General features: G+C 43.8%; 1 protein-coding gene across 1 annotated transcript; it reads right to left on the bottom strand.

The window, feature by feature from the left end:
- Window positions 1-107,400: 107,400 nt before the first annotated feature.
- Window positions 107,401-552,647, bottom strand: LOC147690169 (cholesterol 24-hydroxylase-like). Its single transcript, XM_086937761.1, has 15 exons — window positions 552,233-552,647; window positions 462,137-462,214; window positions 429,215-429,296; window positions 424,225-424,298; window positions 392,466-392,552; window positions 348,947-349,085; window positions 325,127-325,237; window positions 324,873-325,029; window positions 310,588-310,650; window positions 299,661-299,733; window positions 285,627-285,711; window positions 284,753-284,863; window positions 250,405-250,493; window positions 135,644-135,710; window positions 107,401-109,745 (listed from the first exon to the last, which is right to left on the bottom strand). Exons 1-15 carry the CDS (start codon window positions 552,367-552,369, stop codon window positions 109,587-109,589), a joined length of 1,512 nt encoding a protein of 503 aa, XP_086793887.1. The 5' UTR covers window positions 552,370-552,647; the 3' UTR covers window positions 107,401-109,586.
- Window positions 552,648-576,716: the final 24,069 nt, after the last annotated feature.

Genomic DNA, 576,716 nt, shown 5'->3' with positions numbered 1-576,716 from the left:
AGGGCCATCTCACTATACAAATTGTCTCCAGTATATTTTTTGAATAGATCCTGTCTGCTGGGAACCATAGATTTGGTGTGTGCTCCCTCAATGAGTTGTGCAGAGTAGCCTCGCTGTAAGAATCTTTCACTACTTGCTGCTTGGGCTACCTCTAAATCATTTGGATTACTGCAAATTCTTATTATGCGCAGCATTTCCCTATAGGGGATGCTGGCAATGAGGTGGGAAGGGTGGGCACTACTAGCATGTAAAATGCTGTTACCGGCAGTGCTTTTCCGATACAGTTTCGTTTCCAATTTGCCATTCGATACATATACCACTGTATCAAGAAAGGTTAGAGATTCCTGACTCAAAGTTGCAGTAAAAGCAAGGTTCAGATCATTGGTATTAATAGCATTGATGAATTCGATCGCCTGTAGCTCACTCCCCCTCCAAATAACAAAAAGATCATCAATAAATCGAAACCACCCCTTCACGTTGGTCTCAAATGCCTCCTTATGTGCGGTTTTGAGGACCAGCTCCTCCCCGGCTCCCATGTGATAAACACCCGAAGCTTGGGGAGAAGCTGGCCCCCATTGCCACACCTTGTAGCTGTCTGTAAAGGAGGTTGTTGTACATAAAGACATTATTGCACAAACAAAATTCCAACATTTGATGTAACATCATATTGTGATCCTTAAATATGGGGGACGTCGTTATTGGTATTGGTCAACAGCTTTCAACCCATCAGAGTGAATTATGCTGGTATAGAGGGCGGTGACGTCAAGCGTCATTAACCAATCACCCTCCATCCAACTGACATGTTGAATTTTCTGTAAGAAGTCCCCTGTGTCCTGCAAATATGATTCCAATGATCGAACATACCCTTGTAAAAAATAGTCAATGTACACAGATGTATGCTCCAATAAGCCTCCTCTGGCTGAAATGATGGGTCTGCCTGGGGGGTTTTCAGCATTTTTGTGCACGTTGGGTATGAAATATATGAGAGGAGTCATAGGATTCTCAACTTTCAAATATTTAAATTCCATGTCAGAAATCAAACCACTAGTTTTCCATCTCAATAACTTACGATGATATTCGGTTTTGGTGGTATTGAGATTTGCTATATTAGTTCTTTCATAGCAAGTACGATCGTTTAATTGAAGGTATGCCTCCTTGTCATAGTTATATCTTGTCATCAATACAATATTGCCTCCCTTATCACTGGCACGTATTACAATGTTCTTTTCTATAGTAAGACGTGAGGTAAGGGCCATGTACAGCTGAGATTGCTTGTCATATTTTTTCTTTTGTGCACATGTGTTTCCATGCAAAACCTTGAGTTGTTTGACAACATTCTCATGGAAAATCTCGATAGCATCACGAGATAAAATGGGATTAAATACCGATGGCGGTTTGAAAGGAGTAATAGCTGAAGACCGATTACCAAACTCGTCAATATTGCCAATGCCCTTTGATCTCGGGGTCTGGGGCCCATATCCCGCCCCTTCAGTGGTCCATAATTCCATGATATCCTCTGGAATAGGAGTACCTGGTGCGTCCTCCATTGATGTCATAGAGGATTACTGGCAAAGATTTCTGTTTTTCGGTTTGAGTGCATAAAATTTCCGCAACTTCAGCTTCCTAACAGCCTTATACAAGTCACATCGAGTACTCGGGTAATTGAAATTGCGTGGGGGTGCATATGAGAGGCCCAAATTCAAAATTTGTTTCTCATCATTGGTAAGGACAAGTGGGGTCAGAATGACTATAGTCTGATTTATTTGAGTATCTATTGTTGTTGCTTCGTGGCCCCCTGACCTTTGCCTCGCTTTGATTTTTGAAAGTTTCCCCCTCTGCCTCGCCCTGTACCTCCGCCGCCGCTTGTAATTGACCCATTGTCTCTGTAGTATATATATACACCAAGAACATGTATCGCCAAAAGCCACACACCTGCCAATTCGAGCCAGTGCCTGCAGCGGTAGCAAAAAGCCACAAATCCAAGAAAACAGTTCAAACCACGAGGGAATGAAGCGGTCAACCATCCAAATGAAGTCAGAGCTTTATTTGCTTACAAACGTGTTTCAGCCATTAAAGCCTTTGTCAAGTTACCCGGGTGTGAGTGGGACGACATTTTGAATATACACAGAACAACGTCATAATAGACATGGAAGAGTTACTTAATCGTGCATGTAGTATACACAGAAAAATTACACATTATAAAAATAAATTGTTGATAAAATGGTCAACATAAATTATAAACGCATGAATTGCAAGAAATGTATAAACAATAATAGGTTTAAAAATGTGTGATGATTTGTCACAATACAGCAGGTCATCAATGCTACATATCGTGCGTGCTTTCAATAGAGACGGATAATTTCATATGCACTTGGTGGCAGATATGCGCTACTCAATTGATAAATTGAGCATATCAATAAGCAATGCTGTAAGAAAAAGAATAAACGTCATAACGTAAAAAACATATTTCCGCATTTGGCGGACGCAGCAGAGTAATTCATCACAGTGAAAATTCTCTTATTTCATCTGATTCAATAAATATAGAAAATTCAAACAGTTATACTCAAATTGAATGCATATCATGTGCGCTTTCAATATAGGACGGATAATTTCATATATATATATATATATATATATATATATATATATATATATATACATACACCTATAACATAAATAAATTAAAACATTAAAATATTTAATAGTATTTAAACTTACATTTTGCACTCCATTGAGTGCAACAGTAGGGAAAGTGTTGGATAGCGGAGGGGTAAAAATTACTATTCCAACTCCAGTTAGTGCAACAGTAGGGAAAATGTTGGATAGAGGACTAGTAAAAATTACTAATCCCACTCCAGTGAGTGTAAAAGTAGGGAAAGCGTTGGATAGCGTAGGGGTAAAAATAACTATTCCCACTCCAGTGAGTGCAATATTAGGAAAAATGTTGTATAGCGAAGGGATAAAAAATACTATTCCCACTCCAGTGAGTGCAACAGTAGGGAAAGTGTTGGATAGCGGAGGGGTAAAGATTACTATTCCCACTCCAGTGAGTGCAAAAGTAGGGAAAGTGTTGGGCAGATGAGGGGTCAAAATTACTATTCCCACTCCAGTGAGTGCAACAATAGCGAAAGTGTTGGATAGCGAAGGGGTACAAAATATTTTTCCCCTTCCAGTTAGTGTAACAATAGAGAAAGTGTTCGATAGCAGAGGGTAACAATTTATATTCTTACTGGAGTCAGTTCAAAATTAAAAACAAAGAAAATATCAACTACAACACCAAAGATTTAAAAAAGAAAAAAAAACATATATAAAAATATTAAAAATTATGAAAGATAGAAACATAATATAATGTTAAAGTATTGTAAAAAATACCTAGGGAGGTCATTTAAAAAAAAATTACAATTACAAACAAATAACTATTTTTAATAGAAATTATTTATAATAAAAACATCAATTATTACATAATTTAAACTTTTTTATTTCCTACCCTATAACACCACACAATTAACACACATCTAAATTTTAAAAGTGTTCCTCCATAATTAACTACCAATTAAACAAATATTATTAATTAAAAAACAAATTAGAACAGGTAAAAATTATTTACTCACCAAAAGTTACACCTATAAAACTAAAAGCCACACACAAAATAAAAATAAACAATTACCATAAATATTTATCAATTGATTCATATTTATGGTCAACTAATTATTAATTAAACATAAATTACTTTCCACCCTCTACCCCAATCAACACCACAACTCACACCTAAAAATCATTACACATTTTCCAAAACTAATTTAACATTAATAAATTAATATCAACAACTTATTCAATAATTTAAAAGAATTTACTTCTCATCCATTACCACTATAAACCCCACAACTCACGCTAAAATTAATTACACAATTGCCATATTTAAATGGTAATTAATTAATTAGCATTAATTAACGAATAATTATGAATTCATTATAAATAAATTACTTCCCACTCTATTCCCCTATAAACCCCACCATCCACAAGCAATTAACAAATAATTAATAATATATTAATTTCCATAATTAAAATTATAAAATATAAATTAAATACATATTAATAAATAAAAAATATTAATAAATGTATTATATTTACATTATTTACCACCCTATTCCCCAATAAACCAACTCGATATTCTGTCTCTGCGCCCTCTTTGCCTACAGGTCTGCAATTAGCCGCATGTGCACTAACATTGCCGTAGTGCGCAGCCCCATTCGAACAAAGCTTCCAAAAGAATTTCAACGTGGCCAACCACTCAAGAACATAGACTAAAAATTTACTTTAAAGCAACCTTTTTTTTTGTTAAAAGACTCTTTTTGCACTGCACCAAGACAAGACACCCCTAGTTCAAGTTATATATATATACTTGATAGTAAGGCCCCTAGGGGCCTGAATGCGGGGGAAGATTTGTACACTTGTTTATAATGAATAAATGATGTAGCCTCCAGCCCCATAAGAAGCAGAATGACACCCCAGGACAAAATGTAGAACAGATAGGATGTTCCTAGGCTGGATACAGCAACTGAACAGGTCGTGAGGTATGGGATTAGTGGTGAAGTTACATCTTGGAGGTGGTGTGCGTGGTCTACCTTCAATAAGAAAGAAATAACATCTAATACAAGTTAAAAGTATATTCTTTCACCTCCCACTCCATGATTATGATAATGTATTACATGTCATTTTTTTTATCACATAGAAAAATATAAAAAACATAAAAAAACGAAAAGGAAAAGAAATAATCACAGTTGTATATTAGTTGCACTGGGGTCTTCTTTTTCGTGGAGTTTATAAGGGGTTAGAACATGGGGGCACAATATTACCAATAATTTTGAATGTGGTCTTGTTGGTTTGTCTTTCAAAATTGGACAGTGGTATTATTTCTTTAGATGCATATTCAATTCACATTACTATGTTCTTTGAGAATGAGCGGTATCGTAATATTACAGGTTAAAAAATGTATACAGCACGTTGCACTTTACCTGCGAGAATTTGCACGATTTGATATTTCCACAAAATCTGAATTACATATAAGATTTGCAGTGCAGACACTATGTCTTTTATTGTATATAGTATGTATATATCATGAATTTTAATTATTTATGAAATTGTATATATATATATTTGTCCCAATGGATGTAATTCTCAAATTGTGTAAATACGAGATTTATTTTTCTACGAAATTTTCAGTAGATACTTTGATACCGTTAAGAACTGAAGAAATGTTTTTAATAAGGGCACTATGCCTTTTATCTATACCAACCTTGAACATAATACTGCTATGTTTATTTGTTTGGAAAGCGAGACCACAATGAGTTAATCAGGGCGGTTTTCCTATGTATAGAACTCCGCCTGTTATTGGTTTACAAATGTCTTAAATACCCTCTTTTTAGCTTTACTAGCGTATCATGTTATCAAGCCTCTGGCTAGAGGCGAAACGCGTCATGCAGGACAGCTTGGGTGTTACTCGATGATAATAAAGAACACTTAATTTTTGCACGAAGATTTGGGTCCGACTTGTTCGTTTTTCCTGTGGAATGGAAGAGTGATGCCGTTGGCATTAAGCGATACAGATCTGATATATATATAGATATGTATTCTTGTACATACTGTGTTTAGCCTGTCTGCTCTTGCACTCTTTCAGAGCCAAAACTGTGCCTAGTCTCATGAAATGTAAATCAACATTCTTGCAACCCATGCGCAAGGACCTGTCTCACCTCACTTACACCTACGCTGAACCAAGCACTAGCATTCCTCACTCACTACACAGCGCACTCCTACACAACACCTGTTATCACATATGACCACCGTGGGCACGCAAACCATGAACAGGTCATGCTTTATATGTTTACAGATATACCATGCTGTAAGCACATGCAGGCTTTACAAATCCCAAGAGATAGCCCCTGAAAAAGCAAAATGCCTTTTCCACCTGTATCTATGCAGGATCAGGGCTAAGATTCAGCCCGCTAGAGTATAACCCCATAGAGCATTCGTAAACATCACCCAGAACGAGACCAACCTCACAGCACTGTACCTTTTTATCGAAACTAGAGACATGCGAACCAAAGTAGACATGACGCGCAAAAGGGACACTGCAGGGGAGGACACTGTTTGGCCCAGGGACTTCAGAGAAAAGAGGTTCTTGGAGGTAATAAGACCACCGCACCAGTGCACAAACGCATCTGCTCTGCCTACGACTATGCTTCCAGGGTGGCCCTTAACATATTTGGGGTGACGATGTTTATGAGAAGTGGACCCTGGACATGAAATTTCATGCTTGGGGGAATGAGTCTCATGGGAGGGGGTAAAACGCCAGTATAGACGCCCTTTGCCAGGAAATCGGGTATACCGAGATTAATAGGTACACATGGTTGGAAGGGAAGGGGCAGCCCCTAGCTGTATGGAAACCTACACTGTATTCCTTAGAGAGGGTGTAGGAGTTGTCAATTATGTCATGTTGTTTAAGAATGACGTAAAATTTATCATTGGAATGATGGCATTAGTTGTTCTTCCCAACGCTCCTGTGGTTGAGTTGTTCAAAGTCTCTGTAGCTGAGGAGGATGATCTGCACACCTCTGCTTGGAGAGGAAAAGGAACTAAACCACTTGGTTATAACGAGAACTGTGAAGTAGTACTGCATATACCGGGCCTGCAATAGGGCACATCCACTTTGATGGATTTTTTCTGGCAGTGTGGGGAGCTTGCCTACACCCAGCTCGTCCCCTGATGGAGGAACCTCTGCACCCTCATGACCATACACACCCCAATGCTGGTCATCCCTGTTGAAGATCTGTCTGAATTGTCTCAAATTCACCCACAGAAGAAAACAACTCTGTTACATCAGGCTCAATGAAGAAGAGCTGCTAATGATTTTGGCTGGGCTCAGTGCAAGGCCATTCTGGAAAAAAATGTAGATTGTTTTCAGAGACTCAAGTAAATGCAGGAGGGTCCATACACTTCTTCACCTTGCAAATGAAGGCAGATACCCGCTGGCTACAAATAACCAGGTGGGAGATGTTGAACATGATTAACAACACTGAGCTCAGCCTAAACGCAATCAAGGAAGAACATATGGAAGAACGCCTTATGGTGATGCAACATTGGTATGTGTTGGACTTGATGACCGCAATGGAGGGTGGGGTGTGTGCCAAGATTGTTGCTTCCTGTTGTACTTTTATCCCTGCCAATGATTTCATAAACCGAACTCGCTCGTCATCCAAGCACTGCATCGTCTACAAGCGGACATGAAGAAGTAGGGAGGTGCCCCTGAGCAGGACTGGTTTCAAAGTATTTTTTCTTGGAGTCCCCTATGGGTGTAAAAACTATTGAGGTCACAACTTACAGTTTTCGTTGGTGCACTACTGTTGTAGGTTTACTACAAATGGGGGTTTCCTGATGTAAAAACACAGTCCCCAAATTAGGTAGTATGCAAACAGCTAGGGGAAGGATAACGAGGGGTTGCTTCTCCATTTGAGCGGAGGAGCATCACGCCTCTAACCAAAATGCTCAAAAAAAGCTCAGATGAAAAATAAAATGGTAATAAAGTTAATTTAGGAGAGTCAGGAAGGGACAGGGCTTTTTTCTTGTAACAGTGGGGATGATGGGTGGGTTGCCTGTGTAATTTTCAAAGTGTACATGCCTCTTTGGCGGTATACACCTGTTACAACGCATTTGTTACAACGCGATACTGTTACAACGCGACCATTACAACGCATACCATTACAACGCATTGCGCTGGGGGGCGCTCTAGGATAGGGAATGAGTATAATTTACTATCCAACACCTTCCCTAGGGTCCACGGGGACTGGAGTTAGAATAGTAAATTATACTTACCACTATCCAGCACCTCAAAGCGCTATGCGTTGTAATGGTATGCGTTGTAATGGTCGCGTTGTAACAGTAGGTAGTTGTAATGGTATGCGTTGTAACATGGTACATCCCTCTTTGGCCAGCCATCTTGTGACGCCAGCCAAACACACACACACAGTTTGAAAGCTCTAATCCAGCTGTATTAAGACAGCTGAGTTTTAGCAAGTGCAGGGCTCCAGTGTCCTCTGGAAAAGCAAGAGAGGCTGCTACCTCCAATCCTGGCTTTGCTCCCATGCAGCATGAGAGCAGCACCAGGATTGGCTAGGGGAGTTCTTGAGGGTCCCGGGCTAGAGAATACAAGAGGATGAAAACGGGAACGCACCACCGAGGACGTTCATGTAGGTAAGAATGTTTTTTTAAATATATTTAATGTCTCCCCCTCTCATTTGCCCGCCCCACCACTCTCTAGTTGTGCCAGCCACAACTGAGGATAACAGACAATAAAGCAACACACACAGTTTTGAATAATGTAACTGTCATATCATATGAGGGGGATGAAGTAGTTCAAAATTTGACTAGAGGGGGGAATGTTAATATCTGTGATTTACACACCATGAAATATGCATGCCCGAGAACGGGAATACCAATAAATTCAATGTCGATGCACGCCATAAAATGTGCTCACAATACCATTAGAAACAATGTCAATGTATACCATAATCTATGCACGCATAACAATGTCAATATCAGTAAAGCCAATGTCAATGTACCCTATGACAACAGAATGCACAAGACTGAGGATGTCAGTAAATCAATGTCCGCCATGTTAATTGTACACATTTTAACAAACTTACATGTTGGATTCACCCAAGGTGACCTCTCCATCAACACAGAGTCAGGGACACATGGTCGGACAAGCCCTGCGACCCAAATCTGAGCCTACTGATTGACAGGTCACAGGTGGGGTTACACTTAGCCCAAAGACAAACGCGCACCCAAGGAAGACCCTGAGTCCTTCCACAGATTGGCAGTTACACCACAAACAGGTCTGAGGAAATTGGCCCTAATAAAACACATATGGCCAAAGGCGTGCGCTACCAAAATTCCACAAAGATAGATGCCACATACAGTTAGGAACACTCAGCCAATCAGGAAACATTATACACATCACACGTAGTGATCACGTGCACCCTACGCCAGACATCTGGACATGTACACACTGGCCCACACTAGCCCTCCCAGAGATCAAGAACCACCCATGTCCAACTTATCAGATCGTTGTACTTGCTGATTATGACTGGGCCAAAAATGCGAGATTGGTTTATTGTACCTCATAAGTCGTGAAAATGGTTGGCCAAAACTTCTGCACAATGAGAGACTTTTTTCAGATGCTACTATGTCGATACTCTCCCAGCCACTGCATTTAATTAAACCAACTTGCTCCTGGTTTGCCAAACGCCTCTTGTCTCTTCATTCTTTAAGGTAAATGCATATCCATGCAACACTTAAAGATGCCAATTAGGGTTAGGCCAATGTTACAATCTTTGAAACAGAAAGTGCAAGCACTAGTACAGTGGAAAAGTGGACAAAGTACTAATGCCCACAAAACCAAGTTCAGCCAAAAATCAGGGAATGAAGGCAAAAACTTTGTGGGAATACCACGCCAACGATGTCAGGTCTAACAATGGCGCTTACACAGATTTCATTGCTGCATCCAGAATCATTAGCCCTTATGTTCATAAATGTGTTTTTAATATGGGAAATTGTTGTGTAGCATTTTAGGATCCAAGCGTAATTTACCCATTCATGCCCTTATATAGGTACAATTCCCATTCCCCTTAAATAGGCATAGAAATCATAACCATATTTAGACATAGCCCATGCAGTCTAAAAACAGGCATGGCTATTTCCACTCGTTCCAAAAAGCTTGAATTTGTCCAAGAATTCGTGGAGTTTTCAAAGAACTACCATTCCCTTGGGGTTCTTTGATGATGTTATTATGTCCAACTTTACGTCAAACTAGGCACCTTCAAAGTATAAATATGCCTACACTTGCCCTAGCAAACACACAGTGGTTTGGAGCAGCTCGACTATCTACTTGCCCAATGCAACTCGCTACAGCAAGTGCCGAAGGAAGCTGACCCTCCGGCTGACGCACTGATCAAGAGGCTGTATTTCTCCCGGCGAGAATCCAGCTCCAGTGTTTCCAAGCTCCCCTCGTGGGTTGTTGGGATATCGAATCCCGAGACAGAGATACCACACCTCCTTCATTCTAAGACCAAGATACAGAGCTGATTAGACCCTAAGAGAAATCTTGCATAGATTCTTGGCAAAGAAAACTAAACCTATGCTGCACCTCACTTACTTCTTCTCTCCTACTAGACTTAGGTACATTGGGTTAGGTATGTTTTAGAAGCACCAGTTGAGTACTTTTTAGCCTTTGTTATTTATGTATGTATTTATCTATGGTTTAAGAAACCATACAATGCTTTTACAGTATTATGTCATAATACTCTTCTTACTGTACGCATTATACTTTGCAACCAGTATTACGATTGTAGCAGTTCACTTTACTTGGATGAGAAAGAAGACTGTTCAATAAAGTCTATTATTGAAAACGCCGGTCTCTCTATTTCTCTGTACCTCTGATGAAACGAAGCATGCACAATTGACTGAGTAAAATATCTATTTATTGTTTCCACGACTCTGAAGATCAGTTTTATTCTTGGGGAAACAAAGTTGTCATGTTTATGCGGTTGTCAGAAACTAATCTCTTCTTGTTTATTCGAGAAAGTTTCTAGTGACCTCTGAGCTAGCTGGCACTCACAATTAAGTCTAATATATTCGATAGAGACCTAGTCGACCTAAGTCCTACGTCAAATCTATAGGATATATTATTCCAATGTGCAGAGCCTTTTGGGAATATAGGAACTACACTACAAAATGTGTACCCTCAGTAACTTAAAAACACAAGCATGTTAAGCTAAAATACTGTCCTTGGAGAATCTATGCTCAACACCTGGTAACTGAGACACAAGCAACAGTTAATTCTCCAGAAGAATGTATGTTAAGTTTGAGCAGTGTCAACACTTTTAAAGTAAAAACAAATGTAATAAATCGCAAAAAACTTAATATATAATGCACAAAAGACACTAAAACCTGGTCTAGGAAATCTCAGAAGTTGGTTTCCCATAAGTGCTGCCCTTCCTCTTGTAGGTTAGGGTCTGGACAATTATTCCAGGCACCAGACTCCCATGGATCCCCTGACTTGTTGCTTGGGCCCTGGCCCCTGGCCACACACACCCACTCAGAGAAACCCTCTGAATGAACCTTCTTTTCCACATCTGATGAAGCAGATGTTTCAAGATCATTCCCCAACAGACTATCATCTTTAAGACAGTAACCTCTCTCCATTCTAAGTTTACCATTGCTGTTGAGTTAGTCAGTACTGGCCACTTTGTATAACAGATCTAGGATTATCTGCTCTGGAGAAACCAACCTGTCTATCACAGTGGCCATGCAGCCTTCAGTGTCCCACAGAGTCTCCACTTTATGTCTGTTGATTTTTGCCCATTACCTGTACTTTACCATGTTGGGAGGTAAAGCAAGACGGGTCTCATCTTCCACCCTACCCATGGATACTAAGGTGACTTGAGTGTGTGCCTTGGTTTCCAGGGCAAATGTCCATCCCAATCCCTGCACTAACAATCCCTGAGAACTGCCCACCTGTGGGGGGCTTCTTAGGACAAATAGGATATCCTCCCTTTTGCCCAGACTGCTGGCAGTTGTAGCACACCCAGCCTCTAAAGGGTCAACATTCGTTCCCTGATAGCCCCTTCCACTGGACTTGGATGGGTCACAGGACTCCCCCTTTTTGGCAATAGTTTGGAGCCCTTTAGAGAATTCCTTATTTTTGTCTTTGGTGTCCCACTTTTGGGTATGCACTGTATTCGCTGCCACAATCTCTCTTGGGTTCCAGGCCCAGTCTGGCTCTCTTCTCTTCTAGGGACGGTGTCTTTTCCTCAAGGGCCATTTTCTGTCTTGCTCTTTTCAAGCCTTGACAGACTGGCTGGTGCTGGCTGCATGTCCCCAGGGCCAGCTACAGATGGTACCCTTGTAGGATTGTATTGAGACAAATTGTACTCTTCATCACTCTCTTCAAATGGAGGGATGCTGCATCTTCCCATTTGTGGCTCCTTCTGTTTCAGAAGTGGCTTTGGCTAACCTGGCTTCTTCAAAAGCCAGAAGGGCCATAAGGTATTTCTGAAATCGTTTTTGGTATCTCTTTGCCTATTTTGAGATTCCTCTTCTTACACAGAGCTCTTAGTTCCCACAGGGACAGGTTGTGCAGGCCAGACACATCCAGCTCCAGGGTTCCCTTATGTTTTAAAAGGAGTGAAAATTGGAATACAAAATAATTTGGAAACATAGAAAATTATCCAATTAAAGATTTAGACCCAATTAAAAATTTGAAAACAGTTTCTCCTAGGTGACAATTTACTGCTTTTTTTATTTCTTATCTCACTGAGTAGTACTGCTAAACACAAATTCTGGATCCCACGCTGCCTCCAATGCGACAAAAGTAGATTATTAGTTGGGGTGGTTGTGAGACTTCACCAAGTAATAATGTCATTAATCTGTATCGGGTCCAGTTGGGTTTGTTTAAATCAAACATTAGTTCAGTCCTAGGTACCTGTGGCCCAGAGCAGCCATGCTTAACTCAAAGTAAAACAAGAGTAAAGCACTTATCAGTACCAAAACAGACAGTAAGTATGAAATACAACACAATAAAAACCCCAATCCAATTTGTAAAAATAGAACATATTTGTATCTTTAAAAAGACAACAAAACAACATAAAAGGGAAACAGAGTTATGATTTTTGCAATGGTTTCATAAATCACTGAATTTCAAACCAAAAAGTTTTGAAAAGTTTCTAAACCACTGCTTTTGACTGGCAGTGGTAGTCTGTGCATTTCAAACTTGAGGGCTGAGGGCAAAGTCAAAGTTTCAGACCAACCGCTATAGAACGGTCGGATGCAGGCCCTGGATTGGTCCAGATCAAGATTTTATCTTTGCATTTAGATATTTTTCTGGTTCTTTTGCTCGTTAACGGTCGGGGCTGAGGGCTACTTTGCAGCTTGACTACAGAGTTTGGTTAAACGGACATGTGAAGCCTTGTTTCTTAACAATTTTTAGTCTATGAGCCTCGGACTATGGGCTTCAAAACTGTTATATTCTGAGCAATTGTCAATCATATAATAGGTCTGTGATGGTGATCCAAGTAGTTTGGAGGGGTACAAATAGTGGGTTTCCCTGAGGTGCTCCGTTCTTAAATGCCAATGAATAAATGCAAAAGGTTGTGCCATATAGCTGACAGAGATCACGACCAATAACTCAGGATATAAATATACATTAGTCCCACTTTAACCACAACCCCCACACTGAAAAGCCCATCCCTTAGTGAATACAACACCTTCCCTAAAACATCCCTAACAAAAAATTCTCTGAGATAATTAAAAAAGGACAACAAGCCTGGTTAAAGAATGGAATAAGAGATTCCACTAGGGGTTTCTAAATGTTGCAGTTGATGACACTACAACATCTCTTTCCATTCCCCAGTCAAGTTGGGGAATCAGATGGCCCCTCAAAGGAGGCATATGTGTGAGCTTATTTTAACCCTGTATAACAGCATTATTACAATTATCAATAATCAGGACAAGTGTAGAGAGACATTACTAGGGAGCCCCAGCCATCAATAGCAGACTTACCCACTGTATGTGCCAACAGCGCTTCCTTAGGAAGGGTGTAGAAGTTGTCAATTATGTCATGTTGTTTAAGAATGAAGTAAAATTGATCATTGGAATAATGGCATTAGTTATTTCTTCCCAACGCTCCTGTAGTTGAGTCATTTAAAGTCTCTGTAGCTGAGGAGGATGATCTGCACACCTCTGCTTGGAGAAATTGTATGTTAAGGATCTGGGAAGAAGTGAAGCTTGCCATTTTATTTTATTTTTAGTTTTATGAGGTAGAGTATTGCATACACTATATTGGATTGCTGATGTTGTTTTTTTATTGGGACAAATGCCCTGTGTGCCTCTTTGACTGCCAGTGTGAAGTCGAGGAACAAGACAATTCTAGAATTTTTAAATTGTAAGTTCCCTCTTTCTCTTGCGAAAAGAAAAATCAGATCCCCATTTCTGTAAGTGTTTATGCAATTAATGGTCTGGGTGGTGCCACTGGTAGGGCCTTCAGGGTTATTGATCTATGGGCTATTCCACAAAAAAAATATTTTTTTATAAATAGTTCCATTTGTCCACTGTTGGTGAATTTGGCCAGCCCAAGGACACAGACATTATTTAATCTCAAACAAGCTTTGAGACCCTCATTTTTAGCTTTCACTCCTCCTCCATCTTCTCCAACTGTTGAACCCTTGCAGTTTTTCTCTCGTTGTGATCATCTTCAATTTCCGAGATACGTTTCTTGGACATGTCCATGTACTCAGTAAATTAGTCTAACCTTTCTTTCATGTGGTTGGTGTGGGTTGATTTGCTGCCAATCTTGTTGCAATCGTTTGTAGGCTTTTTCATAGTATTATTTTTACATCTGCATCATCCATGTTGCTATCACCTGCATCACTGTTAACGCTACTAAGCAGGACTTTCTTTGAACAGTTTTTGGCTGGCAGTGTGCATCAAAGAAATGCTTAGACTGCCTCCCCTCAGAATGGCACTGGATTAATGGCTGTTCCCACTGTGCAGTAGTGTCATCATTGAAGTAAGAAAAATGGTGTCCCAATTCCTGTCCACAGACCAGCCACCACATGAATTTGTAGGACAAAACCTTCTGCTCTCTGAACCAGTATAGTTCCTCTGATCTGTGCCAATAATGTTCAAATCAAGGAATACACTTGGTGGTAGTTGTGATTCAATATCCTGTAGCAGAGAACCCTCATTAAGGGAAATTAGATTTAGGGCAGCGCTGCAAGTCATGTGTACTCATCCATGAGGCACTCTTTCCCTGGTGTTACAATTCAAGAACAGTCATTACATTGCGGCTGTGCCTGAGGGGTAATTGAGAGGGGAACAGAGTCTCAGACCCCACAGCCAACACACCATTATAAAGGGAGCTGCCAGATTCCAGTGGTGCCCGAGTAGGCCAGTCAGTCCGCCCCACCACCTCCATGACCTCGCACTACCAGCATGTCCCAATACCGTGGCCCTGGCAGCAGCACCTCCAAGACAAAGCAGCAGCTGTAGTGAGGCTCTCCAGCTCTTGCTTTATCTCATGCCAGAGGAGCATGCTGCGCCTACTCCAGTGCAAACAGGCCATAAAGCGCAGCGTTGGTTCTCATCTCACAGGGCATGTGCCGGGCCCAACACGCAAGGCCAGGAGTGTTGCCCAGTCTCAGCCAGCTGCAGCACCTCAATAATGCCTGTGAGTCCCACAACTGCTATCTCCACACAGGAACTTTACAGAATGATTCTCAGAGAGATTCCCTTCAGTAAGGGCTCTGGGTAACAGATTAATTCATGATGTTGTAGGGTGGTTGAGAGGCGCCACAGTGCAGCATAGCTGTTTTATATGATGGCACTCCAGTACCCCCTCTTCAGATCTTTCTTGATTGTAGCATGGGTGACTACTACTACTCTATTTAGTTTGCACCTTAATAATGTCCTTGACATTTTTTCCAATACTTTGAACAACTGACCTCACTGAGATTGAAACAGCAGATTTTAACTAAATTAGTTATGAATTGTCTGAGATTTCGCTTACAAACATCCTCACTAAAGTCAATAATTACCTCCATAATTGTACGACAGAACGTCGGCCACCAAAATACTGTGGTACAAGAATATCAAGGTCCGCCATTTTTACTTTAAATATGTGTACTGTCAAATACTAGAAAGCTAAATATTGACATTACGTAGGTAAGTATATACAAATATGAATATAACTAACATTATCACTTTTTTTTAAAGTTAACTAACATTAATTTAATGAGTGTTAAAACATTAATTGACACTAGTACTTTATTTTAACTTTAAAAGGAAAATTATATAAATATCTAATATTAAATTATGCATTTAAAATATTAACTAATAAATAATTCATTGAAAACACTCAAATACAATAGGAACATATATAATAAATAATACATTTATAAACATACTTTTTGAAGCCATTAAAGGAAATATAGAATATATATTACTAAAACTAATAATGTTGATCAATTCCAAAGATACATAACAAAAAATGTAAAGCAAATGTAAAATAAACACAATTAACCTTTTTTTAATGTAATTATTTGAAAATGTATACTTTTAAATAAAATACCCTCAAAATAATATACAGAAATAAATAAAAAATAACTAACTACAATCTTAAAAACAACAACAATAAGAAACTATTAATACATTGGGGGAGGCAGGTCAGATTCTAATTCCAGTCCAACGAACATTCAGAAAAGTGCATACATTGAGGGCAATGGGGGTCATATTTACTATCCTAACTCCAGTCCACCAAACACTGGTGAAAATGCATATACTGGGTGAAAGGCAGAGATTTACAATTCTAAATCCAATCTGACAAATATTGAAAAACCGCATTTAATCATATGGGGGAAATGTACTATTCTAACTTGAGCCATTAAACATTAGGGAAAGAACATACATTGAGGAGGAGGGTAAGATGTACTTCTCTAACTGCAGCCTAACAAACATTGAGAAAGTACAAACATTGGGGGCAAGAGGGAGTTATATTTACTATTCTTCTAACTCTATTCCAACAAACACTGGGGAAAGGGCACATACCTATATACCTATGGATCAAATTTACTGTTTTAACTCCAATCCAACAAACATTGAGAAAAGTGCATATACTTGGGAATCATATTTGCTACACCTTTATAAACTAAGTAGCAATTACAAAGATTAAAATATGGTAAAAACATAATAAAATGTAATCTAAATTTAGTATACAACAAAGTCATCCATAAAACAACCACAAATCTAAAATGTCTGTATAATATATACAAATTACTTGACGGCCCCCGACACTGCACTAAGTCCGCCTAACCGAAGCGCTCTGTGATCTGATGCATGGCTTACACAAACGCGATAACTAGAGAGACAGACATCCAACGGAGAGGCAGCTCTACTGTTACATCTAGCATCAGAATGGGAAGGAATGCAGTAGGCATTAGCTGATGGGCCACGAGTGGGCCATTTTCTGTCAACCGGCCCACAGACCCTTATTGTCTTCCCCACTAGGCAACTATAAGGGGCGAGGGCAGCAACATGAACAAGGTTGCTGTAAGTGGGTTGCTTTCAGCATGATCGCTAGGCCAATATTGTTCTCTCCACTGCAGACTTTATCTTGGCCTCTCGTGGGGCCAGCGCAGATGCCCAGAAACAATGTCCCACACCCCTCAGTGGGCCGTCATCACCCCTTGAGGCTACAGTTGCCTGGGGCCTGGGGAGAGTAAGTGAATGGCCTTGCTGAGGGCCTGTTGGCACCTCAGCTCCAGTGTCTTACTGGCCTTGTGGGGGTGGGGGGTATGATTGCATAAACCTCACTGTGAAGCACCTTTCACATTGCGGAACATTGAGATAATGTAATGTTTGGGTCAGAGATGCCGAATGTGGAACTATGGAAATAAGTTTGAGTCCCAGGGTTTGAATCCTAGCCTCACCTCATCATCCTGTGATTCTGGGAAAATGACTTCATTGCGCAAGGCCTAAAATAAAAATGAATTGATCTTCTGTAATGTAACTGGTGCTCATAAAATTGCTGCACTTTGGCCAAGTTTACGCTATATAAAACTACAATAGAAAAATATAACCTTCTGTTTGCTCATTTTTTAAGAATCTGCAAAGGCTGGAACTTAATAGTGAGTGTGGATTCTTTATTCAATAATAAAAAAGTCTTTATTTATTCTTAACATGGCTTTTCTTCCTTTGTTTTGTTTTAACTATTAGTCACGGATCATTAAAGAAGCTTTTCAACCACATTTTAAACAGTTTTCACCTTACGTTTACTCTTCATACTCTAAAGGACATATCGATTAGGGGAGAAAATGCCAGCTTTAGGTGATTATCTTCATTTTCGTACTGGCAAGGGCATTAAAATACTGATAATTAAGGTTAAAAAACAGCCAGGTGGAAAATATAGCCCTATCAGGAGTTGTGGCCTTTGTGCCACTTTATTTCACTTCGCCCACCAAGCCAAAATGTAGTACTTCTAGATTTCACCAATGTTTCTGGCTCTATGAGCTTTAACATACATCATTTATCAAACATTTCTCTAAAAATGAGCCCAATGAGATTAGCCAAATGCTGTTTTGTGAACGGTCTTGATCCAGGAATGTGGGCAACTTTTTTGGGGGTGCATGGGCCGAATTGTGATCCCAATCCAACCCTGGTTACACCCCTGCGACAAATACACATAGTCGACTTGATTAGTGTTTTGTTTCCACTAATCTGGCACCTTCTGTTAGAGAAGTCTCCAATCTAGCCTGTTACCTTTCAGATCACTCCCTGATCCTGTTGAGCTTTGGAGGTCAACTCGGATGTCCAGCAATTACTCTCTGACACCTCTGTGCTGAGGCCTTGTCTTACCCCTAGTTTGAAACCATGAATCAGACACTGGGGCAGTATTGTGCTGAGAACTTGGGTTCGGCAAACCCTAGTTTGGAAAGCAATAAAAGCTGTTCTCTGTGGGGTATGTATCAAGAACTCCTATGGGGTTTGTTACCAGCTGGTAAGCGACATCGACAAACATGAAAAGTGATTACAAATACTGAAAGTGCTGCACCCTTTCCAGCCACCACAGCTCTCTGTTTGGCGTGAGGTCGATACTGAGCTACTGGAGGACTGGTGCAGATTAGAAAATCAAACTCACATGGCCTATCATCAGAAGCTCCATATGGAAGGAAATACAACGGGCACATAATTAGCCCTATTAGTCATGCAGGAAGCTCCATGTTCCCCTATCCTGACCCCTCAGAATACTGTGGGAACTCTGGTCTGTATACAAGTGGCTATCAATGGTGTATTTCATACCTATTTATATAACACATACTGAGCAACGATGTCCCTCTTTTGTTGAGCGGCAGAAGCTCCTGGCAGATATTCCCTTACCAGGTCTCACCGTATAGTCTAGAGAATCCCTGGATATCCCACTCTCTATGGAAGAGATATTTGCCGCGATCCAACGCTTTAAGACAATGAAAACTCCGGGTAGTGATGGTTTACCCTTGGAATTTTACTACAAGTATGCAGCAATTATAGCTGATAAGCTCTTACAGGTATATCAGGAAGCCCTGAGTATCAGAAGCCTACCAGCGGGAGGCACTGATTGTGATGGTGCCAAAGCAAGGTAGAGATCCCACTGGAGCCTCGGTATATCAGCCAATGGCACTCATAAGCATTGATGTGAAACTCCTTAGGAGTGTGCTGTTAGTTTGCCTACTTCCATAGTTGCCTGAGTTGGTCCACACGGGCCAATCAGGCTTCATTCCACAGTAGAACACTCTTCACAACCTCGGACTCATGTCTATCCTGCCCTACAGCTCCAAGATGATACGTATGCCCTTGCTCTATTGGATGTCGAGTAGGCATCTGACAATCTAAATTGGACCTACCTATGGCAAGTGTTGCGTAAAGTGGGCTTAGGACCAAATTGTATTCAATGGGTACTTCTTCTCTAATTATGATCCCTATGCCCAGGTACGATCAGGTGGTGTGGTCTCCAAGCCCTTCCAATTGGCACTGGGATGTACTCTTCCCCCCACCTATTTGCCTATACCTTACCTATAAGACTGAAGACAACCAATCATGTTGTCTCCCTCTAGGCTGATGACACCCTAGTATATCTGTGGCATCCAGATGATTCGGTGTCTACCCTACTCAACATCATGCATGAATTTGGAGAACTCTCCGGGTTAGTTTCTTGTTTTTTTGACTATTGTATGGACAATTGTCTGACATATATCCCTAATGAAGCTTGGTTGTAATTATAATTGATGTCATCTAATGATCACGCTTACCTCTTTCTGTCAGGATGGATCCTGTAAAACATGTTCCTTATTTAGTTACTTCCAATTTGTCGAATTTTGGTGTAAATAACATGGGATTCATCTCTACTGCATTTGAAAAATCTGTCCATATCTATGCTCATAGAGACTGAGTAGTGGAAATTAGAGTTATGTACTAAACAGATGCTCCTACATTATGCTAATTATGGGACATTGTCCAAAATTAATAAAGTATATTTGCAACAAAAATATATATATATATATATACATATATATATATAACATATACTAATTACTTATAAAATGTTTTTATTTTTAATATGATTAACTAAATTACAAAGCAGTCTTAATATTTTTTAAATGTCAACCAGACTCCCATTACACCAAAACCTCTAAAAATGATATTTAAAATATATTTGAAATATTTTTAGATTAAATTATTTAAAAAATGATTGCCAATTTAACAATTAACATACTTTTCGCAAGCTTCGCGCGAACTTGCCTGCCTGCAAGAGGACCCGCGGCAGCAACCACAACCCCCAGCAGACACCGGGGTGACCTGCAGTGAGCCTGCCCCGCCCTCCATCGACCGGGGAATTTAAATACAACTCGCCTCCCGCTTCGCTCGAACTTGCCTGCCTGCAAGACGACCCGCAGTAGGACCCGTGGCAGCAACCACAAGCCCCAGCAGACACCAGGGTGACCTGCAGTGAGCCTGCCGCGCCCTCGATCAACCGGGGGATTTAAATACAACTCGCGTCTCCCGCTGCGCGGGAGTCGCTTCGCACGAACTTGCCTGCCTGCAAGAGGACCCGCGGTAGGACCCGCGGCAGCAACCACAAGCCCCAGCAGACACCGGGGTGACCTGCAGTGAGCCTGCCCCGCCCTCTATCGACCGGAAACACCAAATTGCTCGATTTGTCCTGCAACGCGGGACGCGCGCGCGGGCGCCGGGCTAAGCCCGTGCAAAGGGTGGGCCATCTGTGGCCATCTGGGGCCGGAGGAGGCTGGGCTGGGCCCCCCCCCTTACTTCTCTGAGCAGCAGGATTTGTGGATAATAAGGTACTGTCTGCTGCAGTCAGCCTGGGCTGAGTAGTGACTCTCAGGAGATTGGTCTCTTCTAAACTATTGTTTGCTTAGGGGTTGAGTGGATTTGAGGATCAACAAGGGGCCGTGCTAACTCTATTGGAACACTCTTTTTGCCCCCCCTGCATAAGTACCAAGAGATGGGGAAAAGAAAGTCAATGGAGGGGGGAGGACCAGCCCCAACGGAAAAGGGGAAAAAAACCAAAGAAAGTAGCACATGCAGCTAGCAATTGTGTCCTAACAAGAATCGAAGCAATCGTAAATGAATGTGAGGAAGTTTTGGGGGCAAACAGTACAACTCTCCCAGCCACCAATAATGCCCCACTAGATGATGTGCTTGCTGGGGCACAGAGAATATTAATCCCTGCAGTTTTCAGCAAGAGAACACCCCAAAGTTATACCACTGGAGAGGTACATAGATCAGCTAAGGGTACCTCAGTGACGCTTCCCACAGTGCAGAATGTTAGTGAAATACCTGGTGACACTTCCAAAGGGAGTCTAGATGTAGACAAAGCTAAGGCCCAAATATCGTGCTCGAATAGATTTAATATCTTAGAATCCATTGATGAGGACAGCATAGTAAAGATTTTGAGCAAAGAAAATTCAACACAATCCCCAGACAGTACAGTGACCTGTAGCGCCTTCTCTTCTAACATTAGCACAATATTACAAAGAGTAGCATTCATCGAAAGAGAATTAGCCTCCCTGAGAAAGAAGGTGGATGTACTTAGTCACAGTCGAACTGACACTTTTGCCCCTTCTACACTATCCGACTCTAGCCGTGGGTATAGACCCCATGCTACTGTCGCTCCTTCTACACTCCCCACTCCCTGTAGTGTTTACGATAGGCCCTTGGTGGGGGATACTGAGGGAGTAGAACACTCTTCACATCCTCGGACTCATGTCTAGCCTGCCCTACAGCTCCAAGATGATACGTATGCCCTTGCTCTATTGGATGTCGAGTAGGCATCTGACAATCTAAATTGGACCTACCTATGGCAAGTGTTGCGTAAAGTGGGCTTAGGACCAAATTGTATTCAATGGGTACTTCTTCTCTAATTATGATCCCTATGCCCAGGTACGATCAGGTGGTGTGGTCTCCAAGCCCTTCCAATTGGCACTGGGATGTACTCTTCCCCCCACCTATTTGCCTATACCCTACCTATAAGACTGAAGACAACCAATCATGTTGTCTCCCTCTAGGCTGATGACGCCCTAGTATATCTGTGGCATCCAGATGATTCGGTGTCTACCCTACTCAACATCATGCATGAATTTGGAGAACTCTCCGGGTTAGTTTCTTGTTTTTTTGACTATTGTATGGACAATTGTCTGACATATATCCCTAATGAAGCTTGGTTGTAATTATAATTGATGTCATCTAATGATCACGCTTACCTCTTTCTGTCAGGATGGATCCTGTAAAACATGTTCCTTATTTAGTTACTTCCAATTTGTTGAATTTTGGTGTAAATAACATGGGATTCATCTCTACTGCATTTGAAAAATCTGTCCATATCTATGCTCATAGAGACTGAGTAGTGGAAATTAGAGTTATGTACTAAACAGATGCTCCTACATTATGCTAATTATGGGACATTGTCCAAAATTAATAAAGTATATTTGCAACAAAAAAATATATATATATATAGACATATATATATATAACATATACTAATTACTTATAAAATGTTTTTATTTTTAATATGATTAACTAAATTACAAAGCAGTCTTAATTTTTTTTAAATGTCAACCAGACTCCCATTACACCAAAACCTCTAAAAATGATATTTAAAATATATTTGAAATATTTTTAGATTAAATTATTTAAAAAATGATTGCCAATTTAACAATTAACATACTTTTCGCAAGCTTCGCGCGAACTCGCCTGCCTGCAAGAGGACCCGCGGCAGCAACCACAACCCCCAGCAGACACCGGGGTGACCTGCAGTGAGCCTGCCCCGCCCTCCATCGACCGGGGAATTTAAATACAACTCGCCTCCCGCTTCGCTCGAACTTGCCTGCCTGCAAGAGGACCCGCAGTAGGACCCGTGGCAGCAACCACAAGCCCCAGCAGACACCAGGGTGACCTGCAGTGAGCCTGCCGCGCCCTCGATCAACCGGGGGATTTAAATACAACTCGCGTCTCCCGCTGCGCGGGAGACGCTTCGCACGAACTTGCCTGCCTGCAAGAGGACCCGCGGTAGGACCCGCGGCAGCAACCACAAGCCCCAGCAGACACTGGGGTGACCTGCAGTGAGCCTGCCCCGCCCTCTATCGACCGGAAACACCAAATTGCTCGATTTGTCCTGCAACGCGGGACGCGCACGCGCGGGCGCCGGGCTAAGCCCGTGCAAAGGGTGGGCCATCTGTGGCCATCTGGGGCCGGAGGAGGCTGGGCTGGGCCCCCCCCCTTACTTCTCTGAGCAGCAGGATTTGTGGATAATAAGGTACTGTCTGCTGCAGTCAGCCTGGGCTGAGTAGTGACTCTCAGGAGATTGGTCTCTTCTAAACTATTGTTTGCTTAGGGGTTGAGTGGATTTGAGGATCAACAAGGGGCCGTGCTAACTCTATTGGAACACTCTTTTTGCCCCCCCTGCATAAGTACCAAGAGATGGGGAAAAGAAAGTCAATGGAGGGGGGAGGACCAGCCCCAACGGAAAAGGGGAAAAAAACCAAAGAAAGTAGCACATGCAGCTAGCAATTGTGTCCTAACAAGAATCGAAGCAATCGTAAATGAATGTGAGGAAGTTTTGGGGGCAAACAGTACAACTCTCCCAGCCACCAATAATGCCCCACTAGATGATGTGCTTGCTGGGGCACAGAGAATAGTAATCCCTGCAGTTTTCAGCAAGAGAACACCCCAAAGTTATACCACTGGAGAGGTACATAGATCAGCTGAGGGTACCTCAGTGACGCTTCCCACAGTGCAGAATGTTAGTGAAATACCTGGTGACACTGCCAAAGGGAGTCTAGATGTAGACAAAGCTAAGGCCCAAATATCGTGCTCGAATAGATTTAATATCTTAGAATCCATTGATGAGGACAGCATAGTAAAGATTTTGAGCAAAGAAAATTCAACACAATCCCCAGACAGTACAGTGACCTGTAGCGCCTTCTCTTCTAACATTAGCACAATATTACAAAGAGTAGCATTCATCGAAAGAGAATTAGCCTCCCTGAGAAAGAAGGTGGATGTACTTAGTCACAGTCGAACTGACACTTTTGCCCCTTCTACACTATCCGACTCTAGCCGTGGGTATAGACCCCATGCTACTGTCGCTCCTTCTACACTCCCCACTCCCTGTAGTGTTTACGATAGGCCCTTGGTGGGGGATACTGAGGGAGTAGGACTGAGGCCGGCATTAGGGCATAAGATCCGTGCACAGGGACCCCCTGAAAGGTCCAAACTTCTTAGAAATTCTAATTCTAATGTCTGGTGCAATAGAGACATAGCCACGGGGAATAGGTGTGTTGCAGCAGAACGACAGTCTCCTAAAGAAAATTACCACAGCAGCACCCCAACCAGGGAAGGTCAGGGTAGCCATTTAAGACCGGGCACACACATGGGAAGTACCCCTCTAGAGAAACCTCTTCCCAAAATATACATGACTAAGGTTCCAAGGCTTATTAGTAACCAAAGCTATGAGAGTATTGAATCCCTTAAAAATAAAGTGATACACTGGATAAGACAGGTAAGGGGCTGCAGGTCGGTGATAAGAGAGGACCTGGCAAAAGTAAGGAGGGTCAGCCTGGGAAGTTCACTGACAGACTGTATTGAGAAACAGTTATTCAGCGCCGCAATTGCTAAGAACTTGGTGGAACTTGAGTTCTGCACTCTCCCACCTGGGCAGTCCGCAATTCAGTTTCGCTGCACCCCACAATGGTCATCAGAGGGGGAGGGGAAGGAGTGTGGCCTCGGCTCAATTGATTGACTAGACGAGGTCCTGACTATAGATCCCCGTCAGGAAGTAGTGGATGGGCTTAGAGATGATGAACCTGCTTGTCCTAGTGGTTTAGAGACCGGTACAGCTGAGGGGGGAGCACACATGATGCATGTACCGAGGAAGTAAGTAGCGCTGGGGAAATCCGCCTTCTCTCGTGGAATATAGCAGGATTAGAAAAAAAATTGCTTCTCCCTGAGGGGAATGATTTTATTGATAAACAAGATATCTGCTTGTTCCAAGAGACTTGGAGTCTGGTCCCCCTACACAAATCTGGGTTTGCAACTTACTTTATCCCAGCATTAAGTTCGGGGAGGGGTCGTCCATCAGGGGGTCTCCATATTTGGCTCAGCATTTCCTTAAACTGGTCAAAAACCATGCATACTACTCCATCCAAAGACATTCTACACCTGACGGTGAAAGATCCTCCAAATAGTCTCAAACTGGAGATATTTAATGTGTGTGCTAGAGGGTCCCCTGGGAATGTTCCATCGGCTATTTTAGGAGTACTAGATTCTGAACTGTCCACTATACCCCCCAATTCTGTCATTATAGTGGCAGGAGACTTTAACAGCACATTCAAACTGCTAGGCGAGGAGGATGTGCTGGGTATTGGGGAGCAGGACAGCAAATTTGCAATCCGACTGCTTAGCCTCCCCCCAAATAAAAAGTGGACACAAAGAGCTATACAACTGAATGCCCTATCTGTGGAGTACAATCTAAGAGCAGTGAATGGACGAACACGTTCCGATCCAAAAGGGTCTAATACATACAACAGGTCCAGCTGCCCATCACGGATTGATTATATTTTGCTAGATATCCGACTTTGGGGAGACCTTGTGGATATGGAAGTAAAACCAACCCAGGATAGTGATCATAACCCCCTCTGTATGCAAATAATAAACAACTGGACTGTCTCCAAGTCCTCAAATTCTGTGAGGTCGTTGACAAAAGAGGTAGTCCCATCCTACTGCAACCGTTGTCTTAAATGGCATTAGGTCGCTTACCAGGAGGACAAATTGATTAGTATAAGAGAGCTCATCGAGCAGAAATCTATAGAGCTTAAGGCCATTAGTAGTGTTATAGAGACTATAGAGAACTCTCCCCTTCCTGATTTCTATCAAAAGAGGATAGACGGTTTGGGAAAGTTCTTTGCTATTCCGGACCCTAGCAATCAGAGTACCCATAATAAACATCTTCCCAGGCCTTCTAACCTGTGGTACACAGATGTTTGCAGGGAAAAGAGGCGCAGCCTTTTATTGGCTCTAAAAAGCAACAATCCCTATTTGGTTAGACTAGCGAGGAAAGAGTATGCAAGGGCAGTAGAGTTAGCCAAACGCAACTGGGAAGAAAACCACTGGCAGGAACTGAAAGCCGCCTCCCTACTAAAAGACCCCACTGTATTCTGGGAAATACTTAATAAAGGTAGTCGGAAGGGATCCAACTCGATTCCTAATCATATTACAGAACATGAATGGCATGCCCATTTTCTTGGCCTATATTGTGATACTGAAACCACCTCGGTAGGGTCCAAAGAAAATATCCCATTAACAGCTGGGGGTTCCATACCAGAGTACTCGTTAGAGGGGGATAGACTAGACAAACTCTTCGAGTTTAATGAGGTTTCATCTGCCATAGCTGGGCTAGCCGCAGGAAAGGCGGTGGGTCCTGATGCCTCCCTGGAGATCTAATGCTGTGTGAAGTTAAAGTGTGGGCTGACTTCATCTTGCTTTTAATGAACTTGATAGCCAGAGGCCATCCCGTCCGGGACTCTTGGAAAGGGGCAGAGGTAGCTGCAATATATAAAAAGGGCAACAGGGATGATCCTGACAACTACAGGCCGATTAGTTTAATCGACGTAACACAAAAAGTGGTGGGCAGGGTCCTCCTAATGAGAATAAGGTCATGGATTGATGAAGCCAACGTCCTTTTGCATTTCCAGGCAGGGTTCAGGAAGAAAGTAGGAACGATAGATCAAGTGTTCAGATTCTGTACCCTATACTGGAAATTAGTAACCATCGGGAAAGATAGCCTATACCTGGCTTTTATAGACCTCAAGACCGCATTCGATCTGGTCCCACGCACCAAGCTATGGCAAGTTGTGTATGATCTGGGGATCCCTCCTATGATCCTTGATTTCACCAAGCGTCTCCATGAGGGGAATTATGCCAGAATCAGGTGGGGCAACCAAGGCCAGTTAATGGAAAGGGTGGCAGTGAATATGGGGGTACACCAGGGTTGTGTTTGGCTCCAACCCTGTTCTCTCTCTTTGTAAATGGGGTGGTAGACCATTTGAGAGAGGTTCCAACTGATGCCCCAACCATGGCCGGGGAGAAAATCCCCACCCTCCTATTCGCAGATGACACGCTATTGGTGTCAAAAACCCCCACTGGCCTACAAAAATTGTTAGATAGGTTCAGCCAGTTTTGTGATATTCGGGGACTACCGATCAACAGCGGTAAAACAAAACTGATGACACTCTCCCCATCTAAACGCTTTCAGAACTGCATTAATCTGAATGGCCCCCTTTGGAAACTATAGAGTCTTTTGGGGATTAGGATGAATAACCAAATGAAGTGGAATACCAATTTACCCAAAATGCTCCTTAATCATAGAAGGGTGGTGGGTGCTATCCTAAGAGAGCAGCGGCTTTCATCTAGGAGACCAGTAGGCCCGGCTCTCGTGGTCTATGATGGCAAGGCACTGCCCTTGGCGCTCTACAGGTCGGAGTTATGGGGATTCGAGAATGTTTGCGATTTAGAGAGATCAGAGAACAAGTTTTACAGAGGCCTGGTTTCCCTCCCTCTCTCCACCCCTCAAACTCCGCTCCGTAGTGACCTGGGGAAGCAGTCCTTTACAAATATTGCAAGATTACGACCATTACTTTTTTGGGTGCGCCTAAGAAGGACTCCTGAACTGGCCAACTATGCCGCTGCACTGAGTGAGATCATCAGCTTAGAATCAGGGAATAAGATCAAGTGGATCTGTAAATTAAAGCAGTCGGTAATAGAAATTGGGTTTGGAAAGGCATGGGCAAGCCAGACACCGCCTGCTAAGCAAATTGTCAAGAAGGCATACTGGGAATGGGTGAAAGGGGTAGAGGCACAAAAACCCAATCGGGGGACACTTACAGAACAGTTTTTAGAGCACAAGCCGGATGTCAAATTTGAGCATTATCTCGATTTTATACAATCTCCCCGAGATAGAATGCTTTATATGAAGTTCAGGCTAGGAATGCCCCCACTTAACAAGTTGGTAGCGGGCTGGAGGAACCATAGCTCAACTCCTGCGAGCGGCCCAGGTTGCCAAGCGCCATCAGAATCGCTCCCCCACTTCCTCTTTGCATGTCCCACTTATAGGGCTGCCAGGAGGAAATGGCTTAAACCTACATGCAGAAATCTGGGGTTTAAGGACTATAGGGCAGCATTACACATGTTTAAAATAGATGCTTCCTCCCCCAGCATGATCTGCGCAGTAGCAATATACTTGGGTAATGCCTGGCTGAAACGTATGAAAGCTGCTAAAGCACAGTAAGAGTTAGTGTTTTAAGAGCTCAAATGCTGTATATATGCCAATTTGTAAATTATATTTGTTTGTATTCTATATTTTGTAAAAGTTTTTACTGGACATTTTAGACAAATTTTACAGTGTTACTTGTTGTATGAATTGATAGACTTTTTATTCTTAAATCATTCTTGTTCATGCTTTTATGATATTTTATATAGAATAAAGTACATACAACAACATAATATATTAATTCATCTAAATTCATAAATATTTTAAATTCAAAAACTACACACCAATAAATGTCAAAAACAAAATTTAAATTAAATTCAATTATAACTTTATTTCGATCTTTAGATCATAAAAGTGCATAATAAAAAGAAATAGAAAATAACACATTTTCATCCCACACTTAACAATAGCATAACCTTGTCACAATAATTGATCAGGGGGTGTACAGTTTAACAATCCATCATAAAAAAGTATACAGTTAAAATCAGATAATTAATTATTACAATAAATAAGATAAAATATAATCAGAAAGTTAAAAACTTCAGTAAAAATTAAAAAAAAACATTGGGACACATATCTCATAGATTATTTGTCAAAAAGTTCATCATTGGGTTATTTCAACAACTTGCAAAATATAAAAGCAAAATATTTTAGTTATTTACTAGAGTTTTATGGGACAATTATTAGAGTTTCAACCCAATTTTAGCTCTAATATACATCACACAGGAAAGAAATCTGGATACACAGAAAACCACCAATTGCGTGGTATCGGACCTTAATAAGCATTCTGCCTCTCTGCACTGCCTTAAATTTAAATTGATTCAGAGAGGTTTGATCCATCTTTTTCTTGGTGTGTCGTACAACGGACAAAAGAAAAATATGTGTACATCATCTTCCTTGACCTCATACAGATGTTTACAAAATGTACATTTATCATAGTTTTCATCATCGCGATTACAACTCCATTTGGATTTGTTTTCATTGGTTTGTAAACCCCATATCTAAATTTAAGGTACAATGATTTAGCAATTTGTGGGCATACCTCATCCAACAGTGGTTCAAATAGAGCTATATCTTTAAACAGGAGAAAGGATGTAGATAAAGGACTTAAATTGGAGTCGTGCAAAAAACGATGATTCATGTAACTCCAAAAGGATGACTTTACAATCTTACCACATGTCGTAGTCAAATTTAAGGGCTCTTCACAGTAGTGTGATAATCCTATTTTTTAAAACCATGTAGACACATGTTGCAATCACGGAATGGGCTTTAAAAAACTGACACTCATTATCTCCTGCAACCCTTTTTTGTAGTGTACAAGCTCTATTGTTGCCCAAATTCTTACCCAAAATAAAATGGGGCGTAGTACTGCAAGGTTATCAGTACGTTTTAGGTTAAGATCAAGTGTTACCGGAAGCATCGGGGTCCTATTAAGTAAAGACAGTAACTTACGAATAAATCTATTTTCACCAATTTCAAAGTTACGTTTGCAGTAAGGGCCCCAAAGTTGAGCCCCATACAAGGCAGCTGACTGAGCCTTGAATCTGTAAACCTCTATGGCTGGAGAAACTGCCTTAGAGGCTTAGAGGTGCTCCTTCATGTTTCTTTGTAATAGGGACACAGTTTTGGAGGAGAACTAATCTACTTTTTTCCAATTGTGGCTTCCAGGATAGTTTTGAGTCCAGTGTGTTGCCCAAGTAATTAAAGCTGTATACATATTCTAATCTTTGACAATTTAACTCTAGATTCTTTTAAAAAGATTTATGTGGGTTAATAGACATATATTTGGTCTTGCATGGATTAATTTCCAGTCCCTTATTAGTGCACTACAGGTGAAAGGAATTCAACAAATTCTGGAGCCCACTGGGGGTTTGCGAGATTAAGATGGTATCATCTGCAAAAAATAATGCTGGTTAACGTTTCCCCAGCCAACCTAGGGGAATCATTTTTACAACCTTCCAGGAAGCTAGGAATATCATTTACATACAATGTGAACAGGGTGGGCGCCAAGACACAGCCTTGGAGCACACCCCGTCTCACATGTATTTCCCTGGTAAGTTCTCCCCTCGGCCCCCATCTCACTTTTGCGTAATTCCCCTTGTGTAACCTGATTATCTGGACCAATAATTCGATTGGTACCTCCAGATCTTTCAAGCAGCCCCAAAGGCGGTTCCTAGGTACCAAATCGAACGTGGTCCTCAAGTCAACAAAGGCAATGTATAAACTACTTTGTCTTAGGGTTATATATTTCCAGCAAAGACACAGAAATCTGAAGACCTGGTCGATGGTACTAGTCTTCTTTCGAAACCCAGCTTGATATTTAGAAAACAGCCCAACTTCTTCAATCCAATCCAATAGCCGAGATGGTAAATGCTTGGCCTACAATTTCTGTGGGATGTCAATCAGACTAATAGGGCGATAGTTTGCTGGATCATGTCTATTATCCTTTTTAAAAATTGTAACAATATCTGCCCCCTTCCACGTGTTTGGTATTGGTTCAAATTTAGCAATAGCATTGCATAGATGATTGATGTATGGACCCCATATACTTAAATCATGTTTTAAAAGGTCACCAGGAATTTTGTCAGGACCCTGTGTTTTACTGGATTTAACTGATCCCAATATTGAGGTCGTTTCATTTAAAGTAAAATTCAGATTGGCTGCCTTAGCATAGTTAATCATTTCCTCTGTTAGAACAAAGCTATTACAATTGGATTCAGAGTATAGTGCAGAGAAGTAATCCACCCAAGTACTTTTATCTAGGAATAAGTCTCTTTGTGTTTTTCCTGACCTATTGCCTTTGGCCATCAAGTTCCGAAATCCGGCCTGATCCTTATCTTTGGCTGCACGAATTAGATCTGCCCAAATCTCCTCATCCTAAGACCTCTTTGCAGCTTCAATGGTCTGTTTACAGATACGTCTTTTATCCCTTATTTTATCTATATGTTTGCTCTTGATAGCCTTGATTAGCTCTTGCTTTGCTATTCGGCAATCCCCGCTATACCACGGGTTGCCTGGACTGGACCTGTCTGTTGATCCTACTTTTTTTTCTTTGAACGCTTTAGTTAGTACTGGTCCTGAGGAGCCAACCAATCTGCCGTGAAGATCTGTCATCTTGAATTGGTCTGAGGGATTCCCTATAAAGGGTGCAATGGTCTCTGCAAAGATTGAATAAATGCTAGCCATTGCTATTATGTTCCCTAGAATAAATGCCCATTTTATAGCTCGATTATTTCTTCTTATTATCCAGACTGCCTATCTCATCAGAATCAAAATGTGATGGGAGAAAAAAATCTGGCAATATCGATAAGCTCAGGGGCCGATGGTCCCTTTGTAACTCTGTCATCTACTTTAAAGTCCACCAGGTGGCTCCAAAATCCCAGTGACACTAAAACATAGTCTATATTGCTCCGTGATTTACCTCTGCTGAACGTATGAGCATTGGGTCTGTCTGATGGAAGGCGCCCATTACAGGCTCTAAGGCTGTAAGACCTTGTTAACCTTAATAATTGAGTCACAGCAACTGTACACTTAACCTCTTTGTTGCTTTCTAACTCAATGAGGAATAGATTCAGCAGCCTTGAAATGGTCGATTGACCATTAGAGGCGAGTGAACAAATTAATTCTACTTTATCCCAAGTAATAAACTTATCACCCTCCCCAGAAAATGACGTAGTAGTAAAAAATTTAGAGTTGCCTCCCCTACCCATATTTTTTTGGAATGTGGCGGGTCTCCGCCCTAAAATCGATGATGGGACGGCCCTGCACTTTTTGGATCAGGGGAAAATAGTCTGTCTACAGGAGACGTGGTCTATAGTGGAACTTCATCTCCTAGGATACAAAACATATTTTATTCCAGCTCTTACCTGTAATGCGGGCAGACCAAAAGGAGGGATTACCATGTATATAGCTAATACCTTGTATCTAAAAGTGATGTTAGTTGGCTCTGATCCAAATGATCAAATACTATATCTCACCTTCAAGAACAAGGACTCATTCCTTCTAATCAATCTTTATAATAATTTAGAAGATGGACAATTCCTGACCCTCCTCTCTAATATACAGGAAAAAATAATCCAGTTCCACCAATCCAGGATAGGAAAAAGGGCAATCCACCTCCTCTGGGGAGGGGATTTCAATCTACACCCATGCCCACAAGGTAAGAATAATCAATGTGGAATAATAGATGAGCTAGATTCCCCTCTGATGCATTTTGAACACACCAAACTAGGGGACGCTATGAATAATATATTATCGGAGTTAGATTTAGAAATAGCTAACACCATAAGTGCAGATACAAATTACCTACAGCCAACTTACGTTGGCAGAGGATCCCAAACAACAGTTGATTATATCCTTCTCTCTCCCGGACTGGCATGTAGACTTAAATCTTTTGAGGTCAGACACAACACACTAAGTGACCGCTCCGCCTTGAAAATGGATCTCCACATAAATCAGACCAAAACTGTAATTACAACTATAGAAAAAACGCTTTCTCAAAATAGATTGGAGTTGGGAAAACAAAATGGATACACATTAAAATGGGAGAAGGTAAATCCAGCAAAAATTACCGGTAAATTGGTAAAAATGGCCTATTCAAATATAGTTAAATGCTTAGACTTACATGAAACAGATGAGGCTGTTCTAAGTAATTTTATCCAAATACTGGAGAAAACAAAGTGTCTTCTCACATCCAACTCTAAACGCAAAAATAGGACTGCTAGAGGATGGTTTAATCACAGCTGTACAGCGGCCCTAACCAACTTAAAATCGGCCCTAAAAATTACTCCCAGAGATCAGACTCAGATTCAACTATGCAGACAACAATACAATAGGGCACTGAAGCTAAGAATAGAAGAACTCAAGCAGAAACTATGGAATGATCTCCACACTAGTGCTCTTTCTGAAAATAGCGAGACATTCTGGCGGACAGTTAGATCACCCTATCTTACAGATGATAAAAGCCCTAAAATAGAAGTGGCCATAGAGGAAGACATATGGGTGGCTCATTTCTCAAAAAAAATTTAAAAACTCAATAACACCAGGAAGGACTGAAAACACACTCACAAAGGATGAATATCTAATTTCCTTTTTTTTTTTTGTCAATTTTTTATTACAAGCCGTAGGATAATAGGACAAATACATTGGTGCATTGATTTCTTCATGATTAAACATACATTGGGCAAAAAATATTATTATTTTTTTTTTTTTTTTTTTACAATATCCAAGAGACAGCTCTAGACAATAAAATGCGACAGCGATAATACAAGAGAAAAAAAAAAACTGCAATAATGCACAGCTGACCATATCGATATAGAAGTACTAGTTGAAGAACACCTGATATTCTGCTTCGAAATATTAGTTTCAAAACGTCTTAGAATACCTAATATGTAAACAACTGGTAATAAGCAGCCTCAAGATTATTATAACTATACCGTTCATAAAGTGCTAGTGCAATAATGGAAAGACTAACGCTTTAAAACCACAAGATGAAAGTGCTAGTGTTATTACGTGCAAAATGTGGCCTATATAAAGTGACTAATGCAATAAAGTGCCGATGTATAATATCACTAATAGTAATTCATTTCATGAAGTGTTGATATAATGACGTACAAACATTTTTTTTTTTTTTGACTAATATATATGATAAAAAGTGCTTAGCAATTTAATATAGCACAACACATGGATACTGTATTTCCTCAATTGCAAATGTAATACCATCTTACAATTAATTAAAATACAATATAAATTTGGCCTATATAAAGTGACTTATGCAATAAAGTGCCAATGTATAAAAGCACAAATAATAATACCATCTTGCAATTAATTAAAGTATAACAATCTTGCAATTAACTAAAGTATAACAATCACCTTCCTTTTAGCAGTTCAAGCAAGTTAAAATACTTCCAATTCCTTTCCAATCTTGCAATCGCACCCACTCTACCTGCATAGGCTCTCTCAAAATTATATGTTCTTCTCATTTTATTGACCCATTTAACATGACAAGGATTCACCATAGATTTCCAATTTTGCAAGATTAGGGACCGTGCCACAGCAGTGGAAATAAAAATAAACACTTCTTCAGATTCATTAAACCTGTTCCTTTCTTTAGCAATGCCAAAAAGAGCCACCTCTGCTTCTGGAAGAAGAGTTTTCCCAGTTGCTATCTCCAAATCTGCGAAAAGCTCCTTCCAGAAGGGCTCTAACTTTGGACATGAGAAAAAAATATGATACCAGCCACCCTGTCCCCTGGTTTTGCATCTAAAACATTTATTCTCACATTCAGGGAACATTCTCTGTAGGGCCTCCGGGGTATAATATGCCAACCAGCGAGAAAGAAAGGACATTCTCTTGTAGTTTGCAGCTCGAAGTGCTCTATTTCCTAAATAACATATTGTCTCCCAGTCTTTTTCTGACAATTCACACTGTAATGTAAGACTTATTTTCTCCAAGTGTTTAGTTATTAAAGTAGATGATCCAGAAGGGAGTAACTTTTTATACCAGAATCCAATACCCTTATGTTTCTCCCCATATAACGCTGTTAACAATGCATTGGGTGTTGTATCTAGACTTCCTACTTCTTTTCTTATAAAATATGTCAATTGCAAATATTGGAAAAACATGAGCCGCCTCGGATGTGTTCTGTCTCTAACCATTTGCCAACTCATTATCGTATTTTGAGTGAGAAGGTGCCTTATTTCGCCAAATCCGGCCAATTCCCATTCTGTCAGATGACTTAAGGAAATCCTTAGACCCAATTTAGTACATTCTGACAGTTTCAAATAAATGCATCCATCTGAGCCGTGTTTTTCAAATAAAAGCCGTAATCTCGATGAATACCCCACCAGTGTCTTATATCGTGTTCTCTTTGGAAGCTTTGCAGTTTTAAAAAAAATAAAAATTTGAGAGCCTGATTCCTCAAGCATTCTATTTAGAAAAAAGTTGTCTCTTGTCTGTCTAGCCTTTAATAATCCCGCCATTATATCGAAAAAAGCTGCTTCGTAATATGTATTAAAATGGGGAAGAGCAAGCCCGCCTTGGTTAACAGGAAGTTGTATCGCCGCGAGTTTGACTCTGTTGGCCTTTTTGTTCCAAATAAATCTTCTCATCATAGATTCTAGTTCCTTAAAAAAGGCCATATTGACTTTGATTGGAATGTTACTAAACAAAAATAGAAGCAGAGGTAATATGTTCATCTTAATCAAAGCCACTCTGCCAATCAATGATAAGGGCAGTATATCCCATTGTTCTAAAAGGCTCTTGATTTTATTCTTTGTTTTTATGTAATTCAATTGAAAAAGTTCTTGATAGTCTCTGGTCACATATATCCCTAAATATCTTATTGGGTCCCTTTTTTCTGCTTGGAACTGAAGATCTAGTGGGAGAAAATCTAAATTTGAATTTAAAATAAGAACTTCAGTTTTTTTCTCGTTAATTTTATAGCCCCCTATCTTTTCATATTCCTGAAGCTCTTTCATAAGATATAAAATATTTTCTTTATCAGGAGCCATATAAAGGATAATGTCGTCGGCGAATAATTTTAACTTTGACATTCCTGCAATTGGGGAAGATATTGCATCATTATTTCTTATTTTTATTACCAGGGGTTCGATAAAAAAGGTGAAAAGCAGGGGTGATAGGGGACAACCTTGCCTTGTGCCCCGATTTACTTTAATCTTCCCTGCTTGCTTGGCATTTATTATCACCTGGGCTGATGCCCCCTCATAAATATTTTGTAGCATGCTAATAATAGGGGCGGGGAATCCAAAATAACCAAGGGAAAAAAATAACGTTGACCAGTTGACTAAATCAAATGCTTTTTCTGCATCAATCATAAGAATGCATGCAGAAATTGAATTAATATTAAAATAATCTATCGCCTGTATTAAATATTCTGTGTTGGCAGCCATACTACGACCGGCTATAAAACCCGTTTGGTCTTGATGTATTACCTCCTGGGCAGCCAACACGAATCTTTGAGCCCAAATTTTCATAAAAACCTTATAGTCAGAGTTTAATAGACTAATTGGTCTATAGGAATTTACGTCCTCCGGATTCTTACCTTTTTTAACAAAACTAATAATTGTGGACTCTTTAAACTCTGAGGGAACTCTACCACCTGATCTGATATAATTAAATACATTTTTCAAGGGATCTACCAATTCCTTCATAAAAACCTTATAGAATTCGATTGGGAATCCATCTATCCCTGAAGCCTTTGCTCCCGCTGTGGCTTTTATACTATTCTGGATTTCCAGATGATTTATATCACAGCTTATTTGATTAGATCTAAAATTGGAAATTTTGGGGATATTCAAATTATCAAAATATTCCCTGATCAAATTTTCCTCCACTTGAATATCAGTAGAATATATTCTCTCGTATTGATCAAGGAATTTTTTCGCAATTCCCTGACTCTTGTTTTTTCCTGATCGAATTTGCCAGCAGCTTACCCATGAGTTGACTGTCTTCATATAGCTTTTGTTGAAAGGCTTTTGAACTATTTATCTCTTCAAGAATGAAGAAGTCCCTAAGCGATGTTTTAGCTTGCTCCCAGTTATTAGGTTTTTGACTCAGTTTCAATGCGTACTCATTCTCAGCAGCACACTGAAGGGCAGATATTTAATTTTTTCGATCCTTTGCTTTATTGCAAGAAAATGCTATAATCTGTCCCCGGGCTGCTGCTTTGAATGCCCCCCATACTGCAAAAGGTTCTGCTGAGTCCTTATTTACTAGAAAAAAATCCTTTATCCATTCTTTGAAACTCTCAACCCATGTTATGTTCTGTAAGAGGGTACGATCCAGCTGCCACCTAGATCGTTCCCCTGTCGAACCCTCTAGTATTAGTTCCACCTCAATCCTCCCATGATCTGAAAAGGGATTGCAGCCTATCAATGCTTTGGAAATTTGAAGCGATCTAGAGGCTAAAAAGAAATCTATTCTAGAGGCTGTATGGAACCTATTCGAATAGCATGTGTAGGATTCTAGATTGGGATTTAGGGAGCGCCAGGAGTCCATCAATTGATATTCTGACATAAAAGCCTCTAACACCCCTTTAGTCTTAGGTTTTAGTTGTTTCTTATTCTTGTTAGAGGTATCCCTCTTTAAATCCTGGATGTAATTGAAATCTCCTCCTACTATGATTTGCCCAGCAATGCCCCTTAGTATTTCACTAATTTCAGTCAGGGCCGAGGTGTCATCAAAAATTGGGCCATAATAATTTACAAAGTTATATACCTTTCCCAACAATTTTACTGCGACCCAAAGCCATCTGCCTTTAGAGTCTCTTTGCATTTGCAAAATTTCCCAGGGTAAATTCCTTGAGAAATAAATAGCGACACCCCTCTGGGCGACCCCGGCTGAGGAAAAAAACCCATAGGAGAAGTATCTAGGCAAGAACAACCTTGGAGAGTTCGATTTCAGGTGCGTCTCCTGGAGAAAGACTACATGGGGTTTACAGGCAATTGCCCATTTCAAAAGGGCTCCGTATTTCTGTTTATTTAGCAGCCCATTCGCATTAACGGACAGGATATTACATAAGTCATGACCCATTAACGAAGCTATGAATTTCTAAACCTTTTCTGTACCAACCAATGTTAGGAATAGAAAACCTACTGAACTTGTATTTTTTTACTGCTTTCACCCCCCCACCACCCAGAACCCCCCCAGGAGTGTGGGAGACCCCTCCCCGTCCACACTGCCCACATCCCACCCCTTCTTCTTCTTCGGGTGTCTTCTTGTTACACCCTGGTGTGACCCTTGACCCAGGACCGCCCGCCTGAATTTTTCCTTTTGGCTAAACGAAAGGAGGGAAGAAATCCCCCCTCATTGCGCACTCTTTTTTTTTTCCTTAACATTCAGTTCAACCATGCCATTAAGCCTAGGCCCTTGTAGATATCTCATTAAGAAGAGTCTGAGCCTCTTCTAAATCAGTGAATAGAAAGAATTTTCCCTTAACGAGAACCTTCAGATTTGATTGCTGTGCAATCGAGGCCTGGGCACCATTAGCTTTAAATAGCTGCAGCAACTTTACAAATTCTTTCCTTCTTTTAGCTGCAGTTGCCGTCATGTCCGAAAAAATCCTGCATTTTGTAGTTTCGGAAACAGGAAACTGGCGTTGTTGATATGCCCTAGAGAGTATCCGTTCCTTAATCCTGAAATCCGCAAAGTTTAGTAGGATAGTTCTAGGAAATGGAGAGTTCGCAAAACGTTGAGCCGGTACTCTGTGGGCTCTTGTTATCGTTAGGTCTCCTTCAAAGTCTGGTAGAACTACTTTCTGTATAAACGAGTTAACCCATTGTACTGTGTCGGAGCCCTCTGTTCCTTCTGGAACCCCTACTATCCTCAGGTTAGATCTACGAGAATGGTTCTCCAACTCCTCGAGTTTATTCTCCATTGTAATCCTCTTCTTTGTAGCCTCTTTAGTCTCTCCTGATACCAGATTCATCTGATCTTCCAGGACAGCGATCCTTGATTCAGCTTCCAAAACCCTATTGGGGAGCGCCAGTGTTAACTCCTCCAGCTTATCTATTCTGGCGTTAATAGCAGCAAGCTCCGTGCGCTGATTATTTTTAATTTCACGGATCTCATCGAGAATTAGATTAAGCATCTCACGAATATCTAACTGGAATTTCACTTCGGATCTTGCTTCCTTGTCGAGAAGGCTAGAATCGGGTCATGATATTCTCTCACTCCCGGGAGTTGTATCATATATACTCCCCTCATCACTTGCTACTTCATTTGCTACATTTACTGTAGAAAGCTGAGTTTGAGGTGGAGATACTGACATGTCAGGACCCTTAAATAGAACGTTAGAGTCTGGGGGATCCAAAGTGGTGGGATCCGAAAGGAGTTGTGAAGAATTAGGAAGGAGAGATTTCGGAGTTGTTCTTTTAGCAAACAAAGGAAAGTCTCTCACCTCCTTTCCTCCTGTCCCACTGTTTCTCCCTTCTTCTACTACCTGAGGCGCTGTTGTTACCAATGCCGATGAGGGATTAAGGGTTTGAGGATGGACTTCCATTTCCGCCTGTGATTGTGCAAGTAGATCTGCTGCATTAGTATTGTTCGTCTTGCCCTCCCCCATTGCTGCTTCTTGCTGATCTATATGCTGTTCTTTATGCTGAAGGGGAGTAGAGGAGGAGGGCGGCTCACCATCTGAAGATTCAGGTGTAGTATCATCAACTACAGGACTCCCTGCCCCCTCCCTATTAGTGTCTTTATTTTTCTCACTAGCAGCTTTGCGCGCAGCTTTTTTAGCCATAGCAAGTCGCGTTTTGGCCTTCTGACGAGCAGCTGCTTCCACTTTGCTGAGTTTAACTGCATCATCATCCTTCAAAGGTTTGCCCATTTTTAGAGAAGTACACTCGCCCCCTTTTTTTTTTTTCTCTCTCTTTTTTTTTTTTTTAAGTTCGTTTTTTATTTCCCCAGACTCAGAGCGTCTTTACTCAGCACCACAGAGTCCAGAAGTCCAGGAGAGTCCAAAAGATAGCCCAACGATTTTTAAGGGTGCAATAATCAGTAATCGCTCCTGGTAGGTCAAACTCTGTTAGCTACACCTGGGAGCCATCCCTCCGAGTTGCACCTCCTCCTACCATGAAAAAAAAACAAACAGCCAGTGCAGCCTTGGTTGCTCAACAAGTTCTGAATGTCTGAATGTCTGCCCGTCTGCCCACTGCCAAGGATGCGCCCACCAGGCAGATCTGTTTAACAGCTCCGTTTCAGGCCCCCTGGACAGGTACTCGCTCACCTTAAGGGAATCAGACGAGCGGCGTGTCTCAGCATGAACCGAACTCCTGAATGGCAGGCAGACAAAATCAGCGACATCATCTCTCCCGGCACAGTTCCCGGCACATTTCCTCCCGTTTCCTCTCGTTTTCTGATCCGAATTCCACCGCACAGTACTATGTGCAGTGCTGAACCTTGCCACACAGATGAATCTGTGTTTTCTTAAAAGTCAAGGCTCCCGGTTCTCAGTATCTGCAGTCCGCCAGCAGTCCATCAGCGTCTCAGAACGCAATCGCCATTACGGAGGCGGGGTCACAGGTCACGGGTCAGGAGACTAGGCAGAGGCGTGGATCTCTGCAGTCATCCCGTCCGCCTTAGACTCGGCAATCAGTATCTTGAATATCTAATTTCCCTACAGTTTGACATCTCTGAGCTAATAGTTGCACTAAGTGCTAGTAGAAATGGGAAAGCTCCAGGCCCAGATGGGGTTCCGGTGGACCTCTTCAAATACAATTTAGATCTTTGGGCCCCTATTCTTACCAGAGTGTGTAGTGCAGCAGCAAAAGTGGGCCTGATAGAATCTTGGTCGAGATCTATCATGGTCCCAATCTTTAAGAAAGGGGATCGCCAGGATGCCACATGCTATCGCCCCATTTCATTGTTGGACTCTCTGGGTAAAGTAGCTGGTAGGGTAATCCTCCAGAGACTTTAGCAGTGGGCTGAGGCGAAAGGCATTATTTCTGACCTCCAGTTTGGATTTCGAGAAGGGTTTGGCACAGTGGAGCAAGCTCTTAATCTTAGCCTCTTAGCCAGTAAATACACACAAGCAAAAAAGGACATGGTCTACATGGTATACGAGGACCTGTCCGTGGCATTTGATTGTGTCTCACATGCAAAACTCTGGACAATTCTGAGGGCAATGGGAGTGGATGCTGTTCTCTTAGATTTTCTGAGAGAATTATATTCAACAGCGACCGCGAGAGTGCGTTTTGGCCTAAGGGGTGAGCTGACGGAGCCGTTTAGGGTGGAGCGTGGAGTGAGACAGGGATGCGTCCTGGCCCCCTTCCTATTCTCTTTGTACACCAACGGCCTCGAGGAAGAGATGCTGAGGGGGGCACAGGACCTGCCATAGGTAAAAAAGCATCTGATTCCCGCTCTGCTCTACGCAGACGACGCCGTCATCTTGGCACGCACTCCGTGCGAATTACAGAAGTCCCTGAATAGATACACTGACTACATGACCAAGTTGGATCTGCACGCGAACGTTAAAAAAACGTTCGTCATGATAGCAGGGAGCAGAAAAAAACAAGTTAGGAGCATTTACCTCATCAATCAAAAACTCGAGATAACTGATCAATATCCGTATTTAGGCATTATGATTGACAGAAAATTGAATTGGCGGGCGGCAGTGGACGCAAGGTGTCATTTATTCAAAAGAGCCACAGCTGCGTTGATCAGTTTCTCACAGAGGTTGGGGGAAAGGGCTCCAGTAGAGCTATTAAAAATCTATAGTGCAAAGTGTCAGTCAATTGCACTATATGGGGCCGTTCTCTGGGGCCATGTAGACACAAGTACCCTCCAGGTTGAAGAAAATTCATTTTTCAGATTCCTACTAGCAACACCAAGATCCACTTCTATTTACGCAACTCACGTGGAACTTGGTGTTCCCTATTTAGAGGATCTCATAAAGACTCAGCCGCTATTGTTGTGGAGGCGTATTTGGACCTCCGAAAAAAATCTACTTACACAGACAATCATAGCAGAGCTGATGACTCTTGATAGAACAGATAATATCCTATGGCTCCGGTATGTCAGAAATTTTTTCAAAGACTTGGGTAAGGAGAATTACTATCTCCAACCTGAAAGCATCATTGACATACTGAAGAAAACATTGAAACAACTGGCATTAAGTCATCTAGAGTCACTAAGGCTGGCCACTGAGTCTCTAAAACCCTCGGTCCTCCATGCTAATATGGTCCAGGCGACAGAAAGCATTCAGCCCTATTTAACACTACAAATTAGTTCCTACGAGAGAATGCTGCTGACAAGATTTAGGCTAGACATTGTTTTCAGGCTAGTAGCCTTTTACGTAGGAAACAGGTGGGAACAAACCCTTCCTGTCGGTCCGTGTGATGAAAATTCAAAACAAACCAATTTACAAACTATATTGTTTTGTAAATTCCATCTTTCGCATCGGAAAATATGGTTATTGCCGTTGTTGAGGCAGTGGGGTTTGAGACAATGCCGTCCCGCAATGCTTCGCCTACAAATGTTGGAATCTGAGCCTGTTTGTTATCATGTCATGAATTTTTTTAAATGTCTCATAAGGCATAGAAAAAACCTGTAATAATACATCTTGGTTGTGGCCCTAGAAAAATATAATGCAATAACAATCTTTAGCATTTTAAACGTATTGACCCGATTTGGATCAAATATTTGTATGAAATACGTAGATTTTATATATTTTAGACTGTATTTTCAAAAATGTTGCTTTTATGGTTTGCCAATGTGTTAAGCCGAATAAAGGAATTTATATATGAGCATTGGGTCTGTCTGATGGAAGGCGCCCATTACAGGCTCTAAGGCTGTAAGACCTTGTTAACCTTAATAATTGAGTCACAGCAACTGTACACTTAACCTCTTTGTTGCTTTCTAACTCTGGGATATTAAACGACAGGTCTTCGACCTCCAATAAGTTACCGAATCCCGACACGGGCTCAAAGTTACAGTTGAAGTCTCTTCCAACTATGATATTCGGTTCATGTCCTAGAGTATCAAGGAGGAGTTCCAGCTGGTTAATTACTAGTGACTCACGATGTGCAGGGCTTGGTCTATTATAGATATTAAACAAATACACAGCCTCACCATCTTTCGATACTAGTTTTAGGCCCAATATATCTTTAGACGGGACATCCAAAGGCACTATGGTAATTTCAAGGAAAACCCGAATCCAAATCACCAGTCTCCCCGCTGGTCTTCCCCTTAATGAGGGGCTCGCCTCCACACAAAATGTTTTACAACCAACTCTATGGGGTAAGTCTAGAAGCCAGGTCTCCTGTAGGAGTATCACGTCACCAGCCTCAATGTAAGCATTCCATATTGGATCTGGCATGTTCCTCCCTAGACCTGCAATGTTCCATGATATAACATGCAGATTTAGTATGTCTCTGGATGCCCTAGATTGCAATACATCATCGTTACCCTGGATCCCTATACTACTATGAGAATAAATATTGTCTAGCCTAATAGGCAGAGGAATCTCTGCTGTTGCCACCTGAGTTTTGCTAAAGCCTTCTGCCATCGCCGAAATAGGTACTTCCACCCTATCGATATGATTGATCTTCCTGGGCGCTATAGATATTTCCAGCCCACAGAGTGTAGGCTCTAAATGTCAATCCATATCATCCAGGGTTGATAGGACCCCAAAGCAAATATTCAATGAGACTTTCGGATCGTCACTAACTGAGGTACCTATCTCCGTTGGTCTATAAAAATATCCCAGCGGTAGCGCACAAATATTGGTGGTCCCCAGATCAAACGTCTCATTGATCACTAAGATGGCCCTAATCATGTGTGGCCGCCTAAAATTTACCACCACACAGTCCCCTCTGATGTTCTTCCTGGATTCTCCCACCCAGCCCACCCTGCGTACTATTAGGATGTCAGCTTCTCTCAATGGATTACATTTCCTAAATTTTGCAAGCCAATCAACTACCTTGTTTTTAAAATTAGTCAAATTCTCTTTCTGTTTCCTCCTGAGCACCGGTACCCCAGCTAAAATTAGCGTATAAGGACAAGAGGCAGGTGGTAGCTTTAGGACGTCCTCATTGGAGATTAAATCTGTACCTTTAGGACTAAATAGAACCGGTTTATCTATTTGGGCCCTGTCCCTATCACAAGCTAAGGCACCATATCGAGAATCTCCTACCTCCCGTTGAGGTTCAGAACTGACTCTTGCCTCAGATACCATTGTTTCTGCACTATTGTCAACTGTAAGTTTATCATGTGGTCTAGGAATGTTCCTTGCCTTATCACGGCATATAGTTATCTCTGGTTTGAGTGAGATGGGCCTATTTGCAACCTGGGGACTTGCTTTAGGTAAAATTCCCTGTGTTTTTACAATCCCTCTCTTCTGTGCACAGTCACCAGATAGAAAACTACTAGAACTCTGCAGACCCTTTGTGTTTTGCAATAGGCCCAGCTTCTCTTCCAGCGGTTTTAAGGCCTTTCTGATAGGATTAACTATATCAGCTAACATGCCTTCCTAGCAGAATCCAGGGACTCTTTACGATAGGCTCGAGGTCCCCGAGATGGTTGGCTGGAGCAGGATCATCTAAGTCATCATGTGACTCTGTTTGAGTGGATACACTCTTCCCAAGAACTCTATTGGTGTCTAAGCCTGTTTTGGTTTTCCCACCTTGTGCCAAACCCCCTGCAACCCTAGCCCTCGCTTTCCTGGGAACTGGAGCTTTTTTTTTCTCTCCACATTTACCATCTATTTTTTTGTTGCCAGTGTCTGGTTTTTGTTTCTTATTCTGGATCCCACACTGGAAATATCATTAATCGTTATAGGGCTAGATAAATTAGAACAAGTGAGAACCAGTCCATCCTCCTCACCTTTTTCTGCAGAACCCATAGGTGGTATCTCTGGTGTACCTGAGAGCCTAGGGGAACATCTTTGTGTGTAAATTGGGTCAAGGGACAGCCTCCTTTCAGCAATTTGGATCTCATGGTTTAGGAGGGATTCTGCCCTAATAATAAAAGCATCTAGGGTAGCTGTGGGGCCTTTGCATTTACTCATGGCACAACCCCTTGTTGCAGATGAGGGAGAAGGAAAAATAGATGGACAATATGATACACCAGTGAAAAAAGTAGAGTGGGAAATATGGAAACAAAAGTCCGCCCACTCTGGTAATTGGAGCTTACCAACAACTTAAGATCTATCAGTGTCCAGATATCAGTGGGGTGGCCCAGTCCAGTCTCTGTCAGGCTATGATGGGCAAGGATGGGCCCGCCCTTGGCCTGGGCTTCGCCCGGGCGAGCCCGGGTGCGTCCCGTGCCGCGGAAGCCTCGGTGTCGTTTTATCCTACTCGCCCTCGAGATCCCGCGAGAGCGCGCTGCCTACTGGGGACTGTGGTCCCGGCAGTCCCGCGCTCCGCGGTGCAGAATGGCCAGGAGCAATTTGGGTGTCAGGATATCAGCAGGTAGGTCCCTGACGGCGCAGCACCAGTGGGCAAACAACAGCAAGGTCAGAATTGGGCATCCCGCGCCGCGGAAGCTCCAGTGTCCTTTTATCCTCCTCTCGCCCTCGAGATCCCGCGAGAGCGCGCTGCCTTCTGGGGACTGTGGTCCCGGCAGTCCCACGCTCCGCAGTGGAGAATGGTCAAAAGCAATTTGGGTGTCAGGATATCAGCAGGTAGGTCTCTATTGGCACAGCACCAGTGGGCAAACAACAGCAAGGTCAGAATTGGGCGTCCCCAAATTTAAAATGTAACAAACATTAATTAGTTTACACTTAAACATTAGAACAGCAATTTAATAAAAGTAACACATGCATTTGACAACAATAATATTTAATATATATTTAAAAAACACTATCCACCCAATACTTTAACAAACCCACAACCACAATTTAAATGTAAGAACAAATTGAAAAATATATTAAACACATATTTAATTATTAAAACATATAACAGTAACATATCAATTAACACTAATCCACATCTAAATAAAAAAATAATACCAAGCCAGACCTCAATATATATAACAACCAACATTTTTAATTTTGTACATCATTTCTTTTTTTTAAAACATTTAAAGAAAAAGGTAGCATTTAAAAGATAGAACAAAAAGAGAACAAAAATATAAAATATTTCATCCATTAAGCCATTAAAGAAACATTTAAAAACATTAAATATTTAAAAAACATGACATAATATATATATTTAAAAACACTACCCATGCAATACTCCCACAAATCCAGCAACAGGAACACACATTACGATATTATTTTAAAAATGAAAAATAACATTTTAAATGAAGAAGGTATACAATAAACCCTCATAATTTTTTTAAGTAAACACTATATTAAACTTTGATATTCTAGCAAACAGTAGACTTTCCTTCAATATTTAAGTGTACAATATTTAAGTAGTAAAAATATTTTGATCAGGAATTTTTGGTCAGGAGACATTTCTGATTTTATATTTTAATGGAAATCTGCCTTCATGTCTTCCTCAGAAAGCAATGGAACACTCATGGAGCTGTAGTCTGTAAAAATTAACGTGTTTCTGAAGAACTTCAATGGTGCTGTGAAGAAAAGTGAAGGAGGCCTACAACACGCATTTTAGAAAGCCTAGGCTCGACTCTTTAACCACTTCGTATGAGGGGTAAGAGTCGGACCACAAGTGAGTACAAGAGCATACGATGGTCCTGCAAACAACGAACAAAAACTCAAAATGAGTTGCATGTCTCAGGGGTAAAAAGGTGCCAAATTCAGTCCTGGTATAGAAAAAAATAGCCATTTGTTGATAGAGTTTAGCTGTCAAATAAATCAATAAAAATGCTTAAGCAGCAAGAAAACAAGAAAAAAAGGAAGGAACACAACTTTTATGGGACTCCTAGAAGCAGCAATGAAGAGAAGAGACTTTCTGTGCAAGCACTATTCATACTGGACTGATGATTCTTGTGCTATGTACTTTGGTAGTTTTATTACAGGGCTTGTGGGTATTGTATTCTTTCTTCTTTAATGGTCTATGTTCTGTTCTTTATGGCTGATAAACTGTAAAAAGAAATAAAGTGAGGCATAAGAGGAGTATCCAGTCTTGACATGAAATCTGCTTTCACCACTTAGGCAGGTTATTAAAACTAAAGAGAAAAATCACTTTGAACCAGTTTGCTAGCCTTCTCCTAGGCATAGATATGCAATAATAATTTTATCTATAGCTAGGCATGAGTAACAAATGTTGTTTTACCTACTACTAGGAAGCGTGTCACATTTTTATATATTAATCACCCAATCCGTAAGATTTTTAAGAAACACTTTAGAGGTGGCTTATTTATTATGAAAAAATGGTTTTGTTATATTGTAAAATCCCTTTTTTTACCATGCAGTAGTTTTAAGCTATAGCCTAGCAAGAGCACAATGATGCTCCCTGAAACCACTGTCCTCTGGGAGCAGGGTGATTAACTCTCAGTCAGAAATTATTATTGAGCCTTTGGAGTGGGGCTGCATTACCGACTGGTCCTAAACCAGTTTTTGGCTACGCCAGCTCAAATTACACTTTTGCAAAGCTTTTTTTTCACTAAAAAGATGCAAAGTCTACTTTCGCCATTACATTAGATTATTTATACTAAATGGAAAAAAACTTTGAATCATTTTTATAACATTTGTACAGTTAACAATATTGAATAAGGATTTTAAACACAGCTACACCTGTTCTTGGAGAATCTGGCCTAACCTACATAGTAAACCATCTTTGGGATATTTATTCACTGTGATGGCACATTATCCATAATATTTAGTTTGCCCCTTATTATATATTAAGCACGAACCCTATAGGCTTATAAGATTTATTTTGAGCTGACATATTAAAATATAAAACTAAGTGTTCTTATATGGCAAACATACTTTTCAATGCCATGTGTCACTTCACTACTTTTTAAACTGAAACCCAGCTAGTGTACAATAATGTACTTAGCACCATACATTTTGTAAGTATTTGCAGGTGGTGCATAGAATAATCGCAGCCTACATATCACATTTAACTTCCACCTCACTGGTGACATTTCTAAACCAACTTACAATAACCTTACTGGAGAGTTAAAAACACTACTGGGTAAAAGCAGATTATTGCACACATTTAGCGGCTGAACACACTTACTGTGATATCCAGTGCCATGCTGCACAAAGTCCTAATACCAGCAAACATAGGGTCGAGAAAAAAGGTGAAAAATTTGGTGGTGGTAGTCCAACTTCACTTTGTGTCATCTTCTACCATTTGCAGTGGACTTGATCTGATGTTTTTCCTGATTCTTGTAGAATTATTTAAGGTACTACATACAATTCCAACTAAAGAAATTTTTACCACCTATGTGTAAATTACTCAGATTTTTATCAATATTTCAACTTTTTTCTTTCATTGCAAGTGCCAGAGTACCAGTACAACTTCTGGTACACCAAGCATTACATATAGAAAACAGAAGTTCTTTAAAGTTACCACTCTAAAAAGAGATCATAAAGATGACCGCCATTCTGTGTTTTCTTTGCAAACAAATGGTAGTGTTCTAGTAAGAAGCTGCAATGAAGACAACACATTTCACTAGGTATATGGTGAACCTTTGCTGTATAATACCATACATGCATCCTGTTTGATTTATGACCATTATTGTATAACACAGGGGACTCCTACAGCATGCTCAAAACATTCAAATTAATTTCTTTCACCCTACATATACCTCATATATATACAACAAAATACCTGTCCCGTGTAAAATGTGATTCTGTAATGAGGACAAAAACCTTCTCAAGGTTTTATAAAGATTTTAGCTTCAAGAGAAGATTTTTGGCTACCTGAGACAAATACTACTTGTGGTCAGGTTGCCGCACCAACATTGATTTGGGTAAATTCATAGGATTATAGATCACTGTAGATTAATTTGTATCAGAATGACAAATATGCTGTGAGATTTACATTAAACAGGAAGCAAATCGGTTCTTTGGAAACTTTGTCACTTTGAAGTACCTATACCAACACTGTATGAACAATTTGAAGAATGAACTAGAGGATTAAACTGGTAACTACATAGGGGAGTGACATTTGTGTTTATGTAATTGAGTGCACTAAGTGACCATGTTTTTACCAATTAAAAATTTATTGGAGGATGTATGCATTGACAGGATATCTACCAGTAGAACGTCACATCATTTTAAAACACCCTTAAAAATGAAGAATGCCCAGCAGACTATATATTAAGCCACTATTCAACCATTTCCAAAACACAAAAGTCAGTATGCTGCTCCTACAAAGTCAGTTAGCCATTCTAAATAGTTTTAGTATTCAATGCGGAAGGTGGACAGTCAATATTCTTACATCTAGCTGCTCCAGATCCAGAACTATGCTGCCCAATAGGACCATAAACTAGTACGTACCACATTCAAAATAGCATCAGAGGTAGTCTGCATGTATGTAACCAGTGCCAGAACTTTGCTACACCTCATCCTTGGTGTTAGACTTGGCATCTTTAGGCGTGTTTCCCCTGACTTTTTGCTTTCTGACCTCCCGGTTTTGCTGGTGTGATGATTCTGCGCACTTTCCTCACTGCTGTCCAGTGGTAAAGTGCAAGTGCTCCTGTATAAAATGTGTTATGGATTGGTGTTTCCATGATTGGCCTAGTTGATCTATGTGTCAGTCCCTAGTAAAGTGCACTGCGAGTGCCTGGGCCTATAGATCAGATGCTTTTGGCGGTCTGCAGCACTGGATTGTGCCACCCACGCGAACAGCCCGTAAAGTGTAACTCTAGCCTGCCATTGCAGAACCTGTGTTGAGCTTGGGGCTGCCATGTCGACTTGGCCAATGCCCACACTTGCGAGTTCCTAAACATTCCCTTTTCTATATGTGAGTCGCCCCTCTGGTAGGCCCTAGGTACCCCCATGGGCAGGGTGCATTGTATGTGAAAGGTAAGACATGCCCTAGTGTGTGGCATGTCCTGATAGTGAATTACAGCCTACAACGTTTTTCACTATTGCAAGGCTACCTGTTCCCCATAGACCAGACTCGGCAGTTTGATTATTACATCCTATAATCCTAACTGACCCAGGGAACATGGAAGAAATTCGAGTTTAGTATGCCTAAACTCGGAATGATGAAAATGCATCTTTTAGTGAAGTTGGTTTTAATATTCTGGGTTTGAAAATACCACTTTTAGAAAATAGCTATTTTCTTGTCTAACCATCCAAGCCTGCCTCTGCTAGGTTGTGTATTCCTTGTCTGGAGTTTGAGCTACAGGGGCTGGGGTATTCCAGGAGATAGGGTGAGTCAGCACAGTGCTGAATAGCAAGATCTACATGTAGATGGGTGGGAGGAGTTGCACCTGGGACCTGAAAAGGGCTGTGCCTTCCCTCCACAATGCTGGCTCCACCTCCTGTGCTGCGTCTGATGTCCCTGGCCTACACTGTGAAAGGCAAGAAGGAGTCTTGTCAACAAAGTGCTCCAAGACTGACCAGAACTAGTTTGGACTAGGCAAAGGCCTCTCTGCCTTCAGAGAACAAAGAGAAATTGAGGATAAAAAGGGGGACCCAGAACTTTAGAACTCTTTTGGGATCAAGAGGATTGCCAAGAAGAAGAGCCGGAGAAGCTGTGAGGAGGAAATACCACTTTGCTGTGTGCTTTGCTGTATTGGCCTGCAGTGGCTGCTTTTTTCTTGGACAGTGAAAGAACTGAACTTTCTGCAATTTACTTTTGTGAGTGTCTCCAAGGGCTTGAGGTAGAGCTTGCCCCCTGTTCAAGAAATCTCAGGAACAGCAAAGACTTCAAGCCGACGTGGTCTACGTCGCCACTGCTGACTCTGTGTTCTGAAGGCACCGCAGAGGGCACCGCTGCAATGCTGCAACCAGACCTTGGCCTTACAGGTGACGCCTGCTAGTGCCACCACCAAGCCGCTGCTTGCACCGCAACCTGTGGGTACCGCACTCAGCACCGCCTCGCTTCAGGACCATGCCTTGGTATCCCCAACATTGCGCTCCATGCCGGACTCAACACCGCTGCTTGCACTGTGGTTCAAGGGCACCGCTTGTAAAGTTACATGACGCACCACGCTCATCTTGCATTGCAGCCTTGGCCTACCGATGCTGGTGCCATCGATTCCAGTTCGTCAGCCGATGACAGTGCTTCAGCAACGATGACGCTGCTGCTGCACCGTGACCTACCAGCACTGTGACGAGCACCGCCTTCATCTCACAATGTGACCCTGGTCTCACCAATGACACCATCCGATGCCGCCACTGAGCTGCTGCATGCACCACGACCTGAAGGCACCGCACGCCGCAATGCTGCACTTTGCATCGCAGCACCCGATGTCTACCCGACATCCGCTCTCCTGACTTCATCAGATATGAGTTCGATCTGCAACGCATGTGACTTCGAGGGCCCGATGACCCCTGCACCGACCTCCGGAACCGACGCCTGTGGACACTGTGCTTTCGGCAGCTCAATGAGAGGTCATCGACGCCCTGCATTTCTGAACCATACTGTTTACGGGTCTGCCCGACACTGTAGCTGACCCGCGAAGTCACGGTCAGCCAGAACTGTTTGGATTTGTTTGTTCACGATGCTGGGATAGCCCTGGTGGAGCTATCAACATCAATGAACTGTGTTTTCACTGTATCCTTGCAATTTAAAGACATCTTGCAATGCATCTACTTTGAAAGTACTGTATTGTGGATTTTTATCGTATTTGGTCTTGTTTAAGTATATAAAGGCACTGGCTATTTTTATAACCTGGTGTGGTGTCCTTTTGTAGTGATTACCATGTATTACTGTTGGTTATGAGCAAATGCTTTACACACTGCCTCTAAGATAAGCCTGACTGCTCATGCCAAGCTATCAAGGGGGTGAGCAGGCATTATTTTAGGAGTGTAACTCCCTTATCCTGACTAGAGTGGTGGTTTCTGCCTGACTTTGGTGCAAACCTTAGCCAACCTGAAATCCCATTTGTAACATTTCTAACACTTGGTGATACTTTTCTTCTCACTGGAGGCAACAGTAACGTTCAACACCATTTCCTCTGTAGGCTGAGGCCGGAAACACCTTTAATTTTCTCTCCTGAGTTTTTGCAAGTAATACATAAAAAATTAATCAGACTAAAGAAACAAACACAGAGAAGCGCAACTGGTCAGGCCCCTTCAACCATTGTTTTGTTTAAAGTGACAATCACATTTTGTATGAACCGACAGGGCATTCATTCTGTGGTTTGAGTGTCAGACAATGTGAGTGACAACATTTTGCACCATGACATAAAGTGAGTAAAGAGTCAAATTACTCTTTTCCAGCCACCACCACTGCCCACTGTACACCAGCCCCACTGGCAACTATTATATACTGGCTGGGAGCAGCAATGAGCTTCCCCTACAATGGGCAACTGCAGAAGTAAAAAAATATAACGTGGAAAATTAAAACCCCTATTAATCAATAGGCTGAAACTCAAGCTAAGACTGCCACCCTAATTGTATGACAACAGAGACCTGCAGGGCACTGTTCTTGCCTTAAAGGTAGCGTACGTTCAGTTTGCCTGCATGTCCACTTCGTCCATGCAGCTATGAAGTCTGAAGAGAATTTAAAACCAACGAAGACCAGATAAAACGGACACACTCCTTGCACTGCAGTGCATTCCTCATTTTAGGAATTCCCTGACGCATGTTATTATTCATGCAATCTTTCTCATGGAGACACAAATAACTGATTATTACCACTAACGGTACATTAGTAAAAAAGAAACCTGCTTCAGAGCACAACATACACGTGACATTTCCGCGCTACTAATACAACATAAAAAAAGAGCGTGCAAGACACAAACACACAGGGTGAGAGAAGATGGAACCGGGGCAGAGAGGCGCAGGGACATGGACCCTACAGTACAACCGAGAGAGCTGTTCTGCTAGAAGGACAGAGGTCGAGAGAGACTGATGCACGCACACTGAGATAAAGAGACAGAAGGAGGAGAATGTAAGGGAGCAGGATTGAGAGCTACAAGGTAAAGCGAGACAACACATTCAGGAGAAGATAGAGCAATAAAGTGATGAGGTGATGAAGAGAGAACGAGAAAGGCAGTGAAAGAGAGAGTGAAAAGGAACCAATGAGAGAGAGTGCAGGCAGGCCTGAAAAAACCCAGAAGTCAGACTCTAAATAAAGCATTGTATTTAACAGAACAAATTGTGTGTGGGCGCACATCACAGGTCCTAACAAACAGGCATGCCTCTCATTTCTGTGGCCCCTAACTTTAGTGGTTTCTTTTAGTAAAATAGGTGATTACGTTTTTTATAAAGTGTAAATGTTGCTCCAACACAGCACAGCGATGTACAGTGCAAACCTTCTAACCACCAAGCATTCAACGATAAAAGTGAGACAAATATAAAACAATGTACCCACTGCCCAGCTTGCCACCACTACAAACTGATGGACGGTGAAGAGCAAATTAGATGCGAAGGAGAGGATAACGGTAAAAATAACAAGCACGCGAGCGCACCACAGCGAGACATCTGTTTTCTATTATCGCCCACGCGTCTGTGCACGATAATTTCAACCAGATGTCGCCCATGCGGGTACCCGCAAGCAATAGGCCGTGGGCGGAGCAAAGGCGGGACATGCACCACCTTTGCCCAATTGCGTGCTGGCTTTCTTAGAAAGACGCCCGCAAAGCCCAATAGCCTGTAACGAAAGCTGACCACACGCACAAGCGTGTGGTGAGCTTTCGAAGTCTTGCCAGCAGCGCAAGCGCACTGCATCAGGCTCGACCTAAAAACTTTAATTAATTAAGTCAGAAAGAACACTCTTCAGCACTGTGGTGTGCATATAGAATAATAAAAAACTCTTTTTTGTTTTAAAAAAAATTGCCACTAGCATTAGTTGCTCTCCTACAGTTCATTTTAGGTGTTAAGGAGCCACTTTTCATATATGAAAATGCAGCTACACTAATCTTATTAGCCATTTGTCCACATTAGTAAGGTTTTGGTATGCTACATATATTTAGCATTTCTCTACTATCACTTCTTGTGTTTATGCCCAATATGCTAATTAGTTCTCACTTTTAATCCGTCTTGCAATTTGAGAACTCTGCAACTGTTGAGTTTGTATTGCAAAATGCGACAGACTGGATCTATAAACCCACCCAAGGGTTAAACTAGACAGAGAGTGACAAGGAGCTATATGTTTAGTGAAAGAACTAAGTCTGCAGTTATGCAGTTTACGTAAGCAGCAGCTCTTGAGATTGCTAATATACACAGGAAATGCACAACACTGCTGTTAACAAAGTAAAACCTAAACTACAGACTTTAGAGGTTGGGGAGAAATACGATTGAATACAAAGTTTTTGGGAGAACAATCAAAAACATACACTTCTGCCAACTTTCAGGTTTCAAGAAAGGCGCTAGAGATTGCTGGAGAATGACAAGTGGAAGTACAGAGGCATCTGTACAATGCTTAAGTCCCAATCGTTGTACAAGTTGATGATGGTAAAACAAATCATACCAGCAAAATGTAAACATATAACGAAGCAAGACAGCGATCCCAATACGGCGCTACCAGCTACTGATATCTTTGGTAGATTTAAACTCACCTGTGAGCCTTTGGTGGCTGCAAGTTTGAAGACAGTCTTTTCAACCAGGTCCACAGCAAGCAGAGGCTGATCTGGACTTATGTCAGAACCCAAGCGAGACAGCTTAAAAGCTAAAACTAAGTGCAGCTTGAGAGGCAGGTACCACTGCAACACTCTCCATGAATCTCCACTGGAGTGCCATTCTCCATGTACATTTAATTCTATGTACGAGCCACAGATTTCCCAAATCCACATATAGCTTTCTTTTAGCTAATGATTCTCATGAGCCATTCATGAAAAGGAGACAACTAAGAATAACAAGATTTTTCATCAACAACTGCATACACTCCTAACTTCAATAAACTTGGTTAAAGACTCCGTAGCTTTCCCTTTGAGCATGTGTTTTTATTTCCTCATTGCTCATAGTTTGATTTAACTGCGACGAAATCTGATAAACAGGAGCAATTCATGTGCTACTTTGCATGTCGCATCTAGCAGTACTAGAGGGAGTTTCATCTAACTTTAGCAAAGCATATTTTAGAAAGAGAGCCTACAAAATGCAAGCAAGTGCACAAGGGATATTGACGCATTGTGTCGCAGCGAACCTGGGTATTTTTGGGACACACCAGGATGCCGCAGCACACAGATTGGGAACCACTGGATTACGTTATAGTAGGCTTTCCTGTTTTCAGTTTCTATTTTTGGTAAATTCTGGTGGGGTTTTTTCAGTGTTTTAAATATCTTAAAAATCTGTTGTTATCAGTGGTTACACATTTTCACACCACTAAAAACAACAGAAAAAGTGTTTTTCCGGTGTATATGGAACGTTTTGCTTTTATTATTGCTTGCTTTCTGCAATGAAAGAACATGGTATAGTGTACTTATAGTGTATATGAGGTCCAAAAAGATTTTTGCAAATTAATCTAATTGTAGTACACCATACAATACTTCTTCAGTGAGTCTTTGGGTCATGTGCGCTCCCTCTTTCCTTCCCATGTAAACTTCTGTGAAAAGGCCCTTTCAGCATTCTTAGCTCATTGGTCCTGAGAACCATCAGCTAAGGGACACAGTTGGGATGACTCTTTGATGCCCCATAAAGCACAAAATGATAAATAGTTGCGTTTTAGTTCCTGTGCATTAGAAACCAATGCACCAGAATGGACTAAAAAGTCAATAGCATCCCTCACTAACTCTTAAGACTGTAAAGATGCTTTCAGCATACCATCTAACAAGTGGCAAGGATCTACTACAGGGAATCACTTCAGTTCGGGTATCAATTTTGACAGGTCATCACACAATTTTTTATATACGTAGCTGAATCACTGCAAATACAAACATTATCACTCCAATCTTTGTTGAACTTGGAAAGAACCTTTTTTGCAGAGCATTACAAGTGACACTGCGTTCCATGTTTTCGAAAAGTCTGGTGTCATGTTTTCACCACTATCCCAGATGCTTGGTGATATATATATACTTGTCTCTATACCTTGCATTGAATGTTTAAAGCCTGAGGTGTTGGTAATTCACCTACTATCAATACTGACCCACTAGAAACTATGGTCTGATGTATTAAGGGTTTTTACCCATTCTCTGTGGGTAAATGTGATGACACATATTAGGAAAGATTTTTATGAAACCAGCCATTTTACCTATCGGTGAAAGAATCAAATGCAGCCAAAATATCAAATATGAGTTTGATATTTCCTGATTCTCTATAGTTTATAAAATATTTAAACTAGACCTAAAACATGAAACTAAACCATGCATCTTTAGACCAAAGGCCACAAAACTGAAAAAGTAAAAGGAAGACGAAACAATATTTTAGTGGCATCCCTAAATACCAAAACTCAAGCAGAATAATGTTAGCCAGTCTTTCCTACTGCTACTTGTATACCAAAGTTACATTGTATTGACCCCTTTCTTTGAATGGCATTTAGTTTGTGGTTGTCCAGGTGTTATTTCAGTGTTTATATGTTTTCACCGGTGAGGGCTATTTTTCTTTCAGTGGGGTTTTATCAGTTATTATAGGTTTAAACCTAAAACCCCACAGGTAAAATGCTGGTATGGTTGTGAACAACAGACGCAAGTTGAGGATAAACGGTTATTTCCTGGTCTGGAACGAAATTTTATCTGTGATTATTTACATTTTTGCTGAAAAATGAAATGTTTTAAAGTCATATGAGATTTGATTAGGGGAGATATACAATACCTGTTCAAGAAGGAGAAGAGGCACCATCTGAATATACCCCAGGTCATTATATGATGAGAAATGTAGGGCTGTCTACATGTATTTGTCTTAACCAATAGCACAAGATCACAGAGAAAGAAGGTGCACTGATGTTTCCACGCTATGGTAGATTTAATTTCAGAATCATTTAGTTTGAGGAGGATACTATATGAGATGGAACCATCTCATAGAGCTGCACAGTTTAAAGTGCTCAATGCTTAGGAGCATGTGGCTCATGCCAGGGAAAAAGCGCTCGAAAGGCAGTGCGTATTTGCGCTGATGCTAGGTGGCTGCAGAACAAAAGAACTGGGGAACTGATATAATGCAGTGAGTTAAACTACACCCTGCACTAACAAGTGAAAAGTCTGATAAAGGGAAGGAGAAGATAAAGAAAGAGAAAGGGAGAAAGCCAAAAAAGCCAGGCAATATGAGTGAGGTCAGTTTTAGTGACTCTAGTGATAGTCTCCTGGATGCAATGTTGTCAGAACGTCCTCCTCTGTATAATGAGACCCGAGTGGAGGGAGGATGTGGGGGCAGTGATAGTGAGAACCTTGGAGTGGCCACCACACCAGTAAACACACATTTTACATTGATAGGAGTCACCCCAGTGAATGCGAACTACAACCCATGGGAAAGAGTTCAGGGATTTGTGCCCCTGTGAACTCCAAAGCCCGTAAAGCCCCAGATGCTCTTACCGTCCCAGTTCCCATTGGTTCTGTGGTCCCTATATATAAACCTGGCTCAACAGGGATCACAACACATAATTTGACCACCCTTACAGGATTAAATGCCCCAGGTAATACTCCTACTAGTCCGAATAAGGGAGGATTTATTGTTCTGATTTCCAATAATTCGAGTTCTCCTTGTGATGCAGATTCACCTATGAGTCTGGGGAGTTTGGGCCCAAAAGGGTAATTCCAGAGTCTGCAAGACCTTGGTGCGCCAGTTAGAGCATCGCCTCTAATTGCTAACCTTTGCACCCTCAGAGAAGGGACTTTGTCTAATGCCCGTGTAGTGCAACATAATCTCACTGCTGAGGAAATAGATGAATGGTTAAAGGTTCTCAATGCTTCCTGAAGTGACAGTGAACGTTGAGAGTTGAATCAAGGACTCAACTAGCCACCAGTGAGAGTAAATTTGGTGGATGTGGCTAAATTGAACATAGAATTGGACAAAATGATTCATGGAAATCTTGAATTGGTGAATTCGATTCCTACCAAGCAAATGAACTTGTGTTTATGTGGAAGGATGTTACCAGACGCGCAGAACAAGTTTATGACCGACAATCTGATTTAGCGCGGAAATATGAGATTGATCTGAATAGGACCAAAGCCCTACAGACAAGCTACTGTGTATGTTTTCCTTTTTTATTATTATTGTTTTAAAATGTTATAATTGAACTAAAAATAGGCAGTTACATACATCAGATTGGTCTATGCCAACAAGTACCATCGACCACAGCAGTAAGCAATACAACATAGTATCTGATAAGTAGTGATCAATTGGATGAATTGTGGAGATAGCAGTACAAAAAAAAAAGAATAATAAAAGCAATTGTGATACTGAAAAACAAAAAACCATACATGAACATTGATATGAGTTCCGGTTACACAACCACCATCAGAGGAACCAACCACATATCTAGGGTATAAGCAATCTTGAGAACACATAAATGCAGTGATCAAGAACACACTAAGTCTGATACACACAGTCTATGGTTAGATTGCGCCATGTTCCAGCTTATATGGATACATGCTGTATCGCAGCTCTGTAACAAAAAAACAAAAAAAGGGGGTAATAAAGTGCAACATAAATACATTAGTCTCTGCAAGTGGACATGTTTGCAAATAGGCTGCTGAAATATATCTCTCGGCCTGGACGGCAGCGGCAGCAGTGTGGCATAATCGTTGCTTGCAGTATTACAATACTGTAAATCCTGAAGTCAGCCCTTAATGGTTGGATGACTCCTTCTACCCCAATTTAACAAAATTTGGCGCTTAGCCAATAGGAATGATATTGCAACAAATCGTCTGATATTTTTGGGGAGAGGCTTAACATATCCCAGTAACGCTAAAAGCGGGCTAGGATTTAGTTCCTGCCCCACCATTGAAGAAATGTGACGAAACACCTCTTCCCAATAGCTCTGTACCACCCGCAGTTCCATGTCAAGTGTGTAAAGTCCGCCCTTTCCCCAGCACATTTAGGACAGGTGCCATCAGTCTCGGAATGTATTTTTGTTTGCAAAAGCTTGTGTCAAATAAACTCTGTGTATATATTTATAATGAAGCAATTTGTGCCTATAGTTGGACGAAACAAAACGTGTTTGGGAGCAGCAATAGGTCCAAACCGCATCAAGAAGTGGTTCGCCAATATCCGCTTCCCATGCCGTCTAGCATGTAAATTCCCCAAAACTTGCAAAGTTCGGGTGAGATGGTAAAGCCTTGAGACCAAGTGGGCAGTGTCCGATGTGTTAATTATAAAAGTAAGTGGTAGAAATTCCGGCCATTCCTCCTTGGTATCTGGTAAAACACTTATCAGCCCATTCCGCACTCTATGTAATACAAATATGTTCATAGTCATTGCATTACCTCCCAATATCATGTCAATGACAGAACGAGGGAGGGAGTCTACAAATAAATCTCCCATCGTACGTAATGTTTGTTTTGTGAGGGTTTCAAGTGTAGGCGCTATCCATCGGTTATCCACCAGCGGAATCTGGATATTCTGATCTTACATAGTGTCGTAATTTGGTCCATGCCCAACACTTCGTTACCACGGCTTCTATATCCGACGGAGTATGCTTCAGGCCCAACGGCATAAGTGAGGTAAGCTGTCAAGGGTGTATTTGAGATCTATCTGCTTTCAAATATTGAACACAACTATCCGGGTGAAACCAAAAATAGGAGAAGTGGGTTTGTGCAATCAGGTAATATAAGTAAAGGTGAGGGACTCCAAATCCCCCATGCTCAAATGGTAACATCAAAGTGGAAAGGCCAATTCATGGTTGTCTGTCCTTAGTATATGAAAAAACGATAGAGAGAAGGGGATGGGGATATTTAAAAATAGGTACGGAACTCTCTGTAGGATCACCATTTTAAATAAAGCAATACGACCAGCGATGGATTAGGGAAATGTGATCCATTTCTCAACCTGATCAGTGAGTTTGTAGATGCCCGGGCCGTAGTTTAATCGTATGACTTCTGCAGTAGGGACATGCAAGTATATACCCAAATATCTGGGCGGCTCCGTGCACCACTTGAGTGGGAATGCAATATCCACCTAAGTTGTGGAGGAGGTCAAGGCAAACACCTCAGACTTGAACCCAATTATCGTCAAACCAGAGTGTACACAGAAACGGGTAACTTTGCGCAAGAGTGGAGGTAGGTTTTCCTCAGGTTTGCGTAAAAATAACACAATATCGTCAGCATAGAATGATGCCAACAAAGGACCACTATGCAACTGTAGGCCACGATGTAAGTGTTGTTCCTGCAAATACCGGGCAAGCAGGTACATTACCGCAATGAATAGAAGTGGGGATAATGGGCATCCCTGACGAGTGCCTCAGGTCAAGGGGAACTGCATTGTCACCAGACCATTTACACTAAATCGGGCCCTAGGGTGAGAATATAGCAGGCTAATTTGTTTTTAAAAAACAGTTGGCAACCCAGTTTCTGAAGGACAGCGTGTAAAAAAGACCATTCCAATTAATCGAATGCCTATTCAGCATCCAACAACACTGCAACAGCTGGGAGAGTAGGTTCCATTTGGTTTATTATGGAAAAAAGGATGCATAAATTAAGCGTGGTGGAGCGCCCCGGGATAAAACCCGCCTGATATGAACATAGGATGGTGTCCACCAACAGCGCAAATCGAGTGGCCAGAATCTTTGCCAAGATTTTATAATCATGATTCAGCAGCGAAAATGGTCTGTATTACTGACAACGCTGGGGGTCTTTGCCTGGTTTTAAAAGTAGGGTCACTAGCGCTTCACGCATAGTTGGTGAAAGGGAACCTGAGTCTAATGACTCTGTATATACCTCAAGGAGTTGGAGTGCCAGTTCGTCCTGGTACGCTTTATAGAAATCACTCGTTAGACCATCCGGTCCAGGCGCTTTGCCACTCGCTAATGCATTAATAGCCGCCTTGACCTCATCCACATCAATTGGCGCAGCCAAAAATTCCCTCTGCGCATCCTCCAACCACACCATCGCAATGTTTTGCAGATAGTCCCACAGCATCTGCGCCCCTGGGGATTTCTAGTTTCATACAAACATGTATAATATTGAAGCAGAGTATCCGTGATATCAGCCGTCGATGTTACTGTCACACCCTCGTCCATATGTAGCTGTGTGATATAATTAGATTGATAACGAGGCCGTAGTGTATGTGCAAGTGTTCGCCCAGAGCGTTCACCCTCCCCATATATGCGGGCCTTCGCGTACTTGCCCAGATACTTAGTTTCCTGTGCTGCCACACTTTGTTAAACTCTACCAATAATGTTGCTCTAGCTCAAAAGGTTACTGATGTAGGGTCAGCGTGCATGTCTTTGTCTGTTTCACCCAATTCAGTTTCTAATTTGGGTAGTCGATCTCTTAGGGATTTTAGAACTCCTGCATGTTTGGCTATGCAGACTCCTCTAATAACAGCCTTAAAGGCTTACCACAGTATGAGTTGTGAATCCACTGTTCCAGTATTTGTGGCAAAATAATCACCTATGGCTTGGCCCACCTCCGTCCTAAAAACAGGGTCTAAAAGGGCTGTTGAGGGAAAGCGCCACGTCGGTCGTTGCTTAGAGATAGTAGGGTGTACCAATTCTAGCAATACCAGAGAGTGGTCTGACAGAGTACGGGGCAAGTACTGAATATTCTTGACTGTAAGCATTAGACGGGGGTAAGATACCAATGGTCTATTCACGACCATGAATTGTGTGGTGCAGACTAAAACGAGTATTCATGTGTTATGTTATGTTATGTTATGTTAAGTTTAATTTCTATATCGCACGGCTACTCCTACGGAGTGTCCCGGCGCTTTATATTGGCAGCTCATAAAAAGAAAAACATAACAGATGAAGACATTCAGAAGAGCAAGATAACATAACTAAAGGGTAAAAAGCCAAGTTTTTAAGCCTTTCCTAAAAGACAGCAGATTAGAGGTACTGCGTAAGGCCAGTGGTAGAGTGTTCCAAAGCTGGGGTGCCCTCAAACTAAAGGAGCGCCCCCCAATACGGGCCTTCCTAACTCGGGGGACCACCGCAAGAGACAAAGATTCAGAACACAGAGCTCTGTGTGCCGGCATGATGAGCAGTCCAAGGGTCAGCCAACAACATCTGTTGTATCAATGTCCACAGTCCCCGTGTAGAGTGTGGCTTCGTAGTGCGGCAGGGCCCGTAGTGTCAGATGATGGGTCCAACATAAGGTTCAAATCACCACATATAATAATAGAATCAACATCAATAACCTCTATCCGTGCCTGCAATTCAGAAAAGAAATTCGTAGAGTCAACGTTGGGTGCTTAAATGTTAATCAGCAGAATATGTGTGCCCCCCAGGGAACCATGAACCAAGACATATCTACCGGAAGGGTCAGTAAAAGCTTCAATGTGTTGGAAGGGAAGAGTCTTTCATATCAAAATGCATACTCCTCTTGAATACGAACTGTAGGTAGAGAAAAATCTGTTGGCCCCCCAATTGGATGCAAAGTTATGAGTAGTATAAGTCTGAAAGTGTGTTTCATATAAAAAGGCTACTGCTACAGCATGTCTGTTTAAATAAGCTAGGACTTGCAGACTTTTTTTATGATATCCTAGACTGTGTACATTCCAAGAAAGACACTTGATGTGTAACCCATTCTGATCATCTCTGTCATACAATATTTTCGAATAATGCAAATATAAATGGCTTGTTCACCTAGAGCAGCATAGTACAACTAACTGCCATGTAATATGTAACTGCAAAACCCTTTTTAAATTTCCCAACTCCCCTCTACCACCCCACTCCCCCATCGGATTCACATAAACAAGGCACCCGGTGACTCCCAAATGCAACAGAAAGAACATTATTAAGGAGAAGGAAGAAAAAGGTGAGAGAAAGAACCATCCTACGGGGTGCGGCAACGCTCCTGAGGATCCATGAATAATACTCAAGCAGGGCGCATAGCGCTAGGTCAGTGGGGTCTGATAATGGGAAAGAAACGCTGACAATGCTCCCATGTCACAAGAAAGTGCAGCAAGACATCAAGACCCCACATGGGTAATATGACATTCTAACACTGACCAAAAAGAACCGAAATATTCACACCCGTTAATGGTCTAGAGAAGGTTCTGCAGTTTTGGGTAAAGAGTCAGTGGTGTTCTAGAAGCACTTCAAAAATTGTTCGGTATCAGCGGGAGAGTCAAAAATACGAGGTTTGCCATTCACCTGAATGCGCAAATGGGCGGGATACAGCATAGAGTATTTAATGTTCATTTTCTGGAGTGTGTTTTTTACGCTGGAGTATTTACGTCTGGCTTCTTGGACCAATTGTGTAAAGTCCGGGAATATGGATATTTGCGAACCCTATCAATGCAATTGTCCTTTTTCCCTAGCAAGTCAGAGGGCGGTATCGCGATCCTGGTAATTAAGGACTTTGGCTATTATCAGTCGTGGCGTTGTCTCCGGCGCTGGTGGTGGCACATGAGTTCGATGGGCTCTCTCAACAGCAAAAGTGGTGATGAACGCTTCTCTGCCAAACAGCTCTATCAATACATTTTCAATGAAGTGTGCCATAGGTCCAGTGTTGGTGGACTCTGCTATACCAGAAATGCGCAGATTGCAGCGAAGGGAACATGCCTCCAAATCTTTAGATTTGGTTGCTACTTGTTTGAGGAGCGCCTCCGTTCATTCCAGCCATTTCTGAATGGAAGGTTGTTTATCTTCCAGATCGGAAATATGCTGTTCTGCAGTGGTAAGTTTGGTTTCCTGGGACTCCAGCCTACTATTCATATCTTCCAGTCTCCGACTCATGGTGTCAAGCTTGGAGTCAATAGTTTGGAAGCCAGCCGTAGTTCTGACATTATGGCTGCTAGTCCCTCAGATGAGGAGCCATCACCCCCAGTGGCGCTCTCCGTATCTTCCCTCCTTGGTGCTCTGCCCACCTCAAAATTTAGCTGCTATTGTTTTGGATCAGTACGACCCATATTTAGTTGATCGGTTTGTGGTAGGCGTGGGAAGAAACCTCTCACCTAAGCCGTGGGTCGTTAACGGATCAGCAGCTCTGGCGGTCCTAAACTGAATATGGGGCAACGCTAAGAAGGTGGCAGCTCCAAGATGTATTCTGACGATAACTCTCCACTCCGTCCGTAAAACTATGTAGCTGGTTTGAAATGGAATATGGTAGCAAAAACCGTTGTGAAAAGCAGAAAGTACCTTGCGCTGTGTTCAGATACCAACCCCCAAGTGCCGCTCCACCAAAAGTCAAGGGAGGCAGTACAAGGCTCACCAAAGGGCTAGTCAGGTGTGTGGGGGTTCAGTAACAGTGTTACTGGTCAGGTCCTGCAGGGCTACTTAGCAGGGACAAATGCTTTTAGTGTAGTTCCTATTTTCCCTATATAGGCCCTGCGCATTGGAATAACATAAACAGCAGTGTAGTCGTAGGAGTGCGGTCTTCTAGGTCTCTACTGACTATGTTAGACTTAATTTAGGTTTGCGCCAGCTAGCTCAGAGGTCACTGGAAATGTTCTTGACTGAATAGGAAGTGATCAGCTTCCCTGGCTTCAGACAAGAAGGGATTCAGCTTCCGACAACCACATAAACATGACAACTTTGCTCCTCAGAATAAGAGTCAGTCTCTAGAGTCGTGTGAAACAATAGACAGCTATTTCACTCAGTCAGTTGTGCAGATTTTACTTTCACCAGGATGCAGAGAATAGAGAGACGGGTGTGTTTCAATAAAAGATATTATTTATTGAGTAGTCTTCCTTCTCATGCAAGAGAAATGAATTGCCACAATTGCAAAACTTGTTATTATGAAAAGTGCGTACAGTAAAAGGAGTATTACAAAATAATACTGTAAAAGCATTGATATGGTTTCTTAGGCATAAGGTGGTTAAAATGAATAAAATATATACATTCATATATACATTAGCTAACGACCTCAACTGGTGCTTCTAACTACGCCTACCCCGGTGTACCTGACCTAGGTCTAATACATGGGAGGGAGTAAGTAAGTAGCAGTTTAAGTTAAGTTGGTTTTGCCAAGAGTTTGTTTCAAGAATTCTCTCTAAGGGTTTAGTCAGCACCGTACCTCTGGAATAGAATGCAGGAGGTCTGGTATCTCCTCTCAGGACCCGATATCCCAGTTACCCGCAAGGGTAGGCTGGAAACGCCGAAGCTGGATTTTCTCGGCAGGAGAAAAGACAGCGTCTTTCTCAGCGCGTCAAGGAGGAGGAGGGGCAGCGTCCGTGGGCTTCTCGCATCTGCTGGGCTCTGCAAGGGACAGCTGTTCTGCCCCAGTATTCACCACCACCGTGTGCTTGCTTAAGGCAACGTTGGTATATTTATACCTGAAAGGTGTCGAGTTTGACGTAAGTTTTTGGACATAAGACGTCAATAAAGATGTCACTAAGAACTAGTCGTTCTTACAGTGCTCACAGGAGTTCTATTACTAATCAAAACAAAGCAAGCGGGGCTTTCCCAGGTTGCTGGGGGGTTTGAGATGTGGAAAGAACTTGGTGTGTTATCTAGGAATCTAAGGAAGTGGCTTCTGCTGTGTCATGGACTGTCATGAGCTGCAGAGACGAGTTGCTGAAATATGGCTCTGATCGTTTATGCCATTATAGGGATATGTATTGATTATAGCCGTATAGGGGCATGAGGTCACAATTAAGCATGAGCGAATTTTGCGGATCTCGCGTTCGCGAATTTTGCGGATTTGCGGATTCGCAATCCGCAAAATCCGCGAATTCCCGCGAATTTGCGGATTTTTTTTTTGTGTTCGCCCGTGTTTCTGCCAGTTCGCGAGGGTTTTGTACACTTTCGCAAATTGCGAACTTACCTGTCGGGTCGCAAGTTTCGCGAACTTGTTGTTTCTACGTGTCCAGCCTGTTTGGGACACTCTTCTTCATCACTGCCACTCTCTGTCACCACTGCCACTCTCTGACTACTCATGCCACCCTCTGGCCCACCCATGCCACCCTCTGTTTCATCACCACACCCTCTGGTTGTCCAGTGTACATTATTTTCGGCAAAGCAAAGCACACCTTCCCTGCCTCAAGTGACCTGAATTAATTTGGGGCTGATTCATGTGTCACAGAATATTTTTTTAGCTGGCACCTGCTTCCTTAGTGCGCCCTGATTAGTGATCTTTTGCACTTGCTATGCTTTCATTGTTGCAAAATTAGTTACAACACCTGCCCTGCCCCAACTGACAATAATGAATTAGGGGCTGATTAATGGATTTTAACTTCCAGCCTGGCTCCTGCTTGTCTCCCTTAGCTGTAATTCAGGACCTTTGTGGCATATGTGTAACTATTCTGAGGTTCAGAGCAGGGTCACATACTAGTTTCAACTGGCAACTGAACTCTGGAGGGGCCCCTCAGGAAGCACTCCAGGAAATGGCTACTAATGATGAGCCTGAACTTTTGAACCTGGTAAGTAGTTACTTTCAGTTTTGCTAAGATCGTATTTCTGCAATTTTGCACTTATTCGCGGGGCGCGAACTCACGCGAACAGTGCGAGCAGTGCGAGCAAAATCCGCTGCTCGCGGATTTGCGGATTTTGCGGGAAATTCGCAAATCTCGCGGATTGCGGATTTCCCGAAAATCCGCAAAATCCGCGAGCGGAACGGATTTTCCGCCCACGCCTGGTCACAATATTGATCGGGGTCCTAGATAGAACACAACACCCACTCCACAAATCTATTTCTATCAAATTACTAAAACTAAAACAATAAGAAGCACGTGTATTCATACCCACCCCAAAACACATTTTGCATTTGAAATGGTGTACTTAAAATACATGGAAATGAATTGGTACTGTACGTTTATCAAGCATAGTAATCATTCAAAAATATTGCAGAGTGAAAGTTTTGTCTCTAGATCTACTAAAAATAGAAGCTCTGTTCTTTATGAATAGTTCTACTTTAAGCAAAGTGTGCCAGGAAAAAAGGTAAATATTTTGAAAAATTTAATTTCATGGTGAGCGGGGAAAAAATAGTTCAAAAACATTTTTCAGTAGCTTTTGTTGTTCAAAGCTGAAGGCCGAATTCAGAGTTCATGGGAACGCTGTGTGCCGGATTGTTTTCACAAAAAGGTATTGTTTCTGTTCAGGAGAGAACATCATTTCAGACAGGCTCGCAAAGAATTGGTCTATATATTCAGGTGACAGTTCGACCAAGTTCGATAATGCTGTAACTTGGCAGTTGTGAGAATGATTGCTATCATCGATTTCAGGATCAGCAATGCTCACAGAAGGTCGTACCTGGGTGATGCTGCTTTCATTTCTTGCTTCACTGCCACCACCTAGTCGTAGTGCAGGAGTCTCAACGAATGCCGTCATCAGGATTGGTACCGCTGGGGACAACACGATGCGTGAGCAGTTACTGGACTTAGAAAAGTATCGACGTCCATTGGTATTGCTGATGGTAGTGCAAAACAGGTGTCTAACACGCATTCCTCTCCGCATAGCATACATCGAAGCACAGGTAAGATGCAGGTCTGCCATATAGGTCTGAATGAAAGAAACCAGGTCATATTCAGATCTCGTAGCCGAGCTATCCCAAGGACTCTAGTTATGCGGTCCCGGTAGTGTATTGCTAGGATCGTTTCTTCTATCCGTGCCGGAGTCATGTCTGCGTTTTGGTTTGCCATATCGGAGCAGGAGAGTCAAAAATAAAATACCTGCTACGAGTCCCAAAAGTAGTGGTACGCCGCCAAAAATTGAATGGACAAAATTGGGAAAGATACCCAGGACTGCTTCGAATGGTGTTAACAGTCCCGAAAAAATTGTCTTAAATACATTCGAAATACCACTGGCATTCGACATATTTAGAATTTGGCTGAGCATTTCTGTGAAATGCACCGGGCAATTTGTTGATAAAAGTGTATGAATCTCTGCCGCCGTCCTTGCAACTTGGAGATCATACGTCTCTTTTGATGACGAGATGGGCACTGTTGTCTGCAAAAGCACAGACTTCATTCTGCTTAAAGTATCAATTCGTATAGAAGAGATATTCAAACTAGGCCAAATCGGAGCCACTGAGTCTCCAGGGCCATTCGGATACAATGCTTGCATACAGCAAGTGACCATGGAACTCACGCTTAAGAGATATGCTTTCCCTGGCACCAAGCCACAACAGCTGTGATCCATTATTAGAACGTAACTCCTGTTAGAAAGTTGCCTAAAGAATGGCTCTATCTGTGCTGCAGGTGTGCCATGCTGGTGGCATGAAAGGTTGTTTGTTGTACCCTCACAGGCACCATGTAAGTTAATACCTTGGCACAAAAGTACACCGCTTAGTGAATGTTTACACTCATTACCACTAAGAAACACATTTTTGTTGTTGTCACTATAACATGTGTGTGTATAAGGTAATTTCCATGATGACTTAATGTATCCTTTACCCAACTTTTCATACTGGCCTGCCGGTATATATTCAAGGCAATTTTTAAATTGGAAAGTTGTTATCGGAATTTTGATAATCCCGTGTATTATCCATTCAATGACAGGTCTTTCTGACATTGTCAATGGTAATCTCTCAAGTTTTTCGAGGCTCAAGATTGTATAGTCTGCTCCTTTCTGTGCCAAACTGATTTGTTTATCAGTAAGGTTAAAGATGGAAAACAATGACGTTGTGTTGATTAAACGCCATGGCACATAGCCTGAACGAAGATTTTGCAACGTCCAGCCTAGCTGTACTATAGAACGTAATTGGGACTGGCCATGTTGTAACATTAGCAAGTCCTGGTCTATTATATCAATAGCAGATGATACAATACTGTCCAGTGAATATATTCTGGAGGACAGAGTCATTAACCCATTGTCCACAACAGAAAGTGATTTTTCCAAATTAATACGATCAATTTCTCGTATTTTCTCGGCAGTTTCAATTTCAGTTTCTTTCCAAGCCTCGTTGTATGCCGCATATATGCTGGCCGCTATGAAACGTTTTTGACGCTGTTTGCGTGGTCCCATAATGAAATCGCGCAAGTCAGCACCATCTTTAAGTAAAGACAAGTGTTGTTTAATTTGTGCCAGTGTGGATGTTTGTAGCCATTCAAGGCAGAGTTTCCCTACACTGTATGTTGTTACTATCCCTGAATGTTGTCTCTGGGAGTAACTAGGGTCTGGTCTGGACATTTTCAACCCCTGTGATTTGTTCAGGAATCTATCTTGACAGTTATTCGTGTCTGTATGCCAGATTAACCACTTTTTCCAATCAGGATGTGTTCTGTTTTCATTTAAAATTTGGGGTACGTCTATTTCAATATCTGTGGTTGCATTATCAGGTATTGGAATAGACGGTTTATTAAGGTCTTTAATCTTAGCTAGGCCAAGACAGGTTGTTTGTTGAATTGTGTCATTCAAGAACAATATTTGTTCTGGGATCATGCAGGCTCGAAATAGTTCTTCTAGGCCTTGTACCTGCCAATCTTTTGTACTCCAGATGGTTTTTGTTTCAATGTTATTTTTCCAGAAATCAAAACCAAATGTAATCATTTTTTCATAAAATGCTTCTGAATATATCAATTTAGTATTTGTCAGCATGGTTTTCGTCCCTGTTTTATCCAACAGTTTATAATAAAATGTTTCTGCATTACTTGTGTTGAACCCTGAAAAGTATTGGAATTTTTCATAGAATGTTTTTGAACTGCTTTTAGGTGGAGTAGCACAATGTTCCCATTGGTTATATTTAAAAATATTTCTAGGTTGGGCAGATTTATGTAAGTAGTGGTCTGCGTAATGTGAAAAACAGTACATCTGTTCATAATTAGATGAACCTTGTAAATAATCATGTTCTGTAAATTTTGCTGACAGCACCAAATCTGACATCATATCATTTATACTTTTAAAGTCCCAATCATCAGAGAATGTACTCGATTTTATAAAGTCACTTAATGAAACCTTGAACTGGTGAGGATATTTCAAGATCTCGACCGGGCCATATATTTCATAGTCTGTCTTGTCCCAAACTACCCCGCCGGGTATTGGAATGGCTGTGACATTTACTGATGATAGTTCTCTTTTCTCCACGTGAGATGATCTGTGTGGTTTCAGAACTAAGTTAAGGTTCTGACTTGCTGTGTCCATTGAACTGTAATAAATGTTCCTAAAATTAAAACTAAAATTAGGCATAGTAGAAGTATGAGTACCCCTGATACAATCCAATGCTCAATCAATGGTGCATTTAGATATACTTGTTTGACTTGATGAAAGAGTTCGGTTGCTTTTTCTTTAAAAGTCTTTGTTTCTGGCGTCACTTCAGGGTCGCTTTGATCTTCAGAAAAGTTATCGAAATTGATGAAGTAGCCAGATTCAGTTCTGTCAATTGTTGGAATTGTTTTCTCAATTTGCCTTTCATTAGCACATTCTGATGCTACATCATTGTAGACTGGTGTTTCATGACGAACTGTTTCAATCTATGTTTCAAGAGGGACAAGTTCCATTGCATTTCTGCATAGACCTTTTTTATTTACTGCAGGTTTATCAAATGTGATTAGTCTTTCAGTTTGAACCTCTTGGATACTCGCAAATTTGGGAATTCTGTTACTTCTTGGGAGTCCACTGGGCCTGCTGTTGATTATAGGCCACATGATTGTGGTTTTACCAGGTCGATTGACACAACTCTGTTCTACTTTTTACCAGCAAGGGGCGGTAGTACTACTGATCTTGTTCCGTTGATTGCTAAGACAGGTACTGCTTTTCTGTAAGAAGGCCCAAATTCCTTCTTCACCACTATTTTCTCTCTGACCAGATCCCCAATCTTTGGAATCCAGACAGGTCTTGCTGGGACAGGTGGTGTGTCTTCAGTGGTCGTTGGCTGTTGTTTTAACTGTATGTTGCTCACGGCTTTTCTTGTTTCATTTAAGTCCAGTAAAACAGCCAAACGATCTTTGATATGAAAGTCTTTATTCTTATCTTCTACCACTGAAGCAAGACTATCTAAGTCCTGAACATGCATTCTAGTTGCGAACAATAGTTCGTACGGACTGAAACCTTTTAGAGAATTTCTTGGCAGGTTGTTAAGACTACGTTGGACACTTATTAAATGTTTGACCCACCCATCACCCGAACCTAATACCTTTGCTGTTATAGATTGTTTTATGTCTCGGTTTTTTCTTTCCACTACGCTATTTCCCTCAGGATGAAATGGACAAGAGAATCGCAATCCAATGCCCATGCTGGTCATGGCCACCTTATAAGCTAGAGAGCTAAAAGCAGGACCCTGGTCAGAATGAAGCATGGCAATTGCGTATGTGCCGATAAAGACTCGCAAATCTTTTATAACAGTTTTGGCATCAGCCGAGCGCTGGGGCCACATTTATATGAATCTAGTCTTAAACAATTAATAGGACCCTGGATTGCATGTGTAGATAGCTCTATGCTACCTTCATACATGGCCATAGCATTACTCCGCTTGACTCGTTACTGCGGTCTCTGTCGCAGTCTGGGCAGTTCTTTACAAATTTATAATGGTGCAGGCTCATCCACGGCCACCAGTATACTGATTGTAATTCGGTCAGAGATTCCTTCATCTGTTTGTGCCTTGGACCTTCACCCATGTGTGCGTCTGCTATTAATAACTTTCTCCGATTTGTGTTTGGAATTACCCTATCCCCCACTCTAGGGATTCGAGCAATAGGAATGGAGTTTGCATCAATTACATATGCATAATTGAGTGGATAGTTCACAGGTAATGCTGCACAGTTGCCTTTTGAAGACGTTTTTACTGCCAGCATGGTTTTCCCGTCTATGTATTTTTCTGAACGCTTTTTTGTGGCTACGGAAGCCGGTTTACTTGCTTCCGCTATGGCTGTATTAGCCAATGAATTTCCTGCAACGTGAACGCCATCACGTCGATGACTCAGAGTGTGTATCACGTGAGTCTTTTGTAGTTCTTTCTGTAAAAGAACTACTTGTTTCCAAAGCATCTTATGCTTGATTGTGGCACCTATGTCATCCTTGTAATCATTTTGAACCCAGCTCGGCAAATCATTATTGTGTGAGTTGGCGCAGAAATGCAAATCGCACACGATTAGTGTTGGGAATTCACGTTTGGCATTTTCAAGCGCCATCTTTAAGGATCTGATTTCAGCTCGTTGAGCCGAACATTTTCTCAGTGATTCAGTTTTTGTTATTTTCGGTCTGAATTTACCGCAGAGCCAGCGACCTTTAATAATCGCGCAGGCTGCATCGTAGGATTTATCTTCTACATTGTAATGCTGTACAAATCTGTCTGTATAGATTATACAGGAGTACTGTTCTAGAGGGAGAATTTCGATTGGTAGAGGATATTCTTTTTCATATCTTAAATCATTCAGTTTTTTCATGTGCGGGGCGAAATAGTATTTCACGTCTTCTGCAGCAAGAGAATTTTCCCACTGTATCCATTCTGGATCCAGTGACACTGTAGGCAGGTTTACTGGGCTGAATAGTGCCTCGAAGGCTGATTCTGCTGTGAGAACAGTGATTCTTGTGCTAGTGCTCGTTCTTTCGCTATAGCAGTTTGCACTGCCTTTACAGTATTTTCTGTGAGACTGAATGTTTTTTCTGCTTGTGTGTACAAATGTGATTTGTAAGCTATTGGTACCGTTTCTCCCTCATTAGAGGTCAGGTACGTGAATCCGCATCTTCCTGGGATGACCCGGATTACAAGGTTGTTTCTAATTTTGTTTTAGCTAACATGTCTGTTTGCAGTGACCTCAAAATTTCTGTGTGTTTTTGAGTCCAGTCGATTGGTTTAAAATCAGGTTTAATTAATTCGTAGAGCGGTTTAATCCTCTCTGCGTAGTTTAGAATGTAAGTTCTTCCGAAATTCAGGAAGCCTAGAATTGATTGTAAGTTCTTCAGCGTTTTTGGTGCTTGGAGTACAGCGCACTTCTCTAAGAAGTTGTCCGCTAGGCTTTTTCCTTCACTTGATAATTTGTATCCTAAGAATAAGACTGTTAGATGGGCAATTCTTGACTTTTTAAAGTTGAATTTGTAACCCTCTGCTGCGAACCCAAGTATTATGGTGTTCACCCTTTTCAAGTGAGTATCCAAGTCGTCGTCTGTGAGATAGATGTCATCGACATAAGATAATGCCTCATCATCATACATTGGAGTAACTCTGGTACTCTGGCGGAGAATAGTCCTGGGCTGTTCTTGAATCCCTGTGGGAGCCTACAGAAATTTTTATGTGACCCCATTATTGAGAAAGCGGTCAAGTACCTGCTTTCCGGTGCAATATTTTGGCAAAAGAACCCATTAGATATGTCTAATGTCGTTTTGTACTTTTTGTGAACTATGTTATTCATTAGTGCAGCACTATGCGAATTTTGTACTGCAAATGTTTTGCAACATGAGTTAAGGTGTCTGTAGTCCAAGACTAGACGATATGAATCATCCGGTTTGGAGACAGGAAACAAAGGATTATTCATTTTAGAGGTGCATGTTTCAATTACCCCTTGGTATTCAAGTTGATCTAAAATTTCCCTGATTTGTTTTTTAGCTTCTTGCTTAATTGGGTACTGCCTTTGTGCAGTCGGTTGACTTTTTAACTGGGTTTTGTGAGGAGGAGAGTCCTCATCCCATCCTACATGATTTTTGTATAATGCTGGTGCCTGGGCTACTGCCCATTTCCTTGCATATATATATTTAGTGTGAATTGGAATGTGATTTGAGAAGGCAGGCATAATCATTTCTTCGCCATGAGGGCACTCCCTGACAAACTCTGGGGGCCAATCTTTCTCGGCTAACAGGATGTCATAGCCTTTTGAGAGGTTATCCCAAAATAGACCCCTTATTTTTCTAGTCTTATATCCCTCTATACGCAGTGTTATTTCGTATGTCTTATGAGGTTCGCTAACTCTGGTGTCTGCAGTTTCTACTTGAATGTATTCATTCGTGTCCACTGTCTCCAGATGACTCATCAGGATCTTGCGAGCTATGCTGATTTCTGCTGCACTGTCTAGCGTTGTCTGTGCCCACTCTCCGTTTTTCAGCTGTGTCCTCTTTATTCTCGACATGTTCGATTACTCTAATACTGGCTACCTTCTTCCTCGGGAATTGTAATTTTTTACTTTGAGCAGGTTCCTTGTCTTTGGACTTGGTGTGCTCTTCCCTTGGGTCTGACCAACCTCTTCTTTCCAATTTCTGCGAAAAAGATCGAGAGGGACGTGTATCAATACTTTGATATCTATCAGGCTTTTTCAAGTTATCCCTATTTCTAAGGTTATATCTTTTCTCAGAATGCTCCCTCTGGGGAGACTGGTGTTCTCGAGTCGGAGTTCTTTCCCTCCGTCGAGGAGACCTTCCTCTGGAATGGAAAACTTTTTCTTTGGGAGCGGATTGTTTATTTCCATCCCAGCTCTTTTTAGGAGTGTTTAGATTATTTTTAATAAATAATTTTTCAGGATTTTCGAGTAGTTGGGGTTTTACTGGTTTCCCACCCAAACTATCTCTACCTAATTCTTCATAGGATTTTTCTATTATTCTGGCAAGCTCAATTGGTTGATCTGTTATATCTGTTTCTTTCAATTTCTGGCAGATCGCCCCAGATGCTGCTTCTCCTTTTATGTTGGCTAGTAATATAGCTGAGACCTGCTTGAAGTCTTTCAGTAATTTCATACCAAGAGTTAAAGCAGCTTCTGGACCGTATTCATTCTGAATTTGTTTTAGCACATCCGGTATTACCGCCATGGACGGAACACCATGTGTTTTTGTGTAAATGGAAGCAAAGACTGTACCCCAAGTGTCACAGTACTCCACATGTGGTGCGATCCCCATCGGAAGGCAGATAGTCAGAATTCTGTGTTTCTCAATAGGGGTAGTATTCGGGAATACTGTCTCTATTTGAGTAATTTTCTGTGCTAACCAGAAAGGAATTTGTTCCCGTTTTGCGGGAGTTTTTCCAAGACATGATTGTATGTTCTGTGGTGTAATTTTATTTGTGTTCCCCTGATGAGGGGTCAGCTGTAGAACATTAATAGCTGTTTGGACTGTTGCAGTCCGCATTACATATTGGACTAACTGTCTATGTATTTTAATCAGTAGTTTTAGCTGTTCTAAAAGTTCTTCTTTTGACATTTTATCAATGTCTGGATGTGGTGTGTAGCTGGCTAGAACCGGCCACGTTGCTCCTGGTCTACCTAGTGGACCGAGCCTGGTAATGTGATCATTATGTTTTAGGGCGCCTTTAAACCAGAGCAGATGCTCTTGGTATTTTAATGGTATTTCAATCTCCTCGAAAGGAGCGTACTCTTCCGGTGGTTCCTCTATTTTGTAATAGTGGAACTCGTGTGTTGTAGCGTTTGCCGCTGGAAAGTTTATCCAAGAATAGAATACCTCTGTCTGCCGATATTCGTGTGCCTCTATCACGAAAATGACTGTACCACCTTGTGATGTCAGTCCGTTTTCTATAAGTTTTGAAGTTATAGATTTTCTTATGTGTACCGGAATGAGGATAGCTTTCTGGTCATTCTGTAGGAGACTCGTGTCATCCTCCATTAGTTGGGCTGCTAATCTAGCTACTTCCCTTTCCTCATCACTTTCTGACATTTTACATGCGGAAAGGTTTTCTTGTTGCAGATCAGGTTTCAAGGAAACCAAAGATTAGGTGCACAATATTTTGGAACACTGTATCCTTCAACGTTGACTAAACCAGAAACTTTACATAGGAATCTCTTCCTACGAAGTTCCGGCAGATTTTAACCTTTCACCCAATCCAGACGTCTATTGGAGTATTTACGGGAGAAAGGGTCTGTGTGAAAAAGCACGACTGAGTTACTCTAACGTCTTGCGTTAGTTTTATCGCCTTACCAAACGTTGGGCGCCATGTAGTGTAGTTCCTATTTTCCCTATAGGCCCTGCGCATTGGAATAACATAAACAGCAGTGTAGACGTAGGCGTGCAGTCTTCTAGGTCTCTACTGACTATGTTAGACTTAATTTAGGTTTGCGCCAGCTAGCTCAGAGGTCACTGGAAACTTTCTTGACTGAATAGGAAGTGATCAGCTTCCCTGGCTTCCGACAAGAAGGGATTCAGCTTCCGACAACCGCATAAACATGACAACTTTGCTCCTCAGAATAAGAGCCAATCTCTAGAGTCGTGTGAAACAATAGACAGCTATTTCACTCAGTCAGTTGTGCAGATTTTACTTTCACCAGGATGCAGAGAATAGAGAGACGGGCGTGTTTCAATAAAAGATATTATTTATTGAGCAGTCTTCCTTCTCATGCAAGAGAAATGAATTGCCACAATTGCAAAACTTGTTATTATGAAAAGTGCGTACAGTAAAAGGAGTATTACGAAATAATACTGTAAAAGCATTGATATGGTTTCTTAGCCATAAGGTGGTTAAAATGAATAAAATATATACATTCATATATACATTAGCTAACAACCTCAACTGGTGCTTCTAACTACGCCTACCCCGGTGTACCTGACCTAAGCCTAATACATGGGAGGGAGTAAGTAAGTAGCAGTTTAAGTTAAGTTGGTTTTGCCAAGAGTTTGTTTCAAGAATTCTCTCTAAGGGTTTAGTCAGCACCGTACCTCTGGAATAGAATGCAGGAGGTCTGGTATCTCCTCTCAGGACCCGATATCCCAGTTACCCGCAAGGGTAGGCTGGAAACGCCGGAGCTGGATTTTCTCGGCTGGAGAAAAGACAGCGTCTTTCTCAGCGTGTCAAGGAGGAGGAGGGGCAGCGTCCGTGGGCTTCTCGCATCTGCTGGGCTCTGCAAGGGACAGCTGTTCTGCTCCAGTATTCACCACCACCGTGTGCTTGCTTAAGGCAACATTGGTATATTTATACCTGAAAGGTGTCGAATTTGACGTAAGTTTTTGGACATAAGACGTCAATAAAGATGTCACTAAGAACTGGTCGTTCTTACAGTGCTCGCAGGAGTTCTATTACTAATCAAAACAAAGCAAGCAGGGCTTTCCCAGGTTGCTGGGGGGTTTGAGATGTCGAAAGAACTTGGTGTGTTATCTAGGAATCTAAGGAAGTGGCTTCTGCTGTGTCATGGACTGTCATGAGCTGCAGAGACGAGTTACTGAAATATGGCTCTGATCGTTTATGCCATTATAGGGATATGTATTGATTATAGCCGTATAGGGGCATGAGGTCACAATATTGATCGGGGTCCTAGATAGAACACAACATGCTGGTCAGGGGGGAGAGAGAGTAAATAACTGACAACCACACAGTACGTTGCTGGGTTGGACCGGAAGCCACGAGCAACCCGGCCCGTTTATTTAAGCTCTCTAGCCACGCCTGGCCAGAGAGTGTTACATTGTTTGGGGGTGCTTCCGAATCTCTGCCAACAGGCAGAACAACTAGACCGCTACAACGTGCAGTAATAATTAGGAAAAAAAGAATGTCACTGGTGAAGCAATAAGGGCACGAGCACTAGCCACAGGTCAGTAATCTGGAAGGTGCCAACGAAGTGTGTGTCCAGCAGGTATGGGAAGCAGCCTCTCATGGCATAGAGGAAACAGCACACAAGCGTGTAATGCAGGCGCTCACTGGTGGGAACCGCAGTATTTGCAGCAGCTCGTGATAGCACTGCGATGGTAATCCAGCAGGAAATGAAGGAAGTCGTGATCACTGACCTTATGCTGCTGCCTAACACTGTGATGTCCGTGGTTCAACAGAGCTCTCCCGCCATATATACAGAGGCGACGGGTGCTGATGATCAGGCACAGCCGCAACGTTGTCCCTGAGCTCATCGCGAGGCCGCCACGCTGGAAGGGCTCCGTCACAACCAGCAGGCCCAGGTACAATATCGGCAGTGTTTCATAGTTATGCCACAGTGTGCCGCACCACGCGCTGTCCGATGAATAGCGAAGGGCTACCGCCAGTGTTTTTAGAGAATATTGTGGGTCAGGAGACAGGGTGTACACGCCATGCAACCATTTTATGCGCACTAGGCTCCTGAGCTACAGACTGAAGTGGCAATGTTGGTCACTCACTCGGCCACGCCCCCCTACCGTGTATGTTTTAATGAGGAGGACATAACCTGCAAGATAATACCAGGAATAAAAATACAGATTATAGAGCTGATTCAGCACAATCTAAAATAGGAGATAGGTAAGTCAGAAGGCAGATAAACGAAAAATAAAGACTCAAAGAGACCTACGGGAGAACCGCCTCCCTCTATATAACAGGGAATGGGTGCCTCATATTTCCCTTGAGGGAAGTGTCCATGTGCCATGGAGTAGAAGTGATCTTGCGTCATTCACTAATGACTTTCCAAAATTAAGAGAGAAGCAAGTGTCAGGGTAAGGCCACTCACCTGAATTCCAGGTAGTTCTGCAATGACAACAATGAGAATTCCCAAATCCCTAAAAGTCCTCACAAGTGGGCAATGAATGAGATAATACTGCCCACTCAAGACGTCTCAGGGGAAAGGGGATGGAGATAAAGAGAAAAAAGACAAACAAGAAGTCTGCAACTCTTCAAATTCATCTTTTTGGTATGGTCTACTAGAATCTGGACTGGAGATAGCTGCCAAGACTGGGTGTTTTGCTGGGTATACAGTATTGATTCTGCCTAGCAATGCTAAAGATGCAGCTTTTAACAGAAAAAACAACAAATATTTGAATTATGTATTTCACTTTACAATACTGCTGATGATCTACATTCTGAGATTAATTATTTAACAGGCCTGGGGGTAGATGTATCAACATACCCTTTTGCGATTTCTAAATAGCGATTTTTAAGGAATCGCTATTTAGAAATCGCAAAATGGGATGTATGTAGAAAATCGCTATTTTTTAGCAATTTCTTAATGTTCCTTATTTGCGAATTCGCAATTTGCGAATTTGCAATTAAGGAATAATTTCCCATTCATTCCTCCGGGCCAGGAGGCCCAAAGGAATGATTGTGAAATAATTCTCAATTTGCGATTCGCAATTTGCGAATCGCAAATTGAGAATATTTTCAAGGTTGCAGGGGTGTCTGAAGGACACCCTGCTGCACTCCTGAAATTTACATGTTTTTGCATATGGCGCACATACATGCCCTATGGGCATGTATGTGCGTCACATGCCACCTTCACAAATGGGAAATTGTGCATTTTTAAAAGAATTTGCAAATTATCACCAACTACAAGTTGGTGGTAATTTACGATTTCTTAACCTAAATTCGCAATTCCAAAATGCTACATACATAGCATTTAAGGAATCGCAAAATTGCGATTCCTTAAATGCTTAAGCAAAATAAGGAATTGCAAATTTTTGCGATTCCTTATTTTGCGAATTTTTGTTACATGCCAAAACATGCAAAAAGACCATTTGCGATTCGCAAACGCCGGAATTCCGCGAATTCCGGCCTTTGCGAATCGCAAACAGCTTGATACATCTAGCCCTAGATACCTAAAATGGCTTGTGTTCAGCAAGTTGCAATACTTGCTCTGTCCTGTGAGCTTACAACACTGCATCTGCACAAGGGGAACTGTAAAAAAGAACATACAGATGATTGCTTACATGAAAACTCTTTGATAAGAGAGTTGGTAAACAATGCATAATAAAATATGCTGAATTATCAACAAAATCTAACCCAACACGAAGGTTCATATCTAGATAGTTGGGCAATGACCAGCAGGACTTTTAATATAGAAACACAAATAAATACACAGGCTCAAAATATAACCAAGGATTGAATCTGTAATAATGTTTGTATCAGAGCAGCTCAGGAAAGTCACTCTTATGAGCAATAGTATTTTCTTGCAGTTCTCTTAGTGTCCTCCTTTTACAGGAACTACAGTCTTATTACTTCTGAGGAAATACAATCAAAATGTATCTTGGCAACTCACACAAATAACCATTAACTCAGGCAACCGAGTCCATAAACAAAGTCAGAAAAAAAAAAGTTTGTTATACCTTTACGGAGTTGAAAGCACTTTAAAAGTATTCATGCAGTATTCTTTGTACTTCTCTCTTACAGGCTAGACTGTAGCAGAAGAACCATCGGAAGTGAAGAGAGCCCAGGACGTAGCCGACGCAATGATAAAATCCGGAATCCCTGGAGCTACCAAGACGCTGAAAACTCAGGGCCAACGCGGAGACTGGATTCAGGTAAGTGCTTCAGAAAGACGTGGCTAGGGGCGTACCCATAGGGAAGAGCGCTTTAAATACTGACACCGCCGCTCTTCCTCTAACGTGTACAACGTGCAGGCTGGATGCTCGGGCGAGTGATAGATAACACACCACTTGATGTTTGACAGTTAAGACGTGGTTTGCTTTATGCTGACAGCTGATCCTGTACAGATGATACTGGCTTGCTTTTGACAAGTGACACAAGCTTTCACTTACTCTGTGCTCATGGCTGCTTTCTTGCGGCTACCAAGTGTTGATTTTCCTGGTTTATGGTAACAAGTGTTTATTATTTGACCTATGTGCACAGAAGTGGACTGCCTTCCTATTATCATTATACCATTTAAAAATAAACAGGAACATTTTTGTTACAGTCATCACTGTGTTGTTAATCAACTGCACTATCCCTTAGCTCACTCTGCTTACGCCAAGGACAGGTGCAGAGGAAGTATTCCCCATGACACCAGTGGAGTATTACAAGCAAGTTGAGTGGTTTATGAAAATCTCCAAGGCCGTATGGGTCCATTTGGATACTTTGTTCTATATTGTGGTCGAAAGTGATTTGTGAGCAGAAAGTAAAACAGTCACAGACTGCCCCAAGAAGGAGCCGATGAGAAATCCGATGATATAAGGTCCGTCGCCCATAAAATGAGAAAGTAATAGCAGATGATGACATTTTAAATGAAAGGTATCGCCCAAAAACATTGCTTGGATCAAGATTCACAAGTCGAACCAAGAACCCAAAGAGTTGATTCATGCCTATTATGAGAGATTGTTGGAAGCGTTTAAGCAGTACAGTGGAATGGAGACTATTGAGCCCAAAGATATGGGACATTTTGTGTCAAGGTTCATGGCAAGATTGACACCTGAAATTAGCATGATAATTCAGCAGCATTTAATTTGTTGGCAGAATAAGTTGTTTTATGAGATTTTGCGGTATGTGAAGTATTGTAATGATGAAATAGAAATGAAACAGAAGAAATTGAAAGAGAAATTGATGGTTGCACAAACGAAAGCCGATCACAGAGGAAGTCAGAATCAGTCTTTTGTAGGGAATGCTGTTCCTATGCAAGAAGTGTATCAGCAGGGCGCTCCTGTGATGCAAGGTAGAAGGGGATTCCAACCACAAAGTAGAGGTCATGGTGTTTTAGTTGATCCAAGTACTGGATTGATATAGTTACTTTGAAGAAAAACAACCCTTCTCACTATTGCAATATATTGGGGCATTGGAAGTGGGAATATCATCTTAATCCTGCCTATCAGGTCAAAAACTCAGGGTTTAAACAGCCCCTGAGTTAATAACCCTGTGCAGTCACAGAATGTGCAGAGACAGAGAGTGCCAAATTTAAATGTGCCCCAAGCTCCAGTGAGGCAAGTTCCACAACCTCCCATTCCACAGCATGATGCAAATCGCCCCAGATTAAATTCTTACCAAGTTCTAAATATGACTCAGAATGCCTTCCAGAACAATAACCCACTGCAACAGTATCCTGTGTTTGATACATTCAAGATGGATGGCTCTATTAGGCCCCCTGACGGTGCCTGAGGGGGGAGGGAGATTGCGTGCTTGGCCCAGGCTTGGAGGTAGGCCACAGTGAGCCATTGGTAGATGGTGAGATGAATGGCCACCATGTGTCATTTTTGATCAACACTGATGCTATCCGCCCTACTGTTAAAATAGTCCTAACCCTGCCCCTCTTGGGAAAAAGATTCCAAGCTGTGGGAGTCACAGACAAGAAAATGACAAGCCTCAGTATGGAGGAAGATCCTGTAAAAATAGGGTCTTTTGAGGAGAATCACCATTTGTGGTATGTGATTCGAGTCCTGTGAGTCTGTTGGGACGCAATTTGTTGTGCAAGTTGAACTGCACCATTTACTGTTTAAAGGCTGTGGAGTTCAAGACTCAGGATGAGGACGTTGCCTTTAAATTGGTCAATCAAGGTTCAACAATTGAACTGTTTCCTATGATGACAACTGAAGGGTTTCCCCAAGATCTCAAAGACAGGGTGAAGCTGAAGGTTTGTATTTTTTCAGGAAAAGACATTGGACTCATAAAACAAGTTTTACCTGTCCATATACAAATAAAGCCCAATGCTGAGTACCCCAGAACCCAGTGATAGAATCTGACCTCTGAAACTCCTGCTGGGATTACTCCAGTGATTGAGTCAATGATCAAGCAAGGCATTTTAAAGGAGAATATGGGGAGTCCATGTAACTCACCCATCATGGGCTAACAGAGTCCTAGTGATAAGTACCACATAGTTTTGGATTTAAGAAAGATAAACTAAATTGTGGTTGCTGGTTGTGTCATGGTACCGAATCCAGCTGTGATTTTATTTCAGATTCCATGTGAAACTGAGTAGTTTACTGTCATCGACCTTTGTCAGGCCTTTTTACCCATACCATTGAATGAGGACAGCCAGTTCCTCTTTGTATTTTGGTTTGTGAACTGTGTTTTCGCATTGGTGCCGAGTCCCACAAGGGTATCATGAGAGTCTGCCATTTTCAGCCAGATCATTAAAAAGAATCTGGTTTGCCTGGTCATGCCCTGTAATTCTGTCCTGGTCCAATATATTGATGATCTGTTGGTTGGATCAAACACACAAGAAGCTCTGTTGAACCACTGGGCTGAGAATCTACATAAAGTGTCCCCAAATAAGTTGCAGTACTATTTAAGGAAAGTTCTGTATCTCAGACATCACATTGGGAAAGGAGTATGTAAGGTCTCAGAGGAAAGAATCTTGACGATTCTGCAAATGAATCCTCCCTCAACACAGAAAGAAGTCAAGATGTTTTTGGGAATGTGGGCTACTGCTGTCAGTGGATACCCAACTTTTCTCATTGCCAAACCTTTACAAGGGCTGACACACAAGGATGTGGGATAACGATTGCTTGGTGGCCTTCCTAGAGCTTAGAAAAAGGCTCTGTCATGCCCCAGCACTGGGAATTCCTGGTTACAATAAATCATTTGCTCTCTTCTGCAAGGAGAGGGAGGGCTGTGCTCTCTCAGGGCTTACCAAAATGCATGTCAGTTCCTGCAGACCTGTTGCGTTCTTTTCTTCTACACGTGACCGACTGACTGCAGCGCTGCCCGGATGTCTCAAATCCGTGGCGACAAGCAGTGACGGCATATAGAGGTGAGAAAGCAGGGTGATGGGTCATCGCTTGACTGTTTTGTTTCCCAATCCATTGAAATATTGTTAACCAGAACCTGAACACAGTACTTGGCAAACAACTTCTTCACTAAGTGTAAGCAAATCATACTTACATCCAAGAATGTTACACAGAAGCGCTGTGCTCTCTTAAATCCTACAACTTTATTGCCCCTTCCCAACAATGACAACGATGATGGTGAAGTGGATCATGGCCGTCGTAATGTAACTGAATTGCGGGTCCAAGACCAGAAATACAAGACGTGCCACTGACTGAATCTGAATTTGCTTTGTTTGGGGAAGTCTGTGTTTGGGAGGCCATGGATGTGATTTGAGAGCTACCTATGTAGTTTGTACAGTTTCAGGAGTGATTGAAGCTTCCTGGCTTCAAGGCCTATTCCCCGCACAAGTGGCTGAACTGAATGCTCTTACCAGTGTCTGCTGTATTTCAGACAATCTGATTATCACTGATAGTCCGTATGGCTTTGGACAGTTATGGTCCCAAAGGGAATGTATGACATCTTCAGGGTCCCTAATCTTAAATGGGGAACAAGGGAGAAAACTTCTTGAGATGTTGCAAATGCCTGCCAAAGTTGCAGTTGTGAAATGCTCTGCACACAGTAGAAGAGAAGACTACATAACAGTGGGCAACAGGTAATCTGATGAGATCGCAAAGTATTGTGCTTATAATGCTTGTACCTTTAATAAGGGAACAGATGAGACCAATTACAACCTTTTGATACATGGGAGGAGGTAAAGACGCTTCAAGAAGAGATGTCAGAGGCAGAAGACCAATCTTGGGTCAGATTAGGTTGTGTCAAAAGAGATGATTATATTTGGGTTACAGGAGATGGGAGACCTAGTTGCCAAATAGTATTTTGCCACCTATGGCTAGGCATTATCATGGTCCTGCTCTTGTAGGGAGGGATGCCATGGTCCACTTCTTCAGGCACACTTGGTTTAACCCTATATTCAGATTGATGGCTGAAGCATTGTGTCACAGATGTGTTGTGCATCAACAGAATAATGTAGGGAAGAGAACCGCAGTAACACTGAGTCACATAGGAAGATCAGGTGGTCCATTCAACAGGATGCAGTTGGGCTTTAACTAAATGCCTGTGTTCAATGGGCTGAGATACATCCTGCTGGTTGCATGCATCTTCTCACTTTGGGTCGAAGCTTACCCTTCCTCAAGAATTGTCAGTCTCACAGTAGCTAAAATATTTTTGAGGGAGTTAATACCTCATTTTGGGATTTCCAACTCCTCTAGAGTCAGACCAATGGACATACTTCAACAATGAAATCCTGAGAATGTTGTGTGCAGCTTTACAAGTGGAACAGAGACTGCATTGTAGTTATCAACCTGAGGCTTCAGGTCTGGTGGAACAGATAAATGTCAAGCTGAAATCCAGACTAGCAAAAGTGTATGCTTCCACGTCTTTGAAATGGCCTTATGCTTTGCCGCTTGTGTTGATGAGTCTTTGCACCATTCCTGATCAGAGGACAGGATTGTTCCTCCATGAATTTTCATGGGCAGAGCAATGAGACTGCCAGGTATACCTGCAAATGCACTTGTGAACATTACAGATGACATGATGCTTGATTACTGCAAAGAACTGGCTGATGTGGTGCGTTCTGTGTCTCATAAGATTGAAGCAGCCAGAGCCCCACCTCATCATGAGCAGTGTCATGACCTTAGTCCTGGAGATTGGGTTTGCTGAAGAAATGTGAGGAAGAGTTGTCTGGAGCCCCACTGGGGTTTCCCTTTTCAAGTGATCCTAGTCACCACAACTGCTGTGAAATGCGGCAGTCTCCCCAACTGGGTGCATGCTGACAACACTCACAAAGTTCTGTGTCCCCTTGATGATGTAACAGCGCCTCTCCCAGAAGTGCCAGTGGTGTTTGATAGACCCCTGAAGCAGGTTAGTCAAGCTGTAGGGGGACAGCAGGAGTCTGAAACAGCATTTGTTTGGCCTGAGAGGCAGTCTTGATAAATCAACAGTTGGAACTGAAGCCGGAGAGGCTTGTCCTGTGGTGGTAACTGAGCGAGATCCGGACCCTGACAAATGGACTAGTGCTGTAGAAAAGCGAGCAGCAGCAGGAGAACCTTGAGAAGGCAAGAAAGAAGGAGACTGAATCCGCCAGATGGATGTGAGCTCCAAACCATTCCAGAGGAAACTCCGTATTCTGACTTGAGTGACGGAGAAAGCGAAGGTCTAGCACTTAGGAGCGCTGGGACGCTTTCAGGCAGCCATGCGCTCTACAAATCAAATTTCATTTAATTTCATATTAATAATAATAATCCACTTATATAGTGCCTGGTTACACCTACCGGTGTGTGTCCCCGCGTTGTAGAAACCACTATCCAGAGAGACTGGAAAGAGCCAGGAATGCTAAACAGACTAGAGAATATACAGATCTCACAACTAGAAAAACCAAGTTCTTTGTTTTTTCCAGAAAATGTTGTCCGAGGGCTCAACCCGAAGAGAGAGAGGTAATGCTTTCCAGTTTTTAGCCGCCAAGTAGCCGCCAAGTAGCCGAAAGAGGGTGCACCCATTCTGGTTATTTGGACTTTGGGTACTTTTACTAAGTGGGCTCCGGTTGATCTAAGATGACAGGCCTGGTGATGGGGATAAGGAGATGGTGGAGATAACTGGGGCCTTTGCCCTGCAGGCTACGATTACAGTAACAAAGGGCTTTAAAGAGAATTCTTTTTTCAAAAGGTAGCCAGTGCAGAGAGACTAGGGCTCCAAAGGCAGACGCTCTTCTAGGAAGGTTGAGGACCAGACTCACCGGTGCATTCTGTATGCATCATAGCTTGTAGAGAATGTTTTTTGCTACTCCAAGGTATTAATGTTTCCATAGTGGAAGTGGGAAGTAACAAGGGCAACAACCAGGGTTTTTCTGGCTGATACATGGAGAATGTCCAGGGTTTTTCTCAACTTTTTGAGAATTCCGAACCATTTCTCTGTGACCTTCCTAATGAGAGTTTGGGGGTCCAGCCAGATACTTAGGTTTTTTGATTCCTCCTTTGGGATAGGCAGGGGGCCCACAATCTGGGCCACCAAGCTGAGGATCAAATGGAGGGGGACTTTCCTACGATTAGGACCCTGGTTTTGCTGCCTTTCAATTTAAGGCAGTTACTCGACATCCAGGAGGTGAGGTAATTCAACTACTGGGTGACTGCTTCCTCCAAGATTTGGGAAAGGGTGACAATAACTTGCATGTCATCCCTGTATGACATGATGGTGACATTGTATTTTTCCGTAATCTCTGCCAAGGGTCTGATATAAAGGTTTAAAAGAGTCGAGCTTAAATTGAGCCCTGCAGAACCCCTTGTGAGATTGGAATGCTTATAGAGATATGTGGACACTGCAACTTGAAAACTGCGATCCTGGAGGAAGGAGGTCATTATTTTAGGACTTCTCCCTCTAACCTGCACAACCCTAGTCGCTGTAGGGGTAGTTTGTTGGATACCATGTCAAAGGATGCTCTGTGGTCAAGTAAGACCAGATCTGCAGTCTGACCCTCATCCGCACCCCTTTGAAATGTGTCAGTAGCAAGAAGCAACGCTGACTAAGTAGAGTGCTCGGCTCTAAAACCTGAATGCGTGGGTTGGAATAGGTTGTTCCCATTGATATGGACAACTAATTGAGAGATCACCACTTTCTCTATTTTAGAGAAATAAGGTAGGAGTGAAATGGGGTGTAGATTATCCATTAGACCCAGGTCAGCTGATGTTTTTTTCTTTAAGAGGAGGACGATTGCCTGTTTCTACTGACACGGGACCACAGCAGAAGGAAAGCTCCCAAAGCTGCTGAACATAAGGAAGTATTGCATTGAGTCCTTCCCTGATGACCTTCGGCGAGGCTGGGTCCACTGTGGAGACAGATATAATAATTAAGGCTACACCTTTTAACTCCTCCAGCATAGGAGGGGAAAACTCAGAGAGGGCACTGCCCCCAAACGTGAGATTTCTGTCAGGGTGGAGGAGAGACCCATTACTAGCCTCATGCATTGATTCTGGTCCATTTTCTGCAGACAGTGTTCAAGCAGGAGCAGGTTCCGGGGGGGAGGGGCGAGGGGGTTGGCTTAGCTAATGGAGTGGAAAACGCCACCAGATGATGGTCAGACCAGGGTACCGACAGCGGGGCTTCAACCTCAATCTCCATGCAGTTAGAAAAGATGGGATCTAATATATGACCCAATTGATGGGTGTGTCGCGTGGTTTTGAGATCTCGCTGGAGGGCAGATAATTTGTGACAGAGGGATTGTGCTTCTGTGTCCACGTGGGAGTCAAGATGTATACAAAGATCGCCCAGGATAATCAAATTACTATGACGCAACTCTGGTTGGACCCACCATCTCCACCAGACTCAAGATAAAATTAGTCGCTGGGCCAGGGGGCTGACAAATCAGGAAGCCATTAAGCACAAAGTCATCAAAACGCTGTGTAATAAGTGAATTGCGCAGATGACCAGAGGTAGCCAGGTAATATTTCCATGTAAGAGGTTTATTGGTAATTCGTTACAAGTTCCATAGAAGTCTTTTATAGGTCTTAGGAAGATCATACGGAAGGTCCCACCAGGAGCTGCATGGTTGCTGCTCTGCCCACTCTCTTCAACTGTCATTCTCCACACACAACCAGGCACACTCACATTCTACTCTCTCTGTCATCAAGCATTCCAACATTCCACGCAGACATCACATTCATTCTGGCTGAGCAGCTAAGAAGGAGATGATTTAAGGTACAACACGCTGCTATAGTAAAAAAGGCAGATTCATAGTTGTCTATGTTAACCACTATTATGGTGCATTTCAAAGAGAATTTATGGATCATGGTAATCCCTCCTACATGCTTAATGGGGAAATCCTGTCTAAGGATACCATAGTCAGAGGGAAGTGCTTGTAATATCTCGGGGGCAGAGTCCCCATTCAGCCATGTTTCCATTAGAATCATGGCGTCAGGTTGATCATAGACAATCATAGATCTGAAGCTTATGCTTAATGAGTACTCTACAGTTATTAAGTAAAAACTTCTAATCTATCATGGGACCTACCTTCAACAAGATTGATTTGAATAGGCACTGTGTACAGCAGAGTTGGTCTGACTAAGCAGGTAAGGTATGGTGGTATGATTCCAGAGTCGGAGGTGCTAATCCTTTTAACCTTAAAGGGTGACCGTTTATGAAAATGGGCACTGGTTTTGTGCCCTGGCCGGACGCAGACAGGTTTACCTTTGGCACACCTTTAGCGCACCAGTGGCACGCCAGCTGTGTGCATTAGCTGCGCGCCTGCGCCACCGGCATTGAAAAGAAGCCTGCCTCCCTGTGCGTTGCCAGAGCAGGCCAATCCGAGGCAGTGGTGCATGGAGCGAAATGACCCGTCGCACCTTGCACTCAGTGTAGATGAATTAGGGGCCAGGTAGAGAACGTGATGCAATGGTAAGTAAGGGGGGGTGGAGCCAGGCAACGCCGGCACGAAGGCACTACACCGGGGTGCTACAAGTAAAGCAAAAGTAAAACCCAACAAATGAGAAAGGTCTACTGAGGGAGCAAGGCAACTCCCAGCAATAAGTGCTTACAAGGAAATCAAAAGTCTCCTAAAAACAGTGCAAGATAGTGCAGTTAAAACAACACACAACACTACAGCTCACGTGGAGACACACTCAGAAAGAACGAGAGTGCCCTGTCAGAGGTTCTCATCCCCTGAATAAACATACTTAGATGTCAGTGACCTAGAGAGAGTGATAAATCTAACTGAACCCCCCTTGAACTGAATATTATGTTACTACATTTTGAATTTGCTTTACCATTTAATAGACTTACCGGAGCTGCTTGCATACCTGTGGGGGTATTTCCAAACCTGCGCCTGCTCCGTTTTTTCCTCCGTTGGACCTGCTGCCTCACCCTTACCCTTGCTCACCTCCCGCCGCCGCATCTTATCAGACTTGTGCAGCCGCTGTGTGGGGGAGAGCCTGGACTGGTGGGGACTACAGTTCCCAGCTCTCATTGCGGCCGGAAGCCCCCTACCGCGAAAGAGCGCCAGGAGGCGCATAAATTACAGCCTCTCTGCCTGCGTCGCGGGAGCGCGCTGGAGCGTCCCGGGAAAAGCCCGGGACAAGGGCGGGACAAGGGCGGGGCAGTCTGTGGCAGTCCGGGGCCGGCCGAGGCTGGGCAGGGCCACCTCCCTTACCGTTCACCTCTACACCCTTTGATGGAACAAACAGGACCTGTATGGACAATATAACGTTGCCCTATATAGTAGAGGACTAAGTGGTAAGCTTGCTGCCTATTGCGTTGTTAATGTGAATATTTGTTGCATTTATCCATTGGTCACTTGGTCATTTGCGAACAATGGGGAAGAAGAGAGAACAGCCAATTCCTGCGGGTGCTTGTAACACCATAGACAACTATTTCGTTAAGGCAGTGAGTGCTTTGGACAAAGAAATTGACCGCACTGAAAGGCGTCTCTCATTGGGGCTAAGTTCGCTTCCAGGGGAACAAACAGAGTTAAGCCCACATCTGCCAGTAGCCTCTGTGGCTTCTTTCAGTTCTAATCAAGAAGCAGATGTGGTTAGAATAGACGAAGATAGCTCAAGTATTTCTGGAACCCCTGACTTATCACTAGTAGCTGCTCCTGTAACCCCCGTTAATATAACTATGCCTGCTGGTATACAGAAATCTAAGAGACAAAAAAAGGGGGGCAGAAAATCACAAATGAAATCACGGCTAATAACAACTTACCACAAGGAAATATGGTTATAACAAGGTCCAATTTAACTACTCAAGTACCCTTAAATATTATTGACATGGAAGCCATTTACCATAAATTAATTGAGCTAATGAAACCGATGCATGTCAAAATTGATAACATGGCCAGGGAAATACATAAACACAATAATAAAATGGAGAAATATAGCATCGCAATTCACGCTGAAGTACCCAAGAAAGGAAATACATTAGCCAAAGAGGGTCAGAACAACACGATCGTACCTAGACATGCCACAGCTCAGAAAACTGCACACATGGATAGATCTACAAATAACCTGGCTAGTGGCGGCCCGAGAGACATAAGTGCCCTGGACTAATTAACACAGTCACTGTTCCGGTAAAATTACCTTCCAATGGCCCTACTACTATTACAGGGCATACAGGGTCAGCAGAAAAAACTAAGAAAGGGAGCTCAGAACTTATTAATATGAGCAGGGCAGTGCCTGTGAAAAAAATTATAATGTAATTCCTGCTGTGATAAATTTACCTTCCTGAATGTAGTGCTTATGTAGCTATTCTTGCTAATGTCCCAAAGCTAAAGCCTACCCAACCCGAGAATCAAGAAACACTTAAAAATAAAACACTGCATTGGCTTTCCAGAAATTGTGGCTTTCCTATGCACGGGGCAAATCAGATAATCATGACTCAGAGAGTAGGTTGGTTGGGTCCCAGTAAAAAGGAAATCGATGGTGACTGTATCATTATTAATTTCAGGACATCAGACTGGGCCAGGGACTCAATCTTAAATGCACCTCCGCCTTCTAACTGGGAATACAATACAACTCTACTCCCGTTAGATTATTTTGATAGGGGCCAGTCAGGTAATCAACCCAAAGCGCAAATGATTGATCGTCCCAGAGCTAACCATTACATTACAGCTCATAATTTTGCTCCTTTACCTAAACTTTGGGACAGCTTTTCAATTCCTACCTACAATAGATTTCATGCATTTGATTCAATTGATGAGATTGATTGACTCAGGGACCAACTTACACCTTCGCATGCAGATGATGTAACAGCCGATAGCAGGGGTAAGGCTTCTCAGGGATGCACAGTTGACTCTAGGGAGACACCACCTAGATCCGAAACTGATTTAGAAGTGGTTTGTTCGAAGAGCGCAGGCAGTCATATGAAAGAGGGGTTAGCAAGAGATGGTATGCACACGGCTGTAACTATAGCCCAATGTAACATCTCTTCTGCTATACATACCAGCTTAACTGATGGTCTAGCAATAGAAATAGCTCAACCTCATACTACCCTACATGACATAACCAACGAAGGTCTTAACATCACCACATGGAATATAGCGGGTATTGCCGGGAAATTAACTACCCCATTCTGGAAGAGCTTTACCACACAAGGGTATGATATAATTTGTCTTCAGGAGACATGGCATAGAGAACAAATCCATGTCGAGGGCTACATATCCTATTGTGTAGATGCAGCAATTCCTGCAGCAGGCAGGGCGAAAGGTGGGCTTTTGACTTTGGTGTCAACTATGCTAACTGAGTTTAAATTTGGGAGTTGAACTGAGGTTGCCCCGTATGCTCAGTTATTGCGTATGGAGCACGATAAAGGCAGGGACCTGGTTATAATTAATTTTTACAACAATATCTTCGGTGTTAACAGGGGATTGATAATCCAAGACATAGGGAGGGCAATAGAGGGAATTCTAGCACAATCCAGAGACCCACCGGTCATCCTCTGGGCAGGAGATTTCAACATACAAGCCTGTAGACATGCACAAAAGGGGATCTGTGGTCACCTGGGTGAGCAGGATAGTAGAGACAGCGCTCCATACAATCACTTCCCTCATACCAACTATGGAAATGCATTGAACAACTTAGTTGCCAAGTTGGATTTGGAGTTGCTGGACTGCACAAAAAATAGTGACAACTGAGAGTGTCCATCATTTAAAGGAAGGGATGCCCATTCCAATATTGACCACATTCTTGTGTCCTGTGGTTCAGCTTACTCCAATTTATGGGTAGTTGAGCAGACTGTGAGTGATCACAATAGCATTTCACTGACACTGTATGGTTGGTGGCGTAAAACCTATACTCATGGGAGACTCATTCAATGGATTATAGCCGAAAGACCGAATGGCATGAGAATAAAATGGGTCAGTATTAACCCCGACCAACTTTTGGTGGGTGTTCACTTTAAATGTAGTACAGAAATAAGCTACTGTCTGGGTAACGAGGTGACCCCTGGTAATTTACTTACCAATTTCTATAAAATAAATATGTTAATTGAGGATTTACTGACTGCTAGGAGCCAGAAGATGAGGAGAATTCAGGCGGTCTGGTTTGACAAAAATTGTGCCCAGGCACTAACTAAATTAAAACTGGCTCTAGATGTCAAGCCAAGAGATATAGCAAAAATCTGGGAGGAGCGCCATAACTATAAGGTCTCGTTGGCAACGCGGAAAAAAGAATTACAAAACAAGGCTTGGTCTAATCTGGATATGGCGGCGGCCACAAAAAATAATACGTTATTCAGGGAGACTATCAATTGTCCATTCTTAAAGAATGAAAATATCCCAGAAACAACCTCCCATGTAAGTTGTAGCGCCTGGATAGCTCATTTTTCTAGGATTTTTAACTCAGATGGGTGGATTTTAGATATAATTACGGAAAACAAATCGAAATGGCAGATAAAGCAGACATCTATCAGTTTGACTGAGGTATGTGAGGGACTAAGAAAGAGCAAGGGCGGTAAAGCCCCGGGCCCTGATGGGGTACCAGTGGACCTCTATAAGCACAAGATGAATTTATGGGCACCCATACTGACACGCCTATTTAATGCTGCTAATGAAGACATGCTGCCACCGAAATGGGGTCACTCGATCATTGTTCCCCTCTTTAAGAAGGGTTCAAGGTCAGAGGCATGCAATTATCGTCCCATCTCCCTCCTGGACTCATCAATTAAGGTTCTAAGTAGAGTTCTCTTAGAGAGATTAGAAACCTGGGCTGAGGAAAACTCAATTTTATCACCAGTGCAGTACGGGTTCAGAAGGGGGATGGGAACGATGGAGCAGTGTGTAAATCTCGAGCTTATCATTAGTAAATACACAAAAGCCAAAGAATGTAATTTATTTTTATGTTTCGTTGATTTAAGTTCTGCATTTGATTTGGTTGAACATTCTTTTTTATGGCCGGTTTTATTAGAAATGGGAGCACCGACAGAGATTATCCATTTCCTGGCAAGACTCTATGAAAATGTGTCCAGCAAAGTCCGATTTGGTACTGCTGGTGAATGTACCCCCTTTTTTTAAGATCAATAGAGGCATTCGGCAAGGATGTGTTTTAGCACCCCTTTTATTTTCTTTATTAATAAATCATACTGACCAAATTCTTAGATCAACCCCAGCGGATGCCCCTATTATTAATGGTAACCCCATCCCAATACTTTTGTACGCGGATGACGCGGTCCTCCTGTCACGCACGCAAAATGGTCTCCAAAGCCTTATTAACAAATTCCAGACTTTTTCTTTTTTTTTTTCCTTTTTTTTTTATTTTTATTTTTATTTTTTTTTTATCCTCATTTGTGCGCAAAGCTCCAATTTATCAAAACCGAGAGAAAAAATCCACCACAGAGCGAAAAAGGTCATGTGTTGTGCCAACTCAGCCATATAGCTGGTGAGGGATTTGTCTATCGAGGGGTACGGCCGGTTCCCTTTTGGCACTAAATACAGCGACCAGTCTTAGACCCGCTTGGGATGTTACCTCAGTTGATAGTGCCCGAGTCATCGAGACCGCCTTGAAATGTAGACATTAGTCTTGACAGCCAAGGTAGGCAATGCTCACATTAATCATCGGACCTGGGGGAAAAAAAAAAAAAAAAAAAAAAAAAAAACCCCAGGTAAAGGACACAACTAACCAAGCATTGCCCAGTATGCTCTAGTGTTTGGGTTTCCTACCCTGGCTAAATCAAGTTTAGAAATTTGGAGGAGGGATGTTCGCCATTCATGCACTGTAGGTGGTAGCGCATCTTTCCAGTGCCTGCATATCTCCCTACGTGCTGCAAGGATAGAGTAAAATATTAATCTTGTTGATGCATCATGAGTTTTATTTCTTAAACCAAAAATCACAAGCTCGAGGTCTATTGTGATGTTTTCGCCCACAGAATGCGACAACTTGTTTTTAATGGCTTCCCAATATTCTGATAAACTTGGACATTCCAAGAACATATGTGTATCGGTGGCAGCAGCTAGCCCACATCTAGGACATGAAACTGGGCCAGTTAATGAGAATTTTGTTAACCTATGGGGGGAATAATATGCCCTATGCAAAGTAAAAAGGTGGTTCCGACGAAGCCACGATGGTTTAACTAAGTCCCAAAGCAATGAGCAGGAAGCACTCCAGAGCTCTTCCACTTCGAGCCCCGGCATTAGTTCTGCCCATAAGTTTGTTGGTAGTTGAAAACTGACATCTATTTCATCTAATATTTTGTTATACCATCGGGAAATTTCTTTTTTCGCCACTGAGTTGTCTAGTAAGGAAGTTATCAAGTCACTGTTGCCACCTATAGGCTGCTTGCTACGTCTCATAGACTGACCATAATATGTCTGAGCCCAGCTAGAAATCTGAATATATTTAAATCTTGACAACTCAGGGCCGACTTTGTTAATAAGATAGTCCCATGGAAGTAAAGCCCCATCCATGAACAAATCGTCCCAACCGTCAATACCAGCTTCTAGTAAAGGTTTATTAAGGGCGTCTGTTGTCCATAGGGGGGGGGGGAAGGTAAGTTCCATATCGGTGCCCTAGCTGAGTAGTAGCCAATCTTTATCGCTTGTCTTATTTTGTACCAAGTAGATACACAACCTTTTAGAATTTTCAATTTGATTTTTTTAAAGAATTTGGGGTCGCTGAACTTAAACAAGAAACCGGAATGATTAACTCCCTCACTGAGCAATAAGGTAGAAAAAAGAGGGCCCATCCCAGTAGATAACGGAGTTTTGAGCAACATACGCATGTGCGATAGTTGAAAGGCCCATGCGTATATTTGAAGGTCTGGTCCAGCTAGGCCCCCCTTCTCTCTCCGTCGTCTAATTTTTTTCCACGAAATTCTGGCACTTTTGTTATTCCAAATAAAACTAGTAATAGCACTCTGTAGTTTAGAAATTAATTTTGAATCAAAATAAAGTGGAATTGAATTAAATAAAAAAGACACTTTCGGTAGGATACTCATCTTAACCAGATTAAGCTTTCCCAGAACAGAAAGCGGGAGATGAGACCAATCTCTCATGAGTTTCCTGCACTCTGCACCGACTTTGTTGAAATTGAGAGAGGCGATTGCATTGATATCCTCAACTATATTCACCCCTAAATATCGAATTTGACTTTTAGATGTCCCATTATTGTTAGTTCTGTTGCAGTTCCAAGACATTGATTCTGTCTTAAGAGCATTGATCTCATACCCTGAAACTTTCCCAAATGTATGAGCCTGTTCAATTATTTCTGGGTACGCCTCTTCGTAATCTGTGGAAAAAATCATAATATCGTCCGCATAAAGTGCCACCTTCTTATCCCAGCCACCAAAAATAAAAGGTTTAATGAGTGTATTATCCCTTAGGATCTGAGCGAATGGCTCTATATATATGTCAAAAAGAAGGGGGGACAGGGGGCAACCCTGTCTAGTTCCTCTCTTGATCTTAAAAGGTTCTGTCAGGCCTCCGTTAATTAGTAGGGAAGCAGAAGGGTTACGATACAGAAGCTAACCTGTCCTCCGAAATCCATCTCCTATACCAAAGCTCTTCAAGGCCTCCGATAGGTACAACCAATTCACCCTATCGAAGGCCTTCGTAGCATCTAGAGTGAGAACAACCAGTGGAATTTCCTCCTTTAGAGCAATATCGATTGGACCAATCAGTTCGTATGTAAGCTCACAGAGTTGTCTCCCTTTTATAAAGCCCTTTTGGTTCGGAGCAATTATATCCGGAGCTACCTGCCCCAGTCGGTTTGCTAAAATTGATGTAAAAATTTTATAGTCTGCATTTAGTATAGAGATGGGCCTATATGAGCCACAGTCTGAGGCGGTTTTACCAGGTTTCAAAATTAGGGTTATAACGGCACTGTTCCATGATTCCGGTGGTGTTTTGCCCTCTCTAAGAATTTGGTTAAACAAAGTGACTAGCACTGGTGAGAGTTCCGAGATAAGTTTTTTATAAATCTCGCTAGGCATACCATCTGTACCAACCGCCTTTCCGTTTTTTGATTTCTTTATAGCCTCCTCCACCTCCGCTATAGTAATTTCCCCTTCTAAATAGCGAGACTGTTCTACTGTTAGGGAGGGAAGAGGTATGCCCCCCAGCCAATTAATTACGTCACCACGATTCGGCTTGAGATCATCTTGATATATAGTTTCGAAGAACTCTCTAAAAACTGCTCTGATTTCCTCATCTCTGGAGAAAGTACCTTCCGCTGAAATAACTGAACAGATATTATTTCGAGTCCGGTCAGATTTTGCTTTCCAGGCTAGTAATTTACCTGCCCCCTCTCCATATTGAAAATGGGCAAGCTTACTTGCTTCCCATCTCTGCATGACCCGCTTCTCCAAAACTGCTGACAATAAAAGTTTCAGCCTACTCAATTCTGCTTGTTTAAGATCAAAGGTTGGATTTTCTATGGGATCAGTGTTATCCATATCATTTTGTACTCTCGAAATGTCTCTCTCAATAGAGGCAACTTCTTCTATGTATTGTCTACTGCGGAAGGCTACTTTATTTTTAATAAGGCCTCTTAAAGTACACTTGTACGCGTCCCAAGTAATCCCTATTGGAACAGAATCTTTATTAGTGTTAAAAAAATGCTTTGTCTCTGATTGTAAAAATTCAATATCCTCTGTTGAGGAGAGAAGAGATCTATCAAAGGACCATGTTTTAGTGGGTGATGTTGTGGCTAATTTTAGTACTAATTCAATTGCAGAGTGGTCAGAAAGATGTATTGGGGTGTATTGTGTTGAGATAGTATTTTCAGCAAAAGCTCTACTTATGAGGATGAAATCAATTCTAGACCTGTGTCTATATTTATGATTTCTGAACGAAAATTCTTGCCTTTGACCCTCTTTAAACCGCCAAATATCTAAATAGTCATATTGACGCATCAAACCTAACAGGCAGTTTCTAGATTTAGAAGTTGTTTTCTGCCTGCTGTTGGGGGTTTTATCTAAAAGCGGATTCAGAGTAATATTAAAGTCCCCTGCTATTATCACTGGGTCTGGGAAACTAAGCAAGTTGTTAAATAAAGTTTCCAGTGTTGAGGGATCATCTATGTTAGGACCATAGTATCCCACGAGTGTTAACTTTGTGTCCCCCAATTCTATTGCCGCAATAACCCATCTACCTCCGGTATCTACTTTCTGCTGCTTAACTTTGAATATGACAGATTTTCTAAAAAATATCGAGACCCCCCGTGTGTTAGAGCCTTGTGTTGTCGAGATTGATGATTCTATCCATCTGTTCCTACGGACCAAGTCTAGTATTTCACTCTCTACTAAATGAGTCTCCTGGAGGATAATAATTCCCGCATCAGTGTCCCGGAGGTACTGCATGATTTTACTAGCTCGTGGTTTGGTGCGGAGGCCATTGACATTCCAGGACAAAATTTTTATTTTACTCATTAGATTGTACAGTTATGACGTTTATTAGGTGTGGCTGTGACAGGAAGATGATAGGAGATTCAAACAAATTGTTGCTTTGTGTCTTAAGATGAGAAAAAAACATTGTGTTGAAGAAAAAGCTATTTGCATATAAGGACTGGAGCTCTTTACTAAAAGTGTGATTTTGCCCCCTTACCCCCCCGTGCCCACCCCGACTCCCACCCTGGGAAAACCCCGTACTCACCACCCGGAAAACTTCCGGAAGTAAGTGCTCCTAGCTCTTCCCCGTCTCATCACCTCATGCCCATATTATTTAAAAGTGACTCGTTGGACGTGGCTGTGTAAAACGTACATTTTGTGTTCATTATTATTATTTTTTTTTTTTTTATTTGTCACACTTTCCACCCATTTTTTTTTTTTTTTTATTTACGCATTTTTTTTTTCCCTTGGTCATTCCCCTTATCCCTTCCTTCCTTCCCTTTCTTCCTGTTTATTTTTTTTTATTAATACTCCTTGTATTGTATTCCTTGTATTTATTTATTTATTTATTTTTTTTTAATTTTTTTTATATCTTTCATTTCTGATTTTTTTTTTTTTTTTTTTTTTCCCATTTGACTTTCGACCTGTGGCCGTTTCAATATTCTTTTCCATTTCTTTGCCACCTCTAGGTCTAAGTTTAAGGGTTAAGGGTTAATGGCAGTACTTCTTTTCTTCAATTATGAATCTATTGTCACTCTCCTTGTTTCTTATTGCCAAAGGCTAACAAGAGTTCGTCTGCAGCTTGCACTGATCTGATATAGTGCATTTTATTGTCCAACATGACTTTAAGAGATGCAGGGAACCCCATTTGTACAGTGGCACCAAATTTTCGAAAAGCGTCCATTCTTTTACCAAGTTCCCATTGTTTGTCCAGAGTGAAGTGGGACAGGTCTGAACGGATCTGGAAGTTGTAGCCTTTATATGTTTGTGACTTAAGTTTAAGAGCCTGGTTCAAGATATGTTCTTTAAGTGTATAAGTGTGAAAGTTTACGAGAATTTTTCTAGGTTTAGACCGTTGGATATTGCCCCTGAAAGGATCCCGGTGTATACGTTGAATATCCACTGCTAGCTCCTCAATGGATTGGGTTAAATTTAAGGTTTCTTTCAAAAGAGTGATTACGTAACTCTTGATGTCTGCACCTTCAGACCCCTCCGGAATATTCAAAATGCGTATGTTACTCCGCCTTGCATTATTTTCTAAAACCTCCATTCTTTCTGAGATGGCCTGGTTTTCTTTCCTTAGTTTAACTATGTCCTCTGTGGTGCCCTCAGCTCTCATTGATATTTGCCCCACTGTCTCTTCTAGGGCTTGTGTTCTTAGGTTCAAGTTACCTAATTCCAGACTTTTATAACTAGTAGGAAATTGTTAATTAATAAAGGTAAAACATTTGTAATGTCATGTGGGAAGAAAACCAGACAAAATAGGACCTTTTATCTAGATGGGGAGAAATTAGAAACTGTTAAAAAGTTCTGTTACCTTGCCGTTACATTCTCTGGAGATGGAAGGTGGGCCAATGAACGGGAGAGCGTACGTTTTAAAATGGTCAGGAACACTAATAGTGTTTTTAGATTTGCTGCTAAATTAGGGGGCCGCAGAATCAAGGAGATGGTGTCAATCTACAATTCAAGGGGTCTGTCATCAGCCCTATACGGAGCAGGTGTATGGGGTTACCATACTCACAGTGGCAAGCTAATTCAGAATGAGGAAAACTTATTTCTGAAACGCATGCTCTGTGCCCCGGCTTCAGCCTCTACTGAGATAATTCATAGGGAAGTGGGCCTAAATTATGTCAAGGATTTAATCGCCCTGCGCCCGCTAGCCTTATGGCGATCAATATGGTCAAACATTTAAACCAAATTTACCCAGGACGTGATAAATGACTGTTTAAAGCTTGACTATTGTTCACGTATACCATGGCTTAAACACATCCAATATTGGTATAAAATATTTTATGAATTTGACCCTTTTCATGAGCTGGAACTGGGTGCCTTTATATCTAAAAAAAAAAAGCTTAAAGAATCCTTTTTAAAACATAAAAAGAACGCCAGGATCACCGAATGCACGAAACAAAGCACTTTTTCTCTCTATCAGGAGTATAGAGTAAGCGAAGGCTTCCAATCGTATCTAACAGTAGTCACAAGAAGCTCCCATCGTTTTGTATTAACTCGCTTATGCTTGGGCATCGTGCACCACCTTGTGGCATTCCCTTTGATTAAGCAGCACAGCACCTCCCCATGCCCTTGTGATGGTACTTCTAAGCAGAGTAGTTGTCATTTTATGCTGTTTTGTAAATTTTATACTTCTTTTAGGAAATTTTATTTAAAACCCACCTTTTTAAAACATGAGGTACGATGCACTAAGTTAGCTATGCAGACAATGTTTAACCTAGAGAGCCCAGATGTATGTTTTTATGTAGCCACATATATTTTAAAATGCATATTTGCACGGAAATCGATTATTGTATGAATATGTAGTACAAATAGTTCTTATGCTACTGTAAGTGGGAAAGATGACAACTCTTTCTGGCCCTACTATGTGTTCAAAGGTAATTAACAATGGTACACTAGTGACATTGTGAATCCTAAATCCGTGTCCTAAACCTTTATGCACTTTATTATTGCAAGGTTTTGCACATGTATCGATAGATGAAAATTGCACTTCATTATTGCGACTTTTGCACATACGTTTTTAGAAATTGCACATGATGTATTATCTTTATTGACCAATCATGTTCTACCTTTACTGATTGTTAGCATATGTCACTTTATTGCGAAATTTGCAAATGCATTATAAAGGTAATTTGTACTCTACTATGTGTATTTTTGCTCAAGAAGGAGCACTATTCGTCTGTTTTTGGCATCTGATGATTTAGGATTTGATGTTGACTTTTAGTACATGTAATGTCAATGTTTTATGTCTTGTTATTTTTGCTGCTATATGGTTATATATATATATATATATATATATATATATATATATATATATATAACCATATAGCTGCTATATGGTTATATATATATATATATATATATATATATATATATATATATATATATTCACTGAAAAAAACCATAGGTTTCACACCAGTTATAGTTAGGAATTAGCATTTAAAAAACCTATTAAATTCACTGAAAAAACCATAGGTTTCACACCAGTTATAGTTAGCTGGAAATTTTACTGATATAAAACCATTGAAATTCCCACGTTATAGTTAGTCGGACTCACTATAACTTGCGCGTGCAATGCACTGCTGATGACATCACATATTACATCACTCATGACATGGTCAGTGACATCACTCATGACACCATCCTTGTGACATAGTGACAGACCTCCTTTCACTATAATGTAACCCTTGAGACACATATTCAAAAATAGAAACTGAAATTTTTTAAAAAATGGAGATACCTATATCAGTTACAACAAGCAATTCAGTAATTCCACTATCTATATACACATCCACTCATTCACCAACAGTTCTATATAGTCACTCATACATATACTCACTCATCATATGAAGTGATACACCTATACATCCTGTTACACACCGACATTCATCCAAAAGTTACTCACACACATATTCACACGTGCAAATAAACTATTGGACATCCATTTATTTGAATATAGAGTTATACACACACTTCCACCTTACTTCTATTGAAAATTACACATATTTATTCTCTTAAACAATCACTTATAGAAACACATACTTATTTAAAAAGGAAATCTTACAATCTCTTACTCTCACATATACTCACTTATATACATCAATATTCATATATACTAGATTAAAACATATGTAGTTACTGATAAAGACACTAGTGAGACAGTCATTCACTCACTAACAAACACATATAGACACTCATCCACCCATACAGTCCTGTACATATGCTGTCTTCAAAACACATACAAACAAAGAGTCAGTCACTCATGCATCTATGTGCTAAGTAATACCCCCACCAAACCATATAGACACTCATACTGATACTAATAATAATATCAAATAACCCATATACATACGCATGTTGCTACTTATCAACACATGTAGCCACTTATACACAAAGTGAAACACTAATATATGTATTTAAATTTTTAAACATAACTCACTAATATTTATTTTTCAGAAAGACACATATTCACTGGATGGTGTCATCAGTGATGTCATGAGTGATGTCACTGACCATGTCATGAGTGATGTAATATGTGATGTCATCAGCAGTGCATTGCACGCGCAAGTTATAGTGAGTCCGACTAACTATAACGTGGGAATTTCAATGGTTTTATATCAGTAAAATTTCCAGCTAACTATAACTGGTGTGAAACCTATGGTTTTTTCAGTGAATTTAATAGGTTTTTTAAATGCTAATTCCTAACTATAACTGGTGTGAAACCTATGGTTTTTTTCAGTGAATTTCAAAGGTTTTTTTAATGCTAATTCCTAACTATAAGTTGCACTTTATAAATAAGACTGTTAGCACTCTAGTTGTTCTTTTTAACACTCTGGTACATTCTGTCATTGGGCTACAGTTGGGCTACATCTAGTTGAATTTTGGGCTACATTTACAATTTTTGATCTCTGGTGGCCATCTTTGGGCTACATTGGGCTACTTTGGGCTACATTTGGGCTACATTTTGGCTCTAACATATATTAAGCCCAATGTAGCACAATACATATTTTTATAAAGTTAATTTTTTTACAAACCACTTCAGAATAGGACAACCTGTCCCTACAATTTTCCCATTTTTTTTTTTTTAATTTTTGGGGGGAGCGCTCCCAGAGCGCGCCCCGGAGTGCGCCCCGAAAAGCGTATTTCTGAAAAGCGCCCCCGGGCGCGCTCCGAGGAGCGTCTCGTGAGCGCCAATATCGCAAACGAAAACATGATTGTGACGTTCGCGTAGCCGCGACCGCGTGATACGCACGGCGTAAGCGCACCCGGAAGTACTCGCGCGAATACGATCGTGCAACGTAGGCGTCTGACACGCTTACGCGGCGCGCCTCTGGCCGCGCCCCGCGGCGCGTCGCGTAAGCGCGTCGGGTCATGTGACCAGAAAATAACACTTTTCATTGGTTCATAACAGTTTTGGTTTCATAATGATGAAGCCCATGGTCATGTGACCTGTATATAACACTTTTCATTGGTTCAATAATTATTTTTTTCTAAATTTAGAGAAACCCACCCATTTCTCTCACTATTGATTTTCACTTGGAGAGAGCAAGAGGTGTTTTGTGAATTCTCTACTCATTAATTTTCCTGATCTACAGCAATGGCTGCAAGGGAGTCCTCCAGCAGTGATTCAGATGGATTTGTGCAAGAGGACCCTCCTCACCAGAAAACAAAGAACCACTTCATCTGGAAATTTTATGACATCCCTGAAGGACAAAAAAAAGTTAATGCAAGTAAAGTAACTTGTAAAATATGTGGAAGTATTTTATCCAGAGGCAATCCTCTAAAAAAATACAGCTTTGGAAATGCCAATTTAATTAGGCATGTCAAAAGAAGACACCCCAACAATTACTCCAGGGAGAGTGTCAGGGAGCTGGCAGAGAAGGCACGAAGAGATGGCAGCAGCACCTCCACTGGTGGAGCAACACCTTCAGGTTCAGCACGTGCAAGAATGGTCCCTAACATCCAGCCGGTATTTGCAGGAATAAAATGTTTATGCACAAACTGTGACGAACTACTCTGTTACGGGGAGCAGAGCGTTGAACTCATTGCAATAAAGAAACAGGAACACCAATGCTCTCCCCGTCCCTAAATTTTCTCATTTTTTTTGCTCCTGTTGAGCATTTTCTGAATCCCTGTTTTTGTTTTTCCCCTGAAAAAAAACCAAAAAAAATATAAAATCGTTTCAAAAAGTATAAAAAAAATATAAAATAACAAAAACAAAAAAAAAGTTCTTTTCAGAACTACCTCCAATTTATAAAAAAATGCTATTTTTTTTTTTTTAAAAAGTGCCATTCTTTTTCTCAATCGTACGCTCACCGGTGCGCGTACCAGGCGCTCCCTCGGCGCAAATTTTAAAAAAAAATTTGGGGGGCCCTGTACGGCTTTTTTATGACCCCCACATCAAACCTAGGGGGTCAGGGGGGGTGTACCCTGCCCCCTTTTGCTCATTTCCCCCTTTGATTTTTACCACCTCAATCCTACCGAGGTACAAGATGGCGGCCGCTGCGGACTGTTTCGAATGTTTACAGACACCCGAGAGCCAATCAGCTTTCCATGCGCACCTCGCGTGTCGCGCCTGGAGCGCACTCCGGTGCGCGCACCTGTGCGCTGCTATAGATATATATATTTTTTTGAACCTTAATTACTCAAAATCCACTGGAGCACATATCTTGAGACATAGCAAAGGCACATCGGGCTACCAGTCCCTACAATTTTGCCAAATTTGGTGGAAATACATTCAGCCGTTCGGGCTAAAAGTGAAATCGACCGCCCTATGGAAATTAACATGGGGAAAACGCGTTTTGGGACCCCCCTTTTATCTCGGCCCCCGCTTGACGAATCCCCCCCAAACTTTCAGGGAAGGACCGGACCGCCATGAGACCATTTTCCTGAAAATTTCAGGCAGATTCGTCAACCGGCGCCAAAGTTATTCAAAATAGAATGTTGAGATTTAACATTGAAAATTATCCTAACTATAACTACCTACTGGCGACCGCCAGTAGGTAATATATATATATATATATATATATATATATATATATATATATATATATATATATATATATATATATATATATATATATATATATACCGAATAAAGCATTTTGAATTTTAACTTAATAGACTGAGACACTCCAATCTTGATGTGATTATTAGTGCATTTAAATACACTTTGTAGGAGAAGAAAGAAGAGTACCTAGTCCCAAGTCTGCTGAAGAAGCACACGGTTGTAATTTAGAAGAAAATGGAATAGGACTAAGAAAGACTCCTTAATACCTTGTAAATAAAATAATTGCTTTTTCTTGCATGAACTTTCTTTTGAGATTTGCACAGGTGGAGACCGACAGAAAAGGCTCTGCTGCTGATACATTCCACCCCAAAGAAATGGTATGGTACATGCTATTTAGGTGTAGTCTTTCCAAAGATTTATCATGTGGAACATTTCGAAGATCCTGTGTGGATACAGACCTCCAGAACCTAACGAGAAGTTAATGAAATTCTAGGAGATATTTTCAGTGCAATGATCCGATTTGTAGGGGTGATACTGAATGATATGAAGATTAGAAAGTTGTCTACTGTAGTTGACAAGTTGTCTACTAGTCGTGCAGGAGCTCTGTTGCGTGTAGGTACTGAAATGGTAGCTATTATATCTGTGGTTTTGCAGGAAATACATGGATTAGACATCCTTCCTGCAAAAGAGGGTGAAGTCTATTGGATAATAAAGGTCCAGCAATGCTGCACCTACATCCCTGACAACAGTAAGGACTTGAGAAAATACATTAAGAACATTACTGATCTGACAAAGGATTTGAATGAGCTGGAAGTAACAGTTACTTGGTAAGCTGTTGGGAATGGATTTGCTGCTGTAGGCAAATGGTTTGGAAATATGGGAAGTCGGAGTTTGGCAGCTATCTTGAAACCTCTTTTGATAATTGACCTTTGCGTGATATTCCTAGTAGTGCTCTTTAAGGTATATAAGTGTATGAAAGCAAGACAGGGAGTGAAAGGGAGGAGAGCGTATAGAGAGTTAGAGGTGAGTGAGTGAAGATACTATGATGACATGAAGCGTCTGCAGGAGTCTAGACAAAAAATTATGAAAACTTCAAGGTTTTAACTGGTCTATCTGATCTATATCTTAATTGTGAAGGCCTTAAGCATTTGGTCTTCAATGTTTAATCTTCAACATAAAAGGTTTGCTTGTGTTCCAATGTTCTTTCTTTTGCAGGTGCGTTCTCATGATTTCATAGTTAGTGAAAGGCATATTGTGTATTAGAGATAGTAAGGTACTGGAGGAAAACATTTGGCAAGAATGAGAGGCACCAACGACCCAAAAGAGGACTTCTATTCATGTCGTATCAGGAACAGGGAGACATCCAAGGTTGTCTTGATTTTCAAACTGTAGGATTGGAAAATCAAGTGAAATTACCAATTTCTGTAAGAAGGTGATAAACTACTGGAGATGATGACTTGGAATTATTGAATGTTCTGTGGGTTTGATTAATGTTCAAACTTCTTTAGAGCAGATACCCTTTTGGACTTAGAGTGGTACAGAACTCTCTGCTCATATTTCCACTTAGAGGTCTAGGGCCAGATATAGGAGCCCAAATACCGGTCGGTAACGGCCAAATTCGGCCGTTACAGACCGGTATTTAGGAATCGGCATGTAGGGGCATCATTTTACAGATTCTGTAAATTTACCGAATCTGTAAAATACCGATGCAGTATTTTTACCGATTCGGTAACTTCCATATGTAGGTGGGACTCTTCTGAGTCCAAAAGGCCTTTCAGATTCGGTATTTTACCACCCAATCCAATTGGGTGGTAAAATACCGAATCCATGTGACAGACAGACATCCACTATGCTGACACCTTCCTGCTTTCCCCGATTTCATTAGGTTTCCCTAGTTTTCACAACGTTTGTTTAGGGCTAGTTTGGGTGATTTTAGATGTATTCATGAATAAATGGGAGGATCGAAATCTGTGCACTGATAATCAAATCTTATTTCTTATCCTTTGTATGCTGCAACTGAATTTCTTGTATGCCTTATGCTACTAAGACTTAATTTCATTCGGCGTTTTGATTTACCCTTGGTGAATCTGTACCTTTACAATATGTTCTTGAGTTTCATTTACGTCACTTTGGACCTTAATTTGCAATAAAACTCATTTAACTGTACTTATTGATTCCTAGTCTTTAATGTGCGGCTAAATAGGATGCACTGTAAATTGAATTGTTAAATAGATGTTAACTCCCCTTTACCTCTCATGCAACTACAAGATTAATCACAAGCGAAATTGTAAGACTGGCCCAGTGCTCCATAATGGTGTAGTATGTACCTGGTGGTGCATTTTGGAGCGCAATGTTGTAAATATATAATAAAGCATGGTAGGTCACTGTCATTTGCAGACAGCACATTTTCCATTAAAATGGCTACTAAAATTGTAAAGACGTGCAAGTTTACTAAAGAACAAAGATAATGCGTGGAAACTGGGACACATCCTTTACCACACAGTCAAATCCACACAGTGCTTGCGATGTTACCATGTGTTCCTTTAGCACGCAAGTCATTACAACGACTTGCTTTAGGGAATGTGGTGTTGGACTGGTGTTGTATTTTAAGTCCAACACCTTCCCTACTGATACACAGACTGGTGTTGGAATAAGAATTTACACAATTCCAAAGTCCAGCGCTTCCCTAAAGCAATTAGTTTGGTAATAACACAGTCGTGGTGCTGACTGAATTGTTAAGCCACCCATGGTTTAGGCATGCATAATTCTGTCATACAATCATGGAAATTGTGTTTCAGCAAATATTTATAATTTGTGCATCACCAATTAAAGTGGATGGATTTGGTGTGGTCCTATTAAAATCGTTGTTTTCATCGAACTTAGGAATTACAAAAAATGTGCTTCATTTGTGCTTTCCTAACTGTTGATGTATTTTAAAAAGACATATCCAATAAACTAACAGGCATTTAAATGTTGTTGTGTATTAGAAAAACAATACATTCTTCTGCATTTCCTTTCAGACTCCTGGTCCCCAACAAGTTTGTCACATTGTTCACTTAACAAAATCCTTTCACTTTACAATCAGAGAAACAAAAGTAAAAACCAATCTCCATGCTAAAAGACTAAGCATAAATTTGTCAGGTGAAGTAGCTTGACATTTGACCCCTGTCTTTGAATGTACAGCATATTTGACAAGTTAAAAACGAAATTTCTTTATTTATCGCTCATTCGCCTTCTGATCTTCAGCATGGTTAATTTGGGGGTGCAACCGGACTCCCAACACCCTTGCTTCCATCGCCTATTGGTTGTAGTGTTTCCCCAAATTAACATTTTATATATTTTTAAGCAAATGGTGCATTTTACAACATATATTTCATACCTGTTGTTGAAAAAGACATAGGATTTACAGGCAGCTAGAGAAACTAAAGACATCTTTCAAAGCTTCAGGCAGTGCTTCCATTTAAGCCCAATAACTGACCCTATCCAGTAACCACTGGATTAACCTCTAACATTGTGATCCAGAGGAGATTGCTACCCTCTTCAAAGTGCTTCAATGCATCATCAGAGGTAGTAAGTTCTAGATGAATTGTAATACAATAATATTTTTCCTCTTTGAAGTGGTAGTTCTCCTGCTAAGTTCACATACAGTTGAAAACATTAACTTGTATATGCAAACACATGTACTGCAGTATACATTGGCTGTTTTACTGTTACTCCTGGAGCACATTATAATAAAACAAGCATTGACAAAGCCTATATATCTTGCCTATGTTAGAGCTATTGACTTTGTCAATGTCTTTTAACAGCATGGCTGCCGTTAACATGGCTAAAAGTTAGTGGTCTGGCATAAAATAGAGTGGCATAGAGGAGAGCGGAGTAGAGTGGCATGTCGCAAAGTAGTGTGGAGTGGTGTAGAGTAGAATGGCTTAAAGTAGAGTGGCATAGAGTGCAGTGACATTAAGTAGAGAGGACTACAGTGGTGTGGACTAGAGTCAAGTAGTGCAAAGTGGCGTAGAGTGGTGTGGAGTAGGGTACAGTGGTGTAGACTAGAGTAGCATAGAGTAGAGTGGCGCACATTAGAGTGGTGTAGAATGACGGAGTGGCTTAGAGAAGAGTGGCATACAGTGGAGTGGCATGGAGTAGAGTACAGTGGCATAGAGTGGAGTGGCGCAGAGTGGAGTAGAGTGGAGTGGTATAGGTGGGAGATATGTAGAGTGGTATAGAGTAGTGTAGAGTGGATTGGTGTAGAGTGGCATAAAGTAGAGTGGAGTGGCATTGAGTGGCAGAGGGCAGAGTGGCATAGAGTGGTATTGTGTAGAGTGGAGTGGGGTTGAGTAGAGTGGCATACATTGGATTCCCATACAGTGTAGTGGAGGGGCATTGAGTAGATTGGGGTGGATTGGTGTGGAGTAGAGTGAAGTAGTTTAGAGTGGTGTAAAGCAGCATGGAGTAGAGTGAAGTGGCATAGAATAGAGTGGCGTAGAGTAGAGTGGCATTGTGTGGAGTGGAGTGACGTAGAGTAGAGTGACATAGGGTGGGGTGGAGTGGCATAGAGTGGCCTGGTGTAGAGTGGCATAGAGTAAAGTGTCATACAGTATAGTGGCATAGAGTAGAGTAGGATGTAGTGGTGCAGAGTGGTGTGGAGTAGAGTGGCATAGAGAATAGTGGTGTAGAGTGACAAGGAGTAGAGTGGCTGTATTTGCACAGTATTATGCGTGTGTCATCTGTGTCAATATGTGCATGATTGTTGTTTATCTCTGTGCTCATGCAGTTTACAAAATCCAAACTTTATGGCTTTTTTCAATTTTCCTTTACTGTAAATCCCTCCTCATATTGTCTTATTATTATCTTGTTCGTTTGTAATGGTTGAAGCCTAGCCCTTCCGAAACATTGCACATCTGTTGAAGATATATTATTTCTTCAGAATGTAACCTTTAGTTTTTATTATAAAATAACCTGACATTTCTAACCATGGTGTAGAGGACAAGGAAGGAGAGAAGAAGGAAGTGCCTTATGCCCTCTCAAACAATCCCAAACTACCGGGTTTTCTACTAATCCCTGGCATATTGGGGGGCATCACAAGCCAGAAGGGAAGCTGCCATATTAAGAAATACGAACGTCATAGTTAGGAGCTGCTATAGTTAGGAGCTGCTACACGAGTACTGTGTTTTTGGGGGGGTTTGGGGTAGGGGCGAGTGAGGGATGGATGTGCACAAACAACACACAATCTCAACTGAGCTTTGCAAATTTTATGTGGCTAACTTCTTTTTCACTTTGAAGCACTAAGAATCAAGATAACATTTGTGAATGCAAACACATACAGTTGAACTAATATGGGAAAAAAGACTGTTTAAACAAACAAGTAAATAAAAAAACTCCATATTATTGTGATGCCTCTGTATTTCTCCTTGGCGTTATCCTGCAGATTACGCCATCCCATGGCCGAAGAGTTCCACTGTCCAAAATCTTGAAGCTCTGTCCAGCCACAAGCTCAAACTCAAACCTTTGCAATAGTTTCGCCATCACCACTTTAGCCTCCATCTGCAGAAAACAAGGAAGCCTTTAGAAAGTTGAAACCATGTATTTTTATGACATGACATAATGTGGTCTGTCTCAAAGTAAGTCACAAATGCCTTGCTATAGGTGGCTCTCAGAGAGACCTTGATCGTTTATTTCAGTTTCCAAGTGTCATAACTGTCTGGTGCGCATAGCAACAGTTGATAACAAAACTCCTTACCCACTGTTGCTACTGTCATAAAGGCCATTCAGGCCAGCTGACAGGGCTCTCAAATTGCAGCTGTACTTGTCTGCTGCTGTCACTGAAAGCAGAAAGTGTACCTGCAGGAGGGGAAAGAAAGGCATGGAAGGTGGTGGGGATTGGCCAGGGATGGCAGGTCCGTTCCTATTTTTTTACCATTTCGACAGGGATGCATAACAGAGGCAATGTTAGATGTTGCTCACCCATTTCTTCTCTCCACCTGTGTAGTAGTTGGAAGCAGGGGTGTAGTGTAGTTCCTATATTCCCAATAGGCTCGGCGCATTGGAATAACATATACTTTAGTTTAGACGTAGGACTGAAGTCGACGAGGTCTCTATCGTATATGTTAGACTTAATTGTGAGTTCCAGCTAGCTCAGAGGTCACTAGAAACTTTCTCGAATAAACAAGAAGGGATTAGTTTCTGACAACCATATACCATGACAACTTTGTTTCTCCAGAATGAAACGTATCCCTAGAGTCGTGGAAACAATAGAAGGCTATTTCACTCAGTCAAATGTGAATGCTTCGTTTCACCAGAGTTGCTTAGAAATAGGGCGTTTTCAATAAAAGTATTTATTGAACAGTTTTATTTCATAAGCATAAGAAATGCAATGCTACAATTCAAATGCTAGTTAAGAAGTATGAGGCATATAATACGAATAGTAATATAAAATAGTACTGTAAAAGCATGATATGGTTTCTAAGCCATAAACATAGAATACATAAAATGCATAAAATACATACAGTGATAAAATAATGGCTAAAAGTACTCAACTGGTGCTTCTAAAATACGCCTATCCCGGTGAACCTAACCTAAGTCTAGTACGAGGGAGGAGTAAGTGTGGTGTAGCTTAAGTCTAGTAATTTTCTGCCTAGAATCTGTTCCAAGAATTCTCTAAGGGTCTAATCAGCTCTGTACCTTGGTTTCAGAATGATAGAGGTCTTGTATCTCTCTCTCAGGGCTCAATCTCCTAGCAACCCGCAAGGGTAGCCTGGAAACACAGGAGCTGGATTTCTCTGCAAGAGAAAAGACAGCGTCTTCTCAGTGTGTCAGTTGGAGGGTCGGCTTCCTTCCGTACTTGCAGCAGCAGGGCGTTGGGCAAGTAGTTAGTCGATCTGCTCCTAAGCCACCGTGTGTTTGACTGGGTAAATGTAGGCATATTTATACTTTGAAGGTGCCGAGTTTGATGTAAGATTGGACATAATATCGTCACTAGTGTCTCAGTTCCCTGAAAGCTCCAGGAGTTCCTGGATAAATTAGTATTCAAGCAGGGGGAGGTACCTGACTGCTGAAGGCTGGTTTTTCCAAGAAATCGTTGTGCATTCTCTGAGTTTAGTGGAAGTAGCCATGCCGTATTTGGGCTGCACAGGCTAAGACTAAATAAGGTAATGATTCCTTATGCCTATATAAGGATTGGGTGAATTATACCTATATATGGGCATGAATCAAGAAAATTTCACTAGGATCCTAGATTCCCACATAACACCCACTCCACGATTATTAAGTACAATAATAAATGAGCACTGAACATTTCTAAAGCAAAGTGTTCACAATCTCACCACAAAATACAAAAATGCATTTGAATAGGCTTGTACACATTAAATTAGTATATACTGTATGCAAAAGTTATAGGCGTCATTTGAAATCAAGCATAAAACATGAGCATATATCCTCTTATTAAATAAAACAAAAGTACATTCATCAATTTGATACCTGAAATCTGTCCTAAAGCATACGTTTTTTAACTGTGTTCGTTTTCGAGGTTGAAGCTAAATATTGTCTTTTCAGGAAGTTCAAACACGAAATCTTGTTCTCTAAGAATAGTTCTACTTTAAGCAGATTACTCCGTGCCAAAATTTCTATTTTAGAAAAAAGTTCAAATCAGTGAATTGTTTTTGAAAAATGAAGGCCGAATTGCAGAGTTCAGTGAACGCTGTGTGAATTAATCAAAAGTTATTCTCAGGAGTGTCAGGAGAAAACATCAGATCATCTAGGCTGGCAAAGAAACTGTCTACCGTAGTAGGTGAAAGTGGAACCACTTCCGTTAGCAGATCAAAAGTGCAGAAGTGTGGATCATCGCCATCAGCGTTTGATGCATTAGCAACATCCATAGTAGATGGTACCTGTGTGCCTGTAGTTTCTCATATCTCACCCTCAGTTAGACTTGCCGGTGAGACCTCAATGAATGCGTCATCAGAATAGGCAGCCGTTGGGGGCAACACGATGCATGAGCCGTTACAGGACCTAGCAAAGCGTCAACATCCGATGGCAGTACTGATGGATGTGTAAGACAAATGTCCAACATGCATTCCTGTCCGCAAAGCAGGCATCGAAGAACAGGTAAGATGCAATCTTGCCAGATTGGTCTGAACGATAGAAACCTAGTTGTGTTCAGATCTCCTAATCGAGCCAAGCCAAGAATCTGTGAAATCCTCTCACGATACCTCATGGCAAGGAAGCATTGTTCCATGGTGGTCTGGGTGTTGCTGGTGGCCGGACTTGCTATATCGGAGCAGAAGGAATAAAAATAGAATTCATGCTACTAGTCCCAAGATGAGAGGTAGACCGCCGAACACAGAGTGCACGAAATTTGGAAAAATACTGAGGACTGCTTCGAATGGTGTTAACAGTCCCGAAAAAATCGTCTTAAATACATGTGCGATACCACTGGTATCAGACATGTTTAAGATTTGACTTAACATTTCTGCAAAACGTACTGGGCAGTTTGTTGAGAATAAATCATGTATCTCTGCAGAAGACCTTGCTATTTTCAGATCATCCGTTTCTCTAGACATGGTCAGTGGCACATTTTTTTGTAAAAGAATGGCTTTCATTCTGCTTAAAGTATCAATTCGTATAGAAGAGATATTTAGTGAAGGCCATACACCCGTCTCCCTTTCCGTCTCGCTTTTTGGATACAATACTTGCATACAAGTGACCGTGGATGACAAAGTTACAAGATAACTTTTTCCTGGCAACATGCCACAACAGCTGTGATCATTCAGCATAACGTAGCTGCCATTGGATAGCTGCCTGAAAATCGGTACTATTGCTGTGGAGGGAGCACCGTGCAGGTGGCATGAGAGGTTATTTGCAGAACCATTGCAGGCTCCGTGCAAATAATACCCTAGCACAAAAGTGTACCACTCAGTGAGTTTTTGCAATTATTACCAATAAGGAATACTTCATGTCCCCAATTCCAACATCTGTGTGTGCATGGTAAAACCCAGGTTGACTTAATGTATTCTTTACCCAACCTTTCGTACAGGCCCGCTGGTATATGCTCCAGACAATACTGAAACAGGAAAGACGTCACTGGTATCGTAATGGTGCCATGAATTATCCATTCAATTACAGGTTTCTCAGAAACTGTTAATTGTAATCTTTCGAGTTTTTCAGTGCTCAGCACCGTATAGTCTGCTCCTCTTTGTGCCAAGGAGATTTGTTTATCCATAAAGTTAAATTCAGCAAACAATAACGTGGTATTGATTAGATGCCATGGCACTTAGCCTGAACGCAGATTTTGCAACGTCCAGCCTAGCAGCATGATAGAACGTAATTGAGACTGGCCATGTTGTAACATTAACAAGTGTTGTTCTATGATGTCAATTGCAGATGACACGATACTGTCCAAAGAATAAATTCTGGAGGACAGAGTCGTTAACCCATTGTCCATTACAGATAGGCTTTTTTCTAAAATAATACGATCAATTTCTTGTATTCTTTCTGCAGTTTCCATTTGCGTCACTTTCCATATTTCGTTGTTTGCTGCATATATTCCGGCGTATATGAAACGTTTTTGCCATGGTTTGCAAGGCCCCATTAAGAAATCTTGCAAATCATTGCTTTCTTTAAGTAAAGATAAGTGTTGTTTTATTTCTGGAAGTGTAGATTTCTGAAGCCACTCAAGGCACAGTTTCCCTACACTGTAAGTGGTTACTATGCCTGGATGTTGTCTCTGAGAATATCTTTGATCTGGCCTGTTCAGTTTTAACCCCTGTGTTTTGTTCAGGAATCTATCTTGATAGTTATTGGTGTCTGTGGGCCAGATTAACCATTTTTTTCAATCAGGATTAGTTCTGTTCTGTTTTAAAATATAGGGCACGTCTACCTCCTCTTCTGTAGCGTTATTACTGTCAGATGTGGGTTTAGGTATAGACGGTTTATTTAAATCTTTTATCTTAGCTAAGCCAAGACATGAAGTTTGTTAAACAGTGTCATTCAAAAACATTATTTGTTCTGGTATAACGCAGGCTCTGAACAGGGCTTCTAAACCTTGTACCTGCCAGTCTTTTGTGCCCCAGAAAGTTTTTGTCTCTATGTTGTCTTTCTAAAAGTCAAAACCTAATGTGGACAGCTGAGCATAAAAGTTTGCAGAATAAATTTGTTTAGTATTGGTCAACATTGTTTTCATACCTGTCTTGTTTATATTTCTAAAATAAAATGTTTCAGGATTGGTAACATTAAACCCTGAGAAGTATGAAAACTTTTCTTGAAATGTTATATAACTGCCTTTTGGCGGCGTTGGACAATGTTCCCATTGATTGTAAAGAAACACATTTCTAGGGCTTGCAGATTTATGAAAATAATGGTGGCCATAATGATTAAAACAATACATTTGTTCATAATCTGATGACCCTTCTAAGTAGTCATGTTCTGTAAATTTTGCTTACATTTCTAAATCTTTCATCATGTTGTTAACAGTCTCAAAGTCCCAATCATCAGAAAATTTACTGTGTGCGACAAAGTCACTCAAAGAAACCTTAAACTGATGTGAAATCTTCAATAATTCCACTGGACCATAGATGTCATAATCAGTTCCATTCTATCCCATGCTATACCCCCAGGTATAGGAATGGCTGTGATATTTACTGCCAACAGGCTTCTTTGTTCACGATGAGATGATTTGTAAGGTTTCAGGACCAAGTTGATTTTCTTACTTGCTGTGTCCATAGTACTATATTTTCCATCCATCATCCTTCCCAAGTTTAACACTAGTATGAGCCAGAGCAGGAGGAAAGATACACCTAATCCAATCCAAAATTCAATCCATGCGAAACCAGATATGTTTTTTTCATTAGATGAAGGAGTTCTGTTACTTTTTCCTTGAAGTTTGTCTTCGCTGGCTTATCCTCAGGTTCACTGGGATCCTCAGAAAAGTTATTGAAGTTGATAAAGTAGCCAGAAGCAGTTCTGTCAATTGTTGGGATTGCATCAGGATTACTTGAAATCAATGGAGCTGTTTCATGTTTCGCCATATTTGTATAGTCAGATGTCACATCATTGGAGACAGGCGTGTCTTGACGAACTGTTATTTGGGTTTCCAGAGGTACCAGTTCCATGGCTTTGTTGTATAGTCCTTCCTTTCGTACTGCAGGTTTATCGAAAGTGATAAGTCTTTCAGTTTGAACCTCTTGGAATGTAGCAAGGTTTGGTCGTCTGCTACTTCTTGGGAGTGCACTGGGCCTACTACTTATTATCGGCCACATGTTGTGGTTTGACCAGGTCGATGGATACAACTCTGTTCTCCCTTTTTACCAGCAAGTGGTGGTAGTACTACTGATCTTGTTCCTTGGATTGCCAAGACAGGTACTGCTTTTCTGTAAGAAGGCCAAAATTCCTTCTTTACCGCAATTTTCTCCCTGACCAGATCCCCAATCTTTGGAATTCAGACAGGCCTTGCTGGGACAGGTGTTTTTTCTTCAGTCGTCGTTTGCTTCTGTATGGTATTACTCAGACTTCTTGGTGTTTCATTTAAGTCCTGTAAAACAGTCAAATGATCTTTGAAATCAAAGGGTTTTTGTTCCACCACTGAAGTCTGACAATCGATTATCATTCTAGTACCAAACATTAGTTCATATGGAGTGACTCCACCCAAAGAGTTTCTTGGCAGATTATTAAGACTACGTTGGGCACTTATTAGATGTTTGACCCATCCATCACCGGAACCTAATACCCTAGCTGTTATGGATTGCTTTATGTCACAGTTTTTTCTTTCCAATACCGCATTACCGTCAGGATGGAAGGGACTAGAATACTGCAATGCAACGCCCAAGCTAGCCATGGCCTCCTTGGAAGCTCGGGAGCTAAATGCAGGACCCTGGTCAGAATGTAGCGTGCCTATTGCGTATGTGCCGATAAAGACTCGCAAATCCTTTATAACAGTTCTGGCGTCAGCCGAGCGCTGGGGCCACATCAAAATAAATCTTGTCCTAATAGTTATGGGGCCGCATCCGTTCAATATAACGTTTGCGTGTAGATAGTCTAATGCTGTCTAACAATGGTATCTGGACTGGGCTGGCTACTCTGTAGTCAGGTATCTGGTGGCTTTCGCTGCTGCGATCTCTGTTGCAGTTAGGGCAATAAATTGTGAAATTGTACACGTCAACTCCTATTCCTGGCCACCAGTACATCTTTTCTAATTCTAATAGAGATTTCAAGATCCCTTGATGTCTCAGACCCTCTCCCATATGCGCTTCTTGAACCAAGTAAGCCCTCCGCGTCCTGTTTGGAATTACTCTGTCCCCCACTCCAGGGATTTGAGCAAAAGGAACAGAGTTTGCATCAATTATGTATGTATTACCTAGTGGATAGTTCAGAGGTAACGCTGCATGATTTCCTTCCATTGAAGCTTTTACTGCTAATAGCGTTTCACCATCTATTACTTTTTTTGAGTTTTTTATTGTAGCTACGGAAGCCGTTTGCACAGCTCCCTTAGCTGCTTCATCAGCCAATGAATTCCCTGCAACGTGAACGCCATCACGCTGATGACTCAGTGTATGAATCACGTGAGTCTTTTGTAGTTCTTTTTGCAAAAGAACTACTTGTTCCCAAAGTTTTTTATGCTTGATTGTGCCACCTTTTGAATTTTTGAACCCGTTTTTAACCCAGTTCTGCAAATTTTCGTTGTAAGATTCAATGCAGAAATACGAATCGCACACTATTAGTGTGGGGAATTCACGATCGGTATTTTCAAGCACCATCTTAAAAGCCTGTAGTTAAGCTCGCTAAGTTGTACAGTCCCCGAGTGATTGAGTTTTAGTGACCATAGGTCTGACTTTGCCTTCGCGCCAGCGACCTTTAACGATCGCGCACGCAGCACTGTAGGCTTGTTTACCCCCTACTGCAGGCTGTGCTGATCCGTCTGTGTAGATTATACAGCCGTAATGTTCTAGAGGCAGAACTTCGGTCGGCAGAGGACATTCATATTCGTATTGTAGGAATTCTTGTGTCTTCAAGTTGGGGTCAAAAACGTATTCAACGTCTGTTGCAGCAAGACGGTTGACCCATTGTATTCATCTTGGATGTAAAGCTTTTGCATTTGGAATGCTTGCATTTGTCACAGCCTCTAAAGCAAGTACAGGCGTAACGATCATTATGCGTTTACCCTGTGCTAGAGCTCTCTCTTTTGCTACTGCAGTTTGAACCGCTGTCAGAATTTTTTCTGATGAAGTGAATTTCATTTCAGCTTGTGTGTACAAGTGTGATTTGTATGCAATTGATACCTTTTCACCTTCATTAAAGGTCAGGTATGTGAATCCGCATCTCCTGGGATGATTCGGATCACAAGATTGCGAACGTTTTCGCTTGTCTGTAATTTTGTTTTTACTAACATGTCTGTTTGCACTGAACACAAAATTTCTGTATGGATTTGAGTCCAATTAGTTGGTTTGAAATCAGGTTTGATTAATTCGTAGAGAGGTTTAACCCTTTCTGTGTAATTCATAACGTAACTTCTTTCAAAATTCAGGAAACCTAGAATTGACTGTACGTTTTTCAGCGTTTTAGGAGGTTGGAGCAGCGCACATTTCTCAAAAAGTTTGCTGCCAAGATTTTGCCTTCACTTGATAACTTGTATCCTAAGAATAGGACGTTGAGGTGGGCACTTCGAGATTTCTTAAAATTTAATTTGTACCCTTCTGAAGCACACCCAAGTATTATGGTGTTTACTCTTTTCAAGTGCCTATCCAATCGTCATCTGTAAGATAGATGTCATCGACATAAGATAATGCCTCATCATCGTACATTTGTAGTAACTCTGTTACCCTGGCTGAAAATAACCCTGGACTATTCTTGAATCCCTGGGGGAGACAGCAAAATTGTCGCTGTGTCCCCAAAATTGAGAAAGCGGTCAAATCCCTGCTATCTGGTGCAATGTTTTGACAGAAAAACCCATTTGAAATATCTAATGTGGTTTTATATTTCTTGCGCACAATATTATTCATTAGTGCAGCACTGTGTGCATTTTGTACTGCAAAAGTTTTGCAAAAGGAGTTGTAAATGTCTGTAATCCAAAACTAGACGATGTGAATTGTCTGGTTTGGAGACAGGAAACAAATGATTGTTCATTGATGAAGTGCATGTTTCAATCACCCCTTGGTATTCAAGTTGATTTAATATCTCCCTGATTTGTTTTTTACCTTCTTGCTTAACTGGATACTTCCTCTGTGTAGTAGGTTGATTTTTTAACTGGATTTTGTGGTGAGGAGAATCCTCATCCCATCCTACATGATTTTTATATAATGCTGGGGCTTGAGCTACTGCCCATTTCCTGGCATATGTATATTTTTAATGAATCGGATTGTGATTTGAGAAGGCTGGCATAATTATCTCTTCGCCGTGTGGGCACTCCCTAACAACTGCAGATGGCCAGTCTTGTTCAGCTAGAAGAATGTCATAGCCCCTAGAGAGCTTCTCCCAAAAGAGTGCTCTTATTTTTCTAGGTATGTCCCCCTCCATCCGGAGTGTTACTTCATATAACTTGTGGGGTACACTAACCCTTGTGTCGGCAGTTTCAACTTGAATGCACTCATTCAAGTCCACTGTCTCCAGATGATCCTTCAGGATCTTGCGAACTATGGTTCCTTCTGCTGCGCTGTCTAGCATTGTCTGGGCCCACTCCCCATTCTTGAGTTGTGCCCTCAGAATCCTCGGCCTGTCTGATCTTTATGCTTGCTACCTTCTTTTGGGAAAATTTTGCTTTTTTACTTTGGTGAACGGGTTCTTTGTCTTTGGACTTGACGCGTTCTTCCTTGTGTTCTGACCGTCCTCTTCTTCTCGATTTCTGCGAGGAAGTCTGAAAAGATCGAGAGGGACGTCATTATCTTGATATCTGTCATGTTTTCTTAAAGTATCCCTATTCCTTAGATTATACCTTTTTTCAGTGGGCTCCCGTTGGGGAGACCTGCCTCCCTGTTCAGAAGACCTAACTCTCCGTTGGGGAGACCTTCCAATGGACTGAGAACGCTTCTCTCTAGGAAGTGTCTGTTTACTTTTTTCCCACTTCTTTTTAAGAGTAGTGAGATTATTTTTAATAAAAACTTTTTCAGGATTTTCCGGTAATTCAGGTTTTACTGGTTTCCCACCCAAACTATCTCTACCTAGTTCTTCATAGGATTTTTCAATGATTCTGACAAGCTCATACGGTTGCTCAGTTATGTCTGTTTCTTTTAATTTCTGGCAGATTGCAACTGATGCTGCTTCTCCTCTATTGTTGGCTAATAGTATAGCCGAGACCTGTTTGAAATCCTTCAGTAATTTCATACCTAGATTTAAGGCCGATTCTGGACCGTATTCATTTTGAATCTGTCTTAGAACGTCTGGTATCACCGCCATGGACGGTACACCATGTGTTTTTGTGTAGATTAAAGTGAAGACTGTGCCCCAAGTGTCACAATCCTCTACGTGTGGTGCAATCCCCATAGGTAAACAGATTGTCAGAATCCTGTGTTTCTCATGAGGCGTGCAATCAGGAAATACTGCCTCTAACCAGAACGGAATTTGTTCTCGTTTTGCTGGTAGTTTACCAATGACTGACTGTATAGTCTGTGGTGTAATTTTATTTGTGTTCCCCTGGTGCAGGGTGTGCTGTGGAATTCTTACAGCTGGTTGGACTGTTAATGTCCGCATGACATATTGAACCAATTGTCTATGTATTTTAATTAACTATTTTAGCTGAGTTAATAATTCTGCATCTGACATCCTTTCAATGTCTGGATGGGGTGTATAGCTGGCTTGTACCAGCCATGTTGCTCCTGGTCTACCTAGTGGACCGAGCCTGGTAACGTGATTTTGATGTTTTAGGGCACCTTTAAACCAGAGCTGATGCTCTTGGTAAGTTAATGGAATTTCAATGTCCTCGAAATGAACGTATTCCGCTGCAGGTTCCTCTGCTTTGTAGTAGTGGAACTCACGTGTTCCAGCATTAGCTGCTGGAAACTGAACCCATGGATAGAATACCTCTGTCTGCCGATATTTATGTGCCTCAATGACAAAGATTACCCTGCCACCCTTTGATGATACTCCGTTATTTATGAGTCTGTAAGTTATACTTTTCCTTACATTTATCGGGAGCAGTATGGCATCCGTGTCATTTTCTAAGATAGCAGCGTCATCTAAAGCCGCTTGAGCTGCTGCTGCAGCTCTGTCTAATTCGGTATCACTATCCGCCATTTTAGCCGGCTGAGAGTTTGCAGAACAAGTTTCAAGGAAACGAAGATTAGGTGCACAATATTTTGGAACACTGTATCCTTCAACGTTGAATAAACCAAAATCTAATACATAGGGTTTTTCATCCTACTCAGTTTTGGCGGATATTAGCCTTTTACCCACTCCAGACGTCTTTTGGAGTTTTTACGGGAAAAGGGAGTCTATGTGAAAAGCACGACTGAGTTACTCTAGTATCTAGCGTTAAGTTATCGCTTTACCATACGTTGGGCGCCATGTAGTGTAGTTCCTATATTCCCAATATGCTCTGCGCATTGGAATAACATGTACTATAGTTTAGACGTAGGACTGAAGTCGACTAGGTCTCTATCATATATATTAGACTTAATTGTGAGTGCCAGCTAGCTCAGAGGTCACTAGAAACTTTCTCGAATAAAATAGGAGGGATTAGTTTCTGACAACCATATAACATGACAACTTTGTTCCCCCAGAATGAAACGTATCTCTAGAGTCGCGGGAACAATAGACGGCTATTTCACTCAGTCAATCGTGCATGCTTCGTTTCACCAGAGTTGCTTAGAAATAGAGAGACAGGCGTTTTCAATAAAAGTATTTATTGAACAGTCTTATTTCATAAGCATAACAAATGCACTACTACAATTGAAATGCTAGTTAAGAAGTACAAGGCATATAATACGAATAGTATTATAAAATAGTACTGTAAAAGCATGATATGGGTTCTAAGCCATAAACATAGAATGCATAAAATGTATAAAATACATACAGTGATAAAATAATGGCTAAACGTACTCAACTGGTGCTTCTAAAATATGCCTACCCCGGTGTACCTAACCTAAGTCTAGTACGAGGGAGGAGTAAGTGCGGTGTAGCTTAAGTCTAGTAATTTTCTGCCAAGAATCTGTTCCAAGAATTCTCTAGGGTCTAATCAGCTCCGTACCTTGGTTTTAGAATCTCAGGACTCGATCTCCCAGCAACCCGCAAGGGTAGCCTGGAAACACCGGAGCTGGATTTCTTGGCAGGAGAAAAGGCAGCGCTTTCTCAGTGTGTCAGCTGGAGGGTCGGCTTCCTTAGGCACTTGCAGCAGCAGGGCGTCAGGCAAGTAGTTAGTCGATCTGCTCCTAAACCACTGTGTGTTTGACTGTGCAAATGTAGGCATATTTATACTTTGAAGGTGCCGAGTTTGATGTAAGATTGGACATAATATCGTCACTAGTGTCTCAGTTCCTTGAAAACTCCAGGAGTTCTTGGATAAATTAGTATTCAAGCAGGGGGAGGTACCTGACTGCTGAAGACAAGACGGAGGTCCTCATCCTGGGCTCCTCGCCCTCCGCCTGGGCCGACTCCTGGTGGCCTCCCGCCCTGGGCACCGCACCCAAACCGACAGACCATGCACGCAACCTGGGCTTCATCCTGGACTCCTCCCTCTCCATGACCAGGCAAGTCAACAACGTCTCCTCGGCGTGCTTCAACATCCTACGCATGCTACGGAAGATCTTCTGGTGGATCCCCACCGAGACCAGGAAGACCGTCACCCAGGCCCTCGTCACCAGCCGACTGGACTACGGCAATGCCCTCTACGCCGGTACCACCGCCAAGCTCCAGAAGAGACTCCAGCGGATCCAGAACGCCTCAGCCAGACTCATCCTCGACATCCCACGAACCAGCCACATCTCCGGACATCTGAGAGACCTTCACTGGCTCCCCGTCAACAAAAGAATCACCTTCCGCCTCCTCACCCACGCACACAAAGCCCTACACGACCAAGGCCCGAGCTACCTCAACGGCGAGTCAACTTCTACGCTCCCAAACGCCACCTCCGATCAGCCAACCACGCCCTCGCCGCCGTCCCCCGCATCCGAAGAGCGACTACAGGAGGAAGGTCCTTCTCCTACCTGGCCGCCAAGACCTGGAGCTCCCTCCCGACCGACCTGCGCCTGACCCAAGACCACCTCTCCTTCAGGAAGAAGCTGAAGACCTGGCTGTTCGAGCAGTAGCGGCACCCCCCCCCCCCCCCAGCGCCTTGAGACCCTACGGGTATGTAGCGCGCTTTATAAGTGTCATTGATTGATTGATTGATTGATTGAAGGCTGGTTTTTCCAAGAAATCGTTGTGGATTCTCGGAGTTTAGTGGAAGTAGCCATGCCGTATTTGGGCTGCACAGGCTAAGACTAAATAAGGTAATGATTCCTTATGCCTATATAAGGATTGGGTGAATTATACCTATATATGGATATGAATCTGGAAAATTTCACTAGGTTCCTAGATTCCCACATAACAGGGGCAGATGATTTTGGGGCCCATACATAACACAAAATTATAGATGGGTAAAAAGTGAATTATGAGGATGTTTTTACCTCATGGCTTCCCTGTCTTTGTCTACTTGATGTCACTCAGAACCCCATGGTGAAAAACTGTTACTCTTCTTTAATTTGCCCACAAGTCTGTTTCATTGTTAACAGCTATGTATAGACATTAATTCATAATCCATATATTTTTTCCACAAGTGTAGGAGCATTTTTTTAATTATAGCCTAATAGCCTGCGGTACTGGGCTACCGCCCATTAAAGGCCAGCTTCAGTGTTAAAGGCCTGAGCCAAAGGCATTGTCCCCTTTAAAAGGTGAGCTGCACTTTAATCCCGGTTTAGCCCAGCTATGGAGGGCTATAAACCTATTAAAGCATTCCGCCACTAGAGGGCAGAATATTCTCACAGATAAAACAAAGGCCTCACGGAGCCCAACTGGATTCAAATCCCCTTGGGCTCCGTGAGGTCTTTGTTCACTGCAACAGCTGCATTGGAATGTTGGAGCTCGAGGCTTCTACTGCCCATTAAAAGCTCGGAGCACTCCATTGTTTTCAATGGAGCTCCCAACATTCCAATGTTCTAATAATGATTTCTCCATAACTTTATTTATACATATTGCAGTGCATCGACTACTGGTGATCCATATCGTAAGCAAGGGAAAATAGACCCACACAAGATGACACCAGATGACTCATGACAGTAGGCAGAATTAACATTTTACATACTTTTTAGTAACAATCTTTTATTAAATGGCAAGTGTTATCTCGGTACATTGCAAAGTAGGACATGTAATAACTGTACTGAAAATCTTTGTCTCCAAATGAAAATATGGCTACTGAGTTCATGTCGATTCTCATAAAGAACTATTCTCTCAAGGAAGGTATATTTTTCAATGACACCTTACACAAATAAGACACAGAGCTCCTAGCAAGCTTTATGTCCCTACACTACACGACAAAAAGCTACTTTATCACTTGCATAGATTATTACAGCATGCCAGACGTACCAAGCATATTCTACCTGTAGGAAATTGGGTTTTTGATTGTGGGGGCTGAAGTCCCTTCTCAAGCAACAACCACAATTGCTGTAAGGGTGAACCACAACAGCCACTAAATTAACCTGTACTTAAATCTGGAGGCTTGGCACAAAAGAAGCCAGGCTTCACTTAGAGGCACTGTGTAAAGTATATTTGTAGCACTCAAACAGTAATAAAGTGAAAAAAGAGAACAATAATTTAGAAAAATAGAGTACATTTTAATAAATACAATTATATCAGAACAACAACTAGATAACCGCAGAAATGCAGTTTCAAAGTTTTAGAGGCGTATAGCACTTAAAAACACAAAGTGCCATTGCAGTATCTGGTCATGTTAAACCGGGAAAATGTCACAAGTTCAGGGTGACCGCAATGGAGTGTGGAGATGCAGGGACTAGGTTAGTCCCAAAGAAAAAGTCGCCTTTTCAAAGTTGAGCGCAAAGAGTCCAGTTCACTGTGAGGAGCAGGGAGAGCGCCATGAATGATCGTTGCTGGAGCATGAAGAGCAGACCTGCCGTCATGGACAGTCATCACAGTTGCATAAAGATCTGGTCGGTCTTCACTGATGTTCCTTACTGAATTTTCACGTTGACCATCACTGTGGGCTGTCGATACTGTAGCGTGAAGTTTAAATCTTGTGTTGGCCATCGTCACTGGCAGTTACTGTAGCCTGAGGGTTCTGATTCAACGTAAAATCCTGTTGATGGTCGTAGCAGGCAGCAAAGTCTCAGTGCAAACGGGCCCGTTCACAGTTGCAAAGAGCCCACAACTTCAGGATTTCACCTTCTTGGCAGAGGAGTGCACTCTGATGCCAGGCAAGGGTTCAGAACCGGGAGAGGCACTAGCAGGTAGGTCCAGTTGGAGAGGCACTGACAGGCAGGTCCAGTTGCAGCAGGGAGACATCTGGAGCTTGGTGTGTATGTTTAGCTCAGAACAGGAGGCCAGTCTAGTAGCCAACTCTAGTGGTTGTGGGTTGAAGAAGCAAGAGTAGGCTTCCTTCCTTAGGTAGCAGGACAGCAGTGCAGTCCCTCCAGCAACAGGGCAGCATGGCTGTCCTTCTTTTGAGTATTCCATAGGTGAAAAAGTGATCTGATGCATGGTTCAAGGAGTCCAATATTTATTCCTGGCGCCAGCATTTGAAGTGGGAGCCTTCCTATACTACCCCCACTCTTGGTTATGGTTGGTTCCTTCCGTTGCCTGCGCAGGCTCCAAGTGGTTTAGGGTGACAATAAGCTGGTGTCAAGTTCCTTGTGAGTGTGCTGTAGGCAGCCATTTGAAATGGAAGCACAGCAGGGAAGAGCTCCACTCCAGCCACCCTGGCAGGATGGCCCATCCTGCCAACCCCGAGTCTGCCTTTGTTTCACTGTCTAGGAGAAAGACACAAAGGCTAGCTGCCAAACTATTCATGGTCATATGACCCAGGACACAGGCACCAGCACTAAATGGCTAGAAAACAAAAATGGCAACATTTCTAAAAGTGGCATTTTCAGAACTGTAACTTAAAACCCGACTTTACCATTAAAGTGGGTTTTAAATTACAATTCAATTGAGTGTTAACATCATTTTCCTATCTCTTCCCAAACTTAAATTATCACTTATTAAGTGTAGTAAGGTAACCCAATGTTATCCTATGGGAGAGGTAGGCCTTGCAATAGAAAAAAATGACTTTAGGAGTTTATCACTACCATGACCTGTAAAACTTAAACCCACATGTCATACTTATTAAATATATTGCACCCTGCCCAGTGAGCCTTTAGAGCATAACTGAGGGGTGACCTGTATGTATTACAAAGGAAGGTTTAGGACTGGCAAAAGGTTGATTTTGGCATGTTGAAATGGCAATTTGAAACTGTTCTAGAGAATGCAGTGGTGGGTGACATGATGAGTGCTGCAGGCCCAATATTTGAATATAATTTACCGGCCCGGGGTACATGGTGCACCATTTACTATGGACTTACAAGCTAATTAAATGGGCCAATTAGGGGTAAGCCAATATTATGATGTTTTAGGGAGAGAGCGCAAGCACAGTTGCATTGGTTAGCAGTGGTAAAGTGTACAGAATCCTTGTGGAAACAAAATCAAATTCAGCAAAACAGGAGGGGTGACGGCAAAATATTTGGGTGACTACCACCCAAGGGTGGCAGGTCAAACATGCCCCCACCCAGCTAAAAGTAGGGAGAACTTCCCACCCTCATGGGAGTTCTCATAACTAAGGAGGAACAACCTAGAGTCTAGCAACACTGGAGTGGTCAGTCCCAGGACGGTCTGTAAAGTCAATTTCCTGTAGGGAGATGGACCACCGTAGTAGTGTGGGATTCTCACCCTTCATTTACACGAGCCACTTGAGAGATCTGTGATCTGTCTGTGCTCCTTGAACACTACCTTAGCCATTCCAGGGGCCTGCCCAGCAGAGGGAGGATGCTGCCGTTTTGGGCTGTAGGGGCCATCCTTTGAGTGCCTATACCTGTAGCACTCAAAGGGAGAAGTGACCTGAAGTTTGCTTCCCATGGAATCCTCCCTGCTTCTGGTTAGGATTCGGCTGTGACTCCTTCCTCGGGAAACCCTTTTGGGGTGTTTTGAGAAAACAGATGTTTTATATTTGTCTCCCCCCTCTTCCTTCTGGTGGAAACCCTGTCCACATTTTGTTAATCCACCTCAACTATGTGCTTTTTTGGATATTCTGGTGCTGACCCAGAGGTCTGCCTCCTGTGCAAGCTCTCGGGTGAAGTAAGCTGGCTGTCAATCAGGCGTTAGCGCACCTCTGCAAATTGAGTATTGAGCATGCGGTCTCAAAATCGGATCATACAACCCTTCATATTCAATCAGTTTACTGCACTTTACCCAACATTTTAGTGCCTTACTGGAGTAGTCAATAAAGTCCATCTAAGACGACTTGACAGCTTGTGGCTGTCCATAATATACATGTGGTATTTTTCTGGGGTGATCCAAACTTGATGATAAGAATGGCTTTCATGGGGCATACCTTACCTGGTCATCTACCTCTAGTGTCAGCACAGTATCCCTCTCCCCCATGGGCATGTGTTTTCTGAGACTTGCTCTTCAATCCTCTTTCTGGGACCCTATGCAACCTTAGGGCTATCTCATAAGCTGAAACCCATTTGTCAATGTTATACCACACCAAACAGCTAGGCAGGAGTTCTTTAAAAATGTAGACTCTCTTGTCCAAAATGCACTCAGCTGTTTCGCTGCCACCATTGTTGCTGGACCATGCCTATTGCCTTCCTTTGGGTCCCGCACGTTAAGACTCACTTCATAAGCCAATATGAGTTTCCTTTCCTCCAATGTTCTGGCAACCTCAGATTTCTCCCTTGAAAAAGCTCCCTCTGTCTTAGCCTGTTTTTTCTTGTCAGCCCTCCATTGGCTTGGCACAAAAGTAGTCAGCCTTAACTTAGAAGCAATGTGCAAAGTATTTAGCAAGTACTCAAACAGTCATGAAGTGCTTAAAAATCATACCATTTTCAGAGATTATTGTAAGTATTCATACATGTCATGGGTGTGTGTTGTCCTAAAGTGTTTTTTATCGGTTTTGGTATTAACAGCCGGTTGAAGTGATTCCCAATCCAGTATTAACCTAGGTGTGGGTGGACCACTTGTTGAGAAGGTACAGACCTCCATTTCCACTCCACCACATCTCCAGAAAGAAGCTATTTTACCATCTACTGAGATCTGGGAGAAATGGGAATCTCCAGTTGTCATTTAGCTGGGAGTAGTGCTGGGTCAATGAATTTGTTGTATGATCTATTAGTTTTAGGTCATGATATGACCCCCAGTAAACACATTTTTGGCCCTTCCAGATTCCACTTAACTGTCCAATCTGAAATATAGTTTATGACCTTTGCACACCACTGCTTAAGGACCCCACATGACCATACCATTTGACTAAAGGAGGCCCTTTCTAATTTAAATAGGGGGCGAACAAATGGTGCACCAGGGCTCATCGCCTTCAGCCACGCTGGGTTCATATCCGATGGACATAGTTGAACTTCTAAAGCAGAAAACAAGCATTCTAGGAGATCTGGAATACATTCTGCATTGTAAATCTGAGCGGTTCTCACTCAGGTCTTCTATCCATTTCATTTATAGAGGATCCAAACAATTGGTCATAGTCAGTCTAAAGGTGTTATAGGCTACAGTAATGAAGTCTCACACACTCCCCGAAGTAAAATCGATCTTTATCAGTGCATCAACCATGGGTTTCTGTCCCACTCTTACCCCATGTAAGAGTGATAGTTTTGCATAATGCTGCAAAAAACAAAATTTGTCCTAGTGGTAGGTAGATCATAAGCAGCATTAATTTTTCTCAAATTTCATAGTGAAATCGGAATTCTGTAGTGCAGCCAAGAGATGGCTCAACCCTAATCTAGATTAATTTACTAGGATTTGAGCAATTAGAGAGAACCTCTGAAGCACCCAAAGTGATAGCTCAGGAGTGTATGGGGTCAGATGCATACTACTGAACACCCGCTCCGCACGCAAACATGCAGTTGAACTCTGGGACCTGCTCAACACATCCTACCCGGACATCGCCTTCCTGATAGAGACTTGAATGAATGACTCCTCTGCACCAGACATCGCCATAGCCATCCCGGACGGCTACAAGATCACCTGCAGAGACCGCACCAACGGAGTAGGAGGGTGAATCGCCATCATCCACAAGTCCACCCTCAAGGTATCGACCAACTCTGACGACAGCCTCAGCACCGCCAAACACCTGCACTTCCAGATCCACATTGATCCTAACACCACCCTCAGAGGAACTCTGATCTACAGACCCCCGGACCCCGGCCTCAGTTCAGCGACTCCATTGCCGACTTCGTCAGCACGCACGGCCTCGCCTCCACAGACTACATCTTCCTCAGAGACCTGAACTTCCATCTCGAGAACAACAACAATGCCAACTCCGCCACCCTGATCGCCAACCTCGGCAACCTAGGACTCAGACTGCTCGTCACAACACCCACCCTGTCCACCGGCCACAAGCTTGACCCCATCTTCTCCGCAAGCTCCCACATCTCCTTCAGCCACACCACCGAACTCCACTGGACCGGCCATTGCTGCATCCACTTCACCTTCTGGAAACCCACCAGACACGACCGCACTCAACAGATCCCCCTCCAATTCTGGAGCAAAAGTACGAGGAAGAGCTAAACACCGTCCTCACCCAAAGCCCACCCGCCGACCACACCGACCCCGCTGCCGCCAGCCAGCAACCTCAGGCGCTGGATCGATGACTGCGCCAACACTCTCGCCCCGATCAAGAAACCCTCCAACAGACACACCAACAAGAATGCCAGCTGGTTCTCCGCAGACCTCGAGACTTCCAAACAAACCTGCCGAGAACTGGAGAAGAAATGGCACCGTGAACAGACACCGGAGAACCACGCAGTACACAAGAACGCCAAACGCCAACACCATCACCTCATCAGATCCACCAATAGGACCTCCTTCAAGGACCTCGACAACAATGCGCACAACAACAGAGAGCTCTTCAACATTGTGAAGGAACTCTCCAACCCCAGCTCCAACACCAAGGACATCCCACCATCGCAAGACCTGTGCAACTCCCTGGCCACCTTCTTCCATCGCAAGATCGCAGACATCCACGACAGCTTTGACAACCAGACCACCACAACAGCCAAACACACCTCACACCCCACGACCAACACCCACAGCGACCCCCTGCTCACCTGGACCGTCATCAACGACAACAACACCATCAAAATTATGAACACCATCCACTCCGGCTCCCCGTCAGACCTGTGCCCACATCACATCTTCAACAAAGCCAGCGCCACCATTGCACCCCATCTTTGCAAGGCCATCAACATCTCCTTCGAGACCGCGACCTTACCGGAGAGCTGGAAGCACGCCGAGATCAATGCCTTGCTCAAGAAACCGAAGAAAGACCTGGGACCTCAAGAACTTCTGGCCCTTCTACATGCTCCAGTTCCCGGCTAAGGTCATCAAGAATACCGTCAACAAACAGCTGACCCGCTACCTTGAGTAGAACAACATCCTGGACCCATCCCAGTCCGGGCTCGGCAGCATCCACAGCACCAAAACTGCCCTCATCGCCACCACTGATGATATCAGGGCACTGCTGGACAATGGCGAAACCGCGTCCCTCATCCTCCTGGACCTATCAGCTGCCTTCGACACGGTCTGCCACCACACCCCACGCACAAGCCTCCACAATGCAGGGATCTGAGATAAGGTCTGGAATGGACCACCTCCTTCCCAGAGCGTCCTCCTCCCCCTTTCCGTTCCGAAGCCTCCAAGATCATCTGCGGCGTGCCCCAAGGATTATCCCTCAGCCCGACATTGTTCAAATCTACATGGCCCCGCTCGCCCATGTCGCCAGACTGCACGACCTTAACATCATCTCCTACACCCACGACACACAGCTGATCTTCTCCCTCACCAAGGACCCCCTCACCACCAAAACCAACCTCCACGAAGGAATGAAAGCCATCGCCGAATGGATTAAGAACATCCTTCTGAATCTGAACTCGGACAATACGGAGGTCCTCCTCCTTGGCTCTACCCCCTCAGCCTGAGGCGACTCCTTGTGGCTGACCACCCTGGGAGCAGCACCAATACCCACCGACCACGCACGCAACCTGGGGTTTATCCTCAACTCAACGCTCTCCACGACCAAGCAAGTCAACGCCGTCTCATACTCCTGCTTTATCACCTTCCGCATGCTCTACAGGTGGATCCCCACTGGCACAAAAAAAACGGTCACCCAGGCCCTCGTCAGCAGCAGGCTGGACTACAGAAACGCCCTCCATGCTGGAGCCCTGGCCAAACTGCTGAAATGACTGCAACGCATACAGAACGCCTTTGCCCACCCGATCCTCAACATCCCTCGACACAACCCCATCACACCCCACCTGAGAGACCTGCACTGGCTACCCGTCAACAAGAGGATCACCTTAAAGCTCCTCATCCACTCACACAAGGCACTCCACGACACCGGACCAGCAAACCTCAACAGATGACTCACCTTCTACACCCCGAACCGCCAGCTCTGCTCTGCCCTAGCATCCGAAGAGCAACCTCCTACCTCGCTACCAAGACCTGGAACACCCTCCCCATCCTCCTATGGCAGACCCAAGACCTACTAACCTTCAGAAGGCTACTCAATACCTGGCTATTCGAGCAGTATCAGTAACCCCCCCCCCCCCAGCGCCTTGAGACCCTCACAGGTGAGTAGTGCGCTCTACAAATTTCCTGGTTGATTGATTGATTGATGTTAGTCCTTCCTATCCCTGCTCTTCCTGTTCCAGCCCCTTCCTGGTGCCTCCTTACATATGCCCTTTCTGGACCACCTGGTCCTGGTTCCAGTTAATTTTCCCACCCATGTTCAGCTTATCAGCTGAGCCCTTATATACCAGATCCTCTTGTCCTGGCCCTCCTGGTCTGCACTTCTTGTTCTCCAGGTTTGGTTCATGCTGATACTCCTGGCTCTAGTCCTTGTCCTCTTAGGCCACTTGGTACTGCAACAACTGCTCCTGGTCCTCTTTATTAGGTACTCTTGAGGTAGGGGCAGTCATCTTCCTCCTAGTCTGATTCCCTTGGTCCCCCTAGTTCTGGTTGCCCTGGTTCCCCTGATCCTGATTCACAAGGTCCTACTCCATGCTCTCGCCACCTTGGTTCATCCATCCTATTTCTCCTAATCTGGTATGTGCTTATCCTGATCTTTCTAGAACACCTAATACTACTCCATCCTGTCCCATGTCATAATGGACCTTGTCCACCCTCCTGCTCTTGATCTGATTAGTTCTACTGGTCCTCCTTCATCTGGCCATGATATTCCTGGCCTTAGTTATGAAAGTCCCCATGCTCCTTGCAGTTCTGCACTAACTAATCCTCTTAGACCTATCATCCATGTTCTGTTCATCTTATTTCAAGTCACCCGTTTTCATTATCCTGACCCCTGTTAACAAGACCCCCCTAATCCTCATCCTCCTCTTTGTCCCCACCCTTTTCCCCCTTATCCTGGAATGTCTGGTCTTGGTGCTCCTGGGCTTCTGTGCATTGAGCTTCCTGGTCCCCATGGTAGTGGTCCCTCTGGTCCTTCTTCCCCGGGTCCTCTTGTCCTTTGATCTCTGGTTGCCTTTGCATCTGCTCCTGAATCTCAAGGCCCGGATCTCCTAGTGTTTCTTGCTCTGGGTTTGGTCTGCCTAGCACTAATCTTACTATTCCTGGCCCTCACTGTCCTTGTTCTGTTTTTGATTTTGTGTTCATTGGACTTGAGCTTCTTGCTCCTGGTTTCCCTTGTTTGGATCTGTTTATGCATAGCCCTCTTGGTGCTGGTTATCCTGGCTATCATGGTGTCCCAGGCCCCCTTCTCTTAGCTCTTCTTGTTCCTTCCTGGTACTCTTGACAGTTGACCACGTGACCTCCTCATTCTAATCCACTTCACACTGTTTATCCAATTACCGGTATACCTGCTTCTCGTTCTGCCGGTCCTCTCGTCTGTCTTACCTCTTGTGCCCTTGGGTCTCTTAAGCCTGTTCTTAATCTTTATCCTTCCTATTCCTGTTCCTTGTCCTCCTTGTCCCTCTGGCACTGCACCCACTGCTCCGGGCCCTCTTGGACCTAGTTCTCGATGTTTGGGTCATTTTGAGCTTAGTGATTTTGGTCCTCCTAGTCATCCAGGTCAACTGCCCTTGGTGTTCCTGGCTCTGGCTGTCTAGTCTCCCTGATCTTCCTTTCCCTGGTCCTGCTACCCATGAGACCTGGTATTTCTATTCTATCTGGCACGCTAGGCTCCAGTACTAAGGTCCTGGGACTGCTAGCACTCCTAGGCCTTTTCCTGCTCTTCTTGGTCCTGATCCTTCTAGCTCTCCTTGTTCGGGTCCTGGTCATCCTGGTATCATAAGTACTGTACCCCCCAGATTTCTTGCTTATTCTAACCCCCTGGTCATATTGTCAATAGTCCTCATGCTACTGATCTTCCTAACCCTCCTATAAATGTTCCCATATAGCTCTTAGCCCTTGTCCTACTGTCCTTGTAGTTTTTCACCAACTGGTTATGTCTTTTTTGTTCTTGTCCTTTTGGGTCAGGCCATCCTGTTCCTAGCCCTCCAGCCTGGTCCTCCTGCCAGTTTTCACCCTAATCTACCTTATCCTGATCCTCCATTTCCTCCTCAACCTGGTTTTCCTGGTACACCAGCTCCTAGTCCTCTTTGTCCCAATCTTCCTGGCCTGGTTCCCATGATCCTGGTCCTAGGTCCTCTGCTTCTAGTTCTCTTAGAGTGTATCCTTCTGGCTTTGGTTGCTTGGTTCCTGGTCTCACCCCCGGTCCTCCTATTCTTGGTTTACATAGTCTGTGTCCTTCTCTGATACTCTTTGTTGTGGCCCCTAAAGTTTGAGTTCTCCTTAGCCTAGGTCTCATGGATTTGGTTCTCCAAGCCATACTAATCCTCGTCTCTGGTACTTCTTGTTCTTGTTAGTTCATGCTGGGAATGATACACTTTGTCTCCTGGGTATCCTGGCCAATTCTGGTCCCCTCAGACATGGTCGCTCCTGGCCTTGTATTTTTCTGGCCCTCAAGGACCTGGTACCTTGTCCCGGTTCTCCTCATCCTCTACGTCCTACCCATGGTGCCTCAGGTCCATGGTGCCTCAGGTCCTGGTCCTATTTGTCTCCTTAGTCCATCTGGCCTCGCATGTCTTGGCAATCCTACTCCTGACCCACCTGGTTTAGGTTGTCCTGTTATTCCTGGCTCTGATACTGTACTGGTACTGGCGCTCTCTATCCTGGTTCTTCTAGGTCAGGTCGTCCTAAGTCTTGTCATTTTGGACCTGTTCACCTTAGTCCCCTTGGTCTTCCTGACTATGGCTGGCCTTCTAACATCTGATCTTCCTCAACCCGGACCGCCTATAAGAGATTATCAATGTGTTCCACAAGGTGATCCAGGCACTTGTTCCCTAGGTCATGATCTTCAATGCCCCCCTAACCTATTTCTGGTCTTCCTGGTTATGATCATTTTTGTACACCCAGTCTTATTTTCCCTGGCCCTCCTAGTGGCCTTGGCGCTGGTCCTCCTGGTCTTCCTACACCCTGTCCTGCTTGTCCCAATCATAAGGGTCATTGTTGTCTTGGCTCTGACTTTAATGGCCGTCCTCAATCTGGCCCTGATCTTCCTAGCCCTGCTCCTCCTGCCCCTTTTCCTCATGATCTGAAATAACTTGTGCTGGCCCACCACTGATCATCCTAGTTATTCCTAATTCTATTGGTCCAGGGCTTCCTAGTTCAGCCTTCCTGGTCCCTCTTGTTGCCATTACCATTCTCTCCTATTCCATGTCCCTAGGGTTCTAATTTTCCGGTTTCACAGGTTCCTGATCCTGGCCCTTATAATTCTCCTCACTATAAATCTGACCCTTCTGTCCTCCTGTTCTAGTTCTCCTGGTTTATCTAGTACCTCTTGCTTGACTGTTTCTAATATTGCTGCTCCTGGCCCTCTTGTCCATATGGTACTGGTCTTAGTTCTGGTACTCCTTTGTCTGGTTCATTTTTGCTGGTCCCATTGGCCTTGGATGCCATAGCCCTCCTGGTACCCTGGTCCTCGTCCTCATCTTAGTCCTGATAGTCCTCTAGCTTCCCCTGGTTGGCCTGTTCCACCTTGTTCTTATCCATCTGAACCTCAACACCTCTTTCATGGTCCTCCTAATTAACAGGCCTTCTAGGTTTGGCCTAGTCCTCCTAGTTCCTATGTTGCAGATTACCAGGCAATCCTCATTAACCTGTTTAATGTCCTTTACTTTTGTACATACATTTGTATATGTGCTTATTTTCGAATGCTTCACACACTTTCTTGAACCGCATTACAAGATGCCCCCACCCTGCAGTCCCTTTATCTTCATGTCCAGCTAAAGAAAGGCCTCTTTCACACTATTTGCCCAGCCACCTGTCAAATAGCACAGGATCTCTAAAATGTAGCCTGTGGCTGGATAGACAATGACTTTTCAGATATTTAGCAGGCAGGTGGCTAAATAGTAGAAATTAAGTACTATTTGCTGGAGACCCTTTACATAGAAAAGATTATGTGCTATTTGGCAGGCAGCAAGATAAGTTGCCCATTTCATTTAAAACACATTCCTGACCATTAATTAGGAACCCGGAACACAAAAAAAGAACATAACAGCAGCAAATACAAATAGAAAATAGGTCTTTTTATGTAGAAAATAGGAAATAAAGGAACCAACACTCATTTTGAGCTCCTTCTTTAACAGCAGATATTTAGTAAACTGGTGTCCTGACTACAAATATTAGGCTAATTCTATTTCAGGTGTATAGGCCCATTAATGCTAAAAATTGAATTCCAGTTTAGGTTGTATCTCACAAGCTAAATCCACGTTCTAGTTGCCCATGTGCACACTGAATAGCATGTCCTATTTGCTTACCAGTACGTGGCAAGTAAAACCTGGCAAGATTCATATTGACAAACAGTCCAGAATGCTATCCAGTGTGCCCAAATTTAAATTTTACAGTATTAGTCTACTTTTCTGGCCAGTATTTATCTGTCATACATTTGTAGGAATGTAGGTGGGCCACAACATTTTTGCATAGGGAAAGAGCAGATGTGCAATTTCAGCATGGGCAAATACTTCCTTACTTAACTGAGTGCAGGGACTAACTGTATTTTGCAAGTGCTGCATAGGTAGGGAAAAACTGGCATTGTCATAACACCGTTAGATATTCAGTCATTTTAAACATATCTCTGGGACCATCCCTTGGGAAGGTATAATTGTTAGGATAATAATATACAGAGATAACCCAATGAGCAGGACGTTACAAAATACATAAATAATGAATGAAAAATCGTAGCTTCAATTTCTTACCTGAGCAAATATTTGTCCAATACAGGAACGTGGCCCCAGGGAGAATGGAAAGTAGGTATAGTAAGGCCTATTCATTAAATAGAACAGCAATAATTAGTCATATAAAAAAAAGTTACATTATAAAACAAATAAACAGCATATCAAAGGAACATGTACACAGCCAATACTGCAATATTTGTGTTGCAATCAGCAGACATTCCAACCTCAAATTATCCCCCCAGGCTTTTTTTTTTACTATTTATTTTTATGTACCTTATACAATCATAAGTAAGGTTACAGGGTTAGCCACATTTAAGATGTCATCAGTGATGTCATGAGAGGTGTCACTGACTATGTCATGAGTGATGTAATATGTGACGTCATCAGCAGTGCATTGCGGGCGCGCAAGTTATAGTTAGCTGAACTAACTACAACAGAATTTTTCTGTGGTTTTGTATGAGTGAAATGTCCAACTAACTATAACGCCCCAGAAACCTTTGGTTTTTTCAGAGAATTTCTAAGGTTTTTTAAATGCTAATTTCTAACTATAATGTGCCTGAAACCTATGGTTTTTTCAGTGAATTTCAAAGGTTTTTTAAATGCTAATTTCTAACTATAACGTGCCTGAAACCTATGGTTTTTTTCAGTGAATTTCTATGGTTTTTTAAATGCTAGTTTCTAACTATGCCTACAGAGGTAGGACATGTGAAGAAAGAAGAAAAAACACACAGAAAGAAGCAAAAGAAATGCAGAAAGAAGCAACAGAAATCCATAGACGAAAAAAATGCAGGAAGAAGCAAGACGTGCAGAAAGAACAAACAGAGCAGCAGAAAGAGGCCTTGTTGCAAAATCATCTTGTGTCCTCAACTTTTTCAGACGGGTACTGGTGGTAACTGAATCTGACTAACTAGGCCTAGAGCCAGTGTTATGCTAAAAGACACTTAGAATACAGTGAAAACACCTTCATACACTAGGGAACACTATGCGTTGGGGTACCCCTGTGATTAGCATTATCTCCTCTGTAAGGCCCTAGTACATAATAGGGCATGGGGATTAAGTCAGAGGTGCAGAAAGGCTCCGCCCTCTCTCTTCACCACTGTACAAATGTGCCATGTGGCATGTTTTAAGTTGGGGGATTAAGTCCCCTTGAATCCTGAGGGTCCCTGGAGTACAAATAGCCCACCAGGTACCTCCAGTAAGCGCCACAGGGCTGCATTGCAGAGAAGTGTAAAAAGGGGCGTGGCCTGGACCACCTCTCTGCAACACAGGCCTCTGGCACTTTTTGGAGGTACCTGATGGGCTAGTTAGCCCCCAGGGGCCCTCAGTATTGAAGCCCCCTCCCTGGTCACTTCTGACCCGGGGACCCCATCCCCCAGGGCCTGGCTACCTCAATGGGGACCGTGGGGGGAGCCACGGTCCCTTCTGGCCGTGTGGAAAAGCAATGTGGTTTGGATTTTGAAAGAGAGAGCATGTTTCCTGCACTCTCTTCCAAAACGCAAACCCGAGTTTGCTTTGACAGGGGGGCACCCCGGGACACTGCAGGAGCCGGCCCTGGGGGGTGGCGGTCCCCATGGCCATCACAGGCTGCAGGAGGGGGGCTGGTGGCCCCCCTCCCATTGCATGCAGAACCCCGGGAAGGTGGTGGTCCCTGGGGCTCAGGGATCCGTATCGGCTCCCCAAATTAGCATATTAGTGCCCCAGGGCGGTGGCGGTCCCCGGGGCGTGTGGGGGGCTCAAGCCTCCCCACACTCCCCGGGGACACTATTTTTATTATAAAAGCTCCGGGGGTGGAGATCCCCGGGACAGCTGGGGCGTGTGTCCACGCAAATTAAACAATCAAAGCCCAGTGTTGGCGGTCCCCGGGGTTTGGGGGGCTTTGAGGCCCCCCACACATTTTAAAATTAGCCCCGGGGCTGGCAGTCCCTGGGGCTTGGAGGGCTGTGTGCCCCCCAACTATGTAATCAAGCCCCGGGGAGGTGGCAGTCACGGGGCAGTGTGGGGGGGATTGGGGCCCCCCCACATGTTTTTCACTGCCCTCGGGACCTGGCCCACCCTAGGCTTAAATTAAACAAAGCGCGGGAGCCCGCACATCTTTTTTATTTTCTTGGCTGGACTGCGCACCCAGCGTGAATGCGGCTGATTATTTTTTTTAAATGCTTTTTTGGGTCCTGGCGGTCCTTGTGGGACCCCCTGAGCAAGCCTAGGGGGGTCAGGCTGTTTCTATCCTGCCCCCTTTTCTCATTTTGCGTGTTTCTTTAACTGCTTTCTTGTACCTCGGTTCTACCGAGGCACAAGATGGCTGCCAACACTTCAAGGTTTGGAGTGTTGACAGTCAATTAGAATACAGCTCGTGTTCGGCAGGGTGCGCAGATCCACCGTGCCTCTATATATCGATATGTTTTTTATTTTGATTTTCTCAGCAACTCCTAAACTGGTTTTCTCCATTTAGCAAAAAGAGTTCTTTCTGAACCAAGGGCTACCTTTTTGTCAAATTTGGTGTAATTCCGTTCAGCAGTTCGGGCTGTAGCCGTGTCTAAAGTTTCCTATGGGAATTAACATGGAGAAAACATGTTTTGGAACCCCCCTTTTTTCTCTGCCCCCGCTTGCCGAATCACCCCGAAACTTCCAAGATACGAGCGGACCAGAGCGGGTCATAAGTTTTGAAAATTTTGCAAAGATTCGTCAACCGGCGCCAAAGTTATTGGGAAAACAAAAAATGTGTTTCCTATAGAAGCTAGGTCCTAACTATAACTATCTACTGGCGACCGCCAGTAAATAATATAAGTATATATATTCACAGAAAAAAATATAGGTTTCAGGCGCGTTGTATTTAGAAATTAGCATTTAAAAAACTTTAGAAATTCACTGAAAAAAACATAGGTTTCAGGGACCTTATAGTTGGTTGGACATTTCACTTGTACAAAACCATAGAAATTCCCCCATTATAGTTAGTTCAGCTAACTATAACTCACGCCCCGCAATGCACTGCTGATGACGTCACATATTACATCATTCATGACATGGTCAGTGACATCACTGACGACATCACTGATGACATCTCAAATGATATCACTGATGACATCATCCAGTGATTGTGTGTTTCCATAAAGTTTAAATATGTATTAAATGTATGCCAAGGTGCATTGAAGAATGAGTGGGTTTATAAGTGTCTGGATGGAGGATTTAGTAGGTGCATCACTGACTATTTAAGTGAGTTATTTCATGTGTCTTATTGAATGCATGGGTTAGTGACTAAACTGTGTAAATGTCTGTATCAGTCTGTCTGCTGTTGTATGAGCTGCTTCTTGGATTGGTTAGTAGCTACATAAGTGTCTATATGGGTTATTGATTGGTTGCCAGAGTATTTGTATGGGTGCCTGATTGTGTGTGTGGGTGCGTGGGAGATGTGTGACTGTGTGTTTCATGTTTGAGGGATTGATTCACTGGCTGTATGGGTTCAATAGTGCATGTGGAAACAGCTGTATGGGTGGGTCAGTGTGTGTATTGGTGTGCTACTGAGTAAATGGATGTCTCAGTGGTACATGTCCAAGTAACGACATATGTAAAAGGCAGTGTATGTGAGAGGTGGAGTATATATGACAGTCAGTGATGATGAGGGTGGCTGTATAGATGAGTGTTTACTTGTATCAGTGATTGTATAAGAGAGTAAAAATGTATTTGTTTCTGTTTGAATAAGTGTTCTGTTGTGTGTTTAACTCTATAGGTCAGTAAATGGAAGTGCGATTTATTCTTTGCATGACTGACTAAGTGTGTAAGTAACTCCATGAATGATTGGCGCTGTGTGAGTGTCTGTATAGATGTATGAGTGAATATGATAGTGTTGTATTGATGAGTGACTGTATATATGAGTGATTGTATGGGTGAATGAGTGGATGTGTGTGTAGACCTAGGAATCAGTGAGTTGTATGTAGCAACTGGTATTGGTGTGTCGATGGTTTTGAAAATGGTAGTCTGTATTTTACAGTGGGTGTATGAAAGGTTATATTAGAGTCTGAGGATAGGCATCCGATTTTCATGTAGATGATGTCATCAGTGATGTCATTTGAGATGTCATCAGTGATGTCACTGACCATGTCATGAATGGTGTAATATGTTACGTCATCAGCAGTGCATTGCAGGCGGAGAGTTATAGTTAGCTGAACTAACTATAACAGGGGAATTTCTATGGTTTTATACGAGTGAAATGTCCAACTAACTATAACGTGCCTGAAACCTATGGTTTGTTCAGTGAATTTAATTTGTTTTTTAAATGCTAATTTCTAACTATACCTACAAAGTTAGTACATGTGAAGAAAGACGAAGAAAAGCGCAGAAAGAAGCAAGACAAATGCAGAAAGAGGCAAAAGAAGTCCAGAAAGATGATAAAAACTGCAGGAAGAAGCAAGAGATGTATAGAAAGAACCAACAGAGGAGCAGAAAGTCCTCCTTTGCCCCCAACTTTTTAGTGACAGGTACTGGTGGTAACTGACTCTGACTAACCAGGACGGGAGCCAGTGCTATGCTGAAAGACACTTAGAATACAGTAAAAACACCAACATACACTAGGGAATACTATGTGTTGGGGTACCCCTGTGATGGGCATGACCTCCTCTGTATTTGCCTTGAGTTAGTGCCTGGGTCATTGCATGAGTACTTGGGTAGGGACTGCATGATTAGAGTGCTGCAAGGACAGTGCATGGTGATTTTATAACTGCTTGGGTTTTGGCGGAGTGATTGGATAAGTACATGATGCTAGATGGCTGATTGAGGAGTGCATGGGTAGTGACAGAGGGATTTCTGGAGTGCCAGGGTACAACCTGGATAATTGGAGGAGTGAATCACTACTGTGTAGGTGGTTAGAGGTCTGCATGGGTAGTGCACAGGGGATTGCAGCAGTGCATGTGTTAGTGCCTGGGTCATTCCATGAGTACATGGGTACTGAATAGAAGATTAGAGTACTGCAAGGATAGTGCATGGTGAATTTATAAGCGCATGGGTTTTGGTAGAGTGATTGGATAAGTACATTGTGGTAAATAAATATTTACCGTCGGAATTTCTATGCAGTAAAGTTCAATAAAATAACTCAATCGGAAATAAGAGGCAAAATCCGTGATATCTGAGTTTATAAGGGTTTTATTCCATAAAATGGAATGGTTCGAACCAGGGTATCATGTTCCTTTCACCATCAAGGATCAGGAAGGGATAGAGCATACTTTATTGACAGAATACAATATTTATAGGCAATGCATATAATGGTGATGGATACAGAAGGCGTAACAGCTGAGAGAAACGAGATAAGAACACATGTGCGTAACAGAAAGGCGTGCACGAGGGCGTACACAGAGGTGTGTGCTAGAAACGTCACATGAAAGTGTCACAAGTGGGTGGATACATAGTGGAATCTTGCAGTGTCAGCAGAAAATCTGTAGCAAGGATGCGCGCGCAGCAGCATGACGTGTGACTGACGTGAGGCTGGAGGGTGCAGGGGACTTGACATTTAACACTAGAGGAAAGAGACAGAAGTCTGGCATGTCAGATCGACTCGTTCCTAAATCATATCTGATATCTTGTGTTTGGGGAACTATACTATCTAAAAGGAAAAGGTCTCTTGGGCAGAGGCTACTCTATACTGACTATTAATGCGTGCATATGTGACTACGTGTCTGCGTGTAATGCGAGGGGCCATGGGCCTACCATGGTAACAGGAGCAATGAATTACTTGCATGGAGACAGAGAGGCCGGGCCCTTCGCTCTGCAGCCGAGAAATGTTTATCTATTCTGCTAGACTGGAATGTGTTTTCGAGGAGCTGAACTCGGCTATACTGATAACTTGAAGGTAAAATACTGTCTTTGGCAGGCAAACAGGCCGAGCCGGGCACCGCTCGCCACGCAGGGAGTAGGACAGAGGTCAGGGATGTATCCCACGTTGCAGCTTTCAGGAGATAGAGAACAGAAAAGGCTCGATGGCAGAAATCAGGGCCTAGCTCTGCAGGGCTAGGAAAACGTGGAAGTGCACCATGAAAAGACGTTGGCAAGGCATACTTAGGAACTGAATTATCGATCCATTCATGGTGGATCTGAAAGAGGACATATTAACGTTGGACGCAAATGTATTTGCGTTTTCATAGCAGGTTGTCAGAGCTCCAAGCATACCTGGTTAGTAATCACCTTGACTGTACTTGCGCGGGAGCAGAGATGAATAGGCTCAGGAACTAGATGCCAGTACCCGAATCCCAAGAGACGATGGTGGCAGGTCAATAAGAACCTCCCCACATCATCCTCCGGGAAGGGGGTGTGGATAAAATAACAAACAGAGAAGAGACTGGTCCGGAAAGTTCCCTCAGACTACTTCCTTCAGGGGCGTCTGCGTATTGGAAACCTGTAAGAGGAGCACACCATTAGTTTTTCCTTCCTACGCTACTCTAACTCTAATGATCTCGGGTTCAATCTAAAACTCACTTAATACTTTTCCGGACCTTGCTTCTCTTCTATGGAATGAGTTGTTTTTCGTCTAGTAGTTGCTGCTGCAGGGAAGACAAGGGCGGATGGTTACTTCCCTTACTACTGCTATTCTATGGTCACCCCTGATACTACCTTCTTCTAAATATACTCACTTGATTAACTACTTGAGAACGCTGCTTCGGGGGTTCTGTAAAGTTGTTCTGAGTTGGGAAAAAACTTGGACAGGACTTTACTTATAGATAGTCTTTACACCAGCAATGACTCAAGGAGGAATGTTCTGACAATCCTTGTTTCCGACTTTTACACAAAGTTCAGGAAATGGTTTCTCTTCCCCTTTGCCATTCAAAGTTCAAGGAAAAAGACTTTTCGTTCCTTTTTTCGTTCTGTCCTCAGATCGGATTTCTCAATTTCTCTTTGCTCAGCATTCAAGAAAAGACCTTTCTCATTTCTCCTTTTACTCAATGTTCAAGAAAGGGAATTTGCTTCCTTTCGGTCACACAGGATTTAGAAGTTCAGAGTATGCACTTGACAATGTTAACTATAACACTTTGAATATCTTCAGTTTGGCCAAACACTAGTTATTCGACACTTAGCTCTCTGTTGTTGACTGACGCTGTTGTCCGCTGAAGTCTTCTTCTTCTCCACAGGAAATCACCTTAATTCAGAATCACACTTCGACGACTCTTCGGAGGTTCACTAGACGCTGGAAACTTGGACTTGGGGAAGGGGGTTGTTATTACGCGTTTGAATTAACACGCCGTAATAACGTTTCCTCGACACTCGCGATAATCGCAAATGGAGTACTTCAAAAACTGGACACTTTAATCTAAGGATTCAAGGAATTCGTCAGAGTACGCACACTGGTTCTTCTTCGCTAACGGTTCAGGTGAAGTGCGTAGTTTCTAGAACTTGCGTCCCGCTCATACTCTCCGCGCCAGAACGAGGCTTAAACGACTAGAGCGTCAACCTCACAGCACCACGGCACAGTGGCAGCCATTTTGTCTCTCCAGAGTCGGACTCTCTCTGACCATGATAACTCTGTGGATCTTCGGGCTTCACTTTGGGTCGAGGTTAAACCACACACCATTGTATCCCCATGACGGGTTCTGACAGTACCCCCCAACAAGGCAGGCTCTTTCCCTCTGGGCTTGGAGGGGTAGCGCTGGTGAAAGGAATGAACCAATCTGGGAGCGTGAACATCTTCTTCCAGTTCCCACGATCGCTCCTCAGGTCCATAACCCTTCCAGTCGATGAGGTAGTACAGTTTCCCTTTGGAAAGCTTGGAGTCCAGAATGTCTTTTACCTCAAACTCCGTTCCCGTCTCCAGGTGAATTGGCTGAGGGGGTGCTTGCATCCTCAGGTCTGCAGAAGTTCTCTTTAGCAATGAGACATGGAAGACAGGATGAATCTTTAGCCTAGGAGGAAGTGTCAATCGATAGGTGACGGGGTTGATTTGTTTCTCCACTGGGTAAGGACCAATAAAGCGAGGTTGAAATTTTCTATTACCTTTTAGTCTCAGATGCTTTGTGTTCAACCACACCTTATCTCCCACGGACAGTGGAGGACCAGCGCGCCGTTTCCTATCCGCATAAATCTTGTACTTCTCCTTAGCCTTTTGCAGATTGTCTGTTGCCTGTTGCTGGATGTGACCCATCTGCGACACCAGGTCCTCGACAGCTGGGACTGCCGTTTCCATTTGTCGGATTGATGCGTTTGGATGTCGCCCATAATTCAAGAAGAAGGGGGAGAAACCAGTGGAGCTGTTTCTTGCATTGTTATGGGCGAATTCCGCCGACCACAGGTAATCGGCCCACTGAATTTCTTCCTTCAGAAGGAATAGTCGAAGATACTGTTCCAGTTCTTGGTTCACCCTCTCTGTTTGCCCATCTGTCTCTGGGTGATAACTCGTGGAAAACCTAACTTCTGTACCTAGACCCTTCATGAATGCCTTCCAAAAGTGGGATATAAACTGAGTACCCCTATCTGAAATGACCACCTTAGGTATGCCATGGATCCTGACTATTTGGGAGTTAAAATGATCTGCTACTTGTTTGGCTGATGGGGTTCCTTTTAATGCTATGAAATGGGCCATTTTTGAGAAAGCGTCTACAACAACTAGAATTGTGTCATAACCTCTACTCAAGGGTAAATCGGTAATGAGATCAAGAGTTACAGTGTGCCAGGGATAAGGAGGGGTGGGCAGGGGTTGCAGGAGCCCTTTAGGTGCTTGTCTTTCAGATTTTCCCTGCGCGCAGATCTCACAAGCCTTAACATATCTCTCAATATCTGTTGACATCCCAGGCCACCAATAGTGTCTCTTTATCAGTTCTTCAGTCTTGTTCTCTCCTTTGTGCCCCGCCAGCTTATCATCATGACACTCACGCATCACCTGTTGCCTCAATTCTGTTGTAGGCACATACAAGGCCTCCCCTTGATATGGCAACTGACGAACGATCTTCCTGTCAGGGTTTTCTTTAACCCAATTTTGCTTGTCCTCCGGACTCATGCTTTCTGCTATGGCCTCTTGGACATTGATCGAAACTGTGGCTCCAATAAACTTGCTCACAGGGATGATTGGTTGAATCTCTATGGCCGCTCTCTGAGGGTCGGTATCCAGTCTGGAAAGTGCGTCGGCCTTCCCGTTTTGCGCTCCTGGGCGGAAGGTAATTACGAAGTCGTAATCCGCGAAGTACAGGGACCATCTGAGTTGCCTTGGCGTGAGCGTTCTGGCGGATTTCAAGAACTTCAGGTTCCGGTGATCTGTGAATACCGTGACTTGATGCTGTGTCCCCATCAAATAATGCCGCCACTCCTTGAAGGCATCCTTGATAGCCAGTAATTCTTTCTCGGTGATGGTGTAGTTAATTTCCGCCGGAGTCAGCTTTCTGGATCGGTAAGCCACTGGATGCAGTTGACCTGTGCTCTTGTGGCGCTGCGATAGGACTCCTCCCAACGCCTGGTCCGACGCATCGGTCTCGACATAAAACGGTTCCGATGGATCGGCATGAAGCAGGACTGGTGCAGAAGTAAAGGCTTCTTTTAAGTTCTGAAAAGCTTCCTCGGCCTCTCTCGACCACTCGAACTTTATTCCTTTCTTTAACAGCCTGGTAAGGGGTAGAATCTTTCCGGAAAATTCTCTGATGAATCGTCTGTAGAAATTGGCAAACCCAATGAAACTTTGGACCTCTTTCACACTCGTTGGAGATTTCCAGGTGGTTACTGCCTCTATCTTCCGCGGATCCATTAAGATGCCAGACGGGGAAAGGACAAATCCCAAAAATTCGACCTGGGAAACGTCGAAGGCACACTTCTCCAGTTTTACAAACAGTTTGTTCTCTTGTAGTTTTCTCAAAACTCCTTTTACCTGTTCGTGATGTCTCGCCACATCGGAGGAATAAATCAAGATGTCATCAATATATACGATGGCACACTGGTCGATGAACTCTTTCAAGACATCATTAATAAAATGCTGGAAGGCAGCTGGGGCATTACATAGCCCGTAGGGCATCACTTGGTACTCGAATAGGCCGAATCTAGTCCGAAAGGCCGTCTTCCACTCGTCACCTTCTCGCATCCTGACCAGGTGGTAGGCCCCTCGCAGGTCTAATTTTGTGTAGACTTGAGCTCCTTTGACTTGGTCTAATAACTCCGATATCAAGGGCAGAGGGTATCTGTTCTTCTTCGTTATCCTATTGATTGCTCGGTAGTCGATACAGGTTCTCAAGTCCCCTTCCTTCTTTGGCACGAAAAATAGGGGCGACGAGACAGGCGACTGTGAAGGTCTGATGAAACCATTCGCCAGATACTTGTCCAGGTATTCTTTCAGATGTTGGTGTTCCTTCTCGGTTAATGCGTACACTCGACTGCATGGCAAGTTGGCTCCAGGTTCTAGATCAATCTTGCAGTCGTAGGCTCTGTGTGGAGGTAACATCTCAGCTTCCACTTCGTTGAACACCCCTTCGAATTCCTTGTACACCTCCGGGACCAGGCTGGTGTTTATGGCGCACACGGAGTGCTCTACAAGACTCAAGGCATGAGCTGGGTTTATTTCTTCTCCACTATTCCTTGGAACAAAACAGTTCTCACAACAGTAGTTCGAGTCCATGTGAACGGTTCTGGAACTCCAGTCAATTGTGGGGTTATGCTCCGTGAGCCATGGTAGCCCAAGAATTAACTGAAACTGTGGAGCATCGATCAGGTTGAACTGGATCAATTCACGATGACCCTCTGCGGTGGTCAGCTCCATCACCTCTGTGTGGCTTACGATGGGCCCCGACGATAGGTTAGTTCCATCCACGGCGCGGACTGGTTCACTTTTCTCTTTTTGAATGGCTCTGATTCCCACCTTGTCCGCAAAACGCAAGTCGCAGAAATTTCCCGTCGCTCCAGAGTCTACCATGACGGAGACTTCGGTCAGGACCGTCGATCGGAACATCACCCTCATAGACAGAATCAGATGTGGGGCCGCCGCTTGTAGGGTATTGGCCACATGGTGTTCCTTTGGAGTCTCTTCAATGATCGCACCCACCCGTTCAACTCCAGCCACAGGTGGTGCCGCTAGTTTTCCTTCGGCTTGAAGGTTCCTTTGGGTTTCTTCGGACAGTTTCGGACAAAATGCCCACTCGAACCACAATAAATGCACAGGTTGTTCGTTCTCCTTCTTTCTCTTTCTTCTTTCGTTAGGGGCCCTCGGATGGTTCCGATCTGCATGGGTTCTACTCCGGAGCTTCCTTCTGAGGTTCGTGTTCCCTCTGAACGCGCCCTGTCAAATCTGGGAACGACAGTCCGGAAATCTTTTTTCTTTTCCCCTCGCCGCTCTCCTTGACGAAAATCTATTTCTAGAACTAAATCGATGAGGGCCGATATCTCCGTTGGGCGATTTGGAATTTGGGCCAACACGTCCTTCAGCTCGTCTCTCAACCCACGATAAAACACTGCTGCTCGTTTGCTTTCTGGCCAATCCGTCTCCACCACCAACTTGTTAAACTGCGCCAGATATGCTATTAGGTCTCGATTGCCCTGTCGCAAATCTAATAATTCGTTGTCCACAACTTGGGAGATCCTCCTGCGATCAAATATTCGAAGAAACTCTTGTTTGAAATTTTCGAAGTTCCTCAACAGCGGGTCTTCTCTGGTGACTAGAGGCATGGACCAGGCCGCTGCGTCTCCGCTCAAATACGAGAGAATGAAGGCTACTTTGGACTGCGCGTCAGGGAAAATAGATGGGCGGCACAGGAAATGCAGGGAGCATTGCGAGAGAAATATCTGTGCCTTCTGTGGGTCCCCACTAAACCTTTCAGGGGCGGCTAGAGGGATAACTGGGGACAGGGAGTGTATGACTTGTGTAGTTGACCTATTTGTTGCTTCTAACACTGGATTCATGGCCTCCCGCTCTAAACTACTAGTTCTGTGCAACCTCAGGGCTAGCTCGGCTGTTTCCTTCCGGGCGTTCACTACCTCTTGTTTTAAATTCTGATTTTCTTCCCTTACTGCTCCCAGTTCCTTGTGGATTGCGTCTAGGATTGTCCCTAACGATTGTACATCTATTCCTTCGGCCATCTCTGCTCAGGTGCAAAATTTACTTGGGCACTTCACTCTGTCAGAGCTCCAAGCATACCTGGTTAGTAATCACCTTGACTGTACTTGCGCGGGAGCAGAGATGAATAGGCTCAGGAACTAGATGCCAGTACCCGAATCCCAAGAGACGATGGTGGCAGGTCAATAAGAACCTCCCCACATCATCCTCCGGGAAGGGGGTGTGGATAAAATAACAAACAGAGAAGAGACTGGTCCGGAAAGTTCCCTCAGACTACTTCCTTCAGGGGCGTCTGCGTATTGGAAACCTGTAAGAGGAGCACACCATTAGTTTTTCCTTCCTACGCTACTCTAACTCTAATGATCTCGGGTTCAATCTAAAACTCACTTAATACTTTTCCGGACCTTGCTTCTCTTCTATGGAATGAGTTGTTTTTCGTCTAGTAGTTGCTGCTGCAGGGAAGACAAGGGCGGATGGTTACTTCCCTTACTACTGCTATTCTATGGTCACCCCTGATACTACCTTCTTCTAAATATACTCACTTGATTAACTACTTGAGAACGCTGCTTCGGGGGTTCTGTAAAGTTGTTCTGAGTTGGGAAAAAACTTGGACAGGACTTTACTTATAGATAGTCTTTACACCAGCAATGACTCAAGGAGGAATGTTCTGACAATCCTTGTTTCCGACTTTTACACAAAGTTCAGGAAATGGTTTCTCTTCCCCTTTGCCATTCAAAGTTCAAGGAAAAAGACTTTTCGTTCCTTTTTTCGTTCTGTCCTCAGATCGGATTTCTCAATTTCTCTTTGCTCAGCATTCAAGAAAAGACCTTTCTCATTTCTCCTTTTACTCAATGTTCAAGAAAGGGAATTTGCTTCCTTTCGGTCACACAGGATTTAGAAGTTCAGAGTATGCACTTGACAATGTTAACTATAACACTTTGAATATCTTCAGTTTGGCCAAACACTAGTTATTCGACACTTAGCTCTCTGTTGTTGACTGACGCTGTTGTCCGCTGAAGTCTTCTTCTTCTCCACAGGAAATCACCTTAATTCAGAATCACACTTCGACGACTCTTCGGAGGTTCACTAGACGCTGGAAACTTGGACTTGGGGAAGGGGGTTGTTATTACGCGTTTGAATTAACACGCCGTAATAACGTTTCCTCGACACTCGCGATAATCGCAAATGGAGTACTTCAAAAACTGGACACTTTAATCTAAGGATTCAAGGAATTCGTCAGAGTACGCACACTGGTTCTTCTTCGCTAACGGTTCAGGTGAAGTGCGTAGTTTCTAGAACTTGCGTCCCGCTCATACTCTCCGCGCCAGAACGAGGCTTAAACGACTAGAGCGTCAACCTCACAGCACCACGGCACAGTGGCAGCCATTTTGTCTCTCCAGAGTCGGACTCTCTCCGACCATGATAACTCTGTGGATCTTCGGGCTTCACTTTGGGTCGAGGTTAAACCACACACCATTGTATCCCCATGACGGGTTCTGACACAGGTCGAGGAGGGAAGTTACATGCACTTTAAGCTCGTACATGGAGACGGTGGGGTTTACGTTAGGGGACACAATTGACCATAAAAATTCATATTACCTCATTCCCTCCTTGTCCCCTACGGACCCTTCATGATATATCAATCTTCATTAGTCCATCTATTTGTTCATATAACATCATTTGCTCTTCCTTTTTCAGGCGGGTTTTAGAACGTGGACTTGGATGAGGAAAACATGATGTGGCGCACAAGCCGCAAATCGCTGGCCCACATTGCATACATAGGCAACAACTGAATACTATGAGAAGGGCTATTCCGAGGAAAGATAGGACTTTCCATCCCCAGGCTGATAACACGCTCCAGAACCAACCGGACCAAGTCCAGGTGCCTGGATTCTGGTGTATCTGACTTGCAATCTTATGGAGACGCGTTATGGCTTTATATACTGACGGTGCGTTTTCTGGAATGAAAACACAGCAACTCGATCCGATGACTCTACAGGCTCCGCCCCTATCGGCCAGGATGACGTCAAGAACAAGACGATTTTGAAGGACAACAAGTCTCATAGCAGACTGTTCCTCTGTTAAGTTGCCTAGGGCAGAAGTAGTTTCATTTACCACTGCTTCAAGGGTTCTGGTCAAGTGACGTATTGATTTGCTATTGAAGATAGCTCCTAAATAGGGAAAGAAACCTTTATTGAAATCTGTATATTGTTCCCATGCCGTTTCAGTATAGTCGACAATCGGGAGTTCTCTCTTGGGTCTATTAAGTTCTAGCCGGGAGTTCTCATGATAGTCAGATGGAGCTAGAAAAACAGGTGGCAGAAGGAATGCAATGTAACATGTCCCATCCCAATCTAGTGGCAAACGTATATAGGCTGTATGACCACAAATGAAATAGGAATGGCGGGTAGCTTTGAATGTAGACTTGCCTTTATCACTGAAATCGATCACAGTAGTACATTTACTATGACCTAGAGGTACCGAACCCTTCTTTCTGACACATAATTCGCCTTTGACTGGTAACACTGACATAGAGGGTAAGTCTGGTCCTGTATCGGACTGGACATTCAGAATCATGAGGTTAAGTGTATAATTACCTAATCCATATACTTCATTTTCTAGATCGGTCCCTGTCCTTTGTGGAAGACCCTCCTTGTTAGGATAACATGCTTTATGCAGAACTGTGTTCAGATTTCCCCATACCCAACTGCCTTTGTAGACTATAGAATCAGAGTCTAAAGAATGTATTAAACTAAACCAGGCACCACAGGAACCATTATGTGTGAACGGATACGGGAAGAGAGGCAGGACTCCCTTGTATTTCTGATAGGGAGGAAGTCGGCCACATATCCAACAATTGGTAGCATTGCTGGTCTGATGGGAATGATGTAACATACTGATAAAAGTATTGTTGCGCAGCGCAAGCCGATAGGATAACTCGTGCGGGGGTAGTTCGCTGAAAGTATGCTCGATAGCGCTATTTGGAAAGAAATGTGCATGTATGGAAATAGGGAAATACATGTGTAGCAGTAAACTTGCAGCAATAATCGTAAGACTCAGAAAAAACATAATCAATAATGTCACGATACAGTGACTACGAAGAGATTTACAATATTCTCGTTTCTTGAGCTGTTTCTGTCTATCTCTCTCTCTATTGGGGTCTAACTTGTACATGTCAGGAACCTGTCTAACCGCTTCACCTAGGGGAGGACTTAAACAATTAAACTGTCTGACTTGCTAGACCTCAACTTTAGACGGTACTCCTGCTGAGGAGTTTTCTCTACCAGTGGGAGTTTATTATCAGTCTCTAGGATGGGGCCGGGCTGGGAGTCTGATTCTGGCGGCAGTCCATGATACTTTTTTATATGACTCGAGTGGAGCCAGCCCTTGCGGCCCTCCACCTTCACTGCTGTCCTTGTAGTTAATAAAACAAGCTTCGGCTCCTGCCAGCGGGGCTCCAGCGGACTCCTCCTGTCAAAGTTCCTTACAAAGACGTGATTCCCCAGAACAATCTCGTGTGGCTTCACCTCGGTGTTGTCGGGAAAGGCTGCAGCCACCTGTGAACGACAAGATTGTAGTGCAGACATCAAGGAGGCAAGGTAATCTGTCAGCATATTACAGTCAACATCTGTGATCTTACGAGGCAGAGGCGTCCCCCACATATTCGGTGGCCTACCAAAGACCACCTCGTACGGGGATAGCCCTGTTCTAGAGTGTGCAACCATTCTCATGTAAAACAATGCAACTGGCAAGGCGACTATCCAGTCTACCCCTTTCTCGGCACAAATCTTAGCAAGACGTATTTTCAGTGTCTGATTGTGGCGTTCCACGAGACCTGCTGCCTCGGGATGTCGGACGCAGTGGAACTTCCACTGATATCCTAGCAGGAGTGATACCTGCTTCATTAGCTCGGACGAGAATGGTTGGCCATTATCTGAATACACGACACGAGGCAAACCGTACCGTGGGAAGAATTCACGAACCAACTGTTTGGCAGTGGTCGGAGCAGTGTAATCTGGGACTGGATATGCTTCTGTCCAACGGGAAAGTGCACATACAACTACGAGAACATATTTGAATCCTCTACATCGTTCCATCTGGATATAATCCATCTGGAGGACTTCAAAAGGGTGATCGGGAGGATTGAATCCACCTTGCTCTACAGGAATGCTTTTACCTGGGTTGAACTGACAACAGATCATGCAAGTACGCACTTTCTGTTTTGCTGCTGCTCGTAAATGTTTATTGTACCAGAGATTCTGTAAACTGTCTAACATGGCTTTTTCTCCTAAGTGTGCTGGACTGTGTGCGGTGTTGATCATAACTTGAACCATAGAGTCGGGGAGAAACCATGTGGCTTTTCCCTTTGTCATCCATCCCTGGTCTGTCTGGATCCCTCCTAGTTCAGTCCATTTCTTTATTTCGTCTAGAGTAGCATGTGTCTGTATGTCAATTACATCTAGTGCGGGATCCTTAACTGTCATGCAATGTGTCGGTGTCGGAACTATTGTCTTTGTCATATCAGCTGCATGTGTATGAGTCAGAGCTGTGTGTTTCCCGGTTCGATCGGCCAGGTCGTTACCCTGGGAAATAGTATCTGTAACTTTAGTATGCGCCTTGCACTTCATGATAGCTATGGCTGATGGCAAATGTATTGCTTCCAATGATTCTTGAATAAGGGGACCATGTTGGATCTTGGCTCCGTGAGAGGTCAAAAAACCTCTTTCCTGCCAGAGTACACCGAAGTCGTGTACGACTCCAAATGCGTAACGTGAATCTGTGTATATGTTAACATTCCTGTTCTTGGCTACTATACAGGCTCGGGTCAGAGCAATAAGCTCTGCAGCTTGAGCAGACAGTGTATCAATACGGTGTGTTTCTTTGACTTCAGTTTCAGTGGTCACTGCATATGCGGCCACTTATTCTCCTGTGCTTGTTCTCATACATGAACCATCTACGTAAAGTGTCAGGTCTGGGTTAGTCAGTGCAACATCTGTCAAGTCTCATCGGGGCTTTGTTACTGCATTAATGATCTCTATACAGTCAAGTGGAGCTGGATCTGTAATGTTCGAAGGTAACAATGTGGCAGGATTGAGTATATTACAGCGTCTGATTTCTATGTGTGGCTGGAACAATGTCAATTCATAACCTGTCAGTCGTGCTATAGTCAAGTGTTGAGTCTGTGTTCTGTTTAAAAGGACTTCCACAGAGTGTGGAACTTGTACTGTCAGGGAATGTCCTAACACTATAGAATCACTTTGTCGGATTGCTAAGGCTGTTGCTGCAACTGATTTTAAGCACGCAGGCAGGGCCTGGGCTACTGGGTCTAATGTACTCGAAAAATAAGCACGCAGCTTATGTGAACCTGCTTGGTCTTGTGTGAGGACAGATAATGCTGTGCCATCATGTTACAAAAAGTGTAAAAGGTTTGCTGTAGCATGGTGTTGCTAAAACTGGTGCTTGACATAATGCTTTCTTTAATTCATCAAAAGCCTGTGCGTGTTCCTGAGTCCAAGGGAGGACAGCCGAAGTTGCTGCCTCCTGTGTTGTCAACTGTATAAGTGGCTTGGCTAAAAATGCGTATTGGGGAATCCATTGTCTGCAGTAAGAGGTGAGGCCAATGAAGGCCCGCACTTCCTTTTGTGTCTTGGGTTGCGGTAAGTGTGCAATTAACTGAATGCGGTCAGGTGCTAACTGTCTCCCCCTCTTGGACAGCAAGTGCCCAAGGTACACCACTTGCTGAACACAGAATTGTAACTTTGAAGGGGACACCTTGTGTCCCTTGTCAGCCAAAAAAATGCAAAACCGTCAGTGATGCATGTTCACATTCAGGTTCGATACGGGCGGTGATCAATAGATCATCGACGTACTGGAGTAGGGCAGTGTTAACTGGCATGTGAATACTGTCAAGTTGTCTTTTCAATGCTTGGCTGTAGATGCTGGGGCTTTCTGTGAATCCTTGAGGTGCACGTGCAAATTTGAAGCTACGGCCATTTAAACAGAATCCGAAAAGGTATTGGCTTTCCGGATCAATGGGGACACTGAAGAAGGCGTTCTTGAGGTCAATTACAGTGAAGAACGTCGCCTCTGAATCAATAGCAGTCAATAATGATGAGATGTCGGGGACCACAGGATACTGTGGTACAAAACATTTATTTAATTCTCGTAAATCGATCACCAACCGATAAACTGGTGGTGCATTCGGGTCAGTACGTTTAAGAATCGGAATGATAGGGGAATTACATAAATTTGAGTCGGTTTCTACAACCACTCCTTGTGCAATCAGCTCCTCAATGATTTCCAGCAAAGCCACTACAGCATCGGGTGGTAGCTTGTATTGTCGGATTCGGGGCAGTACAACTCCTGGCTTGAGTGTAACTCGGTATGGTGTAATGTGCATACAACCTACATCAGTTGGGCCTTTCGCCCACAAATGTTCTGGTACATTTTTCAATCTGACATCAAAATCTCGTAATACATAGTGACCTTTAAAGTCACGCAAAAACAGTCTAACTCCTTCCGGAGAACAACATATTACAGCTCCTAGAGCTTTCAGTGTCTTGATACCTAACAAGTTTTCTGGACATGACTTCGTGAGCAATAAGTCGGTAGTACGTGATAATGGACCAACTGCTAGGGGAACAGGTTTCGATACTTCATTAACAATAGGCTGTCCTGAAAATCCAAGGGAAACATTCTGTGAGCCTGAGAGGGGTGCCCCTGGAACCTCGTCGTGACTTATCGTTGTTCGACTTGCCCCTGTGTCAATCAAAAACTTTCTATCTTTTCCTAATACTTGACTATGTACATAAGGACCCTCTTGATCTACAGGAACTTCAATGAGAGGCAAGCCAACCTCCCTCTCTAGGCTGTTTCATGAGTATCGCTGATAATCGGGGTAATCAGATTGTGCATACTGGTACATCTGCTGTGAAACTTGCTGTGTCGCTGCAATGGCCTGCGGATGTGGTACCGCCACTGTCTGTCCTGTCTGTTGTGTAGCAGGCAGCGGCTGTACGTTCTGTGGAATATGTTGCGGAACTTGGTGTTGGACCTGGTCCTGTCTGGGCTGACGTGGTCTTTCTTTAGTTTTTCCTGTTGCTATATTGTACTTCAGAACCGTACATTCATTCACATAGTGACCTGGCTGTTTACAATAGTTGCATGTCCCTTTAACGGGACTGTGTCATACCCTTTTTCTGACCGTCAGCTGGAACTGACTGAGCAACTAACATTTTCATTTTCGTGTTTTTCATACGTCTCTGTTCGTGGTCTTGTTCTTCCCTAATTCTGTTCTGGTGGTACTGTAACATTTGTAACATTTGGGACGGCGTATTTGCTTGCCATGTACTTTCTACTTTCAAAACACTGTTTTTAACTTGAGGCAGGGAATTCTCGACTAATTTTGATACAAAGAGGTGTGGGTATGACTCGCTACTTGTTTTCAGGCCACTGTTAATAATAAAACATTTCTCGAATCTAGAATAAAAATCACTAGTGTCTTCATCGTGTTTCTGTTTACAGGCTGAGATTGCGTCCCAGTCTTCCTTTTTGGTCGCTAACAGTCTAGGCAAAACCTGTACTAATAAACCTGGTAATGCTTTAGCTTTATCCCCAAGGTCTTAACCTGCGGTACGTCCATTTTCTTCAACTTCTAAGGCAGCCCAATCAATCTTGTTGTCTCCCACCTCCCATTCTTTCTCCTTTAGCTTCTCGTAAATTCCAGCAGGCAACAGTATACGTGTAATCACCCATGAGTAACATATCTTTAATCTCTCGGTGAAAACCTGCAGGGTCTTTATCATGACTGGGCACTATTTTCTTCATTTCCAATAATTCCATTTTAGTGATGGGTGTATATACAAATACACGTTCTAGTGTGTTATCGTCTTTTCTGACCGGATGTACTTCCCGTAAGGGATTCTGTCTGTCAAAGTAAAACATTTTTCTTTCTGGGGGTGGTGGAGCTGACATAAACTGAGGTTTCAGGAAAGCACTATACTTGTGTCTATGTTCTAGAATCTCTTTAATTAAATCAGTACCTAGGCCTCTCCATCTATTAGAGAGCAGTTCTACTAATATATCCGGTAAGGGACCTGGATCAGAATGTTGGCCTTTAAACAACGTAATGAGATGCTGAATCATGTATATACCAGCTAATTTTTGTTCACCAGGGGAAAGGTTCAAAAACGTCTGTGCTACTACATCATCATTATATGTACTGGAATTGTTGGCCCATTGTACTGCGGACCGGGCTTGTTCTTGTTCATCCATGGAATTGAGTACATGGTACCCCATTCGATTTTGAAGTATTTTATCGGTAGCCTGAAACATATGTTCAGGAGTACTCGGATTTGATATAGCAGAGAGAAAAAGTCTTTTGCTTTCTGGACGTATTGTTTTCTTAAGGTATTTTCCCTTACCTACATATGCTATCATCTCTTTGTCTGACTATTGCGAGGTTTCTGCTAGATCCTCTGTTTCCTCCTCCTCTTGCGAGGAAGGTGGATTGTCTAACTCGAGATCCTCGTCAGGTGCTCGCTGGGCATGTATTTCTATTATTTCTTTACGGATCTTTTTAACCATAATATGTATACTGTTCTCCTTATCATGTTTACCCTCCGACATATTCTGACTCCATCTAATCAGTCTTTGCATCTCACTTTGCGGAAAGCCTGCCTGATCTTGTTCTCTTATTAAACAATTAACCAAAAATCGCATTAGTAAACCTTTAGTCTCAACTTTCTGACGTGACATGGCGTCAGCAACAGACTCCGGTCCTTCTCCTGTTCTAATAAAATAATACAATTTGTCTAGATGTTCTGGCATTTCTGGTAGTAGCATCAAATAATCTGTAACACGTCTCAAACGTATGGACGCTAACAACATGGGTCCTGACGTACCAGGCACTGAGTCATATCTGAGTCTGTAAGTTCTCTTCTAAGTTGTTCGGTCGAAACGCCTTTCGGCGTCCGGGCCTTTGCTAAATCTCTCATTGTAACTCGGTGTATCTGTTGGGGGTGTTTGATAACCTCCTGTAGCCCCTCCTGAACCGGAGGCTTGAGCATAACCTGGCTGTAGGGTCGGTATCTGCTGTAGCTGAGTTGGGTCCTGGACCACGCCAGTCCCAAAAGGATTTAATGGATGCAGTTGTTGGATACCAGGGGGGACAACGGGAACGGGTGCGGGTAGCGGACCTGGAAGGATCTGCTGTTGCGGACCTGGGGGCAGATGATCATGGGGGCCGTCAGCAGGTGCAGGTGGTGCGGGTACATGGGCAGGTGCAGTAGTATATGTAGGAGCTACATCGTCTAAATAGGAAGAAAGGAAAATGTCTGCTGCGGTCTTGTGATGTAATTTAGTCGGAACCAATGGAGCGGGCAGATCTTTTGGTATTTCCGGGGTGGCCTTAGGTAAACCCTCGGCCAAAAGAGGACACATACCATTCACAAGGGTGTTTCGTTGTCGGTCTACTTGCTCTGCTTTAATTCGTATTCCTTCCTCAACTAGTACGTTTTCTCTGGCTTTATCTGAATCTTCTCTATGTTTCTCTGCTTTTCTGAGTTCTTTCTCTGTACGTCTATGCGATTCTTTACGCCACAATTCTATGGCGTCTTTCTGAGATTGTCTGGCCTTCTTTTTCCATAGCGCTTCTTCTACTCTCATGATGCAATCTGCATCCCATGTCCCTGTAACGGGCCATCTATATTTCTCGTCTAGGTTCTTAGTATAATCGGCCCATAAATCTAGATATAATATGGCATCTAAGCCATGCTTATGGTACATAAAATTTCCGGGAGTGTCCCTAGGTGGGACAGAAATCGCTTCCTCTAGTATCCCTTTCCTAGTTCCTATCTGTCTTAATTTGGAAAACAATGGCATCTTGATACTTGATACTTACTTGAACCTGAACACACTTTTGACACAGAAACACGGTAATGTATATCAAACAGTCACTCACACCACGACATTAATCACATAGAAACATTTTGAACATATATTAACTATACTTGAATTCTAAAACGAAAACATGAAATCGGACTCTTGAATACTTGATATACTGCTAAACAGTACAGATACACTGCTAAAACAGTGCAGACCGGGTCTGTGTACCCAAACCCGTCTTGACCGGATACATAGTAATGCACCCGTCTAGATGCATCCCCAGCAACGGTACTCACCGGGAAGCACGGAACGGAAGGCCTCGGAAAACTCGTCTGGACTGGACTGGACTCGACTCGACTCGTGACGTCACAGGCACGTCGGAACTGGTGGGCCTCTAAACACCTCGGATCTTGCTCTCTTGGCTGGGCTCTGGTCGGGATCCTCCGCACTCCTCACCGCCTCGTCTGGGTGTCGATCGCAGTCTCAGTCACCTCCGTTGGCCTGAGGGAGATACAGGAAATCCTGCGGGTACGCGTAATTGTCCGTCTCGGCTGTGGCAGGGGGCTAGGCCTGCAACGCACCGCCGGCGCGTAAGGTGGGGGAGGGGTCCCTGTTCGGGCGCCAAATTACTGTGGTAAATAAATATTTACCGTCGGAATTTCTATGCAGTAAAGTTCAATAAAATAACTCAATCGGAAATAAGAGGCAAAATCCGTGATATCTGAGTTTATAAGGGTTTTATTCCATAAAATGGAATGGTTCGAACCAGGGTATCATGTTCCTTTCACCATCAAGGATCAGGAAGGGATAGAGCATACTTTATTGACAGAATACAATATTTATAGGCAATGCATATAATGGTGATGGATACAGAAGGCGTAACAGCTGAGAGAAACGAGATAAGAACACATGTGCGTAACAGAAAGGCGTGCACGAGGGCGTACACAGAGGTGTGTGCTAGAAACGTCACATGAAAGTGTCACAAGTGGGTGGATACATAGTGGAATCTTGCAGTGTCAGCAGAAAATCTGTAGCAAGGATGCGCGCGCAGCAGCATGACGTGTGACTGACGTGAGGCTGGAGGGTGCAGGGGACTTGACATTTAACACTAGAGGAAAGAGACAGAAGTCTGGCATGTCAGATCGACTCGTTCCTAAATCATATCTGATATCTTGTGTTTGGGGAACTATACTATCTAGAAGGAAAAGGTCTCTTGGGCAGATGCTACTCTATACTGACTATTAATGCGTGCATATGTGACTACGTGTCTGCGTGTAATGCGAGGGGCCATGGGCCTACCATGGTAACAGGAGCAATGAATTACTTGCATGGAGACAGAGAGGCCGGGCCCTTCGCTCTGCAGCCGAGAAATGTTTATCTATTCTGCTAGACTGGAATGTGTTTTCGAGGAGCTGAACTCGGCTATACTGATAACTTGAAGGTAAAATACTGTCTTTGGCAGGCAAACAGGCCGAGCCGGGCACCGCTCGCCACGCAGGGAGTAGGACAGAGGTCAGGGATGTATCCCACGTTGCAGCTTTCAGGAAGTAGAGAACAGAAAAGGCTCGATGGCAGAAATCAGGGCCTAGCTCTGCAGGGCTAGGAAAACGTGGAAGTGCACCATGAAAAGACGTTGGCAAGGCATACTTAGGAACTGAATTATCGATCCATTCATGGTGGATCTGAAAGAGGACATATTAACGTTGGACGCAAATGTATTTGCGTTTTCATAGCAGGTCGAGGAGGGAAGTTACATGCACTTTAAACTCGTACATGGAGACGGTGGGGTTCACGTTAGGGGACACAATTGACCATAAAAATTCATATTACCTCAACATGGTGTTGGCTGGGTGATTGAAAGAGTGCATGGGTACTGACAGGGCGATGGCTGGACTGCATGGGTAATGCTCATATGATTGTAGCAGGGCATGTGTTAGTGCCTGGGTCATTGCATAACTACATGGGTACTGATTGGATGATTAGAGTACTGGAAGGAAAGTGCATGGTGAATTTATGAATGCCTCGGTTTTGGTGGAGTGATTGGATAAGTACATAGTGCTCGCTGGGTGATTGGAGGAGTGCATGGGTAGTGACATGTCATTGGCTAGACTGCATGGGTACTGCTCAGGGTATTGTAGCAGTGCATGAGTTAGTGCATGGGTCATTGAATGAGTGCATGGGTAGTGACTGGATGATTAGAGTGCTGCAAGGAGAGTGCATTGTGAATGTATAAGTGTTTGGGTTTTGGCAGAGTGATTGCATAATTACACACGTCATATCAGGCCCAGCCCCCTCCTTTCACCACTTTGCAAACACACCCCCTAGCAGGAGTTAATTTGGGAGATTAATTCCAATGGAGTCCTGGGGGTCCATGGGGGCCAACTAGTCCATCAGGTACCTCCAGTAAGTGCCACAGAGCTGTGTTGCAGAAAGGGGGTCCGAGGCCATGCCCATTTTTACAACTCTCTGCAACACAGCTCTGTGGAGCTTACTGGACATACCTGGTGGGCTAGTTGTCCCCCGGGGATGCTCAGGATTCAAGGGGACTTAATCTCTCAACTTAAAATGTGCCACAGGGCATGTTTGCACACTTGTCACATCAGGCAATGCCCCCTCCCTGCACCACTGTGCAAACGCACCCCCTGCAGCGTTGTAAATTGGGGGATTAAATCCCCTTCGGTCCTGAGGGTCCCTGGGGGCTAACTAGCCCACTAGCTACCTTCAGTAAGCGCCACAGAGCTGCGTTGCAAAGAGGTGTAAAAAGGGGCGTGGCCTCTAAACACCTCTCTGCAATGCAGCTCCCTGGTGCATACTGGAAGTACCTGGTGGGGTAGTTCACCCCCCGGGGCCCTCAGGATTAAAGGGGACTTAATCCCCCAATTTACAATGTGCCAGGGGGTGCATTTGCACACTTGCTATGTCAGGCCCTTCCCTTCACCACTGTGCAATTGCACCCCCTGGGGCGTTTTGAGTTGGGCATTAATTCCCCTTGAGTCCTGATGGTCCCTGGGGCCCAACTAGCCCACCAGGTACCTCCAGTAAACACCACAGAGCTGCGTTGCAGAGAGGAGTTAAAAGGGGTGTGGCCCCTCAAAACATCTCTGCAACCCTGCTCCCAGGCACATACTGGAGGTACCTGGTGGGCTAGTTGGCCCCCAGGGACCCTCAGGATCCAAGGGGACTTAATCCCCCAACTTAAAACGCGCCACAGGACGCATTTGCACACTTGTCACATCAGACCATGCACCTGTTGTGAATGTATCCAGGACCCTAATTAGATATTCCCGATTTATGCCCTTATGTGGTTATAACAAATCATATCCTTATAAAGGCATAAGAATCATGTCCATATTAAGTCATATCCAATGCAGTCCAAATACGGCAAGGCTACTCTCATAGACTCCTAGAAAGTACAACGCGTTCTTAAACAAACCAAGCCTCCAGCAGCCCGGGAATACCCCATGCTTCTGTTTTGATTTGTCCTAGAACTCCTGAGAGTCCTGAAAGAACTGCCAGTTTTTAGTGACGTCTTATGTCCAACCTTACGTCAAACTCGGCACCTTCCACGTATAAATATACCAACATCTGCCTTAAGCAACACACAGTGGTTTGGAGCAGATCGGCTATCTACTTGCCCGACACCCTGCTGATGCGAGTGCCGAAGGAAGCCGACCCTCCCTGCTGACGCACTGAGAAAGACGCTGTCTTTTCACTTGCCGAGAAATCCAGCTCCGGTGTTTCCCTGATACCCTCGCGGGTTTCTGGGAGATCGAGTCCTGAGAGAAAGATACAAGACCTCCTTCATTCTATACCTAAGGTACGGAGCTGGTTAGACCCATAGAGAATTCTTGATTCAGATTCTTGTCAAAAACTGTAACTCATCTTCTCCTTCCCATGTGCTAGGCTTAGGTTAGGTACACTGGGGTAGGCGTATCTTAGAAACACCAGTTGAGTATGTTTAGTCATTATTTTATCATTGTATCTATGTTATCCATTTTAAAGTATCTTATGGCTTAGAAACCATATAAATGCTTTTACAGTATTATTTCATAATACTCCTTTTACTGTATGCACTTTACTTGATGACAAGAATTGCAATTGTGGCAATTCATTTCTCTTGCATGAGAAAGAAGACTGCTCAATAAATAACCCTTTTATGGAGAACGCCCGTCTCTCTATTTCTCTGCATCTCTGGTGAAACGAAGCATGCACGATTGACTGAGTAAAATAGCTATCTATTGTTTCCGCGACTCTAGAGTTATATTCCTTATTGCAGGGGGAACACAGTTGTCATGTGATATGTGATATGGTTGTCATAAGCTAATCCCTTCTTGTCTACTCAGGAAAGCTAAACACCTTCTTGTTTACTCAAGAAAGTTTCTAGTGACCTCTGAGCTAGCTGGCACTCACAATTAAGTCTAACATATTCATATTCATATTAGTCCTACGTCTAAACTATTGTTTATGTTATTCCAATGCGCAGAGCCTATTGGGAATATAGGAACTACACTACATGGCGCCCAACATTTGGTAAGGCGAAAATTTAACGCTAGATATTAGAGTAACTCAGTCGTGCTTTTCACACAGACCCCTTTTCCCGTAAAAACTCCAATAGAGGTCTGGAGTGGGTAAAAGATTAATATCCGCCAAAACTTAGTAGGAAGAGATTCATATGTATTAGTTTTTGGTTTAATCAACGTTGAAGGATACAGTGTTCCAAAATATTGTGCACCTAATCTTTGTTTCCTTGAAACTTGGTCTGCAAACTTTCAGTCAGTAAAATGTCAGAAAGTGACGATGAAAGGGAGAGAGCAAGACTAGCAGCTCAACTTTTGACGGAAGACACAAGTCTCCAACAAGATCAACCGGATGCAATACTCATCCCGGTAAATGTAAGTAAAACTTATAGAAAACAGAGTATCATCAAGAGGTGGTACAGTCATATTTGTTGTCGAGGCCCACCGGCAGACAGAGGTATTCTATTCATGGATAACATGGATACGTTCCACTACTACAAAGTAGGGGAACCTCCAGCGGAATATACCCCTTTCGAGGAAGTTGAAATTCCACTAACTTACCAGGAGCATGAGCTCTGGTTTAATGGCGCCCTAAACATCAAAATCACATTACCAAGCTCGGTCCACTAGGTAGACCAGGAGCCACATGGCCGGTTCTAGCCAGCTACACACCACATCCTGACATTGAAAAAATGTCTAGCGAAGAACTTTTAGTTCAAATAAAATAATTAACAAAAGCATATAGACAGTTAGTTCAATTGACAATTGACGGTACAGCAATCCGCCAAAAACTAAAAGAAACAGATATAGCAGACTAACCTTTTGAACTTGCCAGAATAATTGAAAAATCCTATGAAGAATTAGGTAGAGACAGTTTAGGTGATAAACCACTAAAACCACAACTAACTGAAAATCCTGAAAAAACTTTCATTAAAAATAATCTCAATTCTCAAAAGAAGAAGTGCGAGGGTAATAAGCAAACCACTCCCAGAGAAAAACATTTCCAGTCCAGAGGAAAGTCGCCCCAACGGAGAGATAGATCTCCAGAAGGGGGGGGGCAAGTCTCCACAACGGGAGACTTGCCCCCCCTAAGATATAACCTTAGAAATAGGGAAAATTTGAGGAAACCAGAAAGATATCACAATATTGATACACGTCCCTCTCGATCTTTTCAGTCTTCCTCGCAAAAATCGTAAAGAAGAGGACGGTCAGAACATAAAGAAGAGAGCGTCAAGTCCAAAGACAAAGAACCTGCTCATCAAAGTAAAAAATTACAATTTCCCAAAAAGAAGGTAGCCAGTATTAAAATAAATTAAAATAAAACATGCCAAGGATCCTGAGGACACAACTCAAGAACGGAGAGTGGGCCCAAACAATGCTAGACAGCGCAGCCGAAGTGACAATAGCTCGCAAGATCCTGATGAATCTTCTGGAGACAGTGGACTCGAATGAATACGTTCAAGTGGAAACTGCAGACACCAGAGTTAGCGTGCCCCATAAACTATATGAAATAACATTACGTATAGAGGGAGATAAAACTAGGAAAATAAAAGGTCTCTTCTGGGAAAATCTATCTAAAGGTTATGATATCCTTCTAGCAGAAAAGAACTGGCCACCAGAGTTTGTCAGGGAGTGCCCACATGGCGAAGAAATGATTATGCCTGCCTTCTCAAATCACATTCCAATTCATAAAAAATACACCTATGCAAGAAAATGGGCAGTGGCCTAAGCACCTGCATTATATAATTAAATCATGGGATTCTCCTCACCATAAAATTCAGTTAAAAAAGCAACCAACTGCACAAAGGCAGTATCCTGTTAAGCAAGAAGCTAAAAAACAAGTCAGAGAGATCTTAGATCAACTAGAATATCAGGGGGTGATTGAAACATGCACCTCACAAATGAACAATCCTTTGTTTCCTGTCTCCAAGCCATACGATTCATATCGTCTAGTTTTGGACTACAGACACCTAAACTCTTGTTCTAAAACATTTGCAGTACAAAACTCACACAGTGCAGCACTAATGAATAATATCGTGCTCAAAAAATATAAAACAACATTAGATATTTCAAATGTTTTTTTCTGTCAAAACATTGCACCAGAAAGCAGGTATGTGACCGCTTTCTCCAGCATGGGGGCCCAAAAGCAATTTTGTCGTCTCCCACAGGGATTCAAGAACAGCCCAGGATTATTTTCAGCCAGGGTAACAGAGTTACTACAAATGTATGATGATGAGGTATTATCCTATGCCGATGACATCTATCTTACAGACAGTGAACACCATCATACTTGGGTTCGCATCTGAAGGGTACAAATTTAACTATAAAAAGTCACGAATTGCCCACCAGACAATCCTATTCTTAGGATATGAATTATCAAGTGAAGGCAAAAGCCTAGCAGACAACTTCTTAGAGAAGTGTGCAGTACTCCAAGCTCAAAAAAACGCTGAAAAACTTACAATCAATTCTAGGTTTCCTGAACTTCGGAAGAACTTACATTCTAAATTATGCAGAGAGGGTTAAACCACTCTACGAATTAATAAAACCTGATTTCAAACCAATTAATTGGACTCAAAAACACACAGAAATATTATGATCATTACAAACAGACATGTTAACTAAAACAAAACTGCAAACACGCGCAAACAAACGCAACCTTGTAATTATGAGTCATCCCAGGAAGATGCGGATTTACATACCTGACCTCTAATGAGGGAGAAACGGTACCAATAGCTTACAAATCACACTTGTACACACAAGCTGAAATGAAATTCAGTTTTACTGAAAAAATTCTAACTGCGGTTCAAACGGCTGTACCAAAAGAAAAAGCCCTAGCTCATGGGAAGAGGGTATCTGTTTTAACAGCAGTATCAGCCCTTGAAGGAGTAATAAGACCGAGCATTCCAAATGCTATGGCATTAGATCCAAAATGGATACAATGGGTTAATTATCTTTATACAACTGAAGTGATACACGCATTTGATCCCAGGATGATAAAGTTAGAACATCTAGAATACGAACAAGAATGTCCTCTGTCGATCGAAATTCTACCTCTGGAACAGTACAACTGTGTAATCTACACAGATAGATTTGCACAACACTACGTTGTGGATAAAAAGTTTACAATGCTGCGTGCGCGATTGTTAAAGGTTGCTGGCGCTTAGGTAAATTCAGACCGATGGTCACTAAAACTGAATCAATCGGAAACTGTACAGCTCAGCGAGCTGAACTACGAACTTTGAAGATGGCGCTTGAAAATGCAGATCGCAAATTCCCAACACTAATAGTGTGCGACTCGCATTACTGCGTCGAATCTTATAATAATTCCATGCAGACCTGGATTAAAAATGGTTACAAAGATGAGACAGGTGGCACAATAAAATATAAAAAACTATGGGAACAAGTAGTTCTTTTACAGAAAGAACTACAAAAGACTCACGTGATACATACGCAGAGTCTTCAACGTGATGGCGTTCACGTTGCAGGGAATTCATTGGCTAACAGTGCCACAATGGCAGCTGGTCAACCGGCTTCCGTAGCATAAAAACGCATTCTAAAAAACAAATAGATGGAGAAACGCTACTAGCAGTAAGAGCCTCAATGGAAGGCAATTATGCAGCGTTACCTCTAAACTATCTACTCAGAACTACATACATAATTGATGCGAACTCCGTTCCGTTTGCTCAAATTCCTGGAGTGGGGGATAGAATAATTCCAAACACGAACAGGAGAGTCTTCTTGATTCAAGAAGCACACATGGGATTAGGTCTGAGGCACCAAGAGATCCTGAAATCTCTAATAGAATTGCAATCAAAATACTGGTGGCTGGGAATGAGCGTGCAAGTTTATAACTTTGCAATGGATTGTCAAGACTGCATAGAGATTGCAGTTATGAACCGGACCAGATATCTGACTCTAACATAGTAATACCAGCCCAGACACCTCTATTAGACAGCATTAGACTATCTACACGCATGCCTTCGACCAGACAAATGCGATCCCATAAATATTAAGACGAGATTCATTTGGATGTGGCACCAGCGCTCGGCTGACGCCAGAACTGTTATAAAAGATTTGCAAGCCTTTATCGGCACATACACAATTGGCATGCTACATTCTAACCAGGGTCCTGCATTTAGCTCTCGAGCTTACAAGGAGACCATGGCCAGCATGGGCATTGCATTGCGGTACTCTAGTCCATTCCATCCTGAGGGAAATGCGGTAGTGGAGAGAAAAAACCGTGACATAAAGCAATCTATAACAGCAAGGGTATTAGGTTCGGGTGATGGGTGGGTCAAACATCTAATAAGTGTCCAACGTAGTCTTAACAATCTGCCAAGAAATTCTCTGGGTGGAATCACTCCGTATGAACTTTTGTTTGGGACAAGAATGATAATCAAAGATCTCGATTGTCAGACTTCAGTGGTGAAACAAAAAGCTTTTGATATCAAAGATCGTTTGGCTGTTTTACAGGACTTAAATGAAACAAGAAGAAGTCTAAGTAACACAACACTAAAGCCAACGGCCACTGAAGAGAAACCACCTGTCCCAGCAAGACCTGTCTGGATTCCAAAGATTGGGGACCTGGTCAGAGAAAAGATCGCGGTGAAGAAGGAATTTGGGGCTTCTCACAGAAAAGCAGTAGCTGTTTTAGCTATCAGCAGAAAAAGATCAGTCGTACTACCGCCCCTTGCTGGTAAAAAGGAGAACCGAATTGTATCAATCGACCTGATAAAACCACAACCATGTGGCCAATAATAAGTAGTAGGCCCACTGGACTCCCAAGAAGTAGCAGAAGACCAAACCTTGCTACAATTCAAGAGGTTCAAACTGAGAGACTAATCACATTTGATAAACCTGCAGTGAATAAAAAAGGACTATGCAACAAAGCCATGGAACTTGTGCCTCTTGAAACCCAAATTGCAACAGTTCATACAATGGTGTAGCCTCGGACTATTCAAATATGAAAAAGGAAGAAGCAACTACAAAGATTAATAACAATCCTGATGCCATCCAAACAATTGACAGAACTGCATCTGGATACTTTATCAATTTCGATGACTTTTCCGATGATCGAAGTGAACATGGAGACAAGCCAGCAAACAAAAGTTTCAAAGACAAAATTACAGAACTCTTTCATCAACTTGGAGAAACATACCTGATTTCACCCTGGATTGAACTGTGGATTGTGTTAGGTGTACTTTTCCTCCTGCTCTGGTTCATCTTAGTTTTAAGCTTGGGAAGAATGATTGATGGAAAATACAGTACTATGGACACAGCAAGTCAGAACATCAACTTGGTTCTAAAACCTCACAGATCCTTTTGCGTTGAAAAAAGAGAACTATCATCAGTGAACATCACAGCCATTCCTATACCTGGTGGTGTAGCATGGGACAATACTGATTACGAAACCTATGGCCCGGTTGAACTCTTGAAATATCCACACCAGTTCAAGATTTCTTTGAGTGACTTTGTATCACCTAGTACTTTCTCTGATGATTGGGACTTTGAAAATATTAATAATATGATGTCAGATTTAGAAATGTCAGCAAAATGTACAGAACATGATTATTTACAGGGTTCATCGAATTATGAAGAAATGTATTGCTTCAATCATTTTGGGCATCATTATTTGCATAAATCTGCTAATCCTAGAAATGTATTCAGTTATAATCAGTGGGAACATTGTCCAACTCCGCCAAAAGGCAGTTCGAAAACATTTTATGAAAAATTCCCATACTTCTCAGGGTTTAATATCACTGATCCAGAAACGTTTTATTTTAAAATTATGAATAAGACAGGAATGAAAAACATGTTGACAAACACTAAACTGATATATTCTGAAAAGTTTTATGAAAAAATGTCTACATTTGGTTTTGAATTTTGGAAAAACAACATTGAGACAAAAACTGTCTGGGGTACAAAAGAAGGGCAGGTACAAGGGTTAGAGTCATTATTCAGAGCCTGCATGATCCCAGAACAAATAATGTTCCTAAATGATACCATTCAACAAACAACCTGTCTTGGCCTTGCCAAGATAAAAGATTTAAACAACCTGTCTATACCAAAGCCTATGCCTGATAGAAATAACACTACAGATGAGGGGTTAGACGTGTCCTATATATTTAAAACAAAACAGAACAAATACTGATTGGAGACAATGGTTGATCTGGCCCACAGACACTACTAACTGTCAAGATAGATTCCTGAACAAAGTACAGGGGTTCAAACAGAATAGGCCAGACCCAAGATATTCCCAGAGACAACATCCACGGATAGTTACAACATACAGTGTAGGAAAACTATGCCTCGAATGGCTACAGAGATCCACACTACCCGAAATTAAGCAACACTTGGCTTTACTTAAAGAAGGTGCTGACTTGCGAGATTTCTTACTGGGACCTCGCAAACAGCGTCAAAAACGTTTCATATACGCCGGTATATATGCAGCTTACAATGAAGCTTGGAAAATAACACAAATTGAAACTGCAGAAAAAATACGAGAAATTGATCGTATTAATTTGGAAAAATCACTTTCTGTAGTGGACAATGGGTTAACGACTCTGTCCTCCAGAATCTATTCACTGGACAGCATTGTATCATCTGCTATTGATATAATAGAACAGGATATGCTAATGTTACAACATTGCCAGTCCCAATTACGTTCTATTGTACAGTTAGGCTGGACGTTACAAAATTTGCATTCAGGCAACGTGCCATGGCGTCTAATCAACACAACATCATTATTTTCAATCCTTAACCTTACTGATAAACAAATTTCTTTGGCACAAAGAGGGGCAGACTATACGGTGCTGAGCATTGAAAAACTCGAAAAATTGCCATTGACAATGTCCGGTCATTGAATGGATAATACATGGCACCATTACAATCCCGATAACAACTTTTCAGTTTCAGTACTGCCAAAAGTATATACCAGCAGGCCTGTATGAAAGGTTGGGTAAAGGATACATCAAGTCAACCTGGAATTTGCCTTATACACATAGATGTTGGAGTGGGGGCAAGAAAGAAGTATTTCTTAGTGGTAACAACTGTAAAAAATCACTAAGCGGTACACTTCTGTTTCAAGGAATTAACTTGCATGGAGCCTGCGAAGGTTCTTCAAATAACCTTTCATGTCACCTGCAGGCACCCCTGCAACACAGATAGAGCCTTTTTTCAGACAGCTTTCCAACGGCAGCTACGTTATAATAAGTGACCACAGCTGTTGTGGCTTGGTGCCAGGAAAAGCCTATCTCGTGAGCGTTACTTCCATGGTCACTTGTTGTATGCAAGTATTGTATCGAAACAGCAAACCAGACATGGAGGCGGCAATATGGCCTTCTTTGAATATCTCTTCTATTCAAATTGATACTTTAAGCAAAATTAGGACTATTCTTTTACAAACAACTGTGCCTTTAACCTCGTCTAGAGAAACGTATGATCTGCAAGTTGCAAGGACAGCAGCAGAGATACATGCATTATTATCAACAAATTGCCCCGTACATTTCGTAGAAATGTTAAGTCAAATCTTAAACATGTCTGATAACAGTGGCATCGCACATGTATTTAAGACAATTTTTTTGGGACTGCTAGCACCCTTTGAAACAGTTCTTGGCATTTTCCCGAATTTCGTGCATTCTGTGTTCCGCGGCCTGCCTCTCATCTTGGGACTCGTAGCAGGAATCTTATTTTTGTTCCTTCTGCTCCGATATGGCAAGTCAAGTCACAGACAAAACTCAGGCTACAATGGAAGACACGATCCTAGCAATACAATACCGAGAGCGGATCACTAAAGTCCTCGGCTTGGCTCGGCTAAGAGATCTGAATACTACCTGGTTTCTTTCATTCAGACCAATCTGTCAAGATTGCATCCTACCTGTTCTACGATGCTTGCTTTGCGGAGAAGAATGCGTGTTAGACATCTGTCTCACACTCCCATCAGCAGTACCTATGGATGTCGATACTTTGCTTGGTTCAGTAACGGCTCATGCAACGTGTTGTCCCCAGCGGCTACCAATTCTGATGACGGCATTCGTTGAGACCTCACCATTACGATTAGGTGGTGGTGAGGTACGAGATGAAAGCGGCACACAGGTACAAACTTCCATGACCATTGCTGATCTAAACACCGATGATGGCAATGCATCGCACATATGCACTATTTCCACTTTTTCGGATTTGGCCCAACTTTCACCTACTGTTGTAGACAAATGTTTCGCCGGTCTATCTGAGGTAATGTTCTCTCCTAACAATGAGAATAATTTTTGAAATAGCGAGCACACAGCATTCCCTGAACTTTGAATTCAGCCTTCAATTTTGATAAACAGAACTTCTAAAAAACATTGGAACTATTTTTCTTCCAGAAAGCGAAATTATTTTTTCTCCAGTTCCCAAAATATTTACTTTTTTGGTACATGATACTCTGCTTAAAGTAGAACTATTCTTAGAGAACTTTGGGGCATATTATCAAGCCTGTGCGCTAAAATTATCGCCGCTTTATCGGCCGAAAACGGCCGATAAAGCGGCGATAATGGGCTTGATAATATGCTCTGTGGAATTCCAATCGAAGCCCATGTTAGATGTCTTCACATCTAACATGTGCTTCGATTGGAATTCGATAGAGCATATTATCAAGACCATTATCGCCGCTTTATCGGCCGTTTTCGGCCGATAAAGCGGCGATAATTTTAGCGCACAGGCTTGATAATATGCCCCAAGATTTCTATTTTTAAAATACCTAGAGACAATATTTTGATTTAGCCTGTAGCACATGTAGTCTAGTATAAATATGTGATGAAATGGTCTCGACCTTCTCTTCTGTATTAAGAGCCATTTTATAAATGTCATTTTCGTGATTCATTCAGTCAACATTCTAAATGAACAAAATATGCATTAACTGAATGATACCACTGCTTGAAAACGTACAGTAGTATACTAATTTTTGCTGTATACACCATTTCAAATGCAAACTATGTATTTTGGGGTGGGCTGGAAAACACATGCATCGTTATATGTTTAGTATTGCTTAGTATTTAGTAATGATGGACATTATACGTGGAGTGGGTGTTGTGAATGTATCTAGGACCCTAATTAGATATTCCTGATTTATGCCTTTATGTGGTTATAACAAATCATATCCTTATAAAGGCATAAGAATCATATCCATATTAAGTCATAGCCAATGCAGTCCAAATACGGAAAGGCAACTCCCATAGACTCCTAGAAAGTACAACGTGTTCTTAAACAAACCAAGCCACCAGCAGCCTGGGAATTCCCCCTGCTTCTGTTTTGATTTGTCCTAGAACTCCTGAGAGTCCTGAAAGAACTGCCAATTCTTACTGACGTCTTATGTCCAACCTTACGTCAAACTCGGCACCTTCCAGGTATAAATATACCAACATCTGCCTTAAACAACACACGGTGGTTTGGAGCAGATCGGCTATCTACTTGCCCGACGCCCTGCTGATGCGGTTGCCGAAGGAAGCCGACCCTCCATGCTGACGCACTGAGAAAGACGCTGTCTTTTCTCTTGCCGAGAAATCCAGCTCAAGTGTTTCCCTGATACCTTCGCGGGTTTCTGGGAGAACGAGTCCTGAGAGAGAGATACAAGACCTCCTTCATTCTATACCTAAGGTACGGAGCTGATTAGACCCATAGAGAATTCTTGATTCAGATTCTTGGCAAAAACTGTAACTCATCTGCTCCTTCCCACGTACTAGGCTTAGGTTAGGTACACTGGGGTAGGCGTATCTTAGAAACACCAGTTGAGTACGTTTAGTCATTATTTTATCATTGTATGTATTTTATCCATTTTAAAGTATCTTATGGCTTAGAAACCATATAAATGCTTTTACAGTATTATTTCATAATACTCCTTTTACTGTACGCACTTTACTTGATGACAAGTATTGCAATTGTGGCAATTCATTTCTCTTGCATGAGAAAGAAGACTGCTCAATAAATAACCCTTTTATTGAAAACGCCCGTCTCTCTATTTCTCTGCATCTCTGGTGAAACGAAGCATGCACGATTGACTGAGTAAAATAGCTATCTATTGTTTCCGCGACTCTAGAGATATATTCCTTATTGCAGGGGGAACAAAGTTGTCATGTGATATGGTTGTCAGAAGCTAATCCCTTCTTGTCTATTCAGGAAAGCTAAACACCTTCTTGTTTACTCGAGAAAGTTTCTAGTGACCTCTGAGCTAGCTGGCACACACAATTAAGTCTAACATATTCAATAGAGACCTAGTCGACCTCAGTCCTACGTCTAATCTATCGTTTATGTGATTCCAATGCGCAGAGCCCATTGGGAATATAGGAACTACACTACACAGCAGTGTGCAAACGTGCCCCCTGGAGTGTTGTAAATTGGGGGATTACATCCTCTTGAGTCCTGAGGGTCCCTGGGGGCCAACTAGCACGCCAGCTACCTCCAGTAAGCGCCACAGAGCTGCGTTGCAGAGAGGTGTAAAAAGGGGTGTGGTCTCCCAACACCTCTCTGCAACGCAGCTCTCTGGTGCATACTGGAGGTACCTGGTGGGCTAGTTGGCCCCCTAGGGACCCTCAGTATTCAAGGGGACTTAATCCCCCAACTTAAAACGTGCAACAGGGCACGTTTGCACACTTGTCACATCAGGCCATGCCCCCTCCCTGCACCATTGTGCAAACACGCATCCTGGAGGGTTGTAAATTGGGGGATTATATCCTCTTGAGTCCTGAGGGTCCCTGGGGTCCAACTAGCCCACCAGCTACCTCCAGTAAGCGCAACAGAGCTGCATTGCAGAGAGGTGTAAAAAGGGGCGTGGCCTCTCAACACCTCTCTGCAGCAGCTCCATGGTGCATGCTGGAGGTATCTGGTAGCCTAGTTCGCCCCCAGGGACCCTCAGGATTGGAGGGGACTTAATCCCCCAATTTACAATGTGCTAGGGGTGGGTTTGCACACTTGCTATGTCAGGCCCGCTCCCTCCCTTCACCACTGTGCAAATGCAACCCCTGATGCTTTGTAAATTGGGGAATTAAGTCCTCTTGAGTCTTGAGGGTCACTGGGGGCCAACTAGTCGACCAGCTACCTCCAGTAAGCGCTGCAGAGCTGTGTTGCAGAGGAGTATAAAAAGGGGGCGTGGCCTTGGACCACCTCTCTGCAATGCAGCTCCCTGGTGCTTACTGGAGGTACCTGGTGGTCTAGTTGGCACCCAATGACCTTCAGGATTCAAGGGGACTTAATCCCCCAACTTCAAACACACCACAGGGCACGTTTGCACACGTGTCACATCAGGCGACACCCCCTTCCTGCACCACTGTGCAAACACGCCCCCTGGAGCATTGTAAATTGGGGGATTACATCCCCTTGAGTCCTGAGGGTCCCTGGGGGCCAACTAGCCCACCAGCTACCTCCAGTAAGCGCCACAGAGCTGGGTTGCAGAGAGGTGTGAAAAGGGGCATTGCCTCTCAACACTTCTCTGCAACGCACCTTCCTGGTGCATACTGGAGGTACTTGGTGGGCTAGTTCGCCCCCAGGGATCCTCAGGATTGAAGGGGACTTAATCCCCCAATTTGCAATATGCCAGGGGTGCGTTTGCACACTTGCTATGTCAGGCCCACCCCCTCCCTGCACCACTGTGCAAATGTGCCAAAATAAAAAAAAAATATATTTTTGGCCTGGGGTCCTTCTGGTGTTTTTTGGCGTTTTAGGTTCCGATTGAATTTTCCTGATTCATTCCCTTATATAGGTACAATTCACGTTGCCCTTATATAGGCATAGAAATCAAGCCCTTACTTAGGCATAGCCCATGCAACCCAAACACAGGCATTGCTACTTCCATCCGTTCACCAAATGTCACAACGATTTCCTGGAAAACCAGCTTAAGCCGTTAGGGACTTTCCCTTGAGTATTGATTTCTCCAAGAGCTCAGTTATTTTTACAATGAACAACTATTCCCCAGGGGTTTATTCATGACATTCATATGCCCGACTTTACGTCAACTATGGCATTCCTAAACACCTTCAAGGTATAAATTTACCTTCACTTGCAAGATACGGTGGTTCGGAGCAGTTTGAAGACCTACTTGCCCGACGCAACTCGCTACAGCAAGTGCTGAAGGAAGTCAACTCTCCAGCTGACGTACTGATCAGGAAGCTGCCCTTCTCTGCCGAGCATCTAGCTCCAGTGTTTCTGGCTCCCCGAGTCCCGAGACAGAGATACCAGATCTCCTTCATTCTAAAACGGTATGGAGCTGATTAGAACCTAGAGAAACGTTTGGTAGACTCTTGGCAAAAACAAAACCTATGCTAAACAATACTTACTTCTTCCCTCGTACTAGACTTAGGTTAGGTACATTGGTGTAGGCGTATTTTAGAAGCACCAGTTGAGTATTTGAGTCTATGTTATTTATGTAGGTATTTTTATATGGCTTAGAAACCATACAATACTCTAGCGGCCACATGCATCATTGTAAGGTTTTGCGATTCCTTATTTGCGATTTTTAGGGAATCGCAAATAAGGAATCGCAAAATGGGATGCATGATTTTATTCGCATAATATTTGCGATTCGGTGAAAATCGCAATTTTTACCGAATCGCAAATATTATGCGAATTCCTAATTGCGATTTCGCAAATCCCATTGATTCCTATGGGCCAAAAGGCCCATAGGAGTCAATGGGAAGGCATTTACAAATTGCGAATTTGAAAATGCGACTCGCAATTTGTTAATGCATTCCAAGGGTGCAGAGGGGGTCCAAATGACCCCCCCGCACCTCTGAAATGTATTTTAAAGTGCATGTTTCACACACACATGTCCTAAGGACATGTGTGTCTGTAACATGAAAGTTTAAAAAATGCATTTTTGAGCATTTTCATAACTTTTCGCAAATTACCACGAGGTTAAACCTCGTGGTAATTTGCACTCCCTAATTGCTAATTCGCAATTTGAAAAACAATCATGCATTGCTTTTAAGGAATCGCAAATCTGCGATTCCTTAAAAGCAATCGCATTTTTGGAAATCGCTAAAAATAACGAATTTCACAAAAATATATGATGCATCCCAAAAAATTATTTAGGAATCGCAAACGGCCGAATTTACCGATTCGCACCGTTTGCACTCCCTACATAGGTTGATGCATGTGGCCGTTACAGTATTATTTCATATTACTGTTTACGCTATACGCATTATACCTCGCATTCTGTCTAACGATTGTAGCAGTTCACCTCTTTTGCATGAGAAAGAACACTGTTCAATAAACCTTATATTGAAAACGCCCGTCTCACTATTTTCTGCAACTCTGTAGAAATTAAGCATGCATGATTGACTGAGTAAAATAGTTATCTATTGTTTCCACGACTCTGAGAGATATATTCTTATTCTTGGGAAACAAAGTTGTCATGTTTATGTGGTTGTCAGAAACTAATTCCTTCTTGTGAATTCGAGAAAGTTTGTATTGACCTCTGAGCTAGACGGCACTCACTATTAAGTTTAGTATATCCGATAGAGAACTATTGACTTAACTCCTACGTCAAATCTATAGGATATATTATTCCAATGCACAGAGCCTATTGGGAATATAGGAACTACACTACACTGGGACCCCCTGAGCAGGCCTAGGGGGTCAGGGTGTTTCTACGCTGCCCCCTTCTCTTGTTTAATACCTTTGTTTCTGTTTTCATGTGACTCGCTTCTACCGAGCCACAAGATGGCTGCCAACACTGCCTGGTCTGGAGTGTTGACAGCCAATCACAGTGAAGCTCATGCACGGGACTTAGGCTCTGCCAATCAAAACTTTTATTATTCTAATTTCTCAGCAACTACTGAACGGAGTTACATCATTTAAAAAAAAAAGGTCGCTTTCTGATCCAAGCACTACCTTTTTGCTAAATTTGGGGTAATTCCGTTCAGTGATTTCGGCTGCAGCCTTGCACAAAGTTTCCAATGGGAAATTGATTTTTTGACTCTTTTTTTTAAATTTCTCAAAAAAAACTGAATGGATTTACACCATTTAAAAAAAAGGTCGCTTTCTGAACCAAGATCTACCTTTCTGTCAAATTTGAGTTTATTCCGTTCCGCAGTTTGGGCTGTAGCTCATCGCAAAATTTCCTATGGAAATTAACATGGGGAAAATGTGTTTTGGGACCCCCCTTTTTCCCAGCCCCCGCTTGACAAATCACCCCCAAAATTTAAGGATAGGAGCTGACCTGGATAGACTTTTTTGGGGAAAAATTTCGCAAAGATTCATCAAACGACGCCAAAGTTATTACACATCAACAAATGCTTTTCCTATGGAAACTATAACTACCTACTGCCGATCGCCAGCAGGATATATATATATATATATATATATATATATATATATATATATATATATATATATATATATATATGCAAGCTCCAGGATGTGTCCATCAGTTTGGTTTGCACTCGACCAACAGCAGCAGAGAGTCGGACTCTCTTTAAGGTACAGGCGGTTGCCGCTTGAATCACTCCGTGCAGGTGTGCCTGACGCGTTTCGAAAGCTCCTCAGCTTTCTCTTCAGAGGCTTTCACTGAGATTCGCGCTCCCAATTTCAACAATGCACGCCCTCCAATGGGAAGATGATGTTGGCTGAGCATTGTGGGAGCGGTAGTTCTTATAGATGCAGATATGGACTCAGGCAGGGGGGTCCGTCTTGAATCCCTGCTGTTACCCCACATATTCGAAGAGGTGTCTTCTCCTCGAGTGGTCCCCTTTCTTTCGGGGAGGTGCACAACCCCGCGGCAGGACGGCCGCGTAAATATGCAAGCTCCAGGATGTGTCCATCAGTTTGGTTTGCACTCGACCAACAGCAGCAGAGAGTCGGATTCTCTTTAAGGTACAGGCGGTTGCCGCTTGAATCACTCCGTGCAGGTGTGCCTGACGCGTTTCGAAAGCTTCTCAGCTTTCTCTTCAGAGGCTTTCACGGAGATTTGCGCTCCCAATTTCAACAATGCACGCCCTCCAATGGGAAGATGATGTTGGCTGAGCATTGTGGGAGCGGTAGTTCTTATAGATGCAGATATGGACTCAGGCAGGGGGGTCCGTCTTGAATTCCTGCTGTTACCCCACATATTCGAAGAGGTGTCTTCTCCTCGAGTGGTCCCCTTTCTTTCGGGGAGGTGCACAACCCCGCGGCAGGACGGCCGCGTAAATATGCAAGCTCCAGGATGTGTCCATCAGTTTGGTTTGCACTCGACCAACAGCAGCAGAGAGTCGGACTCTCTTTAAGGTACAGGCGGTTGTCGCTTGAATCACACCGTGCAGGTGTGCCTGACGCGTTTCGAAAGCTCCTCATCTTTCTCTTCAGAGGCTTTCACGGAGATTCGCGCTCCCAATTTCAACAATGCACGCCCTCCAATGGGAAGATGATGTTGGCTGAGCATTGTGGGAGCGGTAGTTCTTATAGATGCAGATATGGACTCAGGCAGGGGGGTCCATCTTGAATCCCTGCTGTTACCCCACATATTCGAAGAGGTGTCTTCTCCTCGAGTGGTCCCCTTTCTTTCGGGGAGGTGCACAACCCCGCGGCAGGACGGCCGCGTAAATATGCAAGCTCCAGGATGTGTCCATCAGTTTGGTTTGCACTCGACCAACAGCAGCAGAGAGTCGGACTCTCTTTAAGGTACAGGCGGTTGCCGCTTGAATCACTCCGTGCAGGTGTGCCTGACGCATTTCGAAAGCTCCTCAGCTTTCTCTTCAGAGGCTTTCACGGAGATTCGCGCTCCCAATTTCAACAATGCACGCCCTCCAATGGGAAGATGATGTTGGCTGAGCATTGTGGGAGCGGTAGTTCTTATAGATGCAGATATGGACTCAGGCAGGGGGGTCCGTCTTGAATCCCTGCTGTTACCCCACATATTCGAAGAGGTGTCTTCTCCTCGAGTGGTCCCCTTTCTTTCGGGGAGGTGCACAACCCCGCGGCAGGACGGCCGCGTAAATATGCAAGCTCCAGGATGTGTCCATCAGTTTGGTTTGCACTCGACCAACAGCAGCAGAGAGTCGGACTCTCTTTAAGGTACAGGCGGTTGCCGCTTGAATCACTCCGTGCAGGTGTGCCTGACGCGTTTCGAAAGCTCCTCAGCTTTCTCTTCAGAGGCTTTCACGGAGATTCGCGCTCCCAATTTCAACAATGCACGCCCTCCAATGGGAAGATGATGTTGGCTGAGCATTGTGGGAGCGGTAGTTCTTATAGATGCAGATATGGACTCAGGCAGGGGGGTCCGTCTTGAATCCCTGCTGTTACCCCACATATTCGAAGAGGTGTCTTCTCCTCGAGTGGTCCCCTTTCTTTCGGGGAGGTGTACAACCCCGCGGCAGGACGGCCGCGTAAATATGCAAGCTCCAGGATGTGTCCATCAGTTTGGTTTGCACTCGACCAACAGCAGCAGAGAGTCGGACTCTCCTTAAGGTACAGGCGGTTGCCGCTTGAATCACTCCGTGCAGGTGTGCCTGACGCGTTTCGAAAGCTCCTCAGCTTTCTATTCAGAGGCTTTCACGGAGATTCGCGCTCCCAATTTCAACAATGCACGCCCTCCAATGGGAAGATGATGTTGGCTGAGCATTGTGGGAGCGGTAGTTCTTATAGATGCAGATATGGACTCAGGCAGGGGGGTCCATCTTGAATCCCTGCTGTTACCCCACATATTCGAAGAGGTGTCTTCTCCTCGAGTGGTCCCCTTTCTTTCGGGGAGGTGCACAACCCCGCGGCAGGACGGCCGCGTAAATATGCAAGCTCCAGGATGTGTCCATCAGTTTGGTTTGCACTCGACCAACAGCAGCAGAGAGTCGGACTCTCTTTAAGGTACAGGCGGTTGCCGCTTGAATCACTCCGTGCAGGTGTGCCTGACGCGTTTCGAAAGCTCCTCAGCTTTCTCTTCAGAGGCTTTCACGGAGATTCGCGCTCCCAATTTCAACAATGCACGCCCTCCAATGGAAAGATGATGTTGGCTGAGCATTGTGGGAGCGGTAGTTCTTATAGATGCAGATATGGACTCAGGCAGGGGGGTCCGTCTTGAATCCCTGCTGTTACCCCACATATTCGAAGAGGTGTCTTCTCCTCGAGTGGTCCCCTTTCTTTCGGGGAGGTGCACAACCCTGCGGCAGGACGGCCGCGTAAATATGCTTGCATATATATATATATATATATATATATATATATATATATATATATATATATATATATATATATATATATATATATATATATATATATATATATATCCACAGAGCAGGTAGCCCCAAAAGGAATGAGACCTCAGACACATGTTACCTCACAGCGTTTCAGCATTTATTTGCGGCTTGCAGGCAGGCAGCTAAAACAGAACAGTCATCGATAAAGTTCACCGCCAGACACGTTTTAGGACTTCTTAATCCCTTCCTCAGTGGCGTGTCTTTGTGAAATGGATGCAAAGTTCGCTGCACACCTGTTTTATTTTACACAACCCGCCCCAGTGGGCGTGGGCCTTCACGGCCTTCTGGTCATTGTAGTGTGAAGTCTTATATGGGCCGGGATGCCCGCCACCCCTCCCAACACCATTCCCCATGGGAGGAGACAGACACAGATTTAAACTTTTGGAAGGCGGGGGGGCCTCACGGCCCCCCGGCCGTATTTATTAAAATATGAAACAAAATTTAAAACTTTAAATTAAAAACGTTTCATGAATCATGTACAAATTCAACTTCAATTACATTTTGATGAAGACAGGTTTTTCAGGCTAACCTTAACAAATCTCTAATACAAAGATTTCCTAGCCGAGTCTAGCATCCTGATAAATGCATTACATTTTTGAATTTGTACAACCTAGCATTAAGGGCCAACGGCAAGGTCTTAACCGGTGTCAGATCCCTATCACCAACTTCCCGCCCTCACGGTGTGAGTGGCGCATGCGCAGAGGACTTTACCCTCGCAGCCAACTGTAACTTCCCTTGTCGTGGGGGCCCCCTTTCACTCGACGCCATCTTAAGGTCGTCCGAGTTCCCGTGCGAGGTATCGTAAGAAGGACAGCGTGGACTCCCCCCCTTCCCCACACTCTCTTCCGCCGGAGCGGATATCCGGCCCCCGGGAAATTCGTGGAAGGGGCATATAGCCGTCTCCCCCTGGGAGGGGCCTATGGCCGTCTCCCCCTGGGCAACCCATCCGTAGTGGATGCCGCCCCCCCGTGGGAGGGGCCAATGGCCACCTCCCCCCGGGCGCTCCCATCCATAATGGGTAGCGCCCCCCCTAGGGACCTTGAAATCACTGCTCACCGATCATGCCCGACCAAAAAATAAATACGACAGTTGTTTTACCTACTAAGGAAAGAAAACTATGCCTAAATCTGCAAAAGTTTGATAATTCACTGACTTCGACATTGCTACAAAGGGAAAAAAGTCCTAAAGCAACAACATGGGAAATGCTTTGAAGATGAGTAGAGCAAAACAATTTCTCAATCTTGTTGTTGACCCTCTTTACCGAGTGGTTCAACGCTGACCTAGACAAACCCCCCCGCCATATTCTCCTGGGAATCATGTGGGACCAGGCAATCGTACAACCAGGGAGCCTCTTGGCCAACCCGCTAACTGCAGACAATATGTGCTCAACTAACACCCGTCTTCCCAGTCTCACCAAGTCATTGCCCCCCACGTGCACTATGACTATAGATGGCGGTGACCTGTGCCACCCTAAGAGTTCCTCCACAAAAATTTTCAATTGGTCAATACAGAGGCCTCAGTTCCCATGGAAGGTCACCCTGAACCCATATTCCTCAGATGCGTGGATCGCGTCACCTGCTTTGAATATGTCCCCGGCACGCCTCACGTATGAGTGGCCCACGACCCAGACCACTTGATCTCCATTCGGTGATCCCTTCCCGCTGGTCAGCTGATGCTGGGCCGATACCAATTTCCGCCCCGCGTGACAGGCTTGCGAAACTGTAATCCAAAAAAAAGACAATAAGCATGAGTGCAGTTCATCAGTCTTTTACAACATGTGCAGTCGCACATACCTCTTGAAACAGTTCGAGGACCAACGGCCTAATTGTTTTACCTCATCCGCCTGCAGACCCCGAGCCGTAGCTTCCGTAGCGGCCCCTATTCTAAATGAGTGGGTCCCAAAATCACCCGGGTTCAAGCCCGCCGCTGCAATCGTAATTGCCAGCACCCTCTGAAATTGAAATCTCGTCAATGGGGTGCCCTCCATGTGTCTAAGCAGGGCCCCCCCCCATGTTGTCAACCTCTGTTTCAGGTAGGCCTCCACATGCCCCACTGGACAACCGGGATTCCCCCGTGCGCGCTGCAACACCACACTATTCCCCAGGGCCTCCTGGTCTGTTTTCGACCTGGCTATCGAGATCAGCAGAGAATCGCCCCTTATTTGGGCGTGATCCCTGCGTAGACCTCCTTCCACATCTTTCTTATTTCCTGCCACTAGTTCACCCACCAGCAGGGCCCCATAGAACGCCAATGCAAAAGCTGCTCGGAACAGTGTTACCTCGCTGGGTGAGGAGCATGTCTCATCCAGTTTCGCTAGTAAGGTGGTCAATTTATCCAACCCAATCGGGTGCCTGTTTTCCTGTCTGCGACCCTCCAGGCGCCGCCAGCCGCGGAGAGCCTTCTTGACTATGAAGGAATTCGTCTGGTCCCTTACCCCGTGGAGCTGTGCCATAAATGATATGGCGGCCCTATACCTGTTGGCGGTTGCCGCCGACCGGCCTTCTCTATGAAGTGCCACCAAAAATCGGAGCAAGGACTCCTCCCGCCCCCATCTATGCTCCCCTACTTGCCCCAAAAAGGTGCAGTATGAACGGAACGCCTCTTCATAAGCTTTCCTCGTCCTTGGCGCTAGACTGGCTGCCACGAGGTCTTGTAGTCCGGGGCACCGATCTGCCTTAGTGCTTCGGGGAAAGGTCCCGCCACTAGCTCCGCTGTGGGTAGATAACCCCTGAAAGCCTGCATTTTTGAACGAGAGAGTGCATCAACTGCATTATTCAGTACACCCGGCACATGTTTTGCCCTGAACTGTACGTTCAATCTCATGCATCGTAATACAATTTCCTTCAACAGTCGTAGGATCCATTTGCAGCGTGCTGCCTGGTGATTAATGCACTCGACCACTGTCATGTTATCTGACCAAAATACCACTGAGCGGTCCCTAAAGTGTTCTGGCCATGCCATCAGAGCCACCCAGATGGGGAATAACTCCAAGAAACCAATGTTTCCTGTTAGGCCGCTTGAGTGCCACCACGCCGGCCATGTTTGTGCCGACCACTAGTTACCGAAAATTGCGCCAAACCCCACGCTCCCCGCCGAGTCGGTCCATAAGCCGAGCTCCTTCGATGAGGCTGGGGGTTTGTTCCACACCACTCGACCGTTGAAGTCCTCCAGAAATGCCAGCCAAATGAGCATGTCCTGGCGACCCTCTGCCAACAGTCTAGTGCGGTGGTGTCCCTCCTTAAGGCCCACCATAGCCTGCGCTATGGAACGCGAGAAAGGGCGAGCCATCGGCATCACTCTCAATGCAAAGTTAAGCTGACCCACTGCTTGTTGTAACTGGTGTAGGGTCACCTTCTCTGTTCGGAGACATTGTACCAGGGAGGCCCTAAACTTGGCCACCTTCTCAGCCGGCAGGCAGAAACACCCCTCCTCTGAGTCTAGTTCTATACCCAGAAACTTGAGGGAGGTAGATGGCCCCACCGTCTTACCTGGTGCCAACGGGACCCCAAAACCCCGCATGAGCACGCAGAAGTCCTGCAATGCCTGCGCACAGTCCTGAGTGCCCGCTGGGCCCAGAAAGAGGAAATCATCCAAATAGTGCATCACCTGTCTATGGCCTGTGGCCTCTGTGAACACCCATTCCAAAAAGGAGCTAAACATTTCAAAATAAGCACATGAAATCGAACAACCCATGGGCATGCATTTATCCATGTAGAATTTCCCCTGGAACGTGAATCCCAGCAGCCGCTGGTCTTGAGGGTGTACTGGGAGTAACCTGAATGCAGATTCGATGTCCGATTTAGCCAACAATGCACCGGGGCCCAGGCGATTCAACAGTACGACTGCGTCGTCAAATGATGCATACTTCACTGAGCATACCTCGGGGTCAATAGCTTCATTCACCGAGGCCCCCCTCGGGGCCGACAGATTGTGGATGAGTCTATACTCCCCCGGGTCTTTCTTCGGAACCACTCCTAAGGGTGAACACACAAAATCCGCTACTGGTGGGCCGCCAAATGGTCCTGCCACTCGCCCCCAATCTAACTTCTTTCGCTATCTTTTTGGCGGCCACCGCTGGGTTGTGTTGAATAGACAGCTGGTTTTTACAGGAAGGGCTCCCCCGAAAATTGCCCGCCGGGATCTTGAAGCCATATGAAAATCCATCCCTCAGAGTCCCGGCGGACGCATGATCAGGGTATCGGTTCAGCCAAGGGGTCAAAGCCAAGATATCTACGGGCGAAGATGTTTGCTTCCGAGGCACCGCATCAATCCTGCTTGGATCCCCCCTTTCCTCCCGTGCCATTGGTTTTAGATCGGCAACTGGTTTCCGGGTGTGAGGAGTTCCCACAGCCCGAGCATGCGTGCCGGAACCTACACGTTCCCTGAGGCCTGTTACAAGTTCCTTTGTTTAATCCCCAACAAACCCCTCGCCTCTGATGAAATCCCACAGAGCCACTCGTGCTTGGCATCGAAGCACCCGCCGGCCCTGGCAAGAGCTGAGCGTGCCATGACACTGTATCCAAACAATCCCATGTCAAGGCCTGGTTAAACTCCTTTGCTTTTCTAAAGGCAACATCATAACCCTTCCATTCATTTCCCCCATACATCGCATGGAAATTCATGATCCTGTTCTGATAACATGCCAGGTCAGTCAACACTTCTAGTTTACGTTCTCCAATAATTGCCGCGAAGATAGAAAAGGCCCTGACCCAGTTTACCATGGTCTCTTCGACCCTGAATTCCACCATCTTGGCCCGCCATACACTGGGGTGCCAGAGATCTTTCTGGGTCTTTGCATATTCTAACTCCCGATGGTCAGTCAAAAGTGAAAACATGTTAATGTGCTTGTCTCCCCACACCATTTCTTTCGTAACCATGGGAATATGTTGAGATAAACTTTCCCGCCTTGAGGCCACCGGGCCCTCCCCCACCAATGGCAACGCTCTCTTACCGGCTTCAGCCAACCTCCCAGCTGTGTCCGTCGTCTTCTCCCGATCGTCAGTCGTAACCACCTTCGCCATCTGCGGGGAAATAGAAGGTACATTCGCTGCCCCGGCATCCCTTGCCTGCCGCAACTGCTCAATAATTAGTCTGGCTTCTTCGGCCGGGTCTCCCGCAGCCGCTGATCCCCCTGCTCCCTTCTTTAGCCAGGGTAATACCGCTGCTAACTGAAGTGCTAATTCCGGGGGCATCTGGTCATCCCCCAGTGGCGTGATAACCACGGGGATTGGCAATCCCCCATCCGGTCCTGGTACCGGGCTGGCCGCCGGCGCGACGGGAATCGGTGGAGTTACTACTGGGACTGGGATCTCGCTGGGACCTGCCCTCCCCTTCCTTTTCTTACCCTTATCCCCTGGGGTGACGTTCGGCAATGCGGGTCCTATGACCTTTTTAGGCCGGCCCAAAGGGGGCATTCTGGGCCTCCACCTGTTTACTGATGGCCGCTAGGCCACGATCCAGCTGGTCTACTTTACCCAACTTACGGTCCATCACCGCCACTTGGTTCACCAACATGCGCAGCATCCTTTCCATCTCGGAGCTCTTTCCGGATTTCTTGCCAGGCATGTCTTTGATCAATCCATCCGACTTGACTTGCAAGGTGACTCGATCTCCCAACACGCCTTGGTAACTGAAAGAGTAAGACAAGGATTACAAGTTCTCAAAAAAAAAAGTGCAGCTTGCTCCCTTGAGGGCTCACGAGCGACGAGTGGTGCAGCCTTCTGAGCACAGGAACAGGAGGAAGCTTTGTTGGATTCCCGCACTATTTATCCAACTGCGGGAGGGCGGGGACCCGCCTCAAGCACGCCCATCCCTGCACGGACTTCCGGGCGGGTGTCTAGGACAACCTCTTTTGGGCGGGAGGGGCGTGCTCCGGCTACGCCGCTTCAGGCATACCAGCCGGGTCATGCCCCCCGCCACCAATGGTTTCCCGGGGGATCGGGGCACCCATCCATACGTTCGGGGGGACAGAGTGGTCTCCCCTTTCCAAAATCCCCAGTGGGCATGTAGTCCATCACAAAATTGTATATGACCTTTTATTTAACCATGTGGTTTGATGTCCCGTCCTGTCCGCAGCCTGCCCCGCTTTCCAGGCGCAAATGTAAGTATCCAAGGCGGCTCCATCCTGCATATGGAACAGAACTTGTATGTCTCCCGTAGCTGCCAGCACTCATAGAAGCCGGCACAAACCCCCCGAGCTGCAGTGGGCCTCATTCCACGGCTGGGCTCCAGCCGAATTCAATCCACAGAGCAGGTAGCCCCAAAAGGAATGAGACCTCAGATACATGTTAACTCACAGCGTTTCAGCATTTATTTGCGGCTTGCAGGCAGGCAGCTAAAACAGAACAGTCATCGATCGGTGTGTTGGAGATAGTGACGGCTGTTGCCCAGCCGGGAAGTATTGCCCACTGCTTGAAGGCGGGTCGGGTCCTGTGCAGGCTGAGAGAGGCTGCCTGCAACTATGGGACGAAGACAAGCAGCGCCATAACAGGATGGTGTGTGTTTGTGGCACTGTTTAACTGCCGAAAGCAAGGCAGACTGCACCATTGTTGAGTTTTCATTTCACTTGGAACTTTATCAGTTGGTACAAAATTGTGAGACTTGTGAAGCTAGGAGGACTTTCGGCGCACTGCATTGTCCAGAAGGCTTTACGCAACGCCACGCCCACTGTGGCAGGTGTAGGTAATAACTATTTAAGTGCGCGAAAATAAGCTGCTCCACACTCTCCCTACCTATGCCTCTGAAGAAAGGATGAGACAATCCTGAAACGCGTCAGGCAGACGATTATTGAAAGACTGTCAGTGTTCTTGCATCTGCTGGCAAGCGGTGAAATTGATGCAAATTCCTAATGTGCCGATTAAACTTCGTGTGGCTCTATTTCAACTTGTGGGCTGACCTGTGTGTTGGATATATATATATATACATATATATATATATATATATATATATATATATATATATATATATATATATATATATATATATATATATATATATATATATATATATATATATATATTGCAGTACTCCATCCACCAATAATCCAATGGCACACAACGGATTAGGATAGACACGCGGACCCAAATTTCTTCGTGCTTATTTATTCAGTGTTTCTGCCCTGCATCCCATGCCGCCATTATATATATATATATATATATATATATATATATATATATATATATATATATTCACTGAAAAAACCATAGGTTTCACGCCAGTTATAGTTAGGAATTAGCATTTAAAAAACCTATTAAATTCACTGAAAAAACCATAGATTTCACCCCAGTTGCAGTTAGCTTGAAATTTTACTGACATAAAACCATTGAAATTCCTACGTTATAGTTAGTTGGACTCACTATAACTTGCGCGCCTGCAATGCACTGCTGATGACGTCACATATTACATCACTCATGACATGGTCAGTGACATCACTCAGCGCCAATATCGCGAACGAAAACATGATCGTGACGTATCGCGTAGCCGCGTCCGCATGATACGCACGGCGTAAGCGCACCCGGAAGCACTCGAGCGAATACGATCGCGCAACGTAAACATCCGACGCGCTTACGGGACGCGGCACGGGGCGCGTCGGGTCATGTGACCTGAAAATAACACTTTTCATTGGTTTATAACAGTTTTGGTTTCATAATGATGAAGCCCCTGGTCTTGTGACCTGAAAATAACACTTCTCATTGGTTCAGGACAGTTTTTTTTTCCAAATGATGAAAGACCCCACCTTTTTTCCTTATTCTGACTTTGTCCTTTGACTTAGGAAGACCTGTTTGTACCTCTATGTACCTTTTTGATCTATATAATGGCTTCAGTAGCAGCAGCAGCTGGTGCATCTGCACCACCACCACCACCACAACCACCAAGAGGACCACCACAAGATTACCTTGGTGGTCAACAAGAGGACGAAGAGGAGGAGGAGGAGGGGAGGAGAAGATGACTTGAAGAAAACAATACCCCATATCAGCCAAGACCACATATTATATGGGAGTTCTTTTCGATCCCAGAGGGGAAGAAAAAAGTAAATGCAGCCAAGGTGACTTGCCTAATCTGTGGCATGGAACTTTCTAGTGGGAACCCTAATAAAAAATATTCATTTGGAAACAACACAATGGTTAGGCACATGCAGCGCAAGCATCCAATCAACTATTCTGCTGCAGAGATGAGGGAACTGGCCAGAAACCCTCAACAAACTACAAGCACCTCCTCCAAAAGAAAGGAACGCACTCCGTCGGGACAAGAGGCAAGAGAGACGATGCCTTGCATTCAGCCACGGTTTGCGGATTTCCAAATTATCTGTAAATATTGTGGGAAGACCATCTCCTACGGAGAACAGAGCGTAAAGCTCATCGTCCTTGCTGGGGACAACCACAAATGCCCCAATAAACCCTAATTATTTATTTTGGTTTTTTTTTGCTACAGTTGAGCCATTTTCAATCCCCTGTTTTTTCGTTTCTCCCCATGAAAAATACAAAAAAAATATAAAACTGTTCAGAAAACCCCAAAAAGTTTAAAATGTTCCAAAAAACTATAAAAAAATATAAAACAACAAAAAGAAGAAAAAAAACAGTTCTTTTTAGAACTACCTCCAATTTATAAAAAAAAGGCTACATTTTTTTAAAACTCTGTCATTCTTTTTTCCCCATGGTCCGCTCCCCGGTCCGCTCCACGGTGCGCGAACCGGGTGCTCCCCCCACTGGGCCCTTTTATGGCCCCCACATCAAACCTAGGGGGTCAGGGGGATCTATCCCTGCCCCCTTATGGTCATTTCCCCCTTTTTGTTCCACCTCTTGTGTCTCTATCCTACCGAGACACAAGATGGCGGCCGGTCTGGACTGTTTCAAATGTTTACAGACACCCGAGAGCCAATCAGCTTTCCGTGCGTACCTCGCGTGGCGCGCCCGGAGCGCTCCCCGGTGCGCGTACCGGGGCGCTGCCATAGATATATATATTTTTTTACCCTAAATTACTCAAAATCCACTGCAGCACATATCTTGAGACATAGCAAAGGCACATCGGGCTACCAGTCCCTACAATTTTGCCAAGTTTGGTGCAAATCCATTCAGCAGTTCGGGCTAAAAGTGAGTTCGACCGCCCTACGGAAATTAACATGGGGAAAACACGTTTTGGGACCCCCCTTTTATCTCGGCCCCCGTATGCCGAATCCCCCCCCAAACTTTCAGGGAAGGACCGGAGCTTGACAAGGCAAATTTGAGGAAATTTTCAGGCAGATTCGTCAACCGGCGCAAAAGTTATTCAAAATAGAATTTGGAGATTTTACATTGAAAAAAATCCTAACTATAACTACCTACTGGCGACCGCCAGTAGGTAATATATATATATATATATATATATATATATATATATATATATATATATCTCGAGAGCCGCTTGAGGAAATCTAATGCAGCGTGTTGTCTCCAGCATGCAACGAAAAGCAGGTAGCGTTTATTTCTCGTTAGTCAGCCATTAACGCGTTTCACCACCGGAGTGGCTTGATCACATGACAACGTTCAAACATTGAATGGACCATTAAGGCAGCTAGCACCCTATGCACGTGACTGTGGAAATGATAAACATAAAGAAAAGGTGAAATGCAACATATTTTCCTTCTTTTGAAAAAAAGACTTGCTTTACAAAAACAATGAAGCTATTAAAAGCAAACACATTCACCAACTGATTTGAGGGAGTCTTAGTAAAAGATGCATATAATGACCAAGGTTGTTAACCATCGAGATTTACAAAAAACGAAACTCATAGCTTGAATGCATCAATAACAGTATAAATACATAGACCATTGCACAACATTGAATTTAAAGGGAAAATTAATCAAGTGCATGTAGAAATATATGAGTACCTCTTATAAAAATTATAGTTTTCATACAAAAATAGATTTGATAAAAAGTTTTTTTCGTTTCACATATTTACACAGATATTTTAGCTCGACGGTTAAAGCTTGTAGGTCATAACATAATTTTAGCATGAATGCTTAGTTGTAGTATGTCTGGGTATACTGTATTGTAAGAAACCCTCATGGGTGTGTAATGACCCATAGTCAAAAACAGTTGGTGGTTTGGGGAAAATATTGGTTAAAGTGCCATTAGGTGCCGAAAGTGAATAAAGTGCAAATGAGTAAAAAACAACCCCAATATGAGGGTTGTGGTTTAAGAGAAGCAAATGGCAGCCGCATGGGGCAAGACGCCAAAGAATTTGGTTTTTAAAGTATTTGCATGCCATCTGACAAGATAATCTGGCTAGAGAGTTTGATCTGTGAACAGTAAGTCACAAGGAAAACAGGGAGGGAAAGGACACAAAGGGCAGGTTATCAAAATGTCAGGGGAGAGGAAATATATAATATATTATATATATATATATATATATATATACATACATATATTTATTTATATATGGTCAAGTCGAAGCTGTAGTTCCGAACCACATAGACAGTCCATGTCTCTGCACTGATGGTGATTTGAAATAAATATTGGAAAAAAGAAGCACTTGCCTATATCCACTTTCTTCATGGTGCCGTGGACTTCTGTTGCTTGATGACGAAGCGCTGGTGAATTTGAGAATATCTATAACTATATCTATATATGTATATATATATATATCTATATATATATTTATATATCTATCTATCTATATCTATCTATCTATCTATCTATCTATCTATCTATCTATCTATCTATATATATATATATATATATATATATATATATATATATATATTACCTACTGGCGATCGCCAGTAGGTATATATAGTTAGGATTTTTTCTCTATGGAACTTTTGAAAATTCTATGTCTAATAACTTTGGCGTTTGTGGACGGAATCGGCTGAAATTTTCAGGGAAATTGCACATTTTGTTTCTGAGCAGCCCTTGAAAATTTGGGGGGGTTTCGTCAAGGGGGGGCTGAGAAAAAAGGGGGGTCCCAAAACGCGTTTTTCCCATTCATTTTTCCATAGGGCCTTTGGCCTCAATTTTAGCTCGAACGGCTGAATGGATTTGCACGAAACTTGGCAAAATTGTAGGGACTGTTAGCCCGATGTGCCTTTGCTGGGTCTCATTATATGTGTTCCAGTGGATTTTGAGAAATTAACGTTTAAAAAAACAGATATATCTGTGACAGCGTCCCGGATAGCGCTCCAGATCGCGTACTTTTCGCGTAACGGAGCTTTGCGTAGCGAAGCTGATTGGCTCTCCGGTGTCTGTCGACATTCTAAACAGTCCGGTGCGGCCGCCATCTTGTCTCTCGGTAGGATCGAGAGACAAGAGGAGGAGAAAAACGAAGGGGGAATTTAATGAAAGGGGGCAAGGTAGACCCCTCTTGACCCCCTAGGAATGATGTTGGGGTTATTAAAGGGTCCCGTGGGGCAAATAAAAAAAATTTGATTCTTCGCGGTAGAAGCGCTTCTCGGTTCGCGAACCGGGTCGCAAACTGGTAGCGAAACGTGAATTCGCCATTTTGTGTTTCGATTTATTTAAATTTCTAGATGGAGGAAAAGCAATGTGATTATTGGGTATAAGGGGGTATGGGAGACGTATCCTGACCCCCTATGTTTTCTGAGGGTGGTTGAGGAGGCTCATATATGTTGATACTTTTCTTCCAGCGGTTGCGCGTGAGCGTTTTTTTTTGCCGCTTGACTTCTGTTAACGTTCGATTCGAAGGAAATTAGGAAGTGTTGATCGCCATTTTGACACTGCGAGTAAATATATTGTTAAAAATAATTGTTATAAATTAATCTGTATCGATAAACATTGTGTGCGCCATCTTGCTTTTTTTCCAATGCCACACTTTTGTCGTACACGGCAGCCATTTTAGATGCCTTGACCAGACCCACTCTCTGCACGCCGCCGATCCTCAGCATGGTTCCCCACCCTCGCAAGCATCTCCCCCACGCACTGGTCACCCCCGCTCTCTCTCTCATGCATGGGCCAGAAACCTCCTCCCATCTGCGTTGTTCTTCTCTGAGAATCACACCCTGTGCCCGCCCGACACCTCCCTTTCACCCTATTCACTACTGCACCCTCTGACACTCCTCTTCCTCTGTGTCCGATTGTCCAGGCCGGTCCCAGGCTATCACCTAGCCCTGCAGATGTAGTTTATGGCCCCAGCTGTAGAGAATCACCCCTCTTCAAAGGAGTTACAGTAGATCAAGGCCCCCACCCGATGAGATCCGTCACACCACACGCGTTCCTACTATCTGATAACCATCCTGTATTGTGCTTGGGGAGGGGATTCTCACTGTGAGGCTGTGTGGGTCCGAGCCTGAAGCGGAAGATTCCAGGGATGCCTCTTTGTACATCAAAGTTTTTACAATTATGTGTCACATTAAAAATATATAGCACTCCAACAAAGTAGTAGGATTATAACACTTTAATAACTTATAAATATATACAACGCAACAAAAATAGTAAATACATTTAAACATTTTTTTGAAAAAAGAAGCAACAATGGTCAGTAGCTGTGTTTTGTGCGAATAGTCCCAAGGCAGCACAACGTGCTGAGTTCTGGACGGCACCCAGGTGATGTTACCTGGGTGCCGCACTGGTTTCTGGTATCCTACGATGCAGCTCCGAAAAACGGCGTGGGGCGTCCCGGGGGGTGTGCGGGGGGAGGCCTCGTCAGTAGCGGTCTGTTGTGCGAATAGTCCCAAGGCAGCAGAACGCGCTGATATGTGGATGGCACCCAGGTGATGTCCAGTAAGTTGCCGCACTGGTTTTGGTATCCTACAATGCTGCTCCGAAAAACGGCGTGGGGCGCCCCCCGGAGGCGGCGTGAACGGCCCTCCCCAGGTGGAGGCTCGTCTGCTGTAGTGGGGCGCCCCTTTACCGTTTCAGTTGCCATTCCGCCCGCTTTTGCTACACTGTGCCTCATCCGCCATTCAGCTGTTTATCGCCCGCTCTTGCGGCTACAGCGTCTCGCTCACCATGTAGTTGAGTTGCGCCCACTCTTGCGGTGCAGCGATAGGCGGCTGCCACAGGACTCTTAAAATGGCGGACGGCTCTTCGGTTTTGGGCCTGGTCCACTAAAATGGCCCTGGGACACCTTGGAACTCGGATGCTTGTCTGCTAGGTCTTGGACCCCATTCTCGAAAGCGTCTCCTGAGCCTTGAAGATTCTACAAAAGTCTTGGGGGCCCCCGACTCCTGCAGGCTTCCGGTGGGGAGCGGCTGCCATGATTGCTCGTGGAATGACCACGAAGGAGCCACGAGATGGTGGTGCTCTCATGCTGACGCCAGCTTCAGTCTGAAACATCCCAGAAACAAGGTGGGGCTTTCATCGTTTGTGAAAAAAAAATGTTTTAATCCAATGAAAAGTGTTATTTTTAGGTCATATGATCAAGCCTTCCATCATTAGGAAACCAAAAGTAAAATGAACCAATGAAAAGTTTTATAAACAAGTCACATGACCTGTTATGCGGCATAGGGCTATAAAAAGCGTAGAAAATCCGTTGGCACGTGAGGCGGCGTCAGTAGCGGACCGATGTGCGAATAGGCCGAAGGCAGCACAACGCGCCAAGATCCGGATGGCACCGAGGTGGTGTCCAGCAAGTTGCCGCACTGGTGTGGCCATCCTACAATGCTGCGCCGAAAGTCGGCGTGGGGCGCACCGTTGGCCTGTGAGGTCCCGTCAGTCAGTGGGGGCTGTTTGAGGATCTGACTGCATTGGAAAGCAATGTGATGCTGTGCGTCGCCCCCAAGATGGAGGCTCCTCGGCTGCAGGGGGGCGCCCCTTGGTGTTTCACTCGCTATCCAGCTGAGTTGCGTCCGCACTTGCGGCTACAGTAGGCCGAAGGAAGCACAACGCGCCGAGATCTGGATGGCACCGAGGTGGTGTGCGTCGCCCCCAAGATGGAGGCTTCTCGGCTGCAGTGGGGCGCCACTTGGTGTTTCACTCGCTATCCAGCTGAGTTGCGCCCGCACTTGCGGCTACAGTAGGCCGAAGGCAGCACAACGCGCCGAGATCTGGATGGCACCGAGGTGGTGTCCAGCAAGTTGCCGCACTGGTATGGCCATCCTACAATGCTGCGCCGAAAGTCGGCGTGGGGTGCCCCGTTGGCCTGTGAGGTGGTGTCAGTAGCGGACCGATGTGTGAATAGGCCGGAACCAGCACAAGGCGCCAAGATCCGGATGGCACCGAGGTGGTGTCATAGTTGAGAGTTCTGAGCAGCGCTTGTAACACTGTCTGAAGCTTATTTGCACCTGCTGCAGTTTCACTATTGCCCTGGTGTGGCCAAAGATCGCCCATGACATAGGCGGCCGGCTCCCGGGGTCCGGCGGAACTTTTTTCCTTTTCCTTTCTGCATCTTGTCCCGCAATCCGTTTGACCTGAAGACACGACCAGGTCCCTGAATGTGTGCAGGGGGATGCTATTGATTGAATCAAAATGGCGGCTTCACACAAAGCTGACTCAAGCGTTGCTGCTGATGCTATACAGACAAAAACTGGTTTTCAGTTTGTACATTCTTTAGGATTTTTCCATCCAAGGCTGGTTGAGAGTTTGTAGAACAATGGCTTCAGATCTTGCCCTCCCCTCTTTTGACTGATGGTTCTTGTTGCCTATCTCTTCTGTTGTCATTTAACTGAACCTTTTTTGACTGCCGAAAGGGGTTCTGGTCCGACCGCTGGTTGGTGGAGACATTTTGACTATATCCTGGACCTGCCCGGCCTCGCCCAAAATGGCGCCGGTATAAATGGGACTCGTAACTCCTTGTTGTGTACTGGTTGCACAACCTTGATATCACGAGATACGTATGCAGTTTTGAAGCACATGGCGGGCGGTGACGAGAATTGATTGAATATTTCGACATCCCTATTGATATTAAGTTCTGATGTGTTATTGATTACTGTACTATTGAAAGTTCGACTTAACGTCACCCATGGTACTTGCCCGCAAATGTATATCTAGATAATTTTATTGTAAGTGGCCCTGTCGTATTTTAATTACAAAATGTACGTCCACCGATTCCGCAACTGTTAGACACCTTAGTTCTTGCAACCTAATGGCCCGCTCGTTACGTTTCTCTACAGTGTAAATGTCTCCTCATCATATACGATTCCAGTTTGCTCCGTGGCCGGCCCACGCGGTTATAGGCCCGTATTTGTATACTGACATTTTCACAATAAAGGTTTTTAAAACAAAACATGGTAGTAGTATTTACATTGGTAAAGTTTTTAATTTTAGTCACTGTTTTCGAATCAGTAAAAGGCAAGTGAAATAAAGCAGTCCAATTACATGACGGATAAAAGGTATAATACGCAGGAACGCAGTAAAGATAAATGGTCAAGGGCTGTTGTGTTTTCTACTCCTGCAACATAAAGTGATCGATAAGAATGTGATATTCAGGCATATCGGCGACTAAGACAGCAGGCCGAGCCTCTTTTGCTCAACGGCTCCGTCATGGGACGAAGAAATGCCCTTTTTCTAGAAAAAGGAATATATTTTACTTGCAGTACAGTTGTAAATTTTCAGGGAAAGTACATTAGCCTGGAACATTATAACATATATGTTTAAGAAAAAATAATGTTCGAAAGCAATAAAAAGCGTAATTTTTAGGTCATATGACCAAGCCTTTCATCATTAGAATAACAAAAGTAAAATGAACCAATGAAAAGTTTTAATAACAAGTCACATGACCTGTTATGCTTACGTTACGCGCTGCGCGCCGTGCCCCGGATCGCTTCCGGGAAGCTGCGCTTCGCGCACCGGAGCACTTCCGGGTGCGCTAACGCGGCGTGTCATATAACGCATTACGCGACAACGTAGGTCCAGAATATAGTCAAAATGTCTCCACCAACCAGCGGTCGGAACACAACCCCTTTCAGCAGTCTAAAAAGTTCTGTTAAATGACAACAGAAGGGACAGGCAACAAGAACCATCAGTCAAAGAGGGGAGGGCAAGTTCTTCTCTACCGGGTCACGTTGGGGCGCTACCGGAACTGATCGAATTGGTAGTGTACAGTGTTTCTGGATGTTTCAGACTGAAGCTGGCGTCAGCATGAGAGCACCACCATCGCGTAGCTCAGTCGTGGCCATTCCACGAGCAATCATGGCAGCCGCTCCTCACCAGAAGCCTGCGGGAGTCGGGGGCCCCCAAGACTTTTGTAGAATCTTCAAGGCTGAGGGGACGCTTTCAAGAATGGGGTCCAAGCCCTAGCAGACAAGCGTCCGAGTTCCAAGGTGTCCCAGGGCCATTTTAGTGGACCACGCCCAAATCTGAAGAGCCGTTCGCCATTTTGAGAGTCCTGTGGCAGCCGCCTATCGCTGGATCGCAAGAGCGGGAGCAACTCAACTACATGGTGAGCGAGACGCTGTAGTCGCAAGAGCGGGCGGTAAACAGCTGAATGGCGGAAGAGGCACAGTGTAGCAAAAGCGGGCGGAATGGCAACTGAAACGGTAAAGGGGCGCCCCACTATAGCGTGTCTTCAGGTCAAACAGATTGTGGGACAAGGTCCAGAATGGAAGAGTCATCAAAAGGCAAAAAGTTCCGCCGGACCCCGGGAGCCGGCCGCCTATGTCGGGCGATCTTAGGCCACACCAGGGCAACACGACTTGGGGAGGGGGCAGGAGCCAAGCGCCCCCTCCCAGTCCGCGCCACCACACCGTATGTTGAAAATCTGAAGCCATCGTTCTACAAACTCTCAACCAGCCTTGGATGGAAAAATCTTGAAGAATGTACAAACTGAAAACCAGTTTTTGTCTGCATAGCATCAGCAGCAACGCTTGCTATCAGAGTGCATGAGTTTCATGCTCGATCGATTGAGCTAGCCGGATCAGGCAACAAAAAGTATAAAATAGTTATGTAAATAGTTATTTAATAAAATGTTTTACCCTGTTACTTTGCTGGTGTGTTGTATATATTTATGATATTTGCATAGAGTTTATCGTTATTTTGGGCGGGGTGGGTGGCGGAGCCGAGCTGTCTTGCAGCCATCATGGTGTGGAGCTCAGTTCATCTCACTAGTTTCGTATTTCTCATGAAGGGTTGTTCCTAATGTTTCTATTTTAGCGAGGTCAAAAAGAGATCCCATTAGTGGCCTACTGATTTTGCTCGATTACTTTTGTTTTTTTACACGATTTTTCACTATCTGCAAAGACTAAACAGAGTATTGCGACTCTGTGCTTGTTTGTAAATAGAGAATGAACCAAAGAGAATCAATTCTAAAACAGTAAATGCTTGGATAACAATCAATCAAATGGAGAGACAAGCAGGCACGACGGATTACAACGGGGGCAAAGGCTTGCGTTAACTACCCTTCACTATCTGCAAAGAGAGAGTACTACTAAGAGAAAAGAGGGGGGGGCAGCGTTCAAAGCACATCAGCGTGCCTAAACACGAAAATGTTTTTACCTATCACCTACTTGACATTTTACAGCTTTTGATATTTGCTATTAAAAAACCATTGAAATTCACTGAAAAAACCATAGGTTTTAGCCCATATATAGTTAGGGATTAGCATTTACAAAACCTTAATTTACTCGCACAAAACCATAGAAATTCGCGTATATAGTTAGATGCAATAGCTATATATCGCGCACCCGCAACCCACTGCTGATGATGTCACATATTACATCATTCATGACATGGTCAGTGACATCACTGATGACATCACTGATGACATTTCAAATGACAACATCCAGTGACTGTATGTTTCTGTAAAGTTAAAATATGTCTTACATATTGAAGAATGAGTGGATGTATAAGTGTTCGGATGAAGGATTTAGTAGGTGCATGACTGACTGTATGAGGGAATGATTAAATGTGTCTCACTGAGTGCATGGGTTAGTGACTAAACTGTCTTAATTTGTGCATCATTATTTCTGTAGTTCTGTAAACTGCTGCATGTGTTGATCAGTAGCTATATGAGTAACTATATGGGTTATTGATTGGTTGCCCAAATATTTGTATGGGAGAGTGAGTGTGTGTGTGGGGGTGGCTGGGAGGTGTGTGACTCTGTGCATAGATGTGTGAGCAGTTGATTCACTAGATGTATGGGTTCAAAAGTGCATGTTGAAACAGCTGTATGGGCGGTTGACTGTCTGCATGAGGGTATTGGTGAGTGATTGGATTTCTCAGTGCTACATGTCAAAGTAAGTACATATGTAAAACACAGTACATGTAAGAGTTGACATATATAAATAACTGTGCATAAGAGCCAGTGAATGTGTGAGTGGCTGTATGGATCATTGTGAACTTGTATCAGTGCTTGTATAAGAGAGTAAATATGTGTTAGTATATGTTTGATTAAGTAAGGTGTGTATAACTGTATAGTTGAGGAAATGGAGGTGTGATTGATTCTTTGCATGACTGACTAGGTGTGTGAGTAACTCCATGGATGAGTGACCGTCTGTGAGTGTTTGTTTACACTGAGTGTATCTAAGGTTATATTAGAGTCTGAAGAGGTTGATCGTATTATCACATGAATGATATCATCAGTGATGTGATCAGTAATGACAAATGAGATGTTATCAGTGATTTTATCAGTGATGTCATTTGAGATGTCATCAGTGATGTCATCAGTGATGTCATTTGAGATGTCATCAGTGATGTCATCAGTGATGTCACTGACCATGTCATGAATGATGTAATATGTGACATCATCAGCAGTGGGTTGCGGGTGCGCGATATATAGTTATTGCATCTAACTATATATGCGAATTTCTATGGTTTTGTGCGAGTAAATTAAGGTTTTGTAAATGCTAATCCCTAACTATATATGGGCTAAAACCTATGGTTTTTTCAGTGAATATATATATATATATATATATATATATATATATATATATATATATATATATATATATATATATTACCTACTGGCGGTCGCCAGTAGGTGGTTATAGTTAGGACCTATTAACCATATGAAAACCGCAACATTCTATCATTTATATATCTATGGTAGCGGTGGATCCAGGGATTGTGTGAGGATTGGCCTCGTAGGATAAGCGCATCGTCCCAATGACGCGTTGAATTCTAATTGGCTGTCAAGCGGTTGTAAACATTCGAAATCAGGAACTGTTGGCAGCCATTTTGTGCCTCGGTAGAAGCGAGGTTGAGAAAGTCAGTGAAATATGTGTGCAAAATGTGAAAAGGGGCAGGGTAGACACACCCTGACCCCCTAGACCTGCTCAGGGGGTCACATAAGGACCCGTAGGGCCAAAAACATAAGATAGTATTTTTCTTGTTAAAAAAAAGTCGCGGGATGTGCGTAGGATCTGCGCATTTCGCCGCCGAAAAAAAAGAAGCATGTATTTTTGAGATAAATATCAAGCTTATGTGTATAGATTTTAGTACTTACAAGTAAGTACCTATGCAAAATCTAAAGTTCATGAGGAAGACTCTGTTCCCTTCATCTGTAAAATGTACAGCCTCTCTCCTATAGATGCCATGCATATTGAAACGCAGATTTTTATGGTATATGGGCACCATTCTTTAGTCTTGGAGAAAAGTAGAAAAAGATGTATTCACATTTTTTCCTAGCTTTCTCAATATGTGGACAAAATAGATTGGAGTAGTTCCATTTCTGCTTTTGGCATATGTTAGAATAGGCAAAGGGAGTTTGGGGGAAAAGTGAAATTAAAACAGAAAAGAAATGATTGGTTGTTTGACAACATTCTACACAGAAAACTAGGGTGCATGTTTCTGTTTTTTAAAAACATGATTCTTATTGGTTATCAGAACATGATTGAAAATAACATTACATAGGATAAGGTAGTATATTGAGAAGTCGAGCACACTTGCTGTTTTTTTAGCAACATTGTGTGATGAACTTTTGCGTTCTTCGGGAGCCAGTATTGCTTTTTTGCATGGGTGGATGCTAATTTGTATATGGAAATGCAATCTGCTTTGGATTTTGAAAGTGAGAACCAATTTCACTGCTCTGTCTTTCAAAATGCAAACTATGTTTGCTATGGGAGGGGGGAGTCGTGAGAGTCCCGCTCTGTCAAAGCAAACAGCAGTATACCTGGGATAGGCACCCCGGGACACTGCAGGAGCTGGTCGTAGTAGTTTCCAGGGCCCTCAATGGCACCAGGTGGAGGGCCACGCAGTCTGCCTCCCGTAATACACAAATTCCCAGGGGTGGTGATTTCAGGAGCTTGAGGGGGTCGTTGAGGCCCACATACTTGTAATTTTGTAGGGGGGGTTGGATGCAAAAGTGGTGCAAGGGGGTTGTAAATCTGGTACACAGTGTTTTGTTTTACTTTGCTTTCCTATCTGTCATGTAGAGGATCCAGGGTAAATATAACGGTTTCTGTACAGAAAGTAACTTTTAACCCTACCCCCAAACGGCTTTCTGCCTGTTACTATAGTAACAGTTCATGGAACACTTACATGAGCACAGAGGTTATAAGTTCACCACACTATGTTGCTAATGGCGTCGTACTTTTTATTTTTTTGAATTGGAATCGTAAGTTGTAGTTATACACTCTGGTAAAGATCTGGTGAAGAGCTAGCCTAAGAATTATACTTCAAATTATAAATATAATTTCTATTGTGGACTGCTACCCCCCACAAAAAAAAGACGTATGTATTTTTTTAATTAACTTTTATTAAAACAATAAATAACTGGAAATATAGCTGAATGATAACAATACAATAAATAACTAGAACCATAACTTTAAAAAAACAATATAACAAACAACATATAATATGGAGTCCAATAGAAGTACCGTAGTTAATCTGCAAAACAAAAAAGAAAATTAGTGTTTAAAATTAGATCAATGTGACTAAATGAGGTCACACATTACAAGTCAAAGTAACACTTGACAATATTTTCTATTTTTTTAATGTGTGCAGTGTACCTGATAAATTTCACTTATCTTATAGGCTTGCATTCAAACGGTGTCTGTATAGAAGTGCCTACTGCATCATATTTATATTACAGATGAACAGGTCTTTAAAATGATTCACAGATGAGACAGAATTAGTTGAGAGATTAAGTCATTATGCAGGACAATATTATTTAGGGCTTATTTACAAAATTCTTGTGCCACTTTTGTGTTACTTTTCTCATGTTGAAAGTGATGCAAAACTGGCGCAAGTGGTTTGTAAATAAGCTCTTTTATTTCTAATACATTTATTTGGAGGTATTGTATTTCCAGGCCGCTCTGCTTACCTTGTGTAAACACTGTGGCCAACAGAGTTCACAAATTGAACTCCGCTTTGGTTGGTTACTTGCCGGATATGCAAGACTGCTTTCAAGAGGAGACCCCAATAAAGAGTACTGGTGTGGAACTGCAAGTATGCAGAAGGCATTGCAGACTGAGAATCTGATCAACTTTGGAAGGGAAGAGTTAAGGATATTGAGAGAGGCTCCTTCTGCTTCATGAGCAGGCCCAAGTACCAGTGGAGCAACACGGTCAACCTCTACTGCACAGCCTAATATTCGTCCCCAATTTGTAACCCTTTATTTGAAAAAGTAAGAAGGTTGGGAGCTAATATCTAATCATCCATTAGTTATACAGAGATCCACCCTGTATCAGACTCATCCGTACTAGTGTGAATTGGACATTATCTGACACCAGAAACCCTTCAAATACTGTTACTTTTGAACTTCGTCGACTACTCATATTGAGAGTATTTACCTTAACGTTATCCGTTAAAAATTTGTGAATCTGTATGGCTTCAGACAACTAGTTCATGCCATATTTGAGACATCGGTGTAATCAGCTGGAACAGGAAGATATACTTTTTTCAACCTCAGCAATTTGCTGCGGATTTATGTAACATTCTGCAAACTGAAAAAAGAGTTAAACATGTATATGTTGTACATATGTCCAAGATTAATGTTAATGTACATAAAAAACATTTGTTCTCAATAGGATTGGGGTTGAAAAGCAATCATCAGAGGTTATATTTGGCAAGCAAAATAGGAAATAGCATTGCATTATACAAATGTTGATCTGATAGAACCCTTTTTGGTCTTCCATGATCTAGAAATTGAGAAATAAACATCAAGAAAAATTGAGAGACATGTCTTCAAATAAAATAATTCAAAACAACATTTTCACTTTGAATCTCAAGTGCAAGCTGAAAACGTGTAACGAGCATTTAAATGAGAAAAATATGGGTTTCAGAAACAAACTTCTGTAAGACTATCACAATGGAGATTTACATTTTATAAAAAATATTTATTGAAACAAGAAAAGTTTTAACACACATTGTTCAATTTCAAATGACATATTTGGCCAATAAAATCAGGAGGACATGTTTTTATTCATTTTCTTGATACCAGAATGCCCACTAATTCTACCAAAACATGAGAACAGCACAGTTATCTGTCTGCAAACACATGAAATACACAAATACTTATCTCAGAATGCTTTTCAATCATTAAATGTTAAAGTCAAACCTGATAACTCCATTAGGTCCATTGCAATTTTGGTCTGATAGCATATGGAGAGCAGTCAGTGGATCTGGTATGTGGAGTGGTTGACCGCCATCTGGTATAGTGCATGGGCAGGAATAAACAGCTTTTGGCGACTAGTACGTCCCATGGTTGAGATATCAGTATAATGAGATAGAACAGGGGACAAATCAAGTTTAAGGTTATCAAAAAACTTGGAGAGCATGCTAAAATACAACATTGGCCAATCGATTACATGTGCAGTGCATGGGGAGGAAGTAGCATGTGGGGCAGTACTTTAAAAAATAAAGGCGGCAGGATTAAGTGATTTGCCCAGAAACATCGCCTACTATGGCAAGATATTTGAGGTATAAGAGCTGGAAACCGTGCTAAAATACACCATTGCTGAAAGCATTACTTTTGCAATGCATGGGGCACGTGACACACTACTTACACGAGAAAAACTACATCGCATTAAGTTGAACAGCACGTAGCACACTGCTGCGGGAACGGCCACGTGGCGCTTGGAAAATTAAAGATAGTGGCAGGATTAAGTGATTTGCACAGAACAAAGGATAGCAAATCAAGTTTAACGTTATTAAAAAAAATGGAGAGCGTGCTAAAATACAACTTTGACCAATCGATTACACGTGCAGTGCATGGGGAGGAAGCAGCACGTGGTGCACTACTTTAAAAAATTAAAGGCGGCAGGATTAAGTGATTTGTCCAGAAACATCGCCTACTAAGGCAAGATATTGGAGGTATAAGAGCTGGAAATAGTGCTAAAATACACTATTGCCGAAAATATTACTTTTGCAATGCATGGGGCACGTGACGCACTACTTACACGAGAAAAACTACTTCGCATTATCTTGAACAGCACGTAGCGCACTGGTGCGGGAACGGCCACGTGGTGCTTCACAAATTAAAGAAACGCAGCAGGATTAAGTGATTTGCCCAGAAACAAAACTTACGAAGTCAACTTTAACGATATAAAAAAGCAGGAAAGCATGCTTAAAAACAACATTGTCAAATCAAACAAAAATTAGCATTTTCGAGGTATTTAAAGATCGTTCAGATTAATTAATTTAATTACTCTTAAAAAAATGCTCACCTACGAAGAAGTGGATACAAACACTATCAATGACTGTGACTGCGGCATAGGAAAAGTTCACGAAGGTTGGCAGGTTATAAATGCTTTGCAGAAGGATGATTGGTTGAGCCTGATGTCCCTGGGTGTGAGAGCTGTGATTGGGCATGTTGTAATTGAGCATGCGCAAATAAGATGAAATACGTTAGGGGTACATAGCCAGACGGTGGGACGTATTGTGCGCATGCGTAACATTAACACGCATGCGCTAAAAACAAACATGCATGCGCAAAGTGAAGGCAACTCCACGGGCGTACATACACAGATGGAGTTCGGACAGGGTTGGATTGGAATTAAAAATGGGCACGGGCACAATAAAAAAAAGTGGCCCACGTTTGCATATTGCCTTTGCAAAACACTGCTTTGGCGAAGTTTTATTTAAAAAAAAGGGAGATTAAGAAAAATGCACAGATTAGCTTGCACTGGTGAAACACAACTGTATACAAGTGAGGCCACTATTGGTCAGGCTCCCTGCCCCGCTCAATAAGCATATGTTAATGGCCGGGCTCAGTGAGAGAAAGGGAATGACACCTCTGCTCATTGATAAAATACAAGTAATTGAGGCTGATCTGCCTCCAGAAAAGCCACTCAGGCACCCACGGGGGCGCTGGCGTCATCCAAATAATGCAGAAACCGCCAAATCATCCCAAGGCTGCTCAAACAAGCTGCCCACGGGTGGAACTGGACATCGGCCCCTCGGGCATTGCCCGAGTGCCCGCGTTACCAATCCGATGCTGAGTTCGGATGTCGATAGAACACCGGCTCCCGCAGGAGTCAGGAAGCCGGCAGGACAGTGGAGGAATTGAAGACCCTCCTACGGTCCCAAACGGTGACGGCCAAAATCAATAAAAGAAAAAAGCCGTCCCCGGAAAATGGGGTCCCCGGGGCCTTGAAGTGGCTTCAGGAGGGGGGCTATGCAGCACTCCTCCATAAAATAATAATATACAATTAGCCATGCCAGAGGGGCTGGGGATCCCGGTGCCTGGAATTGGCCACGGGAGGCGGGCCACTCGGCCCCCTTCCCATAAAAAAATGTAATATGGATACTTCGCTTATTGTCATCGTACCATAAGAGCACCCTATCAATCACGCGCTGAAGGCAAATTGGCTGTCAAGTTGTTGTCAACATTCGAAACTAGAACTGTTGGCAGCCATTTTATGCCTCTGTACAAGGGAGGCTGAAGAAGAGTGTGAAATGTGTGTTTCAAATGTGAAAAGGGGGAGGGTAAATACACCCTGATCCTCTAGGACTGCTCAGGGCGTCCTACAAGCACCCCCTGGGCCCCTAATTTTTTTTGGGGGGGGGGGTAAAATCGTGTGGTGCCGTTTGATCCGCACATTCTAGCGATATTAAAAAAAGACGTGGGCTTCCGCGCGTCTTTGGTAATTTGCATTCTTTCAACTGTTTAGATGAGATGCAGCAGTGCTGGATACAGGATGCACCACTGAGTAAGAAAAGGTAACGATACCACTATTTAACTGCTAAGTGAATTTCCTTTCATAGGCTTACATTGACTGGTTTCACTTGCAAATTCTTCTAAGTGTGGAGTTTTGGAAGTTTAAAATGTTCACCTAAAATCACCCGAACAACTAATTCCAATTTACTCACCTGTTATCAGGAGAGAAACCAGTGCTGCATCTTTTAGCCCAGCACTGATCCTGAAAAGTAGTTCTAAGTATACCTACAAGTAACTTGTATTTTCTTGCATAGGAATTCCCTTCCTATAAAAAATAATTAATATATTTATATTTGCGGATCAGGCTCTAGGGGATGGTGTTCAGGGCCCAAAAAAAAAAAAGGAAGGGGGGTCACATGATGTAATGTAATTTTAAAATAAAATATCTAAAAATAAATAGTTAAAAAAAATAGTAAATCAGTATCAAAAAAAATAAATATAAGAATAAATATATTTAAAAATTGTCATTTACAAAACCTTTGAAATTCACTGAAAAAACATAGGTTTCAGACATGTTAGAGTTAGGAATTATCATTTAAAAAACCTCAGAAGTTCACTGAAAAAACCACAGGTTTCAGGGGTGTTAAAGTTAGTTGGACATTTCACTTGTACAAAACCATTGAAATTCCCCCGTTGTAGTTAGTTGTACTAACTATATTTTGCGCACCCGCAATCCACTGCTGATGATGTCACATATTACATCATTCATGACATGGTCAGTGACATCACTGATGACATCACTGATGACATCTCAAATGACATCACTGATGACATCACTGATGACATCTCATTTGACATCACTGATCACATCACTGATGATATCATTCATGTGCTAATACGATGCACCTCCTCACACTCTAATATAACCTTTGATACACCCAGTGTTAAATACAGACTACCATTCTTGAAACCATTGACACACCAATACCAGTTACTACATACGCACTCACTGATTCCTAGGTCTACACACACATTCACTCATTCACCCATAGAATCACTCATGCATACAGTCACTCATCAATACAACACTATCATAAGCACTCATACACCTATACAGACACTCACACACTGCCACTCATCCATGGAGTTACTCACACACCTAGTCAGTCATGCAAAGAATCAATCACACTTCCATTTCCTCAACTATACAGTTATACACACAACACCGTACTTATTCAAACATATACTAACACATACTTACTCTCTTATACAATCACTGATACAAGTGCACAATGATCCATACAGCCACTCGCACATTCACTGGCTCTCATGTATAGTCATTTATATATGCCAACTCTCACATGCACTGTGTTTTACATATGTGCTTACTTGGACATGTAGCACTGAGATATCCATTCACTCACCAACACACCCATGCACACAGTCAACTGCCCATATAGCTGTTTCCGTATGCACTCTTGAACTCATACACCTAGTGAATCAACTGCTCACACATCTATGCACAGAGTCACGCACATCCAAGCCACCCACACACACACTCAGTCTCCCATTCAAATACTTGGGCAACCAATCAAAACCCATATAGCCACTCATATAGCTACTGATCAACACATGCAGCAGCTTACACAACAACAGACATACTGATGCACACATTCAGACAGTTTAGTCACTAACCCATGCATTTAGTAAGACACATTTAATCACTCACTCATACAGTTAGTCACGCACCTACTAAATCCTTCATCCAGACACTTATACATCCACTCATTCTTCAATATGTAAAACATATTTAAACTTTACAGAAACACACAGTCACTGGATGATGTCATCAGTGATGTCATCAGTGATGTCAAATGAGATGTCATCAGTGATGTCATCAGTGATGTCATTTGAGATGTCATCAGTGATGTCATCAGTGATGTCACTGACCATGTCATGAATGATGTAATATGTGACATCATCAGCAGTGGATTGCGGGTGCGCGAAATATGGTTAGTACAACTAACTATATAGGAGCTATTTCAATGTTTTTTAAATGCTAATTCCTAACTATATAAGGATTGAAACCTATGGTTTTTTAAGTGAATATATATATATATTCACTGAAAAAACACAGGTTGCAGGGGTGTTATAGTAAGTTGGACATTTCACTTGTACAAAACCATTGAAATTCGCCTGTTATAGTTAGTTGTACTAACTGTAACTCTCGCGGCCGCAATCCACTGGTGATGATGTCACATATTACATCATTCATGAAATGGTCAGTGACATCTCTGATGACATCTCAAATGACATCACTGATGACATCACTGATTACATTATCCAGTGAATGTGATTTGGTTCATTATTTAAATATGTATTATATATACACACCACTCTGTATTGTAAATGTAACAATGTAAATGTAAATTGATACTTGTATAGCACACTACTCATCCGCAAGGGTCTCAAGGCGCTTGTATGAATACCACTGTGGAACCCATCCTGGCTTTCACTGTGAGGCGTCCACTCCGGGGCACCCCCAAGGTAGAGGCCAGGCATCCTTAGCATTGTGGGGGCCGTTGTGGAGAATTAAGCAAGCTATTGCCAAGAGTTGCAGAGTGGGACTCCATGATTGGAATAGGCACCGAGGCGAGAATTATCAGGTCCGTGGAATTTTGAGCCCAAGACCCACCGAGGCGGGGAATTGAACCCTGGTCCCGGGCTAGACCTCTGCATCAGGGTCTGCCGCTCTAATCATTGAGCCACACTTCTCCACATTGAAGAATCAGTAGATATATAAATATCTCGATGGAGGATTTAGTAGCAGTGTGATTGACTGTTTACTTGACTAATTTATAGTGTCTCACTAAATATATTAGATAGTGACTAAACTGTATGAATATCTATATTACTTGGTCAGTTGTTGTGTAAAATGCTGCACCAGTTGGTTACTAGCTACGTGAAAGACTATATTAGTTATTGATTAGTTAACTGACTATTTGTATAGGAGAGTGAATGTGTGTGTGAATCGGTGGGGGATCTGTGACTGCCCAAAGATGTGTGAATAGTTAATTCACTAGGTATATGACGTTAGGACTACATGTTATAATAGTTGTTTGGGTGAGTGAATATCTTTATGGGTGTGGTGATGTGCAAATATATTTCTCAATGGTACATGTCCAACAAAGTAGAAAAATAAAAAGCAGTGTATGTTAGAGTTGTTGTATATAAATAAGTATATGTAAAACTCATTGATTGCATGAGTGATTATACAGATAACTGTATACTTGTAATAGGGATTTTATAACACACTAAGTATGAGTTACTATCTATATGAATAAATGAAGTGGTGTTTGTATAAGTGTGTAGCTGAGTAAATGTAAGTATGATCCATTGTTTGCATAAGTGTGTAGGATGACTGCATAAGTGAATAGGATGTGTGCTGGTGTATAATGTTGATATAGGTGTATAAGTATATTCGATAGTGTTCTATTGATTATTGACAGCATGTTTGAGTGAATCTATAGGTAAGTGATAAGATGTGTGTGTATATCTAGGAATCACTAAGTGGACTTTCAGATACTTGTATTAATGTGTCAATGGATTCAAATATGGTACTCAGTGTTTTACAGTGAGTGATGAAAGGTTATACTAGTGTATGATGAGGTGTATCTGATTGTCAAGTGGATGATGTCATCAGTGATGTCATTTGAGATGTCATCAGTGATGTCACTGACCATGTCATGAATGATGTAATATGTGACATCATCACCAGTGGATTGCGGGCGCGAGAGTTACAGTTAGTACAACTAACTATAACGGAGGCATTTCAGTAGTTTTGTATGAGTGAAATGTCAAGCTAACTATAACACCCCTGAAACCTATGGTTTATTCAGTGAATTTCTGAGGTTTTTTAAATGATAATTCCTAACTATAACCTGCTGGAAACCTATGTTTTTTTCAGTGAATTTCAAAGGCTTTTTTAAATGATAATTTCTAACTATAACCTGCCTGAAATATATGTTTTTTTCAGTGAATATATATATATATATATATATATTATGCGTTTGGGTTTTATTCCGCTGTAACATATTTTAGTATTACTTGCCTTGATCACACATCGAGAGTATTTTTCACAACCATTGCTTTAAAACCATTGGATACTTCCGGTCACATGGGTCGCAACAACTATTACCACTGAAGAAAGACTTTACCTTACAATGGTAACTATACATAAATGCAACTGGTGATGCTGACATTGGCTTTTGCATTCCATGAATTATTTAAACATCAAGAATAGTTTATTTTATGTTATGGCACAAAATGACATTCAATAATATTAATCAGAGCTTCAAAAAATTCATTTGTTTTGTGGGAAATCAGTACACTGTACACATTCATTCAAGTAAATTCGAGTATATGTTAGAATCTTTACATACACTTTGTGCCAACTGACAATATTTAATTTCATACTGATCTTCACAACTCAGTATTTGCTTTGTGACCTCTCATTCCACATGCATGTTAAAACCATCTAAAAAAACTGGGGGGGCAATCATTCTGTTTCAGACTCCTAAGTGCACAGAAAGGTCTTACTATTGAAGAGTATAATGTACCTAGATTCCAATTGACGTAATATATATACATTCATTCAAACAAGGAAGATTTGAGGGATAAGTTATTCTTAGGTGAAAATGTTAGGTAAAACAAACTGAAGTCCACCAGTTATTGTCATCTCAAGTAATTTTAACGTGTGCCGTAAAGTAACTATGACGTTCGCTCTCACCATTCTCAAGTGCTGCTATCAATGGTGTAATTTCAGATGTAATTAGGATGTGTCATATGCAGTCATTGAACATGTCACGAGGGATGCAATGTGTAAAGGTATAAGCAGTGCACTGTGAGAGCATGAGTGGCAACGATTAATAATAATTACTGTAAACAAATATTTTTAATAAAGCATTTTTAATAACAGTAACCATAAAAATGTGTTAAGTCCTTTTTTCACGCTCTTCAGGCTACAAAGTTTAACCATAGAACCAACCACAAGGGATACCCACACACCAGATGAAGAGCATACAGCTCCACCAAGAAGTGCTTTAAAAAAAGATGGTAAGCTTTCCTGGAGTCATGTATTCAACGACACAGGAGACTAACTGTCCGTTTTTTTAAATGTTCTTTGATAGTTGCTGCACTCCCTGCAGCCCCCACAATATTTAAAAAAAATGGTTAGTGGGGCCCCACACATTCTAGGGGCGGGAGCAGAGAATTTTAGATGAGCGGGCTGCCCAAAAACTGAAGACAATGTTGAGGGCCTAGGGTTAAGGTCCTCTGCAGCCCCTTGGCTCTCATGCCTGCACATATCCTAGGTGCCGGCAGGAGTCGGCTCCATTGATTTGCTTCTGCCATGTGGCAGGTTTTTTATCTCCTTCCGTAAGGCAAGAGCAAACCTATGTCCCCCGAGGGCAGGTACTTGCATTCCTGTTAACTTCATACAAAAATGTGGTCCTAACTCCAACTATCAAGCCACTGAGTATTAAACAAATATATATATTTTGTGGATTGCAGTAACGATATATATTTATATATGTATATATATATATATATATATATATATATATATACACACACACACACACACACACACACAAACACACATATACATATTTATATATATACATTTCCAACACGTTTTCGGCGAAATCGACCAAAGCCGCTTACAACGGCGGGCTGCAGCGAGGTTCGCCAACCTCCGTAAATCCAACAAGCAAAGTCGTCTCCTTTATAAACAGACAACACGCCTTGGCCCATTTGCTTCCAAGTAAGTTTTATTTGACAAAGTCTACCCTACACGTTTCGAAGCGTCCTGCTTCTTGAATTTGTATATATATATATATATATATTCACTGAAAGAACCATAGGTTTCAGGGATGTTATAGTTAGTTGGACATTTCACTCATACAAAAGCATAGAAACTTCACTGGTATAGTTAGTTCAGCTAACTATAAGTCGCGGCCCACAATGCACTGCTGATGACGTCACATATTACATCATTCATGACATGGTCCGTGACATCACTGATGACATCATCCAATGACTGTTTGTTTCTTTAAAGTTTAAATATGTATTATATATATGCCAAGGTGTTTTAAAGAATGAGTGGGTGTCTAAGTGTCTGAGTGGAGGATTAAGTAGGTGCGTGACTGACTGTTTAAGTGAGTGATTACATGAGTCTTACTGATGTGACAAGTGTTCCAACGTGCCCCGTGGTGTGTTTTAAGTTGGGGGATTACGTCCTCTTGAATCCTTAGGGTCACTGGGGGCCAACTAGCCCACCAGGTACCTCCAGTAAGCGCCATAGGTTTCAGAGATGTTATATTTAGAAATTAGCATTTAAAAAACCTTTGAAATTCACTGAAAAAAACCACAGGTTTCAGGGACGTTATAGTTAGTTGGATATTATTAAACAAATATATATATTTTGTGGATTGCAGTAACAATATATATATATATATATATATATATATATATATATATATATATACACACACACACACACACACACTCACACACAAATATACATATATATATATATACATTTCCAACACGGTTTCGGCTAAATCGACCAAAGCCGCTTACAATGGCGGGCTGCAGGGAGGTTCGCCAACCTCCGTAAATCCAACAAGCAAAGTTTTCTCCTTTATAAACAGACAACACGCCTTGGCCCATTTGCTTCCAAGTGAGTTTTACTTGACAAAGTCTACCCTACGCGTTTCGAAGTGTCCTGATTCTTGAATTTGTACATATATATATATTCACTGAAAGAACCATAGGTGTCAGTGATGTTATAGTTAGTAGGACATTCACTCATACAAAACCAGAGAAATTCCCCCTTTATAGTTAGTTGAGCTAACTACAACTCCTGGCCCCGCAATGCACTGCTGATGACATCACATATTACATCACTCATGGCATGGTCAGTGACATCACTGATGACATCTCAAATTACATCACTGATGACATAACTGATGACATCATACAGTGACTGTGAAAAGTTAAAGTATGTTTTTATATATATATATATTTGATGTGACCAAGCTCCGTCCGCTGAGCGAAACGCGTCAAGGAGGGCACTTGCTCTTGCACTTTCTGCATAATAAAATGCACTGCTGACATTGAACTTCTGTGCTGGCTGATGATTTACCATCATATTTTCGAGTTGAGGCTTTGGAGGTCTGCGCCCGCTTGAACTGCATCCAGAGCGGTTGGGATCCTGTTTGCTATATATATATATATATTACTGCTCAAATTCCTCCGTTTTCAAACAAAGAGTTCTCCGCACTCCCGGGGTATATTTTCAAAAGGTTGCTTTATTCAGACAAGACAGACGCTCTCGCGTTTCGGCATTCAGCCTTTCTCGATGTCAATTACCCTAAGACATCGTCATGTTTTTAAACACACCTTAAGGTAAAGGAAGGACTACTGGCTAGCTGACTATAACCAGCGCCATCTTTGAGTGGTGAATATTTACAGTGATGAAATCAACTTGCATGCACATTATCTATTTTAAACATGGAAAGGGGCGACCGATCGGTCCCCCCGAACGTATGGTGGAGTACCCCGATCCCCCCGGGAAGCCATTTTGGGCGGTAGGCGAGTCTCGGCTGGTATGCCCAAAGCGGCGTAGCCGGGGCGCGCCTTTTCCCGCCCAAGAGGGGTTGTCCTAGACACCTACACCGTTGGCCACGCCCCGTAGGCGGATTGGAGGAGGGTCCACGCCGCCCGAAGAAGGATAAAAGGAGCAACAAGCCAAGGAAGCATCCTCTTGTTCCTGTGCTCTGAAGCTGCACCTCCCCGTTGCACGTGAGCTCGAGACGGAACGAAGAGCCAATTTTGAGAATTTGTAATTTTGTGTTCTCTCTTTTAGTGCTTTGGACTTTGGTTCCAGGACCTGTCGGTGGACTATCGTGAGAAAATGCCGGGCAAAAGGGTCGGTAAGAAGGTTAGCACCGACCAAATGCTTCGTATGCTGGTGAAGGACATGGCGAACATGAAGAAGCAGATGGCGGCCATGAACGGTACGGGCCGGCCTAAGAAAGTCATCGGACCAGCATTGCCGGGGGTAGTCCCAGCCGGGAGAGGTAAAAGGGCCAGGAACAGGGCGGCAGGGGGGGAGGCTCCGGTTCCCGAGTCACCTCCGGCGAGCCCGGTCAGGCCGGTAGAGGCCCCATTTCCGATTCCGGACGCAGGACAGCCGATCCCTGTCGTAGTTACACCTGTAAACGAGGGGGATATGCCACCCGAGTTGGCCGCCCAGTTGGCGGCGTGGTTGGGCAAGAATAATGAGGGTGCCATAGCTCCAAGGGATACGGCCGAAGAGGCCAAACTAATAATGAAGCAGTTGCGGCATTCGCGAGATGCTGCGAAGGCACCTTGTCCTTTTGTTCCCCCTCAGGTTCCCGCGGAACAACCGTCTTCGGGCGTTGGAACAGCGGCGGCAGCGAGTTCAGCTACTGATTCGGGTAAGAAGCCGTTGCCAATGGCTGGGGAGGGGTCGTTACCCTCAAGGAGGGAAAAGGTGGTGCAACATAGGAAATGATATGGGCGGATAAATACGTGAACATATTTTCGCTATTGACTGATCATTATGAAATAGAACACGTTAAAAATCAGAAGGAATTGTTGCATCCAAGTGTATGGCGAGCAAAGATGGCGGGTTTCAGAGTTGATGAGACAATCGCTAATTGGGCCAGGGCTTTTGGGATGTTCACTGCAATCATGGGGGAACGTAGGCCTGAAGTATTGACTGAATTGGCTTGTTACCAGACACGAATAATGGAGTTTTATGAATCGTACGATGATGATCAATGGTTGGGTTATGATAACAAATTTCGTAAGGCCAAGGAGCACGACTCATCCCTGACGTGGGATTGTTTCGACTCCATTTCCTGGCAGAAACAGGTTAGGTCAAACCCGACAAAACCATCTTCGTTTGGCGGGAATGGGACTGAGCCTTCCCGCCATTCCCCGTCGGTGCCCTTTCGAGCGGGCGCCGGTAGTGGTCAGCATACAAAGGGTAATGGGAACTCTGGCAAGAAAGGGGTCTGTTGGAGCTTCAACAGGGGCAAGTGCACTAGACCACAGGGGACGTGCAAATTCAGGCATGAGTGTGCAGGGTGCGGACAGTCTTCACACCCCGAGAGTTCATGCAGAGCCAAGAACGGCGATACAGGGGGCAGAGGCGGCGCCAAACAGGTCTAATGACGGCCGAGGGGGGCTGCTACCTACTCCCATCGACATCATGGCAATGATCCCCTGGCTGAACGAATACCCTGATCATGTCTCCGCCGGGGTGTTGAGGGACGGTTTCTCATGTGGTTTCCGCATCCCGGCGGGGGATTTTCGGGGGGAAGCACTGTGTAAAAATCAACTGTCAGTTCAACAGAATACGGTTGTAGTACAGGCAAAGATTGCAAAGGAGGTGGCCCGAGGTCGGGTTGCGGGTCCATATGCGAACCCGCCTGTTCCTAATTTTGTTTGTTCACCGTTGGGTGTAGTCCCCAAGAAGGACCCAGGTGAGTTTCGGTTAATACATAATTTGTCCGCTCCTAAGGGTCTTTCCGTGAATGATGCGATTGACCCGGGAGTTTGTTCGGTGCGGTATGCATCCTTTGATGAGGCCGTCGCCATGTTGAATCGCCTGGGGCCCGGAGCGCTGATGGCTAAATCTGATATCGAGTCAGCGTTCCGGTTACTCCCGGTACACCCACAGGATCAGCGTCTGTTAGGTTTTGTGTTCCAGGGACGCTATTACATGGATAAATGTATGCCAATGGGTTGCTCCATCTCTTGTGCGTATTTTGAAAAATTCAGCAGTTTTTTACAATGGGCATTCACCAGAGCCACAGGCTTTACACAGGTTATGCATTACCTTGATGATTTTCTGTTCCTGGGGCAGCCGGGGACACGGAATGTGCACAGGCTTTGAGTAAATTTTGTGATCTCATGAGAAGATTGGGCGTGCCACTGGCACTAGGCAAGACAGTGGGGCCGTCTACTTCACTCGAGTTTCTGGGAATTGAGCTCGATTCTGAAGAGGGGTGCTTCCGTTTGCCTAAAGAGAAAGTATTGAAATTTAAGGCCTCGCTCGAGACATGTATGGGCGAGACAAAAGTAACATTGCATCAGTTGCAGCAGGCTGTGGGTCAGCTTAATTTTGCTCTTAGAGTGATACCAATGGCTCGTCCCTTTTCTCGCTCTATTGCTCAAGCCATGGTGGTCCTTAAGGAAGGGCATCACCGCACAAGACTCTCGGCAGAGGTTCGCCAGGACATGCGCATATGGTTGGCATTCCTGGCGGATTTCAACGGTCGTGTCCTGTGGAACAAACCAGCGGTTTCCTCCGAGGAGCTGGGATTGTGGACCGACTCGGCAGGGAGTGTGGGTTTTGGCGCCATATTTGGTAACCATTGGTCGGCACGAACATGGCCGGCATGGTGGCACGAGAGTGGGCTCACAGGTAACATTGGGTTTCTTGAACTGTTTCCTATCCTAGTGGCCTTAAAGACATGGCCGGAGGGGTTTCGTGATCGCACTGTGGTGTTCTGGTCGGATAATATGACCGTGGTAGAATGTGTCAATAATCAGGCGGCACGCTGCAAATTGATCTTGAGATTAATGAAAGAAATTGTCCTGCTGTGTATGAAATTGAACGTTCACTTTAGAGCAAAACACGTGCCTGGGGTACTGAACCAGGCGGCTGATGCACTCTCTCGTTCCCACATGCAGGCCTTCCGGGCCATATGCCCTCTGCGGACTTGGTGGCGGCACCATTTCCCGAAGTTCTCTGGTCTCTCGGTGCCCCGGATTACAAAACCTCGTGGGAGAGAGTCTAGCCCCCAGGACAAGGAAGGCATATGAAGGGGCGTTCCGTTCTTATTGGGCATTTCTGGGTCCATCTGGGGGGGAACATTGGGGGCAGGAAGAGTATGTTCTGAAATTTCTAGTATCATTGCATCAGGCAGGCCGATCAGTGGCAACAGCCAACAGACACCGAGCCGCCATTGCGTTCATGGCGCAGGCTCATGGCATTCAGGACCCCACAGCGTCCTTTCTAGTAAAGAAGGCGCTGCGCGGGTGGCAACGCCTTGAGGGTCGTAGAGAGGACGAGAGGCGCCCAATAGGGCTAGCAAGGTTGTCCCAGTTAATGTCCGTACTCCCTGCGACTTGTTCATCTCAGTCAGAGACGGTGCTGTTCCGGGCCGCCTTTGCATTAGCATTCCATGGGGCTATGCGGATCAGCGAGCTGGTAGCAAGGAACAAGCAGGATACGGGGGGAGGTCTGTGTCGAGAACACATCCAGATTAAAGGTGATACGATGATAGTCATGATAGCCAGGTCCAAAACCGATCAGGGAGCGATCGGAGACAGTGTGGTTGTTCAGCGCATGCTAGGGTCCCACATGTGCCCAGTGAAATGCGTAGAGGATTACTTAACGCAAAGGGCGGCATCATGGGGGGGGGAGCTTGCTGAGACATACCGACGCCACCCCACTGACCAGGTTTCAGTTCCAGCGGGTGTTAGCAATGGCAATCGCGGCAGCGGGCTTGAACCCGGGCGATTTTGGGACCCACTCATTCCGGATAGGTGCTGCTACAGAGGCCACTGCCAGGGGGATGAGTGTGGATAAAGTGAAACAGTTGGGGTGTTGGTCCTAGAATTGTTATAAGAGGTATGTGCGGTTGCACATGTTGTGAAGCTAATGTCATGCACTCACGCTTCTTGTTTTCTGTTTGGTTTTCAGTTTCGCGAGCAGGCTTGGCGGGGCGGACTGTGCAGTTGACCCGACACCTGGGGACCAGCGGTCAAAGATCACCGGCAAAGGGAAGAGTGGTGTGGGTCGTCGGCCACTCATACGTGAGGCGCGCCGAAGACGTATTCAAAGCAGGTGACATGATTCACATGGCTGGGGAATACGGGTACAGGGTGACCTTCTACGGAAGGGGCGGGCTCTGTATTGACCAGTTTCAAAATTTTATGGAAGGATTGTTAGGGCGGACAAGGTCACCGCCATCTGTAATCATAGTGCATCTTGGGGGCAATGATTTGGTGACCACTGGTCGACGAGTACTTCTCGAAATAATTCTATCCACAGTAAGTTGGTTGGCGAGAAGGGTTCCGGGGTGCACGATTGCATGGTCACACATGATTCCGCGGAAGGTGTGGCGGGGGGCCATTTTGGTGTCAGCTTTAAATCAGTCGGTGAAGAAAGTTAATAACAAAACAATCTTTTGTTAACAACAAAAGGTTGTTTCGTACAGATAAGTTGCATTATATTCCTCATGGATGTATTCGGGGGGACCATATGTATCTGGAGGATGGGGTCCATTTGTCCCGGGTGGGGAATACCTTACTCATAGGAGACTTCGTAGCTTGGTTGAAAAGTTTGTGCAGCCATGACCTTTAAGTAGGAGTTTTGTGGGGGTCCGGATAGCCGGTCAACTATCCGGCCTGTGGCGGTAAGGTCATGATCGGTGAGCAGTAATTGGAAGATCCCTAGAGGTGGGGCGTCACCCATTATGGATGGGAGCGCCCGGGGGGAGGCGGCCATTGGCCCCTCAAACGGGGAGGCGGTCCCCTCTAAGGATGGGGCCGCCAAAAGGGAAGGCGGTCATAGGCCCCTCCCTGGGGAGGAGGGGCTACGGGCCCCTCCTGGGAATTTCCCGGGGCCAGGACATCTGCGACGGCAGATGTGGTAAGCAGTGTGGGGTGGGAGGGGGGTCTACGCTACCTTCTAGACACCTCACACGAGTCCTCGGACCACCACTAAGATGGTGTCGAGTAAACAGGGGGCCCCCGTTAAGACAAGGGAAATTGGAAGTTGGCACAGAGGTACAGTCCTCTGTGCGCCCGCCCCTCACAAGTGAGGGGGGAGTTCTGGTATTAGGGATCTGACACCGGTTACGACCTTGCCGTTGGCCCGTAATGTTAGGATGTACAATTTGAATTTTGAGAAATGCATTTACAGGATGTTTTAGAATCGGCTAGGAGAACCTTTGTATTAGAGATGTGTTAAGAAACATCGTAATGTGTAAATGGAATTGTACATGATATGAAACTGTTATTTTAATGTTTTAATTTTGTTTCATATTTTATTAAATACGGCCGGGAGGGTAACTCCCTCCCGCCTTCCAAAAGTTCAGAACCGTTTCCGTCTTCCCATTCTTGGGGATTGTGTTGGGAGGGGGTGACGGGTATCCCAATCATATGGAAAGGGGCGACCGATCGGTCCCCCTGAACGTATGGTGGAGTACCCCGATCCCCCCGGGAAGCATTTTGGGCGGGAGGCGAGTCTCGGCTGGTATGCCCGAAGCGGCGTAGCCGGGGCGCGCCTTTTCCCGCCCAAGAGGGGTTGTCGTAGACACCTACACCGTTGGCCACGCCCCGTAGGCGGATTGGAGGAGGGTCCACGCCCGCCCGAAGAAGGATAAAAGGAGCAACAAGCCAAGGAAGCATCCTCTTGTTCCTGTGCTCTGAAGCTGCACCTCCCCGTTGCACGTGAGCTCGAGACGGAACGAAGAGCCAATTTTGACCCACCCACCAGCCCCTGATGACAGCGATTTGTTTTGAATAAAGTCGAGTGACATGATTCTGTTTCTTTTACAGGTTGTTGTGAATAAAGTTGGTAATTTTGGTATGTAATAAAGTGGTCGCTCTTTCAGCATGTATTTCGGCAAAGTAGTTGCAGCAGAGTTAAATGTAGTGCTTAGTAGAAGTTATACTTTGAATTGCTCAGTATAATTGTCTTTTTTCATCCTCTTTAGTTTAAAAATGTCGTATTTATTTTGGTCGGGCGGTAAGGTCATGATCGGTGAGCAGTAATTGGAAGATCCCTAGAGGTGGGGCGTCACCCAATATGGATGGGAGCGCCCGGGGGGAGGCGGCCATTGGCCCCTCAAACGGGGAGGCGGTCCCCTCTAAGGATGGGGCCGCCGAAAGGGAAGGCGGTCATAGGCCCCTCCCTGGGGAGGAGGGGCTACGGGCCCCTCCTGGGAATTTCCCGGGGCCAGGACATCTGCGACGGCAGATGTGGTAAGCAGTGTGGGGTGGGAGGGGGGTCTACGCTACCTTCTAGACACCTCACACGAGTCCTCGGACGACCACTAAGATGGCGTCGAGTAAACAGGGGGCCCCCGTTAAGACAAGGGAAATTGGAAGTTGGCACAGAGGTACAGTCCTCTGTGCGCCCGCCCCTCACAAGTGAGGGGGGAGTTCTGGTATTAGGGATCTGACACCGGTTACGACCTTGCCGTTGGCCCGTAATGTTAGGATGTACAATTTGAATTTTGAGAAATGTATTTACAGGATGTTTTAGAATCGGCTAGGAGAACCTTTGTATTAGAGATGTGTTAAGGTTAGCCAAGAAACATCGTAATGTGTAAATGGAATTGTACATGATATGAAACTGTTATTTTAATGTTTTAATTTTGTTTCATATTTTAATAAATACGGCCGGGAGGGTAACTCCCTCCCGCCTTCCAAAAGTTCAGAACCGTTTCCGTCTTCCCATTCTTGGGGATTGTGTTGGGAGGGGGTGATGGGTATCCCAACCATATGCATTTACCACCCTTTGCATAAGTATTATCGAACAGTGATTCTACAAAAATTGTAACCACAGCACATGTACTTTTTTTGTACTTAATATCGATTAACTTATTTTGCAACTATATATATATATTCACTGAAAAAACCATAGGTTTCACACCAGTTATAGTTAGGTGGAAATTTTACCCGCATAAAACCATTGAAATTCCCACGTTATAGTTAGTTGGACTCACTATAACGTGCGCGTGCAATGCACTGCTGATGACGTCACATATTACATCACTCATGACATGGTCAGTGACATCACTCATGACATCACTGATGACATCTCAAATAACATCACTGATGGCATCATCCAGTGAATGTGTATCTTTCTGAAAAATAAATATTTTTTATACATGTATATATACAAAGGTGTATTGAAGAATGAGTGGGTGTATGAGTGTCTGAATGGATTATTTAGAATCAATCATTATTATTGCGTGGTAGCACGGTAGTAAATACACAGCTTAGCTGCCTACATCAGGGTGCTGATTGAGCATACACAGCGTTCAGGTCTACATCCCGGAGGGCTACCTCGTGATGAAATCAAGTCTTAGTTACACATTAATGCACCCATTGAAGGTACAACTTTTATGGGATAACAATAAAACAAAGAAACAGTCCCACCTGCCCCCTCCCACCCCAACTCTCCCTCCGCACCAGTTCAAGCCCACCTAATTCGCCTCATCACAACTACTGAACAAAAGCCACTCAGCTAGCAATTCAACTGAGGGATGCACCAGGTGGTTTTATTGGTATAAGCTGTAGGATTTTCAGATATTTCAAGCATGTAACTTCTCTCATATCCTTGGTAAGAATCTGCAAGAAAGGGGCCCACAGTTCTGCAAATTCTTTGCCTTTCCCATCTACACTAAGTGAGAGGCGGTCCATCGCTACAAGTTGCCAGAGTCGCTGGATCAAATCTCGAGGGTGTGGGACTATCAAGGACCCCCCCTATGTACTAAGAGCACTTGTGGTGCTGCAAGTAATGCCATGGTGGTCTTCTTGTCCCTTTAGTGATTTCAGCGGGAAGTGCCTAGGATGGGGAAGGCCCAGCAGTGTATATTCAGGCATACGTGGCAATGTAATCTGAAATGCTGCATCAATGTCATTAATGATTGCTGTTCAATAGCGCACTTGTTTTGGACAATGCAAGAGTAAGTGCACCAGGGTACCAGTAAGGCCACACCCCCGCCAGCAGAGGTCTGACTTGGACCTGTCCCAACACGTAATACGTGCAGGAGTATAGTACCAGTAAGTAACCACTTTATAAGCAGAATCCACTCCTACCGTGTTGGAAGCAGTGTGATGCGCACGGTAAAAAACATGTTCCCACTCTTTGTGTTTTAATGGCCTTCCTAGCTCAGTCTCCCATCTGACTTGCGCTTTTGTGCGGTGTCTCTTTGGGTGAGTAGTGATCATGGTATAGATTTCACATATGAGTTTACGATCATCTTTCTTACACATCAGCCACTTTTTGAAGGATGTCAGGGGCGAGACATAAGGGCAAAGTTCTCAGACCGTGTAACCCAGTGTGCGACTTGTGAGTAGTGGAAGGCATCTGACATCGGTAGGTCATAGTCTTTACGCAATTGAGGAAAGGGAATCAAGCCCTCAACATCAAAAAGGGAACCTACTCTCTTGCAACGCTCCTCCCACCAGCGATGGAAGATCGGGGATGCATATCTCAGCTTAAAGTCAGGGTTATCCACGATGGGGGACATAGGAGAAGGAAATGTGGTCCAACCTTTCAGGCCTGCCAATCGCTCCCACACCCTGAGGGTCGGAGAGGTAACTGAGGAGGAATACAATCCCCACACCCTATCCATGCGCGGTAGCCACGGTTTGCGCCATATATTCCGTCCAGCCACAGCTTGGTCCATAAAATTCCAGTGTCTACTGGATAGGGGCCTATTCCATTCGGTGATGTAGCAGAGGCATGATGCCTGGTAGTAAGCACCCACTAGGGGGAAACCTAGCTCTGCCTGCGCTTTCGAGGCGGCAACATGCGCAAACACAAGCTGCAGCTTCTTGTTGTCTCATAAGAACTTATTGAGAGTTCCTTGCAATTTCCGGAGTGCACCCAGCAGTGGGTTCAAAGAGAGCATTTGGAAGAAGTACAGGATGCGTGGAAGCACCGTCATCTTCACTGCCACTATCCTCCCATACCACTTCAGCTTAGTACCGGACCAGACAGCCAACGCTTTGGTCGTTTGTTCCATCAATAAGGCATGGTTGAGTGTGACCGTCCTGGCGATGGATCAGGTTAGGCGAATGCCCAGATAGGTGATGTCCGTGGGTGCCCATTGAAATGCAAAGTCTTGTTGTAGTTCCTGTACCTCGGTCTCCGGTATAGAGATATTAAGAATCTGTGACTTTGTATAGTTGACCTTGAACCCTGGGATGTTCCCAAAAGCCTCAAGTTCCCTAGTCAGATACCGCAGAGTCACCCGAGGATAAGTGAGTTAGAGGATGACATCAAACCAGGAATTGTTGGCAGCCATCTTGTAACTTGGAAGAACTGAGTCACAAGAAAAATGAAAAAAAGAGGTTAAAAACAATAAAAGGGGGCAGGGTAGAAACATCCTGACCCCCTAGGCCTGCCCAGGGCCAAAAATAGCATTTTTAAAAATTATTTCGGCAGAAGTCGCGTGGGAGTCGCAAATCCCATCAAATTTCGACGCCGGCCTCCATGGCCTTCAGACCTATAGGGGTGAGTAGTTTGTGCTTTACAAATACAGTATAGATTTACCTCCGCACTCCCTGTATAACACTACCTAAGCACCATATAAAAGTCACTGTCCTCCAAACAAAACTTCCTCCTACTATGTATAAAATATTTCTGACACTACTTGGACAGGTGTGGCACAGCGCCCAAAGCACATGACTTCACAGCATAGGACACACAGTTTGGGCTCAGGGTTTTATCCCCGAGTCCAGCAGCAGCTCAGCAAACCAGCTTGAGACTCTAGACAATACCTCACATATTTTCCGTTACCCAGGACTTTCAGACCAGTAGGGGTCAGTAGTTCGTACTAGTAGGTATAAACACATGCTGACACTACTTTCACAGGTGTGGTGCAGCGGCCAGGGCACATGAGTTCACAGCATAAGACACACAGTTTGGGCTCAAGCCTTAATCACCGAGTCCTGCAGTACCTCACCTTAGCAGCATCAGACTCTAGGCAATACCTCACTTAATTTCCGTAGCCCAGCACTTTTAGACCGGTAGGTATGAGTAGTTCACTTTGCACCGCTGTATAGCACACCCTAAACACCCCACAGAGGTTACACCCTCCTCTTTCCTACTTTTTTTTGCCCTTTTTTCCCCTTACTCGCTTCAACCGAATCCCAAAATGGCTGCCAACACTTCCCAGTTGCAACCGCTCGCCGCCAATAAGCAGCAAGCGTGTGCATGTAACGCCTTAGCCAATCAGAAGGCAGAATTCCCAAATACCGATATCTGTACATTTTGATATTTCTCCAAAGCTACTGAACTGATTTACACCAAATAAAAAAAGCGTGCTTTCTAGACCAAGACCCTTCTCCCTGCCGAATTTGGGGTAATTTTGTTCACCCGTTCGACCTGCAGCCTTGTCTAAAGTTTCCTATGGAAATTGCATGGAGAAAACACGTTTTGGGACCCCCTTTCTTGTCGTCGTCCCCTGACGTATCACCCCCAAACTTTCAACATAGGAGTTGATATGAACAAAGAATTAGTTTGGAAATTTGCTGAAAATTCATCAGACAACGCCAAAGTTATAAGCAAAACAAAAAATGCTCTTCCTATGGAAACTTGGCCCTAACTATAACTACTTACTAGGTTGTTTTTTTCCAGTGAATTTCTAAGGTTTTTTAAATGCTAATGTCTAACTATAACGTAGTAGTCACGTTTGCAGAGTGGTGCAGAAAGGGGCCTGGGCCTCCGACCAGCGCTCAGGAATTCCGCTGTGTAGGACATACAGGAGGTACCAGGAGGGCTACGCCAAAGTCCTTCAGGAGTAAAGTGAACTTAACCCCCAACCAGTACTGTGCCAGGAGGTCCGTTTCCAAAGTGGTGGAGAAAGGTGAGCGTAGCCTCCAAAGACCTCTTAGCAATCCCACTGTGTGGGACTGACTGGAGGTAACAGGAGGGGTAGTTGGCCCCCAAGGTCAACCTTGGGGCCAACCTCCCCTCCTATTACCTCCATTAAGTGCCACACAGCAGGATTGCTAAGTTCTCATAGCAGACCACGCCTCCTTTCCCCACCACTCTACAAACGCACTTACTGGTGTGCTCTTGGATGGGGCTTAAAGTCCTCTTCTGTGCAGGGGGTCCTTAGAGGCCAACTAGCGCCTACCTTATACCTTCAGTATGCCCCAGGTAGTGGGATTGCTAAGCGGTGGACACAGGCAATGCCCCCTTTCTCCACCGCTCTGCAAACACGCTTCCTGGCGTATTCTGGGTTGGGGGATTAAGTCCCCTTGAATCCTGAGGGTCCCTGGGGGGGAACTAGCCCACCAGGTACCTCCAGTAAGCCCCACACAGCTGGATTGCTGAGAGTGGTCAAAGGCCATGCCCCCTTTTTACACCAAGATGCAAATGCGCCTCCTGGGGCGTTTCGCCACATGGAAAAACAAAAAACCACACTAAAAGGAATTGGACTCAGCATCGTTTGTTCATTAACAATGGACATCACTTTTATGACGCTGTTGCGTCTAAATCTTACGCCTGTTTCACAGCAGTCGTAAGACCGATGCAGGCCCTTTCACATGGGGCCTGGCCCCATGCGAAAGGATGCATTGCTGGAGTTGCATCATTTTTGTGACACACTCCAGCAATGCATCACTTTTGCGCTTACAGATACGTCTGAAATACTAACGTATCTGTAAGTACTTGCGACATAATACATCATATATTTAATATGAGGCATGACTAGAAGACTGAAGGCCTCATTTATGACGCCATGCATCACTTTTACGCCACCGGTAAGTCACTTTTTGTGACGCATCGGCAACCTAAAACATGCACCTTATTCAGTCATATTTACAAAGTGACGCATCTAGGTAGATGCGTCACTTTGTAAGCCCCTGCGCCACATTATACCTATGTCAGGTGTAATGTATGCAAAAGGGACGTATTGACACAAGAAAGGGTCGTAGAGGTGACACAGTGAAATCTATGAGATATCACTGCATCACTTTTATGACGCTGTTGCGTCCAAATCTTACGCCTGTTTCACAGCAGGCGTCAGACTGATGCAGGCCCTTTCACATGGGGCCTGGCCCCATGTAAAAGGATGCATTGCTGGAGTTGCATCATTTTTGTGACACACTCCAGCAATGCATCACTTATGCGCTTACAGATACGTCTGAAATACTGACGTATCTGTAAGTACTTGCGACATAATACGTCATATATTTAATATGACGCATGACTAGAAGGCAGAAGGCCTCAACCGCTTGAAGGAGCCCCGCTGTTTGTAAACGGCCCCGCAGTGACGCCGGCAGGTGTGACAGCATTTGGGACAGGAGCTACGTAATGGCTGCATGAACGTGATGGCATATTTAAGGGACTGTACTGCAACCCACTGGGGGTTTTCAAATGCATTTATTTCTCACCATGAACTTTCGGCGACTCACTGGAGTACTCATGTGCACTACGGATCCCAGGATGCTACGAGGGTAGCTACGCCCACTAAGGCCAGGATCACAAGTATAACAGGTGCGCGCAAAACAGCCGTTAATTTTTGGTTGCAGTCTACAAGCCCAGGATGAAGTGCTTGATGCACGAAACGAGTCGGCTGGACTCTGTTTTTATTGAACTTGTTGGGAAGTCCTGTTGAATTGTACATCAGCTGCCATTAAAAGATGTGAAGCGATACTTACCTGTTTGGGCTCCCTCTGTTGGAGCTAACTCTTTTGTGTGATATATATATATATATATATATATATGTATATATATATATATTGCCTTCTGGCATTTGCTTGTAGGCGATTCTAGTTAGGACCATGTTTCCATAAGGAAAGTGTTTTATGACTTGTCTATATCTGTGGCGCCGGCTGCCGCATCTTCACTAAGTTTTTCAAAAACAGTGCCCCGACAATACTTGTTATGCATGAAACGTTTTGGTGCCAAGAAAAAAGGGCGGGTCAAAAACATGTGTTTCCTATGTTAATTCCCATATGAAATTTAGACACGACTATAACCTGAACTGCTGAATAGAATTACACCAAATATGGCAGAAATATAGCTGTTGGTCCAGAAAGTAACCTTTTTATAACCTCGTGTAAATTTGTTCAGTAGTTTTGTAAATATTAAGGGAAATCCAAATTTGTTTATATAGGGACACATATCCTCCAAGGACTCACTGAAAAAACAAAGGTCACAAGAATGTTATAGTTCAAATTTTGCTCATACTAAACCATAGAAATTTAGCGGTTATAGTTACCTGAGCTACCTATAACTATGCCCCCGTAATGCACTGCTTATGACCTCATATATTACTTCACTCCTGACATGGTCAATGACATCAGTGATGACATCATTCCATGAGTGTGTTTTATAAACGTTTCTGAGACTTAAACATACATACTAAGTTACAGCATGTTAAATTACTATTCTGTCTGTGCTAGTAATTATAAATCAACCAATGTAAAGAGCGAGGAGTAACTTATGAAGCTCGTTTTTCTCCCCTTATAGAGTACATCAGCAATAGGAACAGGCTTCAAATGCCAACTGCATCTGACACAACATAACGAAAAATCTAAAGGATTTTAAAAAGAGTCCTCACCCAACAACCTAGTTGGTTCAATGCTCCATCACAGGGTTCCAACCTAGGATGCCGAATGCATCCCAGGTGTGCTACGTCGCCGGATTACAGCGGAGCAGGATTTTTTGTTTTTTATCAATTTGTGAGCAAAACGTGAATGAAAATAGTTTATAAATAGAAACGATATTAGTATTAAAATAGTAATTTCATAAAACAAAAATAACACCATTAATAAATGTAAAATACATTTCACTAACTTTATTATTAAATAGACTTATCAATAAATGAACAATTAAATAAAATATATCATGTACATCTTGTAACAAATAATCAAATACATACTTTACATAATTATACACAAAAATATATTTAATTAGTGTAAAAAATAATTTATAAAGAAAATAAAAAATATTGAATACCTTGCCAGCCTATTCCACTATAAAACCAACAAACTGTTAGTAAAATGTACATTCGTAAATGAACTATACAAAAATAAAATATATAGAAACAAATCCCAAACTACACTTACAAAATAAAATAAAAACTAACCAACTTACAGAATTAGATCCATAAATAATAATCACCAAATAAATATTTAACACATTTAATCACAAGGAGAGTTCTCCACATTGCCTAGTAAAGCAGGTATACCGCTACAAGTAAGCTACAGCTACAAGTAAAATTGTCACAGTGAGTTGCATTCAAACTTTGCCAGTTTTTACAATGCTTGAACATAGTATTATTTCTAGCACTTTCAGTGATCCAGTACACATACATTGCAAGCTTCCACACTGTCTCATTATGAAGCTAAATGGAAAGGTGTGGTCAGGGAGACATTTGAAGCTCTGTTACACTAGCCTCTCAGTGTGTTCCATTTGATGTATACAGGATGCAGATGTAGGAATTCACTCTTCGTCATGACAGAACCAGCTTCCAATGAAGCACAGTAGCTGAAATGTTACCACAGACAATTGATGAGCTGTTGAACCAGCCACTGGAGGCTGGGGCACAATTTGGAGATGGGATGCCGGTCAGGGAGGAGGGAGAGCTGGATTTTTTCCTGGGTGGAAAGGCAGAGTCAACAATAAATGACTTGCCTAGCAACATATGTGTGTTGTATGATTCCTGCTTTTAGTATCAGACTTTTTTCCCCTGTCTTTGTTTTGTTTTGTCCTTTGTGTGATGTTGTGAAAAACCTGATTAGTATGATAAAATTTGGGGAAGAATTAAGGTTGTGCTATGTATCTAGACATGCACTTGCATCTCTTAAAGTGGGGTTCTGCTTCCTGGAGGTTAACAGGAGTTAGTTTTCTGAAGGCTACTTGGTGGGCTGGACAGCAGCTTTCTTACCCTGATGTCCACTGTACAGAAATGAACCCTTCTTGAATTGAAAATGTTTTTGCAGCATGCCCTTTTTCTCAATCTGACACTTTGATTCCCTCTTGTTAGTTTTATTTGTTTACATGAATCTTATTTTATCATTTACATTTTTGTACTGCACTGTTCGGACCTGCTTCTCCTGTCTTTGGGGGTAGAATCCTAGTTACTCTGTAGCTCGTTATTGCCTTGCCTTTTGTTGAATCAGGTAAGACTTGAAACAACTGGTGAAATAAGTATTGATGTGGCAAAGTGGTTTAGTTTAGAACTAATTATATGGTCTAGTATGTTTTTCAGTGTGCAGCCAAAAGAGGTTCCTTAATTCCACCCTGTGATATAATGTCAAACTGCACACCATACATTGGTGGCTATGTATACCAGTACAGAACTTCTGTTTTCCACCCTACTCCTCTCCCCCCCCCCCATTTGTGTTTACGCTTGGCAAACTAATTCCCTCTATATTCAGAAGGACCTTTGGGATTGGCATTGAATACTTGCTGTCTAAAACTTCAATAGTGATAGTAGATCGTAAATTCACCAACAGAGAATTTCTGTTTGCAAAGGAGACTTTGAACCGTCATGCAAGAATGCACATGACTGAGGAGAATAAGCAGAGAGGAAGGAGGTACATCACACTGGTGTACACTTTAGGCAGTCGTCAGTGGGTGATAACAGATACCTGTCAAATGTAAAACAAGTTGAGTGTGTTTGGAGCATTAATAATCAAGTGAGAAAAAAATTCTGAAAAGAAAGCACCCATATCAAAATATTAAGTGGCTACAAAGGAAGTCCATCCTCAACATTACTCTAATAACAATTTTACACCTACAAATAAATAAAAATAACGGATTATTGTTATTAATGACCTCTTGGGCAAAACAGTATTTGTATTAAAAAATAACTCAGCTTTACTGTTTACAACTTGCTAAATTCTTTCATGCAAAAATCAGCGACATTAGAAATAATATTGCTAATGAATTCTACACCATCTCTGTTAATGTTGTTTCTTCAATTTCTTTGAGTTCGACATCCTTGACAGTGAGTAACTAATTTTTTTGTCAACACTTGTGAATCAGGCTCTCCTCTGGATCTTTTTCCAGTTAGAAGTTTTAGCATCATCAAAAAATGTTTTGTCCTGTGTGTTTCTAAACGTTTTGAAAGCATCTCTTCAATTAGTGATCCTATTCAGTCTGTCAATCAAATTCAGTTTATTTGGAACATGATCCATTACACTAACACATACTTAGTAAACTATCAAATTACAACTAACAGTTTAAGAATTCAATAAAATCTACATCACAATATGGCCATTACTCAAATACCATATAGAGTTAAAATCTAAGATTAGATTACCCTGCTCAAGAAAAATTTTGAATAAGAAATTATAGAAACTATTTCAAAGCCATCAAATTCATTTTAATGATCTGTAAAAACATTCCAATAACACTAATCGCATTGATATAATATGTAGCAAATAAAAATCTCATTACCTTCAGGTGAAGGTTATACCATGCTTAATGAAAATGGATTTTAAAATTGTGAGTCCATCTAATGAATAAACTTGACAATCCAATAAAAGATGAACATGAGAACATTTCATATTTAAAGCACATTAACAGGACTCCCCCACTTTCCATATCTGTTTTGATGACTGAGGCCAGTCAAAATATAGAATTAACACCCATTACAAATTTAGATCTCTATGTTGCATGGTTTGTCCGGGAGCAAGGAGTTATACTGGAATGTTATTTCATTTCTTTATTCCAAGAGTCTATCAATTGGGAAACTGAATTATTTAATCTTAAATATTGCAAAACCTTAACCCGTGATAACTATTATATTTTCAAGTTTAAATATACTTTCAAAATATTCACTGAAACATTCAAGGTGGGAGAGTCCAAGAGAAGCCGATCCATTATCATTTTTATCATTCAAAGCGGCTATTGTTCTTCCTTTGTTAGAGAAACCTTCTCTTGATCCCTCTCTTTTTAAACTGCTGCTCCACCCCTCTCCTTCCAGCTATAGCTAGAATTTAGAAGTGTTTATTACTCTCCATATTTCTAAGCTTCTTGGATGTCAAAACATCTTTTACGATGCTAGGGTGGGTTTTCATTTCAGTTTATGGGTTCCACTTAGTGGTGTCAGTGCCCTTATAATACAGGAGCTGTCAGTCATATTTGATACCATCAACCATTCCCTTTTAATAAAGAAAATAAGTACAGCTGGTATTGAAGGATTGATCCTTCAGTGGTTCTCCTGTTTTCATTCAAATCAAATCCTGTGGTTTACTATGGGTCCATTCTTTTTCTTATAAAGCTTCTTGTGTTGCTCCATTAAGTTCTGCGCTACTGCCTCTTTATCTATCATTTATCTGAGGCCTCTTGCTTTACTTATTGGGTCTTCCTATTTTCAATTTTACTGCTTTGCAGATGTCACTCAACCGCTTTATAGACTGAGTGGTGCTTCAGTAGCAAACTCTTGTTACAACAATGTTTATCAGAACTATATTTCTGGGCGGGTCATTATGGGCTAAAATTAAATACCAAAAGGTTTGAAATTTTCGTGACTGTGGCCTGACGTTTCTTTGGCAACCTACTTTCTGGCCACCAGAATTCAGATGCTACTTCACTCCTTCCCAGTTGGATATTAAGCAGGATTATTCTCTTTGTGGCTACTGTCAGGTCCCTTTGATTATTTTCTTATGTGATTTAAGTTATCTGGCAACTTCATCCCGTTTTCCCTTTTCTGTCTTTTAATGAACAAGTACTACAGTCATGGCATTGTCTGTCTCCTTACTGAATTGGTGTAACCATCTTTATTTACTAGCATCTCGGCTGGTTGTTTAAGCTTTTTTCATATGCATCCCATTCGGAAATCTCTTCATTTGTTACCCATTCAACAGAAAACCTACTTCAAAACCCCATGCATTGAGGTTCATTATATTAATTGGTCTTTGCCAGGTTTTCTCTCCTCTCACTTTAAAAGATATTTCCCTAACAGACCTCTTCATTTTTCAGAACATCTCTTACTCTCATTTTCAAAGTACCATAAAGACTACATGACGTGGTGGGGGGATCTGTTTTGGCTCTCTCCCCTAACCTTTGGATTGCTTTGCACTGGCCTTAAGAATCACCTCCATTTCAGAAAGTAACTTACAGTCAATCAGTTAAGTAAGGCTAAAGTGAGTTGCAAATATATTACAAAAATTACTTTATATATTGATTATACTTGTTGATCTGTGTTTAGGTCATAGAGTGTTAAATATGTAATACACTGGTATGTGTTAGAGGTTCCATCTGGAACGCAGGGGCATTGAAAGCCAGTTGGGCGAAAGAACAGAAAGTGCAATCAAGTAAAGCTTGACGGAGGACTGTTCAGGTCAATAAAGGCCTGGAGGAAACTACATTTGCCTGGCCATGATCACCACAAAAACCTTTCTCCAGTCATATTTCATCAGCCTTTTGCTCTATCACCATTTGCTGCTAAGTGATACATTGTTTGTTCATGTGCTTTATGAAATCATTATAACATGCCAGAGATTTCAGGTTAGGGAGACACATTTAGGTCTGAATCTGATACCAGCAAATCATGTTATTGTACATTAGCACTGGGATTGTGCAGTGTATTATTAATCAGGCTAAATTAATGCCTGTTTTCGTGTTTAGCATGCAATGCGTTCAAGGACCGGACCTTGGCTAATTTGAAATATTTTAGCGCCTGCCACCAAAAGTTTCAAATACACTAGTAAAAATGTTTGAACAGTTCTGGGAGGAGATGTATGTGGCAGTGTTTCAACATATAGTTTCTTCGTTGGGAGATACCAACCTTCTTGGACACATCAATCCACTATGCCGAAAGTGAGATTCGGAACCAGGGTCTTGTAGGTTAATCGTCCTTTTGGATTTATTATCAAAAGTATTTGCTAAGTTATTGCTTAAATTCGTTTTTTTTGTGGGGTAGGGGATATAGTTAGGAATCATCCGAAAGGAGTAATCTCATTTTGAGCTGTGTTAGCACTGGCCACCAGTTTTTGTTCTCTGTGGAGGTTGTGGGAATGTTTATAGAAAACATCTGTGCATGCCTCTTTTGTTGGATTCCACACTACCTTCAACAGGTTGAAAATTTCTTGGTTATGGGTAAAATCCAAAAAGTAAGCATTTCACATCTACTCATTCAAATATTTAAAGTAGTATATTTATGTTAACTAAGCTCCACTCAATTTGGGCAGTTCTTGGTTTAAGAAAATCCTGACACAGAGTAGCCTAAAGCAAGGCTGCATCCTTGTGTCTCTGCTGCTTATGGAAAGGGGCGACCACTCGGTCCCCCCGAACGTATGGCGGAGTGCCTCGATCCCCCCGGGAAGCCATTTTTGGGCGGGAGGCGCGTCTCGGCTGGTATGCCCGAAGCGGCGTAGCCGGGGCGCGCTTTTTCCCGCCCGAGAGTGGGCTGGCCTAGACACCGACGTAGCCAGCCCCGCCCTAGGGGCAGGCAGGGGCGGGTTCTCGCCCGCCCTGAAGACGGATAAAAAGAGACGCAAGACCAGAAGACGTCCTCTTGTTCTTGTGCTCCGAAGCTGCACCTCCTCGCTACCCGTGAGCTCGGGACAGAACGAAGAGCCAATTTTGAGCGTTTTGATCTTTTTTCTTTGTCTTCTAGATACTTCGTCGGAGAGATGCCCAAGAAAGGCGCAAAGAGAATGACGACCGACCAGATGGTGCGGGCCCTTTGCAAAGAGGTGTCCGACATAAAGAAACGGTTGGCGGAGCGAGACGGGGAGGAGGGTTCGGGCTCTGCGCCGGCTGGAGGGAGACCAAAGAGGCCGAGAAGGGTTCCAGCCGGTGGAGACGTCCCGGTTCCCTCTGCCCCGCTCGAGGCGCCGACCCCAGTACCGATGGAGGGGAATCCAATCCCCGTTGTCGTCACCCCGACATCCAAGGAAGACATGCCCCCCGAGCTGGCAGCACAGCTAGCAGCTTGGTTGGGGGATAGTAGTGATGGCGCCACAGCCGCCGAGGCACAGGCGCTGATAAAAGGGCTTCGTGAGAAGAGAGATGCAGCTAAAGTGGCTGCGCCGTTGGCGGGAATAGACAAGCCGCAAGCGGCAGAAGCTGCGTCCGGTGCAGGTAAGCGGCCATTGCCGATTGCAAGGGACGAGTCAGCACCCTCTCGTAGAGAGAGATTGGGACAACATGTGCCTTTAGCTATAAAGGAAAAGATTTGGGCTGGGGAGTACGTGAATATTTTCTCCTTGCTTGTTGATCATTATGAGGTGGAGCATGTTAAAAGTCAGAAGGACCTAATGTATCCGAGTGTTTGGCGCGCAAAAATGGCCGCCTTTAAGATAAATGAGAATATTGGCAACTGGGGCAATGCGTGGGGTATTTTTACATCAATTTTGGGGGAACGTAGGCCCGAGTTGCTTCCTGAGTTTCCCATTTATCAATCACGAATTATGGGTTACTCGACAGCGTATCAAGGTAACCATTGGTTTTGTTATGACAATCTGTTCAGGAAAGAAAAGGAACATAACAAGAGTTTGACTTGGGATTGTTACGATTCTGTAACATGGGATAAAATGAAAGAATCAGGAATGTTAAAAATGCCATTGGTTGGGAGCAATGTTGTTGATTACTCCCGCCAAAATGTGGGGACGCCCTTTCGACCAAGTACGAGCACCGACGATCAGTCGAGGCCCGCAGGCAATTCAGGGAGAAAGGGTTTCTGCTTTAATTTCAACAAAGGGAAATGTACCAGACCTCCGGGATCGTGTAAGTTCAAACACGAGTGTAGTACGTGTGGGTCGTCCCATCCTGAGTCATCGTGCAGAGCCAGAACGGGTGAGAATGGGGGTAAGGGAGGCGCCAAACAGGTCTAAACTAGTCCGAGGGGCGCCTTTACCAACCCCGATTGATACCTTGGCGATGATTCCCTGGCTCAGTGAATACCCGGATCGTACTTCTGCTGGGGTGCTGCGGAACGGTTTTACACATGGTTTCCGCATCCCGGTGGGGGACTTTCAGGGTGTAGGGATTTGCAAAAATCAACTTTCCGTTTTACAACATACATCTGTAGTGCAAGGGAAAATTCAGAAAGAGGTTAGCCGGGGACGGGTCGCCGGCCCGTTTTGTGTACCCCCGGTACCGGATTTTGTTTGTTCTCCGTTAGGGGTGGTCCCCAAGAAGGACCCAGGTGAGTTTCGTTTGATCCATAATCTGTCTGCTCCACATGGTCTTTCGGTGAACGACGCAATTGATCCAGAAGTTTGTTCGGTGCGATACGCATCGTTTGATGAGGCAGTAGCCATCTTGAATCGCCTGGGGCCCGGGACGTTGATGGCGAAATCAGATATCGAGTCAGCGTTCCGGTTGCTCCCGGTACACCCAGACGATCAGCGTCTTCTGGGATTCGGGTTTCAGGGGTCATTTTACATGGATAGGTGTATGCCAATGGGATGCTCTATATCATGTGCTTATTTTGAGCAATTCAGTACTTTCCTGCAATGGGTGTTTACTAAGAAAACGGGTTTCCGAAATGTAATGCACTACCTTGACGACTTTTTGTTCCTCGGCTCCGCCGGAAATCCCGAATGTGCCCAGGCCTTAGCGGAATTCTGTGTGTTGATGGGTCATTTTGGCGTGCCATTGGCACCGGGTAAAACTATGGGTCCCACGACTTGCCTCGAGTTTTTGGGGATCGAGTTGGATTCAAGGGAGGGGTGTTTCCGTTTACCAGCTAGCAAAGTGTTGAAATTCAGGACAGCCCTCCAAGTATGTTTAAATGCATCTAAGGTTACACTGCATCAGTTGCAACAATTAGTGGGAAAGTTGAACTTTGCCTTGAGGGTGATCCCAATGGCTCGCCCCTTTTCCCGCTCAATTGCCCAATCGATGGTTGGCCTAAAAGAGGGTCATCATCGCACGAGGTTATCGGCTGAGGTCCGCCAGGACATGCGGATTTGGTTAGCATTTTTGGCGGACTTCAATGGCCGAGTCGTCTGGAACAAGCCAGCCGTGTCCTCCGAAGAGCTTGGGCTATGGACTGATTCAGCAGGAAGCATAGGCTTTGGCGCCATCTTCGGCACAAAATGGTCTGCACAAAGGTGGCCCCTATGGTGGCACGAGAAGGGGCTGACGAGTAATATTGCTTTCCTTGAACTGTTTCCCATTCTGGTGGCCCTGAGAACCTGGCCAGAAGGGTTCAGAGATCATTCTGTCGTGTTCTGGTCCGACAATATGACCGTGGTAGAATGCATCAATAGTCAGGCAGCCCGTTGTAAATTGATGTTGAGGCTGCTCAAAGAAATAGTCTTACTGTGTATGCAACTGAACGTGATATTCAGAGCAAAACATGTCCCAGGGGTGATGAATCAGGCTGCTGATGCACTGTCTCGTTTTCACATGCAGGCTTTCTCGGGTTTCCTTCCTTCAGCGGACCCAGAGCCGGCACCCTTCCCCGAAGCTCTCTGGTCTCTCGGTGCCCCGAACTTCGTCACCTCGTGGGAGAGAGTCTAGCACCCAGGACAAGGAAGGCATATGAAGGGGCGTTTCAGGCCTATTTAGCCTTTTTGGGGGCAGAGAGAGGGGGACTTTGGGGTCAGGAAGAGTGGGTAGTACTTTTTCTGATGTCTTTACGTAGGGCTGGGAAATCGGTGGCTACGGCCCAAAGGCATCGTGCCGCCATTTCCTTTGTTGCCAGGGCCCATGGCATCCAGGACCCGACAGCGTCTTTTACAGTACAAAAGGCGCTGCGTGGGTGGCAACGCCTAGAGGGTCGCAGAGTTGACGTAAGACGACCGATAGGTCTAGATAGGTTGTCCCAGTTACTGGCCTCACTCCCTAACACATGCTCGTCTCCTTTCGAGACCTGTTTGTTCCGGACTGCATTTACGCTAGCATTTCACGGGGCTATGAGAGTTAGTGAGCTGGTTGCAAGGAACAAACAGGATGTGGCGGGGGGCTTGTGCAGGGAACATGTTCAGATCAGGGGCGATGCGATGATTGTCTCCTTTCTCAGGTCCAAGACCGACCAAGATGGGAGGGGGGACTGCACGATCATTCGCAGGATCCCCGGGTCATCCATGTGTCCGGTACAGTGCTTAGAAGATTACCTAGCACGAAGGGTGGCATCATGGGGGGGGACATTGTTGAGGCATGCAGACGCCACCCCGCTGACGAGGTTTCAGTTTCAGCGGGTGCTTGCAATGGCCATTGCCGCAGCGGGCTTGGACCCGGGCGAATTTGGGACCCATTCCTTTCGAATAGGGGCTGCCACTGAAGCTGCAGCCAGGGGTCTTAATGTAGAACAAGTGAAACGTGTGGGGCGCTGGTCCTCCAATTGTTATAAGAGGTACGTGCGATTGCACATGTTGTGAAGCTGTAATCATGTACTCACGCTTCTTGTCTTTTGTTTGTTTTCAGTTGCGCAAGCCTACGCGGCAGGGCGGACTGTGCAGTCGACCCAACACCAGGCCAGCGGTCGCACGTCACCGGCTGTGAGGAAGGAGGTGTGGGTCGTGGGCCACTCATACGTGAGACGGGCCGCAGACGTATTCAAAGCAGGTGACATGATTCACGTACCTGGGGAATACGGGTACAGAGTGTCCTTCTACGGAAGGGGCGGTCTCTGTATTGACCAGTTTCAGCCATTCTTTGAGGGTCTGTTAGAGCGGATAAGGTCACCGCCGTCCATAGTCATAGTGCATTTGGGGGGCAATGATTTGGTCACCACCGGTAGACGACTTCTCCTGGAGGCTATGCTTTCCACGGTAAGTTGGTTAGCGAGGAGAGTTCCGGGGTGCATAATTGCGTGGTCTCATATGATCCCACGAAAAGTGTGGCGGGGGGCTATCTCGATCCCTGCTTTGAATCAGTCTGTTAGAAAATTGAATAACAAAGTGAGTAGGTTGTTCCGTGCCAAGACATTGCATTCGATCTCGCATAGTTGTATTAATGATGACAGTATGTATCTGGGGGATGGTGTGCATTTGTCAAGGGTGGGGAATGAGTTACTCATAGGAGACTTCTTAGCTTGGTTAAAGTCGTTAAAACATGACCTTTAGGTAGGAGTTTTGTGGGGGGTCCGGATAGCCGGTCAACTATCCGGACCTGTGGCGGTAAGGTCATGATCGGTGAGCACTAATTGGTAGATCCCTATGAGTGGGCGTCACCCAACACGGATGGGAGCGCTCGGGAGAGGTGGCCATTGGCCCCTCAGTGGGGAGGCGGTCCCGTCTAAGGGCGGGTCGCCGGAAGTAAAGGAAAGGCGGTCAAGGCCCCTTCCTTTGTAGGAGGGGTTACAGCCCCCTCCTGGGGAATTTCCCGGGGCCAGTGTCATCTGCGACGGCAGATGCGGTAAGTTGTGTGGGGTGGGGGGAGGTCCACGATACCTTCTAGATACCACACACAAGTCTTCGAACGACCTTTAAATGGCGTCGAGTCTTAAGTGCCCCCGTCAAGTCAAGGGAAATTGTTAGTAGTTGCACTTGAGGTAAGCCTCTGTGCTGTCGCCCCTCCCAAGTGGGAGGGGTAAGTCTGGTTAGGGATCTTGACACCGGTTATGACCTTGCCGTTGGCCCTTAAACGTTAGGATGTACAATTTCAGTGTTTCTAGAGAATGTTTTGTAGGATGCTAGTTCGGCTAGGAGAACCTCTGTATTAGAGAATATGTTAAGGTTAGCCAAACATCGCAATGTGATAATGAAATTGTACATAACATGAAACGTTTAATGTTTTAATTTTTTGTTTTAATAAATACGGCCGGGAGGGTCACTCCCTCCCACATCCAAAAAACTTTAAGAACTGTTTCCGGTTTCCCTCCTTTTGGGGATTGTGTTGAGAGGGGGTGGCGGGTATCTCAGCCATATGGAAAGGGGCGACCACTCGGTCCCCCCGAACGTATGGCGGAGTGCCTCGATCCCCCCGGGAAGCCATTTTTGGGCGGGAGGCGCGTCTCGGCTGGTATGCCCGAAGCGGCGTAGCCGGGGCGCGCTTTTTCCCGCCCGAGAGTGGGCTGGCCTAGACACCGACGTAGCCAGCCCCGCCCTAGGGGCAGGCAGGGGCGGGTTCTCGCCCGCCCTGAAGACGGATAAAAAGAGACGCAAGACCAGAAGACGTCCTCTTGTTCTTGTGCTCCGAAGCTGCACCTCCTCGCTACCCGTGAGCTCGGGACAGAACGAAGAGCCAATTTTGACCCACCCACCAGCCCCTGAGGACAGCAAGTCGTTGTGCAATAAAGTGAATGTTATAAGTATGTTTTCCGTGTCGTTTACAGGCTGTGAAAGTATCAGTTTGTTGTTGATCATAATAAAGTATGGTGAATATCGTGTAAGTTGTTACGATTAAAATGATTTGATGTAGTATTGCATTTTAAGCATGTTCTTTCGGTCGTAGCGACCAATGTTTTCATAGGTTGAGTAAGAATTGTCGTATTTATTTTTGGTAGGCGGTAAGGTCATGATCGGTGAGCACTAATTGGTAGATCCCTATGAGTGGGCGTCACCCAACACGGATGGGAGCGCTCGGGAGAGGTGGCCATTGGCCCCTCAGTGGGGAGGCGGTCCCGTCTAAGGGCGGGTCGCCGGAAGTAAAGGAAAGGTGGTCAAGGCCCCTTCCTTTGTAGGAGGGGTTACAGCCCCCTCCTGGGGAATTTCCCGGGGCCAGTGTCATCTGCGACGGCAGATGCGGTAAGTTGTGTGGGGTGGGGGGAGGTCCACGATACCTTCTAGATACCACACACAAGTCTTCGAACGACCTTTAAATGGCGTCGAGTCTTAAGTGCCCCCGTCAAGTCAAGGGAAATTGTTAGTAGTTGCACTTGAGGTAAGCCTCTGTGCTGTCGCCCCTCCCAAGTGGGAGGGGTAAGTCTGGTTAGGGATCTTGACACCGGTTATGACCTTGCCGTTGGCCCTTAAACGTTAGGATGTACAATTTCAGTGTTTCTAGAGAATGTTTTGTAGGATGCTAGTTCGGCTAGGAGAACCTCTGTATTAGAGAATATGTTAAGGTTAGCCAAACATCGCAATGTGATAATGAAATTGTACATAACATGAAACGTTTAATGTTTTAATTTTTTGTTTTAATAAATACGGCCGGGAGGGTCACTCCCTCCCACATCCAAAAAACTTTAAGAACTGTTTCCGGTTTCCCTCCTTTTGGGGATTGTGTTGAGAGGGGGTGGCGGGTATCTCAGCCATAATATAATATTCCTTGCAGCTTACCATAGAGTTTAAAGATGAAAGTGCTTTTCCTCTCAAGATTATGGGGAATAAATGAATATTCTGTTATACACCAATGATTTGGTGATTGTGGATGGAATAGCTATAGCTATAGGTTTTCAAGGAATGTGTACTGAGCTGTAATGAACATTTCTTGTCTTTTAACATACCCAAAATAGGGTCATGGTAAAAGGTAAACAAATACTTGTGTTTTGGTGGCTCTTGGGAGCTTAACAGTTGGCTGTGGTGTGTAAATATATATATTTGGGTGTGATATTTAAAAATTAATGCACATGGAAGTTTCACTGGGCAGTTACTACTATGCACTCCAAGCAATTAATGGTCTACAAAGGTTTTGTCTCTTCTAATAATTAAATGCCTAAAAGCCATTCCTAAGGACATCACAAACATACAATTCCTAAAATGCTTCCCTTCCCATATAAGATTAAAGTAGATAAGAATGAAATTAGGGATATCTCTGAAGCTTGCAAACTTCTTGGTGGATGAAGATACATTGAGAAAAAAAAACACATTGAGTCGGCCAAATATTTTAATAGTAGTGGCCAAACATAAACAATGTATTCAAAGATAACTGATAAGTATGAACATCATTTAGAGCAAGTTTAATTCCTTGGAAGTTGTATACTGCCAAAGAGGGCCATTATGAATTTAAAGAAAATTGTAAATGTTTGACAAAACTTTATGAATGTATTTCTTCTAATTATATTTTGTCCCCGATTATATTATGAGAGATCTACATTTCCTAGTCCATTGTTTTACACATTTTATGTTAAACCTATGTGATCTGTTGGAATTTATAACGGACTCAGAAAGTTTAGATTTTAAATTTTTTTCATAAAAATTGCAAAATATTTTACCAATTGTATGACATTAAGTATTTAAAGTGTGTGTTTTATCTATTATGTTGGTATTTATAATGACAGTCGGTAAAATGAATAATTTAACAGACTACTTCAGAAGATAACTGTGTTTCTATATTGAGAGAAAATCATGACATTTCCCCTTGATAACGTGAACTGTTAAGGGAGAGCTGTGTTTTGTAAATGTAGCATCCATTTCTGTTCAAAATATGAATTGTATGGTGTGAATGATACATGAAAGAAATAGATTATGCTGTCACTTTTAGCCAAAATCATTCCAAATTGGAGGATTGCCACACTTTTTTATTTTACAAAATCAATTTGCAATCTGTTTGCTGTAAAATGGAAAGCATGGCTTGAGTAAGCACAGCCTGGTACACAGACCTAACTAGACAGTACACTTGTTAATAGGAATAGAGTCCTGAGTAAACTTCCCTCTTCACTTTAGAAGGTGGACAAGAGAACCACTGCATTTCTTAATGTTGCACGTGAATTAATGTTCTGTAGGACAGAAGTAGCAGTTAAAACCAAAACGTCACTTTATCATACAAACTCATCTAAATATCAAGGGTTCTAACCAAAAAAGTAGAGAATCATCAGAGTGTCTAAACTAGCAGTTCACTGTCAGGAGGAATATCGAGGTGTAGAGTGAAAGGAAGAAAAGATTTGCAAATGACATCCTAGATGCTTAAAGTATGGATGAATCAATTTAAAGGATGGAAAGAGAAAACAATAATGGAAAAGGTTTTAAAACAATCTATACTATCACATTACATATATGTCAGTTCAGTTCAGTTCACTTTTATCAGGCAGCTATTTGGCTTACACCCCCCCCCCCAGGTCTCCCCTTACACCGCTTCTTTCGGATCTGGGGGTTAGGCCACTGTTGAAGAAACTGCCCTTAGACCCCTGATGTATTGGTGTTGCTTAGGGGTAACACCGGAACTGGTTGTGTATAGGGATGAGCTAAAGGAGATCCTGGGCCTGCAGGGTGCAGGGAAATTACAGTGGCTAGCGTAAGTCAGGAACTCCCTTGTGGAGCTGGGTAGAGTGAGTTTATGGCATAACCCTGAGGAAGCTTGTATTACAACTTCTAGAAAAGAACTGGTTTGGAGCTTCAGGGAGGGCAAACTTGCCCGTTTACAGGGGAACCCTGCAACAGGTCACTGACAGTTGCTTGTTTGAGTATAAAAGACCAGTACATCCTAGAGTCTGCCCTGATAGAGATTCAACCTGTGCTTGTGAGGAAACTGTATATTCAGTTCAGACAATGGGTCTTGCCGCTGTGCGCGTTTTATAGCAAAGGTTGTCCGGCTGTAATAATGCAGAGGAGTCAGAGCTGCATGTATTCTTTTTCTGTCCTGGCTACAAAAAATCTAGATGCTGCTGGCTAATCCAAATATGTAGTAACCTAAGGATGAAACACTGTGCAAAACCTTTTAAGCTGTTGAAATACAACACTCTTCCTCCAATTGTATTTGAGGTGTCGCTCTTCCTACTCTCCATGGGGGGTGTGCACAAGACGCTTCTGAAAATTAATGTACAGGATTTAGCTGACAAGACTCTTTTTCTCTACTTTTAACAGGGCCCCCACTATTTATCTTCCTTAATGTAACTTTTATTCCTGATTTTAAAGAGTCCTGTTTAGTATTTTATTAATCTGAGATGCACCAGCCCAATCTTTTAGTATTAAATTTATATTTTATTAATATGGCTCCATGTATGTGTTGTTAAGTACCGGCTTATTTATTGGAGTGTGGGATAATAGCTTGCAATAGTAATTTAGGACCCTGGGGCCTTGAGTCTGGGCCCTGGTGATGCTTCTATGTATTATAATTTTTTTATGCACCTGCACATTTATGGTCTAATGACCGCAATACAGTATTTGAATTGAATTGATTAAGAGTCATCAGGGCAACCTGCTTTTATGGAGAAGAGAAGGGAGCACACCTCCTCTCTTGTGATTGGTTTAAATCTGGGCCAACCTTGTGTAAAGTCTTTTCTGCTGTACTAAGTATAGATGCTTTGTTGTAGTCTCTGAGTTATTCTTAATTTTCCTATAAACATTTTTCATTTTTTACAGTAAAAATCTGCTAAAAGTTTAGCAACATTTCTGAATAACAGACATAATACGGGCAAGACCAGGAGGAGCAAGGACATTTTTGATTACATTAAATTTGGTTACTAAGAAAGAAGTATTTGCCAGTCACAAGAAACAACTTGGATACCTTTTTATTAATGTTTATATTTTTTTTAAGTGTGCATCTGAATATTTAGATCTCCCCATTGTTGTTGATTTTCCAAAATGCACACCAGGAGGCGACTTCATAAGCACTTTGACCAGGAAGTAACGTCACAAGACCTTAACCTTGATAACGTCTCAAAAATTTACATCACTGAAGTTCCAAACAACGGCCTGAATAAAATAACAACACAATACAGAGAAATGTCTATTTAAGATGTCACCTATGAGGGGGGGCGTGGCTTAGCGCCCGATACGGATGGAGGTCCCGGGGTGAAGCTCCGTCTAAACCGGAGTTTTGTGGCGGTTATACCCCTCCTAGACGAAAATGCAGCACATTGAGCGACGTCGGAACACCTTGCCTTCTTGTTGACCTGCCTACCGTTTCCAGGCTCCCTCAGCCTCGCACAGCAACTCCCGTTTTCCTTCGGCCGAGGCTTTCATTCAGCCGCGGCCGCCATCTTGTCATTTTAGACGGCGCTCGTCTGAGGAGCGAGTCTGCGACGGTGACAGCCTCCTGACATCAGCGCTTCACCGAAAATGCCGCATTTCAACGGGAAATAAGGACAAACCAACAGAACCCTCACAGGTGACTTTATTCTTTTTTCTTGGAACCGTTTTTTTTCGTTTTTTCTCCCTCGGAGTCTTGCTTTCTCACTGGCATTGGCTTGGCAGCCATTTTAAGCTCCCTGCTCCCTCAGCTGTGAGTCGCCTCTACAGTAAATTGACTTTCCTCAGTTTTACAGCTATAATTTATTAGCTCCTTCGATTGTCTGATGCACTTGGCGCTTGCTCCTCCTCCTATTGACTGTTAGGTCTCCATACCGGTTGCAGCGCTCACTAGCCTGTACTTCACTGCTGCGCACTTTGCTGCTGGAACTTTATCTCAAGTGTTATCATGGCGGAGGGCCCTGGTAAAAACCCTAAACGGAATTTTATCAAAAATTCAAAGCTTTTCACTGCATTGGCTAATTCAGACGCCTCAGCAGAGTCCTCCACAGGTGAACCATCTCTTACCATGGATGCACCCCCGCAACCAGGGTCGAAAAATACCATCAAGAGACTGAAACAAAATCCGCCCTCTCCTCCAAAGCCTACATCAGCTATTTCTATAGAATTACTCCTCGAGGAAATAAGGGCTTTGCGACCTTTCATGGAGGAGACAAACTCCAAATTGCAAACGCTGACTGACAACTGGTCCCTAATGGATACTAGGGTCTCCAAGGTGGAAAAATCTGTCTCCTCCTTCCAGGAAGCTACCACCAAAGTTATCCACATGGAAACACAGGTCTCGTCACTCCAGAAGCAGGTGGAGGACCTTGAAAACAGAAATAGGCGCAATAACCTGCGCCTCTACGGCCTGAAGGAAGGTTGCGAGGGGACTGACGCCATTGCCTTCTTCACATCCTTCTTGCCCAAACTTCTGCACCTTCCTGAAGGCACTTCTCTTAATATTCAACGAGCACATAGGCTGGGACGAGCGCCTTCCACCATCTCTCCTACGACAAAGCCTAGAGGTGTTATTATGTATTTTCTTGAATACACAGATTTACTGAAGGTTCTACTGGCGGCTAAAGCTATACCTCACATCAAATGGTCAGACTCTACTTTATTCTTCGCCCAAGACTATGCCAAGGCCACTGCTTCCCGCCGCAAAGCATTTCTCGACATGAGACCGGAACTGCGTTCCATCGGAGCCAGATACGGACTTTTCCACCCCTGCTTATTCAAGGTCACACATAACAACAAAACTATGACTTTTGAGGATCCTCTCCGACTTCGCAGTTTTCTGAATTCCTGTGGTACAGCTGATATGGAGTTTTCTGGCTCTTCCTCATCATTTCCACCTTGACTCTCGCTGCTGATATTTTTGGAATACCTTGAAACTTATCGTTCCTAGTTCTTAATATATTGTTATGTTCTTTTTTTTCCACAGGTTCCTAAGCTGTCGCATACCCTTCATGTTCACTACCTGTGTTGGTTCGTCCCCGTTACTCCACTGTTTAATCTTATCTTTTCCTTGATCCCTTTTCCTTATGTACCTGGAATACGTTGTTCTCCTGGTTCTAATATCATTGTTTTCCTTTTGCAGATCACCTCCCTTTGTTCCGTCACGTCTCTCCGGTTGGACGTCCTGTGGCCCCGTCTACCTACCTACCGTTGGTTGGTCTTCCCCCCCTCCTCTCATCTCCGTTTCTCCCTTTGTGTTCAGTCCTCTGAACGTATCCACTTCCCAAGATCCCTTGTAAGTATCGACCTATTTTTTCTCCTTTTTCCACTGTTGACATGCTTCCTATTGTTTTATATGTTTTTGTCTTGACTTTTATATGGCTACTGTTTCATCCTTTAACATCGTTCTCTTGCAAACCATTCTTCTTCTTCTTTTTCATCCTAATACTCCACTCTCTTATTGTTATCCTACATTTCCTTCCTTTTTCTAGTTTTATTCTGCAGCCCTATACTACATCTTCTTTACTCTTGTGTAACATTTCATGGTTCTCTCCAAATTATCTTCTTTATCCAAAATTTATGACCTACTTCTCCTCTTGCCTTCTATTCTTTTCTGCTCAGCTGACTTTTATCCTCTCATCACGATTTTCTTTTCATCTTCCAGCGCCCCTCTTCTCCACTATCCTCCTTCATTCTCTTCTATATGGCTTCCTCTTCTTCAGGCTTTCTTTTTCTTTTTTCTCGTACTCCTCCTTTCTTGATTTATCTGAGGCTTTCTTTCATTTCATACTTGCATTCCCTCTCTCTAATTATTCTTAATGTCAGTACGCATTGTTTCTTGGAACGTTAAAGGCTTAAACTCACCTATCAAGAGACAAAAGATCCTTTCCCATTTAGCTAAACTGAATGTAGATATAGCCTTTCTTCAAGAAACCCATTTATCTGATATTGACGCTGCTAAGCTTCAAAGAGGTTGGGTGGGAAAGGTTTTTTCAGCTCCCGGGGATGGCAAAAGAAATGGTGTTGTTTTGCTAGTCCGAAAGTCCTTTTCTCACTCTGTATTGCATTCTGAATCTGATCCCGATGGCAGATGGTTACATGTCAAACTTTCCTCTAAAGGTGTCCCTTTATCCTTGCTTAATGTTTATGCCCCCACAGGTGGTAACCCTACTTTTTGGAAAGCGTTTGCTTCTCGCATTACTCAATCCATTGAAGACAACTTTATTCTAGCAGGTGATTGCAACTTGCCGTTGGATCCCTTCTTAGACAGAAACTCCAAAGTTTTTTTTGTCCCTAATACATCCCACAAACTCTTCACACATGTCATCTCTCAACACAAATTAATAGACGCCTGGCGACTCTGTAACCCGACCAGCAAAGAATACACATTCTATTCCCCTGTTCACCAATCCCAATCACGCATTGATTATATTTTTCTCTCTCACCATTTATCCCAATCCCTCACCCAAGCTGAAATAGGCCCCATTGTGTTTTCAGATCATGCCCCGGTTCTGATTAACATTGACATCTTACCCAAAACCATTGGTCCCAAACGGTGGCGTTTCAATAATGCCCTTCTTCTTGATCCCAAATTCACGACCTCCTTTATTGAATTCACCACCGAATTTTTTGATATAAATGACACCCCTACCTTAGCTACCCACACCATATGGGACGCTTAAAAAGCTGCAGCCAGAGACTTTATCCTCAGACATGTTGCCACAAAGCGTAACCTTGCCCGTCAACGTACCAGTGATCTTTTATCTCAGATCAAAGCCCTGGAACATGCCTTTTATACCTCTCACACCCAGGAAAGTTTGACAGCTCTTGTTAATGCGAAAATGAACTACAACAAACAGTCTACTGATGATGCATCATTGTACTTATTGAAATCCAGCTCGAAATTTTATGGCGGGAAAAATAAGGCGGGGAAAGTTCTCGCTAACTATTTAAAGGTTAAACAAAATAAGTTGAATATTGAATCTGTTTTTGATGCTAATTTAGTTCTGCAACACAAAGATGCGGATATTTTAGAGGAATTTTCCCGTTTTTACTCCACACTATACTCTTCTGACACGCAACCATCTGAGCACTCTCTTTCCACTTTCTTCACAAGCATTCAACCTCCCTCTAACTTCCCCGTTGACCTCACCTCTCTTGAAACTCCCATTACCGTTCAGGAATTACGCACAGCACTTCAATCCCTTAAGAAAGACAAAGCCCCTGGTCCTGATGGTTTCACTGTCGAATTTTATCAACACTTTGCTACCCTTCTCCTACCCAAATTATTTCATCTTTTGGAGTCTTTTAAAACTAGCGGAGCTTCTTCAGGCACTTTCTCTGATGCTTATATTTGTATTATACCAAAAGAGGGGAAGGACACTCAACACTGTAAGAATTATAGGCCGATATCATTGGTCAACATTGACTATAAGATATATGCCAAATCTTTAGCCATCAGACTAGACTCCTTTCTCCCAGAACTTCTAGGCCCTGAGCAATCTGGATTTGTTAAGGGACGCTTCATATCAGATAACACCAGGCTCCTTTTTAATGTATTATCCAAATCATCACGCTTCAGTAATTCCCTAGCCGCAATTGCTCTTGACGCCGAGAAGGCGTTTGATAGAGTAGAGTGGTCATTCATGTTTTCTGCATTAAAATGGTTTGGGTTTGGCCCTAATTTTATTTCACTCATCTCCTTTCTTTACGCAAACCCTAGAGCAGCAGTCTGTGCTAATGGTTTAATCTCCTCCTTTTTTAACCTGGGCAGAGGAGTACGACAGGGATGTCCCTTATCCCCCTTTCTTTTCAACCTTGCTCTTGAACCTTTCCTATCTAAATTACGTCAAAATCCAAATATTCACGGTTTCCCTCTATCCCAATCGCAAATCAAGTTAGCTGCCTATGCTGATGATATTTTACTCTTCATTTCAAATCCATCGGTTTCCATCCCAGCTTTTCTTGCTGAAGTTAATGTATATTCTCACCTTTCCGGTTATAAATTGAACAACGACAAATGCGAAATTCTACCCCTCACCAAATTCACCTTTAAACCTGATTTTGCGGCTTCTAACTTCAAATGGAGCCCATCCCATATAAAATACCTCGGTTTACATATTACCCCTTCTGTCTCGGATACTATCTCTTTATGTCTTACTAAATGCACTCAGAAGTTATCCGATCTCACCTCCAGGTGGCATCCCTTATACCTCTCCTGGTGGGGCAGGCTTGACACTATTAAGATGATGCTATCCCCAATCGTCCTCTACACCATTTCGAATATTCCCGTTTCCATTCCTGCCAAATTTTTTGCCAAAATCAACACCACCTTATCCTCCTTTTTATGGTCTGGAAAAAAATCGCGCATGTCCTTATCAAGACTGCGTCTCCCCAAAGCGGAAGGCGGGGTTAACTTTCCAAACTTTCCTGCATATCATAAGGCCTTCCTTCTAAAACAGGCCGCTATCTGGCTTAAAGACCCTATCGAACCTCTTCCTCTTTGGGCTAACCTTGAGCACCTTTCTCTATCTCCCTTCTCCTTTGCCGAATACCTTTCCTTTTCTCGCAAACCCCAATTTATATCCACTCCAATCCACAAACACACCGCGAAACTACTTTTAGCCATCACCCCACCTCCTCCCTCTTCTCTCGCCGATCTTCTCACTTCTACGATTTGGTATAACAGCAGTATTCTTATCAAATTCAAACCCTTCTACGGGAAATCTTGGAGACAACGTGGTTTAATTTGGGTTTCCCAACTTTTCACTGGTTCTGTCTTCACACCGTTCCCTATTCTAAGCCAAACTTTTTCTCTTCCACCCTCCTTTGCCCCCAAATATATATTACTCAAGACTGCGGTCATGTCCGCATACGATTCCCTTTCTCATTCTCCTCCAAGTACGACTTCTACTTCATTGGCTTCCTCTTTACACTCTCAACTACGCTCAAACCCCTCAGCATCTTCCATTTATCACTCCTTCCACAACCCTCCTTTACCCCGGCCTAAAACTGCGGTGGAGGCGCAATGGGAATCTGAACTCGAAGTCTCTTGGCCCACTACTTTATGGGATAAAATTTGGATCAAGCTTCGCAAGTCTTCCAGAGCCGCTTCTCTCACGCAAACACTTTTCTTTCTTTACAACCGACTTCTTTACACGCCTTCTCTTCTCCACAAAAGGTTCCCTACAACTCCAGACCTTTGTTGGTCTTGCTCCACTCCCAATGCCACGCTCTTCCACATGCTCTTCCTGTGCCCTCACACGCAAGCATTCTGGATCAAAGTATGGGATCAAATCAATACTATCTTTCATACCTCTATCCCCTTCTCTATCACTGACATATTCCTCGGTTCACTGTCCTCTTCCTGGACTGAAGTTGAAATGAATGTTCACATTATTGATTTACTATTAGCTGTTGCGTTTCAACAGATTACTGTTAACTGGAAGAATTCTAAGGATATTACGTTTAAAGCTTGGTGGTTCAATGTATGTTTTAATCATAGATTGGATACTGCATTTATTTATCCCGTCACCCTAGCCCCGAAAAGACATGCGTTGTGGCTTCCTGTTACCCTTTACTTGGATGTTTGCGCCAAACGCCCATCTCACCTTCCCCCATCGCAGCAAGAGGTCTTGAAACCCCCATGAATTGCCTTTTGTTCCCTCTCTTTATTTAACACTTAGTTTTCAGCTTATATTTGCATTGTCTCCTGAAGACCAAAGCCTCATCGAGTATATACCTTGCATCCCAAGCCTCATTACTATTTTTTGATTACCCTTCTCCTCTTTCTCCCCTTCGCTTTTTATTTTTGATGTACTTTAATAATGTTATCCTAGCTTATTATTCCTATCGCTACTGATGTATTGCATTTTACTTTTTGTAATGACAATTCTGTTTACCCTAATAAAAATTTTTATTTGAACTTAAAAAAAAAGATGTCACCTATGAATGAATGAATGAATGAATGAAATCTAATTTGTATAGCGCTACTAAGCCCAATGGGCGTCAAGGCGCCTAACCAAAAAGAAGCTAGCTGGAACCAAAATAATCTCTTACTGTGTGCAGAGAATGTGCAGAGAATTATGCTCAGTCACAAAGTATAGGACGCGCCAGCTGTGATGCTGGGCGTGACCAGCTGCAAGAGAAAGCACCTTGGCTGCAACATTAGAAGGGGGCTCATGAAGGTAGATATACCGCAAAACAACTTGACAGTGGCAGAAGCCAGGCAGATCTCAAGAGTACCGCCATGTTTGTTTCACCATGCTGGGCAGGCATGGCAAAACTCGGCATGGAAAGGCGCGTAACTCGTTAGTGGATGCAACTACCTTACATGTATGGGGAATGGCTTTGGTACTTGCAAACCAAAACATATATACTGATGACCCTAAATAGGAGAGACGGACAAGCAATGAACTGGGAAGGGGCATGCAGCGACGGGAGTGAGGTGGTCGGAGGCTCGGGCAGGCATTGAATAGGGAAGGAGCATGCCGCAGCAGGAGTGAGGTGGTGGTTGGGACGGGCAAGTCACGAGTGCTAAAACTAAAGTACCTTTCCAAGTGCGTGGCTATAGGAAGGACACTAGTCGCAGGTAGATGTCTTGGTTCAAGCTCCAGAGCAAGGACGAAGACTTGAAGCCGAGTTGGAAGCTGGAGGCAGGAGTAGGCATTGACTAACAAGCAGAAAGGAAACAAGAGTGGCGTGGGAGGCAACCAATGGTAAGTAAAGGTAAGTAAAGGGCGGGCTCTAAGCCCCTTTTTAAGATTTTGTTTTTGTCTTGATTTCTCAAGACAAAACCTAATAAAAATGTCTTCCCCAGTACAGGCTTTCAGATTTCCAATGTGATCCAAATAGAGAGGAACAGAGAATGATAAACTGTGTGTAGGAAAAGTGCTTTTTGGTGCGTTTATTTATGCATTGCACTGGGTTGGAAAATGTTGTGTGCAAATTGGCTTAAATAGCATCAGGTTGGAAAATTCTGTGTGCAAATTGGCTTAAATAAGGCAAGCTTACACATGTGTAAATCCTTTAATAACAAATATACTTTTATGAGTCAGCCAGGCATGTAGGTTATGTCTGGGAATCTATCGGTTTTGCACTTGCATATGGAGATTTTGACTGGGCCTTTGAGGCTGTATTTTGCTGTGGTCTTTGGGGCTATATCGAGGCATTGTATGACTGTGCCTAGGTAAAGCATGGCTTTGGTTAGCATATGTTTGGCAAGGTTGGGATTATGAGGCTACGCCCAAGCATCTGAAGCTAGTTTGAGGAGGATGCGGATTGCTGCTGGCCTAAGATAGCTGTTCCTTTGGTCCATGCTACTAGCTTTTCATGGTTATACCGCATGCACACAATCACAGCTGTCTTGTCAATAGTGCCCTTGTATTTACTTTAGTACACTATTTTATTTTTCATTATCACTCAGTGTAGGTTTGTTTTTTCATTTCAGTGATATCATTTTCATTAATGCCACCAGGGTCAATGATGTCCAACATTACTTCCTGGGATGCCACCAGGTCAAAGTTTATATACTGTGACTTTCTTTAATGCCATGTGGTGAATGGCCATCCATTGTCACTTCCACTACTTCTGGCATCTAGGTTCATCAACATCACCATGAGTGTGGTCTGCCTTGATTGCCATAGGAGTGCTGCTGGGACAAACTCTGGGTGAAAGACACTGCAGAGGAGCTGAAGGCTGGGCCAGACTGGCCGTAGCGGGCACCGGTGTTTGCCTGGTGGGCCGGAAGGGTGAGGCCAATTTTGGACCTGTGGGGCCAGTACCGACCCCCTGTTACAAAGGTGGGAGCGGTGTAGCAGGAGTGGTGCTTCTCACTAGCACCCATGCTACCAGGGCTGTTCGAACAGATTGCCAGTGCTTGTTGCTGTTCCCATGGCTGAAGGGATAGAAGCCCAGGTTTGTTATTGTTCACCCGGTGAGGGCCAGCACCGCAGAGGTTCAGTGGTAAATGAACGCATGGCACGCCCCTCTGTCCTCTGTAGCCTATGACAGCTTCAAAGAAGCGGCCTAAGGGCAAACCTGTGCACCAGAAGGCACTTTGCTAATTAACTGAGCAGGTATTCAGGACAAGAAAGCTGCAACTTTAAACTAAGCCATATGAACATGTCCAGTACATCTACAGAGTTGAGTCTCGCTAAATGATTGTTCCTTGTTTTGCCTCATGTTATATGCAATAGGATATTTTAAATGCAGACTTACTTTGGAGCATCTGGGCTGAATCGGTCCGGATTGAAAACCAGCGGATCCTCATAGAACTTTTCCATCCTGCCCACAACATACATGCTGAACTGTAAACAAAAGTGTGTTCATTTTAGCGATTGAAAATAAAGGCGCATTGCAGATAATTCTTGTGGTTTATTGTAGATAATAAATACTACGTTGTTTTCCTGCAAATATTCATACACAACATATACAATGTGGCTTGTTAAAAAGTAGGACTGCTGGGAAAGAGAGAATAATTTACAGTAACATGGCATTCATTTTAAATATCACATTGTTTATATGGACAAATTACACATGCAAAGTGTTTCAAGTATAGGTCTTGTCCATCCGCAGAGAACTATTCATCTATTGTCTATCTGTCACCCATTCTCAAAGTAATTTTGCCTGCCGCGATGGTCACAAGATCACATAAAAATGTGATAGGATTTAGAAATGGCATCATCACATTTGGCAACCAGCTGGAGTCACCTTCACATGCTTTGCAAAACTTCATTAAACAATTCACTAGTTTTCAGTGCTGTATCTGAAAACCACATTCAGCCAGGTAACCAGCAGCTAAAAAAGCCAACTATGGTCTGCCACTAATATGACTTTCAGAGTTCCACTTTTAGTGAGATCCACTCTAGAACAATTATTCATATATTAGTAGTTTATGCACAAATGTTCCTGCTTTACCCTTCACCTCCCTTTTTAGATCCAGTGCAAGCCCTGACCTTTTGATTTTACTAAAATTATCAGGGTTGGCACCTCCGCTAAGGTGGAAAAGTGTCGACCCAAATAAATGATAATAACGTTGTTATTATCATTTTATTTTTTGTTACTGCGGGCTGGGTTAGGGCGGGTGGGGCTAATGGTACAGGGGAGGAATGGTTTGCACACTCCCGAAGTGAACATGACTGTTTGTCTGTCTCTCTTGGGCTGGCCAAACAGTCATGCACACTTTGCATGTTCCCCACAAGGCTGCGTTACACAGCCTGGTGAGGAACATGCAAAGCCTCCCTGTCCCCGTCTGAGCGGTGAACCACAGCGCTCAGACCAATCACAACCCTGCATTGCAGCATTGTGATTGGCTCAGGGGAGCCTGGGAGCCGGGTGCTTCCTGTTGCCGGGACTGTAGGAAGAAGGAAGCTGAACAAGACAGAGGAGAGGTGGTGGCTGGCAAAAAGGTAAGCAGTATTTTTCTATTTTTATTTTTCATTTTGTGTCCCCCCACCTCTCCACTGCCATTCACTGCCAGCCGCTACTGAAAATGATATGTGTAATACATTTACTAATAGGGGATTTTGCCAGCCCACTTCATCCACTGGGCGGTTATCGTATCATTAACAATTTTGTCCCGCCCACTACAGGATGGGTCAATGGGTCATCCCAATTCAGCTATTGGTTAACTTCACAGTGAGTGAAAGAATTCTGCCCTTTCACAAGGAACATCCATACACAATGAAGTTTCCTTCACTGCCAGAGACTACTACAGCAATGCCTTCGATTAGCAAGGGCCCGGCTGCCTCTACAACAATAAAACTTTACAAAAAGCATGACGAAAAACATTGACAAAGCCAAAAGGTAGGCAGCAAAAGGCAGACCTGTTCACTTTGCCAAAGATTGTTCTTTTTATATTGTTCCTAATGTGATTTGTATACCTTGGGTCCGCTTAAATGGAATTTGACAACAGAGAAAAAGAAATAGTTAAAGTGCTGTTATGGATACGAGTTAGAACTGGAAAACCATTAAAAGTTGCAAGTGATTAGGACCACAACCTGTGAGCCACAAAACAGCCATGCACACTATAACCCACACACCAAATGTAATGCTCATGAACTCACCTTTAATGAAACAGAAGCAATTACAAATGTTGCAAATCAAAATACTTTAAGAATAATAGATCCACAAGTAACACAATCGAGACACTATTAGAATCAAGAATGAGGGATTTGAAGAACAACTTGAGCAAACAACATATTTCAGAAGCTAGGGACAATGGAATCAATCAATGAAACTGAACTGCTTGGGAAAGAGAGCTCATAGTAGAAAAAGCCCATACATCCTTGGCCCTAAGGCCACTATTAATAGCCCCCACCCCCCTACGGGACTAATTATTGCATGCGCATTAAATTAAAAAGATGGAGACTTAGGGGCTGATTACGATGTCAATTGGACGAGCATCCGACCGACATCTTTGTGATAAAGGGACTGGCTGACAGGTAGTCAGCGGTCCTGACATCAAATTAGGATCCAAGCACCGTGGACGTAGTCAGAACCCTGCCTCTTTGCTTTGAGGCTTGTGCTGTGGCCCAGAAAAGGGCTGCAGCACAAGCCCCAATGCCAAAAGGCATCTTTTTAAAAATCCCGGCACCCTGTGGCAGCCACATGGGGTGACTGCCTTCCAAACGATACAGGGTTGTTTAGTGGGGCACCACAGGTGCCCCCCAGGACTCATAGCAGAGGGCCACTGCTTTGGGCCCCAATAAATCCTTTCCGCTAGCCTTTCCACGTCAGAAGAAACTGCATGAAATGGCTGGAGGAAAAGTGGATTGTAATCCCCACAGCCGTGCCATTGTGGGGACTGTGGTCTGACCGACCGCATGCCGACGGGCTCCTTGAGCCTGTCAGAAGCTGTTGTGCAGTCCCTGGGGCAATGCGGTCCGACCAACTGAATCATAATGCGGCAGTTTGATGCTGTATATCGATGTCGGTGGGACTGACACCAACAGAACGTCGATGTCGGTCCCACCAACATCATAATTGGCCCCTTGGTCTTGAGACTGGCACCAGAGAGCAGCTTAAACAAACAGTACTTGGGCACTCTGACATTGTTTTTCATAGACCTTACAATAGTGGTAATGGATGCCCATTGTGGTTTCGACAACATAAAGTAAAAAATACAACTAATGGGACGTCCTATACTATGCTATACTGGCGCATTCTAGAATGACATTTAACAGCAAAGTTCAGCAGGTCACGACCCAAAAGTATCAAATACATTCCTAAAAAAACTGGTAAGGGGTCTTAACTGCCACAATGGAATGTAGAGTAAATGATGGAAGAAAGGGCTTAAGTAGATGAGCAACCACACAGCAAATCCTGAGCAGTAATTGTAATGCCAAGAACTATCAAAGGAGGACATGATCCCAGACTACTGAGAATCAAGTTGACACTTTAATTAAAAAATTAAAGGGTTATTATGGGGAATGTGACTATCGGAGTCTCTCATAGACTTAGGGCCCAATTACAAGTTTGGTAGTTTTCAAGCTGGCTGCCGTGGCAGTGCCTCAACTGAAGACCTCCAAACTCATCTGCACACTGCTCGCCAGAAGACAAGTAGTTTATTTGTGTTCTGGCGGGTGGGCGGAGCTTTGGTTGACCCACGGCGGTGCCTTTCTAAGGCTCATATGTGAGCCTTATAGCGGCAGCGCCATGGTACCGCCTAAGCACGTTCCTGCATGGCATGGTCTGTGAAGCCCATGCCGTGCAGGAACAGGGGATGCATACAGACAGGGGGGCACACCATGTGACCCCCTGCATGTACCCCCAAGCCCAAAAGCACAGGTCTCCCTTAGTTTCCTCACACCACCCTTTTCATGGCGGGCTCACCACCATGAAACGGGTCGCAGTGTGAAAACCCGTAATATGCTTAGGTACTGCCAGCATATTGTGGCTTCACACCGCTGCAACACTGAAGGGGGATCATGGATCCCTGGCGATTGCAGGGGTACTTTGGATGTCTGACCGTGATAAGGCAGCAGAACCGCTGGCACGCATTGGCTACAATGCCACCATGGTTTGGACCGCAGAACTCCTAATAAGGTCCTTAGTTCAAGGCTATTAATAAATCCAGCACATGACAGATTCTATAATTAATAACCTTGTGGGTTTATCATTAAAGAAAGCAGAAGCACTTGCTTAATAAATTAAATAAATCAATAAGTGGACTGACATAAGGGCTGTCTCCAAATAAAAGCCCACTAATCTGTGCCTAAAAATAAAATGAACAAAAAGTTGGCTGTTCATCAAAAAGCATGTCTCTTCTAATGTTTCATGAACTGAAGGAACACACATTACTAGCATGGCATTATGTACAAGGTTTGTATTAAAATGCATTCAATACAACCAATACATCTATAAATTGGTACAATGCCACTAGAAATGTCCACTTGTTAAAGCATCTTATTAGTTAAAGCTGTACATATATAATTAGGAAGATGAAATCATACATTATCAAACACAGGAATACCATAGCGTGTTCAACTAATTCCATAGCACAGTTTAGAGTCCTTGAACATGTCATTGAAACACATTCTTCCCTTTTCCATCCAGAGGAGAGGACAAATTATTATATATTTCTTTAGCACAGAGACCATGCTGAAGCTATATTTTTGTTGACTTTCTCAAAGAGAAAAATATACATGCATGTGGAAAGCCCATACACATAAAAACTACACTTTTCAACAACATTTCGGGAATGATGGTGAATGTGTCCTAGTGCGGCCTAGTAATGCTGAAACATGCATTACCATCAAACTAAAACTCTCCTGCAACCACAGTATAGCTAACAAAAGCATAGGAAGGTATCAGATGGGTTTCTGACCGAGAGCTGGCTTTAGGAAATACCACAAACTGCAAGCCAATGGAATAGCCGTCACGAAAATGGCGATACTCCTGAAACTGCTTCACTTATTTATAAACATCCCCATTATCTTAAAACACTTTTGGCAGCTTGATTTTGCTGATGATGAGTCACACACAGGTCGGAAAACAGCCCAGAATTAGATGGGAGACACTAACATGCCCATGTGAGGGAAATACATCTATTCTAAAATATTGTGACATGAAGATTTTTCCAAAAACATTTCAACTGCAAAAATATTCAGCAATAGAATATTGAAGGTAAAAATATAATTTTTTATATGTATAATAATTTTTTTAAAAATATATTTTTATTATAATTTTTTCACAGCATTTTTTTTACCCCCCAAATTATTACAGTCAGACTTTCAGCACAAAATACAAGAATTACATAACCCAATATAATACAAAACAAATACATTCTTGCTACAGAACCCTGTAGAAAAAGAAAAAGAAGAAATTGGCCATGCATATCACCCCCTACATCATACTACTGTTTACCCAATCCCTTCCCTGATTTGCCCGGTTTTCCATCGTGTAATAGGTTGCCACATCTCCCCTCCCAGTTTTTTCGCCCTTCTGCCCTTCCTCTCATATATTGCTTTCTCCAGATTGTATGAGGCTAGTAACCTTGCTATCCAAGTTTGAAATGTTGGGGGTGTCTTGTCTAGCCATGCCCGTGCAATGCTAATTCGAAATACAGCTGCCACCACAAACAAAAACTCTGTAGGGCCATCTTCACCCTCAGTCTTCACCCCATCAGTATCAATTCATCACTTAGTTTAGTCTTAATGTCCAGTGAGCGCTCCAAAAAGTCTTCGATGGCCCTTTTCAAGGTGTGCAGTTGTGGGCATTGTGCGAACATATGTACTATGTCAGCTTCAGTTGTATTGCATCTAGGACAAGTTATACCTTCCACCCGCCCCACTGCGCTATTCTTGCCGGCGTATGGTAGAGGCAGAATAGTGTTTTGTAATGCTGTGACTGCAGCGTCGCCGAACACAACACATAAATATTTTAATATATATTAGTTAGTTTAATAATTTTAGGTGTTAGTATTATCAGTATAATTATTATTTCCTTACAAAGATTTGTAATTTTAAACGTGTAATTATATTTTACTTAAATTCAATTAGTAATTTATAATTTTGTAGGGTTTTTTGGGGTTTGTACGGCAATATGATGAGAAGTTAATTCAATTAAATAAATTACACATTATTGTTTTCTAATGTTAATACTTTGTTTTAATGTATAGTAAATATAGAATTTGTGATTAATTACTTACGTTGTCTGATTTAATAATGCCCATTATATTTATCTAAATTTAATTCGTGATTTTTGATGTATTTCTTTTGTACAGGTTAATTAGTGATTAATATTTTTGTAGTGGGTTGTGTGAGGGGAAATATCATGGGAAGTTATTTAAAGTATACTTTTTTGGGAACAAATTTAATAATTTTAAATACTTATTTGGTAATCATGTACACTTTGTATTGATTATTTATTATGAAAAGTATTTTTCCTTTGTTATATGTATAACTTGATTGCTACATGTATTTAATAATATAATTTGTAAAATGTATTTTATAGATATTCATATTTTTAATGTTGTGTGTTTTATTTAGGTTATTATTATTTTTTATTATTGTTTTATTTATATATTTTCGATTGAGGTTCCTTTTGGGTAATAGAGAGGGTAGTGAATTTAATTTATGTATTTAATTTATTTGATAATTTAACTGTTAATATTACTCTTTATGTATTTAATATTTATATATTTTATATATATATATATATATATATATATATATATATATATATATATATATATATATATATATATATATATATATACACACACTTCAACTTTTCCAAGTCGAAAAAGGCGAGCACACTGGAATCCGGTTAAAGAATGTTTATTGCAAACCCCCCTTCACCCCTGACAGACGTGTTTCGCTACTCTAGCTTCGTCAGTGTCAGTTTGTTAGTGAAAAAAGCACTGTTTTAAACCTATAGGCCGCGTCCCAAATCATTGACATAGATGATGTTTGTAAATAGCCAACGTGGCGGCCATCTTGTAGTATATGGTGTTTCTTAACACATGGTTTAAAAACAACGCACAATCAAATACAAAGTGCTTAGTGCTCATTGAAAAGTTCAAGTTCAAGTTCAAGAATTTATATAGCGCACTACTCACCCAGAGGGTCTCAAGGCGCTTGGGGAGGGGGTTCATTATTTATCGAATAGCCAGGTTTTAAGTTCTTTTCTGAAGGAGATGTGGTTCTGTGTAAGGCGGAGGTGAGTGGGGAGTGAGTTCCAGGTCTTGGCCGCCAAGTAGGAGAAGGATCTACCTCCCATGGTGGATCTTTGGATACGCGGAACTGCGGCGAGGCCTTGATTGGATGATCTTAGTTGGCGGGTGGGTGTGTAGAAGGATAGTCGAGTGTTGAGGCATTCGGGCCCTAGTTTGTAGAGGGCCTTGTGTGCGTGGGTGAGGAGATGGAACGTTATTCTCTTGTTGACGGGAAGCCAGTGGAGGTCTTTTAGGAGTCTGGTAATGTGATCTTGGCGAGGGATGTCCAAAATGAGTCTCGCTGTTGCGTTTTGGGTGCATTGGAGTTTTTTCTGTAATTTGGCTGTAATTCAGGCGTAGAGGGTGTTTCCGTAGTCTAGTCGACTCGTAACCAGTGCGTGGGTGATAGTCTTTCTTGTCTCGGCGGGGATCCAGCGGAAGATTTTTTTGAGCATACGAAGTACGTTGAAGCAGGAGGATGAGACAGCGTTGACCTGATTGGTCATCGAGAGTGAAAAGTCTAGGATGAAGCCAAGGTTACGTGCGTGGTCCGTGGGTATGGGTGCTGGGCCCAGATCCGAAGGCCACCATGAGTCGTCCCAGGCAGAGGGGGTTGATCCTAGGATGAGCACTTCCGTTTTGTCTGAGTTAAGTTTAAGGCGGCTGTCTTTCATCCATACGGCTACTTCTTTCATGCCTTCGTGAAGATTGGTTTTGGCGGTGTTGGGGTCTTTGGTGAGGGAAAGGATCAGTTGGGTGTCGTCAGCGTAGGAGATGATGTTTAGGTTGTGTTGACGTGCGATGGAAGCGAGTGGACTCATGTAAGCATTGAAGAGGGTAGGACTGAGTGATGATCCTTGTGGTACACCGCAGATGACTTCGGTGGCCTCTGATTTGAAGGGGGGAAGTCAGGCTCTCTGAGTTCTCCCAGCTAGGAACGAGATGATCCAGTCCAAGGCTTTTCCTTTTATGCCGATGTTGCTGAGGCGTTGTATGAGTGTGCTGTGACAAACAGTGTCGAAGGCGGCGGAGAGGTCGAGTAGAATGAGGGCCACTGTTTCTCCGTTGTCCAGTAGTGTTCGGATGTCATCTGTTGCTGCGATGAGGGCGGTTTCAGTGCTGTGTTTGGCTCGAATCCGGACTGTGAGGGATCGAGGGAGTTGTTGGATTCGAGGAAGGCGGCGAGTTGGCTATTGACGGCTTTCTCAATGACTTTGGCCGGGAATGGGAGAAAACATGTCCAATAACAAACATTTCATCATATTACTTACATACCAATTAAATTGATGTTAATGGAAACATAACAGGCAGTTTTAAGGTCAAATATTTTGCCATATCCTATACATTTTATGTTGTTTACTAAGGGGGGATGTATTCCCAATTGAGCATTCTTTGTGAATATACTCGACCTCAGTATATATTCCCAATTGAGCATTGTTTGTGAATATACTCGACCTCAGTATAACTGCCTATGGTTTCTCCTGTTTTGTAGCCCTGTATGGGCATTTCTCCTCTTATTAATCCATTTTCAACTTGTGGCTGGCTGCAGACATTTCTGGGTGTAACGGGAGTAGTTAGATTTCTTATGGCTGCAGTTAGAGTATGGATATGTACAGTTAGAAGATGCATGATCCCATGCATTATGTTAAAGGTGGACCCACAGCTCCTCGTCATTATTCAGGCCCCATGGAGTCATGGTTTTTAGATCGATTATATACCTAGACTCCAAAATTCTTAGTTTTCACAAGGACAAGGGAACCCAGAAGGTATGCCATAGGGACCTTGGGCAGTATCAATTTACAAAAAACAATGGGCCCTACATGTGGACAAAATAGCAAACAAAAAACAGTAATCATACACCTAATAAATAGTATGTTTTTATGTCCAGCCGGACAAGAATTTTATTTTAAATTTTCCGGTTGATAAAGTGAATTTTAAGGCCAAGATAACAAGTGGGCACAGCCGTGACCCACAACAATAAAGACAAAACAACAAAGAAATGGCCAAAAAGGCAAAGCAAAAATCTGTCTGTATGCTTGTATTCAGTGGTACAGACTCAATCTCTTAAACATAACCATACCATTGCGTCAAACAATATGGCATTATCATATTGCATATGGTTTTTTTTGTCGACGACGTTTCGATGCCTTTTTTACTTATGAAATCGTCATCAGGACAAGAATTATCAACATTATTGTTTTGTACAACAGTTATTAACACAATGCCTATTATCGCATTACTTTACATGAAGGAAATGGGAGGCAAGGGGGAGGAAAAAACAGGAAATATATATAAGTATAGGCATGTTGGGAACAGTTTTTAAAAAATTGAGTGACTTGAGAATTGCGGCGAGTGAAGAGATGTGCAGACATGCGTGTGGCTGAATGGGGTGGGTAATCGGCGAGTGAAGGGGATGGTGATTTGTGTGGATTCCGGGTCTCTATTAAGATCAATGGGATGTGAGGTGGAAATGACTAATCATGGTTTAGCGGTCGTTCCGGTGAGCAAAATAGAAATGAGTATAGCCGAGTGTCTAAAACAATGACATGGCTGGGTCGTGAATGGCGTGAAGAGTTAATGTGGCTAGGTTTATGGATGTGACAATAATCGCGGGCGGTGGCAGGATAAAGAACCGAGTAACCTACATGTGGCTTTCCTCGTTGGTTTCCTCGTTCAGGTTTACTGATGAGTAACCGCGGGGACTTAGGCTTTCTGGGGAAAGAAATTATGCAGTTAACGATTCCGGTCTTCTATTTAAGGCACAGTGCCGGATCGAGGGGGAAGGACATAATTACCTTACAAAACAAGTCCAGGGCTTCAATCAGGGTTGTATGGAGTTGCCAGGAAAAGAGCGTGATGGCTCAATCTAAAAAACGGAACGGGGTGGGAGAGTTAGATACCTGCGATGCAAAGTATCAGATTACTCCTTGTTAAAGTACCGGAGGACGAGAGTCACTTACTTGTAATGGCCGGAGCGCTATGGCGAAAATGGCAGTCCGATGGGAATGATCTTCCGGACAGCCATGCGACCAGGCGCTAATCAAGCCTCATGGTCTGTGAAAACCGATGAGGGACTTACTGTGACTAGGTATATGGGGGAATGTGCAGCAGTGGGGCGGCCATATTGGAGTGGTGAAAAAGATCATTGTGATTGTGTGAAGCTAATAATGCAGCTTGAATTAAGGGCAACAAGTGACTTTTTAAAAACGGTTTTCATTACGGTAATGACATATAACAGAGATTACAATAAGGAGGTCCAGTCTTCAAGGCGGTTGAGGCCTTTTCTGATACTGTCAGTTTTTAGAATCCAATGCAGTTCCTCTTTAATGAGCAATTGGGAGTGATCCGCTCCTCTTGGAGGTGGTTTGATTATAGAAACAACTGTCCAAAGTAATTCTTCCTCGCTCTGGCCTTTTTCATGGAAATGTTCAACTAGTGGTGCATTGGCCGTGTTACACCGGATCCTGCTTTGGTGTTGGCCAATTCTTAGTTTTACTTTTTGACTCGTCTGCCCTATATAAATAAGCATGCAGGGACAGAGAATTGCATATACCTAAATTCACAGAGTTACAGTTGGAAAAATATCTGCGGTCAAATTTTATAGTACCATATTCAAAAGACTTTCCTTGAATGGTAGAGTCACAATAAATGCAATTCCCACATTTTGAATGGCCTGTTAAAGGTGGGAGACCCCATGTATCATTTATAGTAGTTTTTAGGTGTTGTATAGGCAGAGATGCTCTTACTAAGTGGTCTTTGATGTTTTTGGCCCGTTTGAAAGCAAACATAGGACGTTCTAGTGTCAATTGCCCTGCGTTAAGAACTGGCCAATGCTTGAGTATTGTGAATTTGGTATATGCAATTCTCTGTCCCTGCATGCTTATTTATATAGGGCAGACGAGTCAAAAAGTAAAACTAAGAATTGGCCAACACCGAAGCAGGATCCGGTGTAACACGGACAATGCACCACTAGTTGAACATTTCCATGAAAAAGGCCACAGAGAGGAAGAATTACTTTGGACAGTTGTTTCTATAATCAAACCACCTCCAAGAGGAGCGGATCTCTCCCAATTGCTCAATAAAGTGGAACTGCATTGGATTCTAAAAAGGTGGCAGTATCAGAAAAGGCCTCAACCGCCTTGAAGACTGGACCTCCTTATTGTAATCTCTATTATATGTCATTACCGTAATGAAAACCGTTTTTAAAAAGTCACTTGTTTCCCTTAATGCATGCTGCATTATTAGCTTCACACAATCACACTGATCTTTTTCACCACTCCAATATGGCCGCCCCACTGCTGCACATTCCCCCAGATACCTAGTCACAGTAAGTCCCTCATCGGTTTTCACAGACCATGAGGCTTGATTAGCCTGGTCGCATGGCTGTCCAGAAGATCATTCCCATCGGACTGCCGTATTCACCATAGCGCTATGGCCATTACAAGTAAGTGACTCTCACCCTCCGGTACTTTAACAAGGAGTAATCTGATACTTTGCATCGCAGGTATCTAACTCTCCCACCCCGTTCTGTTTTTTAGATTGAGCCATCACGCTCTTTTCCTGGCAACTCCATACAACCCTGACGGAAGCCCTGGACTTGTTTTGTAAGGTAATTATGTCCTTCCCCCTCGATCCGGCACTCCGCCTTAAATAGAAGACCGGAATCGTTAACCGCATAATTTCTTTCCCCAGAAAGCCTAAGTCCCCGCGGTTACTCATCAGTAATCCTGAACGAGGAAACCAACGAGGAAACCCACATGTAGGTTACTCGGTTCTTTCTCCTGCCACCGCCCACGATTATTGTCACATCCATAAACCTAGACACATTAACTCTTCACGCCATTTACGACCCAGCCATGTCATTGTTTTAGACACTTGGCTACACTCATTTCTATTTTGATCACCAGAACGACCGCTAAACCATGATTAGTCATTTCCACCTCACATCCCATTGATCTTAATAGAGACCCGGAATCCACACAAATCACCATCCCCTTCACTCGCAGATTACCCACCCCATTCAGCCACAAGCATGTCTGCACATCTCTTCACTCGCCGCAATTCTCAAGTCACTCAGTTTTTAAAAAACTGTTCCCAACATGCCTATACTTATACATATTTCCTGTTTTTCCTTCCCCCTTGCCTCCCATTTCCTTCATGTAAAGTAATGCGATAATAGGCATTGTGTTAATAACTGTTGTACAAAACAATAATGTTGATAATTCTTGTCCTGATGATGATGTCATAAGTAAAAAAGACATCGAAACGTCGTTGACAAAAAAACCCATATGCAATATGATAATGCTATATTGTTTGACGTAATGGTATGGTTATGTTTAAGAGATTGAGTCTGTAGCACTAAACACAAGTATACAGACAGATTTTCGCTTTGCCTTTTTGGCCATTTCTTTGTTGTTTTGTCTTGATTGTTGTGGGTCACGGCTGTGCCCACTTGTTATCTTGGCCTTATAATTCACTTTATCAACCAGAACATTTAAAATAAAATTCTTGTCCGGCTGGACATAAAAACAAACTACTTATTAGGTGTATGATTACTGTTTTTTGTTTGCTATTTTGTCCACATGTAGGGACCATTGTTTTTTGTAAATAAATCCAAAATTCTTAGTGCCTTTTCTCGGTCCCCTCTCGTTCTTGACGGTTTACTTGATCTATACAATAGAAGCTTAGCAGATCTCTGTTGCTCTGATGACATTCGGGGAAATGGCGAGCTACCGGATAGGATCTATCTTTGTTGGCGATAGCCCGCATATGTTCTAGGATCCTAAGCTTTGTGGGGTTGATGGTACTCCCTGTATATCTTCTCTTTCAGGGGCACTCTAGACAGTAGATAGTGAATTCTGAGTTGCAGTTTAACAATTTTGTGATCTTTCTGTTAGGTCTACCTTCTCCTGTTCTATCTGGATACTCTAAGGTTTTTCTACTCCCTTTGCAGGCTTTACAGTGAAGACAGGGGAAAAACCCTTTTAAGTTGGACACACTGACTGGCTTCATCTTTGTGGAATAGTGACTGCGGACCACGTGATCTGACAGTGACTGGCAGCGTTGATAAGTTATTAATGGGTTGCTGCGTAAGATGTTTCTTAAGAACGCTATCGGTCATCAAAATGTGCCAGTATTTTCTTAACCCCTTCGATGCTGATGACGAGCTCAGCTCATCATCAGCCACGGGTGACGTGTGCGGATGACGAGCTGAGCTCGTCATGTAACGCGGTTATTTTAAAACAGCCGCACAGCGCAAAAATAACCGCAGCAGCGATGCAGTTAAGATGTGGACAAGATCACCAGACCTGGTATTAAATTTGGTGATCATTCTCACCTCATCCTCCACCTTTGGCACATCTTTAGGCATCAGGAGATCCCTCCTGTTGACTGTAGATGCCTTAGTCGAAGCCTGCTGTAGTAAGCTATTGGAATATGCCCTATTTAGGAACCTGTCTTTCGCCTCAAATTTGGCTTGTTGGAAATCAGTTTCCATTGAGCAGTTTCTCTTTAGACGTAACAGCTCACCATAGGGTACATTTCTTACGAGACTCTTCGGGTGATAGCTAGCTGCATGCAAAACTGCATTAACCGCTGTTGATTTCCTGTAGAGTTTCGTTTGGAGAGTATTGTTCTTTATATAACTCTCCAGATCCAAATAGCAAATACTAGTAGCGCTAATAGTGCTATTAAACTTCAAATTCTTGGTATTATTGTTTAGCTTGGTGATGTAATCCTCAGCTGACGTACGGTCACCCCGCCAAATAATAAAGAGGTCATCTATGTACCTGGTCCACATTAAAATGTTGTCAGTTTATATCTCATTGCATTCTGCCCAGGCTTCGTGCTTCTCCCACCAGCCCACGAACAAGTTCGCGTAACTGGGGGAGAAGCACGAGCCCATAGAAGTACCCCTTGTTTGTTTGTACAATTGGCTAGAGAACAGGAAAATGTTGTGATATAAACAGAAACGTATCATGCTCAATAACATTACACTGTGTGTCCTGTATTTCTCTGGTTTCTTATCCAGAAACCACTTGATTGCCATCAAGCCCTCTTCGTGATCTATACAGGTATATAAGTTGACCACATCTAATGTAATTAAAAGCATGTTTTCTTCCCAGGCAATGGTGTCCATTATACGGAGAAAGTCTTGTGTATCTTTCATGTAAGATGGGAGATCTTTAACAATAGGGGCAAGGTACGAGTCTATAAAACGAGATGTATTCTCCTAAAGACTCCCAATCAAGGACACGATCGGGCGTCCTGGTGGTCTTTTTGCATGCTAGTGGATTTTGGGAAGGTGGTAAAAAGTGGGTAAGATAGGTGATTCGCATTGTAGATATCGGAACTCCTCATCATTAAGCATGCCCTCCTCTTTCCATCCTGTCAGCATCCCTTGATATTGCATTGTGGTTTTGGCATACTGAGATCTTTGGATGGGAATGTAGCACTCTTAATCTCTTAGTTGTTTTTGTGCCTCCTGTTCATAATGTTCCTAATTAAAAATCACAATGTTGCCCCCCTTATCAGAGGGTTTTATTTCGATGGTTTTATCCTCCTTAAGGGATCTTATGGCTTCCCACTCTTTTCTTGAGATATTGGACGATTTCATGTTCATTTTTTCTCTTGATAGTTTCTCCAAGTCCACAAGTAGTGCTTCATTAAAAACGTCTATTGCATCATGTGGTGCAACGGGCAGTTTCTTAGATTTATTTTTCATGTTGCTAGGAATTCGTGTTTGTCGTAAAGGTACATCATCTTCTTGTATGATATCTGCTCTATTATTTAAAATTGAGTTGGAGTCAGCAGAAGATTTGCCAAAGAATTTGGGTTCCATTCTGCCTCTACTTCATTGTCTCTTTGTGTGTGTGTTCCCACTGCCACATTCTTTGGATGAAGGAGGAAGATTTCCTTGAATTTTAACTTTCTGATGAACCTAAACCAAAAAAAATCAATTCTTGTGTCCACCAGGTTAAATTCGCTTGTAGGGCAGAAGCTCAGTCCTTTCCTTAGGACACTAATTTCATCCACCGTCAGTTCTCTTTTAGACAGATTGATGACATTATTTTCTTCTGTCAGTGCTACTTTCTCCTACGGTTTGAGGCACTGTGAGTCACCCTGGGTGAGGCAGTTGTTTGTGTACCGCCTCTTGCCCCTCTTGCCCCGCCTTGTTCTCCTCTTTGGCTTGGTTGTGAGGGGGGCGATTTCTTTGTTATGGCCTCAGGCTCGTTTCTTTCATCACTTGATACTCGTCGAAAAAAGGCTTTGCGCCTGAAGTTCCTTTTGTTGCAGGAGCAGAGGTTTGTTCACCTTCTGAAACCTCGGATTCCTCGGTGTCTGCGTTATTTGTAGTCACTGCCCCTTGGGTGAGTCGTTTCCTGGTGACATCGAACTTTCTAGCAAAAGTCAATATTCTGCCAGATAGGTAATTTTGTTCATCCCTCTGAAATTTTATTTGTTTCTGTTTCCGAATGCCCAATTCATAGTCCTTAATTCTCTTAGTCAAGGCACTTCTTAAGTCTTCACTGGCCTTTGAATCTTTTTCTTTCCCAATCAGCTCCTCAAATTCCGCAATTTCTTTTAGGCATTTATCATGGTCACTCCACGCATATTTGATTAATAGCCGTACCATCCCCTTTGATGATTCGGAAGTGTACTCCGCCCAGTCTTTAAGTAATGCAGGGTCTGGATTTTCATACGACGGGACCGTAAATATACGAAGACCTCTCGGTACTCTGTCGCAATCGATATACCACTGTAATGAGGTGGCTTCCCACCATTTGCGGACTTCTCTCTCTATCGTAGCTTCTCTAATTTTAGAAAGAGTGTTTTTAAATTACTATGTATTGTCGACGTTGTGTCTACAATATTCGCTCTTGCTGGGCGATCATTGGAGCAATGAACATCACATTAGCCGCGGATTCTCTCTCACCTGTTATGTCTTCAACACACGCCATCACTGGTTTTAACTTGGGTATGTAAAGAGTCTTTTATTATTTCTATGGGGCGGTGATTGCTCACTACGTTCAGGGGGTTTGCACTTTGCTACGGTTCCTACGGGACAGAGGCTTGAGCGAAAAAATATCTCACAAGCACAGAATGTGAAAGCCGGTCCATTCACCGCACCTGGTGCCTGCGTTTGGTCCCCGTCAGCCGACGTCTTCCTCACACCCGCTCACAGGCATACGGTAAGCAGTCCGGTATCCGCAATAATTTTCTCAGAGTCCGTTGTCCACAACTCCGAACTTTTTCTTGCTCAGCAATGCCTCGGGGCTAAGGGCCATATCAATTTGAGACGCCAGTTCCTTCACCGCCGTCGCTCCTCCAACTCCCGGGTGCTTCTCCGCCAGCGCTGGTGAGGCGCTTAGAAACTACACACACTTCAACTTGTCCAAGTCGAAAAAGGCGAGCACATTGGAATTAAGCATGAGCGAATTTTGCGGATCTCGCGTTCGCGAATTTTGCGGATTTGCGGATTCGCAATCCGCAAAATCCGCGAATTCCCGCGAATTTGCGGATTTTTTTTTTTTTGTGTTCGCCCGTGTTTCTGCCAGTTCGCGAGGGTTTTGTACACTTTCGCAAATTGCGAACTTACCTGTCGGGTCGCAAGTTTCGCGAACTTGTTGTTTCTACGTGTCCAGCCTGTTTGGGACACTCTTCTTCATCACTGCCACTTTCTGTCACCACTGCCACTCTCTGACTACTCATGCCACCCTCTGGCCCACCCATGCCACCCTCTGTTTCATCACCACACCCTCTGGTTGTCCAGTGTACATTATTTTCGGCAAAGCAAAGCACACCTTCCCTGCCTCAAGTGACCTGAATTAATTTGGGGCTGATTAATGTGTCACAGAATATTTTTTTAGCTGGCACCTGCTTCCTTAGTGCGCCCTGATTAGTGATCTTTTGCACTTGCTAAGTGCTTTCATTGTTGCAAAATTAGTTACAACACCTGCCCTGCCCCAACTGACAATAATGAATTAGGGGCTGATTAATGGATTTTAACTTCCAGCCTGGCTCCTGCTTGTCTCCCTTAGCTGTAATTCAGGACCTTTGTGGCATATGTGTAACTATTCTGAGGTTCAGAGCAGGGTCACATAATAGTTTCAACTGGCAACTGAACTCTGGAGGGGCCCCTCAGGAAGCACTACAAGAAATGGCTACTAATGATGAGCCTGAACTTTTGAACCTGGTAAGTAGTTACTTTCAGTTTTGCTAAGATCGTATTTCTGCAATTTTGCACTTATTCGCGGGGCGCGAACTCACGCGAACTCACGCGAACAGTGCGAGCAGTGCGAGCAAAATCCGCTGCTCGCGGATTTGCGGATTTTGCGGGAGATTCGCAAATCTCGCGGATTGCGGATTTCCCGAAAATCCGCAAAATCCGCGAGCGGAACGGATTTTCCGCCCATGCCTAATTGGAATCCGGTTAAAGAATGTTTATTGCAAACCCCCCTTCACCCCTGACAGACGCGTTTCGCTACTCTAGCTTCGTCAGTGTCAGTTTGTTAGTGAAAAAAGCGCTCTTTTAAACCTATAGGCCGCTTCCCAAATCATTGACATAGATGATGTTTGTAAATAGCCAACGTGGCGGCCATCTTGTATTATATGGTGTTTCTTAACACATGGTTTAAAAACAATGCACAATCAAATACAAAGTGCTTAGTGCTCTTTAAAAACTTGTCCAATAACATTTCATCATATTATTTACATATCAATTAAATTGATGTTAATGGAGACATAACAGGCATTTTAAGGTCAAATATTGTGCCATATCCTATACATTTTATGTTGTTTACTATGGGGGGGATGTATTCCCAATTGAGCATTGTTTGTGAATATACTCGACCTCAGTATAACTGCCTATGGTTTCTCCCAAAAAAAAAATATACATATATATAATATATATATATATAATACTCTCGTAGAAGGTTGCCCTCGTAGAAGAATGCCACACATCAGGATTTATTCACCATTTTATTTGAGGCAAACACAGCTTGATGACTTGCATGCTCCCCTTTAAAAATGAGGACAGCCCAACGCGTTTCGAACAGCGGACCCGATGTCGGAAGTTTCTTACACCTAGGATCAGGACTGCCAAATTGAGTGTCTGAACACTTACAGCTAGGTGGGTTGTGAAGCTCCCGCTTAACCCACTTGGGGAACACTGTTTCATCAGTTGTGTAAACGTTTGCCGAGCACCCACTGGGGTATTGATGGAGGAACCACGAGTACTAGCATGCTCTCTTGCATACGCCCTTTCGGGGCAGGACTCAAATTACTAATAAGGCTCCTCTGAAATTGCCGGCTGTTTCTAACTGTTGTTGCCCGTGAACAAGAACATATCGTTGTTTGAAACGCATTGGGCTGGACTCAATTTTAAAGCAGAGCTTGCAAGTCATCAAGCTGTGTTTGCCTCAAATAAAATGGCGAAAAATCCTGATGTGTGGCATTCTCCTACGAGGGCAACCTTCTACCAGTGCATATATGCGGCCAAGTCCAAGTCGCGGAGACGCCCTGTTGCAACCCAAGCGGACCCGGTGTCGGAAGTTTCTTACACCTAGGATTAGGACTGCCGAATTGAGTGTCTGAACACTTACAGCTAGGTGGGTTGTAAAGCTCACGCTTAACCCACTTGTGGAACACTTTTTCATCAGTTGTGTAAACGTTTGCCGAGCACCCACTGGGGTATTGATGGAGGACCCACGAGTACCAGCATGCTCTCTTGCATACGACCTTGAGAGGCAGGACTCAAATTACTAATAAGGCTCCTCTGAAATTGCCGGCTGTTTCTAACTGTTGTTGCCCATGAACAAGAACACATTGTTGTTCGAAACGCGTTGGGCTGGACTCAATTTTAAAGCGGAGCATGCAAGTCATCAAGCTGTGTTTGCCTCAAATAAAATGGTGAAAAATCCTGATGTGTGGCATTCTCCTACAAGGGTAACCTTCTACGAGTGTATATATATATATATATATATATATATATATAGAGAGAGAGAGAGAGAGAGAGAGAGAGAGAGATAGATAGATAGATATATATAGATATATATATTTAGTGAAAAAAACAGAGGTTTCACAATCGTTATAGTTAGGAATTAGCATTTAAAAAACCATTGAAATTCACTAAAAAAAACATAGGTTTCACAATCGTTATAGTTAGGAATTAGCATTTAAAAAACCTTAGAAATTTACTGAAGAAACCATAGGTTTCACATTTGTTATAGTTAGGAATCATCATTTAAAAAACCTTTGAAATTCACTGAAAAAAACATAGGTTTAACACCAGTTATAGTTAGCTGGACATTTTACTCATACAAAACCATTAAAATTCCCACGTTATAGTTAGTTGGACTCACTATAACTCGCGCACCCGCAATCCACTGCTGATGATGTCACATATTACATCATTCAAGACATGGTCAGTGACATCACTGATGACATCACTGATGACATCTCAAATGACATCACTGATGACATCACTGATGACATTTTAAATTACATCACTGATGACATCACTGAGGACATCATCCATGTGATAATACGATGCACCTCCTCGCACTCTAATCTAACCTTTGATACACCCAGTGTTAAATACTAACTACCATTCCTGTAATTATTGGCACACCAATACCAGTAACTACATACGCACTCACTGATTTCTAGGTCTACACACACATCCACTCATTCACCCATACAATCACTCATACATACGGTCACTCATCAATAGAACACTATCATATCCAGTCATATACCTATACAGACACTTACACACTGGCACTCATTCACAGAGTTACTCAAACACCTAGTCAGTTATGCAGAGAATCAATCACACTCCCATTTCCTCAACTACAAAGTTATATACACTAAACCTTACTTATTCAAATATATAGTAACACATACTTACTCTCTTTTACAATCACTGAAACAAGTACACATTGAACCATACAGTCAGTTACGCAATCACAGGCTCTCATGTATAGTCATTTATATATGGCAACTCTCACATGCACTGTGTTTTACATATGTACCTACTTTGACGTGTAGCACTGAGATAGCCATTCACTCACCAACACATCCATGCCGACAGTCAAGCCCCATACAGCTCTTTCCACATGCACTCTTGAACCCATATATCAAGAGAATCAACTGCTCACATATAATAATAATCACTCACTCATACAGTCAGTCACGCACCTTCTAAATCCTTCATCCAGACACTCATACATTCACTCATTCTTTAATATGTAAATTATTAACTTTAACTTAATTGTATTTTTATTTTTCAGAAAAACACAGACACTGGATGATGTCATCAGTGATGTCATCAGTGATGTCATTTGAGATGTCATCAGTGATGTCATCAGTGATGTGACTGACCATGACTGACCATGTCACTATAACGTGGGAATTGCAATGGTTTTGTATGAGTAAAATGGCCAGATAACTTTAACTGGTGTTAAACCTATGTTTTTTTCAGTGAATTTCAAAGGTTTTTTAAATGCTAATTCCTAACTATAACAAATGTGAAACTTATGGTTTTTTCAGTGAATTTCAAAGGTTTTTAAATGCTAATTCCTAACTATAAGAATTGTGAAACCTATGTTTTTTTTAGGGAATTTCAATGTTTTTTTAAATGCTAATTCCTAACTATAACGATTGTGAAACCTCAGTTTTTTTCTCTACATTTCAAAGGTTTTATAAAAGCTAATTTCGTTTCTATATCGAGTTTGTAACCTGTGTTTTTTTTTTATTTGCTGTTTTGTGTAAGTATTAATTATTAATATATATTTTTTAATAATAATATTTTTCCAATGTTTTTTTTTTAAATCATTTTTTCCTGGGGCGCTCAGGGTGCGTGCACCAGTAAGCTCTCCCGAGAGCGCACCGAGAGCGCTATTTCTGCGTTCGTTTAAAAAAATATGTATGAAAAGTAAATAATAACGCAAGACATTTAGTACCATACTTATAAAAGCAATATTTATAATTTACGAAATGAAAATGAATTTTCATTTTTGTAAAGCTATCAAAACGTCACTCTTGTGTGCCGTGTAAGCGCCCCCGAAAGCACCTACGTTTGCGCCGCGTAAGCGACCCCGGAAGCGCCTACGTTCGCACCCCATAAGCTTCCCCGGAAGCGCTCCAGTGCGCGTAGCGTAAGCGCGTCAAGTCATGTGACCTTAAAATAACTCTTTTCATTGGTTGCTAACAGTTTTGTTTTACAACTAATGAAAACCCCACCCTTTTCCTTCACTTCTTCTTTCACTTTGGTGAGAGCAAGACCTCTTTTTTTCTGTGCTAAGAATTTGTGGAGAGAATGGCTGCCAGACCATCCAGCAGCAGTGAGGACTTAAATGATTTCATCGATGAAGAGCCTATTCAGCCGAAGGTGAAAGAACATTTCATCTGGAAATATTTTTCTATACCTGACAGGCATAAAAAAGTAAATGCACCAAAAGTTGAATGCAAAATCTGCCAAACTGTACTTTCCCGTGGAGACCCCCGAAAGAAGTACAGTTTTGGTAATTCAACTGTGATTCGCCATGTAGAAAGGAGGCACCCCCAGAACTATGCCCGGGAGAGTGTTAGGGCTCTAGCACAAGAGGCTTCCAGGGATGGGGCCTCTACATCAACCGGAGGACCAACAACATCGGTGAGGGGGCGATCGCAAGAGCTGGTTCCGAATATTCAGCCTGCTTTTAACAAAGGCGTCCTTAAATGCAGAGACTGTGATCAGCTACTTTGCTATGGGGAACAAAGTGTTCTGCTCATGGTTCGAGCATTGGAGAACCATTGCTGCCGTTCCCAGCCCTAAATTTGTTTTTTTTGTTTTTGCTCCTGTTGAGCAGTTTCCCATTCCCTGTTTTTGTTCCTGTTGTGAAAAAGGAAAAAAGAAGAAAAAAAAAGTTCTTTTCAGAACTAACTCCAATTCTCATCAAAGAGCTGTGTTCTTAAAAAAATGATAAAGAGTGAGTGAAGTGGAGTGCATTGATTAAGGTGAAGAAAATGAGTAAGAAAGCACAGAAAGGGATGAGAGGAGAAGGGAAGTGAAGTAGGGGGGGTGAAAGAATGTGAGTGTGGGGAAGGAGAGTGAGGAGAAGGAACATGGGGAATGTGGATACGCGAAGAAAATGTAGTAAAGGAACGGGGGTGTGGAAGGGTAAAAAAATAGCAGTGATGTTTTGGAAAGTGTGGAGATACAGACTGGATAAAGACAAGTAAGTGTGAAACCAGGTAAGTAAGGCAGTGAAGAAACAGAGAAAGTGAAAGAAAAAATAAGAGTAGAAGACTAGGCCATGCGTCACTTTTACGCCACCGGTACGTCACTTTTTGTGACGCACCAGTGCTGTAAAAAATGCACCTTATTGAGTCAGGTGTAATGTATACAAAAGGGGTGTATTGACGCAAGAAAGGGTCGTAGAGGTGACGCAGTGAAATCTAAGAGATATCACTGCGTCACTTTTGCTGCGTCGAAATCTTGCGCCTGTATCACAGCAGGCGTAAGACTGATGCAGGCCCTTTCACATGGGCCTGGCCCCATGTGAAAGGATTCATTGCTGGAGTTGCATAATTTTTGTGACACACTCCAGCAATGCATCACTTTTGCGCTTACAGATACGTCTGAAATACTGACGTATCTGTAAGTACTTGCGACATAATGCGTTATATATTTAATATGACGCATGAGTAGAAGACTGAAGGCCTCATTTCTGAGGCCATGCGTCACTTTTACGCCACCGGTACGTCACTTTTTGTGACGCACCAGTGCTGTAAAAAATGCACCTTATTGAGTCATATTTACAAAGTGACGCATCTAGGTAGATGCGTCACTTTGTAAACCCCTGCGTTACATTATACCTACGTCAGGTGTAATGTATACAAAAGGGGTGTATTGACGCAAGAAAGGGTCGTAGAGGTGACGCAGTGAAATCTAAGAGATATCACTGCGTCACTTTTATGATGCTGTTGCGTCCAAATCTTGCGCCTGCTTAACAGCAGCTGTAAGACTGACACAGGCCCTTTCACATGGGCCTGGCCCCATGTGAAAGGATACATTGCTGGAGTTGCATCATTTTTGTGACACACTCCAGCAATGCATCACTTTTGGTCTTACAGATACGCCTGAAATACTGACATATCTGTAAGTACTTGTGACATATTGTGTCATATATTTAATATGACGCATGAGTAGAAGACTGAAGGCCTCATTTATGAGACCATGCAACACTTTTACGCCAGCGGTACGTCACTTTTTGTGACGCACCAGTGCTGTAAAAAATGCACCTTATTGAGTCATATTTACAAAGTGACGCATCTAGGTAGATGCGTCACTTTGTAAACCCCTGCACCACATTATACCTATGTCAGGTGTAATGTATACAAAAGGGGTGTATTGACGCAAGAAAGGGTCATAGAGGTGACGCAGTGAAATCTAAGAGATATCACTGCGTCACTTTTATGACGCTGTTGCGTCCAAATCTTGCGCCTGCGTAACAGCACCTGTAAGACTGACACAGGCCCTTTCACATGGGCCTGGACCCATGTGAAAGGATGCATTGCTAGAGTTGCATCATTTTTGTGACACACTCCAGCAATGCATCACTTTTGCGCTTACAGATACGTCTGAAATACTGACGTATCTGTAAGTACTTGCCACATAATGCGTCATATATTTAATATGACGCATGAGTAGAAGACTGAAGGCCTCATTTATGAGACCATGCGACACTTTTACGCCAGCGGTACGTCACTTTTTGTGACGCACCAGTGCTGTAAAAAATGCACCTTATTGAGTCATATTTACAAAGTGACGCATCTAGGCAGATGCGTCACTTTGGAAACCCCTGCGCCACATTATACCTACGTCAGGTGTAATGTATACAAAAGGGGTGTATTGACGCAAGAAAGGGTCGTAGAGGTGACGCAGGGAAATCTAAGAGATATCACTGCATCACTTTTATGACGCTGTTGCGTCCAAATCTTGCGCCTGCTTAACAGCAGTTGTAAGACTGACACAGGCCCTTTCACATGGGCCTGGCCCCATGTGTGACCAAGAGCACAAGTTGCTCGAAACGCGTAACCGGAGAGGTCTGAAATAAAATCTCCTTGCCTGCAACCATTGGGTCCGTGTCTTCGTGTCCACTGAAGTGTGGTTTTTTTGAAGATTTGTTCATATATATATATATATATATATATATATATATATATATATATATATATATATATATATATATATATATATATATATATATATATATATATATATATATATATATATATATATATATATGAATAAATCAAGACACCTGAGTCAGGTTAAAGATCAGCAGCAGTGGTGACCAACATCCGTGAAGCACTGCAGGGGAAGTGTGGTGAAATATTAAACGGTGTGTTTCTACCAGAGGACGCACGTCCAGCAAGCACACAACAGTTCGCCCGCCAGGAACCGTCTTTGTATACCGCGAAAAGCGACTCAGGGTGGACAAGCGCCGCCAAAGACTGGCTTTGGCATGGATCACAGCAAACCTCAAAAGTAGGTAATTGCAAGTGGCACAACGAACTTTGCATCTCAGAGTCACAGCAACAAGAAAGACAAAAAACCACAAGCACCAGAATGCACAGCTGCTCATTGCGGGCGTTCCATCGAGGATGACATAATAAATCAAGACACCTGAGTCTGGTTAAAGATCAGCAGCAGTGGTGACCAACATCCGTGAAGCACAACCTTTGAAAAAGTTCTGAGAGAGAACGAAACATGTCGGATTGCTAACGGAATAAAAAGTGAAATGGATGCAAGCCTCGTTGTGATGTGCGACTCATTTCTTCTCTGCAGGGGAAGTTTGGTGAAAAATATATATATATATATATATATATATATATATATATATATATATATATATATATATATATATATATATATTGTTTATTTCGAATATGTGTTAATAATTTTACATTATTAGGTATTTAGATGTTTTCTTTTTAAAAAAATTAGGAGACATTGGTATTATATATTTTAGCCTTCTGAGGTCCAACTGATTTTGCTTGCATTTGAGTGGGAATAGTTAATCTAACTCCTCTAAAGTTCAACATTCACTTTCGATAATGTTGCTTAGATTGGAGTGGGTGGGAATAGTTAATCTAGCCTCTCTGAAGACCAAATCTTTCCATACTGTTTGCTTACACTGGAGTGGGAATAGTACATTTAGCACCAAACCGAAAGTCTAACATCTTCTCTACTGTTTGTTGCCTAGATTGGTTTGGAATAATAAAGCTACTGCCTTTGAATTCCAGCACTTTCCTTGCGATTGCTCAGGTTAGAGTGGGAATAGTAAATGTAACCCTTTCAAAGTCCAACACCTTCCCTACTGTTGCTTAGATTGGTGTGGGAATAAATAATGTGAAAACCTAGGGGGTCAGGGGGTGTCTACTCTGCCCCCTTTTAATTATTTTCTCTACTGTGGCATTTTCCCTTCAGGTACTGAGTGGGAATTGTAAATGTATCCCTTTCAAAGCCCAACGCTTTCGCGACGGTCTCTTAGACTTGAGTAGTAATAGTAAATCTAACCCCTTCAAAGTTAAACTTTTTCCCTACTGCTGCTTACCTCGAGTGAGAATAGTAAATCTATCAATCCGAAGTCCAACACTTTCCCTACTTTCGCTTAGATTGGAGAGGTACTAGTAAATGTAACCCTATTCAAAATCCAGCACTTTCCCTATTCAGCTTACATTGAGATGGGAATGCTAAATGTAGTGAAACGTGTAAAACTTTTACTACATTGGTAAAAATTGGATTTTTATCTTTAATTGTTGTTACTTTTTAAATATTTTCTTTTTTTATGGTTCTATTAGTTTAAAAAAAATTACTTTAGGGGGCGTGGCCAAGATGGCGGCGGAGTGAGACGTCTGTTTCGGTCCCTCCCTCGCCGTTTTCCTTATCGCAATGTTGCAGCCTTGCAGGGGGTCCTGCTCGCACCCTGAGGTGGCCACGGGCCATCGGGCCACTGCCTGGCAGGCGCTGGTGAAGTTTCCCGACACTGGAACCACGAAGCCGGACGCGGTGCCTCACGGCGGTGAGACCGGGAGCTGGGCCCAGAGCGTGTGGTCCTCTTCGCCGGCGGGCGATTACTGTGGGCCCCGGCGCTGGGGCCTAGCTTTGTGGCACTTCGCGCCGGGCGCCATTGCTGTCGTGCCCCTCGCGGTGGAGGGCCGTGCATAGGAGGACTTGGAGGTGCGGAGCCTCGAGGGGCATCGGAAGGTGCCCAGCTGTGTGAGGATCGGCTGCAGCAGCAGTGATGGCCCTGGTGCCGCCAGTGACTGCCCGCTCCGGAACTGGGCCTGGCGGGCCCGCAGCACACGGCCTGTCAAGGGGGCCTTCTAGAGGCTCTGAACCACGGAGCGGTGAGGCAGCGGCACGGTTGGGGGTGCTCTCGGCCCGGCCTGAATTGACCTGGGTGGCCTGCCACGCGGCGACGTCGTGCCCTCCTCCCCCCTCGCCCGGGCCTGCAGCGGTGGGGAGCACAGAAGCGGCAGGAGGCCTGAACAACGGCACCGCTCCCCCTGGGCCTGTGCTGGGACCCACCATGGCATCTTTCCCCCCCCCGGTCCGGGTCTGGACCTTGCTGACCGGCTCTTGTGACCACTGAGGAACCCACCCAGAGGAGCCCGGCCGGGGGCCTGCAACAGGGAGCCCTTGCCTCGGTGGGGACGGTAGGGCAGAACGACCCGTGCCTTGTGGGGGCCCTGGGGTGCGTGAACACAGCCCTCTTGGCACCGGAGTTGACGGGGGTGCTCTGCCCCTGGTGTGCGGGGGAACAGCGGCATCATGGCGGCCAACAGGACGAAGACGGAGAAGGAGAAGGCCTTAAAGGAGGGCACACAGAAAAGCTCACCGCTGCGAGCAGCGGCGGACAAGCCCCCGGCGCCGGACGATAGCGAAGCACCGGCCACCAAAGCTTTCATGCGGGAGCTCTTCACGGCCATAAAGGAGGACATTCAGGAGCTGCGGTCACAGCTGGCCTCGGATTTCAGGGAGGTGAGGAGAGACGTCGACGTCATTGGTGATAGAGTGGCGACCCTCGAGGACCACGACTTGAAGACAGCCGGGGACATACACTAGCTCCAACAGGATGTCCACCGCCTCACTGAGCAGAATCTCGACCTGCAGACCCACGCAGAGGACTTGGAGAACAGATCCTGGTGCAATAACATTCGTATCCGGGCGGTCCCATGGATGGGTGAGGGATCGGACTTGCGAGACTACGTCGATGGCCTCTTCCGCCACATCTTGCAGGACGAAGATCTCTGCGAGATTCAGCTGGACAGAGCCCACAGGGTCGGCCTGCCACGTGGAGCCAATGCACCCCCGCCGGATATCCTGGTATGTGTCCACGACTTTCAGCTCAAGGAAAGGATCCTGAAAAAAGCACGCGAGCACAACCCACTCATGTTCCGTGACCATCGCCCGGTGCTCTACCAGGACTTGGCGGCCTCCACCCTGGCCAAACGGAGGGGCTTCCGTCCGGTCACTGCCTTCCAGCGAGAACAGGGTGTCCCCTACTCCTGGGGGCACCCTTTCCGACTGGTCTTTCGATGGAAAGGAAAGCTGGTCCAGGTGCGTTCTGTAGAGGTAGCCCGTGAGCTGTTGGGGATGGAGAGCGCTGACCCTGATGCTGAGTCCTCATCCCCCCCTCCGAGGACTCACCGTCGCTCCACGGAATGGCAAACCGTGGGTAAGCCATCGAAGCCTTCGGGTCCAGATTTGTCTGTCAGTCTGCAGGAAAGAGATGAGGCGGTGGCGTCAGTAGCAAAGGTGACGGAGACGCCCGAGGGGTCCTGAGCGATGTGCCCGGATACTTCCCCTCTGCAAGTTAACGGCTGGCGGCGGAGGGACCTGCACGTTGGACTCTGATGGGTAATGTACTGTTACGTTCCCCGTGTATATTGTCCTGTATCAGGATCTGGGTGGCTGGTGGGGTTAAGTCCATGCCCCCAGCCCTTGGGACTTTTCTGACGAACTCTTGTTTCCTCCTGTTGTCTTTTACATGGGAGGGCTTTTTCAGACTGTTGTTGTTGTGGGTTTTGTTTGAGGGGGGCTCGGGTGGGGTGGGGTCGGGGTGATGGGTTGGGGAAGGGTAGGGAGGGGGGGGCGCTCCGCATCAGCCGCTGGACCCTGTTAGCGAGGCTCCTGTCTCACCCTCGCAATGAGGAAGGATCTGAAAATTGTTAGTTTGAATGTTCGAGGCCGCCACAGCCCTGTCAAACGTGCAGCGATTTTATCGCTGTTGGAGGGGGCGGAAGGTGACATTTGTCTATTGCAGGAGACGCATCTCCTTGCCAAGGACACTAAAAGAATGAGAGACAGGCGCTTTCCCACCCAGTTATGGTCCTCCTGTGGCGCTAAGAAGCAGGGGGTAGCGATACTGATCAGCGCGAAGGCGCAATGTAAAGTGTTGTCCCAGGTAGTGGAAGTCAAGGGTAGATTTCTAGCGGTCAGGATTCAATGGGGCAACTCTCACTTCACTGAAGGCTCCCTCTACACCCCCAATGTGCAGCAAGAACCCTTTTTAACCTCGGTGCTTGCAGACGTACTGGCCTCCCCTGATCCCTGGGTGTTGGTGGGAGGTGATCTGAATATGGTGATGGACCCGGCCCTTGATAGGTCTGAGGCGCGTTCCCACCCGACCGGCGCCGTCTCCAAGGGGGGCCTGCTCTGGCTACAGGAGGGGGGACCTCATGATGTGTGGCACTCCCTGCACCCATTAGAGCACGATTACACCTACTATTCTGCAGCCCATAAGACCTACGCGCGCTTAGATCACTTTCTCGCCTCCACCTCCCTGCTACCCCAGCTTTCCTCGGCGGAGATTGTGCCGCGCTCTCTATCTGACCATGCGCTCATTTCTGTGATAATGTCCGAGGGGGGGGGGGCGGCATGCCCCTTAGCTCAGTATGGGAAGCACTTAAGCTGGTCGTGCGGGGCGAATGTATCGCGATCTCGGCCTCACTGGCGAAGCTGCGCAGGGAAAAGCGCGAGGAGCTCGAACGCGATGTGCGCGGGCTGGAGGCAATCCATAAGCGGACGGGGACACAGCAGGTTTGGAGAGAGCTGGAGACAAAGAGGCGCATGTTGAAGCATTTAGACCTGGATAGGGCTGAGTACGCGCTTTTACGCTTACGCCACAAATTTTATCTTAGCGGCGATAAAGGGGGCAGGATGCTAGCGCATCGTTTGAGGGCTCAGACGCAGCAGGCGACGTCTCGGTTATCAGGGACGAGCACGCGGTAGAACAGGCGGCCGATGCGCGCATCGCAGATAGCTTTCAACACTTCTATCGCGCGCTCTATACGTGCGACCCCCCTGACCCCGGGCGGGTCCAGGCCTACCTGGCAACTTGCGACATTACACCCCTCTCCCAGAGTTCGGCAACGTCTCTTGACGCGGAGATACGCATCGAAGAGGTTGTCTCGGTGATAGCGCGCTTGAAGGTAGCTAAATCACCGGGCCCTGATGGCTTCTCGGCCTCCTTCTATAAGAAGTACTGTGGTGTCCCGGCCCCCTTCCTGACGCGTCTCTTTAACTCCTTCAGGGATTCCAAGAACGTGACTCCGTCCATGGCCGAGGCAGTAGTCACTGTCATCCACAAAGCGGGCAAGGACGCCAAGTAGTGCGGCTCGTACCGCCCCATCTCGCTTCTTAACATAGATATGAAATTGTTCTCTGGCATCCTAGCCGCCCGCCTCAGCCCGTTTATGGACGGCATCATTGAACCTGACCAGGTGGGCTTTGTACCGACGCGACAGGGTGGCGAGAACACCAAGAGGCTCCTCCACCTGATGGACTTAGTGCATCGGTCCCGTACGCAGGCTTGCTTCCTTTCTATAGACGCCGAGAAGGCTTTCGATCGGGTCGACTGGTCGTATATGTTCGCGGTCCTGAAGAAGTTCGGACTTGGGGACACCTATGTCAACTGGGTCCGCTGCCTCTACGCTTCCCCCCGGGCCACGGTGCGAGTGAATGGTTGCAGGTCTGACTATTTTCCGATCACGCGCTGGACGCGGCAGGGTTGCCCTTTCTCGCCCCTGCTATTTGCGCTCTACATGGAGCCGTTCGCGCAACGTCTTCGGGACAATGCCGCTGTGCAGGGGATCCGCTTCGGTGCGGAGGAACACAAAGTGAGCCTCTATGCTGATGACGTCATTTTGTCCCTCACCCATCCGCGCTCCTCTTTGAGACATCTTTCCCAGGAGCTGGAGGAGTTCGGAACGGTGGCCGGCTTTAAAGTCAACTGTTCGAAATCCCAAATCCTGAATCTTTTGGTACCGGAGGAGGAGGTCCGGGATATTCGGAAGGACTTCGCGTTTCAGTGGGTCCAGGCGGACATTCCGTACCTGGGGATCCAGTTGGCAGCCACGATTACCCAAACCATTGCCCTCAACTACAGGCTCCTCCTGGACCAAACGGCCAAGTCTGTGTCTGACCGGTCCCAGCTGCAACTGGCCTGGTTTGGCCGCCTGGCTGCGATAAAGATGACGATCCTCCCTCTTATCTATCTTTTCCAGATGCTACCCCTGCGCCCCCCCCCCCCCGGGAGCCTTGAGGAAATTACAGAGATTGCTGACCACATTCCTGTGGAACCATAAACGCCCCCGCGTTGCGTTCGCCCGAATAACAGCGCCCCGGGACGAGGGCGGCCTGAACTTCCCGTGTGTGGAGGCGTATTACCAGGCGTCGTGCTTGCGCTTTATCCTTGGGTGGAACAGGCCCATGTCCAGCAAGCACTGGCTCTTTATGGACCAGACGGTGGCGGGACGTAACATCTGGCGTGAACTCTGGCTCCCGCGTAAACATCGGGCCTGGGGCCTTTACTCATCACTGGTGACCTCACCGACACTAGCGGTGTGGGACCGACTGGCGTACAGGCGCAGCTGGACTACCTTCCCGTCGCCACTGACACCTATAGTTGACAATCCGGAGTTCCCCCCAGGATGCGCCTCGCCGGTCTTCCAGCACTGGAGGGAGCTAGGCTGTAAGAGGGTGGGTCACCTCTTTCAACCGGAGGGACTGATACCGTTTTCCACTCTTCGCCGGGAATACTTCGAGCTGAGTGACGCGGATGCCTTCCATTACTCGCAGGTTGCGCACTGGGTCACACTTCCTACTAACATTGCAGACATGTCCTGTCCTATGACACCCCTGGAACGCTGGGTAGCCTTTAAGAAGGATGATCGCAGACTCATCTCTGAACTCTATGCTTTCATTATGAAGCACCAACACACTCAGCGCTCCAAGGCGCAGGTTCGATGGGAGACGGAGTTGGGCCGCCCGTTGACGCGTAAGGAGTGGGACAGGGTACACTATTGCGCACATCACACTGCAGCTAATGTTGCCAGGGCTGAGGCGGCCTTCAAAATAGTTGCATACTGGTATCACACGCCAGCGAGGATCCATGTGTGGGACCCTAAGTGTTCGAGTCTTTGTTGGAGGGGCTGTGGCGCGACATGTACCTTGACACATCTGCTTTGGAACTGTCCCAAGGTAGTGCGTTACTGGAGGGAGGTTCTAGACGACATAGACAATGCTTTTGGCATCACCTTTCCCAGAGCTCCAGAGCATGTACTACTGGGCTGACTTCATCCTAAGGCGTTTCCCCTGCGCTCCCCGCGGGGTAGACAAATAGCCCTGGCTCTCCTGGCAGCGCGCCTGGTCATCCTTGCACAGTGGCGCTCACCAGACGCCCCTGACCCGAGGGACTGGATTAGACGACTTTGGTTGCTGTTGGGCATTTGCTATCTCGGTACTTATGAGAGGTAACCTGCCCCAAATTCCTACAGGTATTGCAACTCATCCCGTTAGAGCCGCCAGGGGCGAGCATATGAGAGACCATGGTTCACCCTTGGAGTGTGGCGGGGTCCCCGGGAGTGTGGGCTTAGTCAGATGTCTGGGTCATGCTGATGCGGGGGGGTGGGTGGGTGGGAGGGAGGGGGGTCCTGGGCAAGTGGGAGGTGGGGGGGGTGGGTAGGCTTTTGTTTCCTCTGTGGTGTTTTTTTCTCTGGTTTTATAAAAAGCAGGATCGACACCCGACTTGGTTGCACCACTTGGCGGACAGTCCACCCTCGCCGGGTCGCCCTCCGGGTTGTAGACCTTATGGCTGTGTTTCTGTGCTGTTTTTCGGCCGGTGGATGTAGGCAGCCTAGCTGTGTTCACTGCTGTATGTCTGCTGAAAAGAAATTGTTCGATTCTAAAAAAAATTACTTTATTTCCCACGGAGATCGAAGTACCTTTATTATTGTTTTGTCCTAATTTCCTTTCTTTAATTACTATCGTTTTTTTGATACTGAATACAACCTGTTATCAAAACAAGAATGTAACTTTTTTATTTGAAATAGTTTTATCTTAATTTTATTTCAATGCAATTATTTATATTATATGTTTTTGAAGTTTTTTTGTTTTCAATGGTTAAATATTGTTTTTATATTGTTTTAAATATGTATAAACTTAGTTCACAGTATTAATTAAAACTATTGTATACATTATTTTAATATTTAAATTACGTTACATATATCTGTTGGTTGAATATATATTTGTTCATTTTTACTTTTGCTAATTTTTATAATTTAATGTATTTAAATATTTACTTATAATGCAATACATAATACAAAAACATATTAAGCTTTTTTTATGCTATTCTGTTTCACTGTATTTTTGCCTCAATTTTGTTATTGTTTATATACAAAATATGTAAACTCAATTTTCTTGTAGTCAATATTGGTTACACATTATTTTCATCACTTGATATTGTTTTTCTCAATATTGATGTTCTTGATGTTCTGTCATAAAAACACACTTATTGGAAAGAGAGAAGGAATCCCCTGGAGCGTAAATATACTAATGATGCTATTGCTCGGAAAAACAATAGAAAAGTTGGATATGATGCACTGCTCTGTGCCGGCATCTTTGAATATAGCACACAAACATGGCCTGAAGAATCAATGCTCTCTGAAATTAACACTAATAGATTTTCAAGTAATCCATACAGTAAATACATTGAAAGTCAAACAACCAAAAGGCAAATTGAGCCTGATACAGATAGGAAAACTTTTTCATCAAGGCACCTTCATAAAGCCAGAACAATGCAAAGAAGAGAGAGAGTCAAAGAGCCCACAAGGCATATTCCTATGCTATAGAATCCACAATTCATTTATAAATTGAATGATGGGCTTCCCAGAACAGCCCCATCACTCGTAAATGCTTACTCATATGCTTGGGAGATCAGATAAATACTGTGTAATAATTGCAATCGACAAATGCACAATCGTCCATGAACAGAGAAGGAGAGATGAGGATAGACGAGCTTTGGCAACAGACCTAGGATACAATAAAACAGTAGTCAATGGACTTACTAATGTTTGAAGATGCGAACAGGATCCCTCAAGAACAAACAATGACTCTTATATTTTTAATTCACACAATGATTGTTCTACGCTACAGATAGACTTCATGCAGTCGGTAAATGACCAGAAGCGAAGTGTGCTAAGGGTAAGTAGGTTGGGTTGGGGAAAACAACTTACCTTCATACCTTTAGCTTCAGAATGTCCCCCAGTGGCAGACAACTGGAAAGAAATATTTGCTGTACTACAGATGATGACAGATAGTATCTAAGATTCCTTCCCCACTGAACGCCCATCTAGGCTATGTTAAAGAGATTCTCCTAACAGTGAGATGATATACAGCACTGGCCATCCTCTTGGCCAAAAGAAGCACCACAATATGCTGAGGCAAAGGACCTAAAACAAAACTCGATCTTTGGATTAGAAACCTATTATTCTGCAATGATTTTGAAGGTAACTATGACAGATTACTTCTGCGGAGGTCCCCATTGAGACACTACGTATAGTTACAAGGATGTGAACTAACAGCTCACATAAGGTGCAGACTAACTCATGAGACCAGTTGCATCCACACAAATATGCAGAGAAGAACGCTATACCACCTATGCAATAAAAAATAATAGTTAACCTCACAAAGAATAACAAAAGATATTTGAAATAAGGAAAAGACAGTCCTTGGGGTTACTGTTGAAGACCAATAGAGATTAGAAAAAAGTGGAAACAAGATGTAACATGTAAAACACTTGTCCCTGACTCTTTTTCTCTTTATGTATTTTGGATTTGTTGTTCTCTTCATTATTAGCTAGACACCCAACATTTATGGATACAATATGTTCAAACGGAACAAGGATGAATTAAGGTTCTAAAATGTTGTTGACCCTCACCTTTTTCATTGTGCATCTTTGTTCATTAATGACTAGCATAGAACTAACCATACCCATCCATTGTTCTCTCAAAATTCCTTTGTCTGTTTTTTTTACTAATAGGTTGTTCTTTTTTGTTTGTTATAGGACTTACAATTAGGACAGCATTTGCTGGAATTTTAATGCCTTCAATGATTGTATCATTCTCCACCAGACGTGAAGTACCAGGTGCTGTAGGATATATTCGAAGGGTTTCCTTTAAGACCTGCGAAAAGAAAAGGCAGAAACAATGCAAATCCTAAATTAAAGTTGTTTAGATCTACACGATTTTCTGTAGAGTTGGGACAGAAGAGTTGATATTGTCATTCCAGCGCTTTACTTTTCTGTCATGTAATTTGTAATCATATGGCTGCACCCCCTGCAATATCTAATGATGGTATTGCTAGGATAGCATGGTGTGCAGTTAATATTCTCACAGCTATACTCATGGTTTTGTCTCCATGGACATAATCTCCATAAAGTGATTTCTATGTGTCTTTAAGTCAATTCTTTAAGAAACCATTGCTTGACAATCAGTCAAAAGTGGCCAACATATATAATATGAAATTAATATCCGACATTCTGCATTACCACTTATTTGGTAAATGAATTCTATTCATTTTAATCATTGTAGATGTCTTTCATATGGAAACCCTGAACATGTGACATTGATCCATCTCTTCTAGACTTACACTGGTTACTTGATAGTTGCTAGTGAATGATGTTACACATTCCAGCAATAAAATATGCAGAGGTATGATAATGTTGGCACAATAATGATACAAGATGACCCATGCTAAATACAAATCTTTGTCTTTGATTAGTCCATATGTGTATTATTCAGCACAAAAACATACTCTATTTCATGATTTATATAGTTGCAGAGCAGAAGCCCACTGAAGCTAGCATTGGCATGGTCCAAGATATAGGTACTGTACATATACCAGGAAATCTAACAAATATGCAAATGATATTTAAACTATTATTACCTGTGATAAATATTGTAGTTTGCCAAGGTCTTCATAGCCAATGTCTCGCTTCCACCCAATAATGTCATCAATTTCTTTTCGGACCCTGCAGGTAAACAAAAATGTAAAAGCTGTTTTCTGATACTGTTTGTGTTTCATTTGTATTAGGTGTGACAGGGTCTGAAAGAGAGTCTAGTTTTTAAGTATGCACCTGCCTCTTGAGAGGCAAGAGAACTTCCAAGAATGGCAACTTTCTGAGAAACTTTTAAGACGAAAACATTATTTCCACAAGATCTGAATCTACAGCCACCTATTTATTTTTCTGGTAGAAGCACTGATAGATATATGGACCGACAATCGAAGGCATTCGTTTGGAACTTCAAGTGAAGTCTTTTTTATTGGATACTAGCTTACCCCTCGCGCGTTGCTGCGATCTCAGTAAAAAGTAAATTTAGGGAAACTTGTTATGATAACTTTGAATTTACATTGTGTCATTTTAATTGAAACTTATTTATTTTAATATGGAAAACATTTTAAAGTGTTTTTTTAATTCTGTTTATTTATTCGAGTGCTTGTGGATACACAGTATTTTTTGTTTTTCCGTCTGGTGCGTACACAAATAAATCAGAAGGTTTTCCGACGCGTGAGCTGGCCACATACAGTTGTCCATGTGAGAAGCACGGATTCTCCAAATCTAGTCCACACACTTGCAGCGATTGTCCTTGTGCTTTGTTGATGGTCATTGCAAAAGCGAGTCGCACCGGAAACTGTAAACTTTCAGTATTGGAAAGATTAAGAGGGCCCTGGGTGTCCGGGGGGCCGATATTTAACACATTTTTCTTTTTTTTGCCAGAAACCTTCACTGGAGTGTACTCAACAACTTTTAACAATTTTCTTTTTTTTTTTTTTTTTTTTAATGTTGCCAGAAACCTTCGGGGTGTGTACACAACAACTTCCCAAAGTTTCATGCTGATCGGATGAATGGTGTAGTAATGCATAAAGGACCAACAGACATACTTTCGTTTTTATATATATAGATATAGATAATTATTTGAACCAGTACTTATTTAAAAAAATATTACGTCTTAGTGGTTTAAGGGTTAGGCGTTTAAATCATGTTGCTGATTTTAAATGGATGCTTGATGAAATTGATACAATTCAGGTTGTCTGCAGTTTCTAGATTTAATTGGCACAATTCCTTAAGAAAAGCATCCTATGTCACTATAAACATTGTAAACAACGTATCCAGCCTTCAGTTCAGAGTTTTGCAGTGGGAAATCAGGAAACCAGGGGGAAAAAGTATAAAATCCATGTGATAAATAAGTCTTCCCTAAATAGTAACAACACAAGCAGTTCATAGGAGCATCCAAATCCATATGTCTTACAGGGTTTAGGATTGTTACAAAATTCACAGTCATATAGCCAGATTAATCTTGCCCCTAAACTGTAATAATATGACCATGAATAATGTATGGAACAGGGTTATGGCAAACATTTTTGATTATAGAGTAGACATAAATGTGAAGGGGTTGTCCCTCACGCTTGAAATTCAAGAATGCTGCACAGGTTTAGTCTGTCATCCAGGTATATCTCAATGCATCAATCAGTCCTGTCAACACAGTTGAAGCATTTACAATTTCGATGATAGCAACGTCCTCTTCCTCCTGCGTGCCATGAATCATGCAAGGAGCTGGGTTTATGACTAATTTTTATCAGATAAATAATACTCATTAACCTATTATGGTATGGGATCCAAAACCATAAAGAGCCTGTCTTGAGGTGAGATTGACATGGTAACCAGATGTTCAGATCTGTCACTACTCTGGAAGTTGGTGGCAGATTCTGGAAACAAGACTAATTATTGAAACAAAAAAGGATATCAATAGGTCTGCTTTTTGGGTTGGCCTCCTTTTGATGCTTACCCACTGAGGGTTGTAACTAAGGACACGTAATGACTGCTCAACATCCTGAAAAATTCATTACACAAGTTTCTTTGTATTTCAAGCACGCACCTGTCTCAACATTCACCAAATCAGGAGTAAGACTTGTCCACCTGAGAATCCAGTAACCCCAATGAATGTACCAATGTCACTGTCACCAGTGCCAGTCATGAACACTCCTCCAGTATCTCGCAGCCTCACATGACCAGATCTGGGCAATTGATTCTTGACAACTTATTAACGAGTTGCAATGTATATGTGTACTATTGGCAGTTTGTATTTAACAAAAGGAGGAGATGTAGTGTCTTGTGCGTTAGATATGATGGGACCCTTTTGGTTCTTGACAGACTCAGTAGAACAGTGAGCAGGTGCATGGTTGTGGGTGATAGAATTCATGATGTATGATGTTCAGTTAATGATTACACGCTGAGGAAGAGAGACGTGTATTACTAAGCTCCATGTGTGGCACAACAATTTGCATGTACCCATGCTGGGGAGAACGTTACGGCCAATATAATGGGGATAGAGTTCCTTTTGCCTACCCTCCTAACATCATAGCTTCTGAAGGATAACTTATAGTGAGTGTCTAGAATGAATTATGTTGCACCCAGTGGCACATCACTTAGTACAAATAAGAACCTGCGTGAATTATGGCCTCCCGTATTTAATACTATTTCACCCAAAGAAAAGGTTTACAATAACTTGGAACTAAACAGTTATTTATACTCAGGAAATGGATGGGCCAATCCAGTTTCTTGTAGGCCTAGCTCCCTTGTTCATTCCATTGCTACACTCTTTGCCCAGATTGCATACTTCAGTAAAAACGGGAGACTTTACTTATATGAAAGCTTGGGATATTTTGTAAATGTTTCAGCCTTTAACATTGCTGTTTTAACTATGTAATAGTGAAGTAGAAGTCTATTTACTTGGCTTTGATAGTCCAAACTCCAGCTTCCAACCCTGTTAACGTAAACAAAGTTTACAAAACTCAATATTCGACGAATGTAGAAACAGTGCTTTTGGGCAATAAAATCAGCCTAACTGCAAAGTTGTTTGATGGCATGCTTTTCTTGCTCCATGAATGTTGTCAAGTTGCAGCTGTTTGCTTATGGGGTTATGATTATAGCTTGATGACAGATTCAGAACTCAGGGGGTTTGCAGGGATCACAGAGGTAGGCAGTACAATAGGAAGTAGAAACCCAGTCAACCCTCTGTAGATCATTGCAGGAGTCTCTGAAGCGCTCTGCTGCACGTCCCTAAGGGAGGTGAGCACAGTGGAGATGTTAGTGAAGACCGACTCAACTGTGGATTCAGGACCCCAGCAGCAGAGCCAGCCTTGAGCCTGGGGCACCAAATATTTTGAGGAGCGCGGAAGGAAGCTGCCTGCCTTAATGACTTAATGTTATGCAAACAGCAGGTCTCGTTGAAGATTTTGTAATCAGCCCTGAATGTACCTCAGTATAATTGTTAGCACCACACCAAACTCCCTGCCCTCCTCCCATCTTCCTTGCATATCCTGTACCCAACATCAAACACCACATTTTCTTTCTGCAAGTGCACTGTCTCAGGGTATACAACGGTTACAACGCAATTTTTACAACGCACTACCACTACAACGCAGGCATTACAACGCATACCATTACAACGCATTGCCCTGGGGGGCGCTCTATGATAGGGAATAGGTTTAATTTTATATCCAACACCTTCCCTAGTGTCCACGGGGACTGGAGTTGGAATATAAAATTATACTTACCACTATCCAGCACCTCTAAGCGCTATGCGTTGTAACGGTATTCGTTGTAAATACCGCGTTGTAATGGTATGCGTTGTAAAAGTATGCGTTGTAACGTCATACATTCCAGTCTCAGTCTATCAGATTTAGGGTCGGCCATGCCCAGCAGGAATTACGAATACTGGTGTGCCCACGGAATGTTTCACATTCTCCAGACACTGAGGGGCATATGTACAAACCCCTATCGCCACAGGAGCGTCACTTTTTTCGACATTCCTGTGGCAATAGGGGCTTCGCTTTATTTACAGCTTTAAGCCACTTAACATGATTTAACGCTGCATTGTAAATAAGCCCCCCTTTTCTCGCTGTGCTTAGCGTGAGAGGGGAGTGCAATGGGCGTTCAACTGCAACACCCATTGATTCTGATGCCGCCTCCTATTTACAAGGGAGGCGTAAATAGGAGGCAGCACCAGAATTCAGACCAGGGAAAACCTGGTCTTAAACTGGCGAAGTGAGGTAAAATGTTTAATTTCTCCTCGTGTTTGCTCTTCTCATGTGTGCTATGTTGGGCAGCACACATGAAAACAGCAAAAAGCCAATAATTGTTTATGTACAGGAAGGTCCCACTTCCTGCATTTAAATAGTCATCTTTTAAAAATGTAGTTTTTGCAACTTCTGTGTGTGGTGCATTAAGCAGCACACACAGAAGTTACAAAACAGCATTTCAAGATTGTTTATGTGCAGAAAGGGGGACCTTCCAGTACATAAACAATCTTCCCCTGCATGCAGACACCCTTGAATTATGGTGTAAGGGTGTCTATGTTGGCAGTAAGCTGCTAAACTTAGCACCAGCACAGGAAGAAACGCAGGGCTGCATCATATTCTTAAAAATATAGTACAGCCCTATGTTTCAGAAGTGGTGGAGCGTGTCATTAAGCCAAGGAGTCTAAGACATGCTCCGCAACTTCCCTTGTACATATGCCCCTGAATTCCAGGGGTCAAAATGCAGAAAATGTTCTCACGTGATTGGAATGGTGTGGAGCAATAGTCCAAGCCTCCATCTCGGCTTCGCTTCTGGTATATGAGATTAGATGAAAGGCAAGAAGGAACAAGCTTGAGGCAGCTCTGTCAAAGAATCAGTGCACCAGGGCAAAAAATACCCAGAGCCTGCGCGGTGGGGTAACAATAGCCACCACAGCCCTCACGGTGCAGAGGGTCCCCAAGCTCCAAGGGGCTCCCTCTGGCACTGTGCTAGGGTGGGCCTAAGAGCCCTGGGGTGAGGGCTCTCCTCAATGCACTTTGCAAGGGGGTCTCTTCAATTAGCGTTATGCCACTGAGCCCAGGGTTTAAGGAATGGTGGCAAGTAACAGGAGGCACCTGGGTGAATTTCTGCCAGTGTCTTCTGCCAGCGTCTGCATCTGTCTCTCACAGTGGAAGCAGAAGCAGCGGCCAGTACAGTACAGCCTGTGGTAGGCACAAGCACAGTGGGGGAGGAAGCAGTCCACGCACCAGTGGCAGTGTGGTATCTAGGCTGTAAATTGTACATGGATAAGAAAGGCTGCTGCATTTACACTCTTTATTGATATATTTCCTCATAATAATTGCATTTGAAAAACTGCAGAACTTCCTTCAATATGCTATACGTCTAGAATACATGAATAAATGCTGTATTTCCCCTGTTATCAAGAAAGTTGAAATATTGTTTTGGTCTCACCAATGACATCAAAAATGGGAATATTAACATGATATGAAATATCATCAGCAGTGTCACTACTGATTTGATTTCTGGTGTCACGTGCATACAGCTAACAAAGAGTTCTGCAAATACGCTCAATGTGATCCATACTCTGTTAGCCATTGTAAGTAAGTAAGTAATATATTTATTTGTACATGATTAATTAAAATCTTTACAAAATTATAAAGACACCAATATTAACATTTAAAAAACCATTAATACATAAACTTATCAGATTAGATTAGATAAAAAATACGAGATTTGTTGAGATCAGTTCATGATTATCCTCAGAGCCTTATAATGTTCGTCAAACGCTATTAAGTCTTTTTCTTGTTAAGTCAAAGAACTTCACGACCTGGCAATTCAATTTGATGTTACTGGTGGTAAAGCACAATTTGACTGCCTGCCTGCAGGTCCGAACGGCATGTAGTTTAAAGGATGGTCGCAGAAGGTTGTACCTCAGGTCCCTTAGTCTAGGGCAGATGCAAATCACATGAACGATGTCCTACTTGCCAATTTTGCACAGGGGACACTGTTGTGAAGGGTTATTTCTCTCCCAGGGAGGAATGTGTGGCAGTATAGGAATTACACGAGGCATAGTTTTAGGAACTTTTCTTTAACTTTTATTTTCATGCCAATATTGAGGTATGCTTGTGACTGTATTTTTCCATATTCGCCCAGTGTTATCCATCCGTGCGCTCTATTTGCTAAGTCCTTCTTGTATTCAATCGTTGAAATAATAAGTGCTGATTTTTTGGCTACTTTTTTGAAAGACAAGAGATCTATTGACGTTTCCCAGACATCGATCAAGCCTAGAACTTCGAGTGATTCAAATAGGTAGTCTCTAGGCAAAGAATTGCGATGCCGAAGTAACTCTTCCCATACGTTAGAGCTTAAGGAGCCAGCTTCTGCAGTGCGAATCTTGCGCCAGCTGGCTACGTACGCACTCTGCCTTTCTAATGTTTGTTTGAGGATGCCGAATTCTAGTCGAACCTGAGCAGGAGAGACATATTTAGGAAGGTTAAAAATAGCCCTATATGAGTTGGCTATGACTGTGCCCAGCAATGCGGCATCCTTCCCATGAAGTGATTCACTCCCCTATGTAAGAGTTGGTTGTAGTTTTGCACGCAGGATTTCAAGGAAAGGTTTGAGTGTGAGATCGGGAAGTTTGGCCTTTAATGATTTTAATGCCAAGTAGGTCATTGTGGCCTTCCCTCGTAAGGAGTGAAGTTGTGCCCTAGACGTGTTATTTGAGTCCAAAACAACACCCAGGTACTTGTACGTGGTTACCCATTCAGGTGCCAGCAAGGATTCCTTTTTTTCCTATAATTCACAGCCATGACCTTTGACTTATTGAACTTTATTTGAAGGGCATTGTTTACTGAGAAGGCTTGGGCTGTGTTAAAGAGGTGCTGGAGGCCCAATGGCGTCCGACTTATCAGCACCAGATCATCCGCGTATAGCAGATTGGAGAGGGTGATTTTCCCTAATTTGGGTGCATGGTTGGAGCATTTGTCGAGTTCTCCAGGTAGATCGGCTAAAAAGAGGTTGAATAAAATGGGTGCTAATAGGCACCCATGTTTTAATCCTTTTGTTGTCCTGATGGGCTTCGGGAGGTGTGTACCTGCCCCAAGTTTGATTTTAATCCAGGTGTTTGAGTGGAGCAGTATTAGCACGTCTAGGAGGCATTTCGGTATTCCCCAATTGTCCAGTTTCTGCCAAAGTTTATTACGGTCCACATGATCGAATGCAGCAGTATAGTCGATGAACGAGAGGAATGAAGATGACTTGATTGCTTTTGCTACTCCCATCAGCAAGGACAGTGCCATGATGTTGGTTGTGGTCCCTTGGCCTTTGCAGAAACCCGTTTGGTTGATTGGGATAATGGAGTTTTCAGATGCCCATGATGTTAATTCCTCCAAGATAATTCCTGTGAAATATTTTGCCTCCACGTCTAGTAAGGCGATAAGCCGATAGCTGTTTGTATGCCTCTTGCTACCATGTTTAAAAATCGGGCTGATGACTGACCTGTGCCAGGACTTGGGAAGAGTCTGGGTAAGCCTTGTATTAATAAATACTGGTGCTAGAGATGCGCTCCAAAATTCTACGTCTGATTTGTACAGCATAGGTGGTATGCCATTCGGCCCCGGTGCTCCGGTGGGTCTCCCCCTTGTTATTTGTCGTCTGATGTCTGCTGAGGCAATTTTCTTTGGCCCTGGCTCGACAGCCTTCGCGGGGCTTTCTTCTGTTTTTGGTTTGTCAAGTTTAGGTGGGCTCATAGCCTCGTGCTCCCGCATTTCGTGGGGTTTTGCGCCTTTGTAGTGGTTGGATTTCTCTTCTGTTTCAGGACTTGTGGTTTTTGTGTGGGGCTTCTTTGTTACGGCGTCTTCTATGATGTCATCGTTATTGAAATGCGTCAATAGGTATTTTGTCCATACCTCCTCTGATATATGTGAATTTTGACCTAAATGATCAGGTTTCTGTATTCTTTTGACCATTTGCCAAAACCTGGAGCTGTTTTTCTGCTTCCCTTCATAAAGAAGTTTTACCCATAGGTCTTCGTTTCTTTGCTTCTGATTGTCCCATTTAATCCGTTTTAGCTGTTTTTTTGCTTCCCGTAGAAGAGCTTGCAAGCTGTGGTTTGTTTAGTCCTTTCGCATCCGTCTCAATGTTTGATTTATTAATCGTTTTTGTGTTTTTATTTCTGGGCATAAGTGTTTACTATTTGAAGTCCCCTTCCCTTGACGTGAGTTATTGGGCACAGTTTTTCCCATTTTCTCTCTGATGGCATTAGTGAAATTTTGCCAGACATCCGACACCTTGGTTAAGGAGCTGGCAGCTTGGGTGAAAAGGATTTTCGCTGTGGAGCTAATGGAGTCAATATTGCCGGTGTTACAACGTAGCCGCTTTAAGTTTGAGCAGATCTCTATGTCGAGGCCTGTAAGGGGTCCAGTTTCCGGTTGAGCGTTAGATCTTATTTCGGCCACTTGAGGCAGGTGGTCACTGAAGTCGCTCGTCCCTATTCTGAACGCCATTGATTTTAGTTGGAAATCAGCTTCATCACTTTTCATGTGTAAATGACCCTGAAATAGCCATTGCCTCCCAATGTGTGGAGCTGATAGAATGTTACCCTCTAACTCTTTACTAAAAAACCTACAACAAATCTGACATTTTTGCTAACTATGACTCCCATGTCTCCAGTCCAGGAACTTGCAATAATTCTTTAAAAAGAAACCAGAATTCAATATGCACATTTTATCGAAGAGGAAAACATTTCCAACTGGATAGGGCTTGTTATTTGCTCTATTCATGGGCGTGTGTTTGTGGTCACTGTTATTGTGCTTGACAAACGAACTGTAAGCCCTACACTTTTAGGTCTATCAGTCATTTTCGATTATGTTTAACGCTCAATTTGTAGCTCTCACAAATAGTACTCAATGAAAGGCCTCCACCTGGTTCTCATCCTTCCTGGAGACTCAAGAGAATCAGGAAGAAGCAATCACCCCTTCTACCCTTTAGATGGGATTTATTCGCAATAGTTGTGGGGTTACATAGAGTTTAACACAAAATAAAACGCATATTTGTAGAGTGCTTGTTGAACCTGAGGTGTTCTCTTTATGCCACTGACTAACAACATATGTTTTTCGAATGATTCTCATTTAGGTGGCCTTAGGATTAAAGGCTGTATGATTTTGGCACAATTTGAACCAATAACCACTGGGTCAGACACTGATCCCTGATGTGGATGCTACATAAGTGTAACCCCTCACTAATTTGGTGAAATGTTTTAGGTTGACTTCTTTATTCTGTGACTACCACTGCCTCTATCACTACCTGGATGTCCTCCTATACGATCAAACTAAATTCCAACAAGCCCTACATTCTGGGTTTGGGCAACAACACATGATATGGTCTGATCAATGTTGGACTTCATCCCTGGTGCCCTATCCATTTCCTGTTTTCCATAAGAAGAGGTGTCTCACTGGTAAGACGTACTCAGTTGCTCCATAATTTCATATGGCAGCAGGTGCTTGTTTCATACTACTTAAACACTGGACAAACTTGCACCACATTTTCTATGTGCTCATCATCAAGTTAATGTGGTGCAAACGGTGCTTTAATCATGGCTGGATCATGGCAATGCCATATGTTTGAGACTACACAATCTCCTCCTCCACCATCTTTAGATTAATCATGAGCATGTGGTGGCAAAGTCTAGTTATTTGCCTTCGCAAAAATAGTTTCTTACTTCCTATCTTACAAAATTGCATGGTCTTGCAATTCATACACAGATTGTCTTTCAGAATGTATATATTTGCCTTAAAGATCTTTATAATAGCTAAATCTTTTTTCAGGTGTATGTCCAACTTCATTCTCTTTAACATACTCAAATGTTTATCATATGTTTGTCTGTTCCCAAAGTGAGAATCGTTAGTCACTCCTTGTTATTCGCAGTATCCCAAATTTAGAATGACGTCACAATATCTCTATTTTTCAGCATAACTTTTTGGCTTTCATTAAAATGCCGACAGTGGCTATTTTTCCTGAAATACTTAACTTCCTCTGATATTTTTATCTATGCCTTTAGCTAACAGTGTTCCTTGCTGACCACGCACTATAGCACCAGGATGCCCAAGGTAGGTTGTAGAGAACTTTACACATATTCCTGTTCTATTTCATTCTACCACAAAAGATACTTACAGCAGGACTCATTTGAGGCATGACTGATATTTTTGAGTCAATGTTTCAACAATGTTACAACAGTGATGTTATCATGATGTCTTATATCATGCCATCTATTTTTATAGAAAATAGGGATGCTGAGATTCCATTACTTTCAGGTTATTTCCTCCATTGCAGTAGATGTGGACAGCGTGATGCTGGGAGTTGTGTCAGTCTCTCTTCAGCCTTATTCCTATCTGGTCCCTGGTCTGATTCCATGTGACTGCTATGGACAATTGCCTGATTCAGATGTTCCAGGTGTGCTTCTGTTTCTTTACCGCCACAGATCTCACCAGGAATGAGATGGGGATACCAGGCCCGCAGTATAATATCAGGTAAACTTAATTATTACGTAATAAGGTATTGGGTACCAGCACTATTCAAACTGAACAACAATTTGAAAAGATTGTATGCTTTTTATCTGGATATCGATCAAAGTGAGAGAGAACTTTACACTGACATTCAAAGAACGAGGCCTTGAGTAACTGATCGAAGGGTTTGCCAAACACGTATTGGCCAATACACATTTTAAAACCAATCAGTGATACAATTAGTATGAAAGTATCAGTATAAGCATCATCAATGAAACAAACGATTATATACTAAAGCTGGTAGATGGGCCAGTGCTGAGGGCGCCCGGTGCAACAATCTTTTTTGGTGCCTCACCATGTCCTCCTCCTCCACGGACTCCCTTACTACCACCCTCCAACATAGCCCCTCATCTTTCCATAGCCTCTCTCTCACATGCATTTCATTTATTTTGTAGCGCTCAGCATACCAGTGTAGGGTGTCAGAGCCCTTTACATCACACACAATATACAGAGACAATGACTTATAGTTGTGTAAATCAGTCTATAAGAAATATTCTTTATGACAATGAGGATATCAAAGGTGTAGTAATCAGATGTCATTCACAGTAGCAGGCAGTATATAACAGCGTATGGTCTGGAGAAGCCCAAACTCTAAATTTAAAATGTACCACGGCGGCTGGGGTTGGACTTTCTAATAAGAGAGTACTTCTGCCCAAACGAACCCTTTTTAGCAACATTTGGATAATGAAAGACTGGGGTAAAACATAAGTTTCCACCCCTATGAATTGCTGTTTGCATGCCACTCTTTGATGACAGTTCATAGGTCACTGCGTTATATTAGGATTGTAACTTATGAACTGCAAGTAAGAAAAAAATCTCTTTAAAATGGTATTGTTCTTTGCAGTAGGCATATTAACCCTCTGCACTACTTAATGAAGAGTCAGAACTGCCACTAGACAAAGCTCATCTTTCGCCAGCAGGAACGTTACTCAGCAGAGTTATCTTGACATTTTCATTGCTGCCCAAAAAAGAGAGGCAGTCAGAACACCGCGGTCTAAACCACGAGTGCTCCAACTCTGCAAGCGAAACCACGCTTGCCTTAACCACAATATGCCCTAACCATACATGTGTGGTTAAGGCAATGCACGGTCTAGCTGCTAGCTGCTGTGGACCGAAGCAGGGTGACCTCGCAGGAAGCAGTGAGGTAAATGGGGCTGGGTGTAGTTCTCGGTTGAGTGGGTGGGTTGGGGGTTGGTTTGTGGTAGTTTAGTAGGCTGAGATGGTCAGGGTAGTTTTTTTTGAGCTGGGGGTGCGTTGGGGTTCGCTTTGTGGGCTGGGGTGGGTAGGGGGTTGTTTTGTGGGCTGGTGGTGGGTCGGGAATAGTTTTGTGGGCTGGTGGTGTTGGGGTAGTTTTGTGGGCTAGGGCTGGTTCGGGGGTTGTTTTGTGGGCTGGGGTGGATCGGGGTAGTTTTGTGGGCTGGGGGTTGGTTGGGGGTAGTTTTGTGGGCAGGGTGATAGGTCAGGGTTGTTTTCTGGGCTGGGGTGGGTCGTTGTAGTTTCCTGGGCTGGGGTGAGTCAGGGTAGGTCTAAAGGTTTGGGGGTTAAAGGTAGTTTTTAGGGCTGGTTGATTCAGGTATAGTTTTTAGGGCTGGGGGTGTCGGGCTAGTTTTCAAGGCTGGGGGGGTCTGGGGAAGTTTTCAGGGCTGGGGGTTGGAGGTAGTTTTCAGGGTTGGGGGATTGGGGGCTAATTTTCAGGGTGGGTTGGGGCTAGTTTTCAGGGCGGGGTGAGGGTAGTTTTCAGAGCTAGGGGGTCAGGGGTAGACTTCAGGGCTAAGGGTTGGGGTAGATTTTAGGGCTGGAGGTCGGGGTCATTTTTTTATTAGGAGTTAAGGTATTAGGCCTCATGGAGATGGGTAGTCGAGTAGTTTTTAGGGCTTAGAGGAGGGCGGGTAGTTTTTAGGGCTGGGCTAGGTCAGGTTAAGAGACAAGGTTTTAGGCCTCAGGGCAGGGGGAGGAGAATGGGTTGTCGCACTAGTTTTTAGGGCTTAGGGGAGGGAAGGCGGGGTCGTTTTTAAGGCTGGGATTTGAGGTCTGCCTAAGGGGTTGGGGTAGTTGTAGGGACAGTGCAAGGGTGTTGGATGGGGTTGAGGTAGTGGTTAAGGGTTAGGGACAGCATGGGGGTTGGGAGGGGGTTGGGGTATTTGGCCCTCAGGGTCGGCAGGGAGGAGGGGGCAGTTTGTAGCTCAGGGCGGGGGGGTCACAACGTTAGCCACGCATACCTCTTTACTATTCATGCCTCTGCGACAAATTTACGTGGTAAAGGCATGCGTGGTAAAGAATGCGTGGTTGGATGCTTTGTTGTTTAGGCTGTGTGGTAGAGCCACACATGGTTTATCCTACAACCCCAAAAAAGAACTCTGCAGCGGGTGCTTTTAAGACAGTAAGGGCCAGATGTAGGTATCCAAATACTGGTCGGAAACGGCCGAAAATACCGATTTTCGGCTGTTTCCGACCGGTATTTGGATATTGAGATGTAGGGGCATGTTAAATTACAGAATCAGTAATTTTACCGAATTTGTAATTTTTCCGATTCGGTAAAATACTGAATTGGTAAAATTACCGATTCTGTAATTCAACATGTAGGTAGCACTGTAATAAGTGCTACAAGGTTTTAAGAATTTGTTATTTACCAACAACTAGAAGTTGGTGGTAAAAAATGAAAACCCTTCAAAAAGTATTTTTTTTGCTTTAAAAAACGTGCCATGTTGCAGAAATACATTCCTAAGTGCATGTATGTCAGCAACATGGGCACCCATGCACAATTGAGGGGTGCAACAGGGTGTCAAAGTCACACCCTGTCCGACTTGCAAATTCAGTAATTTTACCGAATCGGTATTTACCGATTCAGTAATTGGCATTGGTTCCTATGGGCCTCAAGGCCTATAGGAATCAATGGCAATTACCGATTCGGTAAATACCAATTCGGTAATTACTGAATCATTCCGATTCGGTAATTTCAAAAGTGAAATTACCTACATCCCATTTACCTACTCTTGAATACCGAATCGGTATGATTCGGTATTTAAGAGTAGGTAAATCGAGATTACCTACATCTGGCCCTAAGTTATTTCCAAACAAAGCACTCTCTTGCCACCTGAGGTCAGCGCCAGGCGTAGCTGCACTGCTTCCACCACCCTGGAGCCAGTCCTCACTGGTAGTATAGTTTTCTCATAGCCTCTCATGAGATTTATTTTGAAAATGTTTCCTATATTTTTTACCCTCATACGCCTTCAGGTTACTCTTCTAGCTTTATCCTACTATCTGTGTAGATTATGCAAAGCCCACTCCACTGCATTCACATGGCTCAGCACTCCAGTGCCTTCCATACAGTGCCTTTGGCACTTCAGATGTTTTGAAAGTGAAAAATGGGCATTCTGGTTTTTAGTGAGCATTCCATGGAGTAAACAATGCAATCAGATACATGAAAACATCATTATTTGTTAGACTCTATAAATACTAATGCATTACCCTCATGATAGGTTGAAGTGTATAACAAATGAAGCTATTAAATAAACAGGTACTTGATATAGTGAGCGGAAGAATCTGTCAACATACTTGTTTAATACTTCGGGTTCACGGGCCAGTGACATCACTGCAAATGCCAATTGGTTAGCTGTGGTTTCCTGACCTACAATGTAAATCAAAAGCGTTTAAAAAATCTAAATCAGATCATTAAGAGCAGCATCATAGCTATCAGCCTTTGAAATAATTTCTTCATTAGTTAAAAACCGCATATCAATTCAAAACTGGTCAATTATATTTTTTCTCTCAAAATGTAAGGAATTGGAAATGCGTAGAAATACAGAAAGTGTAGACACTGTGTAATGTATAACTGCTGTTTGATAACTGTGATATTTGTACATGTTATAAAGTAATGTCCTCGTATGCACTCGATTTATTGTAACTAATAAACACATTTAAAGAAAAAAAAATGTAAGGAGGCGCAAAAGTCCATACTTTTGTATTCAACTTATTGGTTTATTCTTTTTGGTACTCCCAACATGTATTTTGCCAACACGTGTTTCGTCTAACATAGACTTTTTCAAGGCGAGTGCATATAACAAGTCTAAACGGTCCTGATGCATTCTTTCTCGCCAGGATGTATTAAGATAACATCCATAAGAGGAAATATCAAAAATGGATTTTCATGCTTGATTATAACTGATCAGCAGCATTGTCTCAGCTAGGCCAGTGTTACCTCGTTTCGGAAATTGTATAGGTGGTTTATGAATACTACTGGCGCATAGTGTGGAGCCGCAGTTCAAAGTGCAACCGATCCAGTCAGAAATAGGTCATTAATAGGCTTCTTCTCCGAAAGACAATCTAATCTGTCCATATCCGTAGGAGTGCAGGTCCGTGTATCCTAAACCAAGTCACTGCGTTCGAATTTTGCTGTAAATTAGAATGTGTAATCTACTTAAGAGAGCCCTGTTAAGGTTCCTCACAAAGAAAAGTATTAATCCACACTCAAATGTGAGTCTGTGCTGCCTTTATCGAGGCACTCAGTTATCATGGAGCAAGAAAATCAATTTTTGATATTTCCACTTATGGATGTTGAATACAAATGGATGGACTTTTGTGCCTGCTTACATTTTGAAAGAAAAAAATATCCTTGACCGGTTTTAAATTGATATCTAATGTGAAAGTTGCATTCATTATTTCTGTGATTGTTTAACTTATCCATTACATTTTGGACAATTACATTTGGTTATGAGGGTGCTGAGTAAGGTTCTACTTTTTGAATATGTATATACACATCAGCTTCTCTAATGTGTAATTAGCACCTTTTGTTAGTAGGTGAACTGAACGTTTAGAGCACCTCGATTTAACAAAAAATTGTTGCACTACTTATTGACACAAGATTTGATCAAAATCAATGTACTAGCATTTGAGGTGTGGTAATTTTCCAATTGGGAACTACTACTATCTTATATGAATTCATTAGATCATAGAACTTGCTGGTCCTAGTGACTGCCTTTGGCATAGGGGGTCACTGTAACCTCATGGTATACGGGCACGGGCCCGATCAACACTATGAACTACTCAGTGGCAGCCTCTCCTGGAATATGGGGTCACGGGCCACTACCACATGGAAGTGTTATAGCCCTTACATTCATCAGTCTTCTCATGGCAGCCCCTCCACGCATGACTGAGTCACCACTCCCCAATACTAAAAAAAAAGCCTCTGGCGCGATCGATGCAGTGATACACATAGCTCAATTAGCAGTGGTAATCATCTGGCAAACATTACACACATGAGCAATGACCTGAACGGTGCAGCAGCCGTCTCCTCACACAGGGAGTCCACTCAACCGGGGTCCCCCACTGGACCTACTTCACCAATACTCTCCTCTTCCTCACATAGCACACCTATCTAGGCAAGCAGGCAGACACTGGAGTTCCAGGCTCCAGGATAGGTGGTCTTGGTTTCTCTGAGTGCTGCCCCCTCATCCGACAGAGATATTAGCAGGCCTTGGCCCCCAGACCTGGTATTTTAGAGCTTCCCCTCCTCACACAGCCTGTCTGGCTGTGTAGTAGATGACAATTTGGGGGTCTCAAGCTCCCATTTTTATAGTCCATTTCCTGACAACAAATGTGGTTCTGAGTCTGGAGGTCTAAGGTTTATGTTGGGGGTTTGCTTCTTTTGAAGTGCCCTCTTCTTTCACTTGAACGCTGCTATCACAGCAGGAGCAGCTTCAAGGCTGATAGCCCCTCAACACAGGCCATGGGAGTGACAAGATTTCACACCTGGATGTCATCTGCCGTGATATGTGTATTAAAAAGTTTATGAAACAAACAAAAAGGGGGGAGAGAAGTCAGGTTCATTGTAGACTCGCCCTCCTTTCATTCATGAACAATCAGGAAGAGTCCACCCGTACTGAAAATAACTAACCTTCCAGTGATCTTTATAGTATTAAAAAAACCGATGAGTTGTTTTTTAAATAACCCTCACCCACCAAAATGTCCCTTGGTGGCATGCATCGGGTTCTTCCTGCCCGCTGCGAGACGGGTTGTGCTACGAACGACGGAGACGTGGGAGCACTTTGTGGGTGTGGACTATAAAGTGATTAGTGAAATGGGAATGGAAGGATCAGACAAGTGAGTTAAAAGATACGTGGCTACGTGGAACCTAAGTTTTTATTAAATCCTGTAGCTGGTATTATTACAAAGGGGGAAGAAGAGAAACACACTGTGATGTGTGTGTTTCCTGGTCTACATGTTTCAAGCCATCCCCTAAGGCTTTTCATCAGGACCAGACTGAATGATCCCTGGTCCCACTCCTATAACAATACCCTATTGGTTTCCTTAATCATATTAAGGAAATATTATCATGCAAATACAATACCTAGTGCCAGACGTACGACCATTTTTGCATGCAAAAGCAGGTTTGCGAACCCGTTTGCGCATGCAAAAACTGCATGGGCCATGTACAAAGCCTATTTAGCAAGTCTCAATTTATTTGCGATTAGCTAAATACGTTTTGTGACACGCTATTAGAAAGGGGCGTTCCCTTCCTAGTAGCAAACGCAAACCCTTTCATGAATGTTTTGTGACTCCAACTGAGGTCGCAAAACCCTCACAAATTACTAGGGACCAATACCTGCCCTTAAAAAAACATGAAAACAAAACGTTTCACTTTTATTTCTTTTTTTAATTGCATCCTGTTTTCCTTTAAGGAAAACGGCCTGCAGGGTTGCAAATTGCACGAGGCTCAGTAATATTCACGAGCCTCTCAATTTGCGACCCCATTGTGAATTGCAAACAGTGTGATAAACACTGTTGTATATTCAAAATAGCGCCTCGCCAATTTGCGCAGCGCGATTTTGAGTGTCGTGCATCTGGCCCCTATTAGGTATATTTCTTGAATAAGATATGGTTATTGCCTAATTTGGGCCCCATGAACTCAGCATGGGAGGGAAGGGGAGCCTACAGTCACACAGTCCTCAAAGGTGCACGCTCGCCCTGCATACTCTGCAGGCCCCTTCCTTGTGACCTCTCACTGAATCAAAGAGCACCCTTTGAAGTGTTCAGGGGTAACCTTGCCCTCTCCTCTCCAGTGTCTGTCCAACGAAGCTTACAGGAATGCAGCAACGCACAAATCTGTCAGGTCTGGGTCTCCCAAAATGGAACCAAGGGCCTTCCATACATAGTGCCATGCACAGGTACGCATATACCCAAGGCATGCATACAGCATACACACACTGCACAGCACTGTAGCCTTCTTGTACTCCAACACTCATTGGCACACATACCTCCAGCACATACACTTAACATGGATGCACTGCAGATCACTGTAGCCTTTCTGTACTGTACCACTCATAGGAACACATCTATCCAGCAAAATCATTTACCATGCATGTACTTCACAGCACAACATCCTCCATGCATCGTACCGGATGTATGACATTACAACGCATGCTTTTACCACGCATGCATTTACAACGCGGTTTTTACAACGAAAACCTTTTCAACGCATAGCACTTTGGGGTGCTGGATAGTAAATAGTTTAATTTACTATTCCAACTCCAGTCCCCGTGGACACTAGGGAAGGTGTTGGATAGAAAATTAAACTTATTCCCTAGCGCAATGCGTTGTAATGGTTTGCGTTGTAAAAGTTGCGTCGTAAAGGCACTGCGTGGTAAAAGTTGTGTTGTAAAGGATGTTTCCCATCGTACCACTCATATGAAAATATACACCCAACACATTCACTCACCATGCACGCACTACTCAGTACTGCATAATCCCGGGATTGCACCCTTCCACGGCACACATACACCGAGCACAGATACACCACACCTGTGCTGCGATGCACTACACAGCAAACTAATATAGGCCATGGGTGAGTTAAGCACACAGCAGCAGAACTTACAAAAATGAGTAAACCTGTAGGTCTCACTCTGGTGACACAAGTTAAAAAGTACCTGATCACTTCTACAGATCACTACATGGTATGTTGGCAGCACCTCGCTCCTGCTGCCTAGCTCCTGGTAAAGGCAGTAGCCTCGTACCATTATCAGAGCAGCGTCTTGGCCATCCCTCTTAGTCCAACAAGACTGAAATCTGCGAGAAAGGTCTATGTCATGGTGCATGCACTGGATCCGTGTTTGCCTATGACATGAAAAATCTGAATTAGGGATCCAGGCATCGGTGCATTTGGGTACTAAGTGCAGGAGTGCATGTCAAGTACTGTGCAGAGGACTCTTCCATCCCAACAGTGTGTATTAGGGATACAGGAGTGTACAACTCAGACCAGTTAAGGGTAATTGTACTTAACGCCTCAGAAGTATCACAAGTGGGGATCACAACTTGCACCGGAAAACCGATCGCTGCACAAACACCAATGAGATTTACTACCTGCCTTGGACACTGAGCTGTAGCTATGAACTTCAGCCAGTAGATTCAAAGGGCCAGATGTACGACACGCAAAATAGCGCCTCGCAAATTTCGAGTTTTTTGTGACTTGCAATTTGCGAGGTGCTGTATTAGATGTACAACAGTGTGTATCACACATTGGGAATGGCAGGCTCTCCCAGGTATGGTGGCCTGCTGGCCTCAACAGACCACTATGTCTGGGACTGCTTTTAAATGAAGCAGATTTTTAATGCATTCCTTAAAGGAAAACGGGATGCATTTAAAAAACAAAAAAATGAAACGTTTTCGTTTCATTTTTTAAGAGCAGGCAGTGATCCTTGGGACCACTTAAAAAATATTCTCCCCTATATTTGCAAAGGGTAAGGGGTCCCATGAGGACCCCTTCCTTTTGCGAGTGCATTACCACCAACTTGAAGAGGCTGGTAATTTGCGAGTGTTTTGCGACGGCAATTGCGGTCCCAAAACATTCATACATGGGCTTGCGCTCGCTATTAGGAAGGGAAGGCCCCTTTCTAATTGCGAGTCGCAATGCCTATTTAGCAAGTCGCAAATAAATTCTGACTTGCTAATAGGCTTTGTACATGGCCCATGCTGTTTTTACATGAGCAAACGGGTTTGCATACCCGTTTGCGCATGCAAAAAGGGTCGTACATCTGGCCCAAAGTAATAATCAAGTGGCTTTACGAAAAAAGTGGTGTTCAAGTTAGCTTCTGACTTATATGATTATCAATAAGGACTAGCTATGTTTGTGGTTAGAGACTCAAGAATGCGTACGTGTGCATGCAAACCATTAGGTTTGATCATGAAGCCCTCACCCACCAACCTAGTTGGTGGCATGCTTCATCATCGGGCCCACCACAGTGACACCGAATGTGTCCCGGGTGTGCTTCGATGCCAGATTACTGCGGAGCTGGTATTTTTGCTGAGTGTGCAGTGTAGTGAGTGAGTTAGTGATAATTAAAAGCTATACAGTGGTGCCCGGTACCCAAGGGTAAATGGATAAACTTTAATCACCGGGCCCCTGTTAGCAGCTAAAAGGCAGACGGACGCGCTGGAGTGCGGATTATGACCTCCAGCGTCCTGTGTGGTCTACATGTTTCAGCCAGGCCTTTGATTTTAAACTGGCTTTCCTCAGGACCAATGAGTATATGAAAGGTGCAAATAAATACTTAATTTTAAGTGATTGTGTTTGTTTAATTAGAGTGTCGCACTCGCTAAGGTGCGTTATATGTCAGAGGGGGATTCCCTCTTGCTTTACTGTACATATAGCATTAAGGACATAGACAGACGTACAGGGTAGAGTCAATTAGCATGATTTGCTAGGCACACAACATATTGCCGACTGCTAAGTTGCATGCACGGCCTAGAGTTGGCTAAAAGGTGGTCACGCCAAGGGCATGACTAGCGTGAGTTATCTTAGTGTAAAGCCGGTTGTCTGGTGGTGGGCTAAACAGCGGGGAATAGCATGGTGAGGTACAGATAAGTAATACGAATTATCCTCACACTGGATACTTGCTGTTAAAGCCTCCTTGGGTCACTTGGCAGAGAGAAAGACCCTATGGTAGTTTGAGAAAGGGATTGATTAGGATTCACCCTGTAAGGAGAGAAAGGTATCTGATTACCAGGATCGTAGCGGTCGGTAGCGTTTTACTCACGAAATTTCCGGTCTGGATCCTCCTTGGACCTGTCGTCCATCTGCGGTGCCCCGAATGATTGGACGGGGCCGTTCATCAGGTTTAAATAGCCCACTTGATAATGTGCACCTGGAGGTATTGCTGGAAATAAAAGATGGTGCCGACTCACTCAGGGAGCTGAGTCATCGTGTGCGCTGCGCATGTGGACGGGAGTAGCGTGGCTAACGTGCATGTGCTGTGTGCCCTCTGACAGTGAGGAGGTGCGGCATCTGTGCGCATGGGCGGAATACACTCCAAGTAGTGCGGAGTGCTTGTGCATGCGCAATTGTCGCGCATGAGGCAGGATACGAAAGCTGGCCTGATGTAGGCTAATACTCTTATTATAAGGAGTAGAGCAATTACAAAAGAGAAATCACAGTACTAGAGAGCTGGGAATGTCAGGGTCATTGAGAATATTCAGAGAGAAACGGTTCAATAGGCCATTAGAGTGTAGGTGGGGAGTCAGTGTGGCTCCTATGTGGCGCTTGTATCTAAGGGCGCAGTCAGTGTTGAATATAGGCTTATGGCTCAGGTGGTGAGTGAATTCCACGGGATGGAGTCGTTCAGGCCCTCTGTACGTGTGGATAGACGATATAGCCAGCGTTGTTCCTTCATGAGGAGGGTCTTCTCATTGGACTGGGTCACGTCAAACTGTTCAATGACCGTCCAGGTGAAGTCGTTTGGGGTGTGGTTCTGCGACAAGAAATATTCAGTCAATCTACTTATGTTTTTGCCGCAACGGATGGTGCTCCTGTGTTCGGTCATTCTGGTTTTGACATTTCTGGTGGTCATACCTATGTACCTCAGGCCGCATCTGCACGTTATTAAGTACACCAGATTGGCTGAATTGCAGTTGGTGAATTGGCGGTGCATCCAGATTTTGCCGATTTCTAGGCAGAGTGTTTTGGACGGGGAGGTTATGTGACATACGCTGCAGTTGTTACAGTAATCTGGCGTCGAAGCACACCCGGGACACATTCGGTGTCACTGTGGTGGGCCCGATAATGAAGCATGCCACCAACTAGGTTGGTGGGTGAGGGCCTCATGATCAAACCAAATGGTTTGCCTGCACATGTACGCATTCCTGAGTCTCTAACCACAAACATAGCTAGTCCTTATTGATAATCATATATACTTTTGGGGGGATCTGGACTAGCTTACCTAGTCTCTCTCTCCTTTTTGATTTGGCAACTTCTGACTTATGTCAGCTTAGGACTCCGATAATTACTGGGACAGTAGCAGTGCAGTGAGACTGAGCAATTTTTTCACATGCCAAGTTTTGAAAAATCACATGAATGTAGCAATTAAACAGAAAACTGCCCACGTAACCACAAAGCTGTGTAGCATTCTTGCTTTGGAAGTGTAAATCCAGTTCCCTGACTGAGGGTCAGGAATGCCTTCCCTTTTTGTGTACCTAAGGATTATGCATGAGTTGGTGCACTAGTCATACTGGAAGCCATAACATGAGTTGAATTCTCAGACTACTTATGTATAGAAACCGAGGGAAGGGAGCTGGTAATGAGCACGAATTCAGACAGTCAGTTGTGTCTGCAGGGATGGATGGGAGCTAAACCTTTATCTATGGCAGATAATGTTCATATTATTCCAACTGCAAGCATGTAGAGAATTGTCCATGACCCTATGTACATACCAGTAGGGACCTGTATGTCAGAATATTGAGTATTTAATTTAACGCTACCATAACATCATTGCAAAAATATCAAGAAGGTACGTAAATATAGGTAAGAATAGCTTTACGGTTGTTAACTTAATATCTAAGTACGTTGAAGATCTTTAATTTATGAAGGTACATATAGGTGGAGTTAAGTATACAAACCAATACATACCTACATTCAGTTCAATTGCCGATGTTTTTGCTGTTGATATTTTCTACCATATTATGGTAGTACGATGTTGATTACTCTGTATTCTGGCACCATACTTGAAAGGGTGAACATATTTGTAAATCAAGTAGGAGAATTATTGACACCCACACCATGGTGTGTTTGCTGGGGATTGAGGAGAGCTTCATGGAATTCTGTGCTACACTACTGTTAAGCAGGGAGTATGACCAGAGTGGGTCTGGGGATGCAAATCCATGTCCTCTTTTTACAAGAGTTGTATTATCAGTGGGGAAAGTTGTGGAAGCCAGAGAGAGTGTGTGTCTGCTTGTTGTGTACCTCTTTCAAGACCACTGAGGAAGGACAGAATTAAAGAAAGGCTGATGAAAAAACATGTTGCCTACCTGCTAATCATCATATCAAGTTGCTGTAACAAAACCCTCTTCAAAGAGGGCAATAAGAAGGAAAATAAGACACAAAGGTTTTGCATTTTCCCAGTCAACTAAAGCCACCAAGGGCCAGATGTAGGTGGCCATTTACCGGCCGGTAACGGACGATTTCGGCCGTTACCGACCGATAAATGGGTTTTTGGGATGTATGGGGCCAATTTTACCGAATCTGTAAATTTACTGATTCGGTAAAATACTGAATCAGTATTTTTACCGATTCGGTAACTTCTAGATGTAGGTGGGTCTCTTCTGAGTCCCAAAGGCCTTTCAGAATCGGTATTTTACCACCCAATCCAATTGAGTGGTAAAATACCGAATCCAGGTGTGCATGCACATGTGTGCATGCACACCTATGCCATGTGACAGACAGACATGCCCTTAGGGCATGTCTGTGTGCCACATGGCACACAAGCCTGTATTTGGGGTGCTAGAGGGTGTCAAAGTGACACCCCCTGCACCCTTGCTGGAATCGGTATTTACCGAATCGGTAAATACCGATTCGGTAATGCCCATTGATTCCTATGGGCTTCAATGCCCATAGGAATCAATGGGCATTACCAAATCAGTATTTACAGAATCGGTAAATACCGAATCTCATCGATTCGGTATTTACAGATTCTGTAATACCTACATCCCCCCCCCCCTCTATTTTACCGCTTCTTAAATACTGAATCGGTAAAATTCGGTATTTAACCCTTTCGATGCTGATGACGAGCTCAGCTCGTCATGATGCACGGTTGAGCTGTGCTGATGACGAGCTGATCTCGTCATGAACAATGGGAAACAGTGGCCTGCAGCACAGGAGGGGAAAACACCTAGCAGCCAAGGTGTTAAGAAGTGGTAAAATAAAATTACCTACATCTAGGCCTAAGTGGTAAATTAGCATTTTAGGGAGATAAGCAATTCAATCTATGTTCGTCGGCTTCGACTGCCTTTTGGTTCAGTTACTCAATGGGATATAATTTCTGCACAATTGTGGCTTCCTGGATTGGCACAAATTTGCAGATTAGATATTATGCACCAGCGGTAAAATCTAGAAAGGGTTTCAGCTGTCTAAACTCAAAGGTTTATAAAAATATCAACACATTACCATTTAAGACCACAAGAATATTAAGAGCCACTTAGTCTGTTGCTTTTCATATTTAATCTTTAAATGTGAACACATTTCCTCGACTTTCTGATGAAAACGCTTCATATCAGTAATGAAGCATGCTTCCTTCTGCATGGAAGCAGTTCAAAGCATACAGTACTCTCTAAGTCAAACTCATTGGAGATAATAGTTTTGAGAATCTATTTTCTTACCTAGCAAAAAGGCATTGATTTGTGTTGTACACTCTAAGGATGCAGCTTTCCTGCCAATAGGAACATCAATTATTTGTACATTTTGAGGCAGATTTGCAAGCCCCTTGCAATGCTTTTGCACCGCTGTTGCGTCACTTTTTGTGTCGCAGCAGCAGCGTAAATAATGTGCCACATTGCAGCCCGTTTACAATGTGACCCATCTTGGGAGATGCATCACCTTGCAAAGCCCAGTGTCACATCGAACCTGTGTCAGGTATAATGTATGCAGGGTGGGCATTCCCATGGAAGGAAGCCTCGTAAAAGTGAAGCAGTGAAATCTACAAGATTTCACTGCCCCACTTCTAGGATGCCACTGTGTCAAAATCCTATGCCTGCTCCGAGCAGGCTTAAGGAGTGACAGGGTGTATTGGGAATCGGCCTCCCCATGCATTGCTGGAGTTGCGTCATGCTTGTGACACAACTCCAGCAATGCGTGACTTTTGCACCAACAGATGAGTCAGAATTTCTGACGCACCTGTCAATCCGTGCGCCATGGTGCACCGTATTGTAAATACGGCGCATCCATGGTGGTGCAAGGGTTTCGTAAGGAGGTGCATGGAAACTGACGCATCTACATAGATGCATACGTTTCTTGTAAATCTGCCCCTTTGTATTTAACTATTTGTGAAATTGACATTTTTAAATGTAGCCCCACATTTTTATATGTGCTTGATAAAAAAATATACAGACTTATAAATGTTGAAGGGCTATTCCCAGTACAGAACTGTATAACACATGCATGAAACAGAATGATCTTTGCACAATTACTACAGACACTAAAAGAGCACGTGATGTCAATACTAACCAGCAATGAAGAAAGTAACAAAGTTGTCCAGCATTATTTCCTCATCACATTTCTCTTCCAATGCTACAAATAGAAAACATATGTTTGTAAAATTATTTATGGCACTGAAGGCTCCATAAAGCATCAATCATGCTAAGCCTATTAAATTAAAATCACAATAAATCTTTCAGTTTGGTGTGATTTTCACTGTTACTTTTTCAAACATTTTGTGAATGATGTCCCTTTTTGCTTCAGTAAACTAAACTAATAATGTTGTGACTGGTTACTATTTTGTTGCGTATAAAGAAAACAGATGCTGCATAGGCCATGCAATAACAGCAGCCGATACAGACCTAGATTGTTATCAGCATGCGCACTGACTTCGGGCAGACGTAACTTGTTTATATTAGACCTGCTGGCGTCAAGTTGGGAACAAACCAACATCTGACTATTCAGAGGGGACCACAGGTCACTCTTTCTCAAAGCGACACAACATTCCTCCAAGATTTCACACAAAAATAAAACACTTAAGAATAGAAAAACCCAACCTAAACTTACATTTTTGGCACTCAGAAATCACTCAGGGCCAGATGTAGGTAATCCTAATTTACAGATTTTAAAATATCGAATTTTACTGATTCGGTATTTTAGAATCGGTAATGCTATGTAGGAAAAAATTCGGTAAGTATTACCGAATTGGTACGATTCGATATTTACCGATTCGTTATTCACCGATTCGGTAATTTCCATTCATTCCTATGGGCCTGGATGCCCATAGGAATAAATGGGATGTACCGAATCGGTAAATACCGATTCGGTAATGGGGGAAAACATTCAAGGGTGGCAGGGTGAAACATTGACACCCTGTTGCACCCCTGAACCGTGCATGTGTGCACACGTGGCACACATACATGCCCTAAGGGCATGAATGTCTGCAACATGGCTCTTTTGGAAATGCACAAAAATGCTTTTCCAAAGGTTTTCAATATTTACCACCAACTTTTAGTTGGTGATAAATACCGAATCCTTATCTATGCAATTCACTCATTTGAGTGCTCCCTACATTGCAGATTCGGTAATTTACCGATTCGCCATTTTAGGGAATCAGTATTCTACTGATTCCTTAAAATACCGATTCGGTAAATTACCAAATCTGTAAATTGGTCACCTACATCTCAAAAGCCTAATACTGATCGGTAACGGACGAAATTCGGTAATATCGGCCGTTACCGACATCTGGCCCTTCTTACAGAACTGACCTTCTAGTTGGGCATATCTGTCCTGTAGTCTTGCAATGTCTGAACATAATCCTTGTAACACTGTCAAGGCTGGCAGTGAGGTCTGAAGGAATAGTGATGCTAACCCTCCGTGGACCTGAGGGCACAGCTGAGAGACAGTGAGGTCTCTCCAGACTGGAACAGGGTGAATAATGTCTCATGGAGCTCCGAACAGAAACTGTCGGAGACAGTTCTATCGATGATTGGTCCAGGTATCACTGGCCATTGCAGGTGAGTTACAAGGAGTACTCTCTAAATTCTCTTAAAATGGAAGACATTCCTAGTGATGCTGAAGTCCCCTCTCAAAGCAGTGACTATTTTTCCTTTGATTCTGGATGTGCCCAGTGAAGCCATGACATGTACTCAGGCCAGTGCAACTGTTGCTACTGCACAGGGCGTCTATCTTAGAGGGTGCTGTGTTTTCAAATCATTTATGGTTTTAGCAACACCTGTTGAAGAGGTTCTTGTGTGCCCAGCAATATTTAGATGACAATAAAAACGCCAAGATAACTCTGGTGATTTATTTACTAGCTGGAGAAAGATCAGAGTGTTGTCTAGTGGGAGTTTTGACTCATAATAAAGTAGAGCAGAGAATTAATAGGCCACATTGTATGTTATGTAGATAGCTCACATGCGTTACTGGTTTTGTCACAGAAATCCGTTTTTTTTTTACATTTCATAAGTTAAAATCCTAGTATAGCACAGTGAGCTAGAACTGTCATCAGAGATCTGCATGCAACCTGCAAAGTATAGGTTAGAAAGTTATGTTTTTTCCACAGTCTGAATATCTTATAAAAGAGTTTTTTTGGGAATAAATAAATTCTTATAAAGCCAACACCATCACTGCTACGTTTTCAAATCAGAGTTCATGCTTCTCAGTTGCAGGCACTTTTAACATATGGGGGGTAATTACGGTTTCGACCGCAGTATTTGGATACGACCGCCCACAGGGTTGTTGCAAACATCTATTTTTCAATGGAAGCTTGTGCAGTGGGCAGAAGAGAAAAAATTGATTTTTTTAAACATCCCTGCACCGTGTGGTAGGCCCTCATTGTGAAAGGATGTTTAGGGGGCACCATAGTTTCCTCCCTGAACACTGTGCAGAGAACCAGGGGAGAAGGGGGCCCTGCTGCTTTCCAACAGCCTTTCCATGTCGGAAAGGCCAACATAGAATGGCTGTCGGAAACTGACATGATAATCCATGATAATCCATACGGAGGAGCCGCCATCATTGAGGGATTATGAGGTGCTTTCGACACAACGAGGGGCTCCTTGAGGAGCTTGCTGGAAAGCGGTGGACGGTTCCTTCACTTGCTGCATCCGACCGCACACATTGTAATGCGTCAGTCGGACCATAGCAGCAGATGGCAGTTGAGCCGCAACTGATGAGATGTCGGTTGTGGTCCAACCTCCATCATAATCGGCCCCTTTTTGTCTACCAGTAAGGATGACTTGTAACTCTTACACCTTGTAATCCTCAATGTCTTCCAATATATTGATATTTTTGTGTATGATTCATTATCTCAGTGTAATATGTGTGTGATGTAAAGTGCTCTGACACCCTACATTGGTATGGGTACCACTATAAAACAACTGAAATACACATGAGATAGGGGCTATGGAGAGAAGAAGGGCACTGTTGGAGGGTGGTAGTGAGTGAATCCATGGAGAAGGAGGCCATTGGGAGCATCAACAAGGATTGTCACAGCGAGCACCAGCAGAGCTAAAGTTGGCTATGACTCGGGACCTGGTATGAGGGGTGTTTTGATAATCCATTAGTAACTTGTAGGTGACCCATTCTAGGTGGTCGTTGTCTAGTTCCACAAAGAGAAGAACCTTGAGGAATGTTCTCATAAATCTTTCCTTTAGCTTGGGATATTTTAAGTTTAGAGATTGGAAGTAGTCCGCTAGTTTGTACTCCTGGAATAAAGGGGCATTGTGGTTCTTTGTGTTGCGGATTGCGGCAGTATCCACTTGGCTTATCAATCTTTTACTCATGAGACTTCATACTTCATAGCGATGGCATAATCATCCTCTTTGGCTCAACTGGATCAGCTTTAATCACTTTGATAGATAGGGATTATTCAAATATGTGCAGCTCTTACATTAGCAAGTTCATGTGCTGTCCTCCAAGAGTGTGCAGGTGGCTAAGCCATTTGCCATCTTCAATATCTCTTTCCTTAGGTCTGAGGAGTGACAGCCTTGTATTTCTTGGGAATGCAATCCTCCACTAATGCTGGTGAACCTGCGCATGCTTGTAAGCCCGTGCAGGTAGGCATAGACAGCATCAATAGACTCACTCGATCCTTGTTTTATTAGCCTTAATGAAAACGTTCATAGTCAGGGTTTGCTTTGGTACTGAATTGTTGTTTTAACACAGTTACTGCCGCCTTGTAATCATCATCCTTTCCATTGTCAACAAGAGTAAGAAGCATTAGGTGTACCTCTTCTCTCAGTAAATGCAATAGAATAGACCTTTACATTGCTGTGCCAGGCTCTTTTGACACAGCAAGATAATTTTCAACCATGTGATCCACGCTTTCTACGTATCCACCACTGATGATGAGCTGATAACGTGCTAAAGGGTTGGATGTAATTTACGGCATTGTGCAACATGGTGGGTGTGGTGACACAGATCTCTGGTATCTGTTCCTGCTACGGTAGCATGGCCCAAAATACACTCATGCTGCAATGGTGGGGTGAGAGCTTGTCCATTTGCATTTACCTTATTGCTAACAGACACTAGTTTATCCCCTTTTGTACTTATTTATTTCAGATCACTTGTTTGCAGGGACGTCCTTCTCCCAAGCCAGGACTAGAGTATTGAGTGGCAGAATGAAGCATTGTAGCATTTAACAGCAGTACCATGTGAGGAATTAGTGGGAGAAGTAAGCTGTTACATTGAGGTGGCATTCAGCAATGGGCATCTCATGACAGAGTGATGGTGTTGTGCACTGCTGGTGTGGGGAGAATGCACCTGTTATTCTGACTATGTAGCAAATAGCCTGTGGTGATGAGCAGAACTGATGACAGAGTGATGGTTTTGTGCACTGCTGGTGTGGGGAGAATGCACCTGTTATTCTGACTATGTAGCAAATAGCCTGTGGTGATGAGCAGAACTGCTAGGGGTACCAGGAGTGTCATCTCCTCAGCATGAGAGTATGTGTGACTCCTCCAGCTGTGGTGGTGTGAATGGAGAAAGCAATAATGAGACAATAATGAAACTATTGAGCGTTGAAGGGTCTCCAGGAATACCTACATGGACAGTAGCATAATTACAAATACTAATTGCTAATTTTATGTTGTGTATAAAGTAGGCCCCAGATAGGCCATGCAATAGCAGGAGCAGATGTGAACTCAAATTGGTATCAGTATACACACTGCCGGCATGCAGGCGTAACTCATTCACTTATAGACCTAGGGGCAGATTTACAAGCCCCTTGCGACTCTTTTACACTGCTGTTGTGTCACTTTTGTGACGCAATGGCAGCGTAAACAATGCGCCATGTTGCGACTTATTTACAACGTGACGCATCTGGGCAGATGCGTCACGTTGTAAAGCCCTGTGCTACATGAAACCTGTGTCAGGTTTCATGTGGGCGTTCTGTCGCAGGGTGGGCGTTCCCTCGTAGGAAAGCCCCGTAAAACTGACGCAGTGAAATCTACAAGATTTCACTGAGTCAGTTTTACGACGCTGCTGCGTCAAATCCTTATGCCTGCTTAAAGTAGGCGTAAGGAGTGACCACCACTTGAGTATGGGTGGCCTCTGTGCATTGCAGGAGTTGCGTCGCGCTTGCGACGCGACTCCAGCAATGTGTCACGCATCTTCCCTTCCTTGCACCATGGTGCCCTGCATTGTAAATACCATGCCACACGCCGATGGCAGCAGAACGGATTCAGTGCAGTTCTCGCCAGATTTCTAATTGAAGGAAAGCAGTGCTTCTCCCGGACCTCCGGATTAACTGCCGGGCGTTCCATTCGTCAACTTGTCTCTCACTCGTTTTCAAGTTCAGACATTCCAAACCGCGTGAAGCTGCCGACCTTCCTTACAGCCCCTGAGTGCTTCCTGCAGGAAAGGATTCACCCAGTCCACGTCCTGAGGAGAACCCACAACTCACCAGTGGTTCGAAACGTGTTGACCCCCAGCTTGTGACAAGGAAGAAGGGTGCAACTAGGGAATAAATAACACTACTCTCACTCTCCCCAGTTGTCCAATCCTCAAAACACCTAATCACAGGCTTATCGAGACAGGCAGGCAGTATAACTAAATCCCTGTGTCCGCCTGTTTTTTGGTATACAATTTGAAGGACTGGTGCTTGTGTTAAATGTTTCTTATGTCCCAATTGATTTGTATATAGCTATGTTTTTGGTGTTTCTGAATTTTGTGTATTTATTGTGTACAGTTTCAACACTTGTATATATTGCGCACATTTTTGTCTGAATGTTTACTTGACTGTTTCGATAAATGTGCCTTTGAAGACATACTTATAAGTTAATGAAAATTTGAATAAAATTTAAATCGTCTCCAAACAAATCCGTGGATCACTTAGTACAGACAGGCTGAGTGCCTCCCAAATCATGGCAAAGCAATACCTGACCGGCTACTTGTTCTGTTTTGTAAGATTGTTGAGGTCCAAGCCGGTCAGAGACAGGACCCAAACCTTTTTTGTTGCCCCGCATTGTAAATGCAGCGCATCTCTGGTGGCGGAATTAGGTGATTGCATGACGCATCTGTTCTGCCGCATCCCTGCTGATTTGCAGAGATGCGCCAGAACATGTAAATATGCCCCCTGGTTGGGAACACACCAAAATCAGGCCGTCTAGGGGCGGTTCCCAGGTCACTCCCACTTGACCCATGCAACAGTTGCCCAGTTACTTCTATTTTCACATTTAAAAAAATGATATTTGTTTATAATTAATTGATCTTAATCACTATAAAACCCAAACACAGGAGGACATTTTAAGTTTGCTGCATGACTGGGGTGGGAGGCATAGGGCTTCCTCTGCCCCAGACTTATGGTGTCCGCACGCCATTCTTAGAACTTGCTCCCCAGCTGTCAGTGTAGTTTTCCCCTGAACCAGTTTCCATCGCAATATTGAGAAAACTGTGATGGCAGGTCCCACTTGCCATGTCAGCATGTTGGCCTAAGCTGAAGCCAAAAGGGTTTTTTGCTTGTTGCAGGCTATCTTTGATGTACCTCTACTGGTCCACCACCGGAACAATCTGTGGAGTACAAATCCGTCATTCATTCAATAGTTTAATAGACAAATAGTTTTCCTCTGAGGGACCTCTTAGTGGCATCTGTGCGAGTTCCATCGCAGTTCAGTTACCTCTTTCTTTCCTAAACAGGCATTAGTTAACTGCTCGCAAATGGAATGATTCATTATAATCGTGATGCTTTCTAAATCATTGAATAATTTGTGTCTGATGTAAATGCAAATCCGTATTTGTAAAGTGCAAGCTACTCACCATTATGGGTCTCAAGGGCCGTCGTGAAAATTAGGTGTGCTTTTCCCTAGAGTCACACAGTGCTGAGCTGAGCTGCCGGAGCCGGGGATCGAACCATGAACCCTGTGCTTCTGAAGTCAGCTGCCCTGGCCGCTGCACCACACCTCTCCACTACTCTACTCTGATGCATTCAAAACACAATTTAGGGCGTGGCTAGCAGCCAAGCATGGCGGCTGCATAACAGAAGAGCTCCTGGAGCACTGAGGCTCATTTTTTAAATCCGACCAACTGATCCGGTGCATTCCCACCGGAAGAGGCAGACCCCGAGACCTGAGAACAGCCGGCGTCAGCGGATCCGGTCCCGATCGAAATTCCTCGTCAGGAACTGGTCCGGAAGCGGAGAGGCGAAGTGGGGCATACTACCATCGATGCAACACCGGCCTGGAATGACTGAGAGCCCGTGCGGAAGTGGGGGCTGGACGGCTGAGTGAGTCTGCAACTGACCGGTCCACCGGTGGATGGGAGACGCGCCGCGCACGTTGAAGGGCAGCGAGAGCAGGCAATAAAATAAGGACCCCGCGATACCCATCCTGAACAGTGAGGACGATAACGGAGGTGCAGTTGCCCCGTGAACGGAGAGGAGGTGCGGCCCACCGAGGTGCGGAACTCTCCTGGAGAAGAGAAGCAGCCAGCTCGACCTGAGGGGGAGAACGCCAGCTGAAATCCACCACCGGCGGCGAGGCAAATCCAGCGACCTTACAGGGCCATCACAGGAGGGATAGAAACGCCCGCATGCACCATGAACCAACAGCCTGCCATGCCTACGCCATGAGCTGTGCAAGACTAGACATCTGACCGGGCGCAGAGGAGCGTTGAAAGTGGCTTCGGCAGTCGGACGGGGACACCGGAGGTTGGAAGTAGGAACCGCTTACCCCCCAACAAGATCCTTGGGTGAGGGGTGCCCTGCGGTGAGGGATAGCAAGTCGTCACCACCACAATCAGGACACAGGACACAGCTACCGCGCTGCAACGAGGTTGCATTTCCGCCCCGCCCGCCCCGGGCTGACTTTGCCTGATTTGAGGGTTTTTCGACCAAAAAGGAGGTTGAAAGTGGGAAGCGGAGCACTAGTCGGTGACCCTGAGGTAACAATCGGTGCTGAATACGTGCACAGCTTTCCAAGGCGATTTCGCCAGGGGGCAACATGCACAGATTGAGACCGAAGAGGAGCGGGTAACGCACGACCAGAGGCCTCCACCCATAATATACAGGTGATCAAGGAGCTTGATGTAACAGCCCACTACGTGCTTTAACTGAGAACCGTGACAGCACGATAGCCCTGAGACAGTGGAAGGACGGCTGGGGAAAGACAATATAGGGCATACAAAAAAAACAGCGTCACTGATAGACAAGAGAAAGGCATTGTGGTGTCCTGGGAGCCGCCGGCTTGATAGCGGGTACAACCCACAGTGTGCAGGAGCACGTCGCGGTGCCCGGTTACTACGGACTGGCGCACTCCAAAGGTACAGAATTCCAGCCATAGTGGGCATACGACGATGTGGCTGATTGCCCCCTGTTGGGTTACCGCCAGAGGCACTGTACATCAGGGACCTAAGTGCGACGCACTCCCGCTGCCGTCTTTGCAGCGGTGCCCCACGTTCACAGCCACAGCCAGGTACAAGCGGACGCCATGGCGGGCAGTGGGCCGAAAAACTTGTCGACGCAAGAAAAACTCGATAAATATGCCTATGAGAAACACAACCAACCGTCAAATGAAGACCGCACATCCACGGGCAAGGGTCAAGACACAGAAGGAAGCAAAAAGGTGACGCTAGAAGACATCATGAAAACTCTCTCCAGTGTCCCAACGACGGTGGGAACAATCTGCACTGATGTCAATTTACTACGTGCTGATTTCCATAAAATGTCAGAACGGGTGGGGCAAGTGGAGGTGGTGGCGAAGTCGCTGGTGGAGGACACTTCAGAACTACAGATCGCAATGGAACGCATGGAGACGGTCACCAAACAACTACAAGCGAAGCTGGATGAACAAGAAGGGCGCTCCCGACGGAACAATGTTCGAATCCTAGGAATTCCGGAAACAGAAGGTAAAAGAGCAATGGATCTGTATGTTGAAGAACTTATAAAGAACAAACTACAGCCCAAAGGCCTTTCCCGCTTCTTCTCAGCGGAACGAGCACCGAAGCCGGGCGCCGCACCACGACAAGTCCCAGCCCGTTTATTCAACTTTAGGGACAGGGACTCAATACTACAAGCTGCAAGAGTCTCTCCGCCCATCAAGCTTCAGAATTCCACGCTGCCCTCCTTCCCAGACTACCCGGTGCCGGAAAACCTTCTTCGAGATCAAAAAAGCACTACGGGTGAAGGAACTGTCATACTTCATGCTGTTCCCAGCGAAGTTGCGAGTCGTTGCGGACGGGAAGACATGGTTCTTCGACACTCCTGAGGTTGCGCAGGACTGGCTCGATGGCTGGAGACAAGTGGAGGGGCCTCGCCGATCCAACAGAGAGCATCGAAACCAACTAGCTAGGACACGAGTGGAGCCGCGTTCGGAGGAACTGGCATCTCAAGAGAGGACACCAGAGGCGGGATCAGAGGATGGTCGGCAACCACCCGACTCTTAATTATCCGCGACACCGCAGAATAGACATGGCTCCTTGCGGTAACCTGAGGCTATGCCCCCTGGACTCACGATTGGGTGAAGCCGAGTAAGGTGGACTGAGCCGATAGGGCTCCGGGACTCTTTACCCCCAAAAGCAAGTAAGATGGTTTGGGCTGGGGTTAAGCACTCTGCGAAGTTGGGGAAGGGGGCGGTGTTATGTCCATGGAGCAGTGAAGCAGGGAGGGGGGGTAATTTTAGTTTTAGTTTTAGTTTTGTTGATTTTGGTTCAGGATTCACACGCTATAGCACACCATGTCACGTCCTGCACATGCAGATCTAAGAGCGGCGACAGACACATGTCGTTGCAATTAATACGACAACTAGACACGCTCCTAAGACCACATGATGGCTTACCAGTCCCACACTGCAGCCACTAAGGACATGCCACGCTCCCTGGCATTGCCCCCCCTTCGACTACTCACATGGAATGTTAGAGAGTTGGGGGACAAAATAAAGAGAGGGTTGGTCCTACAAGCAATCAAACACCAAGGCCCCGCGCTAGTGTTACTACAGGAGACGCACCTCACGGGGACGGCATGTCATGCACTCGATAGGCGAGGCTAGAAAATGGCGGCGCACGTAGAGTTCACTGCGGGGTCGCGGGAGACGGGTATCCTGGTGAAAAAAACCTCCCCCTTTATTGTTTTGCAACACAAGGTGGATGATCAAGGCCGCTTTGTGGCTGTTCATAGGCAATGGGAGGGTAAACGCCTAAATGTGGTGTCCGTATATATTCCTCCAGCACTACACTCCATAGCGCTGCCTAGGGGAGTTTCTTCTGACTTACCAGACAGGGGACACGATCATAGGGGGGGACTTCAATGCCATTGTAGACCCAGGGCTGGACACGTCTCCCGTTAGGACACGCGCGTTGGGCTCCCCTGCCTTCCCAGGTTTCATGGCGGCATTGGGACTGACGGATGCCTGGCGCCAAATCCACCCCACAGCAAAGCAATACATGTATCACTCTCCGGTGCATAATAGTCTGTCCCGCATAGATTACTTTTTGCTCCTAGGTGATGGGATGAGGGACATGGACACCATAGACATACTGCCAAGAGGAATTTCTGACACTCTCCTCTGTTGCTATCCCTCTCCACTAAGGAGAAGAAACGCGCGAGAATTTATCCCATATATCCCAATTATCTCATGATCCCCAAAATCAAAAAAGACCTTAAATCTACGACCAAGTATTACTTTGCAGAAAACACAACATCAGTGTCCTCCCCCTCAGTCCTGTGGGAGGCATATAAGACGGTCCTGCAGGGGCAAGCGATTGCCTCAGTCTCGGGACACAAGCAAACAAATCGGCAAGAACTCTCGGAGCTGCCCCTCCAAGAGGCAAACACGGCACACATGACTGATCCCACGACAGAGACTGCACACACTCTAAAATTGCGCCAGCAGCATTACCAAGACCACCTCAAGTCACAAGTCATGGACAGCATATCAAACACAGCACATAGGGTCTATGACATCGGAGACAAGGCGGGGAAAATGCTGGCATGACTGGACAAAAGAGGAGGGAGTAACAGAGGCATACCACACCTACATACCCGAGAGAGACAGCTACAGACACATCCAGAAGATATAGTGCACACCCTGGCGAGGCATTTTCAGGACGTGTATACTCCGAAACAGGAAATCACGGCACAGGCAGCGATGGCTTCCCTTAATAACATAGACATCCCCATGCTTCCCCCGGAGGCTGTACAGGAGCATGAGGCAGATCTGACGGGAGACGAAATACAGCGAGCAATCCAGGCGATTCAATCTGGAAAGGCTCTGGGCCCCAATGGGGTACCCATAGAATGTTATTAGTCATGTCCGAGACCCTTAGTAAGCCCCTATTGGCAATGTATGTGGAGAGGCTGGCGAGGGCGGAACTCCCGCTAAACCAACGTACCGCGACGATCGTGGCAATACCGAAACCGGGCAAGCCAACGGTGGAATGCTCCTCATATCGCCCCATATCCCTTCTTAACGTAGAAGCAAAAATTCTAGCGAAACTACTGGCTAACAGATTGATCAACCACTTGCAACTGTTGATCTACCCAGATCAATCGGGCTTCATGCCCGATAGGAGCACGGCCCTTAATCTTAGGCGGGCACACGGGGTGATAGCGCGAGCCCACTCCCTGTCGGAGGCGGCAGTGATCCTCTCTCTAGATGCCAAGATGGCGTTTGATTTGGTAGAATGGGAATACTTATTTGCAGTCCTGGCCCGCATGGGCTTTGGCCCTAAATACATTTCTTGGATCTGACTCCTCTATACTAATCCTGTTGCTCAGATTACCGCCAATTGTCACATCTCTCAGACATTTCCGTTGGCAAGGGGAACTAGACAGGGTTGCCCCCTGTCCCCCTTGCTCTTTGCCTTAGTATTGGAACCACTGGCAATATTGATCAGAACGACATCATTGTTGAGAGGAATTGGATGGGCGGAGGGCTGAGAGGACCGTGTTTCCCTCTATGCAGACGACATGCTGATTTATTTAACGAATCCCGAAAGGGGCATCCCGGCGCTTTTGGCGCTCTGTGACACCCACGGGAAGACGTCGGGTTATACCTTGAACTGGTCCAAGTCAGTGATTTATGTGTTGAGAGGGCCGAGGCCTGTGCTGGCACCGGACTGCCCACTCACGCTGACATCAGGCTCCTTTAAGTATCTGGGCATCCACATCAGCGATAATACCCCAGACTTCTTCGATAAAAACCTGAGGCCTCCCTTAGAACGTCTCCGAGCGGACGTGAGGCACTAGGCGACCCTGCCATTAACCCTCCTTGGACGCGCGGCCCTGTACAAGATGATGGGGCTCCCAAGATTTTTGTACGCACTGGAAAATACACCATACCTGATCGCGCCGCGTTCTTTTAAACAAGTCAAGGCGTTGGTATCCACTTTACTGTGGAGTAATGGGCCGGCACGCATAGCACATGACAAATTGACCAGAAGTTGGTACGAGGGGGGTATCGCCTTACCGGACATACAATTATACTATTGGGCGGCGCAACTCAAAATTGTAAACCAGTGGATACACGCGCCGAGAAATGACCCTGCATATAGAGCCGATTGGGTCCAGCTAGGAAAAGACGGTATGCTTTCAACACTGTACAATGAACAACAAGTCGCGCGACTGGTTAGGCCCGCAAAACACACGACCACTTTATGGCACGTAGCGCAGACGAAGCTGGGATGGAAGGGAAAAATCACCAAACTAACCCCTCTCTGGGACACGAAAGCCCTCGGGGGCCTGAGACACAGTAAGGGATTTACGCAGTGGGATAATATTGGTATCTCCACGGTGGGAGATTTGTGGGAGAAAGACACTGTGATCATGTTCGCCGAGCTTCAGCAACAATATGGATTAGGCCCGAACGAAACCTATAGGTACATTCAAATCAGACACGCGCTAATGCAGGCGATACCGTTGGGCACCGAAGTACCAGATTCCTCACCACTGGAAGACAGACTACTTACTGATTACATGCAGCAGGGTGCAACCTCACTCACATATAAGAAATTGCTCAATAATTTGAAAGACCCCACACTAGGGTTACGAGAGAAGTGGGTGGGAGATGTAGGCGATATTGACGACTCAGAGTGGAATGAGGCACTAGCATCCCCGAAAGAAGTAAGCATCTCGGCAAAATTTAGATCAGTACAACTCAAAATCATACATCGCATTTATTACACACGGTGCATGCTCCACAGGATACACAGAGCACTGCACCCCTTTTGTCTTCGCAGCTGCTGGGAAGAGGGTACGCTGTTCCATGCGCTTTGGGACTGCCCCCACATAATGGAATTTTGCCGAAAAGTTATGCGCAATATCTCACAAACACTTCAAATTTCCCTCATACCTGAACCACGCAAGTGCCTATTAAATATTTGGGAACCGAACGATCTGACTAGGTATGGACTTATATGGGCCACTTTGGCTGTCATGGTGGCTAAAGGAGATATTGCACAAAAGTGGGGTGCTTCAGAACTACCCATGGTGTCCATGTAGAGTAGGAACATGGACTTATTCATGTTTACGGAGGGGGCGGTATATGTACTTAGGGCTTGTCCCCGTAAATGGAACAAAGTGTGGTCTGCCTGGAATGTGTACAGAGGAGAGTTATGTGAACCCTTACCGGAAGATGACAATGTAAGCTCAGATGAAGAAGAGGAGAGTGTTTAGAGGGCATGGGTGGGTGGAACAGCTCAAAAGAGGAACTAAATGTTGCACTGTACTTGTGACATAGCTCTTGGTTTTATCACTGTATACGAATGACATTCGTTAGTGGGCAGGAGCAAACATGGAAATAGCTACTGAGCGTGAATGTTTATCTTGACCGCAGTTTCGAGTTATGGTTAATGATACAGAAAAAATAAAATCATAGACCTGACAACTGGTAAACACAGATTGGAATGTGACATCTAGGATAGGATTTTATGGTACGCCGCCGGACCCCAGGGTTGTCGGACATACGGCTGTGTACAAGCAAACAATTTTGATTACCAGTATGTCTGAAGCGGCCAACCCGGTGGGTTGTAGGTCCTGAACTGTATTTATCACCTCTGCAACTACACTTAATAAAGGTCTTTAAAAAAAAACGCAATTTAGTAAATATAAGACACGCATTTGCAGCCATGGTGAAATAGATACATACGTTTAATATCGTTGTTTGTTACAGTCATTCATATAAAAAAGAAAGGAAGCTTTGACTACTTAATATGAATATTTGTATATTGCTACAATGTACCGCACTGTGATGGGGACTACGCAGTACTTAAGAGTTAAACCTATTCTATAAAGTCATACAGGGCTGGTGTCCAATTTATATTGATTTGGAAATCTTTCATAATTAACCATGCAAACTAAAGATCATTACAACAGAAGTTTTGCTTGCCTTCGCTTTTCAGAATCTGTGTTAGAATATCCATCGGTATCTCCTCCCCATTCTCGAGGGCCTTCTTCCTGCGCTCGATGCATTCTTTCCCTGTTCGGCGCAGCAGCCTCACGCTCTCCCGCACATCCTTCACCAGCTGTCGGTTTCCAGGGTACCACTTCAACAAGACGTGATAAAAAAGAGTCCATTACTTATGAGACGCTGGCACAGAGGCAAATCTCACAAAAGAAAGAAGCAATGCTGTCTCCACAAACCTTTGACAAGGGAATTTCTTGTGCGTTCATCCCTTTCAAGACCATGGAGATTGCTCGTGGAAATGGAGTCTGGTCATCCTGAAGTGAGTTTAATTCCATTCCAAATGCCACCTAAGGATAAAACAGTATAAGTTATTAGGAGGGGAATTTTTTGGGGGGCATTGAAAGTTTTACGTTTATGATCTTACACTGACCAATCTATTATAGCAAAAGTAAAGTAAATTATTAGTTTTAATTTCTAGGCTATGGAATCTATCCAACATGAACTACTGTATTACTTTGCCTTTACAGATGCTAGTCCAAAAATTAGAAGAGATAAATTCGGGCTCAAAATTTGCAGTAACATGCAACATTTCCACAGTAAAACTTTGTATAAAATGACTTCTGCACATTCTTGTGTTTTCGATATAGCTGCTCACCAGACTGATCTTACAGGGTCTCTGTTACCTTCTCTGGTAACTACACCCCTTCTCAGGTGGGCGTCTGGTTGTCCCCCAAAATATTAAGAATAACTTGCTCCAGATGGTGATTTGTCAGTGGGTCAGTGTTGGAAATGGCCTTTCTGATTGGCTAGAGTATGCATCTAAGCCAGGCAGGATCCACCACTCTAGTCAGGATAAGGGGATTACATGTCTAAAATTCCCCCTGCTCACCCCCTTGGTAGCTTGGCATGTGCAGTCAGGCTTTTCTCAGAGGCAGCGGTGGCAGGCGCAGATCCTTGAGGAGGAAGGGGAATGTAAAAAAATACAAGTAAAAACCACTTACCTTATCGCTGCGTCCCACGTCTCAGCTCCGTCTCTCCTTCTCATCGGAACAGGAACCAGGAATCACGCTCAGACTCCCCTGACCAATCACAATGGTGCAATGCAGCGCTGTGCTTGGTCTGAGTGCCATTGTTCGGCGACCAGAGGGGAACTGGGGGCATGGGCATGTTGTCCACCCAGGTTGTAATGCAGCCTGGATGGAAAACATGGGAAGTGCGTATGACTGTTTGGCCGGCCACAGAGGGCCCGCCAAAGCGTCCTGCACACTTCAGTGTGCATACCACTCGTCCCCTGCCCTGCTATGAGAGCAGAGCAGCCCCGCTCACCCGCCTGATCGCAAAGCAGCTGGAACAAATAAAATAATTATAACATTCAGTTGTTAACATTTTATTTTTCCTTTAGTCACACTGCTTAAAAGCAGTAGGGCGATTCTCCTCCACCTTAGTGGAGGAGCCACCACTGCTCAGAGGCAATGTGTAAAGCATTTGCGCATAGCAAACAGTATATAGTGAAAACACTACAAAAGGACACCACATCAGTTTTAGAAAAAAATCCAATAATTATCTGTGTAAAACAAGACCAAACCAACAAAAATAATCCAACATACAGTATTCAAAAATACCAATAAAGCAAACATAGACTTTAAAAACAATTCCTTTAAGTCAATAGCAACGTCCGGGGCTATCACGGTGTCGTGAGCAATCAAATCCAACAGTTCTGGCTAAGCGGCATTGCGGGCCAGCTGCGGTGTCGGAGAACCCGATAAAACAGTAAATTTGGAGATGCAGGGTGTCAGACCATAGGATGAGCTCTGGAGGAGCGGCGTCAGTCCGGGGACTGGGTGCAGGAGTCATCAGGCCCATGAAGTCACACGCGTTGCAGGTCATACTCCTTGAGTTTGAAGTCAGTAGTGCCTGCGCTAGCAGGTGTCGGCACTGCGGTGTGAAGCGGATCGGTGTGACGTGCGGTGCCCTCAGGTCACAGTGCAGGAAGCGGCTTGGTGAGAGTCATCCAGCTGCGTCGGTGAGACCAGGGCTGTAATGCGAAGCGGGTGTGTACTTGTTGTGGTGCTGACAGGTCATGGTGTCGGCAGCAGCTTCGTCATTGCTGAAGCGGTGTCATCGGTAGACCCAAGACTGCGGTACGAGATGGGGCAATGCGATGTGCGGAACTCACTGCTTGTGGTGCAGGTAGTGGCGTTGGTTGACAAACTGGAGTCAAAGGTGCTGGTATCGGTGGGCCAAGGCTGTGGTCTGGGACAGGGCGGTGCGTTGTGTAACTTATGAGCGGTGCCTAAAAACCACGATGCAGGCAGCGGCATCAATGTCAGCTTGGATCAGCGGTGGCGGGGAGACCAGGGCTGCAGTGTGAAGCGGGACGGTGCTCGCTGTTCTCCACGAGCAGTCTCTACATTCCACAGTATAGGCAGCCACATCAGTGACGGCATTGCGGTGTTGTTGGGGATATCAGGGCAGCGGTTTGAAGCAAGGCGGTGCGCAGTGTGATGCCTACAGGTCACAGTGGAAGTAGTGGCTCAGTGGCAGAATCAGACGGAGTCGTAGGTGAGACCATGGTTGCAGTGCGAAGTGCAGCAGTGCTCTTTGTGGTGCCTTTAGGTCATGGAGCCAGCAGTGATGTCGTTGACGGCATTGGGTTACCTTTTTCCTCTGTGGAAGCTAAAACATCCAGTTCCAGAAGCCGGTACCCAGAAGATGTTGAAGTCTTTGATTTCCCTGACACTTCCAACAGGAGGAAAGCTCTACATGAAGCGCTTGGAGATACTTAGTATACAGAAAGAACAGTCAAGTCCTTTCCCTGCCCAAGACAGAAGCAGCAACTGCAGGCCAACCCAGGAACAACCCCCACTACTCCACTAATAAAGGGATACCTTGGAGAACGCTGGAGGATTTTTAATCTTTACGCCCCTTGGTCTTTTTCTTTTAAGTGCCCCCTGGAACATAGACGAGACCACCCTGGACTTTAGGAGTCAGGGTGAACCCAATGATGAGGCATGATACTATTAGAGTGTGTGAGGGTTATTTAAAGAAAATTAATTATTTCCTTCCACGCCTCTAGGAGAGGGTGTTTCACCTGATAACAATAGCACATAGTACCATGTTGTAATTTTAGTCAGGATACTTTGTGTGTGTACAACCCAACAAAGCACCAACAAAAAAGGGGCAGTATTCCTCCTGACAGCTCTTCCAGCTCTTCTTCCTGGCAGGCTCCTTAGTACAGCAGTAATCTAAAGTTCTGGTTTTAGGGACCCACTATTTGTACCACATTTTCCTTTGAAGTTGGTACAAACAAAGTTCCCCTGGCACACATAAACCAGTTCAGCCTTGCTCGGGCCAGGTTCACCACAGGAGGTAGAGACCACTTTGTGAGAGTCAGCCACAGTCCATTCAGGTGCGAACAACAAGTCCTCCCACTACTCAAAATACAGCCAGGTCTCATCAGCGTGGCTATGAGTCACCCAGGAAGGGCAGGACACACCTCAACCTACCTCCTGGGTCTGTCTAGTGTGAATGCACATCCTCTGCTACTGTTACTCTAAACCCAAACAGGGAATACACAAAAGGCTGAGGCACACAGCAAGAAAATGCCCACTTCCTAAAAGTCCAAGAACAACACACATGGCATTACGGATAACTCTTCATAATCTTACTTCCTGATCACACCACACACTTGATATGACCACAATAAATTACTGTATGTTTTGTTTTTTAACCTTTGATGTTGAATTGTCAACATTTTTATTTTTTCAAAAGTTAAGACAATCTTTTTGTTCTCAACGCTGTACACCATGAAGACACAACAACATGAAAAAATATATTACAAATCTCAAAAAAACCTAGTCATTGACAATAAAAATATATATGTCAAAAAATACATGTAAAAAAGTTTTTTGAATAGCTCTGGTTCTGCGATATTTACAAAACAGAAAAAACAGAAAAAATGAAATTAGCTGACCTGCTAAACTACCCAAGAAGCATGAGCAACAAGTTAATCTCTTCAAATACGTGTAGCATTTTAAATCTATTCCAAGGTGCCTCATTGTAAAGCAATCAAGCAAATATGAATGATAATATGGTTTGAGCCGCATTGGAACACTGTTTGATTGTTGCTCATGCTCCTTAAGTAGTTTAGCAGGGCAGTTTGTCAGTTTAATTTCGTTTTTTCGGTTGCTTCTTTACTGTTTTGTAAATATCACTGAACCAGAGCTATTCAAAAAACCTTCTTTACATTTATTTTTTGTCATATATGTTTGTATTGTCAATGACTTTAGGTGTTTTGGAGATTCATAATATATTTTTTCGTGTTTTCATGTTTTTGTGTCTTCATGTTGTACAACGTGGAGAACAAAAACATTTTCTTAACTTTTGTCAAAAAACATAAAAATAAAGCAATTTATTTTGTTCTTATCAAGTGTGTGGTGTGTTCAGGAAGTAAGAATGTGAAGAGTTATCAGTACTAGCATGTACATGCGGGATATTAAATGGGCCTAGCCTTACTGATTACGGGCCAAACCCCTTCTAGTTGCTTAACTTTCTGAAAGTGTAATTTTCAAACACATAATATAAAAATCATCTTTACTAAAAGACAAATCTTTAAATTCTGAGTTCAGGAAGCCTTACCTCCATTTCTCTATCTTGTCCCAATACAAAGTTATGCTTGTAAGGCGTCACAAAGCAACTCCCATGTTAACCTATTGGACAGATAGCCTTGCAATAGTGAAAAACAAAGTGTACAGTATTTCACTATCAGGACATGTAATAATCACCAGTACATGGCCTGCATTTCTCCCATGCTGCACATTGCCACAGTGGTACCTTGGGCCTACCTTAGGGGTGTCTTAAATGTGAGAAAAGGGACAGTCATGGCCAGGCAAGTGGGTGTACTTGCCAGGTCGTATTGGCAGTTAAAAACTGTGTGCAGACACTGCAATGGCAGGTCTGAGAACCCTTTGAAAGGCTCCTTGTGTCGGTGGTGGCACAATAAGTGCTGCAGGCCCACTGGTAGCATTTGATTTACAGGGCCTGGGCACACACAGTGCACAGTACTAGGGACTTAGTAGCAAATCAAATAAGCCAATCATGGAAACCCAATCATAACAAAATTTACTTTGAGAGCATATGCGCTCAATTGCTGATTAGCAGAGGTAAAGTGCCCAGACTCCTAAAACCAGCAAAAACTAGTTCCGAAATAGGAGGCCAAAAAGCAAAGAGTCTTGGGGTAAACCCTCTGAAAAAGCCAAGTTTAGCAGTCAGGCTCACTAAATAACTTACGGTTACAACTTCATATACCCCATCTTTGTGAGTGTTGTCACAGTTTCTGAGACCCTGACAGATATGGATATCTCCAGGTGGATACACAATACCTGTGCGTGAATATGAGTGACCTGTATTCGGGAATCAGTTCATACCTACCCACAATGAATATAGAAATGTACTCACTACCTCCTACACAGGTCCTTTAATACAATACAATGCATGTGCCCAGGGCCTGTAAATTAAAAGCTACTAATCGGCCTAGCGAAAGTGATCGAACAACATATCCTTAAGAAACTTTCAGCTTTTCTAGAGGAACACCAGCTACTACAAGCCCGACAGGCGGTTTTTAGAGCCCACCACAGTACCAAGCTGGTAATGTTGTCTGTCCTAGATGAGCTTAGAATCAAGGCTGACAATAAAAAACTGAGTGCCCTGATTTTATTGAACCTATCAGCGGCGTTCGACACGGTCAGCCTTACCCAACTACAGACCGGTATCACTGATCTGGGCATTTGCGGACAGGAACATCAGTGGCTCTCATCCTTACTGACTGGCTGGTCCCAGAGGATCCAGTTAGGTGAGCAGGTGTCGAACAGGGCACCCTCACATGTGGCGTCCACCAGGGCTCTGCACTGTCACTGCTCCTCTTTAACATATATCTACAGCCTCTGGTGGCAGCTCTAGCCCGCATGGACTGTAGACTTTTCAATTATGCGGATGACACCCAACTCACCCTTCGGATTGTTAATTCGGCCCATGCCCAAGACCTGACATAAAACATCCTCAGATTCACTGTAAACTGCATGACAGCCAACTCCCTAAAAGTAAACCCAGACAAAACGGAAGTTCTCGTTATACCCACGAAAAACAATCCCTGGAGCGATCGTTTCTGGCCCCAAGAACTAGGTACTTCTCTCATACAAGCACCTGTTGTGAAAAGACTGAGCATTAAGATTGACTCTGAGCTCTCGATGTCCAATCAGGTCACCTCAGTGGTCAGAACATGCATAGGCCTCTTGAGACAACTGCGGAAACTTGCTACCCTTCTTTAAACTGCCTCACTACGGACGATTGTATCTGAAACAATTGTCTCCATACAAGACTACGGCAACGCCATATACATCGGCCTTCCTCAGTATCTTATCAATAAACTGCAGGTGGTATTGAATGACGCAGCCAGATTGATTTTTAGGCTGCAGAGAAGGACACATGCTGCCCCCCTGCTGTGCAAGCTACATTGGCTCCCAATTAAGCAAAGAGCGAAACTCAAGGGCCTCTGTATTGATTGCACATAAAGCAATCTACGGCCAAGCCCCATTATATATCAAAGAACGCCTTGAGAAATTACGTTCCGAGCCGCACTCAACGATCTTCCGAGGCCTGCCACCTGGTTCCCCCATGATAAAACAGTGTGTCCAAAGGAGGTAGACCTTTCTTCGTCCTACTTCCGCAACTATGGAACCTCCTACCAGATCATCTATGCCAGGAACCTGCACTATTACCTTTTAGGAAACAGCTAAAAATGATCTTGTTTAATGAGGCCCTGTACTCAGTCTAACCCCCCTGCTTGTGATGTTATGTAACCACTCTAATGTTCCCTGGCCCTCTCTATAAAAGCGCTAAGAGACCTGTCGGTGATTAGGTGCTATATAAAAATAAATGTAACATAACATAGCACTCAAGTAGCCCTTTAAACATGTTTCAGGCTTGCAACTGCAGGGCCTGTTTGGGCAGTTAACACTACCATGATGACTTGGCATTTAAAATCCCTTACCAAGCCTGAAACTCCCCTTTTGTTACATATATGTCACCTCTAAGGTAGACCCTAGGTATCCTATGGGACAGGGTGCTGTGTAATTAAAAGGTAGGGCATGTACTTTTAGGTTTTGCATGTGTTGGTAGTGAAAAATACCTGAATCCATTTTTCACTACTGTAAAGCCTACCCCCTCATATGTTGACATTGGGAATTCCTTATTACACTTCATAAGCTGAATCCTGGGACCCGTTTTGGGGTATCACCTCTCATCAGCCAGGCAAGCTTGAATCCAGTGGTGCAGCAAGCAAGGGACCCATGTCTGGGCATACCCTTAGCCACTTAAGACGCACATAGCAAAATCCTAAAAGTAAATGATGGACACTCACCCCCAGCAATAGATTTTTGTTTAATCCATTGTTATTTTGCTTGTCACGTCACCCCAGTTTGGACTCAGCCATATGCAAAGCAGTCTTGAACCTGCTCCCCGTACAGTCCAGCCTGAATTGCCAAGCCAGGTCCTCCATGGACCGGAAACAAGAATCCAGGGACCGGTTTTGTGGTATCACCCCTCATCAGCCAGGCTAGCTTGAATCCAGTGGTGCAGCACGCAAGGGACCTACGTATGAGCATACCCGTAGCTCCTTAGAGAGCACATAGCAACATCACAAAATAAAATAATGGACAAAGTGTTGAAACTTTTCAAATACTCACTCCCAGTAACAGATCTTTGTTGAATCCATCATTACTTTGCTAGTCACGTCACTCCAGTTTGGAACCAGCTATATGCAAATAAGTCTTGAAAGTGCTCCCTATGGGAACTGGCCAGCCCGATCTGCCAAGACAGGTCCTTCCTGGACTGGAAACAAGGATCCTGGGACCAGTTTCAGCGTATCACCCCTCATCAGCAAGGCTAGCTTGAATCCAGTGGTGCAGCGAGCAAGGGACCCACATCTGGACCTACCCTTAGCCACTTAGGGCACCCATAGCAACATCACAAAATAAAATAATGGACAGAGTGATTAAGCTTTTCAAACACTCACCTCTAGTCACAGATTTTAGTTTCATCCATCATTATTTTGCTTGACACGTCGCCCCAGTTTGGACCCAGCCATATGCAGTAGCAGCTAGTGTTTGCTACGAGAGCCGGAGTGGATGGAGAGGGCGAGAAGGGCATAAAGGGTATGAAGGGAGGGGGAATATAAAAACAAAACGTACCTTCAGCCAGCCGAGTCCCGCCTCGATCTCCTCTGCTCCTTCCTCTTCTTCAGGCACAGGCTCCCAATCTGCCCTGCAGCAAATACTGAAGCTGCTCTTGCATGAGAGCAGCTTCAGGATTGGCCTGAGCACTCTTGAATAGCTCTCCAGGACAGACTGGGAGTCTGTGCTTCCTTTCCAACCCCAGCAATGAGCAGGGGTTGGAGAGAGCTTCACTGTGCATGATGGTTTGGCTGGTCCGAGACGGCTGGCCAAACCGTCATTTGCAGTGAAGGAACTGCACACACTACTCCCCTCAGTGTTGTCACCCCCTCAGCCCTGCCCCCAAGAGGACAGGAAAGGATAAATAAAATGAGTGTTGTTTTATTTTTCCTTTCCCGCCTTTTTTGGGGGGCAACGCTCCTCCACCATATCTGAAGAGCTGCCGCTGGCCATATGCAAATCAGTTTTGACCCAGCACCTCATGGAAACAGTCCAGCCTGAACTGCCAAGCCAGATCCTCTATGGACGGGAAACAAGGATCCTGGGAAAGTTTGGTGGTATCACCCCTCATCAGGTGAGAAGTGTGGCTCAATGGTTTAGAGCGGCAGACCCTGATGCAGAGGTCTAGCCTGGGACCAGAATTCAATTCCCCGCCGATGCGGGTCTTGGGCTCAAAATTCCACGGACCTGATAATTCTTGCCTCGGTGCCTATTCCAATCATGGAGTCCCACTCTGCAACTCTGGGATATAGCTTGCTTAATCTCCAAAACGGCCCCCACAACGCTAAGGATGCCTGGCTTCCACCTTGGGGGTGCCCAGGAGTGGACGCCTCACAGAGAAAGCCAGGATGGGTTCCACAGCGGTATTCATACAAGCGCCTTGAGACCCTTACGGGTGAGTAGTGCACTATACAAGTATCAATTTATTTTTGCATTTACATTTACATCAGCCAGGCTAGCTTGAATTCAGTGTAGCAGCAGGCAAGGAACTCACGTCCAGGCATACCCTTAGCCACAGAGGGCGCACATAGCAACATGAAAAAATAAAATGATGGACGGAGTGTTGAAACGTTCCAAACACTCACCCCCAGTCACAGATCTGCGTTTGATCCATCGTTATTTTGCTTGCCACATCACCCTTGTTTGGACCCAGCCATATGCAAATCAGTCTTGACTCTGCTCCCCATGGGGTCAGTCCAGCTCAAACTGTTAAGCTAGGTCCTCCTTGGACCAGAAACAAACATCCTGGAACGGGTTTCGGGGAATCAATTCTAATCAGCAAGTCTAGCTTGAATCCAATGTTGCAGCAAGCAAGGGACCCACATCTGGGCATAACTGTGTAGTGTAGTTCCTATATTCCCAATAGGCTCTGCGCTTCGGAATAATATATACTATAGTTTAGACATAGGACTTAGGTCGACTAGGTCTCTATCGAATATATTAGAATTAATTGTGAGTGCCAGGTAGCTCAGAGGTCACTAGAAACTTTCTTGAATTCACAAGAAGGGATTAGTTTCTGACAACCGCATAAAATGACAACTTTGTTTCCGAAGAATGAGAAACGTATCTCTAAAGTCGCGGAAAAAATAGATAGTTATTTCACTCAGTCAATCGTGCATGCTTCATTACACCAGAGGTGCAGAGAAAGAGAGAGAAGGGCTTTTTCAATAATAAATAAGTATTTATTGAACAGTCTTCTGTCTCATGCAGGAGAAATGAACTGCTACAATCGTAATACTGGCTGCAAAGTACAATGCGTACAGTACGAAGAGTATTATAAAATAATACTGTAAAAGCATGATATGGTTTCTAAGCCATATAATACATAGAATACATACATTAATAAATAAAGACTAAAAGTACTCAACTGGTGCTTCTAAAATATGCCTATCCCGGTGTACATAACCTAAGTCTAGTACAAGGGAAGAAGTAAGTGAGGTGTAGCTTAGTTTCAATATTCTTTGCCAAGAATCTCTCCAAGAATTCTCTAATGGTCTAATCAGCTCAGTACCTTGGTTTTAGAATGAAGGGGGTCTTGCATCTCTCTCTCTGAACTCGATTTCCCAGCAACCCGCAAGGGCAACCTGGAAACACTGGAGCTGGATTTCTCGGCAGGAGAAAATACAGCGTCACTCAGTGCGTCTGCTGGAGGGGGCGGCTTCCTTCGGCACTTGCTGTGGCGAGCTGTGTCGTGTAGGTAGATAGTCGAACTGCTCCAAACCACCGTGTGTTTGCCTGGGCAAGTGTGGGCATATTTATACCTTGAAGGTACCGAGATTGACGTAAGGTTGGACATAATAACGTCATCAAAGACTCAGTTCTTTGAAAACTCCATGATTTCTTTGATAAATTAATATTCAAGCAAGGGGATGTCCCTGACTGCTGAAGGCGGGTTTTTCCAAGAAATCGTTGTGGATTTTCAGAGCTAGTGGAAGTAGCCATGCCGTATTTGGACTGCATGGGCTAAGTCTAAATATGGTTATGATTTCTATGCCTATATAAGGATAGGGTAATTTATACCTATATATGGGCATGAATCGGGAAAATTACACTAGGTCCTAAATTCATATACAACACTCACTCCACTTTATTAAGTTCAACATTACTAAATTATAAGTATTTGAAACATATCTAAAGCATGTGTTTACAGTCCCACCCAATATACAAAAATTTGTATTTGAAAAGGCTGTACACGAAATGAGCATAAACTGTACGCATTTGAGAAAAGTGTTTACATATATGATATATAGCATGAAATGATTAATGCTAACCTAATGAATCACAAAATTACATTTATGAAATGGCTCTTAAGTACAGAAAAAAAGGTCGGGACCATCTGATAGCATAATACATAAACTGTTTTGGTTTTGAGGACAAGGCCAAATATTGTCTCTAGGAAGTGTTTAAAAAAAATTCTTGTTCTTTATGAATAGTTCTACTTTAAGCATATTATTCTGTGCCAAACAAAATATTTTTTTTATTTTGGATAATGGTCAAAATGAATCATAGAAAAATAGAGTTCCTAATTGAGAATGTTTGTTCTGAAAAAGCGAAGGTCGGATCTCAGAGTTCATGGAACGCTGTGTGCACGATTCAAAAGTTATTCTCGGTGGGAGGAGAAAACATCAGATCGTCTAGGCTGGCAAAGAAACCGTCTACCATAGTAGGCGAAAGTGGAACTACTTCAGTTAGTAGATCAAATGTGCACAGATGAGAATCATCGCCGTCAGCGTTAGTCGCATTATCAATGTTCACAGTAGGTTGTACCTGTGTGCCTGTTGTTCCACGTATCTCAACCTCAGTTAGACTTGCAGGTGAGACCTCAATGAATGCCACCATCAGGATTGGTAGCCGTTGGGGGCAACACGATGCATGAGTCGTTACCGGACCTAGCAAGGCGTCAACATCGGATGGCAGTACTGATGGAAGTGTAAGACAAATGTCCGACATGCATTCTTCTCCGTAAAGCAGGCATCGGAGAACAGGTAGGATGCAATCTTGCCAGATTGGTCTGAATGAAAGGAACCAGGTGGTATTCAGATCTCTTAAACGAGCCAAGCAAAGAATCTGTGTAATTCTGTCACAGTACAGCATGGCTAGAAGAGTGTCTTCCATGGTAACCTGGGTATCGTTGTTGACTCGACTTGCCATATCGGGGCAGAAGGAATAAAAATAGAATTCCTGCTACGAGTCCCAATATGGGAGGCAGGCCGCCGAACACAGAGTGCACGAAGTTTGGAAAAATGCTGAGGACTGCTTCAAAGGGTGCTAACAGTCCCGAAAAAATCGTCTTAAATACATGTGCAACACCACTCGCATCAGACATGTTTAAGAGGACCTAACATTTCTGCGAAATGTATTGGGCAATTTGTTGATAATAGGGCATGTATCTCTGCAGAAGTCCTTGCGACATGCAGATCATACGTTTCTCTGGACAAGGTCAGTGGAACCGTTTTTTGTAAAAGAATGGCTTTCATTCTGCTTAACCCCTTGCATGCTGCCGTGATTCTGCGCCTGTGTGGCACATTCCGATCGCGGGTGCGGTCATGATGGCCGGGAGCCGTCATCAGCACACAAGCACTGTGTGCCATGACGGCTCCCGGCCATCATCAGCATGCAAGGGGTTAAAATATCAATTCATATAGAAGAGCTATTCAGTGAAGGCCATAACGCCGACTCCCTGTCTGTCTTGCCTTTTGGAAACAATACTCGCATACAAGTGACCCTAGCTGACACACTAACTAGATAGGCTTTTCCTGGCAACATGCCACAACAGCTGTGATCATTCAACATTATGTAGCTGCCATTGGATAGCTGCCTAAAAACTGGATCTATCACTGCTGCTGGTAAACCGTGCAGGTGGCAAGAAAGGTTTTATAAAGAACCCTCGCAGGCTCCGTGTAAATTAATACCTTGGCCTAAAAGTGTACCGCTTAGTGAGTTCTTACAATTTTTACCACTAAGAAATACTTCCTTTCCCCCACTCCAACATTTGTGTGTGCATGGTAAGGTCCAGGTTGACTTAGTGTACCCTTTACCCAACCTTTCGTACAGGCCTGCTGGTAAGTGTTTTAAGCAATACTGAAACTGGAAAATCATCACTGGTATCGTGATGGTGCCATGTATTATCCATTCTACGACTGGTTTCTCAGAAACAGTTAATGGTAATCTTTCCAGTTTTTCTATGCTCAGCACTGTATAGTCTGCTTCTTTTGCTTCTATCACTGCTGCTGGTAAACCGTGCAGGTGGCAAGAAAGGTTTTTTAAAGAACCCTCGCAGGCTCCGTGTAAATTAATACCTTGGCCTAAAAGTGTACCGCTTAGTGAGTTCTTACAATTTTTACCACTAAGAAATACTTCCTTTCCCCCACTCCAACATTTTTGTGTGTATGGTAAGGTCCAGGTTGACTTAATGTACCCTTTACCCAACCTTTCGTACAGGCCTGCTGGTAAGTGTTTTAAGCAATACTAAAACTGGAAAATCATCACTGGTATCGTGATGGTGCCATGTATTATCCATTCTACGACTGGTTTCTCAGAAACAGTTAATGGTAATCTTTCCAGTTTTTCTATGCTCAGCACTGTATAGTCTGCTTCTTTTGCTTCTATCACTGCTGCTGGTAAACCGTGCAGGTGGCAAGAAAGGTTTTTTAAAGAACTCTCGCAGGCTCCGTGTAAATTAATACCTTGGCCTAAAAGTGTACCGCTTAGTGAGTTCTTACAATTTTTACCACTAAGAAATACTTCCTTTCCCCCACTCCAACATTTGTGGGTGTATGGTAAGGTCCAGGTTGACTTAATGTACCCTTTACCCAACCTTTCGTACAGGCCTGCTGGTAAGTGTTTTAAGCAATACTGAAACTGGAAAATCATCACTGGTATCGTGATGGTGCCATGTATTATCCATTCTACGACTGGTTTCTCAGAAACAGTTAATGGTAATCTTTCCAGTTTTTCTATGCTAAGCACTGTATAGTCTGCTTCTTTTTGTGCCAACGAGATTTGTTTATCTGTAAGGTTAAATACAGAAAACAATGACGTGGTGTTGATTAGACGCCATGGCACGTAGCCTGAACGGAGATTTTGTAACATCCAGCCTAACAGCATTATCGAACGTAATTGACACTGGCCATGTTGTAACGTTAGCTCTATTATGTCAATGGCAGAGGATACAATGCTTTCCAAAGAATACATTCTGGAGGACAGAGTCGTTAACCCATTATCCACTACAGAGAGAGCTTTCTCTAAATTAATACGATCAATTTCTCGTATTCTTTCTGCAGTTTCTATTTGCGATATTTTCCATGCTTCATTGTAAGCAGCCTATATACCGGCGTATATGAAATGTTTTTGTCACGGTTTACGAGGTCCAAGTAAGAAGTCTTGTAAATCAATGCCTTCTTTAAGTAAAGTCAAGTGTTGTTTCATTTCTGGAAGTGTGGATTTCTGTAGCCACTCAAGGCAAAGTTTTCCTACACTGTATGTTGTTACTATCCCTGGATGTTGTCTCTGGGAATATCTTGGATCTGGCCTATTCACTTTGAACCCTTGTGTTTTGTTCATGAATCTATCTGGACAGTTATTCGTGTCTGTGGGCCAGATTAACCATTTTTTCCAATCAGGATTAGTTCTGTTCTGTTGTAAAATCTGTTTTACGTCTACCTCCTCATCTGCAGTGTTATTACTGTCAGGCGTGGGCTTAGGTATGGACGGTTTGTTTAAATCTTTTATCTTAGCCAAGCCAAGACAAGATGTTTGTTGAGCAGTGTCATTTAGAAACATTATTTGCTCTGAGATAATGCAGGCTCTGAATAAGGCTTCTAAACCTTGCACCTGCCAGTTTTTTGTCCCCCAGACAGTTTTTGTCTCAATGTTGTCTTTCAAAGGGTTAAAACCTAAAGTAGACAACTGAGCATAAAAGTTTGCAGAATACATTTGTTTAGTATTGGTCAACATGTTTTTCATTCCTGTCTTATTCATATTTTTGAAATAAAACGTTTCTGGATTTGTGACATTAAAACCTGAGAAGTATTGAAACTTTTTCATAAAATGTTTTCGAGCTGCCCTTTGGCGGCGTTGGACAATGTTCCCATTGATTGTAAGTAAAAGCATTTCTAGGGTTTGCAGAATTGTGCAAATAATGGTGACCATAATGATTAAAACAATACATTTGTTCATAATCTGATGAACCTTCTAAGTATTCATTTTCAGTGAATTTAGCTGACATTTCTAAATCTGTCATCATATTATTAACAGTTTCAAAGTCCCAATCATCAGAAAATGTGCTGGGTACGACAAAGTCACTCAAAGAAACCTTAAATTGGTGTAGAATCTTCAACAGTTCCAGCGGGCCATGAATGTCATAATCAGTTGTATAACATGCTATACCATCAGGTATAGGAACGGCTGTGATGTTCACTGATGACAGGTCTCTTTGCTCAAGATGAGATGATTTGTGAGGTTTCAGGAGCAAGTTGATGTTCTTACTTGCTGTGTCCATTGTACTGTATTTTCCATCTATCATTTGTCCCAAACAAAAAACAATAATGGGCCAAAGTATGAGAAAACGTACACCTAAAACAATCCAAAATTGATGGTGAAACCAGATATGTATTTTCAAGTTGATGAAAGAGTATTGTCATTTTTTCTTTGAAAGTTTTCTTTGCTGGCGTAGTTTCAGGTTCACTGGGATCCTCAGAAAATGTATCAAAGTTGATAAAATAGCCAGAGGCAGTTCTGTCACTTGTTGGAATAGCATCAGGATTGTTTGGAATTGTTGTAGCTGCTTCTTTCTTTGACATATTTGTATAGTCAGATGCTACATCATTGTAGACAGGAGTTTCTTGACGAACTGTTATTTGGGTCTCAAGAGGCACAAGTTCCATGGATTTGTTGCATAGTCCTTCTTCTCTCACTGCAGGTTTATCAAAGGTGATAAGTCTTTCAGTTTGAACCTCTTGAATTGTAGAAAGATTTGGTTGTCTGCTACATCTTGGGAGTCCACAGGACCTACTACTTATTATCGGACACATGATGTGGTTTGACCAGGTCGATGGACATGACTCAGTTCTCCTTTTTACCAGCAAGGGGCGGTAGTACCACTGATCTTGTTCCGTGGATAGCTAAGACAGGTACTGCTTTCTATAGGAAGGCCCAAAGTCCTTCTTCACCACGATCATTTCCCGGGCTAGATCCTCAATTATTGGAATCCAGACAGATCATGCTGGAAAAGGGGGTTTTTCTTCAGTGGTCTTTTGTTTCTGTATTGTGTTACTCAGACTTCTTCTTGTTTCACTTAAGTCCTGTAAAATAGCCAAACGATCTTGTATATCAAATGGTTTTTGTTCCACCACTAAAGTTTGACAATCAAGATCTTTGATTATCATTCTAGTACCAAATAGCAATTCATATGGAGTGAACCCACCCAGAGAATTTCTTGGCATATTGTTAAGACTACGTTGGATACTTATTATATATTTGACCCACATATCACCCGAGCCTAATACCCTAGCTGTTATTGATTGCTTTATGTCACGTTTTTTTCTTTCCACTATCGCATTTCCCTCAGGATAGAATGGATTTGAGTACTGCAATGCAACGCCCAAGATGGTCATGGCCTCCTTGTAAGATCGAGAGCTAAACGCAGGACCCTGGTCAGAATATAGCGTGGCGATTGCGTATGTGCCGATAAAGACTCGCAAATCTTTTATAACAGTTCGGGCGTCAGCCGAGCAGTGAGGCCACATCCAAATGAATCTTTTTCTAATAGTTGTGGGACTGCATTCGTCCATTGTGACGTTTGCGTGTAGAAAGTCTAATGCTGTCTAACAATGGTGTCTATACTGGGCTGGCTACACTGTAGTCAGGTACCTGGTGGCTTTCAAAGCTATGATCTCTGTAACAGGTATCACAGTTAATTCCGAATTCGTAAACTTGGACGCTCATTCCCGGCCACCAGTACATCTCTTCTAATTCTATTAGAGATTTTAAGATCCCTTGATGTGTCAGACCCTCTCCCATATGTGCCTCGTGAATCAAAGCACCTCTCCTGCTCCTGTTTGGAATTACTCTGTCCCCCACTCCAGGTATTCGAGCAAAAGGAACGGAGTTTGCATCAATAATGTATGTATACATGAGTGGATAGTTTAGAGGTAATGCTGCATAGCTACCTTTCATTAAGGCTTTTACTGCTAGCAATGTTTCACTGTCTATTACTCTTTTTGAACGAGTGATTGTAGCTACGGAAGCCGTTTGTACAGCTGCCTTTGCGGCTTCATCAGCCAATGAATTCCCTGCAACGTGAACGCCATCACGCTGATGACTCAGTGTATGAATCACATGAGTCTTATGTAGTTCTTTCTGTAATAGAACTACTTGTTCCAAAAGCCTTTTATGCTTGATTTTGCCACCTTTTGCGTCTTTGAAACCATTTTGAATCCAGTTCTGCAGATATTCATTGTAAGACTGGACGCAGTAATACGAATCGCACACTATGAGTGTAGGGAATTTATGATCGGCATTTTCAAGCGCCATCTTGAAAGCTTGGAGTTCAACTCGCTTAGCTGTACAGTCTCCGAGTGATTGAGTTTTAGTGACCATAGGTCTGAATTTACCTTCGTGCCAGCGACCTTTAACAATCAAGCACGCAGCACTATAAGCTTCTTTACCCCCAATTGCAGGCTGTGCTGATCCGTCTGTATATATTATACATCCGTAATGTTCTAGAGGCAGAATCTCGGTCGGCAGAGGACATTCGTGTTCGTATGGTAGAAATTCTTATGTTTTCAAGTAGGGGTCAAAGACGTAGTCAACGTCTGTTGCAGCAAGAGAATTAAACCATTGTATCCATCTCAGATGTAAAGCCTTAGCATTTGGAATGCTCGCTTTTGTCACTGCCTCCAAGGCAGGTACAGGTGTAACGATCATTATGCATTTTCCCTGCGTGAGGGCTCTTTCTTTTGCTACTGCAGTTTGAACCGCTGTCAGAATCTTTTCTGTAGAAGTGAATTTCATTTCAGCTTGTGTGTACAAGTGTGATTTGTATGCTATTGGTACCTTTTCACCTTCATTAAAGGTTAGGTATGTGAATCCGCATCTACCTGGGATGATTCGGATCACAAGTTTGCGCACGTTGTCGCTTGTTTGTAATTGTGTTTTTGCTAACATGTCTGTTGGCACTGAACGCAAAATTTCTGTATGTTTTTGTGTCCAATTGGTTGGTTTGAAATCAGGTTTGATTAGTTCGTAGAGAGGTTTAACCCGTTCTGCGTAATTCAGAACGTAGGTTCTTCCAAAATTCAGGAAACCTAGAATTGACTGTACGTTTTTCAGCATTTTTGGAGGTTGGATCAGTGCACATTTCTCTAGGAAGTTTGCTGCCAGGTTTTTGCCTTCACTTGATAACTCATAGCCTAAGAATAGGACGTTGAGGTGGGTAATTCGTGATTTCTTAAAATTAAATTCGTACCCCTCAGAAGGAAACCCAAGTATTATGGTGTTGACTCTTTTCAAGTGTACTTCCAAATCATCGTCAGTAAGATAGATGTCATCGACATAAGATAATAACTCATCATCCAACGTCTGTAGTAACTCTGTTACTCTGGCTGAAAATAACCCTCGACTATTCTTGAATCCCTGGGGGAGACGGCAAAATTGTCACTGTATCCCCATAACTGAGAAAGAGGTCAAATACCTGCTTTCTGGTGCAATGTTTTGACAGAAGAAACCATTTGAAATATCTAGTACAGTTTTGCATTGTTTCCGTACGATGTTATTCATCAGTGCTGCACTGTGTGCATTTTGTACTGCAAAAGTTTTGCAACAAGAGTTTAAATGTCTGTAGTTCAAAACTAGACGATATGTATTGTCTGGTTTGGAGACATGGATGAGGTGCATGTTTCAATCACCCCTTGGTATTCAAGTTGATCTAAGATCTCCCTGACCTTTTTTTTAGCTTCTTGCTTAACTGGATACTGCCTTTGTGCAGTGGGTTGATTTTTTAACTGGATTTTATGATGAAGAGAGTCCTCATCCCATCCTACGTGATTTTTGTATAATGCTGGAGCCTGGGCTACAGCCCATTTTCTGGCATAGGTGTATTTTTTATGAATTGGAATATGATTTGAGAAGGCTGGCATAATTATCTCTTTGCCATGTGGGCACTCCCTGACAAATTCAGGTGGCCAGTCTTGTTCAGCTACAAGAATGTCATAACACTTAGATAGCTTCTCCCAAAAGAGTGCCTTTATTTTTCTAGTTATGTGCCCCTCCATCCGGAGCGTTACTTCATATAACTTATGGGGTACACTAACCCTGGTGTCGGCGTTTAAACTTGAATGCATTCATTCAAGTCCACTGTCTCCAGATGATCCTTCAGGATCTTGCGAGCTATGGTGACTTCTGCTGCTCTGTCTAGCATTGTCTGGGCCCACTCCCCGTTCTTGAGTCGTGTCCTTAAGATCCTCGGCATGTCTGCTCTTTACACTTGCTACCTTCTTCTTAGTGAATTGAGTTTTCTTATTTTTAGGAACGTGATGTTCGTCTTTGGACTTCACGCGTTCTTCCTTCTGTTCTGATCGTTCTCTTCTTTCGGATTTCTGCAAGGAAGTCTGAAAGGTACGAGAGGAACGTGCATCAGTATCTTGATATCTATCAGGTTTTCGCAAATTATCCCTATTTCTGAGGTTATACCTCTTTTCAGAGGGCTCCCGTTGGGGAGACCTACCTCTGGACTGGGAGCGTTTCTCTTAAGGAAGCGTCTGTTTACTATTTTCCCACTTCTTTTTAGGAGTAGTGAGAATATTGTTAATAAAAACCTTTTCAGGATTTTCTGTTAGTTCGGGTTTTACTAGTTTCCCCCCCCCCCCCCCCCCCCAACTATCTCTTCCTAGGGGGTCTGTGGGAAAAGCAGGACTGAGTTACTCTAGTATCTAGTGTTAAATTATCGCCTTACCAAACATTGGGCGCCATGTAGTGTAGTTCCTATATTCCCAATAGGCTCTGCGCATTGGAATAATATATACTATAGTTTAGACGTACGACTGAGGTCGACTTGGTCTCTATCAAATATATTAGACTTAATTGTGAGTGCCAGCTAGCTCAGAGGTCACTAGAAACTTTCTCGAATTCACTACCGCATAAAACATGACAACTTTGTTTCCCAAGAATAAGAAACGTATCTCTATAGTCACGGAAACAATAGAAAGTTATTTCACTCAGTCAATCGTGCATGCTTCGTTTCACCAGAGGTGCAGAGAAAGAGAGAGACGGGCGTTTTCAATAAAAAGTATTTATTGAACAGTCGTCTGTCTCATGCAGGAGAAATGAACTGCTAGAATCGTAATACTGGTTGCAAAGTACAATGCGTACAGTACGGAGAGTATTATAAAATAATACTGTAAAAGCATGATATGGTTTCAAAGCCATAAAATACATAGAATACATACATTAATAAATATAGACTAAAAGTACTCAACTGGTGATTCTAAAATACGCCTACCCCGGCTTACCTAACCTAAGTCTAGTACAAGGGAAGAAGTACCTGAGGTGTAGCTTAGTTTCAGTATTCTTTGCCAAGAATCTCTTCAAGAATTCTCTAAGGGTCTAATTAGCTCCCTACCTTGGTTTTAGAATGAAGGAGGTCTTGTATCTCTCTCTCAGAACTCGAATTCCCAGCAACCCGCAATGGCAACCTGGAAACACTGGAGCTGGGTTTCTCGGCAGGAGAAAAGACAGAGTCACTCAGTGCATCTGCTGGAGGGGTCGGCTTCCTTCGACACTTGCTGGGGCAAGCTGTGCCGTGTAGGTAGATAGTCGAACTGCTCCAAACCACCATGTGTTTGCCTGGGCAAGTGTGGGCATATTTATACCTTGAAGGTACCGAGATTGACGTAAGGTTGGACATAATAACGTCATCAAAGACTCAGTTCTTTAAAAACTCCATGATTTCTTGGATAAATTAATATTCAAGCAAGGGGAAGTCCAGACTGCTGAAGGCGGGTTTTTCCAAGAAATCGTTGTGCATTTTCGGAACTAGTGGAAGTAGCCATGCCGTATTTGGACTGCATGGGCTAAGTCTAAATATGGTTATGATTTCTATACCTATATAAGGTTAGGGTAATTTATTCCTATATATGGGCATCAATCAGGAAAATTACACTAGGGTCCTAAATTCATATACAACACCTGTAGCAACTTTGGACGCACATAGCAACATCACAAAATTTGATTTGTTCCGCATTTCATCCATCATTTGTGTGTCTTTTACTTACACCTGAATAGGCAGTGTCCTGTCCCCAAACAAAGGGGTCCATACCCTCCTAGAGTGAGGCTGGTACTGGGAGGTAGAACCTCTGTGCACTTTAAAGACCCTGTTTGAAGTCACCTCCACTTAAAAGTCACAACTGGGTATAAATACTGTGTCTCTGACCTCCCAAATTTGAACACTACTGGACCTGTGAAGAACTCTGCCAGGAGGAAGGACTGCTGTGACGCTACAAATGGCTGCCACTATGCCGGACTGCTGGCCTGCTGAGGAAGGACGGGATCATCTTACGTGAACCCAGAGTGACTCCACAGGCATACTGGCTTGCCTCCTGTTTAAAGACTCAGGGATATCAAAGTCTTACACCCTGCTCCTGTGCCTGGTCCATTGGAAGGGGATCCAGGTGCTTGCTCCAGCAGAACTGATGCATCCTCTACTGCATGAACAGAATCAACACATCAAAGCTGTTGGGGAACAAAACCTTCACATCGCACTTGGAACCAGTTTATCACCATTGAACAGTGGCATCTGAACTACCGCATCACTGTAACCATCACTGCAGATAGATGATCAATGCATCCCCTCGAGTGCATGGAGAAACATGGCGCATCGGCTTTGGAAACAACACATCTCGGAACCAGTGTTTCTTCTTCAGAACCAGCACATCACCATTGTTTTGTGGAGAAAATCGACACATCATCCTAATTGTGGGATCCTCACTGACGCATTGTCCGATTACACCCTGCATCTTACTGTTGCAATCACGATCAAGGTACTTGTGTTGAGAGGGCCATGCATGGCTCTTGGATGCAGCATGCGCTTCATCACAGCCAGCCTGCACCCTTGACTTTGCCTCGGTTCAGCGCTACTAGATAACCCCATAGGTGATAATTGCTTCCAAGCGCTATGTTTTACTTTTATTTTTAAAAATTCATATCATATATACTTGTATTATGGGCCGTTTGGTCGTGTTTTATTTTTAAAACTATAATCTATTATTCTAAACTGGTGTGGAGTCTTTTTGTGGTGTTTTCACTGTGTTACTGTTTGAAGTGTTGCACAAAGACTTTACACGTTGCCTCTTACATTAAGCTTGTCTGCTCTATGTCAAACTACCAGATGGTGAGCACAGGTTATTTTATGGTGTATATCTGCCTTCGCAAAGACAACAAGATGAAAGACGGAGTGCTGAAACTTTTAAACTACTCACCCCCAGTCACAGATCTGACTTTAATCCATCGTTCTTTTGCTCACTATGCTGGTGTGGAGTCTTTTTGTGGTGTTTTCACAGTGTTACTGTTTGAAGTGTTGCACAAATACTTTACACGTTGCCTCTTACATTAAGTTTGTCTGCTCTATGCCAAGGTACCAGAGGGTGAGCACAGGTTAATTTATTGTGTATATCTGCCTTTGCAAAGACAACAAGATGATAAACGGAGTGCTGAAACTTTTCAACCACTCACCCCCAGTCACAGATCTGGCTTTAATCTATCGTTCTTTTGCTCACTATGCCCCCCAGTTTGGACCCAACCAAATGCAATTCAGTCTTGACCCTGATCCTCATGGGAACAGTTCATGTCGAACTGCCAGGCCAGGTCCTTCCTGGCTTGGAAACAAGCATCCTCGGACCGATTTTGGGGTATTACCCATAATCAGCTAGGCTAGCTTGAATTAAGTGGCACAGCGAGCAAGGGACCCACGTCTGGGCATCCCTTTCAGCACTTCGTTCACCATCTTGTAGTGTTTGCTGTGTATCTTACCCTGACTAGGATAGGGTTCCTGCTTGTGCAAGGTGCATACCTCTGCCAATCTGAAACCCAATTTCTAACAGCGATGATGTAGCTCTACTGGTTGTACAGGTCAGTTCACATAGAGGCTCACCAACGTTCCTTATGGGCAGCCAATACCTCAGAAGAGTTCATGGAATTCTACTAGCAAGCAGTACAACTCAGCCGTATGTAAGCTGAAAGCAAAATGAATGATTTGCAGATTTTTGACTGTTTAGCAGTTCAGCAGCATACCTGTTCCTCCTTTTCTTAGATATACTTTGGTAGGGGTAGTCCACTCACTGGGCGTAATGTCTGCTGCAAACATTCCATCAAGAGTGCACAAACCTGAGTTGGCTAGAGGTTTGGTCTTTTTGGGATGATCTTGTATGTTTCCAGACCATTACACTTATGAATATGCCGGTGTTGATGATGGCAGTCAAAGGAATTCCTCCTACTAGTACTTGGGGGTGGATATGGCCTTTGTTTGGAACTGATTGACATCATGAACCAAGTAGATTGCGCCATCCTTCTCATATCATGTCTCATATCATGTCTATATCATCCTCCTCATTGTTACAGATGGTAGGTGCATAGACGTTTACCACTGGTTCTATTATTGCTGGTTCTACCTGCATATATATTCAAAGTGGTTCATATTGAGCACTTCTTACCAGTTGCCTGTCACTCTCCTGTCTGCTGAAATGACCCTCTGCAACGTCAGCATGGCTTACTCAGTGTTTTGCTTCCTTCTCCCTAGAACACGGTCACTACTCAGGATATTTGGTGAACCAGTTTGCTCTTTATGGGCTGTTGTAGGGCTGCTTCTATGTGTAAGGGCCATCCTTTCCACATTTCCTTGGAGGGCCTCAAGGTCTAAATGTCTTGCTTGGACTTCCCTAGATCCTGCAATTTCTGTTCTCATAGTCTGGCCGATGCGCAGCTCAGTATAAACTGGACTCTGATTTCCTCCATTTCATCTCACAGGGAGCAGGTGCTGGCTTTCACTTTGAACCCTGTACACTATTTTCACTGATTTTGTGACCTAATGCAGAAAATTGTGTATGCTGAAAATTTTTCTACCATTTCGCTTTCTATTTTCGGTATGTATGTATCATATTTGCAGCATCTTCCTCAACAAATATTGAAATGTTGCCCAAAAATATATGATCACACAAACTTCTGCCTTATTAAGGTGAACTCATGCAGAAAAACATGTGATATTCATTCTTCAGGATACACTACATATTCAAACTGGAACCAGATACTATATCCTTTTACATATGCAGAAGATCTTACCTTTGCAATCACATCAAGCGTTACTCGACTAGTCAAGTCAAGAATTCGAACTTCTCTTTTTCCATCAGCACTTTCTGCTAGTTTTTCCATCAGAGCCTCAGCCTTCTCATTGAATGTTTCCATCAATCCCATGAGGTAGCTGCAAGTTATGGTTTATTAATATCTCTACATAATAATTGTTCAAAATAAATAATGTGCAAAAAATGTCCATCATCCTATATTATCATTGTATTTTTATGTTTGCCAAGATAAACCGTTAGTTGTAAGACAGAGCTCTTGCAATCACATAAACCATCAGAGATATCATAAACTAGAATGTAATCATTGATGACATCACTGATGACGTCTCAAATAACATTATTGAAAACACCACTGATAGCATCATCCATGATACTGCATTAGATACTAATTTTGCTTTCTCTGCCGCTGTGAATATTCATTTTTCTATTGGCATAATCTTTATTATGAGTAAAATTATTTAATATAATGAGATCCCCCTATTTCCTCACTCTGAAGAGATGGAAGAAAATCCTTCCCTACCTTCAAATGGAGTTAAAGAAAACTGTTATCATACCCCTAGCTTTCTCAAAATAAGATTACTGTAATGCCTTATATGTAGGCTTAGCACCTACTAAACAAACTGCAGACTCTTCAGAATGCAGCAGCTTGGGTGCTTATGAACCTTCCAAAATGTTCAGTTTCTCAAACTGCACTGGCTACTAATCAAAGCACAAATTAGGTTTAAAGTCCTATGCTGGGTTCACAAATCCTTACACCAGGTTGGTCCTCTTTTTTTCAAGAAACCTTTAAGTGGTATTCACCCTCACACACCCGTTAGTCCAGTACAGCTAGATTAATAAGAACTCCTAGAATCGAAACAGCAAACTGGGGAGGAAGAAGCCTCTCCCAAGTTACATCCATATGGTGGAATTCCAAGCCCGACCATCTCTGAATGCAATCTGAACTCCTAATCTTTAGGAAACTGCTAAAAACCTGGCTTTTCTGCTCAGCAGTCTAAATCTCAATTATTCTGCCTTCATGTGAGACATATTAGCTGACACTAGCGCTAAGACACCATTATGGTATTCATGAGCTCTACAAAACTATTAACAAAACATAACAGATGTTTTGAAGCCACTGTTATTATTACTGTATTTAAAGAAATGCTGAACATATTTTTATGAATATTGTATGTTATTTTGTAATATATTGGGTCTCTTGATCTGATATATATATATATATATATATATATATATATATATATATATATATATATATATATATATATATATATATATATATATATATATAGATAGATATATATATAGATAGATATATAGATATATATATATATATACATATATATAAAAAATATATATATATACTTCCTGCACAGGGGCTGTGACGGTACGAGGGGACCAGAGGAGGGGCTTTACGAGCTCAGGACAGTCTAGTGTGTCATCGTGTCCTGCTTCTGTGGGTTCCCCGGTAAGGATTTCGGCATATCTGAACTCTCCCCCTATTTTTCACCGACCCGAGTTGCAGACAAAATGGAGCATATTGGGGATTGTGGTTCGTCAATCATGAGCGCGCTACAACAGGTGAATAACATTTGCTTGGGGAAGGAGCTGACCTACACCAACTACTTCAGAAGCAACAGGGAACAACTATCTGTGATGACTATTCCGGTGTTGGGGGCTGAGGAAGGCGAAACGCCAAAATGCATTAGCCGCCACTGGAGCTGTATTTGAATGAATAAAGCTTTTCCTACCTGTTCCCCTCTGGGCTCCTGCCTTTTCTTGTGGAAAGAACTTTTGTATATACATATATATATATATATATATATATATATATATATATATATATATATCTCCCAAACGAAAGAGCCCGCAAACAGGTAAGTTTCCGCTCATAAATTTAATGGAGGCTGCAAGAGTGACGAGGCAAAACACTTTACAGCCAAAATAACACCATGCCTGACGTGTTTCGTGCGGATAGCACTTTTTCAAAGGCAAAGTTCCAAACATCAGTGAGCCACGTGTGCAGCGGTTCTTATCAGAAATCCAGCCCTAATGGGCGTGGCCGACCGCTCGGCATTTTGGACACTGTAGTTGCCAGTAGTGTTGCTCAAGTGAGCTGGCTCGTTGCTGATGCTAAATGAAAGTTTTAAATCCCAAGTGGGTCGCAGTGTGGTCTCAGCCCATCAAACAGCCGTTTACCGCCTCCAAGTTGGGTACCTGTTTTCTGAGACACATATACTAGTTGGAATGCGCTAGGACTGCTCACGCAGCGGGGCTCTTTCACGTCCTGGACCAGCCGTTTTACATTCCACCAAAAGTTTCTCCCAAACGAAAGAGCCCGCAAACAGGTAAGTTTCCGCTCATAAATTTAATGGAGGCTGCAAGAGTGACGAGGCAAAACACTTCACAGCAGAAATAACACCATGCCTGACGCGTTTCGTGCGGAAAGCACTTTTTTAAAGGCAAAGTTCCAAACATCAGTGACCACGTGTGCAGCCGTTCTTATCAGAAATCCAGCCCCAATGGGCGGGGCCGACCGCTCGGCATTTTGGACTCTGTAGTTGCTATATATATATATATATATATATATATATATATATATATATATATATATATATATATATATATATATATATATATATATATATACACACACACACACTAGTGCAAACTATATATGTATATGTGTGTATGTATGTATGCAATACATACTGGTGTTCGCCAGTAGGTAGTTATAGTTAGGACCTAGTTTCCATAGGAAAATCGCAACATTCTATTCCCAATAACTTTGGAGCCGGATGACGAATCTTCGTGAAATTTTCAAAACTCGTGGGGCTCTTCAGTCAACTCCTATCCTTAAAGGTTCGGGCTGATTTGGCAAGTGGGGGTTGTGAAAAAAGGGTGGTCCCGAAATGTGTTTTCTTCATGCTAATTCCCATAGGAAACTTTAGACACGGCTACAGCCCATACTGCTGAACGGAATTACACCAGATTTGGCAAAAAGGTAGCCCTTGGTTCAGAGAGAACTCTTTTTGTTAAATGGTGTAAATCCATTCAGTAGTTGCTGAGAAAATCAAAATTAAAAAAATATCAATACATATAGGCGCGCAGGATCCGTGCTCCCTCCCGATCACAAGCTGCATGCTAATTGGCTGTGTCAACACTCCAAACCAGGAAGTGTTGGTAGCCATCTTGTGCCTCAGTGAACCAAAGCACAAGAAAACTCAAAAACTAAGGCGCAAAACAAGAAAAGGGGGCAGGGTAGAAACACCCTGACCCCCTAGGCCTGCTTAAGGGGTCCTACAAGGACCCCCAGGGCAAAAAAAGATAATTTTTTTTCAAATTGCGGGATGCGCGGAGGATCTGCGGATCCTGCTGCGAAAATTTTAAAAACAAAGCACAGGCTCCCGCGCTTCGTTATTAATTAACCCCCAGGTGGGTGACGTCCTGTGGCATCTCCATATAAATTTACGGGGGCCCAGGGAGACCCCCGCAGCCCCAGGGACCGCCACCCCATGGGGCTTTCTAGAAATATTTGCAGGGGGCACACAGCTCTCCTGCAGCCCTGGCGACCGCCAACCCCGGGCTTCTTTTTAAAATGTATGGGGGGCCTCAAAGGCCCCCCAAGTCCCGGGGAGCGCCACCCCAAGGCTTTCTGTAATTATTTTGCGGGGGCACATGGCCCTACGCTGCCCCGGGGACCGCCACCCCAGGCTCCTTTTTAAATAAATAAATATCTGTGTGGGGGCTAGAGCTCCCCCACATGCCCCAGGAACCGCCACCTCCCCAGGGCACTAATATGTCAATGTGGGGGTCAGTTAAGGACCCCTGAGACCCGTGAAACACCACCTTCCCAGGGCCCCCTCCTGGAGCCTGTGATGGCCCTAGGGACCGCCACCCCCCAGGGCCGGCTACTGCAGTGTCCCGGCGTGCCCACCCCCGGGACACTGCTGTTTGCTATCACAGGGCGGGAGCATCGCGCTCCCGCCCTGTTATCGCAAAATGGGGTTTGGGTTTTGGAAGAGAGAACAGGAAACCTGCTCTCTCTTCCAAAATCAAACCACATTGCTTTTCCACACTGGGAGCTGCATGTCAGCAGCTCCCCATGTGGAAAAGCAATGCCGGCTCCCGCAGGACTCGGGGAGCTGGCAGGGACCGTGGGGGCATTGGGGCTCACCCCACGGTCCCCAACAAGGTGGCCAGGCCCCGGGGAATGGTACCCTGGGCCTAGAAGTGGCCAGGGAGTGGGCCCCCACTCCCCAATATTTACTTTTTTGAAAAAGAAAAAAAAACGTGTAACGGGAATGGGGTCCCCAGGGCCAAAAATGGACTGAGGAGGGGGGCCACGCAGCCCCCCTCCATATTAGAATAAACAATGTGGCCATGCCCCCGGGGATGGGGTCTCCGGGGCATGGAATTGGCCACGGGAGGGGGGCCCATGCGGCCCCCGTCCCATTAATACTTTTTTTTAAAATTGGGGGTGAGGCCCTGGGGGATGGGGTTCCCAGGGTCACCCTCCCCAATAATTACTTTAAAAAAATTAATTAAAAACACGCAAAGGTCGGCCCCGGGAATGGGGTACACGGGGCCAAAAATGGCCTGAGGAGGGGGGCCACACAGCCCCCTCCATATTAGTATAAAAAGTGTAGCCATGCCCCGGGGGATGAGGTCCCCAGGGCCCGGAGTTGGCCACAGGAGGGGGGCCCACGCGGTCCCCTTCCCGTTAATATATATATATTTTTTAATTGGGGGCGAGGCCCTGGGGGATGGGGTTCCGAGGGCCCCCTTCCAAAAAAAAAAAAAGCTCCAGTGTGAAATTACCTACTGCGTTCACCTGCTCTCCTAGGGCACGTAATTGTTTCCCAGAATATCTAACGTCGTTTTTTTTGGCATTGTGATTGCTCTGACTGGCAACATAATAATGTCTATATTTGAAACACCTTTCCCTGGCGCTTTCTGTGGTGCGTTTCCCCCAACATAAAACGCACCAGAGGGTCTGTTTGCACGCATGTCACCTCAGGCCCAGCCCCCTCCCTTCACCACTGTGCAGACGTACCCCGTGCCGCGTTTTCAGTGGGTGATTAAGTGCCCTTGAATCCTGAGGGTCCCTGGGGCCCGACAAGCCCACAAGATACCTCCAGTAAGCACAACAGAGCTGCATTGCAGAGAGGTGTAAAAAGGGGTGTGGCCTCTGAACACCTCTCTGCAACCCAGCTCCCTGGCGCATACTGGAGGTACCTAGTGGGCTAGTTGGGCCCCAGAGACCCTCAGTATTCAAGAGGAATTAATTCCCCAACTTACAACTCGCCATGGGGCGTGTTTGCTGAGTGCTGCAGGGAGGGGGCCGGCCTAGCTGCGATGCCGGCTTTTAAAAAAAAAATGTAAGAAGGGGAGCTGTGTGGCCCCCATCTCTTTCTTTTTTTGGGGCCTGGGAGCCCCATCCCCCAGGGCCTGACCCCTTTTAAAAATGGAAAGGGGGACGTGTGAGACCTCTTCCCATGGCCAATTCCGGCCCTGGGGACCCCATCCCCCGGGGCCAGCCTTTATTTATATTATTTTTTTATTTGGGGAGGGGGACCCTATTCCCTGTGGCCTGTCCATCCTTTTCCATCTCAGTTTTTTTTAAAATTAATATTCATAGGGGAGGGGGGCAGCGCGGCCTCCCTCCCGGGTCACTTCTGGTCCCAGGGACCCCATCCCCCAGGGCCTGACCTCACTGTTGGGGTCCGTGGGGGTAGTCCCAATACCCCCACGGTCTCACCGGCTTCCCATGTCCTGTGCGACCCGGCATTGCTTTTCCACACAGGGAGCTGCTGACATGCAGCTCCCTGTGTGGAAAAGCAATCAGCTATGGATTTTGGAAGCAAGAGCTGGTTTCCCTGCTCTTGCTTCCAAAATCCAGAGCAGGTTTGCTATGACAGGGTGAGAGCCACATGGCTCCCGCCCTGTCATAGCGAACAGCAGTGTCCTGGGGTTGGGCACCCCGGGACACATCAGGAGCCGGCCCTGGGGGGTGGCGGTCCCCAGGGCCATCGAGGGCTCCAGGAGGGTGACCGGGTGGCCCCCCTTCCTCCATTTCACAGCCCCAGAGAGGTGGTGGTCCCCGGGACCGGGGGGGCACTACTGACCCCCAAATCTCAATCTTAAGTACCCCGGGGAAGTGATGGCCCCAGGGGCAGTGTGGGGGGGCTTGAGCCCCCCACACTAATTATGTTTTTAGCCCCAGTGAGGTGGTGGTCCCCGGGGATTGCCACCTGCCAATTAGCATAAACGCTCCGGGAAGTGGCGGTCCCCAGAGCAGCGTGGGGGTTGGGATCCCCATGCATTTCTTCAGGTAGCCCCAGGGAGGTGAGGGGGCCCCCATGGCCCCCGGGAGGCCCCGCAACATCATTTATAAGTGCCCCTTAGCACGGGAGCCCGCTCTTTGTTTTCTTTTCATCTGGATTAGCGCACCCAGCCTATGGGCCCTGAGCAGGCATAGGGGGGCAGGGTATTTCTACCCATTTCTTTTTTTCACCTTTTTTTTCTGTGACTTCGGTAGAACCGAGTCACAAGATGGCTGCTAACACTTCCTGGTTTGGAGTGTTGGCAGCCAATCACAGAGAAGCTCATGCTCGGAGGGTTCGCGAATCCACCGCTGCCCCAGATATCAAAACTTTTATTTTTTTAATTTCTCAGCAACTACTGAACGGATTTACACCATTTCAAGAAAAGGTCGCTTTCTGAACCAAGCACTACCTTTTGCCAATTTGGGGTAATTCCCTTCAGCAGTTCAGGCTGTAGCCTGTTTTAAAATTTTATATGGAAATTAACATGGGGAATTTTGGGACCCCCCTTTTTTCTGAGCACCCACTTGACGTCCCACCCCCAAACTTTCAGGATAGGAGCTGACCTGGATAGACTTTTTGATTTTGAGAATTTTGCGAAGATTCATTTAGCAAATCAAAAAATGCTTTTCCTATGGAAACTAGGTTCTAACTATAACTACCTACTGGCGACTGTCAGTAGGTAATCTATCTCTCTCTCTCTCTATATATATATATATATATATATATTTATATATATCTATATAGATACATATATATATGTCTGCTCTGAATTCCTCAAGCAATACCCAGCCGGGTTAGAAGAATACAGCACTCTCGGGGTTTCAGTTCTCAGCACAGGTTTATTACCAAATCAAACGCGTTTCGGGAGAAACTCCCTTCGTCAGTGTCGACTGTATAAATCTTATTCATTGTCCAGTCAAATATCTCACCCCACCATAATCACGCCGTGTGTCGGCAAAAGTACAATTTACAATGAATTTTGACCACAAAATGAACATTGTTTTATCTGTACACATTATCTGTGTGTGTGTAGCGATGTCTTGAGGTTTTTTGACATCGCTTCTTAGGAGAATTATGTCCAGGTGACTAATACACACGAGGCACTATATATGTCAAAATTCATTGTAAATTGTACTTTTGCCGATACACGGCGTGATTATGGTGGGGTGAGATATTTGACTGGACAATGAATAAGATTTATACAGCTGTTTGAAACAATAACATGTACATTCAAAGATGGCGTGCAAACATTAATGTTTGTAGTAGTCCTATGTTTGTTTCTATCACCCACAGTGAGCCAACATAATGGCGCCGCGCAGCGCGTTCGTGTGTAGACACTGACGAAGGGAGTTTCTCCTGAAACACGTTTGTTTTGGTAAAAACCTGTGCTGATAACTGAAACCCCAAGAGTGCTGTATTCTTCTAGCCCGGCTGGGTATTGCTTGAGGAATTCGGAGCAGACATTGTTATCGCGGGGCACCACCGCGGAAACAGCACCCGCTACTGGAGTGACTCGTGTTACTGGTGGTTTGGAGCATTGATACATATATATATATATATATATATATATATATATATATATATATATATATATATATATATATATATATATATATATATATATATATATATATCACGAAGCTGCAGGTGCACAAGCGCATTCTCCAGCACCTCAGGGCAGTAAACAACAAGGATGAGGCATACCCTGTCGCCAGACATGTAAATATGTGCCATGGTGGGGATATAGGATGCTTGCAGTATTATGCCGTTGACATGGTCCCACCACTTTCGTAGAGGTGGCGACAGAGAGGCCCAATTGAGAGTTTTGGAAACACGCTATATCCTGGAGCTCGATTCCAAAGCCCCCAACGGTTTGAATCAAACGGAAGACTTACATTCTTGTCTTTATTAGGGATCTAATGGTTCATACTGGTTGGGCCAAACATTGTCAATAACTGCAGATCGCCTAAGGGGTAACAGTGTATTAGAGTCGAACATGAAAATAGTCTGCCTCCTGCTTTTAACTTCAACTTATGGTGAAGGGAGTAACAACAATTTTAATCACTAGGTTATAGGGTTTTATTTATCAAAACTATGATTTTGATATTTTCTTAAAGTGCACCAGCTTTTGAACCCATGTTATAGCAGTGTGGATGCAGTGGTTATAGGTAGCAGCGAATGCCCACTGGGGCACAATTTTGAAAAACTGATCCAAACCATGCGCTCCCATTTAATCAATGATGTTTTCCTTTTTGCGAAATTTGCACATTATATAGCATATTTGCACGGAACATATAAATTGTATATATATATATATTTTTTTTTTTTACATGATTTTAACATGGTATATACAAATTGTTTATTTCCGTAGTTGCTTGTGGATTTTAATCAATTTATTTATATGGAAGTAATCATGATGAATTATTGGGAACAATGAGCTGAACAGACAGAAAAAGAAGGGTGACATTCTCTTTTAAATTGTTTAGCTTTTTACGTGTCAAAGCATGGTCAAATATAAAATCCGTTTTTGGATCATTAATTATAGTTCATCGTAATTTTACAAAAACAGTTTGCTATTCAAGCGCTACCGAACCAGGCTGAAGTATGTTTTTTATTTCCACAGGCTGTGGGGTCAGCTGACTGTGTATCAGCACTTTAAGAATGATGGGTGTGTAACCGACCATGTCATGTGATCAAGGGGCGGAGGTCCCGAAACGCGTCATGGCGGCGTGTTCTGTGCACAAAGGATGGAATAAAATCTAAAATCTTGCAAAATATCCGTGAGGGTCCAGTTTCGTTATTTCCTTTTGAGTTTTACTAAGGGGACTTGGCGGAGTTCGTGGCATATATATATATATATATATATGAGTAAATCAGAATTCGTAGTTCGGCTGATTTTAAAGGAATTTTTTAAAGTTCCAAAACTCCACACCTGGAAGAATTTCCAAGTGAAACTAGTCAATGTTAGCCTATGGAAGGAAATTCAAGTTACTGTAAGTATGGTTAGAATTACTTTTCAGGATCAGTAGTGGGCTGAAAGATGCAGCACTGAGGTCTCTCCTGATAACAGGTGAGTACATTGGAATTCGTAGTTCAATTGATTTTAGAGGAATATTTTGCTCAATAATGAAGGAAGGGGGCGGGCCTGAGGTGACATGTGGGCAAACATGCCCTGTGGTGCGTTTTAAGTTGGGGAATTAATTCCTCTTCAATCTGAGGTCCCCTGTGGGCCAACTAGCCCACCAGGTACCTCCAGTATGCACCAGGGAGCTGCGTTGCAGAGAGGTGTTCAGAGGCAACGCCCCCTTTTTACAACATGTTCCTGGATGAAGTGATCAATGTAGTGCGACGTGTTTTCAAAGGTTCCCTGTCTGGCAGAAATATTTGGCCTTCCCGGTGGCTTGATCTGGTCTTTATGAACTTTAGGGATCAAGTAAAATACCGGGATTATAGGGTGACTCGTCTTTAGGAATTTTAACTCATCGCCACTTAGGAGTCCTTTTCCCCACCAAGTGTATAAATTGGAATTGAATCTGCCCCAAGCTGATTTCGCAGTTTGCCAATCACTTCTGCAATAACATTGTCTATCATTGAGCTGGTTCAAGGCTTCCTCCATGTATAGGTGCATTGGCCAGAGGACATCGCAGCAACAGACGACATCCGAACACTACTGGACAATGGAGAAACAGTTGCCCTCATCTTACTCAACCTCTCCGCAGCCTTCGACACAGTCTGCCATAGCACCCTCATACAACGACTCAGCAACGTCGGAATACAAGGAAAAGCATTGGAATGGATCATATCGTTCCTTGCCGGAAGAACCCAGAGAGTCCGCCTCCCCCTTCAAATCAGAGGCCACCGAAGTCATCTGCGGCGTACCTCAAGGATCATCACTCAGTCCCACCCTCTTCAACGTATACATGAGTCCCCTCGCATCCATCGCGCGCCAACACAACCTCAACATCATCTCCTACGCAGATGACACCCAGCTGATCTTCTCCCTCACCAAAGCCCCGAACACCGCCAAAACCAACCTACACGAAGGAATGAAAGAAGTAGCCGAGTAGATGAAGAACAGCCGCTTAAAACTGAACTCGGACAAAACGGAAGTCCTCATCTTAGGCTCATCACCCTCGGCCTGGGATGACTCTTGGTGGCCACCAGCCCTGGGAACCGCACCCACACCAACGGATCATGCACGCAACCTGGGCTTCATCCTGGACTCCTCCCTCTCGATGACCAGACAAGCCAATGCCGTCTCATCATCTTGCTTCAACATCCTACGCATGCTCAAAAAAGTCTTCCGCTGGATCCCCACTGAAACAAGAAAGACGGTCACCCACGCACTGGTCACCAGCCGACTGGATTACGGAAACACCCTCTAAGCCGGAACCACAGCCAAACTACAGAAAAAACTTCAACGCATCCAAAACACATCAGCCAGACTCATACTGGACATCCCTCGCCATGCTCACATTTCCGACCACCTGAAAGATCTCCACTGGCTCCCCTTCAACAAGAGAATAATGTTCTGTCTCCTCACCCACGCACACAAAGCCCTCTATGACCTAGGACCCGAATGCCTCAACACAAGAGTGTCCTTCTACACCCCCACCCGCCAACTACAATCATCCAATCAAGCCCTCGCCGCAATTCCACACTTCCACAGATCCACCATGGGAGGAAGATCCTTCTCCTACTTAGCGGCCAAGACCTGGAATTCTCTCTCCACCCACCTCCGCCTTACTCAGAACCACCTCTCCTTCAGAAAGCAACTAAAAACCTGGATATTCGATAAGTAAATGCACCCGCCTCACCAAGCGCCTTGAGACCCTCTGGGTGAGTAGTGCGCTATATAAATGTCTGAACTTGAACTTGAGAACAATATTTCCCCCCTTGTCGGACTGTCTGATGACCACCTTATTTTGACTCTGTAGTTTTTTCATCAAACTGCCGTATGCACTGTTGTGTTTTTGTTTCTTGCTATCTTCACTTAATGATGTCTTGTGAAGTTTCTTGATCCCAGCCGTTACTAATTCATTAAACACATCGATGTTATTGTGCACCATCACTGGATTAAATGTCGATTTGGGTTTAAACGATGTTGCCCCATGGGCCTATATTCCTCTAAAGTCCCTTCTGTATCACCTTCCCTAAGGGAATCTTGTAGATCACAGTGTAGTTCATAATCCCCTGCTGCCACCATCATGGATTCTGCACCCCCTGTATCACTGATGTCAGGAGGTTTACGGGTTTTGTTTTTATTGATAAGGTACAGTTTTCTTAATTTCAACTTTCTTGTGAACTTAAATAAATCCATCCTCGTACGAGCATAATTAAAAGTACTGGGTGGGCAGTATGTAAGCCCCAATATATATATATATATATATATTGAGATGCCATCAGTGATGTCACCAGTGATATCACTGACCATGTCATGAGTGCCGTAATATAAGAGGTCATAAGCAGTGCATCGCGGGACGTAAGTTATAGTTAGCTCAGGTGCTGAATTTCATTGGTTTTGTAGGAGTCAAATTTAAGCCTAACTATAATGTCCTTGTAACCTTTGGTTTTTGCAATGAATTTCAATTTTTTTAAATGTTATTTCCGAACTATAACGCCCTTGATACCTTTGTTTTTGGAGCAAATTTTGAAATTTGTATGGCTTTTTAAATAAAATCCGAACTGTAACTTGTAACCTTTGAGAGTGAGTGCATAAGTGTTTCAGTGAATGTTTGAGCAAGTGGATGAGTTTCTCAATGGGTGTGTGAGTGTCTGTGAGTGTCTGTGAGTGGGTGAGTGAGTATCTGAGTGGGTGTGTGAATGTCTGAGTGGATCTGTGAGATGGTGTCAGAGTGTCTGAGTGGGTTTATGAGTGCCTCCATGAGTGTGTGTCAGTGGTAAATGAATGTATGAGTGTCTGAGTGGGTCTGTGTAGTGTTTGGTTATTCTCTTCCCTCGTGGAGGCTCTTGTGTGTGAGGGGCTCCACGAGGAAAGTGTGGAATTATAGTGTCAGTTGATTGTAGCTGTTGGCTCCCAGTGGCTCTTTGTTCGTTGTTTGGTCGAGTTTATAAATAAACTGGAAATTAACTCATTCGTGTAGTCTGGATTCACTATAAAATGTATGGCGACGATCTCTGCCAGACTTGACCTTTGCATTCGTCTATTTTTTCATTTTCCTTGAGATTGGCAAGCAAGTGAAAGGTGTTTCTTTAGTCTCTGTGATTATAATTGGGCAAGCTTTTCATCTTTTGCATCGAGTGTGAGCATTGGTCTGCAACATCGAAACCCCACATCCTGCATCATCCACTTCGGATTCAACAGTGAGGCAGCTCCATCATCAAGTATTTCAAGCGTCTCCTATCCCCAGTAAAGCGCAGATTGCTGTCATCTTTCATTCTTCACAGATTCCATATTGGAGAAGTGAGTTTGACAAGCGGCGTTGGTGGTGAGTTTCCTGTGTGCCATTCTTCTTTTGAGGTGAGACTTTCATTGGATTTGCAATGTTCTGCTACCATATCACTCTGCCATGCTTTCTTGCCCTATTTTGACTGTTTACCTTCACGATTTTCTTTCGCTGATTCACACAGCTTTCAAAGTGTGAGCCTCTGAGTTTCATCTTCAGTTCAAGGTGTCTTCAACTTGAGTCAATTTATGCTGATTCGCACAGCATTCAAACTTTGATCATTCTCATTTTCCGTTAGTTGCTAAAGTTACATTTACCATAACCTATTGACTTTATTTCCAATAATTCTTCACGAGCTTCAGTCACTGATTTGCACAGCTTTTCCAACTATTTCCATTTATTACTTTTCTCTGTGAATCCTGTGACAATAATTTCATTAGTTGTAGTTAGTGTTTACATTTTATTACTGGGTTTGCAACATTTTAGCGTTATCAAATTTTGTTATATACAAAACCTTCCACCTTTTACAAGTTTACCAAGTCTACTCCAACAACCAGCAAACTGTTAAACCACCCAAAGAATTTATGAGCGTTCCTGGTGATCCTCCTGTTCCTTGGGTACAGTGGAATGAGTACTTTATAAATTACTTATTTACTATTGACCATGCTAATATGTTATCAGATGGTATGAAAAAAGGTTTATTAATGCATAGTTTAGGACCTGAAAGACTTGGACTATACAACAAACTTAATAAAGATACTGTGTCTGGGGATGAAAATGTTTTAACCAAGCTATTAGACATTTAGTTACTTTTTGCCAAAAGTGTGTATTGGTGTAACGTGTTTAAGTTCTTTTGAAGGAAACAACTCAAGAATGAATCATTCGATGATTTTGTAACAGCGCTTCAGAAAGATTGTAGATTTGGTGTTATAGAAGAAGAACTATTAAGAGACCAAGTCGTCATGCATGCGTTTGTGTTCCATAAAAGACAGGATATGGGTTAAAGATGTCTTTTCTGTTGCTAGAAAGCAGAGTTGTCTGGTAGGTGTGCCAAAGCTCTCAAGAATGAGAATCCAGATAGTGCACAACAAGAAACTGTTGCCAGAGTTCTTTCCAACAATTCCAAAACCAAACCCACTGCTAAATCTTTTGTTAAGAAAAATGTTTATTCCAGCGATAAACAATTCAGATGCAACCAATGTGATAGTAGACATCATCTGGCTAACAATAAAAACTGTCCTCCCTGTACAGTTTGCAGAAAAATTGGTAATTTCAGCAGTGTTTGCCATGCTAAGAAATATGGTAAAGATAAAGTCAAAAGTAATGAGGAAGGTCATGTATCTTCTCCTAACGAAGAAAGTGAGGATGAAGTTTTACGTCAAGCTCCATAAGTAAGGTGGTCCTCAACATTTCACACCCTAATGACTATAACAACCCTATATGTTTAATGTCTATAGGAGGTATTGACATACACATTGCAGTTGATTCTGGTTTTCCGTTCACCATTGTAAATGAATCTGCATGGTCTGACAAATTTGTTAAGGAACTTGGTCCTGAATTACTTCAACCTGATATTGCTCCGGAGAGTTACACTGGTGAAACTATTGATCTTCTAGGTACCTTATTTTTAGTTTCAAGAAAAGAAGTGCACTCTGCAAACTTTATGTTTCCAAGAAAGGTCCACCTCTTCTTGGATGGAAAGATCAGAGGAAACTTAATATTATTCTGGATCCTAATGGTGTTGAACAATTCCTTGTTTTAGATGAAGGTGAATGTTTAGGTAAAATGTTGTCTGATACATTTCCTGCTGTTTTCTCAGGTACCTTGGGTAAATTGGAAGGTTTTGAATGCCACATTCGCCTCAAACCTGATGCTTCTCCCACAATTCATAAACTTTCGCAATATTCCTCTTTCTGTTAGGGATGAAGTGGAGAAAGAATTAGGTAGGCTGGTTAAAGATGGTGTATTGAACCTATTGCATCTTACCAATGGTTTTCTCCGTTGGTCGCTGCAAGGAAGGCCAACGGAAAGCTCAAGTTATGCATTGACTTACGCCATATTAATGATAATATTTTAATTGAGCCGTTTTTTTTAACCCAAAATTGATTAAATGTTTACCGAAACTAGAGGTATGGAAATTATATCCCTCATTGACCTTTCCTAAGCTTACCACCAGATTCCTCTCTCTAAAGCTTGTAAAAATCTCACTGCCTTCATTTCTCATATTGGATGTTTTCAGTACACTAGAATGCCTTTCGGCTTAGCATCCGCAGCCACAATATTCCAGCATTTAATGTACAGAATCTTTGGTCATCTGGATTATGTTCTCATCTTTCAAGACGACATTCTTGTCATGGGTAAGAACAATAATGATCACAAAACCAAACAGCTCCATGTACTTTCCCTTGGTATGATTGGCGAATTTTCAAAGTGCAAGTTTGCAGTCAATAGTGTAAGTTATCTAGGCCATGAAATTAGCGTGGTAGGTATTCCTCCCAAAGCCAAATTGGTATCAGCTATAACAGCTGCCCCTAGTCCAAAAAACAAAGATGAAGAGAATTTTTTTTTAAGACTTGCAGAGTTTTTTTCCAAATTTGTCAAAAACTTTTCAAATAGAACCTTTCGGATAAGACAACTTCTCAAGTCCAATTCCCAATGTGTGTGGTCTACTTTGTATCAGGAGGAATTCTCTGATATTAAGAATGCTATTTCTTCTGATCCTGCCCTTCAAGATTTTGACCTATGTTGTAAAAACATAATTCCTACTGATGCCAGTGGTACTGGCATTGGTGCTGTTTTATCACAAGTTGACATAAAGGGTTTTGAATCCATTCTTGCTTATGCATCTAGGTCTTTATCTCCTGCTGAGTGCAAATATGCTATAATTGAGCGTGAAGCACTCGCTTGTACTTGGGCTTTAGAGCATTTTTGCACATTTGTTTGGGGTAATGAAGTCACTGTTAAGTGTGATCATAAACCGCTGATTAAAATTCTGTCCAATGTTGGTATGGTTAATGTGTCTGCCAGGTTAGCACGTATATCCATGCAATTATTAGATTTCCTATACAAGATTGAATACTTACTGGGAAAGAAGAATGCTGTTGCTTATTTTTTTATCACGCTTACCTGTTCAGATGGTTGAGAACCAGAATTATCTTATGGATACTGATCAATTTGCTTGGTTGTGAGACCATGGTCTTGATTCCTTTCAAAAAGAGGAATAGTATGAGGCTTTGACTAAAGATGACTGTGTATAGAAAGTTTTAGAATGTTTGTGCAATGGTTGGCCTCTCAAAATGTATATTGAAGATTTAAAAGCATATTTGGAAGTCAGAGATACATTTTCTTCTTTAGATGGTAACCTTATGCGAGGAGATAAACTTGTTCCTCCGTTTGACGAACATCTGGGTATTTTAAAAACCAAGTGTACTGTCAAAAGTAGGTATTGGCGACCTGGTGTGGACATTGAAGTAGAGAGAGTTGTTAGAGTTTGTGGATTGTGTTCCTCTGCGGACAAAACTTTAAAAACTTTAAGACCTCCCATGAGTGAGTTTATGTAACAGGAATCTCCCTGGGAGAATGTTGCTGTGGACATCAAGGGTCCTGTTGGCAGTTCTGAGAAGTATGTAATTTCTATTATAGATGTGTTTTCTAAATGGCCTGTAGTCAAAGTCATCAAAAAATTGGATACTGACACTGTGATATCACTTTTTAATGAAGTTGTCCTTAGTGAGGGGGCCCCTGCTGTTATCATTAGTGATAATGGTGTACAGTTTACTTCCAATGCCATGACCAAATATTTATCCAAATGTGGAATACAAAACAAAACCACCCCCTTGTACAATCCCAGTGGAAATGGCTTGGTGGAAAGGTATAACAGAGTTTTGAAGGGTGCCATCCAGTTGGCTTTTAAAAATAACATCCAATGGGAGACACAAATGTTTAAAACTCTCTGAGTTTCAATTGTGGATTCTACAAAATGTTCCCATTTCGTGAGAGGTAGAAAACTCAGAGCCAAGTGGTATCCAGGTTGGATTAAAAGTTGCGGAAAAGTGAGTTGGTCTTCTTCTGATGTAAAGAGCAATCTTCTTCTTAAACATGACAGGTACAAAACGTTTTATGACAAGAAACATAACACCCATAAAGTTAGGCTTTCTGTTGGCCAATGGGTCAGGATCAAGAAACCAGGTTCTGTGCAAAAATATGAACGTTCATTTTTTGAACCTCAACGTATTACTAAATTAAGAAAAAATGCTGTCATTCTAGAGAATGGAAAATGTTGGAATCTCAAAAGAGTTATGTAAAGTTCCAATTGCATTTGTTTCTGTTGTCAACAAATCGTCAGTTTTGCATGATTCTTCTGATTGTCCACAGAATCGTCGTGACCAAGAAAGTGAAGTCTTGGTTTCTCATGATGGTTCACAAGATAAAGATACGAACATCCTGGGAAAAAGGAGCAGCAGACGTCCACTTATTTTAAATCATTATGTTTGTAATTAATTCACTATATAATTAATGTTTCGTTTGTTTGTAGAGGAGGGAATGTCTAGTGTTCGGTTCTTCTCTTCTCTCGTGGAGGCTCTCGTGCGTGAGGGGCTCCACGAGGAAAGCGTGGAATTATAGTGTTGTAATATTAAGGCTTATCTTTGAATGTGAACGGACAGCAGAGTCAGTTGATTGTAGCTGTTGGGTTCCGGAGGCTCTTCGTTCGTTGTCTGGTCGAGTTTGTTAATAAACTGGAAATTAACTCATTTGTGTAGTCGGGATTCCCTACCATCTGTAAGTGGGTGCTTGAGTCTCTGAGTGGCTCTGTGCGAGTGTGTGTGTGTGTGTCTCTGAGTGGGTCCATGAGTGAGGGCATGCGTCTTTGAGTGGGTCTGTGAGTGGGTGCATAAGTCTCTGAGAGGGTCTGTAAGTGGGTGTATTAGTGTCTCAATGAGTCTGTGAGTGTCTGAGTGCCCTATGTTTAGCCCTCTTCTGCTCATTATTGATTTTGCTGCTTGTTTTTTGCCCTCTGTTTAGCCTTTCCTGTTTGTTTTTCTGCCCTTCATTTTGGCTTTTCTGCATGATCTTTGCCCTCTGTTTTGCCTTTTCTGCTAGTTTTTCTGTCCTCTGTTTTGCCCTCGGCTGCTCTGTTTTACCTTTTCTGCTCGTTTTTCTGTCCTCTATTTTACCCTCGGCTGCTCTGGTTTGCTTTTTCTCCTAGTTTTCTTGCCCTGTTTTGCCTTTTGGGCAATTGGGGAGGAGGGCCTCGTGGCCCACCTCCCTGGGCTGATTTTGGCCCCATGGAAAATTCAATTTGATTGGGGGGCTGTGCAGTGCCCCACCAGGGGCCCGGTCACGCCTACCTGTGTACCCTGGCCCCACCCAGTGTTCCGCGCTGGGGACCGCTGGGGGAACCTCAAGGTCCCCACAGTCAAAGCTGGCATTTGTTTCCAGCATGCAGGGAGCTGCTAAATATGCAGCTTCCTGACTGCTGGCGGGCGACCTCGAATCTGGGGAACTGGGTTCGAGTCTCGGCAATGAAGCTGAACATCCTGTGATTCCGAGCAAATCACTTAATCTCCCTGTGCCTAACAAAAATGAATGTGTCCTCATGTAATGCAACTGGTGCTGTGTAAAGCGCTCTGATGCCCAATTCGGGTCAAGTTCGCGCTATATAAAACTCTGTAAAATAAAAAGAAAATTAAAAAAAATAATTTCTCTGTTTCCCTGCTCGCATGACAGAGAGCAGGGAAACAGATAAAATCTCTGCTCCCAGCAAGCAGGAGCAGTTTGACTGCTCTCACTTGCTGAGAGTAGAATTAGTGTTCGCTCTCGCTTGGTGGGAGCTGTCAAAGGGTGGACACCTCAGGAGATAGCAGGCACCGGTCCTTGGGGGTGGCAGTGCCCAAGGCCATTCATGAGTCCCTCCTTGCATTTTCAGGGGCTGGTCCTGGGGAGGTGGTGGGTCCCGGGCTGTATATGGCTGAGGAGGGGGGACCATCGGACCCTTTCCCACAGTAGGTAATAGAGATCAATAGATAGGTGTGTGTGTTTCACTAGTGAATACGTAGGGGATGTATGGTTTGTGATACTACTTTTGAGCTTGTAGATTGTCTTGGTGTACTTTTTTGTGGTTGCATCTAATATGGGATATATGGTTATATGATACTTGTAGTGTTGTTAGATGATTGTCTTATTATATAATGGTGGGTATGTTGTGGTAGGATACTGAGCGTTACACTCCTTACAACAGTTGCATGGCACATCATGGTGGTTATTTGATTACACTACTTCAGTTAACATAGTTAGTAAATATTAACTTGTTTAATGATAATTGTCATAATAGGAAGTAATGAGAGTAGTAGAACCATTAGATGATGTCATCAATGATGTCATCTGTTATTTAGCATAATCGGTGAAGCCATATGTGAGGTCCTAAGCAGTGCATGATGGGACATATATTACAGCTAAACCTAACCTTAACTGACACATTTCTGTAGTTAGGTTTTGTTCTGTAACCATAACCCATTTTTAACTATGGATTTTTCAATGAATTTCAGAGTTATTTCTAAAGGCACTTTATGTTGTTTTATATATGTCTTTAAAAAACCTTCACATTAACTATGGTTTTTCAGTGAATTTTTGAGTCTTTATTAAAAGTAAGATAAAAAGTTTCATATGTGTTCTAACTTTAACTTTACGTTAACCTTGATTCTATTTCAGTGAATTTAAGAGGTATTTCAAAATGTAACTTATATTTTGTAACTGATGTAACCATAACTGCTATAAATGCGATTTCCAAATACACTCCTCAAATGTTTTAATGCCATCAAAATAATTACTATTGATGATATGGGTGTACCAAAATGAGGGTTTATGTGCATGAGTGGTGTTTTATTGCATCTCTGTGCATGTTTGTGTATCTTTGAATGTCAGTTGGGAAAGTGTTTTGAGATCTTAAAGACCCTTAAAAAGATTTTTGGATCTGCCAGGAAATTAGTAGTCCAAGCCTGTAATGTGCTGGGCTTGGGAGTCTCTTGCACTCGGCTAATGAAACTCCAATGTTAGCAGAACCCAGCAGCATGTTTGCTGCTCAGTCTTCCTCCATGGGCTCTGCGTTGTCTAAATTGCATTGGTTACCTCGACAGAAAAGGGTAATTTTTAAGGCCATTTGCTTTTGCTGCAAGGTCTCTATGAACAAGGGCCTTTGCAATTTACATCCATTTTTTCAAGCTTTACTCTCCCGCAAGGGTTCTAAGATCTGCCGGGACTTTGCAGGCTTGTGTCCTCACTATAAAGAGAGCTCACTTTGAAGGGTGCTCTTTCAGTTTTTTGGCAGCCTAGCTGTGGAATTCGCTCCCTCTTTATATCAGACAGGAAAAAAAAGGAATTGTCATTTAATAAAAAGCTGAAAACATGACTCTTTAGGTTGGTATGATTTTGAACCTTTGAATAGTATGCTGCACTGTCTATGTTCTGGTGAGTGAGATTGTAGTGCTGGGACACTCTGTTAGGAGTAACTACACACTTTATAAATAATGTTATTATAATTATTTTCATTATTGGGTGTGTAGTGTAGTTGTAGCATTTGTTAAGTCTTCAGGTTTGCACAGGATGGTTATAAAAGATTGTTTTCTACCTTGCTTTGTTCTGTGTTTATGCACATTGTGTATAGTATCTTATTCTGCTAGGGGTTGATATTTTTTGTAGCTTCTGCTTTGAGGCTATAGCTTGGTATGCTTGACTGAAACCTGTTTATTAAATGGAAGGTATATCCGCACTGAGCGTAACTTGCTGTCAGCCTGCAAATTTCATTAAACATCACTAAAGTTGTTAGTCTAGGAAAGGATCTTTGCTCGCCCCTTGAGGCACCTCCTTTATAAATGCTGGCCAAATTTCATGTGAATTCATCAAAGAAGCCACAGTTATTAGCACTTTAACGCTTTTTGATCGTCCCTTTTTTAACTGCCCACATCAATGACTGAGGAAAATACAATAAGAAAACTAAACACGCCAAAGATCATGCAAATTCAAGAAAGGATCCTAAGATTATAGGCAAATAGTAAAAAAATACATCCTGAATTGTCACACTATCTCTAAGGGATGATGGATATCATGAATTTCAAGCCCCCCAAGAAACTTTTCTAATGGTAATATCTCTTCTGCTACGGATCACTGATATAATATCTATGCATACAATATTGAAACACAAAAACATTGTAAAATAAATATTGTTTACAAAATATCACCTTCCTATAACTAACTAATAAAACTAAGTAGGTAAAACTTGTATTCAAATTAAAAATTTCTCGTAAATTAACTTACAAAATGTAAAATTACATGTTCTACCTAAAGGAAAATACTATGGGGCCCATTAGGATGTCGGGCGGATTGCCCCCGCCAGCCTGGCGGGGGAAATCTGCCAGACATCCTTCCCTGAATTCCCCCCCCGCCATATTACAATGGCAGGGGGGACCGCAGCGGAGAAAAACACTGCCCGCCACTTTTCTGCCCCGGTCGCCTTGCGACCGGGCGGAAAATGTTTAATATGGTGGCGGTGTCTATTAGACACCGCCAGCCATATTACAATGGGCTTTGGTAGATGCCTTTCTGTGGCGGCGATGCCGCCATGGAAAGGCATGCGGTCTTCACTCTGGGGGCCCCCTGCAGGCCCCCAGAGTGCAGGAGAGTACAGGGGTGCACACGGGGGGGTACCTGTGGTACCCCCTGCATTTGCATAATCAAAGCGGCAGGCACCGCGTGGTGCCTGCTGCTTTGATTATGCAAATGCTGAAATGCTTTTTTAGCATTGTGGCGGGCGGTGCAGAGAGCACCGCCCACCACAATGCTAAAAATACAGGATGTGCCCTCCACTGTGGCGGGCACATCCTAATACTCCCCACGGGACCCCCGCCCTTATGGCGGGCGTTCCTGATTACCACAACGCCATCCAAATGACCCCCTATGGCTTAGAAAAGTGATTACCTGCTAGAAAGCAAACCCATTACAAACCTGCAAAAAGATATAACAAAGTAAGTATACAAAAACTATTAAACAATATAAACTCACCGCAATAGCTCGTAAAAAATAAACATAATGACCTCAACCTCAACAATCTATGAATAAATAAACATGTCAATTAAAACTGATGTTTTTTTTCATCCAACTGCAAAGTAATCACCTGCATCACATTACAGCATCCCCAACGGAAAAGCTGCAATAGTCTGTGGAACATCTAAAAAGAACATACATGTAAGTTTCAAAAATAGAAGTAGCTGCTTCAATTTTTAAGTAAATAATAGACGTATAAACTTTAAACAGTTGCATTTATTTATAATATTACATTGTTTTCAAATATATAACGTCCCAGAAAGGAAAGCAATAACTAAGTCACGTGGGTTACATCCACAACCAAGAAAGTGCATGTTATGAAAAAGTAAAACAATTGTAAAGTATAAATTAAAAAACATGTTAAAATTATATTGAAATTATGCTTATAAAACAATTTAGAAAAAGTTTTAAAAATATATTCAACACTGGGGAAAAAAGTGGAATATGTACAATTTCATTTTGATTTTCATTTTATATGTAATATTAAGAGTGCATTAAATGCATTTATCTTTCTATATCTAAATAGAAATGTGTGTTTTTAGTTTGAAATATACTTGTTTAAAAATGTAAAACTATATATAAAATAAACTTTGGAAACATAAATACATTTTCAAACATATGTTATATGCTATTATTATATAAAATATTTAAATAACATTATTTATTACAAACATGCAACTATTTTTTTAACTATATTTCCAACCACCAACAACACCAATTAAATAACACAAACTATGTCTACTACATACAAATACAATTAAAACAAAGGATTATACACTAAAATTATAAAACTAAATAATCACAGTCCACTATTTTTAACAGTGGGAAGTGTTGGACACTGAAGGAGTATCATTTACTATTGGAACTCCAATCTAGACCAACTTGATGAAATTGTTGGACACTAAAGGGGTGACATTTACAATTCCCACACCAATCTATACTAATTTGTGGAAGGTGTTTGACACTAAAGGGGTGAAATTTACTTTTCCCATTCCAATCTATACCAATTGGGAGAAAGTGTTGGACACTAAAGGGGTAGCAAACATTCAGTGGAGAAGTGTGGCTCAATGGTTAGAGCGGCAGACCCTGCTGCAGAGGTCTGGCCCGGGACCAGGGTTTAATTCCCCGCCTTGGCGGTTCTTGGGCTCAAAAATTCCACGGACCTGATAATACTCGCCTCTGTGCCTATTCCAATCATGGAGTCCCACTCTGCAACTCTGGGCAATAGCTTGCTTAATCTCCACAACTGCCCCCCCCCCCAACGCTAAGGATGCCACCCCAGTTTGGACCCAGCCATATGCAAATCAGTATTGACCCATCACCTCAAGGGAACAGTCCAGCCAGAACTGCTAGGCCTGGTCTTCCCTGGACTGGAAACAAGCATCCTGGGACCAGTTTTGTGGTATCACACCTCATCAGCCAGGCTAGCTTGAATCCAGTGGTACAGTGAACAAGGAGCACACATCTGGGCATACCCATGGCCACTTAGGTTAAACATAGCAAACACAACAAGATGATGGATGGAGTGCTGTCATTTTTCAACCACTCACTCCCAGTCAAGAGATCTGAGTTAAATCCATAGTTCTTTTGTTCACTATGCCACCCCAGTTTGGACCCAGCCATATGAAAATCACTCTTGACCCTGCTCTTTATGGGAATAGTCTAGCCCAAACTGCCATAGCCAGATTCTTCCTGGACTAGAAAGAAGCCTCCTGGGACCAGTTTTAGTGTATCAGCCCTCTTCAGCCACGCTAGCTTGAATTGGAGGGGAATGTTTGACAATGTCCAGCATTCTGTCCATCATCTTTATTTGTTGCTATGGACATTAAAGGGGTGACATTAACTATTTCCCCTCCAATCTATAACAATTTGGCAAAAAGGGGGTGGACACTAAGGTCCCGATTGCGAACTTTTGGCGGTGCGGAGTGGGTCAAAAGTTGCCGCCATCCAACCACCAGATTACAACTTAAAAGTGGTCTGGCAGGTGGGCGGCGTGGCGGTTCCTATTGCGGTGCCTCTTCCAAAGGTGCACCGCAATGGGATTGGCACACAAGGTTCCTGCATGCCATGGAGACTGTAATGTCCATGGCATGTAGGAACTGGTGTGCATGCACATAGGGGGTGCCCCCCTCTGTACATGCACATGACGTGAGTCACCAGGAGGCCTACAGGGCCCCATTTCTTTCCTGTCCGCCATGGTTTTCATAGCAGTGGAGCCGCCATGAAAACTGTGGCGGAGAGGAAACTCGTAAAATGGTTGCTGGAACAGGGCGGTCTTGCCAAGCATTTTGCGGGTTCAGGACTGCCATGCCGCGTCCAAGGAACGGCGGTTCCCTGGCAGTGGTCCCATGATGGCCCCACCACCAATGTCATAAAAGGGCTCTCTGGCCACCGGTGTGGCGGTGGCTGGAACGCCATTGCCACAGATCCACGAGTGTGCCCTTAATGGGTGACATTTACTATTCCCACTCCAATACAAACCAATTTGGGGCAGGTGTTGGGCACTAAAGGGGTGACGTTTACTATTCCCACTCAAATCTAAACCAATGTGGGGAACTTTTTGAACACTGCGGAGGTGAAATTTAATATTTCCACTACAATCTAAGCTATTTTATACAAGATGTTACGAACTAAACATTTTATATACACTATTGTTACTCCATACCCACACATAATTTGAAATATATAAAATCAAGTAATATTTACTTTAAAAAAACACACTACTCAAAACTACAACCCTATATATATTCATATTTAGACAATAAAACATAAAACATTTTAACACTATCAATAATTAATGTATGTTTTAAATTATTAACAACCATTCGTATACTTGGAAACATAAAATAAAAAGATAAAATCATAATCCAAAATTAACAATCATGAAATTAAAAAAACACCATTTCCTAAAATATAAATATTGACCTCAAAATTTTCAACAATAAACATTTTACAATATTTTGATTAAAATATTTCATGTATTTTAAAACAACTGTACTACTAAGTTCAACTTTTATATGTTTTTTAAATTGTGTTTGTTTATTTACTTATTTAAATATTTGCAATAAAATTATATTCTTTAAATTTTCATAATTAGTATACATTTTAATGAATTAAAAATGAATATCTATAAAAACTATTATTGTAACAAAATTAATTTATCAATTTTACAATACAAATTTGTGTCTCATTATCAAAAATTAACTTAACATTTAATTTAACATATTCAGTTTTACATATCTGCTTATTCCTAAAAATCCATTATCGCCTGCTAAACAAATATATAAATATATTTTTATGCATTATTACAACTAAAAACACAAATTTCAACTATTTCATTACTAATACTCTCACTAAAAACACAAATTAAAAAAAAACATATTGAATCCAACAAAGTTCATACAAAATACTTACAAATGATATTACATACAAAGATATTTTCTAAGTCGCTATTTTTTGCAACAAAATTAAAAACAACACTTAAAATTATAGTTTTACCTTTGATATTCCTCTCGACTATATTTTTGACATCCCGATATACTTGACACAATATTTTTTTTCCAATATATTGTCCAAGAACTGTAGTTACTTAACCAATAGAATGCACTTCCTTGAGTAAAGTTCTACTTTCATGCCAAGTATGGTGTAGTTTTGCTCTGCTTTTTCCTCTATATAGGAAAGCAAGGGATCCTGTAGGAGTTCAAATTGAAAAAGTAACTTTTCTGCCTGCCCTTTCTTTTTTATTTTCTTTTGTTTGGTCCATCCCTCCCCGGATCAACCCAAATTGCCACATCAGAAAATGTGCTGCATAATTTAGATCTTTTGATGAATAATTCAGATGACCTTACCATAAAATGTAGTCTCCATGCGCCATAATCTAAATCGACCTGACAATGGCAGAGCTCTGCAGGGTGGTTTGGGGGTTTCATTAAAGTGATGAAATCCAAATATCACCGGGAAACTTTGAAATAGTTTCCATAGTTCAGGGTTCCCTCCGAAATATGAGCTTTATGCCACAGCATTTAGTGCAATAAAAAAATGCAAACCTGCAATATATATATATATATATATATATATATAAATCTAGAATGAGCCTATTCACTCCTGATAAAGATACCCCATCGGTCCCTAATACTGCTGTTATCTCCACAAGTATTAATACTCCAAGACTAATCACCACCTACAACTGGGAGGAACGGCAGATTAGAGCTATATTGAACAAGCACTGGCCAGTAGTGCTAACAGATAACATTCTTCGAGATAGAATTGCAGTTAAACCTGTTATTACATTTAGAAGAAGTAGCACCATGGGCACAGTATTGGACCGAGTATCACCTGAGGTCAAAAAAGTAACTACTTGGTTGGCACCTAAGAAGGGTTTCATAAAATGCACGTCATGTCGTGCTTGCAAATTTGGTTGCAACATGTCAACATACTCCACAACTTTCAGTTCCACTCCTACTCCAATATCGGGAAACTACAATTGCAAAACCGAATATGCTGTATATGTCCTGACGTGCACCTGTGGGCTTAGCTACGTGGGTAGCACGAAGCTGCAGGTGCACGTCAGGATCTTGCAGCATATAAGGGCCATTCTCCACAGTGACGCAACATATCCTGTTGCGAGACATTTTAAGAAGGTACATGCAAATAACATCAATTGCTTATCTTATTTTGTAATAGATGCTGTGGCTAAGAAAAGAAGAGGGGGCAATAGGGAGCGCCAACTCCATCAGCTTGAGACCAAATACATTATCGAGCTTGATTGCAAATGGCCCAACGGTTTGAATACCACTGAGGATATGCGCAGTTTCCTGTAATAACATACTTTAGCTGCAATATTGTGGTTCCCAATGACCAGTGGAGTTGTATGTAAATAGTTCAATGAAGTACGTCCTCCTTGTAGATATATTAACTCTCTGTTTTCACAAATCATTTTTATCATATTTCGTCTTTCTCTCTTTTTGGTTTCTCAAAATGTATTTATTATATACATAATCAAATGTTTTCAGGATAAAGGTGGCTGTTGGCAATTATGTATAAATTTTAGAAATTAGAATCATCTATGTTTTGTGAACAGATGGTTTGACCTCAAATTAGCATTTGATTTGTTGAGAAATCAATACTATCTACACCAGCACTTTATATTTATATATGCACTTTTGCACAGACCTTCTCCCACTTGTGTTTACACTGGACAACAAGAATTACAAAGACAATTGGTCTAAAATTGAGACAAAAATAGGTACATGTTGTTATGTACGCAGGACTCATAGGTCATAATGGTTGAAATAACAATAAGCGGATTTATCCGGTAATAGTACAGTATTGGTGCAGCTACAACGTAGGCAGTCTTGCATTCACTTTAAAAATGATTTGTATTTATTATTTTATGAATACTATGACACTTAGCACTTTACATGTTTTTAGATGTTTTTTAAACATGTGTATATAAATCAAATGTGTCGTATTATACCAATCTGCCTCAGTAGTCTAGAACTACAAAACGATCATTGTAGCAACTGTAGTCTGTTGTTAATGCCCATGATCATGTGACCTGTGATGTCAGAAACTGGGAGTGGTATTACTCACTTTAAATAGTAGATGGTGTTTTTTCACTTTTGACACGTGAACAAGGGCTTACGGGCTTGAAACGCGTTGTGTTTGGGTCACTTGTAAAATAAACATATTTGCCCACTTGAAAACCTCGGAGGTCTGTGTCTCTTTCCTCGCCTCTCTCCTGTGGCGGAAATCAGGAAGTGGTTCGTGTTTCCAGGATATATATATATATATATATATATATATATATATATATATATATATATATATATATATATATATATATATATGAGGTACGTGTAGTTCCCAGTACAACGCAGCGCAGCGCAGTTAGCCACACCGCTAATCAGGAACAGGCAAGACCCAAACGTGGTGCAAATGAATTTATTTAGTTTTCAGCCCAGCACCAATCCGCCATGACGCGTTTCGGCTAGAGATAGCCTTGATCACATGACAAACGTCACAGGGGATGACCACCCCTTTTAAAGTGCAATACAAGTCATCACATGTGATAGAAAGCGAAGAAATACTCTACTTTCTAAAGAAATACATTATAGATGTACAATAACTGCATGAATGCATGAGTCACACACAGGCGCAAAAATCAACAATCATTAGAATTGCATAAATACGAGTTCATGGCATGGCTAATAAATAAATAAATAAATAAACTTATTGATAGTACAAAAAGTTTAAAAACATTTAAAAGCCTATAAATAGTTTTAACTGTTCATATTACAATTTAAAACTGTCGCCACGCTAATTATGTACTTGTTGGGACAATTCATTATCACCATTGTTTGATAACAAGTACTGTTGTATCCTTAGTACAACCCACAATTCATTTTATACCAAGGTATCAAAATGATCGGATAGTGCATGTAGAAATACTGCCCATGTGGGCTGCTACAAGATAAAAATCTTAACCGCCTGATAATAAGTTGTGCAACACAGTTATTAAAACACATCACAAGACCTGATGACAAAAAAGTGCTACTATAAAGTGAATTGTGCAAAAAGTAATGTTAATTCATTAATTTTGTGAGTGATAGGTTAAAATCATTGGTCAAACAGTGTGAAGGTCCAGGGTTCATGTTAAATAATAGCCATACCAACATTTCCATGTTAAATTCAAGTTACAGGACATGTGAAATTGGTTCAGGTTAGACTGGAGTGCAACAGCAGAATGGGTATGTACATGTTATAGATGTGTATAGCAGTCCTCTCCCATATTGAGACCCTGAGGTGTCTTGGTGTCAAGGGAGATAATATAGCGGGTCTCCAGCTTCCTGAGTTGGACCTCCCTGTCACCACCTCTCCTTTGAGGGGGGATACAATCTATAACATAATAGCGCAACGTTGATGCATCTTTACCGTGTGCTATTTCAAAATGCCTGGCCACCGGGTATGTAGGATCAGCATGTGCAATTGCACGAAGATGTTGTAGTATGCGCTTGTGGACCTGAGGTCGAGTGCTGCCTACATACCGGAGCCCGCATGGACATTCTAAAACATAGACTGCGAATTCGGTTTTGCAGCTAAGTTTTTGTTGGATCTTAATAGGTGTGGGAGATAAAGGTGTAACTACCTCGGTTTTACTCACACCATGCTTGCATGCTTTGCAGCTAGAACATCGTATGAACCCCTTGCTGTCGTCTAACCAGGAGCTAGTTACTACTTCCGGGCTGCTAGATACCAGACTATCTTTCATTGACTTAGCTTTTCTGTATGTGATACTGGGATGTTGAGGCAGAATAGTGCCCAACACAGGATCCGTTGAAATCAGAGACCAATTGCTTCTGATTATTTTTTCAATTACTCTGTGCTGGTTACTATAACCAATGATCAATCTAGTATCATTGTCACATACTCTAGCAGGGACAGTTGGCTGATTTTCACCTCCTAAACCAAGGAGTTCCATCCTGTTAACCCTGTTAGCCCTAGTCATGGCAGCATCCAAGATAGCTGGTTTGTAGCCACGCTGTAAGAATCGCTCCCTACACTGCAATTGCGCTACACGGCACTGGTTTTCACTGCTGCAAATACGTCTGACCCGCAGCATCTCCCCATAGGGGATGCTGCGAATTAAGTGGGCGGGATGGTGGCTGTCCGCGTGCAGCAGTGTATTACCAGCCGTGGGCTTCCGGTACAACTTAGTTTGGAGGGTGCCTTCCTGAACAAAGATCTCAACGTCAAGAAACACAACCGATTGGGAACTGATAGTACTGGTTAGTTGGATATTAAGATTATTGATATTGAGTTTATCAATAAATTCTCTCACCTCTATTTCAGTCCCCTCCCAAACAAAAAACAAATCATCAATGTAACGAGACCAGAGTTTCACCTTTGTATTCATAATGTCAGAATGTTCTACCATCAGGACCTGCTCCTCCCAGAACCCCATGTGCAGACATGCGTAACTCGGAGAGAAGCAGGCCCCCATAGCTACTCCTCTGGTCTGTAAAAATAACTGTTTAGCAAACAAAAACATATTGTTATTTAAACACATCGAAATCATCTCCACCACCATTTTAGAATGTTCATTAAAACAATCATCCCTCTTCCCTAGGAAGTGTTTAATGGCTCTTAGTCCATCTTGATGGAATATGCTGGTGTAAAGAGAAGTGACGTCCATAGACACCAGCATATAAGTGGATTTCCATCTGAAATCGATGAGTTTTTTCAGCAAATCAGTTGTGTCCAAGACAAACGAGGGCAGACTTCTTACATGCTCTTGGAGAAAGAAGTCAATGTATCTACTCACATTTTCTAAAAGACTGTTGCATGCAGAGATAATGGGTCTGCCAGGCGGTTGTTCTTGATTTTTGTGGACCTTTGGAATAAAATAAATTACCGGAGTTACAGGATGTTCATTTTTTAAAAACTTGTACTCCTCCATGGTCAACAGTCCTTTACTTCGCCAGGCAGACAATTTCAAATAAATGTCATTCTTTGCTGCATTTGCATCTTGCAAGGTTATTCGCTTGTAACAGTCTTTATCATTCAATTGATTGTGAGCTTCCTCAAGATACATTTTCCTTGGCCACAAGACGACGTTGCCCCCCTTATCTGATTGCCTTATGACTAGTTGTTTGTTTGCCTTTAATTTCTTAACCAGCTTATGATATTCGTCATCTTTATAGTTGTACCGTTTGGTAGAGTGTGATGTTTTAATTTGCAGTTCCTTTAGTTGGGAGTTCACTCGCTCATGAAAAATGTCAATGTTGTCCTTGATCATTAGGGGACAGTACTTTGATTTAGGTCTGAAGGGGGTCTGGCATATCTTAGGAAGTGGTTCACCACCTAATGCAGTTTGAGTCTCCGTAGGGATTGTTCTTTCCTCTTCTTGAATTTCAAATAGTTCCTGTGTTAGTGCTGCTCCTCGAACAACGTGATCATCGGACCCCTGATCACCTGTGAGGTCTGAAATCGACCCTTGTATACCTGCGTTGTTACCATGGGCATCCAAGGAGCGTGTAGCAAAATGTTTTCGCAACTTCAGTTTGCGTGTATATTTAAACATGTCGATTCTCGGGCTTGAAACGCGTTGTGTTTGGGTCACTTGTAAAATAAACATATTTGCCCACTTGAAAACCTCGGAGGTCTGTGTCTCTTTCCTCGCCTCTCTCCTGTGGCGGAAATCAGGAAGTGGTTCGTGTTTCCAGGATATATATATATATATATATATATATATATATATATATATATATATATATATATATATATATACACACTCTGAAAAAACCATAGGTTTCACACGTTATAGTTAGCTGGACATTTCACTCATACAAAACCATTGAAATTCCCCCGTTATAGTTTGTTCAGCTAACTATAACTCGCGCGCCCGCTATCCACTGCTGATGACGTCACATACTACATCACTCATGACATGGTCAGTGACATCACTCATGACATCACTCATGACGTCTCAAATGACATCACTGATGACATCACTGATGACATTATCCAGTGAATGTGTATCTGTCTCAAAAATAAATATTTTTTATATATGTATATCTAAAGGTCGATGGAAGAATAAATGGATGGGTTTTAAAAAAAATTGATTGTATAACTGACTTATTAAGTGTATCTTAGTGAATACATGTATTAGCGAGTAATGTTTAAATATTTAAATATATGTATCAGTGTCTCACTTTGTGTATAAGTGGCTGCATGGGTTGGTGAGTAGCTACATGAGTGTGTATATGGGCTATTAGTTGATTTTTGAGTATCAGTATGAGTGTCTGTATGGTTCGGAAGGGGATATTACTTATGCAGAGATGCATGAATGACTGACTCACTGTTTGTATGTTGAAGACAGCATGTATGCAGGATTGTATGGGTGGATAAGTGTGTGTATGGGTGTGTTAGTGAGTGAATTACTGTCTCACTAGTGTCTTTATGAGTAACTACATATGTTTTAAACTAGTATATGTGAGTATTGATGTATATAAGTGAGTATATGTGAGAGTGAGAGATTGGAAGAGTTCCTGTATGAATAAGTATCAGTTTCTATAAGTAATTGTTTAAAAGAGTAAGTATGTGTACTTTTCTGAAGAAGTAATTGTAGTGGTGTGTGTAAAGCTGTACATGCAAGTAAATGGATGTTTGATAGTTTATTTTCATGTGTGAGTATGTGTGCGAGTAACTATATGGATAAGTATTACTGTGTAACAGGATGTATAGGTGTATGAGTACATATGATGAGTGAGTACATGTATGAGTGACTATATAGAACTGTTGGTGAATGAATGGATGTGTATATAGATTTTGTAATTACTGAATAGGTTCTTCTAACTGGTATTGGTATCTCCATTGTTTTGAAAATTTTAGTTTCTATTTTTCAATGTGTTTATCATAGGTTATATTAGGGTGAGAGGAGGTCTGCCACTCTTTCACAAGGATGATGACATCAGTGATGTCATTTGGGATGCCATCAGTGATTTCATGAGTGATGTCAATGACCATGTCATGAGTGATGTAATATGTGACGTCATCAAGTGGATTGCGGGCACGCGAGTTATAGTTAGCTGAACTAACTATAACGGGGGAATTTCAATGGTTTTGTATGAGTGAAATGTCCAACTAACTATAACATGTGTCAAACCTATGTTTTTTTCAGTGAATTTCTAAGATTTTTTAAATGATAATTCCTAACTATAACGTGGCTGAAACCTATGGTTTTTTCAGTGAATTTCAAAGGTTTTTTAAATGATAATTTCTAACTTTAACGTAACTGAAACCTATGATTTTTTCAGTGAATGTCAAAGGTTTGTTAAATGTCAATATCTAACTACAATATCCCTATAACTTATAGTGTTTCTTAAGTAAAATTAAAAAACACGTGTATACTTTTTATTGTAAAAAAAAACTTAACAGTAGTGTTTTTTTACTTATACTTATACCTCCAGGTTTTATGGTATTTATTTTATGGACATTTCCATCTATATTTATCCATATTTTTTTTAAATAATTGTATATCTGTTTACATATATATATTTCAGATTGTGTAAAAAAAATAATCTGAAATTAGTATATTTCCACATTTATTTTACTGATAAATATGCACTCATGGCTGAAAGACTAAACGTTTTCACTCATGTAAACACTCTTACATGATAAACTATGCACAATCTTCATATTAAAATGTGCAACTTTCATTACACGAGGATATATATTGCTTTTTAAGGATCTTTTCTAAAAGTCTTTTATTGTTTTGACCCTTTTACTTTTAGAACAGACCTATTGCCCTACTACTCATCATTGAGAGCATTTACAAACGCTTAAAAAATAACCCAATTTCCATATTCATGCACAGTTTAAAATAAATACAAAGAGGAAAATAAATACTTTTCTGTTTGTATTTATCTGTAAACATCAGTAAAAACATAAATCAAGCAGCCCTACTTAAAATGTAAGAATATTTTCAATGTAATTAGCAGTAATTAACATATAAGTGTGGTAAACGTATGACACAGCACCTATAAAACCTGACTTTCAACAACACCGTTCACAGTTTGATTCAATAGTCCATCAGCATCTTAGCCCACCACTATCCCACTGTAAGTAATACCTTGCTTAATCTTCCCAATGCCCAAAGCGCCAGCACACCTTTCCGAGGGTAGGTTTACGATTTACAAATGCTAGCATTTTTTAAATTAAGAAGCATAATAATAACAAATATTAATCCTTTTTTTCTTCTAAAGTTAACAATATTTTTTTATGTCTTCTACTTAGATGTTTTTAATCATGAAAATGCAAAGAACACAGTTTACAGAGTAACACTTTTTAAACTCTTCAACGTATGTAGATAATAATACCTTATACGTGTTACTATCGAAATCAAAACCTTTACAGCTTCACAGTTTGTAACTTTTCCCAACACGAGCAGAAGTAAAACAGTTAAAACGTGAGCATGTGTAAACTGCAAAACGTGCCATCTAAATAGCCGGAGCCACATCTTCCTTCCGTAGACTACTAAACAACCAAAAACTATATAAACTACACCTACTGCGCAATTAGTTTCGTTTTCGCAAGTTATTTCTGAGTCGCCAATCTGTGTTGCAGGTTCCGTTTTCTAGCACCGGATTCTCTTTTTGCGTCAACAAACATATTCCGGAGTTGTAATTTGTTTCAATATGGCATAAGCATAGTACTTAGTTATAATTTGTGGCTATTTGTCAATATTTAAACATTTACATCAAGAAAAAAATGGTATTGCATGTTTTTCGCTTTTTCTCTGTAAAGTCAGCAGCTTGTTTTTAGAAACAGATAGATTACAACAAACGTTGCTCCTTTTCTGGCTCCTTTCAGCTTATATATTGTGACTTTTTATATTATAATATTGATACTGTACTTCGCTTGAGAGGTGTTGGTGACCCGTCAACGCAAACCCTAAACATTTACAATCAATGTCACCATCTTCCAGTTGTTATTGTGTTTTCCCCTAGAGATCATATATTGTTAATATGTATATTATAACATTAACAGTTATGGTGATCTCAGTGGAGTTCATGATCCGTCATCACAAAGAGTAACGATATGTAAGCAACATTACCGGCTTCCAGTTTTCAGTTTGTTTACCCCTTGTGATCATGTGTTGTGAGAATATATACATATTATAATTCTCACCATCATGATCTCAGAGGATTTTATGACCCGTTGCCACGAAGATCAAACTTTTTCCCTCCCGGATAAAAGAGGTTCAGTAAATAATTACAGCTCGAAAGTATTTCATTATGGATGTTCTGTTAAGTAGATAACTTTATTTTCCTTTTCTTCTTACTGTAATAATGGTATCAATCGTTATATTATAATAGATTCTCCTATTGCTACAAAAGAGGAATGGGAGATTTTTCAGTGCCATCTGTAATATAACTTATAAAGTACTTGATCAGATATTTCTTTCAAGAAACATATTTTAGGAAACTGCTTTTCAAAAAAATATAGCTATCAAGCATACTTTGTTACTTTAAATATTTAATAAACCCTACATTTCTGAATGTTATTTTCTTTTTTTTATATATATATATTTTTATTGAGTATTTTCCCCCTTTTTTTTTTTGCATGTACCGGTCACAACAAAAAAAAAAAAAATAATAATAATCAAAAACTACTAATTCGCACAATGTGGTTACATTCATCAGATTCTGAAATACTCTTATATTATATAGAAGAAACCAAGAAAGAACAGTAAACACATAACTCCTAATCCCCAATCTAGACAGTACATTCCTCTTGCTATTGCTTAATAGGTTCCCAAATTCGCTCGCCTAACTTTTTTCCCTTTTTTACCTTTCTTGCATAGATTGCAATCTCTAGGTTATAAATCGACAATAGTTTGGCTAGCCATTGGTGATATGTCGGAGGTATAGGATCAAGCCAAGCTGAAGCTATACATAACCTCCAGACTGCCAGAGCGACAAAGATAAAGTATCCCCCTTTCATCTGTCTATCGTTATTATTAACCCCAAGTAGTATTATCGAGGAAGTCAAAATAATATCAATTCCTAATACTCTATGCAAAAACGCCTCTATGTCTTTTTGTGTTGGTTCCAAGTGAGTACATGTTGCAAAGATATGTGCTAAATCGGCCTCTGCACTTCCACATCTAGGGTAGTTAATTCCCAATGTCCCTCCCCTTTGTGCGATTCTCACAGGCGTGTAATATAGATGATACAAAGTTTTGTAATGTTGTGCCTGGAGAGATGCTGAGCACAAAATACTCCGCCCCATATCCAATGACAGGTAGAAGCACTAATCCCCTATATCTAACTTAGTTGCCCATTTAACCGCACTCCTTTCCATATCATCCTGCTTTGATTTTATCAACTCAGAATCAAACCTCTTGATCGTACAGTGTAAGCCAGCTTGAATAATGTCCATGATTGGGATTTTTCCAAACCCTGCCGGGCCGTACCTCTTTGTGACAATGTAGCTTCTCACATTCCTATTTGAAAGTGGAATACTCTGCGACTCTAAGCCATACCTTGTCTGTAACTCCAAAAATTGCATAATTCCTTGTGGGCCCAGAACATCACTAATCATCCTTATCCCCTGCCTCCCCCATTCTCCAAATACAGAACCCGAAAAAACACCTGGGGGGAAAGTAGGGTTAGCCCTCATCCTAGTATAGGCATTATATTTCCCAAGACCAAATCTCTTCGCAAATGCTTTCCAGATACTATGTGCTGCAATGATTGTCTTAAACCGTGTCCTTTTAAAATAACTTGTGTCAGTATACTTCAAAAATAAATTCTCCGCTTCGGCCCCCATAACCAAACCATATATTGCAATAGTGCCAAATTCATCCTGTCCCTCTGCCTCCGCTCCCCCTAAAAGGCCCGCCATATACTGTAATGCAGCTGCCCAATAATAGAGCTTTAAGTCTGGCAACGACCACCCACCCCTAGCCCGGGGCAGTGCCATAAATCTAAGAGCTCTCCTTGTCTTTCCCTTGGCCCAGATAAATCTATTAATCATATGCTCGCAACCCTGGAACCATTTGGCTTTGAAGAGCAGTGGGATTGCTCTAAAGATATATAAAAACTTGGGTAAAATCATCATCTTTACAATGTTAGTACGGCCCACAATTGAAAGATGCAAGTTGTCAAGCCTATCTAATTCCTTCCTCACTTTAGCCATTATTGGGGTTATATTTTTCTCCACTAAGATACCTAAATCAGAGGTAATAGTTACGCCCAAATACACTCCTGCCTGGACTACTCAATGATCAGAACAATCCACCTGCTGTTTTTTTATTATCTGCGTCTTAGAGGTGTTCAGTGCATACCCTGAGACCTGGCCAAATCTCCGGGCCTCGATCTCGACCTGTACAATAGCCTCTGTGGGATTAGATGTTATCACTGCCACGTCGTCGGCATAAGCAAGTATCTTACATTGACCCATAAGTGTGTACAAGGAGTAATCCTTTCACACATCTCTATTCTTCGAATCAATGCAAATAAAAGCGGGGAGCACGGGCACCCCTGCCTTGTACATCTCTTTGTTTGAAGTGGTCGGGTTGATCCTTCATTAATTCGTATAGAAGCTACCCGGGCTGTATATAACGCTTGCACTGCTTTAACATATCCCTCTTTAAATCCCGCTCTTCTTAAAATATGCCACAGGTAGTCCCAGGAGACCCGATCAAAGGCCTTTTCTGCATCTAATAACATTACTGCCATCGGGTCTCCTGCAACTTCTGTGTCATCAAATAACGTTATAACCTTGCGTGCATGGTGGGTAGTGCCCCTCCCTTGTATAAAACCATGTTGGTTACTGCTCACAAGAGTACCTATTATTCGGGCAAACCTTGTTGCCAATGCCTTAGAATAAATCTTTGTGTCAGCATTCATGAGTGTAATCGGCCTGTATGATCCAGGCTCAGTAGATGGTTTCCCCTTCTTTAGGATTATAACAATATACGCGCCCCCCCCAGGACCCTGGTATAGAATCCCCTGCCTGTGCCTTCTGCACCGTTGTGGCCAAATCCTTGCCAAGTATATCCCAAAACGCTTTATAAAATTCAATTGGGATTTGGTCTGGGCCTGACGCTTTTTCAGAAGGGAGATTTTATATGGGGACTTTAATCTCTTCTAATTCTAGGGGTTTTTCCAGCCCTTCAGATTCTACCTCCGTCAACCATGCCACCGGAATGCCCTCCAGATATGCCTTATTTTCTCGGAGTCTCTTCATCTGAATGTTATTTTCTAATTTCTATTCTTATTTGCGGTTCCTATTCACCTTCTCCCTAAAGAATACATAGGACCTGTACTGTATATTATAAGAGTACCATCCTATATATTCTTTAGTGAGTATGTGATTTGTTAGCGGAACAATCTGCAACCTCTAAGCACTACGACAGCACGTTCCTGAATTGTACAGAATACAAATTTGAAAAATAATAATGCATACATTTCTATGTAATATGAAGTCATTTGTATTGAACTGTTTTTTACTTGTTCTCTTGATCTCAGATAATGTAGTGCAGGAGTGTTTGTTGTATCACTTCTATTCTACTTTATCTAAAAGTAACTGATTACATCATCAAGAATGTGGGGCAACACTTTTACAAACTGTAGCAGAAAAAAGAAGGATATAGCTCGCTTAAATGATATTTTATGAAATTCCATGTTTAATTGTCACCCCTTTCATATATACAGCGACAGTTTTTGAAGAAAGTTTATTTGTATTTGCTTAATAAAACTGTTTCAAACCTAGACTGAATTTTTTGCTGCACAACCACACCTCCCCATCAGGAAAGTAAACACCACATTATAAGTAAATAGTACTCCTAAGAAGTATGTCACCCACAAACTTGATAAACAAAAACAGCGCAAGACACTGTCATTTTTCCGCCGTGATTTATACACCACATGGCAATTATATAAATGGCCCTTGAAACATATAAAAACTATTTTTTACCTCATAATCCCTCTCCACCACATGGCACTGTACAGAGTTAATAGTGTTCCTAACCTGCCCTCTACTACTTTATTTTCCCATACTCCTTTGGAAATGCGTCACAATATCACTGACAACAGTGAACCATCCCCACCCAATAAGGAACAAACTTGTGCTCGGAACACTTTAGCCAATAAAATGTCCATGTTGTTCCGCACAGAAGGAAGGAATGACTGCCAAAACTTTTACTTTTAATACTTCACAGCCAATGAACATTAAGCTTCGTAAAGTCCCGCTTGGAGCACCTTACCCTAATACTCCCCGAACAGGAAGGAATCGCTAACAACACTTTTCCACTGACTTCTACGACTAACGATTCCTATGAAAAAAAATGTAATCTCCAGCACAGTAACTATTTCAATTAGCAACATATTGTGGTGAACTTCTAACCTCTGTGCATACGCAAGTGTTCCATGAACTGTTACTATGGTAACAGGCAGAAAGCTGTTTGAGAGTAGCGTTGAAAGGTACTGGCTGTACAAAAAACTTTTTATTTACCCTGGATCCTCTACAAGACAGAAAGGAAAGCAAACTAAAACAAAACACTATGTACCACATTTACAACCCCTTTACGCCACTTGCGCGTCCATGCCCCCCCCTATAAAATTAAAAGTGTGTGGACCTCAAACCCTGGGAACAACCACCCCCGGAGATTTCTGTATTGTGTGACAGGAGTTTGGTGGCCCTCCGCCTGGTGCCCTTGAGAGCCCTGGAGACCACCACACCCAGAGCCGGATCCTGCAGTGTCCCGAGGTGCCTACCCCCGGGATACTGCTGTTTGCTATGAGAGGGCGGAAGTCTTACATCTCCCGCCCTCCCATAGCAAACTTAGTTTGAACTTTGAAAGACACAGCAGTGAAATCTGTTCTCACTTTCAAAATCCAAACAAGATTGCATTTCCACATGCAACTTAGCATCTCCCCATGTGTAAATGCAATGCCGGCTCCAGAAGGACTGGGGAGTCGGAGGGACCATGGGGGCATTGTACGCTCCGTCTTTTTTATAGATAGGGTCACGTGTGTAGTGACGGATGCGCTGGATGGGTGTGATGTGGGTGTATACCAGCCATGAGGGACTGTGTGTGCCGATCTGACAACTAGGCCTGGAACTAAGAAATCACTAAAATGGAAATCTGGGCCATATACTGTTGTTGTGTTTTCCTGGTAGCATAAGTACAGTGGGCTGTACCAACGTATTCAGTCTCGATTAATTTACATCCCCCCCTGGGGCGTTTAAATGTTGGGAATGGGGCCGTGCGGCTCCGGGACACTGCAGAAGCTGGTCTTGGGGCGTGGCAGTCTCCAGGGCCTTCGAGGGCTCTGGACATAGGGTCACGCAGTCTGATACACACAATACACTAAAAAGAAGAGAAAGTGATGAGAGATGATGTCTGACGTGTTTAGGCCTCAGAGCCTGGATAAGCATTAAATTGGGTCTTGCAGTGAAGTGCGTACTTATTCTAGAAGAAGCCTTTCGGGGTCTTGCGAAAGCAAGTCATCTTTAATAATTGCCTCTCGCTGCGTGTACATGCACACATATCTGATTTGCTCGTATGTTAAAAACAGAAACTTTCAACATCTATAGTAATTTCTAACATTAGAATGGTCCTTTTTAAATCACTTACCCATACTCACTCCCCAACTCTCCTCTCACTACCCATTCACTACACATAGTATTGTTAAAACAGTGCTCCCGTGTAGTCGTAGGTCGTAGCACGCTCCATCCCGCAGTGGGCGGGAAGACCCCTATGATGAAGCATGACACCAAGGGTCCACATCAGGATGGGTAACACTTTTCCTGGAACACAGTCCGATCTATGTGGTGGATCCTTTTGATTTAATTATTTATTTTGAAAGCAACCATGCAGTGAGGTGTGGGTGCATGAATGGTTGGGTGCAGGATGTAGATTAGATGGATGGGTGGTTAGATGCAGGCACTTTTCAGGCCTGGTCCTCCATCTGAAGGGCCTAGCAAGGGTTGGACGGACAGGTGTTTGGGAGCACTTCCAGTTACAACCCGGATCAAGTATCTAACTCCTGCTATACACTGATGTAGGTGTTGAGAATTATGGTTGGACACTTAGGTGGTTAGGTGCCAATCTCATGCCAGGCCCTGCATCCAATATGGACATAGGCGGTTTACAATATGATTTAGACACATGGACACTTGGAGACCAAGGCTTTGACACCTGCCAGGCCTTGCATTGTGAATGGCATCGACCATACACAATGAGATTTTTACAAAAGCGGTTAATCATAGAACGTGGCAGGCTGTGAGCTTTCACGGGTAGGAGGGATAAGGCAAAGCATGCTCTGCATCCTACCTCCACTGCTCACAGCATTAGGCCATGAATGTGTGGCAGGTGGAGGGCCTTGCCAAATGTCTTATTGAAAACTCACACCCAAAATTGACTACCGTTTATATTCTGTTCATAGCAGTGGTGCTGATTAAAGGCTGTAGTGTATATCTAAGAATATTACCTTCTCTTGTAAATGTATTATTTCGTGATTGTGGGTCCTGTTGTGAAGCCAAAGTAAATAAATAATAAAAAGCACAAGATTTTAGTGCAAACTCTTTCACAGAATGTGAAAGCAGACATAGTTTTTTGAACCAAAGTAAGTAGATAATAAAGAAATTAGGAGGATTGCAGCTTTATAATGTGTAGTAACCAACTCTTCATCAGAACTTCTTTTTTTGTGTTTTTAGGAGTGAAGTCATCAATGATGTCATCAATGTATCATCAGTTATTAATGCAATGATTACATTTCTGTTGAACGGTCAGGTGTAAAGAGCTGAGCAGAGCTTGTTGGAAACATAAGTAATTATTTGAGTAGCTAACAGTAACTGACCAATTTTAGATAATTTTCACTTGTTTCTGTTCAGGGGATATATGTCTCATAATATGAGATATTTGACTTAAAGTGGCCCAGAAGTAATAAATAGATCATACGCAGCCACCGCCCGTGCAGGTAAGAGAGGTGGAGCCGGATGAGGGGAGGTTTGATTTAGACAGACGACGATGAGAGAAGATTGATTAAGCGGCTGCGTACAATGTATTTATGACTTCTGGGCCACTTGAAGTCAGCCAGAGCTGTTCCTACATGTGTTCTGGTACCAGTCAGACCCTCCAGGATTTCGCGATTTGCAAAATAATGGCGAAATCGGCACTTTTGTAAAAAGGCTGTGCTTTTTACAAAAGTGCCCACGAAATTGGCGGCTGTGCGGCATTTGCAGTGAATGGTCATGCTTGAGCTCTAAGTATTTAAGCGACGTCTTGAAAGATAGCACCTTACCAATTTGGGGGACAATATAAAAAAAATTAAAAATACCACCTACCTGTACTGCTAACCACGTCTCTCCTCTGCTTCTCGAGTCCCAGAACCGGGAAGTCCTCCGGCTCTGCAATGCAGAGTAGTGATTGGGCTGAGTGCTGTTGATCGGTGCTCAGATGGAGCCTGGAGACCTGGGAAGGTTCCCCACCAGGCTGTGTAATGCAGCCTGCTGAGGAACATGCAAAGTGTGCATGACTGTTTGCACACTGCGCATTAGCAGCCGGGAGAGAATTGAGTTACAGCAAACCATGGTGTTGGTTTGTAAGCAGGGTCAGTGGCCCGAGAGTGGAAGGGTTAATGCCACTGGTCAGGGTAGGGGTGCCCTCACCCTGTTCTGGGGCGAGAGTAGACAGTAAGCGGGGCACAGCGTTGGACACCAACGCATCCCCTCTCTTTTTGTTTTGGGACCCAGCAGGCGTGCATTAAGGCTCGTAAGAGTGTTTTAGACTCTCTCGGGCACGTCAATTTAAAAGCAGAGAGTTATGATTGGCCTTGGGATCTTTATTTCCCTTGGGCCATATTGCTCCTGCTGAAGTCGGAGTCCTGCAGGTTCTCTAATTGGCTGCCAGCAATATGAGAAAAATGTTGCTGCCAGCCATTACAAGACTTGGGAACTAAGCATAGCAAACAAATACTCTCAGACACTTTAAACATTCCTATTTGAAAGTGGAATACTCTGCGAAAATAGTTTCCATTGATTTAAGACTGAAAAGGAATGATTACGAGTAAAATGAAGTGCCGCAATAATGCAGCTAAATTTCAGTTTGTGTGCCGCTAAATTGACATTTTTGTGCCGCTAAATTTGCAAATCTATGCCTCAATATCCTGGGGAGTCTGACCAGTTAATGAGTAAGTGTAGAAATTAATGCTAAATGTTTTCTAAATCTCTGCAGAGTCAGTCCCATATCCAGCATTATTTTTAGAGAATGTCTGCACATGAAACCCAAGCATGAAAGGTTTCAAAAGGCGTTAGAAAAAGGCTCGAAAGACTTGGGTCACTTAGAGGATGAGGAGTGGATTGATGAATTGATGTACCTGTTGTCTCAGGCTATAACCACATGCCTGTGTCTCCTTTAAGTACTTCCACAGACATTACTATGAACCTACACAACGTTGGCGTATGGGGAGAACTCACCATCTCAACTACACTAGACGCAGCTTCTCAGGGAGTGACTTGTTTTACATAATTTGGGCATGTTCTGCCATGACCAAATACTGGGGAGGACCACATCACATGTATTCCTTTCTGGCCTTTGGTTTCTTGATGGCCAAAAGAGACCTTGAATGCACTGCTGTCAAGTTGAGGTTCCTACTGTGAATGAATGAACCAATGGCTTGGTATTTGTGCCAAGGCTGAGTAACTAGTTATAGGGTCCATGGCACCTCAAGAAGGCACTCCAACATGGAACCAATAGTGGGGTTGATTACAGCTCTGATCTCATTCAGAGATGCTTGCTATACTTAGTCTTCCTTGTTTTTGCTGCTCATCTTGATAGCATGATACCTTTTTTCTCATGTCCTTCCCTTAAGGGATCCTACTTTGTAAGATTACCAAAAAATGTTATTTCTCTCCGGCTGCATGCTGCTATCTCTGATATCTTTTCTGGGTATGGTAAAATTCAAATAAACAGATGTAAAAAAAAATAGCAAAAACCTTCAAACCTCGTTGTAGGCACTATGGCATTAGGAACCAAGAACTTTCTTTATGACGTGGAAATGGGTCTGAAGCCAACATTAGATCCCCCATATATTCTGCAATTACTTATATATTAAAATGTTATTAGTTCAATTCAGGAACTTGTCTGACTTACGTTCGGCTGAAGGCTGGGTCCATCATTCTCCGTTGCTTGTGCCAGGAATCATAATTTAGTTCAGTCACCAAACCTTTTCCTAGACATCTAAGATAAACAAAGGTCATTGCAAAAGTGAGACAATGAAACAAACGTGTCAAATACCATGGAAAAATCAAACAGCAACAAAGCATACCAACTACAATTAATAACTGCAAATGGACAATTTCTGAGACTATTTCTATTCCTTTTACTGCTTCAAGAAGCATCTCTATAAGTTTAGCAAGGATAGGCATCTGAGAAATTGATGAATTACGTTTTTAGTCTTTATGGTGAAGGCAGGGCATGTTCAGCACTAGGTGCACCATTACATGCGTCACTTTGGGAAGTATTATCCAAGACACAAAATACGCATGTACTAGTTTTTGCACCACTCTCTGTTTTAGGGTTCCTGCTTGCATAAATATTGTGGCGGTGAAAGATCTCCTGGGCATCTTATTGGTTTTCATTTGTTAGGCAGCCTCTCAATTTTCTCTTGCAAAAGCAGCAACTGATTTAATTGTATAGTTCTCTTGTTTGATTATTGGCTATTTAGTGTTGTGTCCTGAGTTCTATTTTTTTCCAAGTACAATGCTTCTTATTAATACTGGTACAAAAAACTGTTCCATGATTTTCTACTAATTCTTGAGATCTCTCAGTTGCTTGTGCTGCAGATGTTTGAAGGTGCTAGAGGACTAAGTAAATCTCTGGTAATATTAGGGACTTAAAAAAAAATATATAATATGTCAAATTTTTATATGGTATTACCATCCTCTGTTTTCCAGTTGATATGTATTTATTTATTTACGTATTTTTATAGATTGCTATGACACTGTGTGTCTCCTTGGAGACAATTGCGGGTGGGGCACCTTAAGAATAATTCAGAGTGCTGCAAGGAAGCATCTGGAAGATGTGATAATTGGAAACTTAGCATTCAAAGAGCACCATGAAAGACAAGGTCAATCACTTTCCCTCATCGAATAATTCATTTAAAAGTGGCAAGGAACAGCTCAGTTTATAGGTCTTCTTCAGAACACTTGCAGTTTGGCTCTGCAGTCAAGCTTTGGTCTGGCACATTCCACCTCCAAATGTCATGGATTCCCAATTATGTCCTATCAGGTTTCCGACATTTGAAAGTTTGCTAGGTGAAAATGTTTGCCTTTGTTAATCCTAGTTTTCTTTTAGGGCCTATTATGGTGTCAGGTGTTCTAAATATCCTGCTGATGTTCCCCTGTAGGTCTTGTGGATGACATAGATGACTCTGAACTTGATCCTCGCATCTCCTGGGAGCCCAGCTGAATCAGGAATGTATTGGCTGAATGACTTTCAATTAACTTCCTTGGGACCCTAGGTTAGGTAATGCATTAATAGTATAAAAGTGTGTCATAACCAGGACTCAAATTAACTCTACCATGTGATTACTTCTGAGACACAGCGTGGCTTCTCGAAGCCTAGAGAGTTGTAGATTGATGTCCTTGACCACTGCACTAAGGGGTCGATTACGATTGCGGAAGACCCATCACCGTCAGCCATGCGGTGGTGGTCCTTCAGCAATCGTACAACTATTTTCCCCCGCCTCATAACGATGGCAGAGGGAATCATGCTCGAACCATGGTGGACGCAGAGACCGTCCAGCAATGGTCCGCCAAAAGCAATCTTTCAGAATGCCTGGCAGACGGTTCCCATAGCCAGAAATGGTAGCAGTGCCTAGTAGTCAAGTCAAGTCAAGTCAGGTAATTTATATAGCGTACTACATACCCAGAGGGTCTCAAGGCGCTTAGGAAGGGGAGGAGGATTACTTGTCAAATATCCACGTTTTAAGTTGCTTTCTGAATGCTAGGTGGTTCTGGGTAAGGCGAAGGTAAGTGGGGAGTGAGTTCCAAGTTTTAGCAGCCAGGTAAGAGAAGGATCTGCCTCCCATGGTGGTCTTGTTGATGCGAGGTACAGTGGCGAGGGCTTGGCTGGAAGAACGTAGTTGGCGGGAGGGGGTGTAGAAGGACAGTCGTGAGTTGAGGTATTCTGGTCCGATGTCGTAGAGTGATTTGTGTGCGTGGGTTAGCAGTCGAAAAGTGATTCTCTTATTGACGGGTAGCCAGTGGAGGTCTTTCAGGTGACCAGAGATGTGTTCGTTGCGCGGGATGTCTAATATGATCCTGGCTGAGGCGTTTTGGATTCGTTGGAGTTTCTTCTGGAGTTTAGCGGTAGTACCTGCGTAGAGGGTGTTTCCGTAGTTCAGTCGGCTCGTGACCAGAGCATGGGTGACTGTTTTCCTGGTTTCGGTGGGGATCCAGCGAAATGTTTTTTGAGCATGCGAAGAATGTTGAAGCAGGATGAGGATACGGCGCTGACTTGTCTGTTCATTGAGAGTGAAGAATCCAGGATGACGCCTAGGTTCCGTGTGTGGTCTGTCGGGATGGGTGCTTTTCCAAGGGCTTCCGGCCACCAAGAGTCGTCCCATGCAGAGGGGGATGTGCCTAAGATGAGGACTTCTGTTTTATCTGAGTTCAGTTTCAGACGGCTGTGTTTCATCCATTCTGCAACTTCTTTCATTCCTTCGTGTAGGTTAGTTTTGGCGGTGCTGGGGTCATTGGTGAGAGAAAGGATTAGTTGAGTGTCATCCGCGTAAGAGATGATGTTGAGGTTGTGTTGGCGGGCGATGGCCGCGAGGGGGCTCATGTATACGTTGAAGAGGGTGGGGCTGAGTGAGGATCCTTGTGGTACGCCACAGATGACTTCAGAGGCCTCGGACTTGAATGGTGGAAGGCGGACTCTCTGGGTTCTTCAGGTGAGGAACGAGGTGATCCATTCAAGTGCTTTTCCTTGTATTCCGATGTTACTGAGGCGTTGTACGAGGGTGCTGTGGCAGACTGTGTCGAATGCTGCAGAGAGGTCGAGGAGGATGAGGGCGACTGTGTCTCCATTGTCCAGTAGAGTTCGAATGTCGTCTGTTGCTGCGATGAGGGCGGTCTTAGTACTGTGTTTTGCTCAGAAGCCAGATTGTGAGGAGTCGAGGGATTTGTTGGCTTCGAGAAAAGCGGCGAGCTGGTTGTTGACAGCTTTCTCGATTACTTTGGCCGGGAATGGAAGGAGCGAAATGGGGCGGCAATTTTTGAGTTCGGTGGGGTCCGCTGTGGGTTTTTTCAGAAGGGCGGTGAGTTCAGCGTGTTTCCAGTTTTCCGGGAAGGTGGCGGAGTTGAAGGAGCAGTTGATGACGTCTCGGAGGTGCGGTAATATGACGGAATCTGCTTTGTTGAAGATGTGGTGAGGACATGGGTCTGTGGGTGATCCTGAGTGGATGGAGTTCATCAGGCGGATGGTGTCCTCAGTGGAGATTGGGTTCCAGTCGTTAAGGGTGTTCACGGGGGGAGAATGTTCAGCATATGGTTGGGTGGGTTGGTCTCCGGGTTGGTTGTCGAAGCTGTTGTGGATGTCTGCAATCTTGTTGTGGAAGAATGAGGCTAGGGAGTCGCAGAGGGCTTGAGAGGGTGTGATGTCGTTGGAGTTGGCCGAGGGATTGGAAAATTCCTTGACGATGTTGAAAAGTTCCTTGCTGTTGTGGGCGTTGTTGTCAAGTCGATCCTTGAATGCTGTTTTCTTGGCCTTTCGGATTAGTTGGTGGTGAGTGCGGGTGGCGTTTTTGAAGGCGTCCTTGGTGCTAGTGGTTGGGTCTTTTTTCCAGGCCTATTCAAGGGAGCGGCAGAGTTTCTTGGACTTCTTAAGATCATCGTTGAACCATGAGGCCTTCTTGTTGCCAGGTTTGCTTTGACGTTTTTTCAGTGGTGCTAAGGTGTCGGCGGTGTTGGATAACCATAGGGTGAGGTTGGCGGCGGCGTGGTCTTGGTTAGAAGAGTGGGCTGGGGTGTTTAGAAGGAGCGATGAGGAGATCTGGTCGGTGGTGATTTTGTTCCAGTTTCTTTGCAGAGTTGGTTGGAGGTGGTTGGTGGGTTTTGGCTTGTTGTAGGTGAAGTGAACGCAGCTGTGGTCAGTCCAGAGGAGATCCGTAGTGTGGCTGAAGGAGACATGATTGCTGGAGGTGAAGATGGGGTCGAGTGTGTGACCTGCGATGTGGGTGGGGGAAGTGACCAGTTGTTTAAGTCCGAGGTTGGCGAGGTTGTCAAAGAGGGTGGTGGTGTTGCGGTCGTTGATCTTTTCAAGGTGAAAGTTGAGGTCTCCCAGAAGGATGTAGTCTTTGGAGGGGAGCGCGTGTGGAGTGATGAAGTCCGTGATGTCTTCACTGAATTTTGCGCGGGGTCCTGGTGGTCTGTAGAGGAGGGTGCCTCTGAGTGTGGTCTTGGGGTCGATGTGGATCTGGGAGTGAAGGTGTTCGGAGTTAGCGAGGTTGGCGTCAGAGCTGGTTGAGATGCGGATTGATTTCTTATGGCTATGGCGGCGATGCCGCCATAGAAAGGCTGGTGGGGATTAGTGATAAGGGCCCGTTGCAGGCCCCCCTTGTGTTGGGGGGAGGTGAGGGTGCACTTGGGGGGTACCCATGGTACCCCCATACATTTCACAGCACTACGTGGCAGGCACTGTGTGGTGCCTGCCACGTAGTGCTGTGAAATGGACAACATGGCATATTGACATCGGGGCGGGCGCTGCTCTCAGCAGCACCAGCCGTAATGTTAATAATCAAGATCCGACTGCCATGGTGGTGGTCACATCATAATCGGGTGTGTGGGACCACCGCAAGCATTGGCTGGACGGCCCCGGTTTTCACCAGGATGGCGGACTGACTCAAGTCTGTCCGCCATCCTAATGAGCCCCTAAGTTAGGGAATAAAGAACATCTCCATATCAGATACAACTCCTAGTTTCCATAACTTCCGTGTGCTGCATGGTGGCTGATAAAGGATGGAGAAGGATTCAATATTGAGTTTGATTCTGCTCCACTCAATTTAGGAGGTCGATTTTTTAGCTCAATTCAAACATAGGAATTAGAATTTAATCGAGCAGAAAATATAATCCAGACATGTAGTGATGCTGCTATGTTCTTTGACTTATTTTCCAGCTGGAAATGAATCTCGCTGTTATCAGTGTAAAAGTGAAAGTTTTGTATTAAGAAAGTTAGAAGGTACCCTGCCAGTTATTTATAGAGGTCCCAACTGGGGGATCCTACTGTGATAAAGTAAGGGGGTGATTAGCTCAGAGGCTGAGGCTGCACAGGACAAAACTAAGTCATTCCAACCAAAATAGACAACATGTTTGTGAAAAAATACATATTTTTTTATTATTTTCTTTCTTCTTAAATATGTTCAAAAGACATACATATATAAATTTAAATAGTCAGTGATATATCATAAAATACACAAGCAAAATTCTTTTCAGGATTAGGGTCTGCCCGCACTTCAATCAATCTACCACACTCATTCACACAGGGAGTTTCCTAGCTACAATAGGGACATTCGACTCTCACTCATTCATTCTTATAGTCCTGGCGCAGGCAACAATAGGTATTAAATAAGTTGCCTAAAACGGGGGGTTAAACCAGGAAGGTGGTATTAATACGGGTCCTGATGTTTTCTTGGAACGGTTGCCGTATTCCTGGGACAACGTGCCGACGCGCGTTTCGGTGGAAGGCCAATGTGGCCACACCTTCGTCAGGGCCAAGGTAGTATGCTGGGCAGGGGTAAGGAGTAAAAAATCTAGAAGTAAAAGAATCATGTCTTAGTGCTACAAATTTTTGATAAATGGATACAACAAGAGACATATGCTATCATTTCATTTACTTAAATTTCCATCACTCTACCAAACAATTTTGAAAAGAGTTGATTAAATATATGCCAGGATGACATTTTCGACACTGTGCATAAACAGACCACCTGAAGACACTCCCCAAGTCAGAATTCCCTATTTCGTGGAATCCAAAGAAGGCATACAGATAGCCTTAGCCAAATGAATAGTAGAGTTAATTTACAACAACATATAACGTCACACACATTTTTTAATCTCACATACTTAGTTTCATCCACCTAAGACCTCTAGTTTCACCAAGACAGTTTCTCATTTGTCTTTTTTTAAAAAAATCTCAGAAGGTTACTAATGGAAAAAGACAGAAATCATTTATGACAGAGGGATAGCCAGATTGCATTATCTGCCTAGAACAGATTATGGCTGTTTGGTACATACTATAGGACCCGATAGTTCACTTTAATAAATGTTACCTGTTTAGGTCATTGGAGACGCCTACGAAGTAAGTATCATCTTCACCATTTTTAGGGGGGGGGTTTTAGTTTCTTTTGTCACCTTAATGAGAAGGTACATTCAGTCACCAATTGCAGTCAGAAATTGATTGAACTCTCTCATATACTAGATAAAGACATATTTATTTACCCAAGTTTAAGGAGTCCACCCGTGGCCCCTCCCGTAGGGTTATCAGATCAATTAATTCGGATGAATCCTATCACTTCGGACAGACAGAGATATCAGGTCCTTCTAGATATAGAGAAGATAGGGGGATTAAATACGCCATCCATTTGTTTTTAACGGGATAGTCACGCCACACCATTGATAAGAACATTAGTATGAAGATCTACCTTTCGGTTCGTTGCTCAGTTAGTTAGTTATAGCTTCTTCGTTAAAATGCTGCCGGGCATCAGGATGAGGGATAATAGATAGATATTCCTATTAACAACATGGCACAATAATGCGTATTTGTTAGTTTCGAGGTTTGCCCATATTGCTGTAATTTAAACCCCGGGATTCATCTATGTTTTATTACCTGTATTTTCTTAATCCTTTATTTTCGATGCCATAGATCGGGTAAAGAGATATATAGTGCGTCTGGTATCTCCGTAACTAATACACACAAAGACACAAATGGAAATAAAGGGAGTAATTAAACATCTCTTCTCTTACCGTTATGAGACCCCGGTGGCACGCTTTAATGCCCGAGTCAGTTTTAAAATAACTCGTTTGTTACTTTCCATGAAGTGAGTTTCCCCCGAAGTTTAGTGAGGAGAGGGCAGATACACAAATTGACACGAGCCCATTGGTGTGGAGAGATTTCAAATAGACCCTTCCCAGATAAGGAACAGTAACTCGGAGATGCATGAGCAAGGGTTATATATCTAAGAAACCTCATTGGTGTACTGCGCAGTGGTCGTAATAACAGTATTTACCTTAGAGTTAAATCGAGCCCGGCTTTAATTTATGGATTCCACCGACAGAGTTTTAGAACCATCGCGGGGGACCGCATCCGCGGGTTCCTAAACACGGGCGAGAAGAGATACAAACGCCCGTTAAGTGTTTTTTACCCACGTAGTTTTACATGTTAACATCCCTATTTGCTCGCTCCTCTGCGCTTACCGTCTAATAGTCGGTCGTTTTCATTCGATGGGGGTTCCGCCGGCTGCCTCGGTCGGCAAGCTTCGTGATACAGGACACTCGCCTGTGCGTTTAGAGTTTGCATTTAAATACGCCTTATTTCGCGCTCTCGCCAACACTCCACAGCTGCGCCCCGTAGTTGGTAGACAGTGAAGGAGGACTTCTCGATCTGCATACACCCTCTCCGCCATCTTGGTTAAACCAACATTAAGCTGTCGATCGGCTGTTTGCGGTAACACAGCCAATCCACAAACCGGGTCCGCCATATTATGTAAACCTATTCATTTAAGGTTTGATCCCGGATAGAATTATCGTAACTGTATAGCCATATTACGCTGAACCTTTTTATTAATGAAGTTGGTGTTCTAAAAAAGCCAGTTGGCGAAGCAGGATTATGTCACTTTCTAAGGATGTTATATTTAAATAAGGAAGGTAATTGCAGTGTAAGGCCCATATCCTCTGCGCTTTATAGAAAAATTACAAAAGTCACATCGGATTCTTTTCTATAAAGTTATACTGGGTGTAAGAGTGACATCTTCCATATGACTAGTTCTCCACAGTTCCCATCATATGATACCGCCAATTCTTCAGCATATGTACCTTCAGTTAGTCTATAAGATGGCTTGGTGCCACGGACACTCTTCATTTAACCCCTTTTCCACCGCATTGAGATAAAAAATCCAGAATACCTCCCGTTTTTTTCTTAGACTTGTGGTATCGGTTCCTGGGTTGGATCTTATTTTTTCCAGGATAAACCATCGGAGCTCTTGCTCCGTGTGGTTATTCTCCATCCAATGGGTTACTAATGGGGCGGTCAGCTTTTGGTTCCTGATATTGGATTTATGCTCACCAATTCGTGTCCTACATTCCCTACCAGTTTCTCCAACATAAGGGAGATTGCAGGGACACAATATCAAGTAGACAATATTGCTGGTCCGGCAATTAGTCATATTTTTGTTTCGTATTACAGACACTGTGCGGGTATTAGTGCTTACAGTCCCGCCAACAATGGCTTGTGGGCAAATATGACAAGTCCCACATTTGTGGTTGCCATATATTGGCTCCAAACCAGTGACGGTTGCTTGTCTCTCCATAGGGTTTTCTTGAATCTTACCCCGAACCAGATGGTTTTTAAGGTTGGGGTTCTTTTTGAACGCAAAGATGGGACGATGTAGGTGTATCTTGTCATTTTCCAGATTCAAAAGGTGCCAACTTGAGTTGATCGCTTGCCTTATTTTATGATTCAGTTCTGAATGGCGGGTCACACATACAAGTTGTTTTAATTTTTCTGGTTCTCTTTCGACAAACATGGCCTCCCGGTCCGTGTATCTCGCTCGTTTGAATGACTCTTTGACGAGTCTAGGTGGATACCCCCGGAATAGTAATTTCTCTTGCAAAATGTCGGCTTGGTTTAAAAAGTCATCCATGTATGTACAGTTCCTTCTAATGCGGAGGAACTGACTGTACGGAATACTGTCCCTCTGACTCCGTGGGTGGTAACTCGCATATTGGAGTAGAGTGTTCCGTGCTGTGGGTTTGGTGTAAAGTGAGACCTTAATGATGTTATCGTGGTGTTCAATCCAAATATCAAGGAATTCTATTCTGGTAGTGCTCAGGTGGCTGGTAAATCTCAAATTGGCATCCGCCGCATTGATCCACTCAATGAATTCATGAAGCTGTTCCTCGGCCCCCTTCCAGATAAAGAAAATGTCATCGATAAATCTTTTCCAGTTTTTTACATTTTCATAGAAGGGGGCCATTTCATTAAAGACATTGGTTCTTTCGAACTCACCCATGTACAGGCAGGCTATGCTTGGGGCGCAACTTGCTCCCATACTTACTCCAGATGCCTGTCTGTATATGGTGGTATCAAACTCAAAGTAGTTCTCAAATAGAACTATTTTGACACAATCCATAATGAAATCCTTGTTTGTAATTTCAGTGTTCCTAGAGATGACAGTATCAATGGCATCGTACGCTCCTTTCTGGGGTATGTTAGAATACAATGATTCTACATCAAGTGTGACCAAGATTTCAGAATTCTCGAAGAATTGAGTGCCTTCTACCTGCTGAATGAAGTGTCCTGTATCACGCACGTACGACTCAAGTTCAGTCACCATAGGATTTAAAAATTTGTCGATGTATTTAGACAATGGTTCAGTGGCTGAACCAATCGTCGAGACAATAGGTCGCAATGGTGGGTCCGTACTGCATTTATGGGTCTTGGGTAGCCCATAGATTATGGGTAGTTTGGTGTTATTAGGGGTCAGAAATTCCGCCTCATCCTCACAGATATGGTTCTGTGATACAGCTTTCTGGACCATTTTTAGAATACGCTTTTTTAGGGCGTTTTCAGGGTTGCGAGTGACCCTTATGTAGTGGCCTGATGATGATAGAAGCTCGGTCATTCTCCTTTTATAATCAGCTGTATCAAGTAGTGCGATTCCTCCCCCTTTATCACACGGTTTTATTGTGATGTCCCGGTTTGTTTTAAGTTCTTTGAGTGCTCTGTTCTCTATGGCTTGCATGTTGGCTTTGGGAATGGGCACATATTTAGTCATTTTGTTTATTTTCCGCATGACTGTTTTTTCAAAGATGTTTACTTCAGGGCCGACCATTTCTAAGGTCGGGGTGAATGAGGATGGTGGTTTGCAACCAGATTTATTTTGGTCATTATTGGGGGGAGGTGCCTCCAAGAAAAATTTCTGAAGTCGGACCTTCCTGAAGAAAAGCTGTAAGTCTTTATTCAGTTCAAATTTGCTGAAATTCGCTGATGGAACAAAGGACAGGCCCCTAGATAAAAGTTTGGTAACTGCTGGATCTATACTCTCACCGGCCAGGTTGAACACAGGGGGAAGTGACCAGTTGTTTAAGTCCGAGGTTGGCGAGGTTGTCAAAGAGGGTGGTGGTGTTGCGGTCGTTGATCTTTTCAAGGTGAAAGTTGAGGTCTCCCAGAAGGATGTAGTCTTTGGAGGGGAGCGCGTGTGGAGTGATGAAGTCCGTGATGTCTTCACTGAATTTTGCGCGGGGTCCTGGTGGTCTGTAGAGGAGGGTGCCTCTGAGTGTGGTCTTGGGGTCGATGTGGATCTGGGAGTGAAGGTGTTCGGAGTTAGCGAGGTTGGCGTCAGAGCTGGTTGAGATGCGGATTGATTTCTTATGGCTATGGCGGCGATGCCGCCATAGAAAGGCTGGTGGGGATTAGTGATAAGGGCCCGTTGCAGGCCCCCCTTGTGTTGGGGGGAGGTGAGGGTGCACTTGGGGGGTACCCATGGTACCCCCATACATTTCACAGCACTACGTGGCAGGCACTGTGTGGTGCCTGCCACGTAGTGCTGTGAAATGGACAACATGGCATATTGACATCGGGGCGGGCGCTGCTCTCAGCAGCACCAGCCGTAATGTTAATAATCAAGATCCGACTGCCATGGTGGTGGTCACATCATAATCGGGTGTGTGGGACCACCGCAAGCATTGGCTGGACGGCCCCGGTTTTCACCAGGATGGCGGACTGACTCAAGTCTGTCCGCCATCCTAATGAGCCCCTAAGTTAGGGAATAAAGAACATCTCCATATCAGATACAACTCCTAGTTTCCATAACTTCCGTGTGCTGCATGGTGGCTGATAAAGGATGGAGAAGGATTCAATATTGAGTTTGATTCTGCTCCACTCAATTTAGGAGGTCGATTTTTTAGCTCAATTCAAACATAGGAATTAGAATTTAATCGAGCAGAAAATATAATCCAGACATGTAGTGATGCTGCTATGTTCTTTGACTTATTTTCCAGCTGGAAATGAATCTCGCTGTTATCAGTGTAAAAGTGAAAGTTTACCTGATACTGCTCGATGGGTTGTGCTATTGGGAGGACATTCTCATTAAATTCAAGAATTATTTTAAACACCCCTCTGGGATGCCACATGTCATGGAATGGGATACAGATTCTGTAGACCTGACAGAGAATCTTTCACTGGAATGTGACAGGTAGGACTTGTTCCACGTCAGAGTGGGCACCTAGCCCTTTAGTAAATTCATACGTTTGTCATAGTCTACAATGCTGGAGGCAGCTGGAAGGTCACGGAGAAAGAAACATACGTTTTTATTTGCATCAGTACCAGGATATTTTTTTATGCTAGCCAATGCAGTTTAAGTATCCATAGTCAGTCTGGAATTGGACTGATGGCCATGCAGATGGGGTTACTTGTGACCTCTTTTTCCATTATCTTCCTTGGATAGGGTAAGATGGTAACTGCCCAATAGTTGTCTAGGGTCTTTGGATCCTTTAAAGGCATGATGATCACATGGTCCAGAGCACTGGGTAAGGTTGCAAGGAAAAATTAAGCATTTATCATAGATGTGATCTTTGTCTCAAATGAAGGGAAAAATTGTTTCATTAATGCAGATGATAACGGTTTTGCAATTTGATTACATGTTTTTCTATTCAGGTCAGATTTGATATTACGTCTTATGTCATTGGGTTGTTACATTTAAAGGTGGGTTGGTGTGGAAGCATTGCAATAGGAGTAAGGCGAAGATTCTGGATTGTTACTGATGTCATCCCAGACTTTTGTATTTTCTGATTGCAAAACACAAGTATGTTTTTTCCGTGTTGGTGTGTGTTACTGTCAGTGTGATTGTTTTGAAGCAGGTGTCTCCACACAAGTTGATCACGAGCTACCAGTAGACACTCATAGACACCTTCAGAGTAGTTCCCAGCCTTGACCTCATTTTTACATAGGCTCAGGGTCTTATTTTCCATATAAAGTTAAGGGAAGACTGTGCTTATTTTTCATTGCTATCACCAGGCTGCTGATAACAGGCCCTGATAATGAGCAATGATGAGTCAGATTTATGAAACAGGGAACAGAAGAACTGACATACTAAGGTATTTAACTCTTGAATAAAAGTCCTTGTCAATTCAATATTGAAGTAATGGGACAATATGATGTTTCCAAATGCTATTAAATGGGAAAAAATTAAAATGAAAAGTTAACTTAATGATTAAGTAAAGTTTTCTTTTTTTTCTTCCCATTTGAAAGTGTCACATTTACATACTGCAGGCCTCTTGCTCCCAGTGGCCAGTAGTTGTTGTGCCATATTTATAACTGAACAATACAATATATTTATTTTTAAATGAGAGAAATTTAAAGTGATGAAAAATATTTTTATGAAACATCAAGTCATAGGGCCTTATTACAAGTCTGTCTCGGGGGGCGAGGCAGGGGCAGACATCCGACTGCCCTATTACGACCAGGGTGGTCAGGTTGTCCTGGGACTGCTGCAACCGCCAGAGATCAGAGATCAGTTTTGAGGCAACAATATGCTTGGCGGGTCCGCCGATGTCCCGCCAAGCATATTAAATGTTTCCTCTCTGCCAAGGTTTCATGGCGGTGAACTGGCATAAATACGATGGCATAGAGGAAACAAAGGGGGCCCTATAGAACCCCCCCTCTTGTGCCTCATGGGGTGCATGTGCCCCCCTGTGTGCATGCATCCGAGTAACTGCACCAGTCCATGCCGTGCAGGTACTGATTTTGATGTTTCCATTGAGGTGCCTATTTAATAGGTACCGTCGTGGAAGTGCCAAAGAACCATCAGCCAGACAGGAGAAAACTCCTACTCCAGCTGGCGATTCAACCACGGGTTTGACGATTCAGGAGCGGGTGGTCCTGCTCCCGCAATTCGCCGAACTCATAATGAGGCCCATAATCTTTTTCTCCACTTTCAGTTAAGCCAATTACATCTTAGTGTCTTCAATTTAAATGTCTCCCATTTAAACAAATTAACTTATTTTTGCTGGTTTAAATTTGGCACCATGTCTTCAGGCCACTGGGAGCAAGATGCCTGCTGTTTGTAAATATGACACTTGGAAATGAGAGAACATTTAACACCTTCGCCGACAGTGCTGAAAAAAATGACACGTGCGCGGTTCAGATGGGCCCCGGCCGTCCTCCGCACACGACCACCGTGACGTCGGACGGCCACCATGACATCGACTGGCCCCATGGAAGGGGTTAAATGATGAGTTTTATGGAATCCATATAAACATAAAGTTAACTCTTCAGTTTAATTTGCTCCTATTTTAAAGTGTCACCTTTACACACAAAGTGCAGAAAAATGCTCCATAGTATGGAAATGTTTGCAGAGCATTTTACTGCACTTTAAATTTCTCCCATTTAAAAACATTTTTTTGTATGTTTGTGTTATACATGTAACAGAGCTTCATCTGTTGAAAGGTGTGCCCTGTGCCACAAGTACCCATACACATATATTCCATTCATAAGCACATATGTTCTTACATCCCCAAAGACCACAATCTCACTGACACACATGACAGTCCTGTCATAGTGCCCCTAGCCAAAGTATTTTGTTCAAGCCATAGTATCTGACTCTTTAGACATTAGGCTTAGTCAATAAGGCTGGGCTTGGGTGTGTCGGATAAAAATGGGCAACTTGCTTAGCCTTCAGTAGCTCACGATGATTTCCACCGAACAGACGTAGCTCTAACTACAGAAAAGTTTGTAGATCCCTGTGTTAAAGGGGGTTTGGATTGGCTGTATGTGATTTCATACAAAAGTGATTTCATGGAATACCATTACTGAGAAACTATTTCACCTACAGTGTATATTGGAAATTTTCAGAATGAATAGCATGTACAATTTCATAGAAGCCAATTTATAGAATGTCATTTTATTCTAAATTGGCTTTTGCATGCTTATCTTTAAAGGTGTAAATGAAATCGTATCAGGTCTTTCTTAAAGAAACAGTCTTGTTGTAAGTATTTATTTCAGTGCTTTACTCCAGGGGTCCTCCTTTAAGATATATATCTTTTACATTATCAAGGAATTGCTTCGGATGATTTTAATTCACTGACCCCTAAGCACCATTCATCCTCACCCCTCATAACCCCTAAACACAATCCACCCCTGCCCCATAAAGACCTTTCACCATGCCTAAACTACACCCATCCCTGAACTCTAAAAGCCCTTTCTACCCCATACACTCCACCCATCCTTGAACCCTAAAACTCCTCAAGACCTCTAATCTCCACTCATTCCTGAATCCTAAAAATCCCTTTCTATGCCTAAACCCCGTCAATCCCGGAATCCTAAAGAAAACCTTACCATGCATCCATGACCCCTAAAAACACCTCACCACTCCTAAACGCTACCCATCCCTGAACCCTAAAAACCCCTTTCTACTTCTAAATTCCACCAATTTCGAAATCCATAAAAAACGCTCACAACCCTAAACTTCACCCAATCCTGAACCCTAAACATTCTTTACCACTCCTAACCTCTACCCATCACTGAACCTTAAGATCACACACCAATCCTAAACTCCACATATCCATCAACTCTAAAAACTAAGTGTGGGTTGAACTGGCAGAATTTGGCAACTCTGTGTTACTTTAAAACAGAGTTCTGACTGAATTCTGTCAATTGCTGTGTGGCAGAATATTTTCCAGCAAGGCTCCAGAAATGAGAGCAATATTTGGAGTCCCCAGCATAATTTTGCAACACGAATGGTCGCGAGAGGTCATGGCCAGAGGGTTGCTTTTCGAGTAGATTTTCTACTCAAGCAGCATCAAAATCAGCTCAAATGGTCATGTGCTCCAGCGCAGCGCATGGTGCTGTTTGCGCTAATGTTTTAGCACTGCTCATGTTACTGGCGCTAAATAGCAGTGCAACTCTGCTGAATCTCATGGACTTTTTATGTAGCTTCGCAGAATTCTGTAGAGTGAAACTAGGCAAGAGCCTCCCACCCCTTCTAAAAACCCTCAACATCCCTACATTCCACCCATTCCTGAATCCTAAAAACACCTCACCATCTCTAAAACCAACTCATCAGTGAACCCTAAAAACTCCTTTCTTGGCCTGAACTCCACCCATTACTCTTGTAACATGAAGTTCCACCCAAATTCTGCCAATAGCTGCATGGCAGATTTTTTTCTCTGCAAAGCTCCAGAAATGCAAGCACAATTTGGTATCCCCTAGTGCGATTTTATAGTGCATGTGGTCACTAGCGATCGCAGTCAGAGGATTGCGTCCCAAGTAGATTTGCTGCCACTCTGGTACATTTTTCACTTGAGTGGCAGTAAAATCAACTCAAATGGCCATGAGCTCCTGTACACCCACATTGTGCCGTTCGTGCTGATTTTCAGCACTGCTTGTGCTACTGGTGCTAAATTGCAGCTGATGGGCATATATTTTGCCTACTGGCGAAACTCAGCAGAATCTCACAGAGTAATTCAGCGGAATTCTACAGAGTTAAAATCTGTGCTTTACGCCCCCCCTGCTAAAAAACCCTCAACATTCCTACATCCCACACATCCCTGAACCCTAAAAAAACCCTCACCACCCCTAAACTTCACTCATCCATGAGGCCTAAAACCCCACACCAACCCTACACTCCACCCATTCCTAATACCTAAAAAACCCTCACTACCGCTAAATTCCACCCATCAGTGAACCCTAAAAACCCCTTTCTTTCCCTAAACTCCACCCATTCCTAGCCCCTAAAAACTCCTCATCACCCATAAACTTTACACATGCCTGAACCTAAAAACTCCTATAGTCCTAAACTCCATCTAACTTTATTGTAATTTTGTATGTTTCCTACTAAATTGTCTTTACTTAAAATGTTTCCTTTAATTTTCAATTCATTGCATGTCCTTAAAATTATCTTTTCTTAAAATTGGTTTCTCAGTTTTCTTTTTTTCCATTAATTCACATACTAGTCAACTGCTTAAAAGCATTTAACTAATCTACTTAGACTGGTTTGAGGTATTACTGAAGCATTTCTCAATGTTTTCCTTTTTGGTTCTCTTACCAACTTTCTGATAGCTCCTTCTTGTACACTGAACCTTGTCCATTTCTGTTAATAATTTGTGCCACTGAGGCCTGAGATTTTAGCCACTGCAATTCATCTTAGTCAGATTTGTAATATACCATTTATTTGAGGACTTTATGGATGATCTAAGGTCCCTTATCACAAAGTAGGCTATGTGTCCTGCTCTGTTCCAGCAGTACCACCATTAGCAGGGAAGGGGCGCCCCTCTGGTGGCCTATTAGTATGGATCAGTATTTCCTTAGACTGTACAATGAAACAGATCCAGTGTATTTCTCCCGACCTTTTAAGATTAACTATTAGGGAGAACCAAGGGGGCAGAATCTTGGAAATTTACAACATCTAATGTCCAAGGAACAAAGGGTGGTGCAGAATCTCCTATAGTCGCATCCCTGGAAGCTGAACTCTCCAGCTGTACCCATGACTTGCACATCCTGGTAGCGGGAGACTTCAACTGTACTTTTGAGCCTCTCTCTGCCGAGGATGTGCTAGACACTGAAGACGAAGATGTGAAGTGGGGAATCCCCCTGCTGAGTATCCCCCCGATAAAAAGGTGGACCAAATTGGCCATCCAGTTGAACTCTCTAACCGTAGAATATGGGCTAAGGGCAACCAATGGTAGGTCACTGTCTGATTCTACAGGGGCACATACCTATAACAGGGCAGGTTGCTCCTCGCAAATCGTCTATATCCTTTTAAACTACAAACGGTGCCGGCATTTATTAGATATGGTGATAACACCGACAGTTGACAGCGTCCATAATCCATTATGCTAACTTTACAATCTTCGTGGTTGCCCAATTCTGGATCCAGAGACACAGGAAATCTAATGTCAACAAGGGAAGTAATTCCCTCAAATTGGAGCAGATATGTGAAATGGCATAGAGTTGTCCTGGATGATAACAAACTATGTGGCTTTAGAGAGACCCTGGTAGAGGCTTTGGGAGGAATCAGAGAGGCCTCTACGGACCCAGATGTCGTTGAAAAGATTCCCAAAATTTATGAAAAAACCATTAGTACCCTGGGAACTTATTTCTGCATATCTACTGTAGCAGGGCCCTGCCCAGTGTGTGTGAAGTCCAATGGTAGCAGTATGTGGTATTCGAAAAACTGTAGAAGCAAAAAGACCGCCCTGGTCGCGGCTGTTAAAAGTAAGTCTCTCCCTATGATCCAATTAGCAAGGAGGGATTACAAGGAGGCAGTTTCCAATGCCAAGAAAGAGTGGGAAGAGCAGCACTGGCAAGCCCTGAAAATAGCCAGTGTGGAGAAGGATGCTAGTCGATTTTGGAATCTGATTAGAACCAAGACGCGACCTGACTGCAAATTAATCACCAGCAATATCCCAAGCCAAACCTGGTATGATGACCACTTCCTGAAACTTTACTCTAACTCCGAGGAAGTTCCATGCGAAGGCCTACCTACTGACTCGAGGACAGGCCTGGGGGACCTAAACAGCTATCCTTTCTCTGAATTGGAAGTGGAAATCGCCATCCGGCGCATAGTCCCAGCAAAGGCAGCAGGCCCTGATGGCATACCTGGAAATCTCCTTCGGGAAGACCCCGCAAAATGGGCGAAATTTATTACCATCTTAATTAATGCCATCGACAATGGCTCCCCGATCCCAGACTCCTGGAAAGGAGCAGAGGTCATCCCTATTCACAAAAAGGGAGCCTGGGATGACCCTGCTAATTATCGCCCAATAAGCCTGATCGAAACAGTACAAAAGGTTGTTGGGAGGGTGGTGTTGGAGAGGATCTTGTAATGGGCAGACGAAAATAGGATCCTCTCAGACTACCAAGCAGGTTTTAGGGCTGGGACCGGGACAATCGAGCAGGTGTTAGGCTACTCCTCCTCTATTGGAAGGTGGTCCAGATAGGCAAGGGCAGTCTTTATCTCGCATTTATTGACCTCAAGACTGCCTTTGACCTGGTCCCCCGGGGGCGCCTGTGGCAGGTGTTAGCAGAGCAAGGGGTCCCTAGAACATTCTAAATATGCTGGTGCGCCTCCATGAAGGCAGTTACGCCCACGTGAGATGGGGTTCTCAAGGGCAGAAGACAGCCAGAATATCGGTGAACAGGGGTGTCTACCAGGGCTGTGTTTTAGCTCCCACCCTATTTTCCTTGTATGTGAATGGGGTGGTTGAACATTTACAGCGAATACTATCTGATGCTCCAGCCCTGGCGGGTGAAAAAATTCCAACTCTCCTGTTCGCTGATGACACCCTCCTCATCTCAAAGACCCCGAGGGACTTGCAGAGCCTGTTGGATAGCTTCGAGTCTTTTTGAACAGAGGGCTGGTTATTAATTCTGAGAAAACTAAATATTTGGTGCTGAATCCCCCCAAAAAACTTAGGACCCTACCAGTACTAAATTCGGTCTCGTTAGAGAGGGTCACCACATTTGATTATTTGGGCATTTGCATCTCTGACTCTATGCTCTGGAGCTCTCACATCCAAAAAATGCTCCTAAACCATGAAAGGGTAGCGGGGGCAATACTTAAAGAGCATTGCTCTTCCACCAGTAGACCTACTGCTTCCGCTATCGATATCTATAAGGCCAGAGGAGTGAGTTCGGCCCTTTTGGTGCTGAACTCTGAGGCTTCTCTAACTAGGAGCAAATTGTGAGATCAGAAAAAAAAAATTTAAAAGAGCTTATGATGCTTCCTCAGAGGACCCCCACCAGGCCTTTATTGCAAGATCCAGAGTGCCACTCATTTAAAGATCTAGCAAGACTTCGCACCCTCCTATTGTGGGCTCATGTGTGGAGGACACCAGAACTTGCAAAGTATGCAGCAGGGCTAAGTGAAATAATGAATATGAATGGTTGGTATAAAATTAAATGGCTAAAGGATCTAAAAACACTACTGTATGATCTTGACCTTAAAGAGGCATGGGCAAATAGAGCCGCTCCACCAAAGTCAGAACTCAGGAAGGTTTATTGGTCCTGGGTCGGTAATAAGTGTTTCCTCGATCCCAAACTAGGCAGGTTGACAGAGGAGTTCATGCAACACAAGCATTTTACTCGTTATGAAACATACCTAGATGTCATACAGAATCCTTATGACAGAGCCCTGTTTTTTGAGTTCAGGGTAGGCTCACTCCTCACTCGCGAGCTGGCTGCGCAATGGAAGGCCCCTCACCAGACACCAGCCTTGAAGGCCAACCTCTAAGTATTCTTGCTGCTATGTGTTTTCCGCCCTCTGTAAATTGTACCTTTTTCTACTATTTACACTGTAAATGTTACTTTTAACTATTTTATATAAGGTTACTGATGAATTTTTGCCATCCACTTGATCTGGGTATAGTAATTGTTCGTCAAAATGTAATTTCTTTTTAATACTATAGCTTTTTTATTCCTGTTCTACAGCTTTTAAGATATGTTTTCTATCAAAATAAAGCTAGTATGATATAAGGCTTTGGTCCTGAGGAGGGCAAAATTGTTCAAGTGTGAGCTACATTTTTAGATGAGGATTTTAACACAAGTGTTTAGGATCATTTGCATGCGTGCCTCTGTATGACTGTGATAAACTATGCTTCAATCTCTTCTGTACAGATGTTTTTACAATGTAATTTCATTTTTCTTATGATAGCTTCACCACAAAACAGCACTGCTATATACATGTATTTTATGCTGGGGCATTATTTCAAATGCTTATTGACTAGGTGGAACCTTAATAAATGTCAGTCAATAGGACATCATTTTATAAACAATGTTTTCTAGCATGAAACAATATGTGTTATCATTGCTGATAAAAGTCATTTGTAGAGCTGCAGTTGGCCTTGTTATAAGTTACCCAGGAGTGCACATGTACGATTAACATTTGTGTTGTTTAACGTGGACATTATTATGGTTCTGGCTGAATATGTCATCTGCGCTGTTTGGGTGCTCATGTTGAGTATGACTGAGAATCGGATACTAACATGATTATGTCCAATATGTGCTAAACAAACTTGATTATGTCCAATATGTGCTAAACAAACTTACTGATTTTATTTAGATCAGGGAATAAAGTATGTAGCCTATGTAACAGTGCATTGTCTACATAGTTTTAATATAAGCATTTGACATTTTGAATGGAGTTATATATTTAGTATGTTGGGACCTCTTCTTTAGATTTTTGTACTTTGGATTAGATGGAATTTGCAGTGTGGAGGTGTACATTGGGCTATGGATATGGATAAGGAATGTTCACCATGATCTATAACCATATCTAGTTGCTGCTAATTTCACAAAGGGCATTATGAGTTGAGGAAACAGGTCTAGTAAAGGCCAGGCCAAGAGTAGCAGGGTATCTATGTGCTTACACTATGTTTGCAAATCGCGAGACTAAATAACCCAGTGTCTCTATACCATCACTTTTGGAAAATTTGTATGGTGATTATGACCTGTTGTTTTGTAAGCACGGCATAACACATTCGTTAGAAATTGGGCCTCTAGTTGGCAGTGGTTTGCATCCTGTCTCATAAAATGTGTTACTTTCTTGTGGCATAGTAAAATGAAGCATTACAATGGTCAACCAAATATGGAAGAACAATTAAAGTCCTTCTAGTTTAAAACTGAATTTTAGAAAATATTCTTCCAAAGGTATTTAGTATTGAATGCACATCAGTGAATGAGTCAAATCTGAAAACGTAATGATGTGGTCTTTGAGGGGAGCAAGAGAGAGAATGCTAAAAGCAAGAGAGTATATGAGTATCGCTGCAGGAGGCTACCAGGGCATGAGAGTCATTATTTATTTCCAGGTTTGTCCTGGTGGTGATTGAAAGCAGAAACATGTGACACTGGGCCTCCAGGGTGTCTCACGTGCCTGGGCACCATAAACAGTAGTGGCATTGCTGGTAAAAGCCTAAGGGCCTTATCATGAATTGATCGTCTCTGAGCGGGGCCACCACGCTACCGCTCTGCTCCGAGACCGTCAAAGCCATAAAAACCTGCCTGCCAGAATACGACTTTTAAAGTCTCTTCCAGGCAGTTCTTTGGCCGTCCCACAGAGGAGACTTTGAAAAAGGCACCAAAATGGTTGCGTGAGAGGCAGTTCCTGGAGACCATGGTCCTGTAAGAACAGGGTCTGCATGCAGACAGAGGGGCACAACAATCCCCTCTTGCATGCACCCCATGGCACAGAGGCACAAGGGGGCACCTGCAGGGCCACCTTTGTGTCCTCACACCATACTTTTCATGATGGTCGCACTGCCATGAAATGTGTGGCAGTGAGGAAACTCGTAATATGCTTGGAGGGGTTGCGGTGGTGCCAAAGCGGACAATCTGCCCAAGTTGTAATGGGGCATTCGGGCAGCTGGTGTGGCAGTGCCCACAACACCACCATGGCTAGGGCGGTACAATGGACTGCTGTAGTCAAAATAAGGCCCTTAGACTCAATCATCAACAAGCAAAGTAAAGCCACTTCGCAAGGTGGCACAATGTTCACAACAAAATCATCAATGTTGATGGAAAGTCATTGTTCAAGACTTTTCAGTATTCTTTTATTTTCATAGACTCTTTCAAAACCTTGTTACAGACCATCTACAATCATTTTTAAAACGATTCTAAAGAGGATCTTTTGGTGGGTTTTCATGTTATCAGCAAGGTATTAGTTCAAGTTTCATCATGCTGCTTCTACTTTCTTGTGCTATCAGGGCAGATATCAGCAGGTTTCTGATATTCATTCCTGCAGTTCAGTTAGTTTATCTAGCCATACAAAATACATGGGATACAGCAATCCCTGTATCAAAAAGTCTCTAATTTCTTCATAATAGTGACACACTCAGTCACCTATGAAACAAGGAGCAGCTCAGCTGTAATAACTTATTTTAGTTGAGTTCTGAGTCACAATACCTGCTGCAGGGTCAGCAGCCAGGTGAAAGGCAGGTCAGGTCAAAGAGCATAATAATAATAGCTATTTAAAGAACGAAATTGTTGCTTTTTCTAGCTGTACAGTGACAAAAAGAAAGGAGATATGTATGGTAACATTTATTTTTGCACTCATATAATTATAATGAAAATTGAATCTTTCTTCATGTTTCTAGTACACATGCAGAGCTACTGGCCCTTTTTTTAAAACAAAACTGACTTGCATTTTGATGTGTTTAATTTTTAATTAGAGATTCTATTTATTTTCTTTATGTTTGCAAACATGCTTTCTCTTTCATGTTAAAGATTTACGCACTATGGGCTCGATTCACAAAGGTAAACTTAGACGTTTGTGATAATTCACAAAGGGAATTTACAAGTACTATCTTTATGTCCGCACTTGGGGCGGAGATACAGCCTGAATGTGGACTTAAAGATAGAACTCGTAAATGCCCTCTGTAAATTCCCAAAGTCATAAACTTAGACATTTGGGGGTATATTTACTAGGAAGTGGCGGAGCGCGGTGTTAGCCACCCTGGCTTAACACCATGCTTCACCACTTCCAAAATGTAGTATTTACAAGGATACAGTGCCGCCCTGCGTTTCCCCCTGCGCTGGCGCTAATTAAAGCTGCCTAGCGCCAATGCAGTCATTCTTTCACCGTAGTGCAAGCATGCCTGCATTGAAGGGGAAGATTGTTTATGTGCAGGAAGGTGTCCCTTCTTGCACATAAGCAATCTGAAAGGGCTATTTGAAACTTTCCATGTGTGCACACATAGAAGTTGCAAATCGTCATGTTTTTTTCATTGATTGTTTAGATTGTTTACGTGGAGGAAGGGTCACCTTCCTGCACATAAACAATCAATGGCCTTTTGCTGTTTCTATGTGTGCTGCACAATGCAGCACCTGTACAAACAGCAAAAATGAGGAGAAATGAAAAAATCTCCTCGTTGTGCCTGTTTAAGACCAGGTTTCCCTGGTCTTAATTTCGGCACTGCCCCATATATACACTGCCCTTTTAAATATGGGGCAGCGTCAAAATCAATGAGTGTAGTGGTGGAATGCCCACCGCAACACCCATTGCCCACCCCTCTCACACTAAGAATAGTGTGAAAGGGGCCCTCATTCACAAGGAGGCGTTAAGTGCTGCCTTGTGAATAGGTGACGCCCCTACCGCCACCACAATGTCAGAAAAAGTAACACTGTGATGGCGATTGGAGCATGTAAGTGTGCCCCCTAGTCTAAGTTTAGTCCAAACATCTAAGCTTACCTTTGTGAATCGCTCCCCAAGAATTTAAGTGGTTTGTGCCAAAGGTGATGTTATTAGCATGTATTATAAGGAATAAAGTGTGAGTAAATTACCCAGGCAAATTTTAAAAAAAACGGCTAACACATAAGAAAAAATAATCCACTACAGTTTGTACATATTTTTTAATACAAATTTAGTACTTATTCTTCTTTTTTATATCTATGAATTGTTTAATATTTTGTAATCATGCATATGTTATAATACAAAATATTTTTTATATCTTATGTGTATAATTATGTTAATGTTATCAATTATTATGTAACTGGAATAAGTATTAAATTTGTTTTCAAAAATATGTACAAACTGTAGTGGATTATTTTTTCTTATGTGTTAGCCGTTTTTTTTTACATTTGCCTGGGTAATTTACTCACACTTGAAATTCTGCCCTGACCCAGGAAACTTAAAGGTATCAGGGGGTCCTTGTTGTCTCTCACATTATAAGGAATAAAGTACATCCTGAAGTACATGGTAAAGATATTGAAGTCACCTCGGAGTTCCATATCCATATAAAGGAAATCGGCCCTAAGCCTCGTTCCTCCATATGATCATGAAACTCCATGGTGACTTGCAATATCCGTATAATGCATGGCAGAAGGATACTTTATCCCATATATAAAAATTATCTTCAATAATCATGCCATTTGTCTGATAATGAACAAACAGGCAAACAGATAGAGTGCCTAGCTAGCATTGTTCCAAATTGTTTGGCGCTGAGACTTTTGTAACATGCGTAATGTAAATGTTTTCCTAGTGTTCTTCCTATGTATGCATGGGTGGCAGTGAGGGTGCACCTCTCTCTGTGTCTATGTGTTATGTTATTTCAGGCATAGAGGCATTTTGGTACTTATCCTTTTAACGGATGCCTGTGGTTATCAAATATATTACTTGTGGGTATGTCCCCTTGTTTACTATCTTAATTCACATTTTATTGGATCTGGCACTGCACTAAAGGATAACAGCCCTTCATCTTATTGTCCTGCCATGGGATTTTTTCTAAAGAGTACTCTTTTATATGCAACACTTTGCTTTCAATCTCTGCCCATTTTTGAACCCATCCTTTCTATATTGCTAAAGTGGGAGGTAAAGTTGACTTCAAGTCATGACAATAGTTATTTTAATCATTAATAAATATCAAGACTGTCTGCTTTTTTTTACGTTTATGGTGAGTGAACTGCAAATCGGTGCACATTGGACCTCGTGGCAGAATCCTTCTTCACTCTGAGCAAATCAGGGACATGTTGAGGGTACTGCTATTGAGTCTCTTGGGTTTTTAAAATTATCTTCGCAAACATTTAAATTGTGTGCACTAGAAACATGCATTGCTTGAAACCGTATATTTGTATGGTAAAATGTCATTCCCATCCCTTATCAGAGATTGCTTTGTTTACGTTTGTTTCCCACAATTCCTTTCGAGTATTCCAGTTAATATTCCTCATGTTACTAAACGTCATCCACATCCCACGATGCACTCTAATTGCAAGTTGTTTTTGTGCTAGCAACTCTATGCTTGGACCCACCCATATCTTCCTAAATATTACATTGCAAAATCTGTCCCAGAGTTAGTCCTTTAACTTCACTTGTTGGGCATGTGCATAACTCAGGGTGTCCTAGTCCTAATTAAAGCCTGCCTCCAACTGTGCACTACTGTTCAACTAGATTTATATTTGGACGTGCCTCTTTTCTCATTAGTATGGAAGTTAGTTGGCTCATCTTAGCTAATGTATCTGTGAGCCCTGTCGTGGCCAATTTTGTACCTTTTCCCCATTCTGAACCCCACTGCAGCAGTGCTGCCAAATGATAGGCACGCTCAGACATCTCTCATTTTTGGTAAGTTTATTGAAGGGCCCCAGATCAAGTCATATAGTCACGCTTCTCAGCATGGGGGCAGAACGAACGCTGTAAGTTAACCAGCCACTAGTCCACTTAACCCAATAGATCAAATAATGTAATGTTAGGAGAGCACATGACGTATTATTCTAGTACTGCTGCTGCAAGCGAGTGCATTTAAAGTGAGTGCGTGTGAAATATATGTCTCACTCTACTTCATTGTCTCTGTCATTAATAGCAGACTGCCTCTCCTGAACACTGGGGTGACGCCTTGTCTGCCTGTGACCATCCAGGGTCTGATTGGCCAGCGGCAGACACAGGCGGGCGGCAGTTTTGTTTTTCCATGCCTCGCACGCAGGCGTCAAGGCAGTCCTACCAGGCGTCATCATCTGTGAGCCGGGGTCTGTCCCTGTTTGGAGCCTGTCCCTTGCCCGGCATCCTACTCCCACGTACTTTGCACCAGGTCACTAGGCATCAAAAGATTAATGCTGTGTGTGTTGCTAGCCCTCCTAGCCCTGACCACAGGCAGTATTTCATCAGGGTGCGTGCTGTATGGTAATATACAGTTCTGCTCATATCACCTGAAACAATTGAGTGATTGAGTCAGGTGCGTGCATGTTGTTTGTGGTAGTATAGGTACCAAAATGTAAAACAAGCGTAATGCTATTAGAAAAATTAAAAGTTCCTGTGCTGATAAAAGGAGCTCACGTACGAGTCCATTTTTGTTCGAATCAAACTGCAGAAGTGTATCTGCAAGCAGTATTGTGTATGTGAACGTGCACCTCTTTTGGAAGCGCTAACTTGTTCGTTTCAGTTTAATACTTAAAACTTAAACAATGCTTCTCCCGAAGTAACCTGAATTGTGTAGTCTCCATAAACAGTTTTTTCAGGCCAAATGTACCAGTGCAGAGTTTGTGTAGTTCCTTTTAACATGCCCACAGATGGAATCTATACTGAAAAAACATGATATTCCAGTTAGTAGCGTATTCTACATGCAATTCTATTTTAGGAGTGGTACTCCTGATCCTATAAAGATTTACTTATCTACACATATATTTAGTATTGAGGTGCATTCCGAGAGTCTGTGTGACCTCCAGACCCCACGAGTTGGTCCGCTACAAGACTGTGGAGTATTAACAAAATATGAGTGTGGTAGAAACGTTAAGAAAGTTCTTGGAATGAGTTCTGCTGTGGACTATAACTGAAGCTGTTTACTTGAAACTACTATGAAATATTTTTGCCCATAAAATTTAGAATACTTTCAGATTAGTAAATTAAGTTGGTGTTGATAGTCTGTGCAGCTGGATTGCAAGGAGTCGTCTCCGGTTAGTGCTCTTCATTTCTGGTGCTTTGAAGTAATATTCAAGATCTCCTTAGAGTTTTTCATTGCTCATATGGGTGTCATTTCTGATATTTATATGTTTCCCTTGTATTCATTGCTAGAATTTGATTGCGAGAAAGAGTCACTCATAGTCATTGAAATGTCACTCATAATTACACTTAAATTCTGAAAATGTCACACATAGCATTCTGAACTTTGGCAGCTATGTAGTAAAAGGCCCAAGACTTTGAAAGAGAATTTTGGGTCACATACCGGGAAAATGCTATATCTGTATTCAGGGAGCATAATGATATTGGTCAAAACAATGCACCCCATTACCAAGAACAGCAGTGATTTCCAGTACTCTATGCTTTGTTTTGTATGTGTTTTCCCAGGTTTCCATCCATCATATCTTTGTATGAAAAATGTGTACACTCAATTATCTAAACGTATGCGTTCCCACCTTATGCCCTCAACTGCTAGCATAAATAGAGCACTATCCTGCTCTAGTTTAAGGAGGATGCGCATATTTTAATTCAATATACCCCGATTCGCAATAGGTAATATGTAGATGTGCTCACTCATGTTCTGCCATCTTGAAGAAACAGTACTAAATCTTCTGCACATAATAAGATTTTGTTCACTTTGTCCCACAGCTGTATACCCTCAGTGAGTTCCATTCTCCTCCCTGCTTAAGCTAATGGTTCCATCACCAATGCAAACAGTATCAGTGATTGTGGACATCCCTGATAGGTGCTATGTGCACTTTAAATGCTTCTGATATTAACTGTCCTGTTCTGACTCCAGCTGTAGGGTTTAAATATAACAATTTGATCCATTGATGACCATTAGATTATTAAGAGATTAATTTTGCTCTGATACCATTCAAAATCAAGCTTTCTGAGGAACAAAAAGGTTTTGCCAGTGGCGTAGCTAGACATTGTGCTGCCTGGAGCAGTCACTGAGTTTGTCGGCAGCGGGGGTGCTGGTGAATCCAGCGACTGATGCCCCGCACGGCCGCAGGTAAGAGTGGGGGGCGGATTTCTACCCCCCACCACCCTTTTGCTTCGTCACTGTGGTCCATCAAGACCTTATGTGAACAATTTGGCATATTGCTCTCTCGGCAAGAATGCCAAGACAGGAACATTAAAAGCGGCAATTAGGCCTATATTGATAGGTGATCATCCTGCGGCAATGCCATGGGCCACATATCTAAAAAATTCAGTTAAAGACTTTGGATGCACAATCAATCTGGAAAAGCAAACTTCTGCATGAAGATTTCAAATCAGCCTTAGCAATACAAGTTCTGCTTCTCAGTAGGTCTGATATATTTGGCCTAACTCAGCCATCTGGACTATGTAATGGACTCATACAACAGCATGTCTGCCCAGCAATATCTATTCGAGCCAGTGCGTAAATCAATGAGACTATCCATCATCCACATGCGGTTTCTACTGTGCCCAATGAAAAAACTTAGGATGTCCTGCACAGCCATCAATTCCTGAATTACAGGTGCACGTTATGCGATCATGAGCAAGAATCCACCCTTCATATTGTTTGCTGTCACTCAGGGATGCATGTTGAGAGGCATTTCCTACTTGAACAGATTTTTCTTAAGAAACATCAGACAATCCTAGGAAGCATTGAAGGAATGCCAGAATACGCAGAACATCCCTGACCAATGTCGAGCTACCAAGTTCTTTACTGATGTCACCAGAAAACTTAATCTAAAATTACTTCAAATGCACTCATGGTTAACATCTTTCATGCACTCATTGAGCCAACAAGGGATTTTCTACCTAGCAGCATCCAATAAGTACCTTAAGCATTCAGTTTCTTATGTATTGAGGAGGGCATTATATATTGCAGGAGGGACTCACTCTGCGTTGCTTGGCTTGGCACTGGTCATACTCTGCAACACCAACTTGAGTCATAATGTGTGGTTGCTGAACTATCACGAACTTGTTCATGAATCTCACAAAGAGGCCTGCCTGTTATCTTATTTTTTTAATTATTGATGTATTTTAAATTATTTCAAATGGTCTATTTGTTTTATTTAATGCTGGGTGAAGCAAGTCGTATTATAATTATTATTCATGTGTACATCATAGTCTTAGGGGTAACTGTAGAGAAGGTATCTAATTGGAATGGAACAGGAATCGCTTGTTTTAAAAAATGTATGAATAAAGCAATAGAAATTGCAAAGAGGTCGAATAAAAAAATAAGTACTAAAGTAGTCCCCAGACCCTTTCTGCCGCTTAATCTCGGCATAAATAGACTAGTTAGGGAACAGTACTTGAAATACTCCTCGGAAAGATATCATAGAATAGTATTACTAAAAAGAAGGAGGACTCGGGTAAAGGTTAAGTTAAGAAAAGGGAGGGAAGATAACATTTGGATTAAACTGAGAGAAGCAGCCTTCAAAGGCCAAGTAAGAACGTTTTGGTCTCTTATTGGGGAGGGATGTAGAGATAGATCTCGACCACTCCCTGTGGCCATTGAGGAGCATAAATGGGTTAGCTTTATTCAGGATGTATATGCAGATAATGAAATGGCAATTAGGTATATCGAACTAAAGGAAGACCCTTCTTGTATGAATCGCCATATGAAAAAGAAATTGAAATGGCGATCAGGGGGTTGCGCTCCTCTGGAGCGATGGGCCCCGATGAACTACCCATCACAATTTTAAAACAAAATAGTATACTGTGGAGTAAAATTCTTTACCCGGTATTTAAGTATTGCTATGCAAAAAAAATGGTTCCCCCCCTCTTGGAAGGGGAGTATATTAGTCCCTCTGTTCAAGAAAGGAGCTTGAGGTGTCCCACACAACTATCGTTAAATTGCACTTCTTGACGCAGTGGGTAACATTTTTGATAAATGCCTCTTGATCCAAATTAATGATTGGGTGGGTACGGTTAAAATGTTACAGTTGGAACAAACCGGGTTTAGGACAAAGCAAGGAACAATTGATAACATAACTGCACTAAAGGTAATAAATGAAAAATATGTTAAAGTTAGGGGAGAAAGGGTGTATACAGCCTTAATAGACTTCTCCACAGCATTCGATAAAGTAGATCGCCTCCTGCTGAGGAGAAAACTGTCGAACCTGTGTATGCTGGCCATCCTCTTGGAGTTAGTTCGTGCTCTTCATACGGACAGTTGGTGCAGAGTCCTAATGGGTGGGGAAAGAGGTCTCTCGCAAACCATTCCTACTGCAAATGGCCTAAAACAACAATGTTTATTAGCTCCTCTACTTTTCTCCCTATATATCTCTGACCTTCCTCACAATTTAGCTCAAAGTGATAGCATCTCTCCGTTACTGGGGGGAAGACCGATTGCTTGTTTACTTTATGCAGATGACATAATAATATTGGATCTAACGCCTAGGGGATTAAATAGTTGTCTGCAGCTACTACATAAATTTGCAGAGACCCACTATTTAAAGAATAATATATCAAAAAGTAAAATCATGTGCATGCACGGAAGAAAAAAGTTGCAGTATGGGAATTTGGGATGATCTGTGGGTTGCCAAAAATTGGAACTTGTAAAATTGTACGTTTTCTTGGGAAAAACAGTGTGTGGCAACCTAAGTGACAAAGCCCATATAGAAAATAACTTCCGTAAAGCTACTACACATTGGAAAAGCTTGGGCTCCCTCTATAGATCTACTGGGAAAAAGACACTTTGCACTTTTATTAGAGGTTTTTCGTGCAAAAATAACTGCTTTGATGTTGTATGGTATTGAATTGCTTGATGTAGAGGAATGGGGTTTCTTGAATACAACAGAAGGCAAAATGTAAGCAGCCTAGCCTCATTCAACTGTGCTTGCCCCACGGCTGCTCTACGGTTAGAATTTGGTTTAAGAAGTAGTTGGGTACAGTGTCTTGTGGGGATAGTGCGATGGGTTGTAACCCTGGTAAGGGGTGATCCTGGCACACTAAGATTTTTTATTCAGAAGAAAGTATTGGGAAGTTTAAAGGAGCAGTCATTAATTCTTAAAAATGTTAGAATTGCTGTTGACTTGCTACAACTGGATGAGTCTCTGCGTTTCACCCTATCGCCATATCAATTAAGGGCCTCTTTGAAACAGGCCACTTGGGAATTAAGTTTCACTAGGGATAGGGAAGCTTGTATCTTAAAGAAGGGTATCCACCCGGCCATGGACTCTTGTATGATAAATAAAGTCAAGGCTTATATTTCCTGGAACCTGCCTCATGGGGTGCACCGTTTTCGGCTATTATTGAGGCAGGGTATGCTTCCTTTAAATAAAGTACTGTCTAAATGGTATGGTTCTTCTCCTATTTGTAATCTGTGTAATAACACCATCCAGGACATTAATCATGTGCTATTTATTTGTCCGGCTCTATCATTGTGTCCGTGTAAATGGATGAGACCAATTTGTTTACAATTATCTATTCTTTCAGCCTCTGCACTAACTGATACTATTTATGAGCCACTAAATTAAATGTTCTGTCATAGGATTTTTAACTTCTTTAAGTGTTTTTTAAATTTGCATTAACGCACATTATATGAAGGTTGCAGTTATTAATTTTGGTTTTATCTGATGTTATATAGTATTAAGGCCATAAAGGATATTTTAACTTTCTCTATTGTATAAAATATTTTAATGTTTCGTATTTAGAGATCTTTTACTGCCGACTTTTGCTTATGATTGTAGTAACCTTGCTACACATTTTTTTTATATGATGTTGGTCTTTCAGTTTGTGTGGATCTCTTTGGAGTTCCAAGATCATAAATAAGTAAACTTGAAACTTGTGTACATTATGAGCGGTTAAATAATTAAACATAATAAATTTACTCACATACTTATAGACTAATGGGGTGGGTGAATTGGAGTAATGCCAGAACCGCACCCACCAGATCTACCCTTGTGGGGCATAATGAAGGCCCTTTCAGGAAAGGGCATAATTTCCCTTTCCAATGGTACCTTTACATTGCAATCTGGTGATCTGGGTGCTGTGCTCCCTAACATCACACACAATGATAGCATCTGGAGCTAGATAATTTCTGTTTCAGAATGTATGAAGTCAGCCTGATACGTGAGCTAATGGCAATTCCGGGGAAAAATAACATGCCCCAGCCACATGGAAGATCTTTCTTCTTCCGCTGCAGCCTGAGTGGGGACCTGAAGTGGGAAGACGTCCATGGAAGCCACTAGGTGTATTCTCAGACTTTGGATCGAGGTAGTTACTTCCTCTGCTCAAACACAGAAGAATTTGCTGCATAAATAGTACAGCGATTATTACCTTTCACCAAACACAGCGAAAAGGCTTTTATAAGCGAGTGGATCCTTTGAATAGTTTGGCGACATCAGGAATTCCTAGAAGCAAAGAGATAAATATGTGTTTTAGTTTCATTGGGCTGTCACAGAAAAATATGTATGAAGTCTTTGTAAAATAAGTCAAATAAACATGGAGTACATAGTTGGATACTGACATTTTTTTAAATCAGCATTAGGCTGCATATTTTTGGAGGGGTAGTCACAACATCATTCATACATCAGAAAGATGAAAGCTGTAGGAAGCATATCGCATGTCCTAAACAAAAAGGGAGAAAATGTTGATAAGTGCTGAATGTATTAACTACGACTCTTTATCTCAAGGGAAGCCCCACTGCTTCACTTGTACATCGCCAGCTTGTCACTTTTATGATGCTCCAAAGGCCCAGTGTGCCAGCCCATATTTACAAGGGCACACAAAGCCGACCTGCATGGTTTTTCATGGCCTTGTAAATATGGAGTAAAGCAATGCTGTTGTAGCACACATAAAACTAGGAAAATGACTCTACACAGCCCCAACTCAAACCCTGCAAAAAATGGCTAAGGCTGACACATGACTGCCCTGTGGTAATCTCAGATATAATTCAATAAAATGAGGCCTAATTTAGAGAATAGCACCAGTCCACCAGTTTTCCAGAGAGATGTTGGGGCATATTTACAAGGACTTAACATCACCAGAACATCATGTTTAGTAACGTTCTGGTGACGTTAAGTCCTTCGCCTTATTTACATAGGACATTAAGTCACCTACCGTGGCTTAACGCAGCCTTGCAAATGATACCCCTGTTCAAGCAGCATTAGCGTGAAAGGGGCAGGCAATGGGTGCTGCAGTGGGCTTTCCGCCCCAACACCCATTTCTTTTTGATGCTGCCCCATATTTCAAGGTATGAGGCAGTGCCAAAAATAAGACCAGGAAATACCTGGCCTCAAACAGGCTATATGAGGTAAAAAATGACTTTCTCCTTGTATGTTGCTCTTTCTTCATGTACTGCATTCTGCAGCACACATAGAAACAGCAAAAAGCCTTTAAAGATTGTTTATGTGCAAGAAGGTGTCCCTTCCAAGCTTTTCCCAGCAGTCTGAACAGCAGAAAAGTATGTTGGAACTCCAGTCCAATAGAGGGCAGGCAGTCTTAGGTACTTTGACAGACAGTCCAAGGTCCAACAGGTCATCAGTCAAAGGTTGCTGCTCGCTGAGTCTACAATGGACCTCAGACTCAGGCCTAGTTCTCAGCGAAAGCAATCACCAGACTAGAGGAAGAAGTAGATGGGTGGATCTGCCTTCCTTTGTCTTTATTATAACGCACATCTGTAATGAAGATGGTGGTACTCCTCAGATTCTTATTTTCATTATTAAACATGCCGATCGTGCTCCCTGGGCACATCTTTGAGATCTCTTTTAGTGAGATTGGCCTGGGCAGGAAAACATCCATGTGTCAAGTGGGACATTCTCACTCTGCCATACTCTATGGGAGGACGGGGGCTCCAGACCTATAGTTATATTATAGAGTGGCACAGGGCTCCCACACCTTCCATTGGACTCACAAGGAAATGTGTCCTCCTCATCTACTGATCGAAAACGTGGCTGCAGCGCCTGATTCACTTCCACTATTATTAATTCTGGCTCCTCTCAGGAGGACTAGCATTCTTGACTTTGTCAACTCTGTGGTGCATGCGTGGCAAAGTCTGCTGAAGAGACAGGCAGGCACGATCCTGACCCCGATTGAGTGGTGCCACTGGCTGCCGATAAGTAGAGAGAGGGCGATTGTGCAGGCCCTCACGACACTCAATATCACCAAGATAGGCGACTTGTTTTCTGAGGGAAATGCTCATGGATAGGCTTAGCTTGACATCGAGGGGCACGAATATACACCTCTAGCTCAATTTCACCTCCATAGGGTGAGGTAGGCGTTGCACGAATTTCTGGGTGAGGACATGTCGGAGGCAGCTGTGTTGGGGGCACTCTCTCACCTACTGCGCTCCACTCCCCCCAGAAGGTTTATTTCTATTGTCTATGATATAACGCAGGATTATAGAAGGAATCACTATACTATGGCCAGATTGAAATGGTAACCAGATTTCGGTGTGGCACTTCCAGACACTGTTTGATGGTATTGTTGCGAGGTTACACAACACGTATCCCTGAACTGTAGGCATCGCCTGATCCATTTTAAATTCCTCGAAAGAGTTTACCATGTGAGAGATGTGGGGCTGGCTCAGCTGGGTTTCTACATGTTCCCTGGTTGTGCCCAGGGCTAGTAAAGTTTTGGGAACAGATCTTTCAAACACTGAATGAAATCACAGGTGTTTCCCTGCCAATGGACCCTCTGTTGGGGCTACTGGGTTATACTGCGAAGATGCAGAAAGAGATGTGAAAGCTAATAGGTATGGGATTGTTGCTCTACAAATGAAGGATCACGATGCATTGAGCGTTTGGACCTGCGCCTACAGTCACTGACTGGTCCAAAGAGCTGGTGTATTGCAACGCAGAATTTGAATTGTATAATGACTTGTTGCCTCCTCAGAGCTGCCCTGAGAGCTTTTGTGCCCTACACCAGCAGTATTTAGTTGGCAAAGAAACAGGAGAGGCTGAGGGGTCAGGCTTTACTTAAAATCGACAAATTGGGGGGTGGCTTGCAAGATGGCATGAGGTATTTTCTATTTGATGAATCGTTATGTAATGCAACACTAGTGATGGTTAATGTCATGTTAGGAGTGGGCTGAGAGAAGTGGGCCTTTGGCCAGTAATACTGCTGTGCCCCAGGAGGAGTTGCTATATATTTGTATCATGTAAGGTGGGATAGCTCAGCAATAATTTATCGCGAGTGTCCACTGTGAGTTGTAAATGAGTCACTGTATTTATACGCTCATAAAAAAAATGTAGGAGTTTTAAATTACAAACCCAGTTTTAGAGAAGGTTGCAGCTAAAATAGGTTCATTTGAAAAATGTTGCCAATTTGTTGTTTGTGATTCAAGCACTTTAGGCCTGACAGGAAAACATTTGTATTGCAAATTAAATAGCATAGTTGACTGCACACTGGATGATGTTAAATATCAGATTCCTAATGGGGATTTACAGTTTAAAATGGCCCAACAAGAGAGATCTGTAGGATTGTTTTCAGAAATGAAAGTTGAAAAATGAATGTCTTATTTTAAAGAAATAGTAAACCCAGAAGTATGGGAGTTCACAGAGAAATATGACAGATTATTAAAATGTACAGAACCAGTTTTAGTCAAATTAAAACCAGCTGATATGTATTCAAGAATACCCTTATACAATTTAATACAAGAGGCAGTTGCAGGAATTTCATCCATAATTGGAGATAAACTGAGTTAAGAATTTTTGAGCCAATTGATTGGAAGTTCATGTAAATCTCTGATCACAGGTTTACAGAAACTAAATGAGAAGAACAGAATAGTGCAGGAGATTAACAGCATATTGTTCCATGTTGTGATATGGTACCGAATCCTGTCAACTATTCTTTCACATTCCAAGTACTGAAGAATGGCTTACTGTTATTGATTTTTGTCACATTTACATCACAGTGCCATTGCATGGGGATAGTCAGGAGTGTTGTTAAAAAGAAGATCAATATCTGGTGCACATAATTGGAAAAAGAGCTAGAAACGTGCCATTAGAGAGAGTGGAAGCAATTCACCAGATGAATTCACCTCAACTTCAGAAATAATCGAGGATGCTTTTGGGAATGGCTGGCTGATGTAGACAGTGGATACCAAACCTTTCCCTAGTGGCAAGCATTCACTGAGGATGACACACAAGGATGTGCCTGATCTGGTTCAACAATTGCACAAAAGCATTCCTAGTTGAAAGAAAAATGTGTTGCGCCCTGGCACTAGGGATGCCAGTTTATTTAAAATAATATACACCAATTTGCAGTGAGAGGGAGGGCTGCGCTCTCTCAGTGCCTGTTTAATAACATGAAGATGTTCAAAAGTCTTATACGTATTTCCCAATAACCCTTGACCCCAATGTCACAGAAATGCCCAGCTGCTTTAGCTTAGTGGCTACGGTTGATGTCAGTCACAAAAAGAATGAGAATATAAGGAGGGAATGTCCAAGTACTGAAATAGTCCCTTACTTTGTGGAGTTGCTATTGAAAAATATTGTGATCAAAACATGTCAACCACCACTATGACCCGGATCCACGGCTGTCTATTGCCTCCCCACGAATTTCCTAGTCATCTCACCCAGAAACCTGGGATCTTGTCTTGAGTAATGGTAAATGTAATCTGTAAACACGTATCTCATCTTGAGTAACTGTATATGTAATTTGTAAATATGTGTCTCTCTATCGCCTATGTATCCTATATCCTGCCCCCTACTATTTTTTCTTTTTTTTTTTACTTGGTGATTCTATGTCTTTTGTACAATGCTATTTTGCCTGTAAAGCGATCTGATGCCCTAACGGGTCAAGTTCGCGCTCTATAAAACACAGTAATAATTCAATTAAATAAATACAAATGTCTAAATTCAAATGAATTGAGACTACTGCCAGCAAAAGAAATTGTGACGAAACTGAACATTGAATGTCTAGGTGTCATGAATCGATGCATGAAGCCAAGGTTAGACCCCAATGATGAACCCTTGATTGAGCCCAACCATGTCCATTTTATGGAATGCGCTGTATTGCAATCTATGATATGCTCTGTATTGATTCTATTTTTTTTTCAATGTTGTAACCTGATTGATATCTGACTAATGAATAATGAGTCAGGGAAACTTACATTTTGATTGGAAAATAAATCCCTGTAAAACTACTCACAACTCTCATTACTAACTAAAATATTTATTTTCATTTGATTTGCTCATGTTTACGTAGGTGTCCTCTTGGTCATCACATGGTGGAAAATATCTATCGCCTTGACGGTAGTGTTTTTTTTGCAAGGAGAAATGACCTTGAGATTTCTGCTCCATCACACTCTAGCTATTCACTTTACCTTTGTTGCTTCAGGACTGGTTACAATTAGTGCCACGACGTGCAAAATATTCATACGTACAACTGGACCATACTTTTCAGCCCTGTAGTGGGAATAATAAAATAAACTGAGTTAGTAATGCTGCTTTAAGTAGTATTCAATCATGACATGTGGCTTGTAAGCATGGAAAACTCAAGGCATGTTCTTGTCAATCAAATACATGATACAAAAAAGGTCTTCACTTGTTTCCTGATGAAAATTTAGATTTTAACCACTCCATGGCTCATTTGTGAGTGGATACTTGCTATACTTTTAAACATGTGAAAGGGCTTGAAGCTAAGTTTTCAAATTGTCGGGATCATTCTTGGCATTAAGATGACTATTGGAGCAGTAGTAGTGGAATCTACTTGAGCATATGAGGACTGTTTATGTTAAGTGATGTTAACAGATGTTTGTGTACTACTACTGTGCAATTTGTATGTCCTTGCAGTGTTTCCATGGTGAGTATCCTGCATTTTGTTTAAGTACTAGATTCAGCTGAAATCTACAATAGATAAACTGCTGCAGACACCCGGAAACTGACAAATCCGGTTGCTGATTAGCTATCTGGAATCAGGCTGAGAAACGCAAAAGGGCCATAGCTGGTATCCATCACCGAAATTGACATGATATGCACATAGAAACAGATATAAATGCAGTGTTCACTGACTACTACCAGCAGTTATACCCATAGCTAATCACAGTAGACATTTGCAAAAACTGTGTCTTGGAGTAATTCCATCTGCAGAAGGTTACAAAAGATCAAGCGCGCAAAACAGAGGGGCCACTGACAGAATCCAACATTGCCACAGGCAGCTTTCAACCAGCAGGTCCCCCAGCAGTCGACAGCCTCCAACTTAAATTTGTATAAAGCTCCCAAACTGAATTGTCGGAGGTTTATGAGGCATCCATGGTGCAGAGCATGCTACTGCCATCATCTCAGGAATTACTTATTCTCCTGCTGCCTAACCCAGTTGCGATTCACTTGAGCACAACTCATATCGCCCATTGTCTATATTGAATCTAGACTGAAAAATCTAGGGGAAGGTGATTTCAAACCGGATTCAGCATACATTGGTCCACCTGGTTTACCCAGATCCAAATGGATTTGTTCCAGACAGAACCACATCCTCCAAATCCGTACGCTATTTCTTGCCTTTGGCTGGATATAAGTGGACCAGTCCCAAGAGGAAGGACAGGTTGCCCAACCCAAGCCCTGTTTCTAATACATATTCAATGATCTAAAAGTTTTATATTCACTATGCATCTTTCCTATGAATTTTACACTTATTTGAGCACAGCATTACTACAGGGTGGTTGTTATGTGTCTTTATGGGTGTGGGTGGGTGCATGTGCACACAATATGCTTACCACCAATGTATGTCCCTTGATATTTTTGTAGTCACTATGGGGCAGATTTTCAAGCCCCTTGCGCCGCCATTGTGTCACTTTCTTTTGACGTAACGGCAGTGCAAACAATGCGGCCAATTTAAAACGTGACACATCTAGGGGGATGCGTCATGTTGTAAAGCCCTGCGTCACATTATAACTGCGTCAGGTATAATGTATGCAGGGTGGGCGTTCCCAAACACAAAGCCATGTAGAACTGACGCTGTGAAATTTACAACATTTCACTGCTTCACTCTACGCCTTCACTGCGCCAAAATCCCTACGCCTGCTCCGACCAGGCGTAAGGAATAACACAGGGCTTTTTGAATGGGACTACCTATCTGTTGTGGCACTTTGCTGGAGTTGCGTCACTTTCATGAGCAACTCCAGCAATGCATCACTTTTGGGCCAACAGATACGTCAGAATTTCTGACGCATCTGTTAATCCTTGCACCATGGAGCACTGTATAAATACAGCGCATCCATGGTGGGGCAACGACATGCGGCGCTGGCGCAAGGAAACTGATGCATCTATGTACATGTGTCAGTTCCTATTTACCACAATATTATGGTTAAATATGGTTTTGGAGTTGATATTCAGGTACCTTTCATTCATCAATACATTAACTTTTGTGTCAGCAACAACTCCTTAACCCCTTAAGTGCTGCGTCGGTGCGGCAGCACTACCTCCCCAGTGCTGCGCACGACCATTGGACGTCCATTCAGCACTGGTTCCAATGGACAGCGCAGCACTGGGGAGGGATGTTTACTAGCATCTATGAGGTTAAGTGCCCAAGGTTTCCACTCTGCAATTATGCAACACTTTCTGACTACCAGATGATGAAGCTATTGTGGGAAATTGTCACATATGCGTGACGTGCCCCATTGCATCAAAGATACCAGGAAATGCCTTCCTGATGTGAATGAAGAAATGACATACCATCAGAGGTATCTAAAAAAATGAAACCCTGGATGTTCCCTCTCTAGGTCAAACCTCTAAAGAACTGATCTCCACATAGTATCTTTGGTTATGGATTGCTCATTTGCAGTTCTCTGGCTGGATTCTTTACACACATGCCATACCTCGGTGGCCACAGCAATGTGATCTGTTTGTCGATGGCCCTGCACTCCCACTTTGGGGCATTCGACCTTTACCAAAAGATAGAACCTCAGCCAGTTTAGTAATTGCTGCACACTCGCTTTGGGCCATACCCAAATACAGAACAATGAGGGCATGCACTGGGCTGCACAGATCACACAAAGAAAACTTGTATGCAAGTCCACACCTTTGTGGGGCATGAACAAAGCAATCATACATGGAAATTTCAACTTGCACCCAATTCAGCAAGGAAACCATAAACCACAAACTCACTAGCGAGCACCGAATTGGATATAGAAGTCAGACTCACAATGTTTGCACCAATTCTGAAGAAGACGGCAAAGAGGTAAATCATGCCCAGTTATGTAACAGACGAGCGCTACAAAATGTACACTAATGCCGCTCTTTCCATTTTCCTACACTTTCTGACATAAACTACCTGACATAGATCGTCATGTCACATCAATTAGTCCACAGAACCACTCAAAACCTCATACACAACACCAACACTTCCCACTTAGGTCACACTATATTTAGTACTCTATTAAACAGGGGAATGAGCTCTAGATTGCATCAAAGATGATCAACCGACCATCATCATTGCAAGACCCAGCCTGAACTACTTTGGTAAAGGAAACCTGTAACACCTGCTTAGGCTTGCCCCCAAACTGGCCAAGGACATCAGTAGTGCAACTTGTATCAAATAGGACAGGACAAATGCAAATCAACAGGGCCACAACAGTAGCACCATGTGCTATGCGATTTCAAATCAGAGCAAGGCCAACCTATCCTCTCCTTCGAGAGGTCTATCACTAGATTAGGTAATTTTAACACTTGTTATTTATAGCTCTTAGAAATTGCAAGTGTGGTACCGAGTGCCATATAAAGAAATTGCATTTGAACTTTTACTAATATCACATGTACCAATAAAATACTACATAATTGTTTCAGTGCTGCTGTGGTTGCAGGGCAGATGCACTACCTTGTGGAGTTCCACAGGGCTCCTCGCTAAGTCCCACGTTATTTAACATCTACGTAACGGACTTAGCGAGGGTAATAAAGGCCCACGGGGTCCGATTGACATCTTATGCAGATGACACCCAACTGGTTCTGGCGATTCACAAGGACGGTCCAGTGGTGGCAGCCAATTTCCAGGAGGCCATGCTCGCTGTCAGTACTTGGATGTCCTCCAATTGCTTGAGGCTAAACTCGGACAAAACCGAGGTTATGACCTTTGGCAATCTCTCCCCAGAATGGTTCTCCATTTGGTGGCCCAACCAGCTGGGCTCTCCACCTGTCCCAGTGGAAAAGGCGAGAAACCTGGGAGTTATTTTCGACAGCAAGCTGACATTCAACCTTCACGTCAACAAGGTTGTGTCCTCTGCCTTCTTTACTTTAAAGAAAATTAAGAAATTGCTGCCTTACCTCCCCATCTCAGCTGGGAAGACCCTAGTTACCACCTTGGTGTTTTCCAAAATTGATTACGGAAATGCCCTATTTCTCAACTCTCAGAAACTCGTTCTGTCTAAGCTACAGTCTATACAGAACGCGGCTGCTAGAATTCTCCTAGACATTCCTCGCCGCTAGCCTACTACTCTCGCCATTCGCCAGCTTCATTGGCTCAGAGTAGAGAGCCGAATTAAATTCAAGGCCCTCTGCACTGCCTATGAGGCAGTGCATGGCGTCGGGCCCAAGTTTCTGATCGATGCATTTCAGTTGTACACCCCTAAAAGGCTGCTGAGATCTGCCAACACCTGCCTCCTACCGGTACCCCGCACAAGAACAGCAACTTGGGGAGACAGACGTTTTCTGGTTGCTACGCCAAAGCTCTGGAATCTTCTGCCACTCACTATCAAAAACGCCCCCAACTTGATGAGCTTCTGTAGGCTCTTGAAGACATGGTTGTTTAACCAGTGAATTTTGTTATTTTGGTCCCGCTAGCCTACATATGCGCCGAGACACCTTCGGGTAATTGTATGCGCAATAAAAATTCCATAAATAAATAAATAAATTAATTAAAGTGATGGGATGGCTTAAATGCTACATGTATGTGCAGAGAAAATGCAAATATGCCATAGGATAGATCTCCTGCACCACAGATTAGCTATCCTACTCATATTATGAGTTGGTAACTACTTCTGCATGTGGGTGTTAATATTACACATCACATCACAGTGATTGGTACTGACTGTGTTGGACCTGGGCTATTTTTGCAGGGTAACCCCCCAAACCTTTTGCCTTTGGACTCCACTTTTCGATGAATTTGTTTTGATTGCCTTAGGGCTTTGTGCACATTACATTGCTAGCCAGTGGTGAAGTGTATGTGCTCTCACCTTAAAAGATGTAGAATTGGCTCATACCCAATTGGCATATTCAAATAACTTATAGGTATCTAGTAAAGTGGTACTGCATGTGCCCAGTGCCTCTAAATTAAATGCTACCAGTTGGCCTGCAGCACTGATTGTGCCACCCACTTTAGTGGGCCTTTCAATATGCCTCAGGCCTGCCATTGAAAAGCCTGTGTGTGCAGTTTTAACCTCCATGTTGACCTGACAAAATAAACCATTTGCCAGGCCCAAACCTTCCTTTTTATACATACAGGACACCCCTAAAGTAGGCCCAAGACAGCCCCAAGGGAAGCATGTAGTGTATTTAAAACGTTGGCCATGAACTTTTAGATTTTACATGTCCTGGTACTGAACAACTCTGAAATGTGTTTTTCACTACTGAAAGGCCTATTTCTCCCATACGATAAGATTTAAGTTGCCTTATTAAATTTTATCAGAGTTCTTTCCAAATGAGAAGAGATAATTGGTTCATGTTTGGTGTATCTGGAATCCTAATTTAAAATCCTAACTTATGGTGAAGTCGGATTTTATATTACAATTCTGAAAATGACACTAGTAGAAAGTTGGTATTTTCTTGAATTACCTGTTTGGTCCTGTGGCCTTTCCCGCATCAACTACGCAAGGGGAGCATTTGAGCGAGGTAAACGGAGGTCTCCCACATTTTTGACGCAACTGTTATATAGATTCGACAGTGAAACACTGGCGATATCATGATAACCACGGAATTAATGATAGTTGGACAGGTTGACAGTATCTACACCAAGGTGATGTGGTAGTTTGATTTATTTATTTTTTTGTTTGAAACTTTATTTTTATTGCAGAATTAGACAATATACATCCAACTGTTTTGGGTATCCCGCCGGCAAAATAAATCAATGCTTCGTCTTCAATATAACTCCTGCATATCACAGCCATTTAGCCCACATCCCGGAGGTCGGGTGGCAATAGCAAATCAAAGTCATAATTTGTGTTTCAAGCGGGGGACCTTAATCTCTGCTATTCGGATCATCTAGTATCTGCTTTTCTGTAATTCCATGTCTTGGGCCCTTTCAGTTAACCAGACTTATGACCTAAGTGGTGTGTATCTGTAGGTTCTGATAATGTAATGCCCTGGCCTAGTGTCAAACCCCTATTACTCTACAGTAAACCTCAGTGTAGGGCCTGCACTCTACGGCCGCCCCTCGAAGGGAGTTGCCAGTCTGGTTGCACGATCCTAGGAACCATATGCTTAATTCTAAGAGGTCCATCCTTCCCGTACTAACAGTAGATACCTTCAGTAACCCGATTAAACCCACCCCCCCCTAAACTGCAGCTGGTGTGGGCCTACGTTCGGTTTCTTAGCACCTAAAAGGAGGAAACCTGTAGGATCGCAAACAACCTTCTGTATCTTACATGGAACAACACATACAACTCTCATACTCTATTCTTCTGCTGGTGATAGGCTGTCACTTAACGCTCTCACTAGTTCTGCCCATGCGCGCGCTGCCTCTAGACTCCTCTCATTAGCTGTACGGGCTGCCTGGCGTAGTCTTATCGTGCTCTCGCTATGGGCCCATTTATGGAGTTTGTTCGCCCACCGCCTACTAGAGGGACCCTCCTTCGATTTCCAATGCCAGGTTATTTCCCTCTGGGCCAGAATAAGGCCCAAGTCAATAAATTTACTAGTTATCTTGGTCGTCCTAGTATGAGGAAACCAAAGTAACAGACAAGTCGCCATGTCATATTCCACTTGCCGCTCAGTGACTTCATTAAGAAGCGTCCCTACCTCGGACCAATAGGGCCCCAATTTCGGACAATCCCACATCATGTGGTCTAGCTCCACATCAGGCGTTAGGCACCTAGGACATGCTGCGTCCTGCACGTGGGATTATTTCCGGATCTTTCCCGGGGTGAGGTAGGCTCTGTGTATTATAAAAAAGTGTACCTGCTGAAACCGTGCATTCCTGCACCCTTTCCATGTCCTCGTCATGATACGACCCCAAGCCGTGTCCAGAATGAGTTTTCCTATACTTGCCTCCCATTTCTGTTGAAGAGTCATCCGGGGTTCCAGACCTTCGCAAAGCATTCGTGAGTGTGGGCAGGTGACCGCCTTAAACGTACCCACTGCCATTACCACATATTGGCATGCCATCGTGGTTTGTGGTTCTAACTGCCCTGTTTTCCAATGTTTCCGCACCACTGTAGTAACAACCATGTGCAAAAGGAAACCTCCATCAGGAATGCCAAATTGGTCTTGCAGCGCCCGGAAGGGTAACAACTCGCCATCAGCATATAAGTCACCCACCATTTGTAACCCCGGCTCCTCCCATTCCAGTAGTTGGGACCAGTCCCCTCCGCGTGGCAATGCTGTCAACATGCCTAGAGGGATTTCGGGTGCCTAGGGGTGTGCTACTCTCGCCCTCTTTTGGCTTTAATTCCAGCACAACCTCAGGGTCTTCTCCTCCAGGGTTACATTTTGGACCACCAGGTGCTGTTGCATAACAATATAGGAGAGGACATGCCTCTGTATCCCCGATCCACGAGCTTGTTCTGGACCCCTAAATTCCTGTGTTACATTCTGTGTAAGGATCTGCAGTTGCGCCGCCAGGTAATAAAGTTCGAAGTTAGGAACTGCCAGTCCCCCTCCGCTTTCGGTCTCAGCAGCGTATCCAGTGCCACCCATCTCCTTCCGGTCCCCCACAAAAACTCAATGGTGAGCGTCTGTAGTTCCCGAAAATACCGAGGTGGCACCCAGAGCGGGAGAGTACGGAAGTAATAGAGTAGGCGTGGCAAAGCCACCATCTTGAGCAGTGCAACTCTCCCCAATACCGAGAGAGGCAAGGTTGCCCAAAACGCCACATTGCCCCTCAGTGCTCTTATGCAGCACCCTATGTTCCCCTCCAACATATCTTCTGCCTTATGGTAGAGCCGAACTCCCAAGTAGGTGAAGCACGATCGCTCCCACACTAAATCAGCGGCTAGTTGTGGCCGGGGTGTGTCCATCTTTAGAGGAAAGACACACGTTTTAGTCCAGTTCACACGAAGTCCCGATAGCTTCCCAAAGTTCGACAACATGCTCACCGCTCCCTCCAGTGCGATCGTCGTGTCCGCCAGGAACAGCAGTAAATCATCCGCATACAACGAGATGTAGTGCGGAAGTCCACCACAGACCAGGCCACCATACGCTAACCCCGATCTGGCGTAGACCGCTAGTGGTTCTATCGCTAGCGCAAACAGCAGGGGCGAGAGTGAGCACCTCTGTCTCGTACCCCTCTGCACCGGATATTCTGGTGACACAACAGAGCCCAGACGCACTCTAGCCACAGCGAAGGAATACAAGACCCTCGTCCAGCGCCTAAATCTCTCGCCCAATCCAAATTTTTCCAGCACCTTATCTAGATATTCCCATTCGAGGCTGTCAAACGCCTTTTCTATATCCACCGATAACACAGCTGGCGTCACTTCATCCTCTAGATCACTATCTAATACTCTGATAAGGCGGCAGATATTGATCGAGGTGTTCCTAGTTGGTATGAACCCTGCTTGATCCTCATGAACCAATGCTGTCATGTGGGACATTAGTCTTGTAGCCAGTATGCGACTCAGTATTTTGTAGTCCACAGTCAACATAGACAGCGGTTTCAACAAAGGGGACGACCAGCGCCACCCTCGTGGATTCAGGCAGGTAGCCCAGCTCCATCGCCTCATTATAGACCTCCTGTACTGAGGCGCCAGGAGGTCAATGTACGTCATATAAAACTCTATGGGGAGACCATCCACCCCCGGAGTCTTGTTCCTGGCCTTGTGTTTAATTGCTCCCCTGATTTCAGCTATAGTAATTGCCTGACCCATGTTTTTTGTGTCCTCCTCTAGCTGCGGTAGCTGTATCCCTGTCAGGTAGCCCTCAATCTCCAGCGTATCCGGCTCCAAGTGACTCTGGTATAGTGTCGTGTAGTATCTTAGGAAGCGCGAAATGATCTCAGATTGGGAGTAGACCACATTCCCAGACTCCGTACGAACACTCAGGACCGGGCATCCCCCCGGCCTTGGATTCACCATTCTTGCCAGGAGCGTGTCCACCTTATCCCCCTCAGCATGTACCATTACCCTATATTGCTTATAATCATAACTACGCAGCCTTTCTGTCTCAGTGGCCATGAGCTCCCTAGCCGCCAAAAGCCGGTCCTGTAACTCCCTCTGTTCCGGTCTTTGTTCCTCTACCTCCCGTAGCACCTCCTCCGCTTTTTTGACATCATTTAACACCACTGCCCTTTCACCCGAGTGTTTAATGATACACAGCCTTCTCACCACCACTTTAAATGCATTCCATTCCATCCCTCTAGTAGATGTCGATTTGGTATTTGTGGCAAAATAATGTTCAATACCCTCTTGGATTGTGGTCCTAAAGGTTTGGTCTTCCAGGGTGTCTGGGCGTAATTGCCAAGTGGGAACCTCTGCCCTCATGCGCTGCCATTTAAAGGACACCAACTGTGGGTTATGATCCGAAATGGTCCTAGCCAGGTACTCCGAATGTGTCGCCAAGGGTGCCAGTGTCTGGGTGCATAAAATAGTGTAAATACTAACATGCAGTTCGTGGAGAGCAGAAAAGAAGGAATAATCCCTATCCTCAGGGTGGTGCCCTCTCCATTTGTCAATCAGCCCCCACCCGCTCTGCCACTCCGCCCTTTTCTTCGCATTCTTGCGGACCTGGGAGTCCACCAATGGAGGGTGTGACCTATCTAGTGCTACATCTGTAAGTGAATTAAAATCTCCACCTATAATCACTTGGCCTGATAAAAGATGCACCAGTTTTCCTGAAAGGACATCTAAAAATCGGGGTTGGTCTGTGTTCGGTGCATACATGCTACATAATACCACCTCTCTGTCATACAATCTCCCTGCCACCATCACATATCTACCCTCAGGATGGAGAGGTGTGGCTCACTGGTTAGAGGCGGCAGACCCGTATGCAGAGGATGGCCCGGGACCAGGGTTCGATTCCCGACGCGGCAGGGTCGTGGACCATGGTCAGCGGGCTCGATAATTCTCGCCTCTGTGCCTACTCCAGTCAGGGACCACACTCGGCAACTCTGGGCATTAACTTGCCTCATCTTCACAACGGCCCCCCCAGACCGCCGGGGATGCTTGGTCGCACCTTAGTGATACCCATTAGGGACCATCTCTCAGGGTGAGCCAGGACGGGTTCCCCAGCGGTCGAAGCGTGGAGATACTCCTCCGGGAGTCGATTCCTAGCGCTATATAAACCCGCAATTAAATTAAATTAATTAAAGGATCTATCACAGTGTATGTGGCCTGAAACGGAATCCCAGCTCTCACCCATACTAACACTCCCCTGGCGAACGCATAAAAAGCAGTTCCAAACACCTGACCTCTCCAACTCCTCTGCAGCGCAATACATTCTTGTTTAGTGAGATGTGTTTCCTGAAGCAACGCTATCTGGACTCCCCTCCTTATCAAATATGCATGCACCTTGTGACGCCTCGACATAGTATGTAATCCAAGAACGTTCCGTGTGATACATTTCAACTCAGGTAATGTTCCCATTGCAGCTTTCCTATTCTACTTTCTCCTTCATAGTTCGTTTACCCACACCAGCGCTGCCAAACCCCGAACACAGAACACCCCGAAAAACTTCAATAACCCTCCCCCCCAGGACAGGTCCCAATAACACATTATCAGTCCCCATCCAAACTACCCTAACAACTCACACAGTACTATCCTGCAGTAGCCACTACAGGCTGCCTTAAGGGCAATGGGGTTGGTGGTCCGGCCCGACAGGTGGCAGCTCCCGCACCAGCCCCTAGCCCTCAACATCCCGCAATAATAAGGTACAGTTATAGAGTACACAGTTTTTACCGGGCCCTCCAGTACCACCATGCTCAGTTCTTCAGTAGTAAGTTTCAGGCAGAGAGAAGCCACCTACAAATCATCAGCCAATCTAGGCGTCACCTCCGGGCCTTTGGTGCTATCATCATCCGACACCTCTGTGCCAGAGTGTCTCCTGTCCTCCTCGGATTCCGTCCCTTTGGTCGAGTCCTCCTGCTGGGAACCAGTTATCGCCGCTGTAGCGGCCAGAGCTCCTTCTTTATCAGCCGCTATCTGTGCACGCTGCGACGCCTGTTGTGTTCTGTTTTTCTTGCGGAGGCGCTGTGATTGGTGCATCCGCAGAGGCTTGAGTATTCCACCTTCACCCTTGTCCCTACGATCTGTGCCTGCCCTGTATCTTTCGAGCCAGGACCAAGCGTCCTCAGGTGTCAGGAAAAGCTGCGTCGACCCGTCCAGTATCACCCTCAGTTTAGCTGGGAATAGCAGCGAGTATTGCATGCCTTCATCCCTAAGCTCTTTCTTAACAGACAGGTACGAGGCCCTGCGCCGTTGTATCGCCTGAGTATAGTCCAGGAAAATCGTTACAGCGCTATTGTCTATCTGAAAAGGACCCGTTGAGCTTGCATTTTGGATCAATAGATCCCTGTCTTTATAGTGAAGGACTCTGGCCACCACAGGGCGGGGAGGGCGGCCCGGTGCGGGCTGTTTGGCTGGGACCCTATGAGCTCTCTCAAGTGTGAAGAAAGGAGAGAGGCCCTCTGGGGCAACAGCAGTCTTGAACCAATTCTCCAGATAAGCAACCATGTCTGTCCCCTCGATATTTTCGGGCAGGCCTACAACCCGAATGTTGTTGCGTCGGTTACGACTTTCAGCATCCTCAGCCTTCTTTTCCAGTGTCTCCAGACTCCTCAGTGCATCCTCCAATTTGCGTTCTACCGTGACCACCGCTGGTTGGAGGTCCTGAAGAAGCGATTCAGTGTCTTTGACCCTATCCACTAATTTCGAATGATCCGCTCTCAAGAGCCCCAGCCCCGTCGCAACTTGAGTTATGTCCAGATGGAGGGACTCTTTTGTTGCCGTTATGGCTTCAAGGATTTGATCAAGACGTTTGTTCAGTCTCTGTTCTGAGGTCGCGGTCTCAACCTCCCCTCCGTCTCCGTGGGCTCCCGCGGGGTCCATGGCCTCATCTTTTCTGCCTTTGGATTTCATTCCTTGTGAACACGTGGCTCCCCTCGTCGCCAACCGACTCTGTCCAGCGCGACAAAGCCCACGCCAACTTCCCCTGGTTTAAGATCAGGGTCCAGACCTGCGCGTTCCTCCGGAGATCCACAACACTTATTTATCACACTATATCCTCCTCTCTTCACCCTGTTCATGGGGTGGCTTACTCCACCTCCACTCCTCTCGGTTCTCTCTGGAGCCCCAAGCTACGCAGTTCCCAGCAGGCCGGTGCGGTTACCCCGGTCCCATTGCTTCCCTCCCGGTTACAGTCCACATCAACCGCCACTCCGCTCCCCGGGCGTCCTCTCCTACTCTCCAGCGAAGGATTCTAGCCTACTGAGCGAGCACTCACTGAACCTCACTGATCTGAGCTTCCACCTCGCCTACGGGCAAGCAGCACGATGGTCCCCAGCTGGTCACTGGTTGCTCCCCTTCACACACCTGTGCATCCTTTGATCGTATACCATGGAGGCCGCTCCTCACAGCTTGCCGTTGCCTCCCCCAGGTGTCACTGTGGCTGCTACCCCTTTGCCGTGCTCTATTCTGCCCTCCACAGCCCCCGGCTGCCCAGCGCCACGAGCCTGCTCCCGCCCCCACCTCCGCAGCGCCAAGATCAGGCCCGCATCACCGCACTCACCGGTGGCCCTAGGAAAGGACTCTCAGCTTCCACAGTTCCGTTCGTCCAGCATTGGAGCTCTGCCGTACTCGCCCCGCAGTCCGGTTCTCTCCTGGTCCCTAAGCGTCCGCCTCAGGACCCTTGTAGGCATACTTCACTACCGCAGCTCCCACGGTGCTACGAGCTGCCTCCAACCGCAGGTCCTCCCCAGCGCCTCCGTCTTTATTGGGCATCACCATGGGCCAATCCATTTCCCCGCTCCTGGGCCGCCATGGTCTCTTCGGCGATACCGGATCAGGGCCATGAAACCTAGGTCATCATCAGCGCGGGCGCCATTATAGATCTTCCATCCTTTCGGCTTCTTCTCTTTCGTGGGGAATCGTGTCCTGCTCCAACCAGCGGCAACCACTGATTTTTGTGCGGAGCGGCGGATTGCCTGCTGCGCCTCCTCCGTAGTTGTTCTCCAGGAGCCAACCCCAACATACAGTGAGCAGGGGGTCGCGGACTAGTTCCTCCGGGTGAGCCGGCCGCCATCTTGATGCCGCTCCTCCTACTTCACCCACTGGAACAAAACCGCAATCAGGGGTGCCCCGAGACACCAGACTGCACCCTAGTGGGCAGGAAGGCCTCCGAACTCGTTCCGACATCCGTTCCTGCTGTTATCACCGTAACCCAGGCAGTTCTCAGGATAATCGGCGGGATCAGGCACGGAGCTAGCTGCTCACGCCACCTCAGCCATCGGCGCCCAAACCACGCACGTGATGTGGTAGTTTGATGACGACGTCCTGAGGAGTTCCCTCAAATATATTGGGGTTCGAACATCAACAAAACCCGGGGCGTGGCCAGCAGCCGAGAGAGATGGCTGCTGCCTGAGAAAGCTCTCGCCCATCCAAGATGTTTTAGATGCTCTATAGCCGTCTAGACCTGAGCAAGCAGCCCAAACTTGTGCGGCGCTATGTCCGGTGCTCCCCCCCACTGCAGCGAAATGTGTATTGAGGAGCCTGCACCCTCCTAACGGCTGCCGGCTCCACGACTATCCCGTGAGGAGAAGGGGGACGAAGATGGCGGCGTCGGCTCGCACTGCGAGCCGTTCCTAAACTGCTCTCCCGTCACGACTGCTCCCCCTCCCTGCATGCCACGAGTGACGACCCAGTGCGGGAGCCGGAGGTGAGCCTCAGACACTAGCGGCGGTGGCCCGGAGCGCTGCGAAGCTCTCTTCCCTGCAGTGACGCACGGGAGGGGCTGCGGCGCCGGGGAGCGTGTAACTTCAGGCCCTGGCTTTGAGGCCTAGTCGCACTCGGAACAGAAGACCTGTGAAGCGGCTGAGAACAGTGCAGCGGTTCTAAATAGCCTGATACAACACCGCAATGACACTGACGAGTTAACTGCCTGCAGGCGTGTGGGAGGAGGTACAATTGACCTCGGCTGCGAAGGAAGTGGGGCCACGGCAACATCTATATTGGAGGCATCAGGGCACCGGGTGGAAGAAGCAATTGAGGCCCCGGCTTTTGTTTTTTTTTTTTTATTTTTTTTTTTATTGATATTTGAGTTGCAAGTTTATACAGATTGTAACATAATTCCTTCTAGAAAAGAAATTAGAATGCATATTATACAGCATATACGAAAAAATATATAGTAGACCAATACAAAATACAAAACAATAGAGAATACATAAATTCGCAATGTGCAAAAATTCATTATATCATTACTTCATCAGTCCATTTCTGAATTGGTGACCAAATTTTTAACCCAAGTTGTTTCCTTTTTTTCCCCTTGGTAGCATATATTGCTGATTCAAGTTTATATCTAGCTAAGAGGCGTCCCCTCCATGTGGAAAAAGATGGTGATTCTGGACTAATCCACTCCTGAGATATGCATGCGCGAAATTCAGCCATCATGATAAATAATAAGTTGGTTTGTTCAATGTCTTTTGAATCTTTGGAGACCCCAAATAATATAAGTTCAGGTGACATATCAATATTTTTACGAAGAATGTATTCAATAAATTTCTGAACATCACAAATTAATCCAGCAAGTTTTGCACACGAAAAAAACATATGTAATGTATCGGCCCCTCTTAAGTCACAGCGATTGCACTTGATTCCAGTAATACTCCCCCATTTCAGAACTTTTGCCGGTGTATAATATAGGTCACACAAAATCATGTAGTGTTGGGTTCGATTACGCCCAGAAAATAAAATAGTGGTAGCCATTTTGATTGATTCTTCCAAGAATATATCCTTTGTACCTAATTTCTTTTCCCATTTATCCCTCAGATTGTTAAAGTCATCCACAAGATAAGTCATTAAAGTGTTATAATAGAACCCAATTCTTCTTTTATTATTTAGACTATCTATAAGTAAAATTGGGGTTAAATCCTGTCTTTCTATGTTGGAGGGTGAATGTAGAAAGCTATGAATCTGTAAAAATTTGAAATAATCATTAGAAGGAATTTTAAAGTTATTCTGTAGTTCGGCAAAAGAAAGTAATGTTTCAGAATTATTAATATACAAATCAGAGAGAAAGGTAATCCCCTTATCATTCCAATTTTTCATCACCTGGTCTCTAAATATAGTGGGAAAACATTGATTTGAGTTTAGTGGCGTATATCTAGTAATTTTTCTAATTCCCACCATTTTTTAAATAATTCGCCAAGCTTTATATGCTGCAGCCAGTATCTTGAATTTAGTTTTTTTGTAATAGCTTGGCTCTATGAATTTTAAGAGATGATAATTTGCATCAGTACCTATTACCATTTCATAGATATTTGGATATTGTGCCCAATTAGTGGGTATTTTTTTACCTACAATTAAGGGAAACATATATTGAAGTGCGGCTGCTAAATAATAGAACAGAAAATGTGGTGCGGCCCACCCCCCCCTATCTTTCGGTATAATCAGCTTCTTATATGCTCTTCTAATACCTCTATAGCCCCATAAGAATCTTATTGCAGTTCTTTCAATTTCTTGAAAAAAACTTAAAGGAAATTCCAAGGGAATTGTTCTAAATAAGTAGAGAAATTTCGGCAAAATAAGCATCTTTAAAACGTTGTTTCTACCATGAAGAGATACATGTAAATGATTTATTCTTTCCAGAGTTGTGTTAACCTTTTTAAGAATCGGGGTGTAATTAATACTAGGTATCTTTGAAATAGGTGTGGTTAATCTGATACCTAGGTAAACTGCTTCAGTAACTATATTTATAATAGGAGGTGGGTTTGATCCTATAAACAAAATTTGCGTTTTAGACAAGTTTAGTTTATACCCAGAAAAAGATCCAAATATGCCCGCTAGTTCTTCGATCCTCTGAAACGTTCTTTCAATGTCCTTAGTGACCACTACCAGATCGTCAGCGTAAGCCAGGGCTCTATATGTCGTACCTCCTAACTGTAATGGGACTATGCTTTCATCCCTATTTAGCTGATTAAGAAAAATATCTATATATATAGCAAAAAGAAGAGGAGAAGATGGGCATCCTTGTCGTGTTCCTCTTTGAATAGGAAATAATGCGGATTTATTAAGGCCTATTTTTATTGCTGAAACTGGGTTTTTATATAGTGCCTTAAATGCGTTTATCGTTCCTGAACAAAAGCCTTTCATAGATAACACATCCCAAAGATAGGGCCATGCTACTCTATCAAATGCTTTTTCAGCATCTAGCATAGTGATTCCTATTGGTGTGTTAGAGGCTTCTGCCCAGTCCATCATTGCTATAATTCTGCGTATATGGTCCGCCGTATCTCTATTGGGAATAAAACCATGTTGCCACCGAGAAACAATTGTTGAGATAATTCTTGACAGTCTTGTGGCAAGTATTTTTGAATAAACTTTACTGTCAGCTTTTGGGCCTATGTGAGGTACATTGGGGAAGATTGGGGAAAGGCCTGCATAAATATTTGAGGCCACACTGGGGACTGTTTGTGTTGTGGGAACAGGGGGCGGTCAATCTTCAACCCCCCCCCCCCCCCCCCCGCCCTCCCTTTCTAACGGCCGAGGGCTGCAGGGCCCACTGAGAGGCATGCAGTTCAGAGGACAATGGGCCTGAACCGGGGTCCTGTGAATTTTACAATTTAGCCCGAGCTGGTGGCTCCATGGTGACCTGCCTGATTTCTAGTTGCATGGTAGTTTAACACCTTGGCTGCTAGAGGTTTTCCCGCTGTGTGCTGGAAAGTAAGATATATCATTGTTCATGACAAGCTCAGCTCGTCATAAGCACAGCTCCACTGTGCCTCATGACGAGCTGAGCTCGTCATGAGCAGGGAAGGGGTTAAGGAAGCACTACGCCCACGCGAGACCGGAATGCAGTATCACCCTGGGAATAACTTTGCTCATTTTATGTACACTTGTGCCACTCACGGTGCTGATAGCCCTTTCTGGTCCTGAATGAGCCAGATGGACACAGAAGCCTGCCCGGGGCCTAATGTACGGCATATGATGTAAACTGATGGTATTGTTCTAAGTGGTTTGACGTCCCTCTGGTGATGATTCCCTAATGAACCAAGAGGACTGAGCTTCTTGGAGGAACTGTGTTCAGCCATAATTTGATCAGAACCAACTTGATTACCGGTGCTGCTGCGATCTACAGATACAGGACGGAAGAGCACAGCTGTTTATATATTAACGCTGGGAGTGAGTGAGAGGCGGCTGGTCCACAAACGAATTACTGGCAGACTGGGGCGGCAGGAGTTACTGTTGGACTACTTCTTCCGCCACCGGGGAAATCTCTGGAGTCTTCCTGAAAATGGCGGCGGGAGGCAGAGGGGCGAAGGTCAATGCCCAGAGACAACTGGCGAAGTTCGCTTGGGCTAAAGGAGGAGAAAAGGGTTATTCGCCGAGATCAGACAAAGATGGGTCAGGAGTGACACCGATACCTGGACCATTTATGACAGCTATAGGTGGAATGCCCGCCTCAGTAGACTCAGTCACAGTAGAGGTCTCACTGCTTAGCGCCGACTTCGAAAAGATGGATGAGAAGGTCAAACAGTTGAAGGTGGTGACGAATGCCCTGCAGGAAGACACCTTAAATTACAGTCAGGTGCAGGAGTTGTGAAAGAAACAGGACAGAATGTCGCAACAGCTGGACGATTATGAAGGACGGGCCCGCCGCAACAACATTCGAATCCAGAACGGACAGAGGGGCTGGCAGCGGACCTATTTGTAGAGGACTTAATTACAAAACACCTGAAGCCTAAAACGCTATCCAGTTATTTCTCTATTGAAAGAGCTCATAGAGTACCAGGTGGACGGCCTAAGCCTGGGGCGCCCCCGAGGCCACTGATCTCTAGAGTGTTTAATTATCGCGATAGGGACATAATATTGCAAACATCTAGATCCGACCCCCGCTGAAAATAGATAACTATGAAGTGACTTTCTTTCCTGACTTCACTGCTAAAGTACAGGCACAGAGGAGAAGTTTTCAAGCAGTGAAACAAGAGCTGAGAGACAGGGAGGTTAAATATGAGATTAGAATTGGATGGTAAATCATGTTTCTTTGACTCGCCAGATGCGGTCTGGGACTGGATGGAAGGCTGGAGCACCGTAGGGAATCGGAAAAGAAATCGTCCTGACAGACTCGGGATGAAGAACGAAACCCGACTGAAGGTGGCGGCCACAGAGGCCACAGTGGAGTCAAGTAGATTGGACGATCAGGAAAAATTCTGGTATGTGTTCTGCTGCGGGACCGTACTTTACACAAATGCGCAAGTAGTGTGATTTTGGAGAGGGTGGGGTGGTGATCCGTTGGTTCGTAAATGTACTATGTTCCCTGCTATGCTCAGGGTGTATGATGTGCACTGTTTCTTGCCTATACAGATATGACATGAAGTTGCTTAATCTTAAATACTGCATTAACGGCTGTGGATATTAAGAAAGTATGGGATATCCGTGCATGGGGGGGGGTAGTTCCCTCTGCGTTTCTAGCATGTTCAGGGGGGTGAGAGGCACTCTGCCAAGTTTGGGGGTGGGTAGTTCTAAATCCACAGGCAGGGGAGCAGGGTGGGGGAGGTGTGGGAGATAGAGGATGTGTCAGGGGGTTGGAGAGGGGAGTGTATTGGTTGTCAAACTATCGTTAGTCGTAAATGTTTCTTTGCCTCGGATCTGAAAAACAGACTCTGTCGTAAGTGTACTGAGATGTGTTGGTTAAATTTTTCTGTTCTCTTTTTAAATGACAAACTGATGACAAGTGCTGATCCCACCTTTGTAGGCTGTGTATAATAAGGTTGCCTCTGTCCTCGACCTTTACAATGTTATTCATCTCAGTTTTTGATAATGGCTGACCGCGAATCAGTGCTCTCTGTCCTCACTTGGGATGTCAATGGACTAGGGGACAAAATAAAAAGAGGAATAGTTCAACAGTACTTAAAGTGGTAATCTCCAGACCTAGTTCTCCTGCAGGAAACTCATTTAGTTGGCAATAAAAGTAAGGCCCTAAACAGATGGGTATATAAACTCCTAGTGCATGCTGATTACACTACGGGCTCCAGGAGTACATGTGTTCTAGTTAAGAGAAATGTCCCTTTGATAGTTTTTAATACGTGGAAAGACAGTGCAGGCGATTTGCAATGGTTGAGGCTCAATGGGAGGGGAGAGCCATAAATATAGTCTCAGTCTATTTGCCACCCGCGCTGGGTAAGGATGCACTGGCAGAGTTAGGCCGGGTGTTAACTGACCTTCCTGATGGGACCCTAATAATGTTGGTAGATTATAACTTGACAATGAACGACCTGACGGACAGACACCCCAGGAGACAAGGGATGAGATCAAATGAGCTTATGGCAGACTTTACGAAAGCGTTAGGGCTTTCAGATGTAGGGCGGTAGTTGCAAGGTGTTCCTATAGACTTTACTTACCTCTCCAGTGTGCATGGCAGTCTCTCCCGGATCAACTATTTCTTAACATAGGCAGCCTCTGTAGGCAATTTCAGGCGGCCTAAGACGTATCCTCGGGGCCTATCGGATCACTCCCCAGTGAGAATAGACTTCACACATGGTGCTCGACAGCAGAGTCACACCAGTCCATGGCTGCTTAAGATTCCTAAATTCAACAAGAGGAGGGAGGGAGAGGAGGAAGTGGATTCGATCTCCCCCAACAATTCGATTAAACAAAATAGAATCCACTCTGAAGGTGGTAGTGATCCCTACAGTGGTGGGGAGCACACAGTGTTGTTTGAATACCCCTCACACACCAACAGGCCCCTTGGTGTCATGCTTCATCATCGGGGCATTCGCACCCCTCTACGGGATGCGGCGTGCTGCGACTCACGAATACGTAGGAGCACTGATAGTGAACTATGTGTTTGTGTGTGTGAGAGGGAGAGTGAGTGGTGAGCTGAGGTGAAAAGTGAAGGTTAAAAAATACCTGGCTCGTAGGAAAAAATATTTATTACGTCCTCGGCTGGTATTATTAAAAGGGGTGCAAGATGAGGTTGTCAGTTATGCGTATTAGGGTATATCAACCTCGGAAGTGCGTCGACATGTTTCGGAGTATAGGAACTCCTTCTTCAGGACGAGGATATGCACAACTATCCTCACCTTACTCACATGGGGTTTGAATGTAAAAGTGTATTCTACAAAAAACACAAGGTGAAATGTACCTATAGGTGTTATTATTTGAATAAGCTCTGTTGCGCCCAATTGGCGTTGAGGATACAGAACCTGTAGGATAAATAAAAGCATAATAAACATCACAGCCGGACGTCCAGGATCAGGAAAAAACAATTCCATACAAGGGAGGGTAAAGGTGAACCAAAAAATAAGGTTCACGAACCCTGTCGAAAAAATAAGAAAAAGAATGACACACAATAGACACAGACATACACTAATGGAAGAAACGCCAACTTTCTTCCCAGACATGGACTAAGGAGGAAGCAAAAGATATTCATAGATGTGGCTTACTTATGGACCAAGGTTAGCTGACCTCATGAGCCTTAGCGTAGTATTGGGAGTTCCTTCCTCACTGCTCAAATTAGCAACCTATAAGATGTTAAAGGTTGGTTTTAGGGTCATGAATATACAGTAACCCTGGATATCCTAGTGGGTACCCCTTGTTTGACCAACAAAACTCACGGTTACTGCACGACCTAGTAGGCTGCCTTCCCCTCAACGCGGCTCCGACGATGTGTCGAGTCGTGCTGGCCTGTCTCTTTATATACCGCCAAAACTGCTTCAATTAGGTAGTAATTAGAAGCAAAATGATGCCCAAAGAAGGACAGAGTCCCTCCACAAGGTCCGGTATTGCGCGCTGGACAGGGGCGTATTGGCTGTGATAAGGCGCATGCGCTTAAAGTAAGTGTTCCGAACTGCGCAGATGCCTAAAACCAATGTCACCCGTACGTATGCGGTGAAGCTCGTGGAGCTGACTAGGAGGTTCCGCACATGTTTCCCAGGCGCATGCGTATGAAGCCAGTTTAGAAGTCTGCGAGCCTATGTGGAGACGCTAGTCGTTCGCGCATGCGCGTTAAGAAAATGGGAGCTGTTGCGATCTTATCAGCTACCCGGACAGTTGGAACTATACAGAATCTGCACATGCAGGGCTCGATAGTTTGTTGATGTACTCAGATGGACATGGTGGTGCTCATATTGTTAGAGCTGTTGAAACCTTAATAACCGTCCAAAAAGGGTTAACTAAACATAATCTGCACACACAGATCGGCTCATATCAAACACTCAATTTTTTTCTGATGACAACAAACAACCAATATAGAAGTGTTCATGTGGTTGGAGGTTGTGCCTAGGTTTTAGTTCAGCTTATACACAAAGAGCCAGAAAAGGGTGGTGTGCATTTTAAAGAAGAGCCCAATAGGTTAAGGTGTATCAGCGCAATTGGCTCCAAGGAATAGAGTCGTTCAGTCCGGCAGTGTCCGTACCCAGACGGAACACCCACCTCTGCTCTTTTTCGAATAGACCAACATCCGTTGGTAATTGTTCAATCACTGTCCACTGTAATTCGTTCACACAGTGTTGATACTCCATGAAATGAGCTGCCATTTTTGTCGTTGATTTCTTACATCTTATGTTGCTCTTATGTTCATTAATCCTGATTTTGAGAGCCCTTGTGGTCATGCCCTCGTATTCCTTGTTACAAGGGCATGTGATTAGATAAACAACGTTCTTACTATTACAGTTAGTGAACGTTCGTTGTTCCCATCTAGTGCCATTCATGAAAGTAAGGGTCTGACTTTTTTTAGTTAGATGACAGCTGTTGCAGTTCCCACAGGGATGGTGTCCATGTAGCCCCTGCAACCTTGTTTATTGTTTTTTTGTGGTTGGTGGTCTTGTGTAAACAAGAATGTCTTTTAAATTCTTGCCCCGCCTGTGGGCAAACAAAGGTTTCTCCAAATCGAGCGAACCGCTCGTCAAAATGCGCCAGTGTTTATTTACCAGTTTTGAGACTTGGTTCGAAACTGAACTGTACGTTGTGACACAGACTGTTCTACTGGGTGTGTTTTCTCTGGCAGGTTTTTCTTCAAGGAGAGCCTCTCGGTTGTTATTTCTTGCCCTTTTCATTGCTTTTTGAATGACCTTGTCTGGGTACCATCTTTGTTTCAGTTTTTCACTCAGATCTCGGGCTTGGGTCTTGTATTTGGCTATGTCGCTGCAATTGCGGCGTAGGCGTAGGAACTGTCCGTATGGTAAATTCTCCCTCAGGTGACGGGGGTGGAAACTGTCAAACCTGAGGAGACAGTTCCTCGCCGTTGGTTTGAAATGAGTCTCAGTATTTAACAGACCTGCCTCGTGATAGATATTCAAATCTAGAAAAACCATCGAATCACTGGACATTTGGTGGGTGAATTTGAGAAAAAGATTTTGTGTATTCAGCCAATTCATGAACTCAGTGATTTATTGGCCATCCCCTTCCGAAATCACCAGAATGTCATCTATATAGCGTCGCCAGGTGCGGATTCTTCCCCTGAAGGAGTTGCTAGGGTGGAGAATCTTGGTGGATTCTAGATGGTGAACGTACAATCCCGCCAGGCTTGGCGCAAATGTACTCCCCATAATACTTCCATGACTTTGCCAATATAGAGTGCCCTCATATTCAAAAAAGTTTTTAGTTAGTGCTATCGAGATACACTCCATGACCACTCCACGGGGGGTTTGATATTTCCATCGGTCAGAATGTAATACCTCTTCAATGATCAGTAGTGTCTCATCATGCGGGAGGCTTGTGTAGAGACTCTCTACATCAAGGCTCAACAACATCTGTGAATCTGGGTCAAATGAATGGTTCTGTAGTAACTGCAGGACCGCTTTAGTATCCCTCAGGTGTCGCCTGCACCTGAGGTCTCAAAAAGGCATCGGCAAATTTAGACAGTGGTTCCAAAATTGACGAAATGCCGGACACAATCGGGCGGCCTGGTGGACTTTCTAAGCTTTTATGGACCTTTGGTATTGTGTAGTAGTAGAGGGTGCGGGATTTTTCGGAACCAGGAATTTCGACTCTTTTTTAGTGAGCCAGTTATGCGCCAAAGCCTCCTCAATCATTGCCCCTATCTGCACACGTAGAGATTCAGTGGGGTCTTCCATAAGAACCTGATAGTTCCTCCTGTCGGAGAGTAGTTTGCTGCATTCTTGGTCATATGCAGTTGTAGTTTGAATCACCACTGCCCCGCCTTTGTCTGCAGGTTTTATGGTGAGTTGTTTGTTCTGTGTGAGTTCTCTTATCGCCTCATTCTCAAGTTTACTCATATTTTGGAAAACATTCTGCTTAGTGTTCAATTTACTGAGTTCAAGCATGATGGCATTTTCGAATGCCAGGACTTCAACAGGAAGTTGATTGTCCAGGGGTGTAAAAGTAGATTTCGGTTTTAGACCCGTATCTGAAGTCTCTTGGGATGGTTCTTTGTTTTTAAAGAAAGCCCTCAGCTTGATAGTTCTAATGAAATCTTGTATCTCCTTATGTAGAAGGAATGAGTCGGGTTCGTTAGTAGGGACATACCCTAAGCCCTTGTTGAGTACCTCGTTCTGTAGGTTAGTTAAGGGCCAGGGAGTTATGTTGATGACTAAGTTCCCTTCTTGCTTGTTGAGGCTTGGTTCGCTGTCATGCTCCTGGTGTGGACCCTGGTGTCTGTTTCGTCTGCGGGCTGCCAGTTGACATTGTTCCCCTTCTTGTTCCTCCCTCTGCGGGGTCCTTGGCCCCATGATAAAAAAGGCTGAGCATTTTGGGGTGCGGCAGTCGAGTCTGGTCCCCATTGGGGGTACACTTGTCCCATTTGCGGTGGGCCGTACTGGTATTGAGGGAACTGGAATTGGTTCTTGTAAGGATTGTATTGTGGTGGTCCCTGGAAACCCCTCCAGCCTCTCTGGCGGGGGAACTGAGTTCTCTGCTGGGGGAAACCACCCCTTTGTTGTTTCCTTTGTTGGAAACCACCTGAGTTGGTGCTGGTGGAACTACCATCTGAACTCACACTATCCGTGCCACTTATGTTTCCCTTTGTTACATAATCAGCTTTTGTGTAAGGGTATGCCCTCTCCGGAGTGAATCGGTCCTTATCTTTTTTCAGTTTGTTAAATTTGCTTTGTTTTAAAGTGATCTCGAAATCCTTCATTTGCTGGTTGAGTTCCTCTAGCCCTTTCTTTAAGTCTGCCGGTGAAACAAACGCTTTGAGTTGTATCTCAAGTTTCTGAATCTCTACTTTCAGTTCCAGTGACTTTCTTGTGGCTGTTTGAACTATTAGTACCAACTAGTCTCTGGTGCAATGCCAGGAGATAAGAGACCAGGCTTTTTTAAAGACGAGGTCATCTTGAAAGATGAAAGGTTCATTTTTTACCAACAATCCCTGCGGGGCTATTTTGTTCCTCAAATATTCCCTCATTAGCAGACCATGCAAGGCTGCCCTTATCTGGACTTTTCTTAAGTTCATCAATTTATCCCAGTCCGCTACGGCTGGGCCCGGATCATTGTTACTTAGCCCTTCAAAAGGGTTGACATCTACAAGAATCCTATCGATGTGGTCCTCACTGAAGGTTAGGCCGTGTTCATCCTCCATTTTGGTATGGTAATGGGAAAAAAATTAATAGGCGTTGGATGTAGTGTATGGCGAATGTCTAAGTGTGTTCTATATTGGGAGGGGCTCCCACAGCTGTGCGCTGTCTAGAACATAAATTCAACAAGAGGAGGGAGGGAAAGGAGGAAGTGGATTCGATCTCCCCCAACAATTTGATTAAACAAAATAAAATCCACTCTGAAGGTGATAGTGATCCCTACAGTGGTGGGGAGCACACAGTGTTGTTTGAATACCCCTCACACACCAACAGGCCCCTTGGTGTCATGCTTCATCATCGGGGCCTTCGCACCCTTCTACGGGATGCGGCGTGCTGCGACTCACGAATACGTAGGAGCACTGATAGTGAACTATGTGTTTGTGTGTGTGAGAGGGAGAGTGAGTGGTGAGGTGAAAAGTGAAGGTTAAAAAATACCTGGCTCGTAGGAAAAAATATTTATTACGTCCTCGGCTGGTATTATTAAAAGGGGTGCAAGATGAGGTTGTCGGTTATACGTATTAGGGTATATCAACCTCGGAAGTGCGTCGACATGTTTCGGAGTATAGGAACTCCTTCTTCAGGACCAGGATATGCACAACTATCTTCACCTTACTCACATGGGGTTTGAATGTAAAAGTGTATTCTACAAAAAACACAAGGTGAAATATACCTATAGGTGTTATTAATTGAATAAGCTCTGTTGCGCCCAAGTGGCGTTGAAGATACAGAACCTGTAGGATAAATAAAAGCATAATAAACATCACAGTCGGACGTCCAGGATCAGGAAAAAATAATTCCATACAAGGGAGGGTAAAGGTGAACCAAAAAATAAGGTTCAAGGACCCTGTGGAAAAAAGAAGAAAAAGAAGGACACACAATAGACACAGACATACACTAATGGAAGAAATGCCAACTTTCTTCCCGGACATGGACTAAGGAGGAAGCAAAAGATATTCATAGATGTGGCTTACTTATGGACGGTTACTGCACGACCTAGTAGGCTGCCTTCCCCTCAACGCGGCTCCGACGATGTGTCGAGTCGTGCTGGCCTGTCTCCTTATATACCGCCAAAACTGCTTCAATTAGGTAGTAATTAGAAGCGGAATGATGCCCAAAGAAGGACAGAGTCCCTCCACAAGGTCTGGTATTGCGCGCTGGACAGTGGCGTATTGGCGGTGATAAGGCGCATGCTCTTAAAGTAAGTGTTCCAAACTGCGCAGATGCCGAAAATCAATGTCAACCGTTCGTATGCGGTGAAGCTCGTGGAGCTGACTAGGAGGTTCCGCACACGTTTCCCAGGCGCATGCGTATGAAGCCAGTTTAGAAGTCTGCGAGCCTATGTGGAGACGCTAGTCGTTCACGCATGCGCGTTAAGAAAATGGGAGCTGTTGCGATCTTATCAGCTACCCGGACAGTTGGAACTATGCAGAATCTGCACATGCAGGGCTCGATAGTTTGTTGATGTACTCAGATGGACATGGTGGTGCTCATATGGTTAGAGCTGTTGGAACCTTAATAACCGTCCAAAAAGGGTTAACTAAACATAATCTGCACACACAGATCGGCTCATATCAAACACTCAATATTTGTCTGATGACAACAAACAACCAATATAGAGGTGTTCATGTGGTTGGAGGTTGTGCCTAGGTTTTAGTTCAGCTTATACACAAAGAGCCAGAAAAGGGTGGTGTGCATTTTAAAGAAGAGCCCAATAGGTTAAGGTGTATCAGCGCAATTGACTCCAAGGAATATTTTTACCAATTTCAGAAAATACTCCGGCTATGCTATTAATTGGAGCAAGTCAGTATTGTATGTTCTGCACGGAAGTTTCCCAAGTCTCCCAAATGATTGTGCCCTACGGGTTGTGAAAGACGGTTTTCGATACTTAGGTATCTTTGTCACGCCTGATCCGACCCTCTTTTATGATCGTAACCTAGCGCCAGTGTTGAAGAGATTGCGAGCAGATGTCCAACATTGGAGATCCCTCCCATTATCATTGATTGTCCGGCTTCCCTTTTTAAAATGCTTGCTCTGCCACAGTTTTTATATGTTTTACAAAATTGCCCACATAAAGTACCGGATGCCTACTTTACCGCAGTAGAGGGTGAAGTACGCACATTGTTATGGGATGGCAAGGCCCCAAGGATAGCGCTACAAAAATTAATGAAGCTGTGGTACGATGGAGGTATCGCATTGCCCGACATACGGTTATATTATTGGGCCTCGCAAGTGGTGATAGTAAATAGATGGAGATATGCCCCACCAGACGACCTGGCATGTGCTCTAGATAGGTATCAGATGGACAGAGCTAGCTACCTCGGGGCGTTATATACTAGCTCACAGAGAAAACAGATCATAGGGCCCGCAAAACACACCCTGCAGATATGGAGACTGGCTAACTCCAGGCTGGGTTGGACAGACAGACTTACCAGAATGACGCCGCTGTGGTATTCAGAAAGGCTGGGTATGCTATGTCATTATCGGGGATTTGAAAAATGGGGCATGATTGGTATTTCGACGGTTGGAGATATGATTAAGAAGGGTAAGATCCTTCGGTTTGAAGAGTTACAGAAAACTTACCAATTAGCCCCAACTGAAATCTTCCGCTATTTGCAAATACAACATGCTTTGATGGCGGCTTTCCCCACATGTATGGACATACCGGAGTCCTCTCTGCTAGAGGATCCTCTGCTAGATGGACACTTGCACACCAAGGCGATCTCCCTCACTTACAGGAAGGTCAGCAATAATTTACCAGACTCTTTTTGACAGCTAAAGGAGAAATGGGAGGGTGATCTGGGGGCCATTGAGGATGAGGATTGGAGGCAGGCGCTAATGTCTCCCAGGGAGGCTGCCATTACACTTAGATACCGCCTTCTTCAGCTTCGTGTTTTTCATTGATCATATATGTCAGGAATTATCCTAGCAAGGATAGGGACCAAAACTGACGATCACTGTTTCAAGGGCTGTGGGCAACCTGCCACCTTATACCACACGATATGGGACTGCCCAGCGATACAAAGCCAATGGGGTAGAATCACAACACATATGCACTCTGCCTTAGGGAAGGCAATTACCTTGACTCTGCGATTGGGCCTGCTCAACATCTGGGAGGCGACAGATCTCACGGAAATGGAACAGCAATTAGTGACATTGGGCTTCACATTATTCAAACGAGAAATCCCCTGGGGATGGGGTGGAGTGAAGACACAGGAAGTGACAGTGTGGAATAGAGAAATGGATAAATACATGATAGCCGAGAAGGAAGTGTTTATCGCTAGAGAATGCCCAAAGAAATCAGACAGGAAATGGTCAAAATGGAATCTGTACAAAGGAGAGATTTGTGTGTCACCAATGGTAGAGTTAGAACTGAGGAGGAATGGGAATGGAGCACAAAATATGTAAAGTATACTTTTGCTTGAACTGATTTTATATGTGACGATAACTATATATGATGTAAAGGGATTTCAGCACATGAGTGAAATGTCTGTCATTTTTGTTAAATACATTTTTTTTTTTTAATAAACATCAACAAAACCCCCCGGATTGGTTGACACCAGCAATGAGCATACAGGGCTTGCTAATTTGCTGGACACTTGTCTAGATTTCACTGAACTTAAAAATGCATGCAACGAATGAGAATTGGACAGTGTCTTTGTGTAGAGAATGTTGTTTGTTTAATCAACATGTGTACACTGCGATGTCTGCACTACTGATTCACTTTTTGCACACCATGTTTGTACATGCATGAATATCATATATGTATGACGAAAATTGTCTTTGTCCAGCACATTATTATTCATTATTGTCCACTTATAGAATTAGGTTTGCATTGAATGTGAGAAAGTGTATTACAGAGCCTTCATAACTTTTGATGAGTTTCCTGGATCTGAATGAGTCACAGACAACCTTTTTTTTAACAGATGTATATGTAAATTTACCCATGTCTCATGGGCATATTGGGTTGTCTTAGTTACAGATATGCAGCCTGTCTCTGGTCAATGACTGGGTGTAGCTGACACCTGGGCTTTGTGTATTCCTTCTATACAACCACACACAAGGGGAGCTTAGGTGTGACTGGATTGCCATCACTGGCAGGATGGGAGGAACTACCACACCTCACTTACACTTGAATAGGCTGTGCCCTTCCTCCACACAAGGGGGCTGCATACCCCTGTAGTTAGTCTGGAGCCAGGGCAGGAAAGGCAGGGCATCTGTGCCCTTCAAAGGCATGCCTCTAGAGCTTCTCCCTACTTGAAAGGCACAATGGTGTATGAAAGAAGGACCCCAGACACCAACTCATCCATACACTTCTAGACCTGTGGACACTCTGCCAGGAAGAAGGACTGCTGTGCTAGTACAAGGACTGCCACTCTGCTGAACTGCTACTCAAAAGGAGCTATTATCCTGCTGTGATGACCTGCTGCTCTCCTGCCTGGGAAGGAAGAACTGGACCTGTAACACCTCTTGAACCTAGGACCCCAGTGAGACTCAAAGAGCTAAGACTGCTGTCCTCCTGATCTCAGGCCCAGGGACAGAAAAGGGCCCCCAACAGCTCCTAGGCCCATCGTTTGTGAGTTTCTGACCCCAAGAGGCTCCAAAAAGCAGCCAGCCTACCCAGCCTACCCATCCGAGACGTCTGGCTGGCTCTTCGAGCCACAACACTGCTGCCCACAATGCTCTCATTGCTCCCGGTAACCCTCTCTAACGTGAACAGGACTCTTGCCACAAAACTTGAAAAGGTAAAACTTCAGTGAGACTAATCTGGGACTGTATTCAACCTTCAATTCATTGTGGTTGGCCTGAAACTTTGACTTTGACCAGGTCCAGCATGACCAGATATCCCCAGTAAGCACTTTATGCTGTTAGGCACTATTGTACAGTTTATTCCTTAACCATCCATAACTCTGTTTCTACTGATTGGATTTTTATTGTTTTGGTCTTGTTGTAATAATTAAATGTTGCTCTATTTTTCTAACCTGGTGTGGGATACTTTTTGTGTGTTATTATCTCTGTCTTACAGTTTGAAGTGTTGAACAAATACGGTACACATTGCCTCTAAGTTAAGCCTTACTCTTCTGTGCTAAGCTATCAGGGGGCTGAGCATGGGATAATTGTGAGTTGCTTGTGCTTTACTCTGACTAGGATTGAGGTTGCTGATGGACCAGGGCTCACACCCCAGTCAACCAGCAATCAAATGTCTAACTGGTCAGTCTGTAGCTGCCTTTGGTAATGTTTCTAGTGCTCTGAAAGGACACAGCGGTCTGAAGATGCAGGGGAGCAGGCGCATGGTAAGAATAGTCTGGGAAGAAGGTGATAAGATCTCATTTACCAAACTATGACCATGCATATGTTGTTGAAAGTGATACCACCACCTCCATTCTGCCACACCAAGGAGTATGAATTTAACCTGAACACCCTATCTCTCCTTGACACCTATTTGGTTTAGTGCGCTTTACAAATTTTTATCCTACCCTGTCCTATCTTGTGCGAGGCATGCTGTATTTAGGTAGGGACTTGAAGCTCCACCTACTCTCCGCCCATATTTTTCATTGGCTTGTGTCATTGTCCATTGTAAACTGTGCCTGTTCATTGGTCAATAGGCTTAGTAGTCCCTCCTTAGTACCGCCTAGTCTTATTTTTTAACCTCCCATGGTGACACCCCTTGTTACGTATGTTGTTACATGGTAGGCTTTAATTACTGCCACTGAGCACTATTTTCTCAAATACCTTTGTCCTGCCTTTGACACACTCTCTCCTAACGCTTTTTAAAAATTACGATAGCATGAGCGCCAAACGCATTTGCAATGCAATAGGTCTTGCATTTGCAAGAGTTTAAGCTATTGGCATTGTAAATGACAATGTCTTTTATTTATCTGTTTTAAAAACACATAAATAAAAGGCATTGTCATTTACAATGTCAATAGCTCAAACTCTCGTAAATGCAAGACCAACTGCATTGCAAATGCTTGTTTCCACTCTGCTCGATCAACAGAGGCGTTATGGATCGTTTTATCCTACTTTTATTACCTGTGCTGGATCAGTACGACACACATTGGGCAAGTCTGCATCACCACTCCTTAAATTAAACTGATTACACTGGTTTCACCAGACCGTCATAAAGAATGTGCCGTTTTCACATTTGAGGGCTATTTATGGTATATTTATTTATTTTTTTGACCTGATAACTTTGCCATTCCCCCTGCATCTGTTGAATTAGAGAGTTTTGAAAGGTATGACCAGAATTGACCAGAATTTAAGCTTGGAGGAGCATTCCACCTCTAATGCTAGGACCTGCTTTCATGCACTAAGCCTCCTTCGCAAAGTCTTTCCCCTACTCCCTTTGTCCACACGAAAAACCCTGATGCAAGCATTGGTCCTAAGCCGTCTGAACTACTGCAATGATTTTTTGATATCAGCTAAGGAATCTTCCTTAAACAAACTGCAGGTAGTGCAGAATACAGCAGCCTGTTTAGTGACCAACGCCCCTCCCAGTACAGCTTCACTTCCCCTTCTCCGTAAACTGCACTAGCTGTCCATACGCAAAAAAATCAACTTCAAGATTTGCTTATGATGTTTAAAGCCCTAAACAACATGAGACCTAGGTATATGACTGACAAGCTGGTTAGATACACTCCCCCTAGGACCCTCCACTCAGGGTCCAAAGATCTCCTCCTGATACCCTGCATAAGACAGGCCAGATTAGGGGGTACATTCTTCTCTTATTTGGCTCCATTACTTTGGAACCAATTGCCCATCCACTTACGTCTCTGCACCAACTACCTTTCTTTCAGAAAACTGTTCTGTTCTTCCCTTTTTGGTTGTCTAAGGCTTTCCAGCGGTTGTCTAAGGCTTTCCAGCGCAGAGATACCCCGGTCAGGGTGATTCATACGCTTTATAAATTATATAAATTAAATAAATAAAAATATGGATTTGAGTAGTTCTTACCAATCAGCGTTTTTTCATTTACTATTTTGTTGGTGAGTGTGTATTTAGGATGTTATTGCCCTGGCCTGGCCATTCCCTTGACACTCACATTTTGCGTTCCTCATTTTCGTCATTTACAAGCTGCACAACTGGATACAATGAATGTAACAGTCATTAACACACTTGTTCTTTTGAACTTCTGCAGTCATGAGTTATCTGTAGTCTGCATCTAATTTGACCTCGACATGGGTTTTTACCTTTCATGAATTCCTATACACGAGTAACCATGGCAAGTCTTTCAGCCTTCTATGAGTTGAGCCCTAAGTTTTGCAAAAGTGGCACTTTACTACCTAGGCTGTCAATTAGCTTTTGAGGTTATTTTCGCCATAAGTGCTTCCACCAAGAGAGAGGGGCAGCTTCCACGAAAGGTCTGCCATGTCACTGCGGTGCACTTGGCATGTGCTTTTTATATTCAGAAACAAATAATTATGAAACGTATGTCGAAAGTACCCTAGATAAGATTTACCCTTTGAACATAAGCAAACCAGTAGGCATTTGGCGGGCAGGCTGCTGGTCAAAGATTTTTGATTGCTGAGCGAGCTGAGACTCCGTCATGATGAACCTGGCAGGACAGTCACCTCTCTATGACCTTAGTCAACCTCAGGTTTGCTGGGACATAAGACCTGTTGGTTTATGGCGGTTCCACGCTTTGTTATCTCCTAAATGACCCCTGTAGTAATTTCTTGTGACGTACTTTGTTACTTTTTAAAATTATTCTGAATCTGGTTTCATTTGTGTTGCATTTATTACTGCTCCAGTGATTCTCTTGAGACTTAGCTTTTTGCTTAGGATTTTATCACAAACTGAGACCTTCAAGAGAACCTGTTCATCTACTATATTGGCTACCCAAACGAATCTGGGATTGGCTGCCTGCCTAAGGTCATTGACATTCCCTCCAATCCTCGAACTCTTCACGAAGAAGAAAATGCATGCAATTTAAATCATATACATTCATCCTCTGATGGGGGCCAATTGGAGCAGGAAAGGCAAGTCCGGCATCGAGCTCTGGCCCTACATTCGTTCTCTCCAACACAGACAATTTTTATGGATGTTCATAGGCTCGTTTTTCTTACTTTATTCTTTTTTATTGTCTCTGTTTCGATACACAGCGTATTTATTTGTTCTTTAACGATATTCCAAAATCTGACTTTTGCTACTGTATAATAATAAATGATTTCACCGAACAATAGCAGTAACACCCCTGGAAACACAATTCGATGTTGGTGTCGGTCATCTGCTAAAATTTGACTTGTTCTTTTTATTGTGGTATCACTATTTGTCTACTTTATATAATACATTCACCATCTCCACGCATGTTAAGTGACTACACTTCAACTACTGAATTATCTTCTGAAAAAGTACTTTTATTCCGACTACAGAGTATATGTATACGTTCTGACGCACTGAAACTCAATCTTACGCAACTCTTAAAACTTACCATTCTAATAAAAGTTGATGGAGAACCTCCTTCTTCTGTTTGTTCTTTACAAGTAATGGAAGATGTCCAAGTAAGAAGCTGCAATACAAGAAACCAAAAGCATACTTCAACAGGCATGCAGGTAAGTCTTTGGTATGTAATACTTTACATTCATACTGCCTGACGTTTGACACATTATGAGCAAAACATTGGAGACAACAGCATGCTTGAACCCTTCAAATTATGTCTAAGGCCTAAAAGTCCCACAGGGTACTGTGTAGTCTAGAATGTGCCTGTGCTGTGCACTGAGGGCAACAAAGCTGTCTTAAAATACATGACAGGTGGGGCGGTGCTAATACACTAGATCAAACCTGTACCACCTGCAGCAGTTGATTGAAACTAGTAATCTTGACAAGTGCCAACCCAAAGTTAAACAAAATTGTAGCGGATAGAGTTGAGGTACCTGTATGGAAGTGAGCGTGCAATATTTTCAGTAGATCAGTCAGTCAGCCTTCATAGAATAATAAACTATCAAATGATAGGGAGCTATGATTGGTATTGTTTTTTTAATTTAAATTAATGGTTAGTCCAGGTTAAAAAACACTAATACATAAATGTATTGATCATTTGAAACTCTACATAAAATATTCAATTACAGACATTTCGAGAAAAAAAGTATACTTGATTAATCTGCTGTAATCATCATAATGTACATAATCCATGTAAAAGACATGTATGTATTAAATTCTAACGCAACAACATTCAGTACATTGAAACGCTACATTTTTAAAGGATCTCTTGCACAATGAGGAGCTCCTCTCTTTTATCTTGATGTTATACCACATCCCATCAATCTCAAGTTAAGGAAGCCGATCAAAGCTAATCATCATGTAACATCAATTGTTAAGAAAGCACTTTAACAGCACTTCATATGCTCATTATCAGTATAATGGATACTATAGTAACAATGCATTGTTTAGCACAAAGTGAACACAAATCAACTTCACTTAACTAAATGCATAAAAGTGTTCGCACCTCAGCTTTCAGTATTAGTAGTAACGACTGAGTCATTGTAAACTAATTTGAACTTCAACTAATCAATCAATACGTTTCAAAACTCAGGTTTGCATAGTTCCAGTCACTTGCTCATCATTGTCTCTGATGAAATACAATTTATGAGGCTAGTGATCTGCTAATGAAGAAATGCCATATTAATATCTAGCAGGGTTCCTCCCCTGCTAGATATTAATTTCTAAATTTAGATATATTTATTTATTTATTTATTTATCGCAATTTTTTGAGCGCATCAATTACCCATACGGGTGTCTCGGCGCTATATGAGTTCTGAGAAGGCGGTCTCCCTCAATCATAGAAGCAACCACAAATTTGTCGCCGCATCACAGGCAACTGTAGTCGGGTACAGTAATTTAAATGGCAGTGACATTGCCAAGCGAAGCATTAATTAGTAGTCTTGGTGATTAACCATTGCTAAATCACTGCTACTCACTAGTCAACTAGGAACACATTTTTACTTCCATTAATGGCACTCTTGTCAATTTCTTGTCAAACAGAAACCCAGGTATATAACAACAACAACAAAAATGTATTTACTGTTTGATTATTTAACATACAATATGTAAAAATAAAAATCGATATTAGGAAAATTCACATTTAGGATAAAACATATTTATTATATTAATTGAAAGCATCCACCTTTTAAAATGTACGAAATCTAAATAGGGCAAATCTTATTGTGCACATTTACTATTGAATATGTACTATTACATCAAATCCTCAGAGTGCAGATCTTTTTTTTCTTTAGTATGAATTTTACAAATGTAGAGTTCAAAAGTATGTCAGTTGTTTTTAGACATCTTATAAGCGCTTATCTCCCAGTCCGTATTCCGCAGGTGTTAAAATGCCACTTAAATATTGCGTTTCTTCATTCCTTCAACCTTGGGCATATGCTGATGAATAATGTTTTCTTCTCCTTTTTTGCATAATCGGCAAGGTATCAATTCTGCTGTGCGCATCCATGGCATTGTGTGAGATGATCCGGGGAAAAGGCCAAAGCGTGCTTTAAACAAAGTATTTTTTAGATTTAAAGACCAAGGGGTTTCTAAATAGGATTGTGCTTTGACAGATGTGTACTCGTTCATATGGCTGAGATACCCGCCACCCCCTCTCAACACAATCCCCAAAAGGAGGGAAACCGGAAACAGTTCTTAAAGTTTTTGGATGTGGGATGGAGTGACCATCCCGGCCGTATTTATTAAAACAAAAAATTAAAACATTAAACGTTTTCATGTTATGTACAATTTCATTATCACATTACGATGTTTGGCTAACCTTAACATAATCTCTAATACAGAGGTTCTCCTAGCCGAACTAGCATCCTACAAAAAACATTCTCTAAGAACACTGAAATTGTACATCCTAACGTTTAAGGGCCAACGGCAAGGTCATAACCGGTGTCAAGATCCCTAACCAGACTTACCCCTCCCACTTGGGAGGGGCGACAGCACAGAGGCTTACCTCAAGTGCAACTACTAACAATTTCCCTTGACTTGACGGGGGCACTTAAGACTCGACGCCATTTAAAGGTCGTTCGAACACTTGTGTGTGGTATCTAGAAGGTATCGTTGACCTCTCCCCACCCCACACAACTTACCGCATCTGCCGTCGCAGATGACACTGGCCCCGGGAAATTCCCCAGGAGGGGGCTGTAACCCCTCCTACAAAGGAAGGGGCCTTGACCGCCTTTCCTTTACTTCCGGCGACCCGCCCTTAGACGGGACCGCCTCCCCATTGAGGGGCCAATGGCCACCTCTCCCGAGCGCTCCCATCCGTGTTGGGTGACGCCCACTCATAGGGATCTACCAATTAGTGCTCACCGATCATGACCTTACCGCCTACCAAAAATAAATACGACAATTCTTACTCAAACCTATGAAAACATTGGTCGCTACGACCGAAAGAACATGCTAAAATTGCAACACTACATCAAATCATTTTAATCGTAACAACCTAGACGATATTCACCATACTTTATTAAGATTAACAACAAACTGATACTGTCACAGCCTGTAGACGAAATGGAAAAAACAAACTTATAAATTCACTTTATTGCACAACAACTTGCTGTCCTCAGGGGCTGGTGGGTGGGTCAAAATTGGCTCTTCGTTCCGTCCCGAGCTCACGTGTAGCGAGGAGGTGCAGCTTCGGAGCACAAGAACAAGAGGACGTCTTCTGGTCTTGCGTCTCTTTTTATCCGTCTTCAGGGCGGGCGAAAACCCGCCCCTGCCCGCCCCGAGGGCGTGGCTGGCTGCGTCGGTGTCTAGGCCAGCCCACTCTAGGGCGGGAAAAAGCGCGCCCCGGCTACGCCGCTTCAGGCATACCAGCCGAGACGCGCCTCCCGCCCAAAAATGGCTTCCCGGGGGGATCGAGGCACTCCGCCATACGTTCGGGGGGACCGAGTGGTCGCCCCTTTCCATATGGCTGAGATACCCGCCACCCCCTCTCAACACAATCCCCAAAAGGAGGGAAACCGGAAACAGTTCTTAAAGTTTTTGGATGTGGGATGGAGTGACCATCCCGGCCGTATTTATTAAAACAAAAAATTAAAACATTAAACGTTTTCATGTTATGTACAATTTCATTATCACATTACGATGTTTGGCTAACCTTAACATAATCTCTAATACAGAGGTTCTCCTAGCCGAACTAGCATCCTACAAAAAACATTCTCTAAGAACACTGAAATTGTACATCCTAACGTTTAAGGGCCAACGGCAAGGTCATAACCGGTGTCAAGATCCCTAACCAGACTTACCCCTCCCACTTGGGAGGGGCGACAGCACAGAGGCTTACCTCAAGTGCAACTACTAACAATTTCCCTTGACTTGACGGGGGCACTTAAGACTCGACGCCATTTAAAGGTCGTTCGAACACTTGTGTGTGGTATCTAGAAGGTATCGTTGACCTCTCCCCACCCCACACAACTTACCGCATCTGCCGTCGCAGATGACACTGGCCCCGGGAAATTCCCCAGGAGGGGGCTGTAACCCCTCCTACAAAGGAAGGGGCCTTGACCGCCTTTCCTTTACTTCCGGCGACCCGCCCTTAGACGGGACCGCCTCCCCATTGAGGGGCCAATGGCCACCTCTCCCGAGCGCTCCCATCCGTGTTGGGTGACGCCCACTCATAGGGATCTACCAATTAGTGCTCACCGATCATGACCTTACCGCCACAGGTCCGGATAGTTGACCGGCTATCCGGACCCCCCACAAAAAACTCCTACCTAGAGGTCATGATTTAATGATTTTAACCAAGCTAAGAAGTCTCCTATGAGTAACTCATTCCCAACCCTCGACAAATGCACACCATCCCCCAAATACATACTGTCGTCATTAATACAACTATGCGAGATCGAATGCAATGTCTTGGAACGAAACAACCTACTCACTTTGTTATTCAATTTTTTAACGGAATGATTCAACGCAGGGATCGAGATAGCCCCCCGCCACACTTTTCGTGGGATCATATGAGACCACGCAATTGTACACCCTGGAACTCTCCTTGCTAACCAACTTACCGTGGAAAGCATAGCCTCCAGGAGAAGTCGTCTACCGGTGGTGGCCAAATCATTGCCCCCTAGATGCACTATGACTATGGACGGCGGTGACCTCATCCGCTCTAACAAACCCTCAAAGAATGCTTGAAACTGGTCAATACAGAGACCGCCTCTTCCGTAAAAGGACACTCTGTACCCGTATTCCCCAGGTACGTGAATCATGTCACCTGCTTTGAATACGTCTGCGGCCCGTCTCACGTATGAGTGGCCTACGACCCACACCTCCTTTCTCTCAGCCGGTGATGTGCGACCGCTGGCCTGGTGTTGGGTCGACTGCACAGTCCGCCCTGCCGCGTAGGCTTGCGCAACTGAAAACAAACAAAAGACAAGAAGCGTGAGTACATGATTACAGCTTCACAACATGTGCAATCGCACATACCTCTTATAACAATTGGAGGACCAGCGCCCCACACGTTTTACTTGTTCTATATTAAGACCCCTGGCTGTAGCTTCAGTGGCAGCCCCTATTCGAAAGGAATGGGTCCCAAATTCGCCCGGGTCCAAGCCCGCTGCGGCAATGGCCATTGCAAGCACCCGCTGAAACTGAAACCTCGTCAGCGGGGTGGCGTCTGCATGCCTCAACAATGTCCCCCCCCATGATGCCACCCTTCGTGCTAGGTAATCTTCTAAGCACTGTACCGGACACATGGATGACCCGGGGATCCTGCGAATGATCGTGCAGTCCCCCTTCCCATCTTGGTCGGTCTTGGACCTGAGAAAGGAGACAACCATCGCATCGCCCCTGATCTGAACATGTTCCCTGCACAAGCCCCCCGCCACATCCTGTTTGTTCCTTGCAACCAGCTCACTAACTCTCATAGCTCCGTGAAATGCTAGCGTAAATGCAGTCCGGAACAAACAGGTCTCGAAAGGGGACGAGCATGTGCTAGGGAGTGTGGCCAGTAACTGGGACAACCTATCTAGACCTATCGGTCGTCTTACGTCTACTCTGCGACCCTCTAGGCGTTGCCAACCACGCAGCGCCTTTTGTACTGTAAAAGACGCTGTCGGGTCCTGGATGCCATGGGCCCTGGCAACAAAGGAAATGGCGGCACGATGCCTTTGGGCCGTAGCCACCGATTTCCCAGCCCTACGTAAGGACATCAGGAATAGTACTACCCACTCTTCCTGACCCCAAAGACCCCCTCTCTCTGCCCCCAAAAAGGCTAAATAGGCCTGAAACGCCCCTTCATATGCCTTCCTTGTCCTGGGTGCTAGACTCTCTCCCACGAGGTGACGAAGTTCGGGGCACCGAGAGACCAGAGAGCTTCGGGGAAGGGTGCCGGCTCTGGGTCCGCTGAAGGAAGGAAACCCGAGAAAGCCTGCATGTGAAAACGAGACAGTGCATCAGCAGCCTGATTCATCACCCCTGGGACATGTTTTGCTCTGAATATCACGTTCAGTTGCATACACAGTAAGACAATTTCCTTAAGCAGCCTCAAAATCAATTTACAACGGGCTGCCTGACTATTGATGCATTCTACCACGGTCATATTGTCGGACCAGAACACGACAGAATGATCTCTGAACCCTTCAGGCCAGGTTCTCAGGGCCACCAGAATGGGAAATAGTTCAAGGAAAGCAATATTACTCGTCAGCCCTTTCTCGTGCCACCATAGGGGCCATTTTTGTGCAGACCATTTTGTGCCGAAGATGGCGCCAAAACCTATGCTTCCTGCTGAATCTGTCCATAGCCCAAGCTCTTCGGAGGACACTGCTGGCTTGTTCCAGACGACTCGGCCATTGAAGTCCGCCAAAAATGCTAACCAAATCCGCATGTCCTGGCGGACCTCGGCCGATAACCTCGTGCGATGATGACCATCTTTTAGGCCAACCATCGCCTGGGCAATTGAGCGGGAAAAGGGGCGAGCCATTGGGATCACCCTCAAGGCAAAATTCAACTTTCCAACTAATTGTTGCAACTGATGCAGTGTAACCTTAGATGCATTTAAACATACTTGGAGGGCTGCCCTAAATTTCAACACTTTGCTAGCTGGTAAACGGAAACACCCCTCCCTTGAGTCCAACTCGATCCCCAAAAACTCGAGGCAAGTCGTGGGACCCATAGTTTTACCTGGTGCCAATGGCACGCCAAAATGACCCATCAACACACAGAATTCAGCTAAGGCCTGGGCACATTCGGGATTTCCGGCGGGGCCAAGGAACAAAAAATCGTCAAGGTAATGCATTACATTTCGGAAACCCGTTTTCTTAGTGAACACCCATTGCAGGAAAGTACTGAATTGCTCAAAATAAGCACATGATATAGAGCATCCCATTGGCATACACCTATCCATGTAAAATGACCCCTGGAACCCGAATCCCAGAAGACGTTGATCGTCTGGGTGTACCGGGAGCAACCGGAACGCTGACTCGATATCTGACTTCGCCATCAGCGTCCCGGGCCCCAGGCGATTCAAGATGGCTACTGCCTCATCAAACGATGCGTATCGCACCGAACAAACTTCTGGATCGATTGCTTCGTTCACCGAAAGACCATGCGGAGCAGACAGATTATGGATCAAGCGAAACTCACCTGGGTCCTTCTTGGGGACCACCCCTAACGGAGAACAAACAAAATCCGGCACCGGGGGTACACTAAACGGGCCCGCGACCCGTCCCCGGCTAACCTCTTTCTGAATTTTCTCTTGCACTACAGTTGTATGTTGTAAAACGGAAAGCTGATTTTTGCACATCCCTACACCCTGAAAGTCCCCCACCGGGATGCGGAAACCATGTGTAAAACCGTTCCGCAGCACCCCGGCAGAAGTACGATCCGGGTATTCGCTGAGCCAGGGAATCATTGCCAAGGTATCAATCGGGGTTGGTAAAGGCGCCCCTCGGACTAGATTAGACCTGTTTGGCGCCTCCCTTACCCCCATTCTCACCCGTTCTGGCTCTGCACGATGACTCAGGATGGGACGACCCACACGTACTACACTCATGTTTGAATTTACACAATCCCGGAGGCCTGGTACATTTCCCTTTGTTGAAGTTAAAACAGAAACCCTTTCTTCCTGTATTGCCTGCGGGCCTCGACTGATCGTCGGTGCTCGTACTTGGTCGAAAGGGCGTCCCCCCATTTTGGCGGGAGTAATCAACAACAGTGTTCCCAACCAATGGCATTCTTAACATCCCCGATTCTTTCATCTTATCCCATGTTACAGAATCGTAACAATCCCAGGTCAGACTCTTGTTATGCTCCTTTTCTTTCCTGAACAGATTGTCATAACAAAACCAATGGTTACCTTGATATGCTGTCGAGTAACCCATTATTCGTGATTGATAAATGGGAAACTCTGGAAGCAACTCGGGCCTACGTTCCCCCAAAATCGATGTAAAAATACCCCACGCATTGCCCCAGTTGCCAATATTCTCATTTACCTTAAAGGCGGCCATTTTTGCGCGCCAAACACTCGGATGCATTAGGTCCTTCTGACTCTTAACATGCTCCACCTCATAATGATCAACAAGCAAGGAGAAAATATTCACGTACTCCCCCGCCCAGATCTTTTCCTTTATAGCTAAAGGCACATGTTGTCCCAATCTCTCTCTACGAGAGGGTGCTGACTCGTCCCTTGCAATCGGCAATGGCCGCTTACCTGAACCGGACGCAGCATCTGCCGCTTGCGGCTTGTCTATTCCTGCCAACGGCGTAGTCACTTTAGCTGCATCTCTCTTCTCACGAAGCCCTTTTATCAGCGCCTGTGCCTCGGCAGCCGTGGCGCCATCACTACTATCCCCCAACCATGCTGCTAGCTGTGCTGCCAGCTCGGGGGGCATGTCTTCCTTGGAAGTCGGGGTGACGACAACGGGGATTGGATTCCCCTCCATCGGTACTGGGGTCGGTGCCTCGAGCGGGGCAGAGGGAACCGGGACGTCTCCACCGGCTGGAACCCTTCTCGGCCTCTTAGGTCTCCCTCCAGCCGGCGCAGGGCCCGAACCCTCCTCCCCGTCTCGCTCCGCCAACCGTTTCTTTATGTCGGACACCTCTTTGCAAAGGGCCCGCACCATCTGGTCGGTCGTCATTCTCTTTGCGCCTTTCTTGGGCATATCTCCGAGGAAGTATCTAAAAGACAAAGAAAAAGATCAAAACGCTCAAAATTGGCTCTTCGTTCCGTCCCGAGCTCACGTGTAGCGAGGAGGTGCAGCTTCGGAGCACAAGAACAAGAGGACGTCTTCTGGTCTTGCGTCTCTTTTTATCCGTCTTCAGGGCGGGCGAAAACCCGCCCCTGCCCGCCCCGAGGGCGTGGCTGGCTGCGTCGGTGTCTAGGCCAGCCCACTCTAGGGCGGGAAAAAGCGCGCCCCGGCTACGCCGCTTCGGGCATACCAGCCGAGACGCGCCTCCCGCCCAAAAATGGCTTCCCGGGGGGATCGAGGCACTCCGCCATACGTTCGGGGGGACCGAGTGGTCGCCCCTTTCCATTAGCATCCATGCATATATAGCTTCCTTCACTATGTCAAAATATGCATCTAAATGTCCTCTAAATTTGCTGTTAAAATGATATCTGACTTTTCTCATAATTCATTTTAAAATCATTCTGTAGAGCATAAATTGATAGGCCAATAAGAGCTTGCTGCCAGCCAGCAAGTGCATAGCGAACAACATGCGTTGTATATGACAGTTTTTTCCCCAAGATTCCAGGTTGTGCTTTAGCTGGCATGTGGAAAGGCTTTCCATGAAAGTGATATGTGGCATGTGATAGGCACTGGAATCCACCTCCAAAAAGATATCATCAACATGTCCAGCCATACAGTACTGATCCAAAGTAAAGATTAGGCTCTGGCTCTACACTGGGGAAGGGGTCAAGGGGTAGAAGTCCTGCAACTTTTTTGTGTTTGGCCAGCAGATGTTGCAGGTGTGAACAGAAAGACACACGATATGGTCTGAATAGCTGTTGGACCTCCTTATGCAACCTGGTATTTTGTTCTGCCTCACCAATTACAGATTGTTTTAATGCAAATACAGTACGTCCCCCTGGACCATGTTCTGGTTCTTGAACGGTCTCTTTTGATCCTTTAGGTTGGTGCTGATTGGACTGCAAGGACTACTCCATGTTGTAAATACCATGATGCACCACACATTGTTGACAAAGACTCATACCCCAGTACTGGCCTTTATATACCAACCCTCAATGGGTCAGATTCCTTTCCCACAGGTTATGTGTATATAAACAACACACGTGTTATTAAATGGGCATTATTAGCTTGAAGATGTAAAAATGTTCCTTCTAAAATAGGTGACATCATGTTACTTGTAGAGAGCTCATTGGTCAGTGGACACTCATTATTACACAGACGAATATATCTTTCCATTACGCAAAAAAAAATCCCGCATACCATCACTCCGCATTTTTAAGTCCGCAAAAACCATTACTCCTCAAGCCATAATTCCTCAAATTTTCAAAACGCATATGACTTCACTCTGCATGCAATTATAACGCAAATGCATGTGTGGTGAAGTCATATACTTTGTAAAAGAACTTTATCTTTAAAGATATATATATAAATATATAAATATATATATATATATATATATATATATATATATATATATATATATACATATATATATTTTTACATAAAATGAAGAATGATGTCTTTAAAATTACATTATATTTATAACTATATTAATAATACACACATATATATATATATATATATATATATATATATATATATATATATATATATATATATATATATAATATATAATATATATATATATATAAAAACCCTAAAAACTAATTCCACCCTAGTCCCTTTAAATACCCCAGCACCCTTAAACACTAACCCATCCTGACCCTAAAAATACCCCTGTACCCCAAAACCCAAAACAACCCCTGAACCCTAAAAATACCCCTGCACCCCAAAACCCAAACATACCCCTGAACCCTAAAAATACCCCTGTACCCCAAAACACAAAACAACCCCTGAACCCTAAAAAAAACCCTGTACCCCAAAACCCAAAACAACCCCTTAACCCCAAAAATACCCCTGTACCCCAAAACCCAAAACAATCCCTGAACCCTAAAAATACCCCTGTACCCCAAAACCCAAACCTACCCCGAACCCTAAAAATACCCCTGTACCCCAAAACCCAAAACAACCCCTGAACCCTAAAAATACCCCTGTACCCCAAAACCCAAAACAACCCCTGAACCCCCCAAAAACCCCTGTACCCCAAAACCCAAAACAATCCCTGAACCCTAAAAATACCCCTGTACCCCAAAACCCAAACCTACCCCTGAACCCTAAAAATACCCCTGTACCCCAAAACCCAAAACAACCCCTTAACCCTAAAAATACCCTTGTACCCCAAAACCCAAACCTACCCCTGAACCCTAAAAATACCCCTGTACCCCAAAACCCAAAACAACCCCTGAACCCTAAAAATACCCCTGTACCCCAAAACCCAAAACAACCCCTGAACCCTAAAAATACCCCTGTACCCCAAAACCAAAAACAACCCCTGAACCCTAAAAATACCCCTGTACCCCAAAACGCAAACCTACCCCTGAACCCTAAAAATACCCCTGTACCCCAAAACGCAAACCTACCCCTAAACCCTAAAAATACCCCTGTACCCCAAAACGCAAACCTACCCCTGAACCCTAAAAATACCCCTGTACCCCTTAACCCTTAAATACCCCTGCACCCCATAACCCAAACCCACCCTTAAAATACCCCTGAACCCAAAAAAAACCATATACTTACCTTACAACTTACCTTAAAACATATACTTTTACCAATCATGCTTTTACAATGATTTTCGTCATAAAAGCATGCGAGATAAAAGCATATATTATATAAAGGAATGCGGTATGAAAAAATGCGGAGTAAAGGTACCTGCGTACTAATGGTATGAGGAGTGAAAGTATGCGGAGTAAAAAATGCGGAGTGATGGTATTTTACCTACACAGACAAACTGCTGCTAACACCGGCAATCAGGTGCTGCATGGTGTATAAACTGGTAACATCGACTTTTGCTCACATAATTTCACACTGCTGGTGGTCCAAGTGTGGACGATCCCTCTGGTGAGTGGCCCTCTGATATAGTGGCAGCACAGGATATTGGTGTCACAGCCTTGTAAGATATAGTTGTTGAGGCGCTGTAGAAGAGTTCTATGGCAGACTGTGTCAAAGGCTGCGGATAGGTCTAGGAGGATGAGGGCGACTGTGTCTCCATTGTCCAGTAGGGTTCGGATGTCGTCTGTCATCTGTTGCTGCAACTCCAACGACATCACCCCTTCCCAAGCCCTCTGTGACTCCCTAGCTTCCTTCTTCCACAACAAAATCGCAGACATCCACAACAGCTTTGACAACCGACCCGGAAACCAACCCACCCAACCTTCTGCAGGACCTTCACCCCCCTCGAACATCCTTAACGACTGGAACCCAATCTCCACCGAGGACACCATCCGCCTGATGAACTCCATCCACTCAGGATCCCCCACAGACCCATGCCCTCACCACATCTTCAACAAAGCAGACTCCGTCATAGCACCACACCTCCGAGACGTCATCAACTGCTCCCTCAACACCGCCACCTTCCCGGAAAGCTGGAAACACGCCGAACTCAGCGCCCTTCTGAAAAAACCCACAGCGGACCCCACCGAACTTAAAAACTACCGCCCCATCTCGCTCCTTCCATTCCCGGCCAAAGTCATTGAGAAAGCCGTCAATAACCAGCTCGCCGCCTTCCTCGAAAACAACAAATCCCTCGACTCCTCACAATCTTTCTTCCGAGCCAAACATAGCACGGAGACCGCCCTCATCGCAGCAACAGACGACATCCGAACCCTACTGGACAATGGAGACACAGTCGCCCTCATCCTCCTAGACCTATCCGCAGCCTTTGACACAGTCTGCCATAGAACTCTTCTACAGCGCCTCAAAAACATCGGAATCCAAGGAAAAGCACTGGAATGGATCACCTCATTCCTCACCGGTAGAACTCAGAGAGTCCGCCTCCCACCATTCAAGTCCGAGGCCACTGAAGTCATCTGCGGCGTACCTCAAGGTTCCTCACTCAGCCCCACCCTCTTCAACGTATACATGAGCCCCCTCGCGACCATCGCTCGCCAACACAACCTCAACATCATCTCCTACGCAGACGACACCCAACTGATCCTATCACTCACCAAAGACCCCAACACCGCCAAAACCAACCTACATGAAGGTATGAAAGAAGTAGCAGAGTGGATGAAGCACAGCCGTCTGAAACTGAACTCAGACAAAACAGAAGTCCTTATCTTAGGCACCTCCCCCTCCGCCTGGGACGACTCTTGGTGGCCAGAGGCCCTTGGAAAAGCACCCATCCCAACGGACCACGCTCGGAACCTGGGCATCATCCTGGACTCATCACTCTCTATGAACAGACAAGTCAACGCAGTCTCATCCTCATGCTTCAACATCCTCCGCATGCTCAAAAAAACATTTCGCTGGATCCCCACCGAAACCAGAAAAACAGTTACCCATGCACTGGTCACAAGTCGCCTGGACTACGGAAACACCCTATACGCCGGTATCACCGCAAAACTCCAGAAAAAACTCCAACGCATCCAAAACGCATCAGCCAGACTCATACTAGACATCCCGCGCAAAGACCATATCTCCAGCCACCTGAAAAACCTCCACTGGCTCCCCGTCAATAAAAGGATTACTTTCCGCCTCCTAACCCACGCTCACAAAGCACTCTACAAACTTGGACCCGAATGCCTCAACAAACGACTTTCCTTCTACACCCCCCCTCGCCAGCTACGATCCTCCAACCAAGCCCTTGCTACCATTCCTCGCATCAATAAAACCACCATGGGAGGTAGATCCTTCTCCTACCTCGCAGCCAAAACCTGGAACTCACTCCCCACTCACCTACGCCTCACTCAGAACCACCTCACATTCAGAAAACAACTTAAAACCTGGATATTCGACAAGTAATTCCCATCCCCTCCTCAAGCGCCTTGAGACCCTCTGGGTATGTAGCGCGCTATATAAATTTCTGACTTGACTTGACTTGATTGCACCATATACAGCCCAGGACATGATTTTGATTCACACTGTTCACATATTACTTTTAAAGACATGCGACCTGAACCGTCAATATTAACAAAGTACAAGCCCTGCCCAAAGAAAACTTGTTGCTTACAAGTTTAAGTTGCTTGAATGACACATTCTGTAGCATTAGTTGACATAGTATCATCATGGGCCTAGAGCAGGATGCCTACCTCATGGATAAACATAGCATGATGTTCTACAACCAGTGGGCTCTCTTTTTTCATGTCCTCATCCCGCCGTCACTTTCTTGCTAGCGCCGATCTCATCCCTTGAAGGAAGGGGGGATGGTCTGTCCACACAAGAATATTGCTGTTCCGTAGTGACCTCCCCTGTCTCGAAAGAAGGGGAGAGAGATAGAGGGACCTAGTAGACTTGACTTAATCATTGGACCCGCTTATTGATCGCAAATTTACAAAATGTTTCCAGACTCCCTGTAGGCATCGGGGACACAAGCTATATCCATCTGGCTTATTTGCTTAATACTTGTAAAGCAATCAATAAAAAGCGGACCATTGGCTGATTTCCAAGGTCTACATATCTCTTATCTTGCTGGCAAAGTCATGTAAAAAAACGAATTTCATTATGGGGGAGCTTTCCCCAAACCCTGCATCCCTGTGTACCATGCCCACAAACCACTGCTCTGGCATACACCAGTCAGCCCTCTAGCTGGGGGCCCTATGCCAGTAGTGAGGATACAGGTGCATGAGCCCTGTACCCCTACAGTGCCAAAGTCCATTCCTGGACACTGTAAGTGCAGCGCTGCCATTAAGAGTATATGGTGCTGGGAGTTTATCATTACGAACTCCACAACACCATAATGGCTACGCTGAAGACTGAGTCCCCACTGGTTCTAACCCCCACTTTGGGCAGGAGAACCGTCGGGAAAAACAAGTGAGGAAGAGAGGTGTGCCCACCTCTGCCAACTCCACCCCTCAGGAGGGGGAAGTGAAGTGAAGCACAACCTCGAGTCCTCGCAATCTTGAGGATGGGGGACCTAGCCAAACAGAAACAAGCTCCTGCCCCCTCCCACTGCAGGGTGCTCGATAGGAAGTGTACCAATCCCAGGGAAGGGAACCATTGGTCCCTGCCCTACCTACCTCTAACTCCCCTAAATCTAGTATTTAGGGGGACCCTGAACCTTGCTTCCTCAGATCCAGACAAGAAACAAGAAAGAAGATAAAAAGAAGGACTGAAGATCCGTGCAGAGCTAACAAGAGTACAACACCCACTGGCTTGGCCCCAGCCCTACCAGCCTGTCTCCCCCTCGAACCTGCTCCTGCGAAATCCCGGTGTGTCCTGCAGCTAGCAACCTCAAGCAACCCGGAGGACCTGCCTGCCTTCACTTCTAAAGATTTCATCTTCTGTGAACACCGGATTTGTTCAAACTGAAACTTCTGGTGCCAGCCAGAGACCGCAAATCCAGCCCACTCTGCACCCGCCTAACCCAGCCCCAGCTCAAGTGGAAAAACACCACAAGGAGGTCATCCCGGCGATCCTGACTTGAGATCCGGTGACCCTGACATGCCTAAAACCTCCAGCAAACGTCTGCAGCCTCAATCCATAAGGCCCCCTAACCACGACCAGGAGCTGGTAAGAAGATCCGACCCCAAAAGGCACCCCTGTACCCGACTCCCCACGGCCTTATGTGGCCAAACCAATGGTGCCTAACCAACCTTTAACTTCCCAACTTACCTCTCCAAGTGGTGGTCGCACCCAGAAGTCCTTTGTCTCCCGGCCTGCAGTGCTTTTGCAAACCAGAGGTTCTCCATAGAAACCAACATGGCGCCCGACGTCCAAAGAGCACTCTGCACCCAGCCGCCTCAGTGCCGCTGAGGGTGAACTATTTGTGCTCCTTTGTTTCCGCACTTGCCCTGACCTCAACCCTAGGAGTTTTGCTCCCACAACCCAGTGGCCTGCTGGCCAGCAGCCAACAACGGAGGCCCCCTATTCCCCATTGGATAACATTGGGACTCAACACTCTGCACCCGGCCACCCTAGTGCTGCTAAGAGTGCAACAATAGTGCATCACTGACCCTGGGAGACCCCTTAGTCTAACCCCAGCACCTTAACTACCACAGTCGATTAATTACCTGTGAACCGTTAACCTGTTTTCCCTCCATAGGATAACATTGACACTTTTTCTCCAAAAAGTTTTTGTGTGGAGTTTTGAAATCTAAAAATATTCTTTAAAAATCGTACAAATGGTCTGCCAGGCAGGGGAATGGATGTTCAGTGAGGGAGCACAACCAGCCGGGAATAAATCCTTAAGCAATCCTGGAAAGGGAGAGCTGCTGTGCAGCTATTTGACGTGCCTCGGGTGGCGGAACATCTGTGGACCCTAGTGCTGGCGCGCCGGTGGGCTCAGTCGCGCCCTGGGGCGGTTTTGTGCGGCTGGCTCCTGACCTGCTGGGGGTCTGACACTCCTGGCCTCAAGGCGAGCAGCGGACGGGCAGTCCTGAAAATTGAGCCCACGGCTGCAATCGGGCCTTAGGCCGTTCCTCTGACGTGGAGCGACGACGGCCCAGCCTGCTTTGACCCAGCGGCTTTAAGGTGTGTTCGCAGCCTGCTGGTTGGAAAGAGTTGCGGTGTGCCCAAGTTACTGCAGAGTCACATGTGAAGATACCCGGAACACGCTGTCCCGGAGGCGGCGCCTGCCATTTTGCGGTTGCTGCTTTGGGGCGGAGATCGGCTCCGGCTGAGGCTACCAAGATGCTGGAGGCACACCTGATCACATTGCTTATTGCACGGGAGCTGCGATCTTGCGGTGGGTGCCTGAAACGGTGAGGCACGCTCTGTGCACTGGAGGGGGCCCTTAGAGATGTGAGGAGGCCTTCCTTGCATGCTGCCCCAGCGGGGGATTCCCCATACCAGCAATCGGGTTTGAGACGTTCTTTGACGGCTGGGTCATTGTGTGCCTAACGGCGTGGGTGTTGAGCTGGATATTCTGCTGCCTTTTGCGGAGATGTGTTGATGCTTGGGCAAGGTGATCTGGCGGGGGCCCCCCTAGAGATGGTGTCATTTTGGACTCATCTCCCATTTGCAGAGTCACAGGTGTCGCGCTGCAACACGGCGGGCTGCGTAGAAGCCTGGCTGTGACTGAGCTCATCGGGGAAGTCCCCATTGTAGCGCTAGATTGTGACACACTGGTGTTATCCTAGCTATTGAAGGACCTTGGCTGGCTGGGGAGCTGCACCTGGTACAGATGCATATTGGAGGTCCGTAAGACGCCATGGGCCTACGTCGAACTCGCTGCTCTGTCTGTGGACACGCGGAGAAGTGCTGAACGAGTTACAGTATATTGACCATTGCGCTGTGCACACCTTCGCCGCCGCTACCACCATGGGCAAACAGGACAATAGACAACCAAAATTAACGTTTGAAAGCAAGCTCACCACACGACACACGGAGCCAGACCCGGATGCACAGAAAGATGGTCAGAGTGGCACGCAGGCGGTGATATATGGATAGATGTGGCCTGATTACTGTGTTAAGTTAGCATGAGCTTTTTATGTGTTTAAACGCCATTTTTCCTTTCTGCTGCTTTTGCACACGACACACATCTGCTGCTTTACCTTTGAGCCTAGTAAAATGTTTTTGGTTCATACGAGAATAATATGTTGTTACACTGATATCAGCCTTGCTTGGAGAGCTGTGTCTGTACAGTGAGTGCTGAAACCTTCAAGGATATCTCAACACAGTAGTTGTTATGAGCACTGATCTTCGCACGTCCCTAGACATAACATACATGCAGCTGCAGCCAAGTTCTGGCTTTAGGCGCGTTTTATATTGCCTTGCACAAGAGCATACAAACACACTTGATGGTGCTTCGCATGCAGAGAGCTGGTCGCTGATGATGTGATCCCTAACCACTAGGATCTTGAGGTATGGGGCCGCTCTGCTAAAACCCACAAGAGACCTTCTTAGATATAATATAATACACTAGCTAGGGAGGGTGAGAATTAGGTTTTGTTAAACCCTATTCATTTAGCATAATACTATGCTTGCACCGTTTGTGTTCTATGGACTAGTGACTATGCTGATTACCTTGTTTCTTATAATATGTTTGCTTGTATTAGCTAAGATACTGCGCTTGAGAGCATTTCATTAGTGAATAAAAATTTCAAATATGCACGTGTCCTCTTTTACTCCTCGTTCTGGACTGAAATGATTGTATAACGAAAAAGTGTTGATGTGTTCCACGTAACCTGAGGTGTACTAAGATCATGTTCTGGTTTGTCTAGGCATTGGGAGTTTATGATGACCAATGAGACACTGATTGCTAGTCTGGTAGGGGATTTTTGGGTTCTAAGGTGAGTTTTGGGACATCCTAATCCATTGAGGTTCCAAGCCTCTATGCACAGTTCTGTCTGAGCACGGAATCCCTGCGACAGCGGAAGATCATGGAAAAAAGACCGGTGGACCCTTATGTTGGAGATGCAGTCCAGGCTGCGCAATATAGACACAATGCTGGATACCCTAACTTCGCAGCTAGACTCTGTCAAGAAAAGGTGGTGACACACAAGACATGACTCGATACCCTGGAAAATCGGCACACCCAGGTGGAAACAAAAGAGCAAATGTTGCATATGGGTAAATTAATGGGAGTTATTTGTTCCAAAAATGAGGATTTAGAGGCAATGTCCCATAGAAATAACCTCAGAATTACTGGAATCCTAGAAACTACCGCCATATCTAAGATGGAGACTTTTGTAACAGACCTATTGCATGAGCTCTTCGTTCCTCACCTGTCCCCTGTCTTTGTGGTGGAGAGGGCGCATATATCTTGGGGCCGAAACCTCCTGTTGGTGTAACACCTAGACCCATCCTGGCGAAGCTACTGAACTATCAAGACAGGGATCTTATTCTGCATTTGGCCAGGGAAAAAGGTCAAATGTTGCATAAAGGTAACACCATCTTCTTTTATCCCGACTTTACTCCCGGCCAAACGTACCCTTATGCAAGCCCAGATCCCTTACACCTTGCTTTACCCCTCCAAGTTAAATGTTTCACATGATGGCACGGCCCACTTCCTCACTGATGCGAAGTCCGCCTTGAAGTTCGCCAAGCATGCCGGTGGAAAGAAAGCCAAGGACGCCTGAGAAACAGAGAGTTCTACAGCTGACCACCTTAGTGATAATGATTGACTTGGGTATCACAGTGTTTACTAGCCTTTGATAGTGTGTCACTGTGGTGCTAACCTGGGGTGGATATATCCCTTCTGTTATAATGTGTCCTGGAGTTTTGAACCCTGACTTTGTTTATGTAGAGTTTTCTATTGAGATTTGAGCTGGCAGCCTCTCTGCAGTACTCCTGCCACCCTCTGCAGACAGGGAAGTTTGCCTGTGCCTCCACGCCCTCATGGCAAAGTTACCAGTACTGCTTTGCGGTTCTTTGTGTTTAATTTTTAGGGTGGATATTCTACAACCTGATTGGGGGATTGGAGTGGAAGGGGCTGGTGGGTGGTGGGTAGGGGAAGTTCTATTGTTCATTGCCAGTATGATTGCAGATTGTTGGTCAGGATATTCGGGCTGCCAATGGGGGACTTCACGTTGCCACTACTCGCATCGCCGTTATGGGTTTATCTAGGCATAGCATAGATGTCTGTTTATTGCAAGAGACTCATCTAAATGTCACACCATCACAGAGGCTCCGACACACTAGGTGGGGTAGCGTATATTTTTCTATTTATTCCAACTAAGCTCGTGGGGTGGCTTTGTTGATTAGGCGGGGAGTGGATTGGCAGGAGAGAGATGTGCACAGCGATCTTGAAGGGAAATATATCCTCATACATGGAGATTTGGGGGGCGTTTCCCTAGTTATAGAATACGGCTGTAATATGGACTCACCTGAGTTTTTTTGAGATGTCTGGACTAGGGTCAATTTTGTGGGGAGGGGGTTTTAATCCTATACTTGATGATGACATGGAGAGGCGTGGTACTGCTCGCCCCTACATCCGGCTGCTAGTGCTGCCCTTCATGCTATACTCTTTGATGGTGATTTGATTGATATTTGGCGTAGGAGACACCCTTTAGCCAAGGAGGTACACATGTATTTCTTGCCACCTCGGCGCCTGGTCTCGATTGGACTTCTGGTTGGTCTCACACGACATACCCACCTGGACCTCTGATGTCCTGCACCTTCCACGCTCCCTATCGAACCATGCCCCTTGACTGTTAAGACTGCTAATCCCAGGTTCACGTTTGTGTTTTTACATGGCGCCTTCCGCCGCATGCCCTGCTTGAGGAAGCTTTCAAGGAAGAAATACGATCAGATATTACCGATTATTTTACCCTAAGCACAGGTTCGGTAGACACTGAGGCTTCACTGTGGGAGGCATTTGAGGTTGTTATCAGAGGGCAGTGTATTGCCAGACAGGCGCGAGTACTGAAGGCCATTAGGGGGACTATTGCGTCACTGGAAGCTCAAATAAAAGAGCTAGAAAACAAATTCTACTCCACCAGTGAGCCCGAAACTGCCGCTCTCCTGAAAGCCAAGTTATTGGAATTTGCAGAAGAGGCACAGCGCAAGGTTACATTTTTAGGTAAAAACGCAGAGGCGTGGCAGTATGGCTATGGTAAGGGGGATAGACCTGGCTGCACGCTGACTAGTATGATCTGCCCTTCACAAGCTGTATACCACGCAGGGTGCCACTGTCAGAGGCCAGGCGGACATTTTAGATACCTTCTCTGCATTTTACTCCCACCTTTATACTGCACCCCAACAAACGTGCCCGAGGGTATGCAATCATTTCTGGATTTGATTTCATTGGTCTGGTTCAATAATGACCATAGACAGTATATGGATCTACCTATTACAGTGGAGGACGTAGCTCAGGTTATAAAAAGCGTACCGCTAGATAAAGCCCCAGGGCCCGATGGACTTACCACATCATTCTATGAAACGTACGTGCAAGAATTGGCGCCTAGGCTACTGACAGTCTATGAGGAAGCTCTGGAGGTGGGTGTCCATGAGAGAAGCAGTAATTATTACCCTATTGAAACCTGGAAAGCCTTAAACAAAGATAGATTCCTATAGGCCGCTATCTCTCATAAATGTGGATGTTAAAATCCTCGCAAAGTTGATTGCGAATAGATTACAGCCTTTACTCCCCATGGTTGGGCTCCCCGATCAATGGGGTTCATCCCTGGAGGGCAACCGCTCATGATTTGAGAACCATCTTCTCAGCACTGCATTACTTACACCCAGAGGTGCGCGCGACTGTTATATTTTTAGATGTCACAAAGGCGTTTGATACGCTCAAATGGCCTTATTTGTTTGCCATATTGAGTCATATGGGGTTTAATCCACTCTTCATTAATCGCATCCGGCTGTTTTACACTTTGCCCACCGCTTGGATCAGGGTGAACGGCCTAATCTCGGATACATTCCCCATTTTGGGTGGCACCAGGCAGGGGTGTCCACTTTCGCCCTTGCTTTTTGCTATCTGGAACCACTGGCTGTTCGCATAAGACAACACCATACAGCCCGGGTATTGGCTTTAGCACCAGGAGCCTACTCATTTCGCTCTATGCGGATGATGTGACTCTGTACATTGTTAACCCAGAGGAAAACTTGGACCCAATCTTGAGAGAATTTATCCGATTTGGGGTTCTTGCTGGTATCTCTGTTAATTGGGCCAAGTCGGTGGTCTTTCCCCTGACAGACGGCACGCCCCAGATAACATCAGAGTTCCCTCTGAGGTGAGAGGCCGAGGCAGTCAAATACTTGGGTGAGTGGATAATTCGGGCCACGGAGGAGGTGTGGAATTTGAATTACGGGAGAGATGTCACCTGGTTGGAGGATAAGGTTAAAATTTGGTCTAAGATGCCATTTTCATTGGCCGGGAAGATAGCCTTGGCTAAAATGGTTATCTTACTAAAATGTATGTATTTATTGTTAACATTCCAGTCCCTCTCACCCAACACTTTTTCAACACCCTAAAAACGCAACTGGTCTCCCTGTTATGGGCGGGTGGTCAGGCCAGAGTATCCTGGGATATGGTGACACTCCCGTTGAGACAAGGAGGCTTGGGCGTTCCGGATATACATCTATATGCGCTAAGCCCTCGGGCCCAATTCTTACACTACGGGGTTGGTCCGACGCCCTATCAACCTCACGTGGCTGTTGAGATTGATGCTGTAGCCCCTGTCCAGATTAATGTGGTGCTTTATCAATCTGCACGGCGATCTCGCGGAGATATAGACACAGCCGGGACTATGCAATGGGCATGGGGAGAGTTGAAATGACGGGCGGGCATCCCGATATTGTATGCCCTCTCGCTTCCGCTGGCACAGAATCCCATGTTACCCTGTATTCAGGATGGCGTCAGTAAGACGCTGGAACAAAAAATGAACCTACACACTTTTGCGGACCTGTACCCTGGAGACATATTCAGGCCCCCCATTGAGGCACAGACAGCACCTTTTGCAGAGCTATTTTTGGATCATAAACTGGGTGCGGCATGCTGTGCCCTATGGGACGGTTTCCCAGCGGCTCCTTGACCGCTGCCTGCACTGGAGAATTTGTTGAAATCCCCATCTCCCCGTAAACTCATAACACGCCTATATACACAAATACAAAACACAGCCCCGTTGGTGAAAACTAAGTCCCTTCAGTGCTGGAACGCTGAGCTCATAACTCCGCTAACTGAGTCCCAGTGGGAGTTCTGTTGCGGGCAACTCACCAAACTTTCCCCAAATTACAGACTCCGTTTGATTCACTTTAAATATCTGCATTTGTACTATAGGACACCTTTGGGTCTGTGCCGTATGGGTTTAAGGGAGGACGATAGCTGCTGGCGCTGAATTACACTCCTGCTACGTTCCTACATGTGGCATGGGACTGCCCAATGGATTGCTGAATTCTGGTACAAAATATTCACAGCAGTGAATGAAATTATTGGAAGATCGGATGTCCTCACCCCCACTTTGGGCCTACTCAGCTATGTTGAAGAAACACCGCCTAAGCAGCGTAAACTACATGCTATTCTCCTGCTTTTTGCCAAAAGGCCGGTCTCAATACATTGGCGGAGGAAAAGCGTGCCCTCACACAAGGGATGGATGAGTGATGTTACATACGGCCACACACAACTGAACACGTTTTGGGAACTCATGCTCCCGACCTCCAGGCCCCGCAACATTTGGGAACCTTTTCTGGCCTGGGCCCAAGGTCAGCTTGAGCCTTTTGTGTCCGCTCTTACTAAGTGGAATGAGCCATTATATCTCATGTATTTTTGACAAGTCTACTGTCTTTCACTCCCTGTATCCATTAATGTATGTTGGTTTAGAATGTTCAGTTCACTCACCCTCTGTGAGATACTCAGTAATGTTGTTTACAGTATCAACGTCGATCACCCGAAGTTGTGATGTTTATATCTATCGTAGTAGTGAGTAAGTGGGTCGCTCTGAGATATTAACTGTGTTTATGTAATGGATAGACCATGACTAATGTACGTCCTATACTTGCTGGCATGTTGTGTTGTAAATGTACGCTGTTCTTCTAAAAATGTCAATAAAAATTATTTGATTTTTTTAACTCGTACAAATAACCAAAACGTGTTTACTTACCTGTTTGCAGGAAATGTCTCAGTGCTGAATCTAGGTATCCAGCACTGAATTAGAAAAGTAACAGGAAGAGCAATAGTTACTTACCTGTAATCTGTGTTCTCCAGTATTGGTATCTTTCATAGATTCACATGCCTGAATCATTCCCCGTCGTCGGAGTGGGAGTCCCACAGTACATAAAAAAGCAAGAATTATGCACATAATAACCATAACATAGGTAACATAGAACCAGGAAGTAAAGTAGCCAGAAACTACAAGGAAAAAAACGTCCATATTTATGACTTGTCCAAGTCATTATATACAGTCCAAACTGCAGCCAATCAGGCGACAACACCCTACAGAATGTTCTCCTCAGAGGCTCAGGCTCTCAGATTTTCTCGCACAAGAGTGAACCAAGTGAAAAGAGCATAAATCAGCCTCTGAGGGGAGGTGGGTGGGTTGCATGTGAATCTATGAATGATACCAATACTGGAGAACCACAGATTACAGGTAAGTAACTATTGTTCTTCTCCAGTATTGGGGTATCGTTCAAAGATTCACATTGCCTAAATCAGAGTAGAAAGCAGTATATCCAAAATAATGCTTGTAAGACGCTACTTGTAACATAATCATATGTACAAAAGGCATTATGCAATAACATACATAGAAAGCTATAATATGCATAAATATATGTATATATATAAATATATCTGTATATACAGGGCAATGTTTATTATATATATAATAAGCATGGCTAATATGCGTCTGAGAAACAGTACAGAGGAGGAGGGAAGAACAGAGGCTCACCTTATTTAAAAAGATTATGGAGAACCGCTTGTCCCACTGACGTATCTGCATTACTGGCAGCTTTCAAACAATAGTGCTTGGTAAAAGTGTGCCTGCTGGACCATGTTGCAGCTCTGCAGATTTGATGAAGAGGAATACCAGCAAAAAGAGCAGTATAGGAGGAGATTGCTCTTGTAGAATGTGCTCTCTTAGTTGTTTGCAATGGTCTTCCTGCTTGTTGATGACCGAAACAAATTGCAGCAGAAATCCAATGAGCTATGGTCTGTTTGGATATTGGGTGTCCCTGGCATATCCTTCCATAGGCCACAAATAGCTGGTCAGATTTACGGATCGTAGAAGTCTGTTGCAAATAGAATTAGAGACATCTCTTGATGTCAAGGGTATGCAAAGTCCTTTCTGCGGGTGATTCAGGATTAGGAAAGAAAGTCTTTAAAATGATTGGTTCTTCGAGATGGAAGTCCAAAGGCACTTTAGGCATAAAAATGGGGTTAGTGCGTAGCACTACCGAGTTCGAGGTGAATTAAAGAAAAGGCAGAATAACAGTGAAAGCTTGAATGTCACTGCCTCGCCTAGCTGATGTTAAAGCCAATCGCAGAGACACCTTCCACAACAGAAACTTCAAATCCACTCTATGAATAGGTTCAAAGGGGTGTCGCATAAGTTGTGCAAGCACCACGTTAAGATGCCAGGATGGAGATGGGTGCCGGATAGGAGGAAACATCCGAAACAATCCCTTGAAGAACTATTGAATGATCCTTAGCTGAATAAAGAGAGTTGGAACTGTCTTGTCGAAACCTTGAAATAGCTGCTAAAAATACCTTCAGAGTAGAATGGGAAAAGCCTGATCTTGCCAAGTGCAAAAATAATGGTAGAACTCTGGCTTTGCATGAATTGGATGAATATTGGCAGTTTGACACCACATGCAAAATCTCTTCCAATTAAGCCTGTGTGTCTTAATAGTGGCTGGCGCTCGAGCGTTGGCTAAGACCTCTTTACAATCCGCAGGAATGTTTAAATGAGCGAATTCAAGGTGCTCAGGCACCAGGCTGCTAATCTCAGAGATGCCGGGTGGCAGATCTGTCCATTCTGGATGGACAGGAGGTTCGGTATTGGTTGAAACTGAATGGGATCGCATTCTGAGAGAAGGAGGAGTTTGGTAAACCAGAACTGGCAAGGCCACCTGGGAGCAATCAGAGTTAGGTGACAAGGCTCTCACTTCATTTTCAGGAGAACTCTGGGAACCAACGGTATCGGAGGAAAGGCGTAAGCATATATCTGCGACCAATTCATCGAAAATGCATTGCCGCGTGACCCTTTGTGTGGAAGCCAACTTGCAAAGAATGGGCATTTGCAGTTCTGATTGGTCGCAAACAGGTCTAGATCGGGATGACCCCACTCCTGAAATATTCAATCCAACGTTGGTTGGTGTAGCTCCCACTCGTGATTGGATACTGTCGATCTACTGAGGGAATCCGCCACTACATTGGAAACTTCTGGAACATGGATCGCTGATAGGTTGATCCTGTGTCGTATCACCCAGTCCCAGATTTGTTGGGTTTGTTGAGAGAGCAGGACAGACCTTGTTCCTCCTTGTTTGTTCAAGTAGTGCATACTTGTTGTGTTGTGTGTCCAAATTAGTACTGAAGCTCCCAGAATGATGGTGCACAAAGATTTTAGGGCCAGGAAGATGGTTAGCTAATCTAGAAGCTTGATATGCCACGTCCGTTGCTGGACATTCTGCTTGTCCCTGACCATTAGACCTTGAAGTTGGGCTCCCCACCCCTCGAGGGATGCATCTGTGGTGATGGTAAAACTTGGAGCTTCCACTAGGAATGCGCACCCTTTTATCACGTTCTTTTTGCGAGTCAACCAGAGTAAAGCATCCGGGGAGTGATGCAAATAAGATCTTTGAATGACCCTGAAACCTGAAACCATTGGTCGTTGAGCTCTTCTTGCAGGGGCCTCATTCTGAGACGGCAGTTGGGTACTAAAGGGATGCTGGAAGAAATCATCCCCAAAAAAGACTTTAACTGCCGGACTGAAACGCACCTTTTTGATCTCAATAGGTGGGCAAGTTTGCAAATCTTTTGTTGTCTTTCATTTGAGACAAATGCTTGTGTCAGTTGTGTATCTAACATGGCTCCTAAGAAGGTCTTTATTTGCGATGGAACAAGATGAGACTTGTCGAGATTGAAGGAGAGGCCCAGAGATTGGAAGAGGGACAAACATCTCTGAATGTGGGAGCTTGCGACTGAGAAAGAATTCGACTTGATAAGGCAGTCATCTAGGTATGGAAAAATGTGGATCCCTTCCAGACGAAGGTGTGCGGCTACCGGTGCTAGAACCTTAGCTGGATCTCTAAACAAGAGGCAGAGTTCCTCCTGACGAAACATCCTGTGATCCCGTATTTCTACACTCTGCCCAAAATTCATAAAGGGACCAGCCCAGTCCCAGGGAGACCCATTGTCTCTGGGATTGGCTCACTACTTGAACCCCTATCTAAGTTTTGTGATGTATTCCTGCAGCCCATTGTAAAGGGAATACCCTCCTTCCTACAGGACACAAGAGATGTCTTACGTCTCATTGAGTCGATTGAAGGGAGAGAAGAGGTGGATCTGCTTCTTACGCTTGATGTAGAAGCGTTATATACTAACATTCCCCAAGCAGCCACACTAGAAGCTGTGGAATCCGCTCTTATGCGGCAGGATTGGCCCTCGCCTACCCCCATATCCTTCATCATGGCCTGTGCAAGCATAGCTTTGACGGAAAACTTCTTCCAATATGGCTCTCAGCTGTACCACCAGATCAGAGGTACCTCTATGGGTTCGACTTTCGCTCCCAGTATAGCTTGCATTTACATGGCGGCCTTTGAGAACCAGTTCATCTATCCCGACTCCAACCCCTTCAGACAACATCTCACACTATGGCGTCGGTACATCGACGACATTTTAATACTATGGAGGGGTGACCGAGAAAGTTGCAACCAGTTCTGCACTTGGATTAACCTACAGAATCCCTACTTGAAATTCACTGGGACCATATCAGAGACAGCTTTGCCCTTCCTTGACCTCACGATACGGCTGGGACCAGCCGGTCTGAGCACTACTCTGTTCCGGAAGGAGACGGACAGAAACAGCCTCCTCCTGTTTAATAGCCACCACCCTAGAGCACTACGTGAAAACCTCCCCTTCGGTCAATTCTTGAGGATACGTAGAAACTGCTCCTCAAGGGATGACTATAGACAGGAAGCTAACACCCTACAAGGTAAACTCCTTGACAGAGGATACCCCACCCAATTGATACGAGACTCAAATAAGCGAGCCCTCAATAATCATAGGGAGGCACTTCTTGATGTACATCAAAAAGAACAGGACAACCTGATAACATGCGTCACCAGTTTCACTAGGAACTCTAATTTCATTAAGAAAACAGTGAATAAACACTGGGGCATCCTCAACTCAGGGGGGACTGATTTACCCAAGCCAAGGTTTGCATTTAAACGGACAACGAACCTTAAAGACTTCCTGATACACACACGCCCCAAGAAATCAGCTGGTACTGGACAACGGACACTATGGGACCTCCCACCCGTTGTTGGACACTACCCTTGTGGAGGCTGTGCTGTCTGTCCTCAATCTTTACAGTGCAAAGAAATTACGTTAACAGACTCTTTCACTTGGAAACTGAATAAGCATACCAACTGTAATAGCTCCAAGTGTGTCTATCTCCTTATCTGCCCTTGTGGAAAATTCTATGCAGGTATGACTATGAGACAGGTTAAATTGAGAATAACGGAGCATAAAAGTAACATACGGTGCTCCAAGACTCACACGAGACTCTATGAACACTACCAACAATATAATCACCCTGCTGACAGCATCCAATGGTTAGTGCTTGAGTCCCAACCAGCCATGTCCAGACAAGCTTTGTTCAGGCTTGAACAAAGATGGGTTCACCGTCTCCAGCTAGACACAATAGGGCTAAATGACGCTATTCCCTGGGTGAGTGTCTCTAGATAAAGACCACTCTACTACCCCTATACCCCACCTGCCCTAGTAACACACTCAAGGTACTTCTGTCATGTCATACACCCCTGACCAGTAGTGTAGTACAACTAGTAAACCAGCTTTGTACTGTCACTTTCATCTTAAAGCACCCTGGACCCTCTTTACAGAGGACCTTCAGTTTAACACCCCATGGTCCCACAGGGGTTAGCCGCGTTGTCCTGGCGGCTCACAGTCAATAGAGGCACAGACTGACACGATGTGTATATTAACACACAAGATGCACCAATACCCGCACCTTTAGTTAATCTTGGTTACATTATGTCCATTAATCCACACACTCTTTCCCGTGTTGCCGTCCCGGGGTACATTACACCCACATGTCAGAGATATCCCTCCCCCTACAACCTTTGTTACACAGCGGACCCACGGGGATTCTGCTACATTGCCCCGGTGGTCCACAGTCGATGCAGGCACAGATTGACACCCTCCTTCTACCATCACGCAATTTACGTAAATAACCGCACCTTCTCATACCTTGGGGCCAATTGAGTGCTGTATAGATGCACTCCTTTCTAAGCCGCCGGCTCGGTTTTGTTTGACACCTGACTGTCTATGTCATGACTCTCGGTGTATGCAAGAACCCCCCGACTGCCGATTTTTAGTGCCACTCCCAACATGGCCACAATTCAGCGCCGCTCTGTTCTACAATCCTTCCCACTTGTTTAGATAGGGTGCTGCGCATGTGCGTGACGTACAGCAGTCGCGCCACCGCCAGACCAGCACTGACGTCAGCGGCCAACTCCTTACAAGACGGCGGACTCTAGCAGAATACCTCCACCAGCTGCTCCGCACCCTGACCAGGTGCCGCGAGCGTGAGGGGTAGGTGTTCCGCCGTGCCAGTGTTCCCTTCGAGGTAAGCCCCGAACATGACCATCATGTCTTCGGTTTTTAGTTGTCAGGAGCGTAGCTGTCGCTCACATTATCGGGCGAAAGTTTCCTGTTTGTTGATTACCTTCTTGCACGGTAGCCTTCCATGAGGTTCCGCTTGTCATATTACACACACGATAATTTACCCTACTTGGCTACTCACTCGCCCTGTCCTCTGCACGCCTGGTCTTTCACTGCATGTAGACTGGGCAGCGCCTTGATAGACCCTTAGCCTGCCTGGGGCCCCGCTACTCGTATCTTTCATACGAGATATATGAATTTATGACCCACCGGGCCATGTACTCACCTGGCTTACATCCTGCCCGACCCTTCTCTGAAGGTAACTAGGGCAGCACTCCGCCTTCCCGTGCGCCCCCTATGATATGAGATTGGACGATGATTAGACCTATCACTGGATTTATACCACATGAGGCCATATCTAGTGGGGAGCACCCCGCCCACAGTCTCTCCTTGCCTGCATTGATTGTGATTTGCTGCCGTGACAATACAACACTTGACGCTCCACTTGGGGCCTATATTGCAGCCGCTTAGGGCACCATTATTGGCGTTTACTTGACATGTTTGGGTTATCAGTCATCAATTCCTTACATCCTATAGGTGAACTGTACCTTATAACGCTGGCCTCACGGGAGCATGCTGCGAGGCCCCATTTTAATCCATTTAGGGTAAGAACATGACTATTGTTGCGTGCTGCTTCTGTTCCCTAGGTATTGGGTGTGACCTTTTTAAGCTTCGGCGCAATACCACAGTTTTGTCCTAGACACACAATGGCAACCCTCCAAGTGTGATATTCGGGTGGTGTGTGTCATAGAAGGGACGTTGCATCCACATTTCTGGTTCAATGGTTTTTTCCCTTCCACACTACCCCCTGCACTCCTTACAGTGTGGAGTTTGTGTCACCAGAGTCACGCTGCATGAATTGAGCATTGAGTCACTATGTTGTAACTGACTTGAACTGTTCTTTCTGTTTTATTATTTTTTTCCTCCTACCTCTAGGTCGCCTAAATAGAGCAGGACCCCTTGGCCCTCTTCTCCTCCGACCCAGTGAGGTTGTATTCTCTTTCTTCATAGAGATTGAGTATTGAGTTCACATTTTGTTTTTGTTTTTGTTCTTGTGTAGTACTTCTTTTGAGGTCCTGACGAATCGCCTCTTGGCGAGAAACATGTTGACCATACTAGGGGGTTGAGTTATTGTTCTGTATATCTTTACGGTCTCTAAACTCCCCTCCCACCCCTTTTAACTAAGGAATCAGCCACGTTATTAAAGTTGAAAGTGGACTGCTTACCTTTTTTATTACTTTCACTCACTATTACACTGACTACACCCTCCTTCATCCTCACCTACACCAACCATCGGCAAGGAACAAAAGAACCCCGCCAAAAGAGTACCTTTGGGGACTCCGTCAGACATTGCAGCGCCGGTCTGACGAGGGGCAGTGAGTCGATGATGACACCGTACACCCTCTAGTAAGGGTGTGTTTCACGCCTATTACTTTGGGTGTGTGAGGCTCTCTAAGTTCCGACAAGGGAACCCTTTAGTGATATCCACGGTATTGTCAATACCTACTCCTTGCTCCACACTGTTACACGCTCCCTGGGGAACTTTGTACTCTGCTGTTAGCAGAACCTTGGTAAACACACGGGGTGCTGAACGTAGTCCGAAAGGAAGGACTTTGAAGTGGAAGTCCCTGCCAGCCACTCTGAACCGCAAGAATTTTCTGTGTCTGGGTAGAATTGGCACATGGAAATATGCGTCCTGGAGGTCGAAGGTGGCCATGTGATCCCCCGCAGAAAGGAGTTGAAGGATTTCTTGAAGAGTAAACATCTGGAAGGATAACTTCTTTAAGTATTTGTTGCGGGAGCGAATATCAAGAATGAGGAGCAAATCCCGATTTTTTCATTATCCGGAAAAATCTTGAATAAAATCCTGTTCCTCTTTGCAATTGAGGGACCATTTCGATTGCTCCCTTTCGTATCATCAAATTTCTTTGGGAAAAAAGCTCCTTGAGATGAGCTGGAGGTGGGCCTATGGGAGGAAAGTTTGGAGGAATCTTTATGACCTCTAGAACATGGCCACTGGCCACAATGTCCAGGGCCCATTTGTCTGATGTTATAGTGGACCAGTTCGAGTAAACTCAGGAGATTCTTCCTCCAAATTTTAAAGGGGCAGGCGGTAGAAGAGGTGGCAGATGGTGGTTGTCACTGTTTTTTAGATGAATCCCGTCCGCGGTAGGAGCACTTCCTTTTATTGTACAAATAGGAGGTATTTTGTTGTCCGTAAGACTGTTGTTGTTGAGGCTGGTATCGTTGGTTACTTTGAAAGGACTGGTACGACCTTTGTTGGTTGTAGCCTCCTCGATTAGAAATGATCCACATCCCTTAGCGCCCCGGAAGGGCAGCTTCCGAAATTGAAGAGTACCGAGAGATCCTGCTGTCTTGGTATCTTTTTTAATGGTCTGAAGGGCCTCTTCCACATGTTGGCCAAATAGTGATTCCCCATCAAACGGCATATCAATAATCTTTGCCTGAACCTCCTGGCGAATAGATGTTGACTTTAGCCAGCCTTGTATTCACAATACTGTGGCACCCGCTAGTTGCCTAAATCCTGTAGATACGACATCCACGGCCGAATCTATGATCTCAGCAGAGATAGGCTCTCCTTCTTGTAGGATCATTAAAGCTTCAGATTTTGATGGTTCCTGCAACATGTCGATGTAGTAAGAGATGTCCGACCACATCCTGTAGTGTTTTTATCTAGGAACCTGAATCAATACTACCATTTTATGCCCTTACACGGCTAAATTCAATAGATATCCCTATAATGGCATAAGAAGCAGATCCATATTTCAGTAAAATCACCCTTGCAGCCCAAGGCATGGCAAAAGCTACTTCCTTAGATTCCTAGAAAGCACAACGAGTTCTTTCAACACACCAAACCTCCAACAACCTGGGAAATCCCCGCTTGCTTTGTTTTGATTTGTAATAGAACTCCTGCAAGCACTGTAAGAACGGCCAGTTCTTAGTGACATCTTTATTGACGTCTTATGTCCAAACCTTACGTCAAACTCAGCACCTTTCAGGTATAAATATACCAACGTTGCCTTAAGCAAACACACGGTGGTGGTTTCGGAGCAGAGCAGCTAATCTACTTGCCTAGAGCCCAGTAGACGCGAAGAGCCCACGGACGCTGCCCCTCCTCTTTGACGCGCTGAGAAAGACGCTGTCTTTTCTCCTGCCGAGAAAATCCAGCTCCGGCATTTCCAGCCTACCCTTGCGGGTGACTAGGATATCGAGTCCTGAGAGAGAGATACCAGACCTCCTACATTCTATTCCCAAGGTACAGTGCTGACTAAACCCTTAGAGAGAATTCTTGAGTCAGATTCTTGGCAAAAACTTACTTAACTTAAACTGCTACTTACTTACTCCTTCCCACGTATTAGGCTTAGGTCAGGTACACCGGGATAGGCGTATTTTAGAAGCACCAGTTGAGCACGTTAGCCAATGTATATATATGTATATATATTTTATCCACTTTAAAGTGTCTTATGGCTACGAAACCATATCAATGCTTTTACAGTATTATTTCATAATACTCCTTTTACTGTACGTACTTTACTTTACATTAAGTATTGCAATTGTGGCAATTCATTTCTCTTGCATGAGAAGGAAGACTGCTCAATAAATAATACCTTTTATTGAAAACGCCCATCTCTCTATTCTCTGCACTCTGGTGAAACTAAGAATGCACATCTGACTGAGTGAAATAGCTGTCTATTGTTTCACACGACTCTAGAGATTTACTCTTATTCTGAGGGAGCAAAGTTGTCATGTTTATGCGGTTGTCGGAAGCTGAATCCCTTCCTATTCAGTCAAGAAAGTTTCCAGTGACCTCTGAGCTAGCTGGCGCAAACCTAAATTAAGTCTAACATAGTCAGTAGAGACCTACATGACCTCAGTCCTATGTCTACACTGCTGTTTATGTTATTCCAATGCGCAGGGCCGATAGGGAAAAATGGAACTACACTACATGGCACCCAACGTTTGGTTAGGCGATAAAACTAACGCAAGACGTTAGAGTAACTCAGTTGTGCTTTTTCACGCAGCCCCTTTCTCCCGTAAATACTCCAATAGACGTCTGGAGTGGGTGAAAGGTTCAAATCCGCTGGAACTTAATAGGAAGAGATTCCTATGTAGAGTTTTTGGTGTATTCAACGTTGAAGGATACAGTGTTCCAAAATATTGTGCACCTAATGTTTTGTCTCCTTGAAACCTGATCTGCAACAAAAACCTTTCTGCCAGTAAAAATGCCAGATAGTGAAGATGTAGCTAAATTAGCAGCCCAACTAATGGATGATGACACGAGTCTCCTACAGAATGACCGGAATGCTATCCTCATTCCGGTCAACATAAGAAAAACTATAACTTTAAAACTTATAGAAAACGGACTGACATCACGAGGTGGTACAGTCATTTTCGTGATAGAGGCACACGAATATCGGCAGACAGAGGTATTCTATTCATGGATAAACTTTCCAGCGGCAAACGCTACAACACACGAATTCCACTATTACAAAGTAGAGGAACCTCAGGAAGAATACACTCCTTTCGAGGATGCGGAAATCCCACTAAATTACCAAGAGAACCTGCTCTGGTTTAAAGGCGCCCTAAAACATAATGATCACATCACCAGGCTCGGTCCACTAGGTAGACAAGGAGCAACGTGGCCGGTTCTAGCCAGCTACACACCACACCCTGACATTGATAAAATGTCAGACAAGGAACTTTTAGCCAGCTAAAATTACTAATTAAAATTCACAGACAGTTAGTCCAATATGTAATGCGGACTGCAACAGTCTAACCAGCTGTTAATATTCCACAGCTGGCCCCTCATCAGGGGAACACAAATAAAATTACACCACAGAACATACAATCATGTCTTGGTAAAACACCCGCAAAACGGGAACAAATTCCATTCTGGCTAACACAGAAAATAACTCAAATAGAGGCAGTATTCCCAAATACTACCCCTATTGAGAAACACAGAATTCTGACTATCTGCCTTCCAATGGGGGTCGCACCACATGTGGAGGACTGTGACACTTGGGGCACAGTCTTTGCTTCCATTCACACAAAAAACACATGGTGTTCCATCTCTGGCGGTAATACCAGATGTACCAAGACAGATTCAAAATGAATACGGTCCAGAACCTGCTTTAACTCTTGTTATGAAATTACTGAAAGACTTCAAGCAGGTCTCAGCTATATTATTAGCCAACATAAAAGGAGAAGCAGCATCTGTGGCGATCCGCCAAAAATTGAAAGAAACAGATATAACAGACCAACCAATTGAACTTGCCAGAATCATAGAAAAATCCTATGAAGAACTAGGTAGAGATAGTTTGGGTGGGAAACCAGTAAAACCCCAACTACTTGAAAAAAGTTTCCAGTCCAGAGGAAGGTCTCCTCAGCGGAGAGAAAAAGCTCCGAGCAGAGAACACCAGTCTCCCCAAAGGGAGCCCTCTGAGAAAAGATACAACCTTAGAAATAGGGATAATTTGAAAAAACCTGATAGATATCAAGATATTGATACACGTCCCTCTCGATCTTTTTTGCAGAAATCGGAAAGAAGAGGACGGTCAGAACACAGGGAAGAGCACGTCAAGTCCAAAGACAAAGAACCTGCTCAAAGTAAAAAAAATACAATTTCCAAGAAAGAAGGTAGCAAGTATTAAAATAATCAAATATGCCGAGGATACTGAGGACACAGCTGAAAAATGGAAAGTGGGCACAGACAATGCTAGACAGCGCAGCGGAAATCACCATAGCTCGCAAGATCCTGATGAATCATCTGGAGACAGTGGACACGAATGAATACATTCAGGTGGAAACTGCTGATACCAGAATGAGCGAACCTCATAAAATATACAAAATAACATTGCGTATAGAGGGAGATAAGACTAGGAAGGTAAGGGGTCTGTTTTGGGATAACCTCTCAAAAGGCTATGATATCCTGTTAGCAGAGAAAGACTGGCCACCAGAGTTTGTCAGGGAGTGCTCTCATGGCGAAGAAATGATTATGCCTTCGTTCTCAAATAATATTCCAATACATAGAAAATACATATATGCCAGAAAATGGGCAGTAGCTCAAGCACCTGCATTATATAAGAATCATGTAGGATGGGATGAGGACTCACCTCCTCACAAAATCCAGTTAAAAAGTCAACCAACTGCACAAAGGCAGTACCCAATTAAGCAAGAAGCTAAAAAAACAGGTCAGGGAGATCTTAGATCAACTTAAATACCAAGGGGTGATTGAAACATGCACCTCTCAAATAAACAATCCTTTGTTTCCTGTCTCCAAACCAGATGATTCATATTGTCTAGTCTTGGACTACAGACACCTTAACTCATGTTGCAAAACATTTGCGGTACAAAATTTGTACAGTGCGGCACTAATGAATAACATAGTTCGCAAAAAATACAAAACAACATTAGACATCTCTAATGTATTCTTTTGTCAAAATATTGCACCGGAAAGCCGGTATTTAACCGCTTTTTCAATAATGGGGTCACAGAAAAATTCCTGTCGACTCCCACAGGGATTCAAGAATAGCCCAGGATTATTCTCAGCAAGGGTAACAGAGTTACTACAAATGTATGATGATGAGGCATTATCCTATGTCGATGACATCTATCTCACAGACGACGACTTGGATACTCACTTGAAAAGAGTAGACACCATAATACTTGGGTTTGCAGCAGAGGGTTACAAATTCAACTTTAAAAAGTCCCGAATTGCCCATCTAACTGTCCTATTTTTAGGATACGAATTATCAAGTGAAGGCAAAAGCCTAGCAGACAACTTCTTAGAGAAGTGCGCTGTACTCCAAGCACCCAAAACGCTGACGAATTTACAATCAATACTAGGCTTCCTGAATTTCGGAAGAACTTACATTCTAAATTATGCGGAGATAGTTAAACCTCTCTACAAATTAATAAAACCTGATTTCAAACCAATAAATTGGACTCAAAAACACACAGAAATTTTGAGATCACTGCAAACAGACATCTTAGCTAAAACAAAATTAGAAACACGTGACAATACACGCAACCTTGTAATCCGAGTCATCCCAGGAAGACGCGGATTCACGTACCTGACCTCAAATGAGGGAGAAACGGTACCACTAGCTTACAAATCACACTTGTACACAAAATCTGAAATAAAATTCAGTTCAACAGAAAAAATTCTAACTGCGGTTCAGACTGCTGTAGCAAAAGAAAGGGCCCTAGCACAAAGTAAACGAATAATAATCGTTACACCGATACCAGCCCTAGAAGCGGTAACAAAAGCAAGCATTCCAAATGCTAAAGATCTACATCCGAGATGGATCCATTGGGTTAATTCTCTTGCTGCAACAGACGTAGTATATGAATTTGATCCTAATCTGAAAACACAAGAATTTTTACAAAATGAATATGAATGTCCTGTGCCAATCGAAATCCTGCCTCTAGAACACTATGGATGTATAATATATACAGACGGATCAGCACAACCCGCAGTTGGGGGTAAACAAGCTTACAGTGCTGCGTGCCCGATTCTTAAAAGTCGTTGGCTCAAAGAAAATAATTTAGATCACTGGTCACTAAAACGCAATCACTAGGAGATTGTACAGCTCAGCGAGCTTAACTACTAGCATTTAAGATGGAGCTTGAAAATACCAATTGCGAATTCCCCACACTTATAGTGTGCGATTCATATTATTGCGTTCAATCTTATAATGAATATTTGCGGAATTGGGTTGAAAACGGGTTCAAAGATGCAAACGGTGGCACAATCAAGCATAAAATGCTTTGGGAACAAGTAGTTCTTTTACAGAAAGAACTACAAAAGACTCACGTGATACACACTCTGAGTCCTCAACGTGATGGCGTTCACGTTGCAGGGAATTCATTGGCTAATACAGCCACAGCGGAAGCAACTAAACCGGCTTCCGTTGCCACAAAAAAGTGTTCAGAAAAATACATAGATGGGGAAACCATGCTGCCGGTAAAAACGTCTTCAAAAGGCAACTGTGCAGCACTACCCGTGAATTTTCCACTCAATTATACATTCGTAATAGACGCAAACTCCGTTCCTTTTGCTCAAATCCCTGGAGTGGGGGATAGGGTAATTCCAAACATGAACAGGAGAGTCTTATTAATAGCAGACGCACACATGGGTGAAGGTCCAAGGCACAATCAGATGAAGGAATCTCTGACAAAATTACAATCAGAATACTGGTGGCCGGGGATGAGCCTGCAACATTATAAATTTGCAAAAAGCTGTCAAGACTGCAACAGAGATAGCAGTAACGAGCCAACCGAAGTAGTGCCATGGCCATTTCTGTAGTTAGCTTAAGGCTATCTATACATAAAATCCAGTGTCCTATTAATTCCTTTTAAGACTATATTCACTTAAAGATGTGGCCCCAGCGCTCGGCTGACGCCAGAACTTTTATAAAAGATTTGCGAGTCTTTATCGGCACATACGCAATTGCCATGCTTCATTCTGACCAGGGTCCTGCTTTTAGCTCTTGAGCTTATAAGGAGGCCATGACCAGCATGGGCATTGGGTTGCGGTATTCTTGTCCCTTCCATCCTGAGGGAAACGGGATTGTGGAAAGAAAAAACCGAGACATAAAGCAATCTATAAACGGCAAAGGTAGTAAGTTCGGGTGATGGGCGGGTCCAGCATTTAACAAGTGTCCAACGTAGTCTTAATAATCTGCCAAGAAATTCTCTAAAAGGTTTCAGCCCGTACGAACTATTGTTATGTTATGTTATTTATTCTTTTGTATAGCGCACGGCTACTCAAAAAGAGTGTCCTGGCGCTTTATTGGAAAAGGAAGGCTGCAGCACAATAACATAACACCGATAAAAGAAAGGAAGAGTACCAAACAAGTACATACAGGAGAAACAGGCTACTGGCTAAACAACCAGGTTTTAAGGCCTTTTCTAAAAGCAAGTAGGCTAGTAGCTCCCCGCAGAGCAAGCGGCAAAGAGTTCCACAACTGTGGCGCCAGCAATCCAAAAGAGCGGCCTCCCAAACGTGCTCTCTTCACGCGCGGGACAACCGCCAAAAACAGAGATTCCGACCTCAAAGACCTGGTCGGTTGATAGAAGGCCAGTCTCTTTTGAAGGTATTTTGCTCCCACCACGTGGAGAGCTTTATAGGCCAGAGTCAGCACCTTGAAAGCGATCCGTTTCCGGATAGGAAGCCAGTGCAAGGATTTCAACAGGCCCGATGCACTGGCCCGTCTGTTTAATCCAAAGATTGCTCTCGCAGCAGCGTTCTGCACCACTTGGAGCCGCTGCAGCAAGTACTCTGGTAGGCCCAGGTAGAGAATGTTGGCATAATCCAACCTGGACCCAAACAAAGCCTGCACTGTCAGTTTCCTGTGCTCCTCGGACAACAAGGGAAGGAACCTCCGCAACATCCTAAGGATGCCGAAGCAGGTGCCCGCCACCCCAAGGATCTGAGATTTCAATGTTAGCCCCTTATCCATCTTGACCCCCAAATTCTTGGCGACTTGGGACGAACAAGACGGGGGAAACATATTAATCGGCCACCAGGCCTGCCAGTCTGGCTCTATGTCACACCCGAAGAAGAGTACCTCGGACTTATCGGAATTGCACTTGAGGCTGTTCAGTTGGAACCATTGAAAAACAGCCCCAAGGCAATCCCGGATACTCTCCTCATCAAAGTCTCCTCCTCTCTTACAAGAGAAGAGGAGCTGGGTGTCGTCCGCGTAGGATACGATCTTGGCGCCATACGACTCCGCCAACGCCGCCAATGGGGTCATAAAGATGTTGAATAGGGTCGGGCTCAAAATAGAGCCCTGTGGGACCCCGACTCCCAGAGGCGGCATCACGGCGGAATCTGGCGACGCCCAGACCGTTTGCCGGCGGCCGGCTAGAAAGGAAGTAAACCAGTCGAACACCGTCCCCCTTAGACCGATCTCAAAGAGTCTTGCAAGAAGACCATCATGGGGGATGGTGTCGAATGCCGCCGACAAATCCAACATCACTAGCATGGCTTTGCCCACAGAGTCCAGAACACCTTTAATGGTTTCTGAGACCTCAAGGAGCGCAGTCTCTGTGCTAAGATGGGGACGAAAACCTGACTGGGTGGCATGCAGGATCTCGTTGGTCTCAAGGAAATTGGAAAGCACAGCCTGTACGTGCTTTTCCACAATCTTCGTGAGAGCCGGCAGCAGGGAGATGGGCCTGTAATTAATCGGGGCCTTTGGATCTAGGCCTGATTTTTTAAGCAATGGAATTACCATCGCCTGCTTCCAGGCTTGCGGGACCACTCCCTGTCTCAGCGAAAGATTCAGCAGCGGGTTTGCCAGAGGATTGATCACTTCAGCAACTTTCGCTAAAAATTTAGCAGGGCATGGGTCGAGGGGCGAACCCGATTTAAGATTGCCCATTAGCGCTAAAGAGTCAGGGACAGAGATCGGTGGAAACACGCTCAGCGTCACCCCTGGCCAAGCCCGCGGGGATAAGGTGGTCACAGGATTAGTCTGGCCCATGGGCCCAGGTGATGGAAAAGAATCCTGTATGCGTTGGATCTTGCTCGTAAAAAAATCAGCAAGATCCGAAGCCCAGGTGCCAGATGGTTTTTCATCCGAGGTGTTAGACCATGGGGAAGTAAATTCTCTCACAATGGAGAAAATCTCCTTGCAGGAGTTGGACGCAGCTTCTATTCTCCTAGCTAAATATGCTTTTTTTTCCAGGCGAATGTCCCTGTAATAGGCCTTGACCACCGTCTTATAGGTCAATTTGGCTACCGAATCATATTGAGCCCGCCAGGCTCAATATGATTTGGTAGCCAGGCTATTGTTCGGAACTAGAATGTATATTCAGGATTTAGATAGTCTAACTTCAGTGGTAGAAGATAAGAAAAAATGCTTTGACATCAAAGATCATTTGGCTGTTTTACAGGACTTAAATGAAACAAGAAAAGCCCTGAGCAACATAAAGTTAAAACAGCAGCCAACAACCACTGAAGACACACCACCTGTCCCAGCAAGACCTGTCTGTATTTCAAAGATTGGGGATCTGGTCAGAAAGAAAATAGCGGTGAAGAAGGAATTTGGGTCTTCTTACAGAAAAGCAGTACCTGTCTTAGCAGTCAACGGAACGAGATCAGTTGTACTTCCGCCCCTTGCTGGTAAAAAGGAGAACCGAGTTGTATCCATCGACCTGGTAAAACCACAATCATGTGGCCAATAATAAGTAGTAGGCCCAGTGGACTCCCAAGAAATAGCAGAATACCAAAATTTGCTACTATCCAAGAGGTTCAAACTGAGAGACTAATCACATTTGATAAACCTACAGTGAATACAAAAGGACTATGCAACGGAACTTGTGCCTCTTGAAACCCAAATTGAAACAGTTCGTCAAGAAACACCAGTCTACAACGATGAAGCCTCAGACTGTGCTAATGAAAGACAAATTGAAAAAGCAATCCCAACAATTGACAGAACTGCATCTGGATACTTCATCAATTTCAATAACTTTTCCTGAAGATCAAAGCGACCCTGAAGTAACGCCAGAAATGAAGACTTTTAAAGACAAAGCAACAGAACTCTTTCATCAACTCAAAAAAGCATATCTAAATGCACCATTGATTGAATATTGGATTGTATTAATGGTACTATTGCTCCTACTATGCCTAATTTTAGTTCTAATTTTAGGAAAATGTATTACAGTACAATGGACACAGCAAGTCAGAACATCAACTTGGTCCTAAAGCCATACAAGTCATCTCACATCGAGAAAAGAGAACTATCATCAGTGAATGTCACAGCCATTCCAATACCCGGGGGGTAGTTTGGGACAAAACGGATTACGAAATCTATGGTCCGGTCGAACTCTTGAAATATCCTCACCAGTTTAAGGTTTCATTAAGTGACTTTGTGAAACCAAGTACATTCTCTGATGATTGGGACTTTGAAAGCATAAAAAATATGATGTCAGATTTAGTAATGTCAGCAAAATTTACAGAACATGATTATTTACAGGGTACATCGAACTATGAACGGATGTATTGCTATAACCACTATGCACACCACTACTTGCATAAATCTGCTCAACCTAGAAATGTTTTTAAATATAATCAATGGGAACATTGTGCAACTCCTCCTAATAGCAGTTCAAAAACATTCTATGAGAAATTCCCATACTTCTCAGGGTTTAACACACGTGATGCAGAAACATTTTATTACAAACTGTTAGATAAAACAGGGACAAAAAACATGCCGACAAATACTAAATTGATTTATTTGGAAACATTTTATGAAAAAATTATTACATTTGGTTTTGATTTCTGGAAAACTAACATTGAAACAAAAACCATCTGGGGTACAAAAGAGTGGCAGGTACAAGGCCTAGAAGCATTATTCCAAGCCTGCATGATCCCAGAACAAATAATGTTCTTGAATGACACCATTCAACAAACTACCTGTCTTGGCCTGGCCAAGATCAAAGACCTAAACAAACCGTCTATTCCAAAGCCAATACCTGATAATACAACCACAGATATTGAGATAGACGTATCCAAAATTTTACATCAAAACAGAACACATCCTGATTGGAAAAAGTGGTTAATCTGGCCAACAGACACAAATAACTGTCATTATAGATTTCTGAACAAAATACAGGGGTTAAAAATGACCAGACCAGACCCTAGATACTCCCAGAGACAACATCCAGGGATAGTAACAACATACAGTGTAGGGAAACTCTGCCTTGAATGGCTACAAACATCCACACTGGCAGAAATTAAGCAACACTTGACTTTACTTAAAGACGGTGCTGACCTGCGCGATTTCATAATGGGTCCACGCAAACAGCGTCAAAAAAGTTTCATAGCGGCCAGTATATACGCTGCATACAACGAAGCATGGAAAGTGACTCAAATTGAGGCTGCAGAGAAAATACGAGAAATTGATCGTATTAATTTGGAAAAATCGCTTTCTGTTGTGGACAATGGGTTATTGACTCTGTCCTCCAGAATATATTCACTGGAGAGTATTGTATCATCTGCTATCGATATAATAGACCAGGACTTGCTAATGTTACAACATGGCCAGTCCCAATTACGTTCTATTGTACAGCTAGACTGGACGTTGCAAAATCTGCGTTCAGGCTATGTGCCTTGGCGTTTAGTCAACACAACGTCATTGTTCTCTATCTTTAACCTTACTGATAAACAAATCAGGTTGGGACAAAAAAGGAGCAGACTATACAATTCTGAGCATTGAAAAACTTGAGAGATTACCATTGACAATGTCAGAAAGACCTGTCATTGAATGGATAATACACAGAATTATCACAATTCCGAAAACAACTTTCCAATTTACAAAATGCTAAGAGTATATACCAGCAGGCCAGTATGAAAGGTTGGGTAAAAGGTACATTAAGTCATCATGGAAATTACCTTATACACATACATGTTATAGTGACAAAAACAAGAATATATTTCTTAGTGGTAATAATTGTAAACGATCACTAAGCGGTATACTTCTGTGCCAAGGTATTAATTTACATGGGGCCTGTGAGGGGACTTCAAATAACCTTTCATGCCACCAGCACGGCACACCTGCAACACAGATAGAGCCATTCTTTAGACAACTTTCTAACGGGAGTTACGTTCTAATAACGGACCACAGCTGTTGTGGCATGGTGCCAGGGAAAGCATATCTCGTAAGCGTTAGTTCCATGGTCACTTGCTGTATGCAAGCATTGTATCCAACCGTCCCTACTGATACAGAGGCGACGATTTGGCCTCCGTTGAATATCTCTTCTATACGAATTGATACTTTAAGCAGAATGAAGTCTGTGCTTTTACAGACAACAGTGCCTATTTCGTCATCAAAAGAAACGTATGATCTTCGAGTTGCAAGGACAACGGCAGAGATACATACACTTTTATCAACTAATTGCCCCGTGCATTTCGTAGAAATGCTAAGCCAAATACTAAATATTTCAGATGCCAGTGGTATCGCACATGTATTTAAGACAATTTTTTCGGGACTGTTAACACCCTTCGAAGCAGTCCTGGGCATCTTTCCCAATTTTGTCCATTTGATCTTTGGCGGCCTACCATACTTTTGGGACTCGTAGCAGGAATTTTATTTTTGACCCTTTTGCTCCGAAATGGCAAGCCAAAACGCAGACATGACTCCAGCAACAATGGAATAAACAATCCTAGTAATACTCTACTGGAACCGCATAAGTAAAGTCCTTGGATTAGCCCGGCTAAGAGATCTGAATATGACCTTGTTTCTTTCATTCAGACCTATATGGCAGAACTGCATCTTACCTGTGCTTTGATGCATGCTATGCAGAGAAGAATGCGTGTTGGACACCTGCCTTACACTACAATCAGCAGTACCAATGGATATCAATACTTTGCTAAGTCCAGTAACGGCTCATGATTCGTGTTGTCCCCAGCGGTTACCAATCCTGATGACGGCATTCGTTAAGACTTCTCCACTACGATTAGGTGGTGGCAGTGAAGCAAGAAATGAGAGCAACATCACCCAGGTACGACCTTCTGTGAGCATTGCTGATCCCGACTCCGATGACAGCAATCATTCTCACGACTGCCCAGTTACAGCCTTTTCAACCATGGTCGAACTTTCACCTGAAGCTGTAGACTGTTTTTTTGCGCATCTATCTGAAGTAATGTTCTCCCCTGAACCAAAAGAATAACTTTTAAGCAATCCGGCACACAGCGTTCCCCCGAACTCTGAATACGGCATTTAGCTTTGAAAAACAAAAGCTACTAAAAACATTTGGAACTATTTTTTCCTCTGAAACTAAATTATTTTTTCCAAAATTCCAAAATATTAACTTTTTTTGGCACATGTACTCTGCTTACAGTAGGACTATTCATAAAGAACAGAGCTTCTATTTTTAGTAATTCTAGAGACAATATATTACCTCAGCCTCTAGCACACTTACAAGTAATCTCGTTTATATGTGATGAAAAAGTCTCGACCTTCTTTTCTGTAATTAAGAGACATTTCATGTGTAATTTCCGCAAATTGTTCAGCTAAAAACATATGCATTTTTTTAATGATTACACTGCTTAAAAACGTACAGTACCTATGATCTTCCGTGTATTTTGCATACACCATTTTGAATGCAAAATGTATTTTGGGGTGGGTTGGAATACACATGCATCTTTATTGCTTAGATTTTAGTAATTGATGGACATAAAATTGTGGAGTGGGTGTAGGGTTTTTATCTAGGAACCTGAATCAATACTACCATTTTATGCCCTTACACAGCTATAATCAATAGATATCCCTATAATGGCATAAGAAGCAGATCCATATTTCAGTAAAATCGCCCTTGCAGCCCAAGGCATGGCAAAAGCTACTTCCTTTAAATTCCTAGAAAGCACAACGAGTTCTTTCAACACACCAAACCTCCAGCAACCTGGGAAATCCCCGCTTGCTTTGTTTTGATTTGTAATAGAACTCCTGCGAGCACTGTAAGAACGGCCAGTTCTTAGTGACATCTTTATTGACGTCTTATGTCCAAACCTTACGTCAAACTCAGCACCTTTCAGGTATAAATATACCAACTTTGCCTTAAGCAAACACACAGTGGTGGTTTTGGAGCAGAGCAGCTAATCTACTTGCCAAGAGCCCAGCAGACGCAAGGAGCCCATGGACGCTGCCCCTCCACTTTGATGCGCTAAGAAAGACGCTGTCTTTTCTCCTGCCGAGAAAATCCAGCTCCGGCATTTCCAGCCTACCCTTGCAGGTGACTGGGATATTGAGTCTTGAGAGAGAGATTCCTGACCTCCTACATTCTATTCCCAAGGTACCGTGCTGACTAAACCCTTAGAGAGAATTCTTGAGTCATATTCTTGGCAAAAACGTACTTAACTTAAACTGCTACTTACTTACTCCTTCCCACATATTAGGCTTAGGTCAGGTACACCGGGGTAGGCGTATTTTAGAAGCACCAGTTGAGCACGTTAACCAATGTATATATATGTATATATATTTTATCCATTTTAAAGTGTCTTATGGCTAAGAAACCATATCAATGCTTTTACAGTATTATTTCATAACACTCCTTTTACTGTACGTACTTTACTTTACATTAAGTATTGCAATTGTGTTTTTTTTTCTCTTCCTCAAGTCGCCACTACCTCGGTGGCACCGCACCTGAGAACATCTGCTACGGATCCCGGAATGACTGAAACTTTTCGTCAAATCACGCTTCCCTTAACTGATGCAACAGTAAATGAGGGAGAATTCACCCAAGATACAACTCCCGGTCCTGAAGAAACGGCAGGAACAGCAGGTTTTGATACTACCCTTTCCGGCTCGGAAAAGAGATCTGAAGAGAGATATCAGCTGGATATTCGCGAAATGCTCAATTTAATTCTCGATGAGATCCGCGAAATTAAAAACAATCAGCAAGTGGAGATAGCTGCCCTACATGCTAGAATGTCAAGCTCGAGGAGTTAACGGTATCACTCCCTAATCGAGTAGTGGAAGCGGAATCCAGGATCTCAGCTCTAGAAGATCAAATGGGACTGGTATCAGGAGCAACTAGAGAGGCCACTAAGAGGAGGATCACCGTGGAAAACAAACTTGAGGAGTTGGAAACCACTCTCGCAGGTCTAATCTGAGAATTGTGGGAGTCCCTGAAGGGACAGAAGGCCCGATACAGTACAATGGGCTAATTCCTTTATCCAAAAGGTAGTTCTTCCAGAGTTCGAAGGGGACTTGACGATCACAAGGGCCCATAGAGTACCAGCACAGCGTTTTGCGAACTCTCCATTTCCAAGAACAATCTTACTGAACTTTGCGGACTTCAGGATAAAAGAACGAATACTCTCTAGGGCATATCAACAACGTCAATTCAATGTTTCTGAGACGGCAAAATGCAGAATATTCATGGACATGACAGCAGCAGCCGCCAGAAGAAGAAAAGAATTTGTAAAATTGCTGCAACTATTTAAAGCTAATGGCGCCCAGGCTTCGATTGCACAACAATCAAAGTTAAAGGTTCTTGTCAAAGGAAAATTCTTCCTGTTTACTGATTTAGAGGAGGCTCAAACTCTTCTCAACGAGATTTCTGCAAGGGCTTAGCTCTAAAGAGGAGGGAGAAAAGTATGTGGAAATGGAAAGGGAAAGAAAGGGAAAAAAAAATAATAAATTGAGAAGGAATCTGATTTATAAATTGAAAATTGGCACATTAGGTTTGAAGAAAAAAGGGGGAAAGGGGGAAGAAAAAAAAATAAGAAAATAAAGGAGGAAAAAAAATAAGGAATAAATGAATGAAAAACTATAAAAAAGAGGAATAACAGAGGTGGGCACACTGGGTTACTGAGTCACACCAGGGTGTAAGAAGAAGACACCCGAAGAAAAAGCTGAGGGAGGGATGGGGGCAGCGTGGCCTGGAAGGGGGTTCCCGCATCCCTGGGGGTGGTTAGGGTGGGGGGGGGAAGCAGCAAAAAAATACAAGTACAGTAGGGTTGTTATTTTGATTTTCTATTCTGGCTGGTACAGATTATGTATAAATATCCTTAAACGCAGTGACGAAACTTGATTCATGTAAAATCCTGTCCATTAATGCGAATGGGTTACTTAATAAACAGAAATACGGCTCGCTGTTGAAATGGACAATAGCCCTAAATCCCCAGGTGGTCTTCCTATAGGAAACACACCTGAAGACCAATTCTCCAAAGCTGTTTCTGCCTAGATATTTCTCGTACGTTTTTTTTCTTCAGTGGGGGTCGTCCAGAGGGGAGTTGCTACCTATCTCGCAAGGAGTCTTCCTTGGGAAGTTATGCAGGTGCGAAGCGACTCTAAAGGCAGATGGCTCTGGGTGGTAGTAAAACTGTTGGGGAAAGTATTAAATTTTGTAAATTATTATGGTCCAATATTTGACGAGATTTCGTTCCTGACAGAAATTAGTGAAATCTTGAGGGGTACTCCAGGACAAATTGTAATAGGAGGCGACTTTAATTATATCCAAGATTTAAAAAGGGACACCTCTAACAAGAATAAGAAGCAACTTGAACCAAAGACAAAAGGGGTCCTGGAAGCTCTCATGATAGAATACCAACTACGGGATTCCTGGTGTTCCCTAAATCCCAATACAGAGTCTTATACTTGTTATTCTAATAGATTTCACACTGCCTCTAGAATAGATTTCTTTTTAACTTCTAGGTCATTTCAAATTGTTAATGCATGGATAGGTTGCATCCCTTTTTCAGACCATGGGAGGATTGAAGTTGAACTGATGGTAGAAGGTACAAAAAGGGAACGCCCCAGGTGGCAGATGGATCGCACCCTTTTACAGAATTTGGAGTGGGTGGAGGGTTTTAAAGAATGGATAAAACAATTTTTTTTAGTAAATAAAGATTCAGCTGAGCCTTTCTCTATATGGGGAGCATTTAAAGCAGCAGCCAGGGGGCAAATAATAGCATTTTCTAGTAATAAGGCAAAAGTTCGTAAGGAACAAATAGCTACCCTTCATAGAGCCGCAGAAAAAGAACATGCGCTAAAGCTCAACCGATTGCCTAATAAATGGGAAGAAGCGAAAGCATCGCTTAGAGATTTCTTCACCCTTGAAGAGATAAATAGCTCGAAGGCCTTCCAGCAAAGGCTTTATGAGGAGAGTCAATTGATGGGAAAGCTCCTGGCTAATTCAATCAGAAAAAAACAAGAATCTTCCATCATTGTAAAAATTCTAGATCCTCGGGGTGGAATAGAGACTCGGAGCGAGGAAATTGCGAAAGTGTTCCTTGATCATTATGAGAGAATTTATTCCACAGATATTCAGGTTGAGGGAACACTGATCAAGGAATATTTCGAAAATTTAGATATTCCCAAAATTTCCGATTTTAGGAGGAATCAATTAAGCAGTGAAATAAGCATATTGGAAATACAAAATAGTATAAAAGCAACAGCAGGAGCTAAAGTATCAGGCATGGATGGGTTCCCAATTGAATTTTATAAGGTATTTTTAAAGGAACTGGTGGATCCCTTGAAAAATGTATTTAACTATATCAGAATAGGCGGCAAGGTTCCCTCTGAGTTTAAAGAATCTACTATTATCAGCTTTGTTAAGAAAGACAAGAATCCAGAGGAAGTAAATTCTTATAGACCAATTAATCTACTGAATTCGGATTATAAGGTTTTTATGAAAATTTGGGCCCTAAGATTTGTGTCTGCAGCACAGGAAGTAATCCATCAAGATCAGGCAGGATTTATAGCGGGTAGATCCACGGCAGCGAACAGAATATTTGATACAAGCCTTAGATTTTTTTAATATGAATTCAACTTCTGCATGTATCTTAATGATTGATGCAGAAAAGGCATTTGATTTAGTTAACTGGTCAGCGTTATTTTTTTCTTTGGGTTGTTTTGGATTCCCGGCCCCGATTATTAGTATGCTACAGAACATTTATGAAGGGGCATCAGCTCAGGTTATAGTCAACACCAGGCAAGCAGGGAAGATTAAAATAAATCGAGGAACTAGGCAAGGTTGTCCTCTATCTCCCCTGCTTTTTACCTTTTTTATTGAACCGTTGGTTATAAAAATAAGGAATAATGATGCAATATTAACCACTATCGCCGGAATGTCAAAGTTAAAATTGTTTGCCGACGATATTGTTCTGTATTTAGCTTCTGAAAAAGAAAATATTTTACATCTTATGAAAGAGTTTAAGGAATACGAGAAGATTGGGGTTTATAAGATCAATGAGAAAAAAACGGAAGTTCTTATTTTAAAATCTAATTTAGATTTTCTTCCACCACATCTTCAGTCTCAAGCAGAAAAACGGGATCCAATAAGATATTTAGGAATTTATGTGACTAGGGACTATCAACATCTTTTTAGGTTGATTTATATTAAGATGAAAAACAAAATAAAGAACATGCTGGAACAATGGGATGCATTGCCCCTGACTTTGATTGGTAGAGTTGAACTGATAAAGATGAATATACTCCCTTTGGTTTTATTTCTTTTTAGTAACATTCCAATAAAAGTTAATATGGCCTTTTTTAATGAACTTGAATCTATAATGAGAAAATGTATTTGGAATAAAAAGGCCTCAAGAGTTAAGCTTTCGGTGGTACAACTTTCTTTAAATCAAGGTGGGCTGGCTCTCCCCGATTTTAAAACATACTATGAAGCAGCCCTTTTCGATATTGTGGCAGGACTTTTAAGGACCAGGCAGACAAGAGACAATTTATTTTTAGATAAAATGCTAGAGGAAGCAGGCTCTCAAATGTTTTTCTTCTTAAAAACTGCAAAGTTGCCTAAAAAACAAGATATAAGACACTACTAGTGTACTCCTCAAGACTGCAGCTTTTATATAAAAAATGTGGTTCAGATGGATCTAGCTACTTGAAATTGTTAGAATGTGGTAAAATGGGTCTCAAGATATCTCAGAACCATCTGCTACAATGGGAATCAGCTGGATTTTGTGAAATAAGACACTTATTTTCTCAACATAAGATAATTAGCTGGCAAACAGTGGTAGATAGAGCATATCCTAGGCGGCTTATGTTTTTTGACTATTTAAACTGGTTTATCTGATAAGAAAAGAGATAGGGGGCTCGGACACTCTACCCAATGTCTTGTTAACAGCCTTATACGGGGAAAAACATAAGGGTATAGGATTCTGGTACAAAAGGCTACTCCCTTCAGGACCTCCTCAGGTAATCCTTAATCATTTAGATAGAATAAACCAAACGACACAGTGCGTTTTGTCAGACAAAGACTGGGAAGTAATAGGTCAATTGGGAAATAAAGCACTTCGGGCAGCTAATTTCAAACGCATGTCATTTCTCTCCCGCTGGATGGCGTATTATACCCAGGAGGCCTTGCATAGAATATTCCCTGAATATGAAGATAAATGCTTTAGATGCAAAACTAATGGCCAGGGTGGCTGGCATCATATTTTTTTTTCGTGTCCTAAGCTAGAATCTTTTTGGAAGGGGATTTTCAATGATATGGAACTGGCAATTGGGAAAACACTGCTACCGGAAGCAGAAGTGGCCCTTTTGGCATTAGTAAAGACAGGAATAGGTTTAATAACTCTGAAGAAGCATTTATTTTTATTTCTTCTATTGTAGCACGGTCCATGATTTTACAAAATTGGAAATCTGAGGTAACCCCATGTCAAATAAAATGGGTCAATAAAATGAAAAGAACAAGCAATTTTGAGAGAGCTTATGCAGGCAGGGTAGATGCGATTAAAAGATTCGAAAGGAATTGGAAATATTTAGAGAAGTTGGAATTTATAAAAGGAAATTGACAGCGTACTATTGTTCTACACTAGCTGCTAATGCACTCTTCGCACTTTATTCAGTCATTTTGCACTTTATTGCAACAGCACTTTAATAATTGAATAATAACCTTACTGTTTAAATTGATGGGTTTTGTATTCTATTGTACTTTATTAGACCAGCATTTTAAGAATTTCATAGTATTACTGATGTATATTTTTTTTGCACTGTCACTTTAGAATCATATTATTATTAAATTGGATGTGTTTTGTATTTTAAATCAGTAGGGCTTTAGGAACAGTAATAGAAAATTGAATGTTTTATCTAGCCTTCCTTGTTTTTTTGCCAATTTTGCACGTTCTTGCACTAGCACTTTAATATTGCTTTAGCATCTATACAGTTATTGTTGACGCATTGATTAACTGCCTTCCTTACACCATTTTCTGCTAGCATTTTAAGATCGGTCCATCTAGGTTTTAGTCATTAGTAATGAATTTGTTGTGTTTGTCTCTGATATACTGGATCGAAATTTCATCTAAAGTCAAAGAATCAAATGTACCAATGTCTTCCTACTGTCTTGTTAACAAAAATAAAAATAAAAATAAAAAAGGTTTTGCAATTGTGGCAATTCATTTCTCTTGCATGAGAAGGAAGACTGCTCAATAAATAATACCTTTTATTGAAAACGCCCGTCTCTCTATTCTCAGCACTCTGGTGAAACTAAGAATGCACATCTGACTGAGTGAAATAGCTGTCTATTGTTTCACACGACTCTCGAGATTTACTCTTATTCTGAGGGAGCACAGTTGTCATGTTTATGCGGTTGTCGGAAGCTGAATCCCTTCCTGTCTGAGCCAGGGAAGCTGATCCCTTCCTATTCAGTCAAGAAAGTTTCCAGTGACCTCTGAGCTAGCTGGTGCAAACCTAAATTAAGTCTAACATAGTCAGTAGAGACCTAGATGACCTTAGTCCTATGTCTACACTGCTGTTTATGTTATTCCAATGCGCAGTACCTATAGGGAAAATAGGAACTACACTACAATCCGTCTGTCGTACCAACCTAATATGGTCAGTGAGTTAGTAGCACGGACGGTCGTCGCTGCCATGGTGGAAACCTTTCTTCTAATAGCATCCAATCATCTGCCATCCCGGTCCGGAGGAGCTGTGACCAGAGAGGAGGGGTTTCTAGCTTGTTGTTGTGTCGCTTGGACAATAACAGAGTCAGCTTTTGGTTGACTTATGAGGCATGCAGGTGAGTTACCTGGTGCCTTATATTTTTTGTCGAGACGAGACAAGACTGCAGGAATGGAAGCAGAAGCTGTCATGACCTTCAATCCCTCTTTCCAAATGAAGTCAATGATAGGGATAGTCCTTACCTGCTTCCTTGGCTGATCTTCAAAGTTGTATAGGAAGCACTCATCCTTCTTTGTTTCCATAGGCAGAAGGAACCTTTGTGTTGCCCTTTCCTTAAGGAGAAGAAAGCCTCCGATATCAACTGGAGGAGAATCAATGGGAGCTGGAGTTGAAGGAGACGGAGTTTGTATCTGGTAATCGTCCCACTCCGTAAGAAGTGATCTGTCGTCCAATTCTCCTTCCTCCCTATTATTGTCCGAGGTGTGAGCATCATGGGAATGATGAGAAGGCACTGGAGAAGGTGGTCTGGGTGACCTTAATGCAGAAAAGGAAGCTTGAGGCACAGGTGTCGGTGGAATAAACTCACCCGATCTTTCTAACCTTCGTTGTTGACGGGACATCGACGGTAGATATAATTTTCTTCGTTGACGAGATTGGCTTCACTGAGATGGAAACCAGCGTCGACGGAGATGAAGCAGACGACATGATCTCGGCGACGCGAATGTGACAGTCGGCGACGAAGTAGCGTCGACGGTAATTTTCATTGACGAAGTAGTCGTCGTCGATGACAGGACTTTTCTCTGAGGTAAATCCTTCTCCGAAAGTCGTTTTGAAGCCAGAGACTTTGCAGTTTTTCTCAGGGGTGTAGTAGGCAGAGGCTTACTCTTAGAAGGTGAAGGAGCCTTTTTTGAGGTGGAAGGCAATTCAGTACCTTTAGAGGGTGGCTGTTTTCTGGACACCTTAGCCCCAGGAGAAGACAGATCCTCCTCAGCAATCCTCTTCCGAGAGGACATAGTTGAGCCAGAGGCAACACTCCCCACATCAGATAAGGGGTTGTCTGATCTTTAATTATCTGTAGCCACAGAAGTAGACACCCTACTCTGTCTCTGAGAGTTTTCTGAGGGAAGGTCCTACATATTTTACAGTCTCTCACTTGGTGATCAGGATACAGGCAATAAATGCACTTCTTGTGGGAATCCTCAGAAAACAGCTGGAGCTTCACACAAGACTTACAAGGTCTAAAGAGAGATTTCTTACAAGAAGACATCATGAAATGAAGAAATTCCTGAAGAATTAGAAGAGTACTGAGCAGACCTCAGGGAGACTCCCTTCAAACGACATGTGGTAGAAATCTGAGAGCCTGATCCTCTGAGGAGAACATTCTGGAGGCTGCTGTCGCCTGATTGGCTGCAGTTTGGACTGTATATAATGACTTGGACAAATCATAAATGTGGAAGTTTTTTTCCTTGTAGTTTCTGGCTACTTTACTTCCTGGTTCTATGTTACCTATGTTATGGTTATTATGTGCATAATTATTGCTTTTTTATGTACCGTGGGACTCCCAGTCCGACGACGGGGAATGATTCAGGCATGTGAATCTATGAAAGATAATTCAATACTGGAGAAAAGTAACTTACCTGCAATTTACTGGAAAAGCCTATTCATTTCAATGTACTGCTCCAAAATTAGGCCAATCTGATTGTATTAAGTTGTTAAATTAAGGATTACGTTTGATTGGGAAGATGGCCTTGTATTATAAATAAGGTTTTGCTGTGTATATAATATTGAATTGAAAAGTGTGTTCACCTGAAAAAAAGTTTTTTTTAGGTTACCCCAGGGTGGGCACTTCTGTATGTATGTGGTGTTGTTGTATGGATGGATGTGTGGACTAGTGTAATAAATGTATGATTCTGTCACGGTATATATGTTGCGAACACAGTTTATATTTTAGAGAGTGAATGTGTAGTTCAATTCCAAATGGGGCTCCAATAAAGAGAATTGATAGCGATTTTGTATATTTGAATTTGTAATGTTGGAGATTTCTAACAAAAAGTCACTAAAGTTGAAAAAGTGTAATTGAATATAATTGGAAAAAGTTGATGATTAAAATGAAACAGGAAGAGCGGTTTTGCAAGGTCAATTATTTTGTTCATTGTTCCTTGAGTTGGAGTGAAAATAATTGTGCAGTACTGGCAACTTGTTTTGTTTAATGTTATTGTGGCGCGGCCTTACTGCGCTTCAGCCAAACCCTTCTTGTTTTTTCTATTGAATCTAGGTATCCAGCACTGAGTTAGAAAAGTAACGTAAAAAGTAACTTATCTCTAATTTACTGAAAAAGCCTATTCATTTCAATGTACTGTATTTGCTAAGTGTTGCATCCTACTGCATCCCCTGTAAATTAAACAAAGTACAATTTCTATTGCATTTTCAAACTGTTCTTTATCCAGTAACTTATTACTGAAAAGTATTTATAGCTTACCTGTGCCAGGCTTACTTGGTTCTAAAAATAAAACAACAGTATATATTTTTATACAAATACAATTGGCTAAGAGTTCAGTTATTGAGTGTGTGAATTCATTTGCTGACTGAACACTGTCCCCTGATACTGCCTTACTGCTTAACCACTCTACCACAATTAGAGAGTAAGGTTCTATCTAACTTGAACCTCTGCCTACCTCTTGGGTCACTTGGACTCTGTACTCACTATATCTCATTTTGGTGTAGTATATATAGAGCCAGGTTCTCACACATATAGAAGTCTAAAATCGGGCAATCACCGGGCATTGCATAAACATATGTATATCATCTGCCATTGCAGGTTTACACTTCAAACATACAATTTCTCTCCCAGCTATTTTCGAAAGCTTACTTGGTGACCAGTAGACCCTATGTGTTGTGAACAGATGATTTCTCTTGAGTGAGGCAGATTTTACAACAGCATATAATGTGGAAAAGGATACTTGCCATAATCTCCTTATGTTTCCTTCCACAATTTCCCCTTCCCAAATTGTGGGAATCGAGTGACGTCATCATTATCTAAAGGCTTATAACTGGTATTAAAGTTGCCTCCTACTATCAGACCCGAGTCATGATGATGGGTCATCAGATATTCTTTAAGAATCAAAACAGTTTCCCTCCCCGATCTCCTCTAGAGTAGACATTGAAAATATTGGTATGGAGGGATCTCCCATTTGTGGTCACCTGTCGAATAGCTAAAAAGTCTGTAGAGTCAATAAATAACCTTTGGATTTTGCGGTCCGCATCTAATCTGACCCATATTGCTAGCCCCCCTGAGGGCCGCTCAACAGGTCCTTCTGAGGAGGAAATCAAATAATTGATATAACCCGGTTTAAAAATGTGGCCCACACACCAAGTTTCCTGGAATGGGCAAATGCGGTATAACTCAATAAATATGTTCCAGTCTGGAAGGGCAATTTTAGTTGAAAGGCCTGCTACATTCCAAGATAATAGGGAAATCCCCTTCACAGCCATAGCAAAATTAGCTAATGGAGATGGACTTCCAGTGATAAAGGTTTTGGGGTCAGAACAGACACTATTTGGGTATAATGGAAGTTCATCCGATGAGGGTCTAACTAGTTGTAGATTAGTGTTGAGCAAGGAGGTGGCAAGGGTAAAAGCCTTGGGGCTATTTAGAAAGGCTTTTGACCTGTCCAGAGCATGGCTGGTCCTGAGAAAATCTCTCCTCTCTTCCAAGGTGGTAGAGAGCGTTGTCAATCCACCATTCGAGTGGGGGGTGTCAGTTTGTTGGCTATTAAGGAAATTTCCCCAGTCAGGGTGGCTAGGATTTTCAGGCTGATTGTATTTAAAAACTGATATCTGTTTTAAACAGTGAGCAAGTGCATAAGTCAAAGGCCATCAGGTTATTGACTAGGCCACTACTAGCAAGAATAACCTCTTTATTATCAAAATTAGCGCTAGCGTGTGAGTGTCTTATAACTCCTAAGATGTCCTCTTTTATAGGAGAGTAACTTCGCACCTTCTGAAGCCAATGAATAGATTTATTTATTAAGGCCTCTTCATCTTCATGAATTCTCAAGTGCCTACTTTTCAGAACATGCGTTAAGAAAAGAGAACGATTGCGATGTATGCCCACTTTTTCCCTTTTTGATATCTGGTTCCATGCTGGCAAGGGAGGACACTTGTGGCCAGAATACTTGCAAGAACACTGATCATAATTCTGGATCGGTGGGTTCCATACTGGCCATATTATGGCGGTAGATCCCCTTCTGAAGCACTCCCTAGATGTCTCAAATAATTTGATCTCAGATGGGGAAACGTTTGATGTAGTCGAGTGATGTCGCTTATAGGGTCCCTTTACATTACTCAGGGGCTGTTGGGCCTGAACATTAGTAGTGAGCAAACTTTTATCAGCAATAGTGAGTTTGCACCTGTTCGGCTGATTTAGCAAATTGTAAGGATGTTTTACCATAGCCTAAGTTCCAAATAATTTTTACTAGCCGGTGAAGCTTATCTAAGTCTCCTGAGAGGCCAGGTGCAGTGATTGTCACTGAATCAGGGTCACCATTATTGCTGGGTGAAGGAACCGGCTGTGCCTGTTCATTGAAGGGGGTAAATCGGTTGCTGCAAGTGATAGTATATAGTGTCGCTAGCATATCTTGAGTAGGCAAATCACAAGGTGAATCAAAACAAGGTGGCTTTTTAGCTGAGGTTTATTCTTTGCTGTCACACCTTTTAGAATGACCTTTGAAAAAACTCGAAATTAGAGAAGCATCTTTTTTACCGCTGGCAGGTGCTTTTGGTCTCAGTTGTGAAACCTGGGTACATTTCTTCTTAAGTATAGCTCCCAGATCAGGAGGAGCCGTATCAAGCTCTTTGATATTAGGTTCTGCACTCAAACTCCTCAAGACCTGGCTATTCGAGCAGTAGCAGCATTCCCCACCCCAGCGCCTTGAGACCCTCACAGGTGCTTTACAAATGATATGATTGATTGATTGATTGACTCAGTTCCACCTGAGTAGGAGTATCCATGCTAATAAGAAACTCAACTTTCTCTATAAGGAGGTCAATCTCTTGAAGATTGCAATTATCTGACTTGCGAAACTTTTGGAGTAGGTAGGTATTACTGGATTAGAATCAGGAGCTTTGAATTTTCCCATAGCTTAATGTTTACAAGCAAGCGCAAAATACACAGTAAAACTGCCCAATTATAATCGCCTGCTAAGTGAGGCTCAAAACACAATACCTATTGAAGGATTAGTAGAGAGATCAGATGAATTGCAATAACCAATTGTTAGAATTAATCAGAAAGGCACCTTGCATGTGCAAGTGAGTCCAAAACACCTCTTAGACTCACAATGAAGTCTCCTGCAAGGGGGTTGCACTTAAACTTCAGTGTCCAAAATTTCCACAGGTCCACAATGTCCAATGCCAAGATGTAAGACCCAAGAGAGTGTGTGTCCAGTCCGTGCCTCCTCTGGTCTCTGATGGGTTCAGGTGGGCCAGCCCTTTCCCAGCGGGGCTGTGCAGGCGCCAAATAGTGCTTCCATGTAAGCGTGGCAAGTGAGGGAAACTGGGACTGGTAGCCACTGCGGCAAGTGCTCCTGTGACGACCCCCAACCCAGGCAGAATGGTGCTGTAGAATATTAAGCGCACAGACAGAAATGGCTAGTGGATGCCAGTTGATTCAGTCTGTATGATGAAAGCAATTAAGATCATTGTACCACAGTCCTATGTATACACTAATTCACAATAATTGACTCAGTAGCCAATGATGAAAAAATGGGATTGATTCTGAAATATGCAGACAGGATTCTAATTTTTTTTAAATCCAGATGAATCACTGTTTTAGATAAACATATGCGATTAAGTTCACCCCAGGTGTAGTGGGTAGCCTTGTTTTTTATTAGAATGACATATTGAGATACAAAGAGGCAGACACACGTTAGTATTGAACTGTGTATGAACCTTACCTTGCCTGATGACAGTGATCTCTGGTGCAAATGGATAATGTAGGTGTCAGGATGCTAGGTGTCCAGGGCACACTGTTTCATGAGCGATAGTGTGTGGTAAGATCCTGGTCTACCACCAGAGAGTACGTGTGAATCCTGGGAAATGTATTCTTAATAAACCTCCTCTCGTGCTGCCACTTATTTTTGATCAATCCCATGATCCATTTGTCCACCATCCATGCATTCATCTTGCGCGTGGCCTACTTCGGACAGTTTATGGCAGTAGACCCTGCAGTTCTGTATAGTGGTCCACCACACAATTTGTCACTATGTCTGCCTCCTCCTCATTGAAGTTTCTCTTCCTTTTTTAGTAGAAATGTCTGCATCTTCACTGATTCTGACTGAATTGGAGTCAGGCACAGCTGGTTGAGAGTAGGACTTTGGACCTATTTATGTGCTTTCCATTTTTTTCGAATGGCTGGTGCTCTCGATTGGGATCAGGTGTGGCTCTTATCCTATCCCTGCTTAGGAACAAGGCACAACGATCATTTCCTCTACAGAAAATTTCTTCTGTGTCAATGCATTTCCATTTGTGCTTTTGGGCATACACCAATCAGCTCCTAGTTTCCATATTCGTACAAAGGTGAATAACCTACGTGCAAGGAAAACTAAGCCTCCATTCTTTTAGAATATCAACAGTTCTGAATTCTACGGCTGGTCAGACACACCTTTACATGTGTACAATTACGCTTGTTTACATGCCTCTGTGAACTGGTCCCCCTTTCTTTAAGTTGAGTGTATTTAATTAGTAATAAGACTGGCAGTTAGGATGAAACGGGAAACAGTCAGCTCAAGAGATCTAGACATAGATTTTCACATATTTTGCACTGGGTTAGCATCACAAAAGAGATGTTCCATTTACGCTACTTCCTAGTTCCAATTTGGTATGAGTTGCTAAACCCCTTTTACGATTTTGAAATGAATTTCTGACGCTCAAAATGGGTTTTAGTACTTTGTAAAAAAAACTTTTTTGTGTTCGCAAAAGATGTGATTTTGTTAAGCACGGAGTTTGTAAATGCAAAATAGATTCGTAAGTTTGGTCTAATATTTAGCAAATGGAATGTATCAGGTAACCATTCAGGTGCAAGATCTATTGAAATGAACTCGAGGTATTTTGAAGAAGGTAGCATTTCAGGGAGTGCTATAAACAGCTGAAGGATTTTGTTTCAAGTGTACAGGTGAGAAGTTCTATAACTTAGGTGTAGGACTGAAAAGGTCTGAGAAGAAGAAGACTATTTCTCGAAGCCTTGGATACAAAGGCAGTAATTTCTTTAGTTCCTTAGTTTAAGAACCTTCCTGGTGCTTCAGTTGATTTCACAGTGATTTAGGATTATTGAAGGATAGTTCCTTGTAATTAGGCATTCTGTTTTTTTACGCATCTCTCTCTTCTATCTGGAGTCACTTCAAAAAATAGATGACTGGTATAACCTGTAGTTGTGCACACTTACATAAGCTTAATCTAATGAGCAAACATCTCAGTCAGGAATTGTTATTATTTTGGGAGAGGGGTGGCTTTACCAACTCAATAAAGTCAATCTGGTTTGGTCAAAACTCTGAGAAAGAGAAAAACTCTGCTCAACCCCTGGAAGCTATGGGACAATGTTAGATCTGGGGGTCTCTAGTTGGCAATTTCACCTTTGTGCAAATAGGGACCCTTACTTCTAAGTCAGGATAAGGGGATTACACTCCTTAATAACCCCTGCTCACCCCCTTGGTAGCTTGGCACGAGCAGACAGGCTTATCTCAGAGGCAGTGTGTTAAGCATTTGTGAATATACACAGGAATACAGTGAAAACACTATAGATGGACACAACACAGGTTTTATAAAAATAAGTATTCTTTATATAGACTTAGCACAAGACCACAAATGACACAAATCCACAATACTACACTTAAGATTACTTAAAAGATGCTTAAAGTCTCTTAGTTCAAGTTGATGATAAATGCAACAAAGTTCTCAACAAAGTACCTGGATGCGTAACGCAAAGTAAACAAAAGGCTCGCAAAAGGGAAGATGCGTCGGTTCCATGATCCGGGGGAACCGTTGCGTCCTTCCTCAATGCTTGCGCAGAGTAGGGGATTCGTCGTGAGCCTTACCGGTGTGGACGTGATGCGTAGATTCTCGGCTTGCGGGCCCGTTGCGATGCGCAAGATGGCGCCTTGGTGCGATGCGTTGATCTGGTTGCGATGTGAGAAGATGGCGCCCTCAATGCGGCGATGCGATGACGCCCTGGCAGCCTTGCGACGATTCTGTACTTTGGAGCCATGACAGGCCCTGCGACACGCGTCTCCGGTAATGTGTTGGCGACTCTTTCGATGGCGTCACGCTTCTCCGGTGATGCAACAGCAAGCAGCTTTGATGAACACACGCTTCCAGGGACATGAGACGAAGGCTCGCTTCTCCGGCGTTGTGATGATTTCAGCTGTGGCGGCGACACGCTTCTTCTCGATGCGTCCCGCTTCCAGCTCCCAGCAGCAAGCAAGTGACTGGAATCAGAATTCCCAGCAAGGAAATTCAGGAGGGAGCTGGAGGTGAAGTCTTCTGGCCCTGAGACTTCAACAGGAGGCAAGCACAGTTCAAGCCCTTGGAGAATATTCTGTAGATAAATGAAAGTCCTTAAAAGTTCCTTCTCCTTTCCCTTGGCAATGAAGCAACCACGGCAGGCCAACCCAGCAAACAGCACACTGGCAGAGAGGCAGTCCAAACTCCTGCAGCTTCCTTGGTTCTCCTCCGTGGCAGAAAGGTTTCTTGTTCCAGAAGTGATCTAAAGTCTGTAGGACTGGGTCCCAATATTTATACCCCAAATCCTTTGTTCTCTGAAGGCAGAGAGGACTCTGCCTAGTTCAAACCAGTTCCTGAGCACTTTGGTCACATGACTCTCCTCTTCCTTTCACTGTGCAGGGCAGAGACATCAGCCGCCCCACAGGAGGTGGAGCCAGCACAGGGGAGGAAAGATGCAGCTCTGGAGCACTCTGTTGACATGATTCCTTCTCTTCTTTCACAGTGCAGGGCAGAGACATCAGACAAGCCACAGGGCGTGGAGGGAGTGCAGCATTGTAGAGGGAAGGCCCAGCCCTATTCAGGTCCCAGGTGTACTTCTCCCTCCCATCTGGATGCTAATCTCCCTATTCACCACTGGGCTTCCCCAGCCTGTCTCCTGGAATCCCCCAGCCCTGTCACACACAAACCCAGACAAGGAATACACAACTCAGCAGAGGCGGGCTCAAATGGTTAGGCAAGCAAATACCTACTTTCTAAAAGTGGTATTTGCAAACACAGGATATTAAAATAAACTTTACTAAAAGATGTATTTTATTATTCTGAGTTCAGGCATACTAAATTCGAATTTCCACCATGTTCCCTGAGTCAGTTAGGATTATAAAAATGTAATAATCTAACCGCCCATTCTGGCCTATGAGAACAGGTAGCCTTCAATAGTGGAAAACGAAAATGGCTGTAATTCACTATTAGAACATGCCACACACATCAGAGCATGTCCTACCTTATACTTACAATGCACCCTGCCCTTGGTCCTACCATAGGGGTGTCTAATATGAAGCAAAGGGAAGGTTTAGGGACTGGCAAGTGGGTGCACTTGGCCAAGTCGACATGGTAGTCACAGACCACACACAGGCCTTGCAATGGCAGGCCTGAGACACACTTTACAAACTGATTCTGTGGGTGGCACAACCAGTCCTGCAAGCCCACCAGCAGCATTTGACCTACAAGCCCTGGACACACCTGGTGCACTGTACTAGGGGCTGACAGAAAATCAAATAACCCAATCATGGAATAACCAAGTAGTACATCAATTTAACATAGGGAGCACTTGCACTGTGGCACTGATTAGCAGTGGCACAGTGCCCAAAACATATAACCAGCAAAAACATGTCAAAAACAGAGGAAGCAATCTGTCAAAAATGGAAGGGAGACTCACGCCAATGATGTCAGGTCTAACAGACAAGAATCAGTCAACCTCCAGAGATATGCGTGTTAAGTTGAAGCAGTACCAACAAACTTAAGTTAAAAACACAACACAGTAAAATTCTCAAATCAATTTAGAAAACATAATTAACAAAAAGGCATCAAGATCATTAAAGTAGGGTAAGGAGAATCTGAGATATGAAATTTTAAGGCAAAATACTCTTAAAAACACTAAAGTGTCAATGAAAAGAAGAACCTGGCCCCAGATGCAATTTTAGGCTGACCGTGATGAAGGAGAGGTCAAAAACACCAACGGCCAGATTCATCAAGCTTAATTGCGTTCGCAAAGGGCCAGATTCTGAGAATCTGGCCCTTTGCAAGTGCAATTTTTGCATTTGGGATTTATCATCCCAAATGCAAAATTCGCTAATAAAGTATTCGCACATTTGCGAGGAATTGCATTTAAGGAATCTCTATTTGAGAATCCTTAAATGCAATTCATGAACCATTTTAAAATTGCGAAATCGCAATTTTTGGCCGCTATTTACCGCGAGGTCAAACCTCATGGTAAATAGCGAAAACTTAGAAAAATGCATTTAAATGCATTTTTCTAAGTTGCATGTTACACACACACATGTCCTTTGGACATGTGTGTGCGCAGCACCAATGTAGATTACATTTCAGGGGTGCTACAGGGTGTCCTTTGGACACCCCTGGCACCCTTGAAATCGCATCCTTATTTGCGATTAGCAAATTGCTAATCGCAAATAAGGATTAACTCCCCATTCATTCCAAAGGGCCTTTAGGCCCATAGGAAGGAATGGGGAGTTATTCCTTATTTGCGATTAGAAAATTGCTAATCGCAAATAAGGAATGTGTAGGAATCGCAATTTATTTAGCGATTCCTACATGAATCCCGTTTTGCAAGTCCTTAATAGCGATTCCTTAATAATCGCTATTAAGGACTCGCAAAACGGGACTATGATGAATCTAGCTGCAAGTGTGCTACTATATGGAAAGATTTTGCCTTCAGACTTAGAGCCTGATTTAGAGTTTGACAAATGGGTGCTCCATCACAAACAAGACAGATATCCCCCCTGTCTGTCTTCTTACAACTGCATTCTTTCATAATAAGGTACTTGCAATAAGGTGGACGGGACATCAAACTGCCAAACTCTAAATCAGGGCCTTGGTCTCCAATGCTGGGAAAGTTCCTTCTGGTCCGTACTGCAGCCCTAGCTCCTCAGGCCCCTTTCTTGCCACGTCTCCTGGAGAGTCCAGTCCTCTGTGGTAAACTGGACGTCTCATAGACTCAGGATATTCCCTCATCTCTTTGTGTCCTTGAAGTAGATAAACAGGATGTCATCCATTTGACTCTTGGAAATCAGTCCCTGGGCATTAGCAACAATCAGAGGTTCTTGAGTTATTTTCTTACAGCAGCAGTAAAATGCCAGGAGTTTTCTTCCAGCAAAGGCTTCTTCTACAGATGGAGTTTTCCCAGATCCAGGAATGTTCTGAGGAGTCTGTGTTTGAGGTGCCAGCTTTATCCTCACACTAGTCAGTGACTCGAGAAATTCTACGACCCAATTCTCATTTCTCGTGGTCACTTCACCTCCTTTTAGAGTGCTTACTCTTTAACTTGTTGTAAAATCACCCAGGAGTCTGCGTTTCAGGATGGCAGATCCCAGCTGTCACCATACAGGCTTGTATTTAGCTAGTTAGCCACTCCCCTATTTAGATTAGCACTTTTACCACCTGGAAGGGAACACAACTGATTCTCCCTCATACTGTAACTTGAGTGGCTGTCAGAGAGAGTCCTATTAATGAATAGGAAAAGCTCTCTTTGGCATCTCCAAAATCTGACTGCACTATCAAATCAGATTTTTAAAATGAAGTGCGAAATAATGAAGTATTTTTGTAGCACTTTCTCAACCAGAGATAGGAAATATATATTCTAATCGTATCAAGGCTTGTTCAGGGAAAAGTCAAATAAGGCCTGCACAGTGAAATAGCTTTTGGATTTTACTTTATTGTGACTGCACAGTAACCCCAATATGTAGTATGCCCTATTTTTAGGTCTCGCACCTACGATACAGGGCGAAAGCCCTGTTGCAGCGAGACCTATTGCTGTCAGCTCTGCTTACAAGGAGCCAAAAGGGAGACAAGAGATGGGCACGCGCAGGATGCCGGAATCGGATCAGGTTGCACGCGTGAACACGCGCTCCGATTCCGGCATGCTGTTCACACACACACACACACGCGCGAGCCCGCACACACACACACACACACACAGACACATGCACACACAGACACATGCGCACACACACACTCGCCCGCTGCCCAAGCCAGCCACACCCTTCCCAGGAAACGTGCAAAATCACCCGGTGCTGCGGCGCGGTACTCCAGCTCCTCCAACGCAGCACGACGCAGGGGCTCTCCCATTAGGCATGGGAGTCCCTGCTAGTCACTGGACTTCACCCGGGCCCTCTCCTGGGACCCGGGACTTGTTATTCCTTGGCATAATGGAGCACCTCTGTGAGGCAGGGTCAGGCTTTCTCCATGCAGTCAGGCAGTGAAAGTTCGAGACAAGATGGCGGCGTAGCTCGGAGCCGCGTTATGGCGAGACTTCCGACTTCCCCATCACGTGGGCCATTCCCTTATGATTACGGTGGTCCTGCAGTGCCGGTAATATCCAGACTTTGGGGAGACACGTTGGAGTACCGGCATTTCCTGCACCTTCGACCTGGTGTGTGAGGACCCCATGAGCGCTCTTCCTGCCACACTTGTTTTCTGCTTGGACTTAGCATAACCCATGCGCTGCCCCTAGTTTTACTGCGACACTTGCAGCAATGTCTTTATAACTTTCTACGATCACTGAGCAAACGCTGGACTTCCAATTGCCCGGGATATTTTCGCCCACTAGTGCGCTTCTAACGTGCACAACCTGACACGCTGCTTGCTGGTATAGGCATCAGTGACCGAAACCGGCAGCCCTTAGTTTCACTGCGACCCTGGCTTGCAGCGACGTCATTTCAACTTCCGACGACCGTGGAGCTAACACTGGGCTTCCGCTCTCCCAGGATTTTTTCTCTGACTAGAGCGTCTACAACCACCATAACTAGACATGCTGCCTGATGGTATAGGCATCATTGACTGACACCAGCAGCACAGGTTGGCTCACACACCCGCTTGGTGCCCTTTGTCCAGTTCGGACAAGAAATGCATATCCCACTTGCCAAATAGGGGCCCCTACATGCCACGCCCCATTTTTCACGCTAAAACATAAAGCAGCTGCTTGTTCATCCTGTGTGCGTTCTTTTTACTTCCAGTGTCTACATAGGTGGCAGAGGTCTGGGGCATATTTTAATGTAACAAAATCCAGGCAAAAGAAGCGTATTTGCTCCCTTTAATCAAGTTAAATATCACCGACTTTAGGGTAGCATCTAGTATGCTCCTTCAACTCAATAATGATTTTTTTAAACAAACTTTATTGAGATTTCCAGTTCGGCGCAAACACATATTGTATACATTGGTATTGGAAGCTACATATCAAAGGAGGTAACGATATAGTCATTTAATACACAGCAAATGATACCTTCAATGCCTGGAACTTACCCCCCTCCCACCCTTTGTAAAGAAGAAAAAAGGCTACAAGGCCCGACCCCCATATTGCGTCGCAATCACACAGCACTCGTTCTAATGTTACTTCAATCATAGCTCTTTTCTAAGCTCCTTCAACTCAATAATGAGGAGTGTATTTTTACATAGGTGCTTTCTTGAAAACCGCTGACCGGGCTCGCCTTTCGATGAACACGGTCTAAATCTGAATTATACAGTTCTGCTTCATGCATGGCTGCTACATTATGGCCGTCATATCTTGTATGTTAAATATTTAATTTTATGACTTGAGTGCTTTTAACAATTTATATATTTTATTTCACATTGTATGTGGTTTTTGTTGTGTTTTAACAGACTTTTAGAGATAACTTTGTACCCGAATAAAGATTAAATTGAATTGTGTTTTTTCCTCACGTGGTCTGTTACTGCTTACTTATTCTGTGTCACACTCTGTGTAGTCTGTGTCATCCCATGTGCGTTCTTTTTCATGTGTTCTCTGCTTGATTACTGAGTCTGTGTCTTCCTGTGTGTGTTCTGTTTCCACATGTGTGCTGTGACTCCTTACTAATTCTGTGTCAACCTGGCTGTAGACTGTGCCATCCAGTGTGCATTCTGTTTCTTCATAAGTGTTCTGTGTCTGCTTATTAATTCTGCATCTTCATGTGTGTGCTCTGTGCTTTCACTTTAAGGTCAGCCGCACACCGTTCTTTAGATTGGCCGCGTCCAAAAAAGGGTCGTGGCTGCGGTTAAAGTGAAAGTGCGTCATGAGGTGCTTTTACAAACCAGCATTTGCAATGCAGTAGGCCTTGCAATTGCGAGATTTCGAGCTTTTGGTGTTGTAAATGACAATGCCTTTTATTTATATGTTTTGAAAATTAAATTAACACATAAATAAAAGGCAATGTCATTTACAATGCCAATAGCTCAAACTCTCGCAAATGTGAGACCTATTGCATTGCAAATGCTTGCTACATACTAGCACTTTGCTCTGTGGGCTTACAAAGCGCACTTTATGGATCACCTACGAAAAATGAAAATAGCCCTCTACTACAAGGCAAAGGCACTTTTCTTTGCCAGGTGTCACTGCAGTGCATTTACAATACCGACCAGCCAGAGTATAGTGGAGCTGCTAGCAGACATATATTTCAGTCACATAGGCAGGTGGTGATTATACACACAATAGCCCACATATGGCATTTAAACTACCATCAAATGTTTTCCCCTCTGGCGCACTCCTATGATTGTAAAGATGCTTTGTAAATGTAATAAATGGTCGGCGATGCAATCGGGTTAATCCTACAGACGCAGGGGCACTAACCTAAATCACGCGTTTCACCTTCACGGAAGAATCTGATACTTCACTTTTTTGGTTCACCATGGAGTGTATGACATAGTGCTGAACGCGGAAGTTATCTTAACCTTTCCCCTGAACAAGGGCACCCCGCCCGAAATGTATTGGGCATGGATGAATACAATATCATGTTATATTCATGGAATATAACATGATATTGTATTATATCATGTATATATATCATGTTATATATCATGGAATATTGAATGAAGAAAGACAGAATTTGAGACGAGCAGAAAGAAAATGGAGTGAACACCCATCCTCCCCTACGTTGAAGTCACTCAGAAAAATCAGAAATGAATATAACAAGAAGATCATCAACACAAAAAAGGAATTTATCAGAACAGAATTGGATAACGCAAAAAACAGACCACGTAAATTATTCGAAATCATAAAACAACAATCTAACAAGTTGGCAAAATCTGTCCAAGAGGTCACTAAGACACAACTAAGTTGCAATGAATTTTCTACCTTCTTCATCAACAAAGCCAATAAGTTGGAAGAAGAACTTAGAACCGCCGCAGATAACATACAAGACAACACGTCTCCATCACGATTTGATCCGAATTATGCGAACAAGATGACTAAAAACAAAGCACACTGGAACACTTTCAAATTATTGGACCAGAATGAAGTTGCTAAAACGATTGCGACCACGAAACCCAACAACCATTATAACGACCATCGAAATGCCTAAAAGAAATCAGCCATACCTTGATTCCAATATGGACAGATATCATAAACACCTCTCTCAAACAGGGATGCCTTCCAGAAAGCCTGAAGACTGGGCAAGTAGTCCCGATAATCAAAAAACCCACAGTGGACCCAACAGATCCAAACAATTACCGCCTAGTGACCAACATCCCTTTTCTTGCCAAATTAATAGAGAAATGTGTACAGAATCAGTTGAGTAAACATATCTACAACTTCTAATTGTTAGATGACTGCCAATCGGGATTCAGAGCAATTCATTGCACGGAAACAGCAATCCTACACATTGTCGAGGATGCACTTCAAGCTCTAGATCGCAACCAATCTTGTCTACTCATCCTCCTAGACTTGTCAGCAGCATTTGACACAGTTAACCATGAAAAATACTGAACAAACTTCACTACAGGATGGGAATGTCCGGCACGGTACTGAAATGGTTTGAATCATTTTTAAAGAACAGAACTCAGAGATTCCTGGTAAACCAATCACTATCACCATCATGCCCAAACATACTCGGAGTACCACAAGGATCCACCCTATCTCCTACACTGTTTAACTTATACATCAAACCTCTTACAGAAATACTACGAAAATCAAAAATATCCTACCACATGTATGCAGATGACACGCAACTTTACATCAAGATCGCTAGCCTGGAAGATATAACCACAATGAATCATACCCTCAAAATATCGCTAACATGGCTAACTAACAATCATCTCAAGCTTAACGCTAACAAAACAGAATTCTTACACATCACACCACAAAAAAATCAATCCATAGTGAAAGAATGGTCCAAAATGATCACAGCATTAAATTGCATCCCTACTCTAGTTGACTCCGCGAAATCCCTCGGAATCACTCTGGATGAGAACCTGGATATGAAAACCCACATTAAATCTATGGCAAAAAACGCCCGTTGCCACTTGAACTATCTGAGAAAGATGAAATCTTTTTTAACGGAGACAGACTTGAAACTAGCTGTGCAATCACTGGTTGTCTCTAGGATTGAATATGGTTGTACTACACTTGCGGGTCTACCAAAAATTTCCACAGCCCCCCTAAAAGCCTGCCTTAATGCAGCGGCAAGGCTTATTACAGGGTCTAGGAAATTTGACCATATCTCGCCTCACTTGAAAGCCTTAAACTGGTTACCGTTCGAAGCCAGAGCACAGCTGAAAATTGCATGTATCACCCATAAAGCGATTCATCACAGCACACCTAAATATTTCGCCCACAAAATTGAAATTTCTGGAAAAAACTGACCTGTCAGGAGTGCCAATCATCTGCTCCTGAAACCACCTATCTTCAAGAAGAAAAAAACTTATGGGAGGACATTCTCTGGCGTAGCTTCCAAGATCTGGAACTCCCTTCCCGCAAACGTAAAGAAATTAAGATCTTTCTTATGAGTAAGTTCCTCCCATAGACAAGACTAACGCCACCGAAGACTTATCATTGATGTGATGACCAGATATCAAAATATGGGGAAAGAAATGATAGAGCCTTGAAGAATTTCTACCTCAGAACATTGTTAACTCTTGTCTTATTCAATCCTGACCCTTTATTGTTCCCCTATATTAGCCTTTTAGTTGTTAGGTCGGAAACAACACTATTTAAGTCTGTAAGATCTTGCTGCTCCATGTACATTGTGTTATTTAACTCATTCCTTATGATGCTCAGCGCTCGGATACCCATGGCTCATGTCCGTGCTATAGAAACCTGTTAATAAATAAATAAATAAAAATGTTAAATCATTGTTATGACGTAATAGCAAAGGAATGAGAGTCTAATGAGGAATATATCCAACTAATTGGCATTAAAAGTGAATAAAGCATTCACAGTACATCTACAGAAAACTATTGACTCTGTATATTTTATCTTTGAGTGCATAAGGGAAATGCACCTCAGAGGACAGAGGTCAGCATCCTAAGGCATTTTAACTACCATGCCATAGTTCTATTTTATGCACCATTTACAATAGACTTTTTTAAACAAAATATGCATATGTTTTATTTGTCACATTATAGCAAAATGGCATGTTTGCTAGTTATTTTACCCGAAACATTGCAGAACAGAATACATCAGTAGTATAACAATTTGAGGAACCAGAATTCGATTTAGGCCTAGTAAAACATGTAGTCACTATTAGTAATTAGCATGATGCACCTATTAGGCCAATATAGGGATTCAAACACTAATAAACACGTATAGTAATAACTTGGGGATTAGTATACGCCATATTACACGTTTTTGCATCTAATCATAGCTAATACAGCTTGACCCGACCGGCGCCATTTTGTGGCCTAGTCTGCTTACAGCATTAGTGAAAACCTACCAATACATTTAGATAAAGCTGTTCTCTTGAGAAATAGTACAACTGTGGCAAACTGCTGCTTCTGCATGTTAGGCCTGTCAAGGTTGTAGGTGGGGATAGGCTGGATAAGCACATTCCAGGAGGCGCTGTGAGGATTCTCGCGGAGCTAGCAGAAGGGAGTCACCCTCTCGACCTTGCTATAACGAGCTGAGCTAAACTAAGTAAGCTTTGTGTTCCATATATGGTCTTTCCCCTGCACCGACCTGTACCAACTTGTATTTTTCCTTCTTAGGCAACGGTTTCGAAATGTAACAGTATATATATGATCTGTTGATAATGTGCCAGAAGTCTTCTTGGCGGACCTCGTGGGGTTAGGTCGCGAGAGGCTCCTCTGGCAGAGTTTGTTTGTTATAATAAACAATTGGACCTTCTACACTGCCAACTGACTGATTATTGGTAAATGGTATTAGGGCTATTTGTAAGTATAGCTCTATTTGGGTTGTAATTTATTTTTCAGTACTTCAGTTGGCGACTCCGCTTGGACTCCGCATTGGGGTCGTCCCTCTGTAATCAGAAAGGAACGGGACATTAAGAAGGGTGGTCTTGATCGGGGGGAGGATCGACCGAAGAGTTTGGGGTTTGCTCCGCTCTCCCGATCGAGAGAGCCCCAGCTGCTAGTGACCCCACGCCGGAGTCCTACGGGTGTAACCCGAGAACGGACCACGTTGGTCTACAGGAGTTGGCAGTGGAGAACGCACAATCGAACCTGAGAGCACCAGGTGAGTGATTTGTCTTGTTTTGTGTTGAATATTCTTTGGATTTGAATTTGGAATTAGGAATTTGGTGGCTACAGGACACGGAGAACTCGGAAGGGGGTCTGACGGGGCAGTATTGAGACTGCACGGGCAGACGCTCCTGTTTTGAATTTTGGAGAGAACTAGAGATTAAGGCCAGACGGCTTGGTGTAACTTGTGGAAAAAGTTCACACCCGGCCGGACTGCTCTCGGAAACGCTGGTAGCTGAGATTGGGTAGCACTCGGACAAATCTGGAGCGGTGCTTGAAAAAGCGGGCTTAGCAAGAATAGTCCGGGAGGTGAACCATGAATGTTGCCAGATGGTCCGTAGGTCGGTCTGTGGTTTGGAAAAAACGGTGTGGCTATCTCTGGGCAGTCTAAGGACAAGACTGTTTGATTTTGTTTTTTTGGGTCTTCCTATTTTCGGAGGTTTGGATAAGAGTTCTCCATAGGTGGGAGTCAACGGGCTCCACCTTTTGCTTGGAATAAGTTTGTTTGTCTTTTATGTCAATGAAAATTGTGGTCGATTTGTTTGTGCGAGATTGAATATGATTGTAAACATGGCCATGTGTATGAGAGTGTTGTAAATAACCCTTTTCTTTTCAGCTAGAAGTAGTTAGATTCTAGAAAGGGGGCAATGCCGTGTCTTAGTAAGTTATGCTTCGGCTGTATTGGCCAGGGAGGTACAAGACTGAACGAAAGCCAACCAACCCCTCCAGAGGGAATCCCCAGCCATGATATGTATTGTAAACATGGTATTGGCCCACTCCTATTTAATACCTTATGGAATAAGTACACCAAAGATAATGTAGAACTACAATGGCCGAAGACAGGATCTTTCGATGAGAAAAAGATCCAGTATCTGCATGATCGCCTGTTCGCTAAACTCAGCAGACAAGCTATGTTTGATACTCTTAATAAGTGGCAGAAAGAGGCAAAGCAGAGACGTATACGGGCTGAGAAATTAATGAAGATACAGCAAGGGCAGACCGTAACTCAGAAAGCCATTGCTCATGTTAAAAATCAGACCGAGCAAAATATTGAGTGTTTAGATAGACAGTTTAGGTTACAGGTAGACAAAAGTTATGTGACTCGAAATGAAGCAGAAGATCATGAGATAGAAGATTTATTGAATGTGCGGCCTCCCCCACCGTATGCGCCTCAACGCATATATCCCGCTGTGCCTCTCCAGCCAGCCACCACTTCCCTAGCCTCTGCCCCGGAGGCAGACGTGTCTCTCATTCCCCTAGGTACTGCTCGTGCCACTCCTACCTCATCAAGAGACACGGCTACCCTTATCCCTGACACACGACAACCCCCGGGAACTTCCTGTATAGTTTTGGCAGCCTCAAGTCCCATATGGACGTCTCAATCAGCTAGTACAACCCCCGAGGACAGAGAGCGTACTCCATTAGGGGATCCTGGAGGACTGAATGCTAGACGATTATTTACGAGAGCCTCTTTGGTCTATAGTGAGAGGGAGGCTATAACAGAGCAGGCAGTTAAATGGATGCGGAAGGATGTGTATACAGCAGTGGACTTGTGGAATACCATAAAGGATCTCGAACCGGTTATGCAGCAACATGCTTTGCATCAAATGTCCCGCTATCTTATTGATGCCTGGGAACAATGCTTTCAGGACGGAGCAGCACCTCAAATATTGTACATCTTGGACCAAGCTCACAAGTTCAGTCTCAGTCCGGTGGAAGTGTACAAAAACGTAGAAACCTTAGTGAAATACCGAGGCAGAATGTTTGTAAAATGTCCCAACTGGGATTTTCTGCATCCCATGAGGGAAGTGCATCTCATTTTTCATCCCAAAGTGCCTGAAACGCGTGATGATAATAACCAGGTTACAAGAGCTCGAGTAGACGCTCGGTTTCAGGAACAAAGGGTGTATACTCTGTGGAAGGGAAGTGAGGTCCTTGCTTTAAAATCACAGCTGGCTGACCCCCGTAAGAACCCCACCGCTTACTACAAAGAACTAACCGAAGCTGCAGCCTCGGCTTTAATGACTTTAGCAGATGTTGAACTATTTTTCGGGTTATTGGTCCCGGTAGACATATGGCGACAGGTTCATGACATTGATCACGCAGCAGAACTAGGGGGAACCTGGAACGAGTTAAAAGACTGGGACCGAGATCGCAAACCCGGAAATAAGCCTAGAAATGATCATTGCTTACATGCACACACTGATTTACCCCCGTAAAGTCGATTGGGATAAATTGACAGCCTGTAGACAGAAGAAAGATGTTGTATTTGCTAGTGCTTTTATGTTTCCTTCTTGGAACACATTATGTTGTCATGGTGCTTCTAATGGTGTTCTAATTCTACTTTATGTCAGTTGGGAGTTCCCTGTACCAGTCTATGGTGCGGTGGCTCGTTTCTCTGAGATTAAACTCTCAAACTACAATTTATCCAGTTTCCTGCGTGTTATTTCAAGCTGTAACCCACAACATTATTTTGACGACGAGGACCTGTGAAGACAAAAGCGAGCCACTGCTTCGAGTTTCTTTCTAGAAATGAAAATGACTTTCTACCAAGTCTGTGCTTTAATCTTTTGACCCTACTCCCTTCTCCAGCGGCTGTTATCTCTAAGGGAATTGAGTTTCCCCAGCGGCAGTGTCATAGGATATTTATTTAAGGTGAGGAGGTCGCAGTGTGGGTCATTGTTCGATTGCCACAGTGATTTATAACATGAGACACTGAATGAGCCTTTCGGAGACATTTATTTTTGCCGAGAGAGTGCCTGACTGAGACGCTTTTGCTGAGACGCTTTTGCTGAGACACATTTGTTCTCCTATTCATTTTAATCTGCCTGCTTTTGCAACTTCCACTACTCAGCAGCCTACCTCGCATGCAGTGACCGTTGCTCAGTGTCTTCCAGCGAGATCGTTCTCTCTTGGCTCCTCCGGGGAAATGATGACGCAGTAGAACGTTCATCAGGGATTGGTGATCACTCAACGCGTCACTGTCTGTGTCAGCGCGCACGCATTGGATGCTTTGACGTGCAATTTCGTGACGCTTCATCAAGTTTTCCTTCGGTTTGTTTTCAAGTCGCATTCTGGTTTTTCTCACACAAGCGACATTGGGATACTCCACTTAATCTGTACATCGACTTCATATCTCCTGTGTCATCTTTGGCAGCGGAAGCAGAGGATCATTTCACTTCGTTTTCTCTTCAAGTGTATCATTTGTTTATTTATTTTTTTAGGTCTGCTTCACGCAAGTCTCCACGATCAGCAGTAAGACATTGACTTTTGATAATTATCTCATTTTGACAACGTTGTATTATACATCGTTTGTTGCTGTGAATAGAAAAGTTTTGGTTTCTTTCTCTATATTTTATTTTTAATCGAGCATTGTTTGTTTTGAAAAATGCAAACTGTAAATCAACCTCCCCCATTTTTAGAAAGTCCAGGTACGCCCCAAATTCAATGTAGGCAATGGTTTGATGGGTTTGAAACCTATATTGGTGCCATTGGCGCTTCCAGGTATAGGGCTGAAAGGAAGAAGTTTTTACTTCTGAATTGTTTGGGGTTTGAGGGTAGAGAGGTCTACAAGCATTTGCCTGATTTGGTGCTTGCTGAAGGAGAGGTTATTGATGAATATCAAGAAACTATTAAAAAACTTGTTATCAAATTTGATGTTCAACCAAGTTTGGTTGTATTAAGGCACAAGTTTTTTTAAAAGAGCACAATTTCAGAGTGAAGATGTTGATTCTTATTTGAGTGCTTTACGCAAACTTTGCGCTGAGTGCCAGTTCGGGGATTTTAAGGACCAGTTAGTGAGGGATCAGTTCATCGCCCATTGTAGTGACAAACATATCCAACAAAAACTGCTTACCATGGGTAATCCTTCTCTAGAAGAAATTATAAAAGTGGCTAAAAGTCTTGAACTGGCTCAAACATCTATTAAAGAGCTTTGTAAGTCTGATGTGCATAAAGAAAATGTTAACGCTGTTGTGTCTCCCACATCTAGGTTCAATTCTCAAAAAAAAGAAAAGTTCAATGAGAAAAATTCTTTCAAGAAGAATATGTGTTATAGGTGTGGTTATGCTCCACACTCTAAGGAAAACAGTTTTTGCCCAGGGAAAAATGCTAAGTGTTATAAATGTGGGAAGTTTGGGCATTTGGCTAAAGTTTGTCGAGCCAGTGTGAGCAAATCTGAAAAGGTCAGTTGTGTGTTGGAAAATAAGCATGTTTCCGAGAGCGAAATGGTGAATGAATTCAAGGATATGATCGTTACCGTCACAGACGATGGGGTTGTCGTTGGGAATCCTTAAGAGTGTGTAGATCCTTATGTAGATATTTTCGTAGGTGATGTTTGTTTAAAGCTTCTTGCGGATTCTGGTGCCAGGATAACCATGATTTCTCTTGAGTTGTTTAAACAATCATGGTCTGACAGGGAATTATTTCCCCCTGATAGAGCACCTGTTTCCTATGAGGGTCGCAAGATAGTCTTGGAGGGTTTCATTGAAGACATCTTGCAATTTAAAGATAGGAAGATTCAAGGGAAGATCTATGTGGCTGTGCGCGGTCTGAACATTTTGGGATGGTACCATCAAGGTCTTTTTGGTATGTTGTTACGTCCTGGTGCGAAAGAGCAGGTACTTGTTGTGCTGGATATGCCTGATTCTTCTTCTCTCGAGAAAGAGTTTCCAAGAGTATTTTCAGACTCTCTGGGTGAAATTGTTGGATTTAAACATCGGATCAAAGTCAAGTGTGATGCTGTTCCTGTGAAGCATAAGGTTAGATCTGTACCTTTCAGTTTGAGGGCTGATCTTAAAGCTGAGCTTGAGAGGCTAGAGAAGAATGGCATCATAGAACCTATTGAATCCAGTTTGTGGCTTAGTCCTTTGGTCGTTGCACGCAAAAAAAATGGAGAGATTCGTCTTTGTTGTGACCTTAGGATTCTTAATAAAGAAATCTGGGTGGTTGCCCACCCACTTCCTAAGATTGGTGATCTATTGGAAGATTTGAGAGATGCGCAGTGGTTTTCTAAAATCGATTTAGCCTCTGCATATCACCAAATCGTCCTGGAGGAAGATTCAAGACATTACACAGCTTTCAATTCTCCTTTTGGAACTTTTCAGTTTTGCAGAATGCCCTTTGGGCTAGCCTCTGCGGCTTCTGTTTTTCAGAGGATTATGCAGAGTGTTTTGAAGGATGTCAGGGGGGTAGTGATTTTTCAGGACGATGTTTTAATTTTTGACAAATTCTTAGATCAACATGATTTCATCCTCAAGTCTGTGCTCAAGAAGTTTGATGCTAGAGGCATTGTAGTTAAAAAGAACAAATGTGAATTTTGGAAAAGAGAAGTTGAGTTTCTGGGTCATTTGGTGTCTGGTTTAGGTGTTTCCCCTAGGCCGGGGTTGGTTAAAGCCGTGGTAGACTGTCCTGTACCCAAAAATAAAGATGAGTTGCGCTCTTTTTTGGGTTTGTGTGAATTTTATTCACGTTTCATTCCAGATTATGCCAGTAAGATGAAGTCCTTGTCCAGTATGCTCAGGTCCACTGTTTCTTTTGTCTGGGATGAGGTTTGTCAGTCTACTTTTGATTTGGTTAAGTCTGAATTGTTGAATGCCAAGGTTTTGAAAGCCTATGACCCTAGTGTTGGGTGTATTATTACTGTCGATGCGAGCAGTTACGGTTTAGGAGCTGTTCTCACACAAATTATCAATGACAAAGAAGTTACTATTAGTTATGCCTCTAGGGTGTTAAGGGATCCTGAAATCAATTATTCAGTGATCGAGAAAGAGTTGCTTGCATGTTATTGGGCTTGCGAAAAGTTTCGCACGTACATTTGGGGAAGAAAGTTCATGATTCAGACTGACCATAAGCCTTTGGTTTACATTTTGTCTGGTGATCGTGTGAAGTATGCTACACCACGTATAGCCCGTCTTACCACAAAATTATTGCAATATCAGTTCACTGTTAAACACATACCTGGTAGGGAAAATTGTACAGCTGACATGCTCTCCAGGTTACCTTTGGAGGAAATGGATTGTGGTGATTTGGATGAGGATAAAGAGGATTGTTTTATTGCTACTTTGGATGCTGTTGTTTGTGTTGGTTGTTCTGAAAGGGAATGGGTGGATGCCATGACTTCTGATGCTACTTTGTTGAGTGTCAAGGATTACATCATCTCAGGTTGGCCTAGAGAAAGAAGTCTTCCTCTTCATATCCAACCCTTTTGGAAGGTTTCTGATGAGCTTTCTATAGAAGATGGTGTTGTCATGAGGGATGACAGGTGCATTCCTCCTCTCAATCTTCGTGTTAAGTTGATTGACAGGGCTCATGAGGGACATCTTGGGCTCACTATGACTAAGAGACGTTTGAGGCTGCACTATTGGTGGCCATCAATGGATGGTGATGTTGATGAAAGAGTTAAGTGTTGTAGTGTGTGTGCTACTGCAGAAAAAGGTTTGAAGGTTTCTGTTCCACCTTTGCAACCAATTCCTTTTCCATCCAAACCTTGGTTAAAATTAGGCATTGATTTAGTTGGTCCTTTCAACTTTCTTCCTTCTCACTTGAGATTTGCCTTTGTACTTATGGACTTTCACAGTAAATGGCCCAAGGTTAAGTTCTGTTCTAATCCCACTGCCAGTTCTGCTATTCTCTTTCTTAGAGAAATTTTATGAGAGAAGGTTTTCCTGAGTCTCTAGTTTCAGACAATGGTGTCCAATTTGTCAATGCTGAAATGCATGTTTTTCTGTCTGAGTCTGGTATTAAGCATCTGAGGAGTTCTGTTGGACATCCTCAAACTAACGGTCAAGTTGAGAGAATGAATCGTGTGCTTGTGGAGTGTATTAAATGGGCCAAGGGCAACAATTTTGATGTGGAGAGTTCAGTGAGATCCATGATTTGGTTCTACCGTACTACTCCACACTCGGTAACTAAGATTGCTCCCTTTGTTTCTCTCAGAGGGAGATTGCCTACGTCAACTCTTTATCCTGCCTGGCTTCTGAGAACTGTTGCTCACAGGGTTTCTACACATCTGTCTTGTGATGATAAATTGCAGTTGGGTGTTAGTAATGCTCAAGGCAAAATGGCCTCCAGGTTCAATGACAAAAAATCTAGGAAGAGTATCAATATTTTCCCTGGAGATATGGTGCATGTGAAAAATTATAGATCTGTTAAGAATGGTTTGGATTCCTTTGGTGAACTTGTTTGTGTGGAAAAGGTGTGTGGCAATGCTGTCATGGTGGAGGGAGGTCATTGGTGGAATCTGTGTAAAGTTATTAAGATGTGTGCGAGTGATGGTGCTCAAGTGCCTCAACCCGATGCTTCCTGTTCTGAGGAGAGACCTGCTCCTCCCTCTTGTGTTCTAGGGCCTCAACCCAATGTTTCCCGTTCTGTGGTGAGACCTTCTCCGCCTTCTTTGAACCATAATGCTGATGTGTCTCACTTGGGAAATTGTTCTGTTCGGAAGTCCACTCGTGTGACCCGTCTTCCGTGGAAACTTCGTTAGCTTGCTGTTGCTCACACGTGTTAGCTGTTTTCTCCGCTGTAGATCACACGTGTTAGCTGTTCTCCCTGTATTTTTGCTAGTTGTTATATTTATGCTTCTTTTTCTTTCTTTTTCCTTTTCTTCTCTTTTTGCCCTGTCCTTTCTTACTTTTCTTTGGAAAAAAAAGATAATGTTGTATTTGCTAGTGCTTTTATGTTTCCTTCTTGGAACACATTATGTTGTCATGGTGCTTCTAATGGTGTTCTAATTCTACTTTATGTCAGTTGGGAGTTCCCTGTACCAGTCTACGGTGCGGTGGCTCGTTTCTCTGAGATTAAACTCTCAAACTACAATTTATCCAGTTTCCTGCGTGTTATTTCAAGCTGTAACCCACAACAAAAGACAAAAGTGTTTCTGATTTTTTCACACGGTTTGAAGGAACTTTCATTGATTTTAGTGGACAGGACCTAGCCACAGAAGGCGGGGTCCTGTTGTTTGTAAATCGGTTTGTGACCAACTTGATACCTGAAATTTCTGCTCGGTTACAAGCTGCCGAGAGTACCTGGATTACCTCTACTCCTTCCGTGATATTAAGCATGGCCCAATATTATGTGCACAGGGAAAATGAGAGCAAGGATAAAGTGGAGAAAAATGCCAAGGATCTTAAGACCCGAGTATCGTTATAGCAAGTCATTCGAGGACAAGGAGGAGGGAGGGGAGTCCGAGAGCCCGTATCTAGAGGGGTGGGGACAGGCAGAGGCGCAGGGGCGGTCCAGCCGTTAGGTTAAATCAGTGTGCTTATTGTAAACAGGAAGGACATTGGAAAGCTCAGTGTCCGTTACTGCTTGACCAGAACGGAGCAGTTCGAGGACGAGGCCGTGGGCGAGGTGGCCCAGACCGGAGTGATATGCATAGGGAAGAGGCGGCTCAAGGCAAGTCTGAACGGAACCATTTTGATAACCCCCAAGGTAGGCAATACTATAATGAGGATTATGCATTTGGAGATCAGGATGGGTATGTTCACCCATAAGACAGCCAGGGACAGAGTAGGGGCCAAGTGTCGATCCCAGTCAATCAACAAGGACCCTATGTGAGAGGGGAATTGATGGGGACTTCTGAGAATTTTTTAATTGACACAGGAGCAATGAATAGTTCTGTTGCTCGATCGTTGGTTCCGGGGGCGGCTCTGTCCGGGCAAAATAATGTATCTGTGAGATTTTCAGGAGTTCCGGTGGTAAGCCCCATCTCTAAACCCCTCCCCTTCACTATTGGTCCTGCTACTATTGATTCGCCTTTTCTATTGACTTCACATTGTGGTGAGAATTTATTGGGTCTGGATATGTTGAAAAAGCTGAATGCAAAAATATATTGCTCCCCAGACGGTGTTTATTTAACAATACAACCCCACACTGACAGTATGAAACAATGTTTTGCTAAAAATGAACCCCTTCCACCTGAGTTTGATACCATCCCTACCGCACTATGGGCAACAGGGGATGCGGATGTTGGTAAATTAGACATCCCGCCCATCCATATTACGCTGAAACCTGGTGTGAAATTACCCTGTATACCTCAGTACAATATTTTGCCGGCTGGCGAGCGAGCCTTGCTCTCAATCATTCAGGACTTAATTAATATGGGGTGGTTGAGGAGACAGCTGCCAATATTTGTAACAGTCCGATTCTCCCGATTTTGAAGAAATCCCCTGATTCTGGATCCCAGGGGAATATTGATGCATATCGTTTTGTGATAGACCTGCGGGAGGTTAATAAGATTGTAGTGCCACAGTACCCCGTAGTGACTGATATCACCACTATACTTACGATGATCCCACCAACTGCTCAATATTTTTCAGTCATTGATCTGAAGAACGCCTTCTTCAGTATCCCTATCCATCCTGATAGCAGGCAGATCTTTGGCTTCTTGTTATCTGGCAAAAGCTTCAGATTCTGTCGTGCACCTCAAGGCTATACTGAAAGTCTGAGCATCTATAGTCAGGCCCTTAAGGCTCTGTTAGACGATTTAGTCTTGCTCGCAGGCAACGTGCTCTTGCAATATGTGGACGACTTGTTGATAGCGTCCGACACTAAGGAAGGCTCTAAGGATGCCACTGTTAAATTACTGCACCATCAGGCGGCGAAGGGTAATAAGGTGTCCCTGTCTAAGTTTCAATACTGTCGACAGGAGGTGACCTACTTAGGTCAAATACTTTCGAAGGATGGTAGGCGTTTGACTCCTGAGCGTATTACTACCATCTCTAACATGTCTGTCCCTTGCACCCAACGTGAAGTTCGTACTTTTCTTGTCATCACCTCTTACTGTCGCCAATGGATACCTAATTTTTCTCTTCTTGCTAAACCTTTGTTGCATTTAACCACTAAAGATGTGCATGGGGGGGGCGTGGCCAGGATGGCGGCATAGGAGGACGCAGCCTTGGCGATCTCCTCCGGCCCGGGCCCCTAAGTACCTAATTTAGCGCTGATCTCCCCCCTCTGTTGCTTGCTGGCGACGGCGGGTGCAGTGGGGAGTTAGCGGTTCCTGTTGCGGCAAAAATCGGCGCGCTGGAAGGCACCGTTTGAGGACGGTGATGCTGGCATGTGATCTGTGAGACCTGCGGCCGACCGGAAGTGCGGCTGGGCCCGCCTTGAGGACTGACGCGAGCCTGCGGTGTCGCACGGGGGAGGCCGCTGTCGCAGCTTGAAGAGGAGCGAGGTGCTGCGAGGACCCGTCTGCGGCTGCGGAGTGGAGCCGCTGGGGGTAGCACGGAGCTGCGGCGGCACAGTGTCGGGCCCCGGACACGGAGTACGGTCACCATCGCGGCCATGGGAGGGCTGGATCAGTGCTGGGAGAGCCGGGGGCCTGCCGGCCCAGACTGCGGTTCAGGTGTGCCCCACCCGCCGACACCGCATGTGGAGTAGGGTGTGCTTGGGGGCGAGACTTCGGCCAAGTGAGGTCTCGAGCAACATTGGCGCGGCTGCCTCTGGGGACTTGCTGGCTCCCTTCCTGTGCGGGACCCGACCGGGAGCTCCCTGCTGAGTGGCAGGCTACAGATTGGAGACGCTATTGTGGGCTTGGGGTCGGCATCACGATCAGCCTCGCATGGAGACGGTACAGTCGGGGGTCTGAGCCCTGAGGAACACGAGGTGGCGGAGAGCGGGTGCCGAGGAGCATTGAGGTGGCTGGAGGTGCCGGGGCTCGCAAACCCCTAGAGAAGCGGGGGCCCCATTCCCCTGGCCTGGTGCTGTCAGGGTGAGAGGGGACGGTGCCTGGACAGTGGTGCGGAACCTGGAAGCCTACGCGAGCAGGTCTTGGTGCGCCGCGGCTGCCACGGTGAGGTGCGGCGCGGCGGGGGGTGTTGGGCCCCCCCCTTTTTTTTTTTTTTTTGGTTCCCTTGGCGGAGCATGGACGTGGCGAAGCGCCTGTGGGCCTGAACTGTTGAGGTACTACGTCTGGCTTGCTGGGGTTGTAGCAGTGGACCTGGCCTACCTTTGGGACTCATTGGATTGTGAGACACCGGGGCTTGCTCCCTCTCCTCCCCGGGCTGCCCATATTGCTGTGACTGCTTTGGTGTGACACTCGCAGGGACTGGAGTGCGTGCTGGCGGGGAATGCGTGGGGGAGTGGTGCCCCCCTCTGGGACTTTCGGCCTACCAGGACTGTTCCGGCGCCAGGACTACCGACTGCAGCTGTGTCCCTAGAGGTATTGTGCGATTGGCTACCGACGGAGTGAACGGGCGGAAGGCCTAACTACTCGGAGTGGTTGATCAGCTGGTGGCCAGGTGGTGTTGCAGGCGCTGCCGCTGCTGGTGTGGATTGGACGTTTTCATCCATCGCTCAAATGGCCGGCAATAAGGGGACCAGGAAGGGTGATCGCACCCTGCCAGAAATGCTGAACAGGGGCAATACACGACAAGATCGCGGACAGCACTCCCCAGGTCAGTCCGGCAGCTCGCAGGGGGCGAGCGGGGGGGAGCCGCTGGTCACCAGGTCGTTCCTTGAGTCGCTCTTTAGCTCCTTGCGAGAGGACTTCCAGACGCTTAAGCAGGAAGTGGCGGGGGAGGTGAGAGAGGTCCGGCGGGAGGTCGATGGCCTGGGTGAGAGGGTCTCATCTGTAGAAGAAGCGGGCCACGCCAGAGATGAGGAAATCACGCAGCTTCAGCAGGAGGTGATCAGGCTTCGAGACCAGCAAATCGATCTCCAATCCCATGTGGAGGATCTCGAGAACCGCTCCCGGAGGAACAACATCCGGGTCCGAGGTGTTCCTCTCGGAGAAGAAGGGGAGGATGCAGCGGCCTACCTGCGTGATCTGTTCAGGGACGTTCTGGATGAGCCGACTGATTTTACGCTTAGGGTCGATAGGGCGCACAGGGTGGGCCCACGGCGAAGAGCCCCGGCGCCCCCCCCGACCTTCTGGCCTACCTACCGGATTACCCTCTGAAAGAAAGGATCCTGCGGGCAGCTTGTGCCAAGCCCTCCTTGGAGTTGAGGTCATAGAGTGGCCCTCTATCAAGATCTTTCGGTGGTTACCCTGCAGAAACGTAAGTCCTTTAAGATTGTGACTGACTTCTTGCGGGAGCATGACACTCAGTACTCTTGGGGCCACCCCTTTCGTATCATCTTCTGCTGGAACGGAATATTGCATCAGCTGCACTCTCTCCAGGATACCTGTACTGTGCTGAGTCACCAGGGATGGCTGGCAGTCGGTTCCGGGCCGCGGGTCCCCGGCCTCCTCGATGAGGCCTGACTCGCCTACTATCCGGGCTGATATGGACAATGCTGTGAGAGAGGTTATCAGGGAAACGGCGCCGGAGGAGGTTGCTTTGACCGCCTAGACATTCTCCGGGGGGAGATCGACATTGCTTCTTCTTGAATCGCAGGTTTGGGGGCCTGGGGGGGTGGGGGGGAGCGAAGGTTGTGTGGTGGCTGGACGTCCACTTTTGAGACTTTTACATAGACTTGCCTGTTTGGGCCGGGCTTGGACAATGGTTCCCCCGACTCCTTTCTTGAGGAAATGGGGATGGGGTTCTGGGAAGGGATGGGGTTGTGTTGGGATGTTGGGGATCCGGAAGGGCTTGTGGGAGTTGGGAATGGGGGACGGGGTTGTCCAGTGCGCTGTGCTAGGAATTGTTGCTTTGTCTGTGCTTTTCCGCCTTGTCTCACTCAGCGGTGGAGGTGGGGAGGGGGTGGGGGTGGACTGTGGGGTAGGCTGGTGTATGGGGAGAGGCCCGGTTACATTCAGACTCTTGCCTGGGGCTGCGTTGCGAGGCGCAGGAAGGAGTAGCTTTGTTCATTGTTTTTGGCAGATTGCATTGCTGTTTGAGGGGGTGGTATGTTTGCACACTGCGATCACCACGCAGACTGTTATCGCCTTTACACATATTCCCCACTATGCCCCCTCACACCTTTAAAGTTGTGACTTTGAATGTCAGGGGTCTGAATAATCCTGTCAAGAGACGGGCGGTGCTTTCTCTGCTAGAGAATTCGCACGCGGACATATGCCTCCTTCAGGAAACCGACCTGTTGCCGCAGGACGCGCATAGGCTGCGCTCTTGTAAATTCCCGACGCAGTTTTTTTCCTCCAGCACTACCAAGACAGCCGGGGTGGCGATTCTGGTGGCCCGACACTTCAGGGGAGAACACATTCACAAATTCGCAGAAATGAAAGGACGGTTGTTGGTGCATAGGTTTCGGGTGGGTGGACTTACTCTCACGATAGGTTCCCTTTATAGTCCCAATGATAAACAAGAGCGGTTCTTGCGGTCTGCGGTGGAAGAGATCTCTGCCTCGCTGGATAGGCATATCATCCTCGGGGGCGACCTTAACATGGTCTTTGATTCGGCTGCGGATAGATCAGCGCAGCGCTCCCCGCAAGTCGGGGAAATTTCAGCTGGTTGTAAGGCTGAGCTTGCGGAGCTGGACCTCTTGGACCTCTGGCGCCACATGCATCCTGTGGATAGGGACTATTCGTACTATTCGCACGCGCATAAGACCTACGCGAGGCTTGACCACCTTTTGGTCACCTCGCCGGTGCAAGCTCTGGCGTCCGACGTGACTATGGGGGTAATTTCCCTGTCGGATCACGCCCCAGTTGAGGCCTCTTTTTGCTTGCCACCCTCTGCCTCCCCGGCGAGGACTTGGCGCCTTCGAGATACCTTGTTACATAGGAAAGCGGTCACGGACCGTATTGAACGGGTACTCTGTGAGTATTTGGCTAACAATGATAATACAGATACTACCCGCGCCACGCAATGGGCTGCCTTGAAGGCTGTCCTCAGGGGGGAGTTCCTGTCGATCTCAGCGGCCGAAAACAAGGAGCGCAGGATCAAGAGGGAGGAGCTTACTGATAGAGTCCGGGAGTTGGAGTTGATCCACCGTAGGACCGGGGCGCCAAGGATTTGGCGGCAGCTTAAAGAAGCAAGGAAGCTCCTTGCTGCCTTAGATGTGGACCGAGCGGAATATGCGGCCCTCCGACTGCGCCACGCCTTTTATACTGGAGGAGATCGCTGTGGCAAACTTTTGGCTAATAGACTCCGGGCTGCTAGGCAGAGCCAGTTGGTGAAGGAGCTCTCAGACTCCACGGGCGCTGCAGTAGTGGATGATGCCCGCATTTCGGCCGAGTTTCGAGGGTTCTACGGGAACCTCTATGTCGGTGACCCGTCGGATGTGCCGGCTATGACCTCCTATCTAGACTCGATCACTCGGCCCGCCTTGGAGCCTTTGCAGGCGGACCATTTGAACAGGGATATTAGCATTGAGAAGGTAGTGACGGCCATTGCCAGACTGAAGCACGGCAAAGCGCCAGGCCCGGATGGCTATTCTGCCCTCTTCTATAAGACATTCTGCGGGTCGTTGGCACCGGTTCTCACCCGCCTTTTTAACTCTTTCGCGGAACCTGGAGCCATCCCACCTGATCTTCTGAGGGCCTCGGTTACGGTCATCCCCAAACCGGGGAAAGATCCTAAATGCTGTGGGTCATATAGACCGATATCCCTCTTGAACGTTGACCTGAAACTTTATACTGGAATACTGGCCAGTAGATTGGCACTTCACTTGCCCAACCTTATTGACCCGGATCAAGCGGGTTTTGTCCCGGGGCGGCAGACGGTAGATAATACTAAACGGGTGGTTCATCTGCTGGAAAAGGCCTCCCGGATTCCGGGTGAGAGGATGATGCTTGCGGTTGACGCAGAGAAGGCGTTTGACCGCGTGCATTGGCCTTTCCTGGAACAGGTACTGGTGAAAGCGGGTATCAGAGACAGGTTTCGCACCATGATCCTTAACTGCTACAAGGATCCATCGGCAGTGGTCCGAGTTAACAGCTATACCTCTGCTGCCTTCCCCATCGAGAGGGGCACCAGGCAGGGTTGTCCACTCTCGCCCTTGCTCTTCGCACTGTACATGGAGCCGTTCGCTCAAAGAGTGCGGACACGACCGGAAGTGGAGGGGATACGGATGGGCGGCTTCACCCATACAATCAGTCTCTATGCTGATGACGTCATCTTCACGTTGGCTACACCCCGGATGGCACTCCCGGCCTGCATGGAAGAACTGGCGGCATTTAGCACGGTTTCGGGTTTTAAGATGAATATGGGGAAATCAGTGGCTATGGATATTTCCCTGGCGCCGGACACCAGGGCATATTTGCAGAATAGATTCCCGTTACTTTGGTCCTTAGAGGCGATCCCTTATTTGGGGATTCGAATAGCTCCAACGCTGCCAGCCATGGTCGCAGCTAATTATTCAGCTTTGGGACTCAAGATCAAGAACGAGCTAGGCCGCTGGAATCGTGGCATCTTCTCTTGGCTGGGTAGGATCGCTGCCGTCAAGATGACGATCTTGCCGCAAGTGCTCTACTTATTTAGGGCTTTGCCGCTTCAGCCACCGAAGGGATGGATACAGCAGTTACAGTCGGATGTGGCCCGTTTTATTTGGCAAGGGAAAAAACCTAGGTTACGCAGGGCCCTCTCCCTTTTGTCTCCTGACGCTGGAGGTCTAGGCATTCCCGACTTTCGTAAATACTTTCAGGCAACGCAATTGAGATACTTGGTGGAATGGTGCAGGTGGGAGTCGGATAAGCATTGGCTTTTCCAGGACCAGGCGGTGGCGGGGCTGCCTCTTCAGGAGATACCGTTCCTGCACCGTGCCCACCGGCCTAAGAATCTCTACGCCTCCTTTATTACGAGGATGCCATTGCGGATCTGGGACGTGACTTACCTTAAGTATGATCTCACCTCATTCCCTTCGCCGTTCTCGCCGCTGGTGGATAACCCTGCCTTCACTCCCGGAATGGAGAGAGGAGCCTTTGCACATTGGCGGCAGGCGGGGTGCAGAGCACTGTGTCATCTGTACGGTCCTGAGGGGTCATCCCGTTCACACAGTTTTGGACGGAATTCTCACTCCCCGAAACTGAGAGACACCCGTATATGCAAGTCCGGCATTGGGCTCTCCAGCCGCAGGTACGGGACGTGGCGGACAGGATGCTTTCACCATGCGAGAGATGGCTGTTGTCCCGTACGTCGGACTCGAAACTGATCTCGGATTTATACAAGTTCTTACAACTTCCCTCAACACACTATCATAACCCCAGGAGAGCTAGATGGGAGCGGGAACTTGGGAGGGCACTGAGCCCTAAGGATTGGGACCACATATCTTATAGGGCACGCCACTCTGCATATCACATGGGCCTCACTGATACCTTCACTAAAGTGTCCACCTACTGGTACTACACACCTGAGCGAGTCCATGAGTTTGACCATAGCAAGACTGACACATGCTGGCGGGGGTGCGGACATCGGGGCACACTCACGCACATTCTATGGGACTGCCCCCTCCTGGCTAGTTACTGGAAGGAAGTGCTGGATGAAATTGATTCTCATTTTGGTATAGAGCTCCCGCGCTTCCCGGCGTATACCTTGCTAGGACTCCCAAATGCTTTAATGTATCCACTCAGGTCCAGAAGAGGTAGGCAGATCGCTATTGCCCTCGGCTCTGCAGTTCAGAACATTTTGATATACTGGCGCACGGACACGACGCCTACAGTCACGGGCTGGCTCCATAGACTGTGGCACGTGCTGGGTATGGAGAACCTGTCCTTGGTGGTGGCTGGGGATGTAACGCAATTTAACGAACTGTGGCAGCCATTTCATTCTCTGTTGCTCACGGAGTTCAAGGAACTCACCTGCCCGAGGTACCTCCGCCTCCTGCGGCTGACGAGCCCGCTGGCATCGGATCAGTGAGAGGGGTGGAACTCTTCTCCTCAATTGCCTGGAACCCTGGAACATAGGTAGCATGTTGGTTGCGTACTGGACACTGGGGGGGGGGAAGGGGGTGGGGGAAGTTGGGTGGGGTGGGAGGGCGTTGGAGGGGGGAGGGGGGCGTTTGAACTTAAATGTTGTGTCATGCCGAACTACTGCACGTTTTCATCCGCTGATCTTATGATGCTGTATGCCTGTTTTGGTGTGTCACGTTGAATAAAATACTTTAAACCTAAAGATGTGCATGAACCCCTCCCTTGGACGGATGAATGTCAGCATTCTTTTGACTATTTTAAATCTGCTCTTTGTTCTGCACCCGTCTTGGGTACTCCTGATTACCGTAAACCTTTTGTACTATACGTGCATGAGGTCGATGGTTGCTCACTTTCAGTGTTAACGCAAGGATTTGGTAGTAAGCAAAGACCTTGTGCTTATTTTTCGGCCTCATTGGATAAATTTGCCAGAGCACTTCCTAGCTGTCTGAGGGCCACTGCGGCTGTTGCGGTGGCCATCCGGCAGTCGGAAGGGCTCGTTCTAAATTCCAACCTAACAGTGATGGTGCCACATGCGGTGGATGCATTGTTAAATACAACTAAGACACAGCATCTTACGAGTGCACGCCCCACTGGTTATGAATTAACACTATTTGCCCCACATATCACGATTACGCTTATGTACCACGTTAAACCCTGCCGCATTGCTACTACTCCCTTCGAGTGAAATTGCAAATGATGTACATGATTGCATATTCTGAACTGAAGAAGAAACGAAGGGTAGGATTGACCTCACTGCTATTCCTCTCTCTGACCCTCAAGTGGAGTTATATGTGGATGGGTCTTGCTTCAAGTTAGCAGATGGCACAACGACAGCTGCATATGCAATCACCACACTAAAAACGGTAGTTGGACCATCTCGAGTTCCCCATCGATCAGCCCAGGCTGCTGAACTGGTGGCATTATTACGAGCCTGTGAATTAAGCAAAGGACTCGAGGTTTACATCTACACAGACAGCCAATACGTCTTTGGCGTAGCCCATAGCTTTGTGCGGCTGTGGAGGGAGCGGGGTTTCCTCACCTCCCATGGTCAGAAAATACAGAATGGTCCCTTGGTGTTATGATTACTTGATGCCCTAACCTTGCCCAAAAAGTTAGCCATAATAAAATGCAGCGCCCATAAGGCAGTAGTGGACGAATTGGGCGAGGGGAATGCTTTTGCTGATCAGGTCGCTAAGCAAACGGCTCAGTCCACAATATCGACTATGTTTGTAACGTCTTCTGCAAGATGGGTGGAGGAATCTGAATTGTTTGATAATACCATAGAGAGCGTGAAAGAACTACAGAAAGAAGCCACTCCAGTCTAATAGGAGCGATGGGAGCAGGAAGTGGGGAGATTAGATGAAAATAATTGTTGGGTCGATTTGACGGAGAGGCAAAGATGGCTGTTACCAAATGCTTTGGTACAAGCTGTTGCAACTATGGCGCACGGTCCAGCCCATGTTGGAGCTAAAGGAATTTGTGCTTTGTTCAAATGGAACCAATATGGATTAAATACTGCAACCAAGAACCGAATAATTAAAAAGGCAACAGAAGTCTGACTAGTTCTTATAATATTTAAACACTTGATCTTACTGCTTACATTTCTAAAGTGCTAAAGTGCTAGAGTGCTCCATATTAAAGTGACACGTGGTAAATTTACTGAGATTGTTCAAAGGCCTTAACGTTTACCTATAATCATTATAGAGACCGAAATAATTAAACTCACAATCTCTTATACCCTTGATTGTAGAGCACTATTAAAAAGAAATAACCATATAAAACCCAATCTAAGTATTGTAGACATTGTGTCAGTAAAAGGAACTGTAATATTAAAGTAATGTGGTGCCTTTCCTTAAATATATGCCAGCAAAAAGTGCAATGTGTTAAAGTGCTTCCCAACACTTCAATGTACATATCTAAAAAAAAAACAAATGTTTATGTTTCTAACATGTTTTCACAATTTTCAAAAAACTTCCAAACAGTTTTAATTTTTTTTGTTGCACCAGCTTCTTCAAACCTCATGGTTCGTTGCATTTTATTTAGCCATTTAGAATAGGAAGGTACATCTTCAGACCTCCAATTTTGTAGAATTAGAGAGCGAGCAACTAAAGAGCAAATCGCCATTTACAATAGACTTGTTGGAAAGTTAAAAGGCCAAGTAGTTCCAATGTACAGCACATATTATATACGGGGAATCACATGTGCTTTCCTGCTGTTTATCAGTGGTGTAGTACACAGGGTCCTAAAGACAGTAAAAATACAGTCCAGAAAACAAATCTGGTATGACAATGCAAAAAAGTGAATATGCTACTGGCTGCATCTGAAATTCGATTCTTATCAACTTTTTTCTGAAACACTTGTTCGTCAAGGCACCGAATATAATGTCAAGTACACTACCTCTGTGCTGCACCTCCCCTCGCATTATCCATAACCACACCCTTCCACTAACTGTCGACTCACAAGGAGTTGTTTAGCTCAACTGTGCACCTCAATCCCTGAGTGAGATATTTTTACAAAAATACTCATGGCAGATTATTGAAACAAAATATGGACCCTCGTTGATATTTTTATGCACGCAGCATTTAAATAGTACAAAAGTAGACCCATGCAGACAATAAGGCAGGTATCACCTAAGCAGGCTTCAGATGCCCTTCCCTCACTGTTCAATGCAGCAAGGACTGGGTGGACAGAATTTGCCCGTATGCGCCTTTCTCAGGCACGAAAACAGCTGCAGCTTTTGGCTGCAATTTAAGCACCCATCCGATAATGGGCAGATGGAACTGGCTCATTGAAGAAAGCTATACGAAAAGTCTGTGTTATTCCTTTCCTTTCATTTCTGCCCCAAAACGTAAACCTGGCTGAGTCAATGGTACTGACCCCAGAAAACCCTCCAGCGTTTTTAGGGGGTGTGGCGCAACGGCCAGAGCTGCCCACTTCGGAGCGGGGAACCCCCTTCGAGTATCGACGTCGGCTCCACATTCTGTGATTCTTGGCAAATCACTTAATCTCGGCGTGCCTTATTAAATGGAATCATTTTTTAAGGACAATATCATAAAGACACTAAAAAAATCAATGCATTCTCTCCCACTTTAATGAATCAATTGCATTTTATATAATTAAATGGTTTTATGTTTTTTCAAAAACAAGTGTTACAGGTAAACCTCACACATTAAGCCACCCATAGCATCCGCCCCTCTCTCTACGTTTCATCTGCATGGGGACTAACCTGTCCCTGGGGGGTCCAGGGATGTGGTCGAACTTCATGTGAATGTATTTCACATAACAGCAGTACAGCAGGAAGGCCAGGGCGGCGCCGGCCAGCACAAGGAGCAGGAGCCAGGAAATCAAACCCCACGCGTCCATTTCTATATGCAGCTCTGCTCTGTGCTCTTTCCTTGTTGATTTCTAACAAAACAACCTTCGTCCGTCGGTAGGTTCTAATCCTCAGCGCGATGAGGGCGGAGCGAGGCAGGGAGGGACAGCATGGCCAGCTGCCAAGAGCATCATACCCATTGGGCTTTTAATACACATTTTCCTTACAGGGGTTTGCGCGTGAGTGGGGAGAGGCGCCGGTTCAAGGGGGGCAGGTACAGCACACTTGGCCACAAGTCCAAGGGTGCGTTAGTGCCTGTAAATCGAGAGAGAGCAGAGGGCATTGGAGGTCACGGGTGTCACGTGGGCAGAGGAGGATGCCAGATCCGACTGGCACAGCACAGGAGGCATCTTGGAAAGAGCAGTCGGTGTTTGTTCAGACTCGAACTGGGCTAGGGTGACCAACCGTCCATAAATTTCACGGACTGTCCGTAATTCTGACATCACGTCCGCGAGGATCCATTTTAAGGACGCCTTTTGTCTGTAACTTTAGGTGTTTCAGGAAGCAGAGCTGTTTCCCTGCAGAAGCCTTAGTCCCCTGATGGGGCCGCCTCCCACTCCTCCTCGAGCACAAGAGCAGCCCCACCCCGCCCATTGTCATTCTGTATGCCCGCTAATTGCCACATACAAAATGACAATGGGGCAGTCTGGGATGTTAAAGCATGTGGTGGCCTGCTCCTGCCTCACTGTCCAGCAGGGCATTCTGTTAGATGAATAAAAGGTAAAACGCCCATGCTGCAATGTGAGAATGCAGTTTATATAAAGAAGCATGTGAAACAAGTTAAAAGAACGGGTTCTAGTTTTTTCACAGTCTCATCATTTTAGAACTGACACATTTTCAATATTATATTCAAGAAAGCCATGGTTGCTGCTTTTTAATTTAAATTTTAAGCAACTAACATCCACTGACAAAGCCAATAGTCCTGGCTTGTTGTTGTTGTTGTAATGATACTTGCTGTATTATATATCTGGATGCAATGACAGAAACAACATAATACCAGTTAGGTGGAACACTATGCTAAGCACAGATGTTTAGCCTAGGTGTTTAAAGCCACGCCCTTAATTATATCGAACACCTCCTTTGATGAACCCCCCAGTTTTATTCATCCCTCTTAAAGCCCTGGAAACAACACCATGTCACCGTCACCTCACGTCCTGGCACTGTGCATCATGCATGGCTTCTAAGTTTTCAGATTGCCTATGTGCAGGAGCATAGTGAACCCTCCCCCACACCCACCTCTTGCTTTACGAACTACAGCAAGGGTGAAGTTCTTTATGGGCCTCAATGGCAATCGAAAACTTAGGGCCTGATTCACAAAGGTAAACGTAAACTTTAGTGCAAGTTTACGATTTTTTGCAATTCGCAAAGGAATGTTGCTATAAGTATCATTTCGACTGCCTATCTTTTTATGTGGGAGTCTACGCCATGAGATACTACTCACGAAATTCCTTTGTGAGTTGCAAAAAATCGTAAACTAAATTGCACATTTACCTTAATGAATCAGGCCCCTGAGACTCCCTCCTCCTGGAGTTTCTACAACCAAGCACGAACGCCACTTGAAGCAATCCTTCTCTGAAACTGCAACGAGGATCTATAATTCCTTTCCTCCAGCCCTCCACTTGAACCTCTGTCATGCCTCATTAAGGACCCGATTACAAGTTTGTCAGTCTTACCCCAGTACCGCAGTGGCAGCGGTCCCAAGAAGACCTCCACAACAGCAGTCTCCCTCCCACTATATTACGATGTCACCACTGGGCCTGAGGCGGTGTTTCTGACGGTGGGGAATATTTTTCATGTGTCGATGCAGGTGTGTATATTTTGACTGCAGTGTACACAAGTGCATGACATGTGAAAAAATACCTACTACAAGAATTTTCCCAATACTGGAGTCTGGACCATATGTGCCCATTTCCAGTCAATGGGTAAAAAGTACAAAATTGAGTTACCTGTATTTCGGCACCAGCAGGATAATTTTCTTCGGGTTCAAGATGCTGCTGTGAAAGGGGGACCTGGAGGCACAAAGATATCGTTATGGTAGACTGAATGGAAGAAAAGGAAATGGGTGAGTATGCACCCCAATTCCTTTAATTCAGCTGACTCGAAACAGGCGATCTTCCCGCCATGGTTGGGTCGATCGAAAGCCAACTCGTAATTCAGACGGCAGTAAATTTCTCTGTACTGCCCTGTGCCAGCTGCTTTCCCCCTACCATCGTCAAGGTGGTCTGCGAATGACTGTCGGTGGCGGCGGTGCTCCAGCGGTCTTTCGTTCAGCAAACCGCCAACATCGTAACAGGGTGGGTGGACCACCAACTGTGCAGCGGTGATTTTGACACCAACAGCGATCCCAAGACCGCCAAACTCGTAATCAGGTGCTTAGTAAGAAACTGATAACCCTTCGCTTTCAAATACACCTTGGTTAAAATTACGATCACCCAGTCACTGAAAGTCACCTGCCCTTATTCACAATCTTTTTATGATAGATGCAAGCCTGAAATCCCTGAACAAAAGCCTATTTCTAATTTCCTTTTTTCAAGTGACTTATGACGTAGCCGCTTAACTGTAATTTATGGCAACATGTTCATTTTTACCACACTTTTGGTAATTATGGGAATGAGAATCTCTTTGAATGTTTGTAGACATCCTAAGCTGCATTGCTTCTTTTAACCCGTTTGTTGCTTCGAATGTTCTGAGCCAGTGCTGAACGTTCGAAGAAACGGGTGCGGCTGCGCCGGCCAACGGACGTACGCAGCACTGGCAAGGTAGTGCTCGCAACGACCGTTGGCCGACGGCAACATAAAGGGGTTAAATAACCTGTATTAAACTGATTCTAAAAATGTTTCACACAAATATTTATTTGTTTTAGTGTGTTTACCTGTGCAGTAGAGATTCCAATTTTAACTCCTTGGCTGCTAAACCTTTACCCCCTAGATTGCTAAACCCATTTCTGGCTATTTGGCGTAGTTCGTGCTTAGGCGTCCATAACTTTTTTTCCACATAAGGTATCCATGCCAAATTTGTATACTTTTTCTCCAACATCCTGGGGATTCCAAAGGAAGCCAGGGCTTGTGGATTCCCCTGCAGGAGACTGATAAAATAGCCAAATAATAGCTACATTTTGTAGCTTTTTATTGGAACAATAGGAAAAAAGGGTTTCCTAAAAATGACAGCAACAAAAAGGTTTGCTGTGCTAAAGTCACAATTTTAACGGCTTTCAGGAACATGCATTGCTGAATCAAGAAAACCTATTTTATTTACCATCGTTTTGGCATTTTTCAACGAGGCAGCCCATTTTTCCTCAATTTTGTACTTTCAACCTACTCCCTGTTTGTGGTCAAAACTGGGGTGAAACTTAAGGGTGACCCTGGAAAGCTATATATTTCTGAAAAGTAGGCAGAATTCTGTGTTCAACAAGGGGTCATTTGTGTAGACCCTTCACGATTTTCACAAACAAACACACAGTTGAAATTAAAACAAAAAATTGAAAATGAGCAGGAAAAAATGTCCATTTGTGACAACGTTTTGATTTGTAACATATTGTCACAATGGCCGATTTCCAATAGCTAAATAATTAGGAGCAGAGGGTATTTGTACATCTCTGAATTTTGGGTAGTCATACCAGCATGTGATTCAGAGGGTATTTTTCAAAATGTCTTCTTTCTTACACACTGGCTTACATTTGGAAGGTACAAATGCAGAGGCTTGTGTGGGTAAGCCTAATGCCTGTAACATCAAAGGGCCCAAATCCCAACATGACATATCAAATTGTTTTCATTGAAAACTGACCATTTTTTTCAATTCAGGTAGCTGTGGATTTTGGGCCTTAGCTCAGCCGACACATAGGGAATCCTAGTAAACTTGTAAATTTTTTAAAACTAGTCCCAGGGAATTCCAGAGTGGCATGATTTGTGTGGCTCCTCAAATGTTTTCCTACCCAAAAGTCTATGTGTTTCTGGAATCTGCAGGGAGTAACACATTTCCTACCACTTACCATTCCTCCAAATCTCTCGATAAAAACAGTACCTCACTTGTGTGGGTAGGGCTAGTGTTTGCAAAGGAAAGGGCCCAAAACTCAATTTGTACACATCAAATGTTTCCCCTGAAAATGGACCCTTTGTTTGTAATGTGGCTAGCTATGAACTTGGGCTGTAGCTCAGCTGGCACCTGGGGAAACATTGCAAACTTGTATATGTTTTTGAAAACGAGATACCTGGGGTAATACAGAGTGGCATGACTTGTGTGGCTCCCACCAGGTGTTCTTACCCAGAAGCCCTTCTAAACCACAAAGTTTGACTATAACACACATTTTCTTTCATTTCTGTGAGGAACACTTCTTGAATCTGTGGGGAGCCACAAATTTCCTACCACCCAGCATTACCCAAGTCTCCTGATAAAAATTGTATCTCACTTGTGTGGGTAGGGCTAGTGGCCGCGACAATAAAAGACATAAAATGCAACATGGAAACATCAAATTTTTCCACTGAAAAAAATAGACCCTTTATAGGTCTCGCAGAGAGACCTATTGCAACCAAACCACAAAGCTGACTTTTTACGATCCGGATTTTTAGAAGTGCACGTGCTCGTGAACGCGCTTCTATCACAGCCATCAGCCTCCCTCCCACGGGCAGCTTGGTCTCAGGCATTCACCCCAGCACGACTTCTACTCCCCCCTAATTACATCCCTGCTGTTTACTTCTTTGACGGCAGCGATGCCGTGCTTCAAAGGGATCCACTCCCCCTCCCCCTGCTTTAATTACTTTAGCGGTAAAGGGCTTGGAACTCAAATGTAGTGTGGCACAGTAATCACCCTTGATAAGCTCAAAAGCTCAACAGACGGCCAAGTTATATCTCTTAAAAGGGATTGTTTTGTATAACGGACTGGTGGAATTAAACCCCATAAATGAGCTCTGTGACTCATAATCCAGACTGCTCCCCAGAAACCATCTTCTGATGCCTCTACACATGGAAAGTGTCTCTACAAATGTAAAGTATCTACACACTCCCAAAGTGTCCCGGGAAATGATCATGGAAAGTTGCCACCCTTTGTCTTGTTCAGCACCTCATACCCTGGCACCCTTCTTTACAATATTTCGAATCCAGCTTGCCTCCTCTTCCTCCGCTTGTCCAGATCCTCTCTCCGTCCCGCCTGTGCAGCCCAGCCTATGCCCCTTTCTATCCATTTCACATAGTGCTCATCCCCTGGCCCCTTAAACCTGCACATACCTCATTGGCCCCCATTAGTTTCTCTCTCCCCCCCCATCTCTTTCAACCCCTTTACTTCTCCCTTCCAGCGTGTGTCCTATGCTGCCCCTTGCTTGTGTTCCAGTCAGCACCAACTGAGCCTGTGTCATGTTCCCCTCTATTCACCCCATGGTGCTCAAGCTCTTTCCCCTGCCCATTGCCCCACCCTGTGTCATCTGAAGCACGGCGTCCCCTCAGCCCGTGTCAGCATAAACTCAGCCACCCCTCGGTCTGTGTCATCTTAAGGGCGGCGTCCCTTCAGACTGCGTCCTGCTAAGCACAGAGTCCCTTCATAATGTGTCATCTTAAGGAGGGCATCCCTTCAGACTGTGTCATCTGAAGCACGGCGTCCCCTCAGCTTGTGTCATCTTAAGGAGGGCATCCCTTCAGACTGTGTCATATAAAGCACGGCGTTCCCTGAGCCTGTGTCAGCACAAGTGCAGTTGTTTGATAATTAAATGTACTTTTAAACAAGTATTGCTGGCCTACCAAGCCATTCATGTAGCTTTGAGGGCCTGAAACAGTCTGAAGTGTTACGCTTGGAGGGGTGTGATGCTTAGTAGTTGTGTTGGTAGTCAGTTGCAGACCTGGCAGGGGCAGTGTGTGGTGCAAGCTACATTAGCCTCCTGATAAGGGTTCCAGGCCTTTTTTCACAAATTATATACTGCTTGCAACGCTGTTACAATTGCGGTAACATTTCTGTGTCCAAGAGAAAGAATGCATTGCTGCTACCTGTCTGGTCGTGTGTGTGTGTAAAATATATAATTGTGCATCAATTATAAGGCGTTATACTACTGTTTGTGTCTGAATGACATTGGAGTTGAAACTTTACACAAAGTCAGAGCAAGTTATGTTACTTGATTTTCTATGCATCAAATCCAAAACCTGCTTGTGCTGGTCACTCCCCGCCGTACCCCTTTTGCACAGGTAGCCTGGGGTTTGCCCTGTTCAACTGTAGGCATTTTTCTGCACAGAGGCAATGCCAATACTTGTTTTAAACATGATCCCATTGTTTCTTAAAGGAAAGCGTTATTGTGCGTTTCAGTTTCTCCAGGAAAGCTCTTTACATTAGCAGACTTGAAATGTTTGCGGCCGTCTTTTTGTCATGACACTTTAAGATTTGTTTATTGAATATGTTTGGGGGCGCATGTTAGCAATGTTTCTCGGACATTGTTGGTAAGTGTGTGTGACTTTCTTTTCTCCCGGGCCATGTGTTTATTTATGATCGTAATTTGCATATACTTAACAAATGTTGAGCCATGCCGAGGCACGAACACTGGCCCCCAGGTCTCACGTACGCAGCTCTAACCGCTAAACCACCGCTTCTCCATCTTGTGATAGCATCTTAGAAATGGGCGAACTGATTATGTGTTTTATTTTACTGCCAGGTTTACGTACTTTTGTTCCAATGGGGCACCCTCGCGGGTGCCCCAACAAAAGTAAATAAATAAAAGGAAAAAACGACTGCCGGCCCCTTTTTCCCCTCTTTGTTTACTTTTAGTTTCAATTAGGTAGCAGTGCTTTAGCTTGAAAGATCTGAAGCTAAAGCACGAGTGCCGGGATTACTTTAAAAGTAAAGAGAGAAAAAAAGGCACATTTTATTTTTCCCTACTTTTGAAGCAATCCCGGCACTCGTGCTTCAACTTCAGATGTTTATAGCCAAAGCGTGCAGGCCACAATCAGCATTAGGATGTGGGGTGCTGTGTAATGCTTGTTAAAAACATGCTTTCGCTCCAAATTGTGCATGTCATCTTGTTTCATTTACGTTAGGCACTCCGTGAGAGTGCGTGCGTTTTGCACCAATGGCCCTCCGCTGCTACTTCCCCACTGAAATCCCTGCCCCCATCGCACCAAATGCCTTTTTTTTTTTTTACACACAAAAAAGGAGATAGGCCCTTGGTGGGGCTGAGGGAGGGCTGGACCCTATATAGTTATAACACACAAAAGAATGCCCCCTCTCAGATTATTTTAGATTGAGGACCAAATGAACTATTGCATTAGATCTGGTCCGGTATATTTATTTGTACCTTTTACTTCTTTTCTTTCATACAAAAATTATTTCAAATGTCAGAAAGAAAATACACTAAACAAGCAATTACTAACAAAACTCTGAAATGGACAATTGACACAAAGCATATATCACGAAAATGAACATCATTATTACATCCAACAAACAATATGAATTACAGTAGAACAATTTTGCAATATATTATATCAATTCAATGAACAAAGAATTTTTTACATGAAAAAGTTACTACATTCAAGAGCAAATGGAAACATGTATCACTATTATCCTGAAAGACACACTAGTTGTTGCAATTGGCTCTTGCTGGAGTAGCCGACGCGTTTCAAGTTCGGACCATGAGTGTCCAAACCATCATCAGGGCTGTGTATTATTCTGTTAGGATGTAGAAAAACGTAGTTTTAATACAACCAAATTACCTCTATTGTTAAAACTCAACCGTTTGGATAAAAATGTACCTGTGTGATACTATGGAGTTTAGCCTTTGATTGCCTTTAACACTGGATACAATTCTTTTCTTCAACTATCCAGCGAGACGACGTGTGTCCCAAAAAACAATCTGTTGAACAAACAGCATATTGTCTTTATTTACAAAAACACAGTGTTCGGGGGTTAAAAACCACCCAACACTGCTTTTTTTTAAAAAAAGAGGGTTTGTTTGTTGTTTGCATACCTTAGTCTGCGCTATCTTGCAATGCACGGGGGGCGGAGGGATGTCGTTTTCTTATTCTTGTAATCCTAATTAAATGACACATAATCCTGCATTTAGATACCCCTTGTCTGTAAATCGGAATATATCAGTACGTGTGATTACAAAACCCATCTCGTACCTTAAATTCATGTGGTGGTATCATTCACGGGGCTTCGTTTTTTCTCTTTTTTTCTCTTTAACTCTTGCCACGTCTACCTGTTTATATAATACACTCGTAAGTACCCAAAGGTTGCAAAATATTTCTTATGCCACCAGCCATCTAGCTGTTACGACAGGTCACGCAGATTCTCATACCTGTGCTTGTGGTGGAATGAGGCGTCGCCTCTCGCCTCCCGCCTACGGCCCCCTCCGGGGCTGCAGATGTATCGGCCTCGCCTTCTATTTACTTTTCCGCGGGTTCCGATTACGGCAACAATTCTCCGTTCTGTATTAAGAAAGGCGCATTGTCAAACGCTTCGCATAAAGCGGATTTTAGATTAGAAAGGATTCCGCGCTGCCGCTTTTTGTGTCATTACCTGCTTGTGCAGTCTGCTAATCCTGTGTTCCGCTTCTCAATCGCTCCTACTCGATTGTGAAGCCGGCGGCCATATTGTCAACCTATAAAAAGGCTTGCTAATGGAATTAGTGCATTATGGGGGTTGTAGTGTATTAAGGATTTCAAACGCATGAATCTTTTTTGCGTAGGTGGCAAATGGGGATTGTTTGAAAGCCCATAGTATTTAAGCTCAAGGTTGTGTCTTTAGAATTCGAACAATGAGAATTTAATGCACACATTCACCAGTAAAGAGATGTGCAAATGAAGTGTCTTAGCAGGTACACCCAAGCAGTGTGACGCGAAGTCTCAGATTCTTGATAATTCAGACATATTATTCAATCCAGTCATTGTACAGTTAAATTTCAAGATAAGGTATGCTTCCTTTTCTAGTAGCATCCTATCAATGTCTGCAGGAGTTACTCATTGTGTGGAGAACAGACCACCTAAAGTCAGTTTCACTATGTGACATTTCAACAAAGTGTTCAACCATAGGGGCTGTGAGTATTTTCTTCTTAATTCTTGACCTGTGCTGTCATATTCGGAGGTTGACCTGCTGATTTGTTTTGCCTATATAAATTCTTGGACAAGGGCAAATGATCACATAAGGAATATGCTACTTACCAGTATGCATCTGTTCTTGGCATAGAGGGCTGCAGAGTGGTACATTATGAATAGATCGCCATCTGGTGTTGGGCTCGGATGATTGCACTTTGTTTTTCTCTTGGAGAGTCTTTTGTCTCTTGGTGACTCCTCCCTTGGTTGGTAGTGCGCATGGGCATCGGCTCCATCCTTAGATTGTTTTGCCATAGTAGGGTTAGATGGAGTAGTATAGTAGAATACAGATAAGAGTGCCCATGTAAGTGTATCTAAATAAGATAATGTTGGAACAGACACAGGTTTCCGGGGAGGCTGGGAGGGCATGTACCACTCTGCAGCCCTCTATGCCAAGAACAGATGCATACTGGTAAGTAGCATATTCCGTTCGAGGCATATGGGCTGCAGATGGTACATTATGAATAGACTATATAGCAGTTCTCTCCCTAGCGGTGGTCGCCCGTGTCTGTTGCAACCGTCTGAAACAATGTTTTTATTACTGCTTGTCCCACTCTAGCCTGTTGTGTTGTGTGCACATCTACACAATAGTGTTTTGTGAAGGTGTGCGGTGTAACCCAGGTAGCCGCTTTGCATATGTCATCTAGTGGAATGTTTCCCAGAAATGCCATAGATGCTCCTAGTTTACATGTAGAGTGAGCTCTAGGAGGAACAGTTAATGTTCTCTTTGCTTTTAAGTAGCATATTTGAATGCATTTTACAATCCATCTGGCAATGCCCGCTTTGGAGATGGGATTGCCTTTATGTGTGGGAGAAAACGCAACAAATAGCTGTTTTGTCTTTCTGAAAGTTTGTGTTCTTTCTATATAGTACAATATGGCCCTTCTAACATCCAGTGTATGTTTGTGGTTTTGGAAAGAAAACCGGTAATTCCACTGACTGATTGATGTGGAATGCTGAAATAACCTTCGGTAAGAATTTTGGGTTTGTTCTAAGAACCACTTTATTTTGGTGTAGCTGCATAAATGGTTCTTGAATCGTAAAAGCCTGCAGTTCACTTACTCTTCTAAGTGACGTGATAGCTATGAGGAAGGCTACCTTCCATGTGAGGAATTGTATTTCACACCTATGCATAGGTTCAAATGGTGGCCCCATTAGTCTGGTAAGCACTATGTTGAGATTCCAGACTGGGGAAGGTGGTCTTCTTGGTGGAATGACTCTTTTGAGTCCTTCCATGAAAGCTTTAATTGCTGGAACTTTGAACAGTGACAGATGTTGCCTGTTTTGTAGGTACGCCGCTATGGCTGCGAGATGAACTCTGATAGAGGTATATGCTAGGTTACATTGCTGTAAGTGTAACAAATAGCAAATGATTTGTTTAGTGGATGCGTCCAGAGGGTTGATGTGCTTACTGTTACAGTGTATAGCAAACCTCTTCCATTTTGCTGCATAGCATGCTCTGGTGGTAGGACGTCTTGCTTGTTTAATGATTTCCATGCATTCTGGTGGTAAATCTAAATACCCAAACTCTATGACCTCAGGAGCCAGATCGCTAGGTTCAGTTGTTTGGGATCTGGGTGCATTATTTCTCCATGGTTCTGTGTAAGATGCATGGGTAATAACCTTAGCTTTTGATGTGGTACTTGTGAGAGTTGTAGCAGCGTGGTGAACCACGGCTGTCTTGCCCACGTGGGTGCCACTAGTATCATTGTCATTGAATGTTGCTGTAGTTTCCGAACCAGTAACGGAATTAGTGGTAGAGGAGGGAACGCGTAAGCAAATCTGTTGAACCAATTTATCCACAGTGCATTGCCCTGGGACCTTTGGTGTGGGTACCTGGATGCGAATTCTTTGCATTTTGCGTTCTGATGATTGGCAAACAGATCTATCTCTGGTTGCCCCCATTTTTGGAAGAATGGCTGTAGTATTTGGTTGTGCAGCTCCCATTCGTGTACTTGCTCTGACTGTCTGCTTAGGATGTCTGCTATTTGATTTTGAACTCCTGGTAGGTGTTCCGCTAACAGGTAGATCTTTTGAGGAATGGCCCATCTCCATATGTCCTGTGCTAGTCTGGACAGTTGGAGAGAGTGTGTCCCCCCCTGTTTTTGAATATAATACATTGCAGTCATGTTGTCTGTTCTGATCAGGACTGCTTTGCCTGTTATTTGCATTTGGAAAGCTTTTAGTGCTAGAAATATTGCTAATAGCTCTAGGTAGTTGATGTGCAGTTTCTTTTGCTGCACACTCCACTTCCCCTGTACTGTGTATCTGTCCATATGCGCTCCCCATCCGGAGAGCGATGCGTCCGCTGTTATTATCACTTGTGGAATTGGCTCTAGAAACGACCGTCCCTTGGAAATGTTTTCTGTGTTCCACCACTTCAGAGAGCGATACGTCCGGTCGTCTACCAACACCAGATCTGTAATCTGACCTTGAGCCTGATTCCACTGTGTCGCTAGACACTCTTGTAGTGGGCGCATTTGTAGTCTGGCATGTGGTATTAGCAGTATGTATGAGGACATCATGCCTAATAGTTGCATAAACACTCGTGCTGGTAGTGAGTGTTGTGGTTGAAACCTTTGTATTAACCCGACCATTGTCTGTACTCTGATTGGGTTGGGGTATGCTATTGCCTTTTCTGTGTCTACTGTAGCCCCCAGGTATTGCTGAATCTGGTTTGGTTGCAGGTGTGATTTTTTGTAGTTCACCGTGAACCCTAGGTGGTGCAGCAATTGAATTGTCTTCTGTGTGTTGTGAAGACATTCTTCCTTTGACTTGGCCTTTATTAGCCAGTCGTCCAAGTATGGGAAGACATGTATTTGTTGTCTTCTTAGGTGTGCTGCTACCACAGCTAGGCATTTTGTGAAAACTCTCGGTGCTGTTGTGACACCGAATGGAAGGACTTTGAACTGATAGTGTTGTCCTTCTAACACAAACCTTAGGTATTTTCTGTGGGCTTTGTGAATTAGGATATGAAAGTAAGCGTCTTTTAGATCCAGTGTAGAAAGAAAGTCCCCTTTCTTCAGTAAAGGGAGTACTTGTTGGGTCCTGGTTCCGAGAGGTGCTTTTGTTTTCGATCGTCAGATCTTGTTGTTTTCGACACCGAATGTTTGCTCGATTCCGACTTTCTTGGTATCGAGTGTCTCTTGGGCGATAAGTCATATTTATGTTTCGACATGGAATGTTTCGATACCGAGCTCTCCTTTGTATGTAGCCTCGGTGCCGAAGTCGATGTCGCCCTTTTCTCGGATCCGACATGGTGGGAGTCCGAGTGTTTCGGTTTCAGTTTCGGTTTCGTTGCCGGGCCCGAGGGCGGGGCGTCAGAAACTTTTTTCAGCGGTTTGACCGGGCCCGAGGGCGGGGTCGTTACCGCACGGGGTCGGTTTTTCGGTAAGGGGACGTCGTCACTCACGGTTTGTTGCTCGATGAGTTCTTCAACCTCCGACTGGTCCCCTTCCGACCCCGACTGGTCCTCTTCTTCCTCGATTTGTTCGTCTCCGAACAGCTCCGGGATCGCTTCCGCCTGCATTCTGGAAACCTCGTGTCTTCGAGCTCGACGATTTCTAATCGTTAGCTTGGAGGAGAATGCTGCGCAGGCTTCGCAGTCCCTGGATTCGTGTTCAGGCGATAGACAGAGGTTGCACACCTCGTGTAGGTCCTTGTGTGGGAACTTAGCACCACACGTTGGACATTTTTTGAATGGAGTCCTTTCCATGGACTCCGGGCTTGACTGCGTCGAGAAAGGCCTCCTGTTCTTCGACGTAGATCCAAGTTTTTCTCTTCTATTTTGAATTTGTAACGCGTCGGAATGGAAATGAACGCGTTCGAATAACAATACCGTCGAATTGGAAAGGGAATACGCGCCGAAAATCACTTTCTTCTGAAGTTGATCTGGAGCGTCTCGATCTTCATCCGAACCCGATGGCGGAAAAAAACAATCTAAGGATGGAGCCGATGCCCATGCGCACTACCAACCAAGGGAGGAGTCGCCAAGAGACAAAAGACTCTCCAAGAGAAAAACAAAGTGCAATCATCCGAGCCCAACACCAGATGGCGATCTATTCATAATGTACCATCTGCAGACCATATGCCTCGAACATCACGTTTCTAGTTTTACAGTTTGAGAAACCAGTGTGTTTCCACTTGACTCCTTGGTGCTGGAACTCATTGCCTTCAATAGTGCTGCCACATGCAACACAATTGCCGCACCTATGATGTCCCTCTAATGGTTTCATGTCCCATAGAGCTCGAAGGTCATGTTTTGGTTGAGACCTAGGAAGATCCGCTCTCACTATTTGTTCTCCCAAACTTTTGTTCTTTTTGTATGCAAAAATTGGGCGCGGAAATGGGCAGTCTAAATTTTCAAGCAGGTGCCAGTTTTTAAGGACCGCTTGTCGGAGATTATGCGTATCCGGCCCAAAGGTTGGGACGCAAACTAATCTGTCTAATTCCTGTTTCTCTTTGATCTGTAATAAGTTTTGGCGAGGGGTAAACCTAGCTCTTTTATAGGAATTCTTCAGGAGTTTTCGTGGATATCCTCTGTGAATCATCTCATTGCAAAAAACCTGGGCATGATGGTCATAGTCACCTATCTCAGAGCAATTTCTCCGGATACGTAACATTTGCCCATACGGTAAGTTGGCCCTCAAGCTTCTATGATGGTAACTCTTGTGGTGCAAAATTGTGTTTTTATCAGTCGATTTTTTGTATAGGGATGTCTTTAATTAGCCATCCTCACAGGTGACCTCCACATCTAGAAATGTCATTCTTGTGGTGCTGGTCTCAATAGAGAATTTAATATCTCTATGTCTGTTGTTAATCCAATCATGGAACGCCAAGAGGTCCGTCTGGCTCCCCTGCCACAGGAGCCAGACGTCATCTATGTATCGCCACCATTGTATGATGTTGCTCTTGTATGGATTATTGTTCTCTACAAACAGGTACTCGTACTGTGCCATGTAGAGCACTGCCATTTCTGGGGCATAAGGACACCCCATGGCAGTGCCCTCGATTTGCATATAGAACCGCTCATTAAAAGTAAAGTAGTTTTTTTGTAGAGCTATTGCTGCAAGCTTTAGGATGAAACTAGTCGGCACTCTATGTGGTTTTTCCCTTTTCTCTAAGAACAATTCTATTACCTCTAATGCTTCTTCTTGAGGTATTTGTGTGTAAAGGGACGTGAGGTCCATGGTTGCCATTATATGTTTAGTTGGGTCAAAGATGGATCCTTCTACCTTCGTTAAAAAATCTGTAGTATCTCTGAGATACGATTTTCCCTCCGTCAAAAAGGGCTTTAGAAAGAAATCAACATATTTGGATATTGGTTCCAAACAGGAATCGCAGCCCGAAACAATCGGGCGCCCGGGTGGTTCGGCTAAGTTCTTATGTATTTTGGGGAGTAAGTATAAGACCGGTATTCGAGGAAATTTTTTGTTCAAAAAGTCAAATTCCTTACTCCCCAAAAAGCATTCGTCCTTTCCTTGTATTAGCACTTGAGTGATCAATCCCTGGATCTGTTTGGTAGGGTCTTCATTGAGGGCTCGGTTCCATTCCGTATTGTTAACCTGTTTCAGTCCCTCTGCAACATATTTTTTGCGGGGCCAAATGACAACTGCTCCTCCCTTGTCGGCCTGTTTTATGACAAGCGAGGGATCTTCTTTCAGGCTTCTTATAGCATCTCGTTCTCCCTTGCTGATATTAGGAGGCACATACTTCTTGGTTCTTTCCATTTTGTTAATTGAAGAGAGCATAATTTGCTCAAAGGCTTGTATTTGCTTTGGGATGTTTTGTACGGGACAAATTTGGATTTGTTTCTTCATCCAGTCGCCTCTGTATTTTGGAGAGCCGGCTGGTTAAAGAAAAAAGCCTTAAGCCTTAGTTTCCTGCAGAAGTCTAACGTTTCTATTTTCAATTTTGTATAGTCTGTTCTTTTGCAGGGGACGAATTTCAAGCCTAAGTTCAATAAAGATTCTTCCTGTCTTGTCAATATTCGATCGGATAGATTGACCACCACGTTGGGTTTACCTATGATTGGTAAAACCGTTTGCGCGTTCGCATTTGCCAAGGGACTTTGGACTTTGTTCTTCCTTGTTGGCCCCTCTCTAAAAAAGCAACCTGTTTACGTGGGTTATTCCCCCTTGTGTCTGGGTCTGACGAATCTGATGACGAGGTCTCAGAGAAGGTAGTGAAGCGATTTCGGGATCTACCTTGGTAATCGTACAACGACCTGCGTGACTCAGCCTGGGTATAATAATCCTCTTTTAGGAACGGATATACTTATTCTATTTTGAACGATTTGGTGTCTTTCTCGTATTTCAAACTTTTGTTGTTTATTGTAATATCCTTTAAGACCTGTATGTCTTTCTGAATTTTGTCAAGAAGAGTCTTGGCGTCAGTGACTGCTGGGTTATCCGCGATGGCTTTAGTTAGCTCTTTCTTCTAATTCCTTTTTACACAATCTCTGTGCCGTCTCGATGGTGTGGACCATCAAGTCCCGGCTACATTTGGTATTGATGTAGCTGAATCCCTTTTTGTATTCAGCGTCGTCCACGAAAATCACTGGTATGTTTTTTACCTGGAGTCCCCAGGGGATAGTTCCACCCTGCAGGTGTTTTAGCAAGAAATAGCCCTGTAGTTCGGTTCTTACGTGTTTTTTGCAAAGCCTAGTTAATTTTTCTGACTCGTTCTGTTTCTTTGCAGTGGTACTTAAAGAAATAGATCCAAACGGTGAAGAGGCAATGAGAGACTGGATATGACTCTCACTAAAAGATAGTGTATCTTTATCTGCCATATTATTCGAAGGATACAAGATCCTTTGACGCTGTAAGTCGATTTATTATGCCCCTATATCTCTCGCGGATTTATATCCGCTCTAAATTGCACACAATAAAGGAGATAGGCCCTTGGTGGGGCTGAGGGAGGGCTGGACCCTATATAGTTATAACACACAAAAGAATGCCCCCTCTCAGATTATTTTAGATTGAGGACCAAATGAACTATTGCATTAGATCTGGTCCGGTATATTTATTTGTACCTTTTACTTCTTTTCTTTCATACAAAAATTATTTCAAATGTCAGAAAGAAAATACACTAAACAAGCAATTACTAACAAAACTCTGAAATGGACAATTGACACAAAGCATATATCACGAAAATGAACATCATTATTACATCCAACAAACAATATGAATTACAGTAGAACAATTTTGCAATATATTATATCAATTCAATGAACAAAGAATTTTTTACATGAAAAAGTTACTACATTCAAGAGCAAATGGAAACATGTATCACTATTATCCTGAAAGACACACTAGTTGTTGCAATTGGCTCTTGCTGGAGTAGCCGACGCGTTTCAAGTTCGGACCATGAGTGTCCAAACCATCATCAGGGCTGTGTATTATTCTGTTAGGATGTAGAAAAACGTAGTTTTAATACAACCAAATTACCTCTATTGTTAAAACTCAACCGTTTGGATAAAAATGTACCTGTGTGATACTATGGAGTTTAGCCTTTGATTGCCTTTAACACTGGATACAATTCTTTTCTTCAACTATCCAGCGAGACGACGTGTGTCCCAAAAAACAATCTGTTGAACAAACAGCATATTGTCTTTATTTACAAAAACACAGTGTTCGGGGGTTAAAAACCACCCAACACTGCTTTTTTTCAAAAAAAGAGGGTTTGTTTGTTGTTTGCATACCTTAGTCTGCGCTATCTTGCAATGCACGGGGGCGGAGGGATGTCGTTTTCTTATTCTTGTAATCCTAATTAATGACACATAATCCTGCATTTAGATACCCCTTGTCTGTAAATCGGAATATATCAGTACGTGTGATTACAAAACCCATCTCGTACCTTAAATTCACGTGTTGGTATCATTCACGGGGCTTCGTTTTTCTCTTTTTTTCTCTTTAACTCTTGCCACGTCTACCTGTTTATATAATACACTCGTAAGTACCCAAAGGTTGCAAAATATTTCTTATGCCACCAGCCATCTAGCTGTTACGACAGGTCACGCAGATTCTCATACCTGTGCTTGTGGTGGAATGAGGCGTCGCCTCTCGCCTCCCGCCTACGGCCCCCTCCGGGGCTGCAGATGTCCAAGAATTTATATAGGCAAAACAAATCAGCAGGTCAACCTCCGAATAGGACAGCACAGGTCAAGAATTAAGAAGAAAATACTCACAGCCCCTATGGTTGAACACTTTGTTGAAATGTCACATAGTGAAACTGACTTTAGGTGGTCTGTTCTCCATGAGTAACGTACAACGTCCTGCAGACATTGATAGGATGCTACTAGAAAAGGAAGCATACCTTATCTTGAAATTTAACTGTACAATGACTGGATTGAATAATATGTCTGAATTATCAAGAATCTGAGACTTCGCGTCACACTGCTTGGGTGTACCCGCTAAGACACTTCATTTGCACATCTCTTTACTGGTGAATGTGTGCATTAAATTCTCATTGTTCGAATTCTAAAGACACAACCTTGAGCTTAAATACTATGGGCTTTCAAACAATCCCCATTTGCCACCTACGCAAAAAAGATTCATGCGTTTTAAATCCTTAATACACTACAACCCCCATAATGCACTAATTCCATTAGCAAGCCTTTTTATAGGTTGACAATATGGCCGCTGGCTTCACAATCGAGTAGGAGTGATTGAGAAGCGGAACACAGGATTAGCAGACTGCACATGCAGGTAATGACACAAAAAGCGGCAGCGCGGAATCCTTTCTAATCTAAAATCCGCTTTATGCGAAGCGTTTGACAATGCGCCTTTCTTAATACAGAACGGAGAATTGTTGCCGTAATCAGAAACCGCGGAAAAGTAAATAGAAGGCGAGGCCGATACATCTGCAGCCCCGGAGGGGGCCGTAGGCGGGAGGCGAGAGGCGACGCCTCATTCCACCACAAGCACAGGTACGAGAATCTGCGTGACCTGTCGTAACAGCTAGATGGCTGGTGGCATAAGAAATATTTTGCAACCTTTGGGTACTTACGAGTGTATTATATAAACAGGTTGATTTGGAGGGGCGTTCGAGAAGATGCAACATCCGCGTCCTTGGACTGCTGGAAGGTATTGAGAACTCGGACCCCCTGACCTACATGGAGTCATGGACCAGCTCTTTCACCCCTGAATCGGAACGCTCTGCATTCTTCTCTATCGAGAGGGCCCATAGGGTCCCCGCCCGGGTACCAAAGCCTGGTCTCCCTAAAAGTCCCATGTTGGCCAAGTTCCTGCCCTTCCGAGAGCGCGATGCGGTGCTTCGGGAGGCTCGGGCAGCGGGCCCCCTGCAAGTGGAGGACCAACGAGTCATTGTGTTCCCGGACTATGCCCGTGAAGTCCAACAGCAGAGGTCCACGTTTCTGGATGTCAAAATACGCCTTCACGCGAACGATATCCAATACTCCCTACTGTTCCCGGCTCGCCTCAAGGTACTACACAAAGGAAAGGCCATATTCTTCACCAACGCGGATGAGGCACAGGATTGGGCTGAGTTCCATTGCCCGCTGATCCCGAAAGCCAGACCCCAACGGGAACGCACCAGCAGCTCGCACCGATCCCGAAGACGAGGCACGAAACGTATCCAGACGGGCTCGTCCAAAGGCCCGGCTTCCTCCCCCGCGGGCTCACCTGACCTCACACAAATCATGCAGGAGAGACGAGATGCGCTGGACGCCTTGAAAGCGGTGACAGATTTACACCTCTCCCCCCTAGCACCGGACCTTGAACGCCAACCGCATCTGTTTACTCCAGAGAAACACCGAGACAGCGATGGCACGATGTCGGGGTTCGGCCCGATTTCTTCCCCTCTCATTGTCACACACATGGAGGAGGCTACCCTGGCTGGACAACCTGGCGCCCCCTCTTGAAGGGTGGATTGACTACTATTGTATCCTCTTTTCTTGATCGCTCTATGTGCTACTTGTGGACCAATACTGTATAATTGCTTACCTATGTGCGCTCGCGCGCGATACACACATCTCCTACAAAAGCCCGATCCGTGCACAAGCCCAGCGGTAACACATGCTGCCACCCCGCAGAATCCTGTTATATTTCTCCCCTAGTGGGACACTGGTTTGGATATGCCACCCCCGGTGATATATCCCTTGTATTGGGACTGTTTCCCGCCCTTAGTTCTACCTGTTTTTGCTCCCGACAGTTACCCCACCAAATCTCTGGAAGCATGGAGCGCAAGAACACACACGAGACACACGACCACACCCACGGGGTTTACTCCAGGGGGGCTCTGCTCGCAAGCACAATCCCTTAGTAATGACGGCCCCGCGTTCGGACGTTAATGTCCTCACACTTAATGTACGGGGCCTCCACACGCCCAGTAAACGTTACTCTGTCTACTCCTACATAAAGCGGATGTCAGCTAATGTTGCTCTTTTACAAGAGATGCATATCAATACTACTGAACTAGGCAGGCTACAGGCCAAATGGCGAGGGACCTTCTGTGCCAGAACATACTCAGCATATGCGCGTGGCGCCTTAATATGGGTTAGGCCGGGAACCCCTTTCCGAACACTTAGACGGGTGGTGGACAAGGAAGGCAGATATGCGCTACTTGAGGGGCTCTTGAATGGACAGGGGATTCTCCTGGGAAGCATTTACGCCCCTAACACTGAACAAGATAAATTTTGGGATCACCTCACAGGAGTATTGGCCCAGTTCACTACAGTCCCGTGGGTCTTGGGAGGCGATTATAACTGCACGCTGGACCCTTCTTTGGACCGTTCCCACCCCCCTCCTGCGCGTTCCCCAATCCCCAGGCAGGCGGAGCTATTCAGAGCATGGACCACACACTGGGCGCTTACCGGCGCTTATATTCCCACGCACGCATTTACTCATTCCACTCGATACCCCACAACCTCCGGGTCCGCCTGGACAGATTCTTATGCTCTGCACCGATCCTCTCCAAACTACTCTCCTCAGACTACCTGGGTCGTATCAGCTCGGACCATGATGCCCACATACTGCGCCTGACCTGGCGGCCCCCGCACCCACCCGTCCCCACTTGGCGACTCCCTACAGACTGTTTGACAGATCCGGTGTTCAGGGACTCACACAAAAATAGCATACAGGAATACTTCTCACACAACGCGAACACGGCAACATCGGCATTAGTAGAATGGGATGCGTTCAAGGTTGTGGCCCGAGGGAAATGCATCAAACAGATCGCAGGGGCTTGCCGCACATTAGAGCAGACACTTTCAACCACAGAACAGCGTCTAGCTGCACTCACTAAACAAACCGATGACTCGGAGGAGCACGCCGTGCTCACAGCTGAGGCGAAATCAACATATCAGGCAGCCTGTGCTGATCTCAGGAAATATAATTTCAGGGCCTACGCCGCCAGAGTCCACAAAGACAGGGACAAAACTGGAGCATTGCTAGCCTGGATGGCGAGGAAAGATACCGAGATCAAACCGATTACGGACATCATCAACTTAGAGGGTGTGCTTGTGCGTTCTCAAGCAGAGATCCTTCTGGCGTTCCAACGCTATTATGCGCAGGTGTACGGGTCCCCGACACAGCTCTCCCCGTCGTCTGTGGACCACTTCCTCGATCCACTGTCGCTACCTGCGATATCGGACGTGGACAAGCGTACGCTCGACGCTAAAATTGCCCCCTCAGATATCACCTGCGCCTTGCAGGCCATGTCCCGCAATAAAGCCCCAGGCCTGGATGGCTTCCCGCTAGAATACTACTTGACATTCTCCCCCCTGGTGGTCCCCCGCCTGACCCAAGTGTTTGCAACAGCCCTTGACCTAGGAGTACTTCCCAGTTCCCTGCGAGAGTCAGTGATCGTTACCTTCCCCAAACCTCACAGGGACCCACGCCACATGGGTTCGTATCGCCCCATCACGCTCCTATCAGCGGACTGTAAGGTCCTCTGGAAGATATTAGCCGACAGATACACACAAGTCGTATGTCCACTGATCCACCCTGACCAATGCGGCTTCGTTCCTGGGACAAACACCTCACAGAACATCCGCCGGGTCTTCCATGTCCAGGATCAGGTGCGGGATAGATTCCCTCGCGCCCCCTGCCTCATTTTAGACTTAGAGAAGGCATTCGACACCCTCACCTGGCCGTACCTTTTTTCGGTCCTACACCGGCTCAACGTTGGCCCGATACTCACAGCATACACGCGCCTCCTCTATACCGATCTGACGACACGTGTCAGGATTGGGAAACACATTTCCCCTGCTTTTGAAGTTCGACGGGGCACCAGACAGGGGTGCCCCCTGTCACCTCTTCTTTTCGCCCTGGCGGTCGAACCGCTAGCGATTAGACTGCGTCAGGAGGGAATACATTGGGGCATCCCGCTTGCGGACATCACACACTGCGTCTCGATGTACGCAGATGGCCTCCCCATCTATGTCCAGGACATCAAAATGGATCTTACCCCCATAGGAGTAGCGCTCGCTGAATTCGCAGATGCATCGGGGCTCCGAGTAAATTGGGACAAATCTACGATCTACCCCTTCCACCCGGAATTGCCACCCCGGGACGTCGCCTTGGGGACCCATAGGCTCGCATGGTCCACGGAGGCCCCTCGTTACCTTGGTGTTCGTCTGTATCACTCCCCAGCCGACATCTTCGATGGTAATCACCGTAGGACACTGGCTAGCCTCAGACCGGCTGTTGCCTTCTGGACCAAGCTCCCGCTCGCCCCGATAGGGCAGATAGCCCTGGCAAAAATGATAATGCTACCCCGGCTCCTCTATCATTTTACCAACCTACCAGTTGTGCCACCTGGGTCCTTTTTCCGGGACCTCAACTCACTCTTGGGCACCCTTGTTTGGGGCTCGGGTCGACACAGAGTGGCCTTGAAAACCCTCCAACACCCCACGACACAAGGTGGGCTGGGAGCTCCTTTTCCTGGCGGCACAGCTCCAATGGCTGTCGTACTGGACGGCGGACCGATATACCCAGGAGACTGGCACCCCGACCGGTAGAATTACGACCCCGGAACTGCTCCGTCTCCTCCTCCCGGGCACCCAGCCTCGCCGTACGTATCCCCTCCAATTCACGATGCCGCGTCGATGCATGATGCGGATCCACCGGATTTCCCCCGGGAGGATTCCGTACTCCCCGGCACTACCGCTGGTCGGCTGCCCCAGGCGGGAACTCTATTTCTCGGCTCCTATGCTAGCGGAATGGACGCACTGCGACGTCACGGACATGGAATCACTCTTTGAGGAGGGTCAACTGAAGTCGTTCGACCGCCTGGTCGCTGAGTTCGACCTCCCCCCAGGTCAATTCCTTAGATACCGACAGCTGCTCGAGGGGTTCCACCCTTACCATAATCTTCAGGCCGGCGAACCAGAAGCGCATTCAGTTATTCACACTGTCTTGGGCATGGGTGGGGGACGCCACTTAGTCACCTGGCTCTACAAATCGATCAGAGAGCTCTCGTATGCCCCCCTGATGGCCCTACGCGCCACATGGGAGGAGGACATCGGACGCGCATTACACGACTCGGAATGGACCAAGGCGCTCGAGGCCCCGAAACGAGTCTCCAGAAACGCCCGTTTCAAAAACATCCAATATTACATACTACACAGGGCTTACCTCACACCGGCGCGACTGCAACGATTTTACCCCACATCACAATTCCTGTGCCCCAGATGTCATTCCCCCGATGCAGACTTCTGCCACATGTTTTGGGACTGCCCTGGCCTCCAACCCCTGTGGCGGACGGTACACGACACGCTGACAGATCTCACAGGCCTCACGACTCTAACCTCTTGGGAATCCAGCGCACTAGGTATTTTTCACATATCTAAACAGGCCCCTAAGCACAAACGCTTTGTGTCCTTGGCGCTGCTACTGGCGAAAAGGTGTATAGCTATGCACTGGCGAGCTCCGGAGGGTCCCCCCATAGCGGCATGGACAGGGGCAGTCTGTAAATGGGCGGCGGCCGAGGAGGACGCCATCCAGGAAGAGGAGGCCAAGGGAGCGCGTAAACACCCCATTTCTACGGAATGGGCCATGCTCCTACATGGCTTCCGGCAAGCCACACGCGCTGATGTCCCGCCTACGCCTACCCCCCCCTCCTCCTCCCCTCCCGCCAGCCCGAGTAAGCCCATAATCTCTGACTACCATTGTTACCATCTTTACCTGTGCCGAGCCCGATACCCCACGCCCCCCATCGACTCAGGCCCCCCCCATGCCAACCGCCCCGCTATCCCCATACATGAGCCGATTCCACCCTCTGACCGCTCTACCCCATTGTGAATGAATATTGCGGACCCCCCTGCTACCCACTGCCCAACATCTGTCTCCTCCTGTTATGCTCTTGCTACCGCCTACATGCTCCCCCCCACAGTTCTGTCCCCCCAGTTACCTGGCACCACCACTTTACGAACTGCACAGACCCTGATCTGACGTCCCCCATAGCAGGGATCCGCATGTCTATTGTTGATCTCCGTCCCCTATGCGGAGTTTAATTCCTGTGTACTAACCTGGATATTTGTTTGAACGGTCTGTGATGTTCAGTGGATGAAATGCCGTATTGACCAGGTTTTGTTACAGAAAAGTTGCGCGAACTGCTGACCGTGGCTGAATGTTGACGCCACGTCAGCTGATGATTCTTTCTCTCTTCATGCTTGATGATGCAACAATAAAAACATGTTTTAAAAAAAATAAAAAAGATGAGAACCGCGTACCATTGTGGTAAGCCTGGCTTCTCGCTGCACCAATTCGTGTTCCGACCTCACTCACTCGGTGAGCCCTTTTTGCCAACTCATTCGAATTATGTTCCCGGTTAAGTGCACAGGCCCCCCATTTCTTCTTGCACCCGGCTTCTCACTGTACAAATTCGTGTTCCCGCCATAGTAACTCGTCGGGCCCAGTTTGCCAAACTCATTACAATTATGCTCTCGTTTAAATGCACGGGTCCACCATTTTTTAGCTCTACCCTCACGTCAGAATCCTTATCCTCAGTAGTTTTAATTTCACCTTGGAATCCTCACTCTTCGTGTCCCTTATCTAACGCTCACTTGGCGGATACGGTTCACGGCAATCGACGATAATAAGCGTGTTATAATGGTAAATGCTCATATACAAGGATTATTGAACTTGTCAGACTTGTCATGTATGTCTTTTAATTTAATTTTAATATGAATGTAATTCTCATGGTTTTTTGTACCCTTCCTCCCTATTACCCACCCCGTTCTTTTCCCTCCCGACTTTATTATTGTTACTATTGTATTGTGTTTAATTGTATGGTTCACATATATGTTCGGGCT

The sequence above is a fragment of the Lissotriton vulgaris genome, chromosome 9 (assembly GCF_964263255.1).
Source record: "Lissotriton vulgaris chromosome 9, aLisVul1.2, whole genome shotgun sequence".
Lineage (NCBI taxonomy): Eukaryota > Metazoa > Chordata > Amphibia > Caudata > Salamandridae > Lissotriton > Lissotriton vulgaris.
The sequence above is the reverse complement of the archived record's forward strand: the minus strand, read 5'-3'. Positions and strand labels throughout refer to the sequence as shown.

Excerpts from the sequence above, each read along its gene's own strand:
- LOC147690169 (XM_086937761.1), bottom strand. The coding sequence starts at position 552,369 with ATGGACGCGTGGGGTTTGATTTCCTGGCTCCTGCTCCTTGTGCTGGCC. Across the intron at positions 299,734-310,587 it reads TGTTACTTTCTTCATTGCTG|GTCAGGAAACCACAGCTAAC; the intron begins GTTAGTATTGAC and ends TTTACATTGTAG. Across the intron at positions 285,712-299,660 it reads GAACCCGAAGTATTAAACAA|GGTCCGAAAAGAAATTGATG; the intron begins GTATGTTGACAG and ends GTTTACCTGCAG.